This window comes from Alligator mississippiensis, chromosome 1 (assembly GCF_030867095.1).
Source record: "Alligator mississippiensis isolate rAllMis1 chromosome 1, rAllMis1, whole genome shotgun sequence".
NCBI lineage: Eukaryota > Metazoa > Chordata > Crocodylia > Alligatoridae > Alligator > Alligator mississippiensis.
This window is the reverse complement of record NC_081824.1, coordinates 412,106,831-412,683,546: the sequence shown is the minus strand read 5'-3', so window position 1 is coordinate 412,683,546 and position 576,716 is coordinate 412,106,831. Positions and strand designations below refer to the sequence as shown.

The following is a 576,716-nucleotide window of genomic DNA, read 5'->3' as shown; positions in this document are numbered from 1 at the left end:
CCTCTGTCTTGGTTTAATGGAATCAGATTTACACAGAGATATTTAAATAAGAAATTGTGGACTTGGGCATAGTCTATAGACTCTATTATATCTGCATATATAGTGTAAGACTTGAGAAGTAGGGTTGTGCGAGGTTTCAGACAGAGCTTCAGATCCAGAGAAGCTTCAGACACTTCAGGGTCTGAAGCAGCACGTCAGGGTCAAAGCGCTGGCCTCGTTAGGCTTCCCGAAGCGGTTCGGAGCCACCTCGGAGATCTGGCCATAGGGTATAATGGGGAAACAATAAAATATCTATAACTTTGTAGTTTTTTGTCCTATTTGGATAAAATTTTCAGGGATGGTAGACTCTGCAGAGATCATGAAGTATGCTATGTTTCAAGATGATTGGTATAGGGGTTTGGGGGGAACTGTACCCCAAATTCTTGAAAGCAAAACTCATGTCACGTCTAGGCATTACAACATAGCAGGGTAGAAACTGCTGAGATGGTAGCTCTTACTGAGGCCACAAAGCCTGCCAAGTTTCAAGAAGATCAGTGCAGGGATTTGGGGGCAACTGTACCCCCAATTGTTGAAAGCAAAACTTCTGTCAAGCCTATGTATTACAACACAGGGGGGTCAAAACTGCAGGGGTGGTAGCTCTTGCTGATGCCACAAAGTCTGCCAAGTTTCAAGAAGATCGGTGCAGGGGTTTGGGGGGAACTGCCCCTCAAGCTGCGGATAAGCAAAACTTGTGCCATGGGTGCTTGTGGGACTGTCTCTGGCTTGAGGCGTTGGAGACACTACTGCAGGCCTGGCTGCTAAGCTACTGTGTTACCAGTTACCAATCATGATTCACTCGGGGACCAGGGCAGACAAGGTTCCTTGGGTGAATTTGATATCTTTTATTAGACCAACCCAAATGGTTGGAGAATAATTATTAAGCTAACTTTCGGGTTCAAAAACCCTTCGTCAGGCTAAGGAAGCTTCAGCAGTTGGTGTGTGCTCAGGCACTCGGGGACCAGCGCAATACACAGGACCTAGCTAGTACATAAAACTTAAGGAGACAGAGACAGTCTTGGCATGAGTTTTTGCCTATCAGCAGTTAGAGGTGCAGGGCCCCAGAACCCCCCTCAACAGCTGGCAGGCGTCATGGCCGCAACAGGGGCCACCATCCCTGTAGCTGTCACCCTGCTGCGCCTTAACATACACAGTGTCACCCATGGCATGAGTTTTGCTTGTCTGCAGCTTGAGGGGCAGTTCCCCCCAAACCCCTCCACGTATGTCCTTAAAACCTGGCAGGCATTGTGGTCTCACCAGGATCCACCACCCCTGCAGCTTTGACCCCCCTATGTTGTAACACACAGCTGTGACATGAGTTTGGCTTTCAAGAATTTGGGGTACAGTTCTCCCCCAAACCCCTGAACCAATATTCTTGAAACATGGCAGGTTTCATGCTCTCAGCAGAGGCTAGCATCCCTGCAAGTTTCATCCAAATTGGACAAGAAACAACAAAGTTATAGATATTTCATTGATTCCCCATTATACCCTATGGCCGGATCTCCGAGGCAGCTCCAAATCTTTGGAGCCACTTCAGCTGGATCAAAGCGGAAACCCGGTCCAGAGCTCTGAATTGGATCACGGCCATCTGAAGCAGCTGAATCCGAAGCCAGATTGGATTGCTACCGACTCGCACAGGCCTCATGAGAAGCCAAGAGCCAAAGGCTCTTCCAAGTGGATAAAGCCCAAGTAAAAACTGTTTGCAAGCTACCTATTTGGAGGCATTGGGGTCAGATTAGTGCATTGGTTCACTAAGGTCCTTGTGACACTACCCTGGGTGTGGTACACCTCATGTGCAGTAAGTCAGCACCATGCTGTGAGTGATCCTGTGCAATAGGTTCCTGTTGTTGTCTTTAGGATGCATCAGCAAGAAGGATTTTTGTATGTTGAATGCTCATTTTATTTTTTCAATGTCTTAAAATGTGGTTCAAGCAAAGCTACCAGAAATATCCTTCCCTGTCAAATATTTCACAGAGTATGGAGACATAGTGACAGTGTATAAGCTATACAGCTTTGTTTGTTTTTCTTACCAATTCAGTTTGTATTATTGGGAAGAAGCATTCAGATCGTGCACACAAAAAACCCACATCATCCATTCAGACTTTTAGCAGATTATCTGAAACTGGTGAAGATGATAAAAACAGTGGCTGTAACAGATAACAGCTACGAAGACAACATCTAAATTTATGATTGCATAGTTCCCTAAAATATTTATAACTCTACCTGTTCTGCTGATAAACCGAAACCAGAACAATACAGTGCATGCTTTTATAACAGAAGAGAAAACAAATTAAAACTTCAGCTCTGCCACAAGTTCTGTGTCCGCTCCAAGAGATTAGCAACAAACAGGGGCAGGCTGGTGTGAATAAGCCAACATGTTTTTCTTTGTGTGTGTACCATGCAACACATGCATGAATACAATTTAAACAGAATAATTAAGGAGTTCTCTGCACATGAAAGACAATCTGAAATGAAGTAATATGCAAATTTGAAGCACATAAATAATTACTGGTTAGCTCAAAGCTTGAACTCTCTTCTTCAGGCATCAGGGTTTTGTTACACATTATATTTTAAGCTTCTTGAACAGTGATCAGTGTTGGTAACAGCTTGAGTTTAGAGCAGTTACATGTTCAGGCGAAAACCTTCTCTGTATGTTTTTAATCACGTTGGGCCCAATTTACCAGTGACCTGAACCTTGTCTACTCATTTGCACTGGTGAAAACTGAGGGTGAAATGCTACTAAAATGTTTTGCACTCTACAAGAATTACAACAAAATGGTGATTGGAGCAATTCCCTTCTCTGAGTCTCTGGACCACATACTAGGGCTATGCAAAGCTTTGGGTGCTGATTCAATTCAGAGGAGATTCGGCCTGATTCAGTGGCTGAATCTCTGAATCCAAATCGAATCAGGAGACAAATAAAAAGGTCTGAATTGATTCAAAACTCTCCAAATCAATTTGGAAAAGATTCGGAGAGATTCAGAGGTGCAGGCAGTCCCCGCTTGCTGCTGCAGGGACCTGGACCTGGACTCTGTGCCGGTAAGTAGGGGGTGGGGGGAGGGGGCTGGAGCAAGGTGGAGGGGACCATGGGGTGGCCCCTGCCAGGCCCCATCCCCTGCCTGCTCCCCCAGCCCCCTGAGTGCCCCCCAACCCTCGCCCGTTCTTCCAGCCCCCTCAATGGCTACCCCAACCGGCCCTAGCATCCCAGCACTTAAAAAAACATTTAAAAGCCCCGCACTCACCAGCTGCTGCAGTGGCTTCTGGGTGCATCCCTGGGTATTCTGGGCAGCATTCCCTCTTAGAGCCAGCTTAGAGGGAGTGCTGCTTCTGGGTCGGCACATGTGACTGGTCGCAGGGAGACCCCTCCCCCAGTTGGTGCGATCGGCACTTGCCCCCCCAGTTGCTGACTGGCTGCTGGGGAGGCAAGTGCCCCCCCCAACTCAGGAGGCACCAGTCACCCATGCAGACAGAGGATGGGACCTGATTCGGAGATTTGGCCGATTCGGCGGAGGCTGAATCTCCAAATCAGATTCAACTGAATCGATTCGGGACAGTGATTCAAATCATTGAATTGAATCATTGTCCCCCGAATTGGCCAATTCTGAATCCATATACCATCTATATCTGTGCTGGGAATGTAAAGGAACTGAGCAGTAGGTAAGGAAACTAATGCCATGGACTTGATTTTAATTTAAATTCTTTTAGTTTTACCCCGTTTACCCTGGTGGACTTTTAAAAATGAAATACTAGTGGATCTAGTGGAGCATGTAGTCAGATAGTAGAATTCATTGATCAACCTGGCCAAATTTTTAAAATGGTAAATTGAGCCCCAAATGATTAAAAACATACTATGCAATGAGCCTTTTTATTAAACTAACTTTCCTCATTGAGAATAAACACAGAGAATTAACTAGATGAAGGAGTGTCAAACTCATCTGGCCCTGGAAGCAATGTGAGTGATGTGGGGCTGGTCCAGGGGCTGGATTGAGCCAACAGGCCCATGTTCTCTGGAACCCCTTCCACTCCTGCCCATGCTGAATCCAGCACTTTCAGTGCTCACTCCAGGCTCTGTACCACGTATAATACCAATTCCGGTGTGGGAGCCCCCATGTAGCACAGAACGTGGTGGCTGTTTTGGCCATTCCAGGACCCACGCTGCACAGGGCACCTATGCAAGCTAGTCTAGGACTGTGCTGCTCAGGCCGGTCTGCAACCCATGCTACATGTGGTGCCTGTGGGCACTATGGGCAGCATGGGTCCTGGGCCAGCTGGATCAGGTGCTGTGTATGATGTGCCTTCCAGTCTTGGTCTATGGGGCCAATCTGGGTCAGTTCAGACCTAGAGGAAGCACCAGGATCTGGAAAGGAGCTTTGTAGGCTGTATGTTTGACACCTCTGGCCTAGATCTTCAAAGAAATGTAGGCATTTAACTCATATTGGTTTCAGCAAGTCCCTAAATCCCACCAATTTTAGGGGAAGACTATGAACTGCCCCTCACATTGTGATGACATGCATAGGAGAAAGTGTAAGAATGAGGGGCACCACTTTTTTTTCCTCATCTCTTTGCTGCCAGGTTTTTAGAGGAGACACTGAAAGCATGAGACAGAATGAGTCACAGCAATAGCTTGTCATTAGTTTAATGAGAAGAGATATAAACAGAGGGAGCACACCTGGTGAATTTTCTTACCATCTTCAACTATAAACTACAGGAAATTAGAACAGAAAATACTCGCTCCAGTGCATGCTGGGCTGCATGTTCAATTAACATTAAAACGAAAATGTTAACATTTAGTTTGAAAACAACAGTTCGCCATTGTACTAGATGCCCAGTTACTGGAAATGGAAAAAAAAGTAAAATCAGACATTGCATGTACCTTGTCTGAGTTTAACATCTTGGGGAATTATCTGCCCAATTTTCAAGCATGGTCAGTAACTAGAAGTACTCCCTGTTTTCCAAATGGGAGCTAAACTCTCTTTAATACATGGCTGATTCTTTAAATAATTCCCCTCTGGGAGAGGTAGTGCTCTCTGTTGGTAAAATAAATGGTCAGTATGTACCAATTGGACAAGTTAGCAATTACCTGCCAAGAACCTCAGTCTGAATCTCTCTTTGTGTTCCATGTTGTTACCTGATTTCTATAAACTAGTTTCAACCACATTTAACCAAAAGATATTATAAGGAACCAAATATGACTAATTACTCAAAAACACTAAAATGTCAGCTGTAAAAGAAGTAATAAGCAGGGATCCCAAAAGTCACTCAAAATCCACATTTTTCCATGATTAAAATGAAACACCACTAATACATAGATGTATATATAGTGGTATTTCATTTTAATCATGGAAAAATGTGGATTTTGGGTCCCTTTTTTAAACCAAAAATTGGAGATTTTTTTTTATCAGAGAAAACCAGGGTCCCTGGCCATAAGATATAAATCATGGGAGTGAAACTCCTAACACCATGAATGTTGTGAAAATTAAGCCTACCTCCATGAGATTACTACTGGGGAATAGAGAAATTGGATGACAAAGGGGAAAACTATTTCACAAAAAATAAAACAAGTTGTTACAACTTCATAGGATTCAAAATAGACCATTTTCTTTATTTTTTTCAACAATTTTTACTGAAAGTTGTATTAAAATCTTTTCTTTGCTTTTAAACAGAAAACCACTGACCAAATATTTTCAGTGCTGATTTTTAAAGTTAGTTTGGTTAAAATAATTATAACAACTCTATGGCTTGCTCTACAGAAATGAAAAATTTCCAGAAGATTTTGTTGTTCAGAAGAGTTTGAAACTATAATTTAAAAATTCACAACAATTTCAAGCAGTTCTATATGGGAGGTTGGGGGCTTGAGGCAATGCACATCCCCCGTGGACCTTCAATAAAGAACTGCAGAAATGACCACTGTCAACACTGAAAAATCCGAATGAACTCCATGGATCCTGGTTTTCTCTGATAAACCCCACCCAAATTCTCAGATATAAAAAAATAACCCCAAACCCATATTTTTCCATGATTAAAATGAAACGCCTCCCCTGCCCCCACCACACACACACACACACACACACAGTGGTGTTTCATTTTAATCATAGGAAAATGTGGATGTTGTGGTATTTTTTATTTCTGAACACTGGGGATTTTTTTTAATCAGAGAAACCAGGATCCTTGCTGATCTCACACAGACAGATCTATGTATTTCTCTTTCTTGGAAGCATCATGAGTTCAACCTTCTTCTGGCTTTAGAGGTATAGGAAGAGAACATAAAGAATCAGCTAACTATCTTCTTCTTTTACAGACCATTGAAGGTCAGAGGAGAATAATTTAAGATTTTACTTAAAATTCTAAGAGGACCCAGAGCAAAATGGAAAAAAAGTTCAAAAGAGGGAGGGGACATAGAAAGCAAAATCAATGCTAATAAAAGATAAATTTCATTACACAAATATGAAATAAGGTGCATGTGTTAAAGTTAGCTGTCATAAATGGCACAACTTTTATATTTGATATGGTATACTATGTACCGGTAGCTGCAGGCTCATTATTTTTTGAATTACTCACCATAACATAGAAATGCTTATTTTTACCTTGGGCACTTTCATTAAAAAAACCAAAAAAGCAAAAAACAAATCCATTATCCTAACTACACAAACAATTATTAGAAACACCCAAGGTCAGGCAAGACACAATGAAGGTCTCTGGAAGCTATCATAAACAAGTTGTATTCATTATTGGTTTCCATAGATAGCATTTACATTTTTCAGATAAAAGGCAATGTTTCCCATTTGTTTTCAATAAGAAGGGCAGCATTATTATTATTAAACACTATCAAATTGCCATCCAGTTTTTTATTAAGATACAAACCTATAGGAATGGTCACAGATATCACAGGTAGCGACACAAGTAAAATCACTAGATACAATACCTTGTTTTCAAGTTGTTTATAACTTTGCAAAGCTAAAATTGGTTAGACTCAAATTTTCCATGCCAGGTGATTGCCTTGGTCTGAATTATTCTGGAAAGTCCTCCTGCAAATTGTTCAGCTATTTCTGGGAAGTAAATTAGGGGAAAAGATGTGATTATGTCCATGTAAAAAAATACTTACAACTCTTTCACTGGAATAGCCCCAAACTATGGAGTAGAGTTAGGCTGGGGCAGCCCAACTCCAGTGCCAGTGACACTCTTTATGCCATATCTCTGACAACCCACCCAAATGTGGCCAACCTATAGGTTTCTGAAACCTATAGGTCACAATGGCCAGGAGAGACTTATTAGTGTCTGGTGTCTAAATTCTTTGATTCCTCTGAACTTGCTGCCATGTTCAGTTCCCTCACCTCTCCTAGGCTGCACATATGCTATCCCCACAGAGCAAATGTGCATGTTTTATACTAGGGCTTCAGGGGTTGAGCAGAACTTTTCCTGCAATTGTTCCTTTCAACTGCCAGGGGCTGCTGTGGCATTGGACAGTGGAACTGAGGGCAAAACACTGGGTTTAATCTGGGGGTGACTGTCCTGGGTTTGGACTCACATCAAAACAAGTGCAGCCACACACGCACACGCACACGCACACGCACACACACACACACCTTGAATGGCAATTAACTCAAATTAGTCCCTGTTGTCCCCAGGCAAAGGCTATTTCACAGGTCCTTAATGTGGGACATTTGGGTTGGCCATCTGTAGGATCCCAGATAAAAAGTGTTGTCTCAGGAGAAACCTAATGCCTGGGAGCCAGGAACTCCTGACTGCCATGCATCCTGCTGCCCCTGGCTAGAAACAAAGGATCATGGGCAACTGGTGCTTAGTCAGGGAGAGCACATGCCCCCACAGCGACCAGTCAGCAACCGGGGGAGCTCCTCCCGCGGCTTATCTCGCCAACCAGGGGATCCCCCCATGGCCAATTGTGCTGGCTGGGAAGCGGACGCAGCGCTCCCACTCCCCAGATGGCACTCACAGGGCAGGCATCAGCGCTCCCGCCTGCCCCCCCATGCCCGCTGTCTAAGAGAGAAGCACAGCTTCTTTTGTCAGGGGGTGCACCCCCTATGCAAAAGTGTCTATGTTGAACACAGGAGGATAAGGAACAGGTGAGAGGGTTAGACAGAGCTGGGCAAAATATGGCCCACGAGCCAGATCTGGCCCACCAAGGGATTCAGTGGGGCAGTCCAGGCTGTGGTGCATGTGGTCAGTCCTGCTGTGCCCAGTTGCACGGTGGGGTGGGGATGGTGCATCAGCCAGACTAGGTTTCCTAGCGGTCCCCGTAGTGGCTGCTCACTCTGCCCGACTGCCACTTCCAGTCTGCCCTGCACCCACCTCTGGCTTCTACATATTGAACACTTACATTTGCAATTTTGGTATCATAAAAAACTTAGGAAATTATATCCCCTCAAAACACCTACAATAACAAGAATGCGAAAGAGGCAAAGTTAAGGGTTTGAAAATGAGGAAAAGCCAGAACTGAAGTTGACTAGGCTATCTTCATTTGGCTTTCCTGGGTGTTTGTGTTATGACTTAGCATTATAAAGAGCATATAATTAAACATTGTATCTTTGTGTATATGTAGACATGGAACCAAATTAATTACTTTTCTTAACTTCTGAGTGCTTGAATTTACAACATTAATTTAGTGTAGTTGCACAGAAATCTTCCTGATCAAAACAGAGAAACAGTCATCCCTTCACTATCAGAAGTATAGCTGTAGCAGTTCAGTTTTATGTGACCCTTCAAAAATCACTTAGTGCACTGTTAATTTGCATGGATAATAGTTTAATATGCTCATCAGAAGAAATTTTAACAGTGATCACATTCATGTACCAGCATTAAAAACTCAAAACAACATCAAAGGAGTTTTGGTGCCTCATGATTTAATATCATGGGAATTAGTCTTGTATTCCAACAGATAAACTGTTTTGTTATCTTAAATGGGCATGCAAATATTGTTCTCTTTACATCTTCATGATGCATTCAGAATTCTCTACAGGCAGTTACCTACTGCCAAATCAGACTGGCAGGATGAGCATCTGAACATTTTTCCAAGGAATGGGAGGCTGGCTGACAAGAAAGATATATTGGCACTTTACTTCATAGAATTTTTCTTGACACTCCCACCATGCAGTGATAAAGGGAAGGAGGTGGAAATGGAATGAAGCAACAGGGCAGATTGACCTTAAAACCAATTATGATCAGGATTCCTGGTTTTCTCTGATAACAACAAATCCCCAATTTTCGGTTTAAAAAAAGTAACCCAAAATCCACATTTTCCATGATGAAAATGAAACATTACTATATATACATCTATATATTAGTGGTATTTCATTTTAATCATAGAAAAATGTGGATTTTGGGTTACTTTTTAAATCTGAAAATTGGGGATTTTTTTTATCAGAGAAAACCAGGATCCCTGATTATGATGTATTTAGGATTCCAATTTTTCTTTATTCCAAATTAAAGTATAAAAATAAAAGTCCAGACATTACAGTTCTCATCATCCAACCCCTCAAATGTCAGAAAAAATATTAAATTAATAAAGACTGCTTCAGCTAACATTAGAATTCCTGTCACAAATCTTGTCTAAAATAAAAGGGGAAATTTCCTGAGGTCAAAGAGGCATTAATGCTTTAAGACGGGCTAAGCTCTAGTGCGCTTAGGGTATGCACCAACAAAGACACTGTGGTAAGCTAAAAGGAGGAAAGAATTCCTGTGCCTGAAATACTCCACAGTACCTGTGAGCGCTGACAGATGTGGAAAAAACACCAGCACTTTACCGACAGAGGAAGTGTGTCAGTTTGATCCAGCTCCCTAGCATCTGTATAGCTCGCACACTTCAGCAGGGCTTTTTGGCAGTTTTATCTAGTTTTATCTAGTAGCTGAATTAAATTATCTGTTTGATAAAAGTGCCAAGAAGTCCTGCTGAAACACGTGAGCTATACAGATGCTAGGCAAGCAGGGTCAAACTGATGCGATTCCTCTTCTAGGCACGCCTGTGCTTGGTGCAGGGGTGTGCTGAATTGAAAGTAAAGCGCTATTTTGGTTTTTCCCCCCCTACATCTGTAAGCAGCCTATATGTATAGTGTATTCAGAGCATCAAAGCCCTCAGTGAAATAGGGTTAAGCTACTGTGTTTTACATGTATAGAGCACAGGTCTCTTAAATATAATTGGGTAAAACAGCGAACAAAAAAAGAATAAGCATATACTGTTTTGGGAGTGTGGGGTTGCTTAGATAATACTTGTGTACCAGCCTTAGCAGCTGGAAATGGATCCCACAACAGTGTGTTGATATACGGTATATCTATTTGCTTATTCTGTATAAACTAATGTCCAAATTATCTTTTTGGTTCAGCACACAGGCTCTACAGTCAGTGGAATTGCCAAGCATTCATTTCAGGATGGAGTTTGTTCCTAAAAGACCCTGTCCTGTAAACTTTACTCACAAAAGTTGTCCCACTGGAATCCTGTATGGCATGGGTGCACATTGGAGTAGCAGTTAACATAGAAAGCTGGGGTAAACTACTCCTGGGCACAGCATTTATATGTGTGCCCAAGACAGCAACAATTTGAACTGGGGTGAAGCAGGTATGAGCTGGCAGTGGCCACAGCGGGCAGGGTCAATCCCAGCCTCTGGATGGTGATGGAGGTAGGCAGAGGGACTGGCAAGGGGCAGGATTCTGTCCCCTGGCTCACTGGGCTGACTGGGAGTAATTTGCAGGCGTGGTCACCATCCACACATGCATTTGAATGCAGTTAATTACTCTGCCATAAGATAACACTGTCTTACAGAGGACGACCTGCACCCTCATACCAGCACACATGTAGATGGTAACTTTGTTGCAGAGGTAATTAGTCAACTCCGCAATAAAGCTCACGTGTAGATGCACGCATAGAATAAGGGTTGCAAGATCAAGGTCTTGAGTGTTTAAAAAGAAAAATCTGTATCCCCTAGCGCACTTTCCTCCAGAGTCTGAGTGGGATCCCATGTTTCCTGTTTCTTGTCACTCTTTGGCTGACAGCAAACATCCATGGAATTCATTACAAGACTGTTTCTAGCCCCATCTAGTGCCAGCCCACATAGAAAATGACAACCTGCCACTGCTATCAATTAGTCCAGTAGCTGAAGTGGCAGATATCTGTACAGTGTATTTAAAGTTTGCAACCCTCCTAATGAACAAAATCCTTTGTGGAGTTTCCATATACAGTATCTAATCATAACAGATTTATTTATGTATTTCAAGTTCCTTGAATAGGCATTGCAGAGAGCTAAAATGAAGACATTCTCAGAAAAGGCTTCCATCTTCTGTTTAATCATAGAATCCAGAAATTCCTGAATAATTTTCATTTGCTCTTACTGAGAATTTGTACCTTGGAGATGCTCTCCAAAAGCCTGGATAGTTCATTTTGGAGACATCCTATATGAATATTTAAAATACTGAAAAATCCATAAATTATAAATTCTGCAGACTCTCAGTAGGACTCTCATGGGATTTATGAGCTCATCTTTGGAGTTTCAGTTTGTGAATAGAAATGCCCAGTGGGTCAAGGTGACTGCAAAGCCAATACATTCTACGTGAGCAAAGTACCACTGAGGACAGAAATTTGTTCCATAAAGCAAAACAAAACAAAGCAAAACAACCTTTTAAGTTCTGCAAGTCCCAGATCTCCATGGCTTGCTTTGTTTCTGCAGAGATCTTATAAACTCCACAAACCCAGAAGCTTCTTCTGTGGAATACAAATTCAGAAGAGCACTTGAGGTTCTGACATCAACTGCATAAACCTGGAAGGATGAAGACATTTGCAGAGTTTCATTATGCTGTGACTTCATCTACAGGGATGGACATACTGAAAGGCATAAATAAATGGCAGGGATTCAGAGGAGATGGATCATCTGCAGAGATTACGCATTTTGTAGGAGCAGGACAACTGTTTCTGTATAGTATAGCTCCTAAGCCCTGCCACATCTTCCAGGAGGAGGAGAAAGGACACAAAGGAGTGGATCCTTTAGCCTGCCCCTATAGCTGTCAGTCTTTCCATAGCCGAATCAGAATTCTGAGTACCATGGCAACATATTATGATGTCATAAACAGAGTTCCTGACTTTATTGCAGAAGCAGAAGCATGAAGAATGGCAAAGTCTTTCCTAAAATCACTTCTCCAGTAATAGTAATTGTCAATTTGAATTGTGACATAAATCAGTAAACAGGCAAATTTATCTGTATTAATCTTGCTATGCATTTTCATTATTAGTCCCCTGTGGCCCCCAGCTGCCCAGGCTGTCTGGGAGCAAATTTGGTGCTGGTCAGTGCCTACAAGTTACTACTGTGCAGTTACTATCTATCTCTTTATCTCTCTATCTAGATATACAGTGGTGTTTCATTCATTCAGTATATATAGATATATATTAGCCCTGTGCGAAGTGGTTAGTATTCACTTTGGATTCGGATTTGGCCGATTAGGGGGATAGTGGTTCGATTTGGTGGTTTGAATCACTGTCCTGAATCGATTCGGCTGAATCTGATTCCAAGATTTGGCCACTGCCGAATCTCTGAATCAGGCAGGCCCATCCCCCGCCTGCTGTCCCAGCCCAGGCAATGGCTGCCGTGCTCACCCCAGCTCCTGGCACTTTGAAAAAAAACCCCAACTCACCAGGTGCTGCTGGGCAGGGGGGTGATCCCCGCTGTCCTCTACTGGCCCACACTGCATGGGGGGCTCTGCACAAGCCCCCTGACTCCCCCCTGCTCCACCAGCTCCCCCCCGCCCCAGCTGCTGTCTCAGCTCCGGCCCCTTAAGAAAAAAAAAACTCAAGAAAAACACCTGGGACTCTCTGTTTCTGCTTGTGGGGGGTGATCCCTGCTGTCCCCCGCTGCCCCCCACTGCATGGGGGGGCTCATCCTTGAGCTCCCCAAAGCCCCAAGGTTGCTGCAGGAGCAGTGATTCCTGGGGTTTTTCTCAGGCTTTTTTTTCTTAAAGGGCCGGAGCTGGGACAGGCAGGGTAGCCATGGGGGGGGGTACTGGGGGAGTGAGGGGGGCATTGAAGGGCTCATGGCAGAGCCCCTGCAAGCAGTGTGGGGCAGTGGGAGGCAGCGGGGATTGCCCCCCCCACACGGCAGCACCCAGTGAGTCTGGGCTTTTTTAAAAAGCACTGGGAGCTGAGGCAAGTGGGACAGCCATGGGGCGGCTGGGGGAGCAGGTGGGGGTCAGGGGGGCTGGGGGAACAGGCAGAGGGTGGAGTCTGGCAGGGTCCCCCCATGGTCCCTTCCCCCCTCCTCCAGCCCTACTTATCAGCTCCTAGTCTGGCTGCAGCTCCCTGCTGCAGCCCCTGGGGACTGTTCGAATCATCAAAGCTCTCCAAGTCTTTTCCAAAGATTCGGAGAGCTTTGAATCAATTCAGATCTTTTAATTGGTTCCCTGATTTGATTCGGATTTAGAGATTTGGCCACCAAATCAGGCCAAATCTCCTCCAAATCAAAACAGCATCTGAAGCTTCGCACAGCCCAAATGTATATATAGTGGTGTTTCATTTTAACCATGGAAAAATGTGCATTTTGGGTTACTTTTTTAAATCCAAAAATTGGGGATTTTTTTTATCACAGAAAACCAGGATCCCTAATTATGAACTCAGAGTAGAACTAGAATCATTCCCTCATAATAACAATATAACTCAGAGTAAGTCTGAGATTGCACTTCGGTTGTCCACTAGAGGGAATAGGATTGGGTCCTTAATAAGTATTCATAGGATAGAAAATAAAAACTTCTTCAGTTACCAATTTTTTTTCATTGAATGAATGAATTATTAAACAGAACTAAACTGGAAAGATGAAAACCTAGTGTGTCACTTCAACAAGTTCAGGTTCCTAGTGTTCAGTTTGTGACTTCTCCCATTTAATAAAATCATAGAATCATAGCAAGTTAGGGTTGAAGGGACCTCAGAAGGTCATCTAGTCCAACCCTCTACTCAGGACCATTCCAAACTAGATAATCCCAACCAATGCTTTGTCTAGCTGGGTTTTGAAAACCTCCAAGGATGGAGCTTCCACCACCTCTCTGGGTAACCTGTTCCAGTGTTTTACTACCCTCCTAGTGAGCAAATTCTTCCTAATATCTAACCTAAACTTCCCTTGCTTCAACTTGAGACCATTGTTCCTTATTCTGTCATCTGCCACCACTGAGAACAAAGTAGTTCTATCCTCCTTCAAACCCCACCCTGTTTAAGATAGTTGAAAGCTACTATTAAGTCCCCTCTCAGTCTCTTCTCTAGACTAAATAAGACCAGTTTCCTCAGCCTTTGCTCATAAGTCATATCCCCCAGTCCCCTCACCATTTGTGTTTCCTTCCACTGGACTCTCCAATTTGTCCACATCCTTTCTGTAGTGGGGTGCCCAAAACTGAACACAGTACTCCAGATGTGGCCTCACTGGTGCTGAATAGAAGGGAATAACCACTTCCCTTGACCTGCTGGCAATACACCTACCAATGCAGCCCACTATGCCATTAGCCTTCTTGGCAACAAGGGGACACTGCTGGCTTATATTTAGTTTATTGTCCACTGTGACCCCCAGGTCCTTTTCTGCAGAGCTACTGCCCAGCCAGCTGCCCCCAGCCTGTACTGATTCATGGGATTGTTCTGTCCTAAGTGAAGGACTTTGCATTTGTCTTTGTTGAACCTCATGAGATTTCTTTTGGCCCAATCCTCTAATTTGTCTGAGTCACTTTGAATCCTAGCCTCCAGTGTATCTACTACTCCCCCCAGCTTGATGTCATAGGCACACTTGCTGAGGGTGCACTCCATTCCATTTTCCATGTCATTGATGAAGACATTGAATAAAACCAGTCCTAGGACTGACCCCTGGGGCACTCCATTTGATACCAGCTGCCAACTAGACATTGAGCCATTGATTAGTACTCTCTGAGCCAGCCAGATTTCTATCCACCTTACAGTTCATTCATCCAGCCCATGCTTCCTCAGCTTGCCTGCCAGAATGCTGAAGGAGACCATATCAAAAGCCTTGCTAAAATCAAGGTACACCACATCCACTCATCTCCCTGCATGCACAGAGCCAGTCACCTTGTCATAGAAGGCAATCAGGTTGATTGGGCATGACTTTCCCCTGGTGAATCCATGCTGACTCTAATCACCTTCTTCTCCAAGTGCTCAGAAATGGATTCCCAGAGGATCTGCTCCATGATTTTTCCAGGGATTGAGGTGAGGCTGACTGCTCTGTAGTTCCCTGGATCCTTCTTCTTCCCTTTCTTGAATATGGGCACTATGTCTGCCCTTTTCCAATCATCTGAGACCTCTCCTGATTGCCATGAGTTTCCAAAGATGATAGCCAGTGGCTCTGCAATCACATCATCCAACTCCCTCAGCACCCTTGGGTGCATCCTATCTGGCCCCATGGACTTGTACATGTCCAGCTTTTCTAATTAGTCCCTAACCTGTTCTTTCAGCACTGAGGGCTGCTTATCTTCTCCCCAAACTGTGTTGCCCAGTACAGTAGTCGGGGAGCTGACCCTTCCTGTGAAAACTGATGCAAAAAAAGCATTGAGCACTTCAGTCTTTTCTGCATCCTCTGTCACAAGGTTTCCTCCTCTATTCAGTAAAGGACTCACACTTTCCCTGATCCTCCTCTTGCTACCGACATGCTTATAGATACCCTTCTTGTTACCCTTCACATCCCTTGCTAGCTGCAACTCCAGTTGTACTTTGGCCTTCCTGACTTCATCCCTGCATGCCTGAGCAATGCTCTATATTCTTCTGTAGTTATTTGTCCAAGTTTCTACTTCTTATAAGCTTCCTTTTTGTGAATTAGTTTACTGAAGAGGTCTCTGCTAAGCCAAGCTGGTCTGCCATACTTGCTAGTCTTCTTGTGCATAGGGATCATTTTTTCCTGCAGTCTCAGGAAGGTTTCTTTGAAGTACAGCTAGTTGTCCTGGTCTCCTCTCTCCCTCAGTCTGGCTTCCCAGAGGATTATACCCATGAGATCCCTGAGTGAGTCGAAGTCTGCTTTTCTGAAGTCCAGGGTCCTTACTCTGCTGCTCTCCATCCTTCCTTTCCTCAGGATCCTGAAGTCAGTCATCTTGTGGTCACTGCTGCCCAAGTTGCCATTTACTAGTACATTACTAGTAACAGTTCTTCCCTGTTTGTGAGCAGCAGGTCAAGAAAAGCATGGCCCCTAGTTGGTCGCTCCAGCACTTGCACCAGGAAGTTGTCCCCAACACTCTTCAAAAACTTCCTGTATTGCCTGCGTACTGCTGTGTTGCCCTCCCAGCAGATGTCAGGGTGATTGAGGTCCCACATGAGAACCAGGGCCTGTGAATTTTCGCTAGCTGTTTGAAGAAAGCCTCATGCACCGCTCCCCTCCTGGTCTGGTGATCTATAGCAGACCTCAATCACAACATCACCCTTGTTGCTCTCCCCTCTGATCCTAACCCAGAGACTCAACAGGCCTATCTCCAGCTTCAAAGTGGAGCTCTGAACAATCATACATCTCTTTTACATAAAGTGCAACTCCTCCTCCTCTTATGCGCTGCCTGTTTATACCCATCCATGACAATGCTCCAGTGACATGAGCTATCCCACCAAGTCTCTGTTATTCCAATCATGTCATAGTTCAATGACTGTGCAAAGACTTCCAATTCTTCTTGCTCCTTTCCCAGGCTCCATGCATTCGTGTACAGGTACCTGAGGTAACTAGTTGATTGCCCTGATTTCTCAGGAAGTATGAAAGCAACTCCCCTGTTTCCCCCTTCTGCTTGCTCTTCCCCCAGGTCTCCTGTCTCCCCACTTACCTCAGGGCTTTGGACTCCAACCCCAAGTGACCTTAGTTTAAAGCCCTCCTCACTAGGTTAGCAAGCCTGTCTGTGAAGACACTCTTCCCTCTTTTCATCAGGTGGATCCCATCGCTTCTCAGCAATTCTTCTTGGAAGAAAATCCCATGGTCAAAGAAGCCAAAGTCCCTGCTGACAACACTGCCTGTGCAGCCAGGTGTTGATCTACAGCAGGGGTGGGCAAATGAAGCCTGGGGGCCAGATGCGGCCCACCAGACCATTTTATCCGGTCTGCAGGGCCCCTAAAAAATTTAGAAAATTAATATTTATCTGCCCCAGGCTGCCTATCATGCGGCCCTCAATGGCTTGCCAAAACTTAGTAAGTGGCCCTTGGCCCAAAATAATTGCCTGCCCCAATCTACAGAATGTACCTGCTCCTGCCTGGGCCCTTTTTCTTGACCCTTATGGGTCAATGAGAACACAACCTGAGCTCCAGACCCCCCGACCCTTGCACCCAGAGCCCTGTAGTCAAACTATTTCAATAGTTTGTTTCATTAAAATTTTGGTAACCAGCATGTACTGCTTGAATATTATGTTCATCTAATTTAAATGTTATTAATATTGTTACAAGTTTAATGCAATGAATTTCTTATTTTATTGTAAATATATATGTTAAAAGAAAAAAAGAACTTAAATCACACATATATAAATTAAAATTCTATACATATACCTATAATTTATATACATTAAAATTCTATATATACCTATAATCTATATATTATTATAATTTATAAATATCATATATAAGATATTAATTTAAATACCTTTTTCTTTTTAAAGATGATATATATAAGCCATACATTTTTATCTACCCAGAATGGCCATGGGAACACAGAATATGGTAATATTGTCTTGCATTCATTTTTGTATAAAGTTCTTTATTTAATCAGGTTTTATTACATGAAATTCAGATTTCATGTCATTCTATAGTGGCAATGTAATGAGCAACCAATCTAATCATAAAACATATGAAAGCTCAAAACAGTAAAGTGTGCTTTTCTTTACTTGACAGTATAGGTGAGATTACAAACCTCATTCTCATGACTAAGATCACAATGAGAAAAGTAAATGCCACAGCATGACCTGACCACTCTGGCAGAACTTTGAGCAATAACCAGCATTTGGGGTTTTTTGTTTTTTAAAGAATCTTGTCTGAAAAAATGTGCTTCTTCATGGACAGAGCTACAAATGAAAAGATGAAGGGAACACAATATATGCAATATGTTTAGATGCTGGTAAAGCAATTAGCTATTGGATCTTACAAAACCTTAATTTCAATATTAATACTATTTTAGGTGTAAAGGAATACTGCTTCACAACCTAAAAATTACCTTAGAGGCTTAAAGAAAATGGAATGATCAATGGCAACATAATAATTAGATAATTTATGCAGGGCCTGCAGGGATCTGTATTGTCTGGCATTTTTTAACCTCTTCATTAATATAGAAAAAGGAGTCACTGACTTGTTCATGAAATTAACAGTGAATTCTAAATTGAGAGGGACTGCATTTATCACTGTGGATGCACACATATTGCAAAGGTACCTCAGTGAAATTAGGAACATGAGGAAAAGAAAAAGAACTAAAAAGGCTATTAGTTTTGGAGAAATACTAATGGTGGGAAAATACATGTGCACTTTAATTCATAGATGTTAGATGTTAGGGTCGGAAGGGACCTCAATAGATCATCGAGTCCGACCCCCTGCATAGGCAGGAAAGAGTGCTGGGTCTAGATGATCCCAGCTAGATGCATATCCAACCTCCTCTTGAAGACCCCCAGGGTAGGGGAGAGCACCACCTCCCTTGGGAGCCCGTTCCAGACCTTGGCCACTCGAACTGTGAAGAAGTTCCTCCTAATGTCCAATCTAAATCTGCTCTCTGCTAGCTTGTGGCCATTATTTCTTGTACACCCCCTGGGGCACCTTGGTGAATAAAACCTCACCAATTCCCTTCTGTGCCCCTGTGATGAACTTATAGGCAGCCACAAGGTCGCCTCTCAACCTGCTCTTGCAGAGGCTGAAAAGGTCCAGGTTCTCTAGTCTCTCCTCGTAGGGCTTGGTCTGCAAGCCCTTAACCATACAAGTGGCCCTTCTCTGGACCCTCTCCAGGTTATTTGCATCCCTCTTGAAGTGCGGTGCCCAGAATTGCATGCAGTACTCCAACTGCAGTCTGACCAGTGCCCGATAGAGGGGAAGTATCACCTCTTTGGATCTATTCGTCATGCATCTGCTGATGCACGATAAAGTGCCATTAGCTTTTTTGATGGGTTCGTCACACTGCCGACTCATGTTCATCTTGGAGTCCACTAGGACTCCAAGATCCCTTTCCACTTCCGTGCCACCCAGCAGGTCATTTCCTAGGCCGTAGGTGTGCTGGACATTTTTCCTCCCTAGGTGCAGCACTTTGCATTTCTCCTTGTTGAACTGCATTCTGTTGTTTTCTGCCCACTTGTCCAACCTATCCAGGTCTGCTTGCAGCTGTTCCCTGCCCTCCGGCGTGTCCACTTCTCCCCATAGCTTTGTGTCATCCACAAACTTGGACAGAGTACACTTCACTCCCTCGTCCAAGTCGCTGATGAAGACATTGAAGAGTATCGGTCCAAGGACCGAGCCCTGCGGGACCCCACTGCCTACACCCTTCCAGGTCGATACCGACCCATCCACTATGACTCTCTGGGTGCGACCTTCTAGCCAATTCGCCACCCACCAGACCGTGTAGTCATCCAAGTCACAGCCTCTTAACTTGTTCATCAGTATGGGGTGGGATACTGTATCGAAGGCCTTCCTGAAGTCTAAGTATACGACATCCACCCCTACTCCTGTGTCCAGGTGTTTCGTAACCTGGTCATAAAAAGAGACTAGATTAGTCAGGCACGATCTGCCTGCTACAAACCCGTGCTGGTTTCCCCTCAGCATAATTTGTCCTGCCAGGCTCTCGCAAATGTGAGTCTTGATAATTTTTTCAAAGACTTTGCCAAGGATGGAGGTGAGAATGACTGGCCTATAGTTGCCTGGGTCCTCCTTCCTCCCCTTCTTGAAAATGGGGACCACATTGGCCCTTTTCCAGTCCTCCAGGACTTGGCCCGTGCGCCACGAGCATTCAAATATTCCTGCCAGTGGCTGTGCAATGATGTCAGCCAGTGCCTTCAGCACCCTCGGATGGAGCTCATCCGGGCCTGCCGACTTAAAGGCATCCAGTTCTTCCAAGTGACTCTGCACCATCTCAGGGTCTACGCATGGAAGTCTGGCGCCTTGCTGCTGCCTCTCTACAACCCCAGTGAGAGACTTGTCATGCCCCTCTCTTAGGAACACTGAGGCAAAGAACTCCTTGAGGAGTTCAGCCTTGTCCCCCCTGTCCGTCACCAGTTGCTTCTTTGCTTAATGTGCATTAGCCTATTTTAATGTGCATTAAAGTGTCACAGAAAACCATGCTCTTTAGCTAATGAACTTTAAAATAGGCTAATGCACAATTTTCTAGTACCTCACAATGGAGGGTGTCCATCTACAAGCAGGGAGGCTGCTCCGACACACTGTATGGAGCAGACTCAATTAATTAAGTCTGCTGGAGTGTGGCAATTACCATGCTCCAGCAACCTCCTACATCTCGTGCTTCAGCATCTCTGTACTTCAAAATGGTGGCAAAGTGCTTCATCTAAAAGTCTCTATTAGCTCTACAGGCTTTAGATAAAGTGCCCCCACCACCATTTTGAAATGCAGGAACACTGATACACGAGATGCTCCAGCTGCTTTAATTAGAGTGGCTCTCAGAGCCACTCCAATTTAAGCACCCCTCCCCCCCCCGAGCACATGTATAAATGCCCCTACTAGATTGAATGCACATTACATAAACACATTAATGAACTTGTAGATGTGCCCAGGGAAAGCAAGAGTTGAGAGGGGGAGGTATCAATGCTAAAATGGCAATGAGGTGACAATATGCAGCCAACTAGACATGATTTGCAAAGTAATATGGCAACAAAAACCAAAGGCCAATGAATTTCTGCCTGTATACACAAAGGCATTGCATCTTTGAATGGGAAAATTAGTGTCCTGCTTTACTCAGCTCTCTCAGGACCTCACCAGGAACACTATCGGCCTTACCAGAAAGATGCTGACAAATAGGAGACAGTTTAAAAGAGCAGTGAGAACAGGAAGAGAAAGGGACTGATTTATGAGGAAACCGATTGCAAGCTAAATAATTTAGCTCTGAGGTAAAAAAGGAACATAATGAAGCTTTCAGAATATTTGAGAAGGTGAAAAAACCAAGGATGGAGAAGAGCTACTGAGAGTTGTAAAAAGAGGTACAATATAATGAACAGTGATGGGACTAGGTGGAGCCAAGGAAAAGATATAATGGGACCAGAGAAAAAATTCCTAAGAAAGTCATCATTAGGCGGGGCCTCACAAACTTCATGTGGCTCTCCGGTAGTTTAAACTCTTTACTCTTGCTAGGAGAAAGAGTAGTAGTTAAATAGAAGTATTATTTCTCATTCTCTCTGTTCATTCATTAGTGTCTATATTTTTTTATTTTAGTCAGCTCTAGTGTATTATTTATGCTAAGAAATCACTTACTGAAAAGAAACTCTTTGAGCTGGGGCACTGTGTGCGGGTCATTGATTCTGGGACCTGAGAAGTTTTGTGTCCTATGGCTCATGGCCACACCAGGCTCTTGGTTTGCAGCTAGATGGGTTAAGAATTTTGGCCCATTTTAGGCTCTGGCATAGTGTCCTAAAGGAAGGGATTCATATACCCTGGAAAGACATTCAGGACATTTAAAAATAGACTGAACAAGACAGCAGATGCTATGCTGCAGTGAACAACCCTGAAGTGGCTAGGGATGGGATTAGGCAGAAGTCTCCTCTTTTACTTCTATGCTTCTCTGACAATTGTGGTCTGAAAAACAGACTGACCCAAATGTAATCCTTTTTTTACAATTATGGAACTGGGCAATTTTTTAAAGCAATTCTTTAAGTCACAAATGTGTACCATTTACCATATTACCTACACCTTCTGGCTGGTATTGTGAGCCTAGCCCTTGGCTTTTAATAAAAATGGCAGAAAAAATTCAATTAATTTTTAAGTTACCCAAATTCTATGGAATTTCTGTTTGAGGTCAACCTAAAACAATTTTTGGCAACTAAAACAAGAATCAATCATTCACACAGCCCTTTCATACGTGGATAGCTTCAATTTTTGTTTTTCATTTTCCCCTTAGCAAAGCTTAACAAAGCACAGCAACTGCTAACGGCAATCTTGAGATGAGTAATAAACGAGGAGATGCCACAAGAGGATAGTCTCCTATTATTTCTTGGTTACTTTATTTGCCTTGGGACCTGGCAAATAATCCCAGATCTCCAAAGCAGCTCATCTGAGCTATTCTGAATTCTGAGGAGGATAGTCCCTTTTCTATGCAGAATCAAGCCACCTGACACCTTACAGTGTACGTGACAAATACAGAGGCATAATATCCAGGGTCTTCATCCTGGCCAGTGGCAGCAACAAGGGTGGTGTTAGGAGCTGGCTGGTGCTCCAGTCGTCCACTGCTTGTAACACTAGTATGCAAACATATTGCCACATGGAAAAATCCTTCTCAGGGACTAAGCGCCCTTTTTCGTCTCATGCCCCACAAGATGATTGAACTACGTTTGGCATCTCTGATCCTCCAGTACCACATCAGTAAAGCAAGGGAAATGAAATCAGGACACTAAATAGCTTTTGTAATGTATTATTAAGGCCAGTAAAGCAGCAGAAAGGAAAGCAGATGCTGGAAGGTCTATGCCCCCAGACAGTTCTAAGTCTGCTAGACAATGTGGCTGAGGATGACTGCTTCCTTCTGCAGGAAATTTCTTCTCCCCTCTTCTCCACCTCCCCCCCGCCCATGTACCTAGTTTAGCCCAAATGATTTTTGAAATTGAACTTATGCAAAAATCCACCCCAGACAGCATTTGAGTTTAAATGCTTCTCTAGGGACACATTTCATCTGAAATGAAATGCAGGGTGATTGAGAAATAAAACTTGCAGGAAAAATGAAAATGGCAAGAAATGGAATGCTGAGGTTAAAAGTTACTGGAAATAGATTGACGAAAAGTTTCTTCATATTTACTTCTTTCCCTTAATCACAGATTTCACCCCCATCCCTCCGAAAGGCCCTAGTCATGAGGAGGGGTCTGATGGAGTGCCTGAGTTTTGGAGTCTGGATTTCTTATTTACCGGAATTTTATTTTAAAAAAATCCACATTCTGTACAGCTGTGAAGTGGCATGAAGTCAAGAGCCATAAGATTTTTTGGTTAGTAAAATGCAATATAAAAAATGCTCATCAGCCAGGAAGTTGACTGAACAACAGGTCAGATTGTTTAGGTGGAAACCCCTCTAGGTATAACACTCAGCCACCCAGTGACACAGACTTGTTTCACATCACAACCCCCACGTATCACATCATACAACCCTTGAGGCAATAAACTGTTTCCCCATCCCAAATTGAGACAAAACCCCCCGAAATGTTAAAATCTGGGAAAAAGAAGTTGCATCAGGTTATAAACTGGAAAAACTAAAACTTCATTTTGAAAAATGGTGAAATGAAACATTTAAAATAATTACGACTTTTAATATTTTTTCAACAGACAACTTGATTCAAATGAACCTTTTCTTGTGAAAAGGTTCAGGTTTGATCAGTCAGAATTTTCCAACTAAGAAAAGTTTTTTATGAAGAATTCCCAACCCTGCTAATCAGAAACAAGATTTTGCATGTGTGACTATGTATATACATCTGAAATAAAACTACCCCTAACTGACTGCCATATGCCTTATGTTCTCCTGTGTTCTTTGTACGGTTAAGATAAGGAAGCTCCAACCCCTGTCCCCGAAAAACAAACAAACAAAAAACCCCTTACTGTAGCAAAACCCCCAGTTTTTCTTTTTTGTATTTATTTTAAAATGCATTCCCTCCCCTGCCCCAACCATTTCTGACTTTTTTCGCTCCCTCTCTATTCCTATAGATAAGTATAAGCAAGCTAAGATGTAGGATAAGCTTTAACATTTTATTTTAGGTAGTAAGTTTTATTTTTCTCTCCCCTCTTTGCAAATGAGTTCCCTGCTATTTTGATATCGATACCCACTGTTTTATAAATGATAATTATTATGTTTGTACTGCTTTTATATTGTGTGATTACTGTTTTAGGCCTATATATGTAAGTTAGCATAAGTCATGTCAAGTTTCCATTTTGTATGTCAAGCCTGTATCTTATGTCCTCTGCCCGGGCATCCCCTGTGTTGCAACTGTATGATTCATGTACCCTTCCCATGTAAATTGGTTCCCAGATGAATGACAGTGATTGGGATTGACTGAAATACAATGGTAGCAGGACTCTACTGAATGGCCTGTAACGACCAGGCCATCACCTCGCATTGATTCATCCAGGAACCACAGACCTCACCCAGCAACAGAGACAAGAACCCAGCATTTGAAAGACAAAAGACCCTGCAGAACCAGCAACTCTACCATTGTACCCCACCATTACAGACAGCCGAAACTGCACATCCCTGCATGGAGCACACATGCTCAGTACACCAGGGGCTGACCCTTGTCTGGGCATGCCTCCTGCCACTAGGGTCACACAAGGTCTGCCCCTATAAAAAGGGGCAGTGAAGACAGACCCAGTGAGACGCCCTCTCCATCTGGACCAGCACCACGCCATACCACCTATCCACCCAGAGGCCCTGCTGGCGACTCCCCTCTGGACAACACCTACTGGACAAGGACCACTTCCAGCCTGGATAGGTAGCTGTCACCCCTCTTCAACCAAGGACTTCGACTCTGCTTCTCTTTCCTGCCTGGACTCCAACCCTTCCACTGAGTCTCTTTCTTTTGCTGCCATTGTGAGTGCTAGTGTGCATGTATGTGTGTGTGAACCAATAACTTCATGGGGCTGTGTAGTGTATTATCTGTTTAATAAACCTGTTATTTGGACCCCTGAGTTGGGTTTTGCTTTACTATGGTTTGGCCCTGCTCCAATCTCTGCTCTGTGCCCCTCTAACTTCTGTCTCATTTCTCCCTCTCCTGCTTCTAGCTCACTGCCACCTCTAACACCTGCCCTGAGCTCCTCTCTGCCTCCAACCCCTGTGTTTCTTTGCCACTGTCTTAGCCCCAATGCCTTTTCCTTTTCACCTGAGCAACCACGTTTCTGCCTCAGTTTCTTTCCTGGCTGTCTCTTCCTTGCCACCTCTTATCTGCCTCCCCCCCTCAGCTGTCTGCCTCAGTTTCCAGCCCCAGTCTACCTTAAGTAAACCCAAGCCTCAGTTCCTCAGCCAGCTTCTTTGTAGCCCACCAGTTCTAATCCTGGTTCTGGCAACGTTCACTCCCTACACTTTAACTCTCTCTTTCTCACCTGAACCTTCCTCCAAGTACCCCAGGTACCCCAAGCACACACATACACACTGTACCATCCAGGTTAGGAACTTACCTGTGTGTATGTATAGGTGGGTTGTATGTGTGTATACTGGTGAGTGTGTGTGTGTGTATATATATATATGTCATTGTGTGCATGATATATGAATGAGTGATCTGTGTCTAACTTTTGAGGTGTATAGTGTATATGCTTGAATTGGTGATAGGTATGCATGTGCCTAGGCTGGTTTGGATGTGTATGTGCCTGAGCTGGCAGTGTGTGTGTGTATGCACCTAATTGATTTGTGTGTTTGTATATGTGCAATTGTGTCACACCCTCTTGTCTAACAGTGCAATACTGAGATCCTGAGAGTTGGCCTGACCCCACAGGGCAACATTACAAACCAAGCTAAATTTGAAAAACAAATTAAGTGAAACCTGGCAAAAAAAGTATCACCAGTTAACATTCTTTCAAACTTTTTTCATTTTCAGACCCCTAAAAAATTTTGAATAGAGGTGTGGGCCCCCTTGGAAATTCCAAATGGAGGTGCGGATGTCTTTGAATTGTAAGTGTGGGTATTCACATACTTTTGATTGATTATAGTCATCTTTTGCAGACCCCTTAAACATAGTCTGAGGACCCCCAGGGGGCCACAGACAGCAGGTTGAAAACTGCTGCTTTACAGACATTAAAAATGTAGCTCTTCCTCAATTTGTATGGGAATTTAATAAGGGTAGCTATAAGAGAATGTTGTTTTAATTGAATTAATATCCTTAGCTATGTTCTTTCTTTTTCTATATACATATTCAATTATGCATACATTCGTAAGTGCATTTCATTTAAAGCAGATGATGCTATAATTTCAAAATGAATTATGAACTAATATCTTAATCAACCATCTAGCACTTCTGAATATAAATTGTTAGTAAAATTAGTTGAATTTTGATCTTACCCCTTTAAAAGCCCAGAAATTGTAATTGGGGGTGACCCACAGACAGAGATTGGAGGGACCTTAGGGAGGCTTTGCCTACTGCGCCAAACTGTCTACCTATTTGTGATTTTAAGATGATTCACCAAGATGCACAGTCTTCTCAGTGTACTTCTGGATAGACCCTTTCCCAAGTCAACTCCTTTCCTCTCTAAAAAGAAGTCTCACTTCCTTCATGTTTTGCACAAATGAACAGAATTTTGTCTGGCATCTTTATATCTCCATAGAAAACATTGCTTCCCTGACAGCTGGAATGAATCAAGTTTGCAGATTTCATGGAATATTGATGATATTTTATATTTGTATATCTCATTTCATTCCAGATAATTCCACTATGCTTTAAAAGCAAACAGCATACAAGACCACTCAGCTGCACCCACCTCTCTGGTAGAAGGTAACAGCCAGCTGACATGCACCTTATTCCACATGAGCCATTACTAGCCATCTTAGGAGGACTCTTAACTCACCAATGTGCTATTAAATATAACTAGTGAAACATCTTATGAGTTGTCCCTTGCTCTTTGTTTGGCAAAGAAATCCTCTAAATCCACCAGTCTTTCTGTTTTCCTGATACTGAGGCTACAAGAGGCCTCAATGGCCCCAGTTACATTTTGAATGGTCAAAGAAGTTCTGGCTGGAGTGATTCCACAGGTATTACTACTTTGCCAGCTAAGGACTGGCTAGAACTTTGTTTCTGACCCAACCCCTTTTACTCCTGAACACTTGTATCCACCGCAGGTGACACAAAGTCAACTGTGAGGGGATGTCTCAACTTTTGCTTGAGGTAGCCTTTGAGCAGCTGAGTATCTAACTCTTAACCTTTTTCTTTGCATACAATTTCTTAAATCAATGATTGCTTAAAAGGGTGGATTTCACTGACTATCAAATTATATATTTTATTCCGTCTGTGCATGGAAATCTCTTATTTATCTTTCCTACAAAACTGCAGGCATAGCAATGGAAAAGCAAAACTGGCAGACCAAAGCAAGCAGAGGGCCTCAGAGCATCTTATCAAATATTTTCTACAGAAAAGAAATGGTGTGCAGTGGATTGGTTAAAATGTATTTTTCATGTAATGTGGTCAGGGAAGGAAACCTGGCTGGCAACAGGTGAAGCTAGTAGTAGGAAGGCAATGTCAGACAACCATCACATAAACATGTTATCTGGCAGGAAAATACCAGCAAGCAGGAGGAGGGGGCAGAAGAAAGGAAAGCACTAAGAACAGAGCAGATGGATGAGGTATCATGGGAGTAATGCAAGCTGGTCTGTAGGTGGATGGAGACAGTAGACTCAAAAGAGCAGTTTTAAACAATGCTCTTAAGTCTGCCTGTCTCAGACAAATGTGATAAAATAGTAGGTTGAGCCTGACCCTTTTCAGGACTTGGATCAGGTTTTCCTTTATGTTTATGCAGCATCATGCACATTTGACAGAGGGTGCTGCACAAGAAGGTACAGAACCTGTAATATGAGCAATAGTCAAAATAGTGAATAAGTGACACTCAACCCACAACATTTCAAAACACTAAGTTATTTCAGACAAGGTCTATTATTGTTACTACTGTTATTATTATCTGTACTACCTTTGGGCATTGGGACACTAGACATGGATCAGAACCTTCTTGCACTAGAAGCAGAACAAATAAGATGGTGCCTTCCTTAGAGAGCTCATGGTATACCATATTTACCTGAATCCAAGACATCTTTGAATTTAATACAACCCCCCATAATTAGATTCTACACATGCAAAATTGATGAATTTGTTATAATTTTCATGTGTAGAATACAGTTACTGGAGGGTCATCTTAAATTCGTCACCTTTCCCACTGTAATGGGGAAAGATCTCTCCTACCACTTGTCCCCTCCCTGCCAGTGCCACAACTACTTCGCCCCCGAGCTTAGCCCCCTCTGCTGCCACTTCCCCCTAGTCATGGCACTTGCTCCAGCCCCACTCCAGCCTGGGGCATGGAGCACATACCAGGCAGTAGTAGTTGTGGCACTGGCAGCTCTGGTCCCAGTCCCAAGGTCAAAGCCAGAACTGCTGTAGCCATTGCTTCCTGGTGGGAGCCAGCATCAGCATACACTCCATGCCCCAAGCTGGAGTGGGGCCAGAGCAGAGGTAGAGCTGCAACTCTGCAAGTGGTGTGGTGGGGCAGAACTGTAGAGAACACCAAGCAGAGGTAGAGGGGCAGGACGGCACAGAGCAGAGTTAGCAAGGTGGGACAAGGAAGCAAGGAGGCATGGCAACAGCTATGGCTCCAGCTCTGACTCCAAGCCCAGGTCAGGGCCAGGGCTGGACCTGGAGCCAGAGCAGCCTGCCTCTCCACTACTTAAATCCAAGATAAGGAGCTTCCCTTCACTCAATGGGGGGAAAAAATTCATCTTAGATACAAGTAAATATGGTAGGTGTATAGCAAGGCTCAACAGATATTACAATAGACAGATGGAGGGAGGGGGTGCATGCAGGTTGCCTTGCCTGGGGCTTCTACAGGAAGGCTTTTCTTCCCTGAGCAGTTCCTCAGCCAGCCCACAGCAATAAACAGAGTCCTTAATTAAACAAAGCAAGCAAACAAAATCCTTGTTGTCCCATCCCAGACACTGGGAGAGGTCCCCTGTGACCCTGGCCTTCACCGAGCATTTTGCTCCCCCTGCAAACAGAAGTTCAGCTTATTGCCTGCTTCCAGCTGTTTCCCCACAGTTGTTTCCTGTGTCTATGCATTCAAGGGTTTTAACTCCCAGTGAGTCATTCCCTCATTAGCAACCTTCTCACAGCTGCCACGACTCAGCGGGCTGGCTGACTCCTCTTTCAGGGGACAGGCCAGCCTATTACAGGGGAATACAGGGAAACAATGAGACCATATGGATCAGTGTAGATAGATAATATTCTCTGCACACCAGGACCCATAACACTGTCAAGTTGTCTGTAGGTATTGTGGAAAAGGAGAGCTTTACCAAAGGTTGTAGAAGAGGTTAATAAGGCAACTTTTCAGATGTTTATGGGGAACAACTCCCAAAGGCTAAGGAGCAGCATAGGAGGATGTGAAAGGGTGTTTGTTTGAAAGTTTAATAAGTAGGAAATTGTAGTTGTTATGGCTACTCAGAGATGAGTGACAACCTCTCAATCTTCAAAACAAGGGGCTAGGAAAATGGTCCTTACAAGAGCATCCAATGGATATGGGGCAGAATTGCATTTGTGAAAGCCAGAGAAAAGAAAGTTGCACTAACGGAGACACAAGTTGATAGGAGTCTGATAAAGAGTTTTACTTGCATGTATGGACAAGAAATCCTGTATCTTAGGAGACATTACAGAGTTGGAATCTGGAAGATTTAGACATAGATTAAATGTGAGAGTCTAAAGAAAAGTCAGAATCAAAGACCTCCAGTTAAAAGTCTTAAGTGACAGATAACATGGTGGTGCTGCCAGCTGGAACTGAGGGAAGAGATTGCCAGGAAGGTTTTGTGGGTAGATTAAGGCCCTTGGCAGACATTAAAATAATGTTGTGATTGGGGGAATTTTGTGCTCCATTTCAAACACTGTGTGTTCTTCCACAATGTTTGAGATGAGACATAAAATTCCTCAGAACCCAATTGTGCCACTGCAGAGTTGCTCCCAGCCTGTAGATAGGGCAGAGAGTGGCTCTCTCATGGACACCAGGGTTGCCCCATGCCCAAGCCCATGGGTATAGGGCACAGGGAAGCTCTGGGTATAGGTTCAGAGCTATCCCCAGCCTGATCCTGGGGTTTGCACTGGGGGTAGCCCCGACATCCAGGGCTGTCTGTGGCCAGAACTGACATCAGCATCAGCACTGGACAGCTCTGGGTCTGGTTTGAGAAAGGAGAGGACAGATTCATGGAAACCAAAGGGGATCAATATTTAGAGGAGCACAGTTATCTGTATCAAAGGCATTTGACAAGTCAGAAAGAATAAGGACAATGCACAGGTATGGTTTTAGTTAGAGAAGGGTCACTGGAGACACTGTCAAGAGCAGTTCCAGGGAACCCAAAGGGCGGAAGCCAGTTTGGAGAGAATGTGGGATGGAATTGGGTGAAAAGACTCCAGACATCCATTGTAAACAGCAGGTTCAATGAGCCTAGAGCTGAATGGGACAAGGGGAAGTATTTATACTGGTAAGTGGTGTCGAGTGCATTCTTATGATGGGAAAAACTAAAGCATACTTAGATTGTGAAGAGAGAGCCAGAAGAGAATGAGAAGAGTGAAGGTATGGATGAGAGGGTATGAGTTGACACAAGAGATCAGAAGATGAGATAGGATCTCTTGGTAAGTGGTTTACTTAGCATTTGTAGTTTTAGCACATTATCATAATGTTTGCTACATTATGTCAGTCTCATAAGTTTAACACGTGACTTTGTGCAGCACTTAAACTGTTTGTGCCCTTCCTTCAGAGCTGAAGGAAAGGTGGAAACTTAAAAGAGGAATCAGTGGGGAAAACTGATAAGTCTGTCTCCTACTATGAAAGGGAAGTGGGTAAAAGAGAAAGTGATGGGCAGAACCATGGAGGGAGGTTGTGAATCGTACATTTTAAAATGTTAGTGACAAGTTAAAATTACCCCTAATTAGGAGATGGACTGGCAGTAGACTGATGAGATACTTTGCTAGAATACTAAAGTGAAATCTTTATTTATATACTTAATGAAGATCAATGTTCTCTGTTGTCTCTGTTGCTTTGCAATGCAGCCAAGTCCAACAATGGTGAAACTTCTCTGTTTGCTTTGTGAACATAAAATATTGCAGAACAGGAAATTATGAGGTTTTGTGATTACTGCCCCAGGATACTATCTCAAATGATGCAAGGTTTCAAGTTTTGCCATTGGTTTGACTAAGGCCAGGATTTTACCCCAAGCCACTAATCCCTCAAGATGACATGGTGATAGATGCTAGACATTTAGACAGATAGACACATAGACTTGCCTATTTTATGCTGACAGGGTGTTTCACTTCCCTCTTGGCTCCACATTGCCCACTTGGTAGGTTCATGACCAACTGGCATGCCAGGGAGGGATTTCTCAAGATCCTGTCAGCTGGTGGGATACCCAGGACCCACTTGTAATGTGCCACAATACCCAGTAGTTATGGGTGATGTTTGAAATCTCCAATTTTGTTTCAGTAAATCTTTCGGAAACTCCTCACAGCATTGGTGACCATTTGGAATTCCATCCAACAGATTTCTGGCAAAAGAGTTGCTATGAACATAGTCCCCCAGTTTCCTGGTGGCTTCACAGCGTGCCCAAATGTGTCCCCCCTTCTAGTTGATTCTCCAAGATATTCATCTATCTTTCCTGTGACATTGTCAACTTTTGGGCTCAGTTCTGCTATTGCTGTATAGGCTTAACTCCTTTTTGCTTGAGCTTGCTGAAATTGTTCCACTAGACATCAGGAGAGCAGCCTCAAGCAAAATGGAACAAATACAACAGATTGAAGATGCGAGACATACACTGCATAGTCACACTACCTCAAATTCTGGGAAAGTTTGTTAGTCTGTCAACAAAACTATTTAAAAATAATCAACAGCTCCCAAACTGGAAAAATGATAAACACAGCTTGACAAACTCAGTAAAAACATCAACATGCACACTGACATTGCTAAATGCCTCCTTGCAGGTGCAGAGAAGAACTGGTTAACTTTGAGGTTTATAAATGAACTTCAGTCAAGAGTCAGTAGGTTAAGAAAGACAGCATGTGGAAATGGAATTATACTAGTGGCCCCAGTGTATTTGACTGCAGTGAAATGCAGACCATGAGTATCTGTTGTCTATAGTTCCTGAAGTAAACACGCACCATGGAAAACCTAAACAAGGATACAGACTGGGCCATATTATGTGCCTAGTACTGAAAAAAAAATCTATAATTGTAGTGTCAGGATATAAGGAGAAGTGATCAGGCCTCGGGAGACACATGGGGAAGTGTCTTGGATACTAGATTGCCTTACTCTATTCTTTGGAATAACTTATTAGAATAGGTGGGGTTAGTAGTAATAGAAGTTGTAATTTCAAGATGCTGCCTAACAGGAGACTGAGGGAGTTGGGAATTGGGTGATGAGGCAGCGTTTAGTAAGAGCCAGACAATGGTCTGCAGAGGTTGCCTAGTGCTCCACAATAAAGCTCATTGCTGTTAGTTCTTTTCATTCATTTTATGCCTATGTATATTAAACCTGGTGATCATTACAGGGTTGACTTCATGCTTCACCCAGTCATTGATCAAAGGGTATCTCACAGCCTATGGTCTTCTGCCTGGCCCATGTGCATGAAATTAGTCTCATCTAAAATAATCTAGAAACTTTTATTTTAGTTTATTTTTGGTTCACTCCAACAGCCACTGTAGCCCACAGAAAATCTCTGGCTGTCTGCTCAGCTAGAAAGCTTCCAGACATTCTAAAGCCAGCAAGAGTCTTCATTTTTAAAATGTCAGCATATTTTTCATACCTTTAACAGAAAGGATTATCAGAGAAGGAAAAGGAGGGTATGCACAGGCAGCTATTTGATCACACAAATCCCCTTTGGTAATTTAAAAAAATCATTATTATTACGATTGTAAAAACTACAGCAATTTTATCTGCATAATTCATGTTTTACTGATATGAACAATTGACAATTTTCAGGGAATGAAGATCATCTTAAAAACAATTTAATATCTGCGGTGTTATGGGACATGATCTTCATTTGTTTGGGGATGGACTCAGTGATCACATATACAAAACCAATCTGTTGCACTCAGACCATCAGATGAAGAAAACAAGATTAAAATGCTAAAACATGTTCTGCTTTGGCATCTTTCAAAATATTTCAGTCTTTGATGGAAGGACGTGTAGTAAATAAAACCTGCTCTTAACAAACACTTAAGTGTCTGTTGCTCAATATTTATGCATAGTAATATTGTCATAGGCTTGGACAGCATCCTGAACTTAAGACCAGAACATCAGAGGGATTTTCCTTGCTTCCATAATACACAGGAGAGAACAGAAATTCTTGTGGCAGGGTATTATTTGCCACTTAATATTTGCAAATATTTAGAGGTGAGTCAGTTAACTACAGATTACAGCCAGGGGTAGTTAATCCATGCTTGCTTTATTTATATTTGAAATATCAAAATATTTAACTGTTGACCCATGTTCTAATAGGAATATAGTACTCCCTTGTTAATGTCAGAGCAGGGAGAGCTGTTCATAATAAATCTTGAGCAAGCTCAAAATGAGCCTGTGCATGAAATGCACTATATTTCTAGGCTGAGAGGAAAACTATGAGATTTCTGTATAACTAGCTTCTTTTTCTCTCTCTCCACTGGTTCTGGAAAAACCCTGGAACGCTCCTAATTACTTCAGGTTTCATCAGAAATGACTTGCCCACTTCCTCTCTGCTCTCTTACAGCCTCCTGGTACATTCCTGTCAGCTGTCTCCAGGGATATTAACTGACTCATCTTTAATTTTTAATGGACTGTGCATGCAATGACAGAGGGGAACTTTATTCCTGTTACTGTAGTCATGTCTATTCTAAGCCCACAAGCAAAAAAAGTCCCCATAAGGTACAGTGGAAGTTTGGAAACACATATGAGATTTCCCAGCAAGAATAGTGAGGTATCCTTATTTCCTCACACAGCTAAGAGGCCCTTAACCATTACGATTCAGGGATGCTGGTCTCAGACTGTCGGCAAAGAAGAGAGAGAGCTTCCTGCTCCTGCTGCTAGATGTACATGTGAATCTCAGGTCCCTTCCCCATCCCAATAGGCCAGTCTGAGGATTTCTAAAAGGGTCAGAGTGTCAAAAAGGAGACAAGAGAAGTAGGCAGCTGTTGCCCCTGCATAAGATCTTGGGGCTGCAAAATTATCTAGGTGAGATAATTGTCTGAAGATCCAAGTTTGTTGAATTTGTACCTCAAATATGAACAGTGTGAACATATGTTTGCTTTGTAAACATTGTAATAAAAAATGAGGTTTCCAACTGCTCTTATTATTAGAACTTGAGGGCTTTTTTATTTTAAAAAAGAAAGAAATGGTTCTCTCAGAAACAAATGGCTCTGCAAAAATTGTTAACCTTTTTGAACTTATCTTTTTTTTTATGTGGCCAATACATTAAAACGGGAGTTTGGCTGACAAGACATTTAAGTAGGAACTCTGTGACCTACCATTGCTGGGGCATGGCGTATTATAGTTGCAGGTAAGAAGAACATCACTGTTTGAAAGAACCAAAACTGTTTCAGCCTGGCTCTAAAGCTAAAGAGCCCTATGTTCTTCGACATAGTTAGTGACTTATCTTTTAAAAGTTGCCAGGAAATCAAGGAACTAAAATGATCGTATTTACTTGAATCTAAGATGAGGTCCCCCCACCTCCCTGCCACTTCAGGACGGGGGGAAAAAAGTCCCTCAACTTAGATTTGCATACAAAGCTGGAGGGGGGAGACGGAGCAGGCAGGAGGGGAGGGCAGGTGGCTGCTGCCTCTCTGACTCTGGCCCCAAGCCCTACTTTCTCATTGAAGCTTCTGCCCTCACCCTGCCATCTTACCACCTTGCTATCTGGTGTAACTCAGCTCTGTCTCAGTCTGGGTTTCCTTCCATCCAGGGAGCAGGAGGAAACTCTATCCCCTGCCTGGCCAATCAGCAGCACTGCCACTGCTACAAGGCCCAGCAAGGGCTGAGTTTCCACATACTGTGCCCTGGAGAGCCAACAGTGCAACGTCTGACAGTATGGGGTAGCAGAAAGCAGGGTGAGGCAGAGACTGGGGGAACTGAGGGGAGAGGCAGAGGCTGTGGGGAGCTGTGGGTGGGGGGCACAGGTGGTGGGGGGCAGGAAAGCTGCAGAGGGAAGAAGTAGCGGGGTGGAGGGCAAGAGGGTCACCTGACTCCCCCACCCACCTGATCCCACCCCCCAGCCACTGTTTTCCCTGCTGTAGCAGTGATGGGTGGGGGAAGGGGGGGAGAAGGAATTCAAGATAGCTGTGAATCTATACGTAGAAAATTATAACAAATTTATATTTTCCATATATAGAATCTAATTATTCAGGGGTCATCTTATAATCAGGATCATCTTAGATTTGAATAAATATGGTATATGTTAATTGAATGGGAGTTGCTTGCACAGTAATTTCACTATATCATTCTAAAAGTGTGCCCTATTTCAGTTCTTCTAATTTTCTGTTCCTTGGGTATTTTTCTTGACAAATTCTGCTGCTCGGCTCTTTAATTCAGAAAAATGTGTACGTTCCCCAGGGCATATTCCTATGATTAAGGAAAGTCCTTTTATATGGTATGGGTGCTCCTCTTTTCTAACAATGAAAAACTCTTAAACTGAGTAGGCAGGCAAGGTTCTTTGAGTAGATGTGATATCTTTTATTAGACCAACTGAGTCGTTCAAAAAAAGTTCTTAGCAAGCTTTCTAGCACAATCACGCTTCTTCAGGCATAGGAAGTCTCCGCTGTTCTGAGACTCCAAGGAATGAGAGCAGCTAAAAGTGTTGGATGTCAGTGATCACGTAAATGGGTATAAATTAGGAAAACAAAAGGTAAAGCAAGGAAGGAAGGGAGGGAGGGGGAAAGAAGTAGGAAAAAAACCAAAGGTGAGTAAGGGAGACTCTACAGTAATAGTAATTCAAGGTAGAAAAGAGGCTGTCTGTGAAAAAGGAAGTAGCTGGAAATTAGAAAGACAAAGGGCAGAAAAGTGTGGGGGCAAGAAAGGAGCAGGGACGAAGAAAAGTGTAAGAGGTCAGATCTGGCAGGTACCTGGTGAAATAGATGTCAGACAGGTTGTAATGTGTCATAAAGCCAATGTCTAGATTGAGTCTATGATTTTTTGTATTCAATAGATTAATGAAGTAAAGTTCATAGATTCATCTATAAAAGGCATTTTGAGTAATGTCTCAAAAGGGAGATTAACGGTCAGATTATCTGCTGCACAGGGTGTTATCTCTGAGTACCAGATACAATTCTGATTCTCTGTCTCATACCCAGTTTCAAATATAGCTCTAAGCATGCAGGGGTCTGCATCAGCTTGCACTGACTGGCCACTGTCTTAAAGAGGCTATCTACCAATGTTTAGTGCATGTCACTGGCTACCCTACTTCTGATATGGCCTTTTCTAGATTAGGGCCTGTACAAAGAGAAGCTTAGTAAATGCAAATGTTTGCTTTTTGCCAGTGATTCTCAACCAGGGTGTTTGGGGATCATTTCAAGGATCCCCAAACAAGGATCCACTTAATGTTAACACCATTGGGTCTGCAAACATGATTCACAAGATAAACCCAGAGATTTCAAATAGGAATCCATAGTATCAAAAACATTCTGAGCTGTTGAGGTCTTCCTGATTACTTTGCAACAGAAGAATTGCTCTACTATTTTTCTGCAGTCAAAAAATGAGAGAAAAGTAAGAGTGGAGGGGTGACAAGTCTAAAAAAGGGTGAGACACATTGCTGTATGCCAACATGAAATGTCCCTAGAATGGGATATATTGGAAGTCCTTGATTCCTTTACCAAGGAAGTGGAATACAGCTTGCCAGAGAATATGTCTTAATGAATCTACGCAGTGTATCTGTAAATATTGACTGTTCAAAGCAACATTCCATTGTCTTATTGGACCATTAACAGATAAACTCACTCATGCTTTGATTTGCAGACTGTTCTCAGTGGGACTTCACTACAAAATCCTTATTCTGTAATCCTGGTCAAACTTCTTGGACTAATTTTTTGTCTTTGTTTTTCATGGAGGTTTGGAGTTTTGATGACAATGAAAGTGAAATATTTTGATGGAAAATTTCAAAATAACAATGTTGGTTTTCATTTTGAAACTTCCCACAAAATGAAAAAAGATTACAAACAAGAGCAACAACTTTTAAACAAATGTTATTGTTCCCATTTGTTATTTTTTAGAAGAACATAGAAATGTTACCATCTTTCTTCTATTTGCCTTCCATCCCACTTTGCATACAGGACCAAGGGTTTTGGCTGCAAATAATGTATCACCTTTCCACTCCAGAACTGGGTCTGCTTCTAGTTCTCCTTCTTCTCTACCTCTTTTACCTTCCTCCTTTCCCCCACTCCTATATTTCTCAGAAGCTTATTTAGGAACATTAAAGAAGCTTTGAAATCAGGCCCCTTCCCTAAACACTATCTTAAATGCTACTAAAGTCCTTCTTCAACCCACTAAGGGAATATTTACAGCTGCACACTACTTTGAAGGGGCTAGCTCAGATATTTAAAACAGTCTAGCAGCAGCAACATAGCTCAACACTGGCTCTTCAGGCAATCTCAGCTTATGCTTCAATTCATGCTAGTGCACCTAAACTACTTCCAGTAAGCAGGCTATTTCAGGCTGCAAACAGACCACCCCCTTGTGCTGCCATAAACTTTTTATGGTGGAACAAAACCCAAGCAAACAGACATCCATGACCCTTGTTGCATTACAACTGCCCAAAATTGTATCCACAACAATTTGTAGTAATAGTTTATGCCACCTCTTCTTGGTGGATGTCTGTTTGCTTATGGCATGAGAGGATGGACAGCCTGGGGCTGCATATGCTCTCCAGCCACCCGTCAGGTGCTCTCGGGGCTTCAGAACCCCAATCCTATAGGACAATGGCCCCAGATGCATGGCTTCGACTCCAAGCACTCATCTGCAGCCCCATGAGCTTCCATGCTTGCAGATGCAGTCTCTGGGAATTCTTTTTCAAGAATTTTAAAGTGGCTTTTGGAGCATACACAACTGCTGAAAGGCAAACTAGGCTCAGGGGAGACAGTATTGGAAACTCAAGTCACATAAAAAGAGAGTGCATAAAAATAAGAACATGATAATAAATATACTTAAAGAACGAAGAAAGAGTATGTGTAACTTTTCCTTTACTATTTTTTTGCATGCATTTACGAGGAGCACTTTTTCCCCTGGTGGAAGGATATTTGCATAAACTCCTCTAAAATTTGTTGTAAGCTATTTTGTAATGAGATTTTAAATGAATCAGCCATGACAAAACAGCAATGGGTTATTTTAGACTGCCTTTGGTACACCTCTTAAACCCCAGAGGGCATTTGGCTAAATTTAAAATAGTCACCAACTGTCTTCAAATGTGTGCCCTGTTGTGGCAGTTACTATATTATAAAGCATGTTCATTGCTAAAGTCACTCCTCTGCCATTTTACATTAGTAATGTATACAAAAATGCCACCTTGGGGATGTATAAATCAATAAGCTCCTCTCTCTATATCCAGATTAAACTAAGAATTTGATCACTTAATTCACCTTCCATACTTGCATGGTAAAGAAAATCCTCTGAGAGATACTGAAGGCAAATAACCAAAGAGACATCTTCCTCCTTTGGTTTTTACATATTGTCTATCTCAATAAAACCTTCTAATTAACCTAAATTAATAAAGGGAAACAATCCACAAGAAAGAAAGACTTAGCTTTGGAGTATCTGCATCCCATACAGCAAGTAATAAGTTACTTGTTTATTAAAAACTTTGGCCATGTACTTCTGGACATCTAGGAAGTGGCATGACTTAAATGAGATACATTTTATACTTATTGCTTGTGATTTATGTCTTTTACATGTAACCTCCACTATGAGCAAAAACAATCATATACAGCTGCAATAAAGTTTATTTTTAAGCACAGGAAAATGTCACAAAACCTGGACAGAAAACACGTATAAATGAAATAGTTCCATTAAAAAATGATGGAATTAAGTTCCTATTAGTTCATGACTGAGTCTGAGAACTTAGACATAAGAAAGAAAGAAAGACTTTGACTTTTTAACTATTTTATTTAGGGGTTTGGGGTACAAAAAGTTGGCTCTCTGAGTTCCAGGTCCAATATACAAAGCAAGACAAACAAATTACCATAAAACCAAAAGTACCATGTCATTACATGCATAACATCACACCATGACAGACACCTTCTCAGTATTACACGTCATGCCTAACATGCCGTTATGCGGTCGGGATACCTGGCCACACGATTGTACAGACCAAAGCCCTCTATAAACAAATGATTCCTACCCTGTGTAGTACATGTGACAACACCTTCAACTTCCCACACAGAGAAAAAAAAGCAAAAGGCAGTCTGGTGAGGGCCCAGGACATGGCACAAACTTGGAGTTACAGTTCACCGTCGAGCTTGCCCAGTCGCCCAGACCAGTCATGCCATCAGAGCATGTGCTGAAGACAGACATCCTTCACATGGCACAGTGCTTTCTCAAGGGCCCAGTGCACCTCAAAGGTGGGCACCACCTGCCAGAGCACAGTGTGCTTGAACTCCAGTGAGAGGCATTTCCACACCAGGAGGTGGAAAAGCTGCAGGACATTGCCTGAGCCGGTCTTGGCAAGCCTGTTGGGGTGGCTTTTAAAGACAGCCATCTTGGCCTGGCCCAGCAGAAAGTTGGCTAGGCATATGGCACCCCACTTGGCTGCCTGGTATAGATAGGAGTACACGTAGATGCTTTCCAAGAGGCCCCTGCCCCAAGAGGCCCCTGCCCAATGCCACTGTAAGGTGCCAGTCTTCTTGGCAGTTGGTGGCTTATAAAATGTGCGCTGAGCTGGGCAGACTGGTGGGGAAGCTGGCAATGCCAGGTGCCATCACCACGGTGTATCAAGGCAGTTTGCCAGCACCTGGGCATGGCAGATGCATTCCACCCAGGCATACAGGCTTCTATGGGGCAGGGAAGCAAAAGGGCACCCGAGTTGCTGCCAGGAGGCATAGGGAGCATCAGCAGGGTGCCTGGTCCACCGCCTAGCTTGCTGGCCATGGCCGGGGCGACCAGGAGTGGGGGAAAGGCCTCACTCAGGGAGCCTGCAGTGAGGAGGACCTGGCATGCCCAGAGGTGATTGTCCAGGGCAGCTGCTGTCTCCAGTGGAAGAGAAGCTTGGATGTCATGCAGGAGACAGCCAATGCTGTGGGTGGAGCACGTGTCCAGCTGAGGAGCCAGGGCTTCAGGTGAGAACTGGGTCAACTGAGCAGGGTCAAGGAGGTGACCCAGGTGAAGGACGTGCACTTGTATGAGGAGGGCTGTGAGGCTGGCAGAGGCCAGGCTCGGCATGGGGCACTGCAGGGCTGGGTTATGCACCAGGGGCTCCCTCAGCAGCTGCAGGAATTGTAGATGCCGGGCCTGGGGTCAGAAGTGGAAGGTGGCCTGCTAGGCTTGTACCACCCCGCAATAGAAGGCCTGAATCACTGCCCAGTTCAGAAGCATGTGGTTTAACAGGAAGAGCTCCTGGTCGAAGCCAAGGGCCCCCACTCTCTGCAGGAACCAGCACACCAGCTGTTGCTAGGGCAGGCACTCTGCGCTGTAGTGGTCATCTTGCTTGCCAGGTTGACCAAGCCCTGGCCCCCCTGGTGACAGGTAGGTAGAGGACGGCTCATGGTGTCCATCCCAGAAGAAGTCCACTGGGAAGCGCTGAAGTCTCTCAAGCAAGTCCAGCAGCGGGTTAAGCAGAGTGCCACAGGCTCACTGCTGCCAGGTTATTGGCAATGAGGACCCACCTTGGTAGGAGAGATTGGCTAGGCACTAGCACCACTGTTGCAGGTGGGCCTCCACCCCCTCCTTGAGGCTATCCCAGTTGTGTGCCATGAAAGTTGGTGACCCCAAAAACATACCCAGGAACTTGAGGCCCTCACAATGCCAGATGAGGCCCCCCAGCAGAGCTAGGGATGCCGTGCTGGTCTGTGCTGGTCCAAACAGCAGGGTGTCACTTTTGGCCCGATTGATGTGGGCCGAGGAGGTGCGCTCATATGTTCGCTGGCAAGCTGTCAGGGCCCACACGTCTTCCTGGGTGCTGAGGAAAATGGTCACATCATCCACATACGCCAATAGCTGGAGCGGGGGGGCCAATGGACGGGCCCACAACCAGTGGTAGAGCCACACCACTCAGGTGGTGCCACAGCACATGCAGTAGCAGCTCAGTGGCCAGGGCATAGAGCATGCCCGACAGGGGGCAGCCCTGGCAGATGCCCCTACACACAGGGAATGGGGCACAGAGTGCACCATTCACTTTGAGCAGGCTGTAGGTGCCCTGGTACAAGACTCAGGGGGCTCTGGTGAAGAGGGGCCCAAAGCCAAAGGCCTCAAGGGTCTGGAAGAGGTAGGCATGTCCCACCCAGTTGAAGGCCTTCTCCTTGTCTAGGGATATGAGGCCGATGCCAGGCTGAAGAGTTCACTGAGTGTGAGCAGGTCATGCAGCAGGAACAGGTTGTCTTGAATGGTCCTGCCCGGCACACAGTAGCTCTACTTAGGCCCAGTGACAGAAGCCATGATGGTGTGAAGGCAGGTTGCCAGCACATGGCCAGAATCTTGTAGTCTGCACACAGCAGGGAGACTGGCTGCCAGTTCTTGATGCAGGTGAGGTCTCCCTTCTTGGGCAGCAGCATAAGTACCACTCAGTGGCAGCTGACCAGTAGGACTTTGTCAGCAAGGCTCTCCTAGAAGACATGCAGAAAACAGGGGCCAAGGAGAGGCCAGAAGGCCTTATAGAATTTGGTGGGCAGCCCATTGAGGCCTGGGGCTTTGCTGCAGGCAAGGCCAGCCACGGCAGTTGCCCGCTCTTCCAGAGACAGCTCCCACTCGAGCTAGCCAGCCACTACGGAACAGAGGCATGGCAGGTCCTCATGGAGCTCCCACCTGGCCTTGGGGCAGGGCAGCTCGGCTGCAAACAGGTCACGTTAGAAGGTGACGGTGTGCTTGCGTACTTCACTCGGGTCTGGCCCTTGGGGGTCTTGAGGTGATCCAAGACTTTCTCCACTCCCCACTGCCACTCCAGGTCAAAGAAGAAGCAGTTAGGGGCATCAGTTTCCACCAGATCCTGGCAGTGGGCATGGATTCTTGCTCCATGGACCGTGTTCTCCACCACATCACACAGGCATTTCCTGTGGAACTGGAGGCTGTCATGCAGTGCTGCATCATTGCAGGTGGCAGCACAGTCTTGAGCTCTGCCACATCCTCCTCCAGCTCTCAGATGCAGCGGCACAGCTCACTTGTGGTCAGCTCGGTGTACTGCTGGCAAAAGGCCTGGATCTGTGCCTTGCCCACATCCCACCATAGTTTCCAGGAGGAGCAGAGCATTCTTGCAGCCTCCCAGCACCACCAGAAATAGGCAAAGCAGTCCCAGAAGCAAGTGTCTTGGAGAAGGCTGACACTGAAGCACCAATAAGGCACTTGCACGTAGGTCCTGCAGGGCAGGTTCAGTTCACAGCAGGCCAGGCCGTGATCTGACAGGCCCGAAGGGACTATGCAGCTGCCAGACAGGAGTGGCAGATGATGTTTGGTGACACAGAGGTGGTCGAGGTGGGTCATGGCAAGACCACCAGCGCTCAGCCTAACCCAGGTGTACTGTTGTGGAGCGTTTGCCAGGTGTCATAAAGGTCTACAATCTCCTGGGCAGACTGTAGCTTGTGGGCTGAGGGCAGGTGAGTCTCAGGCCCCGTGTGGTCAAGCAAGACATTGGTGGTGCAGTTAAAGTACCCACCCATGAGAAGCAGGTCATCTTGACACTCATTAGTGTTGAAGGTACAAATGGTTGCAATTGTCATGAGTGCAGGTATGGCAGAGGAAGGGTGAGGCAAGGTGTGAAGGGAAGAGCAAGTACCCAAGGACAGAGCAAGGCAGCAGAGGCAGGTCAGGGAAGACCTATCATGCCCTACTCTACTTCAGGGACCCTCCCAGGCCCCACACATCCCTCACCTGCTGTGCCAGCTTCTCTAGGTGGTAGGCCATCTACCAGGTGCCCGAGTCTCACTGCATGAGTTTGACCACAGCCCTGGCAGCTTGGACAAAAAACGTAGGGACTGCACACCGCTGCGTGATGTGCCCCGCTACATTCTTCTATCCTTTAGCTGCTTCAGGAAGGTCAGGAGACCCCTGTAATCAGAGGTGACCCAAGGGGGGTCTGTCAGCATAGGCAGGACATCCCCGACAGAAGAGCGGCAGGGCTGCACCTCAGGCAAGAGCTTGCCCGAGGGCACAGCATCCATGCTCTCAATATCCAGGCACAAAGCTTCTTCTTATCATCGAGGTCAAGGAGCAATCCCCGCCTTCTTGTGGGGAGAGATGTCATCCTGCTCCCAAGGTGGCTTACGATGCTCAAAAAGCTGGACCTCCATCTCCCCATCCTCCCCATCCAGTCCAACAGGCTGAGGCATGACCGAGGGGCCAGTAGACTCCTCCATCGGCCCCTGGGTCAGGTCTCCACAAGGGAGGCATTCTATATCACTTTCACTGCCAGCCGACTTCGGGAGCTGGGAGGCATGCAAGGGGTCAATGGACCTCCCCACCACTTTCCACGCTGTCAAGTCATCCCTGACTGTAGCTATGTGCAGCGGGCAGGACAGTTGGAGAGGGGTCAGGCTCCCCAGTGGAAGCCCTCCCGGCACTGACTGAGGAGGGTGCCAGTGGGGGCAGGGTGTCCTGAAAAGCCCCTTTCATTTTCCTCTCCCTGTTCTTCTTCTGTGAAGAAGCAGCAGGTGGCCCCCCCTTGACAGGGGACAGACCGGGCTGCCCCTGGTCTCAGACAAGGTGGTGGTGGAGGGTGGCTGGGAGGAGGCCCGAGCTCCATTGTTTGACAGGGCCCTGGTGCCACAGTCATCGGCCCCTCAGTCGGAGCAGTTGGGTGGGCGGGGGCTGGGTGGAAATCTCAGCTCCTCTGCTTGGATGGGCTCCTACACTGGGGGAGGGGTTGGCACCATGGGTGTAACAGGTGACGGAGGGGGCTGGGTCAAGATCCCAACCCCTCCACCGGATGGTGCTCTTGCACTGGAGGCCCCAGCTCCCTCAGATGGAACGGGGTGAAAGGAGGTTAGGATGAGATCCCGGCCCCTCCATTAGGTGGGACCTGTGTCCCAGAAATAGATGTGCCGTCCTTCAGTGCAGCTGCAGTTTCCAGTGTCTTGGCCACTCTCCTCAGCGGGCACTGGGTAGCTAAGTAGGAGGAGTTACCACACTGGAAGCAAGTAGTCTCCCCCAGGGAAAGAAATCACAAACCTCTGCCCGTTTAGTCTGAAACTCAAGGAGCGGGGAAGGGACCGGGGACCCTCCTTGAGAAGCATGAATACATGCCTCTGAAAGGACAGGACATGCTTTAGCTTTGGATCTTTGCTTCCGATCATCAACTGGCATAGAAACCCATAAGGTTCAAGCCCCTTGGCCAGTTCCTGATCAGACAGGTGTGGGGGTACATTGGAAACCACCATCCTCACTGCCTGAGTGTCTAGGGGCGTGACGAGGTAGTGTATGCCTGCGATGTCCAGGCCCTCTGCGCACACCCTGTCGACCAGGGTGGGAGTACCCAGGTAGATTACTGGGACCGTGTTAACATGAGCAATGTAACATATGCTACACCATCCCAGGAGATCAGCCAGGGCACCTGCGCAAACCTTGACTCCGATATGGGGCGGAGTATGAACCTTCAAGCCATGGTTAAAGGGGAGGTCCTGAGAGGCATCCCCATATCAGCCACCGAGTTTAGAAGCAGCCATTCTTGCTAAGAAAGGGTTAATCTCAAAAGCTAAAGCTAGCTAAAAGAAAGGGGGGCGAAAGAAAGGAGGGGGGGAGTGAGAAGGAAAGGGTACCGCTGCAGGGAGAGGGAGGGAAAACAGAAAACAACTAGAGGGAGAGGAGGCTGAGGAAAGGAGAAAAAATGCAGGAAAAAGTAATGACAAGTGGGGGGCTGCAGTGGGAAAGGGGTCAGACTGTCTGGGGGAGGGGAAACAAAACAAGAAAAGGAGAAAGACTCACAAAACAGAGAAAAGCTCTCAGAGCTCTGACCAAACACACCTGTGGGAATGCAAAGGAGATGGTGAAGTAAATCCAACACAATGTTGGCTGAAGGCTTTCAACTTTCATGAGATTTCCTGCTCTCCATAGGAGTTGAAAGCACTCAGCACTGAAGAATGGGTCACACTTACTCTATTTCTTGGCTGTACATATAGAAGAGAGGTAGTTGATATTGGAATGACGATGCTTGCAGATTAATCAGACAGCATGGATAACGGGAGATAGATAAGTGTATACAAGCCTGAAGGGAAAGAGGGCAGCAGGAGGTTAGTTTTGTAGCATTTCTAATGATAAGATGAGTACAATGATGGATGAATACTTGGATAGCCAGATGAGATAATATAAAAGTCACAGACTTTTTTAAAGACAATGATATGTCTAACTGCAATGATAGTTGAGTGTGCTTACAGCATTATAGAGCTGGGGCTCTTCAGACTACAGCTGCTAATTTCCTTTCAAATTCAGTCAGGAAAATATTATCCCAGACCTTCTTCTTCTTTTTTTTTTTTTAGTATTGGAACATTTTTTATGACTGAAAAACACATAAATCTAACAGTGAGACACTTGTAAACAAGAGAATGGGCACAAGCACGGAAGCTGCTGTTTCACACATTTCTTACTTCTAAAGAAAGTAGAAATTTTAAAACAAATGCTGGAGACAAAGACCCAGAAAATGAACACCTACAGCATGTTAATCTCTCACGACTCTCCAGTAGGTACATTAATTTAAACACAGGTCTATTCATCTTCATCATCACAACTGTGGGTGGAAAAGGTATTGCTAGGTACTAATAGAAACAATGTCCTTAAGGCTGCAGTTATATCTTTATAGGATTTCTTCAGCATAGTAGTCACTGCATGTTGGACTCAAATTGTTGGTACTTAATCAAAGCTGTAACAGGACTGCAGTGACTGCAAAATCCAGCATCACCATCTTGAAGTAGTGCTTCCTTTGCTAAATACATATTTTCTTTTGCTTTGCACATGCTGTGGCCCTATTAGCAATAGTAATAAAGAGGCATTTTTTTGGCCCTTCATCTGAATCAACCTGCCAATTTTGCACAGGCTGAATATATGCAATCATAGAATCATAGAAAACTAGGATTGGAAGGGATGTCAGGAGGTCATCTAGTTCAACCCCCTGGCTCAGGACCAGTCCCAACTAAATCATTCTAGCCAGTGCCACAGCAAGGAAGTTTGATGGCCCACCCCTGCCCCATGCACAAATCCAGGGGCACATGCCCCCCCCCCGCCCCGCCCCCATGCTTGCTTGGGGGTGCATGCAGCAGTGAGAGCTGCCTTCCCCCATTTCCATGCTCTATCAAACAAGCTGCTTACAGCTCCATCCCTCACCCTGCCCTGGCTGGGCAGCGCCTGTTGGCACCCCTTAACTTTGGTACCCAGGGTGGTTGCCCTGCTCATCCCCACCTTGCTACGGCACCAATTCTACCCAGGGCTTTGTCTTAAAAATTTTTAAATTCCCATGGATGGAGATTCCACCACCTCTCTAGGTAACCTGTTCCAGTGCTTCACCACCCTCCTAGTGAGAAAGTTTTTCCTGATGTCCAGCCTAAACTTCCCTTGCTGCAACTTGAGACCATTGCTCCTTGTTCTGTCATCTGCCACCACTGACAACAGTCTAGCTCCATCCTCTTTGGAAACACCCTTCAGGTAGTTGAAGTCTGCTATTCAATCTCCCCTCAGTCTTCTCTTCTGCAGACTAAATATAAGCCAAGTTCCCTCAAACTCTCCTCATAAGTCATATAGCCCCAACCCCCTAACCATTTTTGTTGCCCTCTACTGAGCTCTCTCCAACTTGTCCACATATATAGCACATAAGGTTCTACATTATCTTTGAAGACTCTTATATAGTGCATAAGACTCTGTATCTTTGGAGATTCTGATCAGGCAGTGCCTTTACCTGCCATAAGCACAAGCCCTCCTCCTGCTATGGCTTACCTATATCTTGAAAAGCCAACTTCCAACCCCAACTCTCCATGGCCCATCAACAACAAGTTCCTCAATTCAAACTTTCCAGCAACCACTGACAACATTCTCTGCTCATCCCGTTTCGCTGTCATGCCTTCTCAACAAAGTGTGTTGTGTCACTGCTTGGGGGCCCGCACATCTTACTTCAAACAGGTAGCTTATCAGTTTATTTTTGGATAAAGGAAGCGTGCAGGGCAGGAAAATAAATGGAAGAATAAAATGGGGAAGAAGAGGAGAAAATGAGACATTTTGTGACTCTAGAACAACAGAACAAGCCTCTCACTATTTTACTTAGCAATTTTCCAAGACATCAATCTGGTTTGTGGTGTTTCTAACCAAGGTGAGAGGGTGAGGGTGTATGAAAATGAAAAATAGCAGTAAAAATCATTAGCTAATTGAAATGTCTCATACACCAAAAAAGATTTCACTCTGCTTTTAATTGGTTTTCCCCGTCCTTGACAAAGGAGATGATCTGGTGAATGACTGGAATATAGAGGGTAACCTGGGCAACAGCAACCACAAAGCCATCATGTTTACTGTCCATCTTAAGGCAGGCAAATCAGCTAGCAGGATTGAAGTTTTGGACTTCAAAAATGCAAGTTTCAACATGCTTGGAGCAATATTAGGGGAAGTGCTGCGGGATCAGGGACTGGAGGTAAAAGGAGCGCATGAAGAGTGATCGTTCCTCAAGGACATGATCCTTGAAGCACAAAAGAAGACCATTCCCATGCAGAGGAAAGGTAGCAGAAGGGCTGGCAAGCCCTCTTGGCTTTATAGGGATATCATGGTCCTCTTGAAAAAGAAGAAAGAAGCATACAAACAATGGAAACTTGCGATAGTGCCCAAGGAGGACTATACAACAATGGCCCACACTTGTAGGGAGCAGATTAGAAAGGCTAAGGTGGCAACTGAATTTCAACCAGCAATGGAAATCAAGAACAATAAGAAGTCTTTCTTTAGGCATGTAGAGAACAGAAGGAAAACAAATGGAAGCATGGGGCCATTGCTTAACAACTCAGGATAGCTGGTTACTGACACTCAGGAGAAAACTGAATTCCTAAATGACTACTTTGCTTCAGTATTTCACTGGACTAAGGGGAAAACCATGCTAAATAGGGTACAAAATATGCATGGTGGGAATGACCACCTTCCTACTGTTGACATTGAACTGATGCATGATCAGTTAGAAAAGTTAGACATTTATAAGTAAGTAGGATTGGATGAACTTCATTTGAGGGTGCTGAAGGAGCTGGCCTAAGTCATCGTGGGACCTCTGACAAAACTCTTCCAAATCTCGTGGTGCTCAGAGGAGGTCCCTGAAGACTGGAAGAGGGCCAATGTTGTGGTGTGCCCATCCTCAAGAAGGAGAGGAGAGAGGACCCAGGAAACTATAGGCCAGTTAGCCTTTCTATCCCAGGGAAAATCCTGGAAAAATTCATCAAAGAGTGTATGTGCGATAGCTTTACAGAAGCTAGGATTCTGAATGACAGCCGGCATGGTTTTGTCATGGGCAGGTTTTGTCTTACTAATCTTATTTCCTTCTACTACCAGGTAACTCACTACCTATGTAAGAGAGAGGAGGTCGATATTGCATACCTAGACTTCCAAAAGGCCTTTGATTTGGTATCCCATGATGTTCTTATGGGAAAATTGGAGTATTGTAGGCTTAACTGCTTGACAGTTAGGTGGGTAGGAAGCTGGCAGCAGGGTAGGACCTTGAGAGTTCTAATGAATGGATCTGTGTCATCCTGGCAAGTGGTGTCCCTCAGGGGTCAGTGCTTGGTCCAATGCTTTTCAACATCTTTATCAATTATTTGGATGTGTGGGTAAAGAGCTCACTGGCCAAGTTCATGGATGACACCAAGTTATGGGGAAGCATAGTCACACTTGCAGATAGGCTGCAGATACAGGTGGACCTAGAGAGGCTGGCAAGTTGGGTGGATCGGAACCAGATGAAATTCAACATTGAGACGTGTAAAGTGCTTCACCTGGGGACAAATAATCCCCAACATACTTACAGGCTCGGTAGCGCCAAGTTAACTAGTACCACGACTGAAAGGGACCTAGGGGTAATAATAGACCATAGTATGAATATGAGCCATCAGTGTGATGCTGTAGCCAGCAGGGCAAACAATACTCTGGCATGCATCAACCAATGCATCTCAAACAAAACCAAGGAAGTTATTTTCCACTTTACTCAGCACTGGTGAGACTGCAGCTGGAGTACTGCATTCAGTTCTGGGCGCCACACTTCAACAAGGATGTGGAAAAGCTTGAGAGAGTCCAGAGAAGAGCCACCCATATGATCAGAGACTTGCAAGGCAAGCCATATGAAGAAAGGATGTGGGACTTGGGTCTCTTCAGACTAAAAACCAGAAGGCTGAGAGAGGACTTGGTAGCAGTTTACTGCTGCATCAGGGGAATACATCAAGGGTTTGGTGAACAACTGTTCACCAAGGCACCCTTGGGGAAAACCAGAAGTAATGGCCACATACTCCTGGAAGATCGTTTCAGGCTTAACATTCGGAAAAACTTCTTCACAGTTAGAGAGTCCAGACTGTGGAATAAACTCTCTCCAGAGATGGTGCAACCACATACTCTGGAAATCTTCAAGAGGAGACTGAATGGTCACCCCGTTGCCTTTTCTGTCTAGAACAAGGGGGCTGGACCTGATGATCTTGCAAGGTCCTTTCCAGCCCCTAACAATCTATGAATCTATGAATTACGGTATATACAATACTTTTTGTTCAGTCAGAATGAAGGTTGGGAGACTATGTCCTACTCAGGTAAATAAAAAAGTCAAGGAAATAAACTATGAAATTATCCAACAGCCAACCTCATCCCATTTATTGATCTCATCTATATTCTTCTGCCACCCATTTCTACCCTCCCCCTAAGAAATCCATGTGTAGCCTTAACACCAACTATGTTTACTGGTTATATGTCCATATGTGAACATATTTGTATGTGGGTAGTGTGGCTTTCACACTAGCCCAATATTACTGTGCGTATCTTTCTATGTATAGTTTTATAACAGTATGTTGTGAGTAAACGACCAAAATTTTTAATGATGGTTCTAAACTGGAAATTTGTTTTTAACATTTCATTGAAAAATTAAAATTTGCACATATTTGGGCATTGGTAGTCATTTCCTTCAGGTAGAGTGGTGGTGCTCAACTATTTCATCCAGCCAGCCGGATAGGCAGTGCCCAGTTCCTCTGCAGGCTGGATCCAGCCAGTGGACCCAATCCAGCACCCAGGACAGGTGCAGTATGGACCCATCTGACTGTACAGAGAGAGGAGGGAGGCAGCTGCCCCCACCTAGCCCTGCAGGGGAGGGCATGATCCAGCCCTGATCCAGCCCTGTGGGGAGGGAGGTGGAGCAAGACTGGCCCCAACCTGGCCAGATGGGTGGAAAAATGGTGTGGCCTAGCCCCACATGGAGAAAGGAGCATGACCCAGCCTCAAACCACCTCCACAGGGGGAGGAGATGTAGTTCAAACCTGCAGGGGGATGTGGAATGGCCCAGCTCCAGCCTGGCAAAATGGGAGGCACTGGGGCATAGCCCAGCCCCACATGGGGAAGAGGATATGGCCTAGACCTGGGGATAGAAGAGAAAGGGGCATGAGCTGACTCCAAATCAGCTGTGCAAGGGGAGGGGAGCCCCAAGATGACCAGGTAGAGGGGAGCGGGGCTGGCCCAGACCCAATCTGACTGTGTGAGGGAAGGGTAGTGGCCCAGCTCTTACTCCCTGGGTGGGGCTTGGGATTTTGGAAGCAGGGAGGGGTGGCAGTATTAACTGCCATTGATCCCCCGCTGCCAAATTTGCCAACTCTTTGGGAGCCCTGTGGGCCAGATTCCAAGGCTCCAGGGGCTGCACTTGGCTGCAGGCTAAAGCTTAAGCATCCCTGATCTAGGGGAATCTTCCAGGTACATAGAGCCAGTTCGTCCATCCATCCATCCGTTCATCCATCCATCTATGTATCCATCCATCCAAGTCACATCATCAGTTTTCTAGACCTAGATGCAAAAAAGGCCCAGCATGTGTACTACATTTGATTGATCTCTATACTAGAACAGTCTCTGGGGATATTTCATAGTAGCCTTGAGATGACACTAAGTTGGTTCAGGAGCTCAACCAGAATAAATCAACTTTTGTCCTAGACACCTTTGCACAGATCCTACATTTTGTACTGCCCATCCAGGCTGAAGAATAGAAACTATATTACTCTTCTATCCAGAAGGACAGAGGAAGCAGCACATAGAAACCTTCACTCATCTCATGCCTGCATCTCACTTGTTATGTGTTTATGTATAAGGGCCAAAGGCTCTTGTAGTATATCAAATGACACCCTTTGGGACCACTTCCTCCACTTTAATCAGGCAAAAAGGAGATGCATGTAATAATGACTGATGGGAGAGCCTCATGATTCAGAGGTTTAGTTCAAGTTTTGCGTGAAAGTTCAGATCTGTTTCAATTTTATTCAAACAAGTTTGCCCAGCCCTGTTAAGAATATGTTGCATATTATGTATGCACAGTAATATATTTCCAGTCTTTCTTCATCTAGCAAGATAATCCACTATCTGAAACTTAATTTCTTGTTCTAGTAATATCTAAACAATGATTGACAGTGAAACTGTCAAGTTTGTTTCAGCAATATACCAATAATAAGCAATTCTGTAGCTGACACAGCATTTCCTGTATAATGATAACTCATATTAGTCAAGCACATTTATAGTCACTTGTTAGTGTCCCAATGGGGTCACAGTGGGTATGCTTACAGAACAAACACTGTTATGTTTGCTATGTTATTCAGATTAGTTTAAAGTGAACAGCAGCATTGGGCTCAAAGCTGGCTAACTCCAACAGCTCCTGAGGCATATTTTGCAGCCTGTGGTACACTTTGTACTGCTGTGGCTAGACTGTTCCAGGTACCTGAGCTGTCTTGTTTATAGTTTGCTCTACAATATACTTTAGTAACTTTGGTTTCTCATTCCCCAAAATATTGATGAAATGCTCAGGCCAGAAAGGGTTGTAGAACCAAGAAGAGCAGGCTTAGGTAGGATGGCATGGTGGAAGAGATGACAGAAGTAAAGATGGAAAACATTCTTTGTGGGTATATCAGTGCGGGCAATAGTGAATACTAGAACTAGGGCAGAGACGGTGGAAGGCTGGGACAAATGAGGCTTAGCCCCCGCAAAAGCAGGCAGCCTGGGCATGGGCTCTGAGCAGCTGCAGCATGGGAGAGGGGTGTGCACAGACAGAAATGAGTAGCCATAGCCAGCAGGCAGCCAGGAACTCAATCTGGCCCACCCGTGTGTGGAGCAGTGCCCAGCAAGTAAATGTGTGCATGGGAAGGGGCACCAAGGAGGGAAAGGGAATGGTGGGGCAGATTGAGGACTCCACAGAGTGGGTGAATGGGGCCCTGGGGCAGGTCGTGGGACGCTTGCTGCCCTGGCAGCTCATCCAGGGGCACCACTTCCTACACCCCCGGGCAGGCACAGGGGATACATGCTTCCCAATCTGTGCTGTGGATGGGGTGGAGGTGAGCTGCCACTGCAGGCTGGGGTCTGCACCCCACTGCCGGTGCGCCGGCAGCTGCATGATGCCATGTGCCTCCCACTGCTGGACAGGCAGCACAGCCAGTGTGCAGGAGGCACATGGCATTGCACCACTCCTGGGACACTGGCAGTGGGGTGCAGACCCCAGCCTGCAGTGGCAGCCACCTCCGCCCTGCACACAGATCAGGGGGTCATATGCCCCTTGTGCCTGCCCCAGGATGTGCACAGCAGTGGGAGCCTCCCCATGCCTCTGAACAAACCACCTAGGCTTCGAGTGTCCCATGACCACCCCCCCTGGCTTTGAGACCCCATTCACCCCAGCCCCTACCCCAGTCTGTGCCCCACTCCCTCCCTCACAGCAGGGGCCTCAATCAGCCCCCACGCCCCTTTTCCACAACAGACTTACTTGCTGGGGGGGTGCATACACCCAAATCTGCCCCCCAAATCGTATTTTCTTCCTCTATGAATTAGGGGGCACTCACTGAAATTAGTAGTTGGCAGGTTTAAGAAAATACTTTTTTTCATGCAAAGCAGCAAATCATGGAATTCATTGCCAAAGGAGGTGATGGAAACAGATAATAACCAGGTTAAAAAAGGAACTAGATATATTCATGGATGGTAGATCTATTAATGGTGATTGAACAGTGTAGTTGGAGACGTTTCCTCTGGCATCTCTAAACCAATAATGGTAGATGCCAAGGAGGGTATTAAAAAGGGGTAGATCACTTTAGAAATATTCAGGTCAGCGCTCCACTGAGCGCCCACTTCTGGTACTGGTTTAGACAGAATACTGAGCTAGATGGACAATTGTTCTGACCCAGCACAGCACTTCTTATGTGAAGTAGAGTGCAAGGGTCACCAAGGGGAGGGCAGGTCTGAACATCATAACTTGGGCATGGACCCTGGAAGTTTGGGGTTAACCATCTCCTCAGCTAAACAATTCCTTTCAGCTTTGGAATTCATTTATTTAGGACATGATATAGTGATTATCATGCACAGCAAGGACACTCTCAGGCAATTGAGTTAAATGTAATAGGTCAAATTCTGCACTCAGCTGTACCTATGTAATCCCATTGGCTTCAATGCAGCTAAACACCACTTGTACATTCAGGAATAAACACATGCAAGGGTAAGTAAGGGTGGAACTAGGCTGAAAAGAATGATTAATTTTAGTAATTGACACAGTTTTCTCAGTTTCACTAAGATTTCTCAGGATTAACCACCCGGTACATCAGCGGATTATAACCCGGGTGACAAGGCTGCAGATAGACACAGGGGTGAAGAGAAAAATAAACCTTTTTGACATAGATGTCCTTTCTCAGTATGGTCCTGGGACAGGCAAAATTAGGGAGGAGAACTTTACTTAATATTCAAATGCAAAATAAGAAACAGTAATGTAATTCTGAATTGCAATTCTAACAAAAACATACAACGGTATGAATTTATTCATGCTACCATAATCCAGAAGCCTGTTGGCTGTGATCTCAGCTGGTCTCATAAGTGAAGCAGGATCAAGCCAGCTAGTCAGTAGGGGTGTGCAAAGTGGGCCATAGTCAATTCAGATTTGGATTCAGCCTGATTCAGGGGACAGTGATAAGATTCGTTGATTCAGATCACTGTCCCAATTCAATTTGGCTGAATCTGAATCTGAAGATTCAATGCTATTTTGGAGAATCAGTGATTCAGCCATAGACACAGCTTTAAATGTTTTTTCTACATACCTTGAGGTACCAGGCATGGCTCATGAATGCTGAGACGGTGAGGCAAATGGAGTGTCCTGCAGGAGTGTGTGTGTGTAGGGGGGGGGGGCGCCGCATGCTCAGTGGCAGACCCCTAAGTGGACTGGAAGTATTTCTGGTCCACTTCTGGGTCCATCACCAAGTGTGTGGAGGACTCCCTTGTGCCCGCCCCCCCCCGGCTTGGTAATTGGCCATGGGGAGATCCTGGGTGCCCCCTCAGATCCAGAAGGCACCAGTCACCCAGCCAGGGGGGGTGGGTCCCCTGTGCTGTCCACAGAGGACCTGAAAGTGGACTGGAAGTACTTCTGGTCCATTTCTGGGTCTGTCGCCAAGCGTGCTGCTCCCCCCCCCCCTTTCCCATGGGACACTTCATCCGCCCCACCATCTCAGTGTTCATGAGCCTCCTGGTACCTTGAAGTATGTAGAAAAAACATTTAAGCTGTGTCTATGTCTGAATCATCAAATCTCTCCGAATCTCTCTGAATTGATTTGGAAGGTTCTTATTTGATTCAGAGAGATGAAAGGGTCTCCTGATTCAATTCAGATTCAGAGATTTGGCTGTCAAATCAGGCTGAATCTCCACCAAATCGAATCAGCGATTGAAGCTTCACACAGCCCTACTAGTGAGTATTTGGAAGGGAGCCTTTGAAGGGAAACCCTAGGAAGAGGTATCAATGGTATTGGTTCCTCATACTCAGTAACTGAACCACTTCTCCTGGTGGTACAGACATGCCAAGAGCCTCTCCCCCCACCCCACCCCCTGCCCCTGAAGTGTTAAAGAATCATATTTAGGAACTTGCTTTCTCTGACACCAGCCTCCTTTAATTTTCTACCAGCCTCATTTTTCTGACCACCCCAAAATGCTCCTTTGTCAATGTGATGCTCTGCCTTCCCCAACTCCCAAAACCAGGGCCATAATAGGGAGATGACTACAAATGTACAATGTGTGAGCAGTTCTATATTTGTCGCTTAGGTTCCTCTTCTGATCATGTATTTTAGGCTGAAGAAGAACTGACCCCTGAATTCATGGGGTGGGAATGAAAATTCTCATCAGGATCAAAATGAGAGACAGACAGAGAGAGAGAAAGATTTCAAAAAATAAAATGGACAACTCTCTTCAAACCTGGAAAAATATCTCTGGCCACATCTGGGCAGCTTCAGTGGTTTCTAAAGGTGGTATCTTCCAGGTGAGATGGAAAACTCAGATCATTCAAAAATCCCATGGCACTTTTTTGCCAGAGTTAACTCTAGTACACTAGGCAAATTTTCATTTAAGTAATTACATGGAAATATATACTGGAGTTTCAAATTTATGTACTAATCTGCTTCATTCCTTGCCTTAACTCCAGTTTGTTGATGTGTATTGTTCAGCTTCACTCAGAACTCAGGACAGGATTCCAGGATTCTGTTCTGCATGTGCAGATAGTGTGGTTGGGTCTTTGGGATAAAAGATGCTCTACAGAGACATCATGTCAGCATTATTGCACTATAAATTTATCATGCATGATTATCTTCATCTCTGTGATGTTTGACATGAGCCTGCATAGTGTCAGTGTGATAGCACCTGTCAGAAACACATATAGTATGCTGCTTTCATGTGATATGTGCCATCTGTTTAGGTATCAGGGCACTGAGCCATAACAAATGCAAAGAGAGGGAAAAAAAGATAGAACCAGAAGCAAATCACGCTGAAATAATGACTGGGACTGAACTGTTTTTCTCCCTAAATATACATGATATAGTAGGACATCACATTTTATATTCTCCATCAAAAACATGAGTTGTTTTCCCATAGTGATTCACCAGAGACCATACTCCACTTTGGCTTCATCATCATGAATGTTACTGTGGGCAATATTTCTTTTTTTTTCTGGTTCATTACTTGGCCAAATAAAAGCAAAGGACTAGTGGAATTTGCCTTTACAGCAAAAAGACTTAATCAATAACATAAGAAAATATGGAGAAGTAACCTTGTAGTACTGGCTGTAGTCGAGTAAACTCTAGGAAGATTTACAGAACAACCTGCAAATGTTTTATGGATTTATTTGGAAACTGGGTCTGGATGAGCTCTGAGAAGTCCCCATTTTTATGCCTATCAGAAACAAAAGTTGTGGCTAGCAGTATCAAAACTATTTCCCAGTGGGTGTGTCTGCATGAGCCATGGTATCAGCGTTCCCTCTAAGCTGTGTGGTGTGCATGGCTGCACAGGTGCATTCATGTCACACTGCCAGGCATGCCTACATGGCCACGCATGCTACACTGCTTAGAAGGAACGTTGCATGGTACTGCACAGTAGCCTAGTTTACTGTGCAGTATGCATTCACATCTACACATTCACGTGCTTACTGTATGGTAAAAACCCTTAATCATGATTAGATTTGCTACCTGCAAATGTAGGTAGCAAATTTAAGCATGATTAGTTACTACACAGTAAAGCACATGTAGATGTGACCCTAGAGCAAGTCTGCTCTCAGGTCTGCTCAGCCATGAGGAGACCAGCTTGAGGCCAACCCCAGGGCAGCAGCCTAGAAGCCTCTCCTGCTCCAGGGCTGGGATGCCTTTATGGCAGCCCCTGCCTGCAGGTTATAAAACCCTGCAGAATTTTGTACCCTGGGGCACACAATACAGGCAGCTAAAGGGCACTGCAGGCCCTGACGTTCCCCTGGGCATGCCACAGCCCTGCTGTGCCTGCCTGCCAGCATCCCAGCACTGCTGCCTGGCACTGCACTGCCTTGCAGCTGCCAGGGCAGTGCTGTCAGGGCCACCTGCATGCTCAAGGGTGCTGCAGGCTGCTATAACCCCTGCCCAGCCCTGTCAGCCCTCTAGGGGTGTCTTCAGATAGCTTCTGGCAGCAGGGCCAGCACCACCTTTCTGCAGCATGCTCCCAACAGCCTGCCCTGAGCCTGCAGGTGCTGTGAGGCATAGCCTCTGTCACACTGCTGGCTGTCCCATGCTCTGTCCCTGTGTTGCGTGTTGCTGTCAGCTGCCCAGGGCTAGAAACACTGAGACAGCTGTGCAGGAGCCTAGAGAGCCAATGCAGAACCAAGCACGGCATTGTCCTCCCCTTCCAGGCCAGGACCCACATGCATGCGCATGCCCATGCCCTCCACCTAGGGCCCCAACTGGAGCCAGGAGAAGACTAGAGGTGCTGTGCCAGTTTGGGTGGGGCGGGCGCTCCAACTCCCACAGTTATGAGGCCCTGTTGGGCAGTATGCAGGAGCAAGGGCATGACTGCTCAGCGTGATAGTACTGCATAAGGGTCAAGGCCTTGAGGGCACAGTGGCTTGCTGTGACCAATCACCATTGTTGGTACAGCAGTGCCTGCAAGGCCATGCCCTTTATGCAGCAGATGACCAATATTTTGGTGCCCTGGGACCCAGACTGCAGACGTGTGGTTTATACCAGCATGGGCAGCCTGCCCAAGCCCCTGCCCTGGCCTGGTACCTCAGGGACCCTCAGGCATGCAATGCCCTGTCCTGACCTGCTCCCCAGCTGCAACCTCCACCAGCAGCTTGGGGAGTCCTGGTTAGTGCCTGCTGCATCAACTGCGCAGCCCCAGGGCCAGTCATGAGGAATAACTGGCTATGATACCACCAGTTGCTGGCAGCTCCATTTCCTCCCTGGGATTGGAGGGGCACCTGGCTGAGCACCTTCACACTGCGCCCCATAGGCTGAGTACACCAGGTGCAGCCACACACTTTTGCCAGCTGGGAGGACCACACTGAGCCAGCAGCCATGCTAGCCCTGGCCATGGGGTAATCCCCACACTGGGGGAGGGCCCTCCTTGCCCCAGCCCCCACCCCTGCCCCTGCCACCCACCTCCCCTCCCTGCCTCACCCACCTACACTCCCCTGGCCTCAGATTCCCACACAGCATGCAGAGAAGTGGGACACAGTACAAAACTTTATTGAGTGGCCCAATTCCCCACAGTTGGGCAGGCATGGACCTCTCACACCCCGAGAAATGCGTCGATGCCAGCAGCAATGTCCTCCTCAGCAGCAGGGGCAGGGATGTGTAGCACTGCCACAGGTAACCCTCCAGCCAGTAGCTGAGGTTGCAAGGCAGTCTGGGCTTGCCCCCCCAGGCCATCAAAGCTTAGGGTCTCAAACCAGGAGTGCAGGTGCACCTGGGCCACCATGCAAACCAGCAGCAACAGGACGTAGCGTGCCAGGCATCCCTTGGACCCTTCAAACAGCTCATCGTGCACTGCCCGGGCCATGTTGCAGCAGGGGCACACTCAAGGCACAGTGGCAGTGTGTGTGGGGAGGGGGGTCTGTACCAGGGTGCTTCCCCAAAGAGGCCCACTGTAAGGAGGGTGGGGGCATGGCCAGCTCCTTGCCACAATCATCCAGGAGCTCCATGCCTCCCCCCACACCCCCAGTGGGTGGCAACGCAGCAGAGCAGTTGGCCTGCAGGGGGAAAGGGGAGGCAGTAGGGTCTGGAGCCATGGCAGCAGGTACAGCCAGGAGCCTGATCTGTCCCACCCTGGGAATGGGGTGGGGAAGGCAGGCTGCCTGCAGACAGTACCTGGTGGCCCACCAGCCCCAGAGGAGCATGTAGGAATGAGGGGTTCAGTCAGTGAGCACCAGGGCCCAGGCCTGCCCGGTCTGAACTACCATGATCCCTGGGCACCTGTGCATACCTGACCTCGGATCTGAGGACAGGTAGCGCACGACCTCTGGTATGGAGCATCTTATCTCTGAAATGGTTCAAACTCTCACAAAAGGCTTCTGTCAATTGGGTCTGCAGGACCAGCATTTGGATATGGGAGAGAGGCTGCAGTTGCAATTTGGAATGCCAGCTCAGTATTGCTATTGCCTGCTGCTGGGGCCCTACAGACTAGCCAGCTGCACCAGAGGTACACCATGAACTGGACCCTCCTCCTCCAGTAGCTGGTGGTGGTATTGGAGAAGTGGGAGCAAAATTTGCAGGAGGACATCTCCCAGAAGGACACACAGGACTGGCATGAGGAGGCATGGGACTGAACCAACTAGGAGCTCCGGGTTGAGCTCCTGGCCCTGGAGCACAAGCAGATCCAGGTCCTGTAGAAGCAGAACACCATCCTGGGCTGGGAAGTGCAGGCCATGGATGATAACCATCAGGTCCTGGACACTGTCCTGGAACTGGTGTTCTTGTTCATGCCTGCTGCTGCAAAGCCCCCATCTGTAGCCCCACAGTTCCCCTGGCATCTAGCCTGGGCGGAGGTCCTTCACCATCTCCAGCTGGCAGGAGCCCCTGGCCCAGGTCGACTGCCATTCAGCCCACCTGCATGGGCCCAGGCCTGCCACTCGCCCCAGCTCTGTGAGACAGACAGCCACACGTGCTGTGGCATCCACACCCATGAGGGAACAGGCAGAGGCTGGGGTGCTGGCCACCTGCCTCGTCTCTGCACCCTAGGTGCCCCCACCCCACAGCCCCCCACTCCGGGCTGTCACACAAATGATTTTGTAAATAGTTTTCATGGGGAAGAAGGTGTTTTATTGTTTGTGGGTGGGGTGGGGTGGGGTGGGGTGGGGTGGGGTGGGTGGTGGTGGGACTCTGTTTGTTGGGTAGGGAGAGGGGAGTTCGTGTATTGAGGGAGGAGTGGGGAGGGAGCGGATGATGTGAGAAGAATAAAGACTTCGTCATCACACATGTCTGCCATGAGAGTGGTGCTGGTGGTGGGTAGGGGTTGTGGGTAGCAGGAAAGGCGAGCTAGAGTGGGGAGTGTTGGAGAAGGTGGTCAGCTAGAGCTTCCTGCACCCAGTGCCATGGCCCACAAGGCTCTCCTGGGGCCTTGGTAGGGGGGAACCACTGCTGCCACTAACACTGAAGGTGGTGCTCCTGCTGCCAGGTGGCTTCCGCATGCTGTGCCTCCTCCACTCAGGCCTCATGGAACAGCTCCCTCCAAGCCTTGAAGATGTTATATAGTACATAGACTGTGACAATGCCCAGTGGAGGTGGTCCTCAGTGTCCTCAAGGTGGGTGATGAGGGAATGCCAATGGCCCTTGAGGTGACTGAAGGTGCACTCCACCAGTTAAAGTGAGCCTGGTGGGGTCCAGGTGGCTGGTGTAGGGCCGCATCAGCCAGGGCAGGAGTGGGTAGGCAGAGTCCCCAGTGAGCAGGGACAAGACATCAATGCTGCCTAGCTGCAGGTCTGGCAACTACAGTGCTAAGCATCCACTCTATCAGTCCTGGCAAGCTGCAGTTGCAAAACACACAAGCATCAAGCACACTGCCTGACCAGCCAGCACTCATGTGGGTGAATGTGCTACAATGGTCCAGCTGTAGGTGAAATCCTTTGTGGATGTAATAGGGGTGGTCTCCATGGGGCAGGCAGGTAATGGGGATGTGAGTTTGTTCTGTTCAGGACCTTGGTTCAGTGAGGGAATCTCAGTGCACAGAACTCTGCCACCACCACCAGGGGGTCATGGACACAGAGCACAGTGTGCACCAGCACATTCTGGAGTGCACCACACATCTCTAGGACAGCCTCCCCAGTGGTGGCCTTGCCCATGCCAAACAGGTGTCCAACCTACCAGACACTGGTGAGCATGGCCAGCTTCAGCATGGCAAGGGCCAGCTGGGTGTTAGCAGGGAAAGCTGGGTGCATGCCCATGTCCTGCAGCTTCAGGTGGGGCCAGAGCTGCTGGAGCAGGTCCCAGAAGGTGGCTCAGGTCATGTGGAAGCCTTCCAGCCACAGCTCATCATCCCAGGTCTGCTGGATTATGTGCAGCCACCAGTGCTGGCTGGCACAGTGGGCCCAGAGGCAGTGGGGCTGCAGGCCCAAGAGGGCAACAGCAGCCCTGGCAGTGACATCCAGAAGCCCCTCATCAGCATTCCTGGAAGTAGTTGCATGGCAGCAGCAGCAGTGACCCTGGTACAGAGTGTTGCAGCCAGGCAGATGGTCACTGCGCTGGGTGATGCTAGGCAAGGCGAGATGGCTGTGGGCCAGGCAGCATTGGCGTAGTGGGCCAGCAGGGTAATTGTGGCAACCAGAAGGAGCCCAAGGTGCTGGTTGTCACTGCCAGGCTCAGGGGCTAGAGCAGCGATAGTGTGGGGAGGCAGAGCGGCCAAGGAGAAAAATGCCCCTGTGCTTGGTATGCTGTTCCTTGCCATGGAAAGGGCTGGCTTTTAAAGAGGGCTGCCAGGTGCTGGCAACTGCAGTTGGAGACTGGAGCTCTCCCCACAGTGGCTGCAGGGTCCCATTGTAGAGCTGCATGGAACTGGGAGAAAATCTTCTCCCTAATCTCCACATGTGTAGACACCTACCCAAAAACTCTTAGCTTATACTAGAGTAAATCTAGGCAGGAGTAAATGCATGTGTAGACATGCCTACTGTGTGCCAGGAAGTATCCATGCTAATGCCATATTACTGGTACTAGTGTGTAACAAACAGGAGTCCCAGGGCCAATCTCAATATAAGCCCACCCACTTCCAGGCTAGCCACCCACCCATCTCACCTGGCATGCCTTGATGTTCTGATTGTACAATGTTAACAACATGTGAGGCTGCCCTTTACCTGCCCTAATGACAAGGGCCTCTGTACATGCTCTGACCTTCCCTTGACATGTCCCATGTCTCTCAGATGTTTCCTGGCCTAGTACCTGGTCTCATCATAATCTTCATGGCCTAACACCCAGCCTCATCATAGCCTGGGCTCCAAGTCCCATCCCCGGGTTTACCAGCCTCTTCCCTAGGCTCCAGGCCCCATCCTTGGGCTCCAGGCCCCATCCTCAGAAATCCACCACTCTGTATCACTGGACCCCAGGCCCTCTCACTACAGGGTTCAAACCCCTCACAATATGGACTAGGGCTCCAAGCCCCATCCCTCTACAGAGCCTAATACCTGGCTCCCCAATATGCCCAAGGCTCTCCTGCAAGACTGGGGCCACCACAGGTCCCTCCACCAGGCCTGGACCCTGTCTCAGTGCTCTTAGTGAACTTGGGCTCCCCCTGTCTCAGATCACAACACACCAGGGTGCCCCTACCCACCTTTCACTGGGGAGGTAACTGGAGAGCTACCATACCACAGGTAGCTCCACCAGGCTACCCTTCCCTGGCAGGGTGTAGTTTCAGGTCATGTCCAGGGCCATGAAGCCTCCTCCTTCCCCAGCCCTTGCCTCCGAGTGATGCTAACCAGCAGCTCAGCTGGTGTTGACCCTCTGGCTCTTAACAACAGACTGCTGCACTGCAGTTCAGAGACCCAGCCTTTATATACTCCAGGTAGGCCCTGTTCCCCAATCAGGCATCAGTACCTGATTGGGATTACAACCAGCTGTAGGCTGTCTGGCTGCTGCCTACTGCCTATGCCCCTGTGTTCTCTTACACAGTGACACTGGTAAATTTAAGAAAGAGCCTGTAATCTATACAAAGGGGAAAGAGGTCCTTTTCAATTTTTTTTTTCTATGAAGGTGAGGTGTAACAACCAGATTCTGTGCTCTGGGTGTCAGTGTCAGTGGTGGTGGCTGGGCCTCCTCTAAGTGAGTGCCTAGACCTAGTGCCCTCTTTGCCCACCCCTGGTTTCACTGTTGCCATAAGGTACCTTTGATTGTATGTGTAATTTTGAACAAAGGGAATCTGAGGAATGCATTGTGTGACTATAAAGGTTGTTTTGAGGAAAAAAAAAAATGATTGTTAGGGATTTAGTGTTGGCCAATAAATGTTTTCTTAATAGTGTGCAAATTTGCAATTTGAAAATTTTTGCTTACTCCAAATTCAGAATGTAAAGGCAAAATGTCAAAAATTTTTGTGGATTGTTTTTGTTTGTTTGTTTTGTTTTTAGTGGATTGGATTAACTGGAATGTTTTGTTTGGAGAGTTTAAAATGGTTTCATTTTTAAAATTTGATTTTGAAAGAAAAGGACATATTGGTTCAAAAATTGAGCTTTTAAGTTAAACCCACTGAAATGCAACTGTGATTATTTAAAAGCTTTTCCTCATTTTCTATTGCAAGGGGGAATATTCAATAAAACTTACCTTGTCCTGTGCATAGTTTTAGTTTCACTGAATAGCATTTTCCAACAGCAGCAGCAGCAAAAAAAAAAAGGTGTCACTAAAAATTTTCCAGGCAGCTTTACCAGGAACTTTTTGAGAAAAGGAGTGTCATGCCAAAATCCTGTGCTTGCCTTAACCACAGTAAAACCAAAAGCTGGCACAGAAAATCAACAAGATTTAAAGATGTTATTTAAAATAGGGGGTGGCAGGTGGGACTTGGCAGCTTCAGGGAAACATTTTGCTTAGATAAAGACATCTTCTAACACATAGTATGCAAGACTTGTTTCAAGAATTCTGAAAGAAAAAAATAATTTTAAAACCTGGAGGTAAATTGAAAATGGGATAAGATGCAGCAGATTGCTAAACTGACACAGTATCTTTCTTTCATAAGAAAATCTGACTTTCTAGATAAAGGAATGTGGTATTTCAAATCTATCTGGGACTTCTATGCAGCATTACCTATGGCATAACATGGGATATTATTTACCTGTTAAATCACAGAAAATGGGGATTAACAAAAGACTTAGAAGGCACATGAAGGACTAGAATGGAAGACATGAAGGGAAGAAAACAGTGGGCTGAGCTGAAAGAAGGACTTCAGTTGGAAAGAAGTCACTAGTGATGTACCTTGAGAATCAGCTTTGGAACAGTCTTATTGTTATTGTTATCTCATTAAATATTTAATGATCTTGGCACATAAAGTAGAAGTGTACTAATGAAATTTGCAGAAGACACAAAGTTGGGGGGCATCAGATATACAGAGGAAGATTAGGATATGATACAGGAGGAATGGGGTGACCTTGAAGAGTAAAGTAATAAAAATGGGATGAAATTTAATAATTGAAAATGCAAAGTTAAAGGACTAATAAAAAGAATTTCTGGTATAAGCTGCAGCTCAGCATTTGAAATAACAGAGGAAGCAAAAGATCTGGATGCATTAGTCAATCACAGGATGACAGTGATGCATTAATATGCAGCAGTCATGAAAAAGGCAAATGTGATCCTAACATACATTAGGTGAGGTATTTCCAGAAGAGATAGGGAAATGTTAATACCATTGTACAAGGCATTGATGAGATATATGTGGAATACCAATCTAATCATCCATATTCAAGAAAGATGAATTTCAATCTGGGACAGAAGAAATGCTATTAGGATGAGTGAGGGAGCGGAAAATTGTGCACGAGTTTGGCCTAGTTAGACCAGCAAATCAAAGCCTGAGAAAGGGATATTGCTGGCATCTATCAATACACTGTGACAAAGGCTGGGGAAGGGGGAGAAGTATTTAAACTGAGAGTAAATTTTGGCACCAGAACAAATGACTATAAACAGGTCATGAGTATATTAAAGTTGAGAATGAATTTTTGTCATGTTTAGTGATCAATGAGATATGTGGCTATGGTATAGACAAAATGCCATAAAGAAGTACTAGTAAGTCCCACCTCCCTGTTTCCAATCAGCCTTGGAATTGAGGTAGTGAGGATGCTCTGATGATGCCCCAATGTGTTGATCTTAAGTGTGCTGGAAACCCAGGGTACCTGTAGATGTGTGGGATGTCTGCTCCAACACATTGTAATTATAACGTGTTGGAGCAGACTCGGTTAATTGAGTCTAATTAGCATGCTCCAGCAGCCTTGGCATCTTATGTATTCAGCATCCCCTCACTTCAAAATAATGGAAGGACAGCTTTAACTAAAGCTTGTCAAATGAGCTTTAGTTAAAGTGCCCCTGCTGCCATTTTAAAGCACAGGACTCTGAATGGCATCCCTAGTGCCACTCTAAATAAAGCACCCCCCCCCCCCGCCCCAAACCTCCGGAACAAGTGTAAAGATGCTCCCAGATATACAGGGCAGTGCTGGTGGCACCCCAGGATGTCCAATCACCTCATTTCTGGGTATGATGTATATGGAATAGGAGCAGATACAGGGCTTATTTCCATGGCAGAATTACTATGCAATCCGCTGCTGTGGGAAAGAGCTTGAGGTACTTGCAAGAGAACAACGTTATTCTGCATCTGGTTTCAACTGGCTATACATAACAGCAAGAGCTTTACAGCTATCTGTGCTGACTCTTTATTCCAAAAGCTGTTCTCTGAAAGGCATGGTCCTCAAGACCGTGGATTTCCAACCATCAAAGTAGAAAACTTGATAATCTTCAATGCCTAATAGGAGTAGTGGGTGCAAACTGTCTAGCTAGTTTTAAGAAGGAACTTGATACTTTTATGAATGGGATTATATCATACAGCTGTCTGAGGTAGCATAGGACTGGATTCAATGACACATGAGGTCCCTTCTAGTCCTATGCTCCTATATTAATTTATGATCTTAACCTACCATTTTTACAGAGGTAAATTCTTTAAAACTCTTAAATTCTTTTATGTGAATTTTGTCTGAGTAAAGTCCATAGAATTATGCTAAAGGACAGAGAAACTGAAGACAAAAGGGAAAAAATCCTGCTCTAGTCTTCCTGTGATGCTTCTCAATAGGCTGCCTTAACCACCCAGTATTATAATAGTAGCTAGAAGTGATGCTGTTGACTGTCCAAGCTGGAACATGAAACGTCAAAAATGTTATATTTTAGCTGCAGTGTCATGTACTACTTCAGAAGAAATGCTTCTTGTACTCACAGCATATATTTTCAAGGCACGCATTTAGGAGGAGACATTTTTAACAATGTCTGTCAATGAAAGCACTGCAGATTTGCCGCCCCCCCCCCCCCCTTTTCATTTTTATACTCAGAGAAGGCTTGGAGGATCATGGAAGATTACTTAAATTACAGAGGGGTAATGGGAGGGCAGCAGTCAGTACTCTCTGTTTCACACAGTAGAACTGATGAATGTGAAGAATTATTACAGTCATGAAGGCATCCCTCTAGGTCACAACAAGCCATATCTGAATGAACTGAACTTAGCAGGAGTCTTTCCTTGGCTTGATGGCATTTGGACTAGACCCAAAATAAGCACAGTCTTTATACAGTATAAATCATGTATAGTGCTATAGTGGTGATACGAGAGAAAAAAAGCTGGTTCTTGTAAGGACTGGTCTGAATTAATGAAATATGCTTATGATGGCCAAAAAAACAAACTGTGCAGGATTAGAGGCTGCGTTTGTTTTTTTTTTAACATCACAACACAATATCATAGCCTGAGAAAGTTTCATGCATCCAAGGTTTTACAATGGTAAAACACCTCTCCTTTCCTAATTTTTGAGCAGAAAGTTTGCTGCAAAGTTACTATCTAGTTATCCCAAGTTAATTTTATGTTGTGCTTCCCAGATTCATCCTTAGTAATTTTACCACTGAAAGGAATATATTTTGAGTCTGATGAGTGACAATCCTTGTCACAGGGTTCAAATCTTTAATATCTTCCGGTCTAGATTAATTTTTGTGACAATCATTTGTGACAACGATTAATCTTTTGAACAATTACAGTGGCAATCTTTTTTCCCCAGAAGCAAGACATTGTGGTTATGTTGCTTTTATTCTGACCTTTCTGGCTGACTTTAGGAAAGTCAACTTCTCAAAGCTTCATTTTGCTCCCATGTAAAATATGTATAAACTATCTAATTCATAAATAAGTTTTGACACTTAATGGCCAATAAAGTCACAATTGGGATAAGTGTGATTCAGTCTGTGACAAAATTGAGGATTCCCACTAAGTTAAAGATACTGTATTTTCTTGCATACAACTCAAAACTGTCTCCCAAAAAGACAGTTGCTGGAAATTGGGGTGTACATTATAAATGGAGAAATATGGTAGTAACAGTTTCTGCCTCTATGGCTCTGGGGCAGTGGAAGGAGGGAAGAAAGCAAATGTAAGGCTGCAGCCCTCTACATAGAACAAAAAGCTGTGCTCCTTAGATGCTGCTTGGTTACTTACTGCTATAATTACCAGTATTCTCAAGGATTTTTTTTTTCTTCATTCTTTTTTTCAGGTGCATATCTTATTCTGCAGCGCATTGTATGCTAGGAAATATGGTGTTCTCACCAGTATCATGTTCCTTTCTTGTTTTCAACCGCATTTATATCACAGTGGGGCTGCCCTTTTCATGACTGGTAGAGCTGCTCAATGTAGGTTTTAGTTATAAGGCATTATTTTCATGTATTTTTCCAAATCTTTTTCACAAGGTTTTCCCTGATTTTTTTTTAATCATAAACATTGTTCAAGCCATACTTAAAACAACTATGAAAATGATCCAAATTAAATTTTGGTAAAGAAATAATTCAATCATCTTTTTTGGACAAGAAAATCCACATTTTTTGCAAAACATCATGTGGATGATGTAAACAATTCTTTTTAAAATATCAAGCTAAAAAAACCCACATACGTTTATTTTACATTTTTAAAATAAATTTGGTGAACAACTTTTGTTCAGTGACTTAAGAGTGGAGAATTTCTTGTTTACATAAAAAAATCTATACTGTAAATAAATCTTTAATCTTACATAGATTGCAAGCAAGTATGCAAAAATAATGATAGAAATAATTAATTTCCTCGATCAGTCTCTTCTTCTCACTCTAGTCGCAGTTTCCTTCTGCTGCTATTATTCGTATAAAGCCCCATTCCCTCATTTTTGAGATTTGAATAAAAATATACTGCATTATGCCCATTTTTGCTATGTAGTCCTTTGGTGTCCAGGGTGCACCATACTGCACACGCAGCTCTAAGAGCAGTTTTGGTTGTGTGCTCCCTAAAATTGCACTTCTACAGTTTTTTTCAAGGTTTATTTGAACTTTCTTCAAAAATAACTGAATGGGTCCTGAAGGTTCAGTGTCATTGATAAAATGCCCTCAGCAGCTGGCAGGATTGGACCCTGAAATAGTACACTAGCTTGTATTTTTAACCAGTTCTTCTTGATCAAACTACGTTTTCATATTAATATTTTCATCCTATCTGAGAGAAACCCTTGAGTAATTTCTATACTAGTCTTAAATAAATCTAGAGCTATTTTTTCTATATTACTTGACTCTCCTCATAATCTTTATTGTGTTTAACCTCACAGAAGTCCTACCAGGTGGGGAAATGCTGGGAAGGATGTACTTGGTAGCCGTGTTGGTCTGAGACAAGAAAACATACAAAAACCTAGAACTCTTGGTTCCAAAATGATACCTTTTATTAGACCAACTGGGAAATTGCAAGAAGATTGTCCTTTTCTACAAGCTTTCAGGATCAAAGTCCCTTCATCAGGCTCTGGGAAAAGTATAGATGGTACAAGATGGTAAAAAGTCCCCATAGGTAGGAAATAAACTTAATTTTTGCACAGAGGGAGCTGTGCAAAAATGGTTTTACCATCTTGTACCATCTATACTCTTCCCAGAGCCTGATGAAGGAACTTTGATCCAAAAAGCTTGCAGAAAAGGACAATTTTCTTGCAATTTCCCAGTTGGTCTAATAAAAGGTATCATTTTGGAACCAAGAGTTCTAGTTTTTTGTGTGTCTATTTGGCTGGGATGCTTTAGTCATGGTCTAGTCAGGGATGATTCTGCCTTGACAGGTGGTTGGACTAGATCATCTCATGAGGTCCCTTCCAGCCCTGCTTTCCTATGATCTGGGTCTTGCCGACAGTCGTTAAGGAACTTACTTGGGTGTGGGGGTGGAGTTCTGGGATCTGGTCCCTATTCTAATCACTAGGTTCTTGTGCAGAAGGTGGATGGTAGCAGCTGTTTGATTCAATGATGATTCAAAACTAGTTTCAGGAGAGGGTTCATGGCTTCAAATCCTGAATCAATGCTTCTCTGAAGCCCTGAACCCCAGAGAGGAGCAAGATACTCCCCACCTCTTCAGGATTTCCTATTAGCTGATTTAGACAGAAATGTATTCAGCCTGCTGGCTGTTGTGGAGCCCATTCTGCAGCACCTAGCTTAACCCAGGCACTGTATAGGAAGCTAAAGTGCCTATCGCATGCTGTGGAATCTGCTAAGGTAACAAGATAGCTCAAAGGTGACTGTTGAAACACCTGAATCCCTTGGTGGATTTGGCCTTAAGTGATTTGCCAAAGGCCATACCAGAAGTCTTTGGGACAGCTGCAACCTGAATGTTAGCTCTCTCTGAGTTACAGGTCAGTTGACCTAGGAACTAGACTTTCCTTCTCTATGAGCATAATATAGCACTGTGCTACTCTGGTTTTTATTTATGCGGTGCTTCTTTCAGTGCAGCTACAATGACCTGAAGCTGGACAAAGCCAATAATGATCCATATGCTAAATGGTTACATTACCCATTGGTGAGCATCTCTCTCTCTGTCCAGTCCAAAGAGGATATGAATTGTTACAACACCTAAATTACAGAAACTTGTCTCTTTCATGAAAGCTGCAGAAGCTATTGATTTTTGAGATTGGCTGTCACATTGACATAATGGTAAAGTTCAGAATTTATAGGAGCAGCTCATACTTTTCATTTATATTCTCTTTTTGTACTTGATTTGTATTCGCTCATGCAGAAAGAGGACAGCAACAAAGATAGGCAAATCCTTTAATGATAACAAATCATACAAAAGGTATCATTATAACAGAAATTCATTTGATTTGTATGGCTTAACATAGCTGACACTTATGAAAAAATACTTCAATCAAACTAAAATCTAGGGTAGGGGAAAATTTATAAGTCTGAGAGGCAAATTTAGTTTATTTCCAGCCTTAGGCCCATGACAGGAAAAAAAATTCTGTTAAGATATATTAGTTGCAGACAAAATTCTAAAATTCACTTGTAATAAAAGGCATTGCCTAGTCAATATTCATAACAGCCATCATTTAGCTGAAAACACAGTTTAAATCCAACTCTAAAAACTTCCAAATAAAAATGCAGATATTATTAAAGACATTTTAAGTGAAAACATCAGCAAAAAAAATTAAGTCTTCAATCTGTATTTCAATTAAGACAGGAAATGCAGTTGATCTAACTAGACATCTAGGAAGTGTTCCATATGGTCCCATATGTAAAAAATATTAGTTAAGATGGAGAACATGAGGATTAGTACACATATTGTCGAGAAAGCAAGGGGTCTGCTAAATCAGAACAGCAATGGGAAAAGCTGAAAAGAGGTAACTACTGGAATTCCTCAAGGATCAGTTAAGAGACTTTTCTTTTTTCATGCTCTTGTGACAAGGCATTTAGCAGAATTCACAGATTTGCTGGAATCTGACATGCAGCACCATAAGTGCTTCTGCTGTGGCATCAAACTTGCAACCTGTGGGCTGTTAACCAAGCGCCTTCGCACCCATACCACTCCCAGCCCCAGAGTTGTCATGAATTACTTTGTATTGTCATGAATTACCTTGGGACAAAAAGTAAAAACTTGTGGAAGAAATTTGAGGACAACACAAAATTGGGAAACATCAATCTAAAGGAAGTTAGGGATATCAACTAGGAAACACTAGATAACCTTCAGGACTGGAATAACCACTTGAAGATGGAATTTAACACTACAGAAATACAAGGATACGCACATGGTCTGGGGTAGCGGGGGGCGGCATTTTAATTAGAGTGGCTTTGAGAGCTGCTCTAATTAAAGCGCCGCAGCGTCTCATGTATCAGCATCCCTAAGCTTCAAAATGGTAGCAGGGGTACTTGAACCAAAACTCATCAAACAAGCTTTATTTCAAGCACTACCACTGCCATTTTGAAGCATGGGGAACTGATACATGAGACGCAGGAGGCTGCTGGAGCGAGGCAATTACCATACCCCAGCAGACTCAATTAATCAAGTCTGCTCTGACATGCTATAATTGCAGCACTTTGGAGCAGCCTCCACACTTGTGTACAGGCACCCTTAGGGACTAACAACAGCTATAAACTGGGCGTTCATCTGTCAGAAATGACCAAAGCAGAGAAAGACCTGGAGGCACTAGAGCCCATTCTCAAGCCCTTGTTCTCTAGTGGGACTGAGAGTGGGCACTTGGGATACACCAAACATCTTGGTTTGCCTGAGGACTTGGGTGGGTGGGACATGGACATGTGAATCTTATTATCTAGTGCCTAAATAGTAATAGTGATTGATGCATTAGAAATTGAGATAAGTCACATGGACAAGAACTCAGGATAGTATGTTTCCCTAAGGCTATGACTTAATATTTAACTCAGAGAGTATCGGGTTATTATTTTGCTATTCTGAACTTCATTTCAGAACTGAAACATTCAGAAAAAAGCCAAATTGCTTTCTTCCCGGAAAAAACTCCAGATAATTGGTTCTCCTCACAGAATTTTCATAAGACTTTTCCATTTATGGTAATGGGACATAGTAGCTGTGTCTACATGAGATGCTATATCACCATAACTTGTTGCTATGGCAATGTAGCATCGCCGAACACAAACCGTAACAGTGGCACTACTGCAAAGTAGCAAAGAGCTATGGCAAAGTAGCTTGTTGGTACTGTGCAGTAGCAGCTAAAAATAACCATGCAGAGATGGGACTATGCTGGTTACTGCGCATTTAGTACTTGCTTAAGCAAGTACAGCTGCACAGTCTGACATGTGTAGATGCACCCAGTGTCCCCTACTCTCCCTGTAAACAAGCAGAGCAGAATGTGAGGAAAAATAGTGACCAGTCAAAGCTGCTGGAGGACTTTTAGGCAGAAAAAAATGAGCTGGAATTTGGTCAGAACCACTTATTCTATTGAAAAATGCCATGGGATTTTTCGTGACCACAGATAGTCAAGACCTTTATTTTTAAATGGCATCCAAAACATGTCATGACTTTGTACAGTTACCTACCATTTTCTCTTTGTACTGTCCACATCCTTCTGGATTAACTACTTCTGGGTATACCAGACAAATAATGTTTCCCTTCATGACTCAGTTAGGGGACCAAAGTCCAGATTCAGACCTGCTCAGTCCATTGACTGTTTTGGATCACTCTTCTGAGGCATCTAACTCTGCTTGCATTGTATATGGAGCATAGACACCTAATGGTTTCCATGGATTTCTATACTGGGGCCAGGCATCTATTGTTTATGTATTACAAAACTTAAAATTGAAAGTTCCCAAAGTGCCTTTCTGGATCTCACCTTTTTCATCTTCGAATCTGCCTCTAGCTGCCAAACATCTGCCAAGGTGCCTTCTTGGGTACATAAGTCTTTCTTTGAATTTGACCATAATGACTTATCCAAAGCTACACAACAAATTTGTGACTGAGCTGAGAATTCATCTCAAGAACCTTAGCCCTCATTTATTTGCTCTAGCTTCTAGAACAACTTTGAGCCTATTTCTAGCTCATTTACACTAATAGTACTGTAGGATGCTTCTGAGTGCTGCAACAAAGTATACACCCCTAGAAATCTCTGAGCACCAACAGTAGGGATGTGGGCTGCCTGCTGCAGACATGGGGCTCCCTGCCCTGCTGCCCTCCCTCCGGGTGCCTCCATGACCCAATGGGCAGGACTCAGTATGGGAGGGTGGGGAGGCTTGGTGCTGCTACTGAGAGCCCCATGCTGGCCACACTGCCATGGTGAGGCACTCCCCTGCCTGCTCAGCAGCAGCAGTGGCAGTGGTGTGGAGTTATGTTCCCTGCTGTTTCTGGGCCTGTAGGGGGTGCCTTACCATGGCAGCACAGCCAGTGTGGGGCTGCCAGCAGCAGCACTGAGCCTCCCTACCCTGCTCTACCATGAAGGCGCCAAAGGTAGGGCAACAGGGTGGGGAGCCCCAAGTGTACAGTGGGCAGCCTGTATCCACTCCTGCCCCATGCACAAATCTTGGGGGCACATGCCCTCCCATGCCTCCCTCCCTGGGAATGCATGCAGCAGTGGGGGCCCAGCTCCCCCACTAGCCCCTGGATGAGCCACCTGTAACTCCATCCTGCTCCCCCAGCCAGGCCCTATATGTTTGCCCCAGCCCCAGGCCCCATGCACTGGCTGGCTGGGCAGGGATCCCAGCTGCAGCCCTGCCCCATTCCCTCACTACTCCCTCCCTTCCTCTTTCACCATTGGGGCATCAATTTGGCCATGCCCACATAGAATTACCTAGAGGGAGCTGCAGGAGCTGCCTGGCTGCCACGTTACTCCTGACTTGTTTCATTAAAACTGACATTATAATAAGGTTCTTTCAAGAACACAAGCTTGATGTAATGAGAATAAAGGAGTGAAATAACATTTTTTTTGTTCAATCTATGTAAAAATTACTTAAATAAGATATGTATATGGAGCCTGTGGCTTTTTACTTCACATAATACTCTATTAAATTAATGTGGGTATGGATACCAATAACATTTGACCTCAGTTACAACTGTACATGCCAAAATTGCTCATGCATAAATAATTCTTTCATCAACACTGAAAGCCACAGTTGCTCTTGCTATCTCCCAGACCTTTTAGAGATCATATCTGCTACAAGAAAGACCTCTTCAGTGTTTGTTCTTCACACAAAAAACAACTGTTTATACATGTATCCAACATACTCTAATTCACAATATTTTGTCTCACATACTTGCAACAGAACTCTCAAGTGCTTTTCTTAGTCTGTGACCAAATTCATGTTGTCACCAGAAGACTCATCAGCAAACAACTAAACACACTGAAGGATGACATTGACAAAATGATTATAGGTGTATGACAGAATAGAATTACCATAGTAATTAGTAAGTGGGACTCATGCTAACCAGGCAGTCCTGTAGCATCACAAGAACCCATTGGGGAGTGTATTTTTAATTTCAAGAACAGAACACACAGAAGATATCAAACTTTGCTCAGAAGATGGACCTAAGAGCAAACATCTTTCCAAACTTTTTCACTAGTAATGGAAGACGGATGGTCAGGGGCATTCAAACCATTCATGAGAAGTTAATAGTCAAAACCATAGTACTTTAACAGTAAAGGGCAGAACCATAATGGTTCCCTCAGGGAGACCTACTCCATTTAAAGATATTACAACCATTTGAATCAGTACCAGTGCAAAACAGAATTTCATTTGCATTCAGTTCATTTTAGATAATTGTTTGCATAACATGGAAATGAAACGTATTAGCCTTCTTTCCCCATGGGTCACTATTCCCCCCTAATTTCATAGCAGCATCTTTTACTGCTTGAAACACCTTGTACAATGGAGTTATGATATAGTTTTTCAATAATACTATATACTAATGATTCCATTTATTTTCTCCTTGAAACATGCATGGAATCCTGGGAACTAGTCCTCCCATACCCTTGGGTCAAACTTTGCAGTTCTTACTTAAGTTTGGACAGCAGAACATGGCCCTTCATAAATTACTTTGATTTGTTGTTTATAAGAATGTACGGTCAGGTCCTCAGCTAATATAAATCAGTGTAGTTCAATGACTCTGTGCTGATTTATGCACAGTACAATGTGGTGCCATGCAGAAAAAACTGAGCTAGCTCTGAAGAAGCTAGTTTGGGTATCAGAAGCAGAGCGGCCACATAAGCCCAGTTCTCTGTCCCCAGTTTATATACACTGTTTCTAAGCAAGACTAATTAGCTTCCATAGAGCACAAGGCTAATGCATCTGTATTGCTCCTAGTATGTGAACTAGCTTCCGTATCTCTTTACACCACTGTAGTATGCCATGGAGATATAGAATTAAGTCTCACCTATGCCCACATCTTTTTCCATTAATGGAAAATTCTCAAAATAAAATTATCACTTGCAATCTATGAGCTGTTCATAATTTGTTTTAAGGCTTCTGCTGTGTAACCACTGCCATGGGTTTTTTAGGACCTTCTTCTGCAATGCACTGTTTCCCTTCTCTGGCTTTCTGGACCAACTCTCCAGCTGAGGAGCAGGCACCAGGGAACATAAGTGGTTTATAATTCAATAGTCTTTCCATGAGCAGAGGGTCCTGCCCTGCACAGGTCTCATTGCAAAATCATAACCTGGATATGAGGAAAATGTGTTTTGATATATTTTAAATGATCTTTAAAAAATTAGAATAGCTAAACAATAAAACCAAATACAAAAGATTGAACATTGCCACTAAATCAATGACAAAACTCCAAATCATTCCAAGAGGGGAAGAGTTAGGTTCTAAAAGATAGACACAACAGTACTCAGGCATGCATATTTTTGACAGAGTAAGTGCCCTTTTACAGTAGACTGATTTATTTTATAGCCATTTTATAGTCACTGATGTTCACCTAAAACTCATTGTGTTTATTTTATAGTCATCATTTTAATCGTTCATTTTATAGCATCTTCACCATCTTTGACGTTATAGCCACACTTGAAGACTAGATTGGTAATTCATGTGTTCTTCCTCACATTTCTTAAGGAACTAAAGGCCTCCTGTTAAATAGTTCTTTTTCACTTTCTTCCCTCATGATCATCTCACCTGTGGTATAAAGCTGGGCTTCCAACTGGTTAGCATCCAGGGGTGGCAAGACATGCAGGCTAGGTGCCCCTGAGGCTTCATGGGTGCATCCCTACACCTTGCACCTTGCCATACTTAAATGCTACCCTACCGTGCTGTGCTGTACTGAACCACACTGTACACGGATACTCCTCATGCACACTGCCATGTGCATGGGCCACCAGCCCCCTCCCTAGCTCTGTGGATTTCAGGCTGCATGGCCATGTGCTGCACCACCCCAAGTCCATGGGCAGGATGCAGAGGGAGGAGGAGTATGGAGCTCTCTGCCACTGCTGCAGACAGAGTAGTGGGGAAGTGGTGGCCACATGGAAGCCCAGGGGCTGCAAGCTAACTCCTTGGGAGCCACGTGTGGTCCACAGGCCATAAGATGGACAGCCCTGGTATATAGGAAGAGGCTATTAGTGTAGTTCAGATGCTGAAGATTTTAAAGGGTTTTTTTTTTTTACATAGTAAGGGGTCATCAGTCCATACCTAAGGTTTGTATATACCATAATTTGTCATACAGCATGCCCCAGAATAAGATACACACCTGGTTTTTGAAAGTCAAAATGAAAAAAACCCACCTTTCCATATAGTAACTGAGGAGCAGCAGCTATGAAGCTAAGCCTGCTTATTGTTCACTACCTGTGGATTGCATGCCAAGTTACTTTCACTGTCACTTGGCAGAAACCTAAGGCCCCTGGAACACGTTAATTTAATGATACCATGGGATCTGATCACCCATTACAGAATTCATGCCCCGTGGCCTCCTACACATGCATAGCAGGATGCATGAATTTGGAATCAGATCCCAATCATGCCATTACTATTCACCAGTGCAGGGGGAGCTCAGGATCATGATCCCAGGCTCCTCCTACACTGGTAAGTTGAAAGTTGAGTGCCTGCAACCCAGTGTGAACCAGTGTGAGCCCAGGACCCAAATTAACAATCAGCTGATTGTCAGTTCCAGCCCCATGCTTTCCAACAAGGGAGACCTGTGAACCAAGACCCACTATGCAGCTAGCATCAGGGTGCAAGGCAGGGCTACTCTGCCATAAATGTAATTTAAGCAATGATAGGAACCAGCCACAAGAATGTTACACATATTTTGCAGAAAATTTTTGTGACTTGTTTCCTGTTTTGCTACGCCACTAATTGCCTGAACTTGTAGCAGGGTTACTACTTATGGCACGATAAACTGGTTAACTGTATTATAATTAACTGCCAGGAGCCTAAATGCCTGAAACTTCTGTTACCACATTTCCCCACTTATAAAACACACCCCAATATCCAGCAGATTTTTTGGGAGGAAAGGTACATGGCATATTGCATGCAAAAAATACAGTAAGGAATAAGCAATGGGAGAAAAACAAAGGAGAAAGGAATAAGAAGGAAAAATATGTGGGCAAGTGACATTCTGGAGCTAGTTATGAAGTAGGTTTAAATTTAGAATATGTCTTCTGCAGTTTTTCAATGAAGGCATAAGTTGCCTGCCATGTTGTTTATTTTAAGGCAATAATTACATTGTTCCAAAGCTCCAGCAAATTTAAGTTATATTTAGTAAATTTCCCTTCCAACAGTGCAAAGTCCTATAAGGAGATCAGAGTTGTACAGCACCAACTGGATTACAATACTACATTTATCAGTCAGCAAAGCGGCATTCTATCATTTCTATTAACACTAGCATAATGGAGAATGGAATTGTCCAGAGTACTGAGATAATAAAGATTTCAAATAGAAAGGAGAGATGTGAAGATGCTGAGTCTAACCTAATGAATTATTCTAGCCTTTCTTTTCTGAGATTGCTCTGTCTGGAATAATTGTGGTATATTCGGACTCTTTTCTGCCACGTCTTAATTATTATATGATGTTATTAGTCGGGAGGTATTACCACAGCAAAACTCTGGCAATCTATGGGGAGGAGATGATCCTCTTGTGTTATCCCTTTTATTTTTGGTAATTCTTGTGTAGGATACCTAATGCTGATCATCAAGTTGAAACCACAGTATTACTTCCCCAATAGAAGATATTACACTCCACCCCACCCCCAAAAAAATAAAAATCCTGGCTTTTCATATACTTCCTGGGCCATCCTGACTACAACAATGCTCCAACCCTGCTGAGTCAGTGAATGTAGGATTTGGCTTTTTAAGTGTGCAGGATTTTTTGTTCAACATGTTTATTTGACTTTAATAGGGATATTTTATATCATATATATGAAGTGAATGCTACCCCACTGGACTGAATGTCCCTGATATTCAAAGCTAAATAGTAGCTGGCTAGAAGCCCACCCTAGAATCCCAGCAACTGTAGAAATAAGCTAGAAGAAACATGGCTGATCTCAAGGTGAATACTAGACCATAAAAAACAAATGAGCAGCAATAATTCATTTGGCCCTGGTATCATTGCTGAGCTGACAGGTAGGGATAAGAGGAGGAAGCAAGGATAAGAGAAAGAGGGAAAAACAATTAATATAGCAGTTTATATTGAAACTATAAAAACTAAAGTGCTCTTTTCTTCACATGTGGTATAAATTCACTCTTTTAAAATGTCAACAAAAGGCATTCGCACCAATAAATCTCCTTTTTAGGGCTTAGGAGGGAATTATGTGATGCATATGTTTGAGCTTTTCCTCAGTACACAGACAATTTTATCCATCCTGTTCCATTTCTATACAGTCCATGTGCACAACTCTAAGTCCTCTGGGCCTTGTTAGGATATCTCGTATCTCATAACAGAAATTTAAGATTTGGTAGCTTGGCTTAAAAAATCTATATGTTCCTTGTTCTGTACATAAGTCAGAGCACTGTACCAAGCCTAAAACAAAAAAATAAAAGCTAGTCACTGTTGCTGGTACCTTAAATTCATTTTTTAAGGCGTAAATCCAATTCTCTTTTAGAGAAGCAAAGAGCATTTACCCCCCTAAGTTTAACTGCGTAAGGGGCATTTAGATACATGCGCTTGCTAAGTTTTGACTGAAATGCAGAGGAGGGATTGACCCCAGTTACTTACACACTGTTGCAAACTTACTCCCTAATGCAAGTCCCTAAAATGTTATTCATGTGGTGCAGGAGGGTCTTTCTCCTTCCTACTCCAGAAGGAATGAGGCTCAGCAAGATGGACCTTGACCTGGAAGGGAGTGGGGTTTGGGTTCTGGTTCCTGTTTCTGCCCTCATTTTTGTTTTGTTACTGTGCATTTGATAGTCATTAGATAAAATAGATAGCAGTGGGACAGGTTCTACACCCAGACAGATATATTGGACAGATATTTGACTGGGGTGATATGACCCTGGCACCCGTTCTTGCCAAGGGCAGGGGGTTGGACCTGATGATCTGTTTAGGTCCCTTCTGACCCCAAGGACTATGCTATTATGATACTATGATATCAATGGGAGCAGGGCTCATAGCTACAACTCAGGAAGCGTACCTTCTGGGACACTGCACATGTCACTCAGCAACAATCCCTCCAGCTTGCTCTTCTTCTGACCTTACCTCATGTATTCTTGGCTGCCCAGGAAGGGTGAAGGCTGTACTGGGTAATGCCAAGTCTCTGGCTCGACAGTTAGGGGACTTGGCTGGGAAGTACGATATTTAGGTTCAAATTACTTCTGAGCTGGGGAACCTGAACCAGGGTCTTCTCCTCCTTAGGTAGGTGTCCTAAATACTAGGCTACTGTTGGAAAGTCTACAAACTTCCTTTGTTATGCTTTGCAATGTTAAAGAGAGTTAAATGCCTTCATATAGAAACTACAATCTAAAATCCACCAAAATAATCCAAAATGCCACTTACATGGCTGGCTTCCGCTGCATAAGTGTTACTTACCCATCTAAAGTCAGAGCTGGATTTGGACCCAAGTGTTTACATAAATGGAAAGGCTGCTATCAGCTTAGCCAGAGGTTTGCCTCTCTCGCTCTCTCTCTCTCTCTCTCTCTCTCTCTCTCTCTCTCTCCCTCCCTCCCTCTCTCTCAGCTTCTTTTCCTCCCACAAGGAAATCCTTCTATAACATGGAGCCAGAGGGCTCCTGTAACTTTAAGAGGAGACTGCAGCAGGCTGCGATGGCACTGGGAGGGAAAGCAGAAAGAAAACAGGCTCCCGGCTAGTAAGCCAGGTGCCAACAGGCTGACCTTTAGCCACACACACAGGTAGCAGCTACTCCTGGGGGGGAATAACTCTCCCAGGAGACAGTCACAGAGCAGTAAGCTGCAACAGGGCAGGCATATAGTCCGCACAGAGCTGCTGGCAGCTGAGCTCAGCCACATGGGGTGGGGGGAAGCAGACTTGTCATCAAGCCTTAAAAGGAAACCCCTGTGAATGACTCAAGAGGGATCTGAAAGGAAGAGGCAGGGATTAGGAGGCACATAAATCCAGAGCCTGAGAGCAAGCAGTCTGTCTGTCCCTGCAGGCAGCAGCAAGCTGACTGATACTTGAGCTGATCTGGGAACTGCAGCCAAGGAGTTGAGAGCTTGCAGGGAGCCCGGAGCAAGGATGAGGATTAGAGTTTTGTTTCAGCCAGTGTGCTTGTATCTTTTCTTATAGTTTAGACCAGCAGACTGGGGTGACTACAAGGGGAACAGGAGTCACAGGGGTGCCCAAGGGGCATATGAGAGTGCTTGAGCCCAACCAGAGGCTGGGGCTCACAACATAGGCAAGCAGCAGCTGAGAGGACCAAAGCTGGGCCTATAAAGAATAGAGGCACCCTGAAGCAGGGAGGACTCAGGCCCTAGCCCAAGAGGGCAAGAAGCCTGAGAGGGTGAAAACCACGGCCAGGGGTCTGAAGCCCAAGATAGTGCAGCCAGTGTCTGAGAGGGCAAGACTACAGCTGGTGACCAGAAACCTGGTCTGGGGCAGAGGACCTAGGCAAAGGGCCCAGCTAGTGGAAAAGGGCAGAGGCAGAGAAGGCCAAAGCTCCAACAAGGGTGTAGAGGCCTGAGATAGCTTGGCATTGGCTTGGGGGCAAAATGCCCCACCTATTTGGTGACCAGTAACATCTGTGAGGCATGGGCATGCCTGTAGGGCAGGCCAGAGGCCATTAAATTAGCTCTTAAGGCGATTAGTATGCTGGAGCACAGATGGGCTGGGAGGGCCCCAGTTAGCACTTAAAAAGCAGGATGAGGTTAAGCTAGATCCAGGGAGGAACTGCTGACTAATATTAGGCAAGGAATCGCTCCAAGACCCTGGTACAGCCTCCCTTTTCAGACACTAATAACTACATCAAGGTATGGCAGGTAGAAGAAGAGCCTTAGGAGCCTGAGCAAGGCAAAAGTTGCATGGTCACCAAGGGGCATCACAGCCACTCCTAGAACCCAGCACCTGTTACACCCTCACTAGTAGACCAAATATTCGTTCATTAAAACCTCTAAACATTCACTTCTCACACATGCCAGTGACACACAGCCCATAGTATACTGGGTTTACATTGAGTTCTGTCAGAACCCAACATGAACTCTTGGGGTTTTTTAGGTATTCTAGAGAGAGGCTTCTCTCCACAGTTCTTTCCTCAGATGTCCATGCCCATGTCTCAAGCACATCTGAACCACTTGGTTTCATAGTTTTCTATTTTGTTATAGTTGTTGTAGGATCCATTTTCAGCATTGGCTCCCTTGATGTGCCAGAGTTTGTTGCTGACTTATCCCCCACAAAGGACATTTGTGTTTCTATAGTCAAAAGCTTTTCTAGCTTGGTTTTCTGAATCATGAAACCAAAAGCAGACCTGGATGTTCTTCTACAGTATAATTCACATACAATTTGACTAATATATTTAGTCAAATATACTAAAACCTGATTGCCAGCCAAGGACACAGAAAAAATGGTCTTTAGATTGTATGTCTGTGCTCACTGGTGGGAGTCAGAAACAAGAGTCGCAAATAATCCATCTCTGATCTGGATTAGCTTTCATATTTGGCATAAGGCAAGTTTAGACTGCTTTTAATTACACACAAGTGCTCATTATAATGAAGCCAACCCCCAGTTTGGTGCCCTATGCAACATGCCACAACAAGTCTCCACCACCCTGTTAAATTTCCTGTGAATTGGTTGATTGTTCTGCAGTCTTTTGCACACAGACAAGAAAAGACTGTAGGAGGGAATTGGTCATACACTGGCAGTCTAAGTATTCAAAATTGTATAGGTATGAAAAATAGTGGGCCAAATAGTCAGCTTTATTTCCTGAACAAGGAAATAATGCAGAGGAAATTAGTTGCTGAAAACTCAGCAGAACTGGAAGTTTTCAGTTCATTGGAACTCTCTGCATTACAGACTTGAACTGTCTCTGGGACAACAGAACCCTGTGAATGAAACAAGGATGGAACCAAGCCTGGAAGCCCCTTCCTTGTGTGTAAATAGGCTCCAAGAGATGCTCAGTATTGTAAGGAGGCAAAGACAGTCTTTGTACAGTCCCTGAGTAGGGTAGAGAAGAGTCTTCCTGCCCTACATTCTGGTCTCCACCTTCTGCCCGGAGATGTTCCTGCACTAGGAACCCAACCAAACTGCTAGCAGAATAGAAGGGGACCAAGAATATCAAACAGGGAGGCCAGGTGAGGAAATAAAAGTTCGTTTTTTGGTTAGAGACAAGGTTGGGTTCCCAGGAGACCTATTTTATGTTGCTAGGAATGATTCATTAAAATATCTTTAAATTTATTATAAATAGAACTCAGTTGATTTAAGGATATGGGAATATTACATATATTTAAGCAATAAAGGAGAATATGTCCAACCTTCAATAAACATGGTCTTGTATTAATTTTTAATATTCATAGAGCTGGAGCTCATGCTCCTACTTTTCCCACTAATGTTCTGAGCAATCTTTAATCCAGGCGATATAGAATTACTATGTATATAGGACCAGTTTGTCATTAAACGGCAAAGGGTCATGTTCTTTTCAGACAAATAAATGTCAAGTAGTGGATGATATGCGCGTTAATAATGCATAGGCATACAGCCTCAGAGATAGCAGTAATTCAATCAAGGCTGGTGCTGACATAATAAACCATGAGAGCAAAATCAGAGTTTTCGGACCTAGTTGTTAGAGCCCACAGTATTAAAATGAGCCATAGTACTTCCAGCTAGGTCTTATCTGATGTTATGAACTGAATAGTGCCCCACTTGCTCAGTACTTCTTTGAAAAACCTACCAAAAAACCCCAAAGACTCCAGGAAGAGGTGTGCTATAAAAAACATTCTTCACTGATAGTCAAAAGCTCAACCAACAGGCAGCATCATTCAGGGGGTGAGAGTCACTCTGGCTCCTGGAGATGTACCCAGCCCAGCTGCAAAGTACCTGGGATGCTGGGGGACTTGGGTTTAACTTAAATCAGGAAGGGGTCTGAGACAGACATTGCATAAACCAGTTTGACCCAAATCAGTTAAGTCTAATACTACATTCAACCAGGTTTATCTTAAACCAGTTTCGGCCATTTTGAAGCTGGTTTATATGTACTGAACTTATGTTTTGTTACAGGTTTAAACCAGTTTCTGATCACTTAAACCAATTTATGTGTAATAACTTTCCTTAGCCCGAGTGTCAGCTTAGGGAGGGGTGTAAAAATAGCAGTTGCCACTCTTCCAGCCTCCATACTACCATGGGCTGGCAGCCCAGCTGTGGCCACTGCCCTTTGTACCACTACCACCTAGGGTGCAAAGCTACTCAGTAAATAATGTCTCTGCGATGCTCTCATCTCAATTGCTTTGACCTTCTTGTGAACCATCTGGTACTTGTCACTCTCAGAGTCAGGCTCCTGCACAAGACAGATCACTATTCTGAACCTGTGATTCACAGCACTATTACTACATCCAAAATAGACATCTATAACCTATTACTACTGTGGCAGAAGGGCATAGAATTGTGATTCAATTTCATAGAAGTAGGGTTGGAAGGGACTTTGTAGATCATCAAGTCCGACCCCCTGCCCTGGGCAGGAGAGAAAACCAGGCTCAAATGACCCCAGCCAGGTAGACGTCAAGCCTCCTCTTAAAGACCCCCAGGGTAGGAGCCATCATCACTTCCCTTGGAAGTTGGTTCCAGATCCTAGCCGCCCTGACTGTGAAGTAATGCCTTCAGATGTCTAGTTTAAACCTACTCTCTAACAATTTGTGGCCATTATTCCTTGTTACCCCGGGGGGCACTAGGGGGAACAGGGTCTCTCCCAAACCCTGCTGGTCACCCTAGTGAGTTTATAGATGGCCACCAGGTCCCCCCTCAGCCTTCTCTTGTGAAAGCTGAACAGGTTCAGGTCCCATAGCCTCTCTTCGTAGGGCCTGCTCTGCTGTCCCTGGATCATGCGAGTGGCCCTTCTCTGGACCCTCTCAATGCTGTCCACATCCCTTCTGAAGTGTGGCACCCACAACTGAACACAGTACTCCAGCTGTGGCCTGACCAGTGTTGCATAGAGGGGGAGGATCACCTCCTTGACCCTGCTTGAGATGCATCTGTGGATGCACGACAAGGTACGGTTAGCCCTACTGACCGTGACATCACATTGTCGGCCCATTTTCATCTTGGAGTCAATAATGACTCCAAGATCTCTTTCTGCCACCATGCTCTGGAGAAGGTAGTTTCCCAACTTATAAGTGTGCTGCTGGTTCCTACTGTCCAAGTGCAGCACCCTGCACTTGTCAGTATTGAAATCCATCCTATTTTCGTTATCCCACCCCTGTAACCTGTCCAGGTTCTGCTGTAATGTGTTCTTCCCTACTAGCATGCTCACCTCACCTCAAATCTTGGTATCATCAGCAAATTTAAACATGCTGCTTTTCACCCCGTCATCCAAGTCACTAATAAAGAAATTGAACAGTGCGGGCCCAAGGACCAAGCGCTGGGGGACTCCACTGCCCACTTCCCTCCAGGTCGAAAAAGACCTGTCCACCACTACCCTCTGAGTATGACCCTACAGCCAATTTGCAATTCATCTGACTGTGTAGGCATCAATGCCACAGTCACCTAGTTTTTTGTTGAGAATGAAGTGGGAGACAGTGTCAAAGGCCTTGCTGATGTCCAGAAAGACTACATCCACCACGACACCTGCGTCCAATGGTTTTGTGACCTGATCGTTGAAGGCAATCAGGTTGGTCTGACAGGACCTGCCCCTAATGAAACCATGCTGGTTGCCCTTGAGTATCATCCCTGCTGCTGGCCCATCACAGATGTGCTCTTTGATGATCTTCTCAAAGAGTTTTCCCAGGATTGAAGTGGGGGGCAATTGAATATTAAAGGAAAATCCTGCTCCACACTTTCTCATCTGGGCTTTGATGCAGGCCCATCCCAAGTTACAATCTGCGTAGCAACTGCCAACAAATAAGTTATCACTAGTAATTTATAGAAACACACAAAAAATCTGTATATTTATTTTAAAACAGTTATATTATGTACACTGGAGAATTTTTTCAGACATGATAGAAACCACTTTAAGAAATATCAGAAAGAAGAGGGAAGAGGAAAGGAGTGTAGGATTTTTGGCTACAATGCAGAAAGCAATTAGTTGCAAAAACTCAGCAAAATGGGAAGTTTATTAGAACTCTCTGTATTACAGACTTGAGCTACTTCTGGGACAACAGAACTCTATGAATGAATAAATAGACAACTGCAGAAAAGCCAAAGCAGATGTTGTTATGACCTCCTCTCATTGCAATCAGCTAGCTGAACTGGTTGTGTTATTCTTTCTTTCGCTCATCAGTAAATCAACATGTAGATTTGACAGAGGTGGAGGACATTTTCAACACAGTTGATAAGGACATAACTACTCATTTCCCAATACTAATGCAGAGTTAGTAGCTTAAACAGAGCCAAACATGTTGAAAATAAAACCCTACTTAATCCTTATTCATTTTGTGCATGGTATTATTATTCCATCATTGTCCTGAAGCAGTTGCTATGGCAAAGGTAAAAACTTTAAGTGAATATCACATAAAATATTCAAACAGAAAGATTAAGTAGACTGAAAAATAATTTCACAAAGGGAGTGGTGAAAACTTTATTGCCAGGTGTATATTATTATGACCTAGGCAAAACTCTAGGAAAATATATAGAATCATTGCGTGTTAGTCTCCTCACCTGGAACTTCTCAGGAGAAAGGGGATTGTGTGAACCCAGTGCCCTAACAAATCTTTTTGTCTGCAAATTTCTATCATCTGCTCTGGCAAAACACTTATAACTTAAACACAAACTTAAATGTTGTGTTACATCAGGGTCTATATAACCTCATAAACATTTAATAGTCTCATAACAAACTGTATGTACCCAAATCAAAACAACTTCGAAATTAAAATGCCCCCAATAATTAGATTCTATACATGGAAAATTATAAATTTGTTACAATTTTGCATGTGCAGAGTCTAATTATTAGAGGGTCATCTTGGAGGGTTCCCCCAAAACAGTGGTGGAGGGCAAGGAGACAGACATACCTGTGCCTGCCCTCCCCACTACTTGACTTGCCTTATAGATTCATAGATTCATAGATGTTAGGGTCGGAAGGGACCTCAATAGATCATCGAGTCCAACCCCCTGCATAGGCAGGAAAGAGTGCTGGGTCTAGATGACCCCACCTAGATGCATATCCAACCTCCTCTTGAAGACCCCCAGGGTAGGGGAGAGCACCACCTCCCTTGGGAGCCCGTTCCAGACCTTGGCCACTCGAACTGTGAAGAAGTTCTTCCTAATGTCCAGTCTAAATCTGCTCTCTGCTAGCTTGTGGCCATTATTTCTTGTAACCCCCCAGGGGCACCTTGGTGAATAAAACCTCACCAATTCCCTTCTGTGCCCCCATGATGAACTTAAATTAAGTTATGCCTTCCGTAACTCTTCATCTCCCTGTGCCTGTCTCCCTCACCCCTTGCACCCTCCATGCCTGTGCCTGCCCCCCTGATACTTGTGCACCCCCTGGTGCCTGCCCCCACTGCTGCCTGCCCACATTGCCACCCATCCCTCCCCCCCTCACTGCTTACCTTCTGGGCAGAAGTTCTGACTCTGGGGGAATAAGCAGCTCTGATGAGGGATGAGCAGGTCTGGTCCTGGCTGGGTTGGGGCCAGAGGGGCTGCAGCTGAAGCCAGAGTTGAGGGTAAGCAGTGGGTAGGGGGAGGGGGAGGAGGGCAAAGGGCCAGGAAGAAGGCTGTGAGGACTCTCCCATGCTTTCCCCCAAGCCTTATCCCACTCTCCCTGGTGTGCCCCCCTGCCCTCCCCCCTCCCCAACAGCATGGTCTCCCTTATGTTCCCCTGGTTGTATGTCCTTTCCCCCATTGCACAAATCATACTGGCCTAAGAAAGGTGACAGTTCAGCTGCAGCTTGAGCCCAGAGCCAAATCCAAAGCTAAGTTGCCATCTAGCACAGTATAGTACTTGAATTAAGACAAGACTCCCCACTCTGTTAATCGGAGAAAAAAGAACTCATCTTGGATTCAGTATGGAACTACAGTTTGTGCTTCGTCTGTTAACTATTTTCAAATAACACTGGTAATATTTGTATCCTCTGATATTTCAACAGGTTTGTTATACAGTACTGGTTTCTATCCTTTTACCAAGAAATCTTTTAAGTATGCCTTGAGGTAAGTAATCATTATTTACATTCCATTTCTAGTATAAAAATATGAAGCCACTAAATAATGTCTCCAAAAGAGAACCACAAAGCTGCCACTACATTATGATTCAGTGTAGCATAAAAAAAAGAGATTGTTGTCTCCTTAAGCGATTCTGTTGATGGATTCTAATCATAAAGGCAGTCTTGAAAATATATTCACCTTGCATACAAGCAGTCCTTGGAGGGTATGTTTACTAGGTATTTTATTTGCATAGATGCCAACTGCTGCCCTTACTCTCTGCACATTGTGCCTTAACTGACTCAGTACATTTGTTGACTTCTTATACTATGAGTTTTATCCAATAAGGATTCAAAGCACCTGTTGCTGTGGGGAAGCATCAACTGAAATGTTATCAAGCTGCTGAGAATGAATGAAGTATCTGTGACAGTAACATCTGTCTGATGTTACTTTAATAAGTTTATATTCTGAATAAAGGGATTAGAAATTACTCCAGCAATCTGGAATATAGTTGCTTGTTTTATTAAGGAACATTTCATGTCAAAATTGCACTTTGGATGCAACATTACACATTCACATTGAGCAGGACTTCTTGTAATGATGATGTTCATAAAGCTAAGGTGGAAATAAAAAAGAGATATAAGCCAATGGTTCTTTAAGTTCCCAGTTCACAAGCAAAGTGGTAGCCATGTTAAATGCAAAAGAATAACCGTAGCTTTAAACAGAACAGTAATTTGAGATAACAAGGTAGTCTAAGCAAGAAATGTGATACCTTAACTAGAGTCTAGTAACTAGACAATCACATTTTTTTTTTTTGTCAGTGTGAAATATGTAGACCTTCTCTAGATACGGGTCTTTTAACACTATCAACCACATTTCAAGGCTGTAGACAGAGCTTGGGATAAGACCACAAGTTAATTTGTTTCCAAACTCTATTACCATTACACCCTGCAGTATAGCATTCTGCAAGTGTCCATTGATTTGGCTGAACTATGTACAGGGAAAATGCTTTTAATAGACATAAAGGTAGTATTGGGTTTTAAGATAATCTCTGTGTTACTTACCATGGGACAACAACAAGACAGACTGCTGAATGCCTATTCTCAGAATAAAGGGTCAAATCATCATTTAATATAACCCATGTATTTATTTTAATACTTCTAGCTCTTAAAGGTCAAAGCTCAAACCCTTTTGTTTCCAGGTTTCCCAGCATCTTTGTGAATCAGGTGTTATTAGCTTGATTATTCTGGTTGATAAACTAGGTAATAAAGAAAATGGATTGATCAAAAAGCCTTGCTGTGACTTATATATCTAGATAGATAGATAGATAGATAGATAGATCTCAGAATCAGGAGCTGCTGCATTTCCAAACCCAGTAAGCATGTTGTGTCTGTGATCCTTCTGGCCCTCCCCTCTTGCAGAAGTTTTTAGAAGGAAGGATCTGATTTAGCCGTTACAGGGTATAGAACAGGCTTGTCCAACATATGGCCCGCGGGCTGCATGGCGGCCTGAGAAGCCATTTTATCTGGCCTGAGGTGCCTGCTCTGTGCTCCACAGCGGCGACGGCGCCAGCGGCAGGACAGCGGTGAGGCGGACAGAGCTGGCCCGCGGGGCCCCAACCAGCAGTAAGGGGAGGGAAGCTGCTTACCCCTGCAGGGCGGGGCTCATCAGTGAGCCGGGTCCTGCCGCCACTCCACCAAGGGCTGTGCGGGGCTGCCCTAGCTGCGCCTGATTAGATGAGAGTGAACGCATGCAGCTTCTTCTCTGGCTCTGCCCCTTGGCCCCGGCACATGGCCAGGGGAGCTGCAGCATGGCCCATGCCCTGCCCACGTGTGGTGGACAGAGACACCAGATAAGTTCCTGCACAGAGCTGGGGGTGCCTCGGCGCTGGGCCAGGGCTGCGGGGGGCGCATGGTTGCCAGAGCTGGGTTGGGCGGGAGGCAGGAGGTGCCCAGCCTAGAGGCGCTCTACGCAGAGGGCGGTGCAGCATTACCTGGCTCCTGGCTGCGGAACAGCTGCCCAGCGCCAGCGTCAGTATGCGGGGCAGCGGCTGCGGTGCCTGCTGCCATTGCCGGAGAAGAGCTGGGGGGAAGAGTCTGGCACTGCACAGCCTGGGCAGGACCTGCCGCTGCTTCCTCCAGTGGCCTCGTCTCAGCCTGGGGCAGGAGATGGCTGCTGAGGGTGGGGCTGAGGGCCCTGGGACCGCTGCGCTCCTGCCCTGCCCTGCCCTGCCCTGCCGGCTGCTCCCAGTCCTGGCTGCTCCTTGCAGCCACGAGGCCAAAAGCGCCGTGTGCCACTGACAGGCCCAGGCGTCTGGGCTCCGGCTAACAGCCCCCAGCCCTGGAGCCTGCCAGCTGCCACTGGTCAAGGGCCACCTGAGCCAGGCTTGTATCCAGGAAGAGAAAACTAAAACCCTCCAGCTGCCCCTGAGCAGACAGCTCTGCCCACACAGGGCCGTGGGCCGCCCTGCACTAACTCAGCTGCCTTGCAGCTGCACCCCCGGCCCAGAGCCACCAAACACCGCGGGTAGAGGCCATCTCTCTTCCAGCCTGTACAGGCATGGTCAAGGGGGCAAAGGGGCCCAAAAAGTAAAAAATAAAAATTAATACAACGTTGCACTAGAGAGGGCTCAGCTGGAGGAGGCTAGAGAACAATGAAGGGAAGCCAGGGGTATCCCTGACCTTTCGCCTCTCCCTCTAAGGCAGTGTCCACAGCTACCAGGGCAGTGAAACGGGCACCTTTTTGTCTCAGATGCCTTGTGTGGTGCGGGCGAGAGGTCTCAGCCACCTCCACCTTTAAAAAATAATAATAGGTTGCAAAACTCTGAGGAACTCAGGCCAAGGCAGCCAGAAGGGGGTTGGGTATGGCCTGCTGAGCCCAATTCCAGCCTGTTTCTTTCCAAGCAGCGAGTGTCTGGGAGGATGGGTTTGGGCAAAATGTGGCCGGGGCACCAAGCAGCACCCAAGGCCTGGCCCCTTTCCCTGCAAAGCGGCCAGGCGGACAAGGGAAGAATGCCAAAATAGCTTGCCTGCTGTAACCTAAGTATTTATTTTAGTCAAGTGTTTGGTATTATTTCATTGTTGCTTTTATATTGTTTTTATTTTGGATTTTAAACCACATTTCCAGACCCATTTCATTGTCACTTCCTGCAACTTCATTGGTGTCAAAGGTCACGTGACATCACTTCCTGATGGGATACCACTTCCTGTGAGGTCTTTGAATATGGCTTGCCGGCCCACTGAGTGATAAAAAGTTTGTGATCCGGCCCCACATTCAAAAAGGTTGGACACCCCGATATAGAACATTGTTCCTGCATGTGTAGTTCCACTGGCAGCCAATAGGAGGCAGAGCCGCCTTTATATCACTATCTATTATGGTCACTGGCAGAACAACCCAGGCACATAGCTCCTCCTTTCCCACCACAGAAATGACCTAGAGGATATGTGGCATCTTACCCCTTTTGTTGCTGTTAGCATACAGCCAGACATAAGCTAACCCTGTGAAGGAATCAGACTGTGATTTATACAGTGATACAAAGTCAACAGAAAACTGGGACCAAGCACTGGAAAATGTACTGCTGAGATTCATAGATGCCTAGAATTAAGTCACAAAGTTTCATTAGTTCATCTAATCTGACCTCCTCTGTTTCATGGGCCATTACATTTTACCTGATCACTCCTATGTTGAGCCCCATATCTTTGGTCTGACTAAATAATACCTTCTAAAATGTAATGCAATCTTGTCTTAATGGCAACAAATGATGGAACATTTACTACTTTCACTTGTATTACTTTGTTCTGATGGTTAATCACTGTCATTGATAAAAACTTGTGTCCTCTTTCTAATTTGAACTTCAGTGGTTTCACTCGTAGACCAGGGCCTCTTATGATGTCCTTTTCTGCCAGATTAAAAAGCTATTTAGTAATCATTATTTACGCCCTATGAAACTACTTAGACACTGCAGTGTGCAGACAGCAAGTGGAGGAGGGGGGCGGGAGGCTTCTGTGGTCTGACTCTGGCCCTGATCTGAGCTTATGGCTACAGTCAGAGCCACAGCAGCTGCCTGCCCTGCCCCTCTCTGCTTTGTATGCGAGTCTTTTTATGTGTCCCCCTCAGCTTTTATCCCCATCCTGACTGGGGGGGGGAACCTTGTCTTAGATTCAATTAATACGGTACGTTATGGATATTGCATAATACAATTTTTAAAAATCAGAATAATAGAAAATTGAGTAAAATTAAGTAAACTCCTTAAAATCATTCTCAATGCATTTTATTACCACCTTACATATAACTTTATCAAAGAATGAAATCAGGTTTGTTTGCTAAGACCTATTATCCATTAAACCATGACAACTGTCTTTAATCATTCTTGTCCTTTAATTCTTAATCATCTGAAGCCCATATTAACTTATCCATAATTTTGTCCAGGATCAATGTCAGGCTGACCAAACTATAGTTAATCCAGTCATCCTATTTGTCCTGTATGAATATTGACACAACTTTAGTATTCCTTCAGATTTCTGGATTTTCAACAGTATTCCAGGATTTATGAAGAATTTACACCCGTAAGCCAGAGATCTTCCTTAAGATAGCTTTTCTAACTTCTACAGCTAAACCTTTTAGACATTACCCAACAGCTAAACTCAGTAGAGGTCTTAACTATTAATGACCTAGAAAATATTTGGTCATCCTCATATGACACAAATAGATCGTCCTGCTATTTTCCACTTACAAAACAAAAATACTTACTTATCACTGATGCCTTTTGGAAACATAATTTAAATGTGCCATCTCCATCTAGTACTGAACCTATACCATTTTTCATTTTTAATATTCCTCTAAAACTCCTTCATATTGCTGTTAGCTCTGTTAGCCATAGATTTTCCTCTGATGTCTTTAGTTTCCCTTAACATTTTTTGTGCTTTATACTTCTACTTTATATTATTGTCTCTTACCCTTCGTAAGCAAAGAGGTGATTAGCCATGTTAGTACACAGTTAGATGGAAGATAGGTAGGGTGGAACATTAGACACAAATTGGTTCAAGGATGCATGAGCTTTTGTAGGTAATGATCTGCCTTGTCAGGTGTTATATAGTTTTATATGCTATGAAAGCTCATGCCTCTCTGACCAGTTAGTGTCTAAGATGTAACCCTGCCCTACCTTCCTACTATGGCCCCTGTGTAAGGTTGCATAGTTTTTCAATAGAACAGCTGGAAATAGCCCAGGAGTTCTAGATCCCAAATGAATGATCTCACTACTGGATCATCCTTCCTCAGAAAAAAAAAAAAATCATGAGATTGATTACTGTTCCTGCAGGGTTCCCACGAATTTTGGAGTGTTCTATATATTTGTTTTACAATTTTATTCTTTGGACTCCATTAATTGATCTCCAGGGCATAATGTATGATACTTTGAGCCATAAATTATGCTTTTTAATTATATGCCCAGCTCTTAAATACAATGACAGACCTCAATAAACCCATACACCTTTCTGTCTCATATCAGCAATGTCCTTTCTGCTTTGGAATAAAACAAGTCATTCCAGTGTGTTAGGAAACATTTTCCCTACCTTCTTTCCAAAATTAAAGAATTTTTTAAAGTTTCACTCCTTTGTAACTGAATTTAGTGGTGTAATAGCATTTCACAGAACCACTAGAAAGTATCTGAGTTTAGAAATTCAGTTATCCCTTTGTAGCATGGTGTATAATAGGGGGAAAATGTATCTGGCACTAAAAAAGTGATTGTATTTTTTTTCAGTCCAGTCTACCAGCTCTTGTTCCCTTTAACAGAGAATATTTGCTTAATAAAGCCTACAACAATTTTTCAGCAAACTTTCTGAAGTTACTCTGATTGCTTGTCCATTCAAATATAAACATTAGCAACAAAAAGTATTATAGATTTAGAAAACATGGCTGGAAAGGGTTGGAAGAAATAGATTATTTAGAGAGAAACTGAGGGAGGATTTGATAACAGTCTTCAAATACAGAAATAGTTGTTATAAACAGAATTGTGATAGAATATTCTTTGTGTCCGCAGGAGACAGAAGGATCTGAAGGAAGTAATGGTCTTAAACTGTATCAGGGAAATTTAGGCTGGATTTAGGAAGAACTTCCAGCTATGAGGGTTGTTAAGTACTAGAACAGATTGCTTAGAATGATTCTGGAATCTAGGTCACTGGAAGCATTTAACAGAAGGTTAGACAAACACTTTGCTTGGATGGTTAGACAGTGATGATCCTGTCAGGAAAAAGGGCTCATATTAGATGACCTCCTAAGGTCCCTTCTGTCATGACCCAAAGGTCTGATTTTTTGTGTGTGCTTCGGCACTAAGAATTATCCCCGTGGGTTTACAGCTTCATTGCACGGTGGAGTTCTGCTGCACGGAGAACCCGCGTGCAAAGGAGAGAGTTCCCGCCACTTTGCAGCTGTCTTTGCAGGGTGCATTTCCTTTGCAACACAGAAATGCACGGTGCAAAGGAGTTCCCGCTCGTCATATGCAAATTCGTGCCCCGCAATTGGTTAGTGCTAAATTATTCACACGTGGTGGCTAGTGATTGGCCTGCTAGCCGTATAAGAGGCTTGAGCAGTTTCCGCCCAAGCCGAAGAGGACTCCACATCCATCTCGTGGGGACTCTGGGTGTGCGTGGCAGGGTAATAGAAACCCTGTGTGTTGCTCAGAGGAGTTTGGCGGCCTGATCCACCACCCACCTCTTCCCGTCTTCGAACGGAGCCTACTATAAGACGTATTGATGAGTTTTATGCGTGCTTGTCCTGGACATCCGGAGTTCTGTCTGCGTGGAGCCTAGCAAACTCCACGTGATTGTTCGTGTTCTATCTGTGTGGAGCCTAGCAAACTCCACGTGTGTTCGTGTTTTCTGTTGTAACCGCAACTCAAGCAAGTTCTCAGCCTGCACCGCGACCATCTCGATGTAAGTAAACAATCTTAAAATCAACCGTTACGTGTCTGTGCCTAATTCTAGCTTGGCGCCCGCCTTCTCCGACCCAGCCTGCCCGGGCTGCCGGCCACAGCCCGCATGCAGAGCGATGAAAAGGGCCCGGGGTCTGACCCAGCCCGCACACCTTCCAACCCTATTTTTCTATGATTAGACTCCTTGCAGAGCAGAAGCCTGAAAGCAATCTACTTATGCCAATATTCACAGTGAATAGCATCTATATGCGTCATTACAGTATCAGAGTGCCTCCCAAAGTGCATTAGGTGATATTCTCCTCCTTTTTCTCTTCCTCTCTCCAGAGGAAAATTGCATCTGTACTTTTTATGTTCTGTGGGTTTTCATTCTTGATGGCATAGTCAATGAAGAGAATTTTGTCCTTGAAATGGAAGGTGGTATAGTGGTTTCCAGTGACTCATTTCCTGTAGAAGCTTATTCCACAACCTTGAGATAACCAATCACTCTTCCTCTCCAAGAAATTCTGTTTCCTACATAAAGAAGCCTTTGTTATGGACAACTCCATTGTGCTAGAGGACAGATGTCAAACACAGTCCTAATTCTGGAGCTCTGGCTGACTGAAATATCTCACACTTAGCCCATTAAGTACCTCAAAGATCAGAACTGAGACACCAAGGGCATGTCTACGTGTGCATTAATGCACTTTTCCTAACGCACATTAAATTTAGTACCTCCAATAGGAGGTACTAAATAAATGTACATTAGGCTGCGCTAATACACAGTAGCACAAGCGCATGTTTTTTACGTGGCACTTAATGCACAGCCTATTCTACTATGCATTAGCGTATTAGCATGGTTCTTTATGCACTGCTTTAATGCATAGTCGAATAAGCTACTGCACATTAAAGTACATTTGTAGATGCTCCCAGTATGTGACAGGAAATTCTATGCCAGGACTGTCCAATTTCTGAGCAGCTGGAGGCCACATGCTACCTTGGCCACATGCCAAGAGGGAGGCCTGGAAGCAAAAGCTGAAGGAGCAAGGGAGAGCCAACAGCAGCAGGAAAGATATGAAGGGGGCAGCACCTGGACCAGAAGCCCAGGGACTGCAAGTGAATCCCTTTTGACCACATGCAGCCTGCAGGCCACCAGTTGAATAGCCCCATTCTATGCAGTTGAGAAAAAGTTTTCAACTAGCAATAATCACGCCTCGGATTGACCTCATTGGCTACGATACTGCCAAAGCAGAGGATAGACTTGATGCAATTGTGATAGCAAAAGAGATGTGGCTCTGGATTTTGTGGCAGTTGTAGTTTCCCAAGAGTTGATGGTTTCATGCCAGATAGACTAGGTGGCTGTAGTGCATTCAGAAGGTAATAAAAGCATGGATTATAAGGCAGACCATCATTCACTACCTATGAAATGCAGATCCTGCCGTCATATTGCTGCTAATGTAACACAAGTTGTAAAATTAACTTTTCCATTTACAGCTGCGTCAGGGAATAGAACTTTCAATAATATGGGCTGTGTTTGTCATGCATACATGCAGGCAGTCTCACTGCCTGGAAGAGAAATCAAAATAACCTTTTGGTATGATAACATATGATGATAATCAGTGTAGGATTACTTTAATTCCCACCTCCATTCCTCCTCCAGGAAAAACAGAAATATGCATGTGACTATAATTTAGATCTTCTGAACAAAAGAAAACTGTGGACATTTCTGCAGACATTACCTAGGGGAGCAAAAAAGTATTTGGCAGACCCAGTCAAGGTGTAGGCAGCTTACATTAAGTCACATACACGTAGACTGAAAGCAAACATGTGCAAGCAGTTCACTGCTCCCGGGAGCAGAATGTAGAGGTGTTCACCACTTCCAGGAGCCATGCTGGCAAACCAGCATAATTAATTTGGGATGGGGTAGGAGCTAGCAGATCTGGGTTGTCAGGTCTGCAGGGAGGTGCGGGGGGGAAGCAGGGCTGGGGAGTTGCTCAAACTGAATAAGAGTCAAGGAAATGGGGGACTAAAAATAGTCCAGCCAGGACATGGGGGTGGGAATAGCACAGCCTTGGGGGCTGGGACAAGCAGTTAGGCTTTTCCATCCCAGGGACTGCACTGCAAATGCATGAGATTGTATTAACCTTTTCCTAGTTTGGGTGAACTTGATCTCAATCTAAGTTAATGCACCTGAATAAGTGCACTAACTTATATTAGGCATGCCATTTTTTGCCCAATTTAAGCCCTCTGGATGCCTAAACAATTGAGCATTTACACTGACCTAACCCTGTTTAGATCAATCTAAATGTAATGGCTGTACATACCCCAAAACTGTGCCCACCAGTGTAAATAGTGCTGGCTTCTGGCAGTTCCTTCAAAATGCTAATTTTTTTAATCCATAATGTTCCTGTATTCAAATTTCATTTTTAAAGGTTACAAAATACATTCATGATCAATGCTGGATGCTCTAGTAAGTAACTCTGTAGCCCTCAGTGTCTCCATGAACAGTAATTGCTCCCTGTTTGTCACGTGTGCCTCTAGCATGCAAAAACCTACATAATACAGGACAGGTAAAAATGACCTGGTCTGATTACATTACAGACTAGAACACCTTCAAAGATGTATACTGATGCTTCAGGCAGGAGGTCTGAGAAACCTAAGATCAAAGAGTAATCAGAAAGTTTTTAATTTGCAGAAACGAGGGGTGTGCAAAGTGGGCCCTATTCAATTCAGATTCAACCCTAATTGAGGATAGTGATTCAATTAATTGATTTGGATCACTGTCCCTGATTTGATTCAGCCAAATCCAAATCTGAAGATTTGATTCTGATTCAGAGAATCAGCGATTCGGCCATAGACACAGCTTTAAATGTTTTTTCTACATACCTCAAGGTGCCAGGCGTGGCTCATGGACGCTGCGATGCTGGGACAGATGGAGCATCCCATAAGAGTGCAGGGGGCCCACCACATGCTCGGCAGCAAACCCAGAAGTGGACTGGAAGTACTTCTGGCCCACTTCTGGGTCTGCCAGGGAGCACACGGGGCGGAAGGGCACACACCCCTGGCTCAGTGATTGGCCACAGGGGGACCCTGAGTGCCCCCAGACCCCGGAGGCACCAGTCATTGAGCTGGGGGCACGGCCCCCCCTCAGCATGCTCTCTGGCAGACCAAGCATGCTGGGGTGCCAAGCATGCTGGGGAGCCCCCTGAGCTTCTGTGGGATGCTCCATGTGCCCCAGCATCACAGCATTCACAAGCCACCTGGTACCTAGAGGTATGTAGAAAAAAACATTTAAAGCTGTGTCTATGTCAGAATCGCTGAATCTTTCTGAAACTTTCCTAATCAATTCAGAGGGTTCCTATTCAATTTGGAGAGATTACAGGGTCCTCTGATTCAATTCGTATTCAGAGATTCAGCCAATGAATCGGCTGAATCTTCACTGAATCAAATCAGGGACTGAAGCTTCACACAGCCCCAGCAGAAACCAGAGTTTCCTAGTGATATACTTAGTGATTCTGGAAGAAAAACTGGTCAGACTCTTTCTCTCTAGTACTGTTTCTAGAGAGCTTAGCCCTACAATTTAGTCATCAAGCTGCTTTTTTTTCAGAAGCTCCCCTCAAGCTGCAACTGAGAAGCCACCTGTTTTCTGTTACCAGATATCAGAGGAAAAGAAAACAAGACAGAATGTGTGTTACGGGGAGCATTGATCACATGGTACAGCAGAGTGACTCTCTTCCAGGAGTAATTGCAGTTTGACCATCATTCTCCTATACTATGACTCCCTTACCTGTCTTCTCTCCACCTAACTCAGTGTCACTGTACCCTGGATGGATTTGACCCTCATTATAAAATCATTTATTAAAGGGAAAAATTGGACCATTGACTCTGCACTTTCATTTTAATAACTCTTCAGGCATAGGAGAGAGTGTTACAGAATATATAGCTTTCCCTTTTACATTTGGTGTAAGTAAGGGTTCTGGGGCTTGCTTTGCTTCTGTGCTTGATTTGCTTCAAATGGGAAATTTATTTTATAATTAGCAGCACTTCAAAAGAAAAAAAATCCTGCCTTTATGATTACAAACTAGGTGTTACATTCCCAATAAAAATGAATGATAATCAGAGGAACTTTTAGCCTCTAAATTATACAAAATCAGAAGTGTCCAGGGTTACTGGAACAGAGATAAGACATTGAATAATACAAGCATTCTGCCAAGTACATTTTAAACTTTCCTTCTTTGTGTACAGAACTCTCGAAGAAATCTGTCATTTCTTTGCTTACTGATTCTACTATCCATTGCATAAACACTACATTTTTTCTCCATTTCTCACAGAGCTGTAAATGAACATAGATTGCTTTTTCGTTTTACCTCCTTGCTTGTTCACCAGCATTGAGGATGTTTGGAATGTGAGGAATTATAATTACTGGTGCAAATACACTCAAATATGGCACACTCTGCATGAATTTTCTTGGACAGAAACTTTATTTCCAAGGCCAAATAACAGAGCAGTTAAGTCCAAGAAGGATTAAAGTTAAAAAAACAAACAACCCATGAGATTTCATTACTCAAAGAAAAAGAGAGAGTCAGAAACTTCAGCCAGTGTGAATCAATGTAACTCCATTGAATTAAATGTAGCTACAAGTGTTTCTACACTGAAGCCATTGCAGATCATGTAGCTGTACCTGAACTAGCTCAAACTAGCTTGTTTGGGAACTGGTAGCAGCCTGCCCACAGCAGTATAGAAATCAGTGTGGGTTACAAAGCTAACCACAAAGCTGGGGAAATATTCAGGCAGTTAGCCTGTGCTAACTTTCATGCTGCCACAACTAGACTGCAACCTATACTCAAACTAGCAAATTTAAAGCTAGATTGGGTATGTTTATGTTACGTTGCAATCGCAAAACTGACTTGGTGTAGACATGGTCCCAAACTACTGAATGAATAGGAGTGCCCTATGTATCCTGTGGAGGGCTGGCCTGAACTATGTCCCATCTTTACTCACTGCTGCAGTCCTGAAAACCCTCCTCTGGATAGCTCCTTCTGTCTGAATAACTCAAGCTTCACCATCCAAACTGTTCTCTCTCAGTCTTTCTCTCTGCTTTTGACCTGCTGCCTTAACACTTCCCAGAGAATGTGAGACTGTTGAAAAGGATTCATGCTGGTTTCACACCTTTCAACAGTTTTAAAACAACAGAAAATTGAAACAAAAACTTCTCTTCAAGAGCCATCAGGGAAGGCAAAAATGAAAAAGTAGTGACCCAGCTAATCTGTTCCTAGGGAAGCTAGTCCCTAATGTTCTGTCAGATCTTCTTTTTGGAGGGTTCCTCCATATACCCCCATGAAGGAATGAGGAGAGGACAGAAAGCCATCCCCTGCCTCAGCTGGAGAATTTATCATCGCCTATTGTGATATTTTCAAACTATTCTTAGGATGTGTGACCCTAGTGAGGTATTATAAACTATTCATTTGTATAATTTGATTTTTATGTTGCAGTAGAGTCCAGAAGCTTGAATCAAGGTCAGGGATTCATGGTGCCAATGCGCTGTACACACTTGTACAAGATAAAGGACCCAACCCAGTTGGTCTTGGAGATGCCTGCACAGGACTGTCTTACGATGACACCTCCATTTCTTACTGCAAAGTTCCCTACATGTCTCTGCTTGGGCTTCTGCACAGTCTCAGAGACAATCCAATTTGACTGCCTAGTCATCTAACCCCTGCCTAAAATCTGTTATGATCTGGTTTGGTCCTGGGAAGGGGTTTAAATGCCTGGAGGGACCTGCTGTGTTAGAACTGCTCTGAGCATACTTAGCTCATGCTGAACTCCTCTGAAAACAAGGGTAGTGATGGAATCTGCGTTTTGTTCACTAACCAGGACTGGGAGACATGGGTTCTAGACCTTTATCACCCCAAGGAGATTTGAGTCCATAACTCTCACTTCTCAGGAGAGTACTCTAACCATCAGGCCAAGGAATAGCCTGGGTAGGAAGACTCTTCATCTTTCCAGTTGAAGCTGAACCACAAGGCAGTCAAGAAGGCAAGATTCATGAGGCAAGAGAAAGGCTAAGAAGTAGTGTGAGCATACATCTATAACATTTTTATTATGGCCCTGCCCTATGGAGGCCATTCTTATTATGGTCCTGGGAGAGATGGGAACCCTGTATCCTAGCCCCTGCTGCCAAGACTTAGAGACAAGACTAGACATTGTGGAGCACAAGTAAACAAAGCTATGTAAGATCTAGAGCAGGGCAAGAGTTCAGACACATCCCTGTGCTTTGCTTAGTGCTTCCTATGGCCCACATTTAAGTGTTTCTGAATCAGGTGTTTTCTGAATCCATCTTCCAAACAGGAAAACAAAACAAAAAGTGAAAAAAAATCCCTCCCCACCACCCCATCTTACAACCTCAGTGCCCTATAACTTCACTCAACTGTTGACTTATTATCTTTCCCTTCTGCTTCTACCTGGTGCTGGTGAAAATAATGTGTGAAATTCTTTCCAGCTTTCTCATGGAAATCCCTGAGTTGCTCTCATTTATATTGAGTAAGGAAGAATAACCCTTTGTAGGGTCTCCTACAAAAAAGCCCTTTCACCAGAATAAGTCCCAAGGTAAAATCAATCCAACTAGAGGTGTAGTGATGTTCATCAGGGCAGTTACAGCAAATTCTATCTTGCAGAACACTGCAATAAGTGAATGAATCAAGTTGAAACCTGCTGTCTGGGAGAAACAAAACAAGCCTTACATTCAGGTAAGAGCCCTTCCTGGCAAATAACTAAAGTGGTTCAAGTGGCACTCTCTCATCTCCCAATATCTAGAAGGACTAAAAGCACCATTCCTGGGTACTCTTAACCATTAGAACTTACCCATATTGCAAACACTCTGACCCTGTGTACAAACCAGGGTAAAATGAAACATGGTCATAAACTTGGGAAAACACAAGAGAAGAATGTATGTACAAATAAATGTGTTTCTCTTCATTCAGTATCACCAGCAGAAGTCCATCTAACTCCTTTCCTTCCCATCAGTGAGAATATCTCAGAGCTAGTAGTCTAGTGCAGGGGTGGCAACCCTGCAGCTCTGGAGCCACATGCGGCTCTTCAGAAGTTAATGTGTCTCCTTGAATCTTTGCACAAGCACACGGTGACCAGCATCCATTTCCATGTGGCTCTGGAGCCGCAGGGAGACCACCCCAGTCTAGTGGCCTTACCACATCACCCATCTACCAAACCCTACTCACAGCTTGGATCAATGAGTAACTAGTCCACAGTTATCTATAAAGAAAAAAATTCAGTCCTAACAGAATGACTTACCTAGTCCTGCCTGGCAGAATCACCTCAACTCTGTCTTTAGCAACAGCTTTTTCAGCAAAATCTTCAGAGTAGGTAATTTTATGTAACACTGCACAGAAAACAAACCAAAATCATTTACCTCTCTTGAATGCCACTCACGCTGTTTAAAGATCTACTATTCCTGCTCCACCATTCAAGTTCAAGTAGGTTATGGACATCCCAGCACCACTAGAGGGACTGCTGAAAGGAAGGCTACATAAATACACTTCTCTATAGCCATATTTTTAACCAGAAGAGTGAGTTTGTCTCAAATGATTGTATAACTTTGTTAAAATGTTAGAGGTGAATATTTTAAACTAGATTAAAATTGTTGTTAAACAATTCTCATTCATTATATAAAATATTAACTTTTGAACATGGACTGTTAAGATATCAAATCACTTATACTATATATTTATTGATTTTTTTTTTTTTTTTTACAAACTTTGCTTTTGTGAAATGTTTTAGGCATGCCTTCAATTCCTAAGTTATACCCATTCCTGGTTTTTAGAACCTGATCCAGCAAAAAGCTACCGTGGCCTTGAGAGCACAGCAAACTAAGGCAAGCAGGTAAAGGATCCTGTTCAAGCCAAAATTTCATTTCTTATCCAGTTAAACTTCACAAAATTGTTTCTGTTAGATATATAGGATAGCACAAGACCAGGAATCCATGTGGGGGAGCCACTGCACAGTAATACTACCAAACCCCACTCAACACCAAACACCATTCCCTCCATCCCTCCTCCCTGTGCCCACTGCCAAATTTCTAGTGAATGGGGGACCCTCTTGCCTCCCCAACCACAAACCAGATTGTAATGGTGTGCAGGGTTGGTCTATGGCTAGACCCAGCATGCTGGATCCAACCTTGCACATGGCCTCCAGACCTGCCATGTGCCACCAGCACACAGTCCCAAATTCATCACATGGCCCTGGAACTCATGTACAGGATCGGACTTGGCACACAGCCCCACCACCAGCATGCTGGATCAGACTCCAGCATGTAGCCCTAGTGCACTGCCCCCAGCCTTGGTATATCACTGCCAGCCATGGCACATAATCCCCAGATACAGCACACTGCTCCCAGACCTGGCAAGCTGGCCTTGGCCCCATTATATTGCCCTCAGCTGAAGCGCATGTCTCCCATCCCTGGCACACTGCCCCCAGCCCCAGCACACTGCCCCACCCCCAGCACGTTTCCCAGTCCTGGTGCATGGCCTCCAGCCCCATGGACCCAAGACCTTTGGTACTTAGCAATACTCCAAGATAAGATTATTTTCCTTTTTGGAATCTTCCAAAATAGGGTATGTGTTATATGTGAGAAAATACAGTAGATTCTCCCAGTAACATTCCCACTGTATGTGGAAATGCTGGACCTGATACTGACCTCACATCACTTTTACTCCAGTATGGCTGCATCTACATGAGACACTGACTGTGCAGGTATTACTGTGTAGACAGTTAGTACTTGCATACCCAAGTACTAAATGATTGTGCAGTAACTGGTGTTACTGTGCGGTGGCACCCCCATGTGGCTTCCTGGTGATGCTAACTGCACAGTAGCTCATTAATACTGCACAGTAGCATAAAATCATGGTCCTGCGACACTACTGCACAGTAGTAATGAGCTGCTGAGGAGTAGTAACTAGCTACTGTGCAGTAAGCATCTTGTGTAGTCGCAGCCAGTAACTGTATTGATTCAAAATAAATTACTCCTGTATAACAGGGGCTTGAAGGGAAGCCCTGTTACTAGGTAAACTGGGGATGTGGGTAAATGGGAGAGCCAGGACACAGCGGTGGGGGGTTAGCACACCAGGAGAAGATGAGAGTGATTATGGCCACTACCACACATAAACGGCAGAGCCAGAGATCATACAGTTCCCCTCAGGGCGCTGGAGAGGAGCAGAGTGGTTTGACGCAGTGCCAGTGGAGCAATGGAAGGCACCATGAGCAGAAGCATAAGAGGTTGACGATGGACCAGTGAGGCTGGGGACACTCACTCAGAGGGCAGTAGATGGCAGGCAGCTGGCAAGACCCCTGAGCATCTGGGAATGCTGCTTTGGGAAAGGACCCCAGAGTCAATCGGCTTCCCCAATCGGAATGGATGGGAGACAGCTGCGATTGGGAGAGGATCAGAGGGAAGCTGCAATCAGCCAAGTGGCGGAACAGCAGCTTCCACGCTAATAAGGCAATTAGCATGGTCTGATACACTGTATCCGCTCCACTAAAGGCCGGCACTTGGTAGAGCTAACACCTGGGTGGTCTGTTACTTCTCATCCCCTCCCTTCAGGGATTAACATCCAATCTTTTACCATCTCCATAGTCATGGCAGGCGAGTCCTGAGGGGAAAAGGAGCAGGTAACTGACACCTGCTTACATCCTTATTTATGTCAGTGTTAAATCAGAAATCCCATAGACAAAGCTCTCAGGAAGGTGGTGTGGGGCATATTGACAGTATACCACATTTTATGACATTTCCAGTGACTACTGCAATGGAGATATCACCCCTTCGGAATGAGAATTAGTGTCCATCACTGTCAACCTCAGGAAATCAGAAGGACCTTGGTTAGGTCATTGAGCACTAGTAGCTAATTTTGACTGGATAGGCCCTACAGTAACAGATCAGAATGAATTGCCATATTTTCTTTAAATGACAGTTGTACACTATTTAAGACAAGTAACGAGGAGAAACCTGGGTTAGCTGTATTTCTCCACTTTATGTAACTGACCTTATGGAATTGTGTAACATGGTAGAACATGATGATTCACGGCAATGTTCTCTTATATTTAGCATTATTAGCAGCTATTTGGGAAAAAGCTGCTGCTTCTGGAAATACCTTATCTTCATGTTGCTGCTGCTTCTGGAAATACATGTCTCTATTCTTTTCCCCCACGAAAAGGATTAATGAAACATTTTTATTTCTAATGCAATCCAGAAAATTAGCACCTGTTGATTTTTGTGGGTGTTCTCAACACAGCGACTTACCCTGTCCTTTCATTTGAAGTGCAATTATAGTACAAAGTATTAGTATGGGAACTGCACTTTACAGAAGAAATTAGTGTTTATTCTTTACTTTTCACGAGCCAGCTAAATCATGCCAACTTTCTAAATGTTAATGAAGTATATATACTATATGAAACATGAAATTTCCACATGAAGTTGCAGTGCTCATCGTATTTACATCACTTGCCAGGAAGGTGGGCAAGAATGCTGAAAATAGAATGTGCTCAAACTTTCATGAGTTGCTGTCTATTATTTTATTCAGAAGCACTTTCCTGGAGAACAAACAGCTTTTGCATGAACAGTTTTAAGTTCATGTTGTCCCATCAGACAACATGAACTTTTGCTTGTCCCATTAGAGTCAAAGGGGGATTTTTTTCTCTTGCTTACATTTCCTTTGCACCACTGTCATTCCTGTGACTTCAGTGAAGTTGTTTCCAAATCACCTCACTGTAAATGACAGGAGAATCAGGCCCACAAACTGCATCACAAAGAAGATAACTTTCAATACAAGAAACATGCAACCTGATCTTGATAGGTGGGTAGCCCCTTCTTGGATGGTGTAGAGCCCTTATCAACTCCTATTGCTAAGGGCTCTATAATAAACTGGAGCAGGGAGTGTGGCAGGTGGGGCATTCAGCATCCCAGGAAAAGCAGGGAAAGTTAGCTGAAGATTAGATTCTGTGCCTGCTCTATGTAGCTGTAACACTGGAAAACTCTTTTTTCTTCATTTTGCATTCCAAAATAAGGTATGTATTATATTCCAAAGCATATTGCATGCAAGTAAATAGGATGAGCTTGGGAAAAAAATTATCACAGCAAGAATATTTTGCAATAAAAAATTTTAGAGAAATTTCCATTTTGTGATGGGCAGGCATCCAAATAAATATAGCATCATTAATCTCTCAGTTTGAGAAGTGTTGTCTCTTCAGTGAGGATGTTATACTTGGATATTAGGGCTATGCAAAGCTTCAGATCCTGATTCGATTCACTGGAAATTTGGCTCAATTCGTTGGCTGAATCTCCAAATCCAAATCAAATCAAAGGACCCTTTAATCTCTTCAAATTGAATCGATACCCTCTGAATTGATTCAGAGAGATTCGGACAGATTCAGCAATTCGGATGTACATACAGCTTTAAATGTTTTTTCTACATACCTCTAGGTAGCAGGGGCTCTGAATGCTGTGGTGCTGAGGCAGCTGCAATGTCCCACAGAAGCACCGGGGGACTCCCCAGCGCACTCAGCAGCAGACCGGGAAGTGGACCAGAAACACTTCCGGTTCACTTCCTGATCCACTGAGGATTACACAGGGGAGGCCTCCCCATGTCCCCCCAGCTCAGCAACTCGTATCTCCTGGGTCTGGGGGGGCACCTGCGGTCCCCCTGTGGCCAATCGCTGAGCTGGGAGGGTATGGGGGCCCCCCCAGCGTGCTCCCTGCCAGACCCAGAAGTACTTCTGGTCCACTTCTGGGTTCACTGCCAAGCGCGCTAGAGAGCCCCCGCCCCCGATGCTCCTGTGGAACACTCTATCTGCCCCAGCACTGCAGCGATCATGAGCTATGCTGCTACCTTAAGCTATGTAGAACATTTTTTAAAAATCTGTGCCTGTGTTCGCATTGCTGATTCACTGAATCAGCATTGAATCTTCAGATTTGGATTCAGCTGAATCAAATCAGGGACAGTGATCCGAATTAACGGATCAAATCACTGTCCCTGATTGGGGCCAAATCCAATCCGAATTGAATAGGGCCCATTTCGTACAGCCCTATTAGATATTAGATGTAGAGCTAGGGGGTTGTAACTGTAGAGGCATCCTATACTACCGCCACCTCAGTTGCAACAATCAAATTTAAAATGTTACCCCTTGCCTGCAACAACTGCACAATTATCTATTATTTCCCAATCTAAGGACAGAGAAAAACTGTACTGTCATTAAACAGGCAGTAAATGTTGGCAAATGTAGTTTGTGTTCATTTTTATGTTATGACCCTTAAGCATACCTGTGTCAACTTTTTACAGTTTGGTAGATATAAAATTGCCCAGTAAACTTTAAAATCTCATGAACAACTTAAAATCATAAAATCACAGAAAAATAGGGCTGGAAGGGACCTGAGGAGGTCCAATCTCCAGCCCAGAGTACAATCACCCATGTCTAATCATTGTAGAAAATATCTTAAATTTCCAGTGATTGAAGTTTTAAAAACTTACTAAAACTCAGTTTGCTTAGCTGAAATAATTACAATGCTCCTTTTTTAATTCAGTCCCTTCTGACAGAGATGGATACATAATTTCTCCAGGAAAAGCATCAGATGAGTCAGCACTCACTGATACACAGGTCTGCATGTTGTCATGGAAGCAGCATATGAGGTTAATTAGTTTGTCTCGGCAGCCAAACTTTGCAAGGGGCCATCAGAAAGCAGAGTGTCCAACAGAGTTGAATGCCTTACTAAAGTAAACAAATGCAACGTACAGAGGCATTTGTTGTACAGCAGCTTTCTCCTTTAACTGGCGTACCGTAATGTGGCAGGGCACTGCTTGTGCCTGCCACTTTAAGGGCCTGAAGCCAGCAGCCGGCAGGTACCTGATGAGGGCAGCCATTTTGGATTCAGGGCTGCCCATATAAATAGGGCATTTTGCTGCAGGAAGGCTAGGCAACAACATTGCCTGGCTGCAGGGCTGCTGGTATCAACTGGAGGTAAGGGCAGGAGCTGTAGGGGATGGTCAGGAGGCTCCTGGTCCTGGGCATGACCTAAAACTGCACCCTGCCGGGAGTGGGTGGTCTGGTGGGGCTCTCAGTGGCACGGAAGCCCCCAGGAAATGCCAAGCCAGTTACCACCTGGTGAAAGGCGGATCAGGGTGCCTTAACCCCAGCTCCCACAACTGGGGTTAACCCCGAGTAGGGGCCAGAAGGCAGACCCCAGGAGTGAGAGTGAGGCTAGAGACTCAGAGGCCTGATCAAGAAAGTACCCTCAACTGGTCTGGGCTGGGGCCAGAACCAGAATGGTCAGAAGGGCCAGGGGCGCATGGCGAGGGACACCCAGAGCTTGGAGGGTCTGGGGTGCCCGACTGGCCTTGGAGGTGGGGCCAGGGCCTGTGTGGCCAAAGGTCCCGGGGGAAGGGACCACACCTGAGAGGGGAAAATAGCTACAGGGAGCTAGATAGCCTAAATGAAGGTGGGGTAGGCTGCCTGAATGGAGGGATCATGGAGGGGTTCTGATAGGAGGATTCTAGGGCCCAGTGTGGGGCTGGTGATGTTGATAACAGCTGGATGCCATCTGCGAGGCCTGGGCCATGGTGTAAGGGAAGTATGGAGCCGTGGAAACCCCCAAATATCGGGATGCAATGAGGAGCAGCCTCCCGCCTTATTTAACAGCATATTATTCCAACGAGGCGTGGCGGGCAAGACAGGTGGGTGGCATGGCCAGAGGCAGGTGGGAAGCTAGCTGCGGCTATCGGGGATGCCCACCTTGATACAATTGGTGCATTGGCCAGGAAACAGCAACCTGATGGCCATGCACAGTAATAACCTTTACTCCCCTCCTCACCCCCCACACCCAGTAGTAGCAGTACAGAATGACCTGAGTTTAAGGATGAAGCCCAGAGAAGGGTGTGGAACCTCAGTGAGGCGGTGGCCCCGGTGAGGGAGCGGAGATGATGAGCTCCAGCGAGGGGGAAGTCAAAGGGCTGGGAGCCCGACTGTGTGTGTGGGGCAAGGAGCCCCAGATGAAAAACAGGCCAGAAAACACCAGAGCCAAGTGCCCAAACAGGGGCCAGTGGCTGGTGTATTAATGGGGGCAGGAAGAACAGGCTGCTAGGGGCAGTGAGAGCATCTTAAGTAGGGAGGTATGTGGCAGGGCACTGTTTGTGTCTGCCACTTTAAGACCTGCAGCCAAGCAGCCACCAGGTGCTTAATTGCAGCAGCTACCTTAGAGCTCTGGCCACCCATATAAACAAAGCATTTTGCTGCTGGCTGGAGGCACAGCAACATCATCTGGCTGTGAGACTTCATGGAACACTCTGGAGGTAAGGGAGGAGCTGTAGGGGGTGGTCAGGAGGCTCCTGGTCTTGGGCATGACCTAAAACTGCACCCTGCTGGGAATGGGTGGCCTGGTGGGGCTCTCAGTGATGTGGGAGCCCCCAAGAAATGCCAGGCCAGTTACCACCCTGGTGAAAGGCTGGTCAGTGTGCCTTAACCCCAGCTCCCACAACTGGGTCGGTTACCCCCTTGTAGGGTCCGGAAGGTGGACCCCAGAGAGAGAGTGGAGCCATAGACTCAGAAACCTGTCTTGGAATTCCCCAACTGGTCAATCCTAGGACCAGGACCGGAAGGGTCAAAGGGCCAGGGGCCCACCGCAAGGGATACCTAGAGCTGAGGGCCTTGGGTTCCAACTAGCCTGGAGGTGAGGCCAGGGCCAGTGTAGCCAAAGGTCCCGGGGGGACCACACCCATAAGGGGGAGCAGCTCTGGGAGCTATGCAGCCTAGAATGAAGGCGGAGTAGGCTGCCTGAGTGGAGGGATCCAGGTGGGGTTCAAACAGTAGGATTCTGGGGCTCAGAGTGCGGCCGGTGATGTTGACGACAGAGGATGCCATCTCCGAAGCATGGACTGTGGTGTAGGGGAGGTACAGAGCCCCAGATAGCACCCCCTGGCATCAGGGCAAGAAATGGGCAGCCTCCCACTTAATTAACAACTATTAATTAACAACAAGGCGTGGCGGGTGAGAAGGCAGGTGGTAAGCCCAGAAACAGGTGGGCGGGCCACAGGGAAATCAGCCCGGGGAAGGCCCCCTGTTACAGGTAAATATCATGCTGACAGTGTTGCATGATGAACGAAAACCACCCGGGGATTCAGGGTGTACATCTTCTGCAATAACCTGGAGCTTTCTCAGCAATAGCTTACCAAAGGTCTTACCAGTGATGGAAAGGAACAAAATGTCACAATAGTGGTCGCAGTCACATCTGTCTCCTTTGCACTTGTAGATTGTTACAATTTTGGCATCTTTAAAAACCTAGGGTTAAGCTTCATTTTCCCAGCAGAAAGTAAATAGTTTCAGCAATAGAAGAAATGGTCCATTGTAAATAGATGGGAGTTCAATAAAGTGTCAAGTACCACATTTGGAAAAGAGTTCAAATGTACTTGAATTCCAGGAGATTACTTGAGTCTGCTGGAGCATGGCAATTGCCATGCTCCAGCATCCTTCTGTGTTTCATGTATTAGTGTCCCTGCACTTCAAATTGGCAGTGGGGCACTTGAACTAAAGCTCATCAAATGTGTCCAGCGCATGCTCCAGCATCCCCATTTTGAAGTTTGGGGGTGCTGATACAGGAGATGTGGTGGGATTTTCATTAGAGCGGCTCTTAGAGCTGCTCTAATTAAAGTGCCAACCCCTCCTGTGTAAAGGTGCCCATAAATACCAAATGGAAAAGGCAATGCAAATACTGTATTTACCTGAATCCAAGACAACCTTGAATTTAAGATCCTCTCTACCCCTAACCTGCCTCTTCACCTCCCACTTACCTTTCTCTGGTGCCAGCAGGCTCCATCCTTGCTGAAGCCTGGGATGTGAAGCACGGAGCATGGCCCCAGCCCAGACCCATAGCAATGTAGAACTAGCATTGCTGCTCCAGGTTGTTGGTCTAGAGCTGTGCTCCATGCTCCAGGCTGCAGTGGGGATGGAGCCTATAGGTACTGAATAGAAGTAAAGGGCAGAAGTGGTCTGAGGGGAGATGGGGTAGCAGGTGGCCAAGGCTGCAGGGGAGGAGATGAGGAGAGCAGGCAGCATCTGCAGCTTCACCTCTGACCCAAGGTTGGGATTGAAGCCAGAGCTGCAGCAGCTACTTTCCCTCCCTCCACTGCCTCATACTCAATTCCAAGACAAGGGGCTTTTCCCCCTATGTTAAATGGGGTGGGCTCATCTTGGAATCAAGTAAATACAGTATGTCTAAGGAGCTGTATTACAGAAAAGGATCTAGGGAAGGGGTGGGCAAAATATGGCCCGTGGGCCAGATCTCGCCCACCAAGGGATTTTGTCTAGCCTGCAGCAGATCCCTTGACCCCACCCAGCCCGGGTGCAGGGGGTAGCCCAAACCATGGTGCATGCAGCCTGTCTTGCTGCCCCTGAGCATGCAGTGGTGCTGAGGTGGTGCAGTGGGCAGACTCACTTCTTGGCAGCCACAGTAGTGGTGGCTCCTAATGTGCATTTTTTCTTATACTACTATGTCACGGGATGGGGGTCCTTAAGGGTGGCTGTGATCTCCCAAGACCCCTTACCATGCCAAGTTGACCCAATGGGCACCCTCGATTCTTACCTGCCACGTTGTTGATGGAAAATATATAATAGGGAGGCTGCCTTTACGTCATCTTGGACACGGTTTGCTATACTCTCTGACCCCATGGGCTCCTGGACCCCTTGTGGGTCCCATTTTGCAATGGGTGTTTTGGAGCACCCTAGCCTTATGGGCTATGCGTGGCTCCAACCACCCCTTTACCATGCCCCAAGCCTCGCAGATGGAACTGATGTTGTTTGGTTTGGGCCTTGTTATAATTTCACCCCCTTGTTCTCCCTGGGCTTTCTGCAGCCCTGTCTCGCTCGGTGTCTCACTGGCGCTTGGGCTTTCTGCAGCGACCCCCCCCTCTGCCCCCCCAAATGCTGCGCCGTCTCTGGCACTGGGGTCCCCACGCTGCTTGGGGTCCCTATGAGGCCTCCTCCATTCCCTAATAGCCTCACCCAAACCACCGGTCTTATGCAACAATAAACAAAACACAAGCCCCAGGGCTGTAACATAAATTCAAGCCACTTGGCTATAACCTCATCCAAACCCTACTGGGGAATGCCCCATCCCTTAACAGTATCGGAGGCTGCTCTTGCAGGCAGGCCACTCCCCTTTTCTTACTCTGGGAGAGCTCCTTCCCCCTTGACTGCTGGCAGGGAACTGCCTTCCTGGCCTCAGCCCTGGGGTTTGTATGTGAGCCAGGCCCTGCCCCTTCCGGTCAGCTGACTGCTGGCAGGTGTGGGCCACTAGCTCACTCCGGTTGCCCTGGTAACCAACAGCTGGGGCCTCCAACTTGCTGCTAGGGCTCTTCCCCTAGCAGTTTCAGTTCTTTAAAGGAGCAAGGCATCCCAGTGCCCTGTGACATACTATAGCAACTGTAGATTCATTTTTGCAGTAGAGTCATTAAAAAGGCACATTACATATTGTTAGGGGAGCACTGGGGAGTTTTCTATGTTTAAATAGTGTTCCAATTTCATAAATATCTTTTATGTATCATAAGGATCAATGGATCAATCTGCTGTATCACACTAAGTCTCAAATGTAGACAGGATTTCAGAGATGGGGCTAGTGAGATGTCCTTTTGGGCTATGCTCCAAACGTGTTCACAGAATCATAGAAATGCAGAAAAACGTAGGGCTGGAATGGACTCTGAGATCTAGTCTGCTTCCCTGCTCCAAGATGGGATCAAATATACCTTGGCCATTCCTGATGGATATTTGTCTAAACTGCTCCTTAAACCTTCCAAATTATGGGGAGTCACAGTATCTGGAGGTAGGCAGTTCCCATATGTCAGCACCCGAACAAACGAACAATTGCAAAGTTTTCTTTAATAGTCAATCTTAATCTTTGTTGTGAATTAAACTGATGTTAGCCTGTTCTTCCCTTGGGAATACAGGGAACAACTGGTCAATGAACACTATATAACAATGTCTTAAATGTTATGGTATTGCCTCCTCAGTCTTTTCATACCTAGATGAAACATACCCAATTCTTCCCATCTTTCTTTATAAGCTAATTTAAAACCCTCCAGTGAAAGGTGGACCTGGCCCTGCTGCCCAGACTCCCCAGCCCATCCACCGTGCACCTACCATGGGGGACAGGACCCACACAGACAGGGTGCACTTAGTTGGGCAGACAGATTGGGGCTGGGAGTGGGAGCAGAGTGGTGTCCAAAAACAGGGTGGGTGGGTGGAGCCAGGATCGTAGGGCTAGGGCCTGTGGCAGAGTCACAACCTGCTGCCTGTATATCCCTGCATTAGGCACCAGTTCTGCAGGAAAGAATGTGTGGGGAATAGATCATGACTCTACCCCAGGCTCCAGTCCCATGTTGTCACCAGCCCAAGATCTCTGACCCTGGCTCACCCACCTGTCCCACTCCCAGATGCAACTTCCCGCCTGCCCATCTGTGGCCCCATCCTGTCAGCCTAGCCATGTGTCCTGCCCGTGTGAGTCATGGCCAGTTTCCATGGAGACCCCAGGACTGCAGGGTGCTGACAGCACAGGGCAGGGCCACAATACACTCCCCAAATACCTCTGCTCACATAATTATCACCCACCACAGGGGCATACAGGCAGCAGATTGTGGCTCTGTCCTGGGCCCTGGGCCCTGGCCCCATGCTTTCACCACCTTACAATCCCAGCCACAGCTCCACTTGCTCATCCCGTTCCTGGATATAAGAAAAAATGCACATTAAAATTGACAATTTAACACTCAGCTCAGTAAGACAATATTGGTAGTTAACCTTAGAAATGTGACTTCCATCAACACAGATACTATAGAAATGAAGCTCCAGTGATATTAATTTGCTGCCAATTAAATTATGTTTTTGGAAGTAGCAATTAGAGTTGGTAATTTCAGGAAAAGGCTCTTCAGAGGATAGATGCAATCTAAGTATTCACATGGTCTTCACCCACTGTGGTATCTGAGCACCCTGCAACTATTAATTGATTTCACCCCCATACAACAACCAAGTGCAGGAGGGAAGAAGTATCCCCATTTTACAAAAAGAAAATTGAGGTACATATAGTAATTTAAGTGAGTTGCACAGGAAGTCTGTGAGTGATTCAGGATCCAAACCTTTTGAGTCCAAGTTCAGGACTTTACTTACTAGTCACAGCTACCCTACAGACCCAAGTCTTGTGCAGAGATTTGAAAGAAAAAGCGTAAGATCCTCATGGATTAATTTACAGGGGGGCTGTGAAGGAAAATCAGGTGAATGCATGTTTGGGACTGGCATCTCTGACTGAGAGAACTTTTTCCACTCCAGTCCTAAGAGCAGAGATAAAAAAGCAACAGTGTTGCAAAGGCCATGACAAGACAGAACTTGTGGCAGAAAGGTGATTTGAAAATGGTGAGGGGGCTGGGACACATGAGTTATGAGAAGAAGTTGAGGGAACTGGGCTTATTTAGACTAGAGAAGAGAAGACTGAGAAGGGATTTAATAGCAACCTGAAGGTGGGGGGAGGAGTTCCAAAGAGGATGAAGCAATCTGTGCTTAGTGGTGACAGATGATAGAACAAGGAGCAAGGGTCTCAAACAGCAGCAAGGGAAGTTTAGCTTAGATATTAAGATTTTTCTCACTAGGAGGGTAGTAAAACATTGGAACAGGTTACCCAGAGAGGTTGTGGACTCTCCATCCTTGAAGGTTTTTAAGACCCAGCTAGACAAAGCCTTGGCTGGGATGATCTAGTTGAGGATGGTCCTGCTTTAAGCAGGGGGTTGGACTAGATGGCCTCCTGAAGTCCCTTCCAACCCTAATTTTTCTACTATTTCTATGATTCTATGATGAAACAAAAAAGAGGGAACAGTTATGGAACCCAAAGCAATGGGCAGCTTGGTCAGCAGGCTGGGAGAAAATGGTCTTTGTCAGTCTTCAGTCCCTCCCTTACCCCCATCTTCTGCCTGGAGATGCAGAGGAACAATTCGATACACCAGACTTGTAACAGATTGGAGGCCAGGTATAGAAATTACACTTATTGTGCGGTAGGTGCGCAGAATGTGTTCTACAGCTGTAACCGAACAGATGGTAAGGGCACATAGAGTGCTGTAATAATGGCGGATCCCACACTAAGGTAACCCTGGATGGATGTGGTATCAGATTTCAGTGCTGTAGTTTAGAGCATCGTAAAGAACACTTATACCAGATCCCATTGCGACTTACGGTAGGTTGCATTCCACTGACACCCCATGGTGTATTGTGGCATCCTGCTCACCCATCTTGTGGGGTGGTGGTCTAGCCTAGACCAGAGCTCATCTCCTTTGCCCAAGCACCAGGCTGGCCCTGCCCCCAGGCTATCACTGACAAGAATCAGCAAAACCTCTGTCCCCAGGCCGACCCACATCCTCCCTCCAGGTAGCATAGATCCATTTACACAAAGAAAACTGCTTATTGCTGAATTTCTCTTATTGCATTTTGTCATGGGTGCAGGTGAGTAAGTGCTGAATGTAGGTCTGCTGCTATTTTGCTTTTGCTCACAATTAACCTGTTTTAAGATCCGATTCATCTGCACTGATTTCTGGCAATGGACAAATTCCCTAATGAAAGTAAAAATGGACTTGAACATGCCCAAAATCTACATCAGCACACCTACCACCTACTCATACTAATGTGCGGCACTGCTACTTTCCAACTTGCTTGGGGAAACCAAATGAATGTGTAAAATGTAGATTGTCAGAAGCATTTAGACCACTTGAGCTCAATACAGGATGCAGGAGCAGAAACCCATGAGTCCAGCTCACAGACCCAAAGTCCCAGAAAGAAACCTTGAATGCATTCAATGGCCCATAAAGAAGCAGAGAGTATTTCTCTGTTCTCATGTCTTAAAGCCAATTTCTAATAATCCTGCTCATTGGGTAATGGTTTGGAACCATGTGTATTTGATAGCAAGCTGGTTCAGGCAGTCTGCTACAGTTTGAGATATGTTGCTAGGAATACCATAGATACATTTACATATGTAGGACAGCTAGCTTTTTTTGTCAAGTTCCCACATTGTTTGTTTCATTAGTTACCATTGGTCTCTTGTCACTTTTCCTGGCTATATGAATAGTAATATGCAATAGTCTCGCTAACTTTAATGCTGTATTCCCTTCCTAGAGAAAAACCACGATGAAAAAAGAAAAATCCTCTGGGACACAGCATCTATGATGTTCCCCTTAGGAAAAACCTCACATTTTTCAATGGCAGGAAGGGAACATCTTCCCCTGCCTTCCCAATCTGCTGCCTGCAAAAGAAGCAGTGATTTGATTTTTCCCTCCTGAACCCCGTAGGTTTCCTAAAATCTATACAGAATTTTGCCAGCCACCAAACAAACAGGGTCACTCCTGAAGCCCTAGTGAGCGTAGGCAGTCAGGCTGTCCCATTTGCCAGCTCATGCCCCAGAAAGGATGACTATGGATCACCAGTACATGGTGCTGTGTCTATATACCACCAATTATTTTTAATTACCTAATTATCTGGAACCAATTACATTACAGAGCCAATTGGAAGCACTGTGTTTTTGCAGGAAAGTTAGTAGAACCATGATCCAGGACAATACACTGTTTACCAAGAAATTGTTCAAATGTTTTAAAAAGCATTGAATGTTTGCACTGACTTCCAAGTATGTGTTTTCTGAAGTGATCTAATGGATGGGCCTGAGAACTTTATGCAGGGGATGGTTGTGTGTGTGTGTTTATTACACAGTCCTTCAGTCACATGGAAGTTTTTGAAATGCAGTTGTAGCAGGCTTGCCTTTTGGAGCTTGGGTTGAGTCCCAGGCTTGAAATCTTGCTGTTTTAATTGGTGGAGCCCATCCAACAATAAGGAGGCAGCAAGAGGAGTGAAGTCACACCCGTTTCCTGAAAGGAGGGGGGGAGGAGTTCCCCCCCCCCCGGACCTGATTGAAGACTGCAACACTCTCAGGTCCGGAAGACTTTAGGGGCAGAGCCCTGGTGTTGCGTGCCCAGCACAAGGAGAACACATCCGGGAGAAAGAAGACAGATGAGTGGGGCTCAGAATAGCTGAGGAGAGCTGCTCAGCAGGGAGAAGCAGTAGCCCAGAAGTGCCCCTGAAGACTTCCATCAGTGGGGAATGGCAGACAGCTCCAGCTCTCGATGTGCAGCATGGCATCCAGACCCTGGTTGCTGCATGAGGCAGCTCGGGTCTGCAACCTCTGGCGTGCGGCCAGAGACACAGTGCACAGGCCAGTGCATGGAGTAGGACCTTTGGAGGATTTGGGCAGCTCAGGTTCTCAATCTCCCAGAACAAGGCTGGGAGCTCGGTGCAGGAGGCACTGCACGGAGGGTCCGGGAGTGGACCGAGCCTGGTGCTGCATGAGACAGCCCAGGCCTCTGACCCAAAGCAAAAGGTTGAGTCCAGGGAGCCAGAAAGTGCTTGAGCTGCTGAGCCAGCAGACAGGGCCAAGCCAGAGGCCCCAGAAGCCCTGCATAGAGGAGCCCTGTTCCAGGGGACAGCGACCTCCACAAAGCCTACTGGAGGCGAGAGAGCAGCTTGGCGCAGAACACGAGGGCCACCCTCCAGGCCTGGGAGCCATGAATTGAAGGAAAAGAAGATTCCCACAGGGGAGGGGGAGTTCCCCCCGCCCCAGTTAGTTAAGGGCTCCTTAAAGTGGAGGTCCCACTGGGATGATCCCCTAAAGTTACCAGCTTCCTTGTAGGGCTTGGGAAAAGCCAAGGGCATTGGGGTTTCCCCTTGGGATTAAGTTTATCTTTGGGGTTCTTGCACCATAAGTGGTGTGATGGCATGCCTTATATTTTGTGAACTCTCATGTTTCTAAATGACTAGATAAGTAGTGTCCTAGGGCTCTGCTGGGACCCCCTGTTGCTATTATTTCACCTGTTGTTTACTTGTATTTATTTGTGTCTTATTTATTGTTCCCCCATACTTATCTATAGTTTATCTGTTGGGTATCTATGTTTATTTTGGATTTTATCTGTATCACAGAGCACTTAGGTGCCCTGCTCCTTTAAGAGGGGAAACTGATAGGGAAAGAGCCCTAGCAGTGAGTGAGGAGCCCCAGGTGCTGGTTACCAGGGCAACCAGAGGGAGCTAGTGGCCCACACCCGCCAGGGGTCAGTTGACCAGAAGGGGCCAGGCCTGGCACATATAAACCCCACAGCTGAGGCCAGGATAGCAGTTCCCTGCTGGCAGCCAAGGGGGAAGGAGCTCTGCCTGAGTGAGCAAAGGGGAGAGGCCTGACTGCACAAGCAGCTCCTGATACTGTTGTGGGATGGAGTACTCCCTGGCAGGGTTTGAATGACGTTATAGCTGGGCGGCTTGAGTTTGTTACAGCCCAGGGGCTTGTGTTTGAGTTATTATTGTATAAGATCTGGGGCTTGTGTGAGGCTATTAGAGGATGAGGCCTCATAGGTGACCCGCGGCAGTGTGGGGACCCTGGTGCCAGAGAGGGCACAGCATTTGGGGTGCACTGACCCTGGTGCCAGAGAGGGTGCAGCATTTGGGGTGCTCTGACCCCGGTGCCAGAGAGGGCACAGCACTTTGCAGGGCCACGGAGAGCCCAAGCACCAGGGAAGGCGCAATGTGAGATATGGGGCCGCAGAGAGCCCGAGCGCCAGGGAAGTCGCAGTGCAAGACAGGGGCTGCGGAGAGCCCAAGCGCCAAGAAGGCACTGTGCGAGACAGGCCGTGGAGAGCCCAGGGAGGACCAGGGGGTCAAATTGTAACAAGGCCCAGACCAAACAATGTCTGTTCCATCTGCAAGGCTTGGGGCATGGTAAAGGAGTGGTTGGAGCAACACATAGGCCATAAGGCTAGGGTGCCCCGAAACACCCATTGCAGAATGGGACCCACAAGGGGTCCAGAAGCCCACGGGGTCAGAGTACAGCAAAACCATGTCCAAGAAGACGTAAAGGCAGCCTCCCTAATATATTTTCCAGCAAAGATGTGGCAGGCGAGAATCGAGGGTGTCCTTTGGGCCAACTTGGCCACGGTAAGGGGGCCTTCAATTATATATATATATTGTACATATGTTTATAGCCATGTTTCTTTTCCTTGTGAAAAGTTAATGTAAATAAATGTGTATATAGTTAAGCCCCCTGACTGTCCTGGCCTGGTTCTATAGGGATGGAGGGAAACTGAGTGGTCTGCAGTTCCCCCTGCAGCACACCTGCCAGCTAACAATCCCCTTCAATTAGAGACGGGGAGTATGTACCCAGGTTACCTGGGCTACACAGTAACACTTAAATCTGATATTGTGGTCATTTTCCCTTGATATCAAGTGGAGCAGGATTGGGTCTTTGTTCTGCACTGTTTACTTTATACGGTACATCTCTAGCCGGCCCTTGTATTGTCTCCTTACAATGCATTAGAGAAATTGCCTGAGCTGGGTAATCATTGAGACCAGTTGCAAGTATGCATAAATTCTACAGTTTGGGTAGAGGGGGAGAGAAGTGACAGCACATTCAGGGGTGAATGAAGCCAGCTAAGTTTATCAGGTGAAGCTGCTGAGCTCTATACATCTGTAAAGAAAATAAGAATAAGAACCAGTTATGTATGTGAGTGTCAGTTAGGAAGCAAAATCTTACCTGAAATATTTTAATAGCATGCCATTTTCTTACTCCATCTGAAAGATTTTATGGGGGGGGGGGAGGGAAATAACCAAAAAGTAAACTGTATGTCCTGTTTTTGGTACCTACATTCCATAATATTTACTCTTGCCATCCTGCATTCTCCAAAGTGATTTAAGATGCATTTGTTGCAATAAGCAGCTACTTACACTCAGAAGTATTTTGTAATGTCCTGGTGCACAAAGTATTGTTCACATCAATTTTGTGTTTGCCTGAGTGTGGCAGAGAAGAAGAGCCTGCCACATTGAGGGACTTATGCCAGCAGCAGAAGGGAAGGAGAGAAAGCCTTTTAAGTGGCATGAACACAGCCACCAGTTTAAAACTGCTGTAGGACAGCATCAAGGGGGAACTGAAGTGAGTTCCACCTCATCTGGAACGACGTGAGAAGGTGGATCGCCCCAGAAGGGGCGAGTGGTGGAGGCCCAGTTTAGATAAGCTGATCACTAAAGCAGACTTGGAGGAGTCAGCATACTTACCGGAGCAGCATCCATGGGAGGCAAAAGCTGGCAACCAGAGACGGCGAACCTAAAAGACAAAAAAGAAACCATAAGAGAGAAGGCACAGACCGTGTTTAGAAGTGTCCAAGTGCTCCCTGCATAGGGAAAGGCTATGTAGCACTGAGTAGAAATAGAGATATTTGTTGTGGACATTGTCACTTCTAGCCCACACCACTATTATCACGGCAGTGTGTGGTAGGGCACTGTGTGTGCCTGCCACTTTAAGGGCCTGGAGCTGGGAGCCACCAGGTGCCTGATGAGGGCAGCCATTTTGGAGTCAAGGGCTGTCTATATAAACAGGGCAATTTGGCTGCTGGAGGCCAGGCAACAACATCGCCTGGCCGGAGGGCTGCTGAGATCATCTGGAGGTAAGGGAGGAGCTGGCGGGGATGGTAAGGAGGCTCCTGGTCCTGGGCATGACCTAAAACTGCACCCTGCCGGGAGTGGGTGGCCTGGTGGGGCTCCCAGTGGCGCGGGAGCCCCCAGGAAATGCCAGGCCAGTTACCACCCCGGTGAAAGGTGGGTTGGGGCACCTTAACCCCAGCTCCCACAACCGGGTGGGTGAAGGGCCCAGAGGGCAGACCCTGAGAGAGTGAGGGGCTAGAGACCTGACCCGAACGAGAGAGTACCCTTGACTGGCCCATGCTGGGGCCAGGACCAGGATGGTCAAAAGGGCCAGGGGCCCACCGCGAGGGATGCCCAAGAGTCGGGGGCCTGGGGTCCCAACTGGCCTGGAGGTGGGCCAGGGCTGGTAGCCAGAGGTCCCGGGGGGGACCACACCCGAGAGGGGAAAATAGTTTTGGGGGGGCTAGGTAGCCTGAATGAAGGCGGAGAGGCCGTCTGAGTGGAGGGATCATGGAGGGGTCCTGTTAGGATGATTGTGGGGGCCGGTGAGGATGTGAACATCAAGATGCCATCTGCAAGGCTTGGGCTGGGGTATAGGGCAGGAAAGGAGCCGCAGAGAGCGCACCCTGGCATCGGGGCACCAAAATGGGTAGCCTCCTGCTTAATTGACATCAATTAATGAATCAATTAACATCAAGGCATGGCGGGCGAGAAGGCGGGTGGTTCGCCCAGGAGCAGGTCGGCGGGCCACAGAGATCGTCCCTGAGTAGGCCCCCTGTTACACAGAGACTCTTGTAACTGAGCGAGGCAGGAAAAATATACATCAGACTTGACATTGCACCATCAGGGTGGTGTCAGGTGGGGTGTAGGGAAGGCGGAGTCCCAGGCCCAAGCTACATCACATGTAGGTGTAAAGGCGCTGAGGGGAGAGAGGTCAACATCATCCTCCCCAAGATTATTTTATGTTCAAGATGTGGCAGACAAGAACCCTCAGTGACTTGAATAATCTACACTGCTGGCCAAACTGTTGACCTGTAAAGTAGTGGACAGTGTGGGCTGGGTAGAAAAATCTAAGTGGTGGGCCAAAGATCGGCACAGAAAATTACACTGAGACTTAGGTTAGTTCTCAACTCTGAACCCAAAACTCTCTGGATTTGCCTAGTTCATTCAAAAATCACTTCCGTGTACAGAAAAGATAAAGCCTAATCTCTCTCTCTCTCTCTCTCTCTCTCTCTCTCTCTCTCTCTCTCTCTCTCTCTCTCTCTCTAACACACACACACACACACACATATCTGGGGCACATGCACACATACATACACCCACATAGAACCCAAGTGTCTCACACACACACTTGGCAGATGCAGGGTGTGCTGAGTGGACATGAAGGTGGCACATGGCCATGAGGTTGCATGCCATGATAAGCTGCTGCTGCATCAGGACCAGGGGGATGCCTATGTCCCCACCAACTTATCAGGGGTGGCTCAGCCATTTGGCTCTACGTGGGAGTCTTTGGCAGCCTGGGGAGCCTGTGGGAGGCATGCAAGAGTCCCCCCTACCTGCTGCACTTAGGCCATACAGGCAAGCTTCAAGCCCCTCCTTCCCCTCTCCCTTCCCCCCACCCCCCGCCCAACAAAGGCTAGCATTTGTTCTGCTTCCTCCCAACCTAAATGGGCATGCTTAGAGTAAAGCTCAAAAAGACAGAGCACTTCTGCCACAGGCTTCTTGAACGTCTATAGCCTAAATCACAGACCAATGTAGTTGTTTTAGATTCATCAAAAGGGCAATCTTGGTACTGGATCTTCATACCTAGCAAACACAGATATTTTCAGCAGCATCACAGGGCTTGATGCACAGACAGCTTGCACATCTCTAGAAAATGCATGGCATAACTGTACATTGAGGCCCCCTCTACACATGCAGGAAAAGGTGCAATTGGATCTAATGCATGATCCATACAATCATGCCTCCTGCCATGCCAGACAGACTGTGCATGAGATCCAATTGCACCTTATTGCTAATGTAGGGAGAGCCTGATCCTGGGTTCCCTCTGCATTGGCAAGAAGTAGGCTCCCAGAGCTGAAAGCCCCCTTTACTGAGGAGGCTCCCAGGGGCAGGGCCTACATGCAGGCAGGACCAAGAGTTCCATACCTGACAGGGTTCTTGGTCTCAGCTGCACCACGTGTGTGGGACTCTCGGTCACAGTTATGTGTGTGGTACAGCTGGAACTGAGAGCTCCTTCAGGTGCAGGACTCTTGATCACAGCTGTGCAAGTTGGCCTGAGGGTTTTGCACACCCCTGTGCCTTGGAGATTGCAGCAGCAGTTATCTCCTGGGCCCAGGAGTTTTACACTGGACATGGTTCATCCCTGTGGCTGGGAGCCTTGTCAGCTGACAGAGAGCCCCGCTGCATGTGCAAATGAAAGCTCAATAACAACCAGCTATATAGTTAGTACACATTTTTGCAGTCTTACTTTGTAACTGGTTGGAGCTTTTAATAATGTAATAGCTACTTTGCATATGTAACTGGTCTTAAAGTAATTGTGTAATTAATAAGCTAATCGTGCAATATCTATAAAGTGTAGAGGGGGCCTTACAAATAGCTACTTTCATTACAATTAAGCACATCTTGAAACTAACTTGCCATGTGGGTAGGGAGTAACTTCTGTTCCTTTCCTCACTGGTTCTTCTGGTAATGTTTTTATATGTGGTGTAATTTATTATACTCTATTCAATAACTTTGATTGAACTTGATAAATACAGCATCAACATAATGTATTTATGTGCAAACATTCAGGAAAAAAAACTCCTGAAAAATAGGGCTTTTTTAAACAAACAGTGAATAGCTAAAGAAAATAGTTTTTGAACAACTGATATGGTGAAATACGAGATAGGGTAGATGTATCAGACTGTTTTGAATCATGACCAAATCCATCAAACTGCAAGTCATGGATAATTCATGAACAAAAATGTGTGGGCAATAAATTGTTTTGCTTTTATTTTTCAAGGGGAAAAATGTACTTGTTCACCACATTATTGAGAGTGCTATACTTTTCACCTCACATGCCATCCCCTTTCAGTGACAGGTTTCCTCCTGACTACCCTCGTTAACTTTTGCCCACACACTTGTGTAAGTATGACCTCTCCAAATACTAATCCAGTAAATACCATTTCCCCCATACAATGTAGCTCACTTGTTTTAAAGTATGGCTCATTATAAAAAGTGATGCTGTAAACTGTAAACTCAATGGGTCTCTTAGGAGAACCTTGTTAAAAATATGCCACTGGAATGAAAGAAGGATTGATCTGATTTTTCCTGGCTTGAACTGATTTTATTCCTTCCCCAGATACAGGTAGATCATCTGCCAGAGATTGTTTTAAGTCTCTGAAGGGCAAATCTGTTTGCTTTTGCAATGGTATAGTGGCAGATCTCTGAAAAAAATGGCATGGAGAGTATCTATGTTTCTATATTTTAGCCCTCAACTCATCATATTCCTAGATATTCTGTACTACTTTGTGTCTAAAAAAAACCCCATAAGGACAAGCAATCTTATTTAAATCATTTCATACAAAAATACCCACCAGAAATCTTAGAATCATAGAAAATTAGTGTTGGAAGGGACCTCAGGAGGTCATCTAGTCCAAACTCCTGCTCAAAGTAGGACTGTCCCCAATTACATCATCCCAGCCAAGGTTTTATAGATTCATAGATGTTAGGGTCGGAAGGGACCTCAATAGATCATCGAGTCCAACCCCCTGCATAGGCAGGAAAGAGTGCTGGGTCTAGATGACCCCACCTAGATGCATATCCAACCTTCTCTTGAAGACCCCCAGGGTAGGGGAGAGCACCACCTCCCTTGGGAGCCCATTCCAGACCTTGGCCACTTGAACTGTGAAGAAGTTCTTCCTAATGTCCAGGCTAAATCTGCTCTCTTCTAGCTTGTGGCCATTATTTCTTGTAACCTCCGGGGGCGCCTTGGTGAATAAAACCTCACCAATTCCCTTCTGTGCCCCTGTGATGAACTTATAGGCAGCCACAAGGTTGCCTCTCAACCTTCTCTTGCAGAGGCTGAAAAGGTCCAGGTTCTCTAGTCTCTCCTCGTAGGGCTTGGCCTGCAAGCCCTTAACCATACGAGTGGCCCTTCTCTGGACCCTCTCCAGGTTATCCGTATCCCTCTTGAAGTGCGGTGCCCAGACTTGCACGCAGTACTCCAACTGCGGTCTGACCAGCGCCCGATAGAGGGGAAGTATCACCTCTTTGGATCTACTCGTCATACATCTGCTGATGCATGATAAAGTGCCATTAGCTTTTTTGATGGGTTCGTCACACTGCCGACTCATGTTCATCTTGGAGTCCACTACGACTCCAAGATCCCTTTCTACTTCCGTGCCACCTAGCAGGTCATTTCCTAGGCTGTAGGTGTGCTGGACATTTTTCCTCCCTAGGTGCAGCACTTTGCATTTCTCCTTGTTGAACTGCATTCTGTTGTTTTCTGCCCACTTGTCCAACCTGTCCAGGTCTGCTTGCAGCTGTTCCCTGCCCTCCGGCGTGTCCACTTCTCCCCATAGCTTTGTGTCATCTGCAAACTTGGACAGAGTACACTTCACTCCCTCGTCCAAGTCACTGATGAAGACATTAAAGAGTATTGGTCCAAGGACCGAGCCCTGCGGGACCCCACTGCCCACACCCTTCCAGGTCAAGACCGACCCATCCACCACGACTCTCTGGGTGCGACCCTCTAGCCAATTCGCCACCCACCGGACTGTGTAGTCATCCAAGTCACAGCCGCTTAACTTGTTCACCAGTATGGGGTGGGATACCATATCGAAGGCCTTCCTGAAGTCTAAGTACACGACATCCACCCCTCCTCCTGTATCCAGGCATTTCATAACCTGGTCATAAAAAGAGACCAGATTAGTCAGGCACAATCTGCCTGCTACGAACCCGTGCTGGTTTCCCCTCAGCATAATTTGTCCTGCCGGGCTCTCACAAATGTGAACCTTGATAATTTTTTCAAAGATTTTGCCTGGCCTATAGTTGCCCGCGTCCTCCTTCCTCCACTTCTTGAAAATGGGGACCACATTGGCCCTTTTCCAGTCCTCCGGGACTTGGCCCGTGCATCACGAGCGTTCAAATATTCCCGCCAGTGGCTCTGCAATGATGTCGGCCAGTGCCTTCAGCACCCTCAGATGGAGCTCATCCAGGCCTGCCGACTTAAAGGCATCCAGTTCTTCCAAGTGACTCTGCACCATCTCAGGGTCTACGCATGGTAGTCTGGCGCCTTGCTGCTGCCTCTCTACAACCCCAGTGAGAGACTTGTCGTGCCCCTCACTTAGGAACACTGAGGCAAAGAACTCGTTGAGGAGTTCAGCCTTGTCCCCCCTGTCCGTCACCAGTTGTTTCTGCCCATTTAGCAGGGGTCCTATTCCTCCCTGGGCCTTCCTTTTACTCCCTATATATCTAAAAAACAATTTCTTGTTGTCCTTTACTTGGGATGCCATCCTCAGCTCCATGGTAGCTTTGGCCAGTCTAACTGCCTCCCTACAAGCGCGAGCAGAGGAGGTATATTCGTCTTTGGTGATTTCTCCCTGTTTCTACTTTTTATGTGCTCCCCTTTTGGCCCTTAGGCTGCCCTGGATTTCTCTGGTCAGTCAAGGAAGCCTCCTGGCCCCTTTCCCTCTTTTCCTCACATTGGGATCTTCTTGCTTTGTGCCTGAAGGATCATTTCCTTAAGGCACAGCCACCCTTCTTGGGCTCCCATCACTTCAAAACTCCTACTCTGCAGTGTGTCTTTGACTAATCATCTGAGTTCATTGAGTAGGTTGAGTTCATGAGTAGGTTGAGATATGCAACCTACTAAAATAAGTGACATGAACATGTATAGTTCGTCTTACATTGACTTCAGAACAGGAGCAGCAGCACCACCATACACTACATTGGGATCTCCCATAAGAGCAGGTTTGTGGGGAGGGGGCTGAGCTAGACTCCACCTACACTCCTCCCTAGACTTACATGGCTCTAAGCATAGGTCCATCCCCACTATTTAAGGCAAGAACTTCCAACTCCTCCAGGGGTGAGGGTGAGAGATAGGAACAGGTGTAGATCCAGGTTTTGGCAAAGGGGAGTGTGGGAGCAGCCACCCGTGCTGCAGGGGTGGCTGCACCCCCAGTTCCCAGTCTCCACCCGTAGGTATGGACAGACTGGGACAGGGGACTTTTTAAAATCCCTCAAAGCAAGTAAGAACCCCATCTGTGCTGGAAGGCACCCCCACTTCCCATCTGTGCTGGAAGGCAACATACCTTTCCTTCCTTTGCCCTTCCTGGCGCTGCTGCTTTCCCCATTGTCCCAGGCATGGGGGAAACTTCAAAGCCACTCCTGTCCACTCTAGCCAGACTGCATGGGGGTTGGGCTCAGTGAAAGTGGCAGCAGCAGTGATGGGAAGGGTATGGGTTCCCTCACCCTGCCCAGTCCTCTAGGAACAGGTGCAGGGAAGGGGAGCCCTATTACTGCTGCTGCTGTCATGGCTCCTAGCTGAACCCAGCCCCTGTATGGGCAAGCTGGAGGGTTCAGGAGCAGCTTGGAAGCTTCCCCCACCCCCAAAACAGTGCAGAAAGAGGGACGGGGAGGGGAGAAGAGAAGAGAAGAAGTGCCTTTGAGCACGGAGCAGAACAAGGGGGTTTCTTACCTACTTAAGCTCCTAGAGAAGGGTGGCCAACCTACGGCCCCAGAGCTACGTGCGGCTCTTCAGAAGTTAATATGTATCTCCTTGAATCTTTACACAAGCACACGGTGACCAGCTTCCAAATGGTCACTGCATGCTTGTGTAAAGATTCAAGGAGATGCACAATAACTTCTGAAGAGCCGCATGTAGCTCCAGAGCCACAGGTTGACAAACCCTGTCCTAGAGCGTGGTCCAACCTGAAAGGGGGATGCTGCCATGCCACTGAACTCCCTTTAGATCTGCCCCTACATAGGAACAGGTTGCCCTAAGTAGTCATGAAAGCCAGCACAGTGGCCCAACCAGAAGTTAGTCCAGTAGTATTAGAAGTCTGTACTAGCAGGGCATTAAACCTGATGCATGAGGTAGAGGTTGTACTAAAATAATTTCTTTATAGCTTCTTCCTTTTAAAACTTACACACACACTTCTTCTATGAAATTACACAGAACAACTTACATTTCAAGAATACTATTTAGGTTGCAAACCAAAGGCACTAAAAATTAGGAAATACCAGGAGCCCAATGGTCTGTTCACTCTTAAGTCTGCTTCATGGCACACAGGCATCATGATACAATTTACTTACATGGTCACATACTATTTTTTCTTTCAGGACCCCAATTCATTCAGTGTACACATGCAGGTGGCATGCATGAGAGGACAGAATTAAGACTGCATAGATCATCATAAATCTGGCACGTTTGATTGGTTTTTTTACCGTAAGCTGTTTTTCTCTGAATGTAATGACTACATGCAATCAAGGCTCATGTTGGGGCATTAGTCACTTGGTTAATAATTACTTTTTTTTTCCTGATTTTTTTGTGTTTAATTTCTTAACCTTAATGTTGCTCCATGATCGTTTTTTAAAAATATACCTTTCTAAGGTGAACAATTACAGAGCATTACAGAAAATAGAGCTGAAAGGGGCTTCAAGAGGTTATTTCATCCAGTACTGACCCAAGGCAAGATCAAATATACATAAGCTATTTCTGACAGATGTTTGTCTAACCTCTTCTTAGATGGAGGTTCTCCAACCTCTTTGGCTAATCTATTCCAGCACTTAACCATTATTACAGTAAGTCAGCTTTTTCTAATATTTAATCTAAATCTCCCTTGCTGCAATTTGAACCAATTATTTCTTGTCCTGTCCCCAGTTGACATAGTGAGCAGTTTATTATCTTACTTTTTGTATCAGCCTTATCCATAAATCAAGACCATTATTATGTCAGTCCTCAGTCTTTTCTATGTAAAAACAAACCCAATTATTTCAATCTTTCCTCAGAAGTCATGCTTTCTAGACCTCGATCATTTTTATTGCTCTCATCTCAATTCTCTCCAATTAGTCCACATCTTTGTGAAGTATGATGCCCAAAACTGAGCATAGTAATCCAGAAAAGGCAAGTTGTATATTTATTTTATATATTTTACATATGTTTTCCCAGTATGGTACTGGCTTTTTTCACAAGAGTCTGATACCATTTACTAAAGTTTAGTTTTTGATTCACTTCACCCCCCCCAAACATTTTTACACAAAATTACTCCCTAGCCAGTCATTCACCATTTTGTATTTGTGCAAATAATTATTCCTACCTAGGAATAATGTCTAAGATGTGTCCTTATTGTAATGCATCCTATTTATTTCAAAGCATGTCTATAATTTGTCAAGATCATTTTTTAATTCTAATCTTGTCCACCAGAGTGCTTTCCGCATCTCCAAGCTTGGTGTCATTGGCAAATGTCATTAGTGTACTGTTCTCTTCTATCATCTAACTCGTTAATGAAACTAATTAATTTTACTTGACTCAAGATGGATGTTTGCAGAACCTTACTTGTTACATCTTTCCAATTTGAAAATAAGCCATTGATATCTATTTTTAAGCATGGTATTCCAAACAGTTTTGCACCCACCTTGTAGTAATTCCATAATTTTCTAGCTTGCTTATGAGAATGTCATGTGGGATTGTATCAAAAGCCTTAGTAAGGCAAGATATAATGATACATATCTTGCTTTAAAAGCAGAAAGACAGAAAAGGCACAGTACTAGAAAACCTATTAAGCCATTTAATCTATGCCCCTGTCAACAAAGAATTGATCCCAATAGTACATTTTCCTCTCTATTATCCCACCTAAAGTTGTTCTTTTTCAAGTGATATGTCTGGCAGCATTTCTATTAGGAGATCTCACCACTGGTAAAATTTTACCTGATGTGCTGCCTAAAGTTTTCATTTCTTAATTTCCTCCTGTTGTTCCTAGATATACCTTTTACCCACCTGAATTCTTTAACATTCTCAATACCGAGCTGGTTGAAATATTTCAAAGTAAATACATCACCACTTGGTCATCAGTTATCCAATCTGTTCAAATGTAGCTCTCAAAATTTCAGTAAAAGTCTCTGTTCTTCTGTCACTCTCGTAACCTGGTCCCAAACACTGGTTGGGCACCATGGAATGCACAATCACAATTCATTTATGGCTGTATCCTAGTAAAAACTGTAGCAGCTTTTGCATCTTCAAGAGGTAGAAAATAGGGTATCCTGGTTAGCTGTTATAATGGACCACTGTTATTAAAGGAACAATAAGTATGAGCCAATATTTTGTAGTCTTAACTTTTTTTATTGTTTGCTGAATTAATAGACCATATATTAGTTTGGAAGAAGCTGCTTGAAATAACTTTAATCAGCCTTACCATAGGCTCCTAGAAAGAGATACTTTACAAATGCCAGTTCCAGTCAGAATTGTTGATTAAGAAGGTTGGAAACAGAGGGGCTTGGCACCCTAGGATTCAATCTGAGGGTACATTTATACTGTCATTGCAGTATAGTATAGATGCTAGGTAGCTTAGGTACTGGTAGCAGTTTAAGCATTGCAACATGGTTCTTAGTACAGGTGACAAAACCTGCTTAAGATGCAAGATAATTTAGCCCATGCTGAGCTCTGTGCTACCATAGCTAGACTGCTACTGGTACCTGAGCTAGCTAGCATAAAGCTAGGTTAGTTATGTCCATACAACAATCCAGTCACTGCTGTGACTCTGATGTAGATATACTCGAAAGCAATAAAAGCCTGGGGGTCCGTGCAAATACAGATAAAGTTAGTGAAACCTATCCCTTAAGCAGTACACACATAGGGAATGCTAGGATGGTATAGGGCACCAGTAACTGGGGCAGTTGAGAAGAATAGGGGATGATGTAGCATGGTGATCTTGGATAAGGCAGAAGTAGGTGAATCAGAATTCACTCAGGGGAAAGTACAAATTGGAGCCTTTTACATGAAAAGAATGCCAACAGGAGATGCCACAAACACAGCTCACCCCCGAGCCTTCACAAAGCCATGACTATATGAGGCACTTTCATAGCATAACTGAAGCCACACTAGGAGTTGAGCCAACATAACTTTGTTGCTAAAGAATAATCATACCCCTAACCAACATAGCTGTAGCAATACAATAATTTTGTGTGAACCAGATTAACTAAAGCCCTAGATAAACTGAAGAGCCCTTGGGAAATAGAATCTGCAGCAAAATGAAAGCTTGAAGGAGGGAAGGACAGGAAGATTGGAGAGCTGTACAGTCTCCTGGGGCAAAGTTGAGCCTGAAGCATATTGGAAGATTATGGAAAAATATACCTACAATTGTGTTTATGAGATTACAGGGTATAATCGAACATTTCTGCATTACTTAAAATAGAGTGTATTTTTATTTTATTCAGTCTCCACTGGAAGCATCTACATGGGGCTGCTCTCAATGACTAAACTGAAGCTGCAGCTGGTGCCAAACATGAGAGCCTGCCTTTGAACAGGTATTGGTTGCCAGGAGCACATTACTCCAGTGCTCTAAGGCACTTCCCCACATGCAGGGAGGCTGCTTTGATGCTCTGTAATTCCAGCACATCGGAGCAGACTCAGTTGAGTCTGCTGAAGCGTGGTAATTATTGTAGTCTAGCAGACTCCAGCGTCATTTGTATCAGCAGCCCCATGCTGAAAAAATAGTTCAAAGATCCTGGCTGCCATTTTTCAACATGGGGATGCTGATACATGTGATGCTCAGGGTGCTTTTAATTAGCATGGCTCTTGGAGCTGCACTAATTAAAGGACTCCTCCCCACTCCACCCCACCTCCCAGAGCATGTCTTTAAAGGCCCCTAGAATCTGCTTTGGATCCTAGTAGCTTTCTGGGCAGAATTCAAGGTGCTGATTTTGACCGATACACCCCTAAATTCCATGTACATCCCATCCCATGTAAATCAGGTATTGGTTCTAGACTGTAGAGAATTTAACTTCCTTCATAATAAGGCAGGGTTTTGAAGAATCAGAATTTTAGACTTAAGCCCCCTATATATATTATATCTATTATGCAGTTACTTTGTTAATTGCACAATAAATTTAGATTGACTAAACATTCAAATTAATTACGGCACCTTAAAAAGGTTAAACAAGCTATAAAGTTATTGCTCAAAAATGTACAATAACTTTATAGCTGGTTTCTGTCCAGCTTTAATTTACATGTATAGACACTCTGCAGCTGAGAGACCATAACTGCTGTGATCTCCCAGCTGCTGGGATGCACAACACACCCCTGAGGCTGGGAAATCCACACCACTGCTCCCAGCTACAGGGTCCTTCCATGCAGAAGCTAGAAGGTTGCAGCTGCTGCGATCTCCCAGCCACTCTGTTCTCCCAGCCACAGGGTGCTCCACATCCCTGGGGCTGGGAGATTGCAGCAGCACTCCATCACTGCTGGGGCAGAGAGTCCCATACCTGCAGCTACAGGGACTCTCAGCCCTGGCTGCACATGGTCCCTGTGGCTGGAGCCCCCGCAGCACATCAGACTCACCCTGTAACAGCAATAAGGTGGATTTAATGCACAATCCCACAATCACACCTCCTGCCATGCACATGTAGCATGGCGGGAGGTGCAATTATGTGGATTGCATATTAGATCCCATGGTGCTTTCACCTGCACATGTGGAGGAGGCCTTAGATAGCTAAGTCCACACATTAGTTTCTCTTTAGTTCCCCACCTTAAAATGGAACCAGTAGGATTCCCTACCCCATCCCCCAGCCCACAAAGGAGCTGTGAAGGTAAATACATACTCATATACTTTAGTTTATGAGATGCTCAGAAATTACTATAATAGGGATCATGTATTACATTAACAGGGATCATGTACAGTACCTTAGAGGTACAAGTGATCTACACAAATCGCTGTTGCAGTTCCCAACAGTTCCACTTGAGGATACCACCATCATTGTAGCTGCAATTCTAATTTTTTGTAGTCTGAAAAAGCCTAATTCAAGAAATTTCTCAACATGGGCACCCACAACTCAAAATCAGTGTTATATTTAGCAACCAGTGTAATTCTCCTGATATTTAGGTTTGCAACATTCTTATGTTGAGATATTTTCTCTTTGATGTTTAGATATAAACCTTGTGGAATTACCCAACATTCAATCTTTTTCATTCTTAACATTAAGTGCGGCAGTCAGTTCTCAGGGTCTCTTTCCTATCTGATTACCAGTACCACTATTACTAGGATGTCAGGTTCCTCACTGGTAGTATTTCATTCATGCATTTGTTTAAATAAGTTACTTTTCTCCTACTAGCTCTGTAATGCAACCTCCTCTTATCTAAAAGAAAGTGCTTTTTAATTTATTAGGTATTGACAGTAATTGGGCTGTGAAATGTGCAGACATCAAAGTAAACAAATGTTAAATGAAAATTCCTCTAAACATGCATGCTTATTTTGACAGCACAAAGAGTGCATGTGCATTTCAGTAAGCTGTGCACAAAAATCACCTGTTTCTGCTGTAACCATGTAATCATGGTGTACAATGATTAAGAACCATTTGCTAACAGTTCTATCAAATTAATAATTGTAAACTTTTTAATGGGAATACAGCCAGAGGGAAACCAGATTCTAGTGTACTAGGGGGAAAAACATATTTAAATATGTAGGGGAAAATTAACAAATAAAGATGTTTTTTCAGGAAGGAAATATCAACAAAAACAATGATTTATGTTCAGTGTCTGGGAAGTCTGACTTTATTGCTAATGTATTCCTTTCAACTATCAAAAATGCTCTTTTAGAGATATGAGTTGTGAGTAGAGCCAGGTGCTTAGAATTTTCTCTAGTGTGTGCTGTATGCTTGCAGAAAATTGTGCAGCAAGGCTGTGAGGAGCCTTTCTCCCCCCGAGAGGCTAAATAGTCCTATTAGGGAGAGCAGGAATGACTGAATCTAGCACCACTGGCCACTCAAACCTTCTTATATGGGGCAGGGTTGGGTGAGAGACATCCAAGGGCTTTATGGCTAGCTATGTGGGCCATTCTTTGTAGTGAAATAGTGCTACCACAATCCCTATCCTATTAAACTAGCATCTAGATAGCAACCTCTCCCATTTAGGAATGAAGGGGGCAAGATATTCATCGTTCCCACTAAGAACCACAGAAGACAGAGGATGGGATAATATTTGAGGAAAATCTCAAAAGTCTTTTTGTTTCAAATCAGAATGAAACTAAGAAGAAAATAAAAAGAGACGCACATCTCAGAACAGCACAGTGGCTAGGGCTGTTGTATAGGATGTTGGAAACACTGGTTCAAGCCCTTGTTCCAGAGCAAGGACTTAAACATAGGTTTCCCCACATAATAGATGAGAGCCATGACCCCCTAAATAATGCAATAGACATTGGATGGGAAAGAAGGAATGCATCTGCGTAGACTGTTGCTTTAGACATTTATTCAAGATATGGGAGATCCACAGGGGGTAAGGTTGTTTAGTCATGCCTCCCTTTCAGATCACACTGTGAATGTCAGGGCCCCTGATCAAGCATGCCTGGCTGGGCCAAGCACTTGAATTATCACATCTACCCCTAGGGCTGTCCCTTTTGGGGGGGGAGGGGGATGCGAATCGGGGCGACCACCCCAGGCCCCAGGCTTTGGAGGGCCCCGTGGAGCAGCAGTGGTACAGAGCTGGGCAGAGCAGCGGCTCTGCATCCAGTCACTTGACCCCCCTCCTCCACCTTCACTGCCGATGGTGCTGGCAACTTCTTCAGGTCCAGGGCCTGTGGGATCTGGGCGGGGGTGGGGCCCTGCATGGCCTGATTTGCCCCAAGCCCCACACTGTGCTCAGATCAGCTCTGCCTACCCCTGATCCCTGGCTAAAGCAACTGCCCCAGTTCTCTGCAACCAGATTGGCTGTTGGAAGCACCACTCACCTCTTTTAAGCCTGCAGCCTCAGGATGCTCTGGCAAGCCTTGTGTTCATTGTTCCTTCTGATCAGCCTGGTTCCTGATTCAGCTTTGGCTCTCCTTGACTCCAACTTTGGATCTCCCCTGGAACTCAGCACTGGCTCTGACAGTTGTTTTGTGTACCTTGCTTCACTTGTTACATGTTGTCTGTCAGCTCTCCTGGAACTTGGCTCCCATATCCTCAGCCCTCCAACCTAGATGCCAGCCTGACACTCTGTGACCTGCATTCCCACCTTGCAGCCCGCCTTGTTGCTCCTAGGGGCCTCCCTGCAGGTCCAGCAGCCTATGTCCTGGCCAAACCATCACAGACAGGGACTCCCCACCCCCTGCCCTTTTTTTACAAGTTGTGAACCAGGTAAGCATCCCTTTGGCACCCCTCCCTTTCCCTCCATTCTCAGAAGCACCTCTCCTCTCCTCTCTTCCCCTCCCCTCTTCCTCCACAGCTTCCTCTTCTGCCTACTGCTGCCACTGCTCCCAATTGACTTGTCACCAGAGTAGCTGGCTGGGGTCAGCTAACCCTCTGCTTCTGTCATATAAACATCTCACCTGGAACGGGAAGTCTCTGGGCAACAGGACTCAACCCTAGGCTGCTTTGTTGCTCCCTCTGCCTTGTGCTGTCTCCTGCTTTCTGCTTAACCACCTGGATTCCTGACTTGGCTTGTTCCTACTCCCCACTCTCACACTGATCTCCTGGCTTCCTGTCTCAGCTTGTCCCTAGATCCTGCTTGATCCAGGTTGTTTCCTTAATCCTCAAGTAACACCACATTTCATCACCCATGACCCGACATGACAGCTCCAGAGCTGCTCCTGCTTTGTTCCAGTTGGGCACAGCAATAGCAGCAGTGGCAGATGGGCTCTCTTTCCCTACCCAGCCCCCCCCCAGTATTTCTTGCCTGCCTGGGAGCAGGCATGGGGAGGAGGAATATGCCCACCACCATCATTGTCCCTGACCCAGCCCAGCTCCTGAGCAGCTGCTGCTCCAGCCCTGCCTGGAGCAGGAAAAAAGTGCCTGGGAGAGTGGTGGCCATGGTTGGGTCCAAAAGCATAGAGAGGGGGAGATAAAGAAGGGGAAGAGAGGTGCCACTGAGCACCAAGGGGAAGGGAGGGGGTGTTAAGGGGGGTGGTAGGGAGTTCTACCTGATTTGGGGCCTTAGAAAAAGGTCCCGTGCTGCTGCTCCCATAGTACGGTCTGCCTGTCTAAGGATAGCGGTCATTCTTTCTACACCTCTCTTTTTACAATTCATGATCTGCCTATGGAGATCTATGTCTGAGTTCCTGCATTCTCCGAGGCCTGGATGAATGTTTTGCAAGGGGCAGTTAAGTCAGTCTCCCCCTCTGGCCCAAAGCAAAACAGTTCCAACAGGAGGATGGAGAATGTGCATACAGTTACACAGCACACACACAATCATCAGCATATCCTAGTTCTTGCAGTGCACAAGTCTGACCCTGACTCACTGAAATGCATTCTCTACCAACTAGGCTGTTAGCCATTCTGGGTGGGTCTCTTTGACCTGAGAAACCTATTTCTACAAAACTGTTTTCTCAAGGAAAACTCAACTAGAATTGCACTTGAACTAAATTAATGGTGGCCTATTGGCTATGCCAAATGACCTAGAAACAACTGTTTGACTGAAGAACAATCTAGGGGAAGGTGATGAGTATAAATGAGGTAGAAGATTAGAAGCTGGCTGAAAAAATAATGGGAAAAGGGGAAGAAATGAGTAGGAACAGAAAAAGTATAATGTAGCTTTAGAAGGAGATTCTGCCTGGAAATAAATATGCAGGGGTTCAGCTCGCATTAATGCTTAATTTATATAGGGCAGACTTTGTTGCTGAAGAGAAAAGAAGTAGGTGAAAGATAAGTGAGAGAGTGCACAGTTGGTGGAGTGCAGTTATAAGTGAAAATTAAGCTCAAAAGAAGGTGAGTTTCTGGGGGTGGGCTGATGGCAGTGTTAATTAAAAATAAGTGCAGACTGATGCACTGTTCTGAAGAGAAACAACAGGTCCACAGTTCTGTCATGAATGTATGTTTCCTCTACTTGAAGATACCATTCTCATTTTTAAAAAACCACATTGACTGCTTCTTGTCTTAAATAACTCAGACTTTGCTTCCTTTGGTTATGACTGTTAAGCTCCTTGTCAGTGCAGGAAACTGACTGATGAACCACAGCCATAATATTCTAGAGTCAGTTTAAGGTTCATGCAGGATCAACCTGAAAAATATACATATAAGGGACATAATAAGAAGGCTGTGTCTGTCTGTGTCATTCCCTTGCTGGTCCCACAGGTGTACTGAAACAACTGAAAGCACTCTTTGTATATACTGCTGTCTTAGATCCCTTGCTTAATTTACAACTGACTGAAATTTTACAAACAGCTTGTGCAGCACCCTCCAAGATCATCACTGCTACCATGACCACATGTACCAGTCCTGTTGCTAAATAAACTTAAATATAACTTGTTTCTTTTATATATATATATATATATATATATATATATATATATATATATATATATATATATATATATATATATATATAGGGCATGATTAAGAAACTTACTTCCACATGCATTGAAAAAGTTAGCTCCAGAATTATTTCACACTGCCTAGTACTTAGCAACTTTTGGAGAAATGGTTTTCCATTATAAATTATTCATCCTAATCAAGAGCTTTTGTAATGGATTGTGCCTTCCAGGGTGCGTCCACACATTCAAGCACGTGTGCTTGCAGCAGTGCAAATAGAAGCGGTGCAGATTTGAGCTGGGGCTTTTTGCCTCAACGCACATGCTAGGTCAGGCACTTTGTTGTGGAGTAAATTGTGCCACTTGAGGCAAAATAACCCTGCCTGGCTCCTCCTGGAACTGCAGCCAGGGGGAGCTAGAGCCCGGGGCCAGCACTTGTACTGTCCCCAGCAGTATAAAAAGCTGCCCTGTCCTGGCCACAGCAGTATGAAAAGCTGCCCTGGCAAGTAGCTCAGGGCTACTAGCTCTCAGGAGCTTCTGGGGCCCAGCCAGTTGGTACTTGGGGACACGACTGCTTGTGCCAGCTGGACTACTGCAGCAACCTGAGAGTTCCCTGCACCCTCTACCCACTGTAGCAGTCTGGCAGTGGGAGCTGCTGCCTGGCTGTGACCTGCTGTGGACCTGCCAGACCCGGATAGGGACTGCACAGCCAGGAGAGGCATCTGCCCTCTGGGCCAGCTGCCAGTAGACTGTGGTTGCAGGGTTGGCCTCTATGCGGCACTACTGCCATGTGTGCCCCCTGCCCGGCCATCTGGGCAGCTATCGCCAGGAAGATGTTCCGGGTCTGGTGGCCTGCTTTGAACTCTCAAAGCAAGTCCTCCTGGCCCATTTGGCCAGGAGATCAGCCACAGCCAGCTGGGTCCAAGGTGCCAGCTCTGAGCAGGCAGGGTCCTGCCACTGGCCTCCATAGAAGGAGTTCTGGTGTTCCCTATTGGAAAACTGAAAAATCCCTGATAAAAAAAATCCCAAAGTCACTCTGTAAAATACCCCCAAATCCATGTTCCTCCACAAGTAAAACAAAAGACCACTACAAAGAGAGAGAGAGTGAGACAGAGACAGTGATCAGTTGGACAATGTTTTATTGATATATCTACAGTGTTAAAGCAAGTCTCTTATAATAATAAAGTGAACTCTAAATACGTGTTTCATGAATTCATTAATACATATTTGGTTACCCTCCCACAGGGGCAATGGCCCTCATACAGGGGTTACAGCCCCCCAGCAGGGGATTTGGCCCCCACACAAGGGGTACAGCCCCCCCCTTACAAGGCATTTGGCCCCCAAACATAGGGTTCAGCTCCCACACAAGGGGTACAGCCTCCAAACAGGGGATTCAGCCCCCCAACAGGAGATTTGGTCCCCACACAAGGGCTTTGAACCCCCAACAGAGGGTACAGCCCCCACATAAGGAAGATGGCTCCAAACAGGGGATTTGCCCCCCCAACAGGGGATTCGGCCCCCACACAAGGGCTACAGCCCCCTAACAGGTGGTTCAGCCCCCCCCAACAGGGGGCTCACCTCCACACAGGGGGTTCAACCCCCCAACATGGCTATGGCCCCCATACAAAGGGTACAGCCCCCCCACAGGGGCTACCACCCCCCCTGCAAGGCCTACATGCCCCACCCCAGCCACCGATTTCTGTCCCACCTGGCCCCATCCCCCACCAGCTGCTGCAGCCCCCATGATGGGCCCCTAACCATTTTTGTTGCCCTCTGCTGGACTCTCTCCAACTTGTCCAAATCCTTTCTGTTGTTGTGGGGGTCAGGGGGTGTCCAAAACTGAACACAGTATTTCAGATGTGGCTTCACCATGCAGAATACAACAGAATAATTACTTTCATTGATTTGCTGGCAATGCTCCTATTAATGCAGCCCAGTACGCTGTTAGCCTTCTTGACAACAAGAGCACACTGATGACTCATATTCATCTAATTATCCACTGTAACCCCCAGGTCCTTTTCGGCAGAGCTGCTGCTTAGCCAGTCAGCCCCCAGCCTGTACCAGTGCATGGGATTGTTCCATCCTAAGTGCAGGACTTTGCACTTGTCCTTATTGAATGTCATGAGATTTCTTTTGGCCCAATCCTCCAATTTGTCTAGTTCACTCTGAATCCTAGCCCTACCCTCTAGCGTATCTACAACACCTCCCAGCTTGATGTCATCTTTGAACTTGTTGAGGGTGCAATCCATCCCATTTTCCAGATCATTAATGAAGATATTGAATAAAATCAGCCCCAGGACCAACCCCTGGGGCACTCCACTTGGTACCAGCTGCCAATTAGACAATGAGCCATTGATTACTACCTGTTGAGTCCAACAATCCAGCCAGCTTTCTATCTACCGCACAGTCCATTCATCCAACCCGTACTTCCTCAGGTACTTGCAAGAATGCTGTGGGAGATGGTATCAAAAGTCTTGCTAAAGTCAAGGAATAGTACGTCCACTGCTTTCCCTGCATCCACAGAACCAATTCTCATCATTTTTGCTTCAATCTTCACTAAAAGAAGGTTGATTGTGACCAGATACATAAGGCAATTAATTAAAACAAGGCAGTAGTAACAGATTACAACAGAGATATCACAGAACATGTTGATAAATTGTATTTATGTTGGCAAGAACTAATGAAATACACACCAGAGTACTTAAAGAACTAGCCAAAACATTTTCTGAACTGTTAACAGCTATCTTTGAAAACTAACAGTGGACACATAGGATCCCACAGGAATGGAGAATGGCAAAAATAGTGACTTATCTTGGAAAAGGGACAGAAGGAGGACCTAATAGTAGAATTCAACATAAGATGGCGAGTGGGTAAGGTAACTAGTACGGTTAAAGTGCTAGACTTTAGGAAAGCTGATCTCAATGCACTCAGGCGATTAGTCAAGGAAGCACTGCAGAGTAGGAGTTTTGAAGGAATGGGAGCCCAAGAAGGGTGGCTGTGCCTAAAGGAAACGATCCTTCGGGCACAAAGCAAGACAATCCCCGAGCGAGGCAAAAAAGGGAAAGGGGCCAGGAGGCTTCCATGGCTGACCAGAGAAATCCAGGGCAGCCTAAGGGCCAAAAGGGGAGCACATAAAAAGTGGAAACAGGGTGAGATCACATTGGATATTAGGAAGAACTTCTTCACAGTTCGAGTGGCCAAGGTCTGGAACGGGCTCCCAAGGGAGGTGGTGCTCTCCCCTACCCTGGGGGTCTTCAAGAGGAGGTTAGACGAGTATCTAGCTGGGGTCATCTAGACCCAGCACTCTTTCCTGCTTATGCAGGGGGTCGGACTTGATGATCTATTGAGGTCCCTTCCGACCCTAACATCTATGAATCTATAAAGATGAATATACCTCCTCTGCTTGTGCTTGTAGGGAGGCAGTTAGGCGGGCCAAAGCTACCATGGAGCTGAGGATGGCAACCCAAGTAAAAGACAACAAGAAATTGTTTTTCAGATATATTGGGAGTAAAAGGAAGGCCCAGGGAGGAATAGGACCACTGCTAAATGGGCAGAAACAATTGGTGACAGACAGGGGGGACAAGGCTGAACTCCTCAACGAGTTCTTTGCCTCAGTGTTCCTAAGTGAGGGGCACGACAAGTCTCTCACTGGGATTGTAGAGAGGCAGCAGCAAGGCGCCAGACTTCCATACGTAGATCCTGAGGTGGTGCAGAGTCATTTGGAAGAACTGCATGCCTTTAAATCGGCAGGCCCGGATGGGCTCCATCTGAGGGTGCTGAAGGCACTGGCCGACATCATTGCAGAGCCACTGGCAGGAATATTCGAATGCTCGTGGCGCATGGGCCAAGTCCCAGAGGACTGGAAAAGGGCTAACGTGGTCCCCATTTTCAAAAAGGGGAGGAAGGAGGACCCGGGCAACTATAGGCCAGTCAGTCTCACCTCCATCCTTGGTAAAGTCTTTGAAAAAATTATCAAGGCTCACATTTGTGAGAGCCCGGCAGGGCGAATTATGCTGAGGGGAAACCAGCACGGGTTTGTGGTGGGCAGATCGTGCCTGACCAATCTAGTCTCTTTCTATGACCAGGTTACGAAACGCCTGGACACAGGAGGAGGGGTGGATGTCGTATACTTAGACTTCAGGAAGGCCTTCGATACGGTATCCCACCCCATACTGGTGAACAAGCTAAGAGGCTGTGATGTGGATGACTGCACAGTCTGGTGGGTGGTGAATTGGCTAGAGGGTCTCACCCAAAGAGTCGTGGTGGATGGGTCAGTCTCGACCTGGAAGGGTGTGGGCAGTGGGGTCCCGCAGGGCTCGGTCCTTGGACCGATACTCTTTAATGTCTTCATCAGCGACTTGGACGAGGGAGTCAAATGTACTCTGTCCAAGTTTGCAGATGACACAAAGCTATGGGAAGAAGTGGACATGCCGGAGGGCAGGGAACAGCTGCAGGCAGACCTGGATAGGTTGGACAAGTGGGCAGAAAACAACAGGATGCAGTTCAACAAGGAGAAATGCAAAGTGCTGCACCTAGGGAGGAAAAATGTCCAGCACACCTACAGCCTAGGGAATGACCTGCTGGGTGGCACAGAGGTGGAGAGGGATCTTGGAGTCCTAGTGGACTCCAAGATGAACATGAGCCGGCAGTGTGACGAAGCCATCAGAAAAGCCAATGGCACTTTATCGTGCATCAGCAGATGCATGACGAATAGGTCCAGGGAGGTGATACTTCCCCTCTATAGGGCGCTGGTCAGACCGCAGTTGGAGTACTGCATGCAATTCTGGGCGCCACACTTCAAGAAGGATGCGGATAACCTGGAGAGGGTCCAGAGAAGGGCAACTCGTATGGTCAAGGGCCTGCAGACCAAGTCCTACGAGGAGAGACTAGAGAAACTGGACCTTTTCAGCCTCCGCAAGAGAAGGTTGAGAGGCAACCTTGTGGCTGCCTTTAAGTTCATCACAGGGGCACAGAAGGGAATTGGTGAGTATTTATTCACCAAGGCGCCCCCGGGGTTACAAGAAACAATGGCCACAAGCTAGCAGAGAGCAGATTTAGATTGGACATTAGGAAGAACTTCTTCACAGTTCGAGTGGCCAAGGTCTGGAACGGGCTCCCAAGGGAGGTGGTGCTCTCCCCTACCCTGGGGGTCTTCAAGAGGAGGTTAGACGAGTATCTAGCTGGGGTCATCTAGACCCAGCACTCTTTCCTGCTTATGCAGGGGGTCGGACTCGATGATCTATTGAGGTCCCTTCCGACCCTAACATCTATGAATCTATGACCTTAGGCACTATTTATGCCTAATACTACTTGGTATCTCTGTAATTTTCAAAGCACCTTTTGCTTTGGTTTCTATATATAGAATCATAGGGGGGAAAAGGCCAAAAGGGACCTCATGAGATCATCTAGTCCAGTGCCCTACTCAAAGCAGTATCATCCTGAACTAAACCATCATAGCCAAATATCTGTCTAACCTGCTCTTGAAAATTTGTAGGGATGGAGATTCCCTGACCTCTCTAGGGAGCCTGTTCCAATGCTTGACCATCCTCAGAATCAGAAAGTTCCTCCTTGTTTCCAACCTAAATTTCCTTGTCTGCAACTTGAGGCCATTTATCCTAGTCCTGTCTTCTACAGCCACAGAGACAAACCCATCTCCAGTTTCTTTTTTAATCTCATCCAGGTATTTGAAGACTGTTAAGAAATCCCTCCTCGGTCTTCTATCCTCCAGATTAAATAACCCGAGTTCTTTCAGGCTTTCTTCTTAAGTCATCATTCCCAGGCTTCTAATAATTTTTGTCACTCTCTGCTAGACTCTTTCCAATCTATCCACATCTTTCTTGAAGCATTAGACCCAAAACTATACATAGTACTCCAGGTAAGGCCTCACCAGTGCTGAATAGGACAGAAAAAAATCGCCTCCTTTGATTTGCAAGAGACTTTCCTATTAATACAACTGTAAGTAGGTGTTCAGCCTTCAGGGGGATGAAGCTACAGCTGTTGGTAGGCAGCAGGTAACAGTTTGCCTGGCTGGAAGGAAGCTGCAACTGATGTTCGTAAATGAGGGTTGAGCCACTGAGGGGATTAAGAGCTTCAGGAGCAGAGGGCAAGGGAAGATAAGAGGAGGCTGTGGTGTGATGGACTATACTAGTCTCCCTCTCAGGGTTTGCAGGAAAGCGGCAGGTTTTGATTTTGTTTCTTTCAGTTGTTTGCACAATTACTTGTTTAGTGGTTTGTTTTGTTTGCTGTGGGGACAAGGTTGCCCTATGCAAATAAACTAGTTGGAAACCCTGAACCCATAGCTAACTGGCTTTGATAAAGAAGCTGGATGAGTGACACACTTAACAACTGAAGGTGCTGTTGACTTTTATTTTTTTGCACCAAGGGTGCACAGTTAGTTCATATTCAGCTTAGGGCCCTCTGTAAGCCCCAGGCTCTTCCTGCAGTACTGCAGCCTAGTCAATATATATGTGTATAAAAACATCAGTATTATAACCCACACTTTGAATAGTCTTTACAATAGAATCTGCCTTGCTTTAAGCAGCTCTCCCAACTGTACTATTATACTAAGGTGATTGAAACAGGTTTGTAGTTCACCTAAGAATTTCCCAGTGAATAGCCATCAAAACATATGCCAACGCATAATCTAGTTGTTAAGAAAATATTAGCATTGAAATCCACACTGTGGAGGTGCTGTTTTAGTAAGCAGTCATCAAGAATTGGAATTAAAATCCAAGCTGAATTTTAATAAAAAAATGGGTCACAAAGTTCTGTCATGTACATAATACTTTCCTGTCTTGAGCCCTTTTAATGAAAATAAGATGAAATGGAAGAATAATACTCCTAATGTACTCCTAATAATTTATACTGTCAACGTGTGGTACCAGAACTCAGCTGGGCCTACTGTTATCATCAGAAAGGCCTTATCACCTATAGTGTTCATGTATAAATTATACTCCCTTGCAAGCCTCATAAATCCTAATTAGTTTCAATTCTGAAGCCTTAGAGGCTGCATTCAAGGGGAGCATGGTATCTCATTTTGCAGCAGGATCTCTCAAGAAGCAAAGCATAGCAGTAGAAGAATAATCTGATACAAGGTTAATAACCTAAGGGTATCATGTTCAAACCTGACATCTTTCATCAGAAAATTGCCAGTCTTCCCGTTTGGTTGCTCATAAAAGAGAAGATAGAAGAAGCAATAGAGATAAAAGGGAAACATTTACAGAGAGGAACGTGGGATTTTAGCAATGCAATTCTTACTAACCTCATTTTAAACATATCCATGGCTGGCTTACATAAACGTTAGCATTTTATCTCACTGTGATTTACAGTATAAACCCTTGGAAGCCTGAATCTGAATTGTTTCCTTAGTCATTAATCCCTCCACCTCACAGTGGTTTGCTACTGGAAGCTTGCTGAAGCATACTGTATTACTTACTTACAGCAGTTTGAAGAGCCAATCTAGTTTTTAAAGGCTGCCATCTTGTGCCCCAGCAAAAAGTCCAGACCCTCAACCCAGAGCCAGCCTTAGGGGTATGCAACATGGGTGATCACCCAAGGTACTATGGTCACGGGGGTACCACACACACACAGATGTATGAGCAGCCCACAGTCACAGCAGCACTCTCCCCTCACCCCAGGCAGGAGGAGCAGTGCCCAGCCCAGCCCTCCCCACCACTTCCAGCTGCTGCTCTGGAGAACCTGGGCCAGGCAGTGTGGGTGGCAGGCAACACCATACTGCTCCACCTCCCTGCTGGACTGTGCCCCATGCCCCTGACTGCCTGCCTCTACCTGCAGCAGCACTGCTGACTTGGGGGGTGGGAGGAGGCACCAAAATACAAGTTCACCCAAGGCACCATTTTCCCTAAGGCCAGCTCTGCCTCAACCCAACTGTAAATGTTTTACATTCAGAAACAATGGTCCCATTTTCTTTTACCTTTGCTCTGGGTCTGTCCTTTGCATTCCCAGCCCTTGTAATTGGTAATCAATTTGTCATTGAGTTACCCTCTGTAAATACTCATGGCCTATCCCCTCTTCTGCACACAGTGCACATGCATACTCACTTCCATTCCAGGAATTTGCTTTTATTCTGCTATTTCAGAAACCTGTGAAATATTAACCTTGGCCCCACATTATTCCCAGGCTGGTTCTTACCAAATAATCACTATGCATCACTATGACTCTCTTTGTACCTCCAAGATGCATCTGAGCACCAAGGAGTCAGCTGAATAACTCTGCATCTACATAGGCAGTGTCCTAAAACAGGGGTCTCGGAGAGATGTGGGCTGGATTTGTGCTGAGGAGCAGTTTCCCCTATCCTGTGGGATTCCTTCAGGCACTGGGAATTTGGGATTATAGTGAACAGCAGCAGGAATTGAGGGTGCATATTGGCAACAGTGGAGTAAGCAATGGCTGCATTAATCCTACATTAACAACCACTGCTTGCCCTCCCCTATTTCCACCAGGTTTAGATCTAGCCTATGATAAGCCCCATGATCCAGATCCACCCCAAAAGGTCCAGATGAGTTGGACACCCCTGCTTTAACCCTAGCTAGTATGTCACATCTGTCCATATTGAGTTAAACACTTTGGAACTGTTACCTTATCTTAAAGATCTCTAAAACACCATAGGTATCACCATAGGTTGTCCAATTTCTGATCCACTGGGAGCTAACATTTTCATTCACATCTTTCTTGCTGGCTACATTTTTTTTGTGAGCAGACAAAATGGAAAGAATACATTCTTAATGCAAAAAGTATATATTTTGTTTTAAAACAAAACTGAACGCTACTATTACCAATTTTACAGTAATAAAACTCCCACGATATGTAATAAATCCCCTTTTCATTTTCTATTTTATTATTTATTTTTCATGATATAGAAACTCATTTATGGACCATGATTTAACCATTTGTGGCCACATGCAGCCTGTGGGCCACCATTTGGGCAGCCCTGATATATGTCGAATGCTGCTCTTATTGGTAACACACTGAGCTATTAAAACTCAACGTTTTCCACAAAACTGGTGCTTTTGACAAAAAAAAGTAGTCTTGTTGAAAATAAAGATTCTGAATGTTTGACTGTTTTGCCTTCATTCATTTTGTGCCTTCCTCTCTTTACAGGGCAAGGGGTGAGGGCAGGAAGTAACAGAGAAGGTGAGAAAACTCACCAAACTTCCACCACAGCTCTTGATCTATATTTTTGGTCTCTGCTGCTCTCACATGGACTTCTGATATGGTAAGTAAGAATACAAGGGAGGGAAACTCCAACTCACACTTTGTTAAAAACTCCCCTCTGCCCTGCAGCTAGAAAATGTGGATGCAAATCCTTCCCTCTCTCTGGGCCTTGTTAGACGTTATACTGTGAACTGCTCAAATGTTGATAGGTATTAGCACCAGGTCCAAGTTTAAGCAGTCAAACAGTCAGGCCAACACAGGCCTGGAGGATTGAAAGGCCTCGCCCCCCCCGACCTCTTATCCCCCCCGCCTCTTATTCTGGGCTCCCTCCTTCCCCCCATCCCCAGGGTTTTTCTCCCTTCCTGCCACTTACTTAAGGCTACCTGTGCTGTCTATCCCAGGGGAGCAGGTAGGGAAGGGTCAACCTGCCCACTCAGCCCCTCCCCCCCCCCCACTACCACTGCTATTTCCTTGCTGCTCTTCTCCAGACTGAGCCCAACCCTGAGACAGCAGCTGGGTAGGCAAGGTATTCCTTCCCTGCCTGCTCCCCTGGGACAGACAGCATGAGCAGTCACAAGTAAGGTGACGGGAAGGAGGGCAGGAGGCAGTGAGTGGGGATCTGGGGTGCTGAGGAGGGCTGGTAGGCAGCAGTGGTCCTGATCCAGGCCAGCAAGAAGGGGGGGCAGGTGTGGTGTTCACAGAAAAATGCACCCTACTGGGGTTTGGGGTTACTGTGGTGGGACTGTTCGGTGTTAGAGTAGCCCCTAGAACAGGGGCGGGCAATTATTTTGCGCGGAGGGCCACTTACTGAGTTTTGGCAAGCCATTGAGGGCCATATGACAGGCAGCCAGGGGCAGATAAATATTAATTTTCTAAATTTTTTAGGGGCCCCGCAGGCTGGATAAAATGGCCTGGTGGGCCATATTTGGCCCACGGGCCACATCTTGCCCACCCCTGCCCTAGAAAGTGCTACCAGGACCAAACTCCAGAGAAGGGTAAGTCTGGGTGCCCTAAAACCCCAACCCCCCTGCCTTGTGGATTACCCCTTGGTAGGGAAAGGTTAGGGGAGCTGACCCCAAAATAAAAGTAAGGACAGGGCCAAATGGTTAACTAGAGTGGACAGCTACACCAGGTTCCCTCTGGAAACTTCTCTGTGGTGGATCAGGCTGCTTATCAAATATGCTCATTTCTCCGAGTGTGAAGGCAGAAGGCAAGAGCTGTGTGGACAGTGTAGGGTCTCAGTTCAGGTGCAGCAGGACCTGATGACCATTCACTGCATCCAGATGTCTCGACACTGTTGTGTCACTAGATTCAGACAGACCTGGACAAGAGAGTGCGGATGACTCTGCACAACTTTTCCTTGCTTAAATCCAACTCATGTGCAAGTCAGGACATCATCTATATCCCATGCATAGACACAGTCAAGTCCCATGGCAATGGGCAAATAGCAAAGCAGCAGGTGTTGATACACTGGGAACTGTAGCTGCAAACATGCTCACAGGTGGCTCAGGGCATAGGTTTGCTTTTCATTGGACCAAAGCAGCCCCCTGGGTGACTAAGCAGCCCTTTTTAGGATCACACAGCTCACCTCCATAGCATAAGGAAGGGGCTAGAAAAGATGCCCTAAACATTGTTTGCTTCACCTTAACTCTTGTCAGCATACTGAAGCTGACAGGGATCCCACTACAGTGGTTGAAAATCACACAGGAAAACAAAAAAGACAAAAGTGACACCACTCACCATCAGTGCTTGAACTGTGCGCATGCTATTGAACTGTACAACAGCAGATAGACCAGAGAAGAACAGCCCTAGTTGGTAGAGAATTGGCCAGATTCAACATTCAGATAGCAGCCCTGAGTGAAATGTACTTAGCTGAAGAAGGACAGCTCACTGAAAAAGGAGCCAGCTACACCTTCTTCTGGAGTGGCAATAGTAAAGAAGAGCCAAAAGTGAAGCTGCACCACTTTTACATTGGCTGTCTGAGAAAACTGAGGATAAGATGGCAAGACAAGGTCCCAGACACTGAGACAGGCAGACATTCCAAGTATCTACACTCTGTTGATGAAATCACAAATGAGATGGGTAAGCCATGTCACCAGGATGTCAGATGAGTGCCAAAGAAAATCTTCTAGGGTGAGCTGAAGGAGGGAACGTACTCTCAGAGAGGCCAAAAGACACATTTTAAGGACTCCCTCAAGTTATGCTTGAAACATTTCAACACTGACCCAAAGTCTTGGGAAGATCTTGCTCATGACTGTTCAATCTGGCAAAGCTTCATCCATACTGGAGCTACAGTCTATGAGTGGAGGAGAACTATTGAGGCAGAGCAGAAGCTCAAACAGCATAAATCTTGCAACAGCAGCACGTCTACTGTTGAACAACCAACCCAAAGAGGCATCTTTCTCAGTGTGCCACAGGCAGTTCGAAGCACAAATTGGCCTGGTCAGCCGCTCACGTGCTCACAGGAACCAAACCAACCAGTGATGTTATAGTCATCTTTGAATTTGAAGGACAAACAACAACAACAGCCTAAAGTGGGTAAAACAGCTGGGTAACACAGAGCAGAGAGAAACCTAGGCTAGACTGGCATAACTTTAAGCTGCCTAAACAGTGCTTAAAACTAGATTTAGGTGTTAATATGTGGACAATCCAGGGGTTAAGAGCTCCAGAAGTTGCCAAAAATTAATGTGTAACAAGGCCCACTCACGTTCACATGGTTCCAAGACATTTTTTTATTAAATAAACCCACCAATAATTTTTTTTTAAATAAAAATCATTTTTGAATGAAAACATATCTTTAGCCAACTCTAATACCAGATGTTCATAGGATGACCATTTCATAAAACTGCTTTCTCCACAGGTCCAAGCCTGGGAAGCAGCACCCAACTTGAGTTACTGGATAATGTGCCAGCATTGTCATCTGGGTTGTACTGCTGGGAAAGAATCTTCCACTATGACGAAGACAACAGAGAAATATCTCCTGTGGAGTAGCTCTACTGCAGCTGAACGTGCTGTAGTATAGACTGTGCAGGTGTCCCTTCTCTGCTTATTCACGAAGCCTTCATTCCTGTCTCAACAACTCCCTTTCTGACTTTAACCTTCCCTCAGGCCCCATGGAGCAGATGGCTGTTCCACAGGGGGATGTGTGGCTTCCCTGAATTCTGTCCTTATTTCTGTAATAAAAACAGCACCTGTTCTACTGCATCAGGACCTCTACATCTGTGGAAGGAGCTGAATTTGTCTTTAGGTACCAGCCTAATTATGATAGCTCTGAGAGTTTTCAATATGCAGTGAAAATTATTTAAAATGGAAGGGCCTGATTGCATTAGGGGCTGAACAAACATAACTCCAACTCTCCAACTAGAGTTACTAGGGGTGGTGGGTACTCAGCACTTCAGAACAACATCCTCAGGATTTTTATGCTCCATGTTAATCTCAGAGAGTTCCATGTTATGCAATGCAGAGATAAGGTTACTACTAAGGTATAAGGTATATACTAATCACAGGTTAATATAGCTAGACTGCGTGAAGTAAGAACCTGTGTGGCCTGAGACTAGACCATCGCCATTTTTCCCCTTGCTTCCAGCACACTGACATCTGTCACCTCTCAGGCAAAAGAGAGGCATATGTTCCCCTTAACCAGTGCCAGCAAACAGAGTGATAATTATTAGATTTTTCTCTATCTGAACATAGAACTTTTTAAAAGTAAATTCCTGGGGCACTGAAGGAAAACCTGATGATTCAGTTCTATTCTGCCTCAAAAACTAGCTCCAAGCTTGCATTTCTACAAAACTGCTTGGAAAAGTATATATATCTCTAATGTTTTTTCTCTGGTTGAAATACAAAAAATACAGGAGAGGAATAGAACTGAACAAAATCTTCACTATAAAAAGGCATTTTTATAATACATTTTTAAAATGAAAATTGTGTTTAAATATTTCACAAAAGGAAGATACATTAGAACTGGGGTGTTTTCTGAAGCTGGCTACATAGCCATTTGATTACATCTGGTTCCCTGGCTGGCTGAGCATCTTAGTTGGTGCAAAGGGTTAATAGACCTCAGTGCTACTTCTGGAATATCAGACTGAACACATAAATGGTTATTTCCAACCAGACTTGACCTGCTGTGCACCTACTTGTGTGTTTATCTTATGCCCTGTAAATACACATTTCAAAAGCACTGGTCAATCCCTTTCTACCCTCACTGCTCTGCATAAAATTGCCAAAGCAGGTAATTGTGTAAAATTATTAATCCACAGAAAATGTATTTTATATTCATCTAGAAGTTAATTTAATAGACTAAGTTGTGAATTGTTTGCATCTCTGCCATTCCAAAATTACAAAAATCTGATGCAAAATGTGCTACTTTTTACAAGCTAATTTTACCTGCCTTTATAGTTCAGCAACTTTTTAAATTCAGTCCCAAATAGTCAACTTCTTGTAGTTCAGTTTGACCTTTCAAGCCTTCACTCTTCGTGCTTTAATATGAATTTTCACTTTCAAAACAACAGCAATGTTCTTGAAAGTTTAAGACAGCTAAAGGTACTTTTTTCCCCTCTGAAGTGAATCTTAAATGGTAGCTGAAGTTCAACCAATCAGATGTCACAGATCCCACATCACCATATTATATGAGACCTGTTGGAATCCCAAAACAGTAAAGTGTCTGCATTCACTGTGAAAGATGTCCTGTCTTTCTGTCCCTTTCCTGAGAAAATACTATATTCAAAATTCTGTTGACATGCTTTTTGTATGAAGGGCATTATTCAAATCAAGCACATAAAGATGTTTTGACTCATACAATATTTTGCCATTTTCTTCCCATTCCATAACAAAAATAACCTATTTCTTTGTGGAAAATGTAATTTGAGTCAGACATATGCATAATTTCATAATTTTCTTGTGTCTTCTAAGTAATATAGGATACTATTGGATAATAAGTAATATTACTGCTAGGAATATAATATTCTATACTCCACAGTATATATATGTGCTCATAATGTGGTTAACATCTGCAGGTTTTAAGTTCTTTGTGATAGCCAGGGATCCTGGTTTTCTCTGATTAAAAAATGCCCAATTTTCAGATTTATATAGATATAGATATATCTCTATATAAATATATATATAACCTGGGTGCACCCAAGTATGTGCTCACCTCTCCAAATAGAAGGGATGGGTGGTCAGGCAGGAGTGCTGTGAGGGATATGCAATTTCCTCTGTTCTCTATAGAGTCAGGCCAGGACAAAAATAGTTTAACTATATGCAGTTTATAATATACAGGTAGTTTAACTATATACAGTTCAACTATTAATATACATACACACACACACACACACATACACCCCCCAAAATGATATTAATAACTATATACAGTATATACTTTACATATACAGCTATATTCTATAATTGGAGACTAGGAAATTATACCACCACTAATGGCCTCATCCAGCACAGGTAAGTAACTGATCTGAAACAGGTAAGCACAGGTAAGTCCAAATAACCAACAAGTAAATTAGGTGAACAGCAAATAAATACTGGCAAATCACCAGGGGTGGGGGGAGATCAATAAGACAGGTAAATATACATACAATATGCAACAGTTAAACTAGCTCCCAGGGTCTCACACACCGCACTGCACTGACTGGGGTTGAAGCCACCCACCACTCCAGTCCAGTGAGAGGTGTCTTCAGGAGCTCTTCAGAGCAACAACATCTGCCCTCTGGGCTGCTCTTCTCCAGGTCTTCTTAGCTCTGCTCTCTTCTCCATCCCTCAATGCGTATGACCACGTGTCAGGTACACTGTTCTTTTATCCCCTCCAGAGGCTCCGCCCCCAGGGATAGATAGATAGATAGATAGATAGATAGATAGATAGATAGATAGATAGATAGATAGATCGATCGATCGATCCCCGGTGACAGCACACAATGATGACCAATTAATTGCTAGCCATAGAATACAGTGATTCACAGCAGCACAGAATGTCAGCATTCCAAGAACCTGCTAATTTTGGGGAGGTTGTTACCTGTTATTCTGCAGTGCAGATCAGCAGTATCACAGAGTTCCTACTCCTGCTGCCAGACTGTTTATATCCTATGTAAGAGATGTTGGTTGGACAAGAAGCTGCAAATTTCTATATATCCCATGACTAGCTGCTGAGTCCTATTATCAGTGGCATTTTTTTCAGAACATGGTAAAAAGAAGGACAAAGAGTCCCCTGGTTCTGACTTGCAAACAAAGATGACTGCCACTTCTAAGACAGAAGTTTGCACATTTTAACTATACATCTATTGTCACCACCCCCCACCCACCATTTTCTTACAAATCTACAGCTGACACAAACTGTTCAGTACTCCTCTGTTATAGTCTCAAATAACTTCTGAATATATTTAAAGAATTCTACTGCCTTTCTTCTTTAGCTAACATAAACCATTTTTATTCAGTCTTTGGACTACTCCAAAAATTAATACTATGCACTTGTGTCACACCTCACTAGTGACTCAATAGTTGAAGTTTTCCCCTGGCTGGCATGCCCTGGCAAGTGGTAAGGACTGGAATCTATTGCTGCGGTGGGAATAAAGATCTTGTGGTGTTTTCATAACAGTATAGTGATTAAATGTTGTGCTCTGTCCAATCCTCTCTCTGATAGTCTGCCTACCAGAATTCCTAAATGAGGTTGAGTTTGTTAATGTCCTTTGAAAGCTTGTATTATTATTGAGTTATTCTATAAACTCATAAGAATACTTTAATTCCTGGCAGAGTAATGGGAGGAGGCGCCTTAAAAATAGAGGATAATGAAGTCCCTGGTCCTACACAATTGAAAGTTAAGCACTGAGAAATGTAATACTATATATAGAAGTAGCAAAAATTAGGGTTCTAATTTGATGAACAGTTAGGCAACATCACTTTAAGCTTGCAAGCTAGAGCTCTACACACAGAAGAAGATTACAGTACGAAAGGAAGTTCTAAGAGAAATTTCACTCCTCTTTTCCATTATTAATTGAATTATATGCTGGGTTTCTGTTACATTTCAATTACCTTTTATATGGTTCATTCTCCAGATGAGATTTGCTTAATGATTATGCAAGGAAACAGTTAATTTGCTCTATCTGCAGTTTCAAAGCTTCAGTAAAGTCTTTTGCATCAACACACTGTGCTTGGTCACATTCTGTACATTTCCCCGTGTTAACTGGCAAACATTAATTCAGCATGCAGGTATATTTTAAAAATTACCCTTTGTTTTATTAAATGCAACACTAATACCATGGTTATGACCTTTCATCTAAAAAGAGAACCTACTTCAAAGCTGAGCCACAACAGCCCTGTCTGGCATATTAACCAACATCAGAAATTAAAGTTGTAATCAGTGAGGAAAAAATTAAATATGAGGTAAGTTTGCTTTTAGCGTAAATTACACTGCAGTTGCAGTAGCTATTATGCAAAAATCTGAACCAGCATAAAGTACATAACAATTATTTTTGTTTTCACTTGAAGCTCTAAATTGTGTTGGATGCAGCTAATTATAGTACAGTTCTTTGAACAGAGAACAACACTTTGGCATACAGGAGTCCAAAATGAGACCAAAATGTCCAAAATGAGTCCAAAATGGCTGCCCTCATCAGGCACCTGCTAGCTGCCTGCCTCTGCCCTTAAAGTGGCAGGCACCCAAAGGCGCCCTGCCATAGATAGAAATTCCAAAACTTCTTCAGGCAGTCTAGTCCAATGCTTAACTACCCTCATAGTTATTTAGTTCTCCTAATATCTAACTTAAATCTCTCTTTTCCGATTTAAGGGTGTTACTTCTTGTCCTATCCCCTGAGGATTCAGAGAAAAACTGATACCATCCTTTTTATAATCTTTTTTATTTGAAGATTGTTATCAGATGCCCTTCCATCTTCTCTTCTCAAGATTACATTATTTCTGGTCTCTCAGCCCTTCCTGTTATTTCCTGTTTTCTAAATCTCTAATATTTTGTTGTTCTCCTCTGGATTCTAATTTGTCCACATATTTCCTGAAGTGCAGTGCCCAAAATTGGACACCGCTGGTCAGGTGAGGCATCACTTGTGCTAAACAGAGTGGAAAAATCAGTTCCCATGGCTTGCTTGCCAGGCTCTAGCTACTGTATCCAAGTATGCTATTGTTTTTTCATGAAACTATTACTCAGTTCATTCATGTTCAGTTTGTTGTCCATTATCATCATTGGGTCCTTTTCTGCAGCATGGCAGCCTAATCCATCACTCTCCATTTTGTATTTGTATAGTTGATTGTTCAGTCCAAAGTTCACACTTTGTGGTTGTCCTCACTGAATTTCATCTGATTTGTTTCAGATAAGACAAATGCCACCTCAGGACCAAAATGTTTCACTTTATTTCATTTTTTGAGTCATGATGGTGGTTTCAATCACTGTATGTTGCACCTAGGGTGCAGGGTTTACCCAGTTCAGGAATTTGGGAAGACATGTTGACTTTCTCATTGTTGGTTTTGCAATCAGATTTGGTAGATATCCAGAGCAGTGATTTTCAACCTGTGGTCTGCAGACCCCTGGGTGTCCATAGACTGTGTCTAAGGAGTCCACAAAAGATGACTGTGATCAATCAAAATTGACTATGATCAACCACACTGACCATTTGATGGTATCTGCACCTCCAAGCACATTTTTTTAGGGGTCTACAAATGAAAAAAGGTTGAAAACTACTAATTTAGAGAATTCTGAATCATTGAAAACCTACACTGAAATACTGTATTTCATTACTAATGGAAGAGACATTTGGAAACAGTTGTATCAGTGGAGGTCTGGGTGTCAAATTAGGCATTAATTTGCAGTGTTATCTGATAACAAAAACAACACAAATGTAATTGTCAGATGAATACACATAAGCATCATGTTGAAAAGCACTGAAGGCAACTGTCCATCTCCAGATAGCATTCCTGAAACTATAATATGGCTCTGACCCTGCAAACATTTGACTAGTTAATAGGATTGCTCAGATGCTTAAAGTTAAACATATAGTCAGTATTTGTTCTCTTGAGGCCTATTTTTGCAAGAAAAAATAAAATAATTCTGCTTCTTGTTGGCTATTTATTGGCTCACATATTATTTAGCTAACCAATAATATGGCTAGGATTTAATATGGTGTTCCTATTTTCCTAAATATTCTTATCACTTCTACAGTTGTAGGGCCAGATTCTCAGCTGGTATGAAAGAACAAGCAGATCCACACTGATTTATAACAACTAGGAATCTGGCTGTGAGGGAATTTTATTGATAGGAGGCATTTTCCTTTCAAAAATACCACAATCAAATCACATACACACACCCAAAAAAATCCTCTGAAAAAAAAGTATGCAAAGTTGCTTTAAAGATACAGCTCATACATCAATTGGTCCTGTATCAGGCAATTACAGGAGATTATTTATGAACCCGTTGATGAAACATACAGAAATATTCTGCCAGTTTAACATGAAGAGAACCAAGAATCAATAGCAGGATAAGGCTTATTATCTGATCCTGACAAGACATGGGCATGGGATTCCAACAGCACTACATGGGATCTAGCTCCATGCACACAGGCAGAAATTCTATAAAAAATGCTCTACACAGAACATGTTTTTTCACTTTTCTATGAATCTGTGACACCCTATTTAACTCCAGCTTTAATGAATGGAGAATTTAATCTTATTCTGTTGACAAGCTTATCCTTTTAACTAGATGTGGAATCAGGGCACATAGTTTGATCTAATAAAACTTTACCAAAGCACAGGGGAGGAGGTTTCTGCTATGGTTCTTGGATTATTACCTAGATGTTATTACTCCATGCACCCCATGGCTACTGCTAAATGCTGGGTTTTCTCTCATTAAGTATTTAAAGATTTAGACAATCACACACAATGCGATCCTTCTACATTATTAACTGAAGAATGCAAGAAAATTGAAAGTTACAAAACCAGCTCTTCATTTCTTAACTCTTTCTTAAATGATGGAAATCTTAGTTTGTCAGCAAAACATTTACAACTTGCTTATCACACTGTTTTCCCAACTACACAGATAAAAGAAAATAGGGGAAGGGAAACGGTAAATAACCAAGGCGCATATATTTTTTGTAAATAAGCATTAGGTGAGGGATCATTTTTTTCAGCTTCAGGTTGCAAAGGTGGCCCTTTCCTTTATGAGGTAGACTTCCTGGTCCATCTGAGATCAGAGACTGGTACAGAGGTAAGTGTTAGAATGGACTGGGGCATGGGCAGTCAGTCCAATGGGGCATAGTAGAACAGGATTTACCATGGAGAGTGCCAAGGTCAAGCCACGTATCAGTTGAAATCTAAGGTATCAAGCTGAGGGTCATCACAAAATCAGAGTCAAGGAAAGCCAACTGGGCCTAGACTCATTATAGTGAGTTTCAGAGGACAGATTTTAGACATAAGACCATTGTATCCAAGGGCTTTCCAGTAGAGCATTCTCTACTGGAAAGACCTCAGATACAATGGTGATAATCACAGTAAAAGGACCTGAATAGAATAACAGAGTTGTCAAAGCTTCTTCCTCTATCCCAAAGGCAGGACCCAACTAAAAAATCCAAGACCATCTCTTGTTACATAGCATAGCGTGAAATCTAAGAAATATCATAACATGAGATGGAATAGTCAATCCGCCAACAAGATCCATAAATTAGACTAGAAATCCAAGGTAAGAAATTTTTCCATTTACATTCATATGAACTTAAAATGCATGAGCATCACAGAAGGAATCTTTATGAGAAAAATGACTGAAGAGAGGGTGGTGGCTGTGTGAACAGGGACTGGAAATGTATTCCATGCATAGTAAGCATCATGGCAAAAGACAGCATGGTAGGAGTTAAAAGCATCTGCAGTTCTTGTTTGACATGATAAGAAAGGGAAGAGGAAGCAAAGATACAACAAGGGGAAGTGACTTGTTTCTGTCACATAGGTCAGTGCCAGAACTGGAAAAAGAAACAGAGGTCTCTAAAGTGCCGGTTGAGTGTCTTACCCATGAGACCACGACAGTTCTTAACGGCATATAAACTGTTCTCCAGACCAATTTTTAATGCAACTGCTTTGAACAGCATTGAGAGAAGAAGGTTCATTGAGGCTGTTCATTCACTGGACCTAGAGGGAATTAGGCACCTAAACTCCACTGAATGTAAATGGGTTTTGAACAATTAACTCCCTTGAGATCCTTTATATTCCTGAGAGAAATTTTATATAAAATTTGCCCAACTATATTTTACCAGTTGTTTCCCAGTACTGGTATAATATTAAAAAGGGTTAAAAATATTTTTAATATCAGCCAATATTGTGATATTCAATTCCTATTGGTTACAATGATGTTCCATCACCTCTAAAAGAAAGAACATGTTAGATGTGTTTGCGTTACAATGTGACTACATGAAAAAACCCACACAAAACAATTAATGCTGCTGTAGGTCACAGACATAAAGAGACATTTAGAGTAGGTTGGAAGGCAAAAGATTTTCCTATGTGGTCAAAGGGGAAGCTTGTGTTCTGTATAATCTCAATTCAGAGCATTGACACAATCCCCCAGTATTTTCTGATGTTTGTGGGATGTCATGCATGTTTCCTTGAGTTTGTTTTACTGATATGGCATGTGTTGTCTTTACATATAAGTAGCATCAAGCTAGATTTAACCTTATTGTTATTATGTCCGCAAGAATTGTGGTATTTGATATAAATGTAATTGTCACAGAATCACAGAGAAGGAGGGCTGGACATTAGAAAGAACTTCTTCACAGTAAGGGTTGCCAGAAACTGGAATGGGCTTCCAAGCAAGGTGGTGCTCCCCTATACCCTGGGTGTCTTCAAGAAGAGACTGGACAAGCACCAATCTGGGGTCATCTGACCTCAGTGCTCTTTCCTGCCGAGGGCAGGGGGTTGGACTCAATGACCTACTAAGGTCCCTTCTGATCCTAACCTCTATGAATCTATGAAGGTGACTTCCCTAGGTCATCCAGTCCAATCCCCAGTCTTCAGGCAGGACCATCCAAACCATCCTGATATATTTTTATATTTTAGCCAAGACTTCTTTAGGGGGGCAGTGACTGATGTAAGTGTTTCTCACATATTCACACTTTCTCACATATTCACAGCATCTGACATGAGTTTGTTTAGGCACATGAACACATTACCCCTCCAGATAATGATGAATTTACATTTTTAAAAGAAAGGACCCATAAGAATAACACCTGGCTATTCAGGTATAGACATTTCTCACAGTGGGGAAATTAAATGAGAGACAGTGTATTTTGGATATGTCTGAAAGGATGCAAATATTTTCCTGGTCATAATTAGATAAGGAGAGATTTCTAGTGTCGTAAACACACATGCATGGGCTAAGTACAGACAGTCAAAAAGCCCAGGGCTGAATTGATTCAGTTGTTACAGATTAGTCCAAGATGCACATATTAAACTGATAAGTAGGTGAACAGACATTTACTTTTGATTCCAGAAATGCAGCCACATGCCTGCAGCGACCCAGGCCAAAAGCTGGGGTGTGCTACAGTATGTCTCCCTGCTTGGCTGGAGCAGACAGTGTGGGCCAAGGCTAGCCTGCCCACCCTACAACCAAGAGTGGAGGGAGGTTGTGGGGGAGGTGCAAAGCATCCTGGGATGCTGGGGGACTGTGAGTTAGCTTGAACCTGGAAAAGATCTGGGACAGAAGTTCAATAAACTGATTTAACCCAAATCCATTAAGTCTGATACTACATTCATCCAGGTTTATCTTAACCAGTTTCAGCCATTTTGAAAGCAGTTTTATGTGCACTGAACTTATGTTGTTACAGGTTTGAACCACTTTCCAATCACTTACCCTGGTTTATGCATAATTTCTCCCTAGCCCTGGGAAGCAGGAAGTTATATGCACAGGATGGTCTCTCCAATAAGCCAATGGATGATGTATGCAAGCAGGCAGATAAGAAACCATACTTAAGCCTTGCCAGGAAAGCAAATTTTTGCCTTTAGTTTTCCTGGGGATAAGGAAATACTCTGGGCCCTCAACTAGCTGGCGGATTAGGAGCTGCATTCTTGGATTTAAAATGAAGGGTAAAATCAGATTATTGTTCTCATACTTTCTGCTATAGGTTTGTTCTTACATCTCTGTATGTCAACATATGGTTTCCTATGTTTGATGTTGTTTTTATAATATTTTTTATCTTTTATAACACACTTATTGTTAGTGATAACTGCAATTTCAGAACATTTGACTATACAGGCAGGCCTCTTCCAAAGAAGTGTGGGAGGAGGAAATCTATCTTTTCTGAGCACATAACTAGACAAAGGTGTAATCCTTCTGTCAGGCAAAATTGCTAGGAACTGGCAAAACCTGGGTGAGGTTGGTAAAGTTAATTCACTGTCAGTCATGAATGTGACCTTGGGAGCATCTCACTCTGTTCCCAGTAGTTAAGCAGCAGATGGCAGAGAGAGGTTTGGAGCTGAAGGGCACACCTGAAGGTAGGAGAACACCTGGGAACCGTATCTCAAAGGTGTACCTGGGTGCATCTGGGGTCAGGTGTGTCAGGTGTAACAAGCAATTTTTGCACCCTGGGCAGCAGCAGCAGCCAGGCCACGGCCACCACTCTTGTGCCCCTTCTAATTCAGTGCTGATGCCTGATTTACCCACCCTCTAGTTATGCTACTGTCTAAATTTCCCTGATTGAATTTGTTCATTGTTACCTACTGAAAACACAGCACTTAGGGAAAGCTGTTCAGCAAGTCAGGTTCTTACGCTGCCCATCAAAAACAGTATTTTAGTAGATCCATCCATTCTTGCAGAAATTTCTACTTTCCTTGAAAAGCTTCAATTTTTTATTGGAAAATAAAACATAAAACAGATAAAATAATGAATAAGTGTCATTTCTGGTAACAAGGTATTTGGGGGTTTTTTTAACCCCAAAAATCCAAATTTCTTAAGAAAAAAACATCTGGCTTAAGTCACTGCTTTGTACAGTCAAGTATTTGGATATGATATTATAGGGTACCTTCTAAACTGGTGCAAATTAGGTTTGTTCCATTAGCTTCCAGGGAGTTAAATCAATACCATCTCAGGATCTAGTCCTGAGGTTGTTCACGTATCAGTTCTGAATTACTTTCATTTGCAAGCTCCCATCTGCAAAGCTGTAAACAGCCAAGTTGCTACCCACAGTAGTGGGAGAGGAAATTGTTTCAATTTAACAATTTCCCACTACATTATGATGATTCATATTGTAACTTCAGTGAGTGGCTTCTATTAATTTAGCTTCAAGTAAATACGTAACATCATGTAATCATTTGGCAAGAGCAGCAATAGGACACAACGTGAGGCTGTTGCCACGAGGTTTAGCTTCATATTCAGAACTGAAGGGAAGACATTTAGTTGGAAATGGCTCAAAATGCAAAATGAAAAAAGAAATCTGCAGAAAAAATTAAGCTGTGTGAAAATCAGATGTTGATAACACTAACATGTATATCCCAAATCAGTATGACAGTATTCTGACACAGCTGCAATTTTTGCCAAACCTAGTTTAATATTGTAATTGGTACATTTATCTTGAATTCAGTAGTTCAGATTCTGTGACAAGAACAGAAGTTGCTAGAACTCAGTATGATGTGCCTGTCTTTGAAGGCAAGCTCTGTTCCAAGGCGGTTGTATTGTAGTTGTACAAGTATAACTACACACAGTCTTTTGCCTTCTGTATTTCTATTATGATTTTTTTTTTTTGATTCTGCAATGCCACACAGAAGTTAAAGATGAAAATAAAAACCCCTCTCAGATCTAAACGCTGCATTTTCCGGAGTTTATCTGTCATTTGTAAGTCCCTAATTATAGGTCCCACCCTTCTCCTTGGTGGACTATTCGTGATATCACTTCCACAGCCTAATCCATATTTATATTTCTTATTTACCTATACTTATTTCTTCTCAGTTTTATACTCTTCCCTCTAGTTCTGCTCTATCCCTCCCCCTGTGACACCCTCAATGTTTTCTTTTTCCCTTGGGCGTTAGTATTCTACAAATATTTCTAAACTGTTTAATCTTCTCATACCGCAGCTAACAAGCAACTATTTGGCTAATTTAATCTTCCCTTTTAAGTCTGTCCTTTCCTGCCCCAGTAATTTTTGTTGCTCTTCCCTGAACTCTTTGCAGTGTGTTATGTCTTTCTGTTAGGAAGGCATCACATGAGTGAACTACTGAGAAATCATGACGCATTTCATTACGACTTCATCCAGTTAGCTGTGAGAAGCCAGCCACATTATTGCACAGAGCCATTTCAGCCAAACAACAATAAATACCCTTATACTCAAAAATTGTACCTGGCTATTGCTGTTTAAGAGAGAAAAGTCTGAGAGGGGTGTGGACATGACACAGGCCAAGAATAGAAGTGCATGAGTTAGGATGCCGCTAGTGTGATCCCGTTCGTCAGGTAGGGAACCTACTGTAGGGAAAGGACTTTCTCTGCCTCTCTGTTCTAGCAAAGACTAGTCCTTATTTTCAGTATCTGCAGTGTTAACAGGCTAGCCAGTGCACAGATCAATCAGATGCTGGCAATGCTGACAAGTGCAGCAAAGCACTGAAATTCATCTCTGCTCCAAAGAGAAAGTTAAGTTAGGCCTTTGAGCATTCTCTCAAGCCAGGCACAGCTGTGCCATTTCTTGTCCTTCCACAGCAGTTCCCATTTTAATCACCTTCATCCAAATCTCTCTCTCCAGGGGCATCTGTTTGATGTTTATCATGATGGTGTTTTGTTGCTTGTAATCTCTTCCTTTCCTCCTCTTCTCCCACCTTACAGCAGTGTGTATCATCCCTGCACCCACCCTCTAGACCTACAGGGGAGGAGTAGCTAATACCACTGAAAGAAGGGTTTCTCTCTCTAGGTACCATATCCAAACAGACATTTTTGACCACGGTCTTCCACAGATCTCTTCTCTTTGAGGCATACAAAATGTCCAGTGTCAATACATTCATCCATTTAGATAGACTGTTAACATAAGTCAACCTAAGAAGGGCTTAGGACATGGAATTAGCAAAGAAACATTTCCCCTTTCACAGGTTACAGTGGAAGGCCTGGACTCCCTCTCCCCAAGGCTGCCTACAGACGTGCTTTGATGTGTTGTACTTGGAACATGTTGGAACAGACTCGATTAATCAAGTTTGCTCTGCATTCTAATTAGAACGCTTTAGCATCACCTCAGCATCATGTGTATTAAACTTCCCACATTTCAAAATGGCCACAGGGTGCTTTAACTAGACTTTGTCAAATGAGGCTTAGTTAAAGCACCTCTGTGGCCATTTTGAAATGTAGGGGCGCTTAATACAAGTGATGCTGAGCCATTTTAATTAGAATGCCTCCGCCCGCACCGCTGAGCATGTGTATAGGTAGCCCAGGGTTCCAGTGCTTCTGCTATTAACGACAACAGCAGCCACCTTCCATCCTCCCCCAAATTAATTTATGCGCTAGGATTGAGTGCATGGGGAAGTATACATCCTTCAGCATATGGTATTTAGACTCATAACCAACCAAACACAATTTAAAAGGAGAAAAAGTTATATGCACAGTTCTCTGCTTCCAACAGAGCTTGGCCAGCTGCCTCCACAGATAAAAGAATTTTCTCACTTCAAGTGAGACTTGAGAATTTCTAACCCAGAAGGAATTGTTATTTTTATTTAAAAAGTAGAGCCTTTTAGCCTGAGCTATTGAGCTGTTGTTGAGCAATTACATTATGATTTATTAAATATATAGCACCAGATCCCATAGAATGTGTCCCTTCAGATTTCCAGAAGGAATATGAAAGTTTAAGTCAAGACACTTCTTGTAAATGCAGCATAACACTCAACCCTGTATGATGGGGCACAGAAAACTAATTTTATGAACAAATGTGGAAAGTTATGGTGGTAAAATATACAGGCTTCTAAAAAATAAATCTGTACAATATCTTATAAAATGTACCTGTTGAGTTCACAGGTGCACTTGAACTAGACCTTTTGATATAAGTAAGTGGGTGGGGACTAACACTAAGATGTTTTTTTATGAAGAGACCTCGGTTTTGGAACTGCTGTCCTTTGAGATTTCACAATTTGTTAACCCTCCACAAGGCAGCAGGGCTTGTATTTTCTCAGGCTTTTGAGGGATATCCTCTGTTTTTTTCATGTTCACTTAGAATAGGACAGGCCACTCTACTTATGATGGTCCACATTTTCCAGTGACTTCCATTCCCTCCCAGCGTATGCAAGACCTTACGCAGAGTCTGGGTCTGTGCCCTGAGTGGCAGTAGTGGCAGGAGCAGCAGCAACAAGGGCTGGGGCTGCTGCAAAAGCTGAGCTAGCAACAGAGAAGGCTATTTTTCATTTGCCCCCTCTAAGTGGGCACTCAGGGCTGGTGCCCCAGTTGCCTACCACTTGTTTTGCTACTGGACCTAGGCACTATTTCATGTAATCACTTCTTTCAGGCCAGTCTTTTTGACAGACCCCAGCACTAGTGCAATTTTCATCTCTACTGTGCCCCAAAACATTTGCAAACATGTCATCTTGCCCCCAGAACCTTGCTTTTCACTTCCATGTGAAAATAGCAATGTTCCCTCTAAGGAGCAGCGGTCCATGAGCGTGCTGCCTCGGTCCGGCATGGGGCACTTACTGAAGGGGGCTGAGAACTGGGGGCTGGAGGCTGGAGCTGGGGGCCAGAGGCTGGGGCCAGGGGCTGGAGGCTGGAGCCAGAAGCTGGGAGCCAGGGGCTGGAACCAGGGGCCAGTGGCTGGAGCCTGGAGCTAGGGGCTGGAGCTGGGAGCCGGGGGCCAGGGGCCGGTGGCTGGAGGCTGGGAGCTTGGGGCTGGGGCCAGAACTAGAGCCTAGCACAGGCTCCTTGGCTCCGGGGAAGTGCTCTGCTCCCCCGCATCAGGGCAGGGGAGTGGAGCACTTCCCCAGAGCCCGTGAAGCCCATGCCAGCCCCCCACCCCAGCCTCCATCCCTGCCTTGCCTCACCTCAGGGAGGAGCCCACTGCCTGCCCCGAGTGAGGCTCCACTGGCTCCGGGACACTGCTCCACTCCCTGGCCCTGACACCACGTGCTTCCTCGCTCCCTGAGGCGATGTAGGGGAGCAGAGCAGTGTCCCGGAGCCAGTGGAGCCTCACTGGGGCAGGCAGCAGCTCCTCCCTGAGGTGAAGCAAGGCAGGGATGGAGGCTGGGGTGGGAGGCTGGCACGGGCTCCATTGGCTCCGGGGAAGTGCTCTGCTCCCCAGCCCTGATGCAGGGGAACAGACCACTTCCCCAGAGATGGCAGGGCCTGTGCCAGGCTCCAGCTCCAGCCCCAGCCTCTCCTGGTGTGCAGCCTTGAAAAGGCTGTGTGCAGCCATGCTTTTAGTTTTGCGCAGCCGCGCACATGCGCACCTTAGAGGGAACCCTGGTTTATAGCAATTTATACCAACTGAGGCTGTGCCCTGCCCCTATTTAAGAACTAAATCAAGCAACCATGCCATTTAGCAGTATGCAAATGCATGTCCATGCATAAATTGATTTGTTGGCAATTGTTAGTTGCCGACAAAACTAGTTGTTTGGGGGGGTTGCTATCCAATCAAAACAGCAGCAGTTTGAGCATTTGTCGCAATGTGGTAAGGCAAAACAAAGGCAAAACAAACTTGTACCTGTATGAACAATGAATGAATCCAGAAACAGGCCTGTCTGCCTTACTTTTGAACATGCTTCATAGGCTGGGTAAAAAGCTTCATTTTATGGGCAACATCTTGGTCTAAACATGTAGGGGCCTGGCAAAGCCAGGTTTATAGAAAATGTGCCCAAACTGCTGATACTCGGGAATATTTCTACTGCAAAAAGTCTGAAGGTCACACATTATAAAAAAGGGGGGAAAAAAATCAGGCACCTGGCTGAAGTTCTAAGAATGAGAAGGTCTGCTGTTGGTTGTTAGAGTGCCCAAAAAAAGATTAAATACAGTTTTCTGTGCTAACCTGGTTTTGGAAATCTTGCTTTTGCTGCATCTGTTTGACAAGTAAAAATCAGAGGGTTTTTTTTTAAGTAACGATTAATACCATACCTCCGTGAGCTACTGCAACAAGAAATATTTGAAGAATACCTGTAGCATAAGAGAAACATGCAGGGCCAACTAAAATAGAGTTCCTGTTTGTGAGAACAACCTTAATCAGGTATAAACCAGCACAGATCTTTGGATGTCTGCATCACTGAGCTAATGCTGGACTCTTACCATTATGATGCCATAAGGCTGCGCCTAAGAATTTTTGCATTCTCCAGTCTGAAGTCTTCCTGTTCCTCCAGTGGGAGTCCTGAAATTAGACTACTCTGCTATGTGTGTTAATATAAGTACACAAACGTAATAATTTCTTTTTAAATATTCCCTCCTCCAATCCAGCCCAGTGCACTGCAGGAGAGGTTCACCAGAACCACTCTAATTTCAAACAGCTTTCTGTGTTCAAGCATATTTTCCCTTTTCAATATTATAGATCCAGCTTGGGAACACACCAGCTGCCTCTGCCACTGCACCTACATCCCCATTTGTCTTCACACTACGTGCCTGTAATGGAGCTAACTAACAACAGCTGGCAGAAGGCTGAATGGCTTTATTCCTTTCAGTACTGTCCCCTGTTCCTAGGAATTCCCAGCTATTTCACCCTCTTCTTTCTCTTCTGCTTCCAGATCCCTGGCCTCATTGTTTCTTTCCATAGCCCTGTCTGCTTTCCTACCTTTGTTATGCTCCTTTGTCTTACCATTCGCATTTGCCATTTTCTTTTTATGTCCCAGCTCCTTCTACACCTCTTCTCATCTACGCTCTCCTCTACTCCCTGCTCCCAAATGCCCTTTCCCCAACCATTACAGGCCTAACCTCTGCAGCAATGTCTTTAGCCCCTTCTCCAGCTGCCACCCATTTCACTCTCCACGTCTGAATTGGCCAAAATAGTTTCAGGTTGAGGAAATTAATTATAAAATTGGGGGAAAAAAACCCCTGTAGGATGGGAAACAGAAAAACCTTTTAGCTCCTTTTTTTAAAGTGTAAAAGCAATGAACAGTTTCAGCCACTGAACATACTTTAAATTATACTGGAGGAAACAATTTGTGCTAACCCAGGGAGCAAAGGATAAAGAGTCCAAGAAAAGGCAAAATTGTCTCTTCTTTTTTTAAAATACAGGAAGAATAAGGTTGAGTAGTTCACATTTTGAGAATGCAAGTATGTTTGGAAAATCAGTGTGCCAACTGCTCTGTATCAATTGTTCAAGGTTGCGGTATGTCTTTGAGTCCCCTGTACAGCCATCAATTCAAAGGAGAGCAACAAAAATTATAAGTGGGCTAGATGGAGTGATTAATGAAAAACCATTTATAAAGCTAAACATGTACATAGTTTGGCTAAAACATTACTGCAAGGAAGGGACATGATAATTTTTTAAGCAGTATCTGGTGGGTGTAAGAACCACAAGGGAAAGGAATTCCATTAGGCAGTAAGGGAATAATAAAAATAATAGGATGTAATTAAGAAAAGGCGATCGTAAGCTGACTATTGGGGAGAAAAAAATTACAGTTCTTTTTCTTCTTTGTCCTTGTCATAAACTAGATGTTTTTTTCCAGAATCATGCACAAGCAATGGCTCTTCCATGCGTGCATCAAGGTCTTCTTTCGTACAGGTCTCACCAAGGAGTCAGCAAACAAGCACGTGCTCCATAGTCTGCATTTCACTGCACTCACATATATTTGCGTCATTTGAGTAGCTCCATTTGATCATGTTTGGTTTTGATCTTCCAGTCTGCATGCACAGGTGATTCAGGCATGGCCGTGTTGGCCAATCTAGAGCTGCCTCTTTTAGAAGGTCCTCCCGGAGTTCCAGGTCCATTTCAGAGCACCATGATTTCATGTCATCTTTCATTCTATAACTTCAATCGCACTCTGTCAGCCATCACGTCCAATGACACAACACTGGTCACAAAACTCTTCCACATTTTAAGCCATTACTTACTTCTGTGTGACAATAGAGTGGATGCCTGGAGTCTTCCATCTACCATGACCTTTCTTTTTGGCTTGCTACCTTTCTTCTGATATCAGGTGTTGCAATGCCAGCTAGTAAGTACAGGCTATCCTTCAGTGTTAGCTTTAGATATCATGTTATTTCACAACAGCTGTCATTTAGAACTAGGTCTATTTTCTTGGCATGAACTGATCATTCCCATACTGGACATGCATACTCTGCAGTGGAGTTACACAAGGCAATAGCAGTGGCTTGTAATGTAGCTGAGTTTGCTCCCTACTCTGAGGCGACTGATTTTTTAAGTATGTTGTTGTGGGCACCAACTTTCTCTTTCATCTTTTCTACATGTGCTTTAAAGTTAAGTGTTCAGTTCAATGTAACCCACTCAAGTACACAGGGTTCAGGTGATTAATCAGTGGGATTTCATCCCAGATGATGTTTAATCCGTTTGGCTTTTCTATGGTGTAGGTGAAATGCTGTGACCTGCATCTTGGTTGGGTTGGCATGACCAGTGAAAGAATGGGCATAGGTGTTCCATTGTATGGGACATTTAAAACTAGACCAATGAAGTGGGAATGTATTATAAGCAACAATCCAGCACTCCTAGGAAAATGGAATGCATGACCTAATAAGTTTTTTCCATCTGTAATTTCCACATTCTGGGTTAGCTGACCATATATGCGGGATTTATAAATGTTTATGAAAGCAGTGAAGGCAGCTCATTTGTACTGTGTCCTGCAGGCTGGCATAGCTTTACTTCCCATCTTTGCAAGTACAAGCACCATTTCAATTATTAACGAAGGAAAGATTAAGCCATATGGTATATCAGTCCTGGATTTGAAATACGTGTAACTGCATTTACTTTACTTTAGTTGTGAACACAGATAAGGTGGATTCTGTGCTATCAGCTGAAGGATGTGATTTTCTCCAATCGGGGTGTGTGTGTGTGTGTGTGTGTGTACACTGGAGCAATTCTGATTTTTCAATTTTCAAGTTTGATGGCTCAATCCTCTTCCCTGACAAAGACTGTGTGTGTGCATGTGCACATACAGAGGCATGTGAAAGAAAGGCTAAGAGAACTCTTAGCTACTTGTCTTGTAAAATCAATTGTTGCCCTTACATATACAAACTAAGGAGAGCAGCTCATACACCAAAGCCTTTGGTAATGCTCACCCCTGCCCTGGAAGCCAGGATTCAGTCCATAATTTGTGCATTTGTTTGGACAATCTGCTCTCCATTACTGGCATGCAGTCCAGTTGAAGTCAGCAGCGTTGCAGGAACTTGGCACAATATATTTAAACATCTGGGGTAACAAGTCTCATAAATCAGAATATGAGGTAAAAACCTAAACACCATGCCAGTAGCTTCCCAGCAGTTCTGTCTCCAGCTTTCTATTTCCTTTCCCTTTCCACTAGCTAGGACCTCCCTCAGTATTACAGGTTTTTGGTAGGTCACTCTTTTCAGTGGAGCTAGAACAGACCTCCTACTCACCTACAGAATGTAGTCCAGGGTCATTTGTATTCCTTCTGTCTACCACCAGCAGCAGCAGGCTTTGGAAATAGCGGGAAATCAGCTCCTCCTCCTCCCAACCCCACAAAAATGGAGAACAGAGAAAGTCTCCAAACTGTGTGACAATTGCTTCTCTTTGAAATTTAGAGACATTAAGGTTTGTTTTTAAAGTATACCCCCACTGCTTCAAATATGGAAGGGTTTGCTACCCCTATTACTACCTCCCTTGCCATCACCTTTGGGGAGGAGGTGACAAGTTCCTTGCCTGTTCCCCAAATTTGAGGATTTCTGGAGGTCACTAGCCCATTTAGTGGCCCAGACGTTAATCCAGAATTAGCTCAGTGAAAGTAAGGGCCTTGTTACACATTTATTTTAGGTGGCTCCTAGAGCTCTTAACCCCTGGACTGTCCACAAATGAACACCTGAAACTAGTTTTAAGCACACTTTAGGTGGCTTAAAGTTGCATCACTCCAGGGCAGGTTTATCTCTGATCTTTGCTACCCAGTTCATGTTCCATTAATGTGTGGCCACTCCCCATAGAGGAGCTGCCCAAGTTGCAGGCCTCCAGCATCCCAGGACAAAGTGTTCCCTCCCTCCCCTGGTTCTGTGTGGATAAACTTTCTGCCCCCTGAATTCTACTGCCCGGGGGAGTGGGGCGTGTTATAGCAAACTCCCCCTCCCACCCCTGGGACTGTGAGCTTCCCATCCCTAGGGGTGCAACTCTGCGCAAACAGCTTGCAGAGCATATGCCAGCTAGCCAAGCTGCAGGGTATAGACAGGTCCAGGAGTGGGGTCTAGGAGAGGTTGCGGGGAGCAAGGTAGGGGGTTGGATTGGGTCCCCATGAGCTAGAACTTCCTTCCCAGGGCAGGGACAGTAGCTTCCCCACAAGCACCTTCCCTCACCACTACCACCCACCCAGGAAACATGACCAGCACCCCCCATGACCCAATCCCAATTTATTAAAACATGAGACCTTCTTTAATTTATTTCCTCGTTTCTTTTTTTTTTTTTACTTTATATTTTATCCTTCAGTGAATGACTTCCTTCATTTCACCATCCTTCCCCACCCTGATTTCCTTTCCACCTCCCATTTCATTACCCACCCCTATCCTATTAACTCTCTGCCTCCCAGCTTCATGTTTTCACCCCCACTAGCCATCTCTCACACACACCCACCAAGAGCAAGGATAGGAGCCCATCCTGGCTCACCAGCCCTGTAGTGGCAACTTACAGCTGTAGCTCCTAGTTTGGCCCCTTATCACCAGCCCTTTAGTGGCAGGTCACAGCTGTGCAGATAGGAAACAGTCAGAGGTTTTCAGCTTTAAGGTGCAACTGCCCCAAACTAGAACCAGCACTAACAGCGATCAACATTTGAACAGCTCAAAATGCAACATGTAACAAGGCCCTAAGCTTCGGGTTTTAGGGATGTGAACAGAAAATTAAATGCTAGGAATCCCAGCTCATCCTAACTCAGACACTAACTCCTGTTATGGCTTTAAGCAAGTCATTTAAAATGCCTTACTCATTTCCCTCCATCTGGTTGGAAACCTTATAGGTATTCTTGCTATCTGTATTATAGGAGGATCTAGGAGTACCAGTCATGGACTAGGCCTAATTGTGGCAGGCGCTGTACAAACGCAAAGACCGATAGTCCTGCAATATTTATTTTGTGTATATGCTTCACTGAGGTATTGAATGCATTTTGAAAAATGCATTTCATACACTTGTAATATTTTATAGACTTCATTTTGCACTTACACTCCATTTTATTTAGTGGCTTTACTTCTACTTTGTACTGATGAAAAAAAAAAGAGCCTGTCTCTGTTCATGTACCAACAGAGCAACAGGGATGAGCATGAGTGCCCTAGCTAAATGTCCTGAGATTTAAATGCCTGGAGGCTGGCAGATAGCAGTCTCAGTAAATAATCCTAAACACAGGAACAAGCTTCCATGGGGCTAGAACTGCCCATATTTGTTAATCTCTGGGCCTCATCTCATGTCAGACTCCTCCCTGGGTTACTGGCATCTATTTCTAAAGGGGATCTTCTGGCTCATATTTTTCATCCTAATTCTGTTTGTTATATTAAACGCATCACATGCATCTATTCAATTAAAAAAAAAAAGTAGCACCACAGAAGCAGTCCAGTACAAGACTTACACATTTCATTTAGTATACTCCAGCTATGTTCCATACAGTTGAAATCTTCCAGTGCTACAGAGCTGTTTAATTTCTGTTCTATTCACCACTTATCATTTCCTCTGACTGAGAATCAGGAACTATCAGTAATGTAATGAAGTGGAGGTGACCGGGCAGCAGCCATGGGTGCCACCATTGTTTGGGGGCACAAAGATAACTGCAGCCATAGTGGCAGTTGACTGTGCTCCTGTGATCACCACTGCAACAACTGGTGCTACCCCAAGCATTGCAGAGATGGTGAAGACATGGAACTGTGCCCTGCTATGTCTCTGGAAATTTGCACAAGTAGCTGTAGAGGTCACTAGAATGGAAGTAGCTCTCACAAGGGCAAGGCTGTCTCTTAAAAAAAAAAAGAAAAAGAGAGAGTCCTTACTCCTGTCCCTATAAATTTAAAACTGACACTGGAAGTACAGTTCCAGACCTTGGGTAACCTTAGGGTGGCCATCATAGAGGACAATCCGGTTGTCCTCTGTCCTCTATTGATATGAAATAGAAAGAAAAAAGAGAAAAATAGAGGACATAAAGGTGTCGGGTTTTGTATCAATAGAGGACAGAGGACAAAGTAGGAGAAAACCAGAATGTCCTTTATGATGGCCACCCTAGGTAACCTAAGTTATACTAACAGTAACTCTGTACATCCAGGCAACAAAGAAGGGAAGGGAACAAAGCTTGCACTTTTCTTTGAGTGGGTATAAAATCCAAAAGCTTTTTAGGAAAAGCAGCACCTTATAAAATAAGGGACTGAGTCTGCAAGCAAAATAAAGCAAATTCCTGCTAGGTATATACCCTTTATTTTAATCTCTGCAAGTCATTAGTTCTCCATGTCTACCAGGCATAGGAAAAGTAATGGGCTTACATTGCAATGAGAGAGATTTATGAGATTAGATGTTAGGAAAAACTTTTCTAATTGTAAAAACAGTTAAGTACCTGTGAAGGCTGAAGAACTGTCATCCAGAATGCTCTCGGTCAGTGATTCTCAACCAGAGTGCTATGACACCTGGGGTTCCATGAGATCCTTTTAAGGGTGTCATGGGGTGCCATGAAATATTAGCACTGTTAGGTGTGCAAACACTTACATCTGACCCACAAGATAAACCTAGAGATTTCAAACAGGAATCCATAGTGTAAAAAATATTCTGTCCTGTTATGGTCTTTCTGAGTTTTTTGCACCAAAAGAACTGCTTTATTATATTTTCATAGTAAAAAAATGAGGGAAAGTTAAGAACTGACATTTTCTGAGGGTTGTCTTGACCATAGCCTTGAATCTGAAAAGGCTGAGAACCACTAATCTAGATATTTAATTGGGGCAGAGCTTTGGATTTGACTTCCTAGGTCCCCATCCAGCCCTTATTTTCTATGATCCTACCCCACGTGTACTTCCTCCAGGAACCTCTTTTGTTGGTCCCAAGCATTCTTTTACAAATATAGACATTTGCCTTCATCTTTTTATTCTGCCACTGGTCTTTCAAATGCTTATTAGTTTTCCAGTACTATATGTATTGACAGCACAGATCGAGGACTCTTATAGAAGAGCAGGAAGGTATTTTCAGGGTCAGAGTCTGCCTTCACACCAGTGTCCTAGTGACCACTGGGTCCAATAAACAAAGGCATACATGAATGAGAAGAACTACCAATTAACTTTATTTGTGAACCTGTAGGCAAGCTCTCTGCAGATCCTTTGTCTGGTACTAATGAACTAGCTTAACTGAGGGACCACCTCCCAATTCCCAACTCCACTCAGTCTCCTTAGTTAGGAAATATCTTTAAATTATAACTTTCATCTCTACTAGTGTAAAGGACCAGAAAGATAAACCAGGAAACACAGGGCGGGCGGGAGGGAGGGTGGCCAAGGGGGGCAGAGGGGGGGAGGTAGGAAGGGTAAGAACAGAAGTGTGACAAAATAGAACAGCCAGGAAAGAGTTTAGGCACAAAGGATGAGGCCTCTGGGCTGATGCCACCTGTTTTGATTGAGGGAATAGCTATGTTTAGTGTTAGTTTGCAAGTTTTTTGTGTTTAAGTTAATAGTGCCCTGAGCCCAGGTATTTCTCTACTTGCTGCTCCAATGGTGGAGGTGCGGCCAGACCCGGCAGTAGCCTCAAGTGAACTGGCCAGGAAGGGGATTTAATTCCGCCCCTCCCTGTCCCACTGGCAAGCACCTGAACTGGGGTCAGCCTGGCATTCCCCCTCACTGCTGCAGCAGCAGGGCAGTGGTGTGGCCAAAGGCTGGCTGGCATGGCTCCCTGTGGCAGAGGGGACAGGGAGGGGGTTTATTCCCCTTTCACCCCGAGGGGACCGCAGCCAGTGTCTGCCAGCCCTGACCACTGCGCTGATCACTCCCTGAGCAAGACAAGCAGTGGAATAATCTCCCTCCCTGCCCCCTCCAACAGACGCTGGCGGGAGGGGGGAAATTACCCCTCTCCCTGCCCCCTTGTGCAAGGGAGGCCATGCCAACAGGCCTCTGGCAGCACCCCCATCCCTGCTGCTGGAGTGATGAGGAGGCAGGGACCCTGACAGGAGCAGCAGCCCCTGTCATAGTTTCCCAGGAGCACAAGCAAACCTCTTCCCAGCCAAGGGGGCTGCACTGCAGGTGGGAGCAGGGAAGGAAGAGCTGCTGCAGACTGCACAGGGTGAGCAGTGGCACTGGGACTTGCAGGGGTGGCCATAGCTGCCACTAGCACCACTGCCCACACAGTCCACACAGTCTGCTGCAGTTCTGCCTGCCCCACTCCTGCCCACAGCACAGTCCCCTTGCTGGGAAGAGGCTTGTGCCGGCAGATCCCAGCTGCAGTCCCCTGGGGGGGAATAAACCCCCTGCCTGCCCCCTCTGCCTCAGTGGGCCATGCCAGCCAGCATCTGGCCATGCTCCCACCCCTGCAGCAGTGAGGGGAGACTGCCAGGTGGATCCCAACTCAAGTTTGTGCCAGTGGGACAGAAAGGGGAGAATTAAACCACCTCCCTGGCCAGTTCACTTGAGACTACTGCCAGGGCTGGTCATGTCCCTCCCTTCCCCCCCCGGCAGCTTCCCTGAAGCCGAGGGTATGCTCTAGCACCCCCCAGCTCCTAGCCTGAGTAACTGCAGGTATGTACCTGCATTTCCTTGGTTAAAAGTGAATGTCTATTCATTTGCAAATTGGTTCAATCTAGGCAAGTTAGGATAACCTGAAAAGATTGAATCAATTCAGGCTCTGACTTTTTAAATGTCTGTCCCTAGCCCTCTAGACGAAATAAGCCCAGTTCCCTCAGCCTGACCTCATAACTCATGTGCCCCAGCCCCCTCATCATTGTCATTGACCTCTGCTGGATTCTCTCCAATTTGTCCACATCCTTTCTGTAGTGGGGTGCCCAAAACTGAACACAGTACTCCAGATGTGGCCTTATCAGTGCTGAATAGAGGGGAATAATCACTTCTCTTGACCTTCTGGCAACACTCCTACCAATGTAGCCCAGTATGCTGTTAGCCTTCTTGGCAACAAGGGCACACTGTTGACTCATATTCAGTTTATTGTCCATAATAAGCCCCAGGTCCTTTTCTACAGAGCTGCTGCCCAGCCAGTCAGCCCCCAGCCTGTACTGGTTCATGGGACTGTTCCGTCCTAAGTGCAGGACTTTGCACTTGTTCTTGTTTAACCTCACAAGATTTATTTTGGCCCAATCCTCCAATTTGTCTACATCACTCTGAATCCTAGCCCTACCCTCCAGCATATCTACTACTCCCCCCCAGCTTGGTGTCATCCACAAACTTGCTGAGGGTGAACTCCATCCCATCTGCTATCTCAGTGGTGGCAAATGAGAACAAGGAGCAATGGTCTTAAGCTGCTGTAAGGGAATTTTAGGGAAAAACTCTCTCATTAGGAGGGTAGTAAAGCATTAGAACAGCTTACCCAGCTAAGTTGTGGAATCTTCATCTCTGGAGGTTTTTAAGACCTGGCTAGACAAAGCTTTGGCTGGGATGATATAGTTGGGGATGGTCCTGCTTTGAGCAGGAGGTTGGACTATGACTTTGTGAGGGTCCCTCCACCCCTAATTTTCTAGGATTCTATGATAAGCCTAGGATTTTTAACTCTGAGAATTCCAGTCTCTTCATACAGTGAAGCTGACTGTCATTTTCACTTTACATCAAGCAGCAGTGTGCTGTTATTGAAGCATCATTAAGAAGGTATTCAGAGCTGCAATAGATAACAGGTTTGGCTCCCTTAACAGAAATCTTGTAACAGGGTTGGTTTAACATGCCTCCTCCTTCCCTTTCACTAAAAAAAGGTCACTTTTAATTTATCATCCCAGGTGGCAAAATATCTATTCATTTACTTTTACCATGATGATTGATGACGCTGGAAAATTAATGATATTTTGACATGTCCATAAAGATATTCATCTTATGAGTGAAATTTATCCTGTTCCATGCACATGAATGAGGTCTATGTGGCCCTTGGGCCTTCAAAATAGATCCTAAATGGGACTTAAATGGATAGCCCTTAAACAGGCCATCTTCACAGTGGTGAATTTAACCCTAAAGGAGTAGTATTTTGGAAGGTTGTTTTCTATTGCATCTAAAAATCACTGACCTCTTCATCTTTGCTCCTACATACAGTCTCAGCATCGCCAGGGGAAACTAACGGAATTATTATGTTTGGATCCTCGGGACATATAAGAAAAAAATGCTACAGAGAATGAAAACCCAAATGTTTGCATGTACAGCCATACTTACTGGAAAACATTTTTGCTTTTACTTGTGTTCCACTTATTTCCTGAAGGGATACAGTGCTTTGAATAGTTTTATTGCTTCTAGTGTTATAAAGAAAAACATTTGTATTACTATGACATTCCATAACAGAAGTATAGAGAAAGCATTATCCTTAAACTAGATAGCAAATAATAACTACTTTATGAATCAAGCAGTTAACTACCATAGCTTTCTGGGAGACTTCATCATTGAATCTTAAGCCCTTTCCCATTTGCACTAAAAAAAAAAAGGAGATGGGAAAAGAAAGTGATTTCACCATTAAACTAAAAACATAATGCATTTATTCTAAAGCACTTTAAGGAATAACAACTATTTTTGAAGCATAGCATTTAGATTCTTTTAGAACTCTAGTTAAAATTTGAGTTAGTGCTAGTAATCCAGATACTGCTGCATCTATATATAAGAATATTTGCACACATGTTGGCGGCATATCATTTGCAGTTCAAACCACTCCTATTTTCAGTCATTTAAAGAAATAGATGCTGTAAATTTGTGAAGAAATCTATCGCAGGTACCTCATGATACCTGGAATATCAAGCACTAAGGTTCAGTTCGTATGAAACAATATTCACAAACTGTTATGCCTGACAACTTAGAACCACTAGTTTTCAACATCATGTTTGCCAGTGTCCCCATTTGTCATAAGCAGGGATCCAGGTTTTCCATTTCCCATGGAAAAACAGAGAAAAACATGGATTTCCCCTTTTTATCAGAGAAAACATGGATTTCTCCTTTTAGCAGAGAAACCCACGGATTCCCAGCTTTTGCAAACAGCTCTGCAGGCTGGCTGAGCTCCAGCCTACAAAAGCTGTTTGCAAACAGGGTGGGAAACCCCCAGCCCTGGCCAGAGGGGGAGAAGGAGGGGAAGGGTGGGGCCTGAGACACTCAGTCAGTCATAACTCCACTCAGCTCAGCCTCTTCTCCTGGAGTCTGAGGTAAGTGGGGCTTGCAGGGGATTGGGGGCCCCTTTGGCAGGGCTGGGGGGTTGCAGGTCATGGCTGGTGAGGAGCCAGGAGCTGGCCCTGGCTCTGGTCCCACCCAAGCAGGCAGCAGCAGTGGGGGAGCTGGTTCCATGCTGCTTCTGCTGCAGCTGCCTGCTATTGGGGGCATGGAGTGGCAGACTTGGGTCCCTGGCCCCATAGCCCTGGCAGCTGGGGGCCTCCTCCAGCAGGGCTGGGGGGCAAGGGCTGTGGGTGGGGGGCAAGAGGCATAAGCAGGGCAGAGGGGTCTGTTGTGGGGTCAGTGAGGGTCACCAGCAGTATTGGGGAGGCTTTGGGGGCAGTGAGAGGCACCAGCAGGCCTGGGGGAGGCATTAGTGGGGGGTGGTGAGGGGCACCAGCAAGGTTGGGAGGTGCTGAAGGGGGCTTTTAATTTTAATAATGGATTTGGGGGGTTTTGTCAGAGAATTTGCAATTTTTCATCAGAAAATTTGTGATTTTTTTAATAGAGATAACCAGGATCTCTGGTCATAAGTCTGTTCCTTCCCTCCATTTTACTGTCCCATAATAACCTGCTTTAACACCAGACATAATCTGCAAGAAGGCTATAGTCTTATATTGCTCCATGCTGGGTCAGGCCCATTATAGTCATCTTGATTAAATTTAGTTATTGCTGTTTGAATTGGACAAATATGATAATATGAAAACTCACAGCAGGAATCTCAACTAGAAATAAGTAAATCTAAACATTTCTAGAAATGTAACATTCATGTAACAAGAGATGTTGATACTGATGCCAATTCATAAAAAGCATATTTTCCACCTTCACAGCTATAAATTCTACACTGTATTTAGCATACAGCAAAAAACGTACCTCTTCAGCACATATGAAAGATATAACAGCAATAACTTACCAGCCTTAAGAGAGAACTGCAACAAACAGCAGCCACTTCAAGGCTGTAGCTATTTAGTTGTGCCATATTTAAGGGATCAGAAGGGCATGTTGAGAGGAAAATTTCCAATAAAAGAAAAACCTTAACTTCTGCTCTGCTGATGAGCCAACAGTTAGTCAGGACAAACCTGAAAGTGGCTGGAGAGGCAGTCAAAACTACTAGACTGATTTCCCCCAGAAGACTTCTGAAGCAGGTGGGAGGTATAAACAGCATCTTTATCTCCACCTGACATTTTGCAGCTTCTCTAAATCATTAAGGGTGACTCAAATTCTAAGCCGATTTTTACTTTCAACTCTTTTGCTAGATATTGAAGGTGTAGCATTCCTTACTGAGTTGTTCTTATACCTAACTAAAGGTATATAAGCACCGCCAGCAACTGAGAGAAACATAGTTTACAGATGGATGCCAGTGTGGTGAAATATTAAAATTGCTCCTGTTTCCTTTTGGAAGAGTGTATCTATGTCAGGGGGGAAAGGCTTTAATTTTAACGCTGGAAAAATACGTTAGTGATGCAAAATTATGAGGGAGGGCCATCAAATTAAAAACAGTTCAAGAAAAATTCAAAGTAATTTAAGTGGCTTTCACAATTCAGTAAAAGGTGTGTGTGTGTGTGTATGGGTGGAAGGGAATGTGGATAAGCACTAACCTTTCTCCATAATGTTGAACAGCAGGGTGGAGAAACAACAACCTTTCTGAGGCATGTGCGTGGAGTATGAATCCTCACAAATTATTTTGGCACTGGAGAAAGCTCCAGTGATGCCACATTTGTGATATTACATATAATTATGATCATCACATTAAAAAGATATTATTTAACTGGAGGACAGCTGAGCTGATTCAGGATTTGGAAAATGACCAGCGTTAATTTGGGGCATAAAGAGCAGCTGGCACATCTTTGGACAATAGACTAAAGCCAAACAAGTAGAAAACAATAAATATTATTTGAGGCTATTAAAGCTTGTTTAAATTAAGAAACAAGAGAGACATTAGCAGATCAGATTCTGATACTGATATTGGAGTATGGGACTGTAGTTTACAGTACTGACAGTGATGTATGTTTCAATGGGGAAAATGACCTTCAGGGAAAATGGTAGATTATAAGAACTGCATTGTTTGTGAACAAGCTGAGATGCTAGCGCTGTTTTTTCCCCTAAGTTAAAAAAAGACCATCTTCAGCCAAGTGTGTTTTAGTAAATCAAATGGTTGCAGAGGCTCCTGATTATATAAACACTATCTTTAGATATCCATGTAATATTTAGAAAATCTGTGAACAACAGCCTGAGCTTTCAGTCTTCACTAACACAAAACTAACACTGATTTTAAGAGAGTTTCTTAAGCACAAACTGAAGGATTAAGCTCTAAAAAGCAAATGAAAGGGTATTCAGTGTCTCAACAATTAATTTTAGTCAGTGGTTATTGGAAATTTTGCATCAAAAGGATCCCATTCAATTCAAAACAAAATATGCACATCACACTGTTACATCCTATCTTCACTCATACTTCTAAATCCTGTTAGGATTTTCAGGGTTCAGTGAAGCTTTGAAGCCAGGTTGAGTCTTTGAGGCTGGGGCACTGAATGCATTCTTGCCTACTGTTTTAGGGACTGATCCTGAGATCAATGGATCTACTTTAGCATAAGATTAGCGTGACAGAATGGAAAATAATGCCCATTTATTAGCAAAGTTGTTCATAATTTTGCAACATGACACTTCATATTTAGTGATTTTCAGAATAAAAGATATATGGGTCTTTTATCCAGTTTTTTTTAACCCACATAGGCAAGCAATGCCTTAAAATAAGGTTAGCTGGCAGGGAATTATAATACTGGTGGTAATGAGTTACTGGTAACTCTCTGGTAATTCTCTTAAAAAAAACTCGGTGACTGAGGCATTGATGCCTACACAGTCAGATGGGTGGCAAATTGCCTAGATGGTCACACCCAGAGAGTGGTGGTAGATGGGTCATTTTCAACCTGGAGAGATGTAGGCAGTGGAGTCCCCCAGGGCTCAGTCCTCGGGCCTGTACTGTTCAACATCTTTATCAGCAATCTAGATGTGGGTATGGAATGCACGCTGTCCAAATTCGCTGACAACACCCAGTTGTGGGGCGAGGTGGACACGCTGAAGGGAAGGGACAGAACCCAGCTAGATCTAGACAGGTTGCAGAGGTGGGCAGATGAGAATAGGATGGAGTTCAATGCAGATAAGTGCAAGGTGCTGCATCTAGGGAGAAGGAACCAGCACCACGCCTATAAGCTGGGGAACACCCTTCTTGTCAACACGGTGGCAGAAAAGGATCTTGGAGTTATTGTTGACTCCAGGATGAACATGAGCCGCCAATGCGAGGAAGCGGTCAGTAAGGCTAACCACACCTTGTTGTGCATCTACAGATGCATCACAAGCAGGTCCGAGGTGGTGATCCTTCCCCTCTATGTGGCGTTGGTCAGGCCACAGTTGGCGTACTGTGTTCAGTTCTGGGAGCTGAACTTCAAGAGGAGTGTGGCTAGGATTGAGAGGGTCCAGAGGAGGGCCACTTATATGGTCAAGGGGCAGCGAGGCAGGCCCTACGAGGAGAGGCTGAAGAGCTTGAACCTATTCAGTCTCCACAAGAGAAGGCTGAGAGGGGATCTGGTGGTCATTTACAAACTCACTGGGGGGACCAGCGGGAATTGGGGTTACTAGGAATAACGGCCACAAATTTTTACAGAGAAGGTTCAGGCTGGACATTAGGAGTCATTACTTTACAGTCTGAGCTGCCAGCCTGTGGTGCTCTCTCCTACCTTGGGAATCTTCAAGAGGAGGCTGGACAGATATTTGGCTGGGGTGATATGATTTGGCTGGGGTAATATGACTGCAGCACCCGTTCCTGCCCCGGGGCAGAGGGTCGGACCTGATGATCTGTTTAGGTCCCTTCTGACCCTAAGCACTATGAAACTGGGATGGGCACTGAAACCACTGATACCATTCACCATGTTAGGGTTAAATATGGAAGTAATGACTGTACTTGACTATGAACCAGGTGGGCTAACCACCTCAACCTGCCAAAAGAATTGCTCCAGTGAAAACCTAAACTGGCAGCAACAGCTTTTGGTTTTAGGTGCCTGAGAGTGGACATAAAGGCTATTTGTCACCTACATTTTCAGGCTTGCCCAGGGCCCCAGAGTCCACCTGCATGCTGAAGAAGTGAGAGATAAGATGAAGGATACCATATCTTGTGTAAGACAGACAGAAGCCTAACCCCTCACCATGCAATACTATGCCCATTGCTAATGCCTAAGGAACCCATTACAGGGGCATTGATATCTTTACAGCCTACCAACTGCACTGGATCCTGCTTAAATCATGACAAACATAATCTGAAGTCCAAAACCAAGACGCTGTATGCACTGGGTGGAAGTTGATACATCATCAGCGACTTGGACGAGGGGATAAGTCACCTCTCCAAGTTGCCTCTGTGAAATGCATCCAAGTCACCTCTCCAACCCTGTTCCCAGGCCAGGCCAGACTCTTGGCAGCACCTGCTGCCATGGCTCCAGATCCCACTCCCCTGCCTGCTCTTCCTGTAGCCCAGCCTATCTCCTGTGCTGCTGCCAAGCCCACCATCGCTGGGCTTATGTGGCATAGGGCTCCCAGATGACTGGGATGCAGAGCTGCCCATGTGCCTGTGCTCCCCTCAGGAGACCTCTCCAGGGAGTCGCTCCAGGGCCAGCCCCTGGCAGCCCCCCCACCCCATGGCTTCTCTGTGACTCGAGCATACCTCTCCTGCACATTTCACAGGCACTGCATAAGGAGCTGTTTGCACAGATCAAGGGCTACTATTCCCTGCTGCTGCTGATGGCCATGGTGCCCTGGGCACCCTGGGCACACCTGGCATAGGACCCTGAGCTCCAATGGTGCAGGGGTCAAGCCCGCACTGCCCTGCAACCTCTGCTGCCACCTGGAGGGCTACTTGTCCCTGCCCCCTGCAGCTAAGGAGAACATTGCCGCTGCCATCAACACATTCCTTGGTGTGTGAGAGGCCCATGACCACCCAGTTATGAGGCACAGGCTGCTCAATAAAGTTTTGCACTGTCTCCTGCCTCCCTACATGCTGTGGGGGGCGGGGGAGGAACTCGGGGGCCAGGGAAGCATGGCCAGGTTGGGGGCAGGGCCCCAATGCAGGGTTTACCATGTGGACGGGGATGGCGTGCCAGCTCCAGTTGGTCCCAGCTGGCAGTGATGGCGTACTGCTCCTGGAGGACTCACTGAGCAGCAGAGTACGGCATGCAGGGCCCACTGCAAAGAGCATCTGGCATTGCTGGCGGCTTGTGATGACATGGCCAGATGTGCCTTGCGGCTGGAGCTCAGGTCGCACAGCTGTCAGGGCAGGCACTGGCCTGGGCTCACTGAGCTGCTGATGGAGGCTAGGGATCAGTGGGAGGGGCCCTTCTCCAGTGAGACATTACCACAAGTGCAAAGCCACAGCAGGGGCTCAGGCAAGCTGCCTCTGTTGCAACACACAGCATGGCTGTGCCCTGGGTCATGGGATGCGAGGATTTCAGTCATCTGCCACATAAAGGGCATGGACCTGTGGGCATTCCCTGACTAAAGGTTGTGGTCAGTGATCATAACTCACTGTGCCCACAAGTCCTTGACCTTTATGTGGCACTGTCACGTCAACCAGTTGTGCTCCCCCGTCTGGCTTGACAGCCTCTTGTACATGTGCATGTTGGAGTACCACACCTGCATGAACTGCCTCTGTACCTCTGCCTTGTCCCACAGCACCATGAGATCACCAGTCTCTTCCATGGACAGCTGGGGCCCTGGGTGGCCTTATGTGGCATGGGTGACAACGTATTTGGGCCTACCATGCTGGCTTTCTGGGCCTCAATGCATCTGTCCCTGTGCTGCTAGGCCTGGGCAACTGCCTGCAGCACCCAGTGCAAAAGCATGGCATGGGACTAGGAGCCACACAGCAAGGTGATGCCCCACAACACCTGCAGGGTCCAAACAGGCTTCTGGGGGTTGGCTGCAAGCAGCTGGAGCTGGCCCCGGTGGCCAGGAGCTGCCTGCCGCTGGGCCCAGGTGCTGGCAGGCCCAGCAGCAGCCTGTGGGCCTGGACAGTGCAGCCTTGGCAGCGTGCCACACTGCAGTACTAGGCAGTGGCACCAGGGTGCAGGCAATCTACCACAGTTAGCCTGAAGTCTGTGCAGGGGGACCAGAGGCTGACAGTCACCCCAGGCTCCCTCCTCTTGTGCCCCAGGGATCAAAATGCCTTGAGGCTTTTAAGGGCTTGAGGCTGGAGCAGGCATAGAGCTATGGGACAGGAGATGCTCCCAGCCCTGGGGCTGTAGTGAGGCTGGCCCCCTAGTGGCAGAGCTGACCAGGAGCAAATTTGCTCCTGTTCAGCATCTACACGTGTGCTACTGTGCAGTAACTAGGGCTGTGCAAAGCTTCAGGTGCTGATTCAATTCAGAGGAGACATGGCCCGATTCAGCAGCTGAATCTCTGAATTGAATTGGGAGACCAATAAAAAGTTCCAAATTGATTCAAAGCTCTCGGAATTGATTTGGAAAAGATTCAGAGAGCTTTGAAGATTCGGGCAGTCCCCGCTTGCCGCTGCAGGGAGCTGGACCTGGATTCCATGCTGGTAAGTAGGGGGTGAGGGGGGGGGGCTGGAGGAGGGGGGAGGGGACCATAGGGGGACCCCCTCCAGGCCCCATCCCCTGCCTGCTCTCCAAGTCCCTCTCCAATGGCTGCCCCACCCAGCCCCAGCTCCCGGTTCTTTAAAAAATAAAAAGCCCCATACTCACTGGCTCCTGCCAGGCAAGGGGGTGATCCTCACTGCCTCATGCTACATGGGGGGGCTCTTCCATGAGCCCCCATTCCCCCGCCCACTCTCCCAGCCCCCTGATCGCTGTACCACCTGGCCCCAGCTCTTAAAAAAAATAAATAAAAAGCCTGCACTCACCAGATGCTACATTGGCCATCAGGGCTTCTGGGGGCTCATGGCAGAGCCTCCCCACACAGTGTGAGACATTGTGGGGCCAGCAGGGATTCCCCCCCACCCCAACCTGGCAGCCACTAGTGAGTGCCGGGCTTTTTTTTTTTTTTTAAAGAGCTGGGAGGCAGGGGCCAGGCGGGGCAGCCATTGACAGGGCTGGGAGAGCGGGCGGGTGATGGGGCCTGTTTGATTTGGCGATTCGGCAGTGGCCACCTCTCCAAATCAGATTCGGCCAAATTGATTTGGGACAGTGATTCGAATCACCAAATCAAATCACTTTCCCCCGAATCGGCTGAATCCAAATCCGAAGTGAATACTAGCCATTTCGCACAGGCCTAGCAATAACTGCGTGTGAGTAAATTTGATTTTGCATTTGCCAGTAGCAAATTTACTTGCAAGTAGAAAAGTTTACTGTGCAGTAATCATGTCCACATGTAGGTGTGCATGCTTACTGTGCAGTAAACTATGCTACTGCAAAATAAAGTATCTCATGTAGACGCATCCACTGTTCAGTTCTGACTCAGAGTAAAATGTGTTCTAGACATCAAAACTGATGATCAGCATACTCAGGAAAGGATGGGATTGAAAAACAGAAAGCCTCATATCATTTCTTGTACCAGTTACAAAGAATCCCTTGCCAGTCCTGCTCATCCAGGTAGAAGCTAGTTTTATGTCCCACTCACCACTCCCAGTGTCCAATGTCACCAAGCAATAGGCATGACAGGTTCTGGTGCTTAAATGCAGAATGTGATGACCCACCCCTTCTCTATGCTGAACAACATGAGAAAAGGGGGAGCAGAGAGAAGGGGGAAGAAGAGAGAATACTCCATCCTCCCATAATATACACACTGTAAATTACTGACAGTGAGAGAGGAGGAAGGAAGGAAGTAACCATATGGAACACTACCCTAGTCACTTGTATTAGAGCAATCCTCCTCCTCTCTCTCACCCACAACTAGAAAGGTGAGCACTATCAAATACAAAGAAAGGCTTGTCATCCTGGGGAAGATGACCAGCATGCTTACAGAAGAATAACTATTGTATTATGACTATTTTCCTATAACTCACTGTCACAGGCTACAGCCTGGAACAATTAGTCAGCTGGTAACAAACCACCCACCTAAGGGGCTGCCGCTGGCTCAATTAATCTGTAATGAGGGGGAGTTGATTGGCTGACCAGGAAGTAAAAGGAGACAGGAAGAGGAAGTGGGGAGGAAGATTGAGAGGGAAGAATGTTTGTATGGAGAGGGAGGACTCCTTAGAGGAAGACCAGAGCACTATCCCTGGCTGGAAGTGTTTATTTTGGAATTGTTTTGTATTAGCAACTGAGTCCTGTGGTGCAGATTAACCTGAGGTTTTGAAGCTTGTGTTGCTGGCCACATGCTATAGGTGTGTTCAAGTGGAGTGTTTGCTTTTGCTTGAGCCTTGTGCAAAACTCAGGGCATTACAGTTTGTGTTTCTAAACCCAGAGAGAGACTGCTGCTGGGACCAGATTAAAGGGCTCAAGGACTGATTTGAGCCAGGCTAGCTGGCAACCTGCTACACTTGCCCACTAAGACATTCTCCTCTGGAATAAGTTACCTTTATTTTGAAATAATTATTCTGTTTTTCCCTGTGTAGACAAGCCCCAGGAGTCCAAGAACCATAACTGGGAACTGAGATGAAGATATTTATGTAAACTATATACAGGACATGTCTACATGAGATACTATGGCAATGTAACTCATCGCTATGGCAACATAGTGTCAGTGGACACAAACTGTGACACTGATGCTACATCACTGTAGCAATGAGTTACCTTGCCATAGTATTTAAAAATAACCATTTGCCACCAGGACTGTGCAGTACCAGCAGGTACTGCACAATCATTTAATACTTGCTCAAGCAAGTACTAATGACCGCACATTGCCAAAAACACAGTCGGGGCACACGTAGATGTGTCCACATAATACTAGATTTATCCCTTTGACAATAAGAAGTACATTTTTAACAACAACAATAATAATAATAATAATGACTCTTGGAGTCGTTATTGATGCCATCTTGGAGTCATTATTGATGCCAAAATGAACATGGGCCGACAGTGTGGGGATGCGGTCAGGAAGGCCAGCCGCACCTTGTCATGCATCCACAGATGCATCTCAAGCAGGTCCAAGGAGGTGATCCTCTCCCTCTGCGTGACACTGGTCAGGCCGCAGTTGGAGTACTGCATCCAGTTCTGGCCACCGCACTTCAGGAGGGATGTGGACAACATGGAGAGGCTCTAGAGGAGGGCCACTCGCATGATCAGGGGGCTGCAGTGCAGGCCCTACAAGGAGAGACTACGGGACATGAACCTGTTCAGACTCCACAAGAGAAGGCTGAGGGGAGATCTAGTGGCCATTTACAAACTAGTCAGAGGGGACCAGCAGGCACTGGGGGAGTCCCTGTTCCCCCGAGCACTCCCAGGAATGGCAAGAAATAATGGTCACAAGCTGGCAGAGGGTAGATTCACGCTAGATATCAGGAGGCGCCACTTCACTGTCAGGGCGGCTAGGATCTGGAACCAACTTCCAAGAAAAGTGGTGCTGGCTCCTACCCTGGGGGGGTTTTAAGAGGAGGCTAGATGAACACCTTGCTGGGGTTGTTTGACCCCAGTACTCTTCCTGCCATGGCAGGAGGTCGGACTTGATGATCTGCTCAGGTCCCTTCTGACCCTGCCAACTATGAAACTATGAAACTATAATAAAGGAAACCTCAGAAGTTTGTAGCTCTTCAAGAAGCGTGAATAACTACCTAAGCAAGGGCATGACAATTTGTCTTTAACCTTCTTGGGTGGGTCTATATGTGCAATTACAGCATTTGAATAAATTGTGGAGATTATTGCTTAGAAGCATGCTGTTTGAACATGAGCCTAGGAGCAATTGACTCCAGAGCAATAAGTTCCTCAGTTTATTCAGATGCAGGATATAGAGCCTAGGCAGAGCACCCCTGGCTGGTAGGGGGCCCCAGGGGTCAGCCTGCCAGTCTGAGGCTTCTCACCCCAGCTCAATGTAGTGTGGATGTGGTGTGCCTCAGCTGGTTGGGGCACAAGGGAGCTTCAGCACAGGGCTAGCTAATGGGCAGCACCTGCACTGAAGTAGCTCCTACACATGTCCTGCTGTGGTTTTTTACTCCACAGCAGGAGAGTACTTATAAATACTATAGTAATTGTAAATACTAGTATTTACAAGTACTATCCTGCTGAGGAGTAAATTAGTTTACTCTAGCCTAACAGGGGTGCATGTGTAGATATGAGATATTTACTGTGCAGCTGAATAGTCAACTGCGCAGTAAACATCTCATGTAGACAGACCCCTTGTGTTTTTCGCAACTTTGTTTCCTGTTGTATAAACTTTTTCCTATCTCCTTTTAATCTGTAATCCTTTCATAGCAGGAATGGGTTATTATTGTTTTTTTTGGGGGGGTGTTGGTTCTTTGTTTTGTTAAAGAAAAATGCTTCAGGAGCGATAATATTTATTTATTTATTTATGTTCTGCCCTAGCCAAAAGGCTCAAAATAGCAATAATAATAATGTAGTCAAAATGTGAAAAAAAATCAAGCAAATATCACAAATACTGTATATCAGTCCAAAATGTACATGGGCATTAACGCGCTGGGGGGGGGGAGGAGGGGAGAGGGGTATAAACAAATATTGGATCAAAGTCAAATAGAAACCCAACCAAATGTATTGGAGGTGATAGGAAGAATGAGTTCAGGTCATTTCTTTTATATGTCTTATCTATTTTTCCATGCTGCCTTCCCTAGTTCAAGACAGAGCTGGATAGAAAAGGAACTGATATCCTGTTAAAAAGGCTGTTCTTGGGGTATTTTTGGTCCAGCTGGAAGCATGACATGCCAGAAATGTCATAAAAAATGTTCTCATGAGAAACACAGTCCATTTTTAATAAAAAAGGCAGCCAAACTTTGCAGTGTTTATCTGAACTGGCATGCCAAACCATTGGTGTTCTCCCAGCACTACAAAAAGAAGGACTACAGAGTTTAAAGTGACAGAAATTAGCTAGATTATGGTGAAAAGAAATCCATGTCCACTAATTATTTGTTTTGATTCATAATCACAGGCAATAATTGGCAGCTATGGATGTACAACAATAGCTAAATGGACTACTTTCACAACCGCTAATAACAATAAATATAGATGCTAACTAGCAATAATCCAGATCAAGGTCAAAATTGTCTCTCATTCATCCACCCCATATTGAAATGTCAGAGAAAACAGATGGGCTTTGCAGCTGTAGTCTATACATCAGTTTATTACATATCAGACTTGAAGGCTCAAATAGGGCAATGATAGGCTCTGGAACAAGTGACCTCGGTGATACTTTGCATAATGTCTGAAATGATATAAGATTTTGGTTGTACAAAATCTATTTTGAATTTTACAAAATAATTTTCCCTTTAATCAGAACACTGTTTTTGATAGGAAATTATTTTAAAGGTGAATTTCTAGTAACTGGACATCAGTGACATGCAAACAATAAAAATCCCTGTTTGAAAAGCAATTTATGGCTAGATGCTAGGACTAATGAAGGGAATACTGTTTTAAAACAAAATACTGTAGCTAGTTTTGACAGAGACAAAGAAAATCACACCTGGTCATTTTGGATTCTGTTCTAAACCTGTAAGTTATAGTTTTGCAAAGAGCCTTCAGCTTGTCAAAATGAGATATCCCATCACTAAAAATAAACCATTCCTGCTATAGACAGAACAAAAATGTATTCTGATTGAATGGGGAGGTGAGGAGGGGAGGAACTTACCATATTTCTAGCTGATCCATTGAACCTATTTTGTGTATCCACTCTATCCTACAGTAGGCAGAAACCAAATTATGGTAGTGTTCGAGGGATGTTGTAGCTGTAAGGGTCCAGGAATTATGCAGGAGGCAAAGATTTTTTTTCAGTGATCTTTTATTGGATAAACTGCATAGTTAGGATAAGATTGTTTTATTTTGGTGGAAGCTATTCCAATGTAGTTTAACTTAGGGCCTTGTTACACATTACACTGTGAACTGCTCAAGTGTTAGTGCCAGCTCGACTTTGGAGTAGTCACACATTCAGGCCAGCTGGACTGACAGGTAAGAACTGCCCCGCCCCCTATTCCAGGCTTCCCCCTTGAGTCCTCCTCTAGTTTCCCACTGTCCCTGAATGTCCTTCCTACCCCTCGGGATGTCCCCCTGCCTGCCCCGCCTCTGGGACACCCCCTGCTGCCCTGCCCCTGCTGGTTTACCTGTGGCTGCCCACACTGTCTGCCCCGGGGAGTGGGCAAGGAAGGGTTAACCCGCCTGCCTGGCCACAGTTGCTTCCGCCAGGCTGCTGCTCTTCTCTAAACTAAACCCAGCCCAGAGAGCAGGAATGGCTGCTTAATCCTTCCCTGCTCCCCCACAACAGATAGTGCGAGCAGCCACAAGTAAGCAGGGGAGGGTGTGGGGAGGAAGTGAGTGGGGATCTTGGATGCGGGGGAGGATGGCCAGGGTAGTGGGCCCAGTCCAGGCCAGTGGGGGAGGAGGGCAGTTGTGGTATTTACACTGACGTGTAGCCTAGAGTGGCTGCACGTTAGTGTAATGCAAGCTAGGGAACATGCATCATAGATAAACCTAAGCTGGAGTAGCATGACTTTAAACTGCCTGAAGAGTGCTTAAAACTAGTTTCAGGTGTTAATATGTGGATAATCCAGGGGTTAAGAGCCCCAGGAGCTGCCTACAATTAATGTGCAACAAGGCCCTTAATGTGGGATAGGAACACTCACATGGAACAGCTATCATATATTAGCTGATATGTACTCTTGAAAGATAAGTACACCTCCTCCCTTTTAAAGCAGCATAATTGTTTGGTCTGTCCACAGCCTCACATTGTACTCTACTTCCTAGTCTTTGGAAAGGAATAATATATTATTCCTTTATCTTTAAGAAAATGTAATGCTAGTGGTGGGAAGAGGGAAGATATATTGAAATTGAGATAAGGCATTAATCCAGCAAAAACTAACGTGTGTGTTTAACTAAATGAGACTATTCACATGTCTGAAATTACACAAGTATGTGTTTGTAGGATCAATGTCCTCAGTGTATTTGCAATACAGAAGAACAAGGCAAAAGCAACAACAGCTTCCACATGGCTTTCCAGCTAGAGGAGATTTATAAGGAACACCTCCTGGGTCTGAAAAATAGCTTAATCCTCTACATTCACTTAGTGTTTGTCCTCTCCACTGAGATTCTCTATTGTAAGATGCATGTTTTTTGAGAAACTGGATTAAGACCATGCATTTATTTCCTGTGAATCAAACACCTGTCAGGTGGCAATAAATTTGTAACCAAATATCTACTGTTTCAAGTCTGGGCAATGGATTAAAAATGCTCTAGCAATCAAGCAAAAAAAATGAAACAGGTGTCTTTCAACATTTCCAAATAGAGTCAATGAATAGAGAAACAACTTTTGTGAATATTATATCTTGGTGCCTTCTAGAAAGTAAAAAAAGCATGGTCTGTCCTGCTGCCAGCTATGTTTCTAAAGGGTGCTTGGGACCACATGGATGATGCTTCAAACTAAGACTTCACTTCACAGAAAATGGAACAAATCACAGCTGTCTTTATTACTAATGCAAGTATTCAGCCCACAGAGACAATAGGCTCTAGTGTGTAATGCTCTACCATTATCTGAGTGGAAGGTTGTTTAATTCAGAATAGAAGACTTATGTTGGGACCTGCAATTTTCAGAGCTGACTCCTTCACATGTACCATTTTGTAAAAATCTGTGGGTTATATTTGTTCTTTAGGCTTGAATTTTTCCCATTAACTGCACAAAATGTAGACCAACTTCTGTAAGTGGAGGAGCACCTCCAAAGAATATAGGTGCCCTCAATTCATCAGAAAAGCAGGAAACTTATTGCTTTATTTGATAAAACCCTATGGTTTCAGTTGAATATTAAGGAACCTGGTGTTTTCTTAGGGAAATAATTATAGGTAAATACTAAATAATAATTATTGATGTATGTTTCCAATAGACTCCACAAGGTACTAGGTTCTTTCCAGGCAGAGAAAGGGGAAGGAAGGACACTTCAGCCAAAGGCACATTATTCAGAAAACCTGAGAGTTATACCTGCGCGAGCCTAGTCAAGATGCCTTAAACCAGACCCAAAAAGAGACAAAGGTGCCTAAAGTAGAACTCAGGCAAAATGTAGCTAACTAAAGTCCAGCTGAACAGTTAAAAAAACAAACAAACAAACAAAAACTACATATCTGTTTAGGCACCTGAGGCAACGTCCACATGAGCATGGCACGGATGCATGGTACATGGTGCCACAAATCGCACATGCAGGCATGCCCCATGCTACTGCCTTGCAGTGCAAGAGGGTTTTTTTCCCCAGGGTCACACCAAAAAAATGTGGGGTGGCTCACGTAGTGGCAGTGCATGCTGCCTAAAACCAGACCCTGTCTGGCTGGAGCCACACTCCAACTGCCGGCCAGGCTCCCAGCTGCAGGAGTGCCATGGCTGCAGCTCCCCAAAGCCCCCAGGACCCCAGGTAAGGCTGCTGAGGCCGGCACAGTTGCTGGGCCCAGCCTCCCCTAGCTCACCCAGGGTAACCTGCCATGCACCAGAGTGCCCATGGCATGGGCATTCCCCAGGGACAAGTAGCAGTGGCACAAAATGTATCTTTCGTCGTGCATCCCCCCCGAAGGGCTAGCTACATGGTGAGTAATAATAATATCAGAATCAAAGTGATACAAAAGAAAGCACGCAAACTAGAAGGAGCAGTCTCTAGAAAGAGATTATTAAATCCAGCAGGAATGTAATTTTTTGCTCACAAGGTGTGTTGCTGCTACTTGTCCCTGGGGAAACAAACAACCACGCTCATTTGGATGTGGCCTGAAAGGGCAAAGGCAGCTATGTTTTTACTGGTAAACTTAAGTAGGCACCTACATTTGTGCTACTTGCATTAAATGATGCCACCTTGACAAAGATGAGTATCTCAGCCACTGTCTCATACCTATATCCATTTGGGATTTATTAACTAGCCATTTCTGGTCCTAAGTCTCCTCAAGGTACTGATCCAGTAGGTGCACTCAGAACACACCTAATGCATGTTGGCAGGGTTAAGTTCAGCAAAGAGCACAATAGGCCTTGCCACTCTTATGCACGGCTTGAGGAGGGAGTGATGCCAGTGTCCATGTCTATCAACAACTACTAGCTAAAACAGTTGCTCAGAAAATGGAGGACCTACTGTTTAGGCCCTTCTTAGCCTCAGGGATCTCCTGGTATCAAAAAAACAGCCACGCTACAAATTAGCAGTGTAGCGAATGGGTGCATGTGCACTGCATGTAGTTTGTGGTGCCTCAAACTACTTTTGAGGTGCTGCAAACTGGACGTGGGCACTCATCTGGATGTGTCCCAGGAGTTCAAAGCCACAACTCCCAGGAAAGTATGCTATCCACCAGTGTGGGCTGGGGTTGGGGGTTGTGTTTTGTGAATTAAAACAGTCACTTAAAGGAATGGAAGATGACTGAAAAGTAGGAACAGAGAGAGGCTATCAGAAATAGCTTCAAAACAAGGGGAATATAGTTCAAACGAACGCCAACTTACGTAGAACAGGACTATTCAGAAGAGAAAAGGGTTATTATTACCTGTGGAGTGCAGAGATTTTAGCAGAGATAGCAGGTAGAGTGTAGTGAGTCAGAAAGACATTTTTTGGGCTTAATCTATGATTTTTAGTGTTATGAATGTTATAAATGTTGGCTCCCACGTCTGTCTTTTGAAGGTGTTTTTCAGATTTCCCTTGACTAAAAGGACTGTGAGGTCAGAAACAGAGTGGTTGTTCCATGAAAAGTGTTTTCCTTTTTTCTGTAATTATTCATTCTGTATTGTTGTACCTGTGATGGTTTAGGAAATGTACTAGAGGCAAGGGTTTTTTGTGATATCTTTTACGGGACCAAGCGTATAGCTGGGAAGGATGTTGGACAAGATTTCCAACACAGGGTTGTACAACAACACTCCAACCCTACTACAATGTGGAAAAGAATAGTCAACTAGTCTCCCATAAGTGTCATGGCACAGATATTACAAAGGAATAGGAAAAATCACGGAAGGGGGTTTAATTCCACTATTTATCCCAGAACACTTTACATGACTGTACTACTTCATTTGGCAGTGGTGTAGGTTGTAGCTGTGTTGGTCTAAGGACATAGGCAGACATGGTTCCTTGGGTGAATTTGATATCTTTTATTAGACCAACCCAAATGGTTAGAGAATAGTTATTAAGCAAGCTTTCAGGTTCAAAAACCCTTCGTCAGGCTAAGGAAGTTTCAGCAGTTGGTGTGTGCTCTTCCTGGATAGAATGAAAAGTAAAGAAGCCAGAGGCTGGGCTGGGGAGTCAGTTGCCAGGCAGATTATAATGTGTCAAAAATCCAATGTCTATATTTAGTCCATGATCTCTAGTATCCAGGAGGTTGATGAAATGGAGCTCATAGGCTCGTCTCTGGGGAGTGTTGTGTAAGTTTCCCTTGAGGATCAGGACTGAGAGACTGGAGAGATAGTGGCCCTCCTGTGAGAAATGTGCCCCCACCGGTAATTGGGTATTTCTGTCTTTGATAGATTTCCGGTGTGCGTTCATTCTGGCGTGCAGTTGTTGTTTGGTCTCTCCTACGTATTTTCCATCAGGGCATTTGGTGCATTGGATGAGGTATATTACATTTCTGGAGGTGCAGCTGTAAGATCCAGGAATGCTGCTGGCTCTGTTGTGGGGTGTAGTAATAGTGGGGGTGGTGGAGATGTGTTGGCAGGTTTTGCATTTCTTGTCATGGCACGGTCTGGATCCTTTTGGTGTGTTCTGGGCTTAAGGAAGTTTGCTTCTGGTGATGAGGTTGGTGAGGTTCGGTGCTTGTTTGAAGGCTAGGATGGGTGGCTCTGGGAAGATCTTTTTAAGAATAGGGTCTCTTTCTAGTATGGGTTGCAGTTGTTTGAGGATTTTTCGTGCAGGTTCAAGGGAGGGGTGATATGTCATAACCAGCGGTGTGCAATTTGTGGGTGTTTTTCTTCTGTACTGCAGCAGTTCTTCATGTGGTATCTAGGTGGCTGTTTCAAACATGCGATCTACCTCTCTGGAGGAGTGTCCTTGTTGGGTGAAAGCCTTTTTAAGATTGGTGAGGTGGCAATCCCAGGTGTTCTCTTCAGTACAAATGCGGTGGTATCTGAGGGCTTGGCTGTATATCACAGCTTTTTTGGTGCGTTTAGGGTGATTGCTGGTTCTGTGCAGATATGTATGTTGGTCTGTGGGTTTCTTGTATAATGTGGTTTGTATTTTATCATTCTGGATATTGATCATCGTGTCTAAAAAGGAGATGCTGGTGCTGGAGTATTCTAGAGAAAGTCGGATGGAGGGATGGTGATTGTTGAATTTCTGATGGAACTCAATCAGAGATTGTAGGTTTTCAGTTCAAATGATGAAGATGTCATTGATATATCTTAAGTATAGCAAGGGTTTGATGGTGTAGTTCTTGAGGAAGTCTTCTTCCAGGTGGCTCATAAAAAGGTTTGCATACTGTGGGGCCATTTTAGTGCCTATAGCTGTTCCCATCATCTGGAGGAAGTGTTGGTTATTAAAAGTGAAATTGTTGTGTGTGAGGATGAAGTGTATAAGGTCAGTAATATCTTTGGGTCTGTAATCTGTGTTGTAATCTTGTTCCTGTAGATATGTAAGGCAGGCTTGGATGCCATCCTGGTGTGGGATGTTGGTATATAGGATGGTAACGTCCATGGTGGCTACGAGTGTGTTGCTGGGAAGGTGGTCTGTGAACTCCATTTCATCAACCTCCTGGATACTAGAGATCGTGGACTAAATATAGACATTGGATTTTTGACACATTATAATCAGCCTGGCAACTGACTCCCCAGCCCAGCCTCTGGCTTCTTTACTTTTCATTCCATCCAGGAAGAGCACACACCAACTGCTGAAACTTCCTTAGCCTGACGAAGGGTTTTTGAACCCGAAAGCTTGCTTAATAACTATTCTCCAACTATTTGGGTTGGTCTAATAAAAGATATCAAATTCACCCAAGAAACCTTGTCTGCCTACTTCATTTGGGGCACTTTTCTTCCAAATAGGTTATCAGGGTTTATTTGTACCTTCCACTTCCTGACAAATAATTAAATTATGATTACTTTTTATTTTTTATAAATATCTGTTGGCAGTTTGGTTAGGTCATCAGCACACACCCAGGAATCAGATAAGGGAGGACTGAACATGAGTAATTCAGTTTAGGGTTAGCATAAAAGCTGCAACCTTTAGGATGGAAAAAGCTGCACATTTACAGTTTTACCAGCATGTACCATTACTATCTTTATTTATTGTCTTCCTCAAACATTCACCCCACAAGATATTATAATTGTACACAGCTGGCTTGAAGGGCATCCTTTGCAAAGGGAAAATGTGCATTTTCTTAAACAAAACTAAGACCTCAAAAATGATCAAATGAAAAAACTGGCAGTTACCAAAAAAAGACCCTATTTGGTCTGTCCTCCTTTGCTGTTGCTACCTTGCAGTTTATGACATCTAGATAGTGGGAGGTCTGACAAACTGAACAAGGCAGTGAGCAAGAAATTACATTCCTGTTGAAATCAGTAATCTCTTTCTGGAGACTGCTCCTTCTAGTTCGTGTGCTTTCTTTTGTATCACTTTGAGGGGGGGTCTGATATTGTTATTACTCTCCATGTAGCTTGCCCTTGGGGGGGAAAATGCACAAGGAAAGATACAGCAAGCAGCCTCTCTCTCAGAAGAAAAGAACAAGACTGGCTACACAGGAACTGGCTTCTCTCAAGTGTACAGTTTAGAAGTCAACGTAACTGTAATCAAAATACTAGTGTTTTTGTGGCCACTAGAGAGAAGGGACTCAGAGAAGGATATGGCAAATCAGAGTACAAGGTGGATCTAAGGAACTTTGAATGTGGGCTCTCAGCAATGTAAGTCTTCCTATACTATATTTTTAATTGTAGCATTTAGTCATTTTATTTCTATTTTGAAGCCATGCTGAGCCAAAAGATACTATTAGATATTAAAATCAATGTGGAATATTACTTGTAATCACTGGTGTGAGACTCAGAATGATATTGAAATATGACAGAAGTCAGAGACTATCAGCCAGTAATATGGAAGATGAACTATAAATAAGAGCATATCTTATTATTGTAAGAGTTAGATGCTGGGTGGAATCTTTAATCAACTTTCTCATTGTGGAACAGAGCTCTGCTGTTTTGTATAGCAAGCTATTTTAATACTGCTGCATTTAAAATTGTGTGATTACAGTTATGAAGAGCAATAAGATGTAGCTACAGAAGAGAGTCCTGATGGTTGCAAAAGTTTTTTGCCCATTGTTTTTGCTCTCCAAAACCTCAAGTCCACATTTTCTATTCTCCATATTGATTTTGTTTTTCAACTGGATTTTTAACATATGCTAATAAGGGACTTCACAGGGAGCCGAAAAGAAAGTATTTCAGCGTTCAGAATAATTCCATCCGGATAATAAAGAAAAAGTAATTATCAAAAAATAATCCTTCCTTTACACCAGCTTCAGCTTTGGACAACAAAGGAATATAAAGCCTGATGGTGACAAAAATTTATGCTTTCAGCTTTTTACTATACATACTCACCAGTTTCAGCAATGGATATTCTTTGTGATGAGGAGAGTTCTGTGAACCCAACTACAAACTCCTTAATACAATTAAATCATGAGAGAAGACTTTACAAAAATGTTTTTGTATCTGGAGAGGTTAACACATCTCATCTGTTTAACTTAACTGTGGACTCTGAAAACCTAACTAATCTTTCGTGTGAAGGCAGTCCGAGCCCACCCTGCTTTTCATCATGGATTCAGCTTCCAGAGAAAAATTGGCCAGCTTTGTTGACAGTTATTGTGATTGTTCTAACCATTGCTGGGAATATTCTTGTCATCATGGCTGTGTCACTGGAGAAAAAGCTACAGAATGCCACTAATTATTTTCTAATGTCACTCGCAATAGCTGATATGCTGTTGGGTTTCCTTGTCATGCCTGTGTCAATGTTAACCATACTGTACGGTGAGTATCACCTGTGTAACCTACTGCATATATTGGGTAGCCTAATAACAGCAAACACATGTTATTATTGTTACAGTTTGAGGATTCAAGTAAAATATAAATGCAATCTAGCTTTTAAGATATAAGCTTGCTATCTCCCTCCCTATAATGCTATAATTGTTAAATATAGTAAAGAGAAGAATCAGTACCTATGAGCTCATTTCCTTTTAACTTCCAATTATAGATGTTTTAAATACAGTCCAAAAATCAAATTACCACTTTGATTCTGAGGGGATTATCTTGTTTTCTATGAAAATGCTGTGTTCTCAGTATTCTCAGTTTTGCCTCATATACTTTTGTCTCATATACATATACTTTTCAGTTTTCCTAATAAGTAAGTAATATCCTGTTAATACTTTTGCTCCACAAATATGCACAGGCAAATCAATGCCTTGGTGCACTTAGAGTTAAAATAACCTGCCTCATATTTTTACTGGTAATTAATTTACTGGTAATTAATTTCAGTTTCAAATAACCATCTTTACACTACGATCTTTATTTATATTATTTACCATTAAATCTTGGAAGAAGTATTTTCAAGGGAGCCTAAAATGTAGACAGGAGTTATTCATGACCAGTGTTTAGTAACATTTGAAATTGAATAAATTAATATTCCCTACCTTTTCTAAACAGCTATTATGTGAAAGTGTAAAGTGAACTAAGAAGCATGGTTAACTGTGATGCTGTTTACAGGTGATGAGCAAATTTCTTGGCATTTGAACCAAAATCTTTAGCAGTCTGGATCACCGAGGAAAAGCAGAAAACTTAAGGGTTAAATATAGACATTTTCCATGCTGGTTTCATCTTCAAATTTATAAAAAAAATACCCAGTATCACAATACAGGAGAGAAAAGAAAAAGAAATGGGGGAAGGGGGGATCTAATTTGAAAGATTTAAATAGCTTTTATGCTAGATTGAGTGTTACAGTTTTAAAGTACCAACCACTTCACAACAACTTGAGGGAGATTTCATTTGGAAAACTGCAATATAAGAATTTATTTCCCAATTTCCCTCTTTCAATTTTGCTATTTTTACACAAAGTATCCTGGATGGCATTAGCAAATAGGGATTCATATAAGTGTTCAATAAAGATTACCTTTGATGGTAGGGAAGACAATGCAAAATAAAGCTGTAGGGGCACTAATTGCTTGATCTGAGATATAAGTGAAAGACTCAAGCTCTGAATGATTCACTGAGGTGATCAACAGGGACTCCTGCTGGCCACTCCCTGCCACTGAGAAAGCTAATTTTTGCCTCTGCTTGGAAACCCACGTTTGATTGTGACCATTAATTTTAATTGCAGTATTTCTGTGATCAAATGATTTTTCTCTCTTTTTAACTTTGCACTGTGATGTCTGTTGCCAGAGGAAAGATCTCCTCTCAGGCTAAATGCATTTGAAAAACCAGTCATTCAGGCATACAATTTCCGAGAAATGCAGCATCAGCATGACGCACTGGATCACTTGTCACCATGACCAGCAAACAGCTTGCAGAAAAGCCTCCTGCCAAACTGAGAACTACCCCTCAGTTACCTAGTGTCCATACATCCCAGCCTCCCACCCCAACAGCTTACAACAGGGATGGGCAAAATACAGTCCATGGGATTTTATCTAGCCAGCTCCAGATCCTTTGGCCCTGCCTAGCCCAGCCCAGGACAGCCTGGGCTGTGGTGCGTACAGTTGGTCCCACTGGCCCCAGGTGCGCAGCAGGGCTGGGGCAGTGTGGTGGCCATACCTCACTTCCCAGCAGCCCTGGCAGTGGCAGCAGCTCCTTCCAGCTTCTGCTTCCAGTGTCAATGACACTGCCAGCCCTAGCGCTGGCCCTGCTGCCTGGGCACCCTGACCAGTCTCCCCTGTGCCCACTGCCAGGGGCACTAGATCAAGTGGAAGAACAGGGTCTCCATGGAGACTAGCTTGGGACCCCCATGGGTATAGCACACTCAGCCAGGTGGGTGGGATGGGGCCATGGGAAGGCAGGGACTGGCATCTGGGAACAGGATGGGCAGGTGGGGCAAGGGCCAGGAGCAGGATCATGGGGTGATGACAGGATGGGGCCAGGGCAGAGCCATGTCCTCATAAGACAGATCATGACCAGGCCAACCAAGCAGTGCAGTGTGGCCTAATCCAGTCACAATCTGTTGGGTCAGCCCCATGCTGCTGGGCCATACTGTACTGGGGCTGCCCAGGCATTCCAGTGCTGGCACAGGAGAAGCAGGAGCTGGGTCATGGACACGTTCTCCACCCCCTTTCCAAGTTGGGCCACTTACTATCCATTGTGCAGGGTGTGGATCTGCCCTGGCCCCGAACCCAGCCCCACACTGTCTGTGCCCCGCAAGCCCAGTCCTGGCCCTGGCCCTGTCTGCCCATTCTGCTCCTGGATACCGCTTCCTGCCCACCTGTGGCCCCAACTCACCCATCCAGCCAAGCACATCCTGCCCACCAGGGTCCCGGGCCAGTCTCCATAGAGACCCTGCCTGCTCACTCCATCTAGCGCCCCTGGACCATCTAGTAATCTACCATTTAGAAAGTTTTGGTGAGTTGTTGCGGGGGAGGGTGCTGACCCAGCCCACAACAGCTCACCAAAACTCCCTAAATGGGCCTCTAGCCCAAATAAGTGCTCACACATGCCGTACATTCATCTCCCAAGAAGTAAGATATAGGACTGACAGAGAGATCATAGTCAAAATTTGCATTGAACTCAAAACTATGAACTCAACCCTGGGGGATGCAGGATTCTTCAATTCCTATTATGTGTTCTCTCAGCACCTGTAGAACTTAGGCAGTCCTATGTTAGGTCAGGCCCTAGAGTCTCACCCAATTCCAGATTAAGTCAGAAAGAGTTCTGCCTTTGGTTTGAGTGGGTGTAGGATTTATCCCTTAGGTTTGAATGCCCTCTCCAGGTATAAATTATTAGCACCCTCAAATTAAAATCCTAGATATAAACACACTGGACATTAAATGCTTCAAGGAATTGTTAGAATCCAAGTCTGAATGTGGTTTCTGCCTCAATTTGAGGTGTGTTTGTGAAATAGTTATTCACAAACCTGCTTTATTATTTGTATTTCAGTATTCCACTGGTCCTTTTTATGCTGGTACTATAACCCATGGGTTACAAATTGGCCCACCACTACTTTATATACCACATATACACACACATATGTACACACACATCTAGCCCTAAGAAAGCTCCATTAAAAGAATAGCATTTGCAAAACCAAAGGTTAAAACAGTAGGGAAGAACAAAATAAATGTTCCATGTGCCTTCTTAATTCATCCTCCTTATGAGTCTGCATTATAATACAGAGCTGTCAAACATGGCATGAGAAGCCTATGGCACAGGCAGGAGCCGAAACCAGCTCTTTGGATAGCAAACCAGAGCCTTGAACAAAACAGGCCCTTTCCTTTTCTTGTTTACTGAATGTGGCAAGGGCTCTTTGTAAAAACCACATGTGATTCTCACACTGGCTTCTGACACTATTGCATGTGAGATTCAAATACTGGACTATGGAATCACAGCCTAAATGAAATCTCCATAATATTGTTGCATAGTTGGTTGAAATGCCTCTGTCATACAGTAGCTTTCAATAGTTTCCTCCCAAGCTGTGCAACTTTTCAATTGGGTTTCCTCAGGAGTCTGTTATGGGCCTTGTTCTTTTAAACATTTATGGTTATGGGTATGGTTATGGGTATGTTAGATGTACTTGGATAATGGGATGAACAACAAATGTTTTTATAATTTGCAGGTGACACAAAGCTAAGTGGTGGGAATGGAAAGGGACTGCAAAGGCTCTGGAGGATAGGCTTAGAATTCACAACAGTCATGGCAAATTGAAGAAATCAGTCTGAAATCAACAAAATGACATGCAGTTAATAACAGGTGCAAAGTGCCATAGTGGATCCAGGATGCTGAAAAGGGAGGTGCCACAGTGGCAGAGAGCTGACTGCAATGGTTGCAAACCCAAGATGATTTTTTTACTGACAATCTGTGATTTTTTTACTGAGAACCAAATATTTTTTACTGACATGTTTTATATGATGTAAAAACAACCCTTTTGCCAGACTTTGGAGAAGGGTCAAGTTCAAACCAGAGTAAAAAAAATGTGGTTGTCAGTAAAAAGTTTGCAGATTATCGATAGTTTTATGCTCTGCTACCTCTACCCCAGTAGGTCCCCTACTCTCCCTCACATCCTAGAACCTCTGAATGCACTCTGCATCATGTCTCTCCCAGACCACCCCCAGCCTTATTGTCCCAGTTTCACCCCGTCTGTCTCACAAGAGACCCCCAAAAAAGACCACTGTTCACTTACCTGCTACCCACAAGTGTTACAGGCAGAGGGGAAGCAGCACCAGGAGCAAAACCAGCACCAACACATGGCTGGTGGTTGGGGAAGGAGCCAAAAAGCCCCAAGAAGAGATCCTTTCAGCGTGCTACACCCCAGCTTGGATATTGTGTGGCACTGCTGTGTTCTTTCAGTGCTTCAACGCTGCATTCAGCTGCTTTTTTAACCCTCTCTGTGTTTTATGCAGTTGATTTTGTGAAGTGGTTCTTGTTTCATTTTTTACAGAGTTTATTTAAAGGCATTTTTAGCCTGGTTATTTATGAAGTGTCTGTGCATTTATGGACAGTTGGCAACCCTGTTCACAGCACGTGTGGTGCCTGAGACCAGAGCTCTCAGCAGGAGTGTATGACTGCACCACCACACCTTCTTGGATCAGCCCCTGCAAAGTATTACAGTTAAGAAAAAGACAAAATGGAGAATAACTAGATGGACTGTACTACATCAACAAAGAATCTTGGGTTATAGTGGATCACAAACTGAGAATGTCTACACATTGCTGCAAGGTGACACTGCTACAGCACTGGGCTTGAGCGCTTCCCTGTACTGGGGGAGCACGCTGCTACAGTGACGCAGCTGCCGATCATGTGTAGACCCATGTGATTACTAGGTTGCTATAGCGCGCTGTACGGCGCCTACTGAATATGAATTAACAAAGTTATGGTGTTGCTAAAAAAACTAATCATGGAATCAAAGGACTGGAAGGGACCTCAAAGGGCACATCTACAGAAGATGTTTACTGCACAGTTGACTAATTAACTGTGCAGTAAACATCTTAATGTCTACATGTGCACCCCTATTAGAGTGCATGAAACTAATAAACTCTGCAGAAAGGTAGTACTTGTAGTTACAAATACTACCCTGCTGCAAAGTGTTTTCATGCACACATGTAGATGCTGACTAGGTCATAAGGGTGCTTCAGTGCTGGGGCTGCTTGCCAGCTAGCCCCACTCTGAAACACCTTCATGCCCCAATCAGCCCCTCTGCAGCACACTGAGCCTGGTCAGAGCAGCCCCGGGTTGACAGGCTGACCCCCCCAGGCCTCTGCCAATGGAGGCTGCTGTGATCCTGTTCAGTGTGCTGCAGTCCAGGTGCATGTTCAAACCGCACACCCAGAAGCTTCCCAGGAGCGATAAACTGTGGAGCAATAAGCTCCACAGTTTATTGCTGTGCACTAATAGTATGTGTAGACATGCCCAAGGCTATCTAGTTCAATCTACTACACAGATGCAGCATGCACTGTTCTTGAATTATCCCAAATAGATGTCTATCCACTGTGAAATATGTTAATACCACTGTTTTATATAAAACATCAGATATTCCACTCTAGGGTGATGAGGCCTCAGCTGGAGTACTGTTTTCAGTTTTGGATATCATACTTTTATAGAGCTGCAGGGGTTTATGTTGTAGCCGTGTTGGTCTAAGGATATAGGCAGACAAGGTTCCTTGGGTGAATTTGATATCTTTTATTAGACCAACCCAGATGGTTGGAGAATAGTTATTAAGCAAGCTTTCGGGTTCAAAAACCCTTCGTCAGGCTAAGAAAGCTGCAGCAGTTGCTGTGTGCTCTTCCTGTAAACTAATTAGAGACAGTCCAGAGAAGAACAACAGGAATTATAAGAAGTTTAGAAAATATGTCCAATAAATAAGGAGTTGGAATTGTTTCATCAAGAAAAAAGAAATGTGGGGACAGAATAGTAATAATTTTTCAATAGGTAAAAAGTAGTTACAAAAGGGACAGTGATCCATTGTTTTCTATTGTCCCTGGGAGAAGGAAAAAAAAGAAATTGGCTTGATTTTCAGCAAAAAACAGTTCAGGCTGGATATCAGAGAAAACTTTTTAACTATGAGGGTAGTGAAATACTAGAACAGGCTGCCTATGTAGATTGTGGAATATCTTTGCTTGAAGCTTTTAAGAACAAGTTAGATCAGTAGTTCTCAACATTTTCTGACTAAAGCACCCCTTGTTAGATTCAAGGCAACCCTTGTCAAATGCTTTGCCAGGTCTTAGTTCTCACTTCTTTTTGGCTACAAAAAATAATAGAGCAATTCTTCTGTTGCAGACAACCCAGAAAGATCGCAACAGGTTCGAATATTTTTAACCCTATGGATTCCTATTTGAAATCTCTTGGTTTATTGTATGGATCATGTTTGTACACTTAATAGTTCTAGTATTGTGTGTCACCCTGCAGCTCCCCTTAAAGGATCTCAGTGCACCACAGGGTGCCACAGCACCCTGATTAAAAATCACTTGGTTAGATAAACATGTGTCAGGAATGTCACTCTGTGTATAAATAAATGTTTAGGTATGCAAGAACCTGCCTCAGTGCAGAGTGCAGAGAGCTGGATTAGATAATCTCTATCTAGTGGTCCTTTTCAGCTTTACATTTACTATGATTCTGTGACTTTTTATAGCAAACTAAAAAGACATGATTTCTATCAAATGGGAACTTGCTCCACTGCACAGGTCATTGGTTGTGCTAGAACCCAGGATCTTTACCTCCCCAGCCTAGCCTCTGTGCTTCAGTTATAGCACTAGGATGTCACACTCTCAAGGGATTCATCCAGTAGAAGAGACTGTGATTCATACTTTGCCTATAGCTGACACAATTATTTGCTAGGCAGCAGGAGAATATTGGGCAATAAAAATCTTGCATTGTACTGTTGGTCTTTCAGGGAAGTTTGAACAGCCAGGCACAAACATGTGGCACATCCATTTAGAAAAATACTGTGGCTAAGTAGATTAAATTTGGGTCAACCTAGGGACAAATTCTGATCCTCAATATGTCTTAGAAGAGCTGAAAAGAGTGCAGAGTAGCTAGTTGGGGAATTCTTCCAATGCAGGTCCAAGTTAAAGCTAGCATAAATGGTGCTACATTGACCACCCCTGTATGCTTCATTTCCAAATTTGGCTCACACAAACTAGAGTGAGTGGGTGTGCTCAGAAACGTACTCCTAGCTGCAGAATGGGACACAGTGCAGATATACTCAGGACTGATTGTCACAGGATTTGATCCAGATTAAAACAGGAGCAACACAGTCATTTATTCATGTCACCCTTCCAGACTGCATTGCTTCCTTTGCCAGTAGGTGGCCAGCAAGGGCACACACCCTAATGGTCTTATCCCTGGAATGATGCATAATAGCCCTATAGATCAGGAGTGGACATTTATTTTGGTTGGAGGGCCACTGGTGAGCTGTTCAGGGCTGCAAACAAAAAAAATCTTTTAGAAGATATCATTTTAATGTATTTTAGTTTTATTTAAAAAATAATTTTTGTCCTGATTTATGCGGTTTTTTAGTAGTGTATATAGAGGCAATTGCTCAAAATCAAGTCTTACTCTTGTATATTGTATGTGGGTCAGGTAGGTGTGGGGAGGGTATGTGTGTGGGTCTGCATGTGTGTGTTGGGGGTTGCCTATGCAATGCACCCCAGGAGTTGGCCAGGGATGGTAGGCAGGGCCAGGGGGCGCAGCAGCAAAGCTCACTCAGGAAGTGCAGGTGCAGATGCAGTCCGTTCCCCCGCATCTGACCCGTGGCTTCCCCCTTGGTGCTTTGCATGGGGCTGATCCCCACCTGCTCCTACCCAGGGCAGCCTGTGCTGCGCTCCTGCCCACCAGACCTGGCCCCAGCCAGTGCATTCAGTTTCCTGGCAGGGCTACTCCCAGTAAGGCTGCAGCCGCATGGGGTATTGCTCAAATCCCCCTGCCTCCAGTGGCTCCTCCTCCTCTTCTGCCGGTGCCTGCTACTCCTACCCTAGCACATGGGGCTCCAGTTCCAGCTTCCAGCCACCTTCCACTGATTTGGCCACCTGTAGATGGCCCTCATCATATTGGATGGGTGGTTTGGGTGGAAGGTGGCCAGGAGCTGAAGCTGAAGCTGGAGCCCTGCATGCTTGGGCAAAAGGTGTCCTGATGCAGCTTCCCCGTGACCTGGCTGGGTGTGTGGTGCCCAACATGCATCCCCACAGCTTCCCCACATTACTTGCTGCCCAGAGCAGTGCAGAAGGGACAGGAGAGGAGGAGGAGCCACTGAAGACGAGGGGAGCTGAGCAGCACCTAGATGGCTGCAGCTTCACTGGGAACAGCCCCACCAGGAAGCTGTGCACACTGGCCAGGACGGAGGCCAGGGCCAGTGCTGGTGGGTGCAAGCATGTGCTGGAATGTGGTGCAGGCTAGCCTGGACAGCAACAGGCAGGATTCAGCCCTAGGTAGAGTGTCACACAGGCAGCTGTAAACTGGATCCAATCAACTGGTGGACACCCACCCACAGGCTAGATCCAGTCAGTTGGCAGGCTGAATCCAGCCCACAGGCTATATTTTGCCCACCCCTGCTATAGATGAGCATGGTCATGTCCTGGGAAAAATTGTTAGTACATTTCATCCAGCCTATCTCAAAGGGACTCAGAACGGAACAGTAAATGTGTACATCTGAACAATCCCAGGACAAAAGGCTTTCTCCCAAGGCAAATGTGATGTCTGTTTCCAGTCTCAGAGGGAGTCCTCTGGGAGTAAAGCAGATTCAGTGCAGATGAAACATTCAGAGCAGTACAGTAAACTTCTAATAATAGCTAGGGATCATGAACAAGTAGGCAATATTTTATAACTTGGCCAAATCTGGATGCATTGTCACACAGACAACAAAATGCACTTCTCTAATACCAGGATAATTCCCAGGGCGGGCAATAGCTCTTCAGACAAGATTGGGAAAATGAATTTATATTAACAATGCTAGTTATCTCTTTATAGTCTCATAAACAGCCATACATGTTATTACACATCATTTACACAGAAGATAAAAATCAGCCTACAGGCACATACAAGCAGAGAAAAGTTTTAAAAAATTATGAGCATATTAAATTATAATGGAAAGTACTAAGCACCTTAAACTGAAGGCTTTGCTATGAACAATAAGCATATATATATAAGAATATATCTGAGCCACACTGGGTACTGTATATCTATACCTATATCTATCTATATATAAATATATATATACACACACACATACAGTACCCAGTGCAGCTCAAATGTATTCATATATATATATATATATATATATATGCTTATTGCTTGTATCAAAGCCTTCAGCTTAAGGTGCTTAGTACTTTCCATTATAATATATATAGATATAGATATAGATATAGATGAGCAGTATTGAGCAGTACCCAGTGCAGCTCAAATGTATTCATATATATATCAATGTATTAAAATATTATAATCAAGAATGATGTGGGGGAGTGGGCAGGAACAGAGCCCTGTGCCCCACCCCCATCTGGACCCACTTCCCCTTTCCGTCCTGATGCTTGGGGTCTGGGCCCACACCCACTCCCTCCTGCAGCAGCAGAGAGAGGGCAGGAATGGGCCCAGGCCTGATGCAGGGAGGACCAGGCCTGAGGGTGGGGAGAAGCCAGGCTGCCGCAGCGGAGGAAGTGGTGAGCAGTGGGCCTGGGCCAACCCAGAGGCAGCGGGGGGATGAGAGGAGGGGGCTTGGGGCCAACACAAGGGAGGTGGGTGAGGGAGGAGTGGGCCCAGGCCCCAGGGGGAGAAGAGGCCTGCTCCTCCCCTCCCCACCACCGCTGCTGCATCAGGCTGCTCTCCCTCCACTGCCACGACGAGCCAGCTTCTCCCCTTACCCAGGCTCCCTCCTCCTCCCACTGTCTGCATCAGGCCTGGGTCCACTCCTCCCCTCCCCGCACCTGCAGTGCCACTGCTGCAGTGTGCCCACTCTTGCTCCCACATCAGCCCTGCAGGCGGCGAAAATGGAAAGGGGGAGAGGCGGACTGAGGCCAGCGCTAGTGGCTTTGCCCCCCCTGCACTGTCCCGACCCCACTTCCCCCCCAGCTCCATTGCCGCCACCTCCAGGGAGCAGGGCAAGGGGGGCAAGGCCCACTCTGTATCCTGTGTCCCCACTTCCTGTCCAAACACTTATTCGCACTCTGATTGGCTGTTTCAGTCAGACAGACGGACAGATTAAGGCTTTTATAATATTAGAATATAATGTATTATATATATATAATATACATATATGGGGGAGAGGGGGGAGCTTGCATGCAACGGGCACAGCTGTCACCCAACGCCCTGTGCTGCTGCTGTTGTGCATCCACCTGTATGCAACCCCCTCTCACCCCGCTCTCCTTCCTGCCTCCCTCCCGGCTGTTCTCAGGGCCTGGTGGTGGCAGGGCACCACCACTGTGCCCCCCTTCCCCTTCACACTTCCCTCCCCTGCCTCCTCCCCGCTTCCTCCCCCTCCCTGCTGGCTTTTGTCAGGACCCAGTGGTGGTGATGGCAGCAAGGCCAGAGCGGGGGGGCGAGGCCAGTGCTGCGCCACCAGCACCCCTGCCCTTCCACCCTGCCACCCCCGCTAGCCAGCACCTCATGCCGCCGCCACATCCAGGGAGCAGGGCTGAGGGCGGTGAGGCCAGCACTGCTGGGCTCACCCCACCACTCTGTCTGCTCCATCACTGCTATCATGGTGGCGCTCTGCCGTGCCACCGCCACAGCCACCTCCTATCTGGAATGCTCTTGAAGCATTTTGATTCGTTGCTTCAGACAACCAATCAGAGTGCAAATAAATCATTATGGACAGTCAGACAGACAAACACTCTAAGACTTTTATAATATTAGAATTGTAACACACATATAAAGAACAAATGCTTGCATTCATTCATGTATACACTTCTTAGCTGATGCTGACTTTCTTTTTTTGCAGAGTATAGATGGCCTCTACCCAAAACACTCTGTCCTGTCTGGATCTATCTGGATGTGCTTTTCTCCACTGCCTCCATCATGCACCTGTGTGCCATCTCTCTGGATCGCTATATTGCCATACGCAACCCCATTCATCACAGCCGCTTTAACTCAAGAACTAAGGCTTTCACAAAAATAATTGCAGTTTGGACCATCTCAGTTGGTAAGTGGGGCAATATGTCAACACATAATTATAGATATCTAGCTTTCAACAGGATCTGACATACATGTTGCAGATTAAAATAGTATCCCAGCCTGCAATATTTTGTTTGGCACAGTGTAACAGGTGGTGGTATGTCATAATTATATGATAAAAATCAACAATAACAATGGTAAATAAAAAATACAGCAGCCCTTTGCAACAAAAGACTGTATTTCAGTGTTAGAACTGTTTGTATCTCTATTTTAGAGATGTGCTTATTTCCATTATTGATTATTCACCAGTAACTGGACTCTAGAAGAGCGCAAATGCTGTGGATTAGCAAAGGTCAAACTGATTTATGTAAATCATTTTTTCTTGACACCCTATAATGTATTTATTGTCATTTCTTGGAGGCAAGTCCTGTCTACTCTTTGGCTGCTCAGGGCCACACACAGGAAAGAACCAATGTTGTCTCTCTTGCATGGTGAGTGGACAGGATTTGGAATCTGATAGGGTGAGGATGTTTATCCAGAATTATGGGTTTCCATGAACTAAAAAGTTTACATCTTCTCTTTCTGCAGTAAAAGGTGAGGGGAACCTTGTCATACTGAATAAAGACACTGAAAGAGCTTCATGTGTTTAAAACTAGAGTTGCCTGGGATTTATGACATCTTTTATGACCCTAATAACATGTCTACACCAAAGGATTTCTCTAGAGAGAACCACAGTGAAGTGAAGCATAGCTACTCTGCCACAGGTGCAATACAGCTCTCTCAATGGCTAGGGACAGACATTCAAAAAGCCCACGCCTGAATTGATTCAGTCTTTGCAGATTACTCTAACCTGGGTAGGCTAAATCACTTTGTAACTCCACGGACATCCCAGACTTGCAGGCACGTGCCTGCAATGGCTCAGGCTAGAAAACAGGGGATGCTAGAGCAGCCCTCCCTTCCCTTCTACAGGGCTGAGCTGAGTGGGGGGGGGTGTGGCCAAGCCCCCACAGAATTAGGGAGGGGTTCCCCCCCTCCTTGATAACAGAGCATTTATCAGCTCTGTTATCAGCATTTATCACCCCATCAGAAAACGAACAGCCTCTCTCATTATTGCAAGCTCTTCTTAAACAAAGAAGGAACAGAGGTACATTATCAGCTGAGCTGTTTATTAGCTCCAAAAAGCCATAAGATGACACTGCTGTCTGCCACTGCAGAGACCATAGCCAGCATGTGGTCTGCTAGCTCTAATGCTGAGGTATTTGTGTAAGGCAAAGGGGACGGGGGATCCCTGCTTAGCAGGGAGTGGTAAGGGGAGGAGGAGAGCAGGAGGAAGCCAGGCAGACGCTGCTGTGCCTACAAGTCTCTGCTGGAGCTGCATCCAGGGAGCAGAGGGGAGAAGCCAGCCCTGTTGTGGAGCAGAGAGCCCCGCCCAGCCCAGAGAGCATGCTGGGATGCTGGGGGTGTCTGATTTAACTTAAACCCTCAAGGGGTCTGGTACAGACTTTGCATAAACTGGTTTGACCCAAATCAGTTAAATCTGATATTACGTGATTCAACCAGATTTATCTCAAACCAGTTTCAGCCATTTTCGAATCGGTTTATGTGAATATCTATTGTTACAGGTTTAAACCAGTTTCTGAACACTTAAACCAGTTTATGTGTAATATCTGTCCCTAGCCAATGTGACATTGGTCATACACCATTAAGGTCACTGTCATGAGCATGTTTATTGGTGTAAACCAGGAGTAACATTAAGCCGGCTACACTATATCTCTTTTGACATGCAGCACACACACAGTAAGCATATGGCACTCTACTTTGCTGCTTCCTAGCACATCCTGTTGACCCTGTAAACAAAGCCTGCATTTCTATTTTTATTTATTGGCTGTCCCAATATTACATACCATGTCTAGTTTTTTCCCCTCTTGGACCAAGATGACAACAAATAGTTTTGGCATATTGGCCCTCTAATGTAAAATAAAGACAAACCTCTGGTTTTTGCCTTCACCAATCCCACGCTCTTTATGCTTTGTGTGATCTCCTCCACAGAGAAGTGTATATTTTAAACAACAATCATAAATCTATAAGAACACAAAAACTGCCACATTGGATGAGACCAGTGGTGCCTGTAGTCCACTATCTCAACCTTGACAGTGGCCACTATTCAATGTTTAAAGAGTTTCTACAGAAGGCAATTATGGAATAAAGTTCCCATATGAAAAGCTTTTTCTTAACCCCTATTAGGCTATAAACAGATGTTGTCTTTGGAGCAGGATCAGCTGTTCTGGGATGTGTTCCAGCACAGCTGATCTGCTTCTGTGTGTGCGGGCGGGGTCGAACCCCGGGCCCTTTTCGTCGCTCTGCACGCAGGCTGTGGCTGGCAGCCCGGGCAGGCCGGGTCGGAGAGGGCTGGCGCCGAGCTAGAATTAGGCACAGACACTTAACAGTTGATTTTAAGATTGTTTACTTACACCAAGATGGTAGCGGTGCAGGCTGGAGACTTGCTTGAGTTGCGGTTACAAAAGAAAACACGAACAATCACGTGGAGTTTGCTAGGCTTCACGCAGACAGAACTCCAGGTGTCCAGGACAAGGGCGCCTCAAATAGAAAACTCGTCAATACGTCTTATAGAAAGTTACCACTCGAAGACGGGAAGAGGTGGGCAGTGGATCAGGCCGCCAAACTCCTCTGAGCAACACACAGGGTTTCTGTTACCCTGCCGCGCACACCCAGAGTCCCCACGAGATGGATGCGGAGTCCTCTTCGGCTTGGGCGGAAACTGCTCAAGCCTCTTATACAGCTAGCAGGCCAATCGCTAGCCGCCACATGGGAATAATTTAGAACTAGCCAATAGCGGGACACGAATTTGCATGCGAAGAGCGGGAACTCCTTTGCACTGTGCATTTCTGTGTTGCAAAGGAAATGCACCCTGCAAAGACAGCTGCAAAGTGGCAGGAACACTCTCCTTTGCACGCGGGTTCTCTGTGCAGCAGAACTCCACCGTGCAATGAAGCTGTAAACCCATGGGGATAATTCTTAGTGCCGAAGCGCACAAAAAATCAGACCTTTGGGTCATGACACTGTGGATGATAAAGACATTGCCCATTGACCTGCAGGGTTGGGCCCTGCCACTCCCAGGTCTTCTGGGGCAAGCAGAGGCAAGGGAACCCCAGAATTTTCCATTTGCAGAGGCACATCCTAGGAATTTCCAAGCTGGGTATTCCACAGGTGTGTATATCATGCTGCCACTCTCCAACAAGGGGCACACCTCTGCAAGCAGGGGAACCTGGCAGGCACTCCCCAGGCTTCAAGGGCCCACAGAGGAATTCCTGAAGACTTCCTGAGTTGCCCCAGATTAGGCACCTGAAACTGGGGAGCACCTTCCCAGGGTGGCTGGAGAACACAGGCAGTTCCAGGCTGTGCTGCTCTCCCATCATAAAGCAAACAGATGCCTTCCACCAAAAAAGTGGCACAAGTGTTTACCACCTATTGCTACAACCACAATTTGGGGCATGACAAGGGTCATGCATGTCTGTTTGCTTGGGCTTTGTGCCACCATAAAAAAAATTATGATGGCACAAAGGTAATGTCTGTTTGCAGCCCTAGTGAGTTCAGGGATTGGTTATGCCCTGAAGCATGATGAGGGTTATATCACTTTCAAAACTCTTGAAAGTCCCTTGATATCTTGGCATTCCATTTCAAGCATTATAAACACTCATCACCATTCGGGTATGGGCATATGAATGATTTGCGAGGGAATAAAAGGGAGCAGGGCTTCAGCATGGATGCATGATTACACAACTACTACATGTGAGAACATACTTACCCATGGCAAATGGTAGACAAAGCATAGCAATTCACCCCTTTTACTGAGGGCTAAGCCACTGTAGTTTAACTTCTATTCAAAATGAAGTAAGTTTGCACACTGGCAGTTATTCTCACCTGACACTTGATAACATCCTCTCAGGCCATTTAACCTTTGGGGAATTGTTCCTATGTCCATACCTTGATAAACAGTAAAACTTAACCACTGTATACATTTAAAAAAATCAGTAGCATTTAACTATCTAGACTTTTTTTTCCATCAGTGATAGGTTGATACAAACTTTTTCTTCCAGTGACAACTGATAACAACATTGTCCTTATTATTATAGTCTTGAATAATATGACTTTTCACTGTATTAGAAAGTTCTGAAGCATAACATGAGTAAAAATGACAAAACTGTGTTTTATTGTAGTTCAATAAAAACACCTAGAATGTAAAGCTGGAAAGCCAAAAGGACAGATGAAATGATACAGTGCAACCTGTTTATCTAATTTACATATCACAGTTTCATATAGGAGCTAGTAAATGATCATAGAATCATAGAAGTAGGGTCGGAAGGGACCTTGTAGATCTTCAGGTCCAACCCCCTGCCTGGGCAGGAGGGAAACTGGGCTCAAGTGATCCCAGCCAGGTAGGCATCGAGCCGCTTCTTAAAGACCCCCAGGGTAGGAGCCAGCACCACTTCCCTTGGAAGTTGGTTCCAGATCCTAGCCGCCCTAACTGTGAAGTAGTTCCTACCGACATCTAATCTAAACCAACTCTCCAACAACTTGTGGCCGTTATTCCTTGTTATCCTGGGGGGCGCTAGGGAAAACAAGGTCTCCCCCAAACCCTTCTGGTCCCCCCTAGTGAGTTTATAGACGGTCACCAGGTCCCCCCTCAGCCTTCTCTTGTGAAGGCTGAACAGGTTCAGGTCCCGTAGTCTCTCATTGTAGGGTCTGCTCTGCTGCCCCTGGATCATGTGGGTGGCCCTCCTCTGGACCCTCTCAATGTTGTCCACATCCCTCTTGAAGTGGGGTGCCCAGAACTGGACACAGTACTCCAGCTGCGGCCTGACCAGTGTCATATAGAGGGGGAGGATCACCTCCTTGGCCCTACTCGAGATGCACCTGTGGATGCATTCCGGTTAGCCCTGCCGACCGTGACCTCGCATTGTCGGCCCATGTTCATCTTGGAGTCAATGATGACTCCAAGATCCCTTTCTGCCTCCATGCTCTCAAGAAAGGAGTTTCCCATCTTATAAGTGTGCTGCTGGTTACTACTGCCCAAGTGCAGCACCCTGCACTTGTCCGTGTTGAAGCGCATCCTGTTTTTGTTAGCCCATCCTTGCAACCTATCCAGGTCTTTCTGCAGTCTTTCCCTCCCTACTAGCGTGCCCACCTCACCCCAAATTTTGGTATCATCAGCAAATTTGAACAGGCTGCTTTTCACCCCATTGTCCAAATCACTGATAAAGAAATTGAACAGTGCAGGCCCAAGGACCGAGCCCTGGGGGACTCCGCTGCCCACTTCCCCCCAGGTCGAATATAACCCGTCCACCACCACCCTCTGAGTACGACCCTTTAGCCAATTAGCAATCCATCTGACTGTGTAGGCATCGATGCCACAGTCACTTAGTTTTTTAATGAGGATGGGGTGGGAGACAGTGTCAAAGGCCTTGCTGAAATCCAGAAATAAGCTAGAAATAAAGTCCAGAAAGACTATTGGCTGGATATATAAATCCAGCCAATATACTGAGCTATAAAAGGAATTAAATATTGCTCAGTTGCATTGTTGGTATTATGGTAGCCTGATTCATGGAGAGACAAGCTAAAAGAAGACTGTTTAAGCTCCTTAGCTCATGAGCGTTCCATAATGTGACATGCTCTGGGAAAGAGGGAGGGAGGCAGATGCACAACAGCCAATGGGAAGGCCATGTGGCAACTGGTAGATATTCATCTCTAAGCCAAAGTGAGTGTGCAACATGGCAGATCGCCACATAAAGAGGGACAAAGAAAAATGCCAGTAGTATAAAGAATCCTAATGATCTCAGCCCTTCAATGCAATTTATTGTCAATCAATTGTCAATTTAATATAACTTGGTCCTCCCCCAGTACTCCCTCACTTGACAAAGTGTGCCTTTAGCAACACTAGCAAATGGTTTCTGAACAAAGAGGTGTTTTATCTATGATTTTCCAATCTCTAAGCACCTAGTGCTACTTGTAGTACCTGATCTGTTTAACTCTTTATGGTTCCACATAGGTATAGCTAACACAGGCAGAACACAATATTGGTCTACTGTAACCCCCAGGTCCTTCTCTTCAGTACTGCAGCCTAGCCAGTTGTTTCTCATTTTGTATTTGTGCATGTGGTTATTTCTCTCAAGTGCAAGACTTTGCATTTGTCTTTGTTGAATATCATCTCAATACGTAAGGCTGATTCTGCTCGAAGAAATTTTGAGTAGAATGCCCAAAAATGCATGCAGTAAAGATTATTTGTTACTTATGAAAATGTTGGCCTGGAAATTAAGTGCCAAAGCTAAGAGCTAAAAGTTGACAAACTAAGCATTTAAAAGTCAAGAAATTCCAAAAGTTAAGATTATTGTCCAAAGGAAATACTTCTTATTCCCTATTTTTATTTAGTAATATATTTTTGTGCCTGGTTCAAACCCATCTTAATCAATGATATTTTTCCATTGAATTCAATTGTCTTTGGGTTGGACCCACAATTTATTAGAGAAAAGTACAAGACAATGTGACCTACCTGCCTTCTGAAGCAGGTTTTTCAACCTAAACATTGAACTGACACTACTACTTTTTGCCTCTTACAGTAGAATAACATTTAGCCAGCAGCCTTTCTTTCAACTAGATCATGTAGCACCAAGGGCAGTTAGTTTAAGATGAAATCTAATTACTGTAACAGATTCTAATTCTGTATCTAATTCTTAAATCATACAGTACCCAAAGTGGCTGGATAATTAAATTATTTGTGGCTGTTAAAGGGATTCTACTAAACCTTAATGTCCAAACTCCCAAACTCTGAAAATAATTTAGTTTTTCGGGTGAAATCAGATGCAAAAAACTAGATACTTTCACCTCCTGAAAGGCATTACAAGGGTATAGATGGAATTCTTCAAAATAACATTCAGCTAGAAAATTTGGAGCTATAGATATAAATCTGCATAGGAAAACTCAAAAAACACTCAGAAAAAATTAACCTTATATCTGGTTTACTTCTTTCAAACAAAATTTCAGAACCTAAACTAGCCTAAAATATATAGTGAAAGGACTAATAACAATGTTTTCTCCTTTAGCAGGCTCTTGAAAGGAATATGTACAGAAAGAGGTAGAGCCCTTCCACACTTTTAAATTAAAACTAGATAGAAACCAGATATAGAGTCATTACACATTTTCAAGCACTAACTTTGTAACTGGTTAGCTCTTTTTATAGCTGGATAGACATTTTATGGTGTGATAATTACTTTCCAAATATGGCCTGTCTAAATTTATTGCATGGTTAACAAGTTAATTGCATAACATATGTAACATGTGGCAGGGACCTTAGAGTTATAAATGTTAAGTCTTTTCTTACATTGTTCCTAAGTGCTTATCCGTTCTTTTCCTACTGGCATGGTCTAAGATGTGAAGTTTGATGAAAAGCAGATCCTTTTAGCTGAGTTTCTCTCTTCTCTTATCATTATTGGCTCAGTCTATGAATCTGCTCCTTAACTTCAGGTGCTCTGCTGACCCTAGCCAGTAACAACTTAGATTTATACAGGCCTCTTCATCCCAAATGATCCCAAATAGGGTTGGGCAAACCCTCCTAAAACATTTATCTCAAAACATTTGCCAATTTCTTTTCCATAGTTTTGAAGTCTGCCAAATGTTGATTAGTGCAAGCGGCACAAAAGCCTAGCCTAGAGGCATCAAAATGTAACATTGCAGCTTCTCCCTCTGCTTTCCAGCTAATGGAGAGCTTTCAAAAGCTAGGAAAATGCTACCAGAGAAACATATGCTTCTTTTTTGGATCTCTTTGCATAATTCAATCCTCTTTTCAATGTCTGTTCCAAAGAACCATGGTAGCCCTCTTTGTGATGTACTATACACACTGCGACAAGTGAGGGTGGAAGCAGACAGAAATGTGGTGCAGGCTCATTCAGGAGTGGATCCAGAGGGGGTGTAGTGGTATGGTTGCACCCACCTTTTGGACTGGAGTGCACTGCAGGAGCCCAGCTCCTGTGCATCCCTGCTGGGATAGGCAGAAGTGGCTGTAGTGCTTTCCTTTCCTCACTGTCCTGGGGATAGTGAATGCAGCAGCAGCAGCTGGGAGAGGAGTGGAAAGGGAGGGAAGGGGATGTGCCTCTAAGCATGAAGGAGACAAAAAGGAGGGATTTTCACTTGCTTTAAGGACTTTAAAAATTCCCCAGAGGCTCCTGCAGTGCCTGCATGGGGGGGCAGGGTAGAGATAAGAGCAGAAGAGTACAGCACTAGGTACTGCTCCATCACCCCTCTTCTGGAACTCCTGGATCTGGCCCGGGTTCATTCTATTTGTAGAACTGGCACAAGCATCTGGATCAGAACTTCTGATCAAAGGTCTTCCAGATCCAGGGCTTGGTGTTCTTGGTCATCCACAAGGAAACAACAGCTGCAAGTAGGGCATTATCTCTCCTCTTGTAGATCCCTCCCTTTCCTCCACTTCTCCAATACTAAATACAAGCACTTAAGCTGTCTTCATTTGGCTAAAGGGCAGCTTGTTGGTGATCAGAAGGTGGGCAGTAAGCCCTAATGATTAGGGCCCAAGCCAAGAACCAGGGTTGGGAGACAGGAAATAAGCAAATGTCAGAAGTCAGAGTTAGGAGCCAGAGTCAAGAGCCAGGAAATCAAGGTCTAGAACAGTTCTTATCAACCTTTTTAGACTTGAGGCACCCCCTTAATAGATGTGAGTTGCCCCTGGGAAAATACCAGCTCTTATTTTTTTTGACTTCAGGAAAACAATAGAGCAATTATGTTGCAAAGAACTTAGAAAGACCACAACAGGTCAAAATGCTTTAATACTACAGATTCCTATTTGAAATCTCTGGCTTTATCTTGTGAATCATGTTTGCAGACCTAACTAGGCTAACATTATGTGGCATACTGCAGCACCCTTGAAAGGATTTCAAGAAACCCTAGGGCACTATGGTAATGTGCCTGAGAATCACTGGTCTAGAGTCAGGAAGTCCAGGAGTCGGAAGTTGAGAACTGCAGTCAAGAAAGCACAGGAGGTCAGAAGCCTTGAATTCAGGAACAGAAAGCAAGAGTTGGGAAAACCCAAAGGCAAAGTATGAGGATCAGAGATGTCTACTAGTCTCCAGGAGATTTGTTATGCAGATAGTTCACCAATGTCTGCTCTGCTAGTTTTAAGGCTAAGCTTGAGGCAGGGTCAGTTTCTTGCAAGCAGGGCTGCCTTGTGGGGGGTGGGTGGGGGGGAATCGAGGCGACCACCCTGGGCCTCATGCTTTGGGAGGTCCCGTGGACCTGGGTAGAGTGGCTGTGGTGACTCAGTGCTGCCACCACCAGCTTTGCATCTGCCCACTTGGCACCCCCCGTTCCCCCCCACCACTGCCAAATCCACCGCTGGCTTCTTCATGTCTGGGGCTTGTGGGGGCGCAGCCCCACAGAAGCTGATTTGGCTCAGGCCCCACACCCTGCTTGGGTCATGTCTGCTTGCAAATACAGTAGGTAGTACCTGGCAATCAGAGGGATGACTCATTCCCAGATAGCTCAGTGACTATCACACAGATGGGCAGAAGATGAGGGTATTCATTTATTTAAGTAAATGAATTTACTGATGTACAGTTAAAAGTACATCAATTTGAAGAGAATTACATAAAATTTAATCTACATTAAGGTTGCAATGTCATGCCTTCAAGATAGGAACCGCCAAATTAAGGCCTGCCCCACCTTTGGCTAACTTGGACCCATGTAGTATCATACATTCTTTAATTACACTGCCACTTTGCAATGCTTGACTTTGCAACCTTAATGTTCATTTACTGTGTTCATTTTGGATGTAATAACTACATCAGTTGTACATAACTGATGCTGTTTTGTTATCTTAGGGTGTGTCTACACATTCATTAATGCACCTTAGTTACTGTGCATTAAATTTAGTACTTGGTTAACCAACTACTAAATCAATGCACAGTAATGCGCGCTACCACTGAGTAGCGCTGGCGCATGGCTATTTAATGATGCTTACTGAGCAGTAGCCACATACTACTGCGCAGTAGCGTATTAGCATGGTTTTTGCTCAGCACTCTACTGCACAGTGTCCTTAGATTACTGCATGATTAGTGTCTTGTGTAGACACACCCTTAAGGTATGTCTCCAATGCAGACTACAATGCAATGTAGGCTACAGTCACTGCAGTGCAGGAACACCCAAGCTCTTTAAACAGCTAGCTGGGGTACTAAAAGCAATCTAGCCACAACAGTGCGGAACTCTGACAGCTGATTTATTCTACTTCATGGCATGGTAAATTAGCTTATGTGAATTGAGCTTCATTCTGCCTCAGATCAACTCCTGGTTTCCATGTTAGTTCATTTAATCTAGATTCATAGATTATAAGGTCGGAAGGGACCTCAGAAGATCATTGAGTCCAGCCCCCTGCACCAAGCAGGAAAGATAACTGGGAGTCAAGTGACCCCAGCAAGGTAACTGTCTACTCTCCTCTTAAAGATTTCCAGGGTAGGTGATTGCACCACCTCTGGAAGGAGCTTATTCCACAGTCTGGACACCCTGACTATGAAGAAGTTTTTCCTAATGTTGAGCCTGAATTGATCTTCCAGGAGTTTGTGGCCATTACTTCTGGTTTTTCCCTTGGGTGCCCTGAACAATTGCTCACTGAGCCCTCGATGTACTCCCCTAGTGTAGTGGTAAGCTACTACCAGGTCCTCTCTCAGCTTTCTTTTCCTCAGACTGAAGATCTCTCAGCCTTTCCTCATATGGCTTGCCTTTTAAGAGTCTGATCATATGGGTGGCTCTTCTTTGGACTCGCTCAAGTTGGTCCACTTCCTTGTTAAAGTGTGGTGCCCAGAACTGGACACAGTATTCCAACTGAGGTCTCACCAGTGCTGAGTAGAGCAGAAGAATCACCTCCTTGGTTTTGCCAGAGATACATCGATTGATGCATGCTAGAGTATTATTTGCCCTACTGGCTACAGCATTGCACTACCAGCTAATATTCATACGGTGGTCTATTATTACCCTCAGGTCCCTTTCATTCACGGTGCTAGTCGGTTTGGTAACAGCAAGCCTAGCTCAAGTATCTCTACAACACACTATAGTCTGCAGTGTAGATAAACCCTTAACCTTGTGGCTAGGGACAGACATTACACATAAACTGGTTTAAGTCATCAGAAACTGATTTAAACCTGTAACAGAACAGATGTTTAGTGCACATAAACCAGTTTGAAAATGGCTGAAACCAGTTTGAGATAAACCTGGTTGAATGTAGTATCAGACTTAAGTGATTTGGGTCAAACCAATTTATGCAATGTCTATCCCAGATCCCTTGCTGGTTTAAGATAAACGAGACTCCCCCAACCTCCCGACATGATCTCTGGGCTGGGCAGGGCCCCCTCTCCTCTGCTCCCTGGACAGAGCTCTGGCAGAGACTGCAGCTGCTCCTCCCTGCTCCCCCTCACCACTCCCTGCTAAGCAGGAATTCCATTGTCCCCTCTGCCTTGTGGAGCGGTGTCTGTGTATTAGCTAGCTGACCATATGATGGCTATGGTCCAGGTTGAGTCAACAGGTAGAATCAACAGGCAGAATCAACAAGTAGCTGGTAATGTCCCTCTGATGTTTTCTTAATGGGGTGCTAAACACTGAGTTAGGGGTGATAAACACTGTTATCAATTCCCTGCTAGGCTAATCAGAGCATCCTGCTGGGGCCTGTCCAAGCCCCACCCCCCTCCCAGCTCAGTGCTGTGGAAGGGAAGGAAAGGTTGCTCTAGTGCCGCCTGGCTTCTAGCCTGAGCCACTGCAAGCACATGCTTGAATTTCCTCAGTCCAGAGCAGGGGTTGGCAATCTATGGCATGCATGCCAAAGATGGCACGCAAGATGATTTTAATTGGCACACATATGTGCGCATGCGCACCCCATCAGGTGGGAAAGTGCTGCCTCCCTGCCCTGGCCCCAGCAGGCACAGCACTGGCCCTAGTTGACTCCCCACCCTGGCGAGTGCAGTGCCAGCCCCAGCCACCTCCATGCCCCAGCCCTGGCCCTGGTGAGCGCAGCGCTGTCCCTGGCTGCTTCCCCACCCCAGCCCCAGTAGGCACAGCACCAGACCCACCTGTCTCCCTGCCCTGGCCCCGGTGGGTGCAGTGCCAGCCCCGTGATCAGAGAGGCACTTAGGAGGTGTACAGGGCTTGCTTCATGGCACACCTGCCAAAAAGACTAGCCCCTAGTGCCTGAGAATAAGCTCAAACACATCTGCCCCCAGACTAATGGGGGTATTCATGTAGGTGACAGATGTGACCTGATTCACTAAACTAGTAAGATCTGCATCTTAATGTAACTTTAAATGAAGCTTCTTAAGTATTTTAAAAACCTTATGTCCCAGGGGAGCCGGGGTTACAGGAGGACTCCAGGCCAAAGTGAAAAGAAAGCCCCATTTACCTTCTGCAGGGTCCAAAAAGCATGGAGAAACGCGCGCAGCGAAACCACCCACATAGTTCATCAGCTGCACTTATATTCAGCTGGGACCAGGTGACGTCAGCTGGAGATGCCACCTGGCGGAGATAAAAAGCTGCCCCGAGGGCACAAGAGGGCGGCAGGTGAGCAGAGGCTTGAGGGGGAAGCCCACACCCCGAGGGGCGCAACTGCTGCGTCGGGCAATGCGGGAAGCCGGGGGCGGAGCCTGGGGAGGCTCTGACAGCGGAGCCAGCAGCGGAGCCGACAGTGAAGCCGGTGGAGAAGCCAGCAGCAGAGCCGACAGCAAAGCCAGCAGCAGAGCCTGCAGCGAAGCTGGCAGAGAAGCCAGCAGTAGAGCCTGCAGAGGAGCCGGCAGCAGAGCCTGCAGCGACACCAGTGGAGGAGCCGGCAGCAGAGCCTGCACAGGAGCTGGCAACAGAGCCTACACAGAAGCCAGCAGCAGATCCAGCAGCTGCACCGGCAGAGGGGCCGCTTACAGAACCGGCGGAGGCAGCAATGGGCAAGCTGATGGAGGCATCAACTGGCAAGCCGGCAGGGAAGTCCCGGAGAGGAGGTAACAATGGTGGGGCCAACGGGAACCCCAACGGGGATCGCCGCGGGGTGCGGCAGAAGACCCCAAGCAGGGACGGATCAAGCGGCAGACAGGCCCCACTATATCCCAAGGATAATCAACTGGGACTCCATACCTGAGTGGGGCAAGCAACCGGGGCTGGGGCACGTAGGCACAGGGGAACCACGGGGCCCATAGGTTAAGGGTATTCTTCGTGGTCTCCTGGCCCACTGGCCGCATTGCTTTGGCTGTCACAGTGGTGGGAATTGCACGCTACATCACAGGGTGGGATACGTTGGGATAGGGCACTAGGGATACAGGTTAGTCGGATCCAGGTCCGAGGGCATCGAAGTCTTCATGTCGAGTCGCGGCCTGGAGACACTGAGACGCGTGGCTGGAGGGCCACGGGAAGAAGTCGGGTGGAGCCAAGGACGCCAAAGGGCCAGAAGACCTGCAACCCAAGGTAGCAAGTGGCTGGGGTGTAGGGAAGGTTGGAGCCCTGTGAGTGCCAACTGGGAGGCGTAACGACCCTGGAGGCTGCCTCGAAGGGGAACCCCGCCACTGAGGTACCATTCAAAGTCGTGGCAGGGGAGTTAAGGGGATCCCCTGACGTCAGCCAGGGTAGTCTTTGGGGTCCACTCGCAAGCCCAGGACAGGCTCAATCGATAGTCCGGGCTAAGGCCGCACGAGAGGGCCTGGTAGAGCAGAGGCGGGCACACCTTATTTACATTACATACAACAATAGTTTACTATACTAATATGCAGCATGTCCTGCCATATACCCCCTCCCCCCCCCCGTTTTGTTTTTCTGGCATGCTGGCACTCCAGCATCTTCCAACGTAGACATTGAGGGTTTTTTGGCACTCCAGCCAAAAAACGTTACCTATCTCTGGTTCAGAGAGAATGTCTGTCCAGTTACAAACCAGTTTAGCCTAGCCAGGTTAGACTAACCTGCAAAGATAGAATCAATTCAGGCTCAGGAGTTTTGAGTATCTGTCTCTAGCCTGTAAATTCTCCAGGGCAGGCCCTTTAGGCTTTGCAAGTACATTTTTGCTCATTCTTTGAATTGATGACTTCACTTTGTTTGCGTTAAGCTCCATAATTGCCCACCCTCTCTTTCTGGGATATTCAGAATAAGCTAAGCATGTTCTAAAGCAATTACTGTCACTTCATACTGCCAAATATTAGTTGTTCCTCCTTCTCTGAAAGACTAATTGTCTGATAGAGCAAGATGTATGTTACATAAGGGAGCCTACAGTGGCCTTCACTAGAGTGGGAAGAATGAGTCTAGACTCAGAGATAACTTTAGTGCAGAAAGCTTTATGTATAGTGTAGTGAAATGTAGAAAGGATAAAGAGTTAGCCCTGAAACTCTCTACTGATCTTTGCAACAGCATATGGTTAAATGGGACTCCTGTATGGGCAAGAAATGTACCAATTACTTGAACATCTAAAATAGGAGTAGCTTGGATTTTATTTACCAGAAGCCTCATGAAAAATAAATGAACAAAAGGAAGTTCACAAGGAATCAGATTGAATATATAAATTCTGTCATCTGTGCGTTGTAATTGCACTTTAATTGCCTTATAAATTTAAAAATGTTGTTAGAGCTGTACTCAACTGTATAAAGAAATCATTTCCAGAACAAAGACATTTGAAGTCATTTTAAAATTGCATAAAGCAATTTCATAGCATTGAAAAAATTGCATTTTATTAAAGCCAGATTTTACAAAATTGGGAAATTGATCTTAAGATGTTTTAAAATTAAATCTGTGGTTTTATTCTATTTAGCACAATTTCTTCAGTGTGTCAGACATTCATACTTCAGCTTTCCCAGTTTATTTCCTAGACCATGTGGCTGGCACCTTTTCCTAACAGAATGCAAACCAGCTAAGAAAAGTCACTGGTTTTGTCAGAGCTAAGGCAACATCTACGTAATTACACATTAAGTAATACTTGTCAGCTGTTTCTTACAAAGTCTTCTGGCACCATCCATGGAAACAAGACCTTCTTCCATCATAAATTCAGGGCAAAAATTACTGATGAAAGGATCACTTGTTTAATTGCTCAGAACTAAAACTGCAACTTGCCACTGCATTCAGCACAGCATGTATACAGCAAGTACATTATACTCATTATGGTTACTTGCAGTTTTTGCAGCTCTCACAAAATGCCTGTTTATGATTTTGCATCTGACCTGAGCCTTGTAATGTTTTTTCAAATGGGCAGTCATTCCCATGATCACAGGCTGAGCTAAACTGTGTTGGGAGGAAAGGTTAAATGTGGTGTGGATTCATATTTCAGGTGTGTTGGGTAAATGTTACAATCCTCACCTTTCACAGTGAGAATTGTGCACTGAATCTGCAGTTGTTCTTGGAAAAAATAAGCCTTATCATGCATGGAGCTGAACAACTAATAAATCACAGGCAAGTATTTTCAGCAGATAACATAGCCATTGGTTTGGTTTTTTTTGCCAAGGGAAGTTAATGCTGGGTGTTTTATTTTGTTTGTTTGGAGGGTTTCGGTTTGGTTTTGTTTTTTAAGTCCCTGACTGGTTTGTACAATTTACCAGACAGCTGTGCCTAGGGATGATTATGTGCACCTAGATAACACCAGACTGATGGAAACTTTAATTAGATATAATCTATTGTTTTTCCTTTTACTCTTTAATTTTTTTATCTTGTGGATGTGAGCAAGGTGCATGTAGCTTTGGTAAAAAGGTCCTTTAATCAGTGGTAAAGGCCCTATCCCGAAGGATGGGGCACGAAGTAGCACAGGCCAAGTGAGCAGCAGTATAACAAGACAGCTTGCATCACATCATATTTTCTCTTCAAGACACCATGCTGTGGTGGGATATCTATTTAAAAAATAGCCATTCGTAAGTGCAGATGCTTTGCATCTCCAGTAATAAGAATATGGTCACTTGCTTAATTAGTGGTCTCTACAAACAGCCATAGCTAGGATCATAAGCATGCTGGAAGCGTATGGAGATAGAACAATAACTGAATGAAGCATGAACTGTGGACCAAGTAATGCAGTCAGAATCATTCCATGTCTCTTTATTCTACTACATTATGACCTAGACAGACACTGGGCAGTATAAGTTCTGTATATGATCCTGAAAGTCTGGAAGAAGTATGGGGTCTGTCTGTATCCAGCACTTACTGCTCAGAATTCCCTCTAAAAATAGTAGGGATTAAGCACTGATTTAGGAATATCAAATCCTACATTTGTGCGGCAGGATTGACTAGATAATCCTCAGGAAACCCTCTGATATTATGTTTCCATGATTATACCCAAATTGTCTTTCCACTCTCCTGCAAGAAACAATGTTGACCAGTTGTTGGAAGCATAGCAGGTCCTTGTTCCCAAGGCTAATTTAATTCTATTAGATACCTGAGTGCAATTTTATGAAGAGAAGTACAAAACATTCATAAAGCTAGTAAAAGCATTGTTGGAAATGTCTGCAGCAATTTAATACTATTAGATAATTTAGTTCTATTAGATACCTGAGTGCAATTTTCTGAAGAGAAGTACAATATATGCATAAAGATAGTAAAAGCATTGTTAGAAATTTCTGCAGCAATTTAATACTGATTTCAACTTATACCCATGTAGTCTCATTGCTTTTCTCAATCAATTTAGGACTACACAATGAAATCAAACTAGACAGCTGAAAAAATTCAGAGAGCTACAGTCCACAGAACCAGTATTTATTTTAGGAAAGCATTAAATCAGAGCTAAGTTAACTATCAGCATTTAAAATTTAAAAAATAATAATTAAAAGCCCAGGACAGTGGGAAACTGAGTTGTTAGGAAATCCCATGGCTTAAACTGCTTCAGGGAGCCAACTCATTAATTGGCTATGATAGCAGAATATCTAGGAGCTTTTTTGTAATTTTTTAGTTTTTTTATTATTGATGAAGTGCTGCAGTATATTCAGAACTACAACATGCCCATGTAAGACAATCCCAGCCTGGGGAAGCTTAAAACTAAAAGGTAGACTAATAAAGTAGCATGCAGTATGAGACCTAATAAAATAGATATGATGCTCCAATGTTTTTAGATCATTTTGATATATCTGTGTATAGTATTTACACATTCCTTGAAGTGCAATTATATATGACTTCATCCTCCCAGGTACCAGCACAGTGAACACCATGGGAAAGAGCCAACAGGGAAGACAAAAAGGTCAATTCTTAGGGTGGAAGGAATACAGCAAAGACCTAGAGTTTTCCCACTTACATGTTTTTTCTTTTCCAAATTGAAACATATTTTACTTAAGCCAGTGACAACTGCAAATGCAGGACTACTTTAAATAGGAATAAAATTGCTGCTGCAGGGAACATGTCAACACCAATGCAATTTAAATAACATTAAAATTGAATTCATGAACAAGGAGTACTGCACAATAAATCCTATTTTCATCAAAGTAGCACATAGTCATCTATCCAAACTTTTGCTTAGCAATAAAAGTTGCTATGTTTGCCACCAAACAGGTTTAAATACAAAATAGTAATGCCTTTCCAGTATGTGAGAGAACACTAATGCATGTTACCTTGCCACAGTCACTGCATTTTTTAAAACATCTCAAACTGAGTGGTAACCTCTCAGTTTTAAGATTAACATTTCAGAAAACTTTAAGAAGCTACTTACAATAATAACGGACTGATTAATTATGTGGATGTCACCATGCAGTATGTGGCTATATGAACAAAATTGAAAGATTGTATCTCTCTTTATATTACACATAAACCAGTTTAAGTGATCAGAAACTGGTGTAAACCTGCAACAAAACAGACATTCAGTGCATATCAACCAGTTTGAAAATGACTGAAACCAGTTTGAGATAAACCTGGTTGAATGTAGTATCAGACTTAATTGCTTTGGGTCAAACTGGTTTGTGCAATGTCTGTCCCAGACCCCTTTCTAGTTTAAGTTAAACCAGAGCCCCCAGCATCCCAGATGCTTTGCACCCCCAGGCAGGGCTCTCTGCTACAGAGCGCTGGGGTGGCCCTGCCCCTCTGCTCCTTGGTTGCATCTCCAGCAGAGACTGCAGACACAGCAGGTTCTGCCTAGTTTCCTCCTGCCCCCCCACCAATCACTCCCTGCTCAAGCAGGGATTCCCCTCCTCCCCTCTCCTGTAGCATGGACCATAGCCAGCATGTGGTATGCTAACTAATGCTAAGAGCTGTCTGTGTAAGGCAGACAGGACAAAGGCAGACTGGATAGTGTCCACTTAGGGATTTTTGGAGCTAATCAACAGGTTAGATATGTCCCTCCATCCCTTCCTTGGAAAAAGTTGTTTAAGAAGAGCTTGAACTAATGAGAGAGGCTTTTGTTTTCATGATGGGCTAATAAATACTGTGTTATCAACTCCCTACTGGGCTGGTCAGAAGCAGTGAGGGGGAGGAACCCGTCCCTAATCAGAGTATCTGCCAGGACCTGGCCACTTCCCCCATCAGCTCAGCACTGCGGGACAGAAGAGAGGGCTACTCTAGCACTCCCTGGCTTCTAGCCTGAGCCACTGCAAGCATGAGCCTACATTTCTTGAGTCCAGAGGGGATGTCTGCACAGTTACAAAGTGGTTCAGTCTAGCTAGGTTAGACTAAACTGCAAATATTTAATCAATTCAGGCTCAGGCTTTTTGAATGTCTGTCCCTAGCCTCTGAGTAGAAGATTCTTAGTGGTAGACAGCTCATGCTTGACTCTCTGCTCTGAGAGTAGAACTGCAACAGCTATCAGACTCCCTTGAATGTCATGGTTACCTCATACAAACAGGTTCCTGAACTCCATTTCCATCCTTGAAGAGAAGGCCTATCAACACCAATTTTCTCCAGTTTTTAGGAAGAGGTTGCTCCTTATCCAATAACAACTTTTTATAGAAGGTTTTTTAATTACTGTAAAATTAGGACTGTTTTCTCACAGTTTTTGAACCTAACATTTTGATCTCAGTCTAATAGGCCTATTGTCTTGACCCTCATTATAGATCTTACACAATAGAAAGTAAAAAATAAGCAAAGCAACACACATGCCTGGGGTGCCATAGCTCAAGTAAGAGGGCTAAAGCCTAGTCCAGATTCAAGATGAAAAACCTAAGAACACTGCTCCCATTTATAGTCGATGGTGCATGTATGGGTATCAATGCAAGTAGCAGGCAGATTGCTAAATCAGAGTTAACAAATAGATATCATAAGGTAAACCAGGTAGCATAAATACACAGCAACCTCCACCTCTATTTCTATATATCACCAGTAGACCACTTCCTTATAGCCCTTACTTTTATCTGTTTCCTAGACAAAAGTAAATACCCTGCTAGCTAGAAAAACCAGTAAAAGCTAAAATTTGCTAAGCTCTGACCTCCACTGACAAGAAGAAAAAGTCAGAGTTCTTTAATTATCCTGCATCTACAGTTTCAACACACACTGTTGTCAGAAAAAGTCTGGAGTAAGCAGTGAAAAAAGCCTGAAGGCAATTGTTAATCAAGAATACAGTATTGATTATAACGATTTAATATCAGCTACAGGTTTCCCTCTTTTTATATGGTAGATACGTTCCCAGGGAAAGACACATAAATCAAATTCACATAAAGTGAACCCAGTTTACAATGAAACAGATAGGAATGCATTCCCAAGGTGGTAAGGGAGGGAGTGAAGCTGGGGCTAGGGAAGGGGTGGGGAGAAAGGTGTGGCGCAGCCCAGTGGCTGCAAGCAAGCTGCATACGCCACTCCCAGGGCTGCAGCAGGGGTGGGCAGCAACCTGCAGCGGGATGAGAACAGGCTGGGGCTGGTGGTGGCACCAGGCTCTTCCTGGCGCTTGGCAGCGATGCTGGGAGGGCAGGTTGCTGGGGGGCTACAGAGAATTTTGGAGCAGGTTGCAGCAGCCCCCCTCCCATCGCTGCAGCCCACTCTGAGCATTGGGAAGAGCCTGGTGCCGCTGCTGGCCCCAGCCTGCTCTTGTCCTGCTGCAGGCTGCTGCCTACCCCTGCTGCAGCCCTGGGAGTGGCGGACACTGCCTGCTTGCAGCCACTGGGATATGCCGTGCCAGGGTTTTCAGGGTACGGTGCCCCGGGGGAAGCAGAGCCTTGGGAAATTCAGGGCATAGCGCAGCCCAGCAACTGCAAGCCATTGGCATAGGCCACTCCCAAAGCAGGTGCAGCAGGGGCTGCAGTGAGTGGGGCCCTGGCCCCATGGCCCTTTCCTCTCCCCTCCGTTCACGGCCCTTTCCCCTCCCCTCACAAACTCACAGACTTACCTGCTTGGGGAAGGGAGGAGTGCACCTATGCCAATCACTTAATAGTGAATTTACCTGAAATTCGCATATAACAAATTTCAGGTATAAAAAGGGTCATCCCATAAGAGTGAATTCACATAAATTGAACCCACATAAATCAAGGGAAACCTTTATTAAAAAGAAAGCCTACTGCAACCGTTGCTTATTCTGGGTATGCAAGTGGGTGAAGATGTATTTAAAATTAGTGTTTATTTTCAGCCCCATATATCTAAAACAGTACTTTACCACAGACAACCATTTGGACTTTAGCAAGGTTTTTGATATGGTATCCCACAACATCCTTGCAAGCTAGTTAAGGAAGTATGGGATGGATAAATGGACTGTAAGGTGGATAGAAAAATGGCTGGATCATTGGGTTCAAAGGGTAGTAATCAATGGCTAAATGTCTAGGTGACAAGTAGTATCAAGTGGAGTACCCCCAGGGGTTGGTCTGGGGCCAGTTTTGTTCAATATCTTCATCAATGACCTGGAAGATGAGATGGAGTGCACCCTCAGCAGATGACACCAAGATGGGGAGAGTAATAAATAGACTGAAGGGTAGGGCTAGGATTCAGAGACCTCAACAAAATGGAGGATTGGACCAAAAGAAATCTCATGAAGTTCAGTAAGGACAAGTGCAAAATTCTGCACTTAGGAAGTAACAATCCCATGCACCAGTACAGGCTGGAGGCTGACTGGCTAAGCATCAGTTCTGCAGAAAAGGACTCGAGGGTTACAATGGACAATACGCTGAATATGAGCCAACAGTGTGCCCTTGTTGTCAAGAAGACTAACTGGGCTGCATTGGTAGGAGTGTTGCCAGCAGATTGAGGGAACTGATTATTCCTCTCTGTTTAGCACTGTGAGGCCACATCTGGAGCACTATGCCCAGTTTGGGGCCCTCTACTACAGAAAGGATGTGGACAAACTGGAGAGTCCAGCAGACAGAGGTGACCCAAGCAGGGTGCGGGCCTGGGGCAAATCAGCCCATGCGGGGCCCTGCCCCCACTCTGATCCCATGGGCCCCGAACCCAAAGAAGCTGCTGCCGCCATTGGCAGCGTTGGCGGTTGTGAGGGGCGGGGGTAGCAAGCAGCTGGATGCAGAGCTGCTGCTCTGCACTGCTGCTTCTCTGTCCAGCTCCATGGGGCCCCCAAAACACAGGGCCCAGGGCAGTCACCCCGATTCTCCTCCCCCCCCCGCCAAGGGATTGCCCTGCTAGCAGAAGGCAACAAAAACAGTGAGGGGCCTAGGGCACATGGCATCTGAGGAGAAGCTGATGGAACTGGGCTTATTTAGTTTGGAGAAGAGAAGACTGAAAGGGGATTTAATAGCAGCCTTCAACTGCCTACAGGGTGGTTACAAAGAGTGTGGAGCTAAACTGTTTTCAGTTGTGGTTGATGATAGAAAAAGGAGCAATGGTCTCAAGTTGCAGCAAGGGAAGTTTAAGTTGGATATGAGGAAAAACTTTATCAACAGGAGGGTAGAAAATCACTGGAACAGGCTACCCATAGAGGTTGGAGAACCTCCATCCTTGGAGGTTTTTAAGAGCTGGCTAGACAAAGCATTGGCTGCAATGATCTAGTTGGGGATTGTTCTGCTTTGAGTATGGGGTTGGACTAGGTGACCTCCTGAGGTCCCTTCCAACCCTAATTTTCTATGATTCTATGATTTTAACAGCAAGTGACATTACCAATTGCTATTGAAGGGAGGGTGTGTCAGGACACTGTTGGTGCCTGCCACTTTAAGGGCTAGGCCAGGGAGATGGTAGGTGTCTGATTCATAGATTCATAGATTGTAGAGTCGGAAGGGACCACAATGGATCATCGTGTTCGACCCCCTGCCCCTGGCAGGAAAGAGGACTGAGGTGAGATGACCCCAGCCAGGTGACTATCTAGCCTCTTCTTAAAGACTTCCAAGCTAGGTGATAGCACCACCTCTCTTGGAAGCCCATTCCAGATCCTGGCCACCCTTACTGTGAAAAATTTCTTCCTAATATCTAATATCTAATCTAATATCTAACCTAAATCCACTCTCAACTAGTTTACACCCGTTATTCCTAGTCACTCCCTGGGGTGCCTTAGTAAACAGCACATCCCCTATTCCCCGTTGACCGCCCCTAATAAATTTATAGGCAGCCACAAGATCTCCCCTCAGCCATCTCTTGTGAAGGCTGAAGAGATTCAGCTCTCTCAACCTCCCCCTGTAGGGTCTATCACGAAGACCACTAATCATGTGAGTGGCCCACCTCTGGACCCTCTCCAGATTCTCCGTGTCCCTCTTAAAGTGTGGCACCCAAAACTGGACACAGTACTCCAACTGCGGCCTGACCAGTGCCACATAGAGGGGGAGCATCACCTCCTTTGATCTATTAGTCATGCACCTGCTAATGCACGACAAGGTGTGATTGGCCTTGTTGATGGCCTTGTTACACTGCCGGCTCATGTTCAACTTGGAGTCAGTTATGACTCCAAGATCCTTCTCTGCCTCCGAGCTGCTGAGAAGGACACTCCCAAACCTATAGGTGCGCTGGGGATTCCTCCTTCCCAGGTGGAGTACCTTACATTTATCTTTATTAAATTGCATCCTATTTCTCTCTGCCCATTGATCCAACCTGTCCAGGTTGGCCTTAATCTGCTCCCTGCCCTCCGGTGTACTAACTTTGCCCCATAACTTGGTATCATCAGGGAACTTGGAGAGGGTGCTCTCCACGCCTTCGTCCAAATCGCTGATGAAGATATTAAATAATATCGGTCCGAGGACTGAACCCTGCGGGACCCCACTGCCCACCTCCCTCCAGGCCGAAAAGGAACCATCCACCACCACTCTCTGGGTGCAGTCCCTAAGCCAGTTGGCCACCCACCTGACCATGTAGGCATCCACTCCACAGTCTGGTAGCTTCCCAATGAGGATAGGGTGCAAAACTGTGTCAAAGGCCTTCCTAAAGTCCAAGAAGATGACATCAGCCTCGGCTCCCACGTCCAGGCAGTGTGTGACTTGGTCATAGAAGGCTACAAGGTTTGTCAGGCAGGATCCACCTGTGACAAACCTGTGCTGGTTTCCCCTCAGCATTGTTTCCCCTGCTGGGCCTGCACAAATGTGTTCTTTGATTATTTTCTCTAGCATTTTCCCAGGAATATAGGTAAGACTGACTGGTCTAAAGTTACCCAGCTCATCCCTTCTCTCTTTCTTGAAAATGGGCACCACATTGATGATGAGGGTGGCCATTTAATGCCCAGCTCTGTGTGCTGAGGAGAGCAGTTTAAAGACCAGCCAGCAGGGAAAGAACATCTCCCTGCTGAGCTCCTTGGGCCAGGAACAACTTGGAGGCATATGAGCTGGGGCTATGAGGATGGAGGAGACCCCAGATCCTGGGCATGACTAAAACTGCATCCTGCCAGGGTCAGGAGGCCTGGTGAGACTGCTAGTGGTGTGGCAGCCCCAGGAAATACCAGGTCTGCAAACCTCTCTGGTGAAAGATGGGTAGGGGGCACCTGATAACCTCCAGGCCCAGCACATTCCTGACTAGGGAAAGCCCAGACCTGGGAGATCTTTGAGAGGCCTGAGGCTCACTTGACCCAGTGGAGTTGTGAGAGAGAGAAGGAAAGCTGCTCAGACCTGACTTGATGGACCCTTGAACTAGTCTATGCTGGGGCCAGGACCCAAAGGGGGCCAAAAGGGCCAGGGATAGTGGGGATCCCTCATCCACCATGAGGGATGCCCAGAGCAAGAGGCTCAGGACTCTGACTGGTCTGAGGGCGGGGCCAGAGCCTAAGTGGGAACCAAAGGTCCCAGAGAGGGGACCACAGCTTGAGAGGGAGAATGGTTACAGGTGAGCTTAGCTGCCTGAGATGCCATCTGCAAGGCATGGGCCCACTTTTCCCAGTGTAAGGGAAGGTTCGAAACTGGGGATATCACCCCTAGTCATCGGGGTCTTAAATAGGCAGCCTTCCGCGTAAGTAACAGCTTAATCATTTTTTCCATCAAGGCATGACAGATGAGAGAGGCAGGCAGTTAGCCCAGAAACAGGTGGGCAAACCAACATCTAACCAGCCGGAAAGGCCCCCTGTTCAGAGGGCTTGCATGAATTCCTTAGTAACGATCTCTTATCCCAGGTTCATATATACCTCTAACATATACAAACTAGGCCTTGCCCTCTTCTATGGTTACAAACCAGAAATACTAACTCATAAAAGCAATTGAAAAAAATATATTCACAATAAATAATTTAATTCCACTTCATGGACAGCTTCCATTAGCTTAGTCAACGTACCTGAGGGATTATATAACACTCTTGCTATACACTGATTTAGCTACTGTACATGTGAATTTTCAGATAGTAGCCTACTGAACCTAATAGTAAAAAAGAAACAAAAATGTTACACGAAACATGGTTGTTAGATAGAAAACACAGATTTTGAGAGAGAATTCTAGAATTCAGTTCACACAAACACTTCACAGAGGAAATGTTATACATATTCTCATTGACTCTATGGAGTTACAGTTACAGGAAGCAGAATTCAAAATCCCAACATAAAAGGAAGATATATGAATCCTTAACTTCAAGATGTAACAGGTATTTTCATTCTTGAACTCGGTTGTTCTCAAACTGTAGGTTATGACTCCATGAGGGGGTTAGGAGCAACTTAAAAGGGGGTCGCAAACTTCTCTTCCCTCCCCAACATGCAAATGCTCTGCCTGCTTCCCTCCCTCAGTGGTGATGCATGTGTTTTTGGAAGTGTCTCTTTTGTTTTCTAATCTTGGTGTGTATGGGTTGGTGAAGCTCAGTATTTATCTGTCAACAGTTTGATTGACTGCGTGCAATTGAGTACAAGATTTTTTCATAATCTTAAAAGTTGTTCTTAAATTTTTGCTTTAATGAATTCGGTTATCAGTTATTTCAAACTTTTGACTAAAATGGAAAGGTTTTTGATGGCTGTTAAGAGAAAAGCCGAAGATGCTACAGGTACCAATAATACAAGTCAAAGTATGTATAAGTCAAGAAAGTATGATGAAGTATTATAATAACTGCCATTAGATAAAAGCACCCAAAAAGACCCACTAAAGCACCCAATCTATACAGACACTGCAGAGCTGGGTCAAAATAACGCTATGCCTATTCTGGGTATGTGCTGGTATTGGCACGGCAGCACATTGCGTTGAAAGTAAAGCGCAGTTTGTTTGTTTGTTTTCAGGTCTTATTGTTGTTATTCACATCTTATTTAATCTATATTACTTTATGATTCATTCTTTCTTTTTCTGACTCTATGGTTGCTTGCAGACGTGATAATGAAATCTATTTCATTTAATATATAAAGGTAAATGTGCTTTATTTATCTCCTACCTAATCCTAATGAAATCAATAGTTTTAATCATGGGGGGGAAGGGTCGCGTGAATTTATATATTATTTTACGGGGTTGCGGTATCACAAAGTTTGAGAACCCCTGCTTTAACTGAACTGTGTCAGAAATTAATGTGTTCATCTTCCAGATAATTCATTGCTACTAAAGTTTTCACAAAAAAGTACCATGCCTCAAATTATATAAATACAGTGGTAAATAAATAGCAGAAGGTTGTGTACACGTGTCATCTAGGCCAGGTAGATTTTTACTGGTATAAGTGATTGGAAACAGACCTACCCATAACAGAACAGAAATTCAGCATGCAAAGCCAGTCTGTACCAGTAACAGAACAGGAATTCGGAACACATAGTCTTGGTTTAAAAATGGTGGAGACCAATCTAAGATTTGACCCACCCAACCAAAGGGTGAATATGTGTTATGTTTGCTACCGATCTAAACTGTGCCACTTACAGAAAACTGCAAACTTAGATCAATTCTGCCTCAAACTTTTTGAATGTCTATACCTAGCCCTAAGAGAATAAATGGTCACATCAGCACTTGCCCTTAATAGGGTCTTCTACTTTTTCAGCAGTTGCATCTGATCAAGGGGAAATGGCTGTTTCAGTATCCCCAGGTATGGCTTTGAAGACAATAGTCATAGGTGTTCACAATGCTGCTAACTCCAAGTAGTGTGATTTTTTTTACCTTCCAGAGACTGAGGTGCTTTAGGGCTTAGTTAAAAAGGAAACTGCCAGGAAACAAACACTGGAGAAAACTGCAAGTTTCTTTGAATAAATACCTGAACACCACTACAAATATTGCTGTGTCAAAATAAAGATTGTTGTGAGGCTTCACCAAGACTTGCTCTGGGAACTTACCATAATAAACTAGTAGCAAAGGCCTCTAAGGACACAACTGGGGTCAAATTCAATTGAAATTGAGCACAGTTAATCAGCACAGTTACACAAGGGGTGAATTTGTCCCATTCTGTAATTTTTTAAAAACAAAGTTCTTGGGCTATTTTGTTTCCAGGCTATTCCCACTTTTCCCCAAATAGCAATACATTTGGGAAGAGTGTAACAGCTGCAGCCAATTAGCACTTCTGTCAGCCTTCCTTCCCCTTGTACACTTTCATGACTAGATCATGGATAGGCATCTTACATCCTGCAGGCTGGATCTGGCCAGAGATACTTTTTCCCCTGCCAACAAAGCTGGGGGATTTCTTCATCATTTCAACGTTAGAAAGTTTTTTCTGGATGGTGAGGCGTAGCAGCATCAGTAACAATGCAGGGGTTGGCCTCGGTTCCAGCTTCAGCTCTGGCCCTGGGGGTAGCATAGGACAAGTTGGAAGCAGCTTATAATCAGAGCTAAACTCAAAATGTTGTAGACTGTACAACACAATTACCAATAAATCTTTTTTTTTCCCTTGAAGGCTAACCTTCTGAAAACTAACTAAGAATATGCCTACATTGTAAAGCAAAGGTGTGACTATAGCTCATGGACTTGTATTGAACCTAGCCGGATAGCAGGTAGCTTGATACTGACAGCAGGGTAACTGTGACATCATGGCTAGGGATAGATATTACACATGAACTTTGTTAAGTGATCAGAAACTGGTTTAAACGTGTAACAGGACATATGTTCAGTGCACATAAACCAGTTTGAAAATGGCTGAAACCAGTTTGAGATTGTGCCCGTCTCCGTTTGATGATCCGATCCTGTGCCTCCTTTGCCCAGGCAACTGGTCCTGTTTGCCTAGGAGCCTCGTGTAGACCCCGGAGGGTTCCTCGATTACCTTCTGGGTATCCCCCAAACTCGCCTGCCACGACTTTGGATGGTTCTTCAGTGGAGGGGGTCCCCTCTGAGGATGCCTCCAGAGTTCTCATGTGTCTTGGAAGATACGTATGGGGCTCCAGCCTTCCCTACACCCCAGCCATACGCCAACCTACAAGTTGAGCCTCAGGATCTTTTGTGGCTAGCCCCTTTTGATGTCTTCCTCGGGTTCCCACATGTCCTTCCTCGTGGACGGGTGCCTCGGGCTCTAGCCAGAGCCAGAGGGTCTGGTGACGCTCTGCCTTCAGGGCTGTCCCTTTCGACGCCCTGCACAGTCTACAACGGATGCTGTTGGTCATTGCTGTGCTCTCACGTGGTCTTCCGTCTCCGAATGGGGTCTCTAATTCCCCGAGCCTGGTGTGGTGTGCTAGGCTACCCTGCTCTAGGCAGGGAACTAAACAGATCCGACTAAGAAAGAAAAACATGAACAGAGCACTCACCACCGGAAAACCCCACACCACGGGAACAACCCAATGTGAAAGGAAAAGGGATAACGACAAGACTGCAAGAGGAAAGAGATATCAGAATATAATGTGACCACATCAAAGGATATTTTAGCTCTCTATATTTTAACTAACTAAGCTTGTCAGTGGAAATTTGTCATTGATGTCAGTGGGCTCTGGTTCAAAGCCTAATCCAGTTTATGCTCTGCTTTTATATCCTATTCACTGATACAAGGCTCACACCCTGAACCTGCTAAATCCCTTCTTAAAACTCACTTCCTTATGAATGAGGTTTATAAACTTCAGTTCTTTTTTCTGGCTATTTTAAAATTGCAAACTCCAAGATACAAACCAGTATATTAATCACTCTTTTGACTGCATAATCATATTATTATGGGTTGAGTGTAACCACTATCATTTAAGATAGTTGTGAGAAGCTACCAACTCAAATTTTCTATGACTTGATGAGAGTATATAAGAACAGAGACATTTCTCTGGGAATTGCTTTGTGGAAGCTTGTGTGTTTGAGAAGGAGAAGCAAAAAGACTAGAGGTGAGAAAGAAGGCATCAAGGAAACACCAGACTAGACCAAGTAACAGAAGCACTGAAGAAAAAACTGAGAGAGGTTTTGAGTTGAGTGCTGGCTAGAAAGGGCCTTAGAGAGGTGAACATTTGATCTTTGCTGTGTTCAGGGAAACTGAGCTTTATAAACTCTTTGTTAAAAAAAAGAGGATTGCATCAAAGTAAGACCTGGCATCAATGGAGTACCTGGCTCCATTATCAGTTTCTCCTTCCAACTGAAACAACCTACAGGAAATTTTGGCTAATCATATGAGATTAAAAGGGGGCAGCAATATTGTCTTCATCTTTGTCTAACTCTTCCCTTTAATATCTATCTCTTCTTCCAACACATGCCTCGATCCTACTTGCTCCCATGCCTACTTTGTGCAGGCAGATATCTGTACCTACATGCAGCAGGGTGCAGAAATGTTTCAGAGAAGAGATTCTGTCTCCATTTATTTATGCACTTGTTTGTGTGGCTCTTGTAACATCCACTGTATGATATGCAGCTTTAGATTATGATGTATAATAATTTACAATAGTCCCTTCATGATTAAAAAGAAAAAAAGAATATATTTCCAGCTAAGATAAATCATATGTCTTCTGAAAGTTCACATGGACAACAAAGCCAAAGCAATTTTGGAAATTCTAAAATACTCCAGCTGGCCATCAGGGTCACTGTAAGTGAGAGTTAAAGGTTTGAAGGAAATCTTAAGTAACACTGTCTTTCACTAGCATTGCTAGTACATGACCTAGAAAATATTCTAGGTCAGAGTTAGATTAAAGCTATTATGTGCACTTATACATAAACATGTAAGATCTGATATCTAAGTGATATAAAAAATTTAGGGACAGTGATTTATTTTCTTGGATAATGTCCTAAGTTGATGTTAGTTTTGAGGAGGATATTAAAGGAGTCCTTGTCATTGTGCTGTGCCTCTATTCCCTAGGGCAGTGGTTCCCAACCTTATTTTTTACTGAGGCCCAGCAGGAGCGGGATGGGGCATGCAGAGCTGGTTGCCTCCCTCCTGGGGCTCCCTTGCCACCTGGCTTTAACCCCGGAAGCTCAGCTGTGACCCCAGAAGTCACTCACCCGGGCAGACAGACAGGGCTCCAAGCGGAGGGGGAGAGGGGGTTCATGCTGTGCCTGGTGGTTGGGAACCTCTACCCTAGGGAACAGTGAAACCTAAAAAGGAACAGTCATAAGAATTGTATCCTACTAGCTCTAAATGAAATCCATCTGAAAACTGTTATTTTCTTTGGATTTGTAAAATAAAGAGCACATATATGACACTCAGCCACCCACACTCACAGTGAAATGCAGCCTCAGGATGCACAGTGGTATCCAATTAGTATGTCACACCTGCCCAACAGTGGGTAAGAGGAAATCTTTGCCTAAGACATTAGGAAACTGCTACCCTTAATAACATGACCATGAGATTTTTCATGTTTGTGACTGCAAAAGGAGATTTTCAAATTGCAGAGACATCTACTTCCCAAAGGACATCTACTTCCCAAAGGAATTCCCTATCATGCTTTGAAAATTTCACTTCAGTTTTTATGATTTAATTCCAAAGTAAACTTCATGGAACTCACTAGTGACTTGGGATTGCTGGGCAACCTATTCCAAACCCAGTCCCTGGATCCATGGGCAAATCTAGAATTTTGAAAAGGGAGCACAGATGATAAAATGCATCATATATAAAACAATACATATTTTTCTCTGGTTAAAAATAAACCAGAAGCTTTACTAATATGCTAGGGGCCTAGTGCTGTATTAAAGCAAAAAGAAATTGGAATGAGTTAAAAACAGTCGTCAGAGCTGTGAATAGAAGCTTCATTACCTGAGGCAGCTAAGAGACACCAGAATTGCAGAAGAAAGAAAGCTTGATTGGTGGAACATCAAGACCATTAAAAAGAAGAAAGGGTCCTTAACACCTGTGGAATGAAGAGTTTAGAAAGGATTAACTGGATTATAATGAGTCATAAAGTCAATTGAATCCCTCAGCACTGCCTAACTAGAAATGCTGCTGTCAGTATGTGGCAGGGCACTGTTGGTGCCTGCCACTTTAAAGGCTAAGCCAAACAGCCAGCAGGTGCTTGATTATGGTGGCCATTTTAGAACACTGGCCACCTATATAAACAGGGCAGCTCGCTGCTGGCAGACAGGTAGAAACATCTCCTGGCTGAAAGGCTGTATGAAACATCTTGGAGGTAAGGGCAGGTGCTTATGGGGATGGTTTGGAGGCTCTTGGTCCTGGGCATGACCTAAAACTGCACCCTGGCAGAAGTGAGTGGCCTAGTGGGGCTCCCAATGGTGCAGGAGCCTCCAGGAAAATATCAGACCAGTTACCACCCCAGTGGAAGGCAGGTTGGGCCGCCTCAATAACCCCTAGCCATCACATTACTGTGGGTAGCAGTTGGGGCCAGGCATGGCTACAGCCACCTGAGGCCCCACAAGGGAGGGAAGCTCCACAGCCCCACTGAGGGGGTAGAAGATGTGGAGCCTCAGTGAGGGGGAAACCAGAGGGCTAGGAGCCTAGTGTGTGGGTGTGAGTTTGTATAGAGTTGCCCCAGGAAGGGCCAAGGCAAAGTTGGCCCTGGTCAGGTAACTGACTGGCCACTACATCAGTGGGGGTTGTGGGAGAGGCCCAAAAGATGGTACAGCTGCCACCCAAGGTGTACGCTAGATAAACCTATGGCCGAAGGGGCCTGTTTCGAGAGGGAGCAAGGCGGTACAAGTTGTTGATGCATGAAAGAGACCCTGTGAGAGGGGGTGGAGCATGAGAGGCCCTATTGAGAGGAGGGCGGTATGAATTTGTGTGTGTCTGAGGCCTGACAATGAGGGCTAAGCTTGGTCTGGCTGCAGGCTGAGAGCACTGTGTCACCTGAATGCCATCTGCGAGGCTTGGGCTGTGGTGTAGGGGAGGAAAGGAGCTGCAGATAGCGCTCCCTGGCATCGGAGCAAGAATGGGCAGCCTCCCTCCTTATTAGAACCAATTAAGAGACAATAAAGCATGGCAGGTGAGGAGGCAGGCGGTTGGCCCAGAAACAGGTGGGCAGGCCAATGGCATACCGGCCCAGGGAAAGCCCCTGTTGCACAGTAGAAGGCAGTTGGTGTTAAACTTTGTTTGGACCAGGAAAGTGCACCATCCCCTTCTCCTACCCCCCACACCTCCCACCCCCAGATCTGCCCCTGCCTGAACCATTAAAACTATCCATCTGTGGTTACAGACATGAAAATAATTAGCCAGTGCAGAATGGAATTTGGTGCAATGCATTATCAAAGCAAAATAGAAGTGCAGTCTTGCTGTCTGGGACTAAATGCTTTCATTCTGAGAAACATCAGTTCACATCAGTTTATCTAAAGTTTGCAACATCTGGGCGGAATTGAGAGATGTGTCAGTATTGGAGCCAAGTCAGACTTCAGAGAAGACATTCAGATTCGTACAATAATCAGAAAAATATTAGTGCATCTAAAAAAGAAGGCTCCTCAGTTACTCATGTAATTGTGTAACTTGTATATATGTCCAATAGAAATACAGAGATAGCTACTGTATGTTGTGGACATCTAAGGCAAAACGCACAAGCAGCAAAGTCTGGTCACAAATGCCAGCCTTGTTCTCAAGGGAGAATGGATAGAGGATGCGTTTTATGTTCTGGGAGTAGACATCTTTCCAAAAAGGATATGGCTGATGATGCTAGGGTATCTTCTAGAAAGAAACTATGCAATCATAAAAACTGAAGTCCTCTGGCACACTGAACTGCTTGCGGGGGAGTATGCACTTCCCTGAGGTACAGTGTTTCTCTGTGTTCTCAAAGTTGACCCCAGTTTGGCTCCAAATTTGATTTTATCTGAAATAACATTATAGACAAAATTTGCGTGGGTAATTTTTTTTTTGGCAGAGGCAGAATTTTGTTTCTGAAAAAATTTCCTGAAATGTATGTCATTGTTTGCCATCCTTTCAGCATGTAACAGTGCTCAAGCAGTATCCAAACCAATTTAAATTAACATTTATGTAGTGAAGTGTGGCAGAGCACTGTGCTGGGAATGGGTGGCCTGGTGGGGTTCCTAGTGGCATGGGAGCCTCCAGGAATTCCAGGCCAGTTACCACCCTGGTAAAAGGTGGGCTGGGGTGCCTTAATAACCCCAGCTCCCACAACCAGGTGGGTAACCCCATAGTAGGGCTGAGAAGGAGGACCCATGTGAGAGAGTGGGCTAGATGCTTAGAAGCCTGACTTGAGGCACCCTCAACTGGTCAGTGCTGGGGCCAGGACCAGAAAGGTCAAAAGGGCCAGGGGCCCACTGCAAGGGATGCCCAGAGCCGAGGGCTTGGGTTTTCTGACTGGCCTTGGAGATGAGGCCAGGGCCTGTGTGGCCAAAGGTCCCAGGGGGGCCACACCTGAGATGGGGAAGAGTGTAGGGAGATAAGCAGCCCAGAATGAGGGCAGAGTAGGCTGCCTGATTGGAGGGATCCAGTTGAGGTCCATATTGGAGGATTATGAGGCCCAGTGTGGGGCCAGAGACACTAAAATTGTGATGCCATCTGCAAGGCATGGTCTGTGGTGTAAGGGAGATTTGGCATCAGGGCTGGGAATGGGCAGCTTCACACATTATACCACCAGCTTATGGGAACAGCTGAGTTGTGGCAGGCAAGACTGGATGTATTGTCCTATAGAGACAGATGGGCAGGCTGGCATGAGATACAGCCGCGAGAGATGCCCCCTGTCACATGAAGGCACTTAACTTTAGCTCCTTGATTTGAGGGACAGGAAGAGAAAGGGAGAAAAAGTTACTGGCAGGAGAATGAGGGGACTTTGATTTTATAGTTCACTCATTTTTTCAGCCTTTTATCCAAAATAGCACAGTGTTATTCAGATCTAGTTCTAAATTCCAGCCCTGATTCACTGACACACTCAGTTGCCTTTTGTTAGGGCTGGTATTGTAAAGCAGCTGGAAACTCATGTACCCATCCAGTCAAGATGGGGTTATGGCTCATTTGTGTCTCCAAAGCATGGCAAAAACAGGCACAGCATACTAGTAACTCAGACCCTTTATCCTATTTCTTTCAAGGGGATATGCAGGAGGCTTCTTATTGCTTTAGTTTGGAATATTTGATATTTTAGAGGCCTTTTTGTCAATCTAGTTTTGCCATATGGTTGAGGCTTGTTGCAAAACATATTTCTTATTTTTGTATGTATTCTGTTCTACAGCTTCATAGTTTGATAGTTTCATAGTAGCTAGGGCCAGGAGGGACCTGAACAGATCATCCAGCCTGACCCCCTGCTACAGGCAGGAATGAATACTGGGTTCATAAGACCCCAGACAGGTGATCATCCAACCTCCTCTTGAATTTGCCCAAGGTAGGGGTGAGGACCACTTCCCTGGGAAGTTGGTTCCAGATTTTGGCCACCCTAACTGTAAAATATTGCCTTCTGATCTCTAACCTAAACCTATTCTCCATCAGCTTATTACCATTGGTCCTTGTCACCCCAGGTGGTGCTGGGGAGAAAAGGGCTCTGCCTATTTGCTGTTGATCTCCCCTGATGAGTTTGTAGGCAGCCACCAGGTCCCCCCTCAGCCTTCTCTTGCTGAGGCTGAACAGGTTCAGGTCCTTCAGTCTCTCCTCGTAGGGCCTGTCCTGCTGCCCTCTCACCAAGCGGGTGGCCCTGCTCTGAACCCTCTCCAGGCTGGCCACATCCCTTTGGAAGTGCAGTGCCCAGTACTGGACGCAGTACTCCAACTGCGGCCTGACCAAAGTCACATAGAGGGGGAGTATCACCTCTCTGGACCGGCTTGAGATGCATCTTTGGATGCATGACAAGGTATGGCTGGCCTTGCTGGCTGCGGTCTGGCATTGGTGGCTCATGTTCATCTTGGAGTCAATAATGACTCCAAGATCCCTTTCCGCCTCTGTGCTTTCAAGAAGGGAACTCCCCAGCCTGTATGTATGCTGTGGATTCCTTCTCCCAAGGTGCAGCACCCTGCATTTATCTACGTTGAACCCCATCCTATTCTCATCTGCCCACTTTTGTAGTCTGTTTAAATCCATTTGCAGCCTCTTTCTCCCTTCAAGTGTGTCCACCTCACCCCACATCTTAGTGTCATCAGCAAACTTGGACAGCAAGTTTATTATAAGCCTTTAGTTTGAGAGAGATACTTTTTATCTGCATGCAAATCAACATATATAAACAAATCTCCTTAAACCACAGGAAACATAGTATTTAGGGCTTGTTGACACAGGGACGCTATTGAAAGATTGGCCAGAGTGTGAATTTAAAGTGCAATAGTTAATACAACCTAATCTCAATGCAGGCACCCTTATTTTGTGCTAAGAGTTCCTTTCTGTGGTTAGGCTTAATAATTTTTGGAAGTGGATTAAGTTAACCTGTAAAAAGGTACTCAGTGAAGAACAGGAATGTTCCCTGGAGAGCTAATGCAGAATAGCTGTTCTGCAATCAAAGCAAATTGAGGCTATTTGATTTTCCAGATACTCCCCTGCCTGTTCTTTGTTAGCTTCTGGTACTGGGTCAACTTCTGCATCAGTGATTACATATCTCATGGAACTGATTTTCTCACTTTAACTTGTGAAGATTGAGGATGTATCCTGTGCTGCCTTACCTTAAATTCAGAGTCACCAAGGACAAGAAATAAGGAAGCAAGAACAGGAGTTAGAAGCTAGCATCTGGATTACAAAGTGGTAATAAATTAATCATTTTTGATATTTAAAGTGTTGGGTCAGTTAAATTTATATTATTTCAGTGTAAACTCTGTGACTGAGATCCTACTTTACTTACAGGTAGTTAAGTGCTACTTACTCAGGAGATGATCCTTCTCACCTCTAGCCCAGTGGTTAGGGCACTGGAGAGTGAGGAAATCCAGGTTTTAGGCCCCTCTTCAACCAGAGGGGATTTGAATCCACATCTCCCTTTTTGGAGCAAAACACCCTAACCACCAAGCTGCATGAGGAGAGATTAAGAAACATAAACATGTTTAGCTTGCAGAAAAGGCAATTAAGCGGAGAAGGAGACACGATAGTAGCCTTCAAATATCTAAAAGGCTGCCATAAGGAAATGGGAGAGCAATTTTCTCCCTCCTTTCTTGGAGGGCAGAGTGTGTAGCAATGACTTGAAATTGCAGCAAAGTGGTATCTCCTTCATTGGAGGTTTTCAAGAACAGGTTGCTTAAGCATTGGTCAAGACTAATTTACAGTAGTAATGGCTGAAGTGTGCTGTGAAGAGCAATACCTGAAAGCCCAGAAGATCCCCCCTGTACACACCTACAATTTATCTAGAGCATAGGCAGTGGTATCCTGGCATGCAACTTGGCCTAGATTATGGTTCCCACTCCTGCCCAACTGCTATCTATTTTATGCAGTGAGTAGGCAAAATGTTGAACAGCGCTGAAAGCAGGAGCCAGGCAGTGCCCATCTCACATATCTACCCCTCCTCCGGGCAGCCCAGTGGGCCAGTTTCAATACAAATGGGGATGGGCACTCTTGGCTCTGCCTAACATGTAAAACTGTGCTGGGCAGTGGAAGAAGCAGGTTGAAAGCTCCTTTTGATGAAGGAGGGCCAACACCTTGGCTCTTGCCTTTCCAAGACAAGTGCGTTAACACTTGGGCTAAAAAGTGGGAGGATCTTCCTCTGCTTTTGTTGTCAAACAATCCCTCCATCTATTTTTTTCCTCAGGGAGTCGCACAGAATTCTGAACTTTCCCAGACAGAATAGGATTCCAACAAGGTGTAAGTGGTCTCAGCATGCTCAGAAGTACCAGTCTAGTCACATAGGTGGAAATAGGGCCAATAATCCACATAAACTGCACTAAGGCTAGGGGCAGACACTACACAAAAACGGTTTAAGTAATCAATCAGAAATTGGTTTAAACCTGTAACAGAACAGATGTTCAGTGCACATAAACCAGTTTCAAAATGACTAAAATTGGTTTAAGATAAACCTGGTTGAATGTAGTATCAGACTTAACTGATTTGGGTCAAACCAGTTTATGCAACATCTGCCCCAAACCCCTTCCTGGTTTAAGTTAAACCAGAGTCCCCCAGCATCCCAGATGCTTTGCAGCCCTGGGCTGGGCTGTGCTCTCTGCTCCAGAGAACAGGGCTGGCTCCACCCCTCTGCTCCCTAGCCGCAGCTCCAGCGGAGACTACAGACACAGCAGGGTCTGTCTTGCCTTGCCCCACCCCCACATTGCTATTTGCTGCTCAAGCAGGGATTCCCCCATCCCTTCCTCCCCTCTTCCACAGCACAGACCCCAGCCCCACGGACCCTAGCCAGCATGCGGTATGCTAGCTAATGCTGAGAGGTGTCTGTGTGTGGGTGTCTCCAATTTCTCTGGGACAGGCAGATGGAACAGTGTCCACTTAGGGTTTTTTGGAGCTAATCAACAGGTCATCTGGTAATGTTCCTCTGTTCCTTCCTTGGAAAAAGCTATTTAAGAGGAGCTTGAATTAATAAGAGAGGCTTTTGTTTTGTTGATGGGCTGTTAAACACTGTATTGTCAGCTCCCTGCTGGCTCCCTCACCTGTCAGGTTTACAGACAGTATGAAGAAGCAGGGACAGGGAAATTGAAGAGCTCAGTATCATCAATGGATGCATGCACTGCACACCCTACCTTGCCTCAGAGATCTAGCCTGGGGCTGGCATCTGGCAACATTCCTGTCCCTTGAGCAGTAAGTGGTGAAAAGGCTGGGATGGTGCAGGCAGGGTGGGGGTCTACACCTCTCTAATCAGAGCATCCTGTTGGGGCGTGGCCACATGCCCCCTCAGCTCAGCATTGTGGAAGGGAAGGGAGAGATGTTCTAGCACCCCTTGGCTTCTAGTCTGAGCCACTGCAGGTATGTGCCTGCATTTCTTCAGTCCAGAGGGAATGTCTGAACGGTTGCAAACTGGTTCAACCTAGGCAGGTTAGACTAAGCTGCAAAGATTGAACCAATTTAGGCTCAGGCTTTTTGAATGTCTGTCCCTAGCCTAAGTGACATGTTTCTACACTTAGACTAGTAAAGCACAGAGATGATGACAGGTAAACCAGGATTTGGGCCCATGTCTCTCTCCTTGAAGAACATGTAGCTTCTCTGGAAGCTGGCTGCCCATTTTGGGTTTGATTCAACATTCTTTAGTTAACAAAAGACTCTCCTTGGACTTCACTGGACTTTGGATCAGCCGCTTGCTTAGCATTCTTCATATGGAGCATAACAGATGTTTCATGAGTGTGTTCTATGCTTCCCCTGTTGTTGCCAAAAGGACTGAATTTATTGCCCTTCAGGAAATACTGCATTGCCTAACTCAGGGCTGTCCAACTTCTAAGTAACCAGAAGCCACACCAGTAAAGGCCAAGCTACTGCAGGCAAGGCCATGGGTGACTGGTGCATCCTGATGCTGTGGGGCTACAGTTTGTAGGTGGTCCCAGGGGCAGGCCAAAAGCTCTTTTGTGGGCTGGAGGGGTCAGCCCCCACATGCTGTAGCTTAGTGTCCCACCCCCAACATGCTGCCAGCCTGTGTAGCAAAATGGGGCCCCCAGCACTTTTGGGGGCCAACCTCAGGGGGGGCACATGTCCCCTTGTGTCCCCCTACCAGTTGCCCCTACCACCCCTCCCTCCCTCCCCACAGCTGTACTGTGCTATATTGGTTCTCCTGCACTGCTGCACTACAGTGTGTTTGCATCCCCCACTACTGCATGATGCTACACAGGTACATACTGCCCTTACTCACAGCACCCTTCCTGCAGGCGTCTTGTGTAATATGTGCTGTACTGTGCCACCCCACCTGCTGGGACAGGGGCAAAAAGCAGAAAGTGGAACGGGGCGGGGGAGAGAGTCAAGAGGTACTGTTGCAGCTGGAGGGATGGAGGGAGCAGCAGCTGGTGGGAGCCCAGGAGACGCATGTTAACCCCTCAGGGTTGTATACAGTCCACAGCAACAGTTGGATGGCCCTGGCCTAACTGCTTGCTCTAGCTTTTCATTAGTAAGCTGACTTCAAAGAGTACATTTTTGCAGGGAGTTATTTTTTTACTTAAATTATAATAACAAAATTGACAAAAGCTATTTTAACTTCTGTAAATACACATGCATTGTATGCCAGCAAATAAACTAATAACACTTAGATCAGAGTTCTTCCCTTAGGCACTCTTGAAGTGTGAGTTCTGAAATCCTTGATAGCTGTATCCTCACCAATAACCCTGGGTGACATTCTAGTTATATACATGTTTAAAAAAAATCTTACTAAAAAAATCTTATTAAAATACTCAGCTATGATTGCTACATGTAATGTAATGTATTTAAAACCACCTATTTCTATTTATTAATAGCTTAAAATATGTTGAGTTTGAATTTATTCATGTCATTATCCCATGTATTAACTAGCTGGAGAGCTGCTTCATTTTAGGAAACAGTAATTCCAGAGTCTGCCAATAGAAAGAAAGACTGGATCTGGGAATCAACCATAGGATGTCACAACAAAACACAGCAGTGACATAAGGTCACTTGATTTGGAGCATCATCTAAATTACAGTTTTGTACAATGCAGATATAACAGCTAGATATATCCTTTGTTACTGAATTATACTTTCTATAGTATATTATGAAGACATATAGTGCCATTTATCATAAGATACTGGTCTAAAATTACTTACAGTTTAAATGGTAGCTAGGAAAAATACACCTTCATTTAGCAGGAAATGCTAAGACCATACAGTGAACCCCTTTTGTTGCACCAGGTGAGCAAACTGCAATGGGATGTAAAGACCTGAGTTAAAATCTGAAGTTTATTTCCCTTCAGCCATAGCAAAGAGATGATTTTTAAGACACAAATGTGAGTTTAAGATGTAAATTATCCAGAAATATTTGATGACAAACAAAGCAGAAGATTAATACCTGCCCTAGAAATCAGTAAGAAGCTTTAACTGTGGCACTGGAAATTTGCCAATGCCTGTATCCCAGCTCACGTGAATGGGTTTTGACATTTCATTATGCCTGTTAAAGGCAGAACAGTATGTCTGAATTATTTATCGGGGGGGTTATTCCTATTCAGAAGTTTGGTTTTGGTTTTATACTTGAAAAAACCTGCAATTATGTTGAGAATTTTCATCTTTCTAGGATTGTTGACCATCTTTACAACACTCCTGGTTCTTCTGAATCATGATGCTCTGTAAAAATGCAAGGAGTCTTTCTATTCTTTGGCCAATGCTATTTTTTAGTTTATCTAAACAGCTCACAGTAGTGTCCTGAATTGAGCGAGAAAAACAGCAAAGCTGTTATCTATACACAGCAGAACTAGATGTGGAACTGTGGTATTGCTCTAACTATTGCTGTATTTTCCTGCACAGCCAGAGAGTAATACAGAGAGTTGGTGATTAGCCCCAACACCACTGAACTCTCCCAGGAAAAAATGGTAATTGAAAACATTTAATAACTCACTAGAAGTGCTCAGTACCGCAAACAATTGGATCCCTAATTACTCATACACAACATCCCAATACCATTCTAACAGATGCCTAACTCACAGAAAGTTGAAAAGGTGTAAATCCAGTTTTGTCCTGATCTACACATGCAGCCACTTCAGTGGGACCGCAAGGGCATTTGGTCAAATAGGTCCTTTGACTGTAAAATGCCCCTTAACGTGGGAACTTCATACAATTTTTTTTGTATGTTATATACAAGTGATTAGGTTTGTGCAACAGTACAACCAAAATAGAAAGGGCAATACCACAAACTCTCTGTCCAGTTCTGTCCTACACGGATAAGGGCAATGCTTTTTTTGTAACTTGGTTCATGTCATTCCTGAGAGTCAGTTTTGAGCTGTGCAGATAATGCTATTACCAGAAGAGAAAGAATTCATGTGTTATCACAGACACCCCAAAATAATATATGTAACATCATCATCTTCATGAGGAATTTGTCCTGAAGATGTGTCAAAGGGCCTCTGTTAGGGACTGCAGCTCCAGTGCACAAGATACTGAATACATATGAAATAAAGAGAGTGTCTCTGCCCTAAAATCTGCAAAATATAAGCTAGGGGTGGGCAAAATATGGCCCATGGGATGGATCTGGCCCATGGGTGGGCAGCGCACGTGGCGGTATCATGCAGCAGGCCCTTGGCAAGCCGTGCTTAGGCCCTCACCTTTGCTGGCGGGTGGCATGGGTGGCAGCTCAGGCTCTGTGGCACTGTGGGAGATGCTGGTCAGAAGCAGCCCTGCCCGCTCACACTCCCAGCACTGCATGGCAGCCTGGGACATGGAGTTCAGTCCACACAGGGGGGACACTGGGCAGAAACAGTCCCACCCACCCACCTGGCACCATGCAGCACCAGCAGAGGCCAGAGCCAGAGCTGCCACCTACACTGCCTGCCAGCAGAGGCAGGGGCCTGAGCATGGCTTATCCAGGGCCTGCCATGTGGTGGTGGGTGGGCAGGCAGGCAGAAGCAGCCCCACTTGGAACAAGCTGAGCTTAGGCCTTGGAGGCTCCAGCTGCAGCTGCCGCTTGTTGCTCAACTGGTGGGGAGGTGCCCAGCAGCCACTAGCACCCAAGCATGGCTCATCCAGACCCTGCCATGGGGGATAGAACATGGCTGCAGGCCTCCACACTGTCCCATCCTGCCTACTATCAAGGCTCCCGGGACCCATGAGGTGCGGGGGAGGTGGATGTACACACACATGCCAGGAGACTTGATGGTGGGGTAGCGTGGAGGCGTGCGGCCAGGCTCCATCCTCTGCCCCCCACCAGCTGTGGATGTGGCTGGCAGGTACCAACTCCAGGTTCCAGGTGCGGGGTGGGGAAGCTTGGGCAGAGGAATGTGTGTGCCTGCTCATGTGCAGGTAGCCCTCAAGAGCTCACCAAAACTCGTTAAGTGTCCATCCAGCCCAAATAATTGCCCATCCCTGATCTAGACCCAGGATAAGCAGCAATAGATAAAATCACAGAAAAATAAGGCTGGAAGGGACCTCAAAAGATCAGTGGTCCAACCTTCTTTTTCTAGGCAGGATCATCTGCCTAAACCATCTTAGACAAATATTTGTATAGCTGACATTTGAAAGCTTCCAGTGAGGAATGTTCTACAAATTTCCCTGGGTAAGGAAGGAAACCAAATTAGGAGGGCAAGGTAACAGAATAGTTACTGAAGCTATCATGAGTGGCTGACAAAACATACCACCTGCTGGCCATGGAGGTCCTTCTTTGGGTTCAAAAGGTACATATCAAGGGAGAATTTGTCCCTTAATAATGGAAAAAATCTTCATTTTAGGTTTTCCACATGAAAAAGTAGAACACAAATACTAGATTTTTCTTTGTAAGATACCTAAGGCAATTAGGTGTCCAAAACTCACTGAAACTGCAAGGGAATTGGGCCTGTAGTTCCCTTCACCCTCCCCTCTTCCTGGCTCATAGATTTATTTTGGTTGTCTTTATGCCACAAAACTTCTTGACAATACCTATCACTGGCACAGAACAGAATATCCTCTCTTCTGTACAGGTAAAGTTATTTGTGTGGTGGGGTAGGGGATATCACATTTTGGAGGGAAGAAGGAAACTTCTCTCAAGTAACTGTATTTTCGACAAACAGATGCTTGACTTTGCTCACGCATTAGGAAAGATGGAAAAAGTCCCAGAAGAAATGAACTAATGGGCTTGCTGTAGGTTCTGCCAGGATACAACAGCTTTAATTTGTGGGAGCCTCACTTGTTTATCATGCTCAGAGGAGGAATGGAATCCCAAGCTGCCTCACTACTGGAGTCGTGTTTGCTCTAGTCCACCTAGTCAATCCATGCTCTGATGATTGCTATCTTCCATGCCAGGGCTGATTTTTTTTGCATTTAGAATGCCTCAGTTGACCATACCTACCAACCTACAAAAGATTTGTCTTCCCTGCCCAAAATAATAAAGATTTATTATTTAGCTGTCTAATCAAAAGCTACTACATCTTCGTCTGCAAAAGGCCCGAGTCCAGATTTAACTTTTTACAGCAGCTCAGGAAAGAGGCGAGAAGGCAATATTGATTACAAATGATAAAAGCATTTGACAGTCTGCCAGAAGAGGAAGGCAATTTTGGTAATACTTATGTGGCAGATTTACTGATACAGTCCAGCACGTCTGGGCTCAGAGAATCTCCACTATGATTGGTGGAGTCCGTCCACCAATTGGGTAACGGCAAGGAGGTGCTTGCGCCACCCCTACCTGGGGCAAGGCAGAGAGCCTGGACCTGGTTTACGCCTGCACTCTGCAGGTCCGGCAGAACTTCGGGGGGTGGAGTCTCTGAAGAGAATCAAAGGAGCTGCATGCCCAGCACATGGCAGATGCGTCAAGGAATGGAGATGAGGGTGGGGCTAAAAAGAGCCGGGAAGAACTGCCCAGCAGGTGGATGCTGCTGCCCTGAAGAGCCCCTGTGGATGCTTCTCACCGGACAGGAGTGTTGGACAGCTTCAGCCCCAGTTGGTGTACAATGCAGCATACAGGGTGAAACCCTGAGAGCTGTGTGAGACAGCTCAGATCTCCAGCCACTTGGTGCACAGCACGGTGCATGGAGCCAGACCGTGGGAGCAAGAGGCTTGGGTCTGCAAACCCTGGCATGTGGCCAGGGCTCCCAGTGCATGGAGCCAGCAAGACTCAGGGTGGTGGGGGGGCATCTGTGGCAGCTCAAAGTTTCATCTCCCAGCACATAGCGGGGAACCTGGTGGAGGAGCTGCTGCATAGAGGGTCTGGGAGCAGACCAAGCCCCGGAGCCGTGCAAGGTGGTCAGGGTTTTGCTCCAACCCTGAGCAAAAAACCAAAGCCCCAAGAGCATGCAATGGTGCTTGAGGCCATGAATGGGGAGTGGCCCAGGAGAAGCCAGAGGTTCCAGAGGCTGCTCTGAACAAGGACCCACTCACATGAGGGGATGAGGACCCCCACCTGGGCATCAGATTCATGAGTTGCTGGGGAACAGGGTTCCCACAGGGGAGGGGAAGTCCTTCTTGGCTAGAAAGGGGTTCCTGGAGAGGAGGTCCAGGAAGGGTCCCTTCTGAGTTTGTGGGCTGCCTAGGGGGCTTGGTGTGAGGCCCAAGGGGCAATAAGGTCTTCCCTCACAGGTCACTAAAGCATAATCCAGGCCCCAGGATTGTGGTGGGGCCTTGGGGACCCTTTTAATGGTTTATGGTTACTTCTATGCTTATGTGCCTTATAAATGGTGATATTGCACCTTATATTTTGTGACATTGTATTTTATGCTTTATGATATTATATCCTGTCATTATGTGCTCCATATCAGTATGCAAACTAACATTAGAACGTAAGATCTATATTGAGGTCCTGCTAGGACTCCTCCCCATTACTTACCTGTGTTTACTTGTAACTTACCTGAACCCCGGCTGTGGTCATCCACTGCAGAGAAACAAGGTTATTAGTCCTATATTATATGTAAATATCTGTATCCATTTTATATTAACAGTTATCTTTTAAGGTTCCCTGTAAATATTAATACATTTGTATATAGTTTAACATTGTCCTAGCCTGGCTCTATAGGGAGTGGAGAGACTATGCTCAGCTGGCAGTTCTCTCCTGCAGCATCCCTATCTGTTGCCAATCCCCTTCAATCAGAAAGGGGAGTACATACCCTGGGTACACCTGGGCTACGCTTATACAAGGGATCCGAAGCTCCAGAATGGTTAGAATCACTGCCTTTGTTGATATCAAGTTCTATATGACCCAATTTTTTCTATATGACACACTCTGGCTGGGTTTCCTGAAGAAGACTTCTCTTCATTTCATTTTCCGGTAAGAGAAAAATTCTGAAGGAGACTGGTATTTGCTGGTAAGAGAAAAATTGCAGCAACTGCCTCAGGAATTCTTGTCCTGCTCTCACTCCTGCCATTCTCCCTTGGCCCCTTAAGAGTTATTGCAGCAACTTTCTAGTGTAATAGCACCACAAACAGAAGCTTGCCTCCAATAAACTACAAGCTCCAAGACATATATTGCAAACAGCATTATTTGTCTGCAGTAATTCCTATAGCTCTGTTCAAACAATGAGACAGAAATGGGATCAGCATCACATTCCTGAGGTATTTAGATATGTCACATGTTTTCCCCTATGTAGCTTGAATTAATTTTAGAATGCCTAAGCTCTATACATACATAATACTGAATGCCCATTACTATTCACTATATTTGGCCATATTTCATAAAATGATGTATATACCTTTTTGGGAGGGATAGGGGGTGTTATTTATTATCATTAATAGGCTTAATTTTATCTTTCTCTAATGACTCCTCAGGTATCTCTATGCCAGTGCCTGTGTTTGGACTACAAGATGAAACCAAAGTACTTAAGGGACCCAGCTGCTTACTTGCTGATGAGAACTTTGTCCTTATTGGCTCTTTTGTGGCATTCTTTATTCCTTTAACCATCATGGTGGTCACCTACTTTTTAACCATCAGATCACTTCAGAAAGAAGCTACCTTATGCGTTAAAGACCTTGGCACAAAGACCAAGTTTGCTTCATTTAGTTTTCTCCCTCAGAGTTCTCTGTCTTCAGAGAAACTTTTTCAGCGTTCTTTGAACCGAGAGCTGGGGACTTCTGGAAGGAGAACTATGCAGTCCATCAGTAATGAGCAGAAAGCTTCCAAGGTACTCGGCATTGTCTTCTTTCTGTTTGTTGTGATGTGGTGCCCATTTTTCATCACTAATGTGATGGCAGTCATTTGCAAGAAGTCATGTAATGAAGAAGTCATTGGAGGGCTACTGAATGTATTTGTCTGGATTGGCTACCTTTCTTCAGCTGTCAATCCCCTAGTATACACACTGTTCAACAAAACTTATCGTTCAGCTTTCTCACGTTATATTCAGTGTCGATACAAGGAAGAGAAGAAGCCTTTGCAGCTGATCTTAGTGAACACTATACCAGCTTTAGCTTATAATTCCAGCCAACTCCAGCTGGCACAAATGAAGAGCTTGAAAAAAGAGGCTAAAATGATGGCCAAAGACTATTCTATGGTTACAATAGGAATACATCATTTAGACAGTACCTCAAAGGGCAGTATCAACCCAGTGAACGAGGTTAGCTGTGTGTGACTATGCTAGCTCATCAACAGCTGCCATGGCAACCACGGTGTATACTCAGAAAATTTCACCTAACTGTGAGAAGCTTTGATAGCTTAGGAAAATTAGCCCTGTCTAAGAAAGTCGTCATTAATATCACATACTCCTTATATTGTCTGGTTGGTGAAAAGCAGGGTTAAAATGCTATCAAATGTGCAATTTTTTCATACAGTACATCAGCTGTTTTAAGCACAGGCTTTATTAAACTTATTTTTTTAAATATTCTAAATAATATATTTCTTAAAGAAAAAATGCAGTTTATTGTATTATAACATGGGCTGTGAAGAAATCCATGCGTTACTTTTTTTTCCAAATGTAAGCTGAGCTATTCATTGGTTTACTTGCAGATTAAGTTTGAATTAGTTTGTCTTGCTACAATGAAATTTTATTAGCATTAACTAAATGAGCACTTTATGAGATTTTAAATAAAATGTTAGTTAATTTACTGATGTATATTTAAAATATAATTAAAAAAAAGAAAATTATATAAAAGCTGTATAGATCTATTATATAGAAATTTTGGTAACAGTGTTTTTATGGTTCCTTTTCCTTCCCAATTACTTTTCTGAAATGTTATTGGGCTTTCTGCCATTTGCTTTGTAGTTCATTATCGGCAAAAGTAAATTATACTTGAATGTTCCTTTGTCAGCATGACCATTATTAATCTGTTTTCTCACTCATATTTTTCCCACCCTGTCTTACCTGTATTACCTAAGAATTTAAAATGTACTATTTCATGTATTTGGGCTTGATTCTCCATTCCAGTCCACTTGCTTTACAGTAGAATAAGTGAGGCAACATCATGGAAAATCAGGTCCAGTGTTGCTAAATAATTTCAGGCATGATCCTGTGGGCATTCCTTTGAACAGCTCCACTGGATTTCAAATTTAATTAACTTCAATAGGAGTTTTGTGTGAACAAAGCCTGCAGTAAAGAGGTTTAATCTTTCCCCATTTCTGTTTGATTAGGAGGGACATTATTAAGGTGTTTCACTTGTTTTGTTCTCATGTTTGTAAACTAAGAATAAATAGAAGATGAAAATATTTTCTTTATTAGAAGTTGGTTTCCTCCATCACTCCTCACTGTCTTCCTCCATCGCTGTTGCAGCACTGGTCATAAATCCTGGGATGCTTGCATTATTAATCTACGTACAAACAGTTGGATTGCTGTACTCTTAAAAAGTTCATTTGAAAATAAGGGTATTGTCTAAATGGCATAAGTTTCCACCTGCAAAAATTTAATGGGAAGATACTTTGCTGAGGTAAAGAGCATTAGATATTTTTTATTGTTTTGATCTATTTAATTATACAAATGTTTGCTAGCAGGAATAGCATGTTGTTTCTGTGAAGCCAATTGGACCTTGTGTAGAGATAGAAAGGTAGCAATTACACTCATCAACAGGGCTGCAACTGATTGTTGGGGCTTACACAAAATTTGCAAATGGATACATAAAAAATAAGATGCAGTGTAGCTCTAGAGCCTACCAACCCTGACAAAAAACACTAGTAAAAGTTAAAAGTTATGATGAATATCTAACATATTTGCGACTCTCTCAGTCCCTCCTGTGGTATATGTTCCATTTTGCATGAAATTACAAAACATTCATTGGGCCATGGAAAGAAAATGAATGAATAGGCCTCTGGTAGAGTCATATTCATTCTCTCTCCCTCAGGCCCAAGATTCATGTTCATTCTTTCAAAATAAACATTTAAATACTGAATGCAAAGTAACTTAATTACTCCATGCAAATAGAATAGCTTCAACAGGAAGAACTGAGAAATAATAGGGTATTTTTTGAGGTGGTAGAAAATTTTGAGTCAAAGACAGAGGGTAGAGTTCAACCCCAATTCCCCATATCCTTGGTGTATGTTCTAACTACTGGGCTATTCAGTGATTCTTCCTTTATGCAATGCGTGATTTTATAGAGAGGCTTTGAGAACAGCTAGACCATACCCTGCAGATAAGTAAGCAAAGGAACATGAGGGTTTCCCCTGCTTACAGATCCACACCCCAAGTCAAGGGGCAGGGCTGGCAACCTGATATGCAAGGGAATTCCTGTGGAGCACAATAAGAAAATAGGCATCCTCATATTTAAGACATCACAAACTGTGACTGCCTTTAGTCATGGCAACATTTTGGGCACTTGGAACATGACAGTGGGCTTGGATGTCTGTCTCCTTGCAACTTGTGCCATCATAAAATTTTTTACAGAGGCACAAAAGCAATGTCTGGTTGCACCCTTAGACACCTAATAGGTGGATTTCCACCATTTGTGTTGTTTGTTTACTGTCTGTGTTTCTCTCAGCTAGCTCAACTCATTTTCAGTTCATTTCATTTTCTGTCTCAAGGACTAGAGCAATGTCACATTGCTCAGATTGAAGGAGAATGTTTCCATGCAAAAAAAGTTTTAATTGATTGTTTTAAATGCAATTAAAGATTGACTATTAATATTAGATGTTTAAAACTGATCAGAAAGCCTACATTTTGGACCTACATGACCTGACTCTGTCCTTTTAATTATTTTTTGTACATAATAGAGCACTTGCCTTTCAGTTGGAAGAAGTGTATAAGACAGGGATATATGATACTTGATTTTTAATATCATTAGCTCTCACATAGTTGGTTTGATGAGTGATCAGCAGCTATTGCCCACAAAGTGTCTAAAAACAAAGATAATGGATAATGTTTCTGTCTCTTCATAAATATCTTTGAGCACTTCGTTGTTATGGAGCCTGATCCTGCAGCCTTACTCCACCAAGACTTTTGTAGACTTTAGCGAGTGTTACTTTATTAAGGGCTACAGCATCAGAGCCAGAGCTTTCAATACCTACAGGATCTGGGAGATCATAAACAAATAGGTATCATCTAAGAGATTTATTATATTGTTGACTTATATCAGGGTTCACCAACTTCAAGACTAGAATTTCTAGCAGGCTATTGCTATCTAATCACCACTGAACCTGAAACACCAGCACTGTTTTGTAAGGCTGGCTGGAAAACAACTTCCTTTAATTAAAAGATTTTGAAATTTGTTTTCATTCTGTATCAGAATGAAGATGAGACCATTTAAATTTTATTTATGCAAAAAAATAAAAAAAATAAAAAAGAACCTCCCTGCAGAATAGCAAGTAGCTCAGTCAGAGATGTGACCAGGCAGCACTAGCTGGTACAATGCTGATCACAGTCAGCAGTCACTGCAGTTGCAGCTATATTTTTACCCTCCAACTCCCAAAACACTCCTCTCCCCACCCCCAACTAAGGTGGTGACCACCAGGGCTTCTGTCCCAGTAACCCTACCCTTGGTTATGCTACTGAGCTCAGTGGTTTGAACACTCCCTTGACATATAAGGGAGCCAAATTCCTGTACCTGCTCTGTCTGATTTGATAAGTCTTTCTGGCATACATCCTGGATCACGAACTGTTTGATTGACAAATACGTTTATCAGTAATTTTTCAAGTATGTTACTGTTTAGTAACATTTAAACAGTATCTGAAAGTGCCAGAATATGAAGTCATTGTTATACTCTGTTTCCTTAGTTTATGGATTCTGTACACATTTCTGCATATATCGGGGGAAAAAATCCCACCATATCTACCCCATGCAGCCAATCATGAACTTTGCGTGTGTAATTATTGCCTAATAGTAAGATATATTCTATTTTGAATACTTATATTTATGTAAATATACCCAGAGGAATGTTTGTTGTATTTTGTAAAACTTAAAATTATATTCTAATGGCTTCCTGGTTTGTTAAATCTCACTGCTTAGTAAAGCAGATTAAAGTATTCAAATGCCATCAGTTCTTTTATACACTGGAAGTTTGTCTTAAGTAATTATTTCGGGCTGCTTGTAAATTTTCACAGAACCATGTCTGCTGGAGATTAAAAATATATTAATATGTTTTCTTAGATTCAGACGCAGTGGGAGAATACATTGTGGAACTTTATAACCTTAATAAACACTGGGTCATTATGATTATTTTAACCTTTTGACAGAGAGTTTCTCTTCAACATAAAGCATATTGTGTGGATTGACAATATGTGTTATTGAAAATGTTTCACTTCTAAAAAAAGAACCTTGCATTAGTAATCATTCAATTAAATTCATTTTACTAGTAAGCAGTACAATAAAGTTAAGATAATAGGTGTCACAATAAACTACCACATAAGACTAATTCACATACACATAAATTATACTTGAGCTGCATGACAACAGTGCCATCTCTTGGTCATTTTTAAGAGTATTATCCTAACAAGAAGCCAAAATGTGTTCTATCATTTAATGTTTTCTTTTCCCGATATTTGCTTAAAATAAATGATTTCACAAAACACTTGTTCATTGTGTACAAAAATAAGAATGAAGATTATGTTTCGAATTGTGGCTTTCTGACAATTTAGGATTTTTTTCTTCAGTATATGCAGATATTATATGACAGCTAACTGATCATTGAAAAATTCGTATGTTCAGTATTCTACAATGCTATAACTGGACAAGAAAAGAATATTTGACTTCCTCAGTCACTAGAAAAGTTGACTTTTACAATCCAACTCCATGGATTCTCAGGAGAGTAAACTCAGGTATAACTGAACTTCATTTAAAAGAAACTTAGAGTCCCAAATTGTTCTAGCATTGCAATATGTAAGTTGCAGCTTCAGTATCAGTAAATTTCCACTCAGGGTCAACACAGTTTGGAGGGTAGAACAGGTTTACCATGAATACAGTTCAGTTCTCAGGACATCCCCTAGAAGAACAATACAGCCAAACATAAAATGTTGAGCCAGTTCCTAACTTGTGTGGACAGCAACTTTCTGTTCCAGAAGGTTGAGGATAAAACTACAGCACCATCAATCTTGGATCTTGTCTTGACCAAGAGGGAAGAATTGGTGGAAAGTGTGAAGGTGATGGGAAACTTGGGAGGACGCGAACATGATATGATAGATTTTCATATCCATGGATGAGGAAAGCAAGAGGTCAGCCAGACTAAGATGCTAGATTTAAAAAAGGCGAATTTCAACCTGCTCAAGGAGTTAATAGGCACAGAGCATGGGAAGACAGACTGAAGGATAAAGATATCTAGGAGGGCTGGGAGCTTCTAAAGAGCACAGTTTTGAAAGCCCAACAAGAAATTGTCCTGACATGATAGAAGCACAAGAAGAAGCACAATGGGAAAGTGGGCAAGTCACCAAGGAAACACACTAGGAAATGGCAAGAACCTACAGGGACAAAACCAGGAAGGCAATGGTAAAAAATGAGCTGTCCCTGGTGAGAAACGTTAAAGCCAAAAAAAGACGTTCTATAAGTATATTGGCCAGAAAAGGAAGACCAAGGAAGTTGTAGGTCCACTGTTCAATACTTAAGGAGAACTCTTAACAGAAGATGAAAAGAAGGCAGAGCTACATAAAAGCTACTTTGCCTCAGTCTTCACACAAAATAAATCTGCAACCAGACACTTAATAAACATTATTTAGATAAGGAAGAGGACATGCTGAGGGATGAAATAACAAAAGAAAAAACCAGAGAGATTTTGATAGGTCTGAATGAATTCAAGTCAGCAGGGTCAGATGAACTTCAGGGTACTAAAGGACCTGGCAGGGTACTAAAGGACCTGGCAGAGGACATCTTGGGGCCCTTGGCAATGATATTTAGGAAGTCCCTTATGAAGTCATGGGAAACGGGGAAGGTACCAGAGGACTGAAAAGAGCCAGCATAGTGCCCTTCTTTAGACCTGGAGAACTGTACACCAGTTAGCCTCACCTCAATACCTCAGAAGTTATTTGAGCATATCCTAAGGAAGTCCATTTGTAAGCATATGGAGGAAGAAAGGCTGATCACAAACAGCCTACATGGATTTACTAAGAATAAATCATGTCAAAAAAACTCAATCTTCTTGGACAAAGGGTGGGGTGTGAAGGGAATGCTGCAGCAAGGGGTTGGATTAGATGACCTGTCAAGGTCCCTTCCAGGTCTACTTTTCTATGGTTCTATTGGATTTGTCAGCTGGGCCTGTATGATGATATGATAGGTATGTACCAAGTCCCCATGATAAACTTGAAATATAGGATATATGAAGTCTAGTTCTGGTGCCTTTATTCCAGAAAATTACCCCATACTCTTGATTGTTCTACTGTTTTTACTGTTACCACTTCCGAACCAATATATCATACAACATGAGCATTTCAGAATCCAGCCCACTGTAATAATGCAGTTCACCTACATTTAAGATAGGCATGCAGATCATGTAAGCTACACAACTAGGGAGAAATTTTCAAACATTTGTGAAAGTTTTAATTGTATCAAGGACTTTAAAAAGCCATATGCTTTTGCTATTTGTAAATGGCTGTATTTTAAATGTTTCTAGAAAAAATAATGTGTAGTCATATAAAACATATTTGGATAAGTACAGAATCATTAACTATTGCTAACTTGAATGCACAAAAAGATCATGCCTCACTACTTAAATTTTTAAAAATTATTCTTCTGTAAGTCGGCTTTCATTTTGGTAGTCTCGTTTCCTCTGTCACTTTTATGTCTTGAATTTTGAGCCAGTAATATGGCTTATTTCCATATGATGTCAAATTACAATGAATTACAAACAAAAAGAGGAGCTACATAAAAGCAAAGTACAGCTAAACTGTCTAACTTAACTGCCTGCAATAACTGGGGGCAAGTGAAGTTCACTTCACAGAAAAATATCTAATAGATTTTGTAGCAAAGAAGAGAAGCAAAGTCTTGGAAACAGATTTTGGATTTATAAAAAGTTCAAGTTGCAGTGAAGAAAGAAAACAGAATTTTGTGTCACCAAAAATGCAATACATTGCTGTTTAACACTGTTGCTTAGACCTCCAAACAGAAATCATGGCCCCATTTCGTTACACTCTTTACAAACACATAGTGAGATCATTCCCGGCTTGAAGAGCTTGTAATCTGAAAAGGATAAGTGAGAGAAAGTATCATCTCCATTTACAAACTGAGGCACAGATCTTCTGAATCCATTTCCTGTACCTCGATATGATTGTGTTCACATAGAAACTGTATTCGTGAACTGTCCATGGTTCTATGTAGCACCTTTAAGTAGTCTGCTCTTACCTTCTGGACCTCAGTGCTTTCACACACTTTAATTCTTCCACCGTTATTTCAAAATCCCTGAACTTCCATTTTTCTTTCAGGTGGATTGTCTCAGTAATCATATCCATGCTGGCTCCTCATTTATATTCAGTCTCAGCTCTTTACCTTTTCCACAATTCTTTTTACAACTGGTTAGTAATTATTATCAGATGAAACAGTAGAGAAAAATCCTTTGGATAGGGTTTCTTTGCCCTCTTTTGAGTAACTGGGTATTTGGCTGTTCTGTAAAGCATCTCTAAGAATGCTTTTATATGTTGCTTTGCTTGGTTCTATAAAACCTGAAGCAGGTAAATATGTAAGCCACTCTTCACTGCCATCAGCTTGCGCGCTGTTGTGAAGGGAAATATGACCATATTCTACCTCTTTTTCATTTTGCCTTTGGGATGATTGTTTTGAGGTGCTTCCCTGAATGATGGGATTATGTGTGTCAATAGCCATTATACGGAGCAGAACTTAATTTGACTTCTTTCCCTCCCTACACCCAAGCATAGTTCAGGAACATACTGATCCAAAATGTTTAATTATCAAAAGAAATGTTGGGAGTATTGTCTAAAGCCAGTAATTAGGCCTGAGCATAGAAGTAATAAAATATTTCAAATTATTCAGCAATTTTGAGTCTATATATATGGTTTGTTATAAGGTTTTGTTTTTGAAATTCAAAATCCACAGTTCTAAGCATATTATGTTGTGATTTCTCATATAAGACATGATAACATTTTTATTCCCTGGTTGGATGAAACTAACTTTTATAATGAAATTTCTGCTGAGAGGTGTTGTGAAAAGCAGTAGTATTTATCTTAGCATGTTACAATGCTACCCTTCACTGTAATTATTATTCATCATCCATATAAAATTGTTAAGAGCAAAAAAGTCACTGATTATTAACATTTTTGTATTCTCGGACAAAGAATCTAAACTGAGCTTTTCATGAATATTCAGGCTTATCTAACCCAAAGTGCCCAAATGTTTAAGGAAAGCAAAAACAAAAAAAGGCAAAAAATTACTAGAGCAAGTTCATTTAAGTCATCAAATGAATCATAAATCATTTTTTTGCAGTATTCATCCAGCTTTAAAAGCTCCTGAGAAAAGATCTTGGGACTGATTCTTTTCTCTCTCAAATTCATATTGAGGCTTGGAAAACCAGTCATATTGGTCATACTTAACACATTTCAAATACTAGTGCCAACAATCTATAATACTTTAAACATCTGATCATGGCTAATCCTAGGCATCATCCACGCACAGTTAATATGTCTGCTTTCATAGATTCATAGATAGTTAGGGGCTGGAAGGGACCTTGTAGATCATCAGGTCCAGCCACTCCCCTTCCCATCCCCCGCTCTAGGCAGGAAGACAACTGGGGTTAGGTGACCCCACCGAGATGCCTGTCTAGTCTCCTCTTGAAAACCTCCAGGGTAGGTGACTGCACCACCTCTGGAGGGAGTTTATTCCACACTCTGAACACCCTGACTGTGAAGGAGATTTTCTTGATATTAAGCTTGAAGTGGCCTTCCAGGAGCTTATGTCCATTGGCCCTGGTCTTCCCTGGGGGTGCCCTAGTGAACAATTGTTCACTGAGCTCCTGATATACTCCTCTGATATAGCAGTAAGCCACTATCAAGTCCCCTTTCAACCTTCTCTTCTTTAGGCTAAAGAGGCCCAGGTCTCTCAGCCTATCCTTGTATGGCTTGCTTTGCAAGTCCGTGATCATACAAGTGGCTCTTTTCTGGACCCTCTCAAGTTTTTCCACATCCTTATTGAAGCATGGTGCCCAGACCTGGACATACTCCAAGTGCAGTCTAACCAGTGGTGAGTACAGTGGGAGTATCACTTCCTTAGTTTTACACGAGATGCATCGGTTGATGCATGCCAGCATGTTGTTTGCCCTGCTGACCACCACCTCGCACTGACAGCTCATATATTCATACCATGGTCGATCAATACCCCCAGGTCCCTTTCGGCCACGGTGCAAGTCAAGCTGTCGCCACCAAGCCTATAGGTATGCTAAGGGTTGTTTGCCCCCAGATAGAGCACCTTACACTTGCAAGTGTTAAACTTCATCTGGTTCTGGTCTGCCCAACTCTCAAACCTGCCTAGATCCACCTGTATCTGCAACCTACCATCTGGCATGACTACACTGTCCCATAACTTGGTGTCATCCGCAAACTTGGCCAGTGAGCTTTTCACTCCCCCATCCAAATCATTGATAAAGATGTTGAGAAGCACTGGTTCAAACACGGACCCCTGAGGGACACCACTGGCCACTTTGCTCCAGGACAACACAGATTTGTTTAAACATATTTTGCTTATCCTAGTATTTTAAAAATGCCAGTTAAAACATGCTGATGTATTTTGAAACATAAATTATTTTCCTAGGATAAAAACAGGTGTCATATTTAAGTTATTTCTGACTGATCTGAGTCAATACCTAGGAGCAGCACAACCCTTCATACAAGTTTTGTGTTCCTGAAATGACAGGCAATGTAACAGTGAACCCATACCCTGTTACTTGGGGAATAAGGTAAGGAGAGGAGAAGGAACAGTGGCAGGAAGCCAGGAGGCTCCTGCCAACTTAAAGAGGACCCAGTAGGCTCATCTGGCTGTGGCTGCAGGAGGGCAGGCTGGTTCTTGATTGACAGGAAAAATCCTGTGCAGAGCTGGGGGAGGCACATGACCAAAATGGGGCATGATTTCCAGCCATATAAGCTAGGGACTGAGCCAGAGCAGTCAGTGTGGCCCTAGGAGCTGCTGAGGAAAGAGCTTGAGGGCAGGAGAACTGCAGAGGAGCTCCTGGATGACACCTGGCCTACCCTGAAAGTCATGCAAGTTGAATGTTTCTGACTTGCAGCGGAACAGGACTTAGGGTAGAAGGGAGCCGAGTGATACAGCCAAGGAGCTGAGGTTTGTGCTCATGTCCAGTTGGGGAGTTGTGTTGTAGCCAGAAGGCTTATTTTTGGGTTAGAGTTTTACATTAGTGGACTAGGTTGTGGCTACAAAGGAGAGATGAGTAGGCCACAGGGGTCTGCCAGAGGAGTGCACTTAGACTTGAGCCAGAGTGGGGTACCTGCAGGCAAGTGGGGGCAGTGCACAGAGGCATAAAGCTACTGGGGTGCCTCAGCAGCACAGGGTGTCTGAAGCCGTCCCAAGAGCTGGGGCTCAAGACAGGCAAATGGAGTTGAAGAGGGACAGGATCTAAAATTACACAGGCAGTAGAGGTGGTCTGAGGTCAGGAGGGCTAAGGGCTGGAGCCCAAAAAGGGTTGATCAGGGGCCCAGAGCAAGGAGATGGGGGACTGGGGCCAAAGGCCAAGTGAGAGAGGCCAAAGGTTAGACAAGGCTGAGACTTGGAATCTGGGCCAGAGGGAGTGGGCCTAGGCTGGCAGTCTACAGTCTACAGTGACCAGCAAGCTAAAGCTAAGAAGGCTGAAACCCATACAAGCTGGTGCATGAATCTGGAGCGACACCTGCGAGGCATGAGTGTGACTATGGGGATGGATGGAGGTCACAAATTTAGACTTTAAGGCACACAGGGCTGGAGACTGAATACTGAGATGGAGAGAAAAAGAGAGTGGCTAGGCTCACCCATCTCCAAGGGAAGTCTCCACTCATTACTTTTCAATAAGGCAGGGCAGGCAAGGAAGCAGGGTGAGACCCTGGGAGGCTAGAGCAGAAGCAAGACAGGATAGAGGTGGTCAGAAGGGGGCATGACTAACCCCAGGTGCACCTTGCCTGTTACAAGTAGTTAACAATTTTTTCAGGACAACTGTGGCTAATTCGAGTTATCTCAGATACTTCATAGGTACTGAAAGAGGGACAATGGGCTTGTAAATCTGTAGGATCCCATGATAAATGGCTTTGCCCCTGGGAGAAATCCCAAATTTGCTTCTAACCCTAATCTAGATTTGGATTTTTCCTGTGTCGCGCTGCTGCTTAGTTGATAAATGATCTCTTGAACACCTTCCCCAACTTGCCTGCTATATCTTGATGGTATCAAAAGAATTAAAGAAGGGGTTCAGTGATGCAACAGAGGTGCCTCTGTTGGGGTACTCACAGTTTGGTTGTGGTTGACTTGGGGCTCTGCCTCCCCTACACACCATCCACTCGCCAAGCACTGGTATCAACACTTTATGGCCTGTAGCAGCTGCTTTAGCTTCCTGGCCCTGTTTGTCCATCACTGACCGATACTCCATTGTCTGGTTCCCTGGTGGGCTGGCTCTGGACACAGTCCTTTCTGTGCCTTTCTTCGTCCTAATGTCAGGGCCTCCTGCCCTGACCTTTGCCTTCACTAGAAGAAGTCCTCATTTGTTGGCCCAATGGGTCTTACACAATAAAAATAAAAGTCAAGGAAAAGGAAGACAAGGGGCTGGCTAAGAAGGGCTCAGTCAAACCACTCAGTCAAACCCCTCTGGCTATCTCCCCTCTAAGACCTCCCTTTCTGGAGGTAGCAAGGTAGCTGAGGCAAGGCAGGGAGTCAGGCAGTGGCTCCCTGGTTTTCCCTGTCTCTATTTTAGTAAGGACCCAGCAGCTTGGGTGCCCCACAGCTTCAGTGTCCTGCGGCATTCCCCACACCTGGACTCAGTCTGCTCGACGTCAGGTTGCTGCCTGGGCTCCTCTCTTTGGCATTGTCAGTACCTTTTAAATTCCCCATGGTGGCACCTGCGGCTGACGTCGTCAGCTGAGCACCACCGAGTTTGATTGACAGCGAGCTCAAAAACAGGTGCAGAGGTGCCGCTCGTTGCACTGGGCTGGGCTCACTCTGCTTTACTGGTGAGTAATCCCTATTCCCCGAGTCTCTTCGCTCTCTCCCCTCGGGGTTCGGGCAGGTGTGTGTAGTCCTTGTTGCCACATCCTGGTTTTACACTCACATAATCCAACTGATTTAAATGGAGTTACTCTGAAACTCAAATTTTGTGAATACCTACACACAAAGCATACACATGCAAGTGGGCCTGCTGAGGAGAAATAAAAAAAATCTGGTTCCTTGGCTTTTCATTACCTTCAATTTAAGATTACCATCAAACTGAAATATGTGAAGAATTTATTGAATTAAAAACTGGACATAATTTATCATGGCCTGCAGAATGATTATAGCAATTTGTAGCTTCAGGACAGATAAAGGACTCTGATATGTGACTAAAATAGTAACATCACTGCCAAATATAATGAGGTGCAAGTACATATTAAGAGAGCTGCGCCTTGTGCACTGCTTGCAGGGTTTATGATGTTAGCATTGAAGATACCACAGAGAATATCAGTGCAATACCAAAACCTGCTAAATACTGTAATGCCACTTTTCCAGCAGTACAAAATACAGTATCCACCTTTTAAGAATGCTACAATAACTGTAGCAGGATAACTAAAAAGGGATGAGTGGTGTACCAGCCTCAAGCACCAACCTGTGGGGTGGAGAGGGGGACTAAAAATAGCTGCCACCACTGCCAGCCTGGTGCCCCTGTCACCACCAGCATCTTGGCCACTGCCACTGCTCTATGCAAAGTCGCTGCTCACGACATGAAACTGCCAATTTATGCCACTAGATAAACTTGCAAACCTGACGTCCTCTCTTCTTTTGCAGCTGGGAATACCAGATAGATGAAGTAGATGAATTCTCTTTCAATAATCAGAGTAAAATATGTCAGAATTGCTAAATATGTAAAGGAGCCTTCAAAATAAGTAAGTAAATAAACCTACAGAGGAATTTAATAGAAACCGTATAAATCATACCAAAAGTAGGGTTGGAAGGGGAATCCAGAGGCCATCTAGTCCAAACCCTTGCTTGAGGTGGGATCATTCCTATCCAAACCATTCTATACAAATCTATTAGCAAAATTACATAGTCAACCAAAATAACACCCTGACATAACAGCCTCATCTGCCACAGGTAAAGCAGGGAGCCCACAGTTGCCAATATACTGCTGCTGCAAAAGTTGTTAAAATATGCTCAAGACATCCCAGGAGGAGGGGCCAGGCCCCATGCTACAGAAGAAGGCAAAACCCCCCAAATTCCATATTAATGTGGACGTACCCATGCTGTCATGGTCCTGAACTCCTGGGGCTTCCATGGAGACTGGCCGAAGTGGCGCAGGCAGGTACATGGTTAGTCAGGGAGATGCCTCAAGGCCAGGATCTTGGGGTGATGACACCATGGGGCCTGAGCCACGATGCTCTCCCAACATGCCCTTGCCTGTGGAACCTGCCCCTGTTGCAAGGGTGTGTGGTCATTAGATCACCACTTGGCTCCACGCTGTCACCATCCCAAGATCCTGGGGTCTCCCTGGCTGTGCTCACCCAGCTGTGGTGCCATCCCAGCTGTAGCACCATCCCAGCAGCCCACCCATGCACCCTGCCCACACGGGTCCCATCCCCCGCAGTGGGCACAGGGCAGATGGGCTGGGGTGCCCAAGCATCAGTGCCTGGTCTGGCAGTGGCAGCCAGAAGGAGATGCTGCTGCAGGGGCTGCTGGGAAATGTAGTTGGCCATGGCCTGGATCCAGCCTGTGGGCCAGATTTTGTCCACCCCTGACCTAAATCATCCCCAACCAGTGACTATCCAACCTCTTCTTGGACACCTACAGTGACGAAGAGTCCATAACTACTGGCAGCTTGTTCCATAGCTTCACTGCTCTAACAGTGAAGAAATGTTATCGCTGCTTTGGAAATTAGACGTTATTTCTAAGAGGATAGTTCAAAACTTTCTACCAAATTATCCAATGTTTAACTGAGTAAAATTAACATTGACCTCAGATCACAAAAGTGTCTGGGAAAGCTTGGGTACCAAAACCACAGTGATTTCTTTAATCCTTTTAGTTACAGTAATTTTGGGCATAAACTATAGCAATGGCAAACAAAATTAGTTTAGACAGAAGCGTGACTTTTTGGTAGTGCCCCTTGAAACTAAATTCTCATTAGTTGTAATATATTCACTGTCATTATAAAGCTAGAAGAGCTAATTTACATATGATCTTCAGGGAGCCTTTGCATATATGTGTATACTCCAACCTTTGATCAATGCTTAATTTTAAAGGCAATTAAATTTGTATTTAGTATGAGTGTCACAGCAACTCTCCAGTGATGTAACCCATGAACAGTATATTCAGTTTCAATTGACTCATCTATACATGGGTCTCCCCCTTGTCCTCATCTCTGGCCACAGAACAGGACTGATATCAATTAAAGACACTGCAAATATGCTTGCTCCAACTGCCATCCACCAATGGCACCTCAAACTAAATTTATGGCAAGCAGAGATCACTAGAAAACAGGGGCATTCTAGCTGTGCTGCTATTCCCTGCCTAGATTCTCTACTAACTGGCTGCAGGGAAAAAAGAGTGGTAAAAGAGCCACTTAAGGTTCCTTTCACAATTAAGTGATGCTACTCTAGCTGACTAAAGTAGCTTTGGGAAGTAGGGTATATTTTACAACAGATCTGGAGGTGCTGCTACTGTTGGATGCAGCCCCGCTGCTCAGGCATCCTGACCCATCTGGCCTGCACCTACCACCAGTGGTGGGACCTGCGTGGGCAGGGTGCAGAGCTGAGCAGCTGGGTTGGGGTCGTACCTGGAAGCTAGACATGTGGGCAGGTCCAGGGAGCAGTGTTGCCAAGTGTACAATAATTATCATATTTATACAGTAATTTTAACCCTTGTGCTATGTGTGATCAACCATAGGAAAAGTGTTCAAAATGTATGATATTTTTTGAGGCAGCTAATTGATGCAGCATATGCAAAACCCAAGTCATTCTCAGGGAGTCTGAACTGATTTTTGGGTTTGCTGTCAGCACTTTCTTATGATTGCTTGCCTCAAAATAAAGAAATGCTTCAACTTTGATGATCCAGTTTTCACTCGCTCATTGACTAGTTACAGTAAGCAATATAAAGTATTGTAAATAAAGAAAAATAAAATAAATAAGACTTATTTGCACCTTATTTGCATACCTATTTACATATTTTTCAGTGTAGAATAGTTTTTCAGCAAATATGATAATTTTGAGCTTCCAATATGGGAATACCAGATAGATGAAGTAGATGAATTCTCTTTCAATAATCAGAGTAAAATATGTCAGAATTGCTAACTATGTAGTGGAACCTTCAAAAATCTGTAATCTTTCAAAATAAAACAATGCAGGTTTGGTGGGAGGATTCTTTCAGAAAAGGTCACCGAAATTCAGGTGCTATCTGAGGATGCTGAAGTTGAAGTTTGCCCTTGTCCAGAATTTCCCCTACTCTTTTGTCACTAAGCATGCTGTATGGTTCCCAACCTTCCATGCTAGAAAGTGCAATATTTCTGTCATGATGTATGAATTGAGTGCTTAATATTATAGTAAGTAGTCTCATTGTCATCAAGGAATAGCAGTAAGTCAACCAGCAGCTACAGCAAACCCAGCTGACAGCTGTGCTAACAAGAGTTCCAGGAATTAGTGATCTACAGGACCCCAAATAGATCTAGAAACCTCTGGGTAGAATACTACAGCTACTCTGAAGGTACTACCCTGAGTGTTCCCTGTTGATACTCATCAAGGTGCTGTATTTTGGTCTCATAAAATGGGCTCATGTGCTTTAAATTTCCTGAACCTGAAACGTCCAGACCTGTGGGTTTTCCTTGATCTCTCTGGCATACCTCCTGTCCATAGCTTCTCTTCCTATGTCCTCTCCACAGAAACTGGACTTCATGAAACCAGAGACAAGCTCCATGACCAGTGCTAACTCACTTTTGATACCTTCCACACTCTTAAGCACACCCTTTCACAGAAAACCATCTTGTGAATACTCTGGCTTACAGTTCACCTCTTCAGGACCCAATAGACAGTACAAGAAATAAAATATTCAGACCTAGATAACGGAATAAAATATTTGCACACAATTCTCTGTGTTGTTGTTTTTCAGGGTTTTTTTTTACCATTCTTGAGTTTCTTTGAGCTTACCTCAACAGTCCAGTGTTTCTTCCTCCCAAACATGGCTTCATGACCTGATCATAGAGTCTCCTGTGTGCCTTCCTCCTTCCTTGACTGGTCCCACAGTTAGAACGAGCCGGCTGCTACAAACACATGGTAACTTTCCAATCGAGTTTCTTTAATCTCTGTGAGGGAGACGAAAATAGTAATAAAATGTAAATAACAAGGCTCACTTCTAGAGACTGAAAGAAAAAGGTGGCTTAAGTTAAATAGCATATAATGATCTCTTCCTTTTAGAAATATAGTTTTAGAGGCCTCAAGGCCAACAAGCCCACAAGATCAAAACCAAACTATTCACTGGTTGATGATTCCTTTTCATATGAGGAGTCTTCCAGCAGGGATAGAGTCAGGATTATAGGCTCCTGGGGCTTTTGACCTGACTTGGGAGCCACTACCAGCTGGTAGAGTTTAAAGTAGCCTTGGTTGCTCTCAAATCTTCAGGAGTCCACACAGAATTGGCCACATAGGGGCCTGCAAATAGCCATTTAATATATCCTGTCCACCAACAATACACCCCATCTAGAAGAACTGTAGTTGCCTGAGTGCGGTACTGCAAATGTGCTTTCTGCTGAGAACTCTTAGCTGAGACGGGGCTTTGTGGATACAAATTTTGGAACTAAACACCTAAATCCTTTGTTTGATCTAGCCTCCAAATATTATGGTGAGGAGGTCAGTATGAGAACCCCTGTAGAACAGAATACAGTAGCCGTACCTACATAGGAAAGAGATTTCTAATAGCGGTCAAGAAGACTAGAAATTAGGCATCTATTTTTTAAGACCATGATAATCAGGCAATAGAACAATTTTCCTAGATTGTGGTGGATTCTCCATAACTTGACATGTGTGAATCATGGTTGGATACTTTTTCTAAAAGTTATGTTGTAATTCTATAACAGACTTGATGCAGAAGTCACTCAGTGCAGTTCTCTGTCTTGTGGCATGTAGGATGTCAGAACAAATAATAGTGTTTCCACCAGACTTTACTATCTATAGATCATTGACTTTGAGACTCACTACCATATGTTATGGACAAATTAAGTAAACTATTACTATCTTAAGGTACAATAAACCTCCTGGAAATAACTTTAATTAATCTCATATCTCAGTGAGTGAAAAATTGCTCCCTGTAGGCTACCTTTATATAGAAAAGTTTCATTTCTTCATGTAACTCCAGTTACACAGCCTCCAACCAAATTACATGAAGGTATCTAGAGCAGTAGCTTTTCTTAAATTTAAGTCATATAAGGTTTTCTCAATTTCCCTAGGGGAACTAACAGCATCTGGTGTCACTTTCTCATCTTAAATTATGGCTGGAATCTTTCAATTGTTTCATTATCTGAACTCCCCTTAGGAACTGCGTGTATCACTGAAATAAATGCATTTCCTCCTAGGAATTGGATCAGACTTCCAAAAGCCATCCAAACATGTTACCATACTTAGTCTCTGACAACAATAAAGGACTGCTGTTTTTATGTGTGTAGTTTGGATCATTTAAGAATGTTTATTACCACAAAGGCTAAAGCTTTGTGACAAATTAACTTAATTCATTCATAAAAGCCTTCAACATTGTTAAAAATCATTCTCTTCAGAAATGCTTATTCTTACATGTGAATGGATTTATATATAAATAAGATACACAGGACTGGGTAGGTATATAACTAGGCATCCTGCTTATGAGAAGAGTAGGTGAAAATCAGTTACAGGCTCTTTCTGCTAATCAGATTGTCAGCTTGACAGCATACTTAGACCATGGCCCCAATTGTCCCTATGCCAAAGAGAAAATCCACATTTGTGTGTCCATTTGCATGAGTTGATGATTAACAGCTCAAGATTCCTGGGTAGTCAAAGAGAGGTATTTTGCTTAATTCACTCCCCTTACAAGAGGAAAGATACATCCCTGAGGAGAGTCACCCAGGCAACAAGGCAGGCAATGTTTACTTCAGCATCTTTCTCCTGGGGCTTGTCATATGGGGTTTCTAACAAGCAGCTTTACTGCATTATTAAATTATTTATGGATTTATATGGGACTTAAATATGAGCTTCAGTTCCTTATTAGTTCAGTGCTTTAATCATCATATTGCCACCAGTCTAATATCTTTCTCTGACAGCAAGTTGTAGATCAGAGTTCATTTATATACTTACATACTTGAATCTACATTTGAAAGACTCAATAAATAGAACTTGAGGATTATGTTTCACTTTATATAAGTGAAAAGGTTTGACAAAGGACACATTCTTTCCAATTTCAGCCTTAGTCTGTTCTATCAAAAAATATAACCCAGAAGACAAGCCACAATAGAAACCCAATGGTGTACAAGCAATGGCACACCAAAGATCAGCACTAGAAGATAGTTTCTATTCCTGCGAATAACTTAGGAATAAGAGATATTCCTCACACAATCAAAAAATTAATAGTTCAGCACATTGCGAACACCTTGTGTTATGCAAATTGACTTCACCCTTCCTTCCCCACAATATGTGGATGCTGTTCTGAGACACATGACTCCTCCCATTCATAATATGATGAATGTAAGTGCCTAATTCTGGCTGTGGATTCCCTTATGGGTGCCAGGTGCTAAAGTCCTGTTGTAGATTTGGCCCTGAGGAGCCTTGTCTACTTTAAAAAATGTTGCCTTTAAAGTGATGTCTTGCCTCTGAAGGCCGGTGGGGTGAGAAGCATGTCCCCTTTGTTCTTCTTGCTGTCTTAGGAGGAGGATTGGGAGTGAAGAAGTGAAAGCCTTTGGCTAAGCATGAGAGGCTGTTCCTCACCCTCCCTGTAGAGCAGAAGGGAGGGATGGTACATAGCTTCATAGTTTCATAGTAGGTAGGGTCGGAAGGGACCTGAGCAGATCATCAAGTCTGACCTCCTGCCATGGGCAGGAAAGAATGCTGGGTTCCCAGCTAGATGTCTACCTAGCCTCCTTTTGAAAACCACAAAGGTAGGAGCGAGCAGCACTTCCCTTGGAAGTTCGTTCCAGATCCTAGCCGCCCTGACTGTGAAGTAGTGCCTCCTGATGTCTAGCCTGAATCTACTCTCTGTCAACTTATGGCCGTTATTCCTTGTTCCTCCCGGTAGTGCTCGGGGAAACAGGGACTCTCCCATTGCCTGCTGGTCCCCTTTGGTGAGTTTATAGATGACCACCAGATCCCCTCTCAACCTTCTCTTGTGGAGGCTGAACAGGTTCAGGTCCTGAAGCCTCCCCTTGTAGGGCCTGCCTTGCTGCCTCAGTTTCCCCAGTTCGCTGATGAACTGGGGTTTGGGGGAGGGGCGGGGCACTGGGGAGCTACCAATATGGATGCTGGGGAGAGGTGGGGGTGGGAGGGACCCAGGTATCTTGGCTGCCAGGGAACAAGAACTAGGTTTCGGGGTGGGGACTGGGGAGCTCGCAGTATGGGTATCAGGGAGAAGCTGGGGATGGGAAGGACCCAGGAGTCCTAGCTCCCTACTCCAAGAACTACCTCCAGCTACTTCAGTTTCCCCCCATTACCTGATGAACTGGGGTTGTGGGGGAACTGGGGATGGGGTGAGCCAGATGTCCTGACTTCTAGCTCTATAATTCCAAAAGCTATTGCCAGCTATTCCAGTTCTTCAGGGAACGAGGGAACTGGGATTGCAGGGGTGGTCGGGGGGTGGCATCGGGGAGCTCCCAGTATGGAGACTTATGGCAGCTGGGGATGGGAGGGACCCAAGTTTCCAGCTCCCTAAGAATGATGACTGTGGCAGGGGTGGGGGGTGGCAGCACCTGGTGGGTTAGAGCAGGGGAACCTGGATGCCTGCATTCTCTCCTGGCTTTGGGAAGATTGTGGGGCCTGGTGGGCTAGAGTTGGGGAGCCTGGATACCTGGGTCCTCTTCCAGCTCTTGGAGGGCATTGCTGGGGGAGTCGAAAGGGAGGTGCCGGGAGCCTGCATGCCTGTTTTCCCCCCAGCTCTGGTGGGATGTGGGATCTGCCAGCTGGCTGAATAAACATATGCACCCTGTCCCTGCCCTGGCACTAAGCCAGCTTGATTTGATTACAGTTCTGAATAAAACAGGGTCATGAGTACCCCATGGGGCCTGGGGTGGGGAGGTCTCCATTTGTCATAGATCTAGCCTTGACCACCCCCACAGAGGGGTGTGATATGAACTGGGAAAACTGAGGCCTAGGATGGTGACTTGGGAGTCTAGAAGGCTTGGAACCCAGGTATCTGGGCCCCTTCTCTCCAGACCACACTCTTCTCCCAGAGAAGCCAGGTGTCTGGGCTCGTGGCACCCTCTGCTCTAGCCCCCACACCAAGATGCTAGTAGGGGAGAGCTGGGAGAGAACCCAAGTGTCTGGGCTACCCTCCCCCTCTTTACTCCTCTCTAGAACCCCTTGTCCCAGAGAACCCAGGCATCTGGGCCCCTGTTTCTTACCCTGATGCCAATCCCCTCCCAGAGCTGGAACGGGATTGGCATGTTTTCACCCAGGCATCTGGTGCCCATTCCTCTGTCCGCTCTCTTACTGACAGAGAAAGTTGATTCCTTATTCCCAGGGTAGAAGGGGTGGGGGTTGGCAGTTGGCAGGATACTCAGAAAACAAACTTCAGGTCCAGCAGCGCTCTGCCCAGGCTTCTCCAGGAGAGTCTCCCAGTGACTAAGGTAGTGGCTTGGGGTGAGATTTGAGGCAGATTTTGCCTAATAATCTCATCCCAGACAGCTCCTCATTAGGCACTAGGAACATAATACACAGGCTGAGATGGGTTAGGAATCCCAGGAAATTAGGACTGGGACATCTACTCCAGCCCCCTGCTCAAAACAGGACCATCTGCAACTAGATGGTCCCTGCCAGAGTTTTGTCCAGACAGTCCTTAAAAACCTCCAAGGATTGTCAGGTCTCAAAAACCCAGGTTGGGTGGGGCACCCCCCTGCCCACAGCCCTCAGGAGAGTCCCCTGCAACGACTTGTGGTGACTTGTGGTGCGTGGGGGGGACCTGAAGCAGATTTTCCCCGACATCCCAGCCCATCAACCCAGCTCCATAGTCAGGGCAAGGGACTCAGTGTGATATACGATTTCCCCTGTGCGAGACACACACCTCAGCGAATACTCATTTTCGACAGGGCAGCTCAGTTTCCAGCCCGCCTCATTCAGGGCTGGCAGCCTGGCCTGGGGTGAAAAGCGACTCTGGAAAAGGGACTGGGAATCAGAGACCGACTTCTGCCTCGTTGCTGGGCGGGGGGAGGTTGTGCTCCCCTCGCAGGAGGAGACAGGGCAGGACAGGTCTCCTGCCTGTGCAGCGGGAGACCCCCGGGTGCAGCGCGTGTCGGCAGCCATCCGTACGAGACCAGACACCCGGCCCCACCCCCGCAATTGCCGGGGGGGAGCACTCCGAGCGGCGAGAAACGCCGGGCGCGTGCGCACACGTCAGCACCGCGGAGAGGGGACGAGGCTAAAACCCAATGGGGGGAAAGAACACACGCAGGCGAAGGGAGGCGGTTCCAGGCTCCCACCTATGAGAGGAAAGGGGCGGAGTCAAGCGGAGCTGCGCCTTCCGCGCTTTCAGCAGCTTTGGGAGCCGAGACCCCCGCTCCAGGTAAGCAGGAGCGGGGGAGCGGGGTTGGAATGTTACTGCGCCACACACTAGCCCCAGCCCCAGCCGAGGCGCGAGGTAAGGGCCTGCTAGCAGCTAGGCTGCTGCGCAGGCGCAGGGCCGGGGGGCGGGCTAACGAGGGTCATGAAGAAGGCGGGCGGAAGCGCGCTGTGTACGTGCTTGGGAATGTGCGCAAGCGCACGGCGGGATCCAACAGCCCTTATCCTCCAATCCAGAGTTAATTGGAGTTGGTTTCCGTTCCAGTTGTAATTGCCTTTGGGAGGTACCTGTGAAGAGCCGGCCTGCTTTTGAGTCCGCGCCTAAACTCATCAGCTCTTTGCCTTCCCTTGGGCAGCGCTGGGCGATGCCTCCTGTGTCTTGCCCCAGGGAACTTTCCGTGGACGTGTGAACGGCTGCACTTAGTCACGGGAGAAACTGGTTTCTCCTGGGCCGTTAGGAGCCGAAATGCTAGCCTGAGGGCGACGTTGTAGCCACGATGGTCCAGAAATGGTGTGAGAGGCAAGGGTTTCTCAGGGGGATCTTTTATTAACCAGCTCTCATGGGGAGAGGGTCACCACAAGCGTTTGAAGACAAGGCGTTCTCCCTCGGGTCTCTGACGACAGGAAGATCATCAGAAGTTGCTGTTCCTGGCGTGCAGTCAGCAGGGATCCTGGTTTTCTCTGATTTACAAAAAAACCAAACAAACCCAATTTTTGGATTAAAAAAAAGTAAGGCAAAATCAACATTTTTTCTGACATTAAAATGAAATGCTATTAATATATAGATATCTAGTGGTGTTTCATTTTAATCACGGAAAAATGTGGATTTTACGTTACTTTTTTTTTTTCATCCAGAAATTGGGGATTTTTTTTTTAATGGGAGAAAACCAGGGCTCCCTGGTCATCGGAGACCTGAGACCGAACATCTTGCTTTCAGAAGCTTGTTTTAACTCTTACGCGCTGCAGAGTTGGCCCAGTAAAAGAGATCGCCCTAAGAAATCCCTGCCTGGCAAAAAAGCTGTGTAAAGGATGAGGCTTGTACGAGAACAAATGAAAGGAAAAAGTGGGTGAGGAGCAAATTGAGGCTGAATATGTGAAGGTTTCTACCTGTGGGGAGGGTGAGGTTCTGGGGCAGCTCCCAGCAGGGAGTAGTAACCTGAGTAGTTTTAAGACGGAGGTTGGTAGGTTTATGAACATGTTCATAAGACAGTTGCCGTTAGTAGGAAAATGGATGTGATGACCCAGGAAGTCTCTAGTTCTTTTTGCCCAAGTGATTTGATCCAATCTTCCTGTTCCCAGAATGAACCTGCCTAGAAAGATACGGCGTTGTGCCCACAGCCTGTTCAGAGTACAGCAGCAGTCAAAAGACAAAGAAAAAAACCCAAGACTTTATGATGTGTAGGATTTGGGATGGCAACTGTGATAAAGCTTTGTAAACAGGTAGTTTACAAAGCCTTACTTGGCATACTCTGCGGTAGTAGTCAAGGCAGTGCAAAGACATGGAGAATCTCTTTTGTGAAAAGATAGTGACGAGATTGGAATTGCTTGCATGAGGAAATGAATCTGATAGGAAGACTCACAGTAAAAGTGTGTGACTCAGTATAAGAAATGGGAAGAGCAAAGGGGCAATCAGTTAAATCAAAAAGTGAGAAATTGGAAGCCAATAAAAGAAAATAATTTTCAGTCACACGTTAGGTTTATGGAGGACACTGCTATGCAAACTTCTTGAAGCGTGCAAGACTGAAAAGGGCATTGGTCATTTAAATTCTGTTTACCATGTTAAAAGATTAAATGAACCTAGAACAAGTGCTGAGAAGCTACTAGGATGATCAGGGAAATAGAGAGTCTATCATATAAGAAGAGATTAAAAGAGCTTGGCTTTTTTATTATTCATTAGATTTATATCCCACCCTATCTAGAAAAGCAGCAAAAAGGAAGGCTGAGAGGCAATAGAGTTCTTGTCTCTAAATACATCAGAGATCTAAAATGTCAGGGAGCAGGGAGAACTATTTAAGCTACATGGCACAAGGACTGAGTATATCCTGGCCATGAATAAATTCAGGCTGGAAGTTCAAAGTCTTCTAATTAGGGTTTTTGATAATTTCTCAGTCAGTAGAAGTACTGGAAGGAACAAACTCCCAGTTAAGCTTTATCTGAAGCATAACAGAGAGATTCTATGTTGTGGTTACCTGAAATAGCAGGGGACTCTGCTGTATGACCTAAAGAAATCCCTTCCAGTCAATAATATCAAGAATTATGATATTTAATGAGAACTTTTGAAAGATGTATTAAATTTCAAGTTTCAGCCATAAGTCGCCCATTAACTATCATCTTGGTCTCTAATATTTAATGTGTGGAGCAGTTTACTATGCATCTGCTTACTGTAGGATTCTTGCACTTCCTGAGATGCAAACTGTTACTGGATGATGCTGTCAGGGCCCTGCAACCTGTTCACATTAAAGCTAGATAGAAACCAACTATAGAGTTGTTGGACACTTTGGCTGGTTGGCTCTTTAGAGCTGGATAGTTGTTTTTATTGTGTGATAATTACTTTGCATGTGTGGCTGGTTTAAATCTAATGTGCAGTTAACCAGATAATTGTGTGATAATTACTTTGTAGTTGTGGCCTGTCTTACTTGGTATGAGTGGTTGATCTAAATTTATTGCACGATTGACCACTTAAATACATAATATATCTAAAGTGTAGCAGCAATTTTTTTAATAGAGCTACTGTCTTAAATAGGCCTGACTGACTGTAGCCATTTTAAAGCCCCAGATGGTTTAACTCCCCCCCCCCCGAGTTTCAAGGTTATCTTTAGTTCAGTATTTCTCTTGAGTAAATACATCAGAGATATAAAAGGCCAGGGAGAAATAGTTAAGCTAAATGACAATATTGGCACAAGAACAGTCTTGCCCCACAACTCCCTCCCCTTGTGCACAGCTGTATCCTCTCTGCCTTCTCTCCTGCACTCACCCCTACAGCTCTTCTGTCTCCAGAAGACCAGTCTCTTTCTCTCCTAATAGTTTCTCATCAGGATGACTGTAGTTTCCTTAATTGCCTTCCCCTTAATCTCTTCATCTCCCAGCTGCCAAGACTACCCTTTTCCCCCTTCCTTATTGATGGTATTGCCTAAGTGAATCTTTCCAGGAGGGAAACCAGTGTATCATTTTACAGAATATGCAACAGCCTCCTAACCCTTTCTCCATAAATCTTCCTGTTTGGTTCATCTGTTCTCTTTTTTTGTATTTCTTATGTTTTTGTCAATGCTGTAACTTTGTTTCTGTGCTTTCTTCAGTTGTATCTACAAGTCACTGATTTAACATGTCCACTTCCATTCCTACCAACTGAAATACTTCAAATTTCTCTCATTCTCCTAGACATGCACCTATTACAGAAACAAATGCAGTGCCATAGCAATGAAGTTTGGAGCCTGGGGCAAAGCCCATGGCGGCAGCCCACCCTCGCCCTGTGCGCAGATCTAGGGGGCACATGCCTCCTTTCCCCCCTCCCCCCGCAGCCCTCGACGCTTGCCTGGGAAGGCATGCAAAGGCGGGAACTGCCTTTCCCCCATCCCTGCACCCCTTTCCCCCCCCCCCAACCAAGTTGCTCATGGCTCTGTCCTGCACCCTGCCCCAGCTGGGCAACACCTGTTGGCGCCCCGTGGTTTCAGCACCCAGGGCAGTTGCCCTGCTCGCACCCTACCTCCCCACCCCCTGCCTTGCTATGGCTGAACAAATCCAGCTATTTTGAATCTCATCTTTCATTGCTAGCAAGATTTATCAGAAAATCATATGTAGAACAGACAAATCTGTACTGTTGATTCAGATTTCTGTGCTAATGTCAGATAGTTACCTACACAATAGTGCAGGGATAGGCAATGTTTTTTGGCCAGAGTGCCGAGAAAACCACAATGTCTACTTTGGAAGGTGCCAGAATGCCGACATGCTGGAGCCCGGAGCATCTTGTTTGCAGCCTTCTGGCTGCAGCTGGCCCATGGAGGCCAGTCTGCTTGCAGCAGGGCTTGCAGCCTCCCAGCTGCCTGCTGCGAGCACCTTGGGCTCCATGGCTCGCAGCAGCTGTTTAGAGCCCAGGCTGGTGGTGGTGTGCCAAGCAAAACGGCTTTGAGTGCCATGGCCGGCACACATGCCGGGGGTTGCTGACCCCTGCTGTAGTGTCTGCTTTGTTTAGCTTGAAAATTACTAGGGGGCACTGAAACTATTCAATAGAGACATAGGTGTCAATGGTAGAGAAGTTCTTCCTCAGCAGCAGTCTCTAAAATATTGTTTGCCTAATTCCTTTCTCCTACTCTTAGTTGGTTTTCCTTTTGTACTCCTTTTGAAGTCCTCTTTGGGAATTTTGCTTTATCAAAAACCATGTTATATTCCCTTTTTAGTCTTTTTTTTCAAAATATATATTGATTTAACTGCAGTTATGACATGAATTAATTTGCCTCTGTATATTTGTAGTTCTTTTTTTCTGCAGGATTGTGTCCTTTTATTTTACTAGATCTTGGTTTTGAACAAAGGTACAGACAATAAAGCAGGTAAAGACAAACAGCATTTCTTCATCTAACATAGAAAGTGTGGATTAAAAGTCTAACGGCCTTGGGCTACCAGTTCATTGAAAAGTCTCTAATTCACGGTGCATTATTGGGCTTCGTAAAGAAACTAAGGAACAAGTCTGGCTGCTACAAGGAAAAAAAGACAAACTGATTGAAAAACTACCACCCAGTGGGTTTCCTGACATAAACCTACAACACAGAAGGCTTGATGATGGATTATAAAATGTTATAAAGGTTATAAAATGCAGTTTTCTGATAAATTCATAGTAGATAACAAGTAAAGCCTTCATGTATCAGAATCAACATCTTTTTGATAACCTCATGGCACTGTTACATGCTGCAAAAGTGCATAACAAAAAGACTATTCCTGCCTAAAGAAATTACAAAGTATAAAATGAGATACTAGATCTACTGTACTCCACTTAGGTGCATACCAGATACATGCATAATTCACTTAACTTTATAACACATTGCCAGTCTTAATTTTGTTTCTTATTAATTACTCCCAATTTTCTTTTTTATTAGTTATTGTTGCATCAGTTATTCCCTTCTTTTGAGGCAGTTCAAAACCATATCTCTTGTTTTCCAAGGGAGTAACATAATTTGCTATCTGTAAGCTGTTCTGGGCTGGGGCTATTCTCAACCATTCTTGCTGAAGCTGTTCCACTATGAATAAGAGAATTAGTAATCTATTGGGCTAGGGGAAAAGATCAAAAGTTTACATGACTCGGGGCTTAGTAGGTAGGGCACTCACCTGGGAATCTTCCAGCTTTTGCTCTCAACTTTGTATTTTTTCAGTGATTGCTTAATATTAAATTTAATAAATATTCATGTAGAGCAAGTGCATAAGGTATTGATTTTAAAGGGATTTTCAATGGGAGTGAGGTGCCTACATACTTTAAATCTAGTTCTGAGTTTTCCCACATGAGTATTTCCAGACGCATGTCTAGAAATACCTTATGAACAAAATGAAGGCAAAGGTAAGGATATAATTGTATGGAGAAGTTTTTGGTATTTGTCAGGCTTTGAAGGTCATGTTTGACAAAACGGAAGAACGACAATGATGCCAAAATAGTAGATTTTAAATGGAAATTGTAAAAGTGGAGATCATTTGTGGATGCTGGAGAATAAACATGAGGGATGCTTACAGACATAACTCCTCTTTCCCCCACCACCCATAGCGCTTTACTTTAAACTTGATGTGCTGCTGCGCCAAGTTCCATGCATGCCCAGAAGAGGCATTGTATTAGCTGAACCCATCTTGGCCAGTATAGATCAGGTGCTTCAATGGCGCTTTTATGAAATAGCTGATTGAAATGGCTTTAGATAAAGGGGCCAAAAAGCCCCACTGAAGCGCCTGATTGATACAGCTGCTACGGAGCCAGGTACACCTAATACGCTGCTGCTGCTGGTAAAGCGCAATTTGTTTGTTTTTTAATATTTGTAAGCAGCTAAACTGACAGATGATGGGCAGGACCTCATCACAACAAGATGCTCAAACTTATGGCCAAAAGAATAAATGAGGAAGAGGTTTCATAGCTTCTGTTCACTTCTTTTGAAATCATTACTATTCTTGGTGATTTTTTTTTGATTTTTTTTTTTTTTTAAAGGCTTATCAAACTGCCACAAGTTCTATTATAGACCACTGCTGTTAAGCCTGAAAAGTTCTTGTAAGCTTAATATCTTTTTGTAAATATAGAAAACATTTCCATGATAATTTCATGGTAAAAATCAGCTCAATTGCTGTCGTTTACCTGAAAAATGACTATACAAAGTCATAAAGTTTGTTGGTTGGAGATGATTTGTTCTGAGAGCTTGCAATAAATAAATGCAAATGAAAAAAACCCAGTCCATTTGTGGAATCTTTATCTGCTACAAATGAAAACAATTTTATTGAAATGTAACTTGATTCTGTTTCTTAATAGCTAAGATTATGGCGCTGAAACAGATTTCCAGCAACAAGTGCTTTAATGGTTTTCAGAAGGTGTTTGAACATGACAGGTAAGCATTATAAGAGGCAGACGAGATTCCTTGGGTGAATTTGATATCTTTTATTAGACCAACCCAAATAGTTGGAGAATATTTATAAAGCATTATAAGGCACCTGAAAATGCAGTGCTAATTGAGTATCTCTGGTATCCATGCGTTCTGTATTTTCATAGTCTAAAGAAAATCACAAAAATAAAATATGGATATTAACAACAATTAAATATTTAATATGAAATGCATGTACTGATTTTTTTTCTTTAATCTTGTGCTTACTAATTGTTTTTATACATTTTAAAAATCTTAATAGCTTTATCCTAATGCTGTAAAGCAATTATAGAAAATGTAGCATTCCCAAAACTAAGCTGTATGCTGCTCTATTTGCAGCATAGAGACATGAATATAAACTTTTATACAAAGCAATAAATATCGATCATGCTACTAGAAGTTTCCAACAGCTTGCAACATAAATTAATCAATTTTATCTGTTTAATAGCAAGGATTAACCTATGCAAATTCATTAACATTAAGTTATCATTTGTAGTCTACAAAAGAAAACCACTTTTTGTGAATCTTCCAGTTTTTGTAGTGAAAGATAGTCTTTCTAGAATAGATGACAGTCAAACTTAGGTGGATATATTTATGTCTTTTTAGCCTGTGGCCTAAAATAAAAATGTAATCAGATTCATTGAAATGTTTATTAGAGGCTCTAAAATTGCCTGCCCTTAAAATTGGAGTGAATTTTCTTCTTTATAACATTATGGTTGGAGGAACTTGCAACTAAAAAAAGTATATTGGCACTTTTACCCTAAAGGAAGTTGTACAGTTGATTAGCCTGTTGGTCTAAGGCAATGAAAAACTTGAGGCTAGCAGTCGTATATACTGCAACGCAGATGATGTAAGCCATTTCTATACATTCCTCAATAACATTCTTCTTTCTATATGCTTTCCAAGTTTTAAGACTAGACTTATATGAAACATTGCTGGGCTTCTAGATTTCTAATGCCAATTTTCAAATGATTCTCTACCAGCAAGACAGTGAGGATATGCTTTAATTTCTGTAATGTATTTAAAACATAATATAGTCAGCATGTATTCAACAGGTTAATATCATCTCATGTTACTCATTTCGTACTTCCTTTCACTCTTAAATTATTATAATCCTTTGAACCAACAGTGACTAAACCCTGTGTTGTGGTGATGGTAGAAATGCTAGGGTAAATGCTTCATTTTAGTCTATTATTATTATTATGGTCTTGTTGATCTTACAGTGCTGTGAATGAAATATATTTTGTTGCTACAGTGTAGAGTTGAAATGCAAAATGAAATTTGGAATCTATTTGCCACCAAAGGCAGAAAGTGGGAAATGTGCTGTGCTGTACTGGCTTTCGGGTAAGTTCTGTGAACTTCCATATTTTAAAAATTATCTGTTGGGTCAGTTTTAATATTTTCAGTTTAAAATAAAGAAGAGTAAATATGCAAAATTGAATAGGAATTGAGATGCTTCCATTGTCACTTTATATTTGATCAAAGACCTTTTTTTTTTTTTTTTTTTTTTTAATTGGGGTTCAAATCCTTTTTTTGTGATGTGGTATAATACTAGTGCTGGGATACTTGGTCCTCAATGCTTCTGGAGCCATATGCCCCATCGGTATCTTCCAAAGAGCTGCAGCAGTATATGTATCCTTAGGTGAATTTCAGAATACACATTTCAGTTTAGAAGAAAAAGGCTACTCTGTGTTAAACAATTTAACATTTATGCAGATCAACAGGGGAAAACACTTTAAAAATGATAAATAAGCCTCACTGGTGGTTACTGTATTTCTGTAGATACTTGCTTGAAGCAAAGTATAGACATGTACACAGTGCATGCAGTAAAGAAGAAATAACATTTTCTGTTAAGAGCAGCAGGCAGTAAGGTGGTAAAGAGACATCTGTGGCTCAGGAGCCCTGGTCTGAATATCACGGGTAGTGCATGAATGATCTGGCCTTGAGGGCCAAACCTGCAAAACTTACAGCTTTTATATAGAGCAGGGGAACTTTCTAGTGCTTGAAGAACTGACCTCACAGAAATAATCCAAGTCCTTTTTATTGTTGGTAGATCTCAGGCCCATGGCAAAAGTCTTTAGAAAGATTTAGAATTCTATTGTATGCAAGAAAAGGAGGGAAATGGAGCTTCTGTACAGTTTACAATAGGCTGTTATTTGCACATCCACTTCTTTCTTCTGGGGGTAAATTTACAATTTTCTGTTAGAAAATCCATACCAGACTTAAGCAAGTGAGGTGGAGGTCACAAAGGAGAAAGTGTATGTGATTTTTTTAATTAGATTTAATATAGGGAAAATTTTGTGTCCATCCTTTAGGATTTGGTGCTATCTGGAATTCATGAGGGCCTGAATTACCATAATATGCTAGTACTTTGTCAGGGGGGTGACTAGAAAAATGAGAGCATGATCTTAAAATCCAAATTGGCAGTTCTTGTTAATAGATATTAGCACATTGCATCAAGTTTGAGATGTGGATTCTGCTACAGAAATATCTGTTCTTCAGCATATAGTATAAGGTTTTCAGAGGGGTTTTTTTAACCAGTAATTATTAAAAGGAAGGCATTCCTGCCTATGGTAATTTGACAAGTAGACCAGTATGTAATTATGATAAATGTACTTGCGTTACTGTGATATGTTCTCTTAATTACCCTCTTAAACTGTTAGAAATTGGTAAAATTTGTATTAGTGATGGCTGGTAAAAAAGTAGTATAGCAGAAACTGGGGATATATTGTAACCTCACTGTACAAGCACGTATCTTTAAAATTGGAGGCAATCAGTCTCTGTAAAGCTAATTGGAAACTAGAGACTAGATCTCTAGGAATGACACAACAAGCATGGACCACCGTGGGTCTTAAGAGGCACCCTAATTATTGTAGTAGCAAGCTGATAAAATACAGCACTTCAGTGTTGCTATTGTCTTAAATGACATCTGCTCTAAATATGCAATACTTGGGGAACATTCTGCACATGCCAAACAAATGCATATTAGAGGGGCTCTGCATGAACGAGTATCGTGGCCTAATTGTGATTAAAATGAAATTATGGTAAAATCTCAAAGGTATTAAGAAAAGAACAATGTTTGATTAAGGGTAAATGGAAAAAAATCTTATGGTAATCATACATGAAAATGTAACCATCTGTATCTAGTCCGGTACGAGGCTTGCTGTATTGATGTTTACCAAGTTGTGATTGATTTATTTTTCAAGCTTTTCTGGTGTATGTTGGAAACTGGAATGCTGTGAGTAGTATGCAGTTAGTCATATTTTTATCTCCAGGGTTAACCTGCACAGAACAAAATTTTATAACAAAAGCTGGTTTTCATCAAGCTGCAGCCGAACATGGCCTCATCATAGTTGCACCAGACACCAGCCCACGTAAGTGTTTACAGATTTTAGGATAACCTTTAGCACATACATTTGCTGTGTTTTATTTCCAATGAATAGAGCTCTTCAGATTACCACTAAGGACTGAATCCTGTTTCACTTAACAGATGACCAAAGAGCAGTTTAAGACTAACTGAGTTACCCAACTGTTATGTAGGATTTATTCTAATACCCTCTTTGGGAACATAACTGCTTCCATTATGGGAATAGTATTACCCTCCAAAGATGCACAAATATCCCCCCTCTCCCTCAGCCCATATAATGGGGGAACTTGTGCACCCAAAGAGAGGGGACAGGAATCCTTCCTGTGCAATAACTCATCTCAGTAGTCTCAAGCTACATTTTGGTCAACCAGTAAGTGAAATAGGATTCTGGCCTAAATGTATTGGTTGCTTGTATGTGAATGTCAAATATTGGTCTTTCTATAGATTCTGTATCTTGTATAATTCTCTGGGTTATTTTTTGTTATATACATGATGATCTGTAACTTAAAGCCTCCCTGTTAAAACTACTAACATAAAGGCAATATCTGTACAAGTTGGAGAGCCTGAGGAAAAAGAGATGGGAAGGTGGTTAATGTTGCCAGTGTCACGTGATGTGCCACCTAGGGAAATCTACATACAGGACTAGTAACTTAAATCATCCATGCAACTATGTGAAACATGGAGCCATGTGTCTTGTTTTTACTGGGCACATCTACACATGTGCTTTACTACGGAATAGGCTAATTAGCTCTGCAGTAAACACATCACTGTCTACACGTGCACTGGCATTAGGGCTCTGTGAGCTAATTAACTCCACCGTAAGATAGTACTGTCCCCAACAGTATTACCTTATGGCAGAGTAATTACCTGCAGCAAAACCCACGTGAAGATAGTGACCATGAGTGCAAATTGTACTTGGTCAGCCCAGCCACCTGGGGCCAAACACCTGCCTGACCTTTGTGCCCCAGCCAGGCCTGACAACTCCTGATGCTGCCACTCAGGGTTTGGGGCTGACCCCCGTTTCTCCTGCCAGCCTGTCACTACTCCACCCTAGCTCAAATTGCTGCTGTCCTAGGCACGTGTATAGACACTGTGCCTGAGATCAGTTTTCTCCAGCTCAAACTGCTCCAGAGTTTATTGCATCACCATTAATTGCATGTGTAGATACACGCACTGTGATTTGCAAAGCCTTCAAAAATACTCAATCTTCCTAAAGGTGCTTCTTTGAAAGTTAAAAACAAAAACCACTCCTGCCAGTGCAATAGGCTGGATGTGGATATGTTCCTGAGGTGATGTGATGTCACCTACATGGCCCAGTCTTTGTTCATATAGGTTCCTTATAGATGTGAAGAAACCCAAAAAACAGCACTTTACTTTCTGTGCTGTGTGCCTGTGTGTTGAGTGCAGTGCTTGCCCAGAAGAGGCATTGTGTCAATTTGACCTGGCTCGCCCAGCATCTGTATAGATTGTGCACTTCAACAGGGCTTTTTGGCACTTTTATCTAATAGCTGATTGAATCTAATAGCCGATTTAAAATCAGCTATTAGATAAAAGTGCCAAAAAGCCCCACTGAAGTGTGTAGTCTATGCATATGTTGGGCGAGCCATGTCAAACTGATGTGATGTCTCTTCTGGTAAAGTACGGGGTTTTTTTTTTTTTGTCACATCTGTCAGCAACCATAATGTCAGGTTAAGTCTTTGTGATGTAACATCCCTGGAGCTATCTTTTTGGCTACTACTAGTTACTGGCTTTTTTGATGCCTGACCCTTGAAGGCATTGTACATTCCCTTTCTAGCACTGATTTCTTGGCCTCTCTCTTGTCCTTTCCTGCATGTTTAAATGGATTTTCTAGTGGATCTCTCACGCTGACTGTGCTTTCAGGTCTTTATTTACAGTGACTAAATCTTGTCATCACATTTAAGTTACTTAGAACAGTGGAGGCCAACAAATTAGCCCACACCATTCCAATCCACTTCCTCTGACCAACCCTGCAATCCGCTTCCTTCCCTGTGCTCCCTGCCCCATTTGCTGCTCTGCTTTCTTTTTCCTGCCCTATTTGCCATATGCTGTTTGTCCCCTCCATGATCTGCCATGTGATACACGCATGCACGCGCGCTTCCTGTGCCACTTGTGGCCTGTGTGCCCCCCACTCCTGACTAGGTCTCAAGAACCTGACTTAGCAGATTGAGTTTAGACTATTACTTACCTTATTATAAATTAAATAGCATGAATATTTTCTGGGGAAATATTCAAAGAGGTATTTGCACTGCCTAATTTTCAGATGTATGGGAGGGCAGGGAGAATATGTGTAATAGAAACGTAACTTGGAACAAAATGTCTAAAACAGGAGTTATTTATTTGGAGTCCTGGATATAAGACAGTATTTAGTTACCCTCATGGTTAAGTACTGGAACAGGCTACCTGGAGATGTGGAATCTCTGTCACTGGATGTTTTTTAGTGCAGACCAAGCCAGGCACTTATCTGGGATGGTTAGGGGGTTTGATTGGATGACCTCCCAAAGTCCTTCCCTTTCCATCCCCATCTTACTGCACCTATGATGAGATGGTTATAAGTGCTGTTGCAGTAGTGCTTAAGGACTCCAGTCAGGGGTCAGGGCAAATGGACAAAATTAAGATATTCCCTGTGAGCAAAATGGAACAGGTGAATAAACAGGTAAGTAAAGGAAGGAGGTAAGAGAGAGGACAAAGTTATAGGTATGCAAAAGTGCAGTTTACCTTTTCATCAGGTTTGTCTAGTCCTTCACTTTCCCCCTCTTAGTGTGTGATTTATCTGCCAGCTGAACCAAAAATTTCTGTAAAATAGTCTGAACAGAGCATTAAGAGACATGAAGAGCAATTTTGTATTGGTAGAAGAATAGGCTGGATTCTATAATATTTGTGTCTTACCAACTCCTAGTTTTAATGGGGAAAAAGTTCATAATGTAGACCAGGGCTGTTCCATTTTGACGTGTCCAGGGGCTGCATGAGGCACTAAGGTGTGGCCCCTGGGTTGCACACCGTGCAGGCCACATAGCCCTAGCCCCTGCTGCATGGACTGTGCCAACAGCCCCTGGTCCTCTGCTTTTGCACAGGCTATGCCAGTGGTATGTAGACCCCCAAGCCTTCCCCTGCCACATGGGAGTGGGAGAGGCGGCTGCTGGGGCTCATGGGCCACGTTAACTTCTCATGGGCTACCAGTTGGGACAGCTCTGATGTAAACTGGCAGTGTAGAATTTAGTTGAAATAACCTGGTATTACCTGTCAGATAGGATTGTGCTGGCTTAATACCTGATTATTAAAAAGTAATTGCAAAACAGTCCTTGTCTTTCATTGGCCTTAAAGAAAAAAAATTCTGTGGTTTCCGTAACAGGATGCAGAAATAAGTCAGAAGTACCATGATGCTTTGCATAGTCTGTATCTTAGTAGATATCAAGACACTTCAGCATTAATTAAATAAGTTTCAGAACCTTTGAAGTATTGCATGAAGATTTGAATTATGTTTGTTCTACAGTTGGGAAAGCAGATATAGAAGTTAAGAAACTTGTGTCCACCTTACAATTGTGTAGTTTATGTAAGGAAAATTATATCCCTGGAGCCAAAGATCTGATAAAGGTGAACAACAAATGTGGAACCACTTTTCCATGGCAGGTGGCTGCAATATTGAAGGAGAAGATGAGAGCTGGGATTTTGGCACTGGTGCTGGGTTTTATGTAGATGCCACTGAAGAGCCGTGGAAAACCAACTACAGAACGTACTCGTACATCAAGGATGAGGTAACTCTTTTGATTAAATCAGTATCAGTAAATACATTAAAATCAGTCTCATTGTATTAGTTTTGACTGTTTTGTCTTGATTAATGGGGCCTGCCTGCATTTTAATTGGAATGCTCGTTATAGCAAGAAGGTTGCTTACACATGAGAATTAGCTGGTTTTTTTACTCATCTTTCTAAACACATGTAATCAAGGATTCCTTTTTGCAAGTAGTAATATGTGACTGCTAACGGAAACAGTTATCTTTTAACTTGCCGTATATGTGGTCCTGATTAAAAACGAATGTTAACAGAAACACAGAGTCCAAAAAGTCTCTCAAGAACAGGCTAGCGTTCTGCCTCTTTGTAAGGACATGTACACATTTATGGATTTGGTTAAAACAAGAACAAAACTGGAATGAAAGCTCAAAATCTTGTTCTATATGTACATATGCAGAAAAAGACTGCCATTCCATGGCTAATTAACCAGCATTTTATAGACCATTGCATATATTATTGCTTGGTATCAGACATTTAAAATGCTTCCCTTTGTCATTTTTATAGTGGTGTTCAGATAGTTTTCAGTATGATCCTGGCTTTTTAAACCTGATAAGCGCATGCCATAAAATACTTCTATATATTTGCTCTCAGAATCGTTTTAGCTGTACTAAAACAACAAGGTAGATCGGGGTGGCAACCTTTTAGGAACAACAGCCAAAATAAAGCATGTCAGGGCAGGGAAGGCAGGCTGTTGCTTGGGACCTAGTTGCTATCAGTATCCCGCTACATGTGCAACCCAATGATCCATGTCTGGCTTTGCAGCCTGGATGGAATTGCTTGGTGGGCTGGATCTCTCCTTCAGGCCATAAATTGCCAGCCCCTGAGGGTAGATCCATACTAAGCTGTGTAACTTGCAAAGTGTAACCATGTAAGTCATCCAAGTTTTTCACTTTCCTGTTTATCTTTTTCAGCTGCCTAAACTAATAAATGCCAATTTTCCGACCGACCCAGAAAGGATGTCTATTTTTGGGCACTCAATGGGGGGCCATGGAGCTCTTATCCTTGCTTTGAAGAACCCTGGAAAATACAAAGTAAGATACTAAGTTTTACACAACCTTCTAAAGAGAAATGGGTCAGAAATTAAATGTAGCTTTAAATTCTCTGGTTACAGAGTTGATAGTTGCTAGGACCATCTCTCAGCACTGAATGCTGCCACAGCATGTGTTAGTGTTTGTCATGGCATCAGTGAAAAGTTAAGAAGAGAAGAAAAACCCTACAGGATGCAAGTTAAAAATTGAGCTACGTCATCTCTGTAAGATAGAGGATAAAGTCTTAATGCTGTGGCTGTTCAAGTCTAAAGAAATTACTACTGACTCACCGGAAAGGTGATTTGAAAATGTAGTCCTGCTTTTCACCCTCCCTTACTTAAATTGGAGCATTTATTACCTGCAAATCAATTATTATATTGCTTTAGGCTTACCACAGATACCCATTAGTTCCAGCTACTACAGAATGTCACAGCTGTTATCCTCAATGATGCAGGCTCACTTCTGTTAGTCTTTGTACTTTCTTTCTGTTGATTCTTTCTGCACTGCAGCCCAACTTCACAAGGAAGGAGGGAGAGTTCCTATCCCACCTGGTGATCGGGAAGTGATCTAACCAAGTCAGGTGCTGTGATAAAAGGGTCAGGAAGTGACCTAACCAAGTCAGGCTCTAGTCAGGTGCTGTGATAAAAGGGTAGGGAGCATCAATACTGCTACTCTCCTGACTCATGCATTTTAAAAGAAAAGAATGAGCCCTGCTTAGTTCTGTGAGAGAAAAAATGGCTGAAGGCATCTGCCTTCAAGAAGGATTCTGGGCTTAGACTCCTGAGTGGATGGAGATGCTGGCCTGCAGCTCTGATGTGGGCACCTAGACTCCAAAAAGAATGGAGTTGGGGATGCATGCTCATGCTCAGGGAATTATTTTTTTATTTTATTCTATCAGATACTTGTAGGCAAGTTCTCCCTTAGCAGATGCTGTGGATCCCATTCTGTGGTGCCAAGCTGTACAGGCAGCCTCTGGGCTTTGAATCCTATTCTGAGCCAGGCACCAAAAGGGTTAGGCATTACAGTCCCTGTTGCTTTTATTTGATCTATGCCCGGGTCATCTAATGAACTGCAGAACTTAGCAAGGGGAAAAAGTAAGATAAATTCCACAAGGCTAATTGCAAAACATTGCCCATTTGACTTACTTATGTTGTGGTGAGACCAAGGGTTTTTCGCAGTCTGCGTGTGGATCACAGAGCCAGTTTCATAGGCATTTTGCAGCAGCCCTGCTCCTCACTGCCGATTGGCCAAGAGGCAAAAACCGCATGATTAAATAGCAAAATCTGTGGAACTATTATATAAATTACCATATTATTATAAATCTAATATTAAATTTAAATCTAAATCTTTGTATTCTGGTAAGCATTTTTTAGGGCCAATTCTGGGGGAAATTGTAGCTAAAGCCATTTTTTGCAGTGATCGTGGAGATTTGATTTTCACAGAAATTGTAAAAACAAACAATCAAACAAAAAAGCACGAAATGGCAATTTAAGTAGGTCCTCGCCCATTTGTATCAAATTAAGTAAAGCTAGTACACATGCAAGAGTCTCCATTCTATAAAATTATATTAGAACACATATAGAAAAATTAACAATTCGGCAGCTAACTTGGAGGTGAGGGCAGAGCAATCAAAATTCTAACACAGTAGATGTCTCAAATTGACATAGGCTCTTAACTTGTCATTCTGTATTCTTCAGGTATCTGTAATGACCTCTGCAGAGCCTTTTTCTCACTTGTTTGGGAGACAAATTGCAGTCCTCTTCAACTAATATGTAGGCCGTTCCTTGTACCTGTGAATATTGCAAAAGCATTAGCACTATTGTTGAAAGAAGCAAGCAGCATGTCACTGGCATTTCAGAGCAAGTCATCTCTATATGTGTTTGAAGCTTAGATAGAGATAATGAAGGGAGGGAGATAATGAGATTGTTAAAGTAAGTGCCTGGCCTGGACTGTGAAAATCATCTGAATTTTAGTTTCCAAATGTAACTGCACCACACCTGTATCCCCTGTATGGTAGAATTCTCTGGTACTTCTCTGACTATAAGCATATTCAGAGAGATTTCTCTCAGAAGGCAATGGGACTTGGTCTAAGAGGACCACTAGACCACCCGAGCTCTTGTTCTGACAACGAAGCGCTTACAAGGAGAAAGGGGGGTAGTACGTCTCACAATACAGTGTAGCTTTCATGCTCATATACCTGTTGGATTAAGGAAAATATAACTTGCCCCCTTACCAGTCTCATGCTGCATGTTCATTGTCAGAACAGCCATTCTTTAAATTATGAAGTCATATTTCTTGCCTATTTCAAACAGGTCTTTAATTTACAGATAATGCTTACTGGAAGAAGAATTACTTGGAAGAAGTATTTCTTACAAATAAAATGAACTTTTCATTATTTTATTCATTTACCTTCTTTTTTACGTTGTTGGGCAGATGCCTTGCCTTCTCACTTCGCGCTTCAGTAGCAGGTCTGTATAAGACCATGTAATGAGTTGGAGGTCAAGATGCCATAATTCACATGTGCAAAGGAGTTTACAGTGTTTAGAAATCAAGAGACTATAGAGGTATATAAAACCCAAAAGATTCACAATTGGAAAGGTTGACTGTCTCACCAATATAATGCTTCTCAGGTCATCTTCTTCTTCCCTTCAACTGAAACAAGAATAGAACACAATTGTAATCTAAAATGTATTTAATTCAAAATAATGTAAAATAATGAAAGAATATTTGTTTCATCCCTCATCTGAAACATCCTCCTTATTCAAAATTTTTAGCATTTTGGAAGATGTTATTGCTTCTCAGATGCATAACTTTCTTCTTTCAAACCATTGAGCATTATTTCTGTTTCCTATTAAGAATTCAAATTTCACAGGGAATATACTTGTAGGAAGAAAGAGTTCTTTACAACAATTGGTTAAGGAGAAACTTCAGAGGAATTTAAAGCACTAGATAATGGGAGATATGTTTTTCCGTGGCCATTTTATACAAAACTAATAGAATCATAGAAAAGTAGGGACCTCAGGAGGTTAGCTAGTAGTGCAGCTCCCATCCAACGAAGGATCATTCCAAACCATCCTATTCAAGTGCTTGTCTGATCTAGTACTAAACTATACAGTCAACCCTGTCAAAAACCCCAAGAGCATCCTGACCTGCTACAGGTAAAGCAAGGGGATGAGAGGTCCCATTGCTCTGTCACTCAAGCATAAAATATGATTGAGGTCCAAGGAAGAGGGCCATGTTGGAAGGCAAAGACCTGCACAGTTTGTATCAAACTGACTGTAAGGAAAAAAATTGCTTTCTGATCCCAAGTGTGGCATTTGATCCACTGAGTTAGTTCTTGATAGCTACAAGTTCTTTTTGTGGAATTCTTAAATGGTTTTCTCTGCCTGGGTAAAATGGCATCTCCAGCAAGCGCTCCCATTCAGGGAGGTAGAGATTTCTAAATTCAGTCAGTCTATGCATTATCACCGAGCTATGTGATAACATCCTCAGTGCCTATGTGCAGTTCCTGTAGTCTACCACTGAACTTAATACATAGTAATCTTTTGATTCTGCACACTAATAATGAAGGAAAAATTCTTTCAACTTCTGGTTAACATCTTAGGCCTCTATGCTTTAGGCTGTTCCTTACAGTGGGAACCATGCCTCCCTTTCAATGAGGCTCTGCATGAAACAGCTTTCAGGATGAAGGTCTGAATTTGTTAGGGGCTCTCTTAATCTGGACCAATTTAATCTTATCAGGTAGAAATGAAGGCAGATGGCACAGTCGTTGCATGAGATGCAGCCTCCCTCAATCTTCATAATTTTCACCTCCTTTAGTCTGCTCGTGGAACCCACTCTTTAAAGAACGAGGACAAACTGAGGCTTCAAAAAACAAAGCGTAAGGTTCTCCAGACAGGCTCATAGATCCCGTGAGTGTAAAAGCAAACATACTCTACGTGCAGGAACATTTTTTCCTCTCCCAGGGCTATGTTACTGGTATGAGTCTCATCTTTATAAATACTATTTTTGATCAGGGAAAGGTTATAAGCGTGACTCTTATTTTCCACATCATATTCTAGACCAAGGGTTGGCAGCCTACAGCAGAGGCAGGCAATTATTTCGGGTGGAGAGCCACTTACTGAGTTTTGGCAAGCTGTCGAGGGCTGCATGGGCAGCCCTGCCCCTTAACAAACGCACTGTGCTTGGCTGCCATTTTGGGACTGGAAGTCCCACCCCTAACCTCTGGCCTTTGCCACTGGAAGTCCCTCCCCATGCCCCTGGAAGTATTCCTTTGGGGAAGAGAGTTTGCCATCTTAGAATGGAAAAAAAACCCAAATTATGTACTAAAAATCAAACACCACAATAATATATTTCAATTTATTTTTTTTAATTGTCCTGATGTGTATGTGTTTGTGTTGTATATGTAGAAGTGATTGCGTAATAGTCTTACTCTTGTATAGTGTGTAGGGTGTCGGGGGGCGGGTGGGTGTTGGGTTTCTGGGGAGCTGTGTGTGGGTTGGTATGGAAGGTTTGTAGGGATGTGTGTGTGATTGTGTGTGGGGGGGGGCTGTGGCTGTGGGATTTGCAGGAAGGGTTTGAAGGCATGTAGGGTGTGAATGGGAGCCCCCTGTATGCGCCCCCCTGAGCCAGTCAGCACCCTCCCCCACCCTGCAGCAGCCCAGAGCCCGAGTGCCCTGTGGCACCTCCCTGCCACTGCCAACAGCACACAGCCCCAGTGTGCCCCGCGCCCACTCTGTACTGCCCAGCCATGGCGTGTTCTGCCAACCTTGAGCATGCAGCAGTAACGGCAGGGACCAGCGCATGCAGCCATGACCCTGTGTGCCCCATGTGAGCTCCAGGCTTGCTCGTCGGGGCTGAGTGGCAGCAGCCGGGCAGAAACTGCTGCTCGGTGCGGTGAAAAGTGGCTCATTCCCCTCCCCACCAGGCAGTTTTTGCTGAGGTCGCCTGGAGCACTGGCCTGCCCTGCAGCTCCTTTACTGCCAGCTCTGGGCTTCCCAGCACGGCAGCAGTGACAGTGTGGACTAGCCGCAGAGCAGCTCACAGGTGGTGGTGAATCAGCTGCACTGTAGCCTAGCACAGTGTGGGCTCTGGGCAGCCGCAGCAAAAACTGTCCGGCAGCAAGGGGGAAGGTCCTCTTTCTCCCATGCCAAGCAGCAGTTTCTGCCCAGCTGCTGCTGCCTCTGCTGCTCAGCCCAGATGGGCGAGCCCAGAGCCGGCACTGGGGCCCAGGCTGAGCAGCAGCGGCATAAGACAAACTGCTGCTCAGCGTGAGGGAAAAGCTGTTCCTCCCCCTCCCAATGCCAGCACTTCCTGGTGCAGCTGCTCTGAGCCCACGCAGGGCTGCCCTGTGTCTGCTCTGCGCTGCCACTGCTGCCCCACAGGGCAGCCCAGAGGCGACACGGTAGAGACGCAGAACAGCCCTGCGCCGTCTCTGAGCAGCTGCACCAGGAAGCACTGGCCATGGGTAGAGGGAGGGGGATGGGCCGCTGAACAGCAGTTTGCCTCGTGCTGCCACTGCTCAGCCCAGATGGGCAAGCACACAAGGTCTGGGCTGCATGTGCTGGTCCCCACCTGTATTGCGGGGCTGGGGCGGGAGGGACTGGGAGTGCGTGGGAGCCAGCGACAGCCAGACAGGAGCATGGGGCCCACACTGGTGGCCTGGGGCTAGTGCCGATGGGGCCCAGGGCAGGGTGGCAGGAGTGTGGGGTCCCAGGCAGCAGGGGCTCTATGGAGCCAGTCCAGCTCCCCTCTCTGGCTGCTGGCGCAGCCCACCCCAGCTGTATAGACCCCTGGGACACTGGTACGGACCCTGCGCTCCCGCACGCCCACCCGCTTTCCCCGCTTACCTGACCGCCCGTCCGCCAGCTGCTCTGAGTCCACTGGCTGCGCGGCCTGACCACTGGACTCAGCAGAAGCTGGCCCAGCCCCAAGGACTGTGGCGATCACCCACAGTCCTCCCCTACCTCCCTGCCTCTACCCCTTATCAGAATTTCCCACCCTGACGTAGGGAGGCATGAACAGCCCCATGGTCCCAGGCCAGATGCCTCTGTTAGGCAAGAGCTTCAGGCTGGGGGGGTGGAGCCGGGCAGGCCTTGCTGTTGCAGGATCCTGTCATGGCTTCCCTGGGTCCTACTGCTCCTAGCTCCTGTCCGGATAGAATGGCCTAGCAGGCTGGATGCGGCCCACAGGCTGTATTTTGCCCACCCCGGCCTACAGCCTATGGAGCCATTTGATACGGCTCACGGACATGGGGCTTTGGCAGCAGTCACTTTCCCCAGTCACTGGATAAAGTGATGGTGTCTGGGTTCTAGTGGCTGCCCACCCACCTCTGACCCAAACTGGGTCAGTATTGTCTTCAGCTTTAACAGAGAGATGGATGATTGCTGCTCTATTGGACTGGAAACCTGAAAGCTAACGAATGTTGGATTTCATTTTAGGGGGAGACATTCTCTTCTTACATCAGTGTCAATGTTTGAAAATGACCTGGGACGCAAAGGATAAAAAGTAGAGCAATTTGTTCATAATTCTGGTCCAGCGTTACATGAATTCAGTTGTAGGATGTGATCTGTACCATTGGAAAAACAGGTTTACTTCTACCTGGCCGGCTGCTCTAGGTTCAGAAATTCAAATAAAGATCTGTTGAAGTAGAACATTCAGGGATCAGGCTAGGTCTTCTCTATATAGATGGAACTACTTAGCAACACAGCAGTTATCCAGTTGCAACATGCTACACATTTGGTCCCATTTCTGCAAGCAAAATCTAACTCCTAGCAACTTATACCTAATACAGTCAGCAGTAACCTGATTATTTCAGTCCATGTGAGCCCTGAATGATGAATAAAACTTACAAGGATGATGCAGTCAGATGACTTCACTTAAGCTGCATGGAAGAGGGGCATTCAAATCAATTCTATTCTAGTTTTCAGTGGTGGAGTAGAATGAAGCAGAACGCATAAAACTGTTTGAGCCTATTCTGAGGACTTCTAACTCTGTGGGCGAATTGTGCAATTAGAGTTGAGTTAGTGTGTCTCTTGATTCGTATTTCTCTGTGACTCTGAGAAGGAAGTTTTCAATCGATTTTTTTGGAAACAAGCTGGCATCAAGTGCTGAGAGAAGTAGATGTTGAAGGCATTGTATCCTGAAGATGAAGTAGGATGCCTAGTTGTGGTGCATCCTATATTCACATCCCATTTGTGGTCTTGTAGTGGGGTTTTTTGTTTTTGTTTTGTTTTGATTATTTATTTTTTTTTTGGAGAGTTGCTGTTATGTGCCTCAAAAAGGAAAATACCCCAAGCTATCTCATAGGACTTTGATGGAACGCTAAGGGTTAGAGAGAGAACTTTCTTATTCAGAGTACTACAAATGTAGCTTGAGGCCTCTGCCAGATGCTGCATTTGTTGTGGGATATATGCAAATTTCCCATCATGAATAGTAACTTGCTTCACATTAATACATTGGTCTTTGGATAAAAATGGCCAATCTGCCACAAAAATGGAGGATCAAAATCACAGAAAGTTAGGGTTGGAAGGGACCTCAGGAGGTCATGTAGTCCAACCCCCTGCTCAAAGCAGGACCATCACCAACTAGATCATCCCAGCCAAAGCTTTCTCTAGCTGGGTCTTACAAACCTCTAAGGATGGAGCTTCTACCACCTCTCTGGGTGTCCTATTCCAGTGTTTTACTACCCTTCTAGTGAGAAAACTTCCTAATATCTAATCTAAACTTCCCTTGCTGCAACTTGAGACCACTGCTTCTTGTTTTGTCATCTGCCAGTACTGAGTGTCTAGCTCTGTCCTCTTTCAAAACCCCTTCAGGTAGTTGAAGGCTGCAGTTAAATCCCTTCTCAGTCTTCTCTAGACTAAATAAGCCCAGTTTCCTCAGCCTTTGCTTATAAGTCATATCCCCCAGTCCCCTCACCATTTGTGTTTCCTTCCACTGGACTCTGTCTCCAATTTTGTCCACATCCTTTCTGTAGTGGGGTGCCCAAACATGAACACAGTATTCCAGATGTGGCCTCACCAGTGCTGAATAGAGGGGAATAATCATGTCTCTTAACCTGCTGGCAACACTCCTACTAATGTAGCCCAGTATGCTGTTGGCCTTCTTGGCAACAAGGGTGCACTTGGCTCATATTCAGCTTCTTGTCCACTGTAACCCCCCTGTCCTTTTTGCAGAGCTGCTCCCCAGCCAGTCAGCTCCCAGCCTGTACTGGTTCAAGGGATTGTTGTATCCTAAGTGCAGGACTCTGCACTTGTCCTTGTTGAACCTCATGTGATTCCTTTTTGACTAAGTCACTCTGAATCCTAGCCCTACCTCCACCATATCTACTACTCCTGCCCCCCCCCCCGGTTGGTGTCATCTGCAGACTTGCTGAGAGTGCACTCTATGCCATCTTCCAGGTCATTGATGAAGACATTGTTGAAGACTGAACCCTGGGGCACTCCACTTGATACCAGCCACCAACTAGAAATCAAGCCATTGATAACTACTTTCTGAGCCTGATGCTCCAGCCAGATTTCTATCCACCTTACAGTCAATTCATCCAGCCCATGCTTCCTCAGCTTGCTTGCCAGAATGCTGAGAGACGGTGTCAAAAGCCTTGCTAAAATCAAGGTACACCATATCCAGCAATCTCCCCACATCCACACAGCCAGTCACCTTGTCATAGAAGGCAATCAGGTTGGTCAGGTATGATTTACCCCGTGGTGAATCCATGCCGACTGTTCCTAATTACCTTTTTCTCCAAGTGCTTAGAAATGGATTCCTTGAGGATCTGCTCCATGATTTTTCCAGGGACTGAGGTGAGGCTGACTGCTGTGTAGTTCCCTGGATCCTTCTTCTTCCGTTTCTTAAATATGGGCACTATGTTTGCCCTTTTCCAATCATCTGAAACATCTCCTGATCGCCATGAGTTTTCAAAGATGATGGCCAGTGGCTCTGCAATCACATCAGCCAACTCCCTCAGCACCCTTGGGTGAATCCCATCCAGCCCCATGGACATGTCCAGCTTTTCTAAGTAGTAGTCCAGCTTTTCCTAACATGCTCTTTCACTGCTGTTGGCTGCTCACTTCCACCCCGAACTGTGCAGCCCAGTGCAGTAGCCCGGGAGCTGACCTTGCCTGTGAAGACTGAGGCAAAAAAGGCATTGCGCACTTCAGTCTTTTCTGCATCCTCTGTCACTAGGTTGCCTCCCCCATTCAGTAAGGGACCCACACTTTTCCTGATCCTCCTCTAGCTACCAACATGCTTGTTACCCTTCTTGTTACCCTTCACATCCCTTGGTAGCTGCAACTCCAGTTGTGCTTAGGCTTTCCTGACTTCATCCCTTCATACCCAAGCAAATGCTTTTATATTTTTCCCTAGTTATTTGTCTAAGTTTCCACTTCTTATAAGCTTCCTTTTTGTGATTTAGTTTACTGAAGAGTTCCCTGCTAAGCCAAGCTGGTCTTCTGCCATAACTGCTAGTCTGCCTGCACATTGGGGTGGTTTGTTCCTGCACTCTCAGTAAGGCTTCCTTGAAGTACAGCCAGCTCTCCTGGACTCCTCTCCCCCTTGGTCTGGCTGCCCAGGGGATCCTGCCCATGAGATCCCTGAGTGAATTGAAGTCTGCTTTTCTGAAGTCCAGGGCCCTTAATCTGATGGTCTTCATCCTTCCTTTCCTTATGATCCTGAACTCAGTCATCTCGTGGTCACTGCTGCCCAAGTTACCATACACTACTACATTCCCCACCAATTCTTCCCTGTTTGTGAGCAGCAGGTCAAGAAAAGCACTGCCCTAGTTGGTCGCTCCAGCATTTGCACCAGGAAGTTGTCCCTAACACTCTCCAAAAACTTGCCCACTGTTACATTGCCCTCCCAGTAGATGTCAGGTTGATTTGAAGTCCCCCATGAGAACCAGGGCCTGTGACCAGGAACTTGCGCTAGCTGCTTGAAGAAAACCCCATCCACTTCCTCCTGGTTTGGTGGTCTACACCAGACACCCCCCCCCCCCCCCCCACCCACAACATCTCCCTTGTTGCTTTCTCCTCTCACCCTAACCCAGGACAGAGAAATTGTGTTTCAAACAGTAACATCTTTGTCATGTCAGGATAAATTTATTGTGTGGCTAGGTCTCAGACCTTCCACTATCCCACAACACACTCTCTCTTTCCTGGGAGAGGGAGGAAAAGCTGTCTCTTGAATAGGGCATCTGTAGCAGCCCATCCCCCTCCTTCCCTACCAGGTCCTTCTCACCACTGGGTATCTGGGAAACAGCCCTGATCCCAAGCTGCCAACCCACATTTTATACTTCCTACTGCTATGAAAGTAATATCTAGAGGGGGCTGTAGATGTAACAGCATCTGAACGTGCTTTTAGCTTACAACTTGCATATCAAAATGTTGTTTCTTAATCCATGTATTGTTTTTAAACAGTCTGTATCAGCTTTTGCCCCTATCTGCAACCCAATTCAGTGCCCGTGGGGAAAGAAAGCCTTTGGCGGCTATCTAGGATCAGATCTAAGTAAATGGGAGGTAAGTGTCATGACATAGACTATAAAAGCAATTTTAAAAACTATTCAGCAAGAAAACTGAAATAGTAATTGCAGTGTTTTTCCTTGGAAAATTGCCATGTTGTCAAATTTACCAAGCATTGAACTCCAGTGTACAGGTCTAGTGTGAATACTGACAGCCATCAGACTGCTGGGGGCAGTTTGCTTTAAACACAGTGTAATAGGAAGCTGTTATCAGATGCACATAGTACAATCTCACCAGGGTAAGTAGAATGAAGAGGAAGCTGCAGCCCTTTCTTCAATGCCTGAAAATAATGAGGTCAAAAAATCAGATCCCTTTTTAGTATGATAACATAGCAGAGCGAACGTCTGAAAATTCTGCACTGCTAAATGTCCTCAGCACAAAGCAATTGTTTCTTACCCAGAAAGACCCAGAGCTTTAATACAGTAATGGTTTGCAACCTGCTTAGTTTGCAGCTGGTTTCTGAATTAAGAAGAAACTGCTCAGCTGCTTACTACCATTTTTACTTCAAAGGGCATCACTTCACTTCACCAAGCAACTGCCGTTCCATGCAGCTGAGCAAAGCAGCTAGTGCCCTTCGAAATAAGCTGCAGCTCTGAAGTCCAGCACAGCTGCTTGCAATTAGCTATATATGTATGCCCCCTGCTAGTTTGCAAACCACCTTCTTTGCATGGGGGTGGTATCTAAACCCTGCAAAGAACCTGGATTCCAGTCTAGTGGTAAATGAAGGGAGAAAACTTCTGGATCTAGATGGATTGGAGACTGGGAAATCTCAGTTCTCTAGAAATACCAGGCATAACAATCAGGATTAAGAACTCCAGGCATTGATACCAGTGTGGCAGGATCAGGCAGTGTGCTAGGGCTCTGAGGATAAAACCTTAAACTTAACTTTGAAAGATTTGGCACTTCTGTTCTTTTGCAGCTCATGTATAGACATACAAATACAAAGTAGCAGCCCATACATGTCATTTATGCTCCTACGAACAATACATCTTACCCACTTTGTCTATAAATTTAACTCCTAAGCTAAGAATCGCACTCTTGAAAATCAAGTTTTGCTGCATTTTTAATTTTTTTTTCTGTAGGCCTATGATGCTACCCATCTTGTGAAGTCCTATCCAGATTCCCATCTGGACATCTTAATTGATCAAGGCAAAGATGATCAGTTCCTTTCAGCAGGGCAATTACTGCCTGACAATTTCATTGCTGCCTGCACAGAGCAGAAAATCCCAGTTGTCTTTAGATTGCAACAGGCAAGTATCAAAAGGAAGCATCTGTGGCTGATGCATGCATTGCATAATCACAGGGTTGACTCAGTGGTCACGTTTAGACGACCAGTGGTCACGTTTAGACGACCAGTGGTCGCGTCTTGAGGTGGGGCAAGAGGCACGTGTGGGAACGAAAAAATGTTCCCTGCGCTACAAGTTTGCAGCATGGAGAGAAAATTAGACCCCTGGATATACAGGGGTCTAAAAAAATTGAAGTTTAAACAAGCGCAGGCAACCAGAGGCTGGGTCCTCCACGGAGATGCTCTGGCTGCTAGAGCATCTTTGTGGTTGGCCCTGGTGCTGAAACACATGGCCGGCTAGGCCCCCCCCCCCCAATAGTTTAAGAAAAAAAACCTCCAAACCCTGACACTTACCAGCAGCTCCAACTGCCATTTGGCTGACTGGGGCCCTGCTCTCACAGTGCTGGGCAGATGGACAGCCTGGGTCCTCCGGCCCCGCCCCCCTGCTGTACTGTGCTGCAAGGGGGGGGGGGGGCTGCTTCTAAGTTAAGGAGAGGCTTTATTTTTCTGGGTTTCTTTCCTGTTTGTTTGGGTTTTTTTGTTTTGTTTTTTTTTAATTTGATGGTGCCTGGGGTTGTGGGGGTAGCCCTGGGAGCCTGGGGGTACAAGTTGGGGGGTGGTGTTGGGTGAAGCAGCCATTGGGGGGGCTGCAGCAGCTAGTAGGGGATGGGGCCAGGTGGGGCAGCAATCAAGGGGCTGGGGTGGGGCATGTGGGCCTTGCGGGGGGTGATAGCCCCTGTTGGGGGGCTGTAACCCCTGTGTGGGGACCATCGCCCTGTGGGAGGGCAGCAAAATATATATTCATGAATTCATGAAACATGTATTTAGAGTTCACTTTATTATTATGATAAGAGACTTGCTTTAACACTGTAGATATATCAATAAAACATTGTCCAATTGATTGCTATCTCATGCTCTCTCTTTATAGTGATCTCTTGTTTTACTTGTGGAGGAACATGGATTTGGGGGTATTTTACAGAGTGACTTTGGGATTTTTTTTATCAGGGATTTTTCAGTTTTCCAATAGGGAACACCAGAACTCCTTCTAGGGAGGCCAGTGGCAGGACCCTGCTCAGAGCTAGCACCTTGGACCCAGCTGGCTGTGGCTGACCTCCTGGCCAAATGGGGCCAGGAGGACGTGCTTTGACAGTTCAAAGCAGGCCACCAGACCCAGAACATCTTCCGGGCGATAGCTGCCCAGATGGCCGGGCAAGGGGCACACGTGGCAGTAGTGCTGCATAGAAGCCAACCCTGCAACCACAGCCCACTGGCAGCTGGCCCAGAGGGGCAAATGCCTTTACTGGCTGTGCAGTCCCCATCTGGGTCTGGCAGGTGCACAGCAGGTCACAGCCAGACTGCTGCAGTGGGTAGAGGGTGCAGGGAACTCTCAGGTTGCTGCAGCAGTCCAGCTGGCACAAGGGCTGGTGTCCCCAGGTACCAATTGGCTGGGCCCCAGAAGCTCCTGAGAGCTAGTAGCCCTGAGCTGCTTGCCAGGGCAGCTTTTTATACTGCTGGGGCCAGGACAGGTGCTGGCCCCGGGCTCTAGCTCCCCCTGGCTGCAGATCTAGGAGGAGCCAGGCAGGGTTATTTTGCCCCAAGTGGCACAATTTGCTCCACAACAAAGTGCATGTCCGAGCACACGCTCTGAGGCAAAAAGCCCCGGCTCAAATCTACCACTTCTATTTGAGCTGCTGCAAGCGCACGTGCTTGCTTGTGTGGACGTGCCCAGCGCATCTAAATGAGAGGTAGAGCAGCTAGTTCACAGAGTGCACATTCACTGGATATTCATCCACTGAGAGAGGGGACAGGTAGAAAGGGACACCAAGTTACATGATTCACCCAAAGTCTCGCAGGAGGAATTGAGGAGATGGGCTTTTGACTTCACCCAATGCTCTAACCATGAGACTGCATTAACGTATTTACCTATGAAGTGAAAATCCAGTTCTAGCTTAAATATATATTTGGTCTATAATTTAGTATTCTTATGTAGACTTCCTAGTCTATTAGAAGTGTGTGAAAAAGGATTTTAGTTATTATAATGCTTCCTCATTAAATAGCTTGGATTGCTGATTTAGTTTCTGTTCTTTTTCAGGGCTACGATCACAGCTACTTTTTCATTGCTACATTTGTTAATGATCACATCAGACACCATGCAAAGTATCTTAATGCCTGACTCCTTCAGATGGGACTTTCTTCTGTCCAATAGAAGTCAGTGTTATCTACAAAACTGAACAAAGCAAAAATTGCTCACTGAATTAGTGTCTATAAAAATGGAGCCCTCATGACTGTTATACAAAGAATAAACAATTCTGTCTGTGAGCTTCAGAATAAATATTTTGAATGCTTATCTGCTTTGAAAAGTCTCTCTCTGTTGGAAAAAAAGCATTCTGAAGCTATATGTCAGAATGGAAATTAGCAGTTGTGTTTTTAGACTGTATACATCCATCACTTCAAGATGCTGTTAAATAGAGCTAGGATGGGCATATGAGTAAGAAGAATATACTGTAGCAAATTATGCACTGGCTTTCAATTTGTTATTAATTCAGCATGGTGCAAAATGGCTTGACAACTTTTACTATAAAGCTTTAAGAACCTCTTCTTAAACAGGTTGATTGGCTGTGAGGCTAACCTGAAGGGGTTTTCTCTTTACCTACTGAAATTATGTGAAAGTCGAAGTGGTGTTCTTGCTGGAAAGTACAGACAAGTTTACACTGCACTGCTCCCTTGTTAACATTGACCCTATAACTTGGAGAGTATTCCAGGAATGAGACTCAAGCAAATGGCTTTTGACAGTCATTCTGATAGTACAGGGAGCAGCTCATCCTTTCTATATTAATTTTCTCAGAATTTGTTACTGAGTACAAAAGGCCTCTGATGAAGTGAGATTCTAGAGGATGGGAAAACAGTGGGAGTATAGGGCAGATCAACTACTTGTACAGTGCTGTCTGAAGAGAAAGGTGCTACACTACATAACTAAAGTAGCAAAACCTGTGCCCCTGCTATTCTGGATTTAAAACTACTCCCTATTTGACGCTATTTGCTGTTTGTGTGAAAAAGCTACATACAGCCTCCTCTTCTTCACTGGAACTTTACCTCAAGTTGGTTCCCAGGGTAGTCAGTGAGTTAGGCATGCAGTGAATTCAGAGCATATTACATTTGGTGATGGTGGGATTCAATCAATCTGAAATGGGACTGCACTATGTAGCTTAGCTATGAAAGAATTGCCTGGGGCTGCACCAGCTGTTTCATGTCCTCAGCTGGTGGCACATTAATTTTTCCTTGATGCTGGAGTAATGGCATTTATTATGTGATGACATTGTGAGGAGAATTTCTTTTGACAGTAAGGCTCTGAAAATTTTTTCTGCCAGTGGTTCTCACATCTTCATAAAGCTTACTTTTACTTAGTTATTATAGAATTTCTCTATATAATATACTGCACTTGCATAAATGGAAAAATAATTTATTTTACAGTAATATACTTTGGTAATGGAATAGAGTAGTTGAAAACAAGTAGAAGAAATCATCTGACCAGCCATCTCTGTTTCGGACATCCGTGCTCCAGAATGTCTGCTCTCTCAAACCTAGACTGTCCACTTTGGGTAAGAGGGAGTATCTGGACTTCCATAGAAAATCTTTTATTCTATAAGTATATTAGTTTGAACTCGCTTCTACTTCCACAGATTACACTGACTGCAGCAGTTAGATTCTGGGGAAATTGCTATCTTTCTTTTAACATACTTAGCGATTGCTGGCTTGAAGCCTTCCTATAGAAAGTGGTTATCTTGTCGATGGTCCAAGGGCAGATAAAGCAGAGAGATGGCAAAATGGAGACTTGTGAATATGCTTTCCAAGTAATTTAAGTGCCAAGATACTGAATGCAATGTAATTCTCTGCAACACTTCTGCTTGGGGACAGCAAATACTAGGCAGTCTCCACTAAGTTTGTATATGGAGCCTCAGGCCAGAAATCAGGTTTGTAAAGCACAATTGATGGAATGCACACAGCTGGGATCTCCCTAAAGCCCGTAGGAAAAATACTTCTATACTATTTAAAGAAGAGCAGCCTTTTGGCTTCCAGTTACCTGCATGAAGACAGCCTTTCATAGTCCAATGGACAGTCACTGTCAGTCAGATTCCAAACGCTTAGATGGGGAAAAAAAGAGAAATTGTTTGCCAGGTCCTGGAGTTTCATAGATGTTAGGGTCGGAAGGGACCTCAATAGATCATCGAGTCCGACCCCCTGCATAAGCAGGAAAGAGTGCTGGGTCTAGATGACCCCAGCTAGATACTCATCTAACCTCCTCTTGAAGACCCCCAGGGTAGGGGAGAGCACCACCTCCCTTGGGAGCCCGTTCCAGACCCTGGCCACTCGAACTGTGAAGAAGTTCTTCCTAATATCCAATCTAAATCTGCTCTGTGCTAGCTTGTGGCCATTATTTCTTGTAACCCCCGGGGGCGCCTTGGTGAATAAATACTCACCAATTCCCATAAATACCAATTCTTCAAAGCCGTGTTGTTCAATATATGTATCACCATGGTTGTGCACTTGTGCCTCGCGCACTAGAGCCAAGATGTGCCTTTGAATGCCGGTGAGGTGAGATATAGCCCCACTCATCCTCATTTCCTGCTCCAAGGAGATAAAGCATTGCATGCAGTTCCTCTTCCTTACTTGTGTACGTCTCTGATGAAGAGGGGAAGAAGAGCACAGTGTAGGTGTGCATATAGACTTTTTGGCAGAACTCTAGCTAACAGTAAGCAACATTTTTCCCCTTCAAATGATCATCCATAGGTACAACCTCACTCCAGAATAGGGCCCACGTACCTTGTGGTGAGCCTTGGAGTGTCCTCTGTTAAACAGCAACTAACACATCTTAACCAAGCAGCAGCATCTCAGGCAGTTTCATGTACATATTGCATGGTAAAGTTATGTGCTACATTCCAGGTGGCTGCCCTGCAGTTATTGGTTATGGAAGCATTGTGCAAGGATGCTATGGAAGTTGCCACTCTGATAGACTTGATTATGACCATCAATGATAGTTCCACCTTGTGGGTTTTATGATGCAGTCAGATACACAGTTGGACAGTGTCTGTAGTGTCACTAGGCCCTTTAGATCTCTCAACTAAGGAAACAAATAACTGTGGTGACTTTCTGAAAGGTTTAGTGCTGTGTAGATAAGAAGACAAGGCCCTTTGGACATAAAGCAAATGTGAGGGCACCTCCACTCAAGAAGAAAGAGGTCTGAGAGAGACACTGAGGACTCTGATCTAACCCAGCCCTTTGCTGAAGTGACCATCACCAGGAAAGTGTTTTCATGGAGAAGTGGAGCAGAGTACACATTGCCATGGGTTCAAACAGCAGCCCATTCTGAGATAAGAGGACCAAATTTAGGTTCTATTGCAGAATGGGATTTCTTACTTGGAGGAAAAAACCTGAGCTTCCCAGCCTAACAGAGAGGTAAATCTGTCACAATTGTCACAGGCAAATGGGAGGTGAGAAAAGGCAGTTCTTAGCACACAATGAGAAGAAAACTGAGACAAAATTACAAGGGGATCATCACTTTCTGACTAACGGGATGCTCCCTGTACAGAAAGGACCTGGGGATTACAGTATACAATAAGCTGAAGATGAGCCAACTGTGTCCTTGCTGCAAAGGCAGCAGCATTAGTAGGAGCGTTGCCAGCAAGTCAAGGGAAGCAATTATTTCCCTCTATTCAGCACTGGTGAAGCCACAGCGAGAGTACTGTGTCCAGTTTTGGGCCCTCCACTACAGAAATGACATGGACAAATTGGAGAAAGTGAGTCCAGCCGAAGGCGTCAACAATGGCTCATGGTAGGGGCGGGCAATTATTTTGGGCAAAGGGCCACTTACTGAGTTTTAGCAAGCCACATAACAGGCAGCCAAGGGCAGCTAAATATTAATTTTCTAAATTTTTTTAGGGGCCCCACGGGCCAGATAGAATGGCTTGGGTCGCATCCGACCCACGGGCCGCATTTTGCCCACCCCTGGCTTATGAGGACAGGATGAGGGATCTGGGCTTAGTCTGGAGAAGAGAAGACTGAGGGGAGATTTAATAGCAGCCTTCAACTACCTGAAGGGTCATTCCAAAGAGGATAGAGCTGGACTGTTCTGACTGGTCTCTAGTTTTAGCAAAGGAAGTTTAGGTTGGATATGAGGAAACACTTTCTCACTAAGAGGGTAGTGAAACATTGGAACAGGTTACCCAGAGAGGTTGTAGAAGCTCCATCCTTAGAGGTTTTAAGACCCGAGAAGGCGGTTTTGGTTGGTATGATCTAGTTGGGGATGGTCCTGCTTTGAGCAGGGGGTTGGATTAGATGACCTCCCAAGGTCACTTCCAACTCTAACTTTCTATGATTCTGTGAATATACACTTCACAACAAGGCAGTATTTACCTTCAGTGCAACCTGGGTTGCAGTATTACACAAGTACAAGGTAAATGGTAGGAAATTGGGCCCTGCACTATATTACAAATACCACAGGCTTTCACACTAATTACACTTGTAAGGTCCTGGCTGTGTGTCACCCTGTGGTGGGAACAGTAGCTACAAAGATTTAAAAATCTCCCTTAGTACTATGGATGTTTCAGTTGGGAGCTACACTGCCTGTGTCTTACTCTAACAGCTCTCTTGATGGAGAGTAAAACAAAGTGACAGCTTCCTTTTTTTTTAAACACTAGCTCATAAAAGATTTTAGAAATAAAAAATACTTGTTGCTTTTCCTGCTGAGAACTCTTAATCATTTTCTATTCTATAGCAAATTTTTTCTTTGCTGACAAAATGGAATTGCATTCATCACTACTGCTTTCCTCTACAAACTATTTTCAGATGCAGTGCTGCATGATCAATGACATTTTCCATGATAAATTGTTTTAGGAAAGCTCTGACAGGAGGTTTTATGAAATTATCTCCTGAAAAGATGATCTTGTTCTTCATAGAATTGGTTCCAGCTAAACAGCAACAATGAAATTTCTGTTGGTCCCTAGACTGCCAGTGAATGGGCATGGTTATCCATAACAACAAGTCAAAGAGAAGGTTGTTTCTGGGAAGCAGACATGCCAAAAAAGTTGCAAGCGCCGTTCATCCTTCACCCAGATATCAGTTCTTCTTGCCAAGATTTGGTGGCTTTATAACCACTGACAGGACAAGAGGCCACAGAGTACAGCAGCATCTCTGCCATTCATTAAAGTGTTCATGATGTCCTCTCTCCAGCAACAGAAACATGGGAGTCCTAATTTCAACAAGAATGAAAAGGAAGAGAGGTGTCTGGAATGGGTTGTTTAAAAGCAAATTTGAGATGTGCAACTACAGAGCAGGATCAACAAAAGCAGTTCATCCTTAAGGGCTTCATTCAGAAGGAACTCAGTTCCACAACCTCTTGGCTTATGCATCAGTTATCCTCAGGGATAACTGGATTGAGTGTGGATGCCATGCCAGCATTATGCTTTCCCTGTTTCCATGATGATGTACAAAAGACATTCCACTTTCTTAACTCTCTGCTTCCCATTATCATTGTCATCCTTTCCTGCCACTTTGCTCCTATGACTGTTGTTAATAGACTTCATCTTGTCTGTCCAATTTAAAACACAGTGGCGCACTCACCACATAGTCCTAGGGGCTTGACCCAAAAGCAATACTCATCATAGCAAATGTTTGCAGCATCAGGCCCTTTAGATTGAAATTTGGGGGGGGAGGGGAGGATTTGGGGGCAGAGACTTGTCCTTTTAAAATGCCCTATAATAATAATGCCGGGTCACAAAATGCTTGGATGAAGGAATAGAGGTAGATGTTATTTACTCAGATTTTAAAAAGGCCTTTGACACAGTGGCACACCCAATTCTTATAAATAAACAGTTGCAATGTAGTTTATTACACAGTCCACTGGGTGGAAAATTGGCTTATGGGATGCAGCCAAAGAGTGGTGGTGGATGGGTGGGTTGGTTTCTACCTGGAGAAATGTGGGTGGCAGAGTCCCCCAAGGCTCTGTCTTGGGACCGGTACTGTTCAATATCTTCATTAGTGATTTGGGCGAGTGAGTAGAAAGCACCCTGTCCAAGTTTGCAGATGACACAAAGTCCCTGGACGCGGGTGTTGGGATGGATGTCATCTTCCTGGACTTTAAGAAGGCCTTTGACACCGTTTCCCACCACATTTTCTTAAAAAAACTCAGAGACTGCGGCATTGATGCCTACACAGTCAGATGGGTGGCAAATTGCCTAGATGGTCACACCCAGACAGTGGTGGTGGATGGGTCGTTTTTGACCTGGAGGGGTGTGGGCAGTGGAGTCCCCCAGGGCTCGGTCCTGGGGCCTGTACTGTTCAACATCTTTATCAGCGATCTGGATCTGGGTGTGGAAAGCATGCTGTCCAAATTTGCTGACGACACCAAGTTATGGGGCAAGGTGGGCACATGGAGGGGAGAGACAGAATCCAGCTAGATCTAGACAGGCTACAGAGGTGGGCAGATGAGAATAGGATGGAATTCAATGCAGACAAGTGCAAGGTACTGCATCTAGGGAGAAGGAACCAGCAACACACCTGTAGGTTGGGGAACACCCTTCTTGTTAACACGGTGGCAGAAAGGGATCTTGGAGTCATTGCTGACTCCAGGATGAACATAAGCCACCAAGGCGAGGAGCCGGTCTGTAAGGCTAACCGCACCTTGTCATGCGTTCACAGATGCATTGCAAGCAGGTCCAGAGAGGTGATCCTTCCCCTCTATGCGGTGTTGGTCAGGCCGCAGTTGGAGTACTGTGTCCAGTTGCGGGTACCGCACTTCAAGGGGGATGTGGCTAGCATTGAGAGGGTCCAGAGGAGGGCCACTCGCATGGTCCAGGGGCAGCAGGGCAGGCCCTCCGAAGAGAGGGTAACGGACCTGAATCTATTCAGCCTCCACAAGAGAAGGTTGGGAGGGGATCTGGTGGCCATTTACAAACTCACCAGGGGGGGGCCAGCGGGAATTGGGGGAGGCTCTGTTCCCCCGGGCACCAGGCAGCATTACTAGGAATAACAGCCACAAATTGTTAGAGAGAAAGTTCAGGTTGGACATCAGGAGGCATTACTTCACAGTTAGGGCTACCAGGCTCTGAAATGGGCTCCCAAGGGAGGTGGTGCTCTCTCCTACCTTGGGGGTCTTCAAGAGGAGGCTGGACAGATATTTGGCTGGGGTTATATGACCCCAGTGCCCGTTCCTGCCCAGGGCAGGGGGTCAGACCTGATGATCTGTTTAGGTCCTTTCTGACCCTAACTACTATGACACCAAAATATGGGGGGAGGTAAACAAACTAGACAGCAGGGAGCAAATCCAGGCTGATTTGGACAGGCTGGGGAAGTGGGCAGAACAGATATAGTATGCAGTTTAACAAAGATAAGTGTCATGTGTTGCACCTAGAGAGGAAGAATCATCAACACTCCTATAGCCTGGGAGGTACCACTCTAAGTAGTACAACAGCAGAAAGGGATCTTGGAGTCATAGTCGACTCCAAAATGAACATGAGTCACCAATGTAATGAAGTAATAAGTAAAGCTAACCCTGCTCTTTCTTGCACAAGTAGTTGCATCACAAACAGGCCCAGGGAGGTGATACTTCCCCTCCATGCAGCACGGGTCAGGCCACAGGTGGAGTACTGCATTGAGTTTTGGGCGCTGCACTTCAGGAGGGATGTAGATAACTTGGAAAGGGTTCAGAGAAGAGCTAGCCGTCTGGTTAAAGGCCTACAGAAAAAACCCTACAAGGACCGACTGAGGGACCTGAACCTCTTCAGTCTCCACAAGAGAAGGCTGAGGTGATCTTGTGGCTGCCTACCAACTCATCAGGGGGGCACAGCAGAAAATAAGGGATGTGATGTTTACCAGGGCACCCATCAGGGCAACTAGAAACAATGGCCACAAACTGAGGGAGAGCAAATTTAGATTGGACAGCAGGAAAAAAATCTTTACAGTGAGGGTTGCCAAAATATGGACTACGCTTCCAAGGGAGGTGGTGCTGGCCATTCTCTTGGAGGTATTTAAGAGGTGATTGGACAAACACCTGGCTGAGGTCATCTGACCCCAGCCCTCTTTCTTGCCCAGGCCAGGGGCTCAGACTCGTTGATCTAATAGGTCCCTTCCAACCTAAAATCTATGAAATCTATGAATAGTAATTGGAAATCCAGAGGCTACTTCCAATTCTGTATTTATTTACATATCACATGTTCTTAAATAAGACATGTACCTTGTTTTGAGAAGGCTGAATGAGGGGTAAAAAAAGACTTTTCCTTTTAACCAAGCTGTTCATAATCCATTTCCTCGTTTAAGACGCACACTAATTTGGGGGAAAAGGTGAGTGTGGTACATGAATAAATAAGGTAATCTAAAGCACTATATTTCTGTTCTCTGGGGACAGATGCAAAAGATCTTTCTGTGGAACACAGAGGTGTCGCAGCATGCACAGAACCACTCAAACAATACAGCTTGGCAGGACACACAAAAATGGCAACCCATCTGCAAAAACTGAGGCAGCAGGAAGAAAGATAGCTGTACCATACAGAAATATGGGGGGGAAATAAGGGAGAAACTGTTCAAGCACCAGGATCCAAAGATAAACCCTGTGTTCAAACAGAGCAGAAGACAACTTGAATGGGTGAAAGCTGCCTCTGCCCTGTGATTCTGAAGCATCTTGGGACTCTTCAAGAATGAAGTGGGAGACAAAACCCAGGCAATTTTTTAGACCTATTAAAATAGGTTTCTATAGACAGATCTACCCCCCATCAGGTCCCTACCCTGGGATGTGCAACACAGCAATTTTAGTCCAAATTGTATTAATTCTTCCAGCTTTGCAGCTATAGATGACAGACTAGATATACCAAAAGATAGGGGCACCAGCACTTAGCAGGATGCTTGCATGCAGGAGATCTCCCACTAAAACATCTTGTCAGGTAACGAAAGACAGCAGCATTCCCATTCCCCCACCCCCGCTAGCTTTGCTTCTAATTTCTCCAAACACCTCTATGGTACAATCACAGGAGCAGTCATTACATGGTTTGTACAAATAAAATGGTTTAATTGTAACTACAGTAAGGATATTTTCACTATATACATTATGTTCACTGCTTATATTATCAGTTGGCCATGCATGCTTTATTGCACATATAAATAGTGTACAAAGATTCATGAAGATTTCTTTTAGCCATACAGGTTAAGACTGCATAAAAAAGCTGTATTACAAAATATTTAGAGCCATTTACAGCCAACTTTCAGCAAATACTGAAGGACACTATCAGGAGAAAAATCAAATTTTAATTATGAAAAAACAAAGATTTGTTAAAATAATAATTACAAAGCTTCATGTTGCCATATATACATTGTAAAAAAATACTCAGGAACCTGCATTTTACCCTTCAAGATGCAGCAATGAATATTCCTATTTATATAGTCAATCTTTGAATGCTTATTTTTTAATTCTGATATACTCTGAGTTGAAAACTTATTTTCTTTACATTGTTCAGGCTTTTTTGACGAAACAGCTATTTGTGCAGCTCTGTCAAACATTAAAATACATTTTAATTTAGTGTTAAAGTGCACAGTACATTTTAATAGGAAATAATATGCTAGCTGCCAATCAAAATTACAATTTAAGTCAATGTTCCCTTGCTAAAACAAAAGCTTTTGCTTTGGTTGAAATAACTGGATATTCTATACATACTTTAAGTCTCATTATCCTGGATATCGCTTATCCCCCTAACAAATTGCTCTCAATACACTCCAGTACACTGGCAATTTGAAATGTCAAAAATGCTTAGTCTGCATTCAAATAATGTATATTATTCGACCTTAAAAAAATAAGTTACTGGAATACGGGGGTTTTTAAATGCCATGTCTTTGTGTGAACATGCTTAAAACTGCATAGAATATGGAGTATTGTGACGATGATGCACTGTTCTTTCAAACAGCTTTAAGCTTTTTACTTCTACCCATCCACTTGCTACTTAAATCCCCCTCTACATTGTCTCACCTGTGTGTAATGCACATCAAATGCTACTTGCTTGAATGTAACACTGACCCTAACACGCATCCTTTTTGCCACATACAACTTCCCTGCCTTGTTTGCCTAAATTACCTCACCAGGTTTTCATACAAAGGAAAATGGATGTTCCAAATCTTGTGAATACCACTGTGCTCAAATGTATCTACCTAGAATATTTTTCTGACAATGCTTTGATATTAAGTTAGGCATTTAAAACTTCTGAAGTTAAAAATAACATGACCCCTTATTTTCTGTTCCTCAGTTGGGACAAGAAATCTGATCCTGCAAACATTCACCAAAAAATGTTATGCTCAGCGTTATGTGAAATCCCAGCAGAACTACATGGACTATAATGAGATTATATTCACTGTAGTAAGCACAATATCAAGCAGCGAGTATTTGACAAAGGGCCTTTAAGATGGTAGGCAATCTGAACTACTGTATCTTTTCTTGAAGAAATCATTGACTGCACAACATTTTGGCCAGCTGGTAAAGTTTCTATTGTTTACTTCCTTGTGCTATTTTTTTTTCTTAATTTGTCCTGTAGTGCTCTCTTCTTTGAATATCACTCAAGTTACAGTGCAAAATTTGATTTCAAGACACATGATGCTAATGCACATCATTTGCTTTGCTGTGGTAAAAGTTTAATGTCTTGTGCATAGTAAAATAAGTATCAATCAAAAATAGTTGTTCACATTTATGTTTTCAAGTTTAATCTTTCCTTATTTATTTATTTATTTATTTATTTCTAACAGCTATATACAAATAAAATGGGTGTGCTCTAAACTTCAACCAATTTGATCTCATGGAGGAAGGAGGAAGGTGCTGCTGGAATGTAGGAAGCTAAAGGAATGCAGACTAATGTTACCAACGTTCCCCACATCTGAAAACGAATGAGTGCCATCCCAGCCAACAGTTCTTTTCATAAAAGCACCTAGTTTTGTTTACTGTTACATGTTAGAAAATACGGCTTCCGGAGGTCTAATATTACTGCACACCAACTAGAATAAAAAATAACTAAATATTTATATTAAAATAAAGTGTTTAACCACAAAAAAGCAGTAATAAAATACAGTTTCCTAATTTACATTTTGCATCCAAAGGATGAATAACAACTCACTAATAAATAATATTTATATAAATATTTTATGTCTGGGTACTTTTAAAAAGCAATGGCCTGAAGCAACTGCAGAAAAACTAACGTGGTACAATTCCAATATTTTTCTTTCCAAAAAAAAAAATATCAAACAAACAAAAACAAAGATGGTTTTTACTTTAATCAGGTCAATGTATCTTGCTGCAAGACAGCTATATTCCACACTTATGGAAGTGGCAGAGAAGTGGCCATTTTATTAAGTACTGTACAAGTGACATAAAAGCAGTGAAGTGCCAATCTGCTCTATAAAATGATTTCTGTTTTGTTCCTGATTTGTAGCTTGACACATGTTCAAAGTCTGAGAGATGAATTTCAGGTCAGGTATGCAGGAATGCTCTCTTGGAGCAGCAGTGTATTGTTCAATGCAGTGTGAAAGATGAGCAGTGTGTTTTAATACTTGGATGGCACAGCAGAGCTGACTACAGCAGACCTCGTGGTTTCACGTGAATAAAGCTTGTTTCGTTGTGGTTACGTCTAGTAATGCTTGAACGGTTATGCTCACTTTTACCAAGCCCTTTTCTTCTAGGATGTGATGTGGTAGGCAGAGCTTCTCCTAGAAGGAAAACAAAAGAGCAAAGATGAGACTTGCTGCTTAATCTTGTGGTATGCAAACATAGTTAGAATATAGTTATTTCACCACTCAGGACTCATTGTTCTAGTTAATTTTAAACTCTCCGATGGAAATTATTCCCTCATGCTGCTGATTTACTTGGCCTAGTTTGAGTTTTTAGCTAGTCTGGTTTACTACAGGGCTAAGAGATTACCATCAGTCTTACTGCTAAAGTTCATAATTAACTGTCAGCAACAAACCTGATATTGGCATTATATATCATACACATATTAATTCAGATTTAACAGCCTAAAAAGCACAGATAGTGAGCATTGCAGGCACTATGACATATTGTGACAATCACCTATTAGGGTTTAAAAAATGTAAGCTAAAATCACAACCCCACTGAAGTCCAAGGAAGTTTTGCCACTGATTTCAATAGAGCCAGTATTTCTCCCCAGTACATGCACCTTAGAAAGAACTCATTAGCATCTACAGATTGAATGGGAACAAAGTTTTGCATTGAATGGATATGTTTCATTCTGAAGGATTCCAAAGTGCTTTAGAAACTTGCATTGGTTTTCAAAGGAAAATCAGTACCTGCCCACTAGAACGGAGCAGCCACTGTCAGGGGGAAAACCTACCAGTTGGTTACAGGACGTAGGAGCGTAACACTTGAAGAAACTAGTAGTAGTCTGCCTCTGACAATGGATAATACCAGATCTGCCTAGAAACTCCATAGTGACAATTATGGAAGAGCCTAGCCACAGAATAATTTTTTTTCTAACCCCAACTGGTTAGTGGACTGTTAATGTTTCCCCTAGTACAACTGGAAACTAGTCTACTGTTCTTACAAATGGTCTAACTCTGTTTTGTAGCTTGCTACACTTACAATCAGTCTGACAAAGGTATTTAGGGGCCTGACTTACCATTATGCTTAAAATCAAAGGTGCGTTTAGTACCTAACTACTTCTGTGAATCTGGACTGTATCCTCTGAAGATATCCAACAGCAATGAGTTCTATATGTTACTATACAAAAAAGTATATTCTTTTATTCTCTGTTATTTAAAATTTGTTGTTTTGAATTTTCCTGTTTGAGTTCTCTTTCAGTTTTGAGAAAGTGAACAGAGGCTTCATATTTTATCTTTATGGAATTATTCTGTTTACCGTTATCATTACATCATCTCTAAAAAAAACAAAACCAAACCTGGGACCCTTTTATTCCTATGATAAACTTTCCTTCATCTGTAATCTAATCCTTCATTAACCATCTCTGAATGCTTTCTCATCCTGAATTAACATTCCAGGTGATTGAATGCAACAGGTTTATACAATAATGGTGCAATATTATTCTATACCAGTGGCTTCTGCATCATATCAAATCTCTGCCTTTTAATTAAAAGATCAATGGTAAGGGTGCATAGTGGTCTGCAGGAAATTCTGAGGGATGACAGCTGTCTACTGGGTAAAAAAAAATTCACATTACTGTTTCTATCCCATCACTTAATACATCTTACTTCTTTCCTTCTTCCTCCTTCCACCCTTCTTGCTACTGCATATTGACTTTCCCCCAAGTGATACATGTGATAAGTTTCCTGAAGGATTACATTTCAGTTAAAACCCAGTGATCTGTATGAAGAGCTGATGTTATTCCTTTCAGTGCTCAGGATCTTGATTTTGCTACCAGTAAGAGGTTCCATTGTCACTGTGCTTCAGATTTAATTTTAGACTTTCTCTTGAAAGTTGCTAACAGTCCTCTCTAGCTTCAATGACCCATAGTAATTTTAACCATCTGTCAGATTTTGCTACCTTCACTTCCTTTCTCAGAAAACTGATCAATATATTAAGCCATGTGGATGTGTTGAGCACCCCACTGTTAACCACAGGATATAGTGAAAACTGACCATAAATTCCATCTGTTTTCTGTCTCAGCCAGTTTCTAATCTATAAAAGTGCGTTCTCTTTCACACTAAGACTAGTTGTTTTGTGTAATAGCTTTGTGTGATGACTTTAGCCTGTACTTGTAAATAGAAAGTTCCATGGTATCTTTAATGCCTGTAAGTCAGGACACCAGCCATAATGGGGTTGTCTTCAACACCACAGTGACAAAGTGTTCCAGGCACTGGTTCAAAGCTGTCTATAGAAAGGGAAAAAGTACCACTACCTACTGTAACCATCATTAAAACTTTCAGTCAGAAAAAAGGTTTTTCCTTTGTAGCCTGGTCTCAAATTTGCACCTAGTCAGATCCTGCTTAGTTCAAGATTGACATACAAAAGCACGAAGCTAAACAGCTACAGGCCCCAAACACTCTGTCATAGCCAACACAGGCAAGTTGTAAACGTTAAAATTAACTGCAAATTTTATGCATCAACTACATAGTATGAAAAGAAAAAACCAAAGTCTGTTCCAAAATCTTGTATCAGGCCACTGCTGCTATAATTTATCCTTGAGCTGTAGAAAGAAAAGTAGTGTTTTGTTTTTTGAGTTCTCTTACTTGTAACTAGTTGTGATAGGGAAATGCCTGTGATAGGGAAACATTATATGGTGTCCTTCAGAAAAGATGCTGTGCAGGTCTCCTACAGATGGGTCACCTTGTTAATTGGAGTCAGCAACTTCCCCCCACTCTGTCGCCCTTTTGCCTCTGGTTTCTTCACTAGTGTGTTAGCTTTTGACACTACAAGTCATCACTGAATTCAGAGCTGTAATGAAGCACACTATCTCTAATACTAGCCTCAAGGCTTATTAATGCTGTCAGTGCCTTCAGCAAGCATGAAAGGGATTTAATCTTAATTGAAATCATATAAATAATAATCTCAGTGGGTTTGTTCTTGTGTAACTGAGATATTAGAGATTTGCTACCTGGCAGGCAAGACTGTCCTTAACTATTACTTTCTCATTATACAGGCATATCTTTGTGGAGAGGTATAGAGAAGTTGTAAACCTTAATATGTATCCTTAGATGCAAGCTGGCAAGCACCTTCACGTAGAACTGGTAGTGGGAAAACAGATGAAAAGGCAAAAATCAGTTTAAAAAAACAGATAAAAATATCAATAATATTCAATTCCATCAACACAAAGTCTTATCCAGAAGGACAAGTGCAAAGTTCTTCACTTTGGACAGAAAAAATTACATGCACAAATACAGACTGGGAAATGACTGGCTAGATGCAGTACTGCAGAGGACCTGGAGGTTACAGTAAACCATAATCTGAACATAAGCCAGCAGTGTGTTATTGTTGCAAAAAAACAAAACAAAAGCAACAGTTATTGTTGCTGTTTGTCCTTCTAATTCAAAGATGAACATGACAACACTGGTTGGTTTGGTTTCTGTGAATATGTGAATGGCTGATCAAGGCAATTTGTGCTTTGAACTGTTTATAGCACACTGAGCAAGAGATGCCACTTTGGGTTGCTTGATCAACAGTGGATATGCTGCTGTTGTAAGATTTACGCTGTCTGCACTTCTGCTCTCCTCAACAGTTCTTTTCTGCTCAGACGGCAACTCCAGTATGGATGAGGCTTCGCCAGGTGGAACGATCACAAGCACTCCAGTCTTCCCAGGACTTGGGTCAATGTTGAAACGTTTCAAGGATGACTTGAGAGAGTCCTTGAAGCATTTTTTTTTGGCCTCCCTGAGAATACATTCCCTCCTTTAGCTCACAGTAAAAGATCTTTGGCAGTCGCTCATCTGACATCCTGGTGACATGGCCTGCCCATCTCCTCTGTGATTTCATGAAGAGTGTGAATGCTTGCAATGCCTGCTTGTGTGAGAACCTCAGTGTCTAGGACTTTATTGTGTCATCTTATTCTCATCAGTTTCCTCAGACAGCCCATGCGTAAGTGGTTTAGCTTCATAGCATGGCATCTGTACACCGTCCAGGTTTTGCATGCATACATCAGAATTAGCAACACAGTGGCTTTGTAGACCTTCAGTTTTGTTTGATGATTGATGCCTCTACGCTTCCATGCATTTGCATGTAATCTGCCAAAGGCCACGCTTGGTTTAATCAATGATGTGTACTGCATGTGACGGTGTACTGCCAAGATAGGTGAATTTGTCCACTGCCTGGAGGGTTTGACCATTCACTGTGATGGTAGGCTCTACATAATCCTGTCTTGAGCAGGGGGCTGGTGCATCACTTCTGTCTTCTTAGTGTTGGTTGCGAGACCAAAGTTGTCACAAGCTGAAGAGAAAATGGTCCATACTCCGGTTGCGCATCAGACTCAGATTTGGCACTCAGGGAACAGTCATCAGCAAACAAGATCATGAACAGTCACTTCCTGTAACTTCATCTTCACCTGTAGTCTCAAACTGAAGAGTTTGCCATCAGTCCAGTAACTGATGTCAATCTCAGTGTTGAAAGGCATCTATAAGCAGGCCAGAGAACATCATACTGAAGAGCGTTGAGGCCAACACACAGCCCTGCTTGACTCCATTGGTGACTGGGATTGGTTCAGATGCCTCACCGTCATCCACAGTGTGAGCAAGCATGCCATCATGGAACTGCCAAATCATTGCAATGAGCCTCTGGGCAAACAAATTTTGCCATGCTCTTCCAAAGGCCTTCCCAAATTACTGTATCAAATGCTTTTGTCAGGTCAATGAAAGTCATGTACAGGTTGGAGTTTTGTTCCTGGCATTTCTCCTGAAGTTGATGAGCTGCAACCACTGAACAAAGGCTCTTGCCTGAGAGTCAGTGTGGTTTCAGGAAAGGACACAGAACCATAGACGTGGTTTGCAGCTAGTCAAAATATAGCCACAATATACTGGATTGTATTAATAGGAGTATCACCTGCAAATCAAAGGAAGTGATTCTTCCACTCTATTCAGCACTGGTGAGGCCTCACCTGGAGTACTGTGTTCAGTTTTAGGCCCCACACTTCAAGAAGTCCATGGACAGTTTGGAAAGAGTCCAGCATAGGGCAACAAAAATGATTAAGGGCCTGGGAAGCAGGACTTATGAGGAAAGGCTGAAAGACCTACAGTGATTTACTCTGGAGAAAAGTACACTGAGGGGGACTTGATAACAAACTTCAAATATCTGAAGGGCAACTAGAGAGAGGATGGAGATGGGCTTTTCTTGGTGGTTGTAGGGAACAGGTTTAAGAGCAATGGCTTCAAGTTTCAGCAAAGGAAATTTAGGTTAGAGATTAGGAGAAATTCTTGATGATAAGGGTGGTCAAGAGCTAGAACAAGCTACTTAAATTAATTCTGAAATCTCCGACCTTGAAAGTTTTCAACAGCCAGTTAGACTTACACATGGCTGAGATGGTCTAATCAGAGGCAATCCTGCCTGAAGCAGGGGGCTGGACTAGATGACCTTGTAAGGTCCCTTTCAGCCCTATTTGTCTGTGATCCTATTTGCATACATCAAGCAATTCAAAAATTCCTGCCAATCTAATACAAGATACACCTGCTCCCAATACCCGCATCTTAGAATCTCTAGAAAAAACACGCTGATGGTTATTTCCAGAAATAAAGAAATATACGTATTAGAGATTCAAAGCATGATATTCACATGTTCGAAGTGGACATCATTTTTTTAAAACTCCCTTCTAGTCCCATCTGCTGTCTTCTCCTATCTCCTGACTGAATGTCAATTATTTCATTGCCTTTGCATTCTCAGACATGAAGCTACTGTTTAATTATGCTATCGCAAACTGAGTATCTGCAAATCAAAAGAGAATAGTTACAAGTCTTAAATAACAGACTACCAGACCTTACTGGAAAACATTTTTTAAAAAGGGATAAACATTTCACTTTCAGAACATATTCAAACATATCAGCTGACGGAGGCCAAACTTGCAAACAGCTCGTTTTAAAGAGATTTACGTATATGCAAACATTTTTAGCAAAACCTTTTTCACCCTTCATGCAGCAGTGGAGCTCCACTTTTTAAAGCCATAGGCTGAACACTTGTGACCCAGCACTTAGGACCACCATTCCCCTCTGCAGAGAGAACTTAAACTTGCAGCACCTGCCTAGGGGAAGGGAAGGAAAAAGAGGGAGAGAATAAGCAGCACCAGCTGTAGAGGAGAGGGGAGGAGAGGGACAGAGCAGAGAGGGCTGCTGAGGGTAGCAGCACAGCATAGGGTAGCGAAAAGGACTTGCCAGGATGACCTGCTTGTTTAGGATCCCCTATGCAAAAGGCCAAATCCAGTCACTTTGAGACCATCTCTGGTTTGTGGGCCATAGGTCGAATGCCACTAGTCTATACAAATATTCAGAAACCTCTTGTTTTATCTATCAATCTTGCTTGGCTACACTGTGTGTTTATTGTCCTGAAATCAGTTATAAGCCATAAGAAAACCAATATAATTTCTTCCTCCCTTATGAAAATGCATTATCTAGTTCAGTGGTTCTCAACCAATCAGCACACTGCTGTCCCCCATGTGACATCCTGTTACAACATTTTTTTAACTGATACACAACAAGTAAGTTGTGTGGGTGCAGCCTACATGACATGGTGACAGCTACAAGTGTGGCCCAGTATGGCAAACAGGTTGAGGACCACTGATCTAGTTCTTGACTACTGCGATAACCTAAGATCCAAGTATAAAAGCAACAGCTATAAGCTCTATTCTCAAATATTGGAAGCTATTTAAGGGCCCATAAAAAGGCTACAGAATTTATTTCTAATTTATAAAACATAAATAGATGAGAGTTAAGAAAGACAGAATCTTTATAAGAAGCATGATTACATTCCCTACTGTGCACCTGCCTATTCTGTTAGTTCTTAAAACATTAATGTGTTCAAAGCCTTCTACATTATTCACCAAAACCTTGAAACTGTGAAATTATAACAGAACAGATAATACACATATTTTGACATGTATTCCAGCATTGATCCTGGATAATGAATACATTCCTCACATCTCATCATCTTCCCCACTAAATTATCTTATTCACCTCAAGAAGTCCAAGTCATGAGCATTACCTTCCAAGTTTGCTCCACACCACACGCTATTTCTAAAAGGCCAGGGAAAGCTCTTACCTTAGCTGTCAAGTGCTTTTAAAGGTATTTGGATGAGACCCAGATATTCCCACTAGAGTAAATGACAATATTTCTGAACTTATCTACAAAGCTGGCTTCTCTAGGCAATTAAGACCTCACCTTCTGAGAAACTTGCCCATCACAATAATAAAACTGCAGGTGACAAACAGACTTTGTATACCTTTCTTAATCTGGGAAACAATTTTTCCCTTTTGCACTGTCCAAAAAAAATCCAGAGTAGGAGTCAGCTCTTGAAAGTAATTTCAAGTCACAGGTGAAGTTTCCTTGCTGAAAAACCAGTGGAGGAAAGATAAGAATTGGGCACTAACGTTTAAGACAAGTGAAGATCTTTGAAGGTTGTCAATCACGGAGAGAAGAGCCACATGTTCCGCACAACAGCAGATATACCCTGAGGAACTAACCAGAGATTGAAGGTCTAATTTTGCTAACTATGAACAAAATAAAAGCAGGAGACATTTAATCACTGCAACCAGGCTAACCGATTTCCAAATTTAATCTCCATTATGGGAAAAAGAGACCTGCTCCTGATATAATTTGAAGGGAAAAAGAATGTTCTTTTCAAATTTATCCTGAAGCAGAGAACATACTTCTTCCAGTCCACAATGAACCTACAAAGGAGGCAGCCAGTAGGTTGAATCACAAATCTACCAGCAGTAACAAAGAGAACACAGAGTATGCTAAGTATAATTATAAATTTAAATGTTATCCTTAAAGCAACAAGAAGATAGTTGATTTAGCTGTGCTGGAAGAAAAAACAGGAAATGAAAGGAAGCTAACAAGCAAAGGGTCCAATATGAATTTAAAATTTTATATGTACATCAGTCTCCTTTGATATTATTTGCTGTAAAGTCAAGTTTAGTATTTGAATTGTGTTAATGTAGGATAGCCAACAACAGCAAAACAACAGAAATACAACTGTGTTTGTTACACAACGGAGTGACTGCAGCTACTGAATTAGATAGCCACAAAGTAAAGCAATTTTAATGTATTTTATTTTCAGATGTTAACATTCAGGACCCAACTGTATCTGTCAACAAAATGAGAAAGGATGAATGAAATACTACAAGATGGAATATTTCTTCTTGTTTGTAGACATATGGCTATGGAACTATGGAAGAATAAATAGTCTGAAAAAGTTAAAACACTGAAATATGCAACTTTTCACAGAGTACAAACAAAAAAAATCAATCGTATGCTTTCCCTGTAAATACTTAGAGCTACGTATTTTGAAATGTATAGTCATTATTTCAATGAAGAGGAACAGTAATTTGAAACAGGTGCTTGTCAAATTTTTGTGTTAAATCTTTCTTAGAAGTCTGAAAATCAAGTTTCTTTAATAAAGAATTAGCCATTTTCCAGTTAGCAAACATTTGTTTCCCACCCCTTTTTCCTTCCCATGGAAACCTAAAATTATTATGCCTTTTTACAACTTCCCTTGCTCATATCTGAGAACTGATTGTTTTCACAACACTAGAAATCATCTATGTTGTGAGAAAAGGAGCACAAAACAAAAGTTCTTGCTTTGTATATAGATACTTCCCATAAGAAGTGGCTTAAAAAAAAACTTCTTGACTGAGTAGTATTCTTTAATATAGATGTTTAGGATCAGGTTTTTAAAAAAAGTCTTCAGATACGTAGGTGCAATTCCATGCACAGGTCTAATAGAATCGGCACACCAGTCCAGTCAATCTAAGGATCCCCACGTTACATTTAGGGCATGGTTAAGGTGTTAAGCACACCATAAATAGTAGGCTGTGCGAAGTGGCTAGTATTTGCTTTGGAGTCAGCCAATTCGGGGGACAGTGATTCAATTAGGTAATTCGAATCACTGTCCCAAATCAATTTGGCCAAATCAGATTTGGAGATTTGGAGATTCGTCTGCTGCCAAATCAGCCGAATCAGACAGGCCCCATCCCCTGCCTGCTCTCCCAACCCCATCAATGGCTGCCCGATCCAGCCCCAGCATCCTGGCTCTCTTTTTCTTTCAAAAGTCCTGCTCTCACTGACTCCTGTGCTGCATGGGGGGGGGGGGGGGGGGGGGGGCCGTCTGCCATGAGCCCCCAGAAGTCCCGATGGTCACTAGTGTGGGGCTTTTTTTTTTTTTTTTTAAGAGCTGGGACGCTGGGGCCAGACAGGGCAGCCATTGACAGGGCTGGGAGAGTGGCCAGGGGTCAGGGGGCGCTCAGGAAGACTGGGGGAGCAGGCAGGGGATGGGGACTGGCAGGGATGGGGACTGGCCATGGTCCACTCTCCTCTCCTCTAGACACCCTGCCCCCCACTTACCAGCACGGAGTCTGTGTTCAGCTGCCTTCAGCGGCAAGCAGAGACTGCCTGAATCTCTCAGAATCTTTTCCAAATTGATTTGGAGGGCTTCGAACCAATTCAGACCTTTTTATTGGTCTCCTGATTCGATCTTGATTTGGAGATTCAGCCACCGAAATGGGCTGAATCTTCTCTGAATCAAACGAGCAACCGAAGCTTCCCAACAGCCCTAATGAATAGCAACCCTGTCACATGTGAAAGTCCATTTGATGACGTGATAACAGCAAATGAGCCACAAAGATATCCCATATATAAACATATACCTGTCGTTCATTTGTATCATACTTTAAATTGAGAATGTATGACATGTTGGGGCTGACCCATTACAGATCAGGATCTGAGGCAGCTGCCAACACCTACCCGATTGGTGGGTAGGTACAGCCCCAGGTCCTGGAATCAGCAACCCCACTTGGATCCTCTGACGCAGATGGGAGGGATGCCATAAGTCCGACATCAGGCTCACTGCACCAGGACCTCAGTATCTAGCTGGGAGCCCAGGTGCACACTTTTTTTTTTTTTTTATATATATCCCAGGGCACCTACAGAAGCAGCTGCTGAGTTAGGAGTGCCCCACTCCCTAGTTGCAGGTGTGGGGCACAGAAAGCTGGGAGTGATTTTGGAGATGGAATATAACATTTTGCAACCCCTAATCGTGCAATTGCTTTAATGTCTGTCAGCAACTAAATGTAACAACAGCTGTAATTAATTGCAAGGGAAAATATTCATAAGCACAAAATTGGGGTACGGTTAGACAGACAAATTATATTGAGTTAATGGGGAGGAAGGGAATACTTTCCATATGCCAGCTGCTTTACAGAAATGACTTTGTGTGTTCATTCCTACCCCACAGTAAGTGAAAGCTAGAACAGGACAATTTATCCCTGATGGAACCAGGGTAAGTTTTCATGGTGTAGCCTCCATTTACTGCAGCAGAGGAATGAACATGAAACACTAACTGTTGAGCAACTGGCAGACAGCGAGTACCATCCCATTTCTTAACTGGTATAATTAGCCTGTTTGCTCATATCATCATATCTCCAACTGACAGGGCAGGTTGGGTCTCTTCAAGGACCTTTCAGAGCTGTAAGAAATGTCTTACAATTCCATATAATTTTCAAATATATCAAGTATTTTGCCTAAAATACTTGATCATTTAACTTCAATATTCTAAGAACATAAGAACTCTAATTTAGAGAGAAGAACTGCTTCCAAAAAGTCTAACAGTGATAGAGAATTATATTAAAGAGCAACAAAAAAAGTATGCATTAAAAACCAAAACAAAATGCACGGGAACCTTTCATATATCCAGTTTTGTGAGCTGCATACAGAGCTGATGAATAAGTAACTATAATTTTTATGGTAAATAGTAGGATGGATTCATACCTGAACATTTCTATAATGCAGCTCTCTCCTTTCCACTCAACATAACACTCAAATGGCATTATTGTCAATGTTGTAATACCTAGATCTCTCATTTTCTTTACACGTTTATATGAAAGTTGGGGCGCAGTGTGATACATATTCTATGGGAATCCCCGCGCATGTATCAGCAACGCAAAGAATCCTCTCTGCGGGAACCCTCCCAGTCGTGTGTTTCTCATTGGCATTCACCAACCTGGGATGCAGCCTGCAGGCATGGAGGGGGGAACCCCTATGGGAGTTTCCCACTCCATATTTTCAGTTCCCCTATGGGAATCTCCCTGTAAGGTATACCTGCAAAGCATGTCTGAAGTGGGGTGAGGGGATTCCTGACTTGCAGACATGTCTGAAGTCAGGGTAGGGCACCTAGGGCTATTTTATCGTAGGACTGGGCCCCTGAAGCCCTAGGACTGGCAGGAGCCTGACTCTGTGGGGTGATAGCCCTGGCTGCATCTGTAAACATCAGTGAAGTGGATCAGATTTGCCACAACACATCCCAGCACAGTTGATGCCACTCAAAAGACAATGTTTGTTTCCAGCCTTAATCACTCAAAACCTAATTCAGAGATCACTGGAAGTCAATGGAAGCTTTATCCAATGACATTTAGAACTGCTTTGGATCCTGAAAGGGTCTCGAGCTAGGACACCTTTAAAAATGCATTTCAGAAGCAAGATGGCAGGTTAGGAAGGTACTGAACTGCATTAAATACTTGCAGTGCCAAGATAATTGCACATGGTATATCTAGCTATTATTTGGCTTGCCAGAAATAACATAAAAACCATAGTAAGTATTTTAACAGTGTTTGTGCGTTAATTAAACAATAATTGCATATTTTTATTGCACTAGGGACTGATAAATCAAGATCAAAGCAAAATGATGCTAGGCATTGAATAAACATAGCAAATTGGAGTAATTACACTTACTGAATAGATTACAGAGTTTTAAAATTTCTGAGTGATCATCCTGCCATTGTCACTGTAATTGTAAGCCATCTGTACAAGGAAAATGTGGATATACTTCACATTGTTAAAAAATGGGTATGTATGTGGGCATACTACAGGACATGATGCTTTTGCAAGTGAGCCATAAATTCAAATAAATAACAAGTCTTTCCACACAAATTTTTCAATAGACCCAGTAGATGGAGCTGTAGGTGTTATAAATACAGTGTAGGCCTGTGATTCTCAATGTTTTGGGACTCAAGGCACTCCTCCATAACTTCTATGAATTGAGTGGCACCCTATTTCAAAAATGAATGCACGTCTTATGGTGCTTGCCTCCTTGCAGAGGGGCTCAGCGGTTGGGGTTGGGGATTGGATAGGCAGGGGCAAGCCTGAGCTTATGCTTAATGGCTCGCACCTCCTGACACCTTTCAAAGGATCTAGTGACACCACAGTTGAGAATCATGTGTGTAGACACAGAGTTCAGAACTGACCAAAGCAATCCAAAGCAGATGCATAAGATACATATTTTTTTTATAAATCAGTTTTGCTCCCTCAGTATGTGAATATATAATGGCAGACTGGGTTTTTTTACATGTACATTATTGTTCATTCACCTGTGTATTTACACAAATGATACAGTCTATTATGAAGAAATGGCATGATATATTTTACTCATCCCTGAGGTATTGGAACTTGGGGAAAAAGTGACTGGCTTAGTCTGGCACCTCTGAAACAATGATTCAGCTCCCATTCCTAGTGCTTAGGCTAGTAAATCATTCAAAATATTAGGGACACAAATCTTGCTTCTTAGCACACTGGCAACCTGGCAACGGTTGACCTATATATTCTGTTCTAATTTGATGTAGTAGATTTTGGATACTCTGAGCAATTACTCTAGTAAACTTTTTCACACTATAGTCTAGTAAACTATGCCCTGACAGAGATGTATATATCATGTTAGGAATTCTATTACACGCCGGAAGTAAAAAGTTTATTCACCTGATATTCTACATTTTAAATCCATAGAAAAATACTAATGTAAATACCATGGGAAGAGTTCATGGAAGAACTATTGCAGCATGAAAAACACTGGCAAAAACATCTATTTACTTTTCTTATTGGAGCTGAAAGGGTGAAAATTCTGGCCAAAACACAATCGCTGAGTGTTTTGTCATTGACTTCAGCAGGGGACAAAATTCTACTTCCTCCACCCGCCCCACATATGCACACTCGGTTTTAGAGGATCATATTGCTAATAGATCCTGAACTCATTCAACATTCATGCCCCTTTCCACAGCTGTACTTGCAGTGGTATAACATGAAGACAAACTAGGTCTAGGAATAACATAAAGACAAACAGATCTAGGTTAAGAGTTTCTGAAAAGGGATGCCTAAAAATCATACTCTTCAGCACTAATTAAGTAAATGAATTAAGTATGTACCTACATTTAAACACATGCAGCTTATACGGATGTGTGGAGAGCTTGCTCCGACATGCTGGAAATCCAGTGTGTCAGAGCAAACTCGATTAACTGAATCTGCTGAAGCACAGAAATTGATGCGCCCCAGCAGCTTTCTGCGTCATGTCTATCAGGGTCCCCGTGCTGAAAAAATGGCGGCGGGGTACTCTGAAATAAAACAGTTTGATGAGCTTTAGTTCAAAGCACCCCACCACCATTTTTTCAGTGAAGAGATGCACGTGACGTGTGGGCACTTTTAATTAGTGCAGCTCGCTAATTAAAGCACCTGGTGCCACATCCCAGAACATGTGTAAAAATGCCCATGAATGCTCCACTTGAAGTTACCTAGATTCATCACATGTTTAAAATTAAGTACATGTTTAAGTTCCTTGCTGACTAAAGGGTGAAAGTTACAGACCTATATCACTGGTCTGGTTAAGTACTTAATATAGCAGCACTCATTGAAGTTTCTGTAGAGGACTTCTGCCAATAAAGCAGAGATGATATGTACGTAAAAGGAGATGTTGAGTGCTCAGCCCTTTTGAAAAACAGATCTTTTAGATGTCTAAATATAAATTTTGGAGACTAAATTTAGATTCTTTAAAAAAAAAATCTTGGGAGCTAATTATTAGCTTCTGTAAAACAGATTTTAAGAGTCATGGGAGCTGAGCACAAACCCATTTAGAGAATATTTAGTTTTTACAATGTTATAGAGTGGGGATGCATGTAATTTGGTACTAAATTAGGAACATATCACTACAATAATCTGTAAATAAGTACAAAGATATTCTATTCTGCTGCTCTTATTGAAGATTGTAGAAACAATTTTCTAACTGTGATAATGCAAGTAAGGAAGGAAATCTTGTTCCAATCATCAACAAAATGTTATTTTAGGTAGCAATACTTTCAGCTATAAATCAAAGTTTTCTTTCTGGAAAAAACAAAACAAAACAAAACATACACATATATATAAAATTTGCAGTCTGAAGAGGACTTTTTTCCAAATCAAGCTTCAGGCATATCATATTGCACATTTAAGGAGTCCTTAAATCATTTTATATCATTTAGGACTTGGCTACAAATAGAAGATCCTGCAAAGTAAACTAGGATATGAATTTACAACAAAACAATTACTCTGCACTTAATCCCATTGCAGATACTCTTAACACGCACAGTAAATACAAATCAGATAAATTCACTTTTGTAGATTCATACTCTAAGTTACTTTGTGGTAACTTCCTTAGGAAGACAAGCCCGTAACTTGATGAAAAAGGTAAAATAGTGGGTTGTGATATATACTGTTCTATTTTTAATAAAAAGAAAAAGACAGCTTTATTTAAGAGTCTACTCTTCATCTTCAATTTTTTATCTGGAAGGTATTTTGTTATTTGAATTTTGTGGGAAATTCCAGAAAGAAATGAGTATATTTATTATATATCCAGGGCACTGGCTGTCTTGAACAGACTAATTTGATATGTATTATTAGCATCTTACTACTAGGGACCAGTGGAATTTGCGCCGGAAGCATGTTGTGCAGCAGCTCCTTTAATCTTGCAGTGTCCCCCGCACGTCCCCTGCTGCTGATTGGTGGAGGGGCCTTGTCAGCCTCACTGCTTGCCCCAATGGCTGGGAAGCAAAAACCTCAGTTTGAATTATACCACGGTTTTTGCCTCCCATCCGGTCAGCAGCAAATGGCAAGGCTGCCAGGGCCCCTCCACCAAATCAGCAGCAGGAGGCAAAAACTGGTGTATTTAAAACCATGGTTTTCTCCTGCCCACTGATCAGAGGTGAGCAGCGGGAACCCTTTGCCAGTCCGTGGGGGGTGCACTTCTGCAAGATTAAGGGAGCTGCCCCACAGCACACTTCCTGCGTTAATTCAGTGTTACCTACTTATCACATGTTGGCTGGGATGGTGTGGTCAGGGATGATCTTGCCTTGAGCCGGGGAAGCTGGACTAGATGGCTGCATGAGGTCGCTTCCAAACCTACTTCCCTATGACCTATGTAAATGAATAAATAGAACTGAATGTATAAATTATAATTATATATTTGCTATAATTTCTATAACGGAGGACAAATACACAAGACTGGTGTGACTTACTTATTACACACACACACACACACACACAAAAATCAATGGCATACACAGATATGCCAACTCCCACTATGATCCCTTTTTACTGCACTTTGCAGTCTCTATTATCTTCATCCTTGAAAAGTCCTAAAGACCCTTACAAATTTGGGGCACATTTTACCCAGTTCAGCATTATAGCCAGTGCTTGGGTAGAACATGAAAAAGTATTTAAAAGTACACAGCAACACTACACAGTTCTGTACAAAAGTACAAAGGTAAGATAACAATAACTAATGGAAAGTGAAAGAAAAATTTAGGAAATGAAAGTATAATTACCCGGAACCAGAATTTGACCAGAACATAGGCTCTTGCAAAAAGTGCTATGGATTTTTAATGGACGTAAGGGCCCTGACTTTTAATTCATCTTTTGAAAGATGGCATTTCTAACAAGTATCATTCTTAATATAATACATGCTGCAAATTTGGGACTGACTAGCGTAATGCTGCCTTTCACTGAACTGCCAGCATCATTTCCTTCAGTACCTGGATTTTCCACAGTTTCTCACATGCAGGTATTGGATAGGTTCAATACTGCTTAGTTTGTATGAATTAATGAGTTCACAGCCCAAAAGGGTATAGATGCAATTTACTGCCTCTCCATACTCTGTGTGTAAACCAGGAAGCCTGGATGCAACAAGCTGTGAAAACAAGATACACATAGGCATTTAAGACTGGCCTGAGGTTAGGAAGACTTGCCTTGTACCATCAGTTAAAAATTCTACCTCCTCTATTCAAGAGATTCAAGAAAGGTTACAGGGGGTGGAAGTTTGCAAGATAAAGGAAGGAAATTAAAGTACCTGTAATGTGTCACAGATATAGCAGAAAGTTTGTGTGCACATGCGAACAGGTTATGCTGTTAGCGCATTCCAGTGATAAGTTATATACATCAAGACTACAAAAAGTATGTGGAAAAGACAAAAGCCTATTAGATCCCAGGAGCGAAAGGTAGAAGTTGATTGTGGGGGTTTCTCCCCGAGGGCCAGCAGAGTGTCAACAGTCTTTCGAATGTGACGAATATCCGACTGCAGGATGTCATACGGAGAGCAGAGGTCAGCCTATCCCGAAGGGCAGCCATTAGAACAGAAAAAAACAGTGCATAAAATTAAAAATACAAAACTATAAAGTGTTTGATAAATAAAGTATCATAATATTTTGTTACTAGTATAAATATGTAGGAACAGATTAAATGAAGCAAGAAACACTCCTTTGTTTCTTCTAAATAGTTAAACTAGTGTACAATATTAAAATGCTAACAGAAATATGGGACACAAGCTAAGCACTCAATCCTGAAAACCGTTAAACAAATATTTTAATGGGACTAATTATAGGATTCAGATTTTGCAAAAGCAAAGAACAAGTCAGATCTGATAGCAACTGAGACAAACCATGGTACTGAAATCTGAAGAAAAAATACTAGAAAAAGAAACCATTAGGAATAGATGTAAAATTATTCACCTAATACTGTAAACACCATAAAATCTGGTGATCAAATAATTTCTGTTGGACAATGCCCTGGTTGGAAATTAAAAAAACCTATCACTTAAAAGCATAAATATTAATTTAAAGGGCATTTCTAAGATAAGCAGTTGGACAACCAAATCTCCTATTAAATGTTTTAAAATTTAAAACAATATACTGTATAAACATATCCATCCTATCATTAAATTTATTTTGGAAGCTACTAATGATTTAGGGAACAATTTTGTTTGGAATACAAGCATCAAAGCAAATTGCACCAAGCAATAATCATGAGGCAGACACGATAACTCCTGTTATCATTAAGCAAATCAAAACCAAGTAGCACACTGATAACTTTAAAATTTGAAAGACCTGTATAATGTGTCTTGACTTGTATCTTAAGACAAATCTCTCCTGCCCATGTAACCTCACTATCAACGTCCAACTTAGTATATATACACATAAGAATATTTTTCGAAAAAGACACAGTAAGCATAGACAGTAGGAAAGACAAATCCCCATTTCAAAAGAATATTTCAAACTGGTCCTTAATAAACTGTTTTGTTCAAGCGTACTTGGATATTAAAGGAAATGAATGTCTGGGGTTAAAAATGAAAAGGTTTAGATGTCCAATTTTATTACTATGAATCTTCAAAATGTAGTTTAAAAATAAGTCATTGATCTTTTGAAAGTATAAAGAACCGCTGATGTCTGTAATGCGAACAACAAAGTAGTAGCAATTGTGTTGCCGATGTACAAAAAGGAAGAGAATTCTCTTTTCTTGGTGGTGTTGGTTTTGGATTTAACAGGAGTAGAAGGATGTAAAAGGCGTATGTTTTTTCACACAAGTCATGAAATGCGACAGTGGGGAAAAGATCTCATTAGCTGTGGTGGTACCAGTTTCCCCTACTCACTTTTTTCAGGGGGGCTGCACACTTTAACTCTATATTCAATAGTTATGTAAATCTCAAAGAAACACCTGAATTATGATTAAAAATAGAGGAAAACGCATACATAATTTAAAAAGTAAAATAAGCTTTGTTTAAAATTTTGAATTAAAGCATTAGATTGAGAATATATACTGGTAATAAAGTTCAGAAACTTTTTAATTATAAAATTACTTCCACAAAACTAATTTAGAGACCACAAACTACTAAAAAAACCCCCCAAAACCCTCGATGACTAGCAGAAATTAAACGTATATAGTTTTACTGAAGACACTAATACATCTAATCAAAACTCTGTAATGAAATAAGATAAATTTAATACCTGATAAAATTATACACAAATAATGAAAGCCTGAGATGTTCTGAATCTAAACTTAGGTGCACTTATTAATATCAGACCATTTTCTCTCTAATTAGAGACAGATACCATCAGAGCAAACTGCAGGCACAAATAATTGCAGTTAGTGAAGAACAAAGCAGCTGACACCAGGTCTAATTTTACAGAGGGCAAGGAATCTGCTGACCAGCGATTAGCAAAAGGAGAAGAATCCAGGCACAGAAGCCAAAGCATGTAGGAGAAGCAGAAGCATGCAAAAGGAGTATTTTACAAGAACTGCCAGGCAGCATTTTAACCAGTGAGATTAGAAAAAGCCTAAAGACCATCCGACTGTTTTGCACATTTGCATATACTCTGTGGTAGTGAAGCATTTGCAGAATGAAAGCCAATATTTCTCAAATTAGCAAATATTTCAAAGCATGCTATTCCATTTTTGCCCGCTTGTACTAAGTAAAAAGGATTATACTATATGCGTCTCTCTATTGCTTCTGTAATGGAACTGGGGATAGAATATTCCATTGGTTTTTGGTAACTAAGGCATTCTGACTTACATAACCAGCATTTTACAGAGGCTGTGAAATTAAAGTGCTAAAACAAAACTCAGCAAAAAGGTACATTATAGAAGAAGCATCAGGTTGAAATACTCTGCCTTCCTCATTAAAAAGCACACTATTATTAGTCACAACTAAAGAGTTAAGCATACCTGTTGACCCATTTATCATCAGCTTTTTTTACAAGTGTCTGAAGCTGCGTGCCTAAATGGATCATGCAGCTGCCAAAGCTGCACATGCAGAATAAATGTATACAGTAGAGGGTTTTAAGTGTCTGGCATGCTCAGACTGCTTCTATTGTGCATGCATCAGCAATACTTGCACAAACAAATCAGGTTTATAGTTTTGAAAACCAAGCTCATAATATTTTGACACCTAAAAATAAAATCTCAAGGGTAAGTACTCAGGATTCTACCAAAGTACGCAGGACTTTGTGTGCACATTATAAGGCATCTGAGAGTTAGGGCTTAACCTCTTGAAATATACCACAGGCCAAACAGTATGTACTGCTTAACACAGTGGGAGAAATTCATACCTGATGTCATTTACTGCAAGTCCATGGAAGCCTCAGGACAAACTCTGGGAAGGTAACTGCTTGTGCAAATGGGTTAGGACTAAGTGGCAAAATAGTGCATTAACCGGGAGAGAGAGAACAATGTAGCAATGAAAACAACTAACAAGTGACAACCAGCAAGCAAGATCTTACCTGACTCCAGCTAATAGGTTGCTATTTTTGCTATGTTCTTACTGGTTACATTCTCACAAACCCAGAATTGTTTGTGGCCATGTAATGAAGACCCCATTCTAGAAGCAATGCATTTTCATTGTTGACTTTTTTTTTTTTTATAACTAAAAACTATAATGCTGCACTGGCATGATGGTTTCTACATTTCTTCCTTCAGCAATCTTATTTTTCTACTTTAAAAAATATCAAAGATAAAAAAGCACAACTGTAAGTGGAAAAAATGTACATATGTAAACAGAAAGAAAAAGTGTGTTTTTAGTTTTACTGGTGAGTTCCCATACTACCATTAACCATTCCTAGCTTTTCACTGATTTTTGGTTGATACTCTGTTAAATGTATTTGACTTTTGGGTAAAAAGGTATAATGTAATTGTACGTACAGTCTTCCATAGATATGGGGCTTGCATATAACAGCAATAAAAACTTTTGTTAACTCTAACCAGCACCAGTGACTTGTTTTGAGTAAAAAAAGAACAACCTCTTACCAACTCCTTGGTGCACCTGAGTTTAAATAGGTGACTACATTTGAGACAAGGATCAAAGTCCCCATTCCCCACCAGAAGAAAATCTTAGCAACAAACTCCACCACACTGGTCTATTAGATGCATCTATCAAAGATAGCAAAATACAAAAGTTTGAGGATTCTGCTAAAATGATCAACTGTGAAATAATTAATTTATTTTTACTGGGTGTCATACACTACACTGAAATCAATGAGGGCAATTTGTACTAGTGTCAGAACTACATTTTTAAGCTGTTTTAGGCATTGCTCCCTGGATTTACACTCACTAACATTTTGAAGATTGTCTGAAGTCATAAAGACTATAAAGAAAACAAAGCAACATTACTCCTAAAGAGAGCTTACATCTTGGATCATATTTATGCAAGAAATTCAAAAGGAACAAACATGTGGCAGTTTAGTACTGACATAATCATATAACCAGACCTCCGAGAATAATATTTTGTGTTAAGGCAAAAACTTTGGTTTCTCTGTCCTGGAAGCAGCCATCTAATCTGACATCTGATGCCAGATGCTTAAATCATGTGAACAGATGCTTAAGTATCTCAACAATGTGTTCATAGTTATTAATATTGAAGTAAATTTGAAAGCAAAAAGGCAAGTGTGTGCCAGTGTACAAAGATGGACTTTCTTCCTACACTGAAAATACCGTATACCCTGCTTTTTGCTAGAAAACGTCAGCAAACTATCTGGATGATCTTTTTCTCTATATATACAGTCGCCACAAACTGGAAGCTGGGAAAAACTGGAAGCTGGGACTTAACCTCTTGTGAAAAGTTCATCCTCCAAATCACCCTACACGTTTACACCTTTATTCTACAGTGTATGTTTTTGAACACCAGTCACCAAATTCAGGGAGCATACATTTCCTCAGCACCATCACTAAACTGGAAGCAGCCTTGCTCCTAAACCGAAAGCTCCGTTCTGTGCAAAAAGACGCCTAAACTTAACGATTTTGACTTCCTTTTTATAAGTAAATATTTAGCTGACCACTACAGAGATCTATTTTTCCTTCAGAGACATCTGCTAACATGACTGGAATAACATTAGAAAGGCCTCCTATGGTATGAATTACTAAGTGCAAGAGCTGCCAAAAGGGGAGCCTAGATAGTGCACTAGCATGCCGAGTTGAAGGTTTGAATGTGACGTGATATTGCTATGCTGTAAAGTAGTAAATGCAAGTGACAGCATCATATTTCCAGAAATATGAATTAATAATGAGCCAATTATATGTTTTTTAATTTTAAAAGTTGCTAATAAAGTTGGGCAACCCACAGAACAAGTACTATTACTGACTGGAGAAAAATATTGCAGATGGTCCTAGGAAAGTGTAATGGAGGTCAAGACAACCAAGTGTCAAACCCCTATGGGTTTATGAAATTAACAATCTGGTTCCCAGTTTTACCTCTGCAATGCCAGTAGGAAGAGTCAAAATGCATTAGAACTGATACTCTCACCAACCTGTATCCTGCATTTACCATGGGCACTTGGCACTTTGTCACTACAGGGACTGGTTCTGTTGATGATACAAAGCTGTTAGGAGCTTCACTAGAGTTGAAGATTTGGGGGGGAGGGGGGAATGCTCAGGCATTATTAGGCAAGAAGGGGTGGGTAACTGGTCTGCCTGGTGATTCAAAACACAGTCCAAGTATCTCAGATAAAACTGCTCAAAACAACAAACTCCCCCATGCAACCATCTTACTATACTCACTCTGAAGTCAACTGCCACCTACTGCAATATTTATATAGGGTGCGTCCAGACAACCGCGGACATTTGTTTCGCTGGGGAAAAGTAGCAGTGGCACAAAGTGGGGAACTCCCATGCCATGCACGCTTTGGCGCACCACAGGTTAACCTGGGTGGAATAGGGGAGCTGGGGCCAGCAACTGTGCTGGCCCCAACAGCCTTACTTGGGGTTGTGGGGGCCTCTCAGGCCTGCAGCTGCGGCAGGAAGCCTGGCCAGCAGCCAGAGCATGACTCCAGCTAGCAAGGCTCTGGTTCTGAGTGGCATGTGTTGCCACCATGTGCACCACCCTGCTTTCTTCTGGTGTGGGTTTTTTGACCCTGGGATCTCCCAGGGTCCTCCGCCCTGCCCCCAAGCTGCAAAGTAGCAGTCCAAGGACACCTGCATGTGCCATGTGTGGCATACCATACCACTCGTCTGGATGTGGCCATAAGGTTCAATATGGAAAATGTTTGTGACAGGAGATGCTGAGAACTGGCACTGTTCAACTGGCAGTACAAAATGAATCATCATTTAGCAGTTTTCATGCAAGTGAAAGCCTACAAGCAGCTGGCATTACCTACTTACTAACAAGTACTGTGAATAGACTCCTTCCTTCTACAATCTTTCAGGTGTTTATTCACCACTTCTCTGACTGCAAAAAAAATACAGACTGTGTCTTGTAAAACTAACCTCGACTGGCCTGACAGAGGTTGACCTCTTGTGAATAGCACGTTTAATTCCAAATATCGGAGACAAAACTGTACACAAATCTCTTTCCCCGTTGTAATGGTGTTTCTGAGAGCCTACCAGACCCAGAAAGAACCTTGCTGTTTAGTTTCTCTCTGAAGGATTAGCGACAGATGCTTCAAGAATCCAATGGCATTCAAAACATAATACAACCCTTGATTAATGCACCTTCTATACTTAAAACAGGAGCTCTCCTTGGACCATGCTGGTCTATTGACTCCTAAAAATGAATGTTTAGTGGTGGAAGTACTTGAAGCACAAGATCAGTCATGTTAGCAGATTGATTTAAGATAGGCTTCCCTTATACATGTATTTTCTTATTTCAAATGCCATGATCTGTATATAGCTACATATGACAGGATACTGTCCTGATTCTATGGATTTTTTGAAGAACCTGTATACTCCTCTACCCCTGTTACAACTGTAGTTAGCTGAGACCACAGAGTGATAAAAAATATAAAAAACTATTCAGACTTTGCAAGGATATGAAATTGGATCAACAAATATTCTTCAGGATGTGGAGATAAGTGTAACAAGAAATAACGGCAGGAAGTACAATCTAAAATTGGAATGCATCGCACACCCATAACAAAGGGCAGTTTCACTGCAGAACTTCTCTCCAGTTTATTCCATTCCTCAAACTGGATTCTCCTGAGGCAGTCAGGTGAGGTAAGAATGATCAAGAGGCAGATAATTTTTTATTGATAGTTTTGTAACCTACTGCTTCTAGACATATTCTTCATTTACCTGACTACAAGCCTTCTGCTTGCTTCCCACACACACATATATATCTAGCTGTCACTAAACACTGAGTTTCCAACATACACGGTTCTCTCTCTCAAACACAGTGCATTCCAAACACTTCCTCTCATCTAAGCTCTGAAACAATGCGTTTTCACAAAGCAACTCAGTTTGCCAATTGGCACACACATCTAGTAAACTTGAATTCTCAAAGGACAGAGATTTCCAAAAAATCTCTCAAAGTAGAAACCTTAACTAATTCCCTTGGTACCTATGTAAATGAACTTTTTCCTCAGTGGAAGATAACATGCTTTTATTTAAGTTTAATCTTTGACCCTTTGTTTAAACCTCAATGCAGACTTGAAATGAATAAGTAGTTAATCAAATAGTTTAAAAAGGCATGAAAAGTTTACAATATTAAAAGAGAAAGTTACACATTTCATTGACAACTGAAGAAAGGAAAAGTAGTAAATTCAACCTCCCACCCCCCAGTTCTCAAAATACTGAAACAGAAATAGTTATTACCAAATAAGTTTACAGCAATTTAAGCAAGGAAATTCAGAATGAAGAGATCATCTCATCCTATGCCATCATATAGTAATGTGGTACTGCAGAGTACTACTGTGGTACTCATATTAACATAATTTTCCTCAGATCCTGTGACATTTAATTTCCCCCCACCCCTTTTTGAAAAAATAAATAAAGGATAAATTAGTGGGGAAGGTAAAAAAAAAAAAAATGGTCACTACCTCTCCCCCCTCTCCCTCTCTCCAAAAGGCTACTTCCAAGCACCTGAGAACTGTATACTAGTGTTGAGTATACTCTGAGGTGTGAAGATCAACAAACTTTTGTACATGTTCCATGCATACTAGGTTTAGACTCTATCCGTAGAGATCCTTACTTGAGGAAGACATGTTTTGAACTTGAAAATGATAATTTACAACATAGAACCTTTCTAATATCCTGCATTAACATTTTGTGAGCAATTTACCATATAATAAACATTAACAAACAGTAATAGCTGGCCAACATTAATCATTTAAGAACAGAGAAACAATACAATGGAATAAAAAATGTTGCAATTCATGATGTTAACAGCAATTCCCTGTAGTTAAAAGTGACCCTCCCCACAACCTCTTCCAAACTGAAAGAGACAACGTATCATTGGTTTTGCAGTCCTTCAAATAAAGAGTAGAAAAATTGATTTTTTTTTCAAATTTAGTAAAAGGAAAGATTTGAAAAATTTGCATTAGGCTCATTCCTGAGTTTAAAACCAAAATCTTGATTTTATATTTAATAAAAGCAAAACTTAAAAATAAAGCGACCCTTAATTATACTGTGAGATGTCATCAACAGCATGACGAAAATACTAATATGCAGTTTTCACATTTGTAGTTTTATATTTTACTGCACTGAAGTCTTGTCTATGATACCTCATGCTGAAGATGAACTGTTTGACATAAATTTTCCTATACTTTTGTAAAAATGTTTGCAGAATCTGGGAAAGATACTGATCTAAACAGCACTAATGTAAATTGACAGTAATTAAACTGGATAATACAGAAATATTAGAATGTAATTATGATTATAATATTCATCACATTGTATCTTTCACAGGTTTAAAAAACACTCTGCCTTTATTTTACCATCACAATAGAATCTCACTTGTGCACATCCCATTAATTCACAGAGAGAATGACTTCCTCTCCTTAAATCACAGCAAAAATAGACTGCTGGTATGAGGGCTTGTTACTACCAGTTAGTTCTACAAAATGTAAAAGTATCTAATAATATAATACAAAGTATTAACATATAAAAAAAAATGAGGCTTAAAAGCTAAAGGAACCAATTATAACAGTGTTCACTGTAAAAACCTTGCCAATTTTTCTTAACATTACCTATTTGTTGTATTGTCCAGTTGTCCCCTATATATACAATGAAGTATTGGGAATACTGCAATACTAAGACACCCATATCTCCTTACTGAAAGAGAGAATGGCATGTTTTTAAGTGCTTTGAGGTCTACTCAAGCTAAGTACAATACAAGACGTACTACTACTACTAAAAATTTTGTGATACATTCCCACTTGCTTTTATTGCTGAATGTTCACCAATTCATGAAATTCAGCAATCTGCTAATGAGCTCTCCAATCATGAGGGAAATTTGACCCTAATCCTGCAGTGTTCTTGAGTACATGCTTAATTTAAACATGTGAGTAGATTCACTGATGCCTATAAGTACGTCTATAGGCTTACAAATATCTTACATGAATACTTCTATGGAACTACTTGTATGCTTTAAATTTTAAGTACATGCAAAAGCACTGCAAAACAGGGTATAAAAGTAATTCTGTAATATTTTATAATACATATGTGAATAATTTTAGCATCTATATAAAGTAAATATCCTTCAGCTATAAAGTAATAGCTGATATATGCTTTTTAGTGCATTTCATCTAGGAATGGACTTAATTAAAAATTACCTCTGGTATTCCCAGTTTCCTACATCCATCCAAAAAGTTTTCTACATTTCTCCTGCATTTTGCCATGCTGAGTTTAGGCTGTAAATAGAAAAAAAAACAACAAATCCCTAGATTAACATGAAAGAATACAGTGATATACGGTAGTCAATAGAAAACTCTGTTTATGACATAACCTGTCTACTACCAATGTCACATTTTTTTTTCCTGAAAACATACAGATACTGTATTTATAAAATGTAGAAAACCTCTTTAGAATAAAACGTAACGGTAGAAAACAGAAACAGAAGTGTTTTGAAAATGGGAGCCAAAATCTTCTGTAAAAAACAACACAATAAAACAAACAAACCACAAAGAAAAAAAAAATCAAAAGAATCAAAAAACTACATTGGAAAAAAATTTTTGCTCTTAGAAATAGTATAAGAATTCTTTGATGTGCTTAATCCTATAATCCAGGGGTTTTCAACCTTTTTGGGTCAGTGTACCCCCAGCAGCCAGACACAGAGTGTGTGTGTGTGTGTGTGTGTGTGTGTGTGTGTGTGTGTGTATTGGGGGGGGTGTACATGAGGCCAGACACCGAGTGGCAGGGGTGGAGCGTGACTGGACGCCAAGTGGGGGTGGGGTGTGAACACAGAGTGACAACAGCTGCTGCATATGACCTTCCCCCACCCCCTGCGTCTGGCTGGGTGGGTGGCACCTGTGCGGGATGCTGCAAGACAGTGCTCCATCCCCACCTGCCTGCACGTACCCCCTAGGGCTTTCTAAAGTACCCCCAGGGGTATGTGTACCCCTGGGTGACAACCTGTGCTATAGTCCATAGGTACTCAATTCCTAGCCTATAGACCCAGGTTATCCAGCCCACAGGGCTCCCCATAGGTCCAGAAATTTGGCATCAGGGGAAGAGTGGCACCACTCCCCCACTGCCAAATTTCCAGAACCACTGGAAGCCACAGGCCCTGTTCATTGGATTGGGTGCCTGATCCCAGTATGCAGGGCTGGGCAGGGAAGACACTCAAGGCCTAATCCTTGTAGGTAGGTTGGGAGGGGGTGGTACCAGGCTCCTGGGGCTGAATCCTGTACCATGGGGGACAGAGAACCAGTGCTGGGGCCCAATCCCAGCATGTACGGCAGGAGGGGGAGGTGCCCAAAGCCCACTCCCAGCATTTGGAGGCAGGAAGGGGTGGTGCTGGGGCTTAATCCTAGCATGTGGGGCTGACACCAGGACCCTGGAACCCAATCCCAGTGTGTGCAGTAAGGAGGGGACAGGGCTGGGCCCCAGGCCTGATCCTAGTACGCAGGGCATCATCTGGCCTATGGGGCCCAAAGGTTTGAGCATCACTGTTGTAATCAGATCTCTGTGAGTAGGTCATTGCCTCTGAGGACCCCAAAATTACAGAACAAGAGCATACTTGTCTTGTATTCTATCTGCAACAAAAAAAGAAGAATTGCCACATTTAGCAGAAAGTGTATGTGTTGCCAGATGGGACTGATAAATCAATACATTGTTAATGTTAATAGCATCGCCATTCATTGCCATATGGCATATCTTTGCCATATGTATTACATGCAGTATGTTACCAATCATACTGAAAGCTATGACAGAAAAAATTAGTGAGGCACCAACAAGTACCTCTTGCAAGGAAGGTAAGGAAGTATGGGTAGACTGTAAGGTGGATAGAAAACTGACTGGATCGTCAGGCCCAACAGGTAGCGATCAATGGCTCTATGGCTAGCTGGTGGCCAGTCTCAAGTGGAGTGCCCCAGGGGTTGGTCCTAGGGCCAGTTTTGTTCAATATCTTCAGTAACAATCTGGAAGATGGCATAGCACACATCTTCTGCAAGTTTTTGGATGACATCAAGCTGGCGGAAGTACACTGGAGGGTAGGGCTAAGATTCAAAGTGAAATAAGAGAAATTGGAGGATTGGACTAAAAGAAATCTCATGAGGTTCAACAAGGACAAGTGCAAAGTCCTGCATTTAGGATGGAACAGTCCCATGTACTGCTACAGGATTGGGACCAACTGGCTAAGCAGCATGTCCACAAAAAGGACCTGGGGTTACAGTGGACAATTAGCTGCATGAGTCAATAGCGTGCCCTTGGTTGCCAAGAAGGCTAACAGCATATTGGGCTGCATTAGTAGAAGCATTACCAGCAGATTGAGGGAAGTAATTAATTCTTCCCCTGTACTCTGTACTGGTGAATCCACATCTGGATACGGTGTTTAGTTTTGGGCCCCCAACTACAGAAAGGATGCGGACAAATTGGAGAGAGTCCAGCGGAGGACAATGAAAATAGTGAAGACACTCAGGCACATGACTTATGAGAAGAGGCTGAGGAAACTGGGCTTATCTAGTATGGAGAAGAGAAGACTCAGGGGGTTTAATAGCAGCCTTCAACTACCTGAAGCGGGGTTCAAAAGACGATGGAGCTAGACGGTTCTCTGTGGTGACAGATGACAGAACAAGGAACAATGGTTTCAAATGCAGCAAGGGAAGTTTAAGCTGGATATTAGGAAAAACTGTCTTACTAGGAGGGAGATGAAGCACTGAAATGGGTAACCTAGAGAAGTGGTGGAATCTCCATCCTTGGAGGTTTTTTAGGCCTAGCTTGGCAAAGCCCTGGCTGGGATGATCTAGTTGGGGATGGTCCTGCTTTGAGGAGGGGGGGTGGACTAGATGACCTCCTGTGGTCCTTTCCAACACGAATTTTCTACGATTGTAAGTGTGAGGGCTGAATTTAAGGAAAGTATCGTCTGGAACAAAAGTCTTGTCAAAAGATATTTCCTTGCAGCTCAAAAAAGGAGGGAAAAAATTCTGAATTATGGTAAACATATCAGATGTTTAGACAATTAATGCATACACTTCAACTTGCTACAGACCAGCTTATTCATAACATAGTGGTTAGTGTACTTTAATGGATATCTTAATATTGTTTGATAAATCATCAACTTCTTCATTTTTTAGAAATTGCTGACTTACTACTGCTGGTGAAGGTACATGGATACTTCCTACAGATCGAGGACGAACGTGATTGACTAAATGACAGAGGACCACCCCATCCATCAGAGCAGATCCCAAGTCTTCAGGCAAACAAATCTTTAGTCTTGTTTCAATATTCTGTAAAGGAGAACAAGCAAGTCACCACTTTTATACCAAATTAGATTGAAAGGTCAAAAAATCCAAAGCAAATATTCATAGGCTGCATTACAGTCCTCATGTGCCTTTTCCCATTCTGCCAATTAAAAACCTGAAGTGACCACCCAAGTCTTGCTTTGCCAAAACTACTGATATTTTCTTATTCATACTATGGCTTAAAAAAAATGCCTATACTCCTCTTCTATATTATCTGTTATGTTAACTGGTGGCTGACTCCTGTTGCCACATGCTACTGATTGTCCCCATTCCACCCTGCAGGATACCACTATGGCCTGGATCACAGCTCTTCATTGGCCAGATCTGGTCCATGGGCTATATGTTGCCAACCACCAAATAATACTGTTAAATCAGTGATTTTGCACTATTAAATAAATGCTAATGTTAAAATGGTCTCTTACCACTACTTTGGTGGGTGTACTGTTTACTTCTTAATAGATAGAACTATTTTTAACACCCTGTGACAAACCATGCCTTTGTTGTAATATTGCTGGTTTAAATGTGTTCATGTTGTAAAAATGTTCAACGTCCAGTTTCCCTAAATAGCTAGTACAGGTGGAAAGCAGTTAAGACAGACTGAAGAAACCAGAGCTGCCTTCCCTTATGGAGAAGCAATGCCATTCCAATAACAACTGAGTAGCCTTCAGAACAGAACAAAACCCACACCTCTATCATGCCACTTCTTAACTTCCTTTTCAATTAACTAAAAATATTGAGCTTAGTATTTCTCACAAAGGCATATCATCCACACTGAATCATTCTTATAAGCTCTTCACTATCCTTTCTGAAGTTTGGCTATCAGAGCTGGATCCAATATTCCTGTAAGAGTCAAACTATTGATGCGTGCAGGAGTAACATTATATTTTACTCCTCCTTGAAATTCCCCTGCTAATACATCCAGTAACTGCTTTCATCCTAAAGCTACGTGAATCTCCAAAAGGTAGACAGAAAACACATGCTTTGGCACTGAAGTCACAGCCTACCATTGTTACATACCTCCCGCAGTTGTTCTACAAGTTCTCTCTCTTCTCTCATCTGTTCCATTTTCCTTCGAATTGTAAACTGAGGGTCTATTGACTCCAAATTTCTCTGTGGTCTTAAAAATACTGTGATTAAAGAAAAAGTTATTTAGTAAAAATAAGCTAGTTCATGATTTATTAATTTTCATAATAAGCAAAATGTCTATACTCTCACAATCATGTCTATAGAAGCTGAAACTTTCAGTACAGAGATGGAAAACTTGATTCAGAGTTGCAAACAAAACACAAAGATGCTCATAACAGAATTCATACCTCAATGAATTAAATATATGGATATCAATGGCCAAATCCTATTTGGGAGAAAAATTCTGCAAGGTTAACCACAGTATTTGTCCCTTAATGACTCAGTTCAGTAAGCTGTGGATTGTTTCACCTTTCCCATAACCACAGGCACAGTTCCTTGGAGCAAAGGCATCAAGTCTTCGCACATTTTTATTTTGTTCCAGTGGCTGCTTTGCATGTTTCTCTCTCTAATAAATATCTGGATGGCTACACCCATCATGTTTATTTAGCAGTTTACAGATGCCCCGGTGGACAGTTAGCACCGTCTATTGCCAAACTGACTTTGAGCCTGTTCACATTTTGGGAAGTGACAATCTAGAAAGAGCGAGGCAGCTTGTTTTTATTACTTCTTTTAATATAATGAAGCATACTAGGTAGGGGATCACTGACAGTGGGGGTCAAACCTAAGACCTCCAGTTCTAAACACATTAGCCTCTACTGCCTGTACAAAAAGACCCTGCATTGTTAGCTCCACTCTATAGCAGAATCAAGCCCCCAGCCACTAAAAGAGGGGAAAAAGCACATACTAAGCAACCACAGGTTACACATTGCCGTGGCTAGCAAAGCTTAACCTGAACTTCCAAGGATATACCAGCCCAAATGAACCACTGCTTGTTGTACAATGCCCCTGGGTATCTTGGCAGTGACATCCAACCCAATGGCACAGTGCTACATCAAGCAAGCATGGGTTATTAGGTACAATGTTTGCACAGGCTTATATTTTGCTGTAGTTGCTTGCTGCATGTGAGTGCATGTCCTCCTCTCTCAGGACTGTTTTCCCTCCTGAATGAAAGATTTCCTTTGCATCTCTATACCCAGAGGTGTTGGGTCCCAGTGCTAGAACTGAAGATGTCCTCAGCCACCTCCTATAAGACTCAGACAACTGTCTAATGCAGTGGGTAAGAGGTTAAGATGGTGCCAGGCCTTAATCCAAGAGTGGGAAGAAAGAAAGGGGGTGATCTCTGGTTCACTGGGAGGCAGAAAGGGGGAAGCAGACCAAAATGTGTAAATCTAAGTAGAGAGACGGCCAAAAGTGGTTAGTAGTAGCATAATGAAGGTGGGGCAAGTGGGGTACCATCAGGGTAAGCCTAATTCTTTAATGTTTAATACAGGCAGAACTTATGCTGATGAAGTATGCAGGATAGATCATTAACTACTAAAAAATTCCCTTATACTGGTCCTACAGCATAAACAGTGTAAAAATTCAGAAGAATTCCATTCAGGGCACATACATGGAAAAAAAACAAACTAATAATTAAGGTGGCATGAATGATCATGTTATTCTCGGTCTATATGCTTACCATTATATTGGCAAATATGTTAACTGACATTATTTTAGTTGCATTACTACATAATCATTGTTTATCACAGAAGGAATATTGCAGGTCTAGATTAGAAACATATCTCCATAGTATAGTCCATTGCTGTGTAAGCTACCCCCTGCATACACACATGCATGCATATCACTACCAGATATCATCTATACATACACAAGGAAGCTTATTAAAGATTTTTTAGAAGTTTTCTAGTAATCTAAATCATTCTGGAGTTGAGAAATATTTTACTAAAATTGTTAAACATTAAACAGAAAAACACCAATCAACATTTGACCAATAGTTGGAAAAAATATCAAAAACATCATTTAAAGAGCTCAGCTGCAAAGCAAAGTAAGCTCTTCCATTTTCAAGGATAAGCAGAGGCATTTTGCCACATGGCTTCCATTCAAATCTACACAGCACAGTAAGACAAAGTCAAATTAGGTTTCCATGCATCAGGTTAATTTGTTTTAATTGTTCCTAATTGTACATTAGGAATGATACAAATCTCTTATCCCGTTTAGAAGTGTTCAACAATGTTTTATATTGCAAAATTAGTAAGCATATTACTGTAAAACAGAGTAAACAATACTTAAAATTCTGTAATTAAGATTTGGCTTATGCTGTTTACTCTCTAGACCAAAACCAAAGATGGCTGGTAAACAAATATTATATTTACACAGACATACATTAACATACACACTAACAAACTGTGTTAGCACCTCCATTCCAGTTGCAACAGCAGCAACGTTTCAAAGCACCATGGCCGCTGGTCTAAGTTTTGTATTCTAATCTGCATCTACCTTGGAAACTTATGTCTTGTTGTCAATCTATCAGCTCTATTTATCCTTGCTTACGGGATCTGCTAAACTAATGCTTATAAATAAAAGTGTAGATTGGCTTTATTTGGTATGTCTTTTCTTTCTGAGATGATGAAAGAAGAAACAAAACCTCCTTTCTATATTGTAAAGGGCTCGCATAGCACAGGATTAGGAAAGAATGTACCATACTGGGTAACCCTCAAGTTATTGTCTTTGTGCTTTTAGTTACAAGTTTTGTGAGAGAAGACTCAAGTAAATGCTCATGTTTGATCTTTGTGAAACATTTTCTTCTGCTGTAGGATTTATTTATAAATATGATCACTGTCTGGTTTTTGGTTTGTTTTTTTTTAAATAAATGACAATCCCCAAAACATACTCAGGTGCCTAAAATTTTACATTTTGTACCTAAAATGCGAAGAACCAGCAAACATCTACTTATGGAAAATAAATATCACTTATGAGTAAGACCAAAGAATCATATAAAATGAACGTAGCCGATTCTGGAAGCAAAAAGATACTTGAATTAACAAGTGAATAAAACATTCTCAAGTTTCTGCTAGACCTCATAAATAAAAGACAAAATGTTCTTTCAGGAGGTTTCAGTAATGCCATGTAGGCAATTATTCTGTATTAGTTGTTTGCTCCAGCAGGGGGAGCCCACACCACATAGCTCTGTGGTTCTCAAACCTTCTATTTAGACTTGAGGTACCCCTCAGAAAATGTCAGCTTTTACTTTTCACTCATTTTTGACTGCTGAAAAACAGAGCAATTTTTCTGTTGCAAAAACTCAAAGACCACACCAGGTCAGAATGCCTTTAACCCCATGGACTCTTATTTGAAATCTCTTGTTTAATTTTACGAATCACATTTACACACCTAACAGAGCTTTCATGGCATCCTGCAGCGCACCAGGATCCTTTGAAAGGATAGCAAGGCACACCAGGATGCCACACCACCCTGGCTAAGAATCACTGCCATTGATGCATCTCTCAGCCAGACTTTTTCTTCAGATATTAGTATCAGAGTCTGGCCACATTTCTTGTCAGTTAAGCTGACTAAAAAAAGGTATAACGTTAGTTTTAATAACATTTTGTTATGAACTTTTAGCTTGTTTTCACATTAAATAGGCAAAAATATTTAGTGTAATCCAAAGTTCATACCCTTGTATTTAGTCTGTCAGTAAAGTGCAGATTTAATGCTATGTAATTCCCAGCTGTGCGCCTACAATTGCTAAACAGGAGTCATTCTGCACCTGGAATGAATTTGTAACATCATTCAGGGCCTTTACTACGGCAAATATTTTACTTGCAGGTGCCATCAAGTACCAAAAAGGCCTTGTGAAGTACCAAGTAAATTAAATAATATAAACATTATTTATACACCTGCAAATATCTGTGGTAGCAAAAAAGTAATAGGAAACCCAAGCCAAGGCAAGATGAAAATTTGTCAATAATAGTTTATTCTAATTCATTCAGTTCAGATTTATTTAATATATAAAAGATGTATAGTTGGAGATATCTGCATACCATTAAGCAGAAGGACAAGCCAATGGTTAAGGCACTAGCCTAGCACTTGGGAGACCTGGGTTCAAATCCCTAGGCAAATTGCTTATCCTCTGCACCAGGGGTCAGCAACTTCCAGCTCGCGGAGCCTTTCAATTCAGCCTGCAGAGCTGTGGCTTCAACAGCATTCTGCGGCAAGGTATTCTGCCCACACCAGGCCACAGTTGGCACATGGCGGGTGTTCCAGTAGAAAGGAGCTCTCCTTCCACCGTGCCACAGTTAGGCAGCAGGAAGAAATGGCAGAGGCAACCAGGTCCTAGTCAGATCCCAAGCTGAGTAATTCTAGCTCCTTACCAAAAAAGCATTGCCAACCCCTACCCTAAATATGTAAAATCCTCACTTGTAAAATGAAAATAAACAGAAACTCCCTAACTCACAAAGGTGTTGTCAGAATAGGACAGTAGTAGGCACCAAACAGGTACCTTAGGTGGGTTGCAGAGCAAACTTTTAAATAAATCAGGAGTGGTGATCAAGCCAAAGAGCTAATAAAAAATTATATTCAGAAACTTTTAAGGTATATATAACACTAATATTTGCAGTTGTCTGAAATCTACCTGATTTGAAACTGTTCCAACTATGCTTCAGCTTGCCTGCACTGTTCTTGTTCTAATAAGACAGTATAATTACACTGCTAACCTCAGGTTAGCAAAGATCATATTACCTACTAAATTCCTATCAAGAGAAGCTTAAGCAAAAGGAAAATGAATAAATCTGGATCACTCAGCTGGTGTAATATAATTGAAATTGATTGCTACCCCAAATTTAAGCAGCTAATGAGGTAGCATCTTGATTCTGATATTAAGGTTAATAGGCCTGATTCTCCACTGTCTTGCATCTCTTGTGATTTTTTACACTTGGGGAAGACCAATGCAAAACAAATTTAAAGTTCGATCAAATCAGAATAGCAGCATTTTGCAGCCACTTTGTGTAAACGTAAATGGCAGGTGAAATGCAAAAGAGAATGCTTCCAGAATTCAAACATATTATCTGCATTCTCAGAAAACTTTCCATATTGTCTAATTCTTAAAAAACATTTTCCTTTTAAGTTGTAAATCACATTTTGTGGTTTATCTCCTTATACCAGGAATAAACTAAGATAGTTCAATGGGTAACCCATATGATTTCAAGAGCAGAATTGTATTCCAGAAGGAAGAAATCAAGTTCCCTTGTTAAGATATAACAATAATTTGACTAGTTTTCACCCTGAACTCTAAGCAATTCCTGATTTTGATTCTCTCCAGTACTTTATTAAAATACTGGTAAGGGTGAATAAAGAATCTGTTACTTCTACATTAATTGTGTTTTAAGTTTTCATTATGTAAGGATTGAATTGAAACACTGTTCAGCATGTAGCTTAGCATCTAAAGACTTTAAAACCACAGCTCTGTAAATTCCACCAAAAAGGGATGAAATAAATACATAATAAACAATGGGAACAATTTGGATAAGTTTAGAAGACAAAGGTAACAGATGGCAAATACTCCTGATCATTTAAAATGCAAAATAAAATCCAATCAGGATTTTAAAAGACTTTTATATCAGCAATCTATCAATCCATATAATCTATTGTACTAGTAAGTATGTCACAGAAAGGGACAAAACTATAATAGGTCCCAAGAATCTAAATTGTGAAGAACAGCCAAGAGTTAATAGATCTTTTTGTCAATAAAAAAAATACACAGTCCTCCACGTCAACGTTATAAGACTTTTGCATGTCACTAAAATCCCTTTCATTCTTCAGAAGCAACCAGGGTTTTTTCTTCAAAAATGTACTAACTGTGCTCTACTGATGCACCTGTAGGTAGATCAGTCAGATCTTTTAAGTGCTACATCTACCAGGATAGCCAGCCATTTGTCATTTCGTATGCTGAAAAGGATTATCTTTAAAAAAAAACGGATGCTCCAGAAGATAAATCTCTACCATTTCAACTGTGGATGAGGACTGGTAATGATGTCACAGACTTCCCAGAACTGGAAAGAATTGGGAAGCCTTGCCAAACATTGTCCAAACTTCCAGTTAGCAACACTTGTGAAAGTTAAAAAAAGCAGTGAACAGAAACAGTAGTGAAAAAGGACTAAGATGGTGTTAAGATGCTAATACTTCACTAAAATCAACTTGAAATAAGTTTTTAGTGCTTTCTCTGTTTAAGGCAGAATTTCAGGGCTTTAGATTATAAGGTCAGAAGTATCAAAAGTATATAGCTACAGATTTCAGTTTAGAACAATATATGTTTTTATATGCCATGAATAAATAGTGCCACCAAATGTTCTATGACCCTTCAGAAAAGGGTCTTATCCTTCAGTTCCAGATTTGATGTTTTAGTCTTAGAAGCCAGACAAGTGGGAGTACTTGGCTGCCAGATGACTGGCTATAAGAGATCTGTTCTAATTTCAAACAGCTCAGCACACACAATAAATTATTAATCAATGTCCCTTGCTTAGTATTCAGAAAACGTGCTACATATTACTCTACTTTATGTAACAGTATTTTCATAAAAAGAATGTGAATTCCAATACTTGGACAGATCCTAAGGTGCAGTTCTGAACAACCAGCATACTTGTGAATATTTTAGAAAACTGTGAGACAATCACCTGATTTTTTTAAATAGTGCCAATGCTTTCTATGTATTTTCGAAGGAATCCATCTATTTTTAGATTAATTTCAGAAACAAACTGTCCTAAAACTATTTCAAGTTATCGTGTGGAGTATTCTGTGGGCTGGATCAACTAGCAGATCAACAGCCATGCCCTCAAAACAAAGAAGGGAGAGCAGAGGAAGGAAAAGGTTAGGAATCCAAGTCTACAGCCTATTCTCCCATGTGGAAAGACCTGCAACTTCTACAGTCAAGGAACTGGACTCTTAATGAGACATGGAAGAGATCATCCTGAAATTGAGCAACTGCCAACAATGACAATGTACCAGGGAGAATTTGCGATACCTGCACTCTGCCAAGTACTTAACACATTCATAAAAGTTTGCTTCAAACTGCACTGAGTTTGGATGAATGCGTGAGAAGTATTCTCTAACAGTATATATATTCTTTGTTTATTACAAAGTGGTGTTTAGCAAGCTGGACAGTCCTAAGCCAACCACATTTTGCTCCTCTAAAATGATGATGGTAAAGAAGAGCATGTTACCGTGGAGACAAAAATGCAGAACTGCTCATTTTAAGCAATGTTTTGTTTATTAGATATGATGTATTTATCATCTGGTAGTGCAGTGTTTCATAAGTCTCATGTACTTGCAAATGTGCAGAAATTCAATCTTCCTGGGATAATGTATATTGGCTGAACTGGCTGATAAAACTCTCAATAATGTCCATCGCCAGAAAATAAAGCAACAAATCCAGCACAATAATCCAAGCTATTCCCATATTGATCTCAACTAACACTGGATAAATAATACTAGCACAGCAACTCCCTATCCCCTCCCCGCAAACATTAAATATAGGATTTGCTTTTTTTGGCTGGAACAAACCAGTGCCCAAGGAAGACCAAAGTAGATTAATATTTTTTTATATTGATTTCACTATATTGATTTTAGACAAACATCTAAACTCTCCTTTCACCTCTGTCTGAATTCTTTCCTTGGAGAAAGAGATGCTGTCAAAAATGCTATTAAGTAAAATATCTAGGTGGCCAGAATGGCCTGCTAATGCTGTTTCTGGGAGGGTTTGCCGCCTTCTGTAGCAAGGGGGAACAGCTTCCTCAGATCTCCTTAAAGCATTTTAACAACCCTTCCAGGATCAAGACACTAGCAGCTCTGGTCTCTCCACTTCACCTCTGGCAGATTAAGTTCCTTTTGGTGTTTTTGAACAATATGCCTTATAACTGTATGACAAGGTTGATTGTGTAGTTTTAGGAACAGGTTAGACAAGGATGGTTTCAATATGGGTGATCCTGCCTCAAAGCACAGGGTTGGACTAGACAACCCCTTCTAGCCCTACTTTTCTATGATTTGGTTTTCCTCCATGTCCTCCTTAACAGATTTTTTAAGATTGCATAGGCAAGATATCTCACTTGGGTTTGTTTTACATGAAAAACACAAAATGTATAGTACAGTGAACTAAAGCAAACATTTTACAGACTAAGAATGAGCTTCTCCCTTTGTTTGAGGCAAGACCTCCTACTGTAAAATGACTTGTTTTCATTATGTTGCTGTATATCAGCTTTCACTTTTGACACAATCAGACATTATTCTTAACTATTACCATCAGTAAGAGCACCTCAATTCTAAATACACTTGTACAAGTAGGAAAGATGACATAAAAAGATAACTGAAGAGAAAGACTGCTAAAATATATTAAAACAAACTACACATGCAATCCACCAATTACTTGTAAACAGCTTTCTTCTTTACTTAGTCTCAATGTCTTGCATCTGACACGTACTTAGTAAGAGGCAAGAGGTTCTCACAGATAACATCAGCAGATTTTCTGTTGCTTTTGTAATTAGGATAAGAACTAGCAGTTCAGTGATAAGGTCATTCTGGAAATTCACTTTAATTGACTTTTCACACAATGTCTCTGGCCTTCATTATGCCTGGGAAGGGCTGATGATATACAGATAACGTCTGACAGACAGGAACCACCCTTTATTTCTTTCTGATTCAGTTCTCTTAGCATTGTCTCCATTTCAATTTTACATTCCAATATCCCTTCTCTAGTTAAGCTAAGTATGCACCTGGATACAGCATTGCAGATGGGAGGACACATTTTAATTACTGTCATATATAGCATGTATAAAGAAAACATACTCAAGCACTAAGCAAGAAAATAACAAAATTAACTGTTGCCCAAATACAGCTTTCATAAGAAATTGAAAATAAGCAGAAATTATTAGTTTTATGATTGAAATAATTTTAAGATTGGTTATCATGAGAAGAAGATACTCAGACAGTCCTGAAAACACTGAGAATCCTAGCTGGTTTATTGTATTTACTCAAATAGAAGACAACCCTGATTATAAGATGACCCCCAATAATTAGATTCTTTATATGGAAGATGCATACATTTGTTACAATTTTCCAGGTATAGAATCTAGTTATTGGAGCTGCCCTGAATTTGTCCTCCTCCTACTGCTCCAGCAGGAAAAATAAATCTGGGGGTTCAGCTGGCCCTTTGCTCTCTGGCTTCCATTGCTGAGAACATGCTGCTTTTGGCAGCAGTTTACTGATAGATAATGTATTTAATGAGATTTCCTTGTATATGTCCAGGGATCCTGGTCTTCTCTGATTAAAAAAATCCCCAATTTTCGGATTAAAAAAGTAACCCAAAATCCACGTTTCCATGATTAAAATAAAATACCACTATATCTATATACAGGATCCCTGTATATGACTATAAGACAAGGGCATTTCTTCCCCAGGCCAAATGGGGGTTGGAGGTAGGGGAACCTCATTTTGTATTTGAGTAAATATGGTACCCATATACATACCAAACAGTAATTAACACGCTCCACCTAAGCTTTTGTTTTTTAACCCCTAGTTTTAATACCCATTACATTAAGCATGCAACTTCCTGTCCTACATCCTTAGCTGTGGGGAACGCACAAATAAACCCACAGTACATTCAGTTTTCTGAAAACATAAAAATTAAATAAGTATATACATATACATATTTGTATCACCTACCATTGTCACTGTCTCCTTCAGATGGGATACTGTAGCTATAGCTGTCCCATGTTTGTGCCTGTGTAAGTGTGTCGAAGGAGATAGGAGGAAGAGTGAGGGATGGGTCTGTGGGGAGTAGGGAAGGGGTGAGAACGAGTCCATACACAGTAGGTACAAGGACCAGGGTAAACCAGAGGGGGCAGCAGCATTTCATATGTGGTATTAGGATTGCATGGTAATGAGGAAGATGCCATTCAAATGTAATTAATATAAAATGTATAGTTTTGGAAGAAAAGAATGAAAGATGGTGCACAGAATAAAAAGAATGAAAAATTTAATGTTAGTACTTGCAAATTATACATTATATAAGCAGTTAATGCTGTTAATCTTAAAAAGATCATTGCAACCGTAACGCTCAACACAATTATGTTTATAGCTGGCATTTATTAAGAAAAAGTACCCATAGATTAAATAGTGTGGGCAAAAGAAGTGTAAAACTTGATGTTGTGAACTGATAATTTTTTTCAACAGTGCAGCTGTAGCAATAAGAATAAAAACAAAAGACTAAATGTACAGTTATCTCTTGCACCCGTTAAGCAAAGGGCACTTTTTCAATAAACAGAGACTTTCAATAAAACTAGTAAGAGTTTATTTTTTATTTGAAAAATGGCTCCCACTGTCTATTATATAACTAGTGGTCATTATAGTAACCTTGTGATACTCCTATGTGAAGAAAGCCCCGTGGCCACATTTATTCTGTCTTCAGCATTACTGTTTCCAACTCAAGCATCTCCTCCCCCCTTTTCCATATTGCCTTATCTGCTGTGCTAGTCCCACACGATTCTCATTTAAATCATCCTTTCCCCTGCACCCTCCTCCTTCACACAAGACCTTGCAAATTCTTTTAGAAATGACTGACAATGACACCTCTCCTCCAATCTTTCATTCTACTTTTCTTCCTTCTTCATTGTTAAACTGCATCTGCTCCTCCACACCAGAGCTTCTTGCTTACTCTTCAAATCCATCAAATCAGCTCCTCAACCCCTTCACCTCCTCACTTAATTGGCCCATGGTTTCCCATACTGATTAGCAAAAGCACCTCTGCTCCAGCTTCTCCAAAACACTCACTGCTCCCTATAATCCTTACAAACCATAGCTGTTAAAGATCATCCTCTTAGCAAATCACTCTGAAAATGTAACCTGCCTTTGATTGATTGTTTTCCACCTCCTTCTTCCTATCTTCCAGACCTTTCACAACTATGCCCTTCCCTTCCCTACCAAGCCACTTTTGTATCTTCCCACATGGCCTCCTGTCTTGTCTGCTGCACCAATGATATAAGCTTGCAAGCCCTATTGCCATCTGCTTTACACATGGAAAACCCTCCTCTCAAGACCTATCAAAGCTGCTGTTTTGAATACCTAGCTGCCTTGCTAATTCAACTGAAAACAGGAAAGTCCCTTGTATCAAACAAGGTTCAATATGCACATCAAAACTAGTATTTAGTTTAAAAAGCAATCCTGAATATCAGTGAAATGAAGGGTTTTTTAAAATATTAAAATGTAAAAAAGGCAAAGAGAGCATTAGTAACAAAGAATCCCTGCTCCACCCCAAATAAATTTATGCACTCAAAATAAAAAATCCCCTCCAAAACCTGCACTGTCCTTTCTGTGATCTGACTGAAGAAAAAAAAGCTAATTCAGAAATAATACCATGTGAAATGCCACACAATCTTCTCTCCAGGTATGGCTGCTCTTAAGGTTTATTCTCTTAGGACATATTTGTTCCAAACTCCAGCTCATTCTGCCTCTAGCTGCTCCCAGCTCACTTACACCCTTCTGCTATAACAAGCCAAGCTGTATCAGCAAGTAGGCAAAGCCTAATGGTTCTCTCAGTAAATCAACACCTTCCACTGGAGTATGGGCTTGAAGTAAAAACTTTCAGCACTGTTAACATCCCATTTCCAAAGTATACATATCATCCAAAACACTTGCTGGGGAGAAAGCAAACATAATAATCAATAGGAGGATGATAGTTACTCGTCTTCTAACAGGTGCATGAGACAAAAATTATGACTTTGTATGACTGGCTTTAATTGTTTCTCAACTGCTATTTCCTACTTGGTTTCTCCATTGCAATTTGTAAGCTAAAAGTTTTCATAGAGATAAAAATTAAAGTATTTCAGACAGATGTGTTTTACAGTTCTGCTTAATTAAATATATTGTAGAGTTTCTTCATTTCCTGTGGAATTTTTACTGTAAATGGTTTTGTATCTTACAGTTTTGCTAGAACTTCAGGTGACCTTTGAGGACACAATAACTGCTCCCCTGTTAGTTAGTTTTGGCAGTCACTCCACTCAGCAAAAGTCATGAAAGAAAAATGGCACAAAACAAAAGTAGGGATGTATACTTCTAAAAGCCACAAAAGTTGTAGGAGGTGTGAATACATCCAAATTCTGAGTAAAGTTGAGATTTAAACTTGAAAGTGATAGCAAGCAGTTGAAGAAAATTTTCAAATGTATTTAAAATGATGCAGATATTAACTGTGTATTGATTTGCACATAGATGGAGAGTAAAAGATAAAATTCATGAACTGATCTGATTCTTTTCTTCTTCAGGCATGAAAGCATTTCATAGCAGCAAAATTACTGTTTAAGGGAAAGTTATATTACTTGTTTTTTTACACTTTTCATCACTTTCAAGCATTTTCCTCAGTCACTAATGTGACCTGGAAGAGTCTGCTCTTCGTGAAGCATGTATGAAAAAGTCTAATTCGAAATCTAGTGAACCTCTTCTTTTACATTCTCTATAGCAGACTGACCCTCTTAAAATGCTAACCGCCAAAAGCCAGGGAAAGAGTATTCATTACCTTTTTGAAAAACATTTTCTTTGGATACCAAATTAGGTACCAGATACAGAGGTTTTCCTTGTTTTGGCTAGATTTAAGCTATAGGAATAAAAGGACTTTTAGTCATGAGCACAGGTTTAGTACTGATTTATCCTTTGAAAGCACTTTGCTTTGTATATGCAGTGCAGAGCTGGAATCATTACTAGAAATCCAGTACTTCCTTTATCACTACCTATCCTACAGACCCACATTTTTAAAAAACAATAAAAATAGCCAGATAAGAGGCTACTATGTTACATTTTAAGGAGAATCATACAGGAAAAACAAACAAGAATCTGCTAAGGGCATATTGACTATAGATTGTTTGAAAAACTTAACTATCCCCAAAGGCATTTTCTTTTCTTTGTTTTTCAGATATCCTTCTCTGTTTTTGTTTTTAGAATAAGATTTACAAATTCCTGTTAAAATAATTTCAAAACAAATCTTGCACTGTTATTGAATTATGTGTTCCTGTACAATTTAAACCATACAACTAAATAGCTAAAATGATTATTTCAGTGCATTTTTAAGAGTTCTTTCCCACAAGGTAACAGATTACTTAACCAAGAATGCTATCAAACCTCAATTTTACATCAAGCTAAACCATTTTACAGGGTCACACAGCATACTTGGCTTCCAACACCAGCCCTGCAGCAATAAGGCATATAACTAAGAACATTAATTAAGCAGAGAAGAAAGCTTTAAAAGCAAAATTATATTAACTGGAAGGATTACAGATGTATCAGATGAACCAACTCTCACTGGAAAAGTTGAGTATACATACAGTTCATTAATTGTACAAGGCTCACACTAGGAATCACAATCAGATCCATAACCTAAATATCAAAACAAGAATGCCTGCACTTCAGTTTAGTTCACATCTTTTGATTATCCTGCTTAATTTGCATATAAAATACACAGTGACTTTAAATACCCTGCGTATAACACAGTAAATGTTCAACAACATTTTCCGTGTTTCATTAAACACTTGTTATGTTTTACTAAATTCTATGGGTACAATTTCTTAAAATACATTCAAATATGAAATTGCTGCTGTTTTTGCCAAAATATTTTTATTATGAAAACTACAAGCTTCTAGTAGTTTACCAGCATTCAATTAAAGGTATTAGTGGTGAAAGAGAGAAACCAGAATTAGTCTTAGAAAGCTGAAACAGTGAAAAATCTGAATAGGCTATGTTTTCCTTCAGAGACAATGTGAGATGATTTCCAGTATTGGCTATTTCAGCAAGCAGAAGATAAAAATGTAGTCATCCTTGTGCTGATCCCATATTTAAAAAGTGAATTTGTTCATTCTGAACACCCTAAGCAGTTGAACACCCTGACAGTTAAAATGGGTTCTTATGAATTTTTCTATGTTTGTTGAGATGTTAATAATTATGCAGATTTAATGCATCGAGGATTCATTCTGAAGCCCACGGCTATATTAACTTCTATTTATTTTTTAACATATGTACTCCTGTTGAAAGGCTGGTGAATATATTTCTATAGCAATTGTGCCATAATTAACAGAATGAACCTTATTCATATATACTATACATAAATAGCTATAAAATACTTCCACACCTGCCAACAAGATAAATACAGGATTCTCCAAGTACCATATCAGGTAGACAAAATGATTTAATTGTATAAGTACAGTATAAAAAAATAATCCATGCAAATATACTGAAAGCTTAGTGTTGCTAAAGTACATTCTCAAACTCATGAATTTAAGGCTGCAGTTCTTCAAAGGGTATTAGGGACAAAGTTTTCGCATCCTTTCTTATCAAATGTCTACTGTAGGTGAGTATTCACCATTAATAAACAAACGTTAAAGTGAAGAGTTTTGTTAATTCCTGTTGAAAAGGAACAAGATAAAAGCAGCAAGTATTCTTGAGTTTGCCAATAAAACTAGGCTGTTATAATTTTTTCTTTCCCACAACGTTACCTGATCGTGGCTTGAGGCCAAATGGAGCTGTTTTGTTTGTAGTAGGAGATACAGGCGGAGTGCTGTCCCTAATCTGTGTTTCAATAAGATAGATAAGAATAAGTGATGTATACCATACCTTAGCGCTGCTGTTTAAATACAAATTAATAATAACAGTTTTAGGGAAAAACTTGTTGTTTCATAGTTATAGGCTCAAATTCTACAAATCAAATTCACTCCTAATTCCATAAAATCTCTTGTTGACTGCAAAGTGGTTTCTGACAAAAGACCATAGGATTTACTCTTATTCTAACTACTTCTGATTATTTCTCAATTTTCTATCACAGCATCTCTCTGTTATGATTGCATAAACATTTTACATGTACAATAATTCATAACTACAGTGAAGACAAGGTTCCTTGGGTGAATCTGATATCTTTTATTAGACCAACCCAAATAGTTGGAGAATATTTATTAAGCAAGCTTTTGGGTTCAAAAACCCTTCATCAGGCTAAGGAAGTTTCAGCAGTTGGTGTGTGCTCTTCCTGGATGGAATGAAAAGTAAAGAAGCCAGTGGCTGGGCTGGTATGCATACAATACAGGTAGTCAGTGAAAATGTAGATTGAGGAGTCAATGGGTGAGAGACAGGCTTGGGGTTGGGGGGGGGGGGGGGGGGCCGAGAAGAGAGAGAAGGAGGATGAAAGTGGAGAGCTACCTGGGAAGTAAGATGTCAGGCAGGTTATAACGTGTCATAAATCCAATGTCTATATTTTTATATATCTATTTTATTTACTAAAATGGCCCCACAGTATGCCAACCTTTTTATAAGCCACCTGGAAGAAGACTTCCTCAAGAACTACACCATCAAACCCTTGCTATACTTAAGATATATTTATGACATCTTCATCATTTGGACTGAAAACCTACAATCTCTGATTGAGTTCCATCAGAAATTCAACAATCACCATCCCTCCATCCAACTTTCTCTAGAATACTCCAGCACCAACATCTCCTTTTTAGACACGATGATCAGTATCCAGAATGATAAAATACAGACCACGTTATACAAGAAACCCACAGACCAACATACATATCTGCACAGAACCAGCAATCACCCTAAACACCAAAAAAGCTGTGATATACAGCCAAGCCCTCAGATACCACCGAATGTGCACTGAAGAGAACACCCGGGATTGCCACCTCATCAATCTTAAAAAGGCTTTCACCCAGCAAGGAAACTACTCCAGAGAGCTAGATCGCACGTTTGAAAGAGCCACCCAGATACCACGTGACGAACTGCTGCAGTACAGAAGAAAACCCCCCACAAATCGCACACCGCTGGTTATGACATATCACCCCTCCCTTGAACCTGTATGGAAAATCCTCAAACAATTGCAACCCATACTAGAAAGAGACACATTCTTAAAAAGATCTTCCCAGAGCCACCCATCCTAGCCTTCAAACAAGCACTGAACCTCACTAACCTCATCACCAGAAGCAAACTTCCTCAAGCCCAGAACACATCAAAAGGATCCAGACCGTGCCATGACAAGAAATGCAAAACCTGCCAACACATCTCTGCCACTCCCACTATTACTACACTCTACAACAGAGCCAGCAGCATTCCTGGATCTTACAGCTGCACCTCCAGAAATGTAATATATCTCATCCAATGAACCAAATGCCCTGATGGAAAATACGTAGGAGAGACCAAACAACAACTGCGCACCAGAATGAACGCACACCGGAAATCTATCAAAAACAGAAATACCCAATTACCTGCGGGGGCAAATTTCTCACAAGAAAACCACTCTCTCTCCAATCTCTCAGTCCTGATCCTCAACGGAAACTTACAAAACACTTCCCAGAGACGAGCCTATGAACTCCACTTCATCAACCTCCTGGATACTAAAAATAATGGACTAAATATACACATTAGATTTATGACACATCATAACCTGCCTGACATCTGACTCCCCAGGTATCTCTCCACTCTCTTCCCCCCCCCCCCCCCCACAGCCTGTCTCTCACCCATTGACTCCTCAATCTACATTTTCACTGACTACCTGTTTTGCATGCATACCAGCCCAGCTGCTGGCTGCTTTACTTTTCATTCCATCCAGGAAGAGCACACACCAACTGCTGAAACTTCCTTAGCCTGACGAAGGGTTTTGGTACCCAAAAGCTTGCTTAATAACTATTCTCCAACTATTTGGGTTGGTCTAATAAAAGATATCAGATTCACCCAAGGAACCTTGTCTGCCTATGTCCTTAGACCAACACGGCTACAACCTACACCCCTGTAACTACAGTGAAAGATTTTAGAGTAAATAAGAGGGAAAAAAACAGTTCATTATGGACATTCTGTTCTTTCACAGCATTTATCTTCCTGTCTTAATGTGTTTCCCGCAAGCTCTGAAATTCTGCAGAAGGGAAACCCAACTATATTTTAGCAGAGAAAAGCAGAAAGAAGAATGTTAATCAGACTTCATACCTACCCCTTGGACCCTGAACTAAGTTTGAAGATCCCAAGCATAAAGTGGAAAAATAGTAAAGGTATGGGAGGGCATAAGTGAGTGTTAAACATATCACTAGTCAAAATTAGATAATACAGACACGTGGTAGAAATCAGCCTTAAAAAAGACCTCCTGGGGTAGCAAGAGGAAGTGGAAGTCCAATCACCAATGCTTCTATGGAATTATGCTGACAGAAGATGGGCACAAATTTTCAAAGGAGCCCAACGTTATCAATGATCATGCCCTTCCCATGGTAATTCACAGAATTTGTGAGCCACTTCCACTGTGTTAAAATGGGGGAGAAAGCACTGGCTGCCCAATGAAACTACAAAGGACAAATCTCCACAAGGAAAACCTCAGAGCTTTCATCTCCTTTGGCAAGGGCTTCATGATGGGGATAATAGGGGTGAATGGAATCCATAATACAGGATGATGATTGCTGGAATCTAATCTGTTCTGTAAATGTATGTCCCCTGAAATAAATGGGCTATCACATGGGACCAATGGGTACTACTCAGCACAAGAATGAATCTTGACAAAATACAATGAAATTAAAGAAAAGGTATATGTATCCTTGCATATAAAAATGCTGTGGATGACATCAGCAATAGCTCCAGGGTTAAAGTTTCTGGCTCTCTCAAACATTTATGAAAAAGATGACCAAATGAAGTAGGCAAATACAGCTAAAAGACTATCATGAATGAATTTAACTTGCATACAGCTGTGACATGCTAACTATAGGTACTGTATTTTTAAAGTCATTGTGTCATTTGACAATATGTAAATCAAAATCATGTCTTATGTAACAGACACACAAACAACAGTAGCATCCTACCTCATTGTGAGAACTTTGTCCTCCTACATTCCAAACAATCAGATCATTCTGCGTGTTTTTAAAAAAACAGAATGGTACAATAAGTACATTTCTTGTACAAGCATAATACCTGACACCAAAGGGTATGGACAAATGTAAACATTAACCTCTTTAAAGACAGAGAGGAGTGCTGCCTGGGAGCGCACTTCAGCTGTTATGATCTAACTTATAGCCTTATGATCCTGTATAAAACAAACAGTCAGTTAAATCAGTTTAAATTGGATCCTGAATGAAACAGGATTAAAGCTGCAGGAATTTTGCTACACTTACATCATTACAGAAACATGCAGAGGTAACAACTGCATCATGGCAGCTATTAGTATCCCTTAATATTGATACTATTGTTATGTCTGTCTATCACCCAACACATTTCTAAGGAGCATTTTTGTTCGTTAAGTAACTTTATGTCCTAAGCTGGGGGTATCCCTATATCTCTACTTTCATCAAAAAATATCAGAGCAAAGAGGTGCTCAAGAGGAAGAGGTGCTACAGTTAGCTCTTGAAATTAGCAGAGATACTATAATTTCCATTTTTGGAATGGAAAAGCACATATACTGACTAGGATGGCTATTAATTTGTTAATCTTTCACTGAGCAGTTATTTTCCCTGAAGACCTACAGGTTTATATTTCTAATCTTAAAAAGTTAGCAAACTTTTTTAAGAAGAGAAAACTTTGCAATTATTTTTCTTTGTTTAGCAACAAAATAAAAGCATTCTTCCAGTAATCTATTCCATGCAAGTTTGTTGGTACAGTAGACCCATAAATGAATTTAATATAATCTTTCAAGACAGTATTGGTCCAAGGGCAGAAAGGTTAGTATTTCAAGGTGTTTTAACCAAGGTCATAATTAAAACAAGTAGAAAGCAAAAATATTTTAATACAGATCTACAGACAGGAAGCGATTTGCCAGAAGTCAGTTATACAATAATAGTATAACAATCTTATCTATTGCTGATGCCTTAACTATGATTTGACTGACAATGTGTATTGCATATTTGACAAAATAGTTTACAATTACGAATGCTGTATAATGCATATGTAAGGCAGTGGGTAGAAACATCATCTAGGTAAGATAAAGTGAAGGCCAAACTACAGTTTGGTCCAAGGTTTTTCCTCAGGGCCAACTTTATAAACAAAGATTTTAAACAAAAGAAAAGCAACTCGGAACAATCAGTCCCAGCCACGAGAAATGTTCCTAATTCTCAACAAACTAGGAGAGAAAGAGAGACACCTTTTCCCCTGGCTATCTTTTCCTGGGTGGCTTTAAACAAAGAACAACTCTCAGGGTCCTACCTCAGCCCTTATCTCGACATTGAACCAGAATGATTCTTAGACATCAGATTCCACTCTTATGTATATCTTGTCTGAAGACAGCAACTCCTCAGATTAAAGGAGCGTCTTACCTCAGATCTTATCTCGACATTGAACCAGAATGATTCTTAGACATCATATCCCACTCTTATGTATATCCTGTCTGAAGACAGTAACTCCTCAGAATAAAGGGGGCTATAGCTTTTAACAGACATACTATTCATGCCAACATTACAGCCCAAACCTCTGCTTTAGTCTACATAAGTTGTTAATCATATATCTAAATTTGTGCCCATCACTGTGGATATAAAGTATTTTCTATTGCATACAGTATAAAGCTACCTATCTTTCCTCATGACAAGATGGGTAACTCTTGCAAAACAGCAAGTGCCTCCAACTCCCATTTGGCATCACTGGCAAATCCAGAGCATTCTCAATTTCTAAGGTATTAGCATATTTCAGGATCACATTTCAGAAATCAAGATCCTTCTAAAAGCATTGAACATCTTGTTTTATAAAAATTCAGTACTGTGGAAAGACCAAAAATATTCTGAAGCAGACTAGCATTAGCTGCAGTATGAATGATGCACTTGGAATGTGTCTCAAAGTGGTGCAAGGATATGATACAAGTTGAGCTCTGATATGGGAAACAGAAGAAAATTATGATACTGAACTACTAAAATATATCTTTCAGAGAAAAAGCAAAGATGTGGACAACTATGAAGACAGACCTCCTAATATTGGGTACTGTAATGAACAGGAGTGGGAAGAACATATTACTATGTTCTCTAATTCTTGTTGCAAGTACTGTACACAGTAGAAACCAATAGTTCAGGATACTAAAATATATGAATGAATTAAAAATAATGTTCATAATTCTTACATATTGGAGGACCAACATAGGTACACACAAAACCAGGACACCTTGAAGTCAAACTAAGTAATTAGTCTGCTTTTTAAAAATTAAATTATTGAGTTTTATATACTGCATTATTGAAAATCTTGGAGCATACAAAGTTTGGAGAATTATTTTTAAACATTACTAAGAATTCAATCATGTCAAGTGTTCTCACCACCCCTACAGAATGAAACTTTGGACAAAAATGCACAGGACCAATATACAAATATTCCTCGCATGAGCAGATATCCTGAATTTCATTCCTGTCCTTCAGAAACTAGTTCTTTTTAACTTTTGTTCTGAAAATAAACCCTGAGATCCATATCAAAGCATAGTTCACAAAATTAATCAGGTTTTCTCTTGTAACATATTACTGTATATGTCAATGAATTTCTTTCAGGAAGTTCCCCTTCAAATGAGTCCTATGGCTGGATAAACAAACTTTCCCAGGATCATCCATACCCGACTTAATGGCTGCTTTTCATTCTGTTCAAATGTAATTTTGGCCTCCGCTTTTGTTTTCTCCATAATCAATCCCCTCGTCTTTTGGAATTCGAGTTCCTTCTCAGCATTTTCTTTCTGTAACGTACATATCCATTTAGATGTTATGCATATTACTGGTGAAGAGAAACAAACATAACTCTTCCATAGCATGGTCTCAAAAATAAGTCTAAGAAATACTGGGAAGAACAAATAGGGAAGGAAACTATATGAAAGATGCTTAGTATAAGTGGTTACAAGCAGACAATTTTGGAAGTCTGAACAAATAATTCTATAAGGAATACCAACAGTTTACTGGACAGGATATAAATCAAATAGTGAGCAACAAATACTAAATTAAGTTCCAAATTGTTGTCTAATTATAATTTGGTGTAGCAATAGTGACAATACTTCAGAGAAATAATTTTTTTTCTGTTTTTCAGTTTGTAAAGAGCTTTAGGAACACTTGAGTGCCTTACCATTTTCTAGCTATAGAACAAGTGGGTAGAGAAAGAACTAGCACAAGTACATATGGTAATGACTATCAATCTGCTTTTAAGATTATATTACCTGAAATATTTGGACAAATAAAAAATAGTTGTGACTGCAGAAACAATTATTGCTAGACAACAAATGCAGATTAAAGCACTATTGGTAATCTCTAGATGCTAAAGTCCAGAAGAGCTATCAAGGTAACATGCATTTTTTTTTTAAGTTCTACAAAAAAAATATACGTTTTCAAAAGAATTACATCTATTTCTGTCCTGAAACCACTACATTTGTGTACGTTTTGACCATTTACATTTTTAAATTTTTACCAGCTAAAAATTTAAAGAACCCATTGACTCATTTTCCATCTCCTCCCTGCATATTGTGAATACTATATATTGTACCATATAATACAACCTACCTTATAGATACGGGACATTTCTGTCTGCATTTGGCCACTGTATATAGATATATAAGAGAAAGCACATTAAATTGTAAAGTGTAGAAATATGAATGTTAGAAAACCTATTATTTTTCTTAAAAAGGTAGATAAACACACTTTACTGTAGACTCCTGAAATTCTAAAGCTGTTGCAGGTTCCACGGGATACAGATTCACACCACTGTCCTCTGTAATATCCAAGCTTAATCTGCAAAGTTAGAAATAAAAACAATGCACTGGGGTACAGCTTTTGATAATGTTCTACAGAGTTTAATTTCAAGCGAAGGGAGATATTCAATAGTTTAAATTACCTTTTACTTATTCCATATTATTTCTTACTAACATCCTTAATAAATTATTGTAGAAATATATTTTGATTCTTAAGTTTCACAGCTTTGTATGTGGAATATCATCTTGAGCAATGAATGGGTTCAGAATGCACGTTCTAGTTAGCATAAACACTACCTACTTAAGTACATTTTAGAATCTTAGCCCTTAGATAGTGGAAGCGTCTACCCCTACAAGTGATATCCACAGGCACAGGTTAGGCATAGGTCTATGCCTAACAGGGACAGCTTCAGTATGGGATTCACAAGAGCCTGAATGCTGAATGGGAGGATGCCAAAACCAGCCAGCGGGAATGCTGAAGAGGGCGACATGTCTGAAATCCTGTCTCACTCCAGAATTTAGGGCTGCAATGAAGCACTTAAGTAAGGCACATATAGAAGACTGAGATTCACAGCCCAAACACCTCTTTCATAAAAGCACTTAAGTTGATCCTGACAGCACAGGTAACTCACTCTTTTTTAAAACACAAGTTTGGGTGTTGCCACTAGAGGCTAGTGGTTAGAGCACTTCAATGGCCACCTCACCCTGAATGGATTCAAACCTAGAAGCCCCTACTTCCCATGAGAAAAGCCTAACCACCAGGCTACAGGTTATTCTGTGCTGAGGACACTCTCAATCCTTCTTGATGAAGCCAGGCCATTAGAATAGGTAAGGCGGCAAAATTCATGGGACCACAGAAAGCATGTAAGCAAAGACTAAGCCTAGCTTTTGCGGTGTGGGGTTACAGGGACACTTGAGTCTTAGGTCCCTGGTGCCAGGACTGTTTCTGTATTGTATCTGAAGACCACTAAATGTAAAAATGCAAAAACAGTATTTAAGTAGTTCAAAAAAGGCCACAGCAAGATCTCTTCACTACTTTTCTCTCTATTGGTTTTGTATGTGTGTGACATGACTGGCAATCATCATGAACAATAAACAGCCAATGGACAAATTAACAGTTCAAATATATTTTCCTCAAAATCATCAATTAAAAACCTTCAGAATAAAATTAATGGAAGTCTGAAATATTATAAAGATCTATATATTTTTTAATGCCTGTTCTCTATTCAGAAGGGAGGAAAGGGGGAGATATGTAGATTACAGCAGCAAGTGAAACTGAAAAACAGAATTATTTACAAGATTAATAAAAAAAAAAAATCTGTTTTAAATTAACAATTCTTAAAGGCAACATCTGCCTCAATTGTAAGAACAGCATACCATGGGTGCAGAGCAAGAGCAATACAATGCTGCAGCACTGAATCCAAAACTGATATCAACAAACTTTTCTAATAAGTGCAGTTACTTTCTCTTTTACCAAGCAGAGACAGCTTCACCAAGTTAAAGCAAACAGTTTAATAGAGACTACTGTCCAATAACAGCCAAAGTAAATTCATATTTTCAACTCAATGGGAAAAATTTGCAAAGTGAGCATGCAATATGGAAAGGAACTATTTAAACTAAAGACAATGCTGGCACGAGAAAAAAATGGTATCAATTGGCCATAAATAAAATGTAGGTTAGGAAGTAATAAGCTTTCTAATCATCGGAGGAATAAAATTCTGGAACACTGTCCCAAAAGGAGTGCTCTAGGGGAAGAAAAACTAATTCACTTTTCAAATGAAGATTTACTAGTTAACGAAAGGGAGAATATGATGCGACTGCCTGCAATAGCAGAGGACTGGACTCAATGACCTAAGTGATCTTAACTAGTGTTAAGTACCAATTCTGTAAAGCAAATAAAAAACAACCTGATCTTGAGTCCATTCAAATAAAAAAGACTTCCCCTTTCTCTTGTTCTCTTTATGAATATATAAAAGAGCCAATACAGTTCTCTCCTGATGCAACCTTACAATTTTAAACTGTCCTGGACAAGTCTTCAGAAAACACACCATACAGCATTACTGTGCATGGATGACTTAATGCTTTTTCATTCTCATTTGTATGTTTCTATTAGGGTTGCAGTTCCTGTTAACTACATAGGAATCCTGTGCCTACATTCAGGGTGGAGCATCTCAACTTTCCTTAGACAAAATGCCACATACCTTATTTACTTCAGTAGAAGACAAGGCTCCCCACCCCTGCCCATTTAACACAGGGGAAAAAAGTACCATGCCTTACAATCGAGCATAAGGCAGTGGGGCAGGATGGGAAACGGGGTTAGGAGGTAGCTGATGGGGTTGGAACCAGAGTTGCTACCTGCCCCCACCTCTGTATGCTGTGGCACTCTTCTTCCCTGTAGCCCCCAGTCTCCCCCCAACACTACTTCGCTCTCTCTCTTCCCCCCGCTCCCCGCCCCGGCCCACTCCTCCTTACTGGGGCAGCATGAGGCTGCAAGGGGGGAAGGGGGCAGGCACAATGGCCAGTAAGTGGGGGGAGGGGAGGAATCCAATTTAAGATGATCCTCCAATCAGATTCCATCATGGAAAATTACAATACATTTATAAATGATCTGTGTATAGAAGCTAATTGGGGAAGTCCATCTTAAATTCAGGGTCATACTGTATTCAGGTAAATACGGTAATTACTTTCCTTTTTTTAACAACTTGCCAGGTAAAGAACACCTAGTACAGTAAAAGCTCTGTTATCCGGCATCCATGGGGAATGGGGGGGTGCCGGTTAATCAAATATGCTGGTTATCTGAGAGTTATACTTAGTTCCAGCCTGGTGGATTGGAGGCATCTTTGCCTGTTCGGGCCACTGCACCTCCTGCCGTGTCTGGTGTGCCAGGGCTTTCAATCCCTGGTGTCAGTGTGCTGGAGGGCAGGGAGGGGGGACCCGTGCAGACTGCTTTGCCCTGGGCTGTGGTCCACAAGGAAAAAGAGGGACTTGACTCACAGTGGCAAAACCAGAAGTGCCACAGTGGAACAGATGCCAGTTAATAGAGCATTCCGGATGGTAAAGTGGCAGATAACACAGCTTTTACTGTACTCCAATTCTGAAGAACATCTTCTATATTAGCAAACCACTGTAATAGCCAAACACTTTCAGCTATCAATAAATACAGGAAATATTTTTTGTTTTGTTTTGTTGGGTTTTTGGGGTTTTTTTTTTTTTTTGGGGGGGGGGGGGAGTGTTGCATTTGACCTCAAGAATTGCAACTGCCTCTTATAGAAAACTCTCAAGCATTACTTACATCACACTGTGTAGTGAGCATACCTGTTGGGATCTTGTAATAAATCTACTGCTTCTCTTAGCTGATCTATCATTGCTATATCAATATTTGGCTCTTCTGATGAATTTGTGCTATAGTAGGAAACAAGCACAAGAAACAAAGACATTGCAATGAGTTTCAGAGAAGCTAGGATTTAATTTGATGGATTATATTTTGAAATTGGCTGCTTAAATTAAGCAAATGATGTATGTGAAGACAGTGAGTTCAGAAAAATCTCTCCCCTTTCCCCAGCTCCCTACATACTAAGCAGATAATGATTCCTCCTGTACAGCATTTTAATTATTTTAAACAGCCTCAGATCTAAAGCTGAAATAATATATTAATTAACAATGCATTACACCTTGCTTATTCTATAAGTAAAAAGATAACAGCAAAACAGGCCTTACCTTGTTTTCTCATATCTAATACTTTCAGCCATTTAGAAACTGTCTTTACTCCACTAGCCAATTCAGCCAAGGTATTTTTTCTTTTAGTATTTGTCAAATACTGATTTTACATCTGAACTTACAGCATCTTCAATACAGAGTTCATTATCATGCTAAATTATGTTGTATATACTCTAATCAATGACTGAGGTTTATCATCAATGTTTTAATCACAACTAAATACTATTATAGTAGAGCACATTAAAAATGGGCAAGACAGTAGGATTTTCCTCTAATCACTATTCTTAAGATCTGTGTTTGATCTGCCTTAAAAATGATGTAATGACATTATTAAATAGGGGCAGTCAGTTACCAGTAACCAAAAAATACTTGCGTTTCCTTTAAAAATAATAACATTATTCATTCTTAGACAAATATATTAAATACTTTTGACCATAGTAATAACATTTTACAGATAGCAAAATTATATATATATATATATATATATATATATATATATATAAAATGTATATATTTTATTATTTTATATATATTTATATATACTTCATGCTTTTAAGTATAGAGAATGAGAAGCTGATAAGGAAATTCCCTAAAAGCAGAATTCATTCTGGTTATCTAGTAAAATTATATGGATTATATCTTTTAGGTATATAAATACTTACATGTCTTCTGTTTGCCATTGTGTGTCCTCTTCTATTCGTAATAATTCATCACATTCCTCTGCTCTGCCCTATGAATAGACATACTGAAGTTAAGATGACAACTTTGCAATTAAGAACAGATAATAAGTTTCATTTCAGCCTCAGCAGTGACCTAGTTCATTTATGAATTTTGAGTGGTTAGATGAAGCAATCTAAGATCTGTGTTTCATTCCTACCTCTCCACCCCCATTCTAGGATACCCCATTTGGATACACCATCTTTTATTAAAATGTTAGATTTTATTGAGGTCAATTGTCCTTAGCCTCTTTTAAAGGTAAAAAGAAGCCAAATAACCATAAGCATTATATTCCTGAATGCCCCATATTTCGCCCATGTCCTTCTGGCATAGGCTAACATTAATCATCAATTAAAGCAGAAGCTGATTTTTCTCTCCATTCCACCATTAGGAGTAACTCTAATGAAATCAATAGGGGAAAAGGGGATGGGAACGACACTAAGAAAAAAATAAACCCCAACTTTAAATTTCTCTGCTTTCACAAGATATGGCTTGAGAAAGTAAGAGTTCTATCACGTGAACTAAAGAGTTCAGCAAATTCTGCCACTTAGAAACCAACAAGGGAAATACCCTGCCCGAAGACTGCTCTTGCTGTAGTAGGGCTGTTAACTACAGCCTGTACACTGGTCTCAGCTGTCAATATAGCAAGGTGGTATTAAAATCCAAATCCTGTAAGAGTGCTAATCTGGGCAACATTTTCACTATACAACTTGTGCACAAATGAACCAGGACTGGTAACACTCTTCACAACTATGTGCAAGAGGTCCTGACTTATAGCTGTGCTGAAATCACTCTTGGAAAAACACCAACCAACATATACTACAGGGACAGTAACATGCCACAAAGTGTGCAATGTTGGCAGCAGATCATGTGCCACTCAACTTCAGTGTGGGAAAGAAATAAAGGAAGAAATATTCTTCCTCTTACCCTTGCTGATTCACCTTCACTTGCATATTTACTCAAGTTTTGTATGTGGGGAAAGCATGTAACCTTTAATGCCTCTATGTTGACCTGACTTTATGACACACACACTGCCGTAGAAGGGTGATGTGACCAGTAGTTAATGTTTATAAAGTTTAGAAGCTGTAAAGCATTATATAAGTATTAATCAGAGCTAGGAGATTTATTATTATTATTTACCAGTACTATTATTTGTGAATACTTCTTTTGATAATATAATTAAAGAAAACAAAGGAAATATTTTGGTTGTTTGTTCATGTTGCCTAAAAATATACATTTTTGCCCAGGACACTGGAGGTGGTAAATTAGAAAAGGGTCGGGGGGGAGGAGGGAACAGACAGGACACCATAACACTTGTATTTTTCTTCAAATTTTTCCAGTACAAAAAGGTTTTATAAAGTGAAAAAGATCTGAAAAATCCTCTGCATGCATCTCCCACCCTCCATTTTCAATTCTTCCCACCCCACAGAACAAGGAAGGGGTTGAAAATGAGACCAAGCTAGACTGAAAGAGAAAGTTAACTTATATTTTTTTTTCAAAATGAATCTCATAAGAGATGCATCTCATATAAGAGAAGAAATCAAAGGTGAGAAGAAATCTAGAAGAAAGGGAAGAAAGCCCAAAGCTAGTAACATATGGCTGCAGTACTCATTTGATGTCTTCCTAATACAGCGTGGCAAAAATATCCCCCAAATATCCATGATTAATCTAGTGAACTGGATATAGTTCACCCCCCAATGACTTCACAAGTATTTGCTTCAATTAGCTTTGGTAAATAAAACAACCAAATCATAATTAGCTTTCTGATGTATCTGCAAATTCAATCTGAAAAATATCAAAATAAATCACTGCTTTAAAATGTATAGTGTGTACCTTTTACAAATGAAACCTACATCTATCTCTGAGTTGTGAATAATATGTATTAAAGTTATATCAAATAAGAATGCATGTCTAGTAGAAAACAATGATTAAACCAAAGGTTCCTGACAAGTGATTTAAATTGTGATTTAAATCATTATTTAAATCGATTTGATTTAAACCATATCCACCCTGTCTGTAACCATAATGGAATACATTAGTTTTAAATAGAACCCGGCAGGACTATCCAGCAAATATATTTTCATAGGCAAACAAACACCGTTCAAAGCTTGGCATATAAAGTTCCAGAGAAATCCTTCTATTGATCAACTTATCTGTGTATTAAATCATTTTTGGACAGATTTAATCACGTAAGCTATATTATAATCATAATGAACTAAATTAATTTCACACGTTACAATATGACTGTATTCATTAGTGATTTATAAGGATTTTAATGCAACTTTTTCAAAGACATATTACCCAGATACATTACGCAAAACCCAATGCTACAATTAAAAAAAGCAGCAGACTTTAAGGAAATCAGGGACCACTCAACTCAAAAAAACCACAAAAGGGGTATAACTTTGCAATTTATGATAACAATTCATAGAATCATTATGAAAAACAGCCAGACGTGTAAGCAAACTAAACCATTCCCCAGGCAGATGAAATTTACACAGCTGGACACAGCAGGCTGATAACCAAAGTGCTCATTAACCATGGCAAGAATACAAGAGCAATATTTTTACAGGGATTAACTAGCTACCCACAAGGAAAGTAAAGGGGCAAAGCCAGAACTTGGACCATGTGCAGTCATACACACCTTAAAGCCACCTTAGCTTTTGTTGGCAATGATGCAGATCACGTATATTAGTGTATAAGAAAAATATTGATTAGAAAATCCACTGTCTACAAACAGACGCTTAAGAAAGGCAGTCATTGAATCTTACTGCAAGTATTTTTCTAGAGACAGTACTTTGGTTCAGCTTACCAAAAAGTAGGTGATATCCTTTGTCTTTAAAGATTTCCACATTTCTCCCATGAACTAAAATATTTCCCTAGCTACATCCATTTTTCATATTCCACCATCTTTTCATAATTTTGAGACCTAAGCACCGTTGTAAACTTTGCACCTTTGAAACAATTACCCAATTAAAAATATAAGAAAAACTCACATTGGCAAGTGCTGCAAAACTTGCCCATGAGAGAACTGCCCTATAGTAATTTTATTTAAAAAACAAGGTCAAATTTTAAGGGGAGGAGATGATGCCTTTCACAGGGATTAGAGTAAGAGTTATGGGTAACATGACCTTCTAACTTTAAAATAATGGTGATGATTAATCTATCTGCTTATGTTTTCACTCTGTGACTCTAAACCGATGACAATGAATATCAACTGCACTTCTCTTATTAATAACACTGTGCCAGCAGTTTGTCATTTCTGCTTCCTCTATGCTTATGAAAGTAGTATTGAGATTCTTTTTCATTCAATATAAATCAGACTTGCCTTGATGTAGCTTATAAATTCAGCAGTGAGGGTATCTGATCCATCAGCAAACTGGTTTTCTGCTTCTCTTGATTTATCATTGTCAATTAGAGAAGGTGATCCCTGATGAAATTCCACTAATGGGAAATGGAATAAAAAACACAAAGATATAAAAATGATTTCTGACCCAGCATTAACTGTTCAACTGAATTTAAATCAGGTTTAGTGAAGAACCTTCTTAAATGCAGTAGGGCTCAGTAACACAGCTGAAATTGAAATCTAAAAAGACACAAAATTGTCAAAATAGAAACTTAAAACTTATGGACTATGCTGGACTGAACCTAAAAAAAATGTGTGAAAGTTGTATGCATAAAGCCTTTATGTTCAAATATGTGGACAGATTTCAACCTTATACAAGTGCAACTCACAAACAACGCTACTGTTGTCCATGGAATCGCTTCCAAGCTACACCAGCATGAGAGGAGGAAGCAGTCTATTTTAAAGACACAACAAATACCATTAACAGCATAGAAATGGAAATACACAGACTAGGGTAAATTTAAGACAGTCTAGGAAGCACATGCCTGAGCCTCTGACACTTCCCAGAGACAAGCCTATGAACTCCATTTCATCAACCTCCTGGATACTAGAGATCATGGACTAAATGTAGACATTGGATTTTTCATACGTTATAATCTGGCTGGCAACTGACTCCCCAGCCCAGCCCAGCCCAGCCCCTGGCTTGTTTACTTTTCATTCCATCCAGGAAGAGCACACACCAACTACTGAAACTTCCTTACCCTGACGAAGGGTTTTTGAACCCAAAAGCTTGCTTAATAAATATTCTCCAACTATTTGGGTTGGTCTAATAAAAGATATCAAATTCACCCAAGGAACCTTGTCTGCCTATGACCCTCTTATTTGCACTTTAATCCAACCTCAGCATTACGTTATTATAATGAGTACTTCTGAATTCTTCTAATACCACTCAAAAGCAACCAATACAGAACATGTCAGCCTATTCCAATACTGTATTTACTCATGTACTACACAGACCTTTTCCCCAAAATCAGCCCTCCAAAATTTCAGTGAGCATTTTAAGCAGAGAAACTAATTTTTCTTCACTGGAACAAAAGCAGCAAAGACTACAAGTATGAAGACACCATGCTCTAATGGCTAATGTGATACTTGCACGTAGTTGTTTTCCACAGTTAGTCTGGTTAAGTTTGTGCAGACCCGACAGCATAATTTGTATCAATAAAGAAAATGGTGTGTAATTTAGAAAAGTAAATTTTTACTTAGATATTTTTATTTTTATTCATACATTGAAAGTAATACAACACTTTTCGAGTTCTGAAGGGACTCAGAACTTTTATACAATTTCAAATAAAATTCAAAGTACTGATTTTGACTTATACAACCCTAAGTTGATTTGGTGTTGACCACCAGAGAAACTGATTCTCCATATTCATGTTGCTAAAGGTCAGGTGAGGTGTCTGTATTTTGAATGTATTTGGTATTTGGAAACAAGGCAGGTACTTCTGAATCTCCATCTTAATTAATTCAGGACATGGACAGAAAACATTTTCTTCTTGATGGGGTTTGCCTGCAGTAGGATTAATGTGGCTTACATGTCATTTTTAATACTAAGGCAGCCAAGTTCTTTGGGTAATTTTTAATACTAAAGTGTACACACACTCAGAGCCTGCCAGTAGGTGTATTTTAGAATTAAAGAAAACAAAGTAGTCTAATGATAGTAGGCAAATGAAGTCTGTAAAATGGGATTAATAAGAAGGTTTCTGACCTGTGCTAAGGGGCTGGTACATAGTCTCAGAAATACAAACAAAAACATGCTTCATAATGAAAATATTTCAGGGAAAAGTGTGGTAAACTAAAAGTGTGTACTTTAAGTACATGTTTGAGGAAGCTTAGAAAATTGTGTTGGGATTTTTTGTAGACTAAACCCATAACAGTATTACATACAGAATTCCTGTTATTGTTAACCTTCTCCCCTTTGTATTCATACCTTTTATTGAGTTTGTGTTGTGACCCAAATCTTCCTTTATAATTTGATCTTCTTCCATAATGTTTGACATTGGCACATTAAGGCTGAGCGTATCTTCATCAGATGGCTAAGAATAAGAAAGAAAAACTTTAATTGAAAATTAAAACATGAATGAAATGACAAATTATATGTTTATTAGAGATTCAAATTTTTAAAAGATTCTATAGTAACCTAGAGCTAGGAGGCTATTTGTCCTATATAGCTACTCATAATTCAGTGCTATTTAGGAAAATGGTCAAGTTTATTGCCTTCATTTGTTTAAACCTATATAAGCAAACTATGGAAAAACTCAAGTAAAGTTTAGTCGCACCTGCATTTCTTTTAAAGATGCCATCATGATTATCTGTGCCTATCTGCATTTGCTCAAAACAGTTACAGTATGGCTTTATATAACCTGACACAGTCTTTTAGATTAATACAAATAGTATAAATTATTTTTGAAAATAACAATAGTTATTAAAGACTTAATTTAAAAAACAAACAAAAAACTCTAAAAAGGTTCTTGTCAACTCATGTGATTTTTATTGCTTGTTTTAACATCCTTGCCAAAAAAAGAAAATTAATTTTGCCCGATACATTCAGGAATTTGAACAACCTTTCCCAAGAATGACAAAAGTTAACAGTGAATTAACTTAATATTTCACAACTCATCCTATATGTTAATTATTTAAATCAATATATATGTGGGAGCATTCATTTACTTAGATTTAAAATAAAAATAAAAGGTCCTCATACAAAAAACTTAGGGTACAATAATAATTACAATCGCAGAGTGCTGAAACCCAACAACTTGAAAATAGTTACCTATGAGAAATAAATTAACACAGGCAGTCATTAAACCAGGCAAACAGTAAAGAACCTTTCCAATCTTGCTGGGACATATCATCCCTTCCACAAATCCTGTCATTTACCATAGTTGGCTTCTGCAGTGCATCCAGAAAGCCAACATATTCAGGTTATTTTTTACCAGAAATTCAAACCTCAGCTATAATTTATCAATTCTTACTTTTAAATATTGCAATTCTGTGATGCACTCTCTCACAAACAATCAAAATTCTGAACATTAAAGATTAGGCAAGGGGTGCACATGCGTGCGGTTTAGGAAAAAATTTAGAGTGTTCAAAGCCAAATGCATTCTACCTCATTTGCAATCAAATCATTTCTTTCATGGGCTTTTTAAGTCTGGGTTTTTAAATAGGACCAGTTGTCTACACTGTTCTGCAACTCATTCCCAGGGGTTTCCAGTATCCTACCATATATGACATCTCCAAACCAATTCTGAGTATTCAAAAATCATCACAATACTTTCACAGATGAGATACTGTATCTCATTTTCTTCAGCTAACAACGGAAGCTATAGATAGACTTAGACTTAACACAGATCAAAAGGCAGACAAGATGAAGAGTACATTTTTTTATATTAAAAACATAACACTACTCTAGCGTGAAAGCCAAACAAGTTTCGGTCCTGATGAAGCCTTGTAAAAGGTACCTCAATCCTATTCTACACAGCTGGTGCTAATGCACATTCTGGGATGAAATGGTGGACCAACATCTAAATCTGCATTATCATGGTAAGTCCTAGTCTTCTTATCCATACCTCACATACCATTGTTAATGGAATAAAAATACTCAGTTGTTCTAATGATTTTTAAACTCGAGAAGGAAGCCTTAAACAAAAAAAGGTGAAAAAAGGGTTATCTTTTATTCCTAGAGAATAATGAGACACAGGTAAAGGTGATATTATTGGAAAAACAGGATTCATCATCTCACAATTGCCAAATTTATTTTTTTCTTATAAAAAATAAATGAAATTATCTGTGTGTGTGTAATACTGGAACTGTCCATATGTTCTTAAGCTTTAAAGAAATTACCCTTTGCAGCACTGTCAGAACAGCTAAATAGACTACATCCAACTTGCTCATTCATTCCATTATCCTCTGCCTACTGTCTGTATGGGCCCAAATGAATATTTGCAAGCTTCCTAAAATGTACATCAATATTAAATTAAATAAAAACTTCACATCATGTGAATGAAGGATCCCCTTATTTAAATTACACAAAATATTACACTTTTTATTTTTAAAAAAACAACTCATGAACATAGAGTGTTATAAATGTTCTCAAATATGAAGTGTCAGGGCTGGATTGTTGCTGTAGCCATGATTATCCAGGGAAATATATAAGAAGCAAGGGTTTCTTTGGTGATATCTTTTATTGGACCAACTGTAGAGAGAGTATATATCACAACAAATCCCTTGATTCTCACACATTCCTGGACTATCTGGACCATCCAGTTGGGTCTAATCTGTTTCCTAACTATATAGTTGGTCCAATTAATGATAGAACTTAAAAAGCCCCCTGTTTCTGAAATAGGAAGATAAATGAAGTTGCAGTTTGTTTTGATGCTTTTAACAAGCTGTTGGTTATATTAAGTTATAAAAATGTGCAGTGGTAATCACAATGCACAATAAACATTTTGCAAAGTTTGCTTAGTGACACAGGTGTAGTAAGAGAGAAGAAGTGATGTCATTTACTACTACACACATTTGGGATTCATGATTATCACCTCCCACTTTCTCTACTAGGAGGCAGATACAAAGGGATAAATGAATAAATAAATGCCATATAATTAGTATTCGTAGTACAAAAAAGGGGCTGTTTCACCCTTGTAATTTCCTTAGCACTTCTTCTCCAATGTAGGGCTGTTTAAATTTAATTACATGAGAACAATCCATCATTAAAGATGTTATTTACAGCCCCAGAGAAAGCTATACAATAACAGTTCTTCATTAACAAAGTTAGTCAACTTAAGTAAATATGTTGGAAAACAAAATAATTTGTCACACTCCTTCATTGGAATTTATGTTCTCAGGACTGTCAGAAACCTATTAAAAACCTGGTCTAAAATGACTGTGATTTTGCTTCATTTCTTGTAGGAAACTTGCCAAAATATTTGGTGATTGATGTATTTTTAATGCTCTAACGTTTTAAATTAAAACAAAACAGTCTATACCTTTTGTAGTGAATGTTCATTATTTTCAGTTTGCTTTATTATCCATAAAATCTATTACACTACCTTCTAAGCAGCAACTTCTTTATTTTCTGACAGGCAGATAAGCACTTAGATAAGCACTAATAATCATTAAAGCTTTCTAAGAGGAAAAAATGCATTTCTTTATTGTGATCTGAAGGCTTTCACTTAAATCAGACCAAAAGTCCTATGGAAGTTTGGCCAAGTTTCTGAAAATCTACCCTTTGGAGAATATTTGCTCCTCCTTCACTTTTATATACTTAGTACCAAAAAGTGTGGGTAACATGTGCAAAGCACAATGCAGTCATGTCCAGGAATGCCTGAACTAGTACTTCTCAGCAGTGTTAATTAGCTTGGGTGGAGTGTCAGCACTACTTTCAGTAGCCAAGGTCCTACATTCAGTTAGTAGGGATGTGCAAAACGGGCAGTATTCGATTTGGAATCGGCCTGAATCGGGGACAGTGATTTGATTAGTTGATTTGGATCACTGTCCCCGATTCGATTCGGCCGAATCTGAAGATTCAATGCTGATTCGGGAATAAGTGATTCGCCCATAGGAACAGCTTTAAATATTTTTTCTACATACCTCTAGGTACCAGGTGCAGCTCATGAACCCTGCAATGCTGAGGTGGATGAAGCATCCCACAGAAGTGCGGGGGAGCCCCCTGTATGCTCAATGGCGAACCCAGAAGTGGACTGAAAATACTTCCAGTTCACTTCCAGGTCCGCCAGGCAGTGAGCAGGGGGAGAGCCCCCCCACCCCCACAACCTCCAAACTCAGCGATCGGCTGCGGGGGCACCCCAGGTGCACCCCCCCAGACCCAAAGGGCACCAGTTGCTGAGCCAGGAGGGCGCAGGCGGACCCCCCCGCGCACTCTCTGGAGGACCCAGAAGTGGAAAAGAAGTGCTTCTGGTCCACTTCCAGATCTGCTGCCAAGCACACGGGGAGCCCCCCATGCCCTGTGGGATGTTCCATTCACCCCAGCATCGCAGTGTTCATGAGCTGTCTGGTACCTTGAGGTATTTAGAAAAAACATTTAAAGCTGTGTCTATGTTCGAATCGCTGAATCATTCTGAATTTCTCCGAATCAGTTTGGAGGGTTCCAATTCAATTCGGAGAGATTAAAGGGTGTCCTGATTCAATTTGGAGATTTGGCCACCGAATCAGGCCAAATCGAATCAGGGACCAAAGCTTCACACAGCCCTATCAATTAGCTCAGATACGTTATTATTCTAAGCAGACATACCCAGTGTGCCCCATGTGTTGATCTTTTTCACTACCCTTCAACAGTGTGATTGTGGGACCCACAAAAAAAGAATAAATCTGCAGATGTCCATGTAAGGGTTCCTAGTGTGCAAAGGTGGGTCACAGCTAGGATCAGGGGAGGCTACCCACCTTCCTATTAAAAGAGGTATTTGTTACTTTTGAAAACATTAGAAAATGACACCAGCCTTTCCACAAAAATGAAAAGGAAAACATTTACCATTCATTATGCTACTATGTGATATTACATTTTATTACTTAGGATCAATAATGTGGGAGTGGTACATGCTGTACAAAAACAAAGGCATGCCCCTTATAATCTGAAAGACAGGATAAACTGTGAACTGTATTACACAGTTAGCATAGGCAATGTACACATGTTCAACTAATCTGGGAAAATTCTCTCGGGTTTTTTTCTCTTGGTAGAAAAAACTTACCCAGAGACACCTGAATAGATATCCAAATGCTGAGCGCTTAAAGAATAAAGAGATTAACAGTGCAGATACTGCACAGCAAGGGGCCCCCTGTGCACACATCTCAGTGTGCTCTGCAAGCTCCCTCAGTCTGCTGGGAGACAGAATGGCAGCAGTGCATATGGTAGTGCTGATTGGCTGACCTAGACTGCTCAGTCAGCCTTCATCTCCTGGCAATATAATGTGAGCTTTGTGAAGAGGGATATGTTCTGCTCCTTTCTTGGACTTAGTAGAATCCAATGAGTGACACACTGTATCCCAGGAGGTGGGGGAGAGAGAGATAGAAGCAAAGCACCCTGGGATACTAGAGGTCTGTGCTATGGTATCTCTAAGAAGAGAACATATAGAGACATTCTCTCTCTCATTTACTCCTGGGAGCGATTTAACCCTGATTGTTGCCAGGTTATTTTTCTCCTGGAGCAATTATTTTTGCTCTGGGAAAAAAATCCTGAAATCTATACACTTAAGATTTTTCCTGGGAGAGCAGTGATTCTCCCAGGAGAAACTGAATATCCATATGTGGCCTTAGTTACACAATTCCCATTCTCTTTCACACTCTTTGCCATTTGTTCCTTCTTATTCTCTCTCCTTAACTCCTCTAGTTTCAGTTTCTCTATACTACTGTTTTTACAATACCTTTTTCCTTCCCCAGACTCTCACCCTATTGCCCACCCTTCTTTTTCTTTCAAAAATACGACATTCTGAATCTCAGTCAACCAATTCCAAAGTAACTTTTTGGAACATACACCTCAAAAAGATCAATTCTCAATTCAGGGCTTCTAAAAATATAATTTCAGAGACAGTGTCATTCTAGCATCTGTTTTCATGAATATTTACAGAATCAAACAGCCAAATTAAAAAAGCATTACAAAGCAGCTATAAGCATTAGGTCTGTGATTTCAAGTGACATTTTGGGTAGTGAAATGATCACCAAGGATTAAAAAGTAAACACAAGGATGGCAGAAGGAAGAACTTCACATTTAATTCTATTGAAGACACGCAACTTTGCACTGCTTTAACAACAACTATGTATCAAGTGTTAGATTTTAAAAAATGCCATATGAGAAGGCTAATTTCCACGAACTGGGCTATTTTGGGCACATTCCAAAATCCTGCCTAAGAAGCAGTAATCCATTTCTGATGAATTTCTGTTATTCAGTAATGGACTGTTAAACTACCTGAAATCAGTGTTTTGACTTCCTTCCTCAGAAGGTATCCAGAATAAAAATTGCTTTTTACCCTCATTGTTTCCAACTCTACTGTTGCAAAAAGTGCTGACAAAGGTTGGGCTGCACGTTTCTGAGTTCTAAAAGAACATTTTACAAACTTATCCAACTGCAAGTGTAAGCCAAAATAATTTAAGAGCAATAATGCAGACAGTTTACCTCTGTAGCAGACAAGCGTTTATCGCCGTTATCACTACCAACACCCGAATCAGAATCCTTCTTATTTGGATAGATGTCATCCATGCTAAATGTAAATAAAAGCCAACAGAAAACTCTCTTAGTATGTAACTAGAGCCTTCCGTTGGTATCACGGAAGTCAACGGTAAAACTAATGTCTTCCAAGACACAGAATCAGATACTTACTATGCTAATATAACACATTTAAGATATTGTTGGGCAAAAATTCATTTGAAAATGGATCAGACATAACACTCCACAAGTTATTCAATAAAGATGTCTGGCAGTACAATTAAAACATTTATTAAGACTGAGACACAATCTACAGTAAAGTCATTTCTGCTCTTACAGAAGGTAAAATTTGCTAGTTGTTAGCTAGTAGTTTAGCACCACTAATACTATTTAAATTCCTGAACTGACTTCAGATCAACCGAAATGCTGAACTCAGACTACAGTCAACTGAACTGTAATCTTAGAATTAAAAAACTAAAAACTAACTAATATTCCAGAGTTCTTGTATATCTCTGGAATGTAAAGTAATTATGACACAGGAACCATTTTGATGTCCATTAACTTCAAAACAATCTTTGTTGGTTAATGATGTAAGAAGGGAATTATAGTAATGTCAGGTTCTTTTTGCTCTGTTTTTATTGCCAAATATGACCATTACTCATTCTATAGTAACTGTCTGTCATAGTCTCCTTTTTATTATGATAGTGCAATTATCATCATATCTTATTTCAATTTTTCATCACAGTTTTTTTCCTAGTTATGAAATTAAAAATCACAGATTTTCATCACAGATTTTTTCTAGTTGTGAAATTAAAGTTCTAAATCATGTTTAAATCTATCATTTAGGCATAACAACCAGTTTCACTCAAGCTAAACATGTTTATCAAGAAAATGAAAAATGACATTTTAAGACTTTCTAAGAGCCAGGTCTCTTATTAGGTCTAATCTTTCACCATATGTTGTCAGTAAACACTGTGATTGCCTGTGAAAATAATCTGTTTAAATGTCTGCAAAGTTATGAGTTTATTTAAAAACCTTTAACCAAAAGATTATTCTTAATAGCATGAACTATTTTTATTCTTTTTCCATACATTTTGCTTTCTCATTGGCTACTGCTTGGCTCTGTGGATTGGCATGTGCTAAATAAATAAATAAAAGTGGCTAGTAAAGATGCTAGTAAATGAAAAGGACATTTGTTTTCAAAGCACATGTAACAATTCAGAAAGTATATTATAAAATATATATTATATTACATTACATTGCCTTCTCAACCAGTAAGCTATCTGAAACTAAAGGCCTGATTTACCAATATACTTTGACTACCTTGGCTGCTCTAGGGATATAAAACAGAAGAAAGAGCAATAGGTTGTGACTGCTTTTTACTGTCCCAGTGTATCAGTGGACTTGCCCTTAAAAGTTAACATTTTAACAAAATCAAAAAGTTATTAACTTATTCATTAGAAATACAACATGTAGCATTATTTTGTGTTTCTCATTCAGTCTTTAAATATTATATTTTTGCTAATTAATTCATAAAATGGAGTTAAGTTTGCATGCAACACAAACAATAAAATGCCTTCATTAAATAACATGGTTATCATATGTGGGAAGGGTGATATTTCATAACTACTAAAAATCATATTAATCACATAAATATCATATTTATTCTAAATTATAACAGGGGTTTTTCTGGAATAAAATATATTAATTTGGATCAAACTTTCATTCAAAAGGTTACATAGTTGAATAAAAATGGAATAGAAAATGTATTCTACTTGTTCTAGTCTCCAAAAACATGTGTGAAATACTTGAGTGTAAGCTCTTTATACTTACCTCTCCTCCACAGGTTGTTGCAAGTGCGGGCGTTCTATGGCATTAAGATAAAGCGAGTCTGCTGTTTTAATCTGACATGCCTGTATGCTCAGGTATTTGAATATGTGCACTTTACCCTTTGTGCAAATCTATTTGGATGAAGGGAAAAAAGTTGGAAGAAAAGATTTGTTCAAAATGACAGGGTAGGACATTTTCTCTTAGATTTCCACTTTTTTAAAAAGTCACAATGTATATCTTGCTATTTTAGAGAAGTAGTTGAATAGTAATATTCGAAACAATGAAAGTTTTAACTGCAGCAGACCCACTGTAATTCAAGAGGGTCTGGACAAGAAAAGTTTACAAATTCAGAGTAATATAAAGCCTCTCTGACATCAAAAATGATGAAAATTCACACAAGAAGGGATCATATCAACCTATTCAATATTGACAGTCTACAAGTAATGTACATATTTTCCCCAATCGAGAAATATTACATAACATATATTCTGTTGTTTCTAAGTAAGCATGAAAATTACTATTTTAAATTAAACTGAAAGGGCTATTAACATGCCCCTTTACATTTAGCGATAATTTCTTTACAAAATGTCTATACACTTTTGAGACAGCTATTTACATCTAAGAGTTTTTCTGTGATCTAGTGTCTAACATGAGCATCAGTTTTACCTTGCTTTTAAATGGGCTGTAGGGTTAATATAAAATAGAACACATTTTGCTTATTCAAGCAACTGATCTTCTATTTTTATTGTATGCAAATAACAATTGTCAATGAACACTCATTTTAGCACTTGAAAAAAATAGTTAGAATCTGTCATTTACTGAGTCAAAGCAACAGCAGAAAACAGTGTCCAGCAGAAGATAACCTAAGTACAGTAAAAGCTGGGTTAACCGGCATTTAAGTACCTCAATGTGGGACATGTTTAGCGATGCAACCCATTAGTTCCTATGTGCATCCTATACAAGAGGCTTTACAGATAAAAGTTTTAATTGGGTTATTCTCTAGGCTGCATGTATTAGTGACCTGTGACATAATGGTAGAAGTCACATCCAAAGTTTCTGAAATAGTGTCTCGACTCATCTACTGTAGCTATGGAATAGAGGTTAATCCAGAAAATTTGCAGTGATCCCCTCCACCAATATACAATGTCCTGTTCATTAAAAATTAAGTAGTGAACAAACAGAGAAAGCAGAATAAAGCCCTACAAATAATGCACTTGCAGCTTAAAAGGCAGAATCTTCTAAGCTCTTTTTTCAGATGTAGCATGTGCAAGTGCAGAAGTTGAGAAGATGTATTTTATCTACCATGCATTTGTATCTCAAAAAGAAAAAACCTAGCTAAATCTATGGCTGTAAAATTTAAAATGTATAGATCATTGCTGGGCTGACAATCTTGAAAAACAAGAAATAAAGTAGTTTTATACTGCAGTAATTAAATCAGACTGTGTTTGACATTTGCTATGCTTCTGCTCTCATGCTAAAAGAAGAATTTGAACAACAGATGTTACTTACTTGGGCTGGTGGTGACTGAAGAGGATTATTCTCAAGCAATAATATTTGTAACTGCATCATCTTTCTAAAACAAACTGGAATCACGAGCACCTTATTGCAGGAAAAGTCAAATTTTACCAAGGGAAGCTCTACTAGTTCTAAAAGTAACAGAAAGATCATAGTTATTATATTATTTTTTTACACAAAATAAATTAATCAACTACTGATTACGCCACTTCTAACGAGAAGTAACAATTCCACGGTACACTAAATCCAATTTATCTTCTAAGCATGTGTACAATCTTGTAACTTAATATATATATTTTGCAGGCCCTCACATAAAAATATATTCTAACAGTCTCTACATACTGACATGGGCAAACCTCAGCAATTTCAAGTATCTAGGCCAACTAAGCTACTATACTGACAGCTGCTTGAAATAAAATCCAATACCTCTCATGCTGTAAAGGAACGCTTGGCTATTTCAATCAATAAATTCTATAATCTCAAACAGGGTTGTAAAGAAATTCCATAAACACATTAAATAAAAAGCACGCTCTCAAACTTTCATTTCTAGAAGTAGGAAGGACTGTTACTAAGATTGGGTAAAATATATTGTATGCATTCTTTGAAGGAGAACAGGCAGGCAGTGGCCTTAAACTGCTCTGATGGAACTATCTTTTTGGGGATTAGACTATGCTAGAAAAGAAGCATGGCTCTCCAAAGGAAGCCTCAGCATCTCAAATTACTGACTTAGGGTTAGTGCTCATGGGACAGACTCAGGGAATTTTGACAGGATCTCTCTGAAGGTAATGTTTCCATAAAAGGGATGCAAATGGGATTAAATTGCAAGTAAAATGAACTAAATGTATTCATCACTTTTCCTATCACATTATCAATGACTAATACGAATCAGAGCCAGACTGAGTAACTATGCTCCCTTTTGCTGGAAAACTTTACTACTGAATCCAATTATTTTTCAGGGCTCTGCTTATCAATAAAGAATGTGAGACTGTTGAATAATCTGGTCTGTACTTAAATGTGTCAGAAATTTTATCTGAGTAAGAATTTGAACATTAGTCCGTCAGGCAGAATTCATGGAGAGAGGGAGTTGGTCTCAAACATATCCTATGCTCATACACCTTGTAAATTCCAATTTACTTCAGGCTTCACAGACAGGAGGTATGCATCAAGCATTGCTACAGTTTGTTTTAGTGAGTATATATCTCCATATGCCATTACTTCATAAGAATCATGTCAAAACTGCTCCAGAACAGTTTACTGGTGGCCTGACAATCAAATACTAGGAAACAACAGGCAAGTGGATATTATCCTTTAAGTCCACCTTATATTTTGCTTCAAGATGGTTAAATTAATTCTAAGATTCTGTGGTGCAAATCCTCAACTGGTATCAAGTGTTGCAGATCCATCGCGAGAAGGGAAACAGAGATTGCTAGGCTTGGACAGCAGAAAAAGACATTCAGAATATTCTGAAGCTGTAACACCTTACAGTAGCTGAGGATCTGCTTCCATGCTATTCGTTATCAAATGCTATTTAGCTAATACTTTAAAGGCAATATCAATCATAAAAGAAACATCGCATTAAAAAACAGAAACTGCACACTGCTTCTCCTTGTAAAGTAAAAATGTTACAATTCTTTTAATGGGCAGTAACTTGAAATGGAACAAATTTTAACACAAGAAAATTGGTATTTTTAATCTTATCGATTTACACAACCAAACGCATGCAAATTTTCAACATTCCAAATAAAAAGAATTTTAAAGTGTGTGTGTGTATGGGGGGGGGGGGGTTGTTTTTACCTTGTGGTAAAACTTTGAGGTAATTTCTTCTGATATTCAGTTCTCTTAGAGATTTCAACTGACCTATCTGCTGTGGTAAAGCTGTGATTTCATTGCAGCTGACATCCTATAGCAAAAGTAATACAGAAATGATGAAATATCAGCCCCAAGAATTTAGCCTTACAATGCAAAATACAAAGAAATCTGTTGGTGTCATTACAACACTTTTTCAGGGTAACAAATCTAAATTAATGTAATGCATTGTATGTTGCAAAATTAGAAGCCTGGTAAAAATTTTAGGTGTTACATCACGTAAAACTAAGACACAACATCTACTTGGACACAAGCATATTTAATATATAGTACCATTTGAGTTCCTTGTTTAATTTTCTACAAGTCTTTCCGTTTACCAGTAAACTTCTGAAGGATTTTAGGATCAGTGTGGAGGGGGGTGGAAAGCTACAGATAGAAATAATTTCCTAACAGCAAGCTGCTTGTTTCTGTTGTACTTCAACATAGATTACCTGAGGAAAAATCCAAGGCAGGGTATATTAAAAGTACATTTTATATGTTAACATATGCTAACATCAATTTTTATCTTCTTTCTTTAAATCTTAGGGCTAGCAACTCTAAGACATAACACAAGCAAAATAATTTTTAGGTAGTAGTTTATGAAATAGATGTAGGAAGAGGTTCAGAATGACTATGTATACAATTAATATTCTAAAATCTAGATAAGAGAAAAAATATTTTCTTCTTTTACAAAACACTGTATTAATAAAAGGAGGACGACCCAGCAACTCTATGGACTACAGCAGGGGTCGGCAACCCCTGGCACGCATGCCGAGCATGGCACGCAAGGCCATTTTGCTTGACACGCCATGGCCAGCCCCAGCTCCGGGAAGCTGCTGCCAGCAACGGAGCCCAGGCTGCTCCCAGCAGGGCTTGCAGCGTCCCAGCTGCCTGCCGGGAGCAGCCCAGTATCCCGGCTGGCAGCAGCTCCCCAGAGCTGGGCCAGCTGCAGCCAGGAGATCCAAACAGTGATGCTGGGCTCCGGCACCAGCTCCGCACCAGCTCATGCAGGCGTGCCTCGGAGTGAGCGGTTGGGGGGGGGGCCCGAGGCAGCGCAGCCCCGGTCTCTCCACCGCTCCCAGCTCAGAGGTGACGAGCAGTGGGCTGGCTACAAACAGCTGCGCCAGGCTCATCACTTCCATGCCGGGAGCGGGGGAGAGACCGGGGCTGAGCTGCCTCAAGCCCTTCCCCCACAGCCCACTCAGAGGTGCACCTGCACACGCCAGTGGGAAGCTGATGCTGGAGCCCGGAACAGCTGTTTGGAGCCTGCCGGCTGCAGCCGCCCCGGCTCTGAGGAGCTGCTGCCAGCTGGGATCCTGGGCTGCTCCCAGCAGGCAGCTGGGATGCTGCAAACCCTGCTGGGAGCAGCCCAGGATCCAAGAGCTACCCAGAGCCGGGGTAGCTGCTGGCAGCCACAGAGCCCGGGCTGGGGGACAGGGCTTTGGGTGGGGGACAAGGGACACAAGCAGAGCATCCTGCTATGTACCCCTTGCCCTCATTTTGTTTTTCTGCCATGCCGGCACTGCAGCACCTTCTGAGGTAGACATTGTGGTGTTTTTCGGCACTCTGGCCAAAAAACATTGCCTACCCCTGGACTACAGTAATTCAAGGTATAAGAGCAAGAAACAAGTGCCCCTCTTTTATAAGATTCACTCACCATATGACAGGAAATACAGATAGCTAAAAAGACATTAGGTTAAAAAATCAAAACAAAACAAAAGAAAAATACCCTCAAATGTCCCTGAAGCTCAGTGAAACAGGTTTCTGGGTTATATAAGTGCTTTACCTGCCTTCTTAGTTGAGATGCTTCAAGTTTACCTTATCTGAACAAATATACAATATGCTTTTATTTACAGAAATATTCAGGAGTCAGAGTCCTAAATTTGCCAAAAACATGCAATATAGCAAAAACCAAGAGCATGTCACTAGGTAATTTCTGATGACTAGTATGTGCGTTCCATCAGCTGCATCCCTCTGTTCCAATAGGTTGTTAAAATTTGCAGAGATACAGAAATGCTTGTGCATTTCTACAATCCATCCACTGGTAAGAATAAAGCAGATTAGGATAGTGGAGGACCAGTGACATGATGCTAAAATCAGATGTGTAAAACATTAGAAAATGAGAAATAACTTTGACAATATTCACTGAACTTTCTGATAAAAATATTACTGAGAAAGAAGTAGTAACTGCCTTCAATCAATTTAAAAACGAATGGAATTATCCACAATCTTTATTAATTTTTTTATAATGACTCCCACCTATTTTTGGGAACCTCCCATACATTCAAATGGCATCAAGCAGAAAAAGCTCTAATGGAATCCACAAACTATACCCTAAAAATTAGTCATCATGATGAAATATAAACATGTTACTATATATCTTTGAGTTTCCAAGTAACTGAAGTTTTAGAAGATCTTATTGTCCTAGGCTAAGTACAGATATTTGGGAATGTTAGGGGGAGATTAGATCAGATTCAAAACGGCCACCTGATCCAAGGTAAGTCAGGATGGAGAGATAGCGGGGAGAGGGGGGATTGCGGGGATGTGGAGGCAAGTAGGCTGGGGAGGGAAAAATTGGGGGTCTGCCAGGGGATGAAAAGGCAGGTATGATCAGCAGGGGGTGGAAGGCAGGAATGATCAGTGGGAAGAGTATGGAGAGGTAGGCAACCTGCGGGGCGATGAGGGAGATCGGGGGGCAGCAGGGGTTCATGGAGGGTTACTGGGGTCTGGGAGGGTCTAATGGGATCAGAGAGACTTGCAGGCTCTATGGAAGGACTTGAGGGGGGACCGGGGCTATTTTTAGCTCCCAAGACCCCAGTGAACCTGGCCCCATCCCTCCAGCCCCTCCCCTCACTGGGACAGACTTACTCGGATCCGGCAGCAGTGAACGTCACTCCAGTGAACGTGGGGAGCAGCATGTGGGATAGGGAGAATGTGGGAGGGCACGAGGGGCCAGGAGGCTAAAAATAGCCAGGTCCCAGGTGAGCAGGACTGAAACAGCACAGCCCCAGTGGGGGCAGTGAATGCTTTCCCAGCCCTGGGGTTGAGGTCTTGGGTAGGTGGTTGCTTTCCTAGTCCTGGGGCTGTGCAGGGAACTGTACAGAAGTTCCATGCACTGGTCTAACTTTGATTATGTTTGAGTGTACATTGGATCCAGGTCTCTCTCAGACTGGGTTTGGCCATTTTTAGACTGGTCTGTATACATGGAACTTCTGTACATTTATGGGTTTAGATTCGTTTCTGATCACTGAGACTGTGTCTGAGTGTAAGGTCCACACCTGGGGTGAACTAAGTTACATCAGGTGGCCATTCTGAACTCAATCTAACATCCCCCTACCTCCCCCCAACAATGTCTGTACTTAGCCCTTGAGTGGATATTTCAGGGAACTGCTGGGACTGTACCCTCCTTAATAGGGTAGAGTTACTGTGGCTGGCAGTGGCATACTTACACACAAGGCATTGTTCCACATGCATAATCTACCCAGAAGCAAAACAGCTGTGCTTCCACAGTGCTGTGGCCACACTAACTAGGCCACTGGCAACACCATGCAAATACAACACTGATACTTTTAATTTGGGAGACTCTACGTACATGTATAGTTGAGCACTTGAAGTTTGCAGTGTAGGTGTGACCACAGTACAGACATGATATTTCATTTTCATGTCAAATAAAAAAGTGGCTATAAAACGAAAAGGTACTGTGTAATTAGTGTACACCTTATTCAGAGTTGAAATTGCCCTGATTTCAATTATTTTAAGAACATGGACCAAGACAGGACCTATGTCTATGTCATGTTTTTCAAAAGAACAATTGCTCTGAGGTAGATTTAATAAAATTAAGATGTAGTACAAGATGACATTGATCAATACAAGGTGTGAGAAATTAACAGATGCATTAATATGTGGAATAATATTTAAAGTAAATGAATTAACGTTCAATGTTGATACATTAACCAAAAGTCTAAGTGCCTGAAATCTTCAGTCAACATTATTTCCTGTAATTACAACGTTTTCAAGATCATTTGAATGTATAGGCTTTGATTTACATTACCAAATATAAGGCACTGACAGACTTTGAAAAAAACAACCCCCAACCCCCCAAAAACCCACGCTTTACTGGAAGCAGCAGTGCATTATTTCAATATGGCTCCACAACATGTGTATAGATTGGGTGCTTTAGTGGGGCTTTTTTGGTACTTCTATCTAATCTCTGATTCTCTCAGCAATTAGATAAAAGCACCAAAACAGCATACTAAAGTGCCCAATCTATGTAGACATTGGGAAAGCCAGGTCCAATTAACGCGCTGCTTTTTCTGCGCTGGACTCCGCACAGAAGTGCACCGAGTTTCAAGTAAAGCACCGTTTGTTTGTTTTTTCTCCACATCTGCAAACAGCCATATTGACTAACTCTTAAATAATCTGACTAAATATCAATGAGGCTCTGGGATATCTATCTATCTCAATCCCCAATACTTACATTCCTAAGGAAACATGGGTTTAGTTTTTTAAAAGCAAGTTTAACAATCTTATTGTAGCTGGTGACGGAAATGATGTAAAGACATGCCACCTGTTAAGTCACAAGCAGATCAGTACCTCACCTCTGAATCTCAAGTTAATGCATTAGAGAGAGAGAGAGAGAGAGAGAGAATATATATCTATCTCCCTCCCTCCCTCTCTCTACATATATAGACCTTACCTACAGTCTATTTTATTGTATGGAATGTAGCCCCTATGTAGTATCAGATCAGTACCTCACCTCTGAATCTCAAGTTAGTAAGTATGTATGTATGTATATGTGTGTGTGCGTGTTGAATTTCAAGTTAGTATGTGTGTACACACACACACACACACACACACACACACACACACACACACACACACACACACTTGAGATTCAGAGGTGAGGTACTGATCTGACCTTCTGACCTACTGGAAAGGCCCTAGCATTGACTTTCTTCCCCCCTCCCCCACCCCTGGAAATCTTTATGGAATTTATCCATAGTGCTCAATTTTGACCAACATTTTCAATATAATTATTTTACAAGGCATTTATCCTAAGCAATGGAATGAAGATGTAACCATCCCAATTTTTAACAAGGGTGAATGAGAGATCCTGCAGCATGTTGCCTAATTAGTCTTCCAGCCCAAATATACAGGAGACACTCACTGTTATTTTCAGAAATCCATGTTTGTAAACAAGAATCTGGGAGAAGAGAGAGCTGGTTTTAGAAAAGGTTATTCTTGCATGAACCATTTTGCTCAGTGTTGAACTATTTGGCATCCAAATATGTGAAACAACAAAATAATTTATATATAACTATATAATACATGACTATGACAGTGGGTATGAAAAGGATGTTTGTTTGCTCTGCTAGTTTTTTAATCTATTTCTGAATAACCTAAAACACGTGGTGCTAACAGAAAATCAATTCCATGCACCTATGCTACTGAATGATTTTATCCCTGTTTTGCTTTATGCTGATGATGCATTACTGTCACAATCTCAGACAGGTCTTCAAAGGTTACTAGATGCTTTTCAGCAGTATTGTCTTATATAGCTTGGAAATTAACACTGCTAAGCCAAGGTACTGGGAGTTGTTTTGGAAAGGAAAGGAGGAAACGGGATTTTTTTTTTTTTTTTTTTTTTTTTTTTTTTTTTTTTTTTTACAGAAAAAGGAAGTGGAGGTTGTATCCTCATTTAAATACCTTGGGATCTATTTCAATAAAAATTTAAACTGGCACAATCACGTCAAAATATAAGCATTAGGACAAAACAAGCTTTGGATGAAGTTTCATCCTTTCACAATCACACTGATAGACGGACAACACTGGCAGCACTAAGGGCCTATAGACCTTAGCTAGAGTCTGTTTTACTGTATGGAGTATAGCCCCTATGCAGTTCATTCAAAAAGGGGGGGAAAACTGCATTACTGTCTAAGGCAGCTTTTTTTTTCTACCCAATTCTACAACTGGTAGGACCCATGAGATCTGAAAAGGGGCTTCTTACTGTGAGCACTTTAGTTCAATTAAGAACTCTAAATTAGCGCATAAAAATTAGAGCCTGTACCCCTAAGGAGTGCATTTTTTAAGCCTCTCTTCTGAATAAACTTATTTGGATGATTAAACAACATACTTATTCTCCATAAAAATGGCCTGGGAAACATGCTGACAGTGAATGACCCAATACTCTCCCTATATTTAGAACAAGATATGAACTTACGAATTAAAGATGCCAGCATGCAGACAAATATTCAGGCAGTGAAATCTTCTCAAACTTCTCCTTTTTTAAGATTAATAAAGCACTCCTTAGAACTAGAAACCTACCTATCTGAAGGACAACATGACAAACATAGAGGCCATTACTAGACAACAATTCACTCGAGAGATGTGCAGTTGTTATGGGCAGGTGGTGACAGACCCCATATACAAGCAGCGTATGTTCTCATGGGAAGAATGGTAAGGCCTATTTAAACTGCTATTTATGGTCCTGCTCATTCTTTAATGGAAGAAGAATAAAACAGATCTTCTTTTAATTGAAAATGTTGAACACTGGCAAATGAAGAAAAAATAATAATAATTCACAGCCTGTCCTATACTCCCTGGGTATAGGGAGTATTGTGCAAAGAATAAGGGCCAAACTCAAATAAAATTTCCCGCTGTTATTCTTTTACTATGGCATATTGATATATTTTACCTATTTTTGTATGTTTATAATATGTTTGTTTTAATTTAAATATGTAGAACGTGTAATTTTATTGCATGCTTTTATGCTCTCTATGCGAAACTGGTCACTCTGTGCAACACTGGTGAGGCCACAGTTGGAGTACTGTGTCCAGTTCTGGACACCGCACTTCAGGAGGGATGTCGACAACATGGAGAGGGTCCAGAGGAGGGCCACTCGCATGATCAGGAGTCATCAGGGCAGACCCTATGAGGAGAGGCTAAGGGACCTGAACCTGTTCAGCCTACACAAGAGAAGGCTGAAGGGGATCTAGTGGCTGTTTACAAACTAGTCAGGGGGGACTAGCAGACAATGGGGAATCCCTGTTCCCCTGAGCACTACCAGGAGTGACAAGAAATAACGGTCACAAGCTGGCAGAGTGTAGTTTCAGGCTAGATTTCAGGAAGCGCTACTTCACTGTCTGGGCAGCCAGGATCTGGAACCAACTTCCAAGAGAAGTGGTGCTGGCTTCGACCCTGGGGGTCTTTAAGGAGGCTAGATGAACATCTTGCTGGGGCCGTTTGACCCCAGTACTCTTTCCTGCCATGGCAGGGGGTCAGACTTGATGATCTGCTCAGGTCCCTTCCAACCCTGCCAACTGTGAAACTATGAAACTATGAATAATCATATATTACATAGTTCTGTTATACTATGTATGATTCCATTTTCAATTTGACTGTACTGTTTTAGCAAAAGCTGTAAATAAACTACCTGATTATGACTACAATGTCCTATTCTGTTTCAAATGCCATATAACAATGAGACAAGAAGAATCAGAAGATAGCATATCTTCTAGGGCAGTATTTCTCAACCCATGGGTCATGACCCAAAAGTGGGTCGCAAGAATATACGAAAGGCTCGTGAACAAACTTTAAAAATAGAATCTCCTTTAAAGGAGGAAAACATGAAAAAACGTGGATTTCCCCTTGCAGGCTGGCAGAGTTCCAGCCTGCGAGGGGCTGCTAGGGGCTGGGGGGAGCAAGAGGAATGATATCAGGCAGGCTCAAGAACACATGCACATGGCAGCCAGCAGCATGGAGAGGAGTTTATGCAATTCCCCGCAGACGTGGAGGGGGCGGCATAGAGGACACAGAGGGGGTGGGGAGCACAGGTGATGTGCTGGGGGAATGGGGAGGCATGTGTACCCCCTGATTTGTGCAGCTACAGTAGGCACAGGTCTGCAACCTGGCCGGACCAACACAGGCAGGAGCCACCTCTGTGGCCCAGCACTAAGATCCAGCACAGGAGGGTGAACCAAGATGGTAAAATTTGTTGCTGTCACCACCAGGAACCCCACACTAGCCGTGCCTCCAACAGCGCGAGAAGTAATGGACTGGGCGGGGGGGAGAGAACTGCACTGCTCTTGCCTCCTCCTGACATCATGCACTAGGCTACAGCTCTACCCCAGAGCCATGGCTCAGCCATTGTTGCCATTCCCCTCAGGCTGCAGCTCTAACTCAGAGGGGAGGTAGGCTGGGGGTCAGCATGGATAGCAGTAGCAATCGCAGCAGCCAAGCCATGGTGCGGAGTATAGTCATGGCCCAGCATACAAGAGGCTGCTGGCAGGAGGAGGTGAGGGCAGCATGGCCCCCCTGTCCATTACTCCTCGCATTGCTGGTGGCAAGGTTGGCATGGGGGCTCTGGTGAAAGCAATAAGTCTCACCACCCCACTCCACTCTCCCATGCCACTTCCTGTCCACTCAGTTGCGGAGGTGGTTCCTGCCCATGCTGGCCCAGCCAGGCTGCAGCCCCATGCCTGCTGTGGCAGCACAAATCTGGGAGGGTATGTGCTCCCCTATAACCCACACACCCACCCCCTGCCCCACACACTGGAGGGTCATGTCCTGGGGTGCAGGGGGCAGCAGGTTGGAAGTGAGGGGTACCAACAGGGCCAAGGGGCTGTTTTCTACTTAAACTATTTACTGGTTTGGGACTGGCCACCAATGTTTATAAATGGGTCCTGGTACAAAAAAGGTTGAGAACTACTGTTTTAGGGCATGATTTCAGTGGCAACAACATTTTCTTGAAGAGCTAAGGGAATGCCTTATATACTCTAACTCCTATTCTTTCAACTGATGATTTGCACAGTATCAGTGAGCTCCAAGATCTGGGGCAAAACAGAGGTCAATCAAATTTCAAATTCAGCCTTCAGAAAGGGAGCTTTTGCAATACTATTCAAAGGTGTGCTTCAAGAACAAAGAATAATTAACAAGAAAAATGGGGAACAATAAAGCTCTCCTTGACGGTACCAAATTACGTACGAGAGAAACAAAATTCACCTCTTAACAGGATCCTGTTGATGCCAAAAGTTCCTTTCCTTGTCAAAACAGAGTCAGGAAATTATTTTAGCTTTTAGATAAGGAAATTAAAACTCCTTGTTAATGAGTGCAATGGAAATCACCTCCTGCCCAAATTACTGTGAAGCACTGTTAATTGCATTGTTCTCAAACTAAATATTTTAAGAGGTCTACTGCCCTATTTTTAATTTAAAGACTTTAAACAAGTTCATAATTAAGCACTCACTTTTTGGAGTGTACAGATTAAGATAAAGTCACCTTGATGTAGAGACACCGTAGGGTAACGGTATCTTACTTCTACGAATGTGGGAACTGTTAAACATGCCTATGGTTTCAGGGAAAGGGATTTTTTCAAGGAAAATGAATACGTTTTTGCAACTCCAAGGACAAAGTCACCTTGTGGCCTTTAAAAAAATCCCAAGAATAAGACTGATCTATTAAGATGGAACGTTGGCAGTTAACAAGATATGCAGAGACAGTAGTGTCCCTTCATCCCATTAAACATAGCATGTAACACTTTTTATTTTTATTTTGTTTGGACATTTATGACAAATCAAGAGCTGTATATTTATTTTTTATTACACTTTGTAACACTTTACCTTCATTTTCTTTCTTCCTTTTTAGGGGCATGTCTACTTTATCTTAAGCTTTAAAATTGGAACCAATGTTATCAAAATTAGGATCAAAGAGTTTTCTAACTTTATATTAAAAAAAAATCAGGGAACTGGCTGTTTTGTAACAGGCTTTCAAGGCCATCTGTAGACAACTGAAGGCTAATATTTGCTACAGGTCAGACTTATTGTAATCATTCCATTTTAGTCTTAATTAGTCATTTCCTTCTTTGACAACACAAACTCTCTCAAAATTAATGACATTGAAATTTAATTTCTGTATCAAGTGAGAGATGGTGGCCAAATAGCAGTATGCAAGCAAATTATCACTGGTAGATTAATACAGTTAGCATTTTCAATTTGCCTACAGTACTGGCCCTACGTGAACGTGATCTCAAAGGGTGAAATTCAGAACAATACTTAAGACAATCACACATACCACTTTAGACCTATGTTAATGATTTAACATATATAGAGGAGTTGATGCAAACCTTCTACATTGAGGTAAAATTCACCATTCAGATCCATCTACAAAAAAAAACCAACAAAAAACCACAACTCACTCACAAGGCAAGGTTTTCATAAGCAGGCAAACTGTCCTCAAGACTGTGCAACCTGAAACCCTACTGAAAGTAAAGGAATGTAACTAAATGATTGAATGGCCACAAGATAAAAATTATGAACTTAACCAAAAATGAAAATATTATGAGTATCTACTGTAAAGGTAAAAGCTTAAGAGAAGGTCAAGACATTATTCAAATCTTTTTAACAGGATATAACAGATTTATACAACATATACAAACTTGTTCCTTGGAATAAATTTGAAGTAGGTAAACAGAAAATATATAAACATATACAAGTATGATATGTGGCAATAACATCAGTCTCCATTAATTTTGGAACATTTTTAGAAAGGCAATTTTTACATTTTCTTGGGCCCTCAAAAAGTAACACTGATAGCTTGATGCGACTGGAAAGCCTCGCCCTTTTTTTTAAAGAGGTGTTGGACAAGACAGTTGATCCCAATTTTCAATTAAATAAATCCCTCAAAAATCATGCCGCCTTCTGGGTGCAATGTGCATTGCACAGAATATTCAATGTTGCTTTTAATTTTAACAGCTAAATATCTGAAAAAGAGCTATTAATCTTAGTAAAAACACTCCAACTTCAATGCATGAAGCTGTTTTCAGCACATGCAATGCCTATCAATGTTGTTGGTACATGTCAACCTAACTCTGGAATGACTGCTGGGGATGGGAAAATCTCTGATGAAACAGCTAGCATGGACCCAAATGACATGTCAAAATACAGCATGGAACCATGCCCAATAGAACCAGACTGACTTCAACTGATTTCATATGGACCACTGAAAAGCAATCAAATAGCAATACTTAATCTAGAGGCCAGGTAAACTAATCAGTGATTAACCAGTAACAGATTTTAAATTCCATTAACAATCCACTTACTTTGTCTTCTAAACAGAGAGATGTTTAATATTTTCTTATTTTATTAATAAAATAAAAACAGAATGAGTAACTAAATATAGTAATAGAATAAGTATCAAGTAAACCAGGGATGGCGAACCTGCAGCATGCATGCTGCAAGTGGCATGGGCAGCCTTTATGTGTGGCACATGGCAGACTGGGGAGGGGCAGACAGCACAGTGGTAGGGAACAAAAAACTCAACAATGGATGGGGCAGGAAGCAAAGCAAAACAGCAGACGGGGCAGGCGGAGGGGGACTGGAGTGACACTTGGCATAATTTGTGGCATGCTTGCCAGAAAGGTTGATCCCACTGATGTAAACCATCACTATGGTTGGCCTGTATTATTTTAAAGTACTGAGAATATTTTGTTTTGTTGTGTATATGTTTTCTTTTTATTTCATAGCTTTTTTGTTTCCACTTAGAAGTCAACATAAAAAATGACAAATTATTTGGCAAAATGAACCAGTGAAGTTTACATCTTAAAAAAGGAAAAAAAAATATTAAACTTCATGTCAGCCATTATAAATAGATCCCGTGAACCCCAAGGGAGAAAAAAATAAAAAGGGGAAGTCAGCAGCAAGTTAAGCCTATTACAGTCAGCAACAAGGGCCTAATCCTGTGAGGCGCATGTCGCCAAGGGCATTTCTCCAGAATCAAAGGATTATGCCACAGTGAAGCACAGCACACCCATTTATCTGCATGCTACATCCTGAAACAAATCTTTAATGCAGTGCTGTGCATATGCCAGTAAGCACATGAGAGAGGGAGAGCATGTACACGATTACTGATGCATGCTGAACGCACACCAATAAGGCAAACTACATTACTTCCACTTGGAGGTTAACATATCAGTTTAAGCATGGTGCTCCTTAGCAATTTTTCTGACAGTGTAGACAGGCTCTAAAGGCCCCAATGTGGAAAATATTTCTGCCCAGAAAGGGTAAGTTGAATGATCTGGACCTAATTTAATGGCAAGTCAGTACCAAATGACAGATCACATTTTAAGCTACGTGTGTTAAAGATATGGCTTGTAGGGCAAATCTGGCCCACAGAGCTCTACCATCTGGCCCTCTACCTGTGGGTCTTGGCATGATTCCAGCTCCTGACCAGGAGCTGTGGAGCAGCCACTGTGTACAGCACAGCTCTGAGTGCCTACATTCACTGCATGTGGAAGCTGCTCCAGGGCTCTGGGGTTGTACCGCAGAGCCCTGCAGCAACAGCTCCAGAGCCATGCAGCATAGTAGCCACTATGTGCAGCATGGCTGCTCCAGAGCTGTGCTGCAGTCAGCAGCCACTCCACCACTCCAGGATGCAAGTGTACATGGCGCCCACTCTGGCCCACAGACCAGTCCCCTGCCAATCATCCAGCCCTGGAGGCTAGATGAGTTTTACACCCCTGCTTTAAGTATTCTACATATACATCTAGAAAAGACAAGCAAGTGGATGAGCATGGACTTTTAGATACCAAAGTGGTAGCCAAACTTGGAAATACAAAACAGGTGCAGTAAAAGAAACAGCACCAGTTGGAACAACATTGCAGTTGTTATTAAGCATTCAAAAGTAATGTTGGAATAACTGTTTCTAGTATTTTAGAATGCCAAGGGCTATTCTCAAGAGGGTACACATTCAGAAATAAGTATCTGAGAAAATTCACATCTTAGTAAATCTGTGACACATGAAGGGGAGCCAAAGAAAAAAGGGATGGAAACAGTCAAATATACAACATTTTTACATACAACCTTCTTATATTGTTTTGCAATTAAAAAAAAAAAAGTAAAAGTTCCAAATAAATCATGCTCCTCCACCTTTGTTAACTGGATATCTTTTAGCCACCACAGAAGCGCTAGGTTTTAAGGAAACATTTGACATAAAAGAGGACAGTGAGCTCTTCTGGATCAGTTCAGAGAAGCTATTCAATGCATATAGGGCAGCATGGAAATACTGGTGAGAGCAACTGAAAATGGACTGACAGGATCAACTTTGTTAAGGGGAACACAATGCTGTAAGAAGTACAGTTATATATGAAGGGACTGACATGAAGGTCTGAACATGGCATTAGAACTAGATGCCACAAAACAGGGAGCAAGCAGAGAGGGATGTGAAAAGGTAGGGAGTACAACAAGTAAAGAATGCTGTACTTAACAGCTTTTCTTTCTTTGAAACTGAAAGAGTGATGGAGGTTACAGACAAGCTGGAGAGAAGATAAGGAAACATTACTGTATAACCATCTGATGCCCTTAAGAAGTTCAGCAGATAAACCTCATGAAGTGTGTAATAGGGATGTGCTGTTTCATGAGATCTAAACAGGAAGCTGTCTGCAAAGTTGCTTATACTGTAACCAGTAACAAACAAACAAACAAAAAGGTCCAAATCAGTAACATACCAATTCCATTAACTGTTTTAGCTGACCTATCTCTTCTGGCAGGGAACCTAGCTTATTGTTACTTGCAATTAAGACTTTTAGAGGAAGACCACACAGGCAAGCTGGCAAAGAAGAAAGTTGATTTCGGCTGCAACAGAAAAAACAAAAACAAACATTAAAAATGCAAGTCACATTCTAGCATATGCTCACTTAGAAAATCAATTGCAATATGATGAAAAAACTGAGCTACTGAGATATCTTAATAAATAAAGGTGTATGTAGTATGTATACGAGAAGAAAATTAAAGTTTTAGAATACAAATGGCATTAACAGAAAACATCTGCACATAAAAAATTTGCACATGCTGAATAAAACAGCTTTGTGAAATACCACCCTCTGTGAAGAAAATGAATCAATTTTATCATTTCAAGCACATATATATAGAGCACTTCAACAAAGACTGATGACAACGTATAACAGCTGTTTCCCTTCACCAGAAATGCAGTAAACTTGGGGAGGTGGTTACAAATATTAAAACAAAATCATACAGGTTTACTGTAGTAAGTAGAGGTCTCAGAGTTTTAAAGCCAACTGAAAGCCAAACCACCAGTTAGTCAAAGGGGAAGGGATGGGAGGGGGAATGGCGCATGGACTAGAATGCCTACTGCTCCCTTAAATGTAGCTATATACATTTTAATCAATGAACATTCTATCCTCCTATGATACTTTAGAAAGGCCAAATACTTTAGCCCATTACTTAAGCATTTATTTTCTGTGGCTTGGTCAACAGGAACAGACCACAATATTTTCCCTATCACGGGTAGTAATAAGAGGTCAAGCAATCATATTTAAAAATATATTTAAAAGTTTATAATTTTTAAAATAAAAATATAAAAATTATGAAAAGCAAATGAGTGCTGTTCTCCCAATACCTCACAAAGTTTCCAGGGAGTTAGGAAAGCTATCATTTCATTTTGCAGATGGAACAACAAGGTACTGGAAAAATTAAAATGACTTAAAAAGGTCACAGAGGAAGTATGTGGCAGAGCAAAGGGTAATCTAAAGGTCTTGGGACATTTTTACATGTGGTCCGGGAGGCGCAGGGGCACTTTAATTAGCAAGCCACACTAATTAAAAGTGCCAGAATGTCATGTGTATCAGTGTCCCCTGCACTGAAAAATGGCAGCAGAACGCTTTGAACTAAAGCTCATCAAACGAGCTTTAGTTTAAAGTGCCCCACTACCATTTTTCAGTACAGGGACACTGATGCACGTGATGCAGAAGGCTGCTGGAGCACATTTATTTCTGTGCTCCAGTGGACTCGATTAACCAAGTCTGTTCCAACGTGCTGGATTTCCTGTGCATTGGAGCTGGCTCCCTGCATGTCTATAGGAGCCCTTGATTCCCAAGTCTGACTCAGAAGTACTGCCCCTACCCCTTTTCATGTGCCTGAAGGACTTCTCATCTGTTGCTACTCTTTCCTCATTCTCTGCTCCCCAGTTTGATGCCATTTTTATGTAAAAATGGAGGTTAGCCTGCATACATGTCTGCTCCAAACAGACAACTGGCTTCTAAACAGGACTCTATTTGGGACTACATAGTCCCTAACACAACTCTCAGTGAAGAGAATATAGAGATAATCTCAATGGGAAAATACCACCATGGTTCCATTCATTTTTCCCTAGATCAGGAGAACATCTGTAATCCTTTTCAAACAGCTACCTAGCCCTAACACCAGGTGGCTGCCCTGCACAGTTCATCTATGAAAGCGTTATCCCTTTCTCCAAGGAAAAACCCAGATGAGGTGTACACTGATCCTGACCAGAAACTCCACTCTTTTCAATACAATTTCCAATGCACAAAGATCTATGAAGAAGTTTCAAGTCTTTTGTTTTTTTCTTCACTCAGAAATACTGAAAGATATTCTGAATCAATCCATATTTTCACTAAGCCTCCAACTGCATTTCTCACAAGGTAGGCACAGCTCTCATTTAAAAAAGCCTTTTTTTAAAACTGATTTTGAGGCTTAAATAGCAGCTATGCTAATCTCATATCTCTGAAGAGGAAGCTGGAGAGATAAGTAGGGGTGAAAGAGCTGTATGATCAGATAATAAGGCTGACTGATTTATCAAAAGAACATACATATAAGAAGCAGAGGTGCACCAAAATGGGTCTCTTGAGACTTTTTTGGTAAAAATACGAAGAGCCCTGTGTGGATTAGAACATGCATTAAGATTCATTTACCCAAGGGAAAGGGTAGAAGCTGGGAACCTCTAAGGGAGTTTATACACACGTTCCAGGAAAAAGCGGCCGGGGGGGGGGGGGGGGGGCTTTAATTAGAGCGGCTCCAAGAACTCCTCTAATTAAAGCACCCGGAGCATCACGCGTATCAGTGTTCCCACGCACAAAAATGGTGGCAGGGCACTATAACTAAAGTTAATTAAATTAACTTTACTTAAAGCACCCCTGCTGACATTTTTCAGATTGGGGACACTGATACATGTGATGCAGGAGTCAGCTGGAGAGCAGTAATAACCATGCTCCAGCAGACTTGATTCATTACAGTGCATAGGAGCAGCCTCACTGCATGTAAGTAGGCACCCTAAGTTTCTTTCTCTGCCGCCTTCTCACGGCTTTGACTTAACCTGGTTTGCAGTGGCAAAGCACATCAGCACTTCACTGACTATGATTTCCCATGTTCCAGAATCCGTAACTGATTTGTTATGTTTACTGAATCAGTGCTAAGGCAGTAAACTCTGCCAACATTAGCCAAATCTAGTCAGAGAGCTGCAACCATTCATTTCAAAAGGGACTAAAATAGGTACATAATGACAATACTTTAGATGAAGATTTAACAATATTTTTTATGTTGTTGAGCTGTAATGGGCAATTTTTCTCCTTTGGAAAGACTAAGAATAATAAGAACAAAAATACAGCAAAGTTGTATCATGTCATCAAAAAAAAGGTCACGGAAATCTTACAAGGGGATAGGGTGGAGGAGCATAATGCAGTTTCTGTACAGTTTATGTGTAGTCAACCTGTTCAACAGAGGACTGTGTTCCCATAATACCAACATAGAATGTATACAGATTAAATAATTCGGTATAAAGCAAACGAATAAGTGGGAGAGAGCTGCTAGTGTAAGTAAAATAATCAGTATACTATGCTATATTGCTATTGGTGCCAACAGCCATATTTGTGCTAGTTCCCATCTCTGAAATTGTACTGGGGAACTTTTTTATCCTCCTCAAGAAAACATACTCAATTTCTTCCTATGGGCTATCTTCCATTCCCTCCTCCATGTAGGAGGGGGAAAAAAAAAGAAAAAAAATTACCTTTGTTCCATTTTAGAACTGCCTAAAATTTAATACTTTAGAGGACATTTAATGATGAGTGACTTTTTTCCCCCAAATAGAATATATATCAGCCAAGTTTAAGTTCCAGTAACTACAAAGTTAGAACTAGAGGAAAAAAAGAGGCTAATTGCAAAAAGTGAAAGGGTCAAAATTTGTAATTAAACTTAAAATCATTTTACCAGATTGCCATGGGAACAATGTAACCTCAGAGAATTTGTCTCAATAGTATCACTCCTAAATCATCTTGGAATGATGAGTGGAGCAAAGGGTTAGTGGGGTTGAATGTATATAAAATGGGCAGTAGAGTTCATTTCACCAGCCAGCTGTAATGCTATGTCTAAAATAAGCCATCAACATTATTATCTTACTATAAGTGCAGGACTAAGGAAAAGGTACATGGGGAGACCAAGCAGAGGAAACTGTTTCATTAATGTCAGTACATAGAAAGAAATAATTTATTGCAATTAAATTTTAAAAAATTCCTTCGACAAGTCACTAGGTCCAAAGATCCCTTAAATGATAGCTTGCATTCAACCATATAGTAGAATTATTCCAATCATTCATGGATGAGATAGGTGTGGCCAGATACCCTGAAAAGCTCACCAGCTGAGAAACCTTCTGTAGAAATACAGACTATCCTTCTGTCTGGAGTCTGGACTGACATCTTCCAGTCTGTATAGCTATAGGTACTATAGCAATAAAATAAATTCCTACTGAAGAGTATATTTTTATGAACCAATCAGGAACTTTTATTTTACTGAGCAAAGAAATGCTCTAAACAAGAGAATAATTCAACTAAGGAACAAATAAATGTTCCTATTCTCTTCTTTCTGCAAAACTAAATGTTTCCTTAATGCCTATTTTATAGCAGTATGACTGCAGGGACTACTCAAACCCAGCTATACATAGGTTTTTGAAGTCCTTTGTCTAATACTAGGAGCACCATCCTACCAAAGGCAGCCTCCACCATGGTCAGTTTGAAGAAGGTATGTCAACAAGGTGCTACATCTTGACCCAAGAGACTGCTACGGCTGCTCATAAATAGCTTCTGATGCTTGTTTTGGAAAGAGAGACTAACCTGTGGGCTTCATAGGGGCACTATCTCCACCAGTGGTACATTTTAATTTGATGTTCTTTCCTGTAACTCAGAAGTATATATGTTCATTTTTTTCAAATCCAAAATAAAATGTGGCCCTCCAGCACACAGACTATCCTTTTAGGGTAGCATTCTACATTTTCTGAATGTCTAAGTGACCAGATTTGGTTACCTACATTGCTGTTTAAATTTTAAAATATGCCACTTATGCAAAGATAGGCAAACTACTATGCACATAGCTCTACGCTTGTAAACAGCTACATATGGTCCTAATACAGAACACTGCCATTACTGAGATCATTGTTTAGATCCCGTACAGGTAGGGTATTGCAGACTCCATATGTTTTGGGGTTTTTTGTTTTTCATTTCGTCCTTCTCTAGACTGGACTATACAGTACAGCGGCCCAACCAATGATGTCTCATAGTAGAGTGGAACCAGATCCTCATATCCCAATGCTGAGGGAACAGCAGAAATGAAGCAAATAAGGCAAATACATATCTGAAACATTTTTCAAGAGTAATTCTAGTAAAACCTTCTGCAGTATGGAGGCAGAAGGAAAAGCTAGTTGCATCTGAACACGCCTTCCTCTCTCACTGACCAATAAGTCTGATTCAACCTATGTAGTTTCATACAGTCAGACAACTCATCTGCAGAACTTGTAGATAACAAGACAGGTGTCAGCTACACCTTGTTTACATTCCACACTGATGAATTGAAAAGCACCATGCAGGCTGATATAGCACAGAGAAGTTTGCTGGGATTAATCATTTGAGTCAATCAGACAGCCTCAAAATATCTGCTCTCTGATGGCCTCTTCTTCAGAGACTAACAGCCATTCCAAAGTACAATACTTTGCCATGTCAACAGTTTGACGCTCGTGTGCTATGGTACTGAAACGTCAGCAATTTCTGACTTCCAATGATGTCTAGTCATTTTTGGGACTTCACTGGTTCTTAAAATATGACCCAATAGAACAAAATTGTTCTTATGCATATGATACTGTAGATATGCATATATAATAACGTGATGTATGACAGAGTCACTCTATCCCTCTATGTCCATTTTTCTAATATTTAAACCAAGAATTAAATCTATATTTAAAATATTTTATTTTAAATAGTTCAGTTCTAGATTGCTTTCCCCTGAAATATATGAAACCCACCAAGTTCTTCTCACCTTCTGTCAAAGTGCTGCATTATCTACTTACGTGTGAAAGAAAAGCACCTCAGTTCTCATTTTTTGCCTTGAGTCTTTACTATGCATGGTAACTCAGTATGGAAGGCAACATTTTCTCATATGTGTATTATACATTAAATCAGGGGTGGTCAATTATTTCAGGTGGAGGGCTGCTTACTGAGTTTTGGGAAGTTGTTGAGAGCCACATGGAGAGTCCTGCCCCTTGACAGGTGCCCCGCCCCCTGGTCACCAGCTTGGGAACAGAAGTCCCACCCCTTAGCCTCCAGCCTTTACCACCAGAAGTCCCTCCCCTTGCCCCCCAAATACTCCTTTCAGCAAGGGGTTTTGCTATCTCAGAACCAGAAAAATACCTAATTATACTGTAAAAATCAAACATCTACAACATTCATTAATTAGATTTCAAAAAATGTTTTTGTCCTGATTTATATGTGTTTGTGTAGTGTACACAGAGGTCATTGCACAACAGCTTAAAATGAAGTCTTACTCTTGTAAATTGGGAAGGGCAGGGCGTGGGTATAGGTTTGTGGGGGGCTGTGGGTGTGTGGGGTATGGGGAGGTTGGTTGTGGGGATGTGGGGTGAGGGAACATGTGGGGGGATGTGCGTGGATTTGTGGGGTGCAGGTGGCTGGGATGTGAGGGGGTGCCTGCATGTATGGCAGTGTGAGGGTGGTGTGGGTTCATGGGTATGGTGGGGTGCGTGCAGGACTTGCCCTATGGGAGCGCGTGCGCACACACGCACGCACACTCTGTGCCTCTCTCACTTCTCTCTCTCTCCCCCCTTCCCTCATTGCATGGACACACACACACCCCCTCCTGCTCCTGCTCCTGGCCCTGGAGTACCAGCACAGACCCATGCTCCCGCAGTCCAGTGATACAGCCCAGGTCCATGTGGTGCTGGAGCAGGCGTGTAGGGGAGCAGTGAAAGCCAAGGTAGGCAGAGGCTTCCGTGAGAGGGGGCTGGGGGTGGGGCCTGGCTGGCCAGCCTAGTTCCTGACTCCTGACAGCTTCCCCTGGGTCTTACTGCCCCTGGCTCCTGTCATCTTTGACAGGCAGCCAAAAGCACATAAATATTAATTTTCTAAACTTTTTAGGTGCCCTGCAGGCCAGACAGAATGGCCTGGTGGGCCGGAGCCAGCCTGCGGGCCATATTTTGCCTGCCCTGCATTAAACCTTGAAGATCTGGGGTATAAAATTTGCTTGGCTGGTCTCTCAGCAAACGCAATGAAACACTACTTTCCTTCAACCAAGGAAACAAAACTATTTACAAGCTATTATGGGAGGCCAAAGTACTACTCTTATTCTCCTACTTAATAGATAGATCTTAAAATAGCATTTCCAAGCGCTATATTTATCACTAGACAAAAAAAAAAAAAATCTGGCACATGAAAAAAATAATAGTTCTTCCATGCTCTGAAACAGAAAAATAAGGTCAAGTGGTATACCTACAATGATAAATAATGTTTGAATTCCTACAAAATTCAGAAGTCATCCATGAGGAGAAATGTGAAATGCTGAATCATAATTATTTGATAAATTATCATTAAATATTTATATAAATATATAAACTGTATCTATTAGTAAAGTACACTAAGCAGCAACAGCATGGGTACAGCTTCCATCTTCATGGCCCTAGAACAGCTCCCTTCTGGCTGAAACCTGCATCAATACCATGGCCTTGGGGAAGGGAAGGGGCCTGAGAGAGACAGAAGTGGCATAAGAACAAACATGGGCAGGCACAGCCACAAGCAAAGCCCTGTGGCTCCATGGACCAGATCTGGCCTGTGGGCCCTATTCTATAACATCAGAAAGCATGACTATTAAGCCAGAAAGAGAAATATGGGTCTGTAATGTATGGTATTTTTCTTGTGAGAATGCAATACATTTGTAGAAGTCAAAAGCATTTTTCTTTCCACTACAGAATCCTAATTGTGGTCAACAAACAAAGAGAAAGTCTATTCCCACATGAGAGAGAAAAATACTTCAGAAGACTATTATGTTGTAGGGAGGTGCGTACACAACCTTAAATAAGAATTTTAATACATTTCTTCTTCTTCATGATTCTATAATCTACTGTGGCCCTATTTTATTAGGCTATTATATACAAATTTAAATGTTACCACTTTGTCTGCAGTTGTTCTTGGTTTGTAGTGATATGCCTAAATCACACAAATTGTACTTTTTGCAATGAGTTTTCCAGCCATAATTCCAAAATGCAATTACATGTGCAAGATGTAAACTTGGTATATTTCTCATACCAACTTGTTTATACATGTCTAGTTGTGACAGCATTTCATCGGTCGTAAGTGCTAAATTCTAACAGAAACAAAAATATTTAGAATGACTATGAGTACCGCTGTTTCTCAGATGCCAAAACTCGAGATAAATGACAACATACTGTAAGTTTGAAAATATGTCCTCAGTACCTACAAACCTGAAAATGGAACCTAGTAGCCTAGGTAAAAAAAAAAACAACAAAACTCCTGCATAGCCACGGCCCATCCTTTAGGGCCTCAGACTTCCTCAAAGTATGTCTATTTCATATAAATCACTACCCTCAATCTTGACTCCCTCAACAGCAAATTAACCTTCACTCTGTCCTCAGATAACTAAATTCTGACATCCTCCCCTACAGCACAAACACTGTAACAAGTAATGTATTTACCCAAATCCAAGACAACTTCAAATTTAAAAGAACCTGCCAATAATTAGATTTTACACATGGAAAATTTATAAATTTGTTATAATTATCCATCGATAAAATCCAATTATTGGGGTGTTGTCTTAAATTCTTCCCCCCACCCCCACTGCACCGGGGAAATAAAGTATTTTTAAACAAATATTTAAATAGTTCAGTTCTAGATTGCTTTCCCATAAAATATATGAAACCCACCAAGTTCTTCTCACATTCTGTCAAAGTGTTGAATTATCTACTTGTGTGTGAAAGAAATGCACCTCAGTTCTCATTTTTTGCCCTCTGCTGCCTATTCCCCCACCACCACTTGACCCCCTCTCCCCAGTGCTTGCCTTCCTTAGTGCTTGCTCCTCCCTAGCGCCTGCCCCCTCGCCTGTATAACTTCTCCCCATCTGCCCCCACCCCACAGTGTCTGGCTCCCCCTGCCTGTTCCCCACACTGTCACTCCCCTTGCTGCCTGTGCTCCCTACCACCCTTTACCTTCCCATTGCAGCTCTGGCCCCCCTCCAGCCAAGGGCATAGAGCATGCAACATATGCTGGCTCTAGCCACAACATATGCTGGCTCAGCTACACAACAGCAGCTGTGGTAGCATCAGCTTGAGCCCCAGCCCTGCAGCCAGGGCTGAAGCTGCTGCTAGGGCTGCTATTACTTGGCCATGAGGGAACCAGAGCCAGCATGTGTTCCATGGGGGGAGGGGGGAATCTCGCTACTCTACCTTTAGAGTTCCCTTCTCTTTATTTCCCATCTGGAAAGGCTCCACTAACTACCAAGTCCAACTCGGATGACATCTGAGCAGAATTTCTATTCCTTCAGAAGTAATAGAAATTTCAAGGCTTACTACTGAGCCACTAGTCCAGTTACCCTTCTTGCCATATATTTTCATATTTTTATCTATTAGCTAAACTTGTTTTACCACACAGGGATATTCTGAGAATTAATGTTTATGAATCATATGAAATATGTAAAGTTCTAATTTATTAATTTGGAGAAGCAAATTTTGTTCGGTAGTATCCTATACTGGATGTCTGTGCCTAACCATGTCTTTGGGAGACACATCAAACAAGCTTATGTCTTCCTCTGGGAAACAAGCAGATCTACCCAGTATTTAGCTGAAGCTATAACAATTACTTTTGTTTAACTCCATTATGTAAATGGAAATATTTTCTATTTTTTGCATATTCCCTGGACTATCGCTGCTATAACTATACAATGACCCTACTAAAAACTGCTTATTTAGCACTTATTTTATAAAGTATTAATGTCTTCCACCACCAACTGGCTAAACTCAAATAAATTTGTTAACAATTACCCTGAAGAATTCTCAAATATCTAAGCATTTTGGCACATCCATAAAGTATTACTATGAATACACAGAATTTACATGAGTATCCTAGTTTTTCAAAACTACAGTGTCTTTGATATGACCCAAAATTATACTTCTTTCTGGAAATAATGAGTAAATGTTTTCACAATTTGTAACACAACCATGTTGTAGTGAAGACAAGGCATATGCTGTAGATATCAACATGGATTTTTTTTTAATTTAAGCTTATGAAGGCAAGGCACATTTGCTCTACATGTGTTAATTGCTATCAAAATCAGCATATGCGAGACATGTAAAAGTTCATTACCCTCACAAAGGAATCAAGAATAATTCCATCAATATTACGCTAATATAATAAGCATCATGATTTGCTGAGACAACACCAGGAGAAATAAATGTTATTTCATCATTTCATCATCACAGCTTCTCTCTTATGTAGTAGGCAACTAAATGAGTCAATGAAGTTTCCAAAGAAAAGCACAAAAATGAGATGAGAGAGGCCAGCATGCTTGAATTTGCACAGGTAAAGCAGTAAATTTAACTTACCTCAAATTTAAATAAGTGAGCATTTGTAAATTCACTATGGCATCTGGAATAATTTTAATACAATTGTGGTACAGATTCAGTGTTTCCAGTGACACAAAGTGACACAGCTCCATAGGAACTTCAGTTAATCTATTCTTGGATAGATCTGAGGAGAAAAAAAAAAAATCAAAATGTTAACTTATTGTTTGAAAATACAAATTCTGAAATTTGCGTTTCAAAGCAAAAGACCACAACCCAAGACTGACAGACAGCTGGACATGGTCTCCAAATTGTAGCTTTCTTAAAAATAAATGACTGGGAATTTTTCTTGCAAAAGTTAGAAAGATGGGATGTGCATATTACAGAACAAGTCATATAACTTCATTCTCTTACATAATCTGTCAAACTAACCTTCCCAGTTTTTGTTATGATTTTTGTCCTATCAAATCAGACACTCTCAACAGTTATTTCAAAATTTTGACATGGAACCAACTTCTTATGTACTGATTCACAAAGGTGTGGAACAGCAACAGGAGCACTGCTGACCTTGGGTGTGTTCCCTCCACTCATAGTAAACACAGACAAGCTTACGCACAGGAATACAACAAAAGCCAAAGACCATTTCACCAGCTGAAAAACTTGAGCAGACTTTTAGTGAGGCAGACTGACCCAGAACAGAGGTCAGGTACATGTAGCAGCATATAGGTTGTCCTCTCTTTCTCCAGACTTTACCTGAATGTTATTGACCTTCTTTTCCTTTTTCGTGTCCTTGTGTGATACGGTATTTAGCAGAATTCATGTTCATTGGAATCTGACAGAGCTGCGCCATGAGAGCTTCTGCTACAGCCTTGTACTGGTGACCTCTGGGCTCTCAATCATGTGCCTTAGCACCTGCACCATCCCAGCCCCCTATTACTGACCAGCCAGAGGGAGATAAGAGCTGACTGGCCTGTTGATGAGTCCTCATGAAATGAAGCCTCTGCTTAGGCCCCTTGAGCTTCTTAGTCTCAACTTCCTTTGCCTCTAAGTGGCTGCACTGGAAATGCTATGTTTGCAGGATACTGTTGGTCTTTCAGAGGCCTAGCGGTTGTTTTCTACTTCCTCACTACAATTTGGTTAAAACAGGAGAGGGAAGACTTTGAGACTCAAATTTATCATTTGTGGCAATGTTTATTTTGTTATAACAACTTAAGGCTAGTTTCCAGCACAGACAAAAGGCAAAAAGGAGAACCTTTCAGTTAACCCACTGGTGGGGCCAGACTTTCACAAAACAGAGTACTGCTTTGGTAACCTCTGTCCCATTTAGGGTTTGGTAAGAAGATTCAAAAGAGTGAGGTGAGTTAAATACTATGGGTAGACTGCGAATAATTTATCTCAAGTTATGATTTACATGGTAGGTGTCCAAAACCCCTGCATTGACCCTACTTATGGTTAGCACATGGCAGTCTAAAGAGGCAAGGAGGATAGCACCCAATGCATGTTAACAAAGTTGCAGCCCACTACTTTAAATCCATATCCAGGCCTCTCTTCATTAATCTGTGTGCCCTAAACAATAAAGTTTCCATTACAGCTGGCATATGCTTCAAATTCTGGAGCCTCACAAAAACATACCAGCGGAACAGTTGCAAGATTGCTGCTGCTCGTATTTCAAAGCATTTGTGCTTCGAGAGCATGCCAAATATACCTCCTCTTACACAGATGAATACCTACTGTGCAGAACCTTTTCAGGAAAAGAAGCATTTATTTCTGAAGTCAGTCATCACTAAGATCTTCTAAGGACTCAGTTTAAAATTTGGCTTCCCCTACTTTGAGTGTTTATTTTTCAATGTATTTTTGGAGTACATAACGATAATCTTTTGCGTAATGCTATTTAATTTCCTCATAATCAGAGAACTGGAGACTCGATCAAGCAACCCAGTTAAGTTCTTTGACTGTCAACCTTTCAACCACATCTTTGGATTTAACTTCATTACACCGGCTTCATGACATCACACACAAAACCATTTCCTCCAGTTAAGCACCCTCAAACTAATTTCACAGAAAAAATCAGTGCTGTCAAATACTGACAAAAAGATATACCTGTTCATTATTGGATAACTCTTGCCACCACTTACATTGTTTTGAGCTTCAGGTCTCACTCAGTTGCTATGCCAGCCAGTGGGCCACCACCCATTGTGTAGTTGTGGTAAGGGTTCTTCCTACACAGATAAAGGACTTTGTACTTATCCTTGTTAAACCTCATCTGATTCCGTTTTGCCCGTGAGTCTAGCCTGTCAAGGTCATCCTTGATCTTGAACCTATCTTCCAGTGTGCCTGAATTTCCCCACAGCTTGGTATCATCTACAAACTTAATATCAGCGCTTTCCACTGCCTCATCCAAGCCATTAATAAATATATTAAAGAGCATGGATCCAAGCACCAATCCCTGGGGGACACCACCTTAATTGATGGGATGGCCTCATCCTGAAAGGTCATCTATACACCTTACCACACTTTTCACATCTTATCTTAAAGTATAACAAACATCTTTTGTGTTGGGGGAAGGAAGCTGTTGGTTTTGTTTGGTTTTGTTGGGTTTTGGGAGTTTTTTGGGGGGGGGACCGGGGGGGGGGGGTTGTTTGGTTTTATTTTTTTTAAATGAACAGCTCAGTTAAAATTCCTGACAACTAAGGTTAATCTGAGCAGTGCTCTTAATACTAAAACTGAGATGACAACAGAACAAAATCCTACTGTATTAATGATACAGCTGTACTGATAATTAAAAGTACATTAAATTATGTACACAACAGAGAAAAAGAAATAATACATTATGCTCTTCTGTTATTGTCACTAAAACTTGTATGTATTTTTTATGTCCATTGAATCGAAATTCAAATGAAATCATGTCCATAAAAGAAAACAAAAGAAAGCGCTAAATCACATGCACAGAGATTGTTTTTCACTTCTTTTTTAACTATGTATATTTTAAATACAGATGAATAAAAATGTATGTAAATAAGAATATAATAAGGGAATATAGGTGGGTAGGAGACTGACATTAGGAGAAAAGGTTATTATATTATACTATATTATACTGAATATATTATAATTAATTATTAATATTATAATGATTAATTATTATAATTAATTATATTATATTATATTAATTAAAGCAGCAGACAGGTAAGCGTCAATTTGTGACAGCATAGTCCCTAATCTGGCTAGGAAATTGGATGAGGTCAATTAAAAACGTGACATTTCTGCAAATCCATGCATGGATTCTATGCAATAAAAAAATGGAGTAACTGGAATTAGTGGTGCAAAATATTAAGTTTAACTTTACAAAGGTAACAAAAGCATGATGGAAGAATAATTATGGTGGGGATTTTGAATTGCAGAGTATTTGCTGTTCATGAAAGTTAGGAATAAAAGGTGCTGAGGCAGCAATTTTGCTAATGAGGTAGCAAGTGAATTAATTTTAATCACAATTAGAACATTACTTGACTTCATCTGACTCTGCTGACAGCATTCTTGACTTTGATTCTATCCATGTTCAAATACAAAATTAGGAAAACAAAAGCAATTTGCAGATGAACATACTGCATTTCCTCACATATAACATGATTTGCAGTACGTTTAATAGTTACAAAAACTGCCTGACTGACCACCTCTGGTGACTTTCTTGTTAGGAATTAGGCTACATGTGCATTAAAATACATTGGTTCAATGGGGTGAGGGAAATATATTCTAGACACAGTTCCTTATGCTTTTTAAATTGAAATATCTGACTAATTCATTGTAGCTAACATGAAGAGATTTTCAAACTACATTTGGCTTCACAAACTTTTACTCCTGCCAAGAAAAAGCTTGCTATATCTCCAAAATAAAGTAATGAAATGCAAAATAATAAGCAAGTCAGTCTATAAAAATATTAGGTGGAATTAATCTTTAAACAGTCAGCACAATTTTGTAGCAATGATATTGTTTTTGTATCATAAAATTATGGTACTGAGTTGGAGACTAGACAAGAACCCAGTACAATACACAAAACAAACTTCTTTAGCTGTGGATGAGCAACAATAAAGAGAAGAGCAGATTAGAAAATAAAATTGTGTTGTCTTTTGTTACATGTTTCTACGGTGGCTAGCACAGTGTGTTCTTGGCCAGTGTATTGCTACCGTAATACTAATCACAACCATCTCCATGGCAGACTGCATCTTCCTATGTTTACACTGCTCCTATTATAATGGAATCATAACCCTATAACAAACCATTTGCTAGTGAAAGGTCAATTAAGTCAGCTAACACAAAACTTGCAATACATTGACCCCAAAAACCTCTATCTGACAAGAGCTAGTACTGCCTTTAGAGTTCTAACATTATATTTTTCTTGTATGATTAACAGTCCTGGGCTCTTTTTTGTGTGCCTAAAGTAACTAACCAAATCTGTCTTTTATATGAGCCATAAGAAATGCTGTCATACAAAAAAAGCCAAAGTTCATATAGGTTAGAATAACAATTAAAGAAATATATTTGACCACATACACAATCAACCATATCTCATGCCACATTTTTAATAATGGAGATGGTTTGCAAAAAAGTAAAATAAATAATCTTATTATTTTAAGAGTTCAGATGATGATAAAGGAAAACTTCTATTGCCATAACTATACTCAGAATGTACAAATTGTTTCTTGGACAAATGAATATAAATATATCTGTCCATTACTTACTGGAAACAAAACAGAGAATAAATATTAATCTGCAACAGAGTACAAATTCAACATTATGACAACACATGTAAAAAAAATAAAAGGCAAGAAATTAGACCATGGCATAGAATTAACATAGGACTTGTTCTAAAGAAGGTAGTATCATTTGTACACAGATACCATTGTGATTGGTTCAGTGGATGCATCTAAATCAGAATAGGTGGAGAATTCAGGAAGTTCATGTAATAGAGTCACAGAAAACTAGGCCTGGAAGGGACCTCCAAAGTCACCTAGTCTAACCCCCCCCGCAAGGCAGGACAAATAAATCAAGTCATGAATCAAGAGGCAGGATAACAAATCAAGAGACATGCTAACTCTACTCTAATTGTACAATTCACCCATGGAGTTAAAAGTTCTGGGAGTACCTGGCTTTTATTTTGCATATGTATATCTATGATACATTAACATGAACCCTTAGCTTATACATCTCTCTATTTTTGTCTTATCCCAAAGAAGTTTGTGGTTCCAAAGCTTGTCTTTACTGATGACAACAGATATCATAAATTGGTTCTAACAGCAGTGAGAATCTCTGACAGCTTCAGAGGTGTTCACTTAGGAGTACATTGAGAAAGAAGTCATTGTGCATGTGGAGCTCCAGCAAGAGACACGCTGGCATGCCAGTGAACTCATGCCAGCAAAGGGCTGCTCACAGAGGCTTTGTATACAGATACTGAACAACATTTTAGCATATAACTTTACTGTGTTCAACATAAAAAGGTGACTCACAGAACAGGCAGTCAACATGCATGTCCCAGAGATAACATAACATTTAGACAAGATGTAACAAGCAAGGACACGCACAGGATCACAATAATATACAGTGACTTTGCTAGTTTGTATTTCTTAAGGCTTAATTTTTTGTCTGTCATAATATATTTTCCTCTTTTCATATACTGATTAATATAAAAATTAACTTTAAAAATATTACTTTCACTGTCACAGCTCATTAAAAAACACAAGAAACAACATACATTTGCATCTCTCTGCCATTATTCTTATAAACTAATGTATTAAAATCAAAGTATACTTTGTGCCTGGCTGTTATAATCAAAAAGCTTATCTATATGAACTCTCTTACTTCTTGTTCCACCTGCTGCCATCATAGCATCATGGGTGAGTAAATGAGCTAAGCAAAGATATTCAGGGAAGCTAAGGGCAATTCCTCAATGAATTGCAACTTTTTAATGGAGTCAAGATACCACTTGCTAATGCAACATGCTTTTATTATATGATGGTGACACCATGGGGCACCTATACATGAGCAGCAAGGCTGCTCTGACACGCTATAATTACAGTGCGCCGCAACAGACTCAATTAACATGGTAATTACTGCCCTCCAGCAGACTCCAGTGTTGACGAGCTTTGGTTAAAGTGCCCTCATCGCCATTTTTCAGTGTGGGAAAACTGATACACAAAACGCTCCAGGCGTTTTAATTAGAGCAGCTCTTGGAACCACTCTAATTAAAGCACCCTCCCCCCACTCCCACAGCACGTGTATAAATGCCCATTGCCATTAGCAAGATTCTAACAAAGGATATAATTTATTGTACTTGAGCTAAAGAAAAATTGAGTTCTCAAAAGTAAGAGACTGTACAGTCAGTCATTCACTAGAATCAACCACTAGGGGGAGACCTAATCTCAGATACAAGTGGTTCTCAACCCTTTGAAACTCAAGTTTTTCCTCCGAAAGTACCAGTTTTTAGTTTTCACTCATTTTTTTGTCTAGGGGAAAAAACAACAGAGCAATTCTTCTGTTATAAAGAACTCAAAGACCACAACAGGTCAAAACGTGTTTGACTCTATGGATCCCTATTTGGAATCTCCGGCTTTATCTTGTGACTCAAGTGTTTGCACCCCGCAGCATCCTTAAAAGGAACTTGTGGTACCCTACTGTACTTCAGCATCCTGGCTGAGAATCACTGTTACATACTCTGCCAGTAGCCCACCATTATTCCCCGATACAGAACAATAAGGCTGTTTAAAAATCAAAAGATGAAAAAGAAAAGGACTAACTACATATGCAAAAGCAGGACAAATCACCTTTCAGTTACAAAGAAATTATTTTACCTACCTATTTTACACAATTTTCAAAGCATGATTCCCTCATTCATTCATTTATAACCCTTACTGCTGGAAGCCCACTGATATACTGACATCTGTTAATGCCACAATCCTGAGAAAAAATTCACTATCATAAAAGATTCCCAATATTGTCTTATGATGTAACAAGACAAACCAATACAGTTTCTGAAATACTCACTGAGTACTTAAAGAAGTGAGATACCTATTTAAGGCAACTGGCACATATTAAACCTTGATTTATACTGTCTCCCAAGATCCCACAACCTACCTCATTTGCCTATACTACTTTAGTCAAACAAAATTTTAGCAGTTATTAAACATACTGCTTTCTACTGTATACTGCTCTGCAACCCCCCAAACAAAGGTAAGTATAAAAGATGCATACTCTGTATTTCCTAACGATACTCAAAACCAGGGCATGTGGTTATAAAAAATACTAAAGATGAATATAACATCCTCTGGCACCAGGATATGGGTTGATTGCTTAATTAAGTGCCATTAAAAGCCTCCTGGTTCCCTCTTTCCCTGAAATGGAGAGAGAACCAAAAAATATAATGTGGTCATACACCCTGCATGCTAGGGTGGCTGGGGAATGGCTCTGTTGCATGCTTACATTCTCTGGTAGAGTAAAGAATACCCTTCCTAAGACCATAACATCAAAAGTCTGGATCAGCTGGGTGGGAGCGAGGGTGAGACTAAGGGATAGTCACTCTCTACAACTACAACACTATTCCTGTACCTTTCTGCAAGGAATTTTTGGCATAAATGTTTAATCATCCCTCCATCTTGTATTCACTCCTCAGGAGGAAGACTGTTTAAGGCAGCTACTGGCAGAGAACCTAAATACAGAAACACAGCTCCTAAGAACAACAGGACTTCTTCCTGTAGACCTCTAGACAAAGAGTAAGACACCCTAGCATCTCTGCCACTCTGTGAGGGAAAGGCATATGCCTCCAACCAACAAAGCTATCCTAAAAATTAAGCAGATTTTCCCGCCCCCATGGAAGGGATATAATATTTTTCTAACTCCTTAATAAACAATTAATTTTAAGAAGGGGATCAACAGATTAAATCAGGGCTGTCCAGCTGGCAGTCCACGAGACGTTAACATGTGGCCACAGGCTCCAGCCCGCCTCGCCACAACTACCCCCACTGCTGATGCAGGGTTTCTAGGGCAGGGCAGCACAGCACAGCACAGCACAGCACAGCAGGAGGGCAGAGAGGCAGAAACAGGTAATCCATACTGTAAGTGCATGAAACTATGTATAAATTCTATAAAGGGGCAGGAGGAAAATACCCTTTCCAAAAGACTCTTTCTTCATTTTTCTTTCAGCCCAATCCAACACAGCAGGAACAAAGAGTGTATTATCTCTGAATCCACTTACATCTAAAGTCTCAAAATTTGCATTTAGCAAAGACAGAACTGATAAAGACATTTTTGTAACAGGGATAAATATAGCAAGTCACACAGTAGGAACACTGACTTGTATGGTCACAAACAAATCTTTTAAAATACTTACTAATTATTTTTGGACTACTTTATGGGATATAATATATTTACAGATGACAACTCATAATGGAAATTATAATTACAAGTCTTGGAATTTTCCTCTAAATATATTAATAAGGGTAGACAAGTCACAGAATAACATAAAATAATCATTCTACAATAAAAGAAGAAAATCTTTGGAATGTCAATAAGCTAGTCAGCTGTAAACTCTATTGTACACTGCATGCATTTTTAATAAGTACTGTTTCTTTTACTGAAGATTATTTGGTATGTTTTAACTGTCAGACAAAAAATTAATGAACAAATGAGAAAAGGAAAGAGTTGGTTCCTCTGCACCACCAAAAGGCATTACAAACCATTGTTTAGCATTCCCCGTTCCCCCCAAAATAAAAAAAAAAATAAAGAGAACCTTGTAAAAAGCATAAGAAACCAAACCGAAAAATCAAAACAGTAGTTTTATCCTGTAAAGGAATGAAATAAAGATTTTATAGAGTCCACTAGGGACTTAACTACCACTACTGACTTTCACATGAAAGTGTTCAGTAGTGCAGCAATGGTTGTCTGTATAAAGTTCTAATACAGACAGCTTAACTCAAATTTCATCATAACTACTTCATATTGCGAGACAGAATAATGGGTTGGTCCAAAAAAAAATAAATAAAAAAATCCTTAGGTCAGAGCAAAATGCAGTCCAAGAATGCACAAAGTTTAGAGATTCTTTCCACAATTAGAGTCAGGAAGGTACAAGCTATACATAAGGAGTACTATTTACAATAAAATAGCTTCTAATTTATTAGTAGAACAGGATAACACAGAATATATTTATAGTACTCTACTTCTGAAAAGGTTTACAACAGTGTGTACATGTAAAGATTTACTGAACCCTCTCTCAGGATTAAATACTATGGATTCTAGTTTTCACTCACACTCTTTGGTGGCCAAGCTTACTTTATATATTCGGGAGCATGCCACCACATACAGTATTTACAAAATCTAATGCTATGCTTAGGTCCTTAGTCCACCCTTTCAGATTTTACCTGGGAAAAAGACATTCAACTATTATGAGAACTGAGCCTTGCATGCAAGTGAAATCAGTTAGGAATTGGCTGACTATTGTGACCAACAATCCTTGAAACAGACACTGGAGTATTGCAGTCTAATTAGAAGTCCTCTCCTCCACCCTCCCTGCCCAAAGAGTCTCAGGCAAAGAAATTCCCAGAACTCTCAAACAGATTTTAGTCCCCAAAGCAGAAAAGAGGAGGTGTTCCGGGAGACAAATGGAAAAGGGCAAGAGAGGCAGAAAACCAGCCGTCACCGAGTGATTTACAGCTAAAACTCACATGACAGGCACATATCCTGAGGATAAACAATATCTATCTTGTCCTTTCTAATACAAAAACCTAGTCTAACATTTAAGTGACCTACACTACAGAAGAGGCTCTCTGATATGAACAGACAAGAACTTCTTCCCCATCCTCATTTTCCAGCAGTCTCAGAAATGAATTATTTCTGTGGTTGTTCTGAATTAGTTAAATCTGCCTTCTGCCAGCCTTCAGACTAACACGGTTAGCTGCCTCTCTGATCATCATGGTAGTTGTTAATGGGCAAGCAGTAGACTCAAATCATTATCATTTCAGTTTTGCCTACTTCCTCTCTACAAGCTACCTAATGGAATGGATGGTATTACTATCTGCAGAAAATTTCCCTCCTCATCCTTCAACCCATTCCTGCGAAACACCAATGACCACAAGGAATCAAGGAAGTCGCTGCTCCATTTGCCTTCTGGCTACGCTAGCCAAAGCTTGTCCCAGGTGCAAATGCAAGGCTGTTCAGAATCCTGTTCATGACAGGCATTATCCACCTTAGCAAGTCTCCTCACATACAACAAAATAAAATCCAAGATGCTATTTTTTCATGTACATATGTGAAAATAGGTATTGTTCCATGCTGTATAAAATAGCTTCATATTCAAGGGGAGAAGGGGGAAAAGGGGAACAACAACAAAAGAAAGACTTTTTTTAATTTTGTTTTTTAGATTGAAGGCATACAGGCAAGGTTACAAAGAAGCGACCTGATGCTAATTTACAGTGACATAGAAAGTCAGAATAGTACTCATGTAATCACTTCCCATTCTTTTTTGCTCAACTCCACAGATGCCAGGGTTAATCTATGCAATAAATTATTCATGCTCTCCTTCCGTTAAGATTCTTAACTCACTACAAAACAGTAACAACTCATCAACACAAATGTGCTTAATGCCAGAAAAAGATGATTTAGCATGCACCTAAGCAATTAATTAGTTGTACCGCGTTAAGACAGAAAGTTACAGCATTACAAAGAGGCGTTAAAAATGACAGCAAAAGGCAAAGCTACATTTTTTCAAGGGTCTTATCAAACATACTAAAAAGTAAACTCTGAAGAAACTGTCAACAATTCAAAACAAGCAGATCATTTAAATTGCAAGAAAAAACAATTAGATGGTATTCATCCCTTAACTTTAAAAACATTAAGAATGAGGTGGTTTAACTGAAAATAATTGTGCAATATTTCATTGCAATCAAATCCTATATCAGAAAACTGAAAAAAACAGCTATCATTAAAAACAATCTAACAGCAATAACTCTTAGAATTACACACCTACAAGGACTGCAGCAATGACCTTTATTCTCTTTGACTTCCCCCCTTATTCTCTAAAGGACCCACCGAGTGTCGCTCATTCCCGCCTTCCAATATAAATAATGTTTTATCAATCATTTCTGCATCCTTAGGTATTTGCTCTCTGAATTCCCAAATTACTCTCCAAATTTGAACTCTTCCAATTTCCTTTATACATTTTAATTACTATAGTTTTATGGTTCTTTCTCTACTTATCCAGGATAATTTTGGGGGCTGAACAAATACATTTACTTAATTGGAGAAAATCATCTTCTTTTACTGCTACTTTTTTATTTAAGGATAGCCTACATTTAGTTTTTCTGACCCATGGTGTGTACAGTGATTTAGTTCCATCAATGCAAAGCCCAAAAAGAAAAGTGGTTAAATCAACTTAACATGGTTTTGCTCAATTCTCTCATTCCCCAATTTAAGATAAAAGGAAAAAGTGCAGTTCAGACAAAATGTAAGTGTGTGTGTATGTATGTATATATACGTATACGTGTATATATGTGTGTGTGTGTGTGTGTGTGTGTGTGTGTGTGTGTGTGTGTGTGTATACACACACACACACACACACACCCCTTGAGTAGACAAAGCCATGCCGATAGGAGGGTTTTTGTTGGCTTAGCTTATGTTGTTTAGAGACCTGGTGTAACTAAGCTGGCTTAAAAAATATGTTTTGTATATGCATATGCTACATTTTGTACTTGAAAGTTCTCTCAGCGTCTCTGTGACAATTGCAGCAGCAGAGACTCTGTAGTGTAGACACTAGACAGGCCCTCTGTGTCCTGTTAGGTAGGGGAGGTTAGGACTAGAAATTAAAGCAGTTGGTTGTTTGCACCGTCCTTTAATTATTGATAAATGGTGATTGGTGTTTCTCTGCTTTCCTAAGTGCAGCATAACTTGTGCTTTATCCCTGGAATCATATAGCAAACTACATAAGAACAGAATACTTATCAAACCATACTCATATGGATATATCAAATTAATAAAATATTACAGATTTTTTCTACATCCTTATACCAACCCCAGAAAATACAGAAATCATGATTACCCCTCAGGGCCTGTATAAGAACTTGCACTGATGAAACAAATTAATTTGTATACGCTACTGAACTACTGGTGTGTGTGTGCGCATGTGCGCACACACACACGCATATCTTTTCTGCTTTGGGGACTAAAATCTGTTTGAGAGTTCTGGGAATTTCTTTGCCTGAGACTCTTTGGGCAGGGAGGGTGGAGGAGAGGACTTCTGTGTTTGTAACTTCTGAGGTTGGTATAAGGATGTAGAAAAAAATCTGTAATATTTTATTAACTTGATATATCCATATGAGTATGATTTGATAAGTATTCTGTTCTTATGTAGTTTGCTATATAATTCCAGGGGGTTAGATAAAGCACAGGTTATGCTGCATAAGCAGAGAAACACCAAACACCATTTATCAATAATTTATCAATAATTAAAGGACAGTGCAAACAACCAACTGCTTTAATTTCTAGTCCTAACCTCCCCTACCTAACAGGACACAGAGGGCCTGTCTAGTGTCTACAACTACAGAGTCTCTGCTGCTGCAACTGTCACAGAGACGCTGAGAGAACTTTCAAGTACAAAATGTAGCATATGCATATACAAAACATTTTTAAGCCAGCATAGTTAGTTACACCAGGTCTCTAAACAACATAAGCTAACCCAACAAAAATCCTCCTATCAGCATGGCTTTGTCTACTCAAGGGGGTTTACTGATACAGCTATGTCAATGAGGAGAATATGATTTTCTTTACATACACCGAGCCAAAACAATTAAGCCAGCAAAACTTTGTAGTGTAGACGCAGTCATGAATGAGTTCAACCAGGTTCAAAGACATACAAGAAGAGATAAGACTTTGGGGGTTAAATAAAAAGGTTTCCATTTTAGAATGGAATAAAGAGCAACAGGGCTGGCTGGGATGCAGATAGGCTGCACACCAAATTAAGCCCACCAGTTAGACTAGGCACCATCCATCTGGCTCATGGAGAAAAAAAGGTTCAGCATCATTGGTCTAGAACAAGCTGGCTTAAGATACAATTTTGTTGGTTGTCAAGAAATTGCTTCCTCAAACAGTAACCTAATCTGACAGTATAGTTAGTATATGGTGGGTCCAAATCATCCAATACTGTTGTTTTATTAGATTTATTCACAACTCTGATCTGTCTCAACACTATCATGATTCCTATGTAATGCTATTAGCGTGTTCTTGTGACGAGTCTAATGCATTATACTTCAGTCATGTCCAATAAAAAGGAATGTAACAAGAGCTATGTTTTTGATCTGCTGTCTAATCAGAATTACATATGATTTACATATTTGTGTTCAACAATATGACAAAGCAATGTTTTGCAATCCTGCCTACTTAATGAGTCAGACAGGTTCTGCCACGCTTACTCACAAAGAATAAAACCTAACCACTTCAAGCAATCTTGACTTCACTAAAACTACTTGCAGAGTAAGATACTATTCAACATGTGGAAGTGGGGAAGGGCGGGAGAGAAGTAGTTCTTTTCTCATGTTTGGGGTAAGAGGCAGTTCTTTGAATGAATAATACGCCATCACTTTCCCACCCCTCCCCAAGCAAGTATTTCTAATGTATAGATAAAACATTTTATTTCTGACTCAGCAAATATGAAAACAAAGCAGCAGGGCATGAAACCTGTTAAATCCCACCAAATAATCAACACCTCCTCTTACAAAAAAAAATGATTACACTACTATCTATTGCCAATGGATATTCAATAAAAAGACCAGTCTATATTATTTGCTTATTCTGGCAGCAGCCCCTCAATACAAGGATGACAGTTTTCCAGTAGATAAAGAAGTCATGGATGAGTCTGGAGGCTACTGAAGAGGCCCATCCAAAACCTTCACGTTTGACTGCACACATTGCATACAGTTCCAGAAGACTGCTCTTCAAGGTATCCTTGAATCTCTTCTTCTACCCACCCCTAGAAAGGTAACCATTGTTGAGTTGGGAGTACAGGACCTGCTTCAGTAGCCGATTGTCAGGCACCTTATGACATATCCTGTCCAATGGAGCTGTTGTTATATAAACGTGGCTTCAGCTTTGGTGGGGTTTGCTTGAGCTAGAACACTAGAATTCATTCTTCTGTCCTTCCAACTGACATGGAGGATTTTCCAAAGACATCACTGATGATAACATTCCAAGGCTTTCCGGTATTTCCAATATGCTTATTTAAGATTTTCAATTTGCTTACTTAAGATTAATGTAAATAATAAATAGTAGCAGTCACAGGCTGTTATTCTCTAGCCTCCAGCAACTGCTGCAACACCTAGTTTACTGGTAGCTTATACAACGATTTCTTAAACTATGGATCATATTAGGCATCAATATATCTGAATTCTATTTCTGGCTCAGGGTGACAGTAGCATCTAGTGCTTGCCATCGCCACAGCCATGCACACCATCTGGCAGCAATATCCTGATAGGTAGTTTTGCTCTGGATGGGACTAGGAGACCTACTGTCCAGTCCTAAGCTCTGCTAAAAACAAATTTGGTGCAATATCTCTGTTTGCCCTTCTTTAAAAATAAGAGGGGAACTGATAAAGATGTTAGGCCAAGTTTCATAACGACTTTTAGTGCGCAAAATTAGAAGCATCAGCAAGAAGAACAAATGAGACAGAACACTTGGTTTGTCCTCATTCTTAATCTTGCCTGTCTAAACAAGGGTTTGCTCTTGTATGCTGTCTAATGCTTAGCTCTCTGGGGCTAAGAAACATGCCCAATGCAAATGGAAGGGTAAAAATTTTTGGCAGTAAGTCTCTAAAAAGTCTACCAAGCATATGCCAATGGCAATTTTCTAAAGATATGTAACAAACAAATCTGAGTATATTTATATGAGAAAAGCAAAATGAACCTCACTGATACCAAAACTTCAGCCCAAATAGTTAGTTAAGCAAAATGATAAGCAAATGAAAAGGAACTTATGATGGAAAACAATGAAAGATCTTTGCACCGGTACTACCAGCTTTACCTATCATTCTGAAGGTGAATCCCTTGGAAGATAAACAAAGAGAATGAAAATAATCATATTTATTTAAAGCACGACTGTCCATCTGGCAGCCTGAGAGGAGTTAAAGTGCAGGCCATAGGCTCCCACCCAGCTATTACTCCCCGCATTACCAGGAATTAACAAATCAGATATTAGGAAGAAATGAAATCAGCTCTTCATGTATTTTCCCAGGAGTACAGACAGATTTACTATTTAATTCTAATGCTTTGGACTTAAATCCTTTGTAGGTCTCTAGTTGAATGGGGTCATCTTGCACTCAGTTAAGGGCATACTACAATAACCAAGTATGAGGGCAGTTGTTACAGTATATGGCAATCTGTCAACATAAAATGTACATGCAAGTGCTTGGAATGTCAATAACGAACTAGCAAGTGACAGACAATTTTATTTTATGCTGGGTCCTCTTGCACGGCAAAAAAAAAATTGTCCATGTAACCTCAGCAATTCCAGATATGTTGTGGGGAATGTTATGCATAAAGATATGTCCTCTATTTGAACTGGAAAAGCAGGATGACTGAATCCATTGTTTTTGCACATTGCACACACAGTGCAGCAGTCAGAAAAAAAGATGTACAACTTAGATTGTGAAATGTTATTTTTTTTGTTAAGAATCTTGCATATTGGTGATTACATACATGACAAATAAACAAACAATGAACAAATCGTATTTTATATAAACTGTACTTGGGTTTATTTTCCAAATGTGTGGCAATGTCTCTTGCATACTAAGGCACATACTGCAGTGTATAAGTAACTAGACATTCAAGATGAGAATCCATTTCAGCACCCTGTCACTGAATTTTTACTAAGAGACAGAGGAAGGCAGCACAGGATGACACTTTACAGACAAACTGGTTCAGAATGGAATTAATTTTTCATAGATGACCTCAAACGCTATGAATGGATTGAGAGATAGGGGAAGAGAACTAATTATTTTCAAGTTATGTAGAGATTGGGGAAGTGCGTACTTGCAAAGTGTTATTAAACTTTGAAGTCTGGCTGACACTGATGCTTGCATGTATTGAAGACAAGAAGAAAGATGGAAGGGAGGTCAAAGAATGTTTGATTAGGTCAGCCTCAGTGAAAAGAGCAATTGATAAGCAACTTCAAATGAATAGCAAAGCCCTGTTTGGTGTAACACTGGATCAAGATCAATGGCATCAGGAATCGAGTTCAGAAGCTGGACCCAATCTGAGCCATTAATAGATCTGTGACATATGTACTAAGTAGGAAGGGCAGAAACAGAAGGGCCGTACTACCTCCAGCTGGAGGTTATCCAGTGTACTTGAGAGTGATTTTTTTCTGCTTTCAGGGGGGTAAGGGAGTAAGTTTAACATTTTCTTCTACTATGGAGTTTATCTAAAAATTGGTGATTTTCTTTTTAAAAATACATATATTTAAATAATGTTTTCCCTTATGAAAAATATACTTGTTTAAATTATATACAACTTAAATATAAAATATTTTAAGTAAAGGACTAAACTTGTTACAGTACCCTAAACTATTAAAATAAAAAAGTAAATATACTGGTTCCATAATCAAAAACTTTCAGTTGCAGGCTTTTCTATATAAAGAAAAATAGATTTCATTTCTTCCTAATGAAATATCTGATTTGTTAATTCCTGGTAATGCAGGGAGTGATAGCTGGAGAGGAGCCTGCGGCCTGCACTTTAACCCCTTTTGTGAAAAAAAGCACACCTTTGTGCTTTTCTATATAAAGAAAAAATTAGGGGGAAAAGCATCTAAGTTCTGAGGTCAAACATCCAACTTCTTGAGACAAAACAGGTCAGATGCTGCATTAAGGGCTTGATCTTCTGGGGGACCCACACTCGTACTGCTAGATATAAGAAACTGGCAAAGTCACTTCAGGTACTGGGACCTGCTCAGACACCATCATGTATTTCAGGATCAGCCACTGAGCACACCTGGTTCATCATACACCTATTTTAATGCAGCTGCTTGATACAAATCATGAACAAATAGTATATCATAGAAAAGAAGCAAATCTATCATTCACCATTTCCTAACACAGCAATGCAAGAATTTGAGGTGAATAAGAATTTGAAAAAATATATTTTAAGTAATTATGCAAGTTTAATGTATAACTGCATAATCTACTCATTAAATTCAGTGCAAAGCCATATTTATATACACATATCTAGATCTAGATATGTCTACATGTTACCAATCAGTGAGAATGTACCACTCCAGAAAATAACTGGGAAAAAAGAAAAACATTATTTAAATCAATTATTTAAATAAAAACTTTCCACTGTGGAACTTAAAACATGAATTCAACTTGCTTTGATTTAAAGCAATGTACCTTGTTCTAAAATGCAAGGCTGCCTATATATGTGCTATATATATATAGGGTGGTGGGGGGGATCATTTTAATTAGAGTAGTTCTCAGAGAGCCACTTTAATTAAAATGCCTCATTGTCACATGTATTGAGCCCCCACAGATTTAAAAGTGGTCATGGGATGCATTATCTAAACCTCATTCAGCAAGATTTAGATAAAGTGCCCCTGCAGCCATTTTAAAATCTACAGGGGTTTATACATGCAACAGTGAGGCCACACTGGAGCATTCTAATTAGAAGGCGGAGCAGACTCAATTAATCAAGTCTGCTCTATCACATTCTAATTAGAACATGAACCAGCACATGTATAGGCAGCCCAGGTTACTCCACCTGGGCCCATGGGAACCTGCAATGCACTCTCAATTCTATTCTATTCCAAGTGCAAGTGTACAATGACTACCCATTTTGGTTCTGGCTCTACTTCAGTATGCTACTCAGAATACTTTAAGCTGTGTAAATGATTCAGTATCTATTACCTAGAGGGGGAAGAATCCCACCTTGCTCCCCTGTTCTGAGTTTTTTGTATTTTGGGGGGGTTTTGCAAGAAAAAAAGCTTGTGGCCTTTGGAACACAGCATAAGATGCATCTGTTTTAGGAGGAATGAAGGATAATTTTGTTTTGTTTTTTTATTTTAAAAAACTTCAGTAACAGGCAAAAGTTTAGAAAAAGTAGCAAAGGGCAGGAATAGTTTTAAAAAATATATACAGATCTGTTTGAGTTTTTCCATTGTTTTTCTATAGGGACTGATAGCTTTTCGCTAAAGAAAATGAAAAAGTATTTCATTATTCTATACCATGTTTCAGCTTACTGAATATATCTAATCACTTTAAAGGTTCTATAGAATAGATGTGTTGTTTTGTATATATTACATTTTGTCGCAGGGCACCTCGGTGCCTGCTCCTAGGGAGTAGACACTGCCAGGGAGAGAGAGCCCTGGCAGAACATAACGAGCACAGCTGTGGGTTGCCAGGGCAACTAATGAGAGTCAGCTGGCCAGAAGGGGGCAGGGCCTGGCCCTCATAAAGCCCAGGGCTGAGGCCAGACTGGCAGTTCCCTGCCAGCAGCCAGAGGGGCAGGAGCTCCTGCAGTTAGGATGGAGGACAAGCCTAGCAGCGAGTATAGCTCGCGAGAGCTCCAGAGGCTGGAGCAATGATATTGGGTTATAGCCAGGAGGCTCATGTTGTTATGGCCCCGTGCCTTATGTCTGAGTTATAGCCAGGAGGCTCTAGTTTATGTTTGTGTTGTTGTGTATTACACCGGTGGTTTGGGTGAGGCTATAGGGGTTGGAGGAGGCCTCATAAAGAGCCCCATGGGAGTGTGGGGGCCCCGGCACCTGAGGAAGGCACAGCTTGCAGTGAGGAGTGCAACCAGTGGGTTGCAGGTGGGGGGACGTAGACCCCGGGTTGTGTGCAGCGCCAGTGAGGAGCCCAACCAGTGGGTTGCGGGCGGGGAACAAAGACCCCGGGTTGCGTGCAGGGTACGTAGACCCCAGCCCCAGAGAGGGGCAGCTTTGAGAGGCCCCAGCGTGGGCACAACGAGCCCCAGGGAGGCGGCAATATTACTAGGAAGCCCAGTGTGGGCACGACGAGCCCCAGAGAGGGGGCAGTATTACTAGGAAGCCCAGTGCAGGCACGACGAGCCCCAGAGAGGGGGCCATATTATTAGGAAGCCCAGTAGGGGCACAGCAAGCCCCAGAGAGGGGGCTATATTATTAGGAGGCCCAGTGCGGGCGTGGTGAGCCTCTGAAGGATGGCTAGTGCTGCGGCAAACCCCGGAGCAGGATAGAGTGCTGCGGTTGCCCCGGTGAGAGGGGGTAGCAGCGCGGTGTGCCCTGAGAGAAGGGGAGAGCAGCGCGGTGGGCCTGAGTCAGGGGGCGTTGCCGGGAAGTCCCCAGAGTAGGTGCAGAGAGCCCCGGACGGGGCGGTATTTTAGAGGCCCGACTGTGGGCGCACGGAGAGCCCCAGAAAGGGGGCATTACCGAGAAGCCCAGCGCGGGCGTAGCAGGCCCCAGGCGGGGGGCGCTATTGCGAAGGCCCCAGAGAGGGGCAACGTTACAAGGAGGCCCTGAGTGGGCTCGGGGAGTCCAAGAGAGGGCAGCATAGCAGAGGAGGCCCAGAGAGTGCGCAAGAGCACGCAGAAGAGGCCCGAGAGACGGGCAATATATATTTATAAAGAGACATACCAGCGTCTTTCCCATCAGCGAGGCTTGGGGCGTGGTATTAGGGGTTGGTAGGAGCCACGCGTAGCCCATAAGGCTAGGGTGCCCCAAGGCACCCATGGGTGCAGGATAAGACCCGCGAGGGGTCCAGGAGTTTACGTGCCCAAGGAGACACAACGCAGCCTCCCTATCATATTTACCAGCAAGACGTGGCGGGCGAGAATTTGAGGGTGCCCTTGGGCCGACTTGGCACGGCGAGGGGGCCATAAGGAGACCACGGCCCTCCTAAAGGACCCCGCCATGACACATTTATAATAGTAAAGTTTGTTATATGTATTACAGAGAACAAAAAGACAGGCTGCATTCTTACAGAGTGAGTCCTACATAGAAAGTTTTAAAAAATCTCTCAAAAATCTGCATAAGCTTCACTTAGAGGTAACATTTATTTGGTACTTGGCCGCTAGGGAATGCCTATTATATTTGGAAGACTAAATGGATGTGACAAAGCTGTCCTTTGTGTTATATATACATACACAAACGTATATACATGTGTATATATATTTGTGTGACAAAAACACAAATATATTGGAAGAGCTTCTCAAAATCTCTATTTATATTTGCAAACCAGAAAATAAAACAATCCTATGTTTCTGATCATTTTTCCTCCTCTTTTGTGGGAGAGGAGTAACTTAGTGACACAGAGCATATCAGTGTGGGGACAGGAAAAAATATTGCAGTTTAAAAAAATTCTGCATTATCACATCAAAATGGCAGATTTATTTGTACTTGGCAGATTCATTTCCAGTTTTTTTTTTCTTTATGACTAAACACTCTGTGAGGGGTTATTTAATTTTTTTAACCAGCTTTACCATAACAATTACAGTAAAACTGTAGTCATTCAGATGCCCGTATCTTCCAAATCCATGCTTCTAATAAGAAACTCATTTCTCAACCAGTAAATAATTTAAGAAATAAGCTAGGAACCACAGGGGAAGAGAAGCAGCACGTTAATTTTCCATTTGGCTCTACCTAAGGAGGGATATGGTATCCCAAGAACCACACTGCTGCCCTTGATTATGCTATTCTAGTTACATAAATGTGTCAGATGAGAAACAGACCACAAACCTTTCATGACTGGAATGGTCTGATGACCACAGAATATATTGCCATGCCTCACTGCCCCTTGCTCCTGCTTCTCTGGCCAGTTTTCAGTTGGCACATGACAACATGCCTATTTAAGCCAATTTGAATTCAGTAAATATGGTGACTGTGGCTTTTAAGAGGTGCACTTAATCCTTTAGGCTAAGCACAGACATTTGGGGAGGTTAAACTGGGTTCAAAATGGCCAGCTGGTGCCGACCTTACATTTACAGACCTGGTATCAGTGACCGGCAATCAGTCTAAACCTGTAACTGTATAGAAGTTCCATCCACACAAACCAGTCTAAAAATTGCAGAACCCAGTTTAAGATAAACCTGGAACCACGTATTTCAGATGTATCTGATTTAGGTCAAAACGGTGCATGGAACTTCCATTCACTTCCCTGGACAGCCCCAGAGCTGGGAAAACCCAGCCACTAGCTACAGCACCAGGGCTGCTCTTTTCACCCCATCCTCCCCCTCAACTTGTCTGCTTTTTGCTCCCCCCCACCCCCCCCACGTCATGCCTCTCCTCCCATTCCTTGTGGGTCGTGCCTGCTCTCCCCATCCCATCTGCAGGTTGTGCCTGCCCCTACCCCTTGTGGGTCACACATCTACTCCACCCACTGGCCATGACTGCTCCTCCCACCCCACCTGTGGGTTCCACCTCCCCCCCACCCCACCCACGGGTCATGCCTCCCCCCTACCCCCCCGCAGGCTCTCGATCCACCCCAGCCTGCTGGACCCCCAACACCCAGCTAACCCTGCCATCCCGACTTACCTGATAACAGGCAGCCCTTTTAAATTGATTTAACCACCCCTTAGCACTCCCAAGTGTCTGTACTTAGCCTTAGATCAGTGATTGTCAACCAGGGCACTGCAGAACCTTGGGATGCCTTGAGAACTTTGCAGAGCTGCCAAAGGGTGTTACACATTGTTAGCACTAGGTGTACAAACATGATTCACAAGATAAACCCAGATATTTCAAATAGGAAAGCATAGTATTAAAAACATTCTGACCTATTGTGGTCTTTCTGAAACCTCTTCAACACAAGAGTTGCTCCATCATTTTTCTGCAGTAAAAAAATCACACGAAAACTAAGAGCTGACATTTTCTGAGGGGTGTCTTGAGTCTATCAAGGTTGAGAACCACTACTTTGGACACCTCAAGCAAATTGCATAAAGAAGAAAAATGGATTATTAATAAAAACTCGGAATAAAAACTGAAGGTAAATATAAGCTCTATACAAGAATCCAGTCTGCCAGCCTTAGGGTTGAAGCTACCCAAACTCCTTTGAAGTATACAATCACAATGAATACAACATTTTAGTGACTTTTTTACATGTCAATAAGGAGAGTTCAATCCTTGTATAAGAATTCAAATATTCCAAGATAAAATAACTTGATCTGGAAGGTTAACCTTTTTATTATTATTTTCAACTTTTATCTACCAAAATTTATGTTGAAAGTTCAACATTTCTAAAAGATACTTCCTTTTAGTATGAAATACTTAGGGTGAGGAAAGAAGTAATAACTGAAACACTTTTAAAACCTCTGCAACGCATCAAAAGGGCCAGCTGTACAAATGTACATACCTTTGAAATGACCCAAAAGTGGCTTAGGTGCTCTAGAGTATTTTTTGAAACAAAGTACTACTTTGAAGCATTTTACTTCCTGTTAAATGTAAACAGGGAGGGGGGAACCCATAGATCGGGGTGGGCAATTATTTCAGGCAGAGGGCCGCTTACTTAGTTTTGGCAAGCCATCGAGGGCCGCGTGACAGGCAGCCAGGGGCACATAAATATTATTATTTTTTTAATTTGTAGGGGCCCCACGGGCCGGATAGAATGGCCTGGTGGGCTGCATTTTGCCCACCCCTGCCATAGATCCTCCAGAACCCCATAGTGGTCTGCTCTCCCTCATACCCTCCACAGAGGAGGGAGGGAGAGAGGGACTGATAATCTGGCAAGCTGACTGACAGCCCACCATACTGTCTAGCCACTGGGTCCCACTCTGGGCATGGCTGTTCTGGCACTAAGCTTCCCCCCTTCCTCTGCCACTTCCAGTGCCAGACTCTGCAGCCCCAATCCCCTCTAACTTCTTCACTTCAATGAGAGAAGAGGTTTGAGGTATTGCTGCTGGAAAGCCTGGCATCAGCAGCAGCAGGCTGCCTATCCCCCGCCACCAGGGATTCTTCACTCCCTTGCCCTGTGACTGGAGGAGGGAGTGTTGTAGCTAGGGAGCAATACAGGAGGTACACGTATTGCGTGCAACTGAAATAATATATTTTATAAATGCTTCCAAGCCTGTTACACTCAGAGTCAATTCAAAGGTCACTTCTGTCCACATGCTTAATGTCAGAAAATGCCAACCTACACCTTCATCTCCTCTAAAGCACTTATCAAAAACAGTAAGTAAACACAGAATCTCTGTTGTCATATCAGCTCAAATGAATGGATAGATTTCTACAAGTCTTGTTTGGCTAGATATGGTCTATAGCCTCTTCCCCAGCTTTACATGCTTCTAAGTCATCACAGCTTTACCAGTTACCAAGATAAAGCCAAGGAGATGGTACAGATCCTCTAAGTCCTTCTCCAAGATTACACTCAGACTCGCATATAGAAACTTAATATTGTCAATATAATTCAACTTATATTCAACTTATAAGTATATATACTTACATACTTATACTTATAATTCAACATTGTCAGTTCAACTTAAATTGAACTGACAATGGACAACTCTTAGTGCTACCTCCAATTCCAAATAAGAATTTTTTCCTCTCATCAGACAGAGAACTTGCAGGTACATGCATTTGCCTAAAGTGCCAGGTTAATGATTTTTTCATCCTTATTTTCTGCTTTGAAATTTTTCGCTACTCATTAGTAATTTTTGGAATAGCTTTTGCACTTTAATTCACCAAAAATTAAACAAACATTTGCAACACTGGCATAATATTTTCATATTCCAAGGAAGTTACAAAAAAAAAAAAAACTTATCTGAGCTTCAAGACAAAAAAATACTCTAATATAAAGAACCGCAAAATCTTTTTTTTTTCCTCTCTCTTCCAACTTTTCTTTGGTAAAAATACATTTTCATTAACATATCATTAATTGAGTGGTTCCAAAAAAATAAAATAAAAATCTCATTTTGGCCAAATTAATTTCCTCCTCTAAATGTGTATCAAGTTCTGAAAGAAACCGAATGTCTGACTTTAAAAAGCTGTTGCCCAGTAGTTGGTGCCCAGGAAGGAAAATAAGACTACTATAAAATATAGTTTATAAATATAAAACTTCTGAACAACTTTGCCAAGTCTCTTCACAATGTTGAGTTTATTAAGGAAAAATGTCAACTATGCTATTATTAGTGACATTCTAAATATGTTATTAAAATACTATCATGAAATATGCCAGCTGTTGCTTGGAATGTTTTAAGTATTCAATTTAAAGCAAATACTTAAGACAAACTAACAGCAAGAGGGAAGGAGACAGAACTTACATAAACACTTTGTATTTTACAGCCTTCCCTGTACTTTACTATGAAGAAGAAAAGAAAAGGAATTCTGGAGCATGTCATATATAAATGTAAAACAATCCTCCTTTTTTAATTTATTTCAATATCACCATCATACCAGAATACTGCATGATTAGAATGTATAAACATTTAACTTCACATATAGTTACTTACATCCTGTATAGCTCTGCTTTGATAGCTTGAAGTATTTTCATAAACAAAAACAGAGAGAAAAAAAGATAACCACAATATCAAATCATTCTTACTAAAGAAGGATTTTAATTTATGTAGTAGTTGCTGGTAAGAAGGACCAAAGTTGCCTAGTTGTAAAACCAACTATTTATTTATTTGATTTATATGCCACCCTTCCCAACAAAGGCTCATATAGCTAATTATTGCCTTGCTCATGCTAGAGCAGACCTGTACACTTGAAAGTTCAATTAAATACATCTGCAGCTTGAGAGAAAGAGAGCATGAGCTTGAGCAAGAGAGAGAAAGCACACGAGCCAGCAAGAACAAGGTCCCATCTAAACTTATTTCACTGGGACTGTCCAATTAGTATGAGAATACAACGCTGAAACATAGAACAGAATCCAAAGTAATCTTACAATGCCCCATTTCCAAGCAATCAAAACAAGTGAGAGACTGCAGCCAGCTATATACTTAGTTTACTGCAGGCATTTATTTTTCTGTTATGTTAGAATAACAATCTAAACTGCAAGGTAACTAAAGTTACCTTATTAACAAATAAAACAATGGAACCAAAAAGGATACAGGATCATAGACTCATAGAAAATGAGGGTTGGAAGGAACCTCAGAAGGTCATCTAGTCCAACCCACTGCTCAAAGAACGACCATCCCCAACTAGATCATCCCAGCTAACACTTTGCCTAGCTGGGTCTTGAAAACCTCCAAAAATGGAGATTTCAAGTATGTACAGATTACAGGCAACCCCCGCTTAGCACTCTTAATTGGTTCCAGAAAAACCAAGTGCTAAGAGGAACAGCATTAAGCAAAACCGATTTTCCCATAGGAACGAATGTAAATAAATACAATTCATTCCCAGGGCTCCCCACTTGTACTATAATATCAATGAAATCCCTACTAGTACCATAAAAACACTGAATTCAGACATCTAAATGTATGTAAACGCTTTATTTAACACTTTATTTATCACTTTGAACTTTGAAATAATGTATAAAATTACAAAATAAAGTCAAGAACAGTATGCAAAGATTCACTTTCACTTTCTGCTCTTTGGGCTTCCTTCAGCACTCAGAATCAGAGCAGTCAGGGTTAGTGTCAGTTTCAGGGGATTTTGAAGTGTTTGGCTGAGGATTTTTTTGCAGGGAAGCTGCAAGGGTTGAAGCACGAGTTCTGAATTTCCTGAAGAAGGAATCAATTGATAGCTGCACTTTGGGCTGCTACTTTTCACTGTAAAGCAGCCTGTAACAATTGACTTCATTGTTAACTCCTCTTGCAACTGCAGAACTGCACTGCATGTCAGGGTCATTCTTATCAAAGTAGGAAAGAAAAGCTTCAAGATGTCTGAAAGCTTCAGCCACGCCTTTGCTGATTGAGGCCCTTGCTGGTTGTACATCTTCCTCAGCATCTTCCTCTTCTTCGAGACATCTCTGCTGTTCTATTTGAATGAGGTCCTCACTGATTCCAACAAGGAGGAATAGAGCAATCAACTCTTAAATGTCCTCTGGTTCTAGTTCATCAAATCCAATTTTCCTTCCAGGCTCAACGATATTGTCCTAAAATTATCACCACTGGTTCCTCAAACCCTTGGGAATCCTGGACACAGTCTTCCCAAAGCTTTTGGCAGATACAATTCATTGTTTTGGAAGCAACTTCATCCCAGGCACTTGAAATGTTATCTATTGCCTTGCGGATATTATAGCCCTTCCAAAATTCTTTTAGGGTCAGCACCCTCTCCACCTGTAGCCCTGACAGCCTAGGCAAATGTTTTCCTTACCTAATGAGCCTTAAAGTAAACAATGACACCCTGGTCCATCAGTTGTAAAATAGAGGTGGTATTGGGGGAACTTTTACATTATAACTGAGGTCTTCAAGTGTGGTAGGATGTCCTAGTGCATTGTGTAAAATGAAAAGTGCCTTGTGGGACAGGTTGTTCTCGGCACAATATTTATCAACTGCAGGAGAAAAATAATCCCTGAACCAGCTCTGAAAGACTGACATTATCACCCAGGCCCTCTTGTTAGACTTCCAGATGACTGGCAGACTGCTTTTAAGATACCCCTTGAGAACCCTAGGATTTTGAGTGGTATACAAGCAATGGCTTCAATTTAAAATTCTCTGCAGCATTACCACCAAGCAACAAAGTCAGTCAATCCTTGGACACTGCAAAAGCTTGTATCAACTTCTCCTCCCTGGAAATGTAAGTCCTAGAAGGCATCCTCTTCCAAAGCAGGCCTGTCTCTTCAGCATTGAAGACTTGGTGAGGCATATAACCCCCCTCTTCAATGATTTCCACAAGTTTATTTCTATAATTGCAAGCTGCTTGGGTGTCAGCACTAGCAGCCTCCCCCAGAACAGAAACACTGTGCAAGTTACTGTGCCTCTTAACTCTTTCAAACCACCTCTTACTTGCAATAAAAGGCTCAAAAGCAAGCCCCTCAGGCAAATTTTTCTTTACATCATTATGCAGACTCTTATAGCCTTCTTCTGAATAAGCAGCATATTCAAGGGTATACACGTTGAGTTGTATCCTCAATCCACACACTTAACAGCCTCTCCATCTGTAACATAATTGGAGCCCTACTCCTACCGAGCTTCAAAGCATTTAAAGGAGTTACAATCCTACAACATTATTTTGTCTTTATTTTTCAATATGGTCCTAACAGTTGACTTAGCCAAAGTCAATGCTCTACATACCTCATTCTGGCATTCCCCTGCTTCAATTTGCTTCAGAACATTAAATTTAAGCTCCAGTGTTACACTTTTGCACTGTTTTTTCTCAGCACTTGCAGTCACAGTCAGTCGCACATTTCTGACTCACAATGACTGATTTCAACAGCGAGCTCAAAAGACGAAGCAAGACGGTGACAAGCACAGAACACAAAAGTTTTTAACGAAGCAAGATGGCGACGAGGCTGCGTGCTGCCAATGCTCCCTGCTTGATACCCATGAATGTTACAGCGAAACTCGCTGAGCGCCAAGTGAGATCAGGTATCAATGTGAAATAAGCACTATAGCGAAATAGCACTAAGCGAAACTGTGTGTGTGTGTGGGGGGGGGGGGGGGTTTACTTGTACTCAGCTTCTGCCTTGGATCTTATTTCAAGTCTCTGTCTATATTACATCTAGTTCCTAAACCCTGAATTGGTCAATTTTATCCATCACATCTTAATATTCAGCTCATTAAATGTCATATTTTTCTTCTAAACTAGTAAGAACACTCTCCTTTTTGCCTATATAACTGACCCAAGTCTAGGAAAACACAAATCTGTTCCTTTTTATACATACTATGCTTTTCTTTTCATCTCAGAAAGGTAGCCACTGACATGGCAATTCCACTACTGTCATTGGAAGCCTCCTTAGAATCTGTAAGCTCTTTCTAAACTGCTTGTGCCTCATTGTTGAAGAATCTTGGCCATGTTGGAGGCCCCACTTCTGTCGCTGGTGTTTTTTGCCACTGGCAAATGTTTCAGGCTCAGCCCCTGGTAAGGTCACATACCTTTGGACTTTCACCATTTGTATTTCAAGGTCTATCTTTCTGCCCCCCACTCCTGACCACACCTTTGGGATTGCCTGAAACTACCTATGCTTAAAGTTCAGTATACGCTTGTGTGGTCCGCTATATCAAAGCCTAGATAATTAAAAATTACATGCTGTACTAAAATTCAAAAACCTAATGTATATCTTCTGCAAGTTTGACCTTCCAATATATGTAGGCTTTCTTTTAATTGCTACTGTTAGTAGTACATGGAAGAATATTTTGATTAGTCGTACAAGTATCATATTTACTCAAATCAAAGATAACCCTTAATTTAAGATGGATGAATCCCCCCCCCCATTAGCTTCTATACACAGGAAATATTTATATTTGTCATAACTTTCCATACATACAATACAGTAATATCTCGCTTAACAAATCTTCTGGGAGCAAAGCTCCTTTATAACTAAGCTGGCTGGCAATGAGCTCCCTGCAGACTGGCAGAGTTCTGGCCTGTAGGGAGCTGGGAGGAAGCAGAAGGAAGGTGGTGTGACAGGGAAGCACCACCTGCACGTACAGTACATGCAAGTGGCCCCAGGTAGCCTCAAGAGTAGCTCTGGCAAGTAAGTGGGAGGGAAGAGATGGATTGAGGCCCCTGTAAGGAGGGTGCTGGGCAGGGCTGGGGCTGATGCCCAGCTTGGGAAGGGATGCTTGGGACCCAGGGCCACATTGCGCAGCTGCAGGGCCCCAGCGGGGAGCAGGATGGAGCCTCAGGTGGCTCACTGGGGGAAGGGAAGGGCCGGCTCCCTGCTGCTGCGTGCACTTCCAAGGGGCAGAGGGGATCTGCACCCCCTAGATCTCTACGTGGGGCAGCTGTGGGCTTGGGCGTTGCTTTGAGGGGCGGAACCCTCTGCTGCTGCCCTCACTGCAGCTTGGCATGAAGAAGGTGCCTCAGGGCAGCGTGGAACTTGCAGCAGTGCAGAGATCCCCGTGCAGCCCTGCTGCTCCCTGCTGCACCAGGTTGTGCCTGTCAGGCTGCGGAGGCTTGGAGGCAAGGAAACAGGGCAGCAGAAAACAGTGGGGCTGCACAGAGAACCTGCTCGCCCCATGCTGCCCTGGCAATGTGCCTCCTGTGTGCAGAGCTGCAGTGAGGGCAGCAGCATGGAGCTGTGCCCCTCAAACCAGAAGCAGGCACAGGGGGCATGTCACCACGGCAGCGCAGGGGGATGAGTGGCAAGCAGCTACCATTCCCTGCTGCCCTGCTTCCCTTCCCCATGTGCCTCAGCAGTCTAGCAGGTGTGATCCAGTACAGCTGGCAACAGCAGGGGTGCACAGAGAAGGTTCTCCCCCGCTTCTCGCCTTGCCCTGGCGACACGCCACCTGTGCATGCTGCTGCTTACAGCATGGAGCTCACAACCACTCCATGCAGCCCCGCTATTCCCAGCCATGTCAGGTTGCACCCACTGGGCTGCAGAGGCCCGGGAGAGGAAGCAGGGTGGAGCAACAAGCGGCAAGCAGCCGCTGTTTCCTGACACCCTGCTTCCTCCCCCAGGCCTCTGCAGCCCGGCAGGCATGACCCAGCATGGCTGGGAACAGTGGACTCATGCAAAGAGGCTTGAAGCTCCGCACTGCAAGCAGTGGAACGTCACCAGGGCAGTATGGGTGGCTGGGACAGGCAGGGAGAGGAGCTGAATCAAGCCCAGAACCCACTGTGCCCGCCCCTTCCCTATGCCCGGGGTCACCGTCCAGAGTCAGCACCCCTCGTGCCAGTGAATTCGCCCCCCAGCCCAACACCGGCCCTGGCTGCCTCTCTGAGCTGGCCCTGCACCACCTGGGGGGGACCTGGGGCCAGGGGCTGGAGTGGGGCCAGCCTTAGCTGTGCTGCTGGGCTGGAGGGGATGAAGCCCCCAGGAACCCAACGCCCGCCCCGCCATGCCCTGCCCTGCCCAGCCAGGGCAGGACACTGGACAAAGCCACGGTTCAACCCAGGGGCACGAGAAGGGGGTGGAGGCTCCTGCCGCTGCATGCATCCTGCCAGGAAGAGCCCAGTGCCCCAGCCCTTATTTAATGTATTTTTAATATATCTATATAGATATATATCTGTGTGTGTCTGTGTGTGTGTGTGTGTCTGTGTGTGTGTGTGTGTATATAAAAATGCATAATTCATGTTTTCAGGCACATTTGACCTCATTTTTGAGTATTTAATATTATCCTACTGTACCCCCTACCTTCTCTGAAGTCCTGGAATGCATCCCTATGCCTCCTACGTTATTTCTACCACTGGTAACAATGTTTCCGACAACACACATCTACTCGTTAACCAAGGTATTACAGTATTATTGGTAGATTGTCTCAAATTCATCCCCACCACCACTGCAGCAGGGAAATTGGTGGAGCAGGTGGTAGCAGTTAGACAGTGGGAGAGGCAGCAGGGGGGCAGGTTGTAGGGGAAGTGGTGGGGGGGCATGCAGTAGGAAACATGTGGGGGGAGACAGGTGGTGGGAAAAGTAGCATGGGGGCATGCAGTAGCGGAGGCACATGGCTTTGAGCAGGGAGGGCTGGTAGCTTGCTCCTGCCATCTGTCCCTCCCCGCTTATCCCTCTCCTTCTGCCTGACAGGTTAACCCCCACCCCCCACCTCCACAGCCTCAGGCACTTGCCTCCCTCCCATACTTTCTGCCCCTGCCCACAGCATTAGACCCCCCTTTCCCCATCTCCTCCCACACCCTCCTCTCCAATTATCCTTGTTCCATCATCAGCAGGCTCCATCCATGCTGCAGCCTAAGGCATGGAGCACAGCTCAAGCCCGGTTCTGTAGCAGTGGTTCTGTGCCCTATGCTGGAGCACAGAGAGAGCCTGCCAGTATGAGAGCAAAGGTAAGGGGGGGAGGTGGGGGGAGTTGGGAGGCAGACAGTGCCGAGGGTCAGGTTTCTGCTGCCCCCTACAGCCTCTGCACCTCCTGTCTCTCCCCTCCCTTCTCCTCCCTCTCCCCCTCGCTAATCCTCTCTCTGGTACTGGCAGACCCAGTCCTTGATTCCAAGATGAGAGGCTTTCATCCCAATGTTAAATGGGGGGTGGGCTCATCTTGGAACTAAGTAAATACGGTAGTATTTCCTTCACCCCTTTTGTCCTTTAAATAGAAAGAAATTTCAAGAAATATCACTGTGGAAAGTGGCAGATAGTTATAGTAATTTACTGTAAGCATTTTATTCCTTAGGAAAGCTTTGCATGTGTTCAATTTCAATTAAAGTGGCTTTTAAGAGACAAACCAGATGTTTAATATACCTTGATGTCCTACATGTAAGATTTTAACACAATGACCTTGTCATGTGTAGCAGCAGCTTAAATATTTTTAAATGACAAAAAGCTTGAAAAAAAGGTAATTTCTGACAGAAGATTGCTGCATCTACTATGTGCCTGTGAATTGTTTTTATTTTATGGGAATACACAATTTTCTATGAAATATGTAAGTAGAGCTCCTGTCCTCTATCCATTTAGGTCTGAAGTGGGAATGCTTCTTTAGGGGTAGGGAACCTTTGTTATAAGTAACAACACTGAATGAAAAATAACCCACATATGGAGAATACCAGAAATTTGTTTGAAACATTGAACTATGAGTTCACTGGTAGCACTATACTAAAATCTCTTCGCTAAACAGCTTACAAATCTAAAGAGAAAAGGAAGACAGGCCATGTGAAGAAATTGACTGGTATACGTATTAATTTAGAAATACAGCTGTTCTGATAGGTCAAGGTAATGTCAGTCATGCAAAGGAACCCTGGAGTTTTCTAACAAAGTAGAAAATCTGCCAGCTGATCTGACCTCACATGAATGCATATGTCAAGAATTCTTTCCTCTCTGGGCAGAACCCATACGAGCCCCAACTTCTCCTAATGACTTAGGCTGTAGTAAAGGCAGTGGAGTCAGGTGGTAGGGTAGATGGAGAGAGGGAATAAGGCAGGCGAGTCCTTTCTCGAGTTACCTTCAGATTTCTATGTACATTCATTTTCCTTTGTGTGTTCAGAAAACAGCGATTACTCTTTTTAAGTATATAAAACTGTCTTCCTCCATCCCAGTTGGGTACTAACTTTGAAACATATATTACCAGAATAAAATCAAAAAGTGAACACCCTGGTCCCACTCAAGTTAGTGGGAGTTTTACTATTGACTTCAGTTGGTCCAAGATTTAATCTAATATTGCTAAATAGTTTGCTGTTAAAAAAATAGAGTGGAAAAAACATTCAGCTATTCTGTGATTGTGCAAAAGGTTTTAGTAGAGTATTGTCTTTCCAGTAATATCTGTATATAAAATACTATAGTCACTCACTAACATGACCTACTTTCTAATAGTATTACAATCTACTGATTTCAACAAAGAACTAAACAGCAGAAGGTTAACACTGTAGGTAACACTGGGTCAAGTCACTGTTCTACTGCAATTTCTTCATCAGTAAGTAGCAATAATACATTTCATAATTGCTCCATGAGGATTAGCAAATGTTTGTAATGCTGTTTGAAATCTTCAGGTGAAAAGCTTTGTAGTACAGAAACACTTTCTCTCACCTTCCTGCACTGTAAGCTTGGTGAGAGGAAGAAGGTTAGTAGGGAAAAGGGACCAAGGAGCAGCGAACACGCCAGCTTACACAGAAGTTGGCTAGAAAAGGGCTGTGCCGGACTCCTCCCAGCAGTGCAAGCTCCTGGATCTGCGTGCCAGATGAGAGGAGGCTGCCACTGCCGCCTGGGACTGGCGGCAGCAGCAATCTTCCCTGGCACTAGGTGCCGGCTGTGCCCAGTGCCAGTCCCAGGCGGCAGAGGCAGCCTCCTCTCATCCGGCATGCAGATCCGGGGGCTCACACCCCCGGGAGGAGTCTGGCGCAGCCTGGCAGCCCTCCCAGGGGTGCGAGTCCCCAGATCTGTGCCTCCCAGGGGTGTGAGCTCCCGGATCTGTGCCCCACATCTGTGCTGCCTCTTCCACCTGGGACCAGCGCTGGGTGCGGGCTGCACCTGCACTGGAGAAGATTGCTGCTGCCACATATCCCAGGCAGCAGGGGCAGCCTGAGCTTCCTCTTATCTGGCGTGCAGATCCAGGGGCTCGGACCCCCAGGAGGAGTCTGGCACAGCCAGCTATTCCTATTTGCTGTTCTTCTGCTTGCACCTGTGGAGGTGTCTGTCTAGGCAGGACTGCCCATGGTCAAGGCTTCGACCTAGGTCCTGGTTTGGCAGTGTGGAGACTTCAGCTTGCAGGTTCCTTCCTGTGACAGCCAGGTGCAGGGGTACCTGTGATGAGAGTTGTGCCTCCTGGTAGTGTCCCTCAGGAAGCAGGTGCAAGCGCTACACAAGGTGGTGGCAAGGGTCCAAAGCAACCTCTGCCCTGATGACTTCATCGATTCCATGCTAGACAAGACCTCTAGGACTGTGGAGGAAGGACTGCCAGAAGCAGCATTAGAAGGAAAAGGACACAGACTTCCACAAAAGTGGAAGCTTGTGACCTCTGGTAGCAAGCAGAAGTTTTCATCCCCACCTCCAGTGGTTTACCTGGAGAACAAATATGGAACCCCAGAAACAGGAGTACCTCCAGGTGGTAGAAAAGGCCAGGCCAGGAATTTCCAAGGCTGGGAAAATCAATACTGTCACCAAGAGGAAACAATGGAGATGCAGCTAGCAAGGGATGTGAATGGTAACAAGAAGGATTTCTACAAGTATGTCAAGAGGGAAGTCAGAGAAAGTGTGGGTCCCTTACTGAATGGGGAGGCAACCTAGTGACAGATGACGTGGAAAAAACTTAAGTACTCAATGCCTTTTTTACATCAGTCTTCACAGGCAAGATCAGCTCCCAGACTACTGCACCTGGTAGCACAGTTTGGGGAGGAGGTAAGCAGGCAGCAGTAGTGAAACAATGGGTTAGGGACTATTTTAAGAAGCTGGACATGTACAAGTCCATGGGGCAAGATGTGAAACATCCAAGCGTGTTGAGGGACCTGGCTGATGTGCCAGCAGAGCTGCCGGTCATTAATTTTGAAAACTAATGGTGATTGAAAAATGTCTCAGTCAACTGGGAAAGGGCAAATATAGTGCCCATCTTTAAGAAAGGGAAGAAGGATCCAGGGAACTACAAACTAGTCAGCTTCACCTCAGTCCCTGGAAAAATCATGGAGCACGTACTCAAGGAATCCATTTCTAAGCACCTGGAGAGGAAGGTGATTAGGAAGAGTCAGCATGGATTCACCAAGGGCAAACCTGATTGCCTTCTATGATGAGATGACTGGCCTTAGCAAGGCTTTTGATGCAGCCTCCCCACAATATTCTTGCCAGCAAGCTAAGAAAGTACAGATTGTACGAATGGAGTATCAGATGGATAGAAAACTGGCTGGATTGTTGGGCTCAAAAGGTAGTAATCAATGGCTCAATGTCTAGTTGGCAGCCAGTATCAAATGTAGTGCCCAAAAGATCAGTCCTAGGGCCAGTTTTGTTCAGTATCTTCATCAACGATCTGCAAGTAAGATGAAGTGCACCTTCAGCAAGTGTCCGGATGATACCAAGCTGTGGGGAGAAGTAGGTATGCAGGTGGGCAAGGCTAGGACTCAGACAGGCCTCAACAAATTGGAGGAATGGACCAAAAGAAATCTCATGAGGTTTAATAAGGACAAGTACAAAGTCCTGCATGCAGGACAGAATAATCCCATGCATCACACCAACTGGCTCAGCAGCAGCTCAAGCCAAGTGTGCCCTTGTAAAGAAGGCTAACAGTATACTGGGCTGCATTAATAGGAGCATTGCCAGCAGTTCAAAGGAAGTGATTCTTCCCCTTTATTTGGCACCGGAGAGGCCACATCTGGAGTACTGTGTCCAGTTTTCAGCCTCCACTACAGAAAGGATGTGGACAAATTGGAGAGAGTCCATCAGAGGGCAACAGAAATCCTTAGGGGGCTGGGACACAACTTACGAGGAGGGGCTGAGGCAACTGGCCTTATTTAGTCCATAGAAGAGAAGACTGAGGTGGGAGATTTAATAACAGTCTTCAACTACCTCAAGGGTGGTTTCAAAGATAATGGAGCTGGACTCTTCTCAGTGATGACAGATGACAGAACAAGGAGCAATGGTCTCAAATTGCAGCAAGGGAGATTTAGGTTAAATATTAGGAAGAACTTTCTCATTAGGATAGTTAAACACTGGAACAGGTTGCCCAGAGAAGTTGTGGAATCTCCATCCTTGGAGGTTTTCAAAACCCAGCTAGACAAAGTCTTGGCTGGGATGGTCTAGTTGGGGATGGTCCTGCTTTGAGAAAGTGGTTGAACTAAATGACCTCCTACGGTCCCTTGCAATCTTAATTTTCCAATGATTTCTATGATTAGTGGCATTATTTAAAGACTGTGACAAAGATGTATTGCTGGTAAAGGTCTCAATGATTAAATTCTACTGTCCGTGAACTGGGCTTATCCTGGGTAACTCAGGATTGTGTTACCAAATAGGGTACTGGCATAGTTAAAAATCTGTATGCTGCTTTAATTAAATAATGCTTTTACTGCAGTATGATATAAGTAATCTGTAGTCATTTAAAAATGAATTATGCAACTTCAACATAGTGAAACAAAGGCTACCAGCTTGGATTTGAACCACTTTCTCAAAATAGCCAGGACCCATAGAAAGTACTCCCACACAAATCAAAATTGTTTCAAAATTTATAATTCAACAACTAACATATAAATTATCTATAAGATTCATTAACATTTGAAAATATCATAACACTTATTTATAAGTAAGCAATTTGGATCTGCATTGCTTTGCATATTGTTGCTACAGTTGAGTAATTCCTTGAAAACATTCTACAAACAGGTGTGAAGATGAAGTGATACAGCCAGGGCCATATCTTCCATTACTAGTGTTGATCTTGGAATAGTCACAAATCTAAGAGCAAACTTTAATCTATAAAGTATCAAAAACAAAATATGAAATTAGTAAATGTCTTCCTAGTACAGTTTGGGAAGTTAAGGCTGAATATGGTTCAATTACTTGCTTGAGGTCTATAAAATTTGCATATATCTTGCAATGGAACTTTACTTTTATGTACTGTACACTTTACCCATTAAAAGTTTTCTATGGAAAATATATCTGTCATACAACTAAATTATACAATACAGTAAAAGCTCTGTTATCCGGCATCCATGGGAAATGGGGGGTGCTGGTTAATCAAATATGCTGGTTATCTGAGAATTATACTTATCTCTAGCCTGGCGGGTTGAAGGCGTCTTTGCCTGTTCGAGCCACTGCCCTTCCCACCATGTCGCACCAGGGCTTTCACTCCCTGGTGTCAGTGTGCTGGGGGTGCAGGGAGGGGGGCCCCACGCAGGCTGCTTTGCCCCGGGCCATGGTCCACGAGGAAGAAGTGGGACTCGGTTCATGGTGGCAAAACTGGAAGTGCCACGGTAGAACACATGCTGGTTAATAGAGCATTCTGGATGGTAAAGTGCCGGATAACACAGCTTTTACTGTGCTTTATTTTATAGTATATGGGGCTGATTTGCTCTGACACAGATCTACAGCTTTGGCACACTTGTGACAAATTAACCATTATAGCAAAATAAATATTAACACAGTGTGACAACAATAAAATGGTAATATCAATAATGTATAGGCAGGCAGACAACATAGTAATTCTCTCTCATTGAACTTATGCTTGAGACCATTCCAAGACTAATATTGCTAATGGAAAGTAAATCCTTAATTGTATCACTTAATCTTCACATCATTTATTGAATATTTTCAAGGAATTGCTCAACTGTAGCAAAGATATGCAAAGGAAATGCAGGCCAAACATTCTTATTTGTAAATGGATTTTTAACAAGGCTTCCAAATGGCTTAAGTAGGACTTCTCCTATAATTTAGAGTAGTCTCAACCACATCCACAAACATCCAGATAGCCCAGATATATTCTTTCTAATAAAAATCCGCACACTATACTAACATCAAAAACTCAGAACATCAAAAAGCGGACACAGACAATACCTTATGAAGCTCCTCAAATTCCCTCCTCTTTAACCAAGTGCTCAAAGCATGGTCTTTCTAAAATCTGATTGCAATAGCTCAATTCCAAAAAGGCCTTTTAACATTTCCAGTACGATCAATACCACAGCTGTAGGCTGGCTTAATTAAAACCGGGTTTTTAAAAAAAGGAAGAAAGTTATACAGGTTTCCCTCAATTTATGCAGTACATACGTTCCTGGAGAATGGCACATAAATCAAATTCGCATAAAGCAAACCCACTTTATAACACAGCAAATAGGGATAAGTTCCCATGGTGGTGAGGGAAGGATGGAGTGAGGCTCAGACTAGGGAAGGGGCGGGGGGAGAGGTGCGGTGCAGCCCATCGGCAGCTCCCAGGGCTGCCACAGGTAGCAAAGCAGCAGGAACGGTGAGCGGGTACAGAGCGCTGGATTGGGGGGGGGAAGTGGCTCTTGCTGTTATGTGCCCCCCTGAGAGGGCTGTGGGCCAGAGGGCTGCGCCAGGCTCTTCCCAGGGGACACCAGCTCCCAGATCTGAGCGTGAGACAACAGCAGGCTGCTGCTGCAGGCTGGGGCTGGCAGCACCACTAAGCTCTCCCCAGTGCTCGGCGGGCAGGTTGGGGGGAGGGGGCTACAGCTAATTTTGGGGTGGCAGCAGCCCTCTTCTCAGAGCCACCGCCTCATTCCTACAAGGCTGGAGCTAGTGGGAGCACCAGGCTCTTCCTGGAGCTCCAGGCAGCTGACGGCAGTGCTGGATGGGGGGCTGCTGCCACCCCAAAATTCACTGCAGCCCCCCGAACCTGCCTGCCGAGCGCCAGATAGAGCCCAGTGCCACTGCCAGCCTGCTATTGTCCCATGCACAAGTCTGGGGACCCGCACCCCCCCCCCCCCCCCCCAAGGAAGAGCCTGGCACAGACCTCCAGCCTGCAGCCCTCCCAGGGGTCGCAAAGCAGCAAGAAGCACGTCCCCCCCAGTCCCGCACCCTGCAGACACTCACAGTTCCTTCCGCCTTGCTGCCTGCTGCAGCATGGGGCCTCCACTTCTCCCCGCTGACCCCAGTCCCTGCTGCAGCAGCTGCAGGAGCAGCCAACACCAGGTGCCTGTAGCCACTGGGCTGCACCATGGCCAGAACCTTCCATGGCGCTGCTTCTCCCCACAGCTGCTGCAGCAGATCTCAGCACAACCAACGCCACCTACCTGCACCGCGGCATGGCACAAGCCAGGGGCTGGGAGGAGTGGAGAGAAGCAGGGCCCCGATCGCATAAGAGTGAATTTACCTTACATATAAGGAATTTGGGGTAGAAAAAGAGTGATCGCATAAGAGTGAATTCGCATATATGGAACCCGCATAAATACCTGTAATGTAAAAGTAAGTAGACTAAAATCCATGGAACTAGGCCAAAACTACAGAAATATAACAGACTAGACTCAACCCAGTAACCATACAAATCAGAAAATCTTGTATCCTAAGGAATTAGTTTTCATCACAACAAGCTTTTAGACTCTGGATTCACTGCTGAATTAGCTATAGTTTTTTTTGTTTGTTTGTTTGCTTTTTTATACTAGAGTACACTAGTTTTACAGTAGTTATATGAGTTATAAGGAGTTACTGACCTTAATTTTACTTTAGGGTCAATGGGGAGAGAAGTGGAAGTGTGTTCAGGCTGGCCTCAGCAAGTTTACTTCACAATAAAATAACTAAACTAAGTAAAATTTGTCTTCACTGTGATTTCACATCAGCTCATATATGTTAGTTACCCTGAAGTTAGAAAACAATCCCTTTTCAGCAGAGACAAAGTCTCAGACTATGTTCTGTGACTCAAATGTCTTCTAACTATAGTGGAGAGGTTTTGATATTCTCTCAGGATGCAAACAGTTGTTGCCTTTGTGCCACCATAAAAGCATTTATGGTGGCACAAAGCCCAAGAATAGAGCTGTCCGTGCCCCTTGTCATGCCACAAATGACCAAATTATGGCTACAATAGATAATAGGAATTGGTGCTGTTTTTCTTGCAACAGATATCTGTTTCCCTTATGGCAGAAGAGGACGGGTAGCAGCAAGCTGCCCATGCTCTTCAGGAGGACTAGGAAGGTGCTCCCAGGACTTCAGGGGCCAGATCCTACATGCCTTAGGACAGGAGTAGGCAACGTTTTTTGGCCGGGGTGCTGAAAAAACCCACAATGCCTACCTTGGAAGGTGCTGGAGTGCCAGCATGCTAGAAAAACAAAACAAAGGCAAGAGGCACGTGGCAGGCTGCCCTGCTTGTGCCCCTTGCCCCCCAACCAAAGCCCCTGCCCCCCCAGCCCTGCTTGTGGCCCTGCTGTCCCTTTCCCTCCAGCCCAAACTCAGCAGCTACCCAGAACCTGGACCAGGTGCATCTGGGAAGCTGCAAACAGCTGCTGCCCGGCTGTCTCCCAGCCCCAGGCTCCCGGAAGACAGCAGGTGCCGACACTACGCCCATTGGGGCCGAGGCCATGGGCAACGTGGGGCTGGGGCCAGGGCTCATTGGCAGCACAGGGCTGGGGCTAGAGCTGGGGCCCACAGGCAACAGGGGGCTGAAGCCCGGCTGTGGGCAGCATAGGGCTGAGGTTGAGGCCAGGGCCCACCAGCAGCACGGGGCTGGGCCCTGCAGCCGGGCACCAGAATGGGGTAAGCAGTGGTTCCAGGCTGAGGCCGGGGCTGCGCAGGGCTGGGGTGGCCAGCAGCAGTGGTGCCAGCTGGGGCTGGACCCACACACAGCCAGGGCCCACCCGCAGCACATGGCCAGAGCTGTAGGCAGCACTGGGATGGGGATGGGTCCTGTGCGGGCCCTGGCCTGGCAGCGGCACTGTGCTGGGGCAAGTGACAGCAGTGGTGGGGGCTGGGGCCAGGCCTGTTGGCAGCTGGCACCACCGCCATGGCTGGGGCCTGGGCCCGGCCCAGCGCAGGCCCAACTGGCTGCCAGGGCAGTCGGCAACGCCAGGATGGGGCCGGGGCCTGAGCAAGTCCACAGCCCCAGCCCCACACGGGCCCTAGGCTGCCAGTGGTGGTGCTGGCCGGGGCCAGGCTCACCAGTAGCACATGGCCAGGGCTGGGGCCCACACAGGTCCACGGCCCCGGACCCATCCTGGCGCTGCCAGCGGGCATGGCCTCAGCCCTAGCCCTCACCACCACCACTGCTGACGGCCCCAGCTGGTACCATCATCGCTGCCCAGCCCGGCAGCAGCACTAAGCTGGGGCTGGCGGCGGCAGTGCCAGCCGGGGCCAGGCTCTCTGGCAGCACGGGCCAGGCCGTCGGCAGCACCGGGATGGGGCCATGGCCATGGACCTGCTCAAGCCCCGGCCCCATCCCAGCGCTGCTGACGGCCCCTGTAGCCACCTGAGGCCACACTGGGCCGGGCCCAGGCCCCAGCCGTGGTGGTTGTGCCACCTGCCAGTGGGTCCAGCTCCAGCCCTCGCCACCGCTGCCACCGGCTGGGAATGGGGCTGGGGCCGTGGACCTGCTCAGGCCTCAGCCCCATGCCAGCGCTGCTGGTGGCCCCAGCAGCCAGCTGGGGCCACGTCAGGCTGGGCCCAGACCCTAGCCACGGCAGTGGTGCCAGCTGCCAGTGGGCCTGGCCCCAGCCCTCACCACCACTGCCGGCCCCAGCCTAGTGCTGCTGCTGGGCCAGGGCCAGTTGGCAGCGCCGGGATGGGGCCAAGGCCTGTGTGGGTCCCAGGCCCAGCAGCGGCACTGGGCTGGGGTCAGGCCTGCTGGTAGCACATGGCCGGGGCTAGGGCCGTTGGCAACGCCGGGACAGCCCAGCAGCGGCACTGGGCTGGAGCCAGCCACAGCAGTGGTGCCAGCTGGGGCCAGGCTCAGGCAGTGAGGGGTTGGGGCCGGGGCCGTTGAGAGCCCTGGCCCGGGGGCAGCACTGGGCCGGGGCCAGGGCCCATGGTGATACCGGGCTGGGTCTGGGACATGACGGGTTCTTACCTGGCTGGGGTCGACAGCAGCACAAGGCTGCTCCCGGGCAACCACATGCTGCTCCATCTGGGTACGGCTCTTCCCGCCCCTCAGCATGGGAAGCAGTCTGAGTGCCAATCAAAAGCATGCCACGTGCCACCTTCGGCACGCGTGCCATAGGATGCCAACCCCTGCCCTAGGAACTCCCCTGCAGGACTAGGCTTTGAAGAACCAGGAACATCTGGCTGGATTTCCCTGACTGCAGAGGCATTCCTCAGGAATCCCCCAGCAGGAGATTACCCTGGCACACACTTAACACCGCAGTACCCCAACTCAGGACAACAAAAGAAATACCCCAGCACAGCTGATCCCACTTCAAGGATAACATAATGGCAGAGTTGTCGACCATATGGCCCAAAGGCCTTACCTGGCCTGTGGAGCCCTGCCATTTAGCTCCCACTGCTGCCCCTTGTTCTGATCAGACCCACATGGGGCGCAGCACTCACTCATGGTGTGGGGTTAGTCTGTGGGCCACATCAGGCCAACAGATTCCTTCCCTTCACTTTCCAACCTCCCCACCATACTCAATCTGGTGGCTGCTCCAGCCAATATGAGACCTGCACTATGTGCAGCACAGATGGCCAGAACAGGTGCCAAGTATGGCCTAGTTGGTCTGGCACAGTAGCCCAGCTACATGCTGTACAAAGTGACCACCCTGGCCAGACTGTGCCATCCACAGTGCCTACTCCAGCAGTCTGGAACCTGTACTGCATGGCTCAGGCTGGAGTGTGCACCACAGTCTCAGAGCTGCCAGGAGTGGCACCATTTGTGGTGCAATCTGGCCATAGTGGCCACTGCAAGCAGCACAGATGCTGGTTCAGCTGGACTACACAGCACAGAACTCTCATTTCAGCCACCAAATCAGGTATGCCGAGGAGGGGAGAAGGTCCATGGGCCCAATCCAGCCCATGAAATGGCCCCACACCACTCATCTAGCCCACCAGGCTGGATGCATTTGACTCACCTAGTTTAAAGCCCTTGTCATGATCCTTCTGCGAAACTTTAAAGTGTTAAAACTTCATTTGCATGTATATAGCATATCATTTTCAAACAATAATGTCCTAAAATTAGCATTTACCATCTTTACAAATGAGTTCTATCAACAAGCCACAATCATTTCCCTTGCATTTGTGATGTAAGTATGTGCACCAAGATTTATGTGCACCAAGATTTATGTGCACGCCAAGATGTATTTTGAGGTTGGGTGAAGAGTTCAGCTTTTTTAATTCATTACAAATGTGCCTTGCTGTGACTTCCTCCCACATACCAGTAACACTCTGGGACCTTACCAAATGAAGTCCAAGTTTTGCTGTGGTCTGAACAAATACATTGTTTAGTAATGTCTAGAATCATATGAGAGCGTGACAGTACCCTCAGCCTAGACTTCATTTCCCTCAGGGAAAATGCACTGTGGGTATAATAGAATGTGTGTTTTTAAAAACACAAACAAAACATCTCAGTTCAATGACATTATTTTCTATGCAACTGCAATAATCACATTTACTTTAAGCACATTTAAACAGCTTCTGGTGTAAATTTTTCAGCTACAGTTTGGAGCAGGCAAATGAGACTGCTGTTAATGCAGATGAGAAATATGTATGAGGCACTTGCAGTCTTTTTATCCCTTGGATTATGTTGACTATGTGCTCTTTCATCAGTGAGGGGAGGGAAGGGAAGTGAACTCCACCCAAAGTTCTATTTAAAGGCCCTTTCCTCAGTACACACTTTTTTGTTTATAATAAAGGACAAGTATAACACTACAGAAAACCTTTTAACTGAAAAATGCTGGCCACCCGCCCTAAAAATTGTTTCCGGACTCATCCAGCCACAGGGTAAAGAAAGATTCCTCCTCCCTTTTCTAGGTTGTGCTTGGTCATATAGGCTATACAGCTTTCATTACAGAATGCCTTGGGGTGGAGACCACTCCTTTCTCTCAACTTTGTAACAGGACTCAGGGACTGACAAACAATTGCAATCCCCACTCATATAATTAGAACCCAGTTCAGCATGTCTTAATTACAAGTTTGATGTCAGAAAAAAAAAAAGCCTATTAAAAAGAAGCTAACAAATATCTGCACAATTTTGGTAGCAATGTTACTTGATGGGCTAGAAACTTCCTGTGGGAATTTGTCTTTGCTTCTTACCTTGGAAAAACTGCCCATTTTCATCATTTATATTTATATTCAAGACACTTGGCATCCATATTTGCAGCTCCTAAAAACCATATCTGCACCACACAAAGCTGGTTCAAGACTCCAGTACAGTGCCAGGGCTGAGACTGACAGGGCCATTTGAGACTCCAGTGCAGTCCCAGGGTTGGGACCAACAATTAGGTGACTGCTCATATTACAGTATCTTCATGGAGCAGTCTGATGCCAGTGGAATACATGTTATTTAATACACTTTGGAGATACTCCTCCTGCATAAAGTCCTAACTTTGCTACAACACGATTGCACATAGGACATGTTTTACTGCTTGAAAATGTGGACACTCGTGCTTTAAGTGCAGTTAAAAGGTACTAAGTCTAATGTGCAACATGGTCCCCTCTCTCTCACAAGCACATCCCCTCCCCCCCCATGCACACCTTCTCTACCCTATGTTTACTACTACCTCTAACACAATCTCCTACAATGCCCTAACCTACAGTTGAACAGGAACAGCTTTTTCTTTTTAAGCACAACAGCGAAGTAAGTATAGATTGGATATCCAGAAAATCTTTTTCACTGTTAGCACAGTGAGGCAGTGGAATAGATTGCCTCAGGAAGCTGTGGACTCTCCATCACTGGAGGTGTTCAATAGGCCCATCCGAAGTGGCTAGTGTTTGCTTCGGATTTGGATTTGGCCAATTTGGGGGACAGCGATTCAATTTGTTGATTTGAATCGCTGTCCCGAATCAATTTGGCCAAATTGGCCAAATCTCCGAATCAAACAGGCTCCATCCCCTGCCCACTCTCCCAGCCCCATCAATGGCTGCCCCACCCAGTCCCAGCATCCCACTTTAAAAAAAGAAAAGAAAAAGCCCTGCACTCACTGGCTCCTGCCAGGCAGGAAGGCGACACCTGCTGCCCGGTGATGTATGGGGGGGACTCTGCCACAAGCCCCCAACGGCCACTGCAGCAGCTGATGAGTACAGGGTTGGTTTTTTTTTTTGGTTGTTTTTTTAGTGCTGGGACACTGGGGCCAGGTGGGGCAGCCATTGACAAGGCTGGGAGAGCGGGCAGGGGATAGGGCCTGGCAGGGGTCCCCCCCCCATGGTCCCTTCTCCCCTGCTCCACCCTCCCTGCCTCCCACCTCCCCCTTTACTGGCACAGAGTCCAAGTCCAGCTCCCTGCAGCGGTGAGCAGCGACTGCCCGAATCTCCAAATCTTCTCTGAATCAATTTGGAGGCTTCAAATTGATTCAGACTTTTTTACTGGTCTCCCAATTCAATTCAGATTCAGAGATTTGGCTGCCGAATCTTCTCCGAATCAAATCACCAACCGAAGCTTTGTACAGCCCTAGTGTTCAAGAAGAGGTTGGACAGCCACTGGTCATGGCTGATCTAGGTCTATGCTATGTCAGGGTTGAGGATAGTCTATGCAGAGTTTAGATTATGGTTGTATGGGTTGGTTTGGATAGGGATGATGCTGGCTCTGGCAGAAGGTTTGACTATATAAGCTCTGGAGGTCCCTTCCCACCCTACTTCTCTATGACTCTAAGATTCTGAGACAACTACTGTCTTTGTTCTATGCCCATACAGCATCTAGCATAATGGAGTCCTGATCCATGACTAGGGCTCCTAGTTGTTATAATGTCAACATTACAGTAATAAAGTAGAAAGAAAGAGTCATGGCTAGACATTTGCTTTACAGTTAACAAATGAAGCCATTTTCTATCTCAAACAAACCTGTTACATAGGTCTCTACATATTGCAAATACTCATTGTTACCTATAAAAAATGGACACCGCTTTGTTATGGATCTATAAAGTATAAAATCAGAAGAAAAAAATAATCTTAGAAGTAGCTAGTCACATCCTTTGTGATTTGACAGGTTTCCTTTTAAAATGTAATAAAGGGGCAGTTTTCTCAACCCTCATTTATTTAAGGGGTCAGCACCCATTTCTCTTTAACCTTTCCCCCTTTACTTTTCATATGTTTGATTTAAATTGCTTTTAATAAAATTTTAAACAGCCTAAAATGTCTTTCCCCACTCAATCAGTTAGGTTTTACTTGCTTGGTACTGATTATGTTATAACCTTGTCAGTTTTTCTGTCTCAAAACTCTTTCAGGAAAAAAAACACCTGACTGAATTTCTTATGTTAAGATTAATAAAAGAAAAAAATTGAGAGGTTCCAACCTGTATTGCTTTGCATGTCATAGGCAAGCATGAAAGCCACACATCTAATGATTTTTCCCCTTTTGGGATACTTTTACAAAAAAGTTGGACATTTTAAACAGTCAAACGTAACTAATAACAACGTAAAAACAAACAAACAAAAAAATCAAGACTGTCACAAAGTGGTTTCATAAAAAATGGCTTCATAAAACATCACTAGAGCAACAACCTGTCTCAAGGACAGGAAGCCCATCATATCTACCATTAGCTTCTTCAGATCTGAGAACTGCTGTTTGAAAAATGAATGCAGATTTAATTGCACAGTGTCCCCATTCAGGAACCACACCACTACCATCCCAGAATGAATAGTCATGTTAGTGGTAAAAGTATCATCAATAAGGAATGTCTTAACCATACCAGCTCCAGATAAAATTCCCAATATCTTGAGATGAGACTGAATTATTTGTTCAGTGGACATTTACCCCAATGATTCCATGTTTCTTTCCATTTTACTGAAAGAATAGAATGTCCCTGAGCAATATCATCCACTCTTTATCTTAATATCTTCTTTGTCAGTCTTTCTCTAGTTTTATTTCCCATAGGTTTCTCTCACTAACTTCATATCAAGCTGATTGACTTAAAGCAAATCAAAGCAAAGATATCCATTTGAAACTGCTCTGGAAGTCAGGATGTTAAACTGATTTCTCAGGCAATGGACTGTGCGCAGACAACAAGCAGTGTGACTAAAGCCACATGAAAAATTATTGTATAATTCTAGAGTTTATGAAAACACTAATTTGGCACACAAATATCAAATCCACATATGTGGTGTGTCATATATTAAAGACTCAGGGGAGAGTTGCTAAATAAGTAAGTTTAAAGCTTAAGTGACTACTTTAAAAGTTGCTTTCACAAAACTTACCACAAACCTATTAAAAGAATTCACGTTTCAGTATCTGGGCGGCAAAAGGGAGGGAATGGAAGAAAGTTGTCATGACTTAGGGAGTTTATATCTAACCTTGTTGCCAGCATATAAAATTCTCTTTCTGGGGGGAGTGAATGGAATTAACAGGGATGGAATTCTTACACCACGACAGAATAAATCTCAATTGATGAAGTACAAACAAAACCATATAAACAAGGTTGAAAACTCTTTGTAGTACCATACCCCGTAAATCACTGCCAGTTATTTCTGCAGATTCTTTGAAAAATATTTTTATTCTGACTTATTGTGATCCTACATTTTTCTACACTACCTAAAACTCTGGAGGTACCCACCAGATGAGTTAAGTTTGCAAGTAGTTTCTGGTTTCCCTGTCAAAGGTAGAAGAATTCTAAGGTGCAAACCCTGATATACTTGGCTATCAGGGAAGTCAAAAACAATGTTCCGACAAAAGAGCAGATTAATGCCTCAGAGCTTGTATTGCCATACACCTTGAACATAAATACTCTGCAAATTGGAATCATTTTTCAAAAAAATCCCTAAATTGGGGATTTTAGGGAAATATCCCTAAATTCTTCAGCTATGCCTCACAACGTTTCTTTTTATGTCACCATTAAAGACTTAAGCCAAAAGAACTGTTCTTGAATTTTTCTAGACACTTCTCTGGACAAAATTAATAAACAGATGAACTTTAAAAACACAGACTGCATGCATCAGTGCCCTGTTATGAGTTACAAATACTTTGCCAAGTTGGAAAAAAAAAACAACCAACCAAACAAAAGAAAATCCCCAGGAAGTATGTGAAAAAAGTGCAAGCAACTGTTAAGGAAACATTGCACTGAAAAAAGTGAGGGGGACACTAGCAGGGCCACACACAGAAACTGTTATTGCTATTTTTGCTTTTCGCAATTCAGTCTTCTAAAGAAATGTTTAGTCTCAAATGTATGAATGCCCACAGACAAAAGACGATCACCTCTACAGAATTATGTTACTGCAACACTCTCTCTTCCCTTCTCAACAAGAACAACACTGATTTTGGAAAACATCCAGCATTTAATACACAAATACTACAACAGCAAAATGAATGAAAATAAATAATATTTTCCTTTGAAATGATACAGAACATGGTGCTCCTGATGTACCTACAGGATTTTGTTTTTCTTGGCTGTAATTCAGACAAACTTACTGGAAAACAAGAGTACCTAATACATCTTAACGAAAGTTGCTAAACATCATGCCAAGAAGAAAGAATCTTTGTTATAAAATATACAGTTTAACTCAAGAAAATGCATGGGAGCAAACATAAGCATTAAGGAAAAAACTTCAATGCAAACTACACTCAAGCAACTACCGATTCATTTTGTTATGGTCTCAAATTTTTTTTACTCTCAGAAATATTTTTATGGTCTCAGTTTTATTTTTACTCTCAGAAAATAAAGATCTCAGATACAAGGTTTTCTTGCCAGTAACACAAATGGGCAAGACCTCAAACAAAGAGGTAAGGGGAAGGAGGCCGTGGCCATGAGCAGCTATAACAGGATGGAGGTCAGGGATCAGTAGCTCTGCTACAAGCTCCTCATTGAGTCCAAGCCCACAGAGGCTTGCCAACTACATCTCAAAAGCTTTGAACCTTCACAGGCAGAGAACTGTCCAAGGGAGAAGCTGAGAACTAATACTTATTTCAGAATGCTTCTCATTTTCCCCATCAATATTGCCACTCTAAGAATGAACTATGGAGTTCCACCAAATTTAAATTTAGAGATTCCCTGTGGTGTGCAAGTTTGGTGGTATCTTGGGGCATTTATAGATGTGCTCTGGAATGAGGGCGGAGCTTTAATTAGAATAGTTCTGAGAGCCGCTCTAATTAATGCAGCTGCAGCATCACATGTATTAGCATCCCCACTGAAAAATGGCAGCGGAGGCGCTTTAACTAAAGCTCATTGAACAAGCTTTAGTTGAACTAGCTTTAGTTAAAAAAGTGCCCTGCCACCTTTTTTCACTGCAGGGACATTGATACATGTGATGCTGGAGTCTACTATAGCACAGTAATTACCACACTCCAACAGACTCTATTAATTGAATCTGCTCCAACGCACTGTAATTACAGTGCGTTGGAGCAGCCTCTCTGCACATGTATAGGCGCCCTTGGATTTTACATGCCACCCTCTGAAAGGTTTAAAGGCACTACCTATCCAAGCTCTGGTTACCTAGTATAAAACTGTAATAAAATATCATAATAAAGCACATAACAGCAAATTTACACATACTTCAAGCAAATGATAGATTAGTTAAAGTTTGTGCCATGTTTGGACATTATGTGCTAATAAATGCACGTGTTCATATCTGTACTGTTGCTCCAAATAGACCATCTCCAGAAATTATCATTAGTTTGGGGTTATCAAAGTGTTCATTTTGCTGAGAAGGGCTCCGATATTTACCTACCAGACAAGGGACAGCAGGTCACTGTTTTGACCAAAAATGGATATGACAAGGAGATAATTAGAGTCACTGTCCCAACTCTCATGAAAAATTAACAGGCACATGACAGGGAGAGACAGAGACAGAGGTGACAAAGCACAAGTTTGAAAAGGACAAAGATGATGAATTTTTCAGACAGCAAAATTCTTTCCAGGATAGCAGGCAAGGTTGCTTGGGTGAATTTGATATCTTTTATTAGACCAACCCAAATAGTTGGAAAATAGTTATTAAGCAAGCTTTCGAGTTCAAAAACCCTTCGTCAGGCTAAGGAAGTTTCAGCAGTTGGTGTGCCCTCTTCCTGGATGGAAACCAGGATAGCAAGTTTTTGAGCATTTTCTTTTTGTAGAGGGGCCTCTTTTAGCCCTAAAAAAAGCTGACCTTTAGGAAGGCCTTTGGCATTGTCTCCTACCTATTCTCATTAAAAAACTAGGCGACTGTAGCACTGATGCCTACATAGTCAGATGGGTCGCAAATTGGCTGAGGGGCTGTACCCAGAGAGCAGTGGTGGACGGGTCATATTCGACCTGGAGGGATGTGGGCAGTGGGGTCCCCCAGGACTCGATCCTCGGGCCCGCACTGTTTAATCTCTTTATTAGCAACTTGGATGGGGGGGTGAAAAGCACCCTGTTCAAATTTGCTGACGACACCAAGATCTGGGGGTGAGGTGGGCACACTAGAAGGGAGGGACAGGATACAGTTGGACCTGGACAGGTTACAGGGGTGGGCGAACAAGAACAGGATGGGATTCAATACTGACTGCAGGGTACTGCACTTGGGCAGTAAGAACCAGCAGCATACCTATAGGCTGGGGAACTCCCTTCTTGAAAGCACAGTGGCGGAAAGAGATCTTGGAATCATTCTCGATTCCAAAATGAACATGGGCCGCCAATGTGAGGATGCAGTCAGTAAGGCTAACCGCACCTTGTCATGCATCCTTCCCCTCTATGCAACACTGGTCAGGCCACAGTTGGAGTACTGCATCCAGTTCTGGGCACCGCACTTTAGAAGAGATGTGGCCAGCAATGAGAGGGTCCAGAGGAGAGCCGCTCATATGATCCGGGGACAGCAGGGTAGGCCCTATGAGGAGAGGCTACGGGACCTGAACCTGTTCAGCCTCCACAAAAGAAGGCTGAGAGGGGATCTGGTGGCCTTCTATAAACTTACCAAGAGGGACCAGCAGGGAACAGGAGAGACCCCGCCAGGAGAGCAGTACCAGGAGTAACTAGGAATAACAGCCATAAGTTGACAGAGTAGGTTCAGGCTAGACATCAGGAAGCACTAATTCACAATCAGGGTGGCTAGGATCTGGAACCAACTTCCAAGGGAAGTGGTGCCTGTTCCTACCCTGGGGGGGGTCTCCAAAACAAGGCTAGATAATCACCTAGCTGGGGTTGTTTGACCCCAGCATTCTTTCCTGCCACAGCAGGGGGTCGGACTTGATGATCTACTTAGGTCCCTATTTGCTCAACAGCAAATAGGCAGAGCCCTTTTCTCCCCAGCACCACCTGGGGTGACAAGGAACAATGGTAATAAGCTGATGAAGAATAGGTTTAGGTTAGAGATCAGAAGGCATTATTTTACAGTTAGGGTGGCCAAAATCTGGAACCAACTTCCCAGGGAAGTGAAGGAGGTTGGACGATCACCTGTCTGGGGTCTTGTGAACCCAGCATTCATTCCTGCCTGTGGCAGGGGGTCAGGCTAGATGATCTGTTCAAGTCCCTCCTGACCCTAGCTACCATGAAACTATGACCCTACATCTATGAATCTGGTCAGGTATGACAAGCTGAGTTAAAAGATTACGATTGAAAAGCACACTATCCTGAAACCTCCTCCAGAGGATGCCATGCTTTGCCAGTGTGGTAAAGAAACTGAAGGAAGGTTCAAGTATGTAAGAGCCTAAAGAAACAGGAAGAGTATCACCTTTGTGAACAGAGCTGGAGAGCCCCTCACCAGACTTCAACAGGAAGCATAAACTTCCTAAATACAATGTTCTTCTAGTGTAGTCTCTTGTTTCCCCATGATCTCTATTTCTTATGCTTTATCTTTTTTAGTACACGCAATGGTATATTCAGAAACTCTTGAGAAGTCTAGCTGTATGTCAGTTTACTTACAACTAGCATGTACCTCCTGAAGAGTTAAACTATGGATGAGAAAATTCATCCTTTCAGTGACATCCTCTTAAAAGGTATGCTTAAAATTGAAGGGGCATTTTTTCACATACAAGTGCCCGGAGCTGCAAAGCTTGAAGTTGTATAAGTGGCGAAATACACATCACTGCTGACAAAATGGCGGTGGCACACTTTGAACTAAAACGCACCAGAGGTGCTTTAATTCAAAAGTGCACTGCCACCATTTTCTGCATGCTAACACGCATTTCGCCACTTATACAACTGCAAGCGGTGCAATGCAACTTGCCTCAGCTTGCATGCAGAGCAGACTCAATTAATCAAGCCTGCTCTGAAGTGGTGGATCTCCAGCATATCGCAGGACAGAAAAGTAAATAAATGCCCTATGTGAATACAGTCTGAGAAGTTAGTACTGGACCTTCAAGATAGGCAGTTGTGTCATGCATAGGTTCCAGATGCCAAACAGAGCTGTAGAACCAAGGATCTGTATCCCTGAAGCATAGTTAGAATAACAGTATCTCAACTGTACTCAGACTCCAGAGACTTAACTCACAGAAGGATTCAGAGACCAGGCCCCTTTACAAAGACTGGTCACATGGCCAACTGGTGGTGCTTGGCCAAACACTGTCACAGTGCCCCTTTGTTTAAATTGAGGCTTTTTCTGCTGTGCTACAATACTAGCAGAGATCCTAGTTTTGGTTAAGATGAAACCTGCTCATGGGTTTTTGTTTTGTTTTGCTTTGTTCTACCTGGTATCACTTCTCTAACTTGCTCAGAGGCTTCATAGCTTCCAGAACCTGGGTGGAGATATCTGGCTCCAGGTGCAGTGGCCTGGCCAAACAGCCTGATCTCTTCCTCTTCCAGGACGAAGAACAGGTGTACTGTGAAACACCTGAGAAGACAGGTCTCTCAGTAGGGCCCTACATGCCTGAGGTGGCCTGGAGTGTGGATACTGACCTGGTCCCAGCTGTTCTGTCCACTTGTGTCACCTTTCAGCAGCAAAACAGTTCTAGGCTTACTCTAAGACAAATGAATGCCAACCTGTTTGGTAGGTATACCACAAATTATTCCTGCACCCTCCCCAGCTGCCACTCTAATCCCTTTCCCCCACCTCCAATCTGCTGCTCTGATTCCTTCCCTGTGCTCCTTACCCAATTTGATGCTTTACTTTCTGCTTCCTGCCTTATCTGCCACTTTGCTGCTTGTTTCCTCCACTCCACAACTTCCTGCATGCTGCCCATGCCAGAGGTTAGCCACGCTTGTGCTAAGATGCTGAAGGGAAGGACACCCCATTAGACATAGAGAAGGTATTATCTACCATCTGAGGTGCTGTCTCTAAAATGCTTGAGCAGGCATAGCTTAAAATTGCATCTCTCAGCCTAAGCACTTGTATTTTTCACATCAGATTTTGCACTTAGAAAGGATGTGTAGCTCTCCCACAAACAAGAAAGGCATCAGATATACTCAGTGATCAGGGGAATTACTGTATTTATTTGATTAAACAGCAGTTTTCCCCCTTTAAAAGGGGAGGGAGGGGGAGAAGAATCAAACCTTGTCTCATGATCAAATACAGAAATACAGCTTACCTCAAATCAGAAAATGTACAGGGGATGGCAAAGTTAGTGAGGAGGCAGTGCAGCCAGGCACCTAACACATGGCCAGCTAGACGGCACTTGGTCTCCCCTGTGTGTGCAGGGTTCCTGGCCGGTCAGTGCAGGGTCACTCCAAACTGTTGCTTGCCAGCGTGTGCCACCACACATGCAGCTCAAAATGACCTGGCAGGTGCCAGCCAGGAACCATCCTCGCAGGATGGGGTTTCAGGGCAGCACGTTCTGAGTTGCTCTGAGCTGCTGCCCCAGTGGTAGGTGCCAGAACAACTTGTCACATGCTGGGAGCCCGGCCAGGTCCCTTTGTGCATGCCAGGTTGTTCCAGCACCCACTACTTGAGCAACAATTTAGAGCACCTCAGCATGTGCAGCATCATTCTGAGCTGCAGGTGGGGCTTCCAGCATGGAGTGACCTTGCAACAGCCAGCCAGAAACCCTGCACAAAGATATTGTTTTCAAATTTCCTCCTTACTTCCATTCGCTCAGGGAGAGCAGGGTCTGACAGTAAAAAAAGCAGGAAGGATTTGCCTGGGGGAAAATTGGGGAAAGCAAACAGCAAAGACGCCCCAGATTTATTTCCTCTGCTGTAGCTGTAGGAGGGGGACAAATTCAAGACAAACCTCCAACAATTGGTTTCTATACCTGGAATATCATAACACATTTATACATTTTCCATATATAGAATCTAATTATTAGGGGGTTGTCTTATAATAGGGTTCATCTTCTATTTGAGTAAATACAGTAATCCTTTGTTTAATGGCTGGCATGGTGGTTGGTGGTTTCTAAAAGGTGTTTCCACATACCCTATCTCCATAATGGTTTGGTTTTGTTCTTTTAGGAACACACATTGAAGAATCAATGAAGAAGAGAGCAACAACAATTTTCTGCATTAAACTAGTTTAAAACAAACATCTGAAGTGCAGAAAAAATGGCAAGCTGGATATATCCCAGGGATCAATCTCCCCGGACACAGTAAAAGCAAGAGTCAAGGTCACTGCAGGATCCTTATGCCCTCACATGAAACATATATCCTGCCCCAAAAGGTTATATTCAAAACAACCCTCAAACTTGGAGCATATGAGCATCTAGTGAAAGAGCTACTCTGGTCAATGCAGGCACCACTAATTTAGCAAAGCTACAGTAAAGCAAGGATTGCAGCTTACAAAACTATTGTAAAGCAAACCTTCAGGACTTCCTAGAACAAATCACTTTACGGAAGCTCTTTACTTTGGTCATTGTCTTTCTAAACAATAATAGCACACTTGTTTCCTCAATTCACCATGCAAATTGTTGTTTTTTTTTAAAGGTAGCAGTTCAGTAGTTTAAGGTGGCTTTTTCCAGCCTTTGTTATCTACCTGCACTGCTTTTAATCATCTCCTGTCATCTTGGGACAGGTACTAGTTATAAAAAGCCAAAACTTAATCTTAAAAAAAAAAAAAGTTATTGCACTTAAGAAAGGGAAGTCACGAATGCCTCATTTTTAGGGTTATCTTTGAAGAATCAAAAAACAAAATATTGCTGGTGAAGCACAGAAAAGCCCCTCCAAATATCCAATTATGATTTATCTTGTGGATTTTCGTTCCTCTCAGATGCACCACACTTCATAAATCAGCTATACAGTAGCCTGTTCCCTTTGGACAACTGAACTCCTGAATTAACAGTTTTTAGAGTCAACATATAACTTAACTAGGGTCACAAGAAGGATAAATGCAAGTAACAGGAAACTTGACTCCTACTGCTTTCAACAGAAAATATTTTTTAATTAATAGTATTTCTGGGAATGGCTGGTAATGAGAGCTTAGGTAGAGAGCCACCTTAGGGTATAAATTTATAAATTAATCCCTTTTGGGCTGGGTCCAATGCATTTCTGTCTGCTTTCCCTTATGTTTTACCTACTTCTGTGATACAATATTTTGCAAATCCAGCCCCAAAAATTCAAACTGCTTTCTTTGTTTTTGTATAGTATATTAATGTCAGTTCTAAAACAAGACAAAAGCCTATTAAAACACTGCCTCTCTTTAGCTGTGTTCATATGGTGCCTATTTGCCTAATTCAGTAAGAAACTGTTCCTCTCCTGATAATAAATTAGCATTTTCAAAAACTAGATATCTAAATTTAAATATAAAAAACTAGAAATGAAAACAGTTGATCTTCTGAAGGTATTATGTCCCCTGAAGCTCTTATTAACTTCCTAGAACTAAGCCTCTGAAAACTCGGCCTCTTCAGTACATACATTTTTTACTTACAAACATTTGGAAAACATTCTAAAGGGCAAAATATCAAATAACTACTATGACAGCAAGACTGATCATTAGGTAAGTCACATCTGTATTTACATACATGATGGTATTTTCAAATGTTGAGCACTGATTTCTATTGAAGTGAACATTCCTTGAACTCTGAACATACTAGCTAAGTGGGTTCTTCAGAGAAAACTAAATTTAAAAATCAAATGAACCAAACATGAGACATTCTGATTCTTTCCCTACTCAGGAAAGACATGACTGAGCTATCAGATGTACTTGCACAGCCTATATTACCACGGGCTGATTACAGATGTGAAAAAGAGAAACAAACAAAAAACTGGCACTTCACTTTCAGCTCAGCACACCCCCCACACCAAGCACAGCACGTGCTCAGAAGGAGTAATCATATTAGTTTGACCCAGCTCGCCCAAGGTCTGTATAGATCGGGCACTTTAGTGGAGCTTTCTGGCACTGATTACATCAGCTTTAGATAAAAGCACCAAAAAAACCCACTAAAGTGACCAATCTATATAGACACTGGGGAGCCAGGTCAAACTAATGTGACACCCCGTCCGGTGCAGAGTTGTTTGTTTTCTTCACATCTGTCAGCGGCCACAGTGTCCGAGTCTTTCCAGTGAAGTATACTTGTCTTCACAACACTCCTTGGAAGTTAGGAAGTATCATCCTCTCTTTTACAGATGGGGAATTAAGGCACAGAGTGACCAAGTGACTTGGCACTAGATCGGCCAAGAAAGTCTGTAGTGGAAAAGGGAATTAAAACTGCATCTCAACCTATTGCCCTAACTCCTGAGACAGCCTTCCTCCTATGACAAGATTGTATAAATACTTGCAGCTGCCCTGAAGCAAAGAAGAATCATTACCACAGCACCACACTTAACGGTACCAGAATTAAGATTAAAGCAGCCTTCCACTCTGCTTTTCATTCCCTTATAAAAAGAAAATATTTTTTAAACAACTCTCTTAGATTGGCATACAATATATACCTCTAAGGTTGGTGAAAGAGGGGGAACAGTCTGGCAAACTTTGGAATTACTATTGTTGCCCAATAATTAAGACTTCGGCTTCTCTTATCCTCTCTGATTCTCTCACACCTATGCCATCTTTCCCAAAGCAAAAACAATGCCTTCAGATTTCACATTATATTTTACCGTATGTTCTTACACTGTAGGCAAAAATCAATATTCATGTCACACTACTAAAATGTAGCGAAATTCTCAGAAGACGGTTAAGAGGCACTGTTAAAGTGTTAAGAAGCACCGTTTTGTCTGCAGGGATTTTATGGGTTTTCTACATATCTTCTGTCCGGTGTTACTATTGTCTAGTACAGTTAATGAAAAAGCTGCTTCGTGAAGGAATAAATCAAGAGTTTTGTCAGGCCAAGATTCAACTGGCACTATTTTTCCTTCATAAAACTCCTCTAATACGGAGTCCAGGTCAGATGTACTTTTCTTGGCACTCACTGGTAAACAACACACCGACTCGCAAGTGGAATTTTGAGTTTCAATTCCACCAAATTATTCTTTCCGAGATACCAAACATTCAGCTCCTTACTGTGAAGGTCTGTTATACAACTTTCAAACACCGTGTTAGCCAGTAAAGCCAGACTCAGTGGGCAAAGCCTAATTTGTCTGTCTTACCAGATGTCTGCTCCAAAATGACATATTATTTTCCTAAGGGGGAACTGTCAGGGAGAGAGTCTGTAAAAAGGAGGAGCCAAGACCGACAGCATTGGAAGGAAGAAGGACCGGGGAGAGAACCCCTTGCCTTTATCAAGAATAGAAAAATGTACTATAACCAGGCTGGGAAACTAACTTTTGTCTAGACAATCCAAGCCACATCCAGTTTAAAACATTTTTCAGTCATCAGCAAAGGAGAAATGCAGAAAAGTTACACTGACAAAACTTTCCATACATAAAAAATAAAAGTATAATCTTCAGAGGACAGGTCCACACTGGCAAAATTCAGACTCATAATTGGAAAGTGCAGTTTACCACCCATAGCAACTGGACAATATAGTGCATGTCGTCCAACCCTGCTCAAATTTGGACAAGATATTCTGGTAAAAACACACACCACCACAACTTTCAATATTACTGCTGGTAGAGAACTATGAAGCCAATTTTTCTTAATGTAGACAAGGCCAAAAATGTTAAGATACATGAAAATTTTTGTACACAATTTGGAGAAGCACTTCCAGAAAACAATCTTGTTGCTTTATTTATAACAAAGATTAGATAACCTTTGCTATCGAATCAAGCTCTTTCTCTATTAGTGTTCCTAGATAGACTTGAAGTAGCATTCATATTCCCTAATGAAAAGTAAACACACACTACTGCAGACAACTTTGATATAGCACTGAATCAGCGCATTAAGAATAATCGGTCTATTTTAACCTTAGCTATCACAATCACCCAAAACTTCTTTCTAAACTGTGGTTACTTTAGGCCATAAAACACAGTCTTATTGTTTTGTTTTAAATAAGGAAGAACTTTTGTAGCTCTCTCTTCTCTGTAGTTCCCAACTTCTTTTATTTCAATTTCACTGACAAATAATAAACCATTACAAATAATGTCAGTCTAAAATCTGCAGAGAGCCCCCTGAAGCAAAGCTCTGCCTAATGCTGCACAGAGATGTCACACTTCCTTTCTGTCCCTGGCCCTCTCCTCTTCACTTCCTCCTTCATTGTGTTTTAATCCTTCTTCTTGGGGGCATCCCTGGGAATCGCATATTATTCCTCAAACACTGAAACACAGAATAACTCATCAAAAAAATCAGAAGTAATTTTGATGTCATATTCCCTCTTTATTTTGAAAGTAAAGAAGGTAAAACCTTTAAAATATCACATTCCAAAAACACAACTACAGTCTAAATTGTTTTAGTTTTTAAGCACAAAAATTTGACATGTAGCTTACTTGGTATCATCTGGTGCTCATAGGATCATATGAAAGTAGGATAAGAAAAGTCTGTACAAGGTCTTCTACTCCACCCTATTTCATCCAACTAAAATGTTTTAAAGATATTTAAAAAAAAAACTGACAAATAAAGATCAAATTTACTAAACGTCATGAAAATAAAAAAATACTCTATCGGCAGTGTTCTATTTTTACTGCTTCTTTCCTCAGAAGTGAAATCATTTTTATTACTAACCCTGAAACCTGTAGCAAAAGAACCCATGAAATCTATGCAAATGACTGACCTACCCATGCTATTAAGCATAATATCCAAAAGCCAAATAACTCTACTTGTTCTTCACAAAAGTTTTAAATACCATTTGTATATATTTTGTTTACCCCTTCAAAATTAAAGTATAAAACAATTTGCTATTCTGCATATTCCACAATAACAACAAAACAGACAATGTCTGTATAGCCACTGAGAAACAACGTTATTTTTTCCTGGAAATGAACATGTACTGTGTTATACAAAATTAGACAGACAGACAGAAAATTGCATTAATGCTCAATCAAATTATATTTCACAGATGAAAAGACATACCGATACACTAATCCCAATTTATTTTAGCAGTTAATGCAAAGCTTGAGATTCTTTTCTCCAAATCAATTTCTGTATTCCCTTTGCCAAATATTTTTTTCTAATTGAGAAGACTACTGAAATTAATGTAGACCTTTCTATACAAAAATCTTTAAGTACAGGAATAAGAATGTATGGGTTTAAAAATCCTTGCAATAGACCATATTTGAGATGAAAAACTGCAGTACCAAAATAAAAAGTCTAAAAAATATAAACATTTAATTACATGTCCCTCCTTTCAATAAAAGGGCTTACTGTGTCCAGAAAGGAAAAATGTTCACAATGACAGGAGAAAAAAATATTTTTCTTTGCTAAAAAGCAAACACTTGAAAAAGTAAGATACCCACTTACATCATAATGCAATTCTGCAAGACACAAAAGGTTTCATATCTACTTTTTCAAATCTAACCAAATTTCAGAGCTTAGCTTTATTTTAATAACCATGAAAAAACTGCAGCAAAAAAGGTCATCAATAGTGTGTGTCAGGTACATTTTCTCAGAGCTGAATACAGTACCATTCAGGTTTAGGTGAAAACCCTAGGTGAACTCAGCTCAAAGGGTACTGCCTCACACCGATAATGGTCCTGGCAAGAAAAAAATTCCTTAAGTATGATCTTTGGTGCAACTGTTACTGTGATAGACACATACACCTCCAAGGTCAACATCAGAAAGGAAATACCATGGGGGAAAAAAACTGGTATCAAAGTTTTCTTCTGAAACCTCTGGAGACAGAGGACTGCCCCTCGTCTATCAAATCCTCCCTTAATCTTAGGTACTTTTGCTATAGATTCTACAGCTAATATATTACAAAATACAAGCTGTGCCCTAGTTTACTTGGTCTTGGAATAAAGACAAGAGATTAGAAACAATCCTTTAAAAAGGCCAAAAAACCTTTCCATAAAGGTCCACAGTAAGTAGGGCTGTGGCACAACAGTACTCTTCCTATGAGATTGCAAGACCCTGGGAAGGGGACAAATGAGTTGAGCATTCTGCTTGAAGGAAGTTTAATACATTGACCCAATTTCTCCCAGTTTTGTCTCTCTGGAAATGTATTCCTTTTTCTTCCATGTCATCACTTTTTTATGCTTCTGGTAAAGTCACAGCTACCAAATTGCCTCCTGTTTCTAACAGATTTGTATACCCTCCTCAAACTTCACAGTGAAGGGAGTCTCTGTATCCATCAACCTTGACCACAGCTTTATGAAGTGGTTTCCAGCAATTTTTTGCTATTCTTAGCAGGTTACAAATTACATTTTTTAAAGCAGCAAGGATAATTACCCAATCAACTTACCATAAACGCATGATGTGCAAGTAATTTTAGATCCTAGATCTTTCAACAAGCCCATACCAATATTCTAGGTGAAATCTAGAAATCAGTGAAATCTATTACAGCACTCTCTTTCCAAACCTAATATCAGCAAATCTGCAGGTCATTTACTTTCACATTCTGATCAGGGATAATCATCCAGATATAATTTAGCTTGTGTACATCAGGCAGCATTTTCATGAGCACTTCATTAATGGGTTTATAATTTCTAAAAATGCTATGTAATTTCTGTCTTCAAGCAAAAGGGTCTGTGCCTTTATCCAACTGTGTTCTTCTCAGCTTACGCAAGGCTCAGTAACCATCACTAACAGCCTTCAGAAACAAAGCTATGTGCAAACAAGTGATGGGTAAGTTACATACCTGACAAATCTTTAGCATCTAATTTATCAACCAACACAATTGTTTCAAAAGAGACAGAAAAGGTGTCTGATTTACCAAACATTAGCACACTTATCCTGAGAAACTCTGATAGATACACTTTCTGGTGTTCTTTGTGGATATCTGGCACAATTCTTACTTCAACCGCTAGCTGGAAGAGAAGCAAGTCAGTGTGTAAAGATGTTGGTCCAGGCAGTGTCACTATTTCTTGGTGAACTCATTAAGTACCTTTTGCTGAGTCCAAATAAACTGGTTACCAATACAAATGCCAGTCTCCACATAAGGAAAACATATGCAGACTCACATAACTGAGGAGGAGTAGGGCCCAAGAAGATATCAAGTATACTGTCAATCAGGCCATGGACCATGCAGCTCACTTCTCCATTTCCAGCACATGACTTCTCAGAAACATTAAATGTATAACCACCCTTCCAAGGAGGGATAAAACCTTTGGCACTATTTAGAGAAGCTATGCCCTTCATACTATATCCCTCTGGATTCTACATCAAAAAAGCTAGAGTAAGCCAATTCACCTACCCACTTAGAACTCTATAAATATGTTAGTACTCGATGCATCACAAATATTAATAAGCATGTCTTCAACTGATGCCTGCAGACAAAAGAGGTACTACATGAAAAAGATCCAAAAGTGGAGGCTTATGGCCCTCTTATCTCAGAAATGGGCTGAAAAGCCACAGAACATAAAATTAACTGTAGACTGACTGTACAAATTTCTTTCTGACCATCTCCTCATTAATCTTTGCATCCAGATTCTTAGACCTAATGAAACCTATTCTCACACAAAGCACTGTAGAACAGGGACCTATCCTGAAGTAGTATCTAGTGCTGCAACTTATCACCCAGGAAGTGGAAAGGAAGGAATTACTCTTTCATTCTAACAGTGGTAAAACACCTTTCCTAACATTCCATAGATATTCTTTATTTCATAGAAAATTAAGTATCACCTGGCATTTAGATATTTCTCTTATAAGCAAAATTATCTGATGCTCAGAACATACTCCAGTTTTGCCATAAGATGACCTGACTATAGGGACAAAGCCAACATTTCTTGGAAAAGACACATGAGCAGCTGCACTATAAGAACACTATGAAACTCTCTCAAGGTAACATAGCAGATTCCTGAAGCCACCATTCTTATTGGTCCTAACTATTAAGAGGTTTTTTTCCTAGGGTTTTGATCTGTAAACTGTAAGTCTTTAAAAAAACAAAACAAAAACAAAATTCAAAATTAGTAGTCTTCCTCTTCTTTCCTGGAAAAACGTGGTTGCTACCAACTCCTTCTCTAGCAAGTTCTAGGCATTGTTTCAATGAAACATTAGTCATCCCATCAATGGGGAAGTTCTGTAAACTGAAAAGGCATTCAGCCCCTAAGGTTACAATAATAATCACGGTCATCCAATAAGATACAGCACTGTCGTAATTCTGGCTGAACGCAAAGATTCCATGGAAGTAGGCAAGCAGATAAATGATATAGGAAAAGAGCCTGTAGCAGAATAAGAGTGTATGGAAGAGGAGTCCAAAGCCTCAGGTACAACTCCTCATGACCCTACACTCTGAAAAAGGCAGAGGTTTTATGGACTAAAACATCAAACACATTTTAGGACATCTGTAAAACTACTGAAGGGTTTTTCATCTTTACTTTCCCAGACACTGCAGAAGTGACATGCTCACCAATGCTAGTATAATATTCATAGAAACACATTACAGAACAGAGTGCTTCAGGATGCCCTCTAATGGCTTTCCAATTCAACCTAGGTAAATGGAATCCTCCTCTCTACCTTGGGATGATTTTCTGCTTTACATCCCACTATGAAGATCAACATGGATAAGACAGAAGGTGAAAATTCTGTCTTACCTTAAAATTTTCAGTCCAAGGTCCACATATCAAATAGCCTGACCTTCCCATACAGGACTCCAGATCCCCCCCACCCCCCTGCTTGAATTTTAAGTAGTTTAAAAGGAAAGAGGGAGTTCCTCCAGGAAATCCTTAGATTTCATGTCAAGGCTCTGCTGCAACGATTTGCATTCAATAGCCCTTTCAAACTTATATAAATAGTAAGTATTTTTCAGCTTTGAAATGCTCTGTAGAGTTCATCATGAGCAGGGATCCTGGTTTTCTCTGATAAAAAATATCCCCAATTTGCAGTTTAAAAAAAGTAACCCAAAATCCACATTTTTCCATGATTAAAATGAAACACCACTATGTGCAAACATCACTATGTGATGCTTCATTTTAATAGACTTTCCTCTATGATGGCCACCCTACCCCCGGCATCTGGCTTGAGCCACTGCAGGCATGTGGCTGCATTTTCTGAATCAAATGTGAATGTCTGTTCGTTTGCTTATTGGTTCAATCTTTGCAACATAGACTAACCTGCAAACAATGAATCAATTCAGCTTTGGGCTTTCTGATGGTCTACTTAGCCCTTATGTTACTTAAACCAGTATAGGAATGATTTAAGTCTAAACAAGGAAAGAACCTTTCTTCATTTTTCAAAGTTATCTTTGCAAAGCTGAGGTCAGAAAAATAAGTGCATGAAAGCTCAGATTCTGGACACAATTCTGGGGCAAAACATGAAACCTGTAACATATTCTTAAACTTTGAATCACAGAACCCCTAGATCACTGATTCTATGCACATGCAATATTTCTCGTGACATGGTAAAGGAAGTATGTCAAGCTGAGAGTAGTAGCTTAATTAACTTTAAAATAATGATATCCATAGTTTTAGACAAGAAAAACCTCTAGAAAACTCAGTAAAATGACTCTAGAGCAATACATACATTTTTCAGTTTGGTGTTAAAAGTTCAAACACAGCACAGCAAGATGAAAATAGTCCAAATGCTAATAAGTTACTATAACTTGGATTATTTACAAATGTGAATCTTGTAATTACAACACAGAAAAACAACATTGCACAAAAAGTGGTTTTTTGTGCAAACTGCTATCTATGTACAATTAAGAGCAGCTCTAGGCATTTCCCCCATAACAACTACAAGGACACTAATTTCCCGTCTCCAAAAAACAGGAAGTGATGTCACTTTTGTATGCTTCACATCGTTTAAAAATAAGGCATGGTTTAAATAAAAGTTCTCCTCTTGCTGTACTCACAAAGATCCTATACCCGCAGCTAATATGTTGTCCATCATTCTCACCTTCTTTAAATTTAACTTTACCCAGATGGATAACCAATACAAGTGCATAACTAACTTACTTTTTGTTTCATTAGTGATTCCATTATATTACCTTGTTTCTCTCTCACCATTTAATGCTAAAAGACTGAATAAAATGGCAACAGCTGCCAATTAAAAAAAAAGAAAAAAAAATCTGTCACTGAAATCACCCCAATTTCAGGGAAAACCCAAACCATTCTGTGGTACAGGAACTCAAATCTTGAATAGTCAAACAAATCTTTTATGAGTGAAGTGACACTAATTATCCACTGGCATTCAACAGTAAATGATCTGGCTTACATGCAAGTCCAGGCTTAGTGGTTAGACAGGATGATTTTTCTGGAATGCAATTATGGTTTTAAAACAAGCCACAAAAGCAAGAAAAATTTCACTACATATTTATTACGTAGATAGAGGCTTGTGCATTTATATTAAAGCTATTCAAGTATCTGTCCTTGATATAGCAGGGAAATCCTGAGCAAAATATAAACAAGTACCTAGTCTGCAGAGATGTTTTTCATTCAGAAAGGTAAGTAAATGGAATATTCTTATGATCTTTAATAAAGCTCAGCAGTTTCTGAATACAAGTTTGCCAGACAAACACCTTTGCAAGCATTTCAAACATGGCCAAACACTAACTACAAAAGATCTTTTTCTCCATCCTTCTCCTCCTGCCATGCACTTTGTTATACATAAAGGAATATAAAATGGCAACAGTATAATAAACTACATAGATTTTAAGTAACCCAGTTACTATGGTAAAACATAACATAATGAAAAACACAAAATATTGGATTAGCACTGATGCCCAGCTATTAGAGTGAGGAGAATATTTGTATTCTCATTAGGTTGGACACAAAAATGGAGTAGAGTTCCATTTTAAATAAGGCATCATTTAATCCTAAGGACTTTTTCAAAAGTATGTAGGCCTCTAAAAGTAGGCTGTGTTACTGACCCTGGAAGACATTAAAATGATCACACAACTGGCATTGGGACCAGGCCATGACCCCTTCTCCTTGCGGGGCTGAATCGAGGCCAGGCAGAACCCTGGCTCCATCTGGCAGTTGGATGGGGCATTGCTGCACCCGCCCCAGGTGTCGGATCAAGGCCAACGGCCACATCCGGCCCGTGGACAGACTGGGCAAGGCTCATCTGACCTACGAAGGAAAAGGTTGAACACCACTGGACTTTGCACTTGTACTTATTAAACCTCATGAGATCTCTTTTGGTCCAATGCTCCAATTTGTCAAGGTCTCTCTGAATCCTCACCCTACGAGCGTATCTACTACTCCCCGCAGCTTGGTATCATCTGCAAACTTGCTGAGGGTGCAGGTCACTGGTTCTGATAAAAAAAATCCCCACTTTTCAGATTAAAAAAAAGTAACCCCAAATCCACATTTTTCCATGCTTAAAATGAAACACCACTAATATATATGTAGATAGATATATAGTGTTTCATTTTAATCATGGGAAAATGTGGATTTTGGGTTACTTTTTTAAATCCAGAAATTGGGGATTTTTTTTTCTTTAAATCAAAGGAAACCGGGATCCCTTCTGATGAAGATATTGAACAAAACTGGCCCCAAGACTGACCCCTGGGGTACTCCACTTGATAGTGACTGCCAACTAGACATCAAGTCATTGACTACTACCCCCTCATCTTGACAATCCAGCCAGTTTTCTATCCATCTTACAGTCCATTCATCCAACCCGGACTTCCTTAGCTTGCTTGCGAGAATGTTGTAGGAGACAGTAGCAAGGCACTGTGGTGTGCCTAACACTTTCAGACGCTGCCTGAGAGAGAGCTCGCGGGTGGTGTGGGGTCTGACTGCAGGTTCACCTGACTGGAAGAAAGCCAGCCTGGGACTAGATAAGCCCAGTGCCTGAGCCAGTCAGGGACCCTAGTCCTGACAGCCTGAGAAAAGTTCTCGGCAGTAGGATTCTTGAAGGACCTAAGAAGACAGGGGAAGCAAAAAGACTCTACAAACCTAGGAATTAAAGAGTATTACCTGGGGCAAAGAAGAAAGGGTTTATGCAGGCAAGTGGTCTTTGTTTTACATTGGTAATATTGTTTGCATTACAAGCCTTGAGCTCTGCTGGAGACAGGTTCAAGGCCTATAGAGAATTCCCCAGCCCAGAAAAGGGGCTGAGTGGGGATAAAAGGCAAGGGCGTACTGACTACCAGCTCAGAGAAGGGAGCTGAGCAGGGCACAGAGGGTTCCCAGCCTAAAGGGTTGGAACAAGGGAGTAGAGCCCAGTAGCCCAGAGAAAGAGTTGAGAGGGGATAGAAGGAAAGGGAATTGTGCCTACCAGCCCAGAAAAGGGATCTGAGCAGGGCACAAACGGTTCCCCAACCCAGGGGAGGGTTTGAATAAGGGAACTAAGTCCACCAGCCCAGAGAAGCGGCTGAGTGGTGCACAAAGGGTTCCCAGCCTAGAGAGTGACTGTCAGAGGGACTAGGGACCCAAAGGGTCTGAGAGCTTCTAGAGGGTTAAAGGAAGCAAATAGCAGAAGTGATAACACCAGCAAGGCTTAGGTTGTGGTATAGGGGAAGAATAGAGCCACACAATTTGCCCTTCAGGCTACAGGTGCCCTACAGGGGCAGATAATGGCCAACAACTCTGCAACCACACCAGCCAAATCACTCAGCACCTTTGAGTCTGTCATGTCTGGCCCCAGGGATTTGTACATATCCAGCTTTTCTAAATAGACCCTAACCTGTTCTTTTGCCACTGTTGCCTGATCACCTCCTCCCCAAACTGTGCTGCCAGGTGCAGTAGTCTGGGAGCTGACCTTGCCTGTGAAGACCGAGGGAAAAAGGGCCTTGAGTACTTCAACCTTTTCCACCTCATCTGTCACTAGGTCACCTCCCTCATTTAGCACATGACAGGTCAGGCAGCAAAGCTTCCTTCCTCCATAGTCCCCTGGGATGTTTATACAGTTCCTAGTAGTAACATCCAACAGGACTCACACTGCACCAAACATCTCTCAGGATATGTGTCATATAATGCACTGCAATAAACACACCCACCCTGCTAACCAGCATTACCCATGATTCCTCTCACCCCCTTAGTGAGGTTCTCTTGGATCGTAATGCCCCAGTCACAATTTCTCAGCAGTCCCTATCAGGGAAATGTCTTCCAGTTCCACTAGGAGCTATCCAGCAGAAATTCCCAGCATGTCAGCCCTTGGCTCTTTGGCTCCCTGGCTGGAACTGACCTCCCTTCTAGGGGTGCACCGGTACATCAGTCCAATATTGGATCGGTACCAATATAAAGAAAATTGCCTGCATCAGAAATCGGCCTGAAGTAGCTGATAATTTGCCCAATAAATGCCCGTACATGCACATAGCCACAGTGCAGCATGCAGGCAGTAAGGAGCAGAGCCCAGCTGCGAGCAGCTGATAAGTCTGTTACGGTGGAAGAGGAGGGGGGGGGGGAAGGGGTGCAGACAGGGCAGATCAATGCCCCAACGGTCAGGGAGGGAGGGAGGGAGGGGGCAGGGGCTGGGGCAGACGTTGCCCAATTGGGGTGGGGTGGGTGCAGGATGGAGCCGCGGTGTGTCGGGTTGGGGGGGTTCCTGCCACTGGTTGCACCCTGGAAGGGCATGGGGGGGGGGGCCATGTGCCCCTGGATCTGCACAGGGCAGGGTGGGGCAGGGTGGGTGGACTGGAGCTGGGGCTTTGCCAGGCTCTTCTCGACAGGGGCTAGGCTCAGGGCAGGTGGTAGCAGCACTGGGAGGGGGGCTACAGAGGGGGCTTCAGCCACCCCAAATTTCACCGTAGCCCTGCTTCCAGCACCACTGGTGCCCACCTGCAGTGCAGTCATGGTTCAACCCCAGCCTCCCCCCACACACTGGGAAGACCCAGAGCTGCATCGGGCAGGTGGTGGCATCGCTAGGAGTGGGGCTATGACAAAATTTGGGGTGGCTGCAGCCCCCTCTGCAGCCCCCCTCCCAGCAATACTGCTACCCACCCCAAGCACAGCCCCCACTAAGAAGAGACTAGTATAGCCCTAGCTCCAGCCTGCAGCTGCAGCCTGCCCGCTGTACCCCGTGCAGATCTTAGGACACACGCCCCCCTGGTGCCCTGCCAGGGTGTGTGCAGTGGCAGGAGCCGCCCACCCACAAGCCATGGCTCCATCCTGCACTCACCCCATCCCAGCTAGGCAGTGCCTGCTCCAGCCCCTGCTCATTTCCGAACCCTCACCATGGGGGGCATTGATCTGCTACCCCCTTGCCCCTTCTCTCCCCTCTCCCCTTCCACCACACCAGACTTACCAGCTGAACGCAGCTCTCCAAGCTGCCGAGCTATTATCAGAAATCAGATTGGTATTGGCCAATATGCCTCCTTAAATATCGGCTATCAGTATTGGCCTCCAAAACCCCTATTAGTGTACCCCTACTCCCTTCCCTGGCTTACACCTTTTTACAACCCTAAGAGACAAGGGCCAGGAGTGGAGTGGTTTTACTGTTTTACAAGGCTGCAATGGAGCTTCCACAGGCACCTTCATAATAGGATTGGGGTGTCACATTACACACATGACCTCTCCCAAAATCCTGCTCCGCATCTAAATCACACCAAAGTATTCACAGCTAATATGAATCTCCAACTCATAACTGATGCTGTAACATGAGGCCTTTGCCTGTGGCTCCCCCTACTTAACTTTATACAGCTCTTCTGAAGAGGAACAGCTACATCTAGAAATATGTTTCTCTACAACCAATAACCCACATAACTTCATTTTATTTTGGGTTTGGGGTATGTTTTGCCAGCATAGCACAGTGTGTGGGGGGGGGGGAGGAGGGGGGAGGAGGTGGGGAGGGTAGTGGGTGATAAAAAGAACCCTAATAAAGGAGTCAGTCCATCTTTGAAACCTGAAGTGATACTAGAACAAATCAAAACATTTGTAAGCATTCCAAGGATAACAAGTTGATAAGGGACAGCTAATATAGATTAATCAAGAGCAAGTAAGACATAAATGAACCTAGTTTTGCTTCTATGACAAGGTGACAGGCCCCATGTATAGGATGCACAGTAACTCCACTTTTATAAGGCTTTTGATGAAGTTACTATAAGGTGGGTCCAAAATTAGCTGAGTAAATCTCTCTCAAACAGTAACTAACAATGGCTCAATATCAAATTGGGAGGAGTTTTCAAATAAGATTCCCCAAAGGTCTATCCTGGGTCCAGTATTGTCGACTATCTTCATTAAAGATTTGAAGGAAAAATTGAGTATACATTTAAATTTGCACGTGACACCAAGTTGGGCAGACATGCCAGAGGACAGGATTACATCTCCACATGACCTTGAAAAGTTGGAAAAATAATCTGAAAGAAATAAGATTAAGTTTAAAAAGTACAACCACAAAGCACTACTTATTAAGGAACTTTCAGATGCTCAAACTCCAAAATGGGGAATGACCAGTTATGCTGCAAAGCTGCAGAAAAGACCCATCACTTATAGTAAATACAAGTCAACAGTATACTATTGCTGCACAGAAAGCTAATAGCATACTGGAAAGTATTAACAGATGCGGCATGCACAAATCAGAGGAAGTGATTCTTCCACTCTAGTCAGCATTGGAAAAGCCATACCTGGAGTACCATGATATCCTAACTTGGACACACTTCAAAAAAGATATGGATGAAGTTTAAAGGACACCAATAAAACTAAAACCAAAGCATAACATATAACAAATTCTGAAAAACTGGGATTATTTAGTCTGTAGGTATGAAATCAAAAGCGTCTTCAAATATAGAACCCTTTTTTCTTTTAATTAAGGAGAGATGCTGATCAATAATTTTCTGTGTATACAGGGGACAGGATGAGAAGCAACTGTCTTGAAATGCAATAAAATAGATTAAGGTTAGATATTAGACAGGACTGGAAGAGATCAACTACAGAGCCAATAAAATCTCCATCACTTAAATTTTAAGAGCAGGTTATACATATATGTGCCTGGGATTGTTTAGATGGCAAGAATCAAACCTTAAAAAAGTCAAAAGGAGAATGGATTAAATGACCTCCTGAGGTCCCCTCCATACCTATTTTTTTCTGATGCTAATGACCTTCTGTTTTTATTTTGAACAGGATTCAGCATCTACAGGTATCACTGACTGCACTAGGAACAGGGAGTAATACCTTAGGTTGGAGGATGGGGTGGGGCAAAAATAAAAATTTTTAAAACCAGTTGGCCTAACAGTGAGTAGGCCAAGTCCATTCAAATTCTCCTTAAAAAGTTTCAAAAGCTTAACATTTTCAGATGTGGCAAGGATATCATCTTCAGAAATTCACAATGCATTATTCTTCCATCTACTCTAGTGCAGGCAGTCTTCAGACTTACAACACAAGTCGTTCCTGAAAGCAGCGTCTTAAGTCAAAACTGAGGTCAGAAAGTTGAAACAGGGTGTCATTTTATAAATGTTGTAAGTGCGAAACATTGTAACTCGAAACATTGTAAGCCAAGGACTGCCTGTGCCAAAGCAAACTATGGTTTTATGCACATTAGTCCTCTTCACTTTAAATGTACACAATATCAAGCAAGTGTACAGTTGGTTAATATACTGCCTCTCCCCTCATGTTCTAGGTGAGCAACACTACAGTAGCAATCTTAGCTCATTGGGGCAAAAGCATCTGAAACAATGTAGCACCAAAATTTCAGAATATACAGCAGTTTTCTTTTACCAGGAAAGATGAATAAGAGGTGGCAAAAACAAGAAATATTTTAATAATAAAAAACCCTATAAAATATTCAGAAACTATACATTAGATAAAATCTAGACTAAGATGGTTCATTATTCCTAACTCTCAATTCAGAATCTATTCCCTAGAATCATCTGGGTTTTGGGAGGATGCTGGGAGGCAGTTTGTAAAGAACAAACCACCTACAACCTCAGGAGAGTTTTCTGAAGATCTCACCATGCACACACTGTAGGATAACCCTAATGTCAGCTGTTCATCTGAGTGAGAAACTCTATAAAAAAAAAATAATTCATCCTTATGATGTTAACATTCACTAGAAATCTTGTTTTGGTGAGAAATATACTGTAGAACTTACATACACACATATAAATACATCTAAAGACACACACACAGGTTCTCATTTAAATGAGTCTGTATTCTTATTTGCAAAGGTATTCACATCCCTAAAAAATTAAAGGTCACACTGATTGTTTTTCTCATAGATTTGCTTAACTAATTAGGTTTACACCTCTCGTGAATGTATCATAAAACTGTCTAGCAGCTCTCCCACACATTTTAACACACTAGCAATCTTCATTTTACATCAATGAATCACAAATTAGGAAAATGTCTTTCATTATTTCAAATACACATGCAATACCCCATAGGTATCTTAGGTATTATGATTCAAAAATATTGCTTTACTGTGTACAACAGTACGATGAAACTGTAGACTTGTCATTTTAATTGTACAATACTTAAATTATACTGAGATTATAACTCAATCTGGGAAAGCAGCAGTTTTAACTATATATTTTCTTCTTGCAAGTTCCCAATTTATCAGACCAAAAACAGACAAAGGTTCACAATATATACCAGAAAAATTGGTTTCAGTACATCTTTACAGGCAGTTAAAAGAAGGAATGATCACAACTTAAAAAGAAAACAAGAATGAATTCAGTGTGAACCGTCTTTGCAAGAGGCCTGTTTGTAATAGTATATTGTAACAATAACCAAGTTACCATAAAAGTTTAACAGATGAGCCCTGGATTATCAGTGAGAATTTACTAAATTCTAATCTTGGTTCTGGCACTAAATTGCTGTATGGCTTTGGACAAGCCACTTAATTTTTTAATTTATCCTCACCCTTCTTCAAGATAAGAGGGGCAGACTTCTAAAACGTTTCTGTAATTATTAACTGGTAAATATTTTATAGCACTTCAAAAACAGAAAAGGCTTCTAAATGCCAAATTGTATTACAATCACTTTCAACCTTAGAGAACATGAATTGAGACTTTGAATCCTTTAGCCCAGGGGAGGGCAAAATACAGCCTATGGGCCAGATCTGGCAATATATTCCAGCCCGCAGGTGCCCACAGATTAATTGTACCCCTCTGAGCCCGCACACCTCCTTCCCACCATAAGGGCCCCGGCCAAGCCAGCACATAGCTTCTGGGCTGAGCTGATGCTTCCACTGCTGCAGCTGCCAGGGAACCTGCTCAGCTTCCGTGACATCCAGCAGTTTCTTCAGGCAGCAGGCAGAAAAGCAGCAGGGGCAGGAGGAACTGCGGTGGGGGCACGGGGAAGCTGCAGCTGGGCAGGGTCAGGGAGTATGGGGCTAGGGCTGGTGGGAACGCAGGGCCTGCACCCAGGGGGGCGTTGGGAACACTGAACTTGGGTGGGCAGGATGTGGGTTTGAGCTACCTGCTTTCCCTGCTCCCCCCACACACTTCACCCCCCACGGAGCACAGCCCCTGCCACCAGCAGCAGCAGCAGGCAACAGCCGGCCCACTTCTGTCACACAGAGCTCTTGGTGGTACATGCACAGCTACCAGGACTCGCGCACCACCAGTGAGGAAGTCCCATGCAACGGAGCCAACTGCCTTCCCCAGCATGTGTAGCTACCGAGACTTTGCTGAAAGTGGGAGGGAGCAGGGAAAGCAGCTAGCTCCATCACATGGGACTTCCCCCAGTGGCACCCAAGTGCCTGGAGCTGCACGTGTGCTGCAAATAGTCCCACACAATAGAGGCAGGCCAGCCTGGCTGCATTCCTTGCCGGAGTCATATGCCACCGGGCAGCAGTACCCGTGTGGGCCATGAGCACCCCAAGCACCCACTGCCTGCTGCTGCTGCCACCACCACCAGTAGGAGCTATGCACAATGGGAGTGGGGGAGTCCCCACAGCCCCCCACTCACACCCTACAAAACCCACCCTGACCCCACAAACCCCCCCACATATATGCATACCTCCGAAATATACCCTACTGCTGCCACACACACATGCAGCCACACCCCTCACAAGCCTCCCCCATACACACCCACCCCCAACCATACCCCCCACACATGTAGCCCCCAGATTTGTGCAGGGGAGGATGCAGGCTGCCCACTGCGGGCTCAGTGCACCCAACCATGCTGCCCTCCCTCTGGGGGCCCTGTGCAGCCATGGTGACGTGCCCTCTGCCCGCCCAGCAACAGCGGGGGCAGCAGCAGTGTGGCGCACTATGCCACCCACTGCTGCCAGGTGGGCAGGGGAAACAGGGCTCCCAAGAGAAATGCAGGAGAGCAGGGAGCTCCAAACCTGTACCGGTCAGCCCACATTCACTCCCACCCTGTGAAGCTCCAGCCATGCCACCAGTGTGGAGTGGGGGGGGAGGGGAGGACACAGGAGGCAGCCATGTTGTACCACCTTTACATTTTAAAAAGGTGGTCACCCTACTTTTAGTATATGATTGGGGGAGGGGGGGGTTCTGGTTCCAAGATGGTACACCCCCCCTCCAAAAAGAGTATTCCCAGGGGCAAGGAAAGGGACTTCCTGTGGCAAAGATCAGGGGTTGGGCAGGACTTACAGTCCCAAGATGGCAACCAGGGGGCAGGGCACCTGTCAAGGGACAGGGCTACCCTTACAGCTCTCAACAGCTCACCAAAACTCATTAAGCAGGCCTCCAGCCGAAATAATTGCTCATCCCTGATTTAACCCCTGAGCAAGATGTCACCACACCATGTATTGCATTGCTGCCTGCTTACTGATGGCTTGCAGAAGATGGTTTCCATGCAGAAGAGGTAAGTTAAAATGTATTTTTCAGTAACAATTTCAGTAGCATATCTATAAGAGCATTGATGATGATGGGCGATCACTCGTGAATGAGTAAAACTGTCTTCCAAGGACCTTAACAGTGAGTCTGCAGGTGGCTCCATACCCCAGTTCTAGATTCACATGCCTTGTGACAGTGAGGATAGGTGTCTCCAGGAGGTATGGGCACTGGATGTTCTTTCCCTCTTCTGACTGTAGAACAGCTGTTTCAAAGTGTTAAGGTCCCTCCCAAAGAGCCTTCCTCCATTTTGGCCAGTCCTGAGCAAGCGTCTCCCAAGTGTTGATGTTGATGTTACACCTCTTCATGTTTGTCTTCAAGGTGTTTTTAAAGCACTATCTTTGCCCTCTGCTACTTCACCGACCTTTCAGCTGTGAGAAAGATTCTCTTTGGAAGGCGGGAGTCAGGTATGCGAACAGCATGACCTGTTCAGCGAAGTTGGTTTTGGATGATCATGGCCTCAATGCTGTTGGAATTTGCTTTCGCCAAGACGCTGATGTTCGTGCATCTATCCTCTCAGCTAATCTGAAGGATCTTGTGAAGGCACCATTGGTGGTACTTTCCAAGCGCTCGAGATGTCTTCTGTATGTGGTCCAAGTTTCCGAGCCATATAGCAGAGCTGGAATGACAATGGCTCAATAAACCAAGAGCTTCATTTCAGCAAGGATGTCATGATTTAAGAAGACTCTCGTACTCAGACATCCAAAGGCTGCACTTGCACATTTCACCTGGTGTTGTATTTCCGCATCAATGTCTGCCATTGATGAAAGATGGTTTCCAAGATAAGCAAAGTGATCCACATTCTCCATTGATTTGAATGGGGGGAGGGGGAATTGTTTCCCGATTTGGAGCAGGTTGGTAAAGGACTTGTGTTTTTCTGATGTTTAGAGTTAGGCCAATACTCTGGTAGACTTCCAAGAATACATTAAGAATGGTTTGGAGGTCCATTTCAGATTGAGTAATGATGGCATTGTCATCTGCACACTGGAGCTCCATTATGGATGCTGTTGTGAGGGCCGGGAGCGGTCCAAGGCCCTCGGGGGGGTTTTCTTCGCGCGGCGGGCTGTGGCCAGCAGCCCAGACATGCCGGGTCGGGGAAGGCAGGCAGCACGCTAGAATTAGGCACGGACACTTAGTGATTGATTTAAGATTATTTTATTTACACTGAAGATGGTCGCGGTGCAGGCAGGAAATCTTGCTTGAGTTGCAGTTACAAAACAAAACAAAACAAAACAAAACTCGAACCTGCAGAACATGAGGGTACGTCGCAATGGGGTTTCGGCGATGGGAAGATGAACAAAAACCTCAAGAGTACGTCGCAATGGGGTTTCGGCGACGGGAAGATAATCCTGCAGGACTCAAACCCGGGTAGAGCTCTGGATTCACTCACATGAAGTTTGCTAGGCTCTGTGGAACTTGCGCGCAGGGAAGGGTATGTCGAGGGATCAGGCGGCGACGGGGAGAGGCGAGAGGTTGATCAGACCCCTATAGCCTTCTTGAGATACACGCTGGGTCCGATAGGCTCCGCAGCGCTTAGAGATCTTCACGAGACGTGAAGTTCTCCTCCTCCTGATAGTTGTGGAGTCCTCCAACTTGGGCAGAAACCGCTCAAGCCTCTTATACGGCTAGCAAGCCAATCGCTAGCCGCCACGTAGGAATAATTTAGAACTGGCCAATAGTGGGGCACAAATTTGAATACAAATGGCAGGAACTCCTTGCAGCGTGCATTTCTCTTTTTGCAACTAAGAAATGCACCCTGCAAAGAAAGCTACGAGTGGCGGGAAATAATTCAGCAGTGCCGAAGCGCACACAAACAAAAATCACACCTTGGGTTGTGACAGCTGTCATGGTTTTTGTTTTGGACTTGAGTCTGTTGAGGTTGAAGAGTCTTCCATCCATCCTATACACAATTTCAATTCCAGGTGGGAGCTTTCTGTCGATGAGGTGCATTATGGTGCAGATAAGAGCATTACCAATTTGCAAAGTTTGTAATATTTTTAAAAATATACATACATGCTTTCAGTGTATTGTTTCATACTATAATAGATTTAAGATTTAGATATCAGCCTACAGAAAGCATTGCACTCATTCAGCTTTAACCTGGGGTGAGGAGAATAAGATATCATGTTCATGTTACCACAGTGAGGCTTCTAAGCTAACTTCTAGACAGTTACAGAATTTTTCAGTTTCCTGGAAGCATATTTGTTCACTGAGGTAAGCTTCATCATCAGTGAAGCTTATTTAGAAGGCCAGTGACTCTGTCTATAAAAATCTACGAAAGTTTACAACTACTGATAGTTTTATGTCAATTATCAGAAGCACTAAAAACACAGAAATAATTCTGATGCAAGGCCACTGTTAATAATTAGCTCTAGAACATTTCAGTTATTTAAAGTTAAAGCAATTACTAAGTTATGTCCTTGATGAAGATTAAGTCTAAACTTAAACATAAGTGATAAAATCTTGGCATTAAGAGTCCTAGAATGAGACAGTCATGTAGCCTAAGAATTATACCTAAATGTCAAAACTGATGAGCTCTCAAGAAAGGTTTCAGCTTATGTGCTGTGCAATAAAAATAAATTAGAAAAAAATAGATTCCAACAGTTCTTTAAAAAAATAATTCTATCAATGAACAAGAACGGAGAAAGCTACAGAGAAGTGCCTTTATTTCAGAGACATTTAATTTATGCAATATGACACTGCAAATCAGATTAAATTGTATCGTACTGCCTGATATCAGATTTAGGTAGCAAAGCAGAGCTTGACAAATCCAATGGCAGAAGTATAGTATAAAAAAGGTAAAGCTCAAACTTATTAAAATTTGTCTCACTTCTATAATTTAAATGGAAAATCTTAAAAATTGTGTTCATGTATTTTTGTTATGCTTATTGGAATAAAAATTTTACAATAGTTACTTAGACAGCAACTTTTGTTTTTTTAAGAAAAGAAAGATGTCCATCTTGTATTTGCATGACAACCGAAATCACTGTTCCCTGGCTGTTTATTTGGCTCTGGACAACTTGATACTGCACCAGACATACTGAAACAGAATTTAGACATACTTAATTACAGTCAATCTCTTTTGGTATCATAACACAGCATTCAGAATTTAAGGTGTTCATATACCAGCAACAATAAAGAACAAAGAATGACTTCAGAAGGCACACATTATACCAGGGCTGGGCAATTATTTTGGCTGGAGAGCCACTAAGGTTTTGGTAAGCTGTCGAGAGCTGCACACACAAAATCTTTCAAAAGATATCATTTTAACAAATTATATATAAAAAGCAAATCATATACTACAAATCAAACCTCTACTATAACACAGTTTAATATTTTTTCAAAAATAATTTTTGTCCTGATTTGTGTGTTTTTGAGTAGTATATATATAGCCGATTGCATAATGGCCCAAAATAGTCTTACTCATATATTATGCATGCATTTCAAATAATTAACCACTGTGTCTGCACACTATCAGTGCTGACTTTTTGTTATAGTTACCTTATTCCTTTGAATGCAACAAAAAGTCTTTTAAAAATTATGTATTTCTACTAGAAGGACCCAGCATCTTAAACTAGAATTTTTAAAAATGATATGCTCTTATGCGCTCACCATTGAGACCGAAATAAATAAAATAAAAATTTTATAAATATATTTTTTTTTTCCTTAAAAGCTGAGAGTCCTAACATGTGGTTGCATCTTAAATTCAAGAGCATCCTGTAACTTGAAGGAAACGGGCATGTCCATATTCAATTTAGAATTTATTACAGCTGTTACTGACCTCCTTCTGTTTCAAAAGAACAGTAACCCCTAGATGTTGGGGTAAAATTAGTAAAGGAACATGGTATTATTAACTTTTTCTATTAACAAAAAGAGATAGGCATTGAGGAACAATTTGTAGTTGGCACAGAATGAATTAAAATAATCTAATTGCTTTCTGAGATGTTCTAATTTTAGCTTCTCCATTTCTACTATGTAACATTTAGAGCTTTACCAGCAACACAAATTTGACAGGTCATTTTAATTACATGCTCTCCAGCTTGTAGGAACTACATATAACATAAATACTGGAGGCACACTTTAAATTAAATAAATAAACAAACAAACTTCCCAAGTATCCAGATTTCAATACATATGGAGGAGATCAACACCTTAAAATACATTTGTCAAATTTCTGGTCAACAAACCTATACAAAGTATGTTTTAAAAATGACAATTATAATTGCTATGTATAATTTCAATGACTTCTTTATAACTTAGCTCTTATTAGCTGTTATACCTGATATTTTAATGAAAATCTATACATAATAGTTTCCAAACTTAACAGGCATGGAAATTATCTGTTAATTTCTATAAGTGTTACTTATCTTGGCAGCAGGGGTTTAGGTTGTAGCCGTGTTGGTCTAAGGATATAGGCAGACAAGGTTCCTTGGGTGAATTTGATGTCTTTTATTAGACCAACCCAAATGGTTATCTTGGTAGGCATGTATGGATTTAAGCTGCTGGCTGAAAAGTGGCTACAAATTTACAAGGAACCAACAAATTGTTGCAGACAGAACTCAATTAACTAGCACTCAAACATTATCAGGGGTGCAGTGCAAAAGGAATACTTCCAAGATCGCCTAAGAAAAATGTAGCCTGGCCAGATATAGATGCCCTACTCAAAAAAAAAAATCAATCAATAGCTCTACTGGCTACACAACTCTGGGCAAAGGGATTTGAGGACAGTGCAAAAAAATATACCTGTAAGTTAAGAGGGAGTGGGGAAGAGATATTAACTAAGGTGCCGGTCTAAAAGGCAGCAGTGATATGGGGTATCTGGACTCACACAAGCCAGTGCTTAGAGTGCCTTACTTAGAACACACTTAAATTAGCAAGACAACTTTATATTCAAGTAAGATTATATGCATTTTACGGCTTGTTATTTGTAACTCTGAATTCTAACTAATTTGTGCCTTTGGATTAACAATACATTACTTTTTAAAAGGCTGTCCCCTTTTTACATGCAATTCAAAAACAAGGGTCCAGAGACTCAATTTAGGAGTAGAACAAATTGTAGAACTCCACTATTAGAGAAAAATAGGTACAGATTTGTTATCTGAAAGTATGCACTAGAGAGGGGCTGCAAAAGGATGTAAAGCATATCTCATTCTATAATTCTGACAATTAAATCAGTGGCCATGCATCTGTAAAAGTGAATCGAGACTACACTAGAAACTGTTTTGAATTATTCAGTGGTGATTCTTAATTAGAACAGCAGAGATTCCCCATGCCTGAAGAAGGGTGACTGCACCCAAAAGCTTGCCAAGAACTTTTTTCCAACTACTCAGCTGATCTAATAAAAGATATCACATCTACTCAAAGAACCCTGCCTAGAAAATTTAAGTTGTTCTTCCCTGAACATCAGAAAACCTAAAAATTCACCCTTCCCCATCCTACAATTTAAAAAAACGAATATATAAGAATGGCAGTTTTCAGAAACCTTCACCTGCTTTTCAATTTCAATTATTTTTGTCTGGAAATATTCTGATAAAAAAAATATCACCTAGTACCATCAAGTGCAAACTGTTCAGCACCTACTGCCTCCCCTTTCTTCTATCTTGATAAGCTCTAACATTTCTTTAGCAAACGTGGCATTAATTCACTATTATCACTCTGCTTAGTTATTAGTTTCTGAAGCAGGATCTCAGATCAAACTACCGACAAAGGCCAGCACATCAGATTGTTGGAAAAGCAGAAGATCCAGGGTAAAAGAAATATTGAATATGCCGCCTGCAGGTAGAATCTGGTGCAAAGTTGAGAGAGATGGCAGGGATAAAGAAAAAAAAATATGGTGGCAGTAAAATTTTGAAGTTGGAAAAAATGCAACACGTGGGAGAAGACAACTGATGAGAGAAGGAAGGATGAAGGAAGCGTGGGATTGTTCCATTGTGGACAAAAGCAGTGGGAGTGTTTCATGTTTGCCTCTTCAGTATTGAGCATTATGAGGCCCCGATTCTGAATGAGGTCTCTGGGTGCAACCTTTATACAAATAAACGGTACTGGGAGTAAAGATTTGACAGTGAAACAATTAAGCATAGATCCTCTCTCTTTCTTTCTCCAACTCCATTTTCTTCATGTTTCATAAACCAACTGTTCTTTATGTTATTTCTTAAACTATTTCTTCAGTTTGACACCTCAGGTTGCTGAAGTTCCCCCATTAAGTCACAGTACTTAGTATCATCATAAAGCATGTGCTACTCTAAGCCTTAGCTGCCTTTTGCCATCACCACACATTTAGGCTATGCAAGCTCTGATCATCCTACCCTTAGCCTCACATTTTCTTAAATAAATTCTTACTTCTAGTTTCTAGTGGCCCAGTGACCACTTGAACACTGATAGCTTATATTCAATATAGATAATTGAAGGGCTTGACACACAGATCCTACTCTTACACATCTCATGAACAGTATATATTTAAAAAAAAATCTTATGTCATCTACATTCCAATACGGGTGGAGAAAGGCATACCATGTTTCTTAAAAGCAGGTTCCCAAGAAACCCGTACTGCATAAAAACCAAAACATCTTGGCTGCTGACAGATGTGAAAAACAAAAAAAAACCCCAAACAAACCACACTTTAAAGCAGCAGCACACTAGGTCAACCTGGCTCTGCAACATCTGTCAGGAGCTTCAACAGAGCTTTTTGGTGCTTTTATCTAAAGCTGATTCAATCAGCTATTAAAGTGGCAAAAAAGCCCCACTAAAGTGCCCAATCTATACAGACATTGGGCGAGCCTGGTCCAACTAATGCACTGCATGCATTGGGTTTGGCACTGGAGCACACCGAGTTTAAACTAAAGCGCTGTTTTATTTTTTTTTCACATCTGCAAACAGCCACTTGTTTATAAAATCAGAACTATCATGCATCAGTTTTCTGTAATATTTGAAGAGAAATTAATTTAATTAAAAGAGCATGCTTCCCTGAATCTGTTTAAAATCTACTTCCCTACAGTAGGTAACCTTACCATTATATCCTCAACTGCTATGGCAAAACAAAACACGTGCTGAAGTGGGGGGCTACAACACACACTCTAGTGTTTTAAAAGCAGCTGACAGACATTCTTGTGTAATGTAACTGTTGGGCTGAATCAGGCAATCCAACATTTTTTAACTTGGAAACAAAATTATTTAGAGGGCTCACTAATAGCATTCAGTTTAAACTACTTGCTAAGAGATTCAAAGAAAATAAAGTGAAAATGCAGTTCCAAGAACTTATTTAACTAAAAATCTAACTGTTTCCTAGTTCCCTGCAGGCTTCTATTAAAGTACCAGATTTTTCTCATAAACAGCACACTTTCCCCAAAAAACAGCTGTTGGAAATTACAATGCATGTAATATGCGAAAAATACGGTAAAAGTGGTTTCTGCTAGTTATTGGGAAAAAGTACAAGTAAAATCTGCACATGACTCACAGGGAGCAGAACAATGCAGCAGGCTCAACTCCTCACCTGCTGCTACTCTATGACTTAATACTAGATCTGTATTTCTTCATTCTGCCTTACAAAAACAAGGTGTGTATTTTATTCCAGGGTGCATTGTATGCAAGAATAATATGGTGCAACAGGAAGATACATTTTTATTCTAAGCAATAGTTTTAACACAAGGAAAACAATTTAGCTGGAAATGCTTAAAAACATGGAAATCTTTTAACATACGTAACTGTAAAATTAAATTCTTTTAGAAGGTGATAATTAATTTTAGTACAAATAAAGTATTTTGGTTTGGTCACCAGAGAAATGTTATTCATTTTGGCTTGGTGGCAGAAGTGTTAAACTGCTGTCTAGTCACAGAAAAATGGAGTCCTCTCTTCCATACACCAACCCACTAAGTCTTCAAGCACCCTTTGTAACAGGCCTTAATGCTCATCCTAGCACTATTTATTGTTTTTTTCTGGAATAGAAAGTCACAAGTTACAAACAACACAGATTGATGGGATAACATACAATGACAGGGAGCTGATACAGGGGGATCTGAATCATTTGCTGTGCTGGGTGCAGTGAAAATATATTTTAATACCGACAAATGCAAGGTCACGCAAAAACAAAGAACACAGATGAGAGGACAAAAATCAGCAATCTGAGACATGTCTCATGATCAAAGACAGCAAACTAACCATAAGGTCCAAATCAACTGTCAGTCAAAAACGGCTAACACAATATTTGGATGTATTAAAGGAATGTTGAGGAGTGGGGAAGGGATGATGGGCAAATGCTTCTTTAACGACATTTGTGAGATGACGACTGAACTGTTAGGACTGTTGCATCCGTGTATAAATAAGGATGCAACAGCTGAAGAACCACTTGATGAGGGTTCACAAAAAGGGCTGCAAGAATGATTTGGGATCTGGAAAAAATGTCTCATAATGAGAGGTTATAGCCTGTTAATCCTTTACTTGATAAAATTAAAAGTTTAGCAACAGTTGCACAACAGAAGTTATCTGGCATTAGTGGCCTTTTCAATCTAGCACGCAAAGCTAGAACAAGATCCAAAGGCTACAAGTTAAACAACAGAATGGAAATAGCAAGCAAACCTTCTTGTATATGTAATTAACTAAAGGAACACATTACCATCACCCAAAGATCAAGCCCATGTTTCTCAAGGAGATACTCTGGTTCACGTACAGATTTTTGGACTAGCTATACGAAGAACTCACTGGGTCAAATTTATGGCCTCTATTAGGCACAAATTCAACATAACAGTCCTTTCTGGCCTTAAAATACTTTGATTTTTTTTAGATCTGATGTTTCAAATAGTATTTCAATAATGAAGAAATAAAAACTGCAGCATGAAATAAGCAAAGAAACCATCTTGAACAGAATGACAGAAGGCTAGCATTTGAAAGATATTTCATATGAAAATCTCCCGAAAAGCTATTTCTGTATGTAAAAGGCAAATAATAGAATAACTGACTGTTTCCCCTATCAGGGAGGGTTTTTTTTGTTTTGTTTTCTTGGTTTTTTCTTGGGGGGGGGGAAGGGGAGTCATTTTCTCACCCCAGAACACTGCTTACTCTTATGAAACTCATGGGAAATGATCAAAGGGAAAAGGCAGAGGGTAATTATGTTCCCATATCTTCCATGTAATGATAAGGGGAATTGGATTACTCAGTTGCTGAATCCTGTAATACACTGTTATGTCAGTCTGTTTCAGAACTTCCTTTTACATTCAAATTAGTCCAGCCCCAATGAAATCATTTACATTCACACATCAAAAGAACAATTAAACTTAATGAAAAACTAACCCCAACGTCATGTACACAGGACAACAGATGAGACAGTTGTTATGTCTTCATAAAGCAGAACTTTTCACTCTCTAACCACTAATTCACAAGCACACTCTTCATTGCAATCCAGAAACTGCAAGAAGACACCTAACATTTTCCACCCAGGTTTATACAGCCAGAGTATCAATTCATTCCAATTGTCTACCTCTTTCTTGACAATGAGAATAATTAACAAATAAGATATCTTTGTTCTAAATATAGGATAAAGGAAGCTGGTGCTGGGAAAAACAACATTCAAATAACATTTTTTTTCCCCCATAAAACAATGTTGATATCAAGATAGCCAAGCCCTGGCTAAACAAATCAGGCTATTAAAAAGCTATCCAATTACTTTCTAAGAATATTCAGTGAACTTAGATCAACATTTTAAACTGGTAGTTAAATCAAGCATCAGTTCTGTCTCTGATTCCTTGAGTATATTAAACCAGAGGTGTCAAATTTACGTTGTGCCTTGGGCTGGACCTGGCAGCGCCTGGTAGTGACGGTAGCTTCAGCTCTGAACTAGGCACATCAGCAGCCCCTACCACGTGCCTCATGCTGGAGCCAGAGCTGGTGCAGGGGGTGGTGACCACAGAGGTAGGGCTGAAGCAATTGCAACAGGTGAGGTGGCCAGAGGGTGACCAAGGCTGAGTCAGCTCTCACTTACCCTCCTACCACCAATCACCATGTCCACTGGGGCCTCAGATTCTGCAGCAACCAAGCCCACATCAGCCATGCCTCCAGTGGCCCACAGGTATTCTGGCAAGGACACAGTGGCTCCACAGACCAGATCCAGCCTCTGAGCCATATATTTGACACCCCTATATTAACAAAAAGTCTAGCTAAGGCAAGTGTCCTCAAAACAAGGTTGAGAAAACCTACACACTTTGTTGATCCTAGGTAAGAGAAAATCAGCTAGAACCTCAGGAGATAATAGCTAACAGCAAATCTCTCCTAAGGCTTTACTTCCACATCTAGGACATATGCTCTAGAGTCAATCATTTTAAACATACCTTTTTATTCAAAGGTATGCATTTTAAGAAGTGTGAATACTCCTCAACCCTTAACACAGGTATAACAGTATTCTTCTTCTTAGTCTATTACTTGTTTGACAGTTTTAGATCTTTAACACAGTGAACAACTTTATGTCCCCCATTTCAGCTGTACTCCCAAAGTATTTTGCATTCCCTAAGAAATTAGCTGAGTATTACTTTAGAAACAAAAGTCATTAAGTAATATGGCATCTGACTTCTCAGAGGATTTTAGAACATGTATATTACAGTTCTTTGGCTAAGAACAGATGTTGCATTTGTCCCTGGATAAACTATGCCTGTGTTTATGTCAGAATAACAATATCTCAGGATTGACACATACACACATTGCCCTCCTAATCAGGAGTTAGTAAATGACTGAATGCAGTGGCGTTTTTCTGTCACTGATTCAATGATTCAATTATGGGATGACTGTACAGATATACTTTCAATATCCTGAGATAAACTGTTACCACCTCTTAACTGGGAAGCTTTTTTAGGATTTGTCCTGGGACAATGGTAATCACATCATCTGTATGACTGCACCCGATCCAGGGATAAAATGGTTTCTCCCAGGATAAATGCAACATTTGTTTGCAGCCTTTGTGAGTTCTTATTGTATAACAATAGTTTTCAATTAACAATCCATGAACCTTCTCTTTAAAAATCAGAGAAAGAATTGTCTTCTAAGACAGTGGTTTTCAAAGTTTTTTTGCTACATTCCCCTTTACCTGCAAAATATCACTGCTCATATCCCACAACATCTGTCAACACCAGTGTCAACACATGGCAACACCATTACACACTGCATGTTGATCAATCAGAAGCTTTACCACGGTTATTCAAATTTAGGTGTGTACCCCTTAGCAAAATGCTGTGTGCCCCCGGGCTACACAGTTCCCAATATGATAATCACTGTGCTAAGGAAACACATGTTCTAATCCTAAATTTCAGCATGAAGTTACTCTTGCCATTTGCCATGACTTTCAAAATATCAAAAACTGTAGGTAAAAATATAGCTTAAAATTTTAGCCAAAAAATGTACTATGGTAAAGCAAAGCTTCACTGAAGGTTCACTAAGTAGTATCTTCTTTATTTTCAAACATTTGTTTTATGAATGTTTTTTCATCAGTCTTGCAAACTTGAGTTACAATCCTCTTCAAAACCATTCTAACAACAATTCATAACAGCTTCCCCAAATCACAAAAGCACATAACAATATACCAGTAAAGATATTGGAGTATCAGTTCCAAATGTATTTATTTTTGTAAATTCACTGTCACAAGAGAAAACAGACTTGGTCCAGCAGAACTAGGAACTTCACAAGGCTTGCCTGGTGTACCATACACATGGTCTTAAAAGAAAGGTGCACATTTTAAGAATTTGCACAGTAATCCCATGCATCACTTTATTTTAAGCCCTTTCATGCAAAAGCTAACCTTAAAAATTCTTAATACGTTCTTCCCAAGAAAAGGTGCATTGCAGCTACTTGCTAGGAACAACTTTTTTCTACAAAACTCAAGTTTCTCATGCTTCCTAGATAAATGTGGGTTACATTTCTCTGATAAGCTAGACACAGGCAATGTCATGTGGTTACATCTCCCACAAGTTTACATTTGCATATATAATTAAAATGCTTCAGTCAAAACTACCAATTACTGTAATTTTACTACCATACAGAACTGCTCAACACCAGACAGAACTATAAGATTCCAGAAGCTGTTTTTAGTTTTTGGGGACCAAGCCAAAAATAACCTTTTCAGTTTACCAGGAAGTTAAAAATACAAAGATACAAAAGAGGACAGAGGGCATAGAGCATTTCTTTCCAAAATATTGATTCTTTAAAGTTCATAGTCTCATGTAACTAATATCAGATTCTTAACCAGTCACCAATGTAGACAGAGGCCCTTTCACAAACTGCATATTTCTGAATCCTATCTTCATATTTTCCCCTCTGCATTTTAATGAAGTGTTCCAGCTGAATGTCATCTTTGTGCCTGCACTGCATTAATGCTAAAATATTTACAAAAAGTGGTACCCATGCTCTAGTACAGCAATGAAAACTTTAGAGCATGTGCCTTTATCCTTCCCTCACACACCCTCAGAAAGAAATCTTTTAAATAAAATGCCAGTTCATTCTCTCAAACATTTATAAAGAATACCGTAATCTAATTGTTATAAGACAACGGGAGAGTGGGTTAAGGGAGGGTCACAATTGTGTTCTCTCTCAACTGTGCCACTGATTCACTTCAACTGAGGTCAAGGTTTTCAATGCCTCAGTTTCCAATCTGCAAAGGCAGCGATAGGAATACTTTATACCTTTGAAAAACACACAGAAATGCTGCAGCTGACAAGTGGTATACTTGCAATGTAACGGTATTACTAATCTGTAATGCTAAAGATGATTACGTATTCACATAATGTGGTTTTAGTAGATGTTTTAAGTTATTAAAACCCAAAGAATTAGAAATATTACTTAATTAATTTAACACACATGCATGTATTAATTTAACACAGATGTTGCAATACCAAGGCATAAAAGGATCATTTGGAATGAAGTGTTTTCCTTACTTCAAAGTTTGATTAATTATATCAGGTCTCAGCCTTAACATTGTCACTGCCGTGCACTGCAGTGCAGGGTACGAGACCTTTGAAGGCCGTCAGGCGGGTACTTATGACGCTTGGAGTGGAATTAGGCACAGACGCTTATCGGTTGCAAAGCAAGATTATTTACTCACGCCGTTAAGGTGGTGAAAGACGGAGGTCAGAGATATTTGGTTAGTTACAGTTTAAGGTTCGAAGGTCGGTCTGCATGAAAGTCTTTCGTCGGGCAGATAAACAGAAAAAAAAAAATTTGGGCCGGCAGGTCGGTGATTTACGTCTTAAGATTGGGTCAAGACGCGAGGGGGGCGCTGGCAAGTGATCAAGTTGTCAGTTACTCTGATACGTGTGATCAGAGGTCTGTCTCCAAGGTTCGTACGGAGGTCCCCCTTCTTCACGGAAGTGAAGATGGGTTTTATTTGTATATTAGCCAATTGTTTTTCGCCACGTCATAAATTTAATTAGAATCGCCAATTGTATAGTGGTCTTCGCTAGGGTGTTATCATAGGAACACTCCCGGACACTCCCCTGTCATTCCGACCACTTACAATGATTTATATAAAGCAAAGAAGGCAAAAGTTTTTATCTCTGTTAGTGGCGCAGTAATAAATTTCTTTTTGACATGCGCAGAAAAAAAAACTGTTATTTTCATCTTGTTAGTTAACCCTTAGTTACCTTGTATAGACTAAAACTGTTTTGATTAATATATTTCTTGCTTGTGGCATGGGCAGTACTTAATTTGGTTGTGACATGCCCCCTTGCCCATGGCACAGCAAGTTATATCATATTCATGTATAGACCATTTTGTTCATCATTGTTAGTGTTTGGCAAGCGGGTGTATACAAAAGCAGAAAGCGTGGTTAGCTTTGTTTTGAGATACTGTAAAATCCAACAACCAAAACATATAAACACAGCAATCGGTAACAACAGCGTAATGAGGGGCATTAACAAGTTGAGAAACCATGATGATGTGTCCCATCCAAACCAACGGAAGAGGTCTGATAGCCAACCCTGACCTATACCCGAAAGTCAGTTGACGTTTTTCGCAATTTTCTTCATTTTGTCAACTTGTAGAGATAGAGGGAGAGATACATTGGGAATGGCAATACAACAATGGTCACGAGAAAGGTTAAGGTATTGACAAAGTCCACCTTGTTGAAGAAGAATGGCGTCTAATGCTAAGCGGTTTTGTAGAGTCATCTGGGAGGTGGCTTGTAACTGGAGGTTAAGGAGCTGTATCACTGTGCGGGTCGTGTTGGTGAGTTCTTCTACTTGTTCGATGAGTTGAACGAGGGCTAGGCGGACCTTGATTCCTCCGTATCTGGGAATGAGAGATTCCGCCCCCCATTTTACGGTTTCCCATAAACGTTTGTGCCAGGGTAGTTGACTCCAAGTATCTTGGTGTTGGTAAGGTTCACGGGTTATTCGATGACGACGGATAAAAGGACTGTGGGGTAAATACGTATTAGCGTATAAGGGGGGACACAACGCCACGTGGGTTAAAAAACATTGGACACCGGTAAGGGTGGCCGGCAAAGCGGTATACAGCCAGCCATCAGAGCAGGCCCACAGTAGGCCTAGCGGAGCAGGAGTGGACAACTGTACACAGTCGCCAGAAAAGGAATACGCTTCCCAAGCTCGTGGAGGTTTATCAGTGATGAGCTTTACGCCATGACAAGCTGAACTTATTAATGCTGCGCGTAAAATGGGGTAAAAAAAAGAATGCCAGGTTTCATTATCGGACAACGGGTGGGACTTGTTCACGATTTGGCGGGCTAGAAGCGCAGGGAGTGGTATGACCCAGTGTTGGTTTTCTATGATTGGGCCACGGTCGGTGGCGTGTCCTCCACTCCATGCAGCTTGACGGATGAGGAAGCTGGCCTCTTCCATGTCCAGTAATTCTGAGCCAAATTCGACTACCAGTCGGCCAAGCCAAATCGCCAGGGTTTCTCCCGGTTTAAATTTTGATAGCTGAAAAATATCTTGTATCTCTGTTCGGTTACGGGTGCGGTAGGTGGAAGTAGCGTGAGTTACACCTTGTGGATCCGTTGTGTATTTTGTAACAACGATAGGGAAGGCCGTTTTTATGGAAGTCGGCGAAGACTTCATCGGTGGGGGCGGATTCTCCGTTGGTAGGGAGGGATATATTAACTTGGAGGTTCTTTTTTTTTTGTCATAGGGAGGCAGTAGCTGATGTTCCGGGGTTGGAGCCGTTGGGTCTGCCCCATTGCACTCCCGTAGAGAATGAGGTAGTTGTGGACCTTCCACAACTCTGTCCTCCGCGTCCTTTTCTGAAGCTCCGCCCTTCTTCTCCGATTCTGTGAAGCTGAGTTTTTCACCGGCGCCATATTGGGGCGATGGTGTAGGCGATTGCTGCGCAGCAGCATTTTCAGCTGTGACTTTTCCCAGGGTCAGAAGTTGGCTATTTAAATTTTCAATATCGCGCGTTGCGTTAACAAATGTGCGGAACAGAACATTAATCATTTTTTCTTTTTTCCACTTGGGGCCTGCCCATTTGGTCGCGGTGCGACCCTCTGTCTCCAAGTTTTCACGGAGCTGGGTGAAGAGTTTGTGACTGGGGGACCATGGTCGGACAGTTAAACTTGTCGGGGGGTGTTCCTTCCCTGCCCTCTCGTACGTGGCAGATGCAACGGGCAATCTCTTGGGCAGGGGTTGGGTCCACCCCCGCCGGCACTTTTGCCGCTGCCACCACCTTCACCCGATGTAGGGACAGGATTGCCGCTTCGTCCCTGGGTCTGTACATAACCCCTTTAGCGCTCATAACACACCCTAGGGCCCTCACATCGAGCTAAGCGCTCCACTCTTTCCCTTCTCCCGCTTCACCCCTTAGGGAGAAGTGTCCAGTAACCGCATTCAGTCCTATTCCCCTTGCCTGATGGTAGGCAATGTGTGCCCATAATTCATCCGAATCAGACGTCAGGCGGTCCCCACTGCGCCATGGGCAGTTCTTTACTAGTTTCAACTCCATTGCGTCTTCCCCAGATCCTGTTCGTGACGCCATGTCACTGCCGTGCACTGCAGTGAAGGGTACGAGACCTTTGAAGGCCGTCAGGCGGGTACTTATGATGCTTGGAGTGGAATTAGGCACAGATGCTTATCAGTTGCAAAGCAAGATTATTTACTCATGCCGTTAAGGTGGTGAAAGACGGAGGTCAGAGATATTTGGTTAGTTATAGTTTAAGGTTCGAAGGTCGGTCTGCATGAAAGTCTTTCGTCGGGCAGATAAACGGAAAAAAAAAAAATTTGGGCCGGCAGGTCGGTGATTTACGTCTTAAGATTGGGTCAAGACGCGAGGGGGGCGCTGGCAAGTGATCAAGTTGTCAGTTACTCTGATACGTGTGATCAGAGGTCTGTCTCCAAGGTTCGTACGGAGGTCCCCCTTCTTCACGGAAGTGAAGATGGGTTTTATTTGTATATTAGCCAATTGTTTTTCGCCACGTCATAAATTTAATTAGAATTGCCAATTGTATAGTGGTCTTCGCTAGGGTGTTATCATAGGAACACTCCCAGACACTCCCCTGTCATTCCGACCACTTACAATGATTTATATAAAGCAAAGAAGGCAAAAGTTTTTATCTCTGTTAGTGGCGCAGTAATAAATTTCTTTTTGACATGCACAGAAAAAAAAAACTGTTATTTCCATCTTGTTAGTTAACCCTTAGTTACCTTGTATAGACTAAAACTGTTTTGATTAATATATTTCTTGCTTGTGGCATGGGCAGTACTTAATTTGGTTGTGACAAACATGACATTTAAATCAATGTTAATTTTTCTTTAAATCAGTAGCAACTTGCATTCAAGAGTTTGAAAAGAATTTCCCCAGAACAGAGAGCAAATGTACAAGAAGTGAGTAAGTTCCACAGGACTGAAATAAAGCTGATGTTGTACCCAAGTTTTGGCAAGCTGTTGAGGGCCGCATGGGTAGCCCTGCCCCTTGACAGGTGTGGGGCCAGCCGGGCTGGCCTTTCTCCTGACTCCCGCCAGCTTCCCCTGGGTCCTACAGCCCCTGGCTTCTGTCATCTCACAGGGAGTCTCGAGCAAATAAATATTAATTTTCTAAACTTTGTAGATGCCACACAGGCTGGAAAGAATGACATGAGGGGCCAGATCCAGCCCACAGGCCTTATTTTGCCCACCCCTGTATCAATTCAAGTTGCAACGAAGGAAGTTTAGGTTAGATACTAGGAAAATCTCTCACACTAGGAGTGTAATAAAACACTGGAACAGGCTACCCAGAGAGATGGTAGAATCTCTACCCTTGGAGTTTTTTTTAAGACCTGGCTAGACAAAGCCTTGGGTGAGATGAGCTAGTTAGGGATGGTTCTGCTTTGAACAGGGGATTGAACTAGATGACCTCCTAAAGTCCCTTCCAACCATGGTTTTCTATGATTCTATGAATCACCTGGTAACCAGAAGACAAGCAACTAATAAGCATTTCATCTGTCCAAATGCCACAACCTGAATCTAGAAATGGACTATAAGACATATTTACTGAGTAGAGGCTCTTCCCTAGGTAGAGTAGGGATGGGGTAGAAGGGAATGCTTATGTTTGTTTGTTTGTCACTGTCATGGCGGGGTCCTCACGGAGGGCCGTGATCTCCTTGAGGCCCTCTCACCGCGCTACTCCGGCCCGAGGGCACCCCCCATTCTCGCCCGCCACGTCTTGATGGAATATATGTAATAGGGAGGCTGCCTTGTGTTTCCTCAGGCCTGTCAGCTCCTGGACCCCTCGTGGGTCTCCCCGTATAATGGGCGCTACCCAAGCGCCCTAGCCTTATGGGCTATGCGTGGCTCCTACCTCCCCTGATACCACGCCCCAAGCCTCGCAGATGTAATGGACGTTGTCCGGTCTATACGCCCGCTTCCCGGGCCTCCTCTCTAATATGGCCCACTCTGGGCTCCCTCTGTCGTGCCCAGCCTCTTGCTGGGACTCCCGTCTAGCCCACTCTGGGCCTCCCCTGCCGGTGTGGTTCCGCTCCGGGACTCTCCAGCGGGCCACCGGTCCTATGGGCCAAGCGCACGGACACCCTCCCTGACTCTGGCTCCCTGCGCTGCTACTCCCTGTCTTCTCAGGGGCAACCGCAGCGCCCTGCCTTGGTCTGAGGGGGGGATTGCCGCACTGGCCTGTGGCCGGGCTCACTATGCCCGTGCGCCCACACTGGGCTACTCAACAAAGCACAATGGCGTTCCCCCTTTCTGGGGCTCGCCGCACCCACACTGGGCTACTCAATAACATACAAGGGCGTTCCCCCTCTATGGGGGCTCGCCGCGCCCACACTGGGCTACTCAATAAAACACAATGGCGTTCCCCCTCTCTGGGGGCTCGCTGCGCCCACACTGGGCTACTCAGTAACGTACAAGGGCGTTCCCCGTCTCTGGGGGCTCGCCGCACCCACACTGGGCTACTCCGTATGGCCTCGCTCTCTAGGGCGGCTCAGTATGGCGCTCCCCCCTTCTCTGGGGCTCGCCGTGCCCACACTGGGCTACTCAGTAATACCGCCCCTTTCCTGGGGCCGGGGGCTATGTTCCCCCCACAAGCAATCCGGGGTCTTGGTCCCCGTTCGCAACCTACGGGTTGCGCCCGCGACCCACTGGCCGTGCTCCTCGCTGCCAGTTGCTCATACACTGGCGTGCGAGCTGCGCCTTCCCTGGCGCTAGGGCACCCCACACTCTCTGGGGTCCCTGTGATTGAGGCCTCCTCCAACCCCTACAGCCTCACCCAAGCCTCCGGGTGTAATAACACAACGCAAAACCACAAGCCCCTAGGCTGTAACACAAATGCAAGCCGCATGGCCATAACTCATCATCATAGCTCAAGCCTCCAGGGCTATCATGAGCTGTACTTGCTATTTAGGCTCCTTCCCATCTCTCGGCCGAGGGAGCTCCTGCCTCTCCGGCTGCTGGCAGAGAACTCCCAGCCTGGCCTCAGCCCTGGGCTTTATAAGGGCCAGGCCCTGCCCCCTACAGGCAGCTGGCTCCGCTTGGTTGCTCCGGCAACCCACAGCTGTGCTCACTTGGTTCTGCCAGGGCTCTCTCCCTGGCAGTTTCTCCTCTCTTAGGAGCAGGCACTAAGGTGCCCTGCGACAGTCACCAATAACAGTTTTGAGATTCTGGAAATTCTTCCCCATATTTCATTGGGACAAATTCAAAATATTTCAAAGAAAATTAAGGGACACTCTCGCCCCCACTTCAAAAAAGCCAGTCTAGTGCAGTGCTTCTCAACCTTGTTAGACTCAAGATGCCCCAAGGGTGCCACTTAATCCTGGTGGAGAATCACTGCACAACACCAGTGATTCTCAACCAGGGTGCCAAGGCAACCTGAGGCGCCTGGAAATTCTTCTGAGGATGCCATAGGGTGCTGCACAATATAAGTACTGAAACTAAGGAATTGACATTTTCTCAGGGGTGCCTTAAGTCTAAATAGATTTAAAGGTTTCTGAATCTAAGATTGAGAAAATCTTTAAGTCTAAAAAGACTGACACACACTGGTCTAATGGTTAGGACATTTGCTTGGAACCTAGGATGAAGTCCCCTTTCTGCCGAGTTTAGAGCAAGGACCTGAACCCAAGCCTCTCACATCCCAGGTGAACCACCAAGTTACTTTGAGGATTGGTGGTCACTGTTACTGTCAGTGTCTCTGGTGCATTTGATCAGAAAATCCACCTGGGAAACCTTTCTTAAGGACAATTTCATCAAACCCAGCCTGTATATTTTATTTTTCCAATTAAAAAATTCCTAGGCAACACTAATCCTAGGAAGCAAAAACTCTTAAAATGGAACTGGAAACAATGGTATATAATCAACTAAACGCGAGCTCTAGGTAAACAGCTGAGCCACCCCTTGGATATATAAACAGGGGAATAGCAACGTGACCGGAGAAAGTATATCACCTATGGTATCACTGGATGACTAGGTCCAGTTCTTGTCTGTCCCAGTTCAAGAAGGTTTAAAGAGCCACAATATTAAGAGACCCAGAAAATAAGCTTTATAATTAAAAACTCAATCTTAATCAAAACAGGTAAAGGGGATGATAGTATCATGGCCTGAGTACCCACATGGGAAACAGAACTTTGACAACAGTGCTCTAATCCAGCATTTCTGAGCCTGTGGGTCACAACGCAGAAGTGGGTTGCAAGAATATGTGAAAGGGTCATGAACAAAGTTTAAAAATGGCTTCTCCTTTAAAATAGAAAAACCATCAGAAGCCATAGCTTCTCCCTTGCAGGCTGGCAGAATTACAGCCTGTGGAGAGGGGGGTGGGGGGGGGGGCGGGCTGCTTGGGACCTCTCATGCCCCACTTACCTCCTCCCACTTCACACACTGGGGGCGGGGACAGTGGGTGAGGAGCGAAGGGCACAGGGTCGGGACTGGCCACTGATGTTTACAGATGGGTTCTGGTACAAAAAAGGCTGAGAACTACTGCTCTAATCAATCTATCAGAGAAAGATACAATAGGATCCAATGGCTGCAAATTAACACTAAATTCAGACAGGAAGAAGGTACACATTGTTAACAATGAAGTAATTGCCCACTGGAATAACATACGTTAATAATAGATACTAAGGTAAATTATCCGTTATTGAAAAATTTAAAGCAAAATGGAAAGTTTTTTAAGGCATGCCTTAGTTCAAGCACAGCTACTGCACTTGAAGCAGAAATTCTTTCAAAAGTCAAACTAGATGACATAGGACTGAAAGGGGGCTCTTGGTTCACCAATTGCAGTCCCCTGTTGTCACATGCACCATATCATAATCCCTTTCATAATGATCCCAATTATTTCTTCTGTCCTTTAAGTCTATTGATCTAAAAAAAAAACACCCCTATTTTCTTCCTTTTTGTTGCTGCATTTTTTGGTTTTTGGGACTCATTTACAGGAGTTCAGCTGGATCTGACTGCATTCTCAGTACAGTGAATTTAAATGACAACACCATAAAGCACTATTATTAAAAACTACTGACAATTTGATATACTTGATTCCATTATACTTATTAAAACTTTCTACCTATTACCATGACTTCTACATCGCACAGTCCTGGGCAATTTTCCAGTTGCCCATTTTCATAATATCTTCTCTTGTCAAAACACATCAGTTATATCACCTCGAAGCTTTTAGACTTTGCCCTTCCCCTTCATGAATCAATAATTTTATTCATGTTCTTGATACGTAGTCTTGTTTTACTGTGTTTCACCCCTCTCTGGTTTTCCCATTTTTTCCTTAACTCTATTACCATCTGTTCGGTTCTGTGGTCTGCTTCATCTTGTTTCTGACACATTCTCCAAAGGTTTTCACTACCTTCAATGGTCACCAATTCACTTGGATATTCACTTTCAGATACATGGTTTAATAATTTCTGCTCTCCGCACAATTGGTTCAACTTGTCACCGGCACTTTTCCTCATCATACTCAACTAGGGGTTCCTTTGACATTTCCTTTCCTTCTTGTATTGGTTTATTTCTTCTTAGTCTATCAGATGCAGTTTAGAAGGGAATAGTAGCTCCAGTGCCAGCAAAGTGGTGAAAGATTTCGACCCAACACTTGACAAAAAACAAAACAATACTAATACATCACAAAATGAAGGGATTTTTTTATATTTAAAGTCTGGTGACTTATAATACTTTATAGTACACTACCAAATCCATTATATTAGAAATATGCATCATGTAGTTAAACGGTATTTGCAGTACTGTACAGAAAAAAGGTAAGCTTTAGAATATTCCAAAAGATATCCTAAACAGCTTTTTCTACTTAAAAATGGTTACTTATTATTAGAAAAGGAGCACTCACATCAATGGCTCAATGTCTAGTTATCAAGGAGGAGGTCATTAAGTGGGGTTCCCCAAGAGTCTGTCCTGGGTCTGTTATTGTTAAACATCTTTATTAATGATAAAGACAATGGGATTGAGTGCACACTTAGCAAATCTACAGATTACACCAAATTGCAGATACTTCAAAGTATAGGACCAGGATCTAAACTGGAGATAAACTGGAGATGTCGTCTGCAAACCACCAAACGAAATTTAGCAAGAACAAGTATAAAGACTTACATTTGGGATGGAATAAGTGCATACACAAATACAGACTAGAGAATGACTGCCTAGGCTGCAAAGAGGAACTTGGAGGATACAGCAGCCCATAACCAGAATATGACCCAGTGTGCTCTTGTTGCAACCCCCCGCCTCCCCAGCAGTATACTCTGTTATATTAAAGACGTGTCACTTACAAACCATAAGAAATAATACTTTTGCTCTATTCAGCACTGGGAAGACCTCACTTGGAGAACTGTATCCAGTTCTGGCTTCAGACTTCATGAAAAACGTGGACGCATTGGAAGGAGTCCAATGGAGCATGATGTAAGAGGGGAGGCGAAAGCCCCCTAAGTTGCCCCAGGACCCCTCCCAACACGCCCCGATAATTACCACAGGGATGACAAAGAGCAGCAGCTGGGGAGAGACTCTGGGACAGGGAGAACAGGCTCAGCAGCTCTAGAGCTGCCCGAGCCTGCAAATCAGCGGGTGCAGGGGGTGTGGCCTCAGAGGCGCAGGCTACTCAAAAACCAGCTGGGGACTCAGCTGAACACCGGTGAGGAGATGTCAGTTGGACACCCGGAGAATACAAGCCCCAAGGACAGAGGTGAGAAGCCGAGCATCTGCAGAGGGACGCCAGCAGGCAAGCTGAGGAAATTAAGCGCCAGGGGCAGACAGATGCTGGGGAGCTCCACCAAGAGAAGCAGTACCCTGGAACGCCACGAAGGAGAGCCGAGGCCCCAACAGAGAACCCAAGTGCTGCAGCGGGGAGCGGCACCAAGGGACTGCTGACACCCCTGGGCAGCACAGCAGCGAGGGAGGTGCGGAGGACCACAGAGCCCCGTGCAGGAGGGGCAGGCAACACCAGCTGATGGGACCTATACAGCCCAGCCATAGGTCAGATGGACCCAAAGGGGTAAGGGATGTCGGCCCAAGGGAGGCTTCCCTGAGATGGCCAGCAGAGGCCTGGCACAGGACGGCCACCCCTCCCAGATGCCTACTAAGCAAAGAGGGATGGTGGAGTCCTCAGCAAGACCAAAGGTCCTGGGAGACAAGATCCCAGGGGCCTGTCAGCGGACGCTAATCTTTAATGTTCAGTTTTTTCCTAAGTTATGGTTAACCCCAGACAGGGGGGTGTTTAGTTACCCAGGCCTCAGTCTGAAGATGAAGGACAGCCTCAGGAGGACTGACGGCCAGAAAGACCCATCCCTCGGAGATGGGTGGTGTGGATGAGACAGGATCATCCAAGAGTAAGATCTGCGGAGAGCAGAGTCCGCCCTGGTCATGGATGTGGGGAGGGTGGGGTAAAGGGAAGGTTGGAGCCCAATGAAGAAACCCAGGGCTGAGATCCCCTTGGGCCACCTACTGGGAACTGCCTCTCAAAAAGAAAATAAAACAAAGACATGGCAGGCGAGTAAGAGCAGCACCTGAACCACCTTGGTGGTGCCGAATTTGGATCTCACCCTAACGTCTCTAGGGAGCAAGGCACCAGCCAAGAAGGAGTGTAAGAAGCATCATTTCTCAGATATATCCTCAATATCAGTGATTACACATGTCCAGTATTACCGAAGGTTGATTTAGATGTTTCAGTTTAACCTTCTGAAAAAAATAACAGCAGGGTAAATTTGCACCAGATTAATATGGCACTATTCCATATAATAAAGAACATCACTTTAAATTTTTAAAAATCCCATCACAGAGATTTATAAGTTTGTGACCTCCAGACTCATTTGTTGTAATTACAGCAACTTGTATCTAGAAATGAAACTACAGGCCCTGAGAAAACTATGATCTGGTATAAGGCCCAGAAGCCCAACTGTTTAGCAGTACAAATCACTGTCAGTACAGAACACTGGTGTTCTGCCTCCCTCACTGAGTTCAGTTTAAGGTCTCTACTCTGATAGTCAGGTCTTCCATTGGACCTAGCTATAGCTGCCTCACTAATAATTTCGCCCCTCAGTGCCCAGGACCTCCCACAACAACTACTTTACTAGAACCATAAACCTGTCAGCCAGCCTGCAATCACAAGAGTTACCATTCTTACAAGTGCTGCAAAGTACAACACACTCTTCTCCAGATACAGGAATAAGAGCAGACCTCATGTTCACAGCTAAATACAAAACTCATCTCTTATTTGGCTTTGTCTCAGTAAGGTCTTGACACACACAAGCTTAAAAAAAAAACATTTCTTCTATTGGCTGGATTGGAAGAAGAAAGATTGTTATTGCTATTTCTATTTTTAAATACTTAGGAGGTGCTCAGACACACTATAGTGATCGGTACCATATAAGGGGGTAGAGAGAGAAATAAAAAGGCAAGCTGGCCAACAAGACAGCCTGAAGAAAAACAATTAGACTACAAAGAGTAGTAATATAATTCTCTAAAAGACACTTCCCAAAAAGTGATATATTTACACACAATCTTAGCAGGAAGTAACTATTTTCAGGGAAAATACTGTGATGTTAAAACCAAGATGAATTCTGAACCACTTTGCTATAAGTAAACAAATGTTGAGCTATGCACTACCTCCCAAACATTAAACTGAGAGGCAATATGGTCCTTTTGGTGGCAGGGGACTCAGGATCTATTCCCAGCATTGCCATTGACCTGTCCTATGAATTAGTCACTGCTCTCTGTCCCAGATTTCCCATCCATATGGAAGGGAGACCCTCATAGGGTCATATTTACAAAAGTGTGTGTCTGCAGATACTAAGGATCCTAGCAAGATTTTTTTTAATGCCTTTGTCACATTGGAACCTAAATCCCGCTGACACTTATGAAAGTTAGGTACATAAGGGTAGAAAAAGACATTGCCACATCCTGGGAAGGTGTCTCGATAAGTGAGGCAATCTCTACCTTCTACAGCCTGGAGATCCTGCATTTGGGTAAGTGGGGAAAGTCAGGCAGGTGCTCCAAGAGCTTGACCCTGCCTGGGAATTCCTGGGCTACATAGGACCAGGCCCGTCGCCTGCATAGGGAAGCTAAAGAGTAAAAGCAGCTCCAGGATGCCTGTGATCTTGTGCCACAAAAAAAAATATGCGTCTGCCACTAAATAATGGCAAAAATCAAAACCATCTTCATTGCAGCCACTATTTGTGTCAGGACAAGGGGTATGGTGGTCTTTTTGCTTGGTCTTTGTGCCCTTGTTTAAGGCAGCACAAAGGCAAATGAAAGGCAATGTCTGTTTCATCCCTGACTTCCTGAAGCACTTTTGCCAATGCCATTACAATTACTCCTGCTCATCCATGGTACATTAACACCTAAAAGTCACGTGCTTGAACCTATGTGACATTTAGTTCCCCATTTATTTGTGCTAAACAAAAGCACATGCAGTAACAGAAAGCCAGGACAGAAGTGGCAAGTGGCTTTAAATTATTGGCTGATGCACTAAGTGATCCCTGGAACTGAACAGTACACGTCAAGGACAGCAGGGCAGGTGCTTTATGCAAGGGCCTGTACAGTCAAAACGTCTAGCCCAGACCACTGGTAGATTCTATGATCACTGCCCTGCCACCTCAAGAGTCCCAGCTAGCCACTTCTCCCTAGGTTCTTATGGTGCAAGGAAAATGCTAGGGTCTCCAAGGTAAAAGCAAATGCAATCACAAATAATTCAATCAAGCTGCAAGTCAGAAGAAAGGTGAGGACAAGTAAATCAATGGGCACAGGCAGGAAGGGAGAAACAGATGCAATTGACTCAGTCTTGCTAACTCTTGGGGGTGGGGGGAACATTGCTTATATACGTATTTTGCATTACCCCAGATAACTGCATTGGTTATATATACATCTCCAGGTGCGTAATACCTTTGTAAATCTGACCCTCATAAATTTCAAAACTAATTACGACGTGAAAAGCGATAGAATAATCAACACTCCTTCTTCTTCAGGACTCCAGCTTTAGGTCTCAAATTTAATTTAAAATGTCATTAACATCTGATTAGAGGCCTGTCAATATTTATGGTCCTAATTATGATAGCCTGACCCCAATATTCCCCACAAAACTGTAAGAAGGAGGTAGGTTTAACACCCTAATTGGTCTGTTAACTTTGAAACAGACTGAACAGAGCTCACTGAAAGCAAATGCAACTGGACAGCTGAGTGGTTAGTTTATTACTACTAAATAAATTCTAACTACAAGAGCTGGTCTAAGTAGCAAGGTTATATTGGCTATTCAACTTACAACTTAAGTGCTGATTTTTTTAAATTTTAATTCACTTCCACTGTCAAAGAAGCCCTGTTTTATTTCAGTTAATTGACTCTTATTAACAGACATCCAGCACTGCCAATGAGGCCTACACTCTGACCTCAAAGCAGTGTGGACAAAAAGAAAAAAAAAAAATAGTCCTCCCAAACAGTGAGGAAGAATCAAGAAACATGGCTGTGGTCACCAAGAGTGCCAGCAGGAACACAGACAGCATCAGCATTCTGTGGTCTGGGAAAGGTTTTCATTCTTTCCCTCCTTTCATGTGATCATGCTGCTACACAAAAGACCAGCCTTAGAGCTTGGAGAAGAGTCATCAAGAGGTTACTTTGTAAATTACAAATATGGGAAAATTGCCATCAACTTCCCAGCCACAGAGAAAGGGGAGTCCAGCTGCTTATACCGAAGTTCATGCTCCTCTTAAAAACATTAAAATAAGAATTTAAAAAAAAATCAATTCTTCTGTTGTATCATCTCATCCTCTCTCCTAATCTTCCTCCAGTGTTTCACACTAAAATGCTCTATAAACACTAACGTTTAAGCTTCATCACCATGAAATAACAGTCAACTCTCTCTTCTGACAGCTGTGAAAGTTGGCCAAACTACAAAATGTGACCAGCTGAGAATAGGTAAAAAAAGGGTACCTGGCTCCTATTTCCGCACCACTCACATGATCAAGAGGTCACTCGCTGCTCAGCAGAGGAAGAAGTAGAAAGGACTTGTTGCAGCTGTAGCACCACTGGTCTGATCCCTCCCCCACAAAAAAAATAAAAAAATAAAAATTACACAAATGCCCTTTCTAGGAGGCTTTTAGGGGAACTAACACAGTGGAAAATGAAAAACAAATCCTAGTGACAAGATATCCACAATAGAAATCAGTCAGAACCTATAGAGAGAGGCAGCAGCAAAATGCCAGACTACCAAGCGTAGACCCTGAGATGGTGCAGAGGCACTTGGAGGAACTGGATGCGTTTAAGTCGGCAGGCCCAGATGAGCTCCATCCGAGGGTACTGAAGGCACTGGCTGACGTCACTGCGCAGCCACTGGTGGGAATATTTGAACGCTCATGGCGCACGGGCCAGGTCCTGGAGGACTGGAAAAGGGCCAATGTGGTCACCATTTTCAAGAAGGGGAGGAAGGAGGACCCAGGCAACTATAGGCCAGTCAGTCTCGCCTCCATCCTAGGCAAAGTCTTTGAAAAAATTATCAAAGCTCACATTTGCAAGAGCCCGGCAGGAAAAATTATGCTGAGGGGAAACCAGCACAGGTTCATAGCAGGTAGATCATGCCTGACTAATCTAGTCTCTTTCTATGACCAGGTTACAAAACACCTGGACGCAGGAGTAGGGGTGGATGTCATATACTTAGACTTCAGGAAGGCCTTCGATACGGTATCCCACCCCATACTGGTGAACAAGTTAAGAGGCTGTGACTTGGATGACTACACAGTCCGGTGGGTGGCGAATTGGCTAGAGAGTCATACCCAGAGAGTCGTAGTGGATGGGTCGGTATCGACCTGGAAGGGGGTGGGCAGTGGGGTCCCGCAGGGCTCGGTCCTTGGACCAATACTCTTCAATGCCTTCATCAGCGACTTGGACGAGGGAGTGAAGTGTACTCTGTCCAAGTCTGCAGATGACACAAAACTGTGGGGAGAAGTGGACACACCGGGGGGCAGGGAACAGCTGCAAGCAGACCTGGACAGGTTGGACATATGGGCGGAAAACAACAGAATGCAATTCAACAAGGAGAAATGCAAAGTGCTGCACCTAGGGAGGAAAAATGTCCAGCATACCTACTGCCTAGGAAACGACCTGCTTGGAGGCACAGAAGCGAAAGGGATCTTGGAGTCCTAGTGGACTCCAAGATGAACATGAGTCGGCAGTGTGACAAAGTTATCAGAAAAGCTGATGGCACTTTATCGTGCATCAGCAGATGCATGATGAACAGATCTAAGGTGGTGATACTTCCCCTCTATCGGGCGCTGGTCAGACCGCAGTTGGAATACTGCATGCAATTTTGGGTGCCACACTTCAAGAGAGATGTGGATAACCTAGAGAGGGTCCAGAGAAGGGCCACTCGTATGGTTAAGGGCTTCCAGGCCAAGCCCTTAACCATACGACTAGGGCACCTGGACCTCTTCAGTCTCCGCAAGAGAAGGCTGAGAGGCGACCTTGTGGCTGCCTATAAGTTCATCATGGGGGCACAGAAGGGAATTGGTGAGGCTTTACTCACCAAGGCGCCCCTCGGGGTTACAAGAAATAATGGCCACAAGCTAGCAGAGAGCAGATTTAGACTGGACATTAGGAAGAACTTCTTCACAGTTAGAGTGGCCAAGGTCTGGAATGGGCTCCCAAGGGAGGTGGTGCTCTCCCCTACCCTGGGGGTTTTCAAGAGGAGGTTAGACAGGCATCTAGCTGGGGTCATCTAAACCCAGCACTCTTTCCTGCCTATGCAGGGGGTCGGACTCGATGATTTATTGAGGTCCCTTCCGACCCTAACATCTATGAATCTAAAGAAAGCTACATTTGCATGTTCATATTCAGCAGCCAAAAAGAGCACCCAGCCTTATTGATTCATATTTGATTATCTTTGACATTCTCAGGGTCCTAAAGCTACAAGAAGGGGACCTCATTGACCAGCTTCATGAGCCCCCCCAAAAAACCAATGGCATCAGCAGTGGCATGCTGTGGTTACAAGCTGCAGACAGCCTTTGTACTCCAGAAGAGCTTTTTTATGCTTTTATAAAGTTCTTCCACGAAGTAAAAATAAACTTGAATACATACTCATATAAGGCTGTATACACCAAAAATATATTTTCAGTAATTTTTCTGAAAAGAGCAATAAGTTTTGACAGTTGGGTAAATGCTGCTGAACTTCTGTTTGATCTCATTTTTTCATTATATATGCTTCTATAAATTGCTTAAGTTCTTAATGTTGTGTTGTGCCCACTCGAGAAGAGCAGCATTTTGCATTTATTTAAGGAACAGAAAACTTGCAGTAAAGAATTAAATGTCAAACATGTGGGCACAAGAAAAAACACACAACAAAACATCTTCAATTTTTTTTCAGTCTCATGATTAATTCCCAAAGTACAAATGTTCTCTTTTTTCTGTGGTCCCAAATCACTTTAGTATTTTTTTTAGTTCAAATATAATAAGACAAGTAGAGCTTTGCTTAAAAAGTCTCATTCAACAAAATGACAGTAATTTAACCAAATTATAATTAATTGACAGCTAATAATCCACCATAAATGTATAAAGAATGAAAACCGGGAGGCGGGGGGATTGGGGGGGGGGGGCGGGGGGTAGAGAAGTCAATGCCCATTCAAAGCAGTAATTACATTTTCCAGGAAGGATGGGGAGGGAAGACACTGGGAAAGGGAAGGAAGCAAGACTGTAAAATATCCACACACTTTTTTCTTTAATACCCTAAGCAAAAACAAAAGCCTTAGAGAAATGCTTTTGGGGGAGAAGGGATTTATTTTTATTTGATTGTCACATTATTTACTACTCTCCCTATCAACTCATACCTATCCTAGACATAACCAACTGACCAGAAACCGATCTAATAAACAAATTTGACAGAAAAAGAAGACAACAAAAAGCAACTGTGTTAAGAAAGAGGTTGGAGGGTATTAATGAGTAGGTTAAAAGTGACGAAATATGTTCAGCTCTGATAAAAAGAAGCAATGGAACATCTGATTGTGTGGGAAAATTCATTTTAAATCAGTTAAAACTATTTCAAAAGGAAAATCAAAAAGGAAATGTCAATGAAAGTTAATAGCAATTAGAGAATTGAAGCTACCAAAAAGAAAGCAAGGCCAAAACTTGTTAAAGCTTTATTTTAAAATCCACAATAATTCAGAAAGAGTCACATTTCTATAAGATTCTGTAGAAAGTGCTTGCATGTTCGATTGCAGAAGATTTTTACTTAGCTTTTAAAAGGCCATTTTAGATGGAAGATAGAGTCCAAGGTACATAATCGGTCCTAGTAATTTTATTACTTGAGCACCGTGAAAGAAAAGCCAGAATCTGATTTGTAACTTAAGCTTTCATCCACAAAAAATCATCTAAAATGAATTAAACATGGATTTAAACTATTAAAAACAATTCTTCCACCTGTTTTGTACTAACCAAGAAATCTGTTGAGTAACACTAGTTTGTACTTCTCTTTCAGTGATTTGGTTAAACCAGGTAGCAACTAGTGGGCCACATCCTACATGCTTTTATGCAAGTAAAGTAACAGGTAATCCCAATGTTCACATGAACAATCAATACCACTGATAATCAATGTGATCATACAAAAATTATTCACATGAAAAAATCTGCAGGACAAGTTTTTAGAAACATAAGCAAGAAAGAGCCTTCACAGCAAGCAAGAACATAAGCTAGAAAGAAGATTCAGGAAGAGGTTCTGGTGCCCAAGAGACATAGCTACAATTACACATCTCAGTAACAGTTTTTTCCTTTTATAAACTAATATGCTCCTAGAATTTCCAGCGGTTGTGTAGAATATAATTGTATGCTATTACTCTAGGAGTATGTGATTAGCATGCCACTGTCTTTTGCATAATGCTGCCTATAATACATGCGATAAGAATAGCATTTTTTTTAAACCGCTTTTGCAAAGCATCCACACTGATGTGGTTTAAAACATCTGACTAAAATTCAAAGCACTATGTGAAGAGGTTTTGCTCTGCCTGAGAAGACTTTGGATACTATACACCCTCTACTACTTATATGGTATGCAGTAAAGAGCCTGCAAATGTCAAGTTTACTGGGTCATTCATTTTTTTCTCAGACAAAACTCAATGAAGACAAGATGCTTGAAGTATGTCGCGGTTTTACCTACAGCTACAGAATTAGGCCCCTGTTAGCAGAAACTACTCAATGCAAAGAAGAAATAGTGAAATTAAATAAAATAGTGAATATAAGCTTTGCTAAAGACTTGTCTACAGGGGAAGTTAGCTAGAATAGTTAAACAGCTAGTTATTTTAGTATAAACCTTCCAGTAGACACTGAAATAACTGTGGAAGAAGGTATGAGATCTTACCAAATAGATTACAGGTTTCCCTCGCTTCATGCAGGTTTTGTATGTGCGAACTCACTCTTATGTGATGACTCTTTTTATACCAAAAATTAATTATATGTGAGGTAAATTCACTCTTATGCGATCAGTGTGGTGGAAGCCCACAGTCAGCTGCTTTGTGTATTGCACTGAGAGAGTGACGAACACCAAAATATAGTCTCCTGTGTGGGTTTGTGCTCCTCACTCATCTGAGACGCGTGTTTCTGTAGTTGCCATCCCCATTATGATAGTGCCCTGTGCTTGTGCTGTTGACAAGTACCAAAATTGTACAACAATAACATACAGCAGGGGTGTTAAACTCACTTTTGCTCCAGGCCAGATGTGGACCTTGAGGCTCCTTGTGGGCCAGATCCAGACTGGGACATGCAGTGGCAGCAGTTCTGGCCTGGGGTATGTGACAGCAGTAGAGCCAGAAGCCAAAGAATTGGGCCCACAACTGCTGTGATGCACAAATCAGCTGGAGGTCTCTGGCCCCAACTTCCACTGGTCTGCCAGTAGCCTGGCAGGCTGGATAAATCAGCTCTGCAGGCCATATATTTGACAACCCTGCTGTACAACATTGCTGAAGTCCTCTTACAAATAAGAAATAGTTTATGTTAATGCACTTTCTAACAACTTCTAAATGAATATAACTTTTTCAGATACTTCTCACATGCAAAGTAGACTATTTTCTTCCCTGCATATTCACATTGCACAGTGGTATCAGATTTTCATTCATATACCTGGATTTCAAAAGGAGTTTTAGCATTGACTTCAGTGGGAACAGAAAAAACTCGCAATGAATAAACAGTTCTGCAACACTGTTTTAAAAAGTTGTCTGTTACCATGTTTAAGGGAATCCAAGACAAGTTTTTTCCCCCACAGTCAGCCCGAGGAAAAAAGCATCTCATCTTAGATTTGCATATAAAGTGAAGGGGATGGGGACGCGGATGGGAAAGCCAGGGGGCTGCTGCAGCTCTAGCCCTGAGCCCAGTTCAGGTGCCTGTACGCATGAAGGCTGCTCCAACGCACTATAATTACAGCACATCAGATCAGACTCAATTAATCCAGTCTGCTGCAGTGTGGCAACTGCCACACTCCAGGAGAATCCTGCGTTTCATGTATCAGTGTTCCCACACGTAAAAATGGTGGTGAGGACACTTGAACTAAAGCATGTCAAATTAGTTCAAGTGCCCCTGCCGCCATTTTTAAGGGTGGGAATGCTGAAACACAAGATGCTGCCGCACTTTAATTAGAGCAGCTCTTGAAGCCACTAGAATTAAAGTGCTGCTCCCACCCCAACCCCAGAGCACGTGTAAAAGTGCCCTACAGGGCCAGAGGCAGACCCACAGCAGCCTGCCCTCCCCCTCCATTTGCCCTCTGCAGCTTCTGCCCATACTCTGACCCTCTTCCCCCACTTACTGTCAGGCACAGCTCAGCACATGGAAATGTAACTCCATCCCCTGCCCAGCCAATCAGCAGCGTCGATGCTACTTCGTGGACTGGCAAGGGTCATGCTTCCACCTGCTGTGCTCCATGAGCCTAGAGAGGATACAGCCTAAGCAGCATCTGACAGTAAAGGGGGTAGGGGAGCACGGAAAGAGGCAGACACTGTGGGGAGCAGGGGGAGAAGGGGCAGAGATTGCAGAGTGAATGATGAGAAGGGGCAGAGCCACCTACCCCCCCCACCCCCCAACCATTTGATACCCCAAGCCACTGCTTCCCTGCTGTATCATTGAGGGGGAAGTGAATTTAAGACGAGGGTGGGCAAAATATGACCCGCGGACCACATCCAGCCCGCCAGGCCATTCTATCTGGCCTGCAGGGACACTACAAAACTTAGAAAATTAATATTTATCTGCCTCTGGTTCCTGTCAAAGATGACAAGACAGGGTGTTACGTCTCAGCTGTGTGTTCTTGGGCAACCCTGGCACAGGATGCAGTCTGTCTGACTCACAAGGACTCACCCCCCTCCCTCCCCTCCTCTACATAAATGAAACTGATTAAGATGCAGTGAGAGAGACACCTAAGACCCTCCAGATAAGGGTGACAAGAGTGAAACAACTGCCCTAGGTCTCATTTGCATCTGAGATGGAACCAGATGACCATTTATTTACATGAGAGATGGAGAACAGAAAGCCTGAAGCAGAGACTGTAGTGAATTCTGGGACCAGAGAAGCAGGGGAGCACTGCATGATGGGGAATCTGTGCTCCAAATGCTAATCAACCCATGTTCACACACACCCAGCTCAGCATTTATCAGACCAGTTTTAATCTGGATTTACTAAGGACTTTTCCCCCCCAGACACACACACACAGCTCTAAGTTTAATAGGCATCTCGGGCCGTACATTCCCCGGTCCCATTATGGGAGGCCTATTTAAACTTGATTGACTAAAACTCGGTTGCCGGGTTAGGGAATGTTGAGGCAAGAGACCGAGTCCGAGGGGGTATGGGCAACATTTGAACAATGGTTAAAGGTTCATCACAGCGTCCAGCCCGTTGGAGCCCTAATCACAGGTGTTGTCATACTTTTCCCGAGACGACTGGTGGGAGTCCTCTCCACAAAAGGTTATGAGCACCTCAATAATTGCTTTAAGTCTGTTAAAAAACTATAGTAAGATCTGGAAAAGTCATGCTAAGCTGAGGCTTGTGCACAACAAGTAAAAATCCAAAATCCTGATGCTGCAAGCTATCTATTGTTTCTGAAGAAACCATGAGATATTCCATCAGTATATCTGCCATCCATAGAAATTTCAAGCTGGCTCCCAAGTATTTGGTTACTCCCTAATCTTAAGTGTTTCCTGATTATGAATTAGTTTCTTGAGATGTTCCAAACCAGATAACCCCTTGTCAATAGAAAAGACAATGATTTACACAATTAAGGATGCTTCGAAGCAGCTGAACTGAGGGTATAAAAATCTGTAAAAAAGTGTGCGCGCTAAAAGAAGAAGAGAGAGGTGCTTCAGAAAGAAAGGAAAGAAGAAGAAAGAAGAAGAAAACTCCTGTGCTGACACCATCCCCTGTCGTTCTTGGGACGCTAGAAGAACAGATCATCTCTCTTCAAGAATTGTGCTACGGACTGTGCCTGTCAGCTTTGCAGCCCGAGTACCTTGGACTGGTGAGATCCCAGCGCTCTCTCTCTCTCTCTCTCTCTTTTCTCTCTAGACATAAACTTCTGAACCTGAACTGTATTAGTTAAGCTTGAGCTAAGTTTCCCCAAATACTTAGTGAAACCAGGGTAGTACTGTAATTGTTTTTGTTTTTCTTTTGCATATCTATTATTACTAGTACCATTATATATTTCATATGCTTAGCAATAAATAACTTTTATAGTCAAACTGGTAGTAACTGGGTGTATTTTTCCTCCTCTGCTTCCCTTTCCTTCCCTGCTCTGCAGCAACGCTTCTTTTACCTAAGCTAAAGATCCCTGTGAAGCCCAAAAATATTGTGGGGTCTGCTCATCTGTTACATCTCAGCTCTGTGTTCTTGGGCAACCCGGGCACAGGATGCAGTCTGTCTGACTCACAAGGACTCACCCCCCCCCTCCCTCCCCTCCTCTACCTAAACAAAACTGATTAAGATGCAGTGAGAGACGCACCTAAAACTCTCCAGATAAGGGTGATAAGAGTGAAACAACTGCCCTAGGTCTCATTTGCATCCGAGATGGAACCAGATGACCATTCATTTACATGAGAGATGGAAAACAGAAAGCCTGAAGCAGAGACTGCAGTGAATTCTGGGACCAGAGAAGCAGGAGAGCGCTGCATGATGGGGAATCTGTGCTTCCAATGTTAATCAACCCAGGTTCACACACACCCAGCTCAGCATTTATCAGACCAGTTCTAATCTGGATTTGCTAAGGACTTTTCCCCCCCCAGACACATACACACAGCTCTAAGTTTAATAGGCATCTCGGGCCGTACATTCCCCGGTCCCACTATGGGAGGCCTATTTAAACTTGATTGACTAAAACTCGGTTGCTGGGTTAGGGAATGCTGAGGCAAGAGACCGAGTCCGAGGGGGTATGGGCAACATTTGAACAATGGTTAAGGGTTCATCACAGCATCCAGCCTGCTGGAGCCCTAATCCCAGGTGTTGTCATATCTTTCCCGAGACGACTGGTGGAAGTCCTCTCCACAAAAGGTTATGAGCACCCCAATAATTGCTTTAAATCTGAAAAAGTCATGCTAAGCTGAGGCTTGTGCACAACAAGTAAAAATCCCAAATCCTGATGCTGCAAGCTATCTATTGTTCCTGAAGAAACCATGAGATATCCCATCAGTATATCTGCCATCCATAGGAATCCCAAGCTGGCTCCCAAGTATTTGGGTTACTCCCTAATCTTAAGTGTTTCCTGATTATCAATCAGTTTCCTGAGATGGTCCAAACCAGATAACCCCTTGTCAGTAGAAAAGACAATGATTTACACTACTGAGGGTGCTTCGAAGCAGCTGAACTGAGGGTATAAAAATCTGTAAGTGTGTGTGCTTAAAGAAGAGAAAGAAAGAAAAAGAAGAAGCAGGAGGAAAGAGGGAGAAAAGGAAAGAAGAAGAAAACTCCTGTGCTGACACCATCCCCTGTCATTCTTGGGACGCTGGAAGAACAGATCGTCTCTCTCTTCAAGGACTGTGCTACGGACTGTGCCTGTCAGCTTTGCAGCCTGAGTACTGTGGACTAGGTGAGACCCCAGCGTTCTGTCTCTTCTGTCTAGGCATAAACTTCTGAACCTGAACTGTATTAGTTAAGCCTGAGCTAAGTTTCCCCAAATACTTAGTGAAACCAGGGTAGTATTGTCATTGTTTGTGTTTGTTTTTCTTTTGCATGTCTATTACTACTAGTACTATTATATATTTCATATGCTTAGCAATAAATAACTTTTATAGTCAAACTGGTAGTAATTGGGTATATTTTTCCTTCTCTGCTTCTTTTTCCTCCTGTGCTCTGCAGCAACGCTTCTTTTACCTATGCTAAAGATCCCTGTGAAGCCTAAATTATTGTGGGGTCTGCTCATCAAGAGGCCAAAGATTGGGACGTGCTGAGTTTGAAACACATAAGGGGATCACAGCTTGTACAGGCTGACTGACCCAGTTTGACTCAGACGTGCCCTTATGAACTGAATGCTGGCCCATGAGGGTGTCAGCTGAACACTCAGCCGGATTCAGAGGGATTCTGTTTACCTGTGTGCTTGTGTCTGACTGCATTTTATTGTTGCTCTTATGAACTGATTCTTGGCATATGAGGGTGTCAGCCTGTCCATGCTGATCAGCCCGGCCAGATCAGGTGTGTCACGTTAATTTGTGTGTGTTTGTGTGTATGACTGATTTGGTGACTGGATGAACCCAGCCCCATTGAGACTGAGTCCTGCAAGATAGCTCCACTGGGGGTGAGGACTTGCAGAAGGGAGAAATACAGCTCCATATAGTAACACAAGCAGCACACTGACAGAATCACCAAGACCCTAGAAACTATCCCTAATAAATGAGTACACCCCAAAGTAATGGGCAAATTTGGTAACACATCAAGAGGTCAAAGATTGGGACGTGCTGAGTTTGAAACACATAAGGGGATCAGCTTGTACAGGCTGATTGACCCAGTTTGACTCAGACGTGCCCTTATGAACTGAATGCTGGCCCATGAGGGTGTCAGCTGGACACCCAGCTGGATTCAGAGGGATTCTGTTCACCTGTGTGCTTGTGTCTGACTGCAGTTTATTGTTGCTCTGATGAACTGATTCTTGGCATATGAGGGTGTCAGCCTGTCCATGCTGATCAACCCGGCCGGGTCAGGCATGTCACGTTAATTTGTGTGTGTTTGTGTATATGACTGATTTGGTGACTGGAGGAACCCAGCCCCTTTGAGACTGAGTCCTGCAAGATAGCTCCATTGGGGATGAGGGCTTTCAGAAGGGAGAGATACAGCTCGTATAGTAACACAAGCAGCACATTGACAGAATTACCAAGACCCTAATAAATGAGCACACCCCAAAGTAATGGGCAAATCTGGTAACAAGGGGCAGTAGGACCTAGGGGAAGCCCCAGTAGGCGCTGGCAACACCAGGGCCTGCCCAGCCCCTCCTTCCTCCCCCACCAGCTGGATGCCCCTACCTAGCAGGGGCTTCTGGACTGGGACCATGGGGGTGTTTGTGGCTGCACCACCACAGGAAATTCAGGTAAGAAGGGGAGGCAGGGGAGCACCACAGGGATCGCCCCAGTCCTTGGGGCCGGGCCAGCTCCTGCTGAGGCCCACTGTCTGGCCATGCAGCCAGAAGCTGGCAGGTGGGTGGGAAAGTGGCAACAGGGGCAGGGGGGGAGTGGAAGCAAACAGGAGCATGGGGCCTGTGCCAGTGTCCCGGTGCCAGCACCGGTGGGGCCCAGATCAGGGCAGTAGGAGCACAGAGTGTGGGTTAGCAGGGGTCTTTGGAGCTAGACTGGGCTGTACCAGCAGGGAGAGGGGGGAGCTGACCTGACTCCATAGAGCCTTTGCTGCCCTGGACCCCACACTCCTGCCACCCTGCTGGGGCCCCGCCAGTGCTGGCAGCAGAGCAGACGCTGGGCAGCACAGAGGTGGCAGTGAAGCAGCCACACCACAGCCTAGTGTGGCGCAGGCTCCAAGCGGGCAACCGCAGCAAACACTGTCCGGTGATGGCCAGCTGGGGGTATCGCTTTTCTCCACACCAAGCAGCAGCTTCTGCTGAGCTGCTGCTGCCATGCCTCAGCCCCAATGGACAAGCCCAAAGCTGGCACAGGGCTCAGGCTAGCAGCAGCAGTGGGGAAGAAGCTGGAGCTCAGCATGGGGGAAAAGAGGCCGCTCCCCTTCCCGGTGGCCGGCACCCCATGCTGCAGCTGCTTGGAGCCTGTGCGGGGCTGCCTGTGCCTGCTCTCCATTGCCACCACCCCACTTCGGGGGTCTGAGCAGGGCTGGGCCTCTCCCCCGCACCCCATCTGCTGGCCTCACCCCCTATCTGCTGTGTCGCAGCCGCCTGAAGGTCCAGGGGAGCGTGGCCAGTGCTGCTGGCCTTGCCCCCCACCCCCCTCCATCCGCTCTGTTTCTGCAGCCTGCAGGGAGCAGGGGGACAGGGCCAGCACTGCTGATCTGCTCCATCACCACCACCTGCTGGGAGGTGGCCCGGGGCCAGGCTTGCTCCCTTCAACCTCACCCTTCCCAACTGCCTCCACCCCCACCACCGGCACTCACCCTCCGGCTCCGGTCCTGGTCACAGTCCTGGCCCGAGGCATGGAGCATGTGATGGCTCTGGCTCCTGCCCAGAAATGCTGCAGTGGTGGTAGTGGCAGAGCTCTGGCCTGGGTCTGGGGACAGGGATAGAACCCCCACAACTGCTGCTACATAGCTAGGCCTGGGGTTGAAGCCAGCATGTGCTCCATGCCCCAAGCCAGAGCCACAGCTGGAAGATAAGCAACTGCCCAGGTGCAGAGTTGCAGGGGAAGACAGGCAGATGGGGGGAGGGGTAGGAAGGGACAGAGGCAGCACGGGGGGGGGGGGGGGGGGGGGGGGGGGGCCGGCACATGCCACAGGTTGCAGGCACCATGGGTAGGGTGGGTTAGCAGGGATCAGGCTACTTTATTGTCCTGATACCTGCCCCCCAACGCTGTTTGCCCTGCTGCAGTAGGGGAGAGACAAATTTAAGATGTCCCTCCAATTTATTAGACACCATACATAAAAAATTCCATACACAGAAAATGTATAAACTTATTATAATTAATTTTAAATTCAAAGTTGTCTTGGATTTGTGTAAATATAGTATCTGCTAAAATGTAATTACACTGATAGGGAAAAAAGCTTTTATTTTTACAAACATACATAAACACACACACACTTTTAATAACAAACATCAAGAATTAGCTTCATACTTGTTATTAGAGAAAAACAGTGGCTGTGATACTTTTTTATTAGATGCCCCAAACTGTAAGTATACTTATGAATTAAATCCAAGTATGCACAAAGTTTGAAAGGCAAGTATTAAAAAAGGAACACTGCCCACTAGTTAGTTCCCAAAGGCTTGGAAAACAAGTCACAAGTAAACCAATTTAAGTGATCAGAAATGGGTTTAAACCTGTAACAGAACATAAGTTGAGTGCACATAAACCAGTTTCAGAATGGCTGAAACTCGTTTGAGATAAACCTGGCTGAATGTAGTATCAGACTTAACAGATTGAGATCAAACCGGTTTATGGAACTTGTGTCCCATACCCTTTCCTGGTTTAAGTTAAATCAGAGTCCTCCACCATCCCAGCATGCTCTACAGCCCTGGGCTGGGCTGTCTGTTCTAGCATAGCAGGGTTGGCCCTGCCCCTCTCCTCCATAGCTGGCACACAATCACTGCTCCAGTTGGCTGAGAAAGGGATAAGTTGAGAAATCCTGTTCTGGAGTGCTGCCTGGTCTGCCTGGCAAGGGGGCAGCAGCCCTAGCCAGGTGTCCCCAGCCCCCTATACCCCTCGGTGCTCCAGCAGCTGGACCAGACAGTGGGGCCAGACCCCAGTAGCCCGAGTGGAAGGGGAGGATTTAATCCCCCCGTTACGGGGGGAAGGGGGACAGCGTGGGCACCCATAGGCTCCGCTCATACACCCTGGGTCACAGCAGCTACATGCCAGTACCCTGAGGGGAAAGTGGAGTTTAATCCTCCCATTGCAGGCAGTAGCACAGGCACCAACACAGAATTTGCTCAAAGATCACCTCAGGCAGAGCCTGCAATGCAGCGCCTGGGCCGAGTCCCTCCAAGGAGAGGGGGTATGTGACCCTGCTGCACGGGTAGGGGCCAGGAGGAAGGGGGAGCCCGGCTAACCACTGCCTCAAGCTGTGGCAGTGCCAGCCGCCTCCAGCTGTGCATGGGGGCCACAGTTTGCAGGCAGGCTGCAGCTGCAGCACAGCATCCCACCCTCCTCTCTCTCCCGGAAGGGAAGGGAACTATCGTGGCAAGTGGAGGTGAAGCACCTGTCATCCACCGCCTGCTTGCAGCAACACTGAGCACTTGGGGCAGGCTGCTGTGGGCCAGGGGTATGGGCAGCAGCAGGGAGAAGCAAGGGACCGCCACTGCCCAGTCTGGTCCAGCCCAGCCCTGTGGCCCAGGAGTGCAGCCCAATACAGCCCAGCTGGCCCCGTGGCCCAGGGACATAGGCAGCGACTAGCCCACAGCAGCCCATAACCAGGCAGCAGGTGACAGGTGCTTCACCTCCACCCACCACAATAATTCAGTCTGCCGCCACTGCCAGGAGAGGGAAAGGTGGGCTGCTGTGGTCTAGTCACTGACAGGACTCCACTCCTAGGCCACGGGTCCTGGCCAGACCTGACTGCTGCAGTCCACTGCCTTCCCCTGCTGCTATCCACGCCCCTGGCCTGCAGCAGCCTGCCTGGAGCAGGTGGCAGGTGCTTCACCTCCACCTGCCACAATAGTTCTCTCCACAGCCACTGCAGCTGGGAGACGGAAGGGGGTGGGGAGCCAAACTGCAGCTGCAACCCACCTGCAAACCACAGCCCCTGAGCATGGCTGGAGGCAGCGAGCACTGGCCCCGGTCCTCTAGGGCCGCCCCAGCTCGTGCTGCAACAGGAGGCAGCAGTGAGTCAGGTTCTGTAACTAGCCCCTCCTCCCCTTCAGCCAGGTCACACCCTCCTTCCCCAACCCCTCCCTGCAGCCAGCTGTCTGCTCCTCAATTAAACCCCACCTGCCCCTCAGGCTACTGGCATCTGGACACTGTGGCCCCAGATGCATAAGCAGAGCCTATCAGTGCCCATGCCACCCCCACCCTACAATGAGGGAATTAAACCCCAGCTTCCCTCAGCTTAGTTTCTCTCCAGCTTAGGGTTTGCTCTAGCACTGCTTCTGGCCTGAGCCACTACAGGCATGTGCCTGCATTGCCAGAGTCAAATGTCCATTCACCTGCAAATTGGTTCAATCTAACCTGCAAATATTGAATCAATTCAAGCTCCAGCTTTTTGAATGCCTTTCCCTAGCTAAAAAAGCCATTTTAACTAAAACAAGTTGAATTTTCATGTTTGTTTTTAAATGAAAAGTGGGGAAGGGTTGTTTGTCTTGTGAACTTTTGTAACCCAAGCACGGTGCCAGTGCAACATAGTTAGGAAGCGAGACTGACAAGAGTCTATTTGCTTTGTCCAAGCTGAATGACAATGGCAAAAAAAAGCAAAAAACAAACGAATCATACTTGGGTTTAACTAAAAAGAAAAGCTATTGTCAACCTGAGCATGCTCCTTAAAGGAAAAAAAAATAGAGGAAAGGAGGGGTGTTAAGGTATTTTTATTCTCTATGTATAATATTCCACCTAGGTTTCTTGGCTTTAGAAAATTCTGTAGCAAGAAACATCATAAACAACCTCAAGCCTGGCACTGGTTCTGTACTGTTAAATAAATATTCATGGCCATGTCTTCTTTACAGAGTGATGCAGCTGATTTACACACTTGGTCAGGTATTTGTTCAGGGTGCTGAAAAAACGAAGAAACGTGTCTGACTAATGTTCCATATGCCCATAATAAGGAAGACATCCCAAAAATTCTCTGCACGGCTTTTTTTAGCTTCCAAAAATATAAGCAGCAATATGAATTAAGAAAAACAGGACTAGATGGGTGTCTGAAGCTAAACACCAGCTACTGCGAAAAACCACGCAGTAAAATCTACTTTATAAATTTCAGTTTCCAGACACTCATATAAAATCCCAATTTTGATTTTGCAGAAATATATGTGGTCTTAATTTTCAATGAAGAAAGAAATATTTTATTTATGGCCATCTAAAATATTAAGAATCTCATCAAGAAACAACTTTGAAAATCTTTACTGGTGGATCTCATGATCTTGTCCGTGCTCAGAACACGCTCTGTTGGAAAACTTGTAGCTAAAAAATCTGAACCAAGAAAGATGCTGCCAGAGTGTACCCTAGGTTTCATTTTTCTGGAAATCCCCTGCTACTTAGGCCTCTGAACTCAAAGTTCCTGCCTGTCTTGGCTATTCTGAACTGGACACTGTTCAAAGAGGAGCTCAGCTACAATTAGCAAAAGAAGTTTACAGTAAAAAGTCATCCCTGCCAAAGCACCAAAGGCACAATGGCCCAAAAGCAATTGAGTGTGCCACACGCAAAAGCCACGCATTGCGATTTGAAAGGAAGTACCCAATTTAATGCAAAAGAACATTGTGCACACAATATGAACATTTAAGGATGGAGAGACAATGATCACTGTCAAAAACATGTGCTAGAGCTCCTGGGCCAAAGCCAACTATATCCTCCAACTGTTTATATATTCTGCTTATGTAATGCAACAAGTGAAAATATGACAAACCTTCCAGAAACACATCAATATATAACATAACTCATGGGACAGGCTGTTTACATTAATGGGTTGCAGGGTGGTGTTATAAGACAATAAACATCTGCTTTAAAGTTTTAAATACATCTCCCCCCCTATTAGAGAAACTAATCATAACATGGCAGTTTGTGCTACTAAGACATGGACTGCTGCTGCAATCCTCATTGGACATGAAGTAAAAACAGGTTATTTTCTGAGAAGGTCACCTTCCCAAGAGTGCCTACACTGCAATCCCCCCATGTTTGGACCATTTAGAATCATAGAAAAATAGGGCTGGAAGGGACCTCAGGAGGTCATCTAGTCCAAACCCCTGCTCAAAGCACAATCATCCTCAATTATACCACCCCAGCCAAGGCTTTGTCTACCCAGGTCTTAAAAACCTCTAAGGATGGAGATTCCACAACCTCTCTGGGTAACCTGTTCCAGTGTTTTATGACCCTGCTAAACTTTCCTTGCTGCAACTTGGAGACCATTACTCCTTGTTCTGTCATCTGCCACCACTGAGAACAGTCTAGCTCCATCCTCTTTGGAACCACCCTTCAGGTAGTTGAAAGCTGCTATTAAATCCTCCCTCATTCTTGGGCATTTGAATACATGTTTGCACCACAACACCGGGCACTTTTAAAAGCACCCAGAGCTGTGGCATATGCATTTGTATAAAAAGCGAAATGGGCATCAGTGCAGAAAAAATGGCAGTGGGGCGCTTTTGAACTAAAACACGTAGGTGCTTTAGTTCAAAAGTGCACCACCACCATTTTCTCAGCGCTGACGCGCATTTTGCCATTTGTACAAATGCATACGACGCAGCGCCAGAGATCCAGCATGTCAGAGCAGACAAATGTATGTCTATAAATGCCCAGTAAAGCCCAGTTCTCTCAGCCTCTCCTCATAAGCCACGTTCCCCAGCCTCCTAACCATTTTTGTTGCCCTCCACTAGATTGTTTCCCATTTGTCTACATCCTTTCTGTAGTAGGGGGTCTAAAACTGGACACAGTACTCCAGATGCGTCTTCACCAGTGCCACATAGAGGAGAATAATCACTTCCCTTGATCTGCTGATAATGCTGCCTACTAATGCTGCCCAGTGTGCTGTCAGCCTTTGCATTTGTCTCCAGGAGATTGTTTTTTATGAAAATCCTTCAAATGAGCACATAACTCTCTAAAAAGGAGTCTCTAACAAGCACGTGCATGCATATGAATTAAGCATAAATGTAAAACTGCACCCAACAGCTGTGTATTGATACAGGTGTCTGTGGTTAATTACCAATCAAATGCCAGTTTTCAAGGTACACATTTCATTTATCACCATAAAAGCAAGGCCAACAGCTTAACAACAAATATAAAAACATTCTTGTAAATTGCAAATGAAAAAAAATGCTGCGAGAATGGAAAGTTTAAAAGGATGGAAAGTTTAATTTTAAATGATGGACATAAACTTTCATTAGGCTCCAGGAAACATCAAGCTAACTCTCTTCCAGTCAAATTATGCCACCAAGGTTCCTTGCCCTCAGTGTGATGGGACACTAGCCCGGATGGCCAGTTTGGCTCAACGTGACATGGTGGCTCATGTTTCTATATATGTTTCCTTTACATTTTGTGTACCTCAGAGATACAAAATGCTCTTGAAGCCCTGACACCAATCCCTGGGAAAGTACTTGAGCACCAACAAGCCTCACAGGCAAAACGGAAAGAAGCCTGCACTGGATATAAAAGCAGGGAACTCCATCGCCACCAGGACAACCGGGGACCCTGCCTGCCGCAGGCGTGCATGCAACACTGGGCGAGCCTGTGCACCTCTATGGCAGGCATGTGAGGGCCCCTGTGTCCTTGCGCAAGCAATTCAGGTAGCATGGCAGCATGCAAGCATCCCCTGCTGAGATGTTCCCCCCTCCAGCCTTGGTACCCACAGATGCCAGTGTGCGACATGGTTTGATCCCCTACAGGACACAAAACATCTCCTGCCTCAGGCCAGGGGCTGGACTAGATCAGTGGTTCTCAACCTTTTTTGTACTGGGACCCATTTGTAACACTGATGGTCAGTCCTAAACCAGTGCCCCTCACTCCTGGCCTGCTGCTCCCCAACCCCCAGCATGTGGGACAGGGGGGGATGTGTGCTGTGTGGAGCAGGGGGGGATGTGTGCATGTGTGGGGGGAGCAGGGGGAGCCCCAAGCAGCCCTTGCAAGCTAGAGCTCTTCCAGCCTGCAAGGGGAAAGCCAGGGATTCCCCCATTTTCATCCTTTAAAGAAGAATCCATTTTTAAAGTCTGTCCCACACTTTCATACATTCTTGCCACCCACTTTGGGGTCACACCCGACGGACTGAGAAAGGCTGGACAAGAGGGACCTCTGCCGGGAGATGCCTTCCAGCCCAGCTTCTCCAGGATTTCCCTGACACCTGCAGGGGCGGAGGAGGCGTGTCCCCCACCCCCCAGCCCAGGGAAGGCAATACGGAGAGTCCAGAGGAGCTATGGGGGACGCACCCCGCCTTGGGTGGGCGTGGCCGCGGGGGGCAGGGCCAAGGTGGCCGTTGGGGGGGCAGGGCGGGGGCTCCGAACTGCAGTTGAGGGGCGCGGCCGGGGCGTGGCCAACCGCGCCCAACCAGGCCCGCCCCGCCCCGCCCCGCCCGGGCTCACCTGCGCGCACCGTGTCCGAGAGGTCGTGGCTGAGCGCGGCGGCGCTGCGCGGGAACTCCTTCAGCTTCCTGGCGCTCAGGCTGAGGCCGCCCGAGTGCGCCGCCTCTTCCAGCGCCCGCTCCAGCCCGCGGTTCAGCGGCAGGTTGAAGCCCAGGGACGCGCCGCCACCCCCGCTCGCGCCCGCGCTCCCGCCGCCGCTGCCGCCGCCGCCGTGGTGCTGCTGCGGGTGTGGGTGCAGAGACCCGGCCGCGGGGTAGGGCTGCGGCTCGCCGCCCAGCGTCGCCATCTTTCCTGCCTGCTCCGCTCGCGCGCGGGGGCCGCCAGGGACCTGGTCCCGGCTCCGCAGCCGCCGCCACCAGGAGGGAAGGAGGCGGGCGGGGGCAGCCGCAGTGCGCGTGCGCGGCCGCCGGCCTCTCCTATGGCTCCCGGCGCCCCCTGCTGGCAGCGACCCGCCCCCTCCGCACGGGCGGAGCCAGGCGCACTCAAGCAGCTGAGCCGCGGGCTCGGGGCTCGCGGAGGCGGGGGTGGGTTCTGCTGGGTTAAAAGCACTTGAATGAAGGTAGTCGAACTGCCCCCCCCCACCCCGGAAAGTCCCGTGAGTCACAGGCAGAGTGGGGAGAGGGAGGGAGGTGTTGCTGGGGCGGTAAGGGGGGTGGGTCTCACTCCTGGCGCAAAGCGATGCGCATGTGTTTGTACACCCATACACCCAACTGTAAGGACCCCCAGGTGGGTCTGCCAGCTGCTACCCCAAACTGGACTGGGAAAAGCAGGCCCCTGGGGTGGAGGGGATTGCCAGGGCAGGAGAGGTTTGAGGTGCCAACTTTGGCATCTCTAAGCAAAGCTCTGCTAGAGCCAGCTCTTGGGAGGACAAGCCCCACAGCTTCCCTGGGGCTGCAAGGATGGGGTTGATGCAGATCTCATAGGATGGGCCATTGCACGCCACTAAGCACCCCTGTATTTTGCTCAGTGGTTTCCATTGGACTAAAGCTGGGGTGTTGAACTCCTGTGGCCCCAGTAGGTGGAGGAGGAATGCAGGGCTGGAGTTCAGGCCAAAACAGGCCCAAGGACTGGCCCTACATGCCAGATCTGGCCCACAGGGCTGGTCCTGTGCAGGTACCACTTGTAACGCATACAATGGACAAACTGTGTAGGGTGCTTGCAGCACACGCTGGCCCTGGGCCTGTGCACTGTATTGCTTGCCCTGGCCCAGCATGCGGTACACAGTCCATTGGGCCAGTTATAGTACATGCTACATGCAGCTAGTGGTGCCAGTGTGGGGTACAAGCTGCATGCAGCACCTGTGCTGGAGCAATCCTGCATGCTGGACCTGGCACGTAGGGTCAGTGTATGGGCCTGATCTGGACTGGGCTTGGGTCCAGCATTCAGGGCTTGTCCAGTACTGGTGCCACATGCAGCATGCTCCCCAGACTGGCCCCACACTATGTGCAGCCTGCGCCAGACAGGCTGTAAGGGCCAGGGCCAGCATGTGCTGGGTGCATCAGCAGTACTGCAGGCTGGATGATACAGCTTTGTGACCTGGCTCCCACTCACAGGCCATATCTTGACACTAGACTAAAACACTCCTGCCCCTCAGAAGCTAAATTGTTAATGTGGCAGAACAGACAAGGACAAGGTGCAGAAGGAAGTGATCATCACAGTGACAGCACGTTTCACTAAACTGGGTTAAGGACTTTGCATTAATAAATGGCCATGTTAGTCTTTAACATATACTCTGATGTTACACCATTGCAGGGGGCAAGGCAATGGCAGCAACCTTAAGGAGAAGGTGGTTCGGTTAGACTGCTTCCCAACGACTGATGTCCTCATATGACAGAGTACTTATATAATAGGTAATGCAGGAGAACCTAGAGAATTCACCTTTCATGTGGAAGAGGGAACAGAACCTGAACATTGCATTCGTTTGGCACTCTCTTCTTTCAGAAAAGAAGCAGATCTTGTACGTAGAGATATATGTAATCAGAAACTAAGGATATTGCAAAAAAAACAGGGCAACATTCTAGATTTTGTTCCTAGGCAGCAGGGTATATGAGGGGATGTATTTACAAACTGGATAGTCTCTGGTTCACAATGGGAAAGCTATGAAATTGTTAAAGGGGCTGGATAAAAAAGAATATAATAAGGGTATCCATACTATGACTTGTAATGGCCAAATATCAGCATGCTGGATGTGATCTGGATGTATCCAAGAAGACTGGGAGTACCCAGGTAAACTCCTGCAGTGCTTGAAAGCATTTTTAATTAACAAAAACACTGTATACAGAAGGCATTTTTCAACAATTGTAAATAAGACCGTGGAAAAACAATACATCAGTATATAGCCGGAATGTACAAAATGGCTGACTCATGCAATTATCAAAGCCTACATGGAACAGACAGCAAAAGAATGAAAACTATGAAAAAATTGTGCAAAATCAAATATACAAAGCAAAGGAAAGAAATGCAAAAGATGACCTATGTTTACTAAAAATACATAACAATGATAAATATCTAGCAAATTGCATCATATGATGCAATTATGGCGAGAAAAATGTTGATATTCACAGACAAGAAAAAGGCACTATACTTGTGGAACCATGTAGTGTCTCAGGATGAGATTTTGCTTGTATATGACATTAATGCTATGTGAAAGAGCAAAAATAAATGTTTTTGAAGGTCAGATTACCACCAGAGCGTGTCTATGTGGGGAAATTAATGCACAGTAAGCTAGGAGACAAATAGCTTACTAGGGAAATAATCACTAGTCTACAGTAACTCCCTATATGGATACTCGGCATGTACACTGTAAGTGTTTCTGTGTCAAGTAGCTTACTCCATTTTCAAAGTGTAGTAAGCCACTTCAGATTCAGGCATTAGAGAGTAGCTAATATGCTGTATGTTCAACCCCAGAAAACAATATAAGCAACAAGAAAACCTAACACAAGTAGAGGGTAGGGCACTGGCAAGTGTGCCAGTCCAGGAAGCTGTCCTTAACACTTCAAAAAATAAAAGCTGCAACTGAGCAAAGCCAAATTAAAAGTACATGATGGCACAGTCATAATATCACTAAGACAAGGTAAATTATAAGCAAAATATCAAAAGCAGGCAGAAATTTCAGATGGAACTGGCAGCACAGAAGCCACTGTATTGACTCACACAAGTAAACTCATGAACCTCCTGACACTAAACCCAGGACCAACCATTCATAATACACAAACAAAACAAAAATGTATCCAGAGCAGGTTGTGTTCTGTGACATCCATGTGGCAAAGCTGCTAAAAAAGATCACCAAGGTGTATTTGAAGGACAGTGCTATCTTCCAGGCATGATATATCAGGAAACAGATTATCAATTCAGTAAATTTAGTCAGTTCAGCAGTTCAGAATCTGCTGCACAGAATACCAATTCCATTAAAAGAATACAGGGAAGGAGTAAAGCAAATAATAAAAAAGCCATAATTAAATTCACAGAGCCTTTTAGCTGAGTATGCAGCATAGCAGACATTGAGAAGGTGGGCAAACTGCATATTTCTATAGACCCAAACATTTTAAATAAAGCTCATTGAAAGTGTTCATCCTCACATTTCTACAATGTGAGGAAAATGACCTGGCTCTGAAAAAAAGCAACAACATTCCTAGTTCTTCATACCAAAAACTGATACTTCCAAATTCTCCTTGCTAATTCATCCCATTCTAAACACCCAACAGGTAGATAGATACCAATTGGCTGAGAATGCCATTTGGGATCAAATCAGCAGTGGAAGAATATCAGTGTTTAATAAGACATAGTAACAGCACTCATAGGAATCAGTGTCATCACTAATGCCATTCTGGTGTATGGACTCTGAGACAACGATGTAGGAGATATAGTAGATCATGACCATAGCTTTATCTCAATGCTGGCAACTAGAGCTGATATAAAACCAAAGATACCATTGTGGTTGACTACAATGCCATACCTTGGACTCTTGGGCTAGGGACAGAAGTTACACATAAACCAATTTAAGTGATTAGAAGCTGGTTTAAATATGTAACAGAACAGAAGTTCAGTGCACATAAACCAGTTTCAAAATGGCTGAAATTGGTTTAATATAAACCTGGTTGAATGGTTGAATGTATCATACTTCACTGATTTGGGTCAAACCGGTTTATGCAACTTCTGTCCCAGACCCCTTCCTGGTTTAAGTTAAACCAGAGTCCTTCAGCATCCCAGCAGGCTCTGCAGCCCTGGTCTGTGCTGTGCTCTTTACTCCAGAGAGCAGGCCTAGCCCTGCCCCTCTGCTGTCTAGCCTTAGCAGGTGCGGGGGCCCAGCCCTGTTAAGGCAAAGTTTGCAAGGAGGGGGTTAATTCTTCCCTCCTCCTCATCCTCCCCCACTTCCCCCACACTATAGTTAGGGTCTGCCTGGGGGCACAAGGGACGGAGGGAGGAATCGGGCAACACGTGAGGGGGGGCATGTGCCCCCCCTGAGATTGGCTGTCACTGCCACCGGGTGTCTGCAGGTGGTTGCTGATTGCCCCTGCCCACTGCTGCCAACACCGCCACAGTTGCCTGCAGTCAGTCCCCACTCGCCCCACCCTGGCTGTCAGCATCACTGCAGCCGCCTGCGGGCGCTCCCCACTTGGCCCGCCCTTGCTGCCAACATCACCACAGCCACCTGCAGCCAGTCCCTGCTTGACCCGCCCTCATTGCCAACATGTGGCCGCCTGTGGGGGGTCCCCAGTCACTGCAGCCACACCCTTGCTGTCACCGCCTGTGGATAGTTGCAATGTCCCCCCAGCCTCTGGAGGCACGAGTCGTTCATGGGAGGAATTAAACCTCTCCCTGCCCCCTTCACCTTAATGGGGCCATGCCCCCTGAGACCTAGGCAGGTGCTACGTATGGCTGCTGCGCTGGAGGGTCACAGATGGCTTAGCCCTGAGCACCGACCATAGCAGCTGTTCCTGGGACCCCAGGGGCTCCCACAGATGGGCCCTTGCACCAGAGGCAACTCTGCTACACTTATGGCACACAGGGAGGCTAAGTCCAGAGCTGAGAGCTCTCCGAGCCCAAAGTCCTGCACCAGCCTGGTGGCATCCCCTTGCAGGCCAGATCTGACCTTGGGTACTGCCGGGTGCCCATGCCCATCCATCACAGCCCGAGCCTGCAGATCCCTGGAGCAGCCCCCACTTCCTGGCTGGCCCCTGCTCTCCTCTGACTACCACCTTCCCAAGAGCCCAGCTGGGCCGGGCCACCTGCAGCACCTCCCTGGTTCTCCCCACACCACTTGAACCCTGACCCGAGTGCCCGGTGCTTGGTGCCATGGTACCACCCCCACCAAGTAAGACAAGGCATCTGTCTCCCTGTCTGTCCAAGGCAGTCGTACAGCTGGGCCAGCCCGGGCTGCAGGGATGGGGCCCTCCACAGCAGCTGCAGCTCAGTGACAAGGAAGCTGAGCCCTGTCAGTAAAAGTGGCCTGGCCCAGTGCACACGGGTGGTGGCTGGCCAGGCAACGGGCTACCTGCGCTGGCTTGGAGCCACCAGCAGGCCCAGAGCCCAGGAGCCACCTACCACAGGCTGGCTGTGGGCAACACGAGCACCCACGGCACCTCCGAGCTGACCCAGGTAGCCCGATGTCTGGCCGGTCACCACCCATGTGTGTTGAGGCAGGCTGCCCTCACTGACAGGGCTCAGCTTCCCTGTCACTGAGCTGCAGCTGCTGAGAAGGGCCTTGCCGCCGCAGCCCAGGCTGGCCTCACCGTGCAGCTGCCTCGGCTGGGGCTGAGCAGGGTGCATGAACATCTCATGCATCCTGAGGCTGGGGGCGCACAGCGACCACCCACAGGCAGCCGCGGTGGTGTCGGCAGTAAGACGGGCAGGTGAGCAGTGACCGCTGGCTGGCACCACCGATAGTGGTGATGGCGGCCAATCTCAGGGGGTGCACCGCCAATCCTGGGGTGCACATGCACACATGTGCACCCCCTGCGTGTTGCCAATGACAGGGCTGGCATAGGCTGGGGGGGTGAAGCCCTCCTCAGTGGCTGCAGCTCAGTGACAGCCACTTCCCATACCCAAGCCAGACAGCACCACAGAGAGCCCCGCTCCCTGCCCCACAGCAGCGGGGTAGGGAGGAGGAGTGGAAAGAGTCACCGTCCAGGGCCAGGCAGCACTGCACAGAGCCCCCACTTCCCACTCCGTGGTGGCAGAGAAGGAGGAGAGAAGGAAGAGGGGAAAGAGTCCCCCTCCAGCACCGCACAGAGCCACTTTCCCCACCCTCTGGCGGGCCGAAGGAAGGGGAAGAGGCCCCCACTGTGGCCAGGGAGTACTGCACAGAGCCCCTTTCCCTGCCCCAGGGGAGCAGGAGAAAAGAGGGAGAAGGAAGAGTCCCCCTCTGGGGCCAGGCAGCAGAGTCGTGCATCTGAGTTGTTCCCAGATGACAGGGAGCCACTGCAGCAAGCAGAGCTCTCCCTCTCCACCTTCTCCCTCACCATGGGGGTCTGGCCATGCCCCCATTTGGCCACGTTCCCTCTTCCCCCACCTCCTCTTCCCTCACCCTCTGAACTGTGTGTGGAGGCCAAGGTGGAGGTTTAAACCCCTGCTCAGGCATATTCAGGCTTGCCAGGGCCTGGCCACACTTCCCCCCACCCATCCCAGCTTTCCTGTGGAAGGCAAGGGTGGGGCTGCTCTAGCACCCCCAGGCTTTTGGGCTGAGCCACAGCAGGCATGTGCCTGAATTTCCAGGATGAAAAGTGGAATGTCTGTTCACTTGCAAATCGGTTCAATCTCTATAGGTTAAACTAACCTTCAAAGATTGAATCAATTCAGGCTTGCGCTTTTTCAATGTCTTTCTTTAGCCTTAACGACACTGCAAAGGCAAGGAACTGACTCTTTGAAGTTAAAGGCAATACAGCAGATGCCCTTGTGTAAAGATATTAATTCAGTTTTAAAACTCTTAGAGTCTGTAAACTGCCCAAATATTTTACAAATATTCCAGGCATGTGTAAACCCCTTCAGCAACTACTGGTCAAAGATGTAGTATGAGCATAGTCTCCTCAGGATGATGCATCTATATCAAGTATCAAGGATGTGATGATTAGTTAACTACCCCATCCTCAAACACTACACTCTAAATAAAGAGACAAGCCAAACCGCATCTTGCCAATGAAATATAGTTTGGGACATCACTCTTACAAAGAAGATAGGTAATAGCTTTAACAACAAGGTTGCTTTCACCAGTTGAAAAAAAAGATAAAACCCAGCTGAAAAAGAATGGCTTGTATTAGTGCTTACATGTGAAAAAGTTTGATCATTATCTTCAAAAGCAGGAGACCATAAGAGTAAGAAGTGGCCATATATAATGAGACAAGGTTTTTAAAAAACTACTGCTAGCAGAATTCCTGTAGTACATGCTACAGAAACATGCCTTACTAAACCTAGATGTTAATTACAAGAAAGGCATAGAGTTGTACACATTTGTTTTCTTATTCAGAGAGGCTTTACAGCCTAAGAAGATGACACCCAAACCAAACAAGGTCCTGAGTTTGACGGAAACACAGTAAATACTGTACAGAAAGGACCAACCAAGTTATATGACAATCTCAAGAAAGAACCTGAGAACAAACCATACAAAAACAAAACTATAACTACTAGCATCCGTAACAGGGTCAGGAAGATCGTAGGCACCAAGGGAAAAAAACAAGAGCCAAGGGTGAAAGATAGTATCCTGTGGAAAGGGAGTCAGATCATAACAAATAGATCAGTGCTTCTCTACCTTTTTAGATTCAAGGCATTCCTCCATAACTTTTCTCAATTTGGCAGCACCTCAGTTGCAAACCAGTGTTGTATTGTTCCAGCTTACTCTCAGTGGTTCTCAACCAGGGTGATGCCACTGCTGATTTATCTTCAGGCTGCCGTGCTGCCATTGCTACAGGTGGAACTTCCTCTGTTTCCAGGAGATGCATGCAAGGCTGGACTGGGAAGGGCTTGGCTTATTAAGTAACCATAATGCAGGCAGGAGCACCCTTTCCTGCTGCAACCATTTCCCAAGCTGGCTCGGCATGAGGCATGCCAGCATCACAGCAACAGGTGCTGCAACAACCCCATTGAAAATCACTGAGTGCAGAAACTGTCTGTGGATTACATCAGAGCAATTCTGGAATAGATGCACATATCCAGAAAGCGGGTTATGCCATATGCTAAGCTAGCAAGACCGAAGAAGACTTGGCGAGCAGTTGCAATACATGTCAGGAAGCGCAGGCCAGGCAGCAAGAAGAGACAATGAAAATATACAATATACTCAGCAGACCTTGAAGCACAGGAGGAATGGACCTTGTCACCACAAACCACAAAAACTACTGTTGACATTGCTGTAAATTGTCAAGCTTCTGGGAACTAGACCAATTGTCAAGCAAAGACAAAGCAACAAAGCATTTTAGAAGGCATATCCCAAACTACATAGTTTCTGAAACTTTATGTTCAGTTGATTTGTGCAATGGAAATTCACTACATTGTACATATTGTGTAGTGGTGAATGGGCATGTATTTCAGCAGAATAGTGGTGAATGGGCATGTATTTCAGCAGAAGAGCAAATACTTTCAATCCCTACAAAAATGGAGGCGGAGAATGGTGAAAGGCAATGGGATACAAAAATCAGACAGGCTGACGAACAACTGGCAGATACTGGAAGAGACTCTTAAGATACCACATCACTAGAAGAACCAAGTGCAAGGCAGTCTCAATTACAAGAAAGATTTTGACTTACTCCAACATCCCACCACCTGTAAAATATACCTGCAAGTAGCATCCCTGCTACCTGCAAGGTAGCAAGTATGCTACCTGCAAAAAGACTTTGTACAATAGAAAGGTATGAAAGAACAACTCTCCTCAACAGAGGAAAGTGCGAGCAAGAATTGGTCAAAACGTTAAGCTGTGCAGACAGAAGTGCAGCTCCCAGCTGCAAATTAGAACAATTTTTGCAAAGTGTTTGGAGTTTCAACATTATGCCAGACCAAACAGAAGTTCACTAGTGGTTCCAGGGGAGAGGGGAATCTAGCTGTGGGCTGGGAGCATGCAGCCAGGTTCCCATAGCAATGGCCAGGACTTTCTGCCAGTGCTCACTGTTTTCAGAATGGGGGGGGGAAAGGCAGCAGAGGGAGCTGGTTCTTCAGGCTCCACAGCTGGTGCCGAAAGGTGGGATGGGTGAATTGGAGCCTTGCGGGGGCTCCAATATACCCATTCCACCCTCTGGGTGGGGGCTGAAAAAACCCAGACTGAACTCCATCTGCTCCCTTTCCAGCTCCCATTCTAAAAACAGCAACAGGCTGGGAGCTCAGCAGACACACGTTACAGAAGATGCTACCTCAGGGATAGGCAACCCCTGGCACACGTGCCAATTAGTGGCATGTGGAGACATTTTCTTAGCACCCCAGGAGGTGTGCCAGGAAATTAAAAAAAAAAAATTAAGTTCCTGCTCTGGGCTCTCAGCCACAGGTCATAGCACCACAGCAGGCACCAGGGGGCAGAGTCAGGAGAACACAGGCAGGGGTGCTGACCCTGCCCCTATCCTTGGGCTGGGCCCTCCAGCCCAGCCCAGCCCCTGGAGGGAAGCTGCAGGTGGGCAAAGCTTGGACCCAGGCAGGTGCTATGGACAGCCACTGTGCTGAAGGCTCATGGATGGCTCAGCCCCGAGCACCGTTTGTGGCGGCTGTTCCTGGGTCCCAGGGGGGCTCCCACAGCCAGGCCCTTGCACCAGGGCCCTCTGCCCTGCTCACGCTGTGCCTAGCATACGGGGAGGCCAAGCCCATAGCCAGGAGCCCCCTGAGCCCAGCGTCTTGCCCCAGCCAAGTGGTGTCCCCTCACGGACCAGGCCCACCTCAGGTGCCACTGGACACCCCCACCTGGCCACTGTGGCCTGAGCCTGCAGAGCCCCAGGGCAGCCCCTGCTTCCTGCCCAACCCAGCTGCCACCTTCCCAAGAGCCCGGCTGGGCCAGCCCACTTGCAGCACCTCCCCCCGCGCCTGTTCCTCCCCACACCACCTGGACCCTGCCCTTAGCACCCGGCCCTGGCACTCGGTGCCCTGCCACGCCCGTCCAGGAGGGATGGTGCATCCATCTGCCTAAGCCTCAGCCAGGGCCAGAGTTCGCCTACCTGCTGGGAGCCTCCAGCACATTGACCCTCTGCAGTGCCTGCCTAGTCCCTGCCTCGCCCACCTGCAGCTTCCCTCCAGAGGCCGGGCCCTGGGCAGGAGCTGCAGAGGGCTGCTGTGCTGGAGGCTCCTGGTTGGCTCAGCCCTAAGCGCTGCCCACAGCAGCTGTTACCAGGGCCCGGGGGGGTGACTGCAGCTGGGCCCTTCCACCATGGGTGGCTTTGCCCCTCTCTCACTGTGCCCAGTGTGCAGGGAGGCTGAACTCGGAGCCAGGAGCCCCCTGAGTCCAGTGTCCTGCCCCAGCCAGGCCAAGTCCCCTTGCGGGCAGGGCAGCTGCAGCCCATCCCTGCAGAACTATGCAGGGCGGGCTGGGCCCCTCCTCAGGTACTGGGCGCCCCTGTCCACCCGCCATGGCCTGAGTCTGTGGAGCCCCAGGGCAACCCCCACTTCCCACCCAGTGCCCACTTTCTTCCAGCTGGTGCCTTCCAAAGGGCCTAGCCAGGCCGGCCCACCCGTGGCACCTCTCCTACTGTCTGCTTCTTGCCATGCTACCCAGATCGTGCCCCAAGCACTCAGCCCCAGTGCTCAGCACTCCAGTACTGCCCCTGTGCTGGCTGGGCCCTCCCTCCCAGCTCTGGGCCTGGACTCCCTCTGCTCCAGAACCACTGGGGAGGCCTGAGCATCCTGGCCTTGGTGGCTGCTGCTGGGGTGTCACTGCCTCCCTCGGCTGGACACTGCCTTGGATCAGTGGGCCCCAGCTGCAGCCGATAGCCATGGGAAGCGTGGGTGGCAAAGGACACACCATCCTCTTTTTCCTTTTTTCTGTCTTCTCTTTCTTTCTCTCTCTCCTCTTTTTCTCTCTGTCTCTGTTCTTTCTTCCTTTTCTTCTCCTTTCCCCTTTCTCTCCTTTTTCTCTCTTCTTTCTTTCTCTTCCCCCTTTTCTCTCTGCTTTTTTCTTCTTTCTCTCTTCTCTCTTTTCTTTCTTTTTTCTCTCCTCTCTTTTCCTTTCTTCTTTCTTTCCTGTCTCTTTTTTCTATCTTTTTCTCTGCCCTCATTTTTCCTTTTTTCTCTTTTCTTTCTCATTTTTCTTTCCTCTCCTCTCTTTCTCTTCTCTTCCTTCTCTCTCCTTCTTTCTATTTCTTCCTTTTTTCTCCTTTTTCTTTTTTTCCTCTTTTCTCTTTTTCTCTCTCTCTCCTCTCCTTTCTCTTTCCTTCTTTCTCTCTCTCTCTTTTCTTTCTGTTTTTCTCTTCTTTCTCTTTCTTTTTTCTCTCCCTTGTAGTAAAAAGACGTTAGCCCCCATAATTTTGCAGTAATGCTTGAGCAACAACCATATGATAGAAGTGTCTTATGACCGACCATCTTATGACCCTTTTGTGTAAAGATCAGGAGGTCTAATGTCCAAGCTGTGGTTCTTACTGCTTGCCTTGCATTTTGAAATCATCTCTGTCCAGTGCCTTAAGGTTACGTTAAGATAAGAAGTTACTAAAGTTTAACTAACTTTGTTGAAATTGCTCTTTTCTTCTGAGCATGCTGCAATTATACCTTTGAGTGCGCACGTACTAACTCTGATAAGTCACATTAACCAATAACTAGTTAAGTACAGCCTACAAGATAAGACGTCACAATTAGGAACTGGTACTGCAGCCAATAAACTTCTAGTACGTCAAGACTCTGTTGAATGTAAGCTATAAAAATGTGATTCCAGGCCGGACTTATCGTCGGCCCTGATTTGAGCTCTCTGCTCCTCGGTCGAACTGTTTGCAAACAATAAACCTAGATGGACCCAGCCTGTATGTGTGACTCTTTCCTTGAGGGTAATTGAACAAGCCTCCAGGGGAATTAAACTAGCCGTTTTGGCAACACCCTCATCACAACATGCTTAAGAAAAAAAGAATACACAAGAACAAAGGTATTATATGAAGTTTTATTTATTGTCACCAAGTTTAAATTTTTAGAAAACCTGGTATTTACTGTAAAAAAGCAACATTTATGATTATTAACTATATTAATATATAGTGTGTCCTGTCACGTGCCCCTGCCCCAGTTTTGTTTTTCTGGCATGCAGGCACTTCAGCACCTTACAAGTCAGACATTGTGGTTTTTTCAACACTCCAGCCAAAAAAGTTGTAGCAAAACCCCAGATTTTTTCTTTTGTTGTTGTATTTATTTTAAAATGCATTCCCTCCCCTTCTCCAACCATTTCTGACTTTTTCTCTCCCTCTCTTTTCTCTATAGATAAGTATAAGTAAGTTAAGATGTAGGATAAACTTTAAACATTTTTATTTTGGTAGCAAGTTTTTGGTTTTGGATATCCACTGTTTTATATTGTATAATTATTAGGTTTGTATTGATTCTTACTGTTGTATATTGTATTATTATCATTTTCGTATTGATTTTTATTGTTTCATATGGATATTGTATGGTTTAGGCCTGTGTTTGTAAGTGAACCAAAGTTATGTCAAGTTTCCATTCTATATGTCAAGCCTCCATCTTCTGTCCTCTGCCTGGGCATCCCATGTTGCAACTGTACGAGTCACGTACCCCTCCCATGTAAATTGGTTCCCCGATGAATGAGTGTGATTGGGAATGATTGAAATACAATGGTAGCAGGCCTCTACTGAATGGCCTGTAATGACTGAGCCATCACCTTGCATTGATTCACCCAGGAACCATGGACCTCACCCAGGAACAGAGACAAGACCAGCATTTGAAAGACAAAGGACCCTGCAAAACCAGCAACTCTCACCATTACAGACACCAGAAACTGCACATCCCTGCATGGAGCACACATGCTCAGTACACCAGGGGCTGACCCTTGTCTGGGCATGCCTCCTGTCACTAGGGTCACACAAGGTCTGCCCCTATAAAAAGGGGCAGTGAAGACAGACCCAGTGGGAACGCCATTTCCATCTGGACCAGCACCATGCCACACCACCTATCCACCCAGAGGCCCTGCCGGTGACCCCAATCTGGACAACACCTACTGGACAAGGACCCCTTCCAGCCTGGATAGGTAGATATTACCTGCATACCTCCTCCTACAATTTGGACTCACTCTCTCTCTCTCTCTCTCTCTCTCTCCTCCTGGACTTCAGTGGACTTCAGCCCCTGCACCAAGCCTCTTTAACCCCTGCTGCCATTGTGTGTGTGTGGGTGGGTGGGTGCAAGGGAACCAATTTGGTATTGTGCCACCGTCTCCCCTGTTCAATAAAACCTGTGTCATTTGCAACCCCAAGTTGGGTCATGTTTTACTGAATCCCAGTCCCTTCCTTATCTTAAATTCCAGCCTCATTCTCTTTCTCTCTCTAAATTTCAGCCCCCACCCCTCTCCACTAGTTTCCCGATCTCCTCTCAATTCCTACTGCCTTCCTCTGCTTTCCCACTGCCCTTGCTGCCTCTCAGACTCTTCTGCCGCTTTTCCTATGATTTTCTGCTGTCCCCCTGCTTCCCACGCTCCTACTGCCTTTTCTCTGTGACTTTCTGCTGCCTTTCTCTGCTTTCCTGCTGCCCTTCAGTCTCTCCTCCTGCTTTTCCTGTGATTTTCTGCTGTCCGTCTCTCTGTTTTCAGGCCCCCCCCCAGCTTCCCAGACTTCTCTAGCTGCCCCAAAGCCATCCTGTGGCTCCCCCACACCCAAAGCCCCTCTTTAACACCCACACTTTCCCTTAGTCCCACCTTCCCTCTCCAGCTTTTTCAGCTTCCCCCATAGCTCTGGTTCCAGTCCCAGACTCTGTGCCAGCATGCTTCCCTGTTCTGCAGGCTTTGGGTGTTGTCTTTTAATCAATTAAGATCAATTAACCTAAAGTTACCCCCCAGCCTCAGTTCTTCAGTCCAGGCCCCTCTAGTCTACCAGTTCCAATCCCGGTCCCAGTGACTTTCATTTCCAGTAACTTTAACTCCTTACACTTCTACTTTCTTACCTTAACCTTTCCCCAGGTATCTCAAGTACACCAAACATACACATACATACACATCACAACACCCAACTTAGGAACTCACCTGTGTGTATGTGTAGGTGGGTGGTATGTGTGTGAATTAGTGAATACATATATATATATATAGATATATAGATATCATTGTGTGTGTGTGTGTGTGTGTGTGTGTGTGTGTGTGTGGTATATGAATTAGTAATCCATGTATGTGTATTGGATGTGCAGGTGTTGGTAACTGATTCTGTCTAAATGTGTGTGTAGCGTGTATGGGCTTAAACTGGTGATAGGTGTGCATGAACCTAGACTGGTTATTTTGAACATGTGTGTATCTATGTTGCTAGTGTAAGTATGTGTATGACATGGTGTGCATGATATACGAATTAGTGATCTGTGTTTAACTTTTGGGGTATATAGTATATGTGCTTGAATTGGTGATACGTATGCATGTGCCTAGGCTGGTTTGGATGTGTATGTGCCTGAGCTGGTAGAGTGTGTGTATGCACCTAACTGATTTGTGTGTGTTTTGTATATGTGCAATTGTGTCACACCTTCCTGTCTAACAGCGCAATATTGAGATTCTGAGAGTTGGCCTGACCCCCCCAGGGCAAAAATGTTGCCTACCCCTGTGCTACATTTTGAAATGTCTTTATTTGATACATCATGCAATGAGGGGTCAGATTTTCACCCAATTGGCCATTTTTTAAGCTGTTTGCAGCTGTGCGCTTGTGTTTGGTCACAGCTATAAACTGCTTTCTGTGGACAGATTGAGCAAAAAATATTACTCCTGTCTGCACCTTAAACACACACACAGAGACCTTACCACATTTGTGTATTAAAGTATGTAGGTATGTTTATATATATATGCATTTATATACATGCGCATATATATATATATATATATATATATATATATAAAACCATTTAGTGATATATCTTAAATATGACAAAAGGTAATATGAATAGCTTGTTTCCCAATAAAGGGCATTATGGTAAAGAACTCTATTTCCAGGAAGTGCTTAGTGACAGAAAACAATTTATGTGGAGGAAGGAATAAAGCCTGAATGTTGACTGGTTTTCTCACTTATGTTTGAACACTGAACAAAGGGAAAAGAGACAGATTTTGCCCATTTCAGTCCCAAGAAGAAGATGGGGAGAAGAGAGTGAGAGAGACAGAGACTCAAAAGCCCCAATCCCCTCCTGTTCACATTCTCCTAACATAGAAGGGCCTCCAGGGACGAAGTATTTTGGCAAATATGTAGCAACAAGAACTAGAGCTCAGGGCTCAGAGCCATTTAGTTACTAGGGACTGTGGAACTCCTAAGCATTCCCCTCATCATTTTCTAAGTAATTATAACTCATCTTCAAGAGCTGCCCAGCTTCTGTTCCTTTCTCCCAGGTGTCTGCCTGTCATAGGTAAGTGAGGTAGATATGATTCTCCTCCAACTCTGTCCACCTACCCCAGGGCAGGGTAAAAAAAGGGGGCATAGGTCTTTCTGCCTAGCCACCCAGTATCTCTCTTGAAGATGTTCCTCTCTGGTGAAGCACTGTTACTTGCCCTCATCTCCAAATCAGTTTAGAACAACAGGAGTTGCTTCAAAATATAGAGCTATTCAGGACAATGTATTGTAGAGTCTTCTGTGAACAGGGCATCTACCCCAAAGAGAAAATAATAGGAAAAGATCAATCAGGAGTCTCAAATGTCAACATAACCATAGGCATATTATTTTGTTACAGACTAAGATTGGCTAAAACATCATGCTACACCTCATTTTTTAAATTCTGACAATCACTTTTAGTATTCCAGTTTCAGTGGGGAATACTCTCAGTGTATGCAACCATATGCTGCTCCACGTCCATAGAAGGCAGTCGTAGTATTGGACAGGATGTCCTGGGTCAGTAGGGTGGCATTTAAAAAATTCTAGACCACCCAGCAACCCATAGGCCTCTCAGGAACTGCTGTTCTAAATTAGATTGACCCCCAAAACTACACTAATTTATACTGGAGTCTGAACTAATCTCTTGAACAACCCAGGATTTGGAAGATACAAAAGTGGCATATAACCAGCCACCTTTGCCCCTCCCTCCAAGGCTGCATTCTCTACTGTGCAGCTCCAACAAAAGAAGAACAAAGAATCAGGCTCAAAGACTCCAATGTAACTGCATTTTAAATACCCCCAACAACAGTCTAGTGAGCTCCACTGACCCCAATTCATGCCACAAGCACTAAGAAACATAGCTCTTCATGTATTATGTTACAGTGACAAAGACTAAACTTGTTTCAACATAATCCATTATCATTTCTAAAGTAATTATAAGAGTCTGGCATCACTTAAATGTATAAACAATACTCTGAAACAATGGTTCCCAAACTACAAGTTGTGACCTTCACCGGTAGTGGGGTTACGAGCTAATTGGAAGTTGGTGTCATCTACAAGAAAAAAGTTTTGGAACTGCTACTTTCAGGTTTCTTAATCTTGAAGGACACATTCATTTACTCCATCTAAACTTTAAGTCCTGCTGATTTCAACACCAGCCGGAAATTAGGCACTGATGTGTCTACATGTGTGCTTTACTACAGAGTAGACTAATTTGCTCTGCAGTAAAGCATCACTGTCTACACATGCATATTAGGCCAGGACTAATCTGCTTTGCCATAGGATAGTCCCCTCAGACACAAGCACTATCTATTGGAAGAGTAAATTAGTGTGATTAAATGCATGTGTAAAAGGGCAAATTGCACCAGGTCAGCTGAGCCAGCAGGGAACTAGGCTCCTGTCTACTGTTGAGCCACATGGCTTGGCAGCTAGCTGCAGGAGCCTCATGGCATAGGCAGTTCCTCCACCACCCAACAGAGGCACCTAGAGCTCAGGCCTGATCCCCTATGCCCCCTGCAAGCCCAGTGCTGCCCCTGGAGGCCCCTGCCAGCTGGTACCTGGGCATCTGCAGCCAGAGCCACCCCTGGCTGCTGCAAGCGGGGCAGAGAAGGTCAAGAGCAGCCCTGGCTTAAACTGCTTCTCTCCAGGTCAATTTGCTCCTGACTCTGTACTCAGGAGTAGTTTACTGCAGAGCAATTTGCTCTACAGTTTATTTAGTTGCATTGATTGCATATGTAGACATACCCACTGATAATTAAGTAGGGCTTGACAACATACCTTAATGGGCAGTTACAGGCAGGCAGCTCAAGGGCATGGAGAGATGTAACATTTGTTGTGCTCCAAATGCCTCTAAAGAAGTGACAAGACCAATGTGACCAGCTGATCACAGATCAACCTTTTTCTCCTCAAAAATGACGCCAAATGAAATAGGAACAAGTCTGAAGTACTTTACTGTGAAGCACTTCATGTTACATTTGCATCCTCCAGAACTGATAGGAATAAAAATCATCAATTAAAATTAAAAATGTATAAAAGAATTGTATATATTTGATCATCTTCAACCTCAGGACTATCATTTCCTTCCGGCAGAGACAGTGGGTCTAAATCTCTGTCACCAGGAGTAACTTCAAGGAAGTCAGTAGTTACACCCATAAAACTGGTGCAAGTGAGATCAGAATGAGGCACAACATCTCCTTTTACGTTGGCACATGTGGGCCCCAGTATTGCTCATGGCTGCAGAATGTTACTGTAGTATAAATGGTTATTTACAATAATGCCCAACTGCTGCAGGCTTAGGAGTAATAGTCATGTTTCTTTTCTCTGTTACATGCCATAAAAGTCAGCCCCCAACACCAGATTATTAGTTATAATTTGAGGGAAGCATGTATTGATTGTGTTGCAGGGAGGTGTCTTGAGGCCTTGCTGTGCTAGGAAATGTACAAAATGCAATTTTAAACACACACATATTTTCTTGCAGGATTGGGGTATTAATTCATAGCATTAAATATCAGGCATAACTCCTTAAGAGGAAATAAGATATGTGATTTCTAGCACAAGGGACTACACAATAAATTTTTTTTAATTGTTTATATGGGGCAAGCAAGGCTTTTGCAGTGCTGGGGCAGGCAGCAGTTTCTATTATTTCCTCCTCCTCTTCCTTCACATAAACACTATAGGATTGTGAAACAGGCAGACAGTGGAATTTTTTCTCATTTGTATATGGACATGGTTACAGCTTGATTTTTGACATATCAAAATGAGAGAGAGAAGACTGTTTAAAGTGTTTCATATCCTGCATGGAACAGAGATAGGGAACGTGCATTGGGTATGTGTGGGGTGCTAAACTTTTTCTCACTACGGGTCTCATCCCGTCAGGGCATGATCACTTTCTGTTGGTGGTGAAGTTAGTGCAAGTTGACTGTTTAACGTGCAGAATCTGAATGTAGTTGCATAAATCCATTCATTTTCAGCATTATATAAAATGTTATTCTACTTTCTGTTTTTTATTTATTTCCTATTATTGTCTCTTTTCTAGATATCAGATGACCATCTAACTGTAAGCAATTGACAACTTTAACTTTGTTCCTCATATGTTGCTTCTTATCCATTAAAGGCACCATGCCAATTGCCCATTATGTCTCCTCCTATTGTAATCTGTTCCTTCTTCCATGCTATTGCCTATGCCTACTCCATTCAAACACCTCCTTAACTAATTCCTTCTGCAAGATCTTTAAATAACAATAATTTAATATTAAAAAAACACAGAGTGGGGGGAGGAGGGACAGCATGAAACCATGTAATCTTTCCCTCATCTACATTTTGCACACCTCTATTTGTATATAAACCACTGAATAGTCTGTCTTGTCTGCATTATATTTACCAGGCCAATCAGAGTCTGGTTCCCAGTAGGTTGTACATGGGATGGAACATGCTGATATTGTCAGAACACCAGTCTACTACTTCTGTTACTCAAATAACCCTAATAAATGAGAGAGCAGAGAGGGTTGGTTGGATAGACTGGATGAAGCTTCCAATATCAGGATGCTTTTACTTAACACATTTCTCATGTTTCTGTAAGATGTATATGAGACTATTCCTATGTGATGGGATGGAAATTATAAGCTTTATCTGTATATTTGGTGCCTTTGAGATGTCCAGGAGGGAAAAAGTAGCCAGCAAAGGAAATTTTAAAATTCTCCTAATACTTTGAAGGAACAGGAAAAACTAAGAAACAATTTTCAAAGTAAATAAAAAATTATATGTTGTGAATCACAAGATGGAATTGAAGTTTTATGTAAAAAAAAATTGAGAGATGAATAGAAGCGGTTTGCAGTCAGTGCTTTCTTTGCGATGTATCCGTCATTACCAAAACAGCTTCCACCACCTCTATACATGCAAAGCAGTAATTGATTTTGTCAACTTGTTTAATTTGTCTGACTTGCAGCTAGAATGAAATCTCATTTCTACTCTGAAAAGATTCCCTCTCTCCTCCCATATTTATATAGTGTTCATACTAATTGTGACAATTTGGGGAGAGGTGGGGGTGAAAAAAATTGGCCATTTCTGGCAGCCATGCAATTGTGCAGCAATCAGAAGTTGCCATTGCCCCTGTGCCCTAAGTGCCACAGTTGTCTCCCTGTGCTACTGTGTCAAATATACTTCAAATGCACAAAGATTCACATTTTGCTACCCAGCAGCTGGGACAGCTCTCCCAGTCATGTGGAGATCAAGACAGTCCCAGTTCCCACATGGCTGGGAGGCAGCTGCCTGCTGAACTGGGACACCTCATCCCAGATTAGGATGGGTCCTGATCTCCACCTGGGAGGCAGCTGCTTGGCAGCTGGAACAGGTCTCCCCCCTGCCCCACGAAGATTGGGACCAGCCCCCGTGTCCCCTGCCAGCCCAGGGCTGGCAGCTGGGGGAACCTGGAGCTCCCCCTGGCTGCTGCAGGGGGACAGAACAGGGCAGGAGCATCCCTAAACTGAACAACTCCCATCAGAAGTAAATTTGCTCCCAATAGGCACACATTCAGATGCATGTGAGGGTCAGTTTAATGTGCCTGAATTTTCTTTGCAGAAAATTCAGGCACATTAATTCCATGTGTAGATGTGCCCAGTGTCTACATGTGAGGCTCTATAAGGCTGGAGTAAACTAATAAATGCCACCATAGGATAGCACTTGTTTCAACACAAGTACTATCCTACGTTGATAATATTTAGTGTGCTGCATATGTAGACGCTGATGGGGCTGGCTGGGACACAAGGGTGCTTCGGTGTGGGGACTGCCTGCCTGCTAGCTCTGCACTGGAGCACCCCTGTGCCCCACCCAGCCCTGCCATAGCATGTTGATTTAGGTAGGAGCAGCCCCAGACTGACATGCTAATCCCCTGACCCCTTGCCAGTCAGGGCTGCTCTGATCCTGCTCACTGTGCTGCAGTCCTGGGTGTATGTGCAAACGTGACACCTGGAAGCAATAAACTGGTGCAAACTGTGCCATAGTTTATTGGGTTACAGTAATAGCACATGTAGAGACACCCTGTTGCATCTACAGCCAGATAGCTATCATTTGAATCATATTCCTGTTCATCTTACCAAAACAAGAACAATTGACTTTATTACCACTACCCATTTCTGGTGTGGTTTGAATAGTTATGAAAAGTCTTAATCACACATTTTAAGCGGTGAATCTAGAATATGGACAGATTCTAAACCCAGTCCTGCAAGGTTCAGAGAATCCTTGACTTTCTTTGGTTTGAATAGAAGATACTGCTCCACCAGTAGTACAACAATGGGTGGGTGAGCGGGACATGAGGCCCAGGCACTGCCAAGGAAGGGTGGAGGGGCCCTCCAGAATGGAGTCAGAGGGGGCCTACCCTCCCATCCCCCTGGCACCTCCCTTTCTGCACCCAGCACCTCCCATACAGTAGCTTCAGCTTTGCCAATGGGGAGTGCAAAGCATCAGTGACAGGCTTAACAGTGCTTGGGTTGGCAGCACATGGTGCAGGGGCAGTGGCTAACAGAAACAGGCTGCTAAGGAGAAGTGTCAGAGACTGTTAATCCCCTTGCTTCCTTTTTTTCGCTGCCAAAAATTAGTTTTTAAATGGCTACTCAACACACAATGGTGGCAAAAAGGGAGGTAATGCTTCCCCCTGCACCATAAAGATTGAAGTGAAGATTTTGTTTTGAGTTCTCTCTCTTTCAGCCGCTCTACAACCTTTTTCATCACACACTTGATTTTTTGAGGGATGGGAGAAAAGCTTTTTGTTCTGCCTTGTTGTTAGCTTCTACAGCCTTCCAACCAGTGCCATGAATATTTTTGGCTAGACAGAGCTGTCCACGAAGAAAGCTTGTATGCTTCTCCTACTCAGTACGCCTGATTTTAGCCAATACGGTTAGTCCGCCAATTTCCCATAGTGCTAAGTTTAAGTCTTCTATGTGCTTCTTTTAACTCCCAAGGTAATGAAAAGTTATAAAATGCATGGTGTTTACTTTAGCAGACAGTGGGTATGTGAATATTTTAAGCATTTATTTGCCAAAATATTGAAGTGGCTATTTTAGAGCATCTTAAAAATATCTAGTCTCAAAGGAATTTTCTCACAAAGGGTTATTAACCTGATAGATAACACTGGTTCCAAATCACATGTATATTCATGGGCCAATATTCTGACATGCAGCGTATCTACAATTCCGCTTAACTTCCACAAAAGACACTGATGCTCAGAAGCACCCTGATAACTATGCCCTTATGTTTTTTTTCAAATGCATGTTAATGTCCCAGGAGCACTGAATACACTAGCGCACATATAGTAGAGATATAGTCCCAGGCACATTGCTCAACTTTGCTCAACAAGTGAGAGATTATGTGAGCCAGGATTCCCAGGTAGCACACACAGCAACATAGCTCCGCTGAAGTCTAGTACAGCTATGCCAGTTTACATAAGCCAGAGTTGGTTTTATGATCGCAAACACAAACCAACTAGTTAAAATAACAATATTTAATTACATTCAAAAGTTAGGAAATGCCAGGATTAAGAATCTCTCTGCAGTACCTTGTGAGTAAACATCACAATGCAGTTCTCAATTATTCCATCACATACTTTTTTTTTCACTAGAATACTAATATAGCTCCTGTATCCACCTTTTAAAATGGATATTGGGAAAGTGGAGAGAGAGCACAAAGAAGAGACAATTCTCCAAGCAACATTCAATTGCCTTAACCAAGAAACTATTGATTTTTTTCCCTGAAAAATCCCTGCCCCATTTTTTATGCACTTTCCAACTTTGGCAGCAAATGAAGATGGAGTCCTACAGACAATAACCAATACAGTCCTAATTTGACCCATGGCAGATCTGCTCTGAGCACTGAAAAATGCATGACTTCTATGGAAAAACAATATGTGGTTATGCAAATCATAAATGCATAAAAGATATTTATCTATTTATTTATGGTAGCTTTAGTGTGATGCTGTAGCCATGATGGACTAGGAATGATGCAAAAAGCAAAAATTTCTTGGGAAAGTTATGTTTTATTAGACCAACCAAATAAATGGGATGAAGTTAAACATGCTTTTGACTGCAAAGCATTCTTCTTCAGGTCTGAGAATGAAAGCACCCCCCTAAAAATCATTGCTTCTTGCTTTTTTATGAGATTTATATGCCACCCATCCCAACAAACACTCAAGACAAGTTACAGTAGGAGAACAAAATAATCTATAAAACAGAAGAAAGTAGAAGAGGACAAAATAGGACAACAAAATAACTCAAGTAGCAGATGAAAATAAAAATGAAACAGAAACTCCCTAAACAATATCCCAGTTTAGCCTTGCTTGATATATGTCTGCTCAACTAGGAAGATCTTACAGCACTTCCAGGATGTCCAGGCTTAGACTCTAGCAGGCCTTCAGGCGGGGAGGGGAGTTGCAATGCTGAGGAGCAACTGGTCTGAATGCCTTTCCTAAAAATTTTGCCAAGTGAACTTGCCGCATTGATGTTGCTTACAGGAGGTTGCTGTCAGCTGACCTTAAGGATTGTGATAGGGCATAAGGGAGAAGGCAGTTCCTTAGGTATGAAGGTCGCAGACTATTAAGACTATAGTGGACCATCTAGTCCAACTATTTATACAATTTCAACTCACTGTCCCTGTCATGAGCTCATAACTTGTGTTTTGCTAAAGCGTCTTCCGGAAAGGTGTCCAGTCTTGATCTGAAGGCATCAGGAATGAAGAAGTCGCAGCTCTGCTTGATAGGGCATTCCAACGCTGAAATGTCCTCACTAGTAAAAATCTGTGCTTTATTTTCAGTTTGAATGCCTGCAGTAATCTTTAGTAGAGGTACACTGATACATCAGTCCGATATCGGATCAGCACCAATATAAACAAAATTGACTATATCGGAAATCGGCCTGAAGTGGCCGATAATTTGGCTGATAAATGCTTGTGCATGCACACAGCTGCAGTGCAGCAGCAGGCAGCAAGGAGCATAGCCCCAGCAGCTTAGAGAGCTGCATCCAGCTGATAAGTCTGGTGTGGTGGAAGGGGAGGGGAGAGGGAAGGGGTGTGGGGGAAAGATCAACATCCCCCACAGTGAGGGAGGGAGTAGGGCTGGGGCTGGGGTAGGTGCTGCCCAGCTAGGGCAGGGTGGGACAGGAGCAGGGCAGAGCCGCAGCTCATCTGGAGGTTGCAAGGAGCACCCCCAATATCCTTTTTAAGATGTGGACACCAGGACTTTATATAGGAGTCTAGCACTTGTCTTTCTAATGTCATATACAAAAGTAAAAACAACTTCTTACTCATTACTTCCCTGTTTATTCATTCAAGGGTCACATTAGCCCTTTTCATCAGGCTTTGCTGTCGTTTTCAGGTGCTTGTCCACTCTGAGCCTTAAATCCTTTTCAGAGGCACTGTTTTCCAAGAAGTGGTTTCCCACTCTGTAGACACTGGCCTGCGTACCTATTCCTAAACCTATAAAATTGCTTTTGGCTATATTAAAACACTCGTTGCTTGAATGGGCTTATCTTAGCCAGTGATCCAGATCACTCTCTGACTGCCTGCTTTCAGCATTTTTTGCCATTCCACTAACCTCTAGTTATCTGCAAATGTTATCAGCAGGGATAGTATATAAACCTCCAGATTATATGTGAAAATGTTGAATCACATCGAGGCCTCTTACTGATCCCTGAAGAGCCTCACTAGAAATAGATACATTCATCCAATGATAATTCAACGGTTACTACTCTGAGTTCTTCCAGTTAAGGCAGTGGTCTCCAACCTTTTTAAGTAGGAGATCACCTTTGGCATTTAAAAGCAACCCAAGATCTATCGTACGCCATCACCGCCAGCCCCCTCCCCCCCTGCCCAGCAGGTAAGTCTGTGGGAAGGGAAGGCGAAGGGGCAGATTGAGGCAGAGGGAGAAAAAATTATTTAGGGGAGCACCTCCCCAGCAGGTAAATCCCACCCAGCCAGGGTCCCACTCAACTTACCCCTGCTCCTGGCTCTGCGTCACTGTCCCTCACTGCGGGGTCCTCAATCTAGCCTCCACCCCTTCCCTCTCCCATGGATTGACCTGCTGGGCTGGGGTGCACATGTGCATGCATGTGAGCACTCAATGCCTCATGCCAGCCTCGGATTGACTTCAAGAGGCTCTGAGATCTAGCACAAGAGGTTCCAAGATCTACCGGTGGATAAAGATCCACTGGTTGGTGACCACTGAGTTAAGGTAATTCCTTGCCATATTTCAACACCACATTCTAAAGTGTGGGAACATTAGGGCTTCTTAATGAAAAAGACATGAGATTTTAACATAATTATAGTAATGCCTTTCCCCCAGCCCAGGTTTTGGAATCAACTGAAATGTTTTGGCTGCAATTAAAAAAATAAACCTGAGCCAGACACCAGCATGGAAAGTTTAATTGTAAATTATTACAGTTTGGCAGAATTATAAGCAGCTGCAAACAAGGCTTTATAATATCAAGGCTGCCAAACACCTTTCAGTAGGCAGTGCTCCTAGGCAAGCTTATTACACAAATCTTTTTCCAAATTTCCTTTAACAGCTTTACTGTTTATGGCTTGTAATTTCTCTACTTTATATGGCATACAACTAAAGTGCTTGGAGAGGCACCTAGAAGAAAACACTAATAAAGTGAAAAGAAACTGTTGAGTTTAAAAGAAAAGAGAAAAATAGTAAATCAGGGCTGTCTGTAGGGCACATGTGGCCCCCCAGGCTCCTAGTTTGGGCACTGCTCCCCCTGTATACTCCAACTGCTATTCTTTCCACCACAGTCTCTAAGCTCCCCCTCCCTCCTCCAGCTTCTGCTTCCTGCCCCTGTCTCTGAGGAGTGGGGTGAGATGGCACAACTTGCACAGGAGTCTACAGCCACAGGAGACCCTGCACAGCATAAGGGCAAATGGCATAGTGTGCGGACCATGCAGTATGCAGCCTACAGGGTGTATGGCCTACAGAATATGGCTTTGATCCATGACTACTCAGAAGTTGGACAGTGCTACATTAAATAATTAACAGCAGCTGTTTAAAGAGAAAGAGAGGTTGGGAAATGGCACATATCATAAGGAGTTAAAAAAAATGAAGAGGAGCAAAATATGCCAAAGAATTGAAACTGGAAGGCAGAAAAGAAGCAAGACATCAGTATTTCTCTTCTAATCAGGTTCTTAAGCAACACTCCTCACCATGGTATCCGAACACCTATTTTTAAAACTGGAAATAAGAAAACGAGTCACAATGAGATTAGTGTGAGGATATGAGCTAAAAGAGTGAATAGGGTTGCGGGGAACAATGAGAGACAAATGTAGGAATGACTGGTTTGGGAGATAGCATTACATATTAAGAGTAATAAATTAAAATAATTGAACACTTGAGAAGAAAAGAGAAGATATGAAGTTTATGTTCAGTCTTCCAATAATCATTAAATTATACAACATTAAGCCACAACAGATGTGCATTCTTAAAGGCTCCCTCTACACATGCAGATAAAGGTGCAATGGGACCTAATGCATAATCCATACAATTGCACCTTCTGCCACACCACACACGCATAGCAAGAGGTATGATTGTGGGATTGTACACTAGGTCCCATTGTGCCTTACTGCTGGTGTAGAGGGAGCCTGGGATCAGGCTCCCCCTGCACTAGCAAGAAGCAAGCTCCCAAACCTGGGAGCCCCCTAAGCTGAGCATCTCCTAGCTGCAGGGGTGCCTTACACCCCCACACCTGGGAGATGCAGCTACTGTGATCTCCCAGCCTTGGGGTTTTCACACACCCCTGAAACTGGGAGATTGTAGCAGCAGTGATTTCCCAGCCAGCCCTGGGGTTTCATGCACCCCCAAGGCTGGGAGATTGCAACCTCACTCCATAGTTTCTGGGACCTAGCTGGTTCCTAGCACTGTGAAACAACAGGGTCAACAGCTGCAGGACTCTGGGTCCCAGAAGCTGCAAGGTGATGCTGGAACCCAGAGTTGGCAGCTGCTGGGGCTGAGAGTCCCCTCAGTTATGGAACTTGCAGTCCCAGCTGAGCATGGTGCAGCCCTGTGGCCAGGAGCCCCATCAACTATAATGGATCCTGCTACACATGCAAATTAAATCTGGATAGCAACCAGGTATAAAGTTAGCACACATTCTTTATGTCTAACTAGCTGGTTGGAGCCTTTTATGGCACAATAGATACTTTGAATATGTAGCTGGTCTCAAGGTAATTCCACAGTTAACCAGTTAATTGCATGAAACCTGTAATGTGTAGAGGGGGCTAATGGTTCTTTCATACACCTGAATTCTTTCAACCTTCTGAGAAGTGCACCAATTGTCTACTGTGGAACTCCTCCTGGGTTTTGTGCTATTCACATATGACCCATTTTTAAAAAAATGTTACACTTCCTCTGTCTTTACTTTTCATTCCATCGAGGAAGAGCACACACAAACTGCTGAAACTTCCTTAGCCTGACGAAGGGTTTTTGAACTCGAAAGCTTGCTTAATAACTATTCTCCAACTATTTGGGTTGGTCTAATAAAAGATATCAAATTCACCCAAGGAACTTTGTCTGCCTATGTCCTTAGACCAACACGGCTACAACCTACACCCCTGCACACTTCCTCTGTTACACTCACTTTGACTTGATGGCATTTGACAGTGATCAGCTCCAGAAATGAAAGAAACATTTTTTGGTCAGAAAATACTGATTCATCAGAAGTTAAATTTTTTGAGGATAATGGCTAGAAAATGTTATTTAGAGGTTTGTTTTTAAGGAATTGACTTGTGGGTAAAGTAGATATGCAGTAGAACAATGGTCCAGGGTAACGGCAAGGGTTAATTGATTTCTAAAAGGCTGTTTATGACAGTTACTTCAAGGCCCACTGTGTATAACACAGGCAAGGAGCAAGCAGACACACAGGCTGGGAAATTGAAGACATGTACCACACTGTTCCATAACATAAGATAAGGTGGCACCAGGTCAGGGTGCCCAACTGCAGAGAGCCCTTGGGATTTCCAGTTTTGGGGAATGGACCAAATTAGAAGAAGACCAGGAAAGCCCAGATTAAGATATGTGCATGTGATGGGTTTCTGAGAAAAAGGAATATGCTGACAGGACAGAGCATGGACAGTATGACAACCACAGAGACACCACTCAGCAATGCCCAAAGATGAAGAGTCATCACAGAGGCAAAAAGATACAAAAGGAGGAATTTCAGAGCAGCAAAAGGTCCCTGAGAGAGGAACCCAATGCAACTATGGACAGAGGGTATACCTTCAGCCCATTTCACCCACTAGGGAAGGTGGTGGGCCTTGGTCTTAACCTCCAGGCTACTGACATCCATCTGATATCTGAGAACCTCAGAGTGAAGATCGTGTACTGGCCAGATGTACCTTGACTCTGTGAACCCTGGGACTGGTAGATATAGGATTGTTTGGATTATTCTTATATGCTTTCACTGTGTATCAATAAAATTCACCTATTATCGAATGGAGAGGTTGTGGACAGTCTGAGGGTTTGGGTCCGACTGGAACAAGGTATCTGGATCATAAATCCAGTGCCAACAGAGGAAACACGTTTTGACAGGAACAGAATTTCTGCTCAAAACTACAGAGAGAGAAAACCAACAATGAACTAACAGCATTGTGACTGGGAGCCCCAGTATATAAGAAACAAACATTCAAGTTACTGCTCTGCCTTGAACCTCAGTTGCTTACATCTCATAGATTCATAGATGTTCTATCTCAGGTGAGTAAGAGATGTAGGGTGTGTCTACATGTGCATTAGTGTGCTTTAGTTAATGCACATTACATCTAGTACCTGCGGGCACCTATACGTGGGCACAGAGGCTGCCCCAATGCACAGGAATTCCAGCACATCAGAACAGACTCGATTAATCGAGTTTGTTGAACCATGACAATTTACCATGCTCCAGCAGACTCCTGCACCTCATGTATCAGTATCCCCATGCTTAAAAATAGTGGCGGGGCACTTGATCTAAAGCTCATTGAACAAGCTTTAGTTCAAGCACGCCCACCACCATTTTTAAGAGTGGGGACACTGATACATGAGACACAACAGGACTTTAATTAAAGCACCACTCCCCCACTCTCAAAGCACATGTAAAAGTGCTCTTCATTATGACATACTAGGAAAATGCACATTAGTCTGAAAAAAATGCATTAACTAAAGTGCAAGCTTTTTAAGTGATTCTTAATGCATATTAGGTTATTTTGATGCGCATTAAGTTAAAAGCATGCTTTTACATACTTTAATGTGCATTAAAATAGGCTAATGTGCATTAAAGAATACAGGTAGGTGCACCCCTATGGTTTCTCTCTTGCTCCTGTTTCATGTTGATATGTCATGGGAACTTTTTTGGAAATCTCTCAAAAGAGAAAAAAGCAACTTAGGCTATGTACAGAAGTTCAAAATGTATGAGATGGAATAGATCTATGTTGCATGGTTTTCTGTAAGAAGTATAGTTTAGATCAGTAGCAAACAAAACACACATTTGCTTGGGGGGGGGGGAGAGGAGGCACACAAATCTTATGCCTGTTTCCACCATTTTTAAATCAGTCCATGTGTGTTGAAGTTCTGCTCTGTTGTGAGTATAGACCAATTTCCAATCACTTATACTGGTAAAATTGTAATATCTGTACCTGGCCTTACTGTCCCACTCTGCCAATAAAACACTGACATGCATCAATGGATGCATCTCCAGTAAAACCAAAGAAGTGATTCTCCCACTTTACTCAACATTGGTGCGGCCACAGCTGGAGTATTGTGTCCAGTTCTGGGCACCAGACTTCAACAAGGACAGGGTAAAGGACTTGCCTCTACGTTAATGCTCGTAGTATGGGGAACAAGCAGGAGGAACTTGCCCTCCTGCTAGCTAACACGAACCCAGACATGGTGGGGCTCACTGAAATGTGGTGGGATTCAACCCATTATTGGGCGGTAAACATCAAGGGCTACAGACTGTACAGGTGGGATAGAATGGGGAGGAAAGGTGGGTTGTGGCACTCTATGTCAAAGAGCAATACATATCCTCAGCAAACAGCACTGGGTCAGAGGAGGGGCAGACTGAAGTGCTCTGGGTTAGAATACAAGGGGGACAGGGGGAAAGGGACTTAACGGTGGGTGTCTACTATAGACCACCCAACCAGGGGGAAGAGCCGGACTGGGAATTCTCAGGTCAGCTTGCAGAGGCAGTTAAGTCAAGGGACACGGTCATCATGGGATGACCGGGTAGTTTAGTCCCTTGACTAAACTACCCGGACATCTGCTGGGATTAGCAGTCAGCCAGGTCTGACCACTCATGTAGGTTCCTAGCTGAGATACAGGATCTCCACCTAACCCAGGAGGTGCACAGACCCACCAGGGGAAATGCCTTGCTGGACCTGGTCCTGGTCACAGGCAACAACCTGGTGAAGGGACAATGGGTTCTCAACCACCTGGGCAATAGTGATCATTACCTACTGGAATTCACCATCCAGCGCAGGGTGTCAAAGGCCTGCAGCAAGGCAGCAGCCCTTGACTTCAGGATGGCCAATTTCAATGAGTTAAGGAGATTAGTTGGGAAGGCACTGAGGTCCCGGAGGGGAGGGGAGTTGGGAGTCTAAGATGAGTGGTCGTTCCGTAAGGAGATCCTCTGAGCCCAAAGGGTGACAGTCCCAACACGAATCAAAGGGGGCAAGAGTGCTCAGAAGCCCCCATGGCTCACCAAAGGCATTCAGGAATGTCTGAAAGCTAAAAAGGAGGTGTACACCCAATGGAAGGGAGGGGCCATCACCAAGGAGGATTATACCTCCATTACTCGAGACTATAAGGGAGCTGTTAGGAAGGCTAAGGCAGAGACAGAACTCAGACTAGCGACCTGGATCAAAGATAACAGGAAGTCTTTTTTTTAAATACATAGGGAGTAAAAAGAAGGCACCAAGTAACGTGGGGCCTATGCAGGACATGCTTGGCAATCTGGTGGTCACAGTTGATAAAGCTAACCTCTTTAACAAATTCTTTGCCTCCATTTTTCTGAGCAGGGACCGGGACATCCCCACCACTGGGATTCCAGATGGACTCAGGAGAGGCACAGCCAGGCCCAGGGTCAGAGAGAACCTAGTCAAAGAACTTCTGGTGGGACTGGATGTGTTCAAATCAGCAGGTCCAGATGATCTTCACCCCAGGGTACTGAGGGAATTGTCAGAGGTCATTGCGGGACCCCTGGCACAGCTTTATGAGCACTCATGGTGCTCTGGCAAGGTGCCAGAGGACTGGAAAAGGGCCAATGTGGTCCCCATTTTCAAAGAAGAGAGGAAAGAGGACCCAGGACTCGTTAGTCTTACCTCAGTCCTGGGGAAGCTCTTTGAGAAAATTATCCAAGATCACATCTGCAAGGGACCAGCAGGGGAGATTATGCTTAGGGGCAACCAACATGGGTTCATTAGAGGCAGGTCCTGCCAGACCAACCTGGTTGCCTTCTATGACCAGGTCACAAATCCTTGGACACAGGTGTCATGGTGGGTGTAGTCTTTCTGGACTTTAGGAAGGCCTTTGACAATGTCTCTCACCCCATTCTCATTAAAAAATTAGACGACTGTGGCATTGATGTCAACAGTCAGATGGGTCACAAATTGGCTGGAGGGCTGCACCCAGAGAGTGGTGGTGGATGAGTCATTTTCGACCTGGAGGGATGTGGGCAGTGGAGTTCCCCAGGGCTCAGTCCTTGGGCCTGCACAGTTCAACATCTTCATCAGCGACTTGGACGAGGGGGTGAAAAGTACCTTGTTCAAATTAGTAGATGACACTAAGATGTGGGGAGAGGTGGGCATGCTAGAAAGGAGGAACAGGCTACAACTAGATCTGGACAGGTTATAAGGGTGGGCAGATGAGAATAGGATGGGTTTCAATACTGACAAGTGCAAGGTACTGCACCTAGAGAGGAAGACCAGCAGCATACCTACAGGCTGGGGAACTCCATTCTCATCAGCACAGAGGCAGAAAAGAATCTGGGAGTCATTATTGATTCCAAGATGAAAATGCTTCGCCTATGTCAGGACGCGGTCAGTAAGGCTAACCACACCTTTTTCATGCATCTATAGATGCATCACAAGCAGGGCCAAGGAGGTGATCCTCCCCCTCTATGCGACATTTGTCAGGCCACAGTTGGAGTACTGTGTCCAGTTCTGGGCGCCGCACTTCAGGAGGGATGTGAACAGCATTGAGAGGGTCCAAAGGAGGGCCACTCGCATGATCGGGGACAGCAGGACAGGCCCTACGAGGAGAGGCTACGGGACCTGAACCTGTTCATCCTCCACAAAAGAAGGCTGAGAGGGGATCTGGTGGCCTTCTATAAACTTACCAAGAGGGACCAGCAGGGAACAGGAGAGACCCCACCAGGAGAGCAATACCAGGAGTAACTAAGAATAACGGCATAAGTTGACTGAGAGTAGGTTCAGGCTAGACATCAGGAAGCACTAATTCACAGTCAGGGTGGCTAGGATCTGGAACCAACTTCCAAGGGAAGTGGTGCTTGTTCCTACCCTGGGGGGTCTCTAAAAGGAGGCTAGATAATCACCTAGCTGGGGTCGTTTGACCTCAGCATTCTTTCCTGCCACAGCAGGGGGTCAGATTTGATGATCTGCTCAGGTCCCTTCCAACCCCACCAACTATGAAACTATGAAAAGCTCAAGAGGGTCCAGAGAAGGGCCACCCTTATGATCAGGGACTTGGATGGTAAGCCATATGAGAAGAGGCTGAGGGATCTCGGATTCTTCAGCCTAAAGAAAAGAAGGCTGAGAGGGGACCTGATTGTGGTTGCCACTGTATCAGAGGTGTACATCAGGGGCTCGGTGAACAACTGTTCACCAGGGCACCCTGGGGGATAACTAGAAAAAATGGCCACAAACTCCTGGAAGATAGTTTCAGGCTGAACATTAGGAAAAACTTCTGCACAACTAGGGTGTCCAGACTATGGAACAAGCTCCCCTCAGAGGTGGTGCAATCATCTACCCTAGAGGTCTTCAAGAGAAGATTGGATGGTCACTGGGCTGGGGTCATCTGACAACAGAGGTCTTTCCTGCTCATGCAGGGGGTTGGACCCGATGATCTTTTGGGGTCCCTCCCAGCCCTATGATTCTATGATTCTACCTAGCCCCTCTGGGTATGCCTGCAATGCATTCACAGTAACTGCAGTGTGCAACCTAGCTTTAAACTAATTCAGGGATGAACAGGAATCTATCCACGGCAGAATGGAGTTCAGCACAGACTAATTTTCCCAGCCTCTCAGACAGGTTTTGCAGTCCATGCTGAACTCTGTGCCACTAAAGCAAAGCTGCTGGTATACCTGAATGAGCTAGTTTAAGCTAGCTCAAGTATGTCTACACTATACAGCAGTAACTGTGAGCATGTTTGCAATGGAGACATACTCTTATCAAGCAGAGACATTAGCCCTCATAACATTTATAGCAACTACCAGATAATTCCACATGAGATTTAATTTGTTGAATTTAGAATCTCAGAGCACTTCAGGCTAAAATACACATTAATGGGAGAATATTTAACACTAGTAATAGAATGTACTTAAGTAGAACAGCAATGCAGGCAATCCTAAATCAAACAGATTACTGTATCACTAATGTATTTATAGTTGAATCTGTAAGAAACCATTCAATCTGCATACATAAGGCACTGCTAATTGATGTGTTTCATTGTGGGCAAATTTCATTTAAAAAATCAGCTTCTGCATTTTCTGACAAAAGTCTGTCATGGTGTCTGGTTCTGCTGAACGTATCTACACAGAACAGCCTCTCTGTTGAATCTCTGCCTGCCAGAATTCCAAGAAATGCTTTGTGACTGTTGCAGTATAGAGTGGTGTGGTCTGATTGTATTCTTCCACTATTTCACAAATCGAACAATGCACGGCTCCAATTACCATAGTGAAATCCCTGTATTAATGTGAGTATAGATTCTATTGATTGAATCCCATTACAATTCCATCCCAAACAATAGCTCCAGAGATTTTGGCATCGTTATGAATGTTATTTGCATACTTTAGTTGAATGTGCCTGCAAGGTTTGGTGTAGAAAGCTCAGCTATCAAAGCAGTTAGTTGAGCTGAACTGAAAGGACATAACTTGAAGCATACAACTAGGAGTATATCTAGAGACAGTAGACAGGTTTGATTTATTTTTGCCAAAACACATGGAAACAATGGTGAACATTTGCATTTCCATATATTAATTCCACCGTCTGAGACTTCTGTACTAATCAGAATTCAAAACCTGCATTACAGATAGAACAATAGAACAATAGTCTGGTTATTGTTAATCGCTTGTTAATTTTTAACAGTGACAATGACATAGCATTTAATTCCTTCATGAAAATGACTAGGAGTTCATTTATTTCCAATGAGGCATTTTTAAAGATAAAAAATAATGTCCCACTTTGAGCGATCCTGCAATAATTTGGCTATGTGCATGTATATTTTTAGCTGAATGCTGTAGAATTTGGAGATAAGGGCAAAAAAATAACCTGGCAATTTTAAAATAGGCATCTTCCAGTAGGTATTGATCATTTACTTAATAGATTTCTGACCAAATAAGCCGTTTGATATTGCAGTGCTATATAATGTGACTAAAATAGCCTAAACAGAAAATACAGCAATTGTCAAAATGTAAAATGTTTATATCATTGTTCTCAAAACACAAAAAAGCAACATTGTCAACCTCTCTGGGGGTCATATCCAACCAATTTTGATATCTTACTAGAGTGATGTAAGGGTGTAAGAACCAGCTAGGAACACACAAAAACAAGTGTGGATGCAGTATACGTAAGTGCTTTATTTGTGATGACACATACCTGACACATTATATTTGGTTATAGCAAGAATTAGCATGTAAATTCCCAAGACCAATGTGTGTGAAAGAGAAGCTCATAATTTAAGAGGCTGGGGTTTTCTTTTTGGCAAATGGACTATCAACATTTTTTTTATAACTGCTACTTGACAACTTTAGCATTTGGATGGGAAGACTTCACCAAAAATATATATTTTTTTCACGCTTACCCCTTTTTTAAGGGCCAGGATAAAGAAGAACCTAAACTTCTTAGTAAGACTGAAGTGTTGTTATGGACACAGTGGTCCAGGAAATATATGAGGTCAGGATTTTGTGGTGATATTTTTTATTGCACCAGCTGTATAGCTGGGGGAGATGTTAAACAAGCTTTCAGACTTTCAGCCCTTTTCTACTGACTTCAACTGACTTCTTAGGGTGCTTACACAAGTTACATTTTTCATGCGATTGGGCCCTTGAAAGCCCTCTACAGCTGTGATGTAACACATATGTATGGCTTAAGAGTGCTTTTAGAATGGCCAATTGCATGAAAAATTAACCCTGGTAAATTAGGTATTAAATGAAGGTGCTCTAAAGCAGAACATCTTAGGAAACTTGTATGCCCTCCAGGGTTAATTTTTCACAGTAGTGGGGCTGGGCTGGTGCTCAGGCTGGTAAGCACCAACCCAGCCTCACTCCTGGGGGTGTCAGTGAGGGAAAATGGGGGAAGGGGCGGGAGCAGCACAGAACTGCTGGTTGCTTTGCCTGGCTGCAGCTGGAGGGGGAAAAGCAGCGTAGACTGCAGCTCCCTTGCCTCGTGGACCCCCAGCTGGGGTATTGAAGGGAGTGAGACCAGACCCATGAGGTCTATGGCTCTACCCTGTGCCCGCTTCCAACTTCAGCCAAAGCAGCCGGCAGCTCTATGCTGCTGCTGTCAAGAGGCCTGAGCAGGAAGTGGGGGAAGGGAGCCCCCTCGCCTTGTGGGCCCCCCCAGTACCCTAGCTGGGGTAGCTGAGGGCAGGCCTTCGAGGTGAGGGGAGCTCCCTTCCCTCATCTAGACCTCTTGACAGTGGCAGCACGGAGCTGCCAGCTGCTTTGCCTAGCCAGAGCTGTGAGGGTTGGGGTGGAATGGAGGGGACCCACAGAGGTACCTAGGTAGCTCCCCACAATACTGCAGATGGGGTAGCTGGGGGGAGAAAGAGGCAAGGAGGCTCTGTTCCACCCCCTGCCCCTCCCCTCTCCAGCTCCAGCCAGGCAAAGCAGCAAGCAGCTCCATGCTGCTCCCTTTCCCTCCACCTCCCTCCCCAACTGACAGCCCTGGAGCTAGTGGGGAGGAGGCTGGGGAGAGGGGCAGTTCGGCATTCTTCTCAGAGGCTGCTGTAGTGCCCCCACTGCTGGCCAGGGCCAGTGCAAGCAGACTCCAGACCCTACCTCCCAACTCAACAGATGAATGCCTGTTGGGTTGTGGGGGGTGGGGGTTGAGGGCTCTAACTCATAACACTTTGTGTATAGCACCATGAGTTACAGCAGGGCCCCAAAACATCTGTAGGCACCCTTAGTTAGTCAGGCTATGTACTGGATGACTGATATAAATGATAAGTCTCTTGCGTGGATGGAAACTGACTAGGCACTTAATATGTTTTCCCTTCCCTTCTACAAGTGCATTAATGGGATTTAGTTAATGCACATTAAATTTAGTACCTTTGGGTGCTGATACATCAGAACAGACTCAATTAGTTGAATCTGCTGGAGTGTGGCAATTACCTCGCTCCAGCAGCCTCCTGTGTCTTGTGTATCAATATCCCCATGCTTAAAAATGGCAGTGGGGGCACTTGCTTATAGAACAAGCCTTTTTTCAAGTGCTACACTGCCGTTTTTAAGCATGAGGACACTGAGACACAAGGCACAGTGGTACATGAATTAGAGTGGTTCTCTGAGCCACTCTAATTAAAGCATCACCTCCCCGATCCCTGGAGCATGTGTAAAAGTGCCCTCCATTGTGACGTACTAGGAAAATGCACATTAGTCTGGCTTAATGTGCATTAACTAAAGCTCATGCTTTTTAAGTGATGCTTAGTGTGCATTAGCTTATTTTAATTAATTCTTTTTATGTGAGACTTTAATGCACATTAAAATAAGCTAATGCACAGTAATGTGTAAATGTAGGTGCATCCCTATGGTGTCTCTTTTGTTCCTGTTTTGTGTTGATATGTCATGGGAAAATTTTTGGAATCTCTCATAGGCAAAAGAAGCAACTTAGACTAAATACAGAAATTCAAAAAGCATGAGGTGGAATAGATCTAAGCTGCATGGTTTTCTGTAAATGGCATAGTTTAGACCAGAAGCAAACAAAACACACATTTGCCGGAGGGGCGGAACACAAATCTTATGCTTGTTTCTACCATTTTTAAACCAGTCCATCAATGCAGATGTTCTGCTCTGTTGCAGGTATAGATCAATTTCCAATCACTTATACCGGTAAAATTGTAAAGTCTGTACCTGGCCTTACTGTTCCACTCTGCCTAGCACCTCTGGGTATACCTGCAATGCATTCACAGTAACTGCAGTGTGCAACCTAGCTTTAAACTAATTCAGGGACTAATGGGAAACTATCCACAGTAGAATGGAGTTCAGCACAGACTAATTTTCCCAGCCTCTCAGACAGGTTTTGCAGTCCATGCTGAACTCTGTGCTGTTATAGCAAAGTGGCTGGTATGCCTGAATGAGCTAGTTTAAACTGGATCAAGTATGTCTACACTGCACAGCAGTAACTGTGAGCATGATTGCAATGGAGAAAACAGTTCTAGGCTCTACGTATTACTGTCTTCCTAATTCTCCAATCCCTACAATTTTTGTACCCCAACAAATGTGAAAAAATTGGCAGACTTATCATAATTTCATCCTACTTTATATTGTAAGGCCTTTATCTGGGGTATGGGTTCCGCAAACTGATATGGAGGAAGACAATAGATAAGGGTATTGTACATGTAGAACAAGTTCTGGAGGGAAATCATATTAAATTCTTCTCTGACATATGTGATGAATTCAAGTTTCCAAAAACAGTTAGATGACAATGTGCGTTGTTGCATCAAGTACTGGAAGGTTAGTTTGGACCTGACACTTTAAGTATAGCTAATACTTCAATGTACTATTTTTTGTCTTGAAATTAGCATTTTTCCCCCATTCTTTGCTATCACTTTATGAATATATAATGTTATATAATAGACCTAATGCCAGTTATTCAAGATTCAAATAGAATGCAGATTTATGTAGTCAGATGACAAATCTCAGTGGAAATCAGTTGTTCAGAATATTCAAACATCTACAGCTGATCTTAGACTGTCTCTTGAAACAATTTTTCATCTTCAGTGGGCTCCCTCTAACCTTAATATAGGCACGCGTGCACACACACACACACACACACACACACACACACATATGAACATGTGACCAAGGGATGCTTGCATTGTGTTGCATTTTCAACTTGTATTTATATATATGTGGCAGGGCACTATTGGTGCCTGACACTTTAAGACCTAGGCCAAGCAGCCAGCAGGTGCCTGATTGCGGCGGCTATTTTAGATCTCTGGCCGCCCATATAAACAGGGTAGTTTGCTGCTGGCAAGCCAGGCAGCAACATCGCCTGCCTGCAAGGTATCATCCTGGAGGTAAGGGAGGAGCTGTAGGGAATGGATTGGAGGCTCCTGGTCCTGGGCATGACCTAAAACTGCACCCTGCCGGGAGTGGGTGGCCTGGTGGGGCTCTCAGTGGTGCGGGAGTCCCTGGGAAATGCCAGGCCAGTGATCACCCTGGTGAAAGGCGGGTAGAGGCGCCTTTACCCTAGCCCTCACCTTCGGGTGGGTCACATAACACCATAAGTATTTGGAGGCCGGGTATGGCTGAGGCCACCTGAGCCCTGAAGGGGGCGATGTGGAACCCTGGGGGGGGGGGGAGATGGGGAGCCCCAGTGAAGGGGGAGAAGAACCAGTGGGCTGAGGGCCCAGTACATTTATATATATATAGTGTTGCCCCAGAAGGGGCCAGAGTAAGCTTAGACTCTGGGTTGGGTAATTGGCTGGCCACTACCCCTGTGAGGGTCACAGGAGAAGCTCAACTCACAGTACATCTGCCACCTAAGGAATGCACTAGCTAAGCCTAGGAGGGAGAGGAGGCTGGGAGAGGCTAGGAGGGAGGGAGAGGAGGCTGACTGAGGACACATGCAGGCTCTCAGCACACGAGTGCCCCCTGCAATGTACCTGAGGCGGCAGAGGCTGAGAAGCAACAGTGGGGGCAGCAGCAGCTGATCCCCCAAAGGTAAGTGGGGCAGGAGCCAGCACAGCTGCAGAGGATCTGGAGGGGAAGCCCCCGGATCCCTCTTTGCTGAGCCAGGCAGGGAGCCATGTTCCCGAGCCACATGTGAACAAAGCGCACAACCTGGGAGCCGGCTAGGGGGGACCCTTCCCCCGGGTGACAAGGGGATCCCCTTGGAGGCTTCTCCTAGGGGCTTGCCCTGGAGCACCGGGATCTGAGACCCCACAGTGGGAGGGGACAGTGGGGAGAGGCAGCCGGCAGGCACTTTTGGGTAATCTGGAGTACCTGATTGGCTGCTCTGCCACTGCTCGGCCACCTGATTGGGTGCTCGGCCACCACGGGAGAATTCAAACCGTAGGCTTTAAAAAGCCCCGGTTTGACTCAGTGCCCAGCAGTTGGGTAGGGAGAGGAGGCTGACTGGGCACACGCATGGGCTCTCGGCACACGTGTGCCCCCTGCAACGTACCTGAGGCAGCGGAGGCTGAGAAGCAACAGCGTGGGCAGCAGCAGCTGATCCCCTGAAGGTAAGTGGGGCAGGAGCCAGCGCAGCTGCAGTGGATCCAGAGGGGAAGCCCCTGGATCCCTCTTTGCTGAGTCGGGCAGGGAGCTGTGCTCCCAAGCCACGCGTGAACAGAGTGTGCAAACAGGCATGCTCTGTAAGGGCGCGTCGGCTTTTGCACCGGCGTTCGCGCAGGTGGAAGCAGGCAGGGCAGCAAGAGAGTCTTTCTCAGGAGGGAGGAGACTCAATCAATAAGGAGAGAGGTAAGGACTATCTGCGAGCCATGGTGACGACTCGCAGTGCTGCCAGGGGCCCTGCACCTGTGGTGCCACCCTTCTAGGGCTCCTCTGCGGCTGCCACCCAGACAGAGCCCTTGCGGGGCCTGACAACCACCTGCCCCCGAGCTGTGGGGATGGCTGGGTGGGATCACCGGGGGTGGGACTGAGGTCTGGTGACTCCCGTGCCTGCCCCTCCTGTGAGTGTCTTCAGGCTCTGGTGGGGCAGGTGGCAGAGCTCCAGGCCGAGGTGAGCATGCTGCGGGGGATACGGGCAGCAGAGGATGAAATTGATCTGTATTTCCGTTCTCTGCAGGGACAGGAATCCACCGGAGAGATGCCGTGTGCACAGCGCCCAACTAATCGGTGGCAGCAGGTTCCTGTCAAGGCCAGGGCAGTGCGTACAACTGCTGTACCTGCTCCCCAGACACCCCTCGGGAACAAGTATGTGGCTCTGGCCCCCCCAGAGGAGGAGGCAGAAGAACAGGTCCCCAGAGAAATTGAAGCTGCTCAACCTACATCACCAGCTCAGAAGAGGCACACTCCGAAAAGGAGACACAAAGTTCTGGTCATCGGGGACTCCATCCTGAGGGGAACCGATGGTCCAATCTGTCACTCAGAGCCCTGGTCATGGCAGGTCTGCTGCATGCCAGGAGCAAGGATTCACAATGTCACAGAGACCATCCCTAAAATCATCAAGCCTCCTGACTACTACCTACTGGTTGTGGTCCATGTAGGTACAAATGATACATCCAAGCACAAGCTGGTTAACATCACGGAGGACTATAAGGCCTTGGGACACCAACTGAAGAAGATGGGAGCCCAGGTGGTATTTTCCTCCATTCTCCCAGTAAGTGGATGGGGTAGGTGTCATGAGGCCTGCATTGATGTGGTTAACTGGTGGCTTTGGAGCTGGTGCCATGAGGCAGGCTTTGGGTTTTTTGACAATGACCCATGTTTTTGTAAGGAGGGCATGCTGGGGTGGGATGGGCTTCACCTCTCCCCTAAGGGCAGACGTATCTTTTCCTCTAGGTTGGCTGATCTCATACAGCAGGCTTTAAACTAGCTTCACCAAGGGAAGGGGCCGCTTCGAGTGGAGAGGATGCTTCACCAGCATGCAGGGTGACAAGAGGAAGGGAAGCCCAGGTAAGCATCAACATCTGGGGAGCAGGGTGCCACAACTGTCCTGGGATTGAGAGGAAGGCATGTGCACCCACAGGAGGCCTCAGGTGCCTCTACATAATGCTCGTAATATGAGGGGGTAAGCAGGAGAAACTGTGCCTCCTGATTGCCAGTAAGAACCCAGACTTAGTAGGGCTCACAGAAACCTGGTGGGATCCTACCTACGACTGGGTGGTGGGCATTCGGGGATACACCCTATATACAAGAGACAGGACAAAAAGGAAAGGTGGGGGGTTTGCACTCTATGTCAAAGACCACCTCACATCATCAAGAATCAGCTTCCGGTTAGAGGACACTATGGGTCAAACTACAAGGGGGGCATGGTGAAAGGGACCTTATGGTGGATGTCTACTACAAACCACCCAACCAGGGGGAAGAGCTAAACCAGGACTTCTCCAGTCAGTTTATGGAGGTGGTTAGGTCAAGGGATGTTATTGTCATGGGTGACCTAAACTACCCAGACATGTGCTGGGAGGAGCAGACAGACAGGTCTGACTGCTTGCGTAGGTTCCTGGCTGTATTACAGGACCTTCACCTTATCCAGGAAGTGCACAGCCCTACTAGGGGTAACACCTTGGTGGACCTGGTCCTGGCCACGGGGGATGATCTGGTGAGGGGACTGCAGGTCCTTGACCACCTAGGCAATAGCAATCATCACCTGCTGGATTTCATTATCCAATGCAGGGCGTCTAGGGCTCACAGCAAGGCTAAAGCCCTTGACTTCAGAAGGGCCAACTTCAATGAGCTTAGGAGACTAGTGGGGGAGGCACTAAGGGCCCAGAAGGTAGAGGAGATGGGAGTCCACAAGGGATGGTCGTACCTTAAGGTGGCGATCCTCCAGGCCCAAAGGATAAGAGTCCCTGAGAGAAGCAAGGGGGGTAAGAGTGCTCAGAAACCCCCTTGGCTCAGCAAGGGCATTCAGGAATACCTGAGGACTAAAAGGGGGGTGTACAACCAGTGGAAGGGAGGAGCTATCACCAAGGAGGAGTACTCCTCCTTGGCCCGGGAATGTAGCAGGGCTATTAGGAAAGCCAAGGCAGAGATAGAACTCAGGCTAGCGTCCAGGATTAAGGACAACAAAAAGTCCTTTTTCAAGTACATTGGGAGCAAGAAGACAGCACCAAGGCAATGTAGGGCCCCTGCAAGATGCAAACGGTAATCTGGTGGCCATGCCAGACAAGAAAGCTGATATTTTTAACAGTTTCTTTGCCTCTGTTTTCTTGAACAGGGACCGGGACATCCCACCTACCAGAGGTAGGGACAATCTTGGGGATAGCTCTATCAAGCCTTCAGTCAGTGCAGATGTAGTTAGGGATCTTCTGGAAGGGCTAGACATTTTTAAATCTGCAGGTCCAGATGCCCTCCACCCAAGGGTGTTGAGGGAGCTGGCAAGGGTCATCGCGGAGCCCTTGGCCCAGCTGTATGAGCATTCATGGTCATTTGGCCAGGTGCCAGGGGATTGGAAACTGGCTAATGTGGTCCCAATTTTCAAGAAGGGGAGAAAGGAGGACTCAAGTAACTGTAGGCCTGTAAGCTTCACCTCGGTGCTCAGGAAGATCTTGGAGAGAATCATCAAGGAGCACATCTGTGGGGGGTCTGCAGGGGAGATCATGCTCGGGGCAATCAGCATGGGTTCATCAAAGGCAGGCCCTGCCAGACCAACCTGATCGCCTTTTATGACCAAGTAACTAAATCCTTGGATGATGGTGTTGCTGTGGATGTAGTCTTTCTAGACTTTAAGAAGGCCTTTGATACTGTCTCTCACCCCATCCTCATCAATAAATTAAGCGACTGCGACATTGATGCCTGCACAGTTGGATGGCTAAAAAATTGGCTGATGGGGTTGGCTTGAGAGTAGTGGTGGACGGGTTGTACTCAACCTGGCGAGATGTGAACAATGGGGTACCCCAGGGCTCGGTCCTCGGGCCCGCACTGTTTAACATCTTCATCAGCAACTTGGACGAGGGGGTGAAAAGCACACTGTCCAAGTTTGATGATGACACTAATATGCGGGGCGAGGCGGACACACTTGTAGGGAGAGAGAGGCTGCAAGTAGATTTAGACAGACTACAAAAGTTGGCAGAATAGGATGGGGTTCAACGTAGACAAATGCTGGGTGCTGCACCTTGGGAGAAGGAATCCACAGCATACATACAGGCTGGGGAGTTCCCCTCTTGAAAGCACAGAGGCAAAAAGGGATCTTGGAGTCATTATTAGCTCCAAGATGAACATGAGCCGCCAATGCCAGACCACAGCCAGCAAGGCCAGCCATACCTTGTCATGCATCCAAAAATGCATCTCAAGCCGGTCCAGAGAGGTGATACTCCCCCTCTATGCGACTTTGGTCAGGCCGCAGTTGGAGTACTGCGTCCAGTACTGGGCGCTGTACTTCAAAAGGGATGTGGCCAGCCTGGAGAGGGTTCAGAGAAGGGTCACCCATTTGGTGAGAGGGCAGCAGAACAGGCCCTATAAGGAGAGACTGAAGGACCTGAACCTGTTCAGCCTCAGCAACAGGAGGCTGAAGGGAGACCTAGTGGCTGCCTCCAAGTTCATCAGGGGAGATTAACAGCAAATAGGTAGAGCCCTTTTCTCCCCAGCACCACCTGGGGTGACAAGGAACAATGGTTATAAGCTGATGGAGAATAGGTTTAGGTTAGAGATCAGAAGGCAATATTTTACAGTTAGGGTGTCCAAAATCTGGAACCAATTTCCCAGGGAAGTGGTCCTCGCCCCTACCTTGGGCAAATTCAAGAGGAGGTTGGATGATCACCTGTCTGGGGTCTTGTGAACCCAGCATTCATTCCTGCCTGTGGCAGGGTGTCAGGCTAGATGATCTGTTCAGGTCCCTCCTGACTCTAGCTACTATGAAACTACTATGGCCAAAGGGTGTGCGCTCCAAGAGGGAGCAAGGCAGCATAAGTTGTCGACACATGAAAGAGACCCTGTGAGAGAGGGTGGCGTGTGTGAGGCCCGAGTGAGAGGCAGGCAGTATGAATGTGCGTGTGACTGAGGCATGACAGCATGGCCTAAGCATTCTCCGGCTGTAAGCCGGGGGCACTGTAACATCTGGATGCCATCTGCGAGGCATGGGCTGCGGTGTAGGGGAGGTACTGAGCCGCAGATAGCGCCCCCGGCATTGGGGCATAAAATGGGCAGCCTCTCACCTTAATTAACAACTATCAATTAATTAAGAACAAGGCATGGCAGGAGAGTCAGGTGGGTGGCATGCCCATAGGCAAGTGGGGAACCTAGCACTGTGGCTAGGTGGGGAGCCTCACTTTGCCACAATATATATTTTAGAGGTGCACCAATACATCGGTCCAATATTGGATCAGTAGCAATATGAAAAAAATGGTCTATCGGATACTGGTTCTATGGGGCCGATAATTTGTCCAATAAATGTCCATGCTGCGCGCAGCTGCAGTGCAGCACGTAGCAGAGCTGGCAGCATGGAGAACTGCTTCCAGCTGGTAAGTCAAAAGGGGAAGGGGGAGGGAAGGGGAGATCAACGGATCCCACCGTGAGGGAGGGGCAGGGGAAGGAACTGCCCAGCCGGTGGGGGGCGGGCATGGGACAGAGCCAAGGCTTGTGGGGTGTCAGTAGCTCCTGCCACTGCTTGCACCCCGGGAGGGTGGGGGGGAGAGTGTGTGTCCCTGGATCGGTGCAGGGCAGGCTGCAGCTGTGGGGTGGAGCCAGAGTCAGTGCTGTGTGGGGCATTTCTCAGTGGGGGCTTAGTTTGGAGTGGGATCCAGTGGCACTGGGAGGAGGCTGCAGCCACCCCAAATTTCACTGCAGCTCCACTCCCAGCCCTGCACTGCTCCCTGTGCAGCCCCAGTTGAACACCTTGCCTTCACCCAAGTGCTGGGAAGAGCTGCAGCTGTGCTGGGTGGCAGGCAGCAGTGCAGGGCTGGGAAATCTGTAGTGAAATTTGTGGTGGCTGCAGCCTCTTCCCAGCACCACTGGAGCTTGCTCCAAGCCCAGCCCCCGGCAAGAAAAGCCCCACACAGTGCTGGTTATGGCTCCACCCCACAGCTGCCGCCCGCCCCGTGCCATGCAGATTGGGGGGTACACCCCCCCATCCTCCCAGGATACAAGCAGCGGCAGGAGCCACCCCCACCCCATGAGCTATGCCTCCGTCCCACACCCCCTGTCTCCACCTCCCCAGGTAGCGCCTGCCCCTACCCCCTCCCTCACCACGAGGGGGTTGATCTGCCCCCCACGCCTCTTCCCTTCCCCGCCCCTCCCCCCCGTCCTTCCACCACACTGGACTTCCCATCTGGAGGCAGCTGTATTGGATTTTGGACCGCTTTTGGCCAATATGCCTTCTTAATTATCAGCTATTGGTATTGGCCACCAAAATCTCTATCGGTCCACCCCTAATATATAGTCAGCTGTGGTGAGGGTGTCAGGGTATATAATAAATAGATGTCAGGGTATATAATAAATATAGCCAGTAAGTACAAGTTGAAGATGCAATATAATGCAAGCATTCCTTGGTCACATGTTTTGGTGATGCCCTATTATCAATTCTTCTTGGAAAGAAATTGTAACTAGAGTTAATACGATTTGAACACAGCACTGATACCTTTGTCAAATTTATATATTAATTGGTACATGCATAGGGAACTCAAACTAAATTCTTCCCAGGTTGCATTTCCTGTAGCAGGCTTTATTAGTGACATGCAGGGTTATAGGACTCCATAGGAAAAGCAGGGGTTTAGATTGTAGCCGTGTTGGTCTAAGGACATAGGCAGACAAGGTTCCTTGGGTGAATTTGATATCTTTTATTAGACCAACCCAAACGGTTGGAGAATGGTTATTAAGCAAGCTTTCGGGTTCAAAAACACTTCGTCAGGCTAAGGAAGCTTCAGCAGCTGGTGTGTGCTCTTCCTGGATGGAATGAAAAGTAAACAAGCCAGGGGCTGGGCTGGGCAGGGCATTTCCAAAAGTTGAAACCTAGTATAACAAAATGGCACAACTAGCATTCATGGTAAGAATCAAATTTTGCCAGTGTAGCCTCTATGACAATTTTAATGCACCTTGGGAATATTTTTTTAACAAATATTTTGGTACTACAGTAGTTTTAGTGCAGAGGTGGCCAACCTGTGGCACGCATGCCGTAAGTGGCACAGGCAACCTCTAAATGTGGCACATCAGGGAGGGAACAAGCAGCACAGCAACAGATACAGCAGGAAGCAGAAAACAGGATAACAGACCAGGGCAGGGACCAGAAAGCAGAGGAGTAGCTTGGGCAGGCACAGGGGTCACAGTAGCACTCAAAGAAGGTGTGGGGCTAGTCCATGGGTGGGCAAAATATGGCCTGAGAGTGAGATCGAGCCCACCAGATGACTGGACTTGGCCCAGGGCTGCCCCTATGGTGCTCTGCATGGGGCCAAGCCCTGCCTGCTCTCTCTGGGGCAGCCTGCGCTAGGCTTCAGCCAGCACCTGTGGCCCAGCCCTGGTAAGCACACACAGCTTCTGGAGGGGCTGTTCCTAGTGCAGCTGCAGCTGCAGCGGGGTGCTACTCTGCTCCGCCCCCGGGGACAGCTTCTGCTCCTGATCTTCTCAAGGCTGTGCTGCACGACACTGCTCTAAGTGAATGCATGGGCAGCTTCAGCCAGGCAGCTACTGCCCCAGAACACAGGGCTCTGGCTCTAGCTATAGCTCCAGCTCCTGACTGCCTTCCGCCAGAGATGACTGGAGCTTTCACCACCCTGCAACCCAGCCCCATGATCCCAGCCTTGCCTACCCCGCCCACTCCTGAACACTGCTCCCCACCCGCCCACAGCCCCAAGGGAGTTTTGGTGATTGTTGTGGTGAGGGGGGAGTGCACCCGGCCCACAACAACTCATCAAAATTCTCCATGTGGCCCTCAGGCCCAATAATTGCCCAACCTTGAGCTAGTGTGTGGCAAGCCTACCAAAAAGGTTGCTCCCACTGTTTAATTGGATTATTACTCCTTGCACACTTCTCTTTTCCTTCTATCTATCCCTCTTCCTTCCTTCATCATTTTTTTCATCTATTGCTTATTATTTGTCACAGGCATTTATGTGTTTCGGATTGATAAGTATGTAATTGATCTGATCTTTGTGTTTCAATTAAACATCAATAAAAAGAAGCAGCCATGCTTTTGGTGCGGGTATTCAGATTGCACAGAAATGTTAGTTTCATAACATAAGGGAGTCCAGGAATAACTTTTTCAGTAATTAGAGGATGATAAAAACATCAAGTGTTGAAAATAAGTAATCTGTATAAAAATGTTAACATTTCTTGTCTGTTAGGCTCAGAAACAGGAAGTGAAGAGCTTGTTAATTTTAAAAGAATGGAATGAGTTAATTATTAACTAGAAACTGGTAAAATTCCATTGAATAAAATGAATCTTTGGGAAAACTGCACGTATGGATTATGTACTGTTTATAGATTCATAGATTGTAAGGCTGGAAGGGACCTTGGAAGATCATTGGGTCCAGCCCCCTGCACCAGGCAGGAAAGACAACTGGGGTCAGGTGACCCCAGCAAGGTGACCATCCAGTCTCCCCTTGAAAATTTCCAGGGTAGACAATTGCACCACCTTTGGAAGGAGATTGTTCTGCAATCTGGATACCCTGACTGTGAAGAAGTTTTTCCTAATATTGAGCCTGAAACGGTCTCCCAAAAGTTTGTGGCCATTATTCCTGGTTTTCTCTAAGGGTGCCCTGGTGAACAGTTGTTCACCGAGCCCTCGATGTACTCCCCTGAGGTAGCAGTAAGCTGCTACCAAGTTCCCTCTCAGCCTTCTCTTTTTCAGGCTGAAGAGTCCCAGGTCCCTCAGCCTTTCCTCGTATGGCTTGCCGTGCAAGTCTCTGATCATATGGGTGGCCCTTCTCTGGACTCGCTCTAGCTTTGCTACATCCTTGTTAAAGTGCGGCATCCAAAACTGGACGCAGTACTCCAGCTGTGGTCTCACCAATACTTCCTTGGTTTTGCTGGAGATGCATCGATTCATGCATACCAGAGTGTTATTTGCCCTGCTGACTACAGCATCACAGTGCCAGCTCATATTTATACTGTGGTCAATTATTACCCCCAGGTCCCTTTCATTTGTGGTGCTGGTCAGTTTGGCGCTGCCAAGCCTGTAGGTATGTAGGGGATTGTTTGACCCCAGGTGGAGCACTTTACATTTCTTGATGTTGAACTTCATTTGGTTCCAATATGCCCAACTTGCTAGCTTGTCCAGGTCCATCTGTATCTGTAGCCCATCTTAAAACATGACCACGCTTCCCCATAACTTGGTGTCATCCATGAACTTGGCTAGTGGGCTCTTCACCCCGACATCCAAATCATTGATAATGTTGAAAAGCACTGGACTGAGCACCAAGCCCAACACCACTGGCCACTTCTTGCCAGGGTGACACAGGTCCATTCATTAGAACTCTCTGGGTCCTACCCCACAGTCAGCTTTGTACCCACTTAACTGTCTTGCAGTTAAACCCACAATCCTCCAATTTTCTCGTGAGAGCATTGTGGGATATGAGATCAAAGGCTTTTGGTATACAGTGCCAAGGAAGACAAGGTATATAGTGTCAACCTCCTATCTCTTATCCAGGTGGTGAGTTACCTGATCATAAAAGGAGATGAGGTTGGTAAGGCAAGACCTGCCCATGATGAAGCCAAGCTGGCTGTCATTCAGAATCTTACCTTCTGCAAGTATATCGTACATAGACTCCTTAATGAATTTTTCCAGGATTTTCCCTGGGATAGGAGTTAAGCTAATTGGCCTAT

The 576,716-nt window shown here is 43.5% G+C and overlaps 3 protein-coding genes, 1 long non-coding RNA gene and 1 pseudogene across 13 annotated transcripts; 3 read left to right on the top strand and 2 right to left on the bottom strand.

The window, feature by feature from the left end:
* Window positions 1–95,121: 95,121 nt before the first annotated feature.
* On the bottom strand, window positions 95,122–95,203 carry LOC132247980 (U4 spliceosomal RNA; annotated as a pseudogene).
* Window positions 95,204–144,085: 48,882 nt separating this feature from the next.
* On the top strand, window positions 144,086–149,745 carry LOC109286392 (uncharacterized). The gene is made up of 4 exons (XR_002094398.2): window positions 144,086–144,286; window positions 145,009–145,123; window positions 145,948–146,057; window positions 147,923–149,745. It is a non-coding gene; the product is annotated as an uncharacterized LOC109286392 (long non-coding RNA).
* A 37,969-nt stretch (window positions 149,746–187,714) lies between these two features.
* On the top strand, window positions 187,715–256,278 carry HTR2A (5-hydroxytryptamine receptor 2A). Of its 4 annotated transcripts, XM_019500532.2 has the most exons (4): window positions 193,962–194,344; window positions 194,688–195,457; window positions 206,544–206,744; window positions 251,470–256,278. In XM_019500532.2, the coding sequence occupies exons 2-4, from the start codon at window positions 195,001–195,003 to the stop codon at window positions 252,264–252,266; spliced, it is 1,455 nt and encodes a 484-aa protein (XP_019356077.1). In that variant the 5' UTR covers window positions 193,962–194,344; window positions 194,688–195,000; the 3' UTR covers window positions 252,267–256,278. The 4 variants fall into 4 exon arrangements, with proteins under 4 accessions (XP_059584352.1, XP_019356077.1, XP_006258680.2 ...); XM_059728369.1 differs by lacking the exons at window positions 193,962–194,344; window positions 194,688–195,457 and adding an exon at window positions 187,715–187,805; XM_006258618.4 differs by having other exon boundaries at window positions 193,962–195,457.
* Window positions 256,279–273,810: 17,532 nt separating this feature from the next.
* ESD (esterase D) lies at window positions 273,811–302,863 on the top strand. 3 transcript variants are annotated; one of them, XM_006258617.4, is made up of 9 exons: window positions 273,811–273,918; window positions 280,402–280,477; window positions 281,766–281,854; window positions 283,786–283,884; window positions 287,526–287,650; window positions 288,598–288,717; window positions 299,130–299,228; window positions 300,314–300,481; window positions 302,609–302,863. In XM_006258617.4, exons 2-9 carry the CDS (start codon window positions 280,410–280,412, stop codon window positions 302,687–302,689), a joined length of 849 nt encoding a protein of 282 aa, XP_006258679.1. In that variant the 5' UTR covers window positions 273,811–273,918; window positions 280,402–280,409; the 3' UTR covers window positions 302,690–302,863. The 3 variants fall into 3 exon arrangements, with proteins under 3 accessions (XP_006258679.1, XP_019356073.1, XP_014463874.1); XM_019500528.2 differs by having other exon boundaries at window positions 273,883–273,993; XM_014608388.3 differs by lacking the exon at window positions 273,811–273,918 and adding an exon at window positions 278,382–278,458.
* Window positions 302,864–311,548: 8,685 nt separating this feature from the next.
* On the bottom strand, window positions 311,549–528,848 carry LRCH1 (leucine rich repeats and calponin homology domain containing 1). 5 transcript variants are annotated; one of them, XM_059728090.1, is made up of 22 exons: window positions 528,461–528,848; window positions 410,437–410,581; window positions 400,244–400,370; window positions 386,695–386,800; window positions 384,895–385,031; window positions 383,389–383,516; window positions 381,526–381,610; window positions 375,331–375,436; window positions 373,326–373,441; window positions 369,943–370,010; window positions 368,879–368,965; window positions 365,514–365,603; window positions 365,376–365,412; window positions 364,448–364,564; window positions 361,737–361,784; window positions 358,407–358,479; window positions 353,596–353,700; window positions 343,939–344,048; window positions 342,769–342,906; window positions 339,793–339,870; window positions 330,336–330,593; window positions 314,159–314,244 (listed from the first exon to the last, which is right to left on the bottom strand). In XM_059728090.1, the coding sequence occupies exons 1-21, from the start codon at window positions 528,744–528,746 to the stop codon at window positions 330,387–330,389; spliced, it is 2,394 nt and encodes a 797-aa protein (XP_059584073.1). In that variant the 5' UTR covers window positions 528,747–528,848; the 3' UTR covers window positions 314,159–314,244; window positions 330,336–330,386. The 5 variants fall into 5 exon arrangements, with proteins under 5 accessions (XP_019356013.1, XP_059584073.1, XP_059583964.1 ...); XM_059727981.1 differs by lacking the exon at window positions 353,596–353,700 and having other exon boundaries at window positions 528,461–528,846; XM_059728068.1 differs by lacking the exons at window positions 330,336–330,593; window positions 353,596–353,700 and adding an exon at window positions 339,208–339,292 and having other exon boundaries at window positions 528,461–528,845.
* Between the last annotated feature and the right edge of the window lie 47,868 nt (window positions 528,849–576,716).

Coding starts and splice junctions, on each gene's coding strand:
- HTR2A (XM_019500532.2), top strand. CDS start 195,001: ATGCTTTCAGCTTTTTACTATACATACTCACCAGTTTCAGCAATGGAT. Junction 195,458..206,543: donor AATGTTAACCATACTGTACG/GTGAGTATCACC, acceptor CTTTTTTTGCAG/AGTATAGATGGCCTCTACCC. Junction 206,745..251,469: donor AGTTTGGACCATCTCAGTTG/GTAAGTGGGGCA, acceptor ATGACTCCTCAG/GTATCTCTATGCCAGTGCCT.
- LRCH1 (XM_059728090.1), bottom strand. CDS start 528,746: ATGGCGACGCTGGGCGGCGAGCCGCAGCCCTACCCCGCGGCCGGGTCT. Junction 386,801..400,243: donor TAAAACAGTTAATGGAATTG/GTATGTTACTGA, acceptor CTTTTGCTATAG/GATGTCAGCTGCAATGAAAT. Junction 381,611..383,388: donor CAACAACCTGTGGAGGAGAG/GTAAGTATAAAG, acceptor ATTTACATTTAG/CATGGATGACATCTATCCAA.
- ESD (XM_019500528.2), top strand. CDS start 273,948: ATGTTACTGCGCCACACACTAGCCCCAGCCCCAGCCGAGGCGCGAG. Junction 283,885..287,525: donor TGCACCAGACACCAGCCCAC/GTAAGTGTTTAC, acceptor TTTCCATGGCAG/GTGGCTGCAATATTGAAGGA. Junction 300,482..302,608: donor TTGTCTTTAGATTGCAACAG/GCAAGTATCAAA, acceptor GTTCTTTTTCAG/GGCTACGATCACAGCTACTT.